Below are 576,716 nucleotides of genomic sequence, written 5' to 3' on the forward strand. Positions count from 1 at the left end.
ATTTAGTGCTGGCCGTGCAGATTATGAGAGCTTTCTCATGGTTGACATCCTTGGCCATCCGGCTGGGAGTCAGCAGATGGGCGAACCTGGTCCTCTCAGAGGACGAGCAGGGGGGAGAGTGAGACCTCGTGCTATTGACAATGCACTCATTGTCTTTCACGGTCAAAGGACTTACCCAAGCTCTTGTTTACTCTGTTGGGTTGGATGTCCTCCAAGCAGTGATCACACAGGCATCTCAGCCAGTGTTTGGGGTTTGTTTTCTCCCCATGGGACACAATCGCTGTGGACTCAGTTTGCTAGCTTCGGTGTTAGACAGTCTTCAAAGTCGCAAGGGAAATCCCAGCTCCATTTTTCTTCCAAGGACTTTCTGGGTCCCTGCCATGGTACTTGAAGGCCGTTTCTCAAATAGTCATTTGGCCGCTTCTTGCTTTTCACTGCACATAAAATCACTAGAATTATGAGTTCACATAGCTGGGTTAGAACACTATTCTGCTACCCACTGGCTGTGTCAACTAGGGTGAGTTCCTGAAGTGCTCTGCGTCTCTGTTCCCTCATCTGTGAAATAGAGGTTGTAAAGATTAAGTGATATACATGTGCAGTGTTTAGCACAATACCTGGCTGTATGAGTCAGTGTTCTCCAGAGAAGTAGAGCCACTAGGATATGTACATTACATAGAAAGAGACTTGTTATGAGGGATTGGCTCATGTGATACGGAGGCTGAGAAGTCCCTCGGTCTGCTCTCTGCAAGCTGGAGGTCCAGGGAAGCCGCTGGTGTCATTCCAGTCCTAACCCAAGTCCTAAAAACGGATGTCCAGCTCAAGCAGAGATCACATTAATCCTTCCTCTGACTTTTTGGTCTATTGGGTTGGGTTGGTAACATCTTATGGAAAAACCCAAATGAACTTTTTGGCCAACCCAATATTTAGGGTTTGATTTAGGATCAAAGGATTGGATGATGCCCACCTGCACTGGTGAGGGAGATCTTCTTTACTCAGTCTACCCATTCAAATGCTAATCTCTTCTAGAAACAGACACACTAGAAATAATGTTATACCAGCTATCTGGGCATCCCTTAGCCCAATCAAGTTGGCACATAAAATTAACCATCACATTGGCCATAAGTGATATTGAAGGTTAGAGTGCTTATGTCCCACTTTTTTAAGTGGGGTGAGTTAGCAAGGATTTTTCCATTTAAATACTGAGGGCTCTAAGATTTTTATCTCCTTACAGGGGTTGCTGCTTAAGATGGCCTGTCCTGCCCTCCACTCCCAGAAAAGTCCCTGGCATTGACAATCCTGCCTTGTTAGGGCCAAATGACCTACTTTTACTGTCCTGAATGTCAGAATTTTTAGCCACAACTCCTCAAATTCTGAAACATCCCCACTCACTCTCCTCATCATCAAGTTATATCATGAGAAGCATTAGGACTTGCTGAGTCTTTGCTCTCTTGCAATTGTGGATATGGAAGCCTCTGGGGGAGAATTCTTGGACACAAAGAGAAGTATTCACCATGTCCCCAGCCTCCAGCAAGAGGGTGTCCACTTTCTTACAAGAACCATTATTATCGTTATTATTGTTATTATCACTTATAGTAACAAACAGGTCCAATTCCTCTCTAAAAGTGCTTCAGAGCACTTTTTCTAGGAACAAGGATATTCTCTATTAACATAAGTAAACTAACTTTGCTACAATGCTATAAATTATAGTCATTCAAATTTCATCAATTGACCTGATAATGTCCATTATGACTATTCCCCTCCCCCCACCATTGTGAGACACCAATCCAAGATTATGCATGGCCTTTAGCTGTCACTTCTTTAGCCTCCTTTAATCTGGAGGTTACACAGAGCTGATGATCAGTCCCTTTGCTCTTTCCACTACAGCCCTACTTCCTTGCTCTCAGTCATGGAGAAAGAACTCAGAGAAATAAATCATCCTGTGCAGCACCCTTTTGGGTATTGCAGTGGGGCTGCTATTTAGGTGCTGGATTAATGCCAGTGCCTATGAGGTGTCTGAATGGCCAGGGCACTGGGTGCTAGAGCTAAGAAAAGTAAATTATGGATTTGCCATACCTATTTGAGAACAAACCCATATCTTAGCAGCTCATTTCTTTTGACTTGGCAAAAGATATAGACTGCCACCGCCAGCAGCAGCCATGCCAAAGCCAAGTTTTAAAAATCTTTCTCTCTCTCAACTTCTTCCCCTCCCTCGTCCCTCCCTTCCTTTTTAAAAAAGTGATCTGAGCTCAAAAATCATCTTATAAATATTTTAACTGAATAACAAAACCAAGTGATTCTCTGAAATGAGCTCATAGTTGGGCTGGTTCCACCAGTCAGGGCCTGTTTTCAACAATTGCAGAACCCAGGTTTCCTCATTTTTGGTAGCTGGTATCAAACATATTAATTTATTATTTATTTATTATTTTTATTTTTGGCTGTGTTGGGTCTTCGTTTCTGTGTGAGGGCTTTCTCCAGTTGCGGCGAGTGGGGGCCACTCTTCATCGCGGTGCGCGGGCCTCTCACTATCGCGGCCTTTCTTGTTGCGGAGCACAGGCTCCAGACGCTCAGGCTCAGTAGTTGTGGCTCACGGGCCCAGTTGCTCCGCAGCATGTGGGATCTTCCCAGACCAGGGCTCGAACCCGTGTCCCCTGCATTGGCAGGCAGATTCTCAACCACTGCGCCACCAGGGAAGCCCCTCAAACATATTAAAATGCACATACAAACATGTAAGTTTTAAAAAATTTATTTGATTATTTACTTCCATCCTCCAGTTCCTCTCCTTGTTTAAAGAATTGAGGTAACATTAGTTTATAACATTATATAAGTTTCATATGTATGTTTTAACTTCTATATACACTACTGCATGTTCACCACCAAAAGTTTATTTTCCATCTGTCACCATACAGTTGACCCCCTTTAACCATTTTGCTATCCCCCCACCTCTCATCCTTTCTGATAATCACTAACCTGTTCTCTGTATCTTTGTGTTTGTTTTTGTTTGGTTGTTTATTTATTTATTGCACATATGAATGAAAGCGTGCAATGTTTGTCTTCTCCGTCCAACTTATTTCACTTAGCATAACACCCTCAAGGTCCATGTTGTTATAAAAGGCAAGATTTCATGAGTTTTATGGCTGAGTAGTATTCCATCGTATATATAGTCCACATCTTTATCCACTCATCTGTCGATAGACACTGAGATTGTTTCCATATCTTGGCTATTGTAAATGATGTAGTGATGAAAGTAGGGGTGCATATATATGTTTCAATTAGTGTTTTTGTATTCTTCAGATAAATACCCAGAAGTTGAGTAGCTGGATCATATGGTATTTCTACTTAATTTTTTGAGGCTCTCCATACTGTTTTCCATAGTGGCTGCACCAATTTACAATCTCACCAACAATGCACAAGGATTCTCTTTTCTCCACATCCTCTCCAACATTTGTTATCTCTTGCCTTTTTGTTAATAGCTATTTTAGTGGGGATGAAGTGATAGCTCACTGTGGTTTTCACTTTCATTTCCTTAATAATTAGTGCTATTGAACATCTTTTCATGTGCCTGTTGGTCATCTACATGTCTTCTTTGGAAAAATGTCTATCCAGATCCTCTGCCCATTTTTAAATCATGTTGTTCGTTTTTTGCTGTTGTTTAGTTGTATGAGTTCTTTATATATTTTAGATATTAACCTTTCATTGAATATATGATTTGCAAGTATCTTCTCTCATTCAGTAGGTTGTCTTTCCATTTTGTTGATGTTTTCCTTTGCTGTGCAGAGGCTTTTCAGTTTGATGTAGTCCCACTTGTTTATTTTTGCTTTTGTTTCTCTTGCCAGAAGACACATATCCTGAAAGATATCGCTAAGATCAATACCAAAGAGCATACCACATACGTTTTCTTCTAGTAGTTTTATGGTTTCAGGTCTTACATTCAAGCCTTTAATCCATTTTGAGTTGATTTTGGTGTATGGTGTAAGATAGTGGGCTAGTTTCATTCTTTTGCATGTAGCAGTCCAGTTTTCCCAACACCATTTATTGAAGAGACTATCCTTGTACATTCTTTATTCCTTTGTGGTAAATTAGTTGTCCATATATGTGTGGGTTTATTTCTGGGCTCTTTGATTATGTTCCATTGATCTACGTGTCTGTTTTCCTGCCAATACCATGTTGTTTTGATTACTATAGCTTTGTAGTATAATTTGAAATCAGGGAGTGTGATGCCTCCAGCTTTGTCCTTTTTCTCAGGATTGCTTTCGGCTATTCGAGGTCTTTTGTGGTTTCATATAAATTTAGGATTTTTGGTTCTGTTTCTGTGGAAATTGTCATTGGGGTTTTGATAGGGTTTGTGTTGAATCTGTAGATTGCTTTAAATAATATGGACATTTTTACAATGTTAAGTCTTCCAATCCATGAACACAGAATATCTTTCCATTCCTCTGTGTCTTCTTCAATTTCTTTAAACAATGTTTTATAGTTTTTAGCATATAGGTCTTTTGCCTCCTTGGTTAAATTTATGCCTAGACATTTTATTCTTTGTTGCAATTGTAAATGGGATTGCTTTCTTAATTTCTCTCGTCACTAGTTCATTGTTAGTGTACAGAAATGCAATAGATTTTTGCATATTGATTTTGTATTTTGACAATTTACTGTATTTATTATTTCTAACAGTTTTTTTTATGGAGTCTTTAGGGTTTTCTGTATATAAAATCATGTCATCTGCAAATAGTGACAGTTTTACTTCTTCCTTTCCAGTTTCGATGCCTTTTATTTTTATTTCTTGCCTAATTGCTCTGACTAGAACTTCGAATACTATGTTGAATAAGCGTGGCAAGAGTGGGCATCCTTGTCTTGTTCCTGATCTTATAGGAAAATCTTGCAGTTTTTCACCATTGAGTATGATGTTATCTGTGGGTTTGTCATATATGACCTTCATTATGTTGAGGTATGTTCCTTCTATTTTGATTGAGAATTTTTTTCAAAAATGGGTATTGAATCTTGCCAAATTCTTCTTCTGCATCTATTGAGATGATCATATGGTTTTGCCTTTCATTTTGTTAATGTGATGTATTATGTTGATTGATTTGTGGATGTTGAACCATCCTTACATCCCTGGAATAAATCCCACTTGATTCTGTATGATTCTTTTAATGTGTTATTGTATTCAGTTTGTTAATATTCTGTTGAGGATTTTTGCATCTATGTTCATCAGAGATACTGGCCTGCAATTTTTTTGTGCATGTTGTACTTAAGTCCATCTGGTTTAATGCTTCATTTAAGGCTGCTGTTTTCTTGTTGACTTTCTTTCTGGATGATCTATCCATTGATGTAAGTTGGGTGTTAAAGTCCCCTACTATTATTGTGTTGCTGTCAATTTCTCCCTTTAAGTCTGTTAATAATTGCTTTATATATTTTGGTGCTCCTATGTTGGTGCATATATATTAATAACTATATTAATAACTGATATCTTCTTATGAATTGTCCCTTTTATCATTATATAATGTCCATCTCGTCTCTTGTCACCTTTTTTGGCTTGAAGTCTATTTGTCTGATATGAGTATGGCTACACCCACTTTCTTTTGGCTGCCATTTGCCTGGAGTATCATCTTCTATCCTTTCACTTTGAGTCTGTGTTTATCTTTAGAGCTGAGGTGAATCTCCTGGAGGTTGCATACAGTTGGCTCTTGTTTTTTTAATCCATTCAGCCACTCTGTCTTTTGATTGGTGAATTCAAAGCATTTATATTTAGGGTGATTATTGCTAAATGAGAGCTTAGTATGGCCATTTTATATTTTGTTTTTTGGTTGCTCTATATCTCCATTGTTTATTTTTTTTAAAAATTTATTTATTTATTTATTTATTTATGGCTGCATTGGGTCTTCATTGTTGCGCACAGGCTTTCTCTAGTTGCAGTGAGCAGGGGCTACTCTTCATTGCAGCGTGCTGGTTTCTCATTGCAGTGGCTTCTCTTGTTGCGGAGCACAGTCTCTAGGTGCATGGGCTTCAGTGGTTGTGGCATGCAGGCTCAGTAGTTATGGCTTGCGAGCTTTAGAGTGCAGGCTCAGTAGTTGTGGTGCACGGTCTTTGTTGCTCTGTGGCATGTGGGATCTTCCTGGACCAGGGCTTGAACCCGTGTCCCCTGCATTGGCAGGCAGATTCTTAACCACTACACCACCAGGGAAGTCCCCTCCATTGTTTCTTTTTCCTGTGTTTCTGTTTGCCATTTTTGTTTGGTATTTTTCTATGATGTTTTTCTCAGTTTCCCCTTTTTTATGTTTCATGTCTCTGCTCTAGTTTTATGTTTTGTGGTTCCCATGAGGTTTGTATAAAATGTCTCATAGATAAAATAGTCCTTTTTCTGCTGATAACATCTTATCTTCATTTGTCTATATGGGTTCCATCCTTTTCCCCTTCTTTTTGTATTTTTTGTTGTCTCAAATTATCCCTTTTTATGTTGTGAGTTTGTTAGCAAATTGAAGTAGCTATAGCTATTTTTACTGCTTTTCCGTTTTTAACCTTTATGCTATAATTTAGTGCTTAATAACCTATTCTTATATGGAGTTGCAATTTTCTGATTCTGTCTATTTATCACATTTCTCAAAGTTTTGTGTACCTTTGCCTTTTTGTTTCAAGTAGAAGAGCTCCTTTCAACATTTCTTATAAGGCAGGTCTAGTGGTGAACTCTTTCAACTTTCACTTGTTAGGGAGATCTTTTATTTCTCCTTCATATGTGAAGGATAACTTTGCTGGATAGAGTATTCTTGGCTGACACTGTTTATCTTTCAATATTCTGAGCATGTCATTCTATTCCTTCCTGGCCTGTAGAGTTTCTGCTGAGAAATCTGCTGATAGCCTAATGGGGGTTCCTGGGTTACCATGTTTGTTTTTTTTCCCCCTGGTTGCCTTTAAAATCTTTCTTTGTCATTGACTTCTGACAGTTTTAATATAATGTGTCTTACATTGAGGTAATTAGGTGTTCTCTTAACTTCATGGGCTTCTTTATCCAGTTCCTACCTTGAGTTTGGGAAATTCTCAGCTATTATTCCTTTCTTTCTTGGCCGAGCCACGCAGCTTGCAGGATCTCAGTTCCCCAACCAGGGATTGAACCTGGGTCACGGCAGTGAAAGTGCTGAATCCTAACCACTATTACTTCTTTAAATAAACTTTCTGCTCCCTTCTCCCTCTCTTCTTCTGCTGGCGTTTTCCTTATCTTGTCCTCCCTAATGGAGTCAGATACTTCTCTTAGAATTTCTTCTTCTTCTTCTTTTTTTTTTAGATCTTAGTTCTTTCTTCTCTTCTACCTGTATCATATCTTTGAGCTTGCTAATTCTTTCTTCCATACTGTCTGCTCTATTTGCAATGTTTTCTAATGCATTTTTCATCCAATTTATTGAATTCTTCAGTTCCAGAATTTCTGTTTGATTTTTTTTTAGAATTTCAATCTCTTTGGTAAACTATTCTTTCTGTTCATTAATTTTATTCCTGAGTTCATTGAACTGTCTTTCTGAGTTTTCTTGTAGCTTGTTGAGTTTCTTCATGACAGCTATTTTGAATTCTTTATTAGTTAAGTCAAAACATTCCACGACTTTAAATTTGGTTTCTAGAGAACTGTCATTTTCTTTCTGTGACATCACATCACTGGTGTTTTTCATGGTGCTTGAGGAGCTGCTCCTTTGCTGGCACATTTGAAGTAATGAACACCTGTCTTCTTTAGGTAAAGCTTTTTATCTTGATTCTAACAATTCAACAGTTAGTAATTAGAGGTCTTTCGTTTGTTTTTCAGTGGTGCTATAGCACAAGTTTTTGGTTCCTTTTACATGAGTTGCCTCTGGCTAGATTTGAAAATGGGCACTTTCCACCCTCCACCACCTCTGTCAGAGTGGTCAGCCTCATTGTCGCTGCTTGTTGTGTCTGGAATTGCTGCTGCCTTGCTGCTGCCGTGGTTGCTGCCACAGGGGTTGCAGGTTGTTGTGTTCACCAGCACCACTGCTGTGGGTGATGGCAGCTGGAGTTGTGTGTGCCACCTCCCCTGGTACTGTATGTAGGTTTTTTGAAAGTCTTTTTATAATTATGCTTTTGAAATTACTTGGTTATGTTACTTATTTACTTTAGGATTGCTTGTAATATCTGGGAAATCTTTGCCTTATAAATCACACAGTTCACTTGTTTACATTTTTAAGGGATTGACATATACACACTACTATGTATAAAATAGATAACTAATAAGAACCTACTGTATAGCACAGGGAACTCTACTCAATACTCTGTAATAATCTATATGGGAAAAGAATCTAAAAAAAAGTGGAGAAATGTATATGTATAACTGCTTCACTTTGCTGTACAGCAGAAACTAACACAACATTGTAAATCAACTATACTCCAATAAAAATTAATTTTAAAAAAAGTTTTATGAAAGAAAAATCTAAGTCAAATAAAGTCTGTCACAGCTCAAGTGTGGGACCTTGTTGATGTAGGGTGGCGTCTAAATTAAGTTAAGCAGTGAGAAGGTTGGGTTCAATTCCTAACTCAACCATTGAGCTTAGCAGCCTGGAGCAAATGATTTAACTTCTTTAGCTGGCAGTTTTTTCACCTGTAAAATGCGTATAATAGCAACTGCTTTACCGGCCTCCTGGGGCTTCTGGGGGGTTCATGAGATCATGAATATGTGTTTTATGAACCATGAAGAGCAATATATAGTTGTAAGAAAATATGATTATGAAAGTGATGACCAGGGCTGTTATGAGAAGGGAGCAAAAGAGGTGTTAAATTGTAAAGGATTCTATAAAATCCAGATACCAAGTTATGAAAATTAATGAATAGACTCAAAGAAAGGGAAGGCTTTATTTTTTAATTTTTTTTTAATTTTAAAATATTTATTTATTTATTTATGGCTGTGTTGGGTCTTCGTTTCTGTGCGAGGGCTTTCTCTAGTTGCGGCAAGTGGGGGCCACTCTTCATCGCGGTGCGCAGGCCTCTCATTGTCACGGCCTCTCTTGTTGCGGAGCACAGGCTCCAGATACGCAGGCTCAGTAGTTGTGGCTCACGGGCCTAATTGCTCCACGGCATGTGGGATCTTCCCAGACCAGGGCTCTAACCCGTGTCCCCTGCATTGGCAGGCAGATTTTCAACCACTGTGCCACCAGGGAAACCCTATTTTAAGGAATAAAGAATGATAGAGACATAACCCTTTCCCCCATTTCAATAAATGTAAAGAATGACCTGTATGTGGGAGTACAAAATCAGGACATCGTTTATGATTTAACAGCCTTCCTAGAATCTCCTAAAGCAAATATTTAGATTCCAGATTCGATGACGCCATGGAGCTGTTACTCCTCGAAGAATTTGCACCACAATTCACAGAGACTGGAGAGGCTCGCACTTTCTCCTGTTTTGGAGACTCAGTGATGCCGATCTGTTTGCAGAGTTGTTCTGTTCATGTAGACATTTAGGTGGAATCTCAGCCCCATTTGCTCATGCCCTCAAAGGGAAGTGATGGCTTCCCACTACCTTGCTCGGCAGAGAGGCTCCTTTCTGGGTTGATTGCGTGAGTGGTACTTTGATCACAAACAGGGTCGAGGAGCCACATATAGTCAGATCAGCATCCTGACAGGGCTGGTGCCCAAGTCTCTGCCTCAGTCCATTGCTCATACTGAGCACCCACTGGTTCAATGTAGGAGTTGGGAGGGGAGATGTGGTAGAAAAAGGTGAGATTAAATCACAATGAAGTAAATAATCCAAGCACCTCTAAAATAGGGTCAGATAGCCACACGTGCTCCTTTGCCATAGCTCAGGGCGTCTCGTGGGCTTAAGCACTCCCGAGAGGAGAGTGGGTTCCTTCATAGTTTCAGAGCTAATATTCCCCCCACCCCAGCCCACTGTTCTCAATTCCCCCTCTTTTCTCTTGGACAAGGGTCCTCTTCAGCTTCACCCTCCCTTCCCCAAAGCCCCCTGCTCGGAATTCTCAGTGTAACTTTGTGAGTGAGCTTTGCTCCATTAAAATGAATCGGAGTGTGGTTTTTTTCTTCAAAATCTTTAAAAACCATTTTACTTTAAAACATTCATTGGTACTCTGACTTATTGAATCAAACCAATTATTGGCTTTTGGCTCATTAACGAAGGTTGTTTGAAGTCATGATGTGTGTGCACTGAGTTTCCTGGTTCTGGACTAATTGGCCAGGACCCAGCGTTCTGCAGAGGGTCAGGTCCATGACACGGGCCGGGCCTCACCCTTCTCATGCTATTTGGATGGTGGTCAAGTGGCTGAGCCAGCGAGTCACAGCCCCAGTTGCCCAGCAGGAGCCAGGAAGTCTGGGACTGACTGAGGCCCCTAGGGCCGGCTTGTTTATGTGGGTGAGAGGAAGGGGGCTCCCACCCAGCAGCATTCAACGGGCTTCATTGGCATTTTCAAGGCACAGCGTTGCCTGTAAGTCATTTCATATCCTTAGGCTACCTGGCATCACTCCACTGGGATGTTGGCAAAGGGAAGAGAGTGAGGGGTGGACAAGTAAAAACATGGTACCATGGTACAAAGAGGAAAAGCAAGAGTACAAACTTGAAGGAAGGATTTCACCACCATCGGCGTCAATAGCGTCTTGATCATCACTGAGTGTTTGGGCCACTTTGCACATTGTACACTTTTCATTTCAAGATTCTGTCTTTGGAGGTTTCTCTGGGCAAAAGCAAAAAAGTGTGGAAGGGACAAAATGAAAAACACACAAAGCAGCCTATTAGTATCTGAGAAATAGTCATAAGTTGAATAAACCACTAGGGGGCGACCCAAGAATGAGCAAACGTTAGCCCAGTTGGCCAGGGAAAGTTCACTTGGGGAGAGAGGATTTTTTTTTTAGTATGTTTTTCAAAGCTTGAAGAAATCTGAGATCGTTTAGTATGAATCTGCAGACCAAGGTTGTATTTCAAACTGTCGTTTATTTTGGGAGGCTCTTTTCTGAGCTAGAGAGAAAGGTCTTCCTAAATGGTCAGAAACATTTATTAAATAAGAGTTGTTCAGAATCATGTTATCGGGATACATGTATATGTATAGCTGATTCACTTTGTTATACAGCAGAAACTAACACACCATTGTAAAGCAATTATACTACAATAAAGATGCAAAAAAAAAGAAAGAATCATGTTATCATCACAAACAACAGAATTAGAATCACAGTGTATCTTAAAAACTTGAATCTCTCCTCTGAGGCATTTCAGAAACTTCTGAATGTTGGCCATTTTAAATAGATTTTAATGAAAGATATACATATAATTTGACAAGCATGTAAAAAAAACAGAATACTTCATTCACATATAAAATGAATGGAATCATGCATGATTTGTATTACACTTTTACTGATGTTACACGTTCTTAGGTATGTAATGCAGCTTTGCAGATAGGTCCACTTATTTTTTTTCTAGTGCATCTTCTTTCCAGATAACTCAGTATATGCTAACCAGTTGCTCACGGGGACTAAATTGATGCTTCATCAAAGATCAAACATCTTTTGCTCTGTGCTGCATTCCCTGAAGCCCCCTCCCCCAACTAAGGAGGTATGCTAAGTTGCTACATTCCCAGTAGTTCCATGACACCTTGCTATAAGTAGAACAAGTGCATGAGCTCTGGAGGCAGAGCTAGGATATGAATCCTAATTTTAAATGTGTGTTTTTGTCATGTTAACTTCTCTGTGCCTGGATTTTCCCATCTCTGAAATGGAGATAAAATCAATGCCTCTTTCATAGGTTTGTAGTGGGAAGTAAATGAATTAATCTATGTAAAACACTTAGAAAAGTGTCTACACATAGGAGGTATTCAATAAATGCTTGTTGATTTCATGAATGAATGGCCTGATACTGGCCTCAATCCAATATAAATTCTTTTTTTTTTTTTTAATTAATTAATTATTTATTTATTTTTGTCTGTGTTGGGTCTTCGTTTCTGTGCGAGGGCTTTCTCCAGTTGTGGCAAGTGGGGGCCACTCTTCATCGTGGTGCGCGGGCTTCTCACTGTCACGGCCTCTCCCGTTGCGGAGCACAGGCTCCAGATGCACAGGCTCAGTAGTTGTGGCTCATGGGCTTAGTTGCTCCGTGGCATGTGAGATCTTCCCAGACCAGGGCTCGAACCCGTGTCCCCTGCATTGGCAGGCAGATTCTTAACCACTGCGCCACCAGGGAAGCCCCAATATAAATTCTTTATAAGAGCAAATTCATGAGGAAATTGTAAGATCCTTGGATGGGTTTTCACTGGCTATAAAAAGTCAACAAGCTGATGGCAAAAAGGAGAGTTGAATGGTGAATACCCTCTACCAAAGGAACCCTAATTGATGTTCAGGTCTACCAGATAAGCCTCTTTGTTTCACCTCTACAACATGGTGACAATCAGTGAGCCAGAAATATAGGGCACTATAATAAAAGTATAGAGTTTGTTTTAAAAATGCTGGCCAACCACTTAGAAAAGTTTGATCTGCAATCACAGGATTTCTCACTTTGTTTTTTATCTTTTCAATTGTAACCATCTAAAGAGCTTAAAATTTGCCAAATCACCAGCTTGACTCTCTAGGCAGATTGATAACATTTCAAAAGAAAGAAAAGGTTTTTAAAATGGCATCTAAAACAAACACTATGTAAAAGGGTTATGGAGCTCTAGAGTCAAGAAAAACATAATTCAATACACTATAAATTAAAAAGAAAATGTCTAGTGAAACAGAGCTCACAGTTAGAAGGTCATTTAAAAAATGAAATCAAAGGCTCTTTCTTACTCCAAAGAGCTATATTTTCAACAAAAATGAGCCATTTGAAAAAATATGGACTGAAAAGAAATCTGATTACAATGTTAATGTCTGGATGTATAGACTCAAGTGTAATCATAATTATGTTTTATCCTTTCACACAGTGAGTATTATAAATAACTGGATTTCAAGTCAAATTATTTTTTATGAGTGACTCTCCATAACATTTTACCATTTTAAGCCCTCAGAAGAATGCAAATGAAGAGAATGTGGGACATTAAACAACTTGAAGAACTTAATGAGGCATAAAGAAGCTGATCAAAAAAAGGGGGGAATTGAATGAATTCTTCCTGATACTATGTTAGAGTCAATCAACAAACACATTTTCCCCATGAGGATAGGAAAAAAAATGGTGGCATTCCTGGGGGATCTTCTAAATCTGGTCTAGCAAACATCCTGGAGTGATTAAATGTGTCAATGCTAAAGGACAATGTCTTTATGTCCAAGCAAGGCTTATCCATGGAGGATATTAGTCATGCCTGAGTTATACTGGTTTACCAAACATGGCATTTTCCATCAGGAAACTGCATGCAGAGCAGTATTAAAAACTCCCAGAAAAGAAAGGCACTAACCAGGCAGGACGATCTAACTCAAAGATTTATTAAAATGTGAGAGGAACATTCAATTAGCTCAATTTACAAAGTGGCAATTCCATTTCACTGACACCAAGATATTCTTGTAGACAGGGTAGTGACTGAGCCTTACCTCTCTGGGGGGGCAGAGCAAGAGTCAGGACTACAGTGACCTCAAGAGGAGAAGACACAGGTACACCTTGAGCACAGGGATGTGTCTCATCTGTCTCTGCAACTCCAGTGTCAGCACAGTGACTGGCACCAAGAAGGGCTTCTTGCTGAATGAATAACTGAATGGCTGAATAATTGAAGAGAGGCGGGAAGGGCAACCTAGGCAGAGGAGGAGAGCTTGGGCAATGGGAGAGGCTTGAAAACACAGTTGCATTCAGTACAACTTGCTGGAGGCCAGGTTGTATGATTGCGGAGCAATGGAGGATAAACGTGACCACCATATTGGATGAATGGTAAATCCACGGCTAAGAAAACTAAACTTTATTCTCTAGTGGCCACAGTCTAGTCAACAAGACACATAGGCGAGGGGCCTAACCAGGTCTTTGCTTTAGAACATGCCTTGGGCAGCTGTGAGTGAGCAGGCAGGAGATGGTTTGGAGTCTTCTATGACTGCTTAAAGAAGAGAGGGTAAGGGCCAGAATCAGGGCAGTGGTGGAGGAGTTGGACAGAAGGAGATGGACAGCACATCTAAAAGACAGATTGCCTGATTACATGTGAGATGTGGGAGAGGAAGAAGGCTCTGGGCCACAGGCCAAGTCATGACAGACATCCATTCATTTTCTCGCCATATATTTCTTAAGTTAGACCATGGGCTAGACAATGGAAGATACAGGGAAGAATAGGAGTCAGCCACGGCTCTTACAAGGCTCAGAGTCTAGAGACAGACACATAAATAACAATAGCAACGTAATACATCCTAGAACAGGATAGAATACATAGAAGACTTTTATTCTGGGATACATTTGGACACAAGGAATAGCCAAGCCCAAGTAATCCTGAGTCATGGTGTTACAGGTTATATAAAGCCACCAGGATTGTTTCAATCATTCGTTTGAAAAACGTTATGTATTCAGAACCCATGTGCCAGCCACTGGTCTAAGTGTGGGGATACAACAGACAAAAATCCCTGTCTTCACAAAATTATATTCTTACTAGTGGGGGACAAACAAGAGAAATTAATACAGAGTATGTGAGATATTGATTAGTGCTAAGCAGAGACATTAAAGCAGGGAAGGGAAGTCACACCTGTCTGAGGCGGGGGCTGCGGAGAGTTGACCTCTTAGAGAAGATGGTCAGGGGAGGCCTTCCTGAGAAGACAGCTCAGTTGACGGCAAGGCTGAGCTGCGGTTCCCAAGGCTGTTGCTCCAGTTTCACTCGCGCGCTCTGTTTATTTCATTTTCCGAGATTCTCCTCATTCTCTCCAATGCAAACAACTCAGTCTTGCTGCACTGGATTGGAACTCAACCTTCTCAGAACTGTCCTCACTCTTTATGAAAGAGAGTGCCTTAGTCCTTTTAAAGTCTGAAGATGAGAGACAGTGATAAATCAAGACTAAGAGAGCACTTGGTATTTTTACACACTTGATACACACACACACACCACACCAAAGAGTCACGCTATTAACTATAGTCACCATATTCTTCATAACATCCCTATGACTTATTTATTTTATAGTGGAAGTTTATACTTTTTAACCCCTTCACCCATTTCACCTCCTGAACGGAGCAAATTTGATCCTGCCAGGGGCCCTTGCACTCCAGCTCCCTCAGCCTAGAATATTTTCTCCCCAGATCTTCAATGGGCAGCTCACAGTTGGGTATAGCAAGCCTGTGAGTTTCTCATGGGTAATGCCAGCCTGGAAGAATATGGCTGGACTTGGGATATTTTGCTGGTTAACCACTTGAGAGGCCTGTCTTCCGGGTAAGAGTGTCCCGGCAGCAGGAGGCAGAGGGTTACATCACCAGAGGTAAGAGCTAAGGGAGATGGAAGAGCTGGTATTATCTAAGAAGCAGCAACCACTGAGGAGAGGATCAGATGTTTGCCCTTTTCCTCTTCTTCTGTTCTACCCCAGCCCACTGGAGGAGTAGGAGCCCAGAGAGAGAGGATCTTTAAATCAGAGAGGAGGGTTTTAAGTTTTAAATGGAAGTGCATTGAGATTTATTCACCAAAAGGAAGCAGGCAACTATGGAATCAGTCAGCTCAACTCCAGGGCCGTCGTCCCCCTCAACACCAGTCTGTTGCCCCTAGCTCTCAGTCTTATTTACTCCTGTTCTGGAAGCTGGTTTATTCCCTTCTCTGGGGAAACAGAAGACTAAAAACAGATGGGTTGTTCATCTGCTAGAAATTGTTTGTGTTTACCACCTATGGACTCTAGACCCCATCCCACTGGAAGGATTTTTTTTTTTTTAAACATCTTTATTGAAGTATAATTGCCTTACAATGGTGTGTTAGCTTCTGCTTTATAACAAAGTGAATCAGTTATACATATACAATATGTTCCCATATCTCTTCCCTCTTGCATCTCCCTCCCTCCCACCCTCCCCATCCCACCCCTCTAGGTGGTCACAAAGCACCGGGCTGATCTCCCCGTGCTATGTGGCTGCTTCCCACTAGCTATCTATTTTACATTTGGTAGTGTATATATGTCCATGACACTCTCTCACCCTGTCACATCTCACCCCACCACCTCCCCATATTGGAAGGATTTTTAAATGCCCTTCCCCTACCAGAGGCCCTCAGAATGTTGATCCAGGCAAAGAAGGCATGCAGCCCCACTGCAGTTCCTCGGTTCACGAAGATGGCTGTTGGTCTGCATTCCATACGGTGCTTTGCAGGGTTTACCAGTTTAGGTGACCAGACATGCTGGATTTCCCAGTACCTACCGATGGTGTGCCTGCTGCCCTAGCCTCATTATTAATAGAATTCCCTTTCAGTCAGTCTCAAAAAAGTATGATAAATTAAGTGGCCACTCTACCAAATATTCATAAAAATCAGTGGAGGGAGGCAACTTCAAGGCACCCTTGAGCTGGTTCATGACAAGGACTAAGAAAAAGGACAGACATGAGCAGCTGAACTCAGAGAAAGCAGGAAGGAAAGCCAGGCTAGTGCAGGGACTGTCCCCTAGCCTCCTTGGCCGCGAGCTCTGACCAGCCGTGAGAGAGGAAATGCTGAGGACTGCTGTCCAAATTGTTTCGGACACTCTGGATAACTGCCACTTACCCTTCAGCTAGCACAGGGCGGACAGACCAGAGTCTTTATTCAAGGCTTGTCATCCTTGACAAGTTCGAAACTAAAGACTCCCGGGGGTGTTAGAGAGACATCATTAAACATTGACCCAGGTGTCACCGCGGGCTTGCCCTCCCACTGAGCAGGTAGAATGAGTCACACAGAGTGAAGACAATGATCTTGGGGTTCCGCTTTACTTAACAGGTTTTACAAAAAAAATCCATTTTCTGGTCCAAAAAAGGTAAAGAGAGAACACAGGTACAACTCTGCCACTGGCCAGTTCATATTTCTGTATCTCTTTTAGCCCTATTTCCCCTCCCCCTGCTTTTTTTGGACTAGCTCCTTTCTGAAATTCAAAACTTTGAATAGTCTACGGAAAATATGTGTCCCCAGTTCTGCCACAACCTTCTGATTCTCAACAACAAATGATGTTTCAAGTTTCTTCTCTCCTGTTTCACCTTCTGAACATTTCCAAATCTGGATACGGGGTTCTGGTGAACCCAAAAGGCACCGGTACCTGACACCACTCGGGACTCATACTTTCTGCAGCGCCATCTAGACCAAAAGGCTGTTACAGCAATCCCCAAAATGTATTCATTAGAACACTAAATCACTCATAGGTATTATATGAGAAAACAAGGTTTCCGTGATCAAAGATGCTTATTGAAATGCAGATTTTAAAACATGTCTCTTTATTACAGGACTTCTTAGAGCTTTTAATGTGCAAACATGCAAGTGAAGCCCCAATAAAGAGAGGGAATATTGTGAGGCAACCCCCTCCTCCTTGATGATGGTGCCATTTTTATTTTTGGTAGAAAATCTGGAAGGATAAGCGTTTAAGGCACACACTTTGGGAAACATTGTTCTACTAGCCCTACTAGGAGTATATCCTTACAATGTACAACTAATGTATGTAAAGCACTAATTATATTAATAATATTGCAAGAGCCTTTTCTTTATTTCAACTTCCATGATATTTCAATATGATGCTTCTTTCTATTACCACTGAAAAGGTGGATACGTTGAACTATTATATAGTCTTCTTTTACAATTCTATGAATTATGCTGTATATAGACTGTGGGTAATATTCTTAGTAAATCACATCTACTTGTGAACTAAATATTGTATTATTTTGACTTTGTGCCATTGCCCACCCTTGTTGAGTTTCAACATTGCAAAAAATCAAAATCAAGAAATCAATGTGCTTCATAAAAGGAGCATCTATCAATATATTTTTTTAAAATCAGTTCTGGTCTAGGTGTCCAGCAAACTTCCTTTAGCACCAAGCAAGAGCAAAAACAAACAAAACCCCCAAATACCAGACATAGAGATGGAAACCCCTCTTCTTCCTCAGGCTAGATTCCTGTTAGATCCCAAAGCATATTGTAGTGGAAATCCGAAGGTTCCTGGTGGCCTTGCATCTCTGCTATGCACAGTATTTCTTATGTGATTTGAGGAACACACTATGGTTGTAGTTTCTTGAGTGCTTTATCAGAATTATTCTTCTGAAAAGCTCGAGGAACATAAGCCAAAAGTCACCCGGAGAAGGTTTAAGCATCAGTGCTGTATTTCAGTGTCCTCACAAATAAATAGTCACAATGCAGGCTGGAAATGTCAGGGGTGCATGCACACCACATATCTGCCTTGTAATTGATTTGCTTTTTTTTCTCTACTGATACATTTAGAAAGAAGTGCTCGGGCTGAGAGGCATAGAATAAAAACATAAAATGAGTCCAAATCTTTTCCTTATATACTGTGATGATCATATTGATAAAACATTCATAAAGACATTTATTGAAGGGGTGATTCTGATCCATTTTGCATTCCCAATTTTCATTTTTTACTCTTGTACTTGATTATGGGTGTCTGTAGCCTGGAGAATTCTAGTAAAAGAGGCCCTTTTAAAGCTAGTAAAAAAAAAAAAAAAGCCATATTGGTTTTTCTTAAAGCATTTTCCAAATATTTTTACTATAAAATAAGTAAGAGAGAAAAGTTTCCAAATTGCACAAGTCCGCAGCTTCCTGAAAGCACACTGAAAACTATGCAGAATAATTTTGATTAGGCTGGATGACTGTGCCAGTCTCCAAACAAGTGGTTATTCTGTTGTGACATCTGCCAAGCAATGTGTCCATTGTGCTCTGGAATTTAATTCATTTTAAATTACTCCATCCAAATGATAAAACATGAGATGTTCTACACTCCAGGGGTAAAATACAATGATTGTTTTTAGTGTGACCACAACTGTTAGCTGGGAAGCAATACAGCCTGTTCTAATTAGGCCCTGATTATTGTCTTCTGGAAAGCAGCTAGTTCAAGAAATGTGAGTGAAATCCTGTTAAATGGAAGGATTGGCATAAACAATCTTGCTTACTCTGGTGTGACTACAAAGCTGGCAGAGCCACATGCAAAGGCTTCCCAGAAAGTACAGCAACAGTCTTCAGAAAAGAAACTATTTCAAAACTGAAAGATGCTTGGGGTACTTACTATAGGATACAGTTTAATATGTGTACCAGTATAATCAACAAATTATTTTACTGATCCAGGACTTCTGTGCAAATGCCCCCAAATCCAAAATATTATAACTGCCTGTCTAAAAAGTATTGTGAAAGTTCCTAAGAGTTGTATGTGGTGGGGAACACTGCCATCTGGAAACATTAATGATTAGGCACTAAAAAAAACAAAACAAAGCAAGTTGAACCTCAGGAGAAAATACACACATACACACACATAAGAATTTATGTCTCCCATATGCCATGTATTTAATATAAGCTTTGGAAACAAGTTCAGATGAAATAAAAATCAAAGTTCTCAAAAGGTGAAAGATTAACTTAATCACTAAATCTTCCCTATTGACCCAAACATCAGTATGTTTTTTATTTCTATGCAAAAGTATGCCTTCAAACTGCTTAAATGATATATGATACACAAACCAGTTTTCAAATAATACAGCCAGTCATCTTGCAATTTAAAAAAATTAGGTGAAAGATATTATAACACATTTCTCACACACACACACACACACACACACCCCAGTGACAAAATTTGGCCTCTCCTAAAATAGAAGACCATTAAGAGCGGCCAGAAAGGAACACCGTGTCACCCCTCCCTACAATCCAGGTAGTTTCCTTTAATCCAATAGCAAATCTGGGCATATTTGAGAGGGGTGATTCTAACAGCCACGTTGAAATCTTGTGGAGAACCGTTCATGTCTACCCACTGGTGCCCGGAAAAGATGCCAATAATTTTTCGCTCCCACTTCTGCTGCTGTCTCTTCCACATCCTCACGTAGACCCCGGACCCGCTGGCCCCGGGCTGGGCGTCACACTGCTGGTACAGCAGGTCATAGGTCTCATCTTTGACATCACAGAAGCGGTATACCAAGTTACCCGGTCGGTCATTGTCATAACCGGAGAAGTGGATTCTGCCCCCTGGCAGCTGCTTGGCGGGAGGGCTTACCCCAATCTTCATGAACTTTCTTTTGTGGGGTTTTTTGAGTTCCAGGAGGGCATAGTCATAATCCATGCCAATGTCATTGGCATTGCCCTTGATCCAACCCTTGGGCACATGGGTGCGCTTCACCCGGATCCACTGAAATTTCATCTTCTCGGGCACGGCTGAGCTCGAGTCGTTGGCCCCTCGACCACCATCTTTAAACTTGGGCTTCAGGAAGCCCACTCGAAGTTTCTGGGTTCCTTTCACGTAGGTTTTCCCATCGTGTATGCAGTGGGCAGCCGTGAGGACGTGCTTCTCCGCCACCAGGGTGCCGGTGCAGCCTGTTGATAACTTCACCGATGTTGAGAACGGGTAGTTGAGCAGGAAGTCCTTCCCAAAAATGCTGAATCTGCTGTCGTAGCCATAAATCTGCCGCTTCCTTCGAGACTTTCCCGAAGACTCACCCTCACCACTTCTGAGGACATAGATGCCCACCTGTGTCTCGGTGCGGCTGCCGTTGGCATAGAGGGTTTCATAGGACAGGTACTGCTTGGCCTCTTCATAAGTGGGCAGTGGACTTCCCTTATGACACTGCGGGCCACACGAGGAGGACACTTCCAATTTGGCTTCGGCCCCAAAGTGTGGCTTGGCCAAGTTTAAGGTGGATTGGGGTAACACCACGGGGAGGCGGTAGGCAGGCCAGGTGGGTTTCCAGTGGGCGCCGTAGGGGCTCACCTGCCCATCAGCACAGAGGAGGACGAGGAGGAGGCGGAGGAGCCCTGGAGTCCCCGCCATGCTGAGCACCACCCTGCAGGAACAAAGACAAGCAGGTCAGGAGGGCGAGGGGCTGAGCGCTCCTTTGCTGGGGAGGCAGCCTGGGGGCATGCCTGTCATTGTTTTAAGACTGTGAACCCTGTTCATTAATCGGGGTGTGGAGAGGAATCCCTAGGTAATGGTCTCACTCACAAGGCAAGGGCTTGACCTTGTTTGTTCCTGTGGCTGGGTGCCCAAAATGAAATTGGGTATTCCTTCCCCTTGATGTTTAAGATGCCCCTAAGGACGGCCTGCTGCAGGGCAGGTGCATGGAGTCGTTAATACACAGATGAATTGCTTGACCAGCCCTGATAGCCATATAATTTTGAGCCTTCTTTGTGCTTGATTCTATACTTTCATCCTCTCTTACCTTCCTGGTCCCCCTGCCTTTCTTTCCTTCTTTCCTCTCAATCTCATTACAGCACGTACTTGCTCATCTCGAGGGTAAATTTAAATTACACAGTTTATTGAGTGACTAAGGCATCAAGGAGGGATGGGTCCACAGTGTCACACTTACTGGGACTCTGATTGCTTTTAAATCGTGAGTGATTGAGAAGAGGGCATGAGACTTTTTTTGTTTTGCTTTGCTTTGAATTTAGAACAACCTTAACTATTATAAGTTTAGTTTCAGAGTAACCAGGCCTCTGACAAACCAAATATTCCTTCATCCTTTGGATTTTGTTGTATACTACCAGGGTCTCTGTCAAAGATCTAAAGCTCTAATATTGCATCAAGTATCACACTATGACTATTTTCTATTCCTATTTCAAGTAACTATTGGTTACTTTTTCAGGTCTGTGCATCTGTGTTCCCAGCTAGCCTAAATGCCTTGAACTTGGGCCTATGCTAGCAACTCAACAAAGATTTATTGAAGGGATAGTTTGTATTTATGAAGAGTGAATGAATGAATGATTAGTGTGGCTCAAAATATATATATTTTTTAAATTGGGGTATAGTTGCTTTACAATGTTGTGTTCGTTTCTACCGTACAGCAAAGTGAATCAGTTATACATATACATATATCCCCTCCTTTTTGGATTTCCTTCCCATTTAGGTCACCACAGAGCACTGAGTAGAGTTCCCTGTGATATACAGTAGGCTCTCATTAGTTACCTATTTTATACATAGTATCAATAGTGTATATATGTCAATCCCAATCTCCCAGTTCATTCCACCCCCCCCCCTTGGTATCCATACATTTGTTCTCTACATCTGTGAAAAAATATTTTGAATGATGCATGCTGAGTGCTAACGACAGAGATGCACGTGGATGATGTGGTAGCTCAGAGAAAGGGCGTGGAATCCAGTTGTGGGGAGAAGAAGAACAGGGGAGGCATCCCGGGGCAGGTGATGCTTGAGATGGGTGTTAAAGCTGAACAGAAATTAGCTAAGACAGAGTGAAGGGGACACTTAGAAAGAGGGAAAAACAGTCTGTGCAAGGGCAAGGAGACAGGCAACAGTACAAGTCACTTCAGTAACACACTAAGCTCAGCAAGGGTGGAACAGAGGACATGGTGGAAGCAGCAGGCAAGAGCCAGGTTATGCAGGGCTGTGTATACTAGATGAAGGAGTTTGGATTTTATCCTGAAAGGTATGTTTAAAGACCCAGAACAATCATCCCACAAGAGAAACAACAACAACAAAGATGATTGGAAGTACTCTTACAAATATTGAAGCATCAGTTGGCTCAGACTGGCTCCGAATCTTCTGTTCAAGAGAAGCTGACTAGCAGGTAGGTTAATTCATTCACAATCAAGGACCCCGAAACAAGGACAAGGAGGGGTTAGGTCTTAAGAAGCTAGTGGGACATAGTGGGAGTGGGAGTCAGGAGGAAACTGTTTCACTATTCTCACGCTTCCTCTTTGAGAATACAGAGCTGCTAGCAACTTTTGGGTGCCTTTTGCTTTCTTTTACATAAAACTGGAAAATCCCATTGATCTGATCTAGTCCAGCTGAGCATGCCTAGCTGTCCTCCCAATATGCACACACTATGTTTTCCAGTATGTGCTTGCCCCACCTGCCTCTGGGATCTGTTTTGCTTGACTCTCTCTGATTCCACTTCTGTCAAGTGCGTGGCTGGAAAAGAAAGAAATGAAGTCCTGGAAAAGCCAATTCCTTGGGACTTCCTGATTCCTTGAAACTGTTTCTCTCCATTTTTCCAAATAGGAAGGGTCCCTGGGCCCTTTGGCATGGAGGAAATATATCTAATTATTTCTCTAAATCCTTGAAATCGTGGGGGGCATGTGTATGTGCATGTTTGCGTGCATGTGCGTGTTTGTTTGTGCTGGTTGAGGGTATTGCCAGGACTAAAGGTTCTAAATGGATGAGGGAGGGGATGCTAATGCAGGTAGAGTCCTCTTCCCTAAGGGGGACTTTGGGGATGGATTAGGTGTGGTGAGGAAAACACTTCAGGAGACTTCAGGGGATGGTTCTCTCTGATTATTCCCATCTCCTGGCCGAGGACCCAGCCCTTGGACATACCTAGGGCTTGGACAGCCTTTTCTCTGTATAAGTTGATGTGTAGGTGACGAAATGCTCCCGACACCAGAATCCCTGCCAAGTGTGATATGTACTAGGAGGAATCATGTATTTCCCACAGGGCTTCATCTTGGACCCCTACATACCACCCCCTCCTCACTTTGACTATAACATGGAGAACATTAACGCCTGTTAACACTGAGCAACAGATGTGTTAAGCCAAGTTTACTTCAGCTTATCTTTTTTTCCTTATAAATTTATTTATTTATTTATTTATTTCTGGCTGTGTTGGGTCTTCGTTGCTGCCCGCGGGCTTTCACTAGTCGTGGCGATTGGGGGGCTACTCATTGTTATGATGCACGGGCTTCTCATTGCGGTGGCTTCTCTTGTTGCAGAGCACGGGCTCTAGAACAGAGACTCAGTAGTTGTGGCACACGGGCTTAGTTGCTCCGCAGCATGTGGGATCTTCCTGGACCAGGGCTCGAACCCATGTCCCCTGCATTGGCAGGCAGATTCTTAACCACTGTGCCACCAGGGAAGCCCCCTGGATGGATTTTTAAAAGTGTATTTGAACTAGTTTCAGACTCGTTCCTACCATTCTCTTCCCTGACACCCCAGTCAATAGACAATGTCAACGGTTGGACAAATGGATAAAGCTAAAGACACGTGTCATTGGCACAGTCCTACAGAGTGCAAATTATTTACTGCAGTAAATAATTTGCACTCTGTACTCCTAGGATCCAATTAACATACAAATTTCAGATTTAGGATTTCAAAAGGCATGTTCTAGTTGATAATATGAGCAGATTTTAACTGTCATGTTCTTCCTGCCCCTTGAAAATATCTACAACTTATGATAATATATAAGATCATACTATCTCATCTCCTCCTCTCTCTCTCCCAAGAATAATATTTTGAAAACAGGAATACTTGGCAGCTTGGATCTCTGGATTCTGTGTGTTCTTTCTTAAGATAAGCTGAAGTAGGGACTTCCCTGGTGGTGCAGTGGTTAAGAATCCGCCTGCCAATGCAGGGGACGCGGGTTCAAGCCCTGGTCTGGGAAGATCCAACATGCCATGGAGCAGCTAAGCCCGTGCGCCACAACTACTGAGCCTGCGCTCTAGAGCCCATTTGCCACAAGTACTGAGCCCGCGCGCCTAGAGCCCGCGCTCCACAACAAGAGAGGCCACCACAATGAGAAGCCCGGGCACCATAACGAAGAGTAGCCCCCGCTCGCCAGAACTACAGAAAGCCCGCGCCCAGCAATGAAGACCCAACACAGCCAAAAATAAATAAATAAATAAATAACATTGTTAATGTACTAAAATTGCAAAAAAAAACCAACAAAAAGCCATCCATCTAGGAACCTTGTCTTAATGAATTAACCCCCTCTCAGGCAAAACTGATTCTAATTTCATCTTTCCAAGTGCTTTCCCTGTATAGTAAAGCCCTGTTTAAAAAATACTTTCCAAGACCTTGAAGCATGCCTCATTTCACATGTGTCACCACGGCATACCTTTTTGAAAAATGTCTGCCTTTCAAAAAGTAAACACTGTTTTTAGAAACCAGTTAGTGGGTGTGGAGACACAGGAACAAGTCTTTTCTGGGGTATGGGTGTTGGCTCTCACTGGCCACAGCTTCACTCCAGCCTCTCAACACACAGAATCGAATTTGTTCTTCAGCAAAATGAGGGCTGACTCTGCCAAGGGCCTCCCGGACCACTTACAGATCACAGGATGCTGTTAGAGGGCACTAAAGAGCCTACTGCAGACTATGGCTAGAATATTAAGACTCTAGACGAATAGCATCTAATCTAATCCAGAGCCTTCACAACTGAAATTCTGGGCAGTCAGCCAGTTTAGGAGAAGCCAGCCATCTATAAGTAAAACTGCTAAACCAACAGGGCAGGGTAAAGCTCTAATCCCTTAAAAATAAACTTTTCAGGGCTTCCCTGGTGGCGCAGTGGTTGAGAGTCTGCCTGCTAATGCAGGGGACACGTGTTCGAGCCCTGGTCTGGGAGGATCCCACATGCCGTGGAGCGGCTGGGTCCGTGAGCCACAATTACTGAGCCTGTGCGTCTGGAGCCTGTGCTCCGCAACAAGAGATGCCGCGATAGTGAGAGGCCCGCGCATCGCGATGAAGAGTGGCCCCCGCTCGCCACAACTAGAGAAAGCCCTCGCACAGAAACGAAGACCCAACACAGCCATAAATAAATAAATAAATAAATAAATAAATAAAAAAGAATAAAAATAAAAAATAAACTTTTCAGATACCTCAAAAACACTAATTCTCTTAGTTTGAAGCATCGCTTATAAGTTCCCTATATTATTATTTCAACTCTATTCATTACTTTGTGTGGTAAGACCTTATTCTGAGAAGATTTTATATCTTCATTAAAGTTTCTAGGGCTTCCCTGGTGGTGCAGTGGTTAAGAATCCGCCTGTCAATGCAGGGGGCACGGGTTCGAGCCCTGGTCCAGGAAGATCCCACATGCCGTGGAGTAGCTAAGCCCATGCACCACAACTACTGAAGTCTGCGCGCCTACAGTCCATGATCCACAACAAAAGAAGCCACCACAATGAGAAGCCTGTGTACCTCAACAAAGAGTAGCCCCCGCTCGCCGCAACTAGAGAAAGCCCACGCGTAGCAGCAAAGACCTAACACCGCCAAAAATAAATAAATAAGATAAATAAATTTAAAATAAATAAATAAAGTTTCTATCTAACTCTGGAAGCTACAAAACTGTATTTAAAAAAAAAACAACTTTAATTCAGATTTAGAAATTAATGCAGGTCAAATTATTCCAAATTGATTTGGTTTTTAAATACCTGATCAGAAATTGGAAGAGAAAGTTGTATGTTCTCAGGTCCCCACCTGGGTTTAAACTGACAACTGTATTAAAGTTACAAGCTTCATAAGTTACTCACTCTTTTACCAAATGTGTGTTTAGGGTGATTTAGAAATTGTTATGAACAATGATCTCTTAGTCTTCTAGCTCTGGTCTTTCCAGGTCCAAGATTCTCTCATTTTATAATTTTCCAGGGTCACAAAAGTCCAGGTCAGGCAGTATGTTGTTTATAGACAGCGTCTGCACTGTCATTTACTGCTCAGGAGCTTTTACTCAAAGAATTGTGGAAGGCGGAGGCACAAGGGGAAAGGAAAAGAAGGCGGAGGCACAAGGGGAAAGGAAAAGGAAAATTTATCATGCTAATCTCTTGCCTGTCTGGATGGCAAGGTTTCCCTTATCTGTTTGCAAAGGAAACAAAGACCTCCAGCAGAGGGCAGCTTTCAAGAATGGAGTAGAGGATGGCTAGGTGAGAAAGCTCTTAGGAAAGTCTTGGGGCAGAGAGGAGGAGGGGGACACACCCTACTCCAGCTCAGGGCCCTTGCTAAGGCATTCACACCTTGCCCTGACCCCTTCCCCATTAATAAAACACTTTAAAATTAGGTTGGTGGCTTTGCATTAATTTCCCAATTCACCTGATACTAGAATAATTCCCCAGGAGACAATTATTGTTTCCATTTTTATAAACTCTTGGTAAGCCTTAGCTATGCCCATTTAAGTTTATTTAAACATAAACACTCTAGGATGAAAACAGTCATAATTTCACTACTGGAAAGGTAACTAATGGGTCACATAATTTTTAATTCTCTCCTGCCTTTAAATGAATCATTTTATCCTTATAGAACTGTCTGGAAAACTCACACCTTAAAAAAGGAATGCACATTTCCAAACCTTATCCTTATTATTAACCAACAAGGACCTACTGTAGAGCACAGGGAACTCTGCTCAATATTATGTAACAACCTAAATGGGAAAAGAATTTGAAAAAGAATGGATACATGTATATGTATAACTGAATCACTTTGCTGTACACCTGAAACTATCACAACATTGTTAATCGACTATACTCCAATATCAAATAAAAAGTTAAAAAATAAATTAATTAATTACAAAAAATCTGGACAAAAAAATTCAGGTCTACAACATTTCATTTCTAGGAATAAGCCTTTACTGGATAAGGAGTCCTTAGATACATAATTACCTTTTAAAGTTCCCAACTAAGTATTTTCATGCATCACTTCACCTAAATGACAAAGCCGAATGGAAAATGAAGGTAAGCAAATATTTTCTCACCATGCTTAGTAATATGGAAACAGTATTCCTTTTCCAGCTCTGTATATCTGACTCACAAGAGGGTTACACTTTCCATGTTCCATCACTCAACATGAGCCGCTGTCCCTCTGTCCACTGTCTGAAAATATTTATACCTTATGAAGATGCTGCCACTTCATAAGCCCACTAATAACCTTACAGTGAAGGGACATTGCACATTATCAGATGTGTAGACAACAATCACTGCTTGGAGACTAGCACTGAGATGGCTCTCTGCCAGTTCTACACCTTGAAAACTGCAACAACACAGGTCTCCTCAAGGGGGCAAGTGTTTGGGATAATGGTTTAACTCCTATAGCAAAGAAGCGCTGGCAGGGAAAATCTAATCCTCAGGATATAAGTTCTCTGTTGTACAACGTCTGAATTCCTGTGACCACTATAAACAGTAATGACAGAAAGAAACAGCAGGGAAGTTTGTGAGGATAAAAGTTTTGGACACCATTTGGAAGGATGGCAAAGGGTTTTTCCATGGACTCTCTGGCCAGGGATACTGAACAGTGAAACCATGCTAATTCCTAAAGCAAATAGCTAAAAATGAACAAAGCTCTGGGAATACTCTGCAGCCAGGCATGCTCTCATTTTCCTGACGCACAGAACCTGTTAAAGGGAAACAAACCTAATCACATAATGGTTTAAGAATTATAGTCTTGTACAGGAAAGAAATGCAGGGTATTTACAAGCCCAGCTACCCTAAACATAATCTTGTGGTCAAACGAAGTTTAACTTCTTCTCTATCAGATTTTAGGCAAAATGAACTACCCTAGTGAGCCTGGGACAAACCTGGCAGCAGAACAAGAGCAGAGTATAAAACTGTCAATGGTGAGACCATGAGAAACGAATTCCCTGGAGTTGGGGGTGGGGGAGGGGAGTTAGGCATGAATAATGGCTGGTGGATTAAATCCTAAGAGATCTATGAGAAAAGATGTGCAGGAGAACCTGAGACTCTTAAACACTGCAGACAGGGGCCAGAAGTGTTCTCAGACCCACTAATGGGCACTTTGGCACTTATACTACAGACAGAAAAATGCACCCACATTCACCATCTACCTGAATAAGTTGTCACTGTTACAAAAATGAGATCCATATTAGTTACCTTGGAAGAATGCTTCCTTTCCAGTTCAGGCAATGGAAAGGATGACAAGTTATCTCTTGACTTTAAGTGGCAAAAATACAAGTGAAACAATCTATTCAAATGCAGACGGTGTGCATATGATCACAAACACTTTCACAAGTACATATAGTGGCTTGTGTGGCAGTTTCTAAGCTTCTTTTCCCCACTCCACCTCCAATCAACTCCTGTCTGACAGACTTCTTAAGAGATGCAGTTATAAGGTCTATTTTAAATGCTCTTATGCACAGGTATGATTCTGAGACAAGTGCAATAAATAGCCTGATATTAATTTGGAATTCAGCTTTTGGCCACAGCTGACTTCAAACCATAAATTCAACTCCTTACCACAGGGCCTCGTCAAAATGATTCTGGCATTGGCCTACCTGCTCCTGAGGAGGGCACAGGGACCCCTCAAGTTCAGTTTCAGAAGCTAAGAGAAGGCAACCCTAAGCCAACACCGATCCTGAACAACCAGGAGCTTTCCACCAGCCAGGGGCTGTTTCTGAAGTCTCATGGATGTCACCCAAAAGGGAATTAAACAAACAGGCTTTTTATCAGCCACTTTCTCATGAGATGTTCGAAAGCAAACCTAATCTGTATTCCGGAGGGGAGTGGTGGTTTTCCTTCATCTAAATAATTCTTCTCCTTCCTCTTTTAAAACATTTTTGAAACTTTTTTCAAACTGTTTTTTTAAACGTTAACTAGTGATGAATGTCCACAGGCCCAGGAAGAAATATTTGCTTCCAGCAACTGTTGATAGTTCACGGACAGTAGTTTCTAGGGATGCGCAGGGTTATCAATCAAGGCACCAGAGAAAAGAGCCTCTTTGCTGCAGTCTCCTTGCTTGCTAAGGTTTGTTCACAATCACATGCCCAGGATTTAAAAATTAATGTTCAGATCTTGTTGGAATACGTATGTGCAAAACTCAAGGGAAAAAGTGAGGGTGTGCGTGTGTGTGTGTGTCTGTGTGTGCATGTAGGAGGTGCCGGTGTTGTCATCTTCCAGCCGGAGGACAGCGTGCCCAGAGCGGGCTCTTTCTTTACTCCCACCCAGCATCCGAGATGGTAGTTGCAAAACTTTCCTTCCCCACCCGATCCACGGGTGACACCGCGTGAATCCAAATGCCCTGCAGCTCCTGAGTCTCCGCGGAGCTCCCCCAGGCCGCCGGTCCCACCCCTCGAGCCCCGAGGGTAGCCCAGGCGAGGTCTCCGGTGCCGCCCACCCCCCCAGCGACGCAGCCCGCGGTCCCCCCGCCTCGCGCCCACCGACCCTTTGTTCCACGGCCCCCGCCGGGCCGGCGTCTTCACTCACCCGCGCCGGGTCGCCCGCCCGGGCCCCGGCTCGCCGCGCCGCTCAGACAGGTGTGGGGGCCGGGAGGACGCGCGCAGCTCCCATGCCGGCTCGGCGGCGCGACTGAGTGCGAGCGGGCGGGCGGGCAAGCAGTGCCGGCGGCTGCCGGTTCCGCCCCCCGCGCCTCCCGAGCCCGCCCGCCCCGCCTCCGGCCTCGGGGAAGCCGCGCGGCCGCCCCCCGCCCCACCCCGCCCCGCACGCGGCCCGCGCCCCCGCCCCTCGCCGCCCGCCGCCTGTCCGAGCCGGGCGCGCAGCCGGGAGGACCCGCGGCCTTGCGGCCCCGCGCAGGTGGCCCCGGCGCCGCTCGCCTGTCCCGGCCTCTCCGCGCCAGCCCGCGCCGGCTCTCGGAGAAGGGCCCGCCCTGCCCGGGGACCCACGCAACCCTTCCTGAGCGAGCCTGCGGCCTTCGCTGCAAAGACCAGGGGCCCCTAAAGTCGACAGCCTAGATCTGGGGCCGCGGGCCACACCTGGTGCGCGAAAAGCCCCTCCGCAAGTTTCAAGAGTTGGAGAGAAACCTGTGCGCTTCCCACCCCACGTGCGCTTTGAGAGTTTCCAAAGTTTTGAGGTGATGCCCGAGTTCCTTCCCGCTTCACCCAGTCTCTCGGGGGCCTCCAGGGGGCGGAAACCCGCAATCCGGTGGCAGGACCGCCAATGCTTTGCGTCCTCTGCAGCAGCACCCAGTGCGGTGCATGGGGCCCGGAGCAGGGCAGGGACTTGGCAGCTTCCAGTAACCGGCTGGGTGGGGAGCCCACCGGCCTCAGCTCTCTATCCGGTACCAGCGGGTGGAGCCACCTCCACACCCAGTGGGCAAGGGGCCCACAGAAGGGGCAAAGAAGGTACAGATTACGTCTCTTTGACAGGTAAGGCCGGGGAGGTTTTTCTCGGCTCAATGACTTGTCCCAATGCACTGAGGCCGCATTTTTTTTTTCTGTGAAGCCCTTTAGCCTGCCTGTCTCCCACCAAAGTCTGCTCTCGAAAAGAGAGGGCCTAACAGGCTGTTTCACACCAACGTGTTAATGACAGACCAAGGTGCTTGTGTTTGCCATCGATTTTAAATAGGAAAGCCCCAACACGTGTCACTGTGTGGTGATTCTTAAATACGAGGGCACTATTTTAAGGGCAAAATTTTCTTAAACCAGCCCACTCCTGGCTTAAATTATTTTCTTTTAAAACGTTGCATTACTATAAACATAAAACGAGATATAAACTTGCGTTATAGCTTTTGAACAACTCTGGAATAAAACCAAAACAAATTTATAAGTTAAATATAAAATTCCCCTCCCAGAACTGTAAAATTTAAATTACTAATGTTTACTCAACTACTACTAGCAACATGTGGTACTGACTGCTCAGGTGTGAGTACATTTGAGCTCTGCGCGGCTCTACCACCCTTACGGCGTGGGAAGTGCCCTGTATGGACTCAGTTTTCTCACCTCTTTCCTCCCTTCCAGGTAACACACCTCCTCTGCTCACACCCTATGTTATTGTAATAGTTGGCTTTCATTTGACTCTGATACATCATTAGAGATTAACTTTGTGCTCTTCCTTTCTTATTAGCATAATGAGTAAAGTGGTAAGAGCTGGTGGCAAGGCATAGCTAACACAGGCACTGAGATCACAAGGCAGTACTTGGTATCAGATGGTTATCCCAATGATCCAGAATGTGTTTATATTCATTTTTAAAATCATAACTGTGAAAAAAATAAATTGTGGATCTCCAGCTTCCATTTGGAGAAACACCATTAAAAGTCAAATACCTAACTTAATAGAGAAGCCGGGGGCGGAATTAGAAGGAGGGGAAGAAGGGAGAGACTTCCCAAAGCACCTATTACATGCAAGGCATTGTGTTAGGCACCAAAATAAAGAGATGGCCACGGGAAGACAGTCCGGCAACATAATTAAGAGTATGCCAGTGGCATTCAACTATGTGAGTACTATTCCAGGCTCTGCCTCTTATTAGTTGTGTAGCTTTTGGCTTGACCTTTCTGTGCCTCAGTTTTCTCCTCAGTAAAATGGCGACTACTTCATAGCAATGTTTGAAGAATTGAATGAATTAATACACATAAAACGCTTAGCACATGGCCTGACACAACAGTAAGCCCTTAATATATATTAGCTATTGTTATATCTGTTATGTAAAAAGAACGTGCCTTCTCTCTGCTTTGGAGCACCATCCTTCAGGACTACCTCAACCTACTTTGACATTCATTGCTCATTTGTCCTGGTGGTTTTTGAAATTAGTGTCACCAATTTAGGGAAGTAGAATCTTGGAGAACAAGATGATTTTATTCCCATCATTCAGAGAGAGCAACTGAGGCACAGAAGGACCCACTGTGCCCTCTCCTAGCTCCACTCGCAGAGCCAGCCTCAGGCCTATTGCCCCTACCCAGACAGGAGCTCCAACTACAGATGACCTGCAGAACTGTGGGTTTGTACAAGCTCCACCCACTTCTCTTATTTCCTGGAGCTGTCAGTAGTAAAACGAGAGGATGCTATCTGGCTCTAAGGTTGTCACTGCGATTGCCATAAGGATAGCAACAACGACGGATCTGTAGAGAACTTTGACGTCAAAGAGAAATGCCCTGTGTAGCAGGTGTCCTCATGCTGAGCCTAGATATTTGTTTTTTTTTTTTGGTATTTGCCCCACTCGGCTACCTGAAAAAAAAAAATACCACCAGAAAAACCAGGACCCTCACTGCTTAAGAACTCAGTTCAACTCCATAATCGTAATTCTCAAATACTTTTCATGAGTATGGCACTTGAGTTGTTAAAAACTCATTCAGGGCAAGGCCCACACATTTAGTGAGTGCTCACTCTGTATAAGGTGACTGTACAGGGGCTGTGAGAAAGAAAACAAATATCCCTCATCTCAAGGAATTTATGCTTTGGGTAGAAACGAAACAAAGTCAAATACAGGAGAAAGTGAGATGTAGGCTTTATCAGGCTACAGCTAGAGAGCATGGAAGGGGGAATTGTTAATTCCCACTCTGGCAGGTGCTAAAGTCTCCCATGAGGTGGTAGAATTTGAGCTGAAACTCAGAGGATGAAGACTTGAGCAAAGCTTCAACAAGCATCTTGTTGGGTTCCTCCACTGTGTAAAAATGAGGGCAATCTGTGGGTGAATGAAGAGGGCAGAACTAGGATGGGATTGTAATAATTATAGCTGTGTTTGTTGAATGCATATTATGTGCCAGGTAGTGTGGAATATACTTTATTACATGTGAGACTGAGGTTCAAAGTGGTTAAATGGGATAGCCAGTGCTGTACCACTAAGAAACACGGCTGTGAGTTCTGCCCAGTCTGTCCTACTCTTTCAGCAGGCTCCGCTGTGTTATATTGCTTCCCAGACCTGCCTTTTCTTGTGCTAACAATCAGGAGGTTGAATCAGTGGCTGCTGTCGCTTGAGCTCAAAATATCCTTTTGATTCTATCTTGCTTTTGTTCCAGTTATGCAATCACTTAGTAATGACCTGTTACATGGCCTCAGTGCGGGAGACAAGATGGGACTGAAAGATAATTGGAAACCTAGGGTGTGGCAGGGAGGGGGAAGACCCAACGTCAACTCTATATAAACTGCTAAACTCAATTTTAGTGCTGATTTTCTTTTAATTGAAGTATAGTTGATTTACAACGTTGTGTTAGTTTCAGGTGTTCAGAGCAGTGATTCAGTAATACATATATATCTATTCTTTTTCAGATTCTTTTCCATTATAGGTTATTACAAGATACTGAGTATAGTTTCCTGTGCTATACAGTAGGACCTTGTTGTTTATCTATTTTATATATTAAATATAGTAGCGTGTATACGTTAATCCCAAACTCCTAATTTATCCCTCCCCTTAGTGCTTATGTTTCACGAGGCCGAGATCCACATGCAGCTTCAACAATTTGCCAGTTTGAAAGGTGTCAATGAGGATTATTTCTAAGGAGATAAATTTACATATTTAAAAATCATTTCCATCTGGTTTCTTATTTCTGTGGTGATAACATGGCTCTAGGAGTTCACTCAGTAAGTGGAGGTTTCTAGCTCCGTGTAGTGAGTGGAAAGAGAAATGGAGTGAGAGACAACACAGGGTTGGGAGAGAGGCATTCTCAACCTGTCTGGGTGACTTTGGATAAATCACCTCACTTAACCTGGATTTCTCATCTGTAAAAAGAGAGCCTAGGTGACCTGCTCTTACAGTCTTTGAGTCTACAACATTGTAATTCTTATGGAAGGATGATCCACATATATTTTTATCTTTGGGCACCCAGCATATGGTCCTAGGGTAGCAAAGCATGTGGAACTCTGGAGTCTGACTGGCTTGGACTCAATTTAGAATTCATTTAGTTGCTGGGTGATCCTGGGCAAGTTATGTGACTTGCTGCGCCTCACTTTCCTCTTCTGTACAGTGGAGCTTATTTCAGGCTGTTGTAAGGACTCAGTGAGATAATCAGTACAAAGCACATAGTACAGGGCCAGCACAAAATAAATTCTGAATTGGTATTACCTATTATTATTATTACTACTGTTCCTCTAAATGCTTAATAAATGTTTTTAAATTTGTTGAATGAGTGAATGAATCAAATTGTTATAGCATCAATGCTAAAAAGTTTAATCCAGGCTTTCCAAGAAAAAACTATCTCAAGACTTTTGTTCAACCCCAAGTCATAGGTTTGGTTTGTAGACAACAAAGAGTTTCCTAGTCCAGTCATCCCTTGGTATCCATGGAGGATTGGTTCTGGGACCGATGCAGATACCAAAGTCCAAGGATGCTCAAGTTCCTAATGGCACAGTATTTGCATATAACCTACAAACATCCTCCATATACTTTAAATCACCTCTAGGTTACTTATAATACCTAATACAGTATAAATGCTATGTAAATAGTTGCTGGTGTGGCAAATTCAAGTTTTGCTTTTTGGAACTTTATGGATTTATTTTTTTCAAATATTTTTTCATCCATGGTTAGGTGAATCTTTGGAGCTCATGGATACAGAGGGCTGCCTGTACTGAATTTAGGAAGAGTTACAGATTCAAATGGGAGCCAGGGTTAGGTTTTTGTCTCCTCTTCCAGTCTCCCTATGGCACCATCAGTTCATTTATTCAACGAACATCTACTGAACGCTAACATTATCAGGTCTATATATTTGTCAGTGTTTTAAGGGCAAAACCAGATTTTTCTCTCATGATGGTGGGATTTAAAATCTTGCATGGTAAAAAATAAAACCACAACAAACTCCTATAATTTAAGAAAAAGAAAAAGCTAACAAAAAGAGCCACTAAAAATAATCTTTATAGCACTTAATAAAACAAAATAAATGTATTTGTATTGCACTTAAAACTTTTTAAAAAATTCCTGTTTTTGTTACGTATAGATTACTCATTTTTAAGTATTTGGAAATATAAGTAATCAGTACACTATGAATATAAATATGTAAAGTTATAATATATAAAACCTTAAAATATAAAGTAGTTGTAGAGTTAAATTGTCACATTGGTACATATGGTAGCCTAAAAAGAAAAAAAACAAAAAAAGCTGCACAGCAAAGGAAAGCTTTACTCTAATCCTACTTAAAAGAATATAGCAATCTAAAATTATTAGGAAGAAAAACAGGCTTTGGCAATTTCCTGTATACTATGGGCACTATTCTAAACTGAAAAATTAGAAACATTTTGAAATAATTGTGTGTTTCTCATTTTCTGTGTTCAAATTCAAAAAGTCTCCGGAGGCCAGTGCTGGACTTCTCTGATGTCCCCTAACTTGCATACCGGATCTCATGATCAAGAACAAAAGAGAAAAAAGATTTTTTTTTTCTTCCTTTAACTCAAGGAGAAGCAGCAGAGCTGCTGGCCTTGAAATAGACTTTAATAACCTTTTGATAGTCTCTTTACATTTACGTTATTAAAATTTCTCCCAAATCTCTATAACTTTAAAAGGCATTTTTGGAAAATCCTTTTGTTTTTAATTAATATTCATATTTATCCATATATATTGGATTCTTTCTTTTCTGTCTTATAAGGAGTAATCTTTTATGCAGTTAAGTATGGCGTCTGGATATTCAAATTCAGTGTCCTTGCATGAGGTTTCTCCTTTTTCCTGGCAAATTCTACTCGTCCTTTAAGCTTAAACATCAGCTCTTTTCTGAAGGCTTCCAAACCCTTCATTGCTAGATAAGGAGTTCATTCTCTGTGTTTTCAGAGAATTGTATTGAAATTATAGCTTACATTGTAACTATATATTTTCATTTCATGTTCAACCTCAAGCAGTCCAGAGCTTCTTTTTTTTTTTCTTAAAGATCGTTATACGGTCTTTCTTTCCTCCCTCCCTCCCTCCTTCCCTCTCTCCCTCCCTCTCTCCCTCCCTCTCTCCCTCCCTTCCTTCCTTCCTTCCTTCCTTCCTTCCTTCCTTCCTTCCTTCCTTCCTTCCTTCCTTCCGGCTGTGTGGGCTCTTCATTGCTGTGCGCGGGCTTCTCTACTTGTGGCCTGAGGGCTTAGCTGCGGTATCTGGGAACTTAGTTCCCCGACCAGGGATTGAACCCGGGCCCCCTGCATTGGGAGCACGGAGTCTTAACCACTGGACCACCAGGGAAGTCCCGGTCCAGAGCTTCTGATGAGTGGGAACTCTGTCTTGTTCTTCTTGTCGCTATGGTTTCCCTCTGTAGTCTAACAGAGCCTGGCTCAGGATAAAGGCTCCATTAATTTTTACTTAATAAACGATTGAATGATGAATGAGTAAAATTCTTTTTTTTTAAAATTTATTTATTTAATTTATTTATTTTTGGCTGTGTTGGGTCTTCGTTGCTGGACGTGGGCTTTCTCTAGTTGTGGTGAGCAGGGGCTACTCTTCGTTGCGGTGCGCGGGCTTCTCATTGCGGTGGCTTCTCTTGTTGCAGAGCACAGACTCTAGGCTCATGGGCTTCAGTAGTTGTGGCTCGCGAGCTCAGTAGTTGTGGCTCGCAGGCTCAGTAGTTGTGGCACACGGGCTTAGTTGCTCCACGGCATGTGGGATCTTCCTGGACCAGGGCTCGAACCCGTGTCCCCTGCATTGGCGGGTGGCTTCTTAAGCACTGCGCCACCAGGGAAGCCCCTTTTTTTTCAATATGGTAGTAACATGTCATAGAACAGTGGAGTTCTGTAGGATACAGTTTGTGAAAAACCATCCACAAGCTTACCCCCACTTCCAGGAGTAAACCACCTCTGTTCCCAACATGTGGTTTGTGCTTTTTTGCCTCATTGCCTTTGCTTGTATTTGAAACTCTTTCCTTCATATCCACTTGTCTCAATTCTACTTTTTAAAAAAATTGAAGTATAGTCGATTTACAATACTGTGTTAGTTTTAGGTGTATAGCATAGTGATTTGGTATTTTTACAGATTATACTCCATTACAGGTTATACAAGATAATGGGTATAATTCCATGTGCTATCTAGTAAATCCTCGTTGCTTATCTATTTTATGTATAATAGTTTGTACCTGTTAATCCCATACCCCTAATTTGTCCCTCCTCCCTTCCCTCTCCCCTTTGGTAACCACTAGTTTGTTTTCTAAATCTCCTTCTATACATTTTTAAAACGCCTAACACTATGTCACATCCTCTACAAAGTATTTTTTTAATTGGTCTTTGATTTCCCATAACACTTTCTACAACTTTCTCATGGCTCTAATAATTTTATTTCTTTTATTATCAGTTTACCTCTCTTCTCCCCTACCACTGAATACTATGGGTTTGAATCTCTGGTCTGCATCTCTTTTGCTGGTGTGTCAGTCGGGATCTTGACAGAAACCCAATTTGCCCTTGATTGGTTCAGATGAGGAGATTTTATTGAAGTGGCTACTTATGGAGGTGAGGACAGGGTGGGGGGAACAAGCAAGGACAGAGCACCCAGTGTCTAGCAACAGGCGGAAACCATCACTGCTCTTGGGATGGGAAGTAGAGGGAGGGAAGGCTGTAGCAGAGCTGGGTGAGTGACCGCCCAGGTCCGGGACCTGCTGCCAGGAGCCATGTGTCTATGGAGCAATGCAGCTGCTGCAGGAAGAAGGGGGTGAGTGGGAAAGAAACACCCTGACCTCTTCTTCTCCTACCCTCTGATCTCTGGAGGCTGCCAAAGTCAGCTCACAAGGGAGCTGGGCTGTGCTGTCCGTAAGGCTCAGCCTCCTGGGCACGGGGCAGGGCAGGGAAGGGTGGAGAATTGCTGAGAGGCAGGCAGAGAATAACCAGCACACTGGGAGAGGCTCCGTTTCCTCATCTGCAAGATAGGGTCGTGACAGTACCCTCCTCCCAGGGTTATAGTGAGGATTAAATTAGGAAATGCATCAAAATACTTCTCAACATATGTGGTACCTGATTCTACTCATTAACTACTTCTTCTTATTATTTACAATAACAATTCTTTGGATACTCCTAGTGTAAAAGCTAATTGAGGAAGGTATCATGTGTTGGTTATTTTGTAGCCCTTACACATCCAGCCCAAAACACTGTTGTAACATGGCCCAAAATAGATGGCATTTTACAGGTGATGGGGAGGCCTTTTTTTTTTTTTTTTTTTTTAAATTTTATTTTATTTATTTTTTTATACAGCAGGTTCTTATTAGTTATCCATTTTATACATATTAGTGTATATGTGTCAATCCCAGTCTCCCAGTTGGGGAGGCCTTTTGGACAGGGGTAACAGGGAAGATTGTTTGGCTGTTTGGACTGACATCATCAGCCAATCTGACCTTGAAAACAGACAACAATGAGATAAATTTGAGACTTATTTTTAGTTTTCAGCAGATTTTTTTGGGCACTTCTTAAACCTAGTCTGAGGCCTCTAGTTTTTCTTTACCTCAGTAGAGGGGAGAGTTACTGAAAAACAAGCCAGCTCACCAGGACTGGCATTCCATAGCCATCCCTGGGAATGGTGGTGATTCCTCATATTTTGAAAGCAAAGTAAGGATGACCAGCCCAGGGTTTAATGCAGGAAGGTTTGTATCTATGGAAGCCATTTGCTTCCTGCTCTTTCAGACCAGTAACCTGGTTTATTTCAAACACAGGATCAAGTGGCTCCTGCTCCCCTTGGTACACACATTAGGGAAACCACAAGAATAGTCTTCCGTGTTCTTTTCACTTCAAAGCCTGCAGAACGCCTTGGAAAGCCACTGACTCTCCACCTGAGACCAGAAAGGCCGATTCAAGAGAAAGTCCTTTCATAGGAGCTGGGGGTGGGGTGGGGTGTGAGGTGGGACTCACCCACACGGAGGCAAGTGGGTGTCGGAGCGGGTGACTGCAGCTTGTGCTCTTGGGGGAAGGGCGTGTTCGCAGGGTGGCAGAGCCATGAAGGTCACTCTGGGAGGAGCTTCCAGTACTGACACCAGCAGCTGCAGGTGGGGACTCTCTGCAGGGAGGAGTGACTTTATCCGGGTTTCCAGCAGACTAAAATTAGGGAGGACACTTAGCTCCTAGATCTTGTGGGATCTGTAAGTAGTTGCTCACATTATTGTCCCTGTGCCTGAAAAATCAAGACCCAAGCCAGAAATGTTAAGAAATGGCTCTAAAGCCGCTCCACTCACCAGCCTCACGCTGCCCTCGTGGTCCCAAGTGTGGGTCCTCTGGCTTTTCCTAGAGCACACGAGCGTTTTATCTCTTTACTCAAGGCTGGCTGAGGGCCTGTTTGGACAACTGTGTGCATCCAGAGCGAGGCCTTACTCGCCACATAAGCAGTCGGTTCACTCCATTAAACAGAGGGGTAATAGGTAGCAGAGTAGTTTGGGGATTATGCTGTCAATAAAAATTAGCTCCTCCTTTAAAACTCTGACGCCCTCCAATCTGCTTCTGACACTCATCTTTAGGTCATTATTGTCTCTTATAAAAATTTTAAGAGAGGCTTCCCTGGCGGTCCAGTGGTTAAGACTTCATCTTCCAATGCAGGGGGTGCAGGTTCGATCCCTGGTCGGGGAGCTAAGATCCCACAGGCTTTGTGGCCAAAAAAACCAAAACATAAAACAGAAGCAATATTGTAACAAATTCAATAAAGACTTAAAAAAATTTTTTTTAAATAGAAATTTTAAGAAAGGTAGAGTGTTTCCAAGTTGCTATAATGAACAATACAGTTTCCATTAAGAAGATCTTAGAAATAAGAGTCATATAATAAATCTCAAGAAACAGATTTGAAAGTTGACCTATATAATATAGTCTTTGTAACTGTGGCAAAAACAAAGCAAAATAAAAACAAACAAAAAATTGGCTCTTCTTAGCAATGTGACACCATCCCAAGATGACATGATATTTTTTGTTTTAATGTTGAAATGAAAAAGGCACTTGGCTTCAATCCAGGAAGACCCAGAAGGCCCAGCCCTGTGCTAAACCATTATGACCTCATGGTTGTATAAACTGCATATTGGTAAAGTGAGGTTATCCAAACTATCTTCTCTTTCAGAACAAGAGATGGCAATGTCTCTCTTTTTTTTTTTTTAAACAATGTAATAAAATCAAACTATTTAATGCTTAAACCGCTTCCTGCAGGAAAACTAAGAACAAATAAATGACAAGTCTTTGATTTGTTAGACCACTCTGAAAAGTTGATTGCTAACTTCAAGGCAAATTCCAGTCCTGGTAGCAGCCCTCCAGTCTCAGCTCCAATCATAATTTTATTATCAACACTTTCATTCCCTGCCCCATGATCCCAAATATTCAGGGAATTGAAGTTCACTCAGAGGTTGAGTATTCTTGATCTGAGCTTGTTAGGAATCAACCTTTGTATTTACTCTAAGACCTGCCTGACTAGAGTAGAAAGCATGAGTGAACCAATAAAATTGTTTTGTGTAAATTTAGAGTTTAAAAAGTTTTTTTTTTTGGTAAAAGTATTTATAGCATTGGTATAAAGTTCATTTTCACAATAATGGCTATTTATCATCTACCAGGTACCAGACACTTCCCACTACTTATTGTATTGGACCAAATAGCTCTGAGCAGTAGGAACACGTATCCTTCCTTTTACTGATAAGAACTCAAGGCTCTAAATAGTTCAGTAAAATTCCCAGTTTGAAGTGTTGGAGAGGGGATTCAAACCCAAGACTCTCTACCCCAAATCCATGTATCATAAAGTTTCCCATATTGTTTCTGTTAGAATGGTTTCAGATACAAGTAATGGAAACCCCTGACTTACGCTGGCTTAAATGACAATAAGGAAGTTGATTATCACACGTGTCAAGAAGTTCAAGGGGTAGGGTGATTTCAGGTAAGGGGAACTCAAGGCTCCAGCTCTGCTTCTCTTGGCTCTGCAATTACCATATCCAATTACATCCAGAGGGAAAAAAAGAGGAGCTTCTCTTCCTATGTCTCTCTCTTAGGAGCAAGACAGTAATACCACTTCCCAGACCTCTCTTCATATCACTGAGGTGGTGATTCAGTGGTCATTAAGTCCTTTGCTAAATCAGTCATGGGCAAGGGAAGAAGGTATCTGTTAGACTAAGGTAAGTAGCACAGAATAATTGGAAGAGCTCTGGACTAAGGCTCAGAAACCTTGGGTTTTAGTCCTAATTCTGTCATCTACTTGATTGTGGAAACTTGCTAGTTGCTGAGCCTCTCTGAGGCCTTACCTTTTCCTTATTGGTAGAACAGGGCTGATAATTCCTGTTCTACTGATCTCACAGGGTTGTAAAACAGGAATGAAGTAATATCTGTAGAAGTATTTTGTAAACTGTGCCACATGATATAAAACCATGTCATGGCTTCTATTAACATGGTTCAGAGAGAACTTCTGGTCGTGAGATACTTTTTCAGTTACACCCATGTGGTTCTTGATCATCATCAAGATGATAATTTAGAATTTTTAAGGTTTTGCCAAAGATTATCTGGATTTTACTTTTGTGTTAGAAAATTAACAGTGCAAAAATAGGGGGAAAGTGTGAAATTTAGTACTTAAGAAAGCCAATTTCCAAGCATCCTCGTAACTCCAATAGTATCTGTTTATATATGGATAGGTTGTTTATAAGTTATTTTTTATACTCATCAAAAAGCAAGTTTCCTAAGAATCTATTAAACAACCTTTCTCATTCCTTCCTTTATATCAATTCAATAAACATATATGGGGAGAGGGGATGGGATGCACACATAAGAGAATCCAAAACAGACTCTGTCTGAAGGAGAGTAATTACCTACAAGGGAAGAATCCTGGAGAGCAGACTAGACAGAACATATCCACAAGTAGCTATAACAAAATGTAGAAAGATAAGAGGAAGTGATAGGTAAAGTCCCAAGGTGTGAAGAGATAAAGGGCTGTAAGAATTCAGAAGGTTCCCAGCTGTGGGGTTAGGGAAGGCCTCAGGACAAGGCTTCATTTGACCTGGGAGTTGGAAGATTTGGACATGGGAAGAGCTCGTTCACCTTGGCTCTACATCAAACTTGCTCTGAACTTGAATACTCAACCAGAATGCAATAATCCTTGAGTATAAATTATATGAGAGATATAGCAGAAAATAGTAGTTGGAAAGGTAAAGATTGCAGCTAGATTACAGAGGGGTTGGAATACCAGTCTAAGGAATTTGAACTTTATTCAGTAGGTGTGAGATAATAGAAAAAATGTATACATTGGTCTCTGCCCCTGGTTTCTAGCACTGAGCTTCTCAAACCCATGTAATTTCCTAAGTGATAAGAGCATTAGGAGCGTCTAGTTCTAATACTTGGTCTTTGATCCCGGTTCCTGATGCAGGGCTTCTGAACCCTTATAATTTCCTGAGTGTTAGGAGTGTCTTTTGTTCTAATGAGCTGACTTTGGTTGGGGTCCTGGATGGCTTGTGAATGGGGGCTGGTCACCAGAAACAACAAGCCAGGACTAGAAGCTTGGAGTTTTCAGCCCTGCCCCCATTCTCTGAAGGGAGAAGGACTGGAAATGGAGTTAATAATTGCTCACTGTCACGTGAGGAAGCCTCCATAAAATTGCAAAAGTGTGGGGCTCATAGAGCTTCCAGATTGGTGAACATCTGCATGTACTGGGAGGTTGACACACCTCACCTCCAGGAGAACAGAAGCTCCTGTGCTCAGGTCCCTCCCAGGCCTCGCCCTATGTATCTCTTGATCTGGCTGTTCATGTGTGTCCTTTACCGTATCCTTTAATAAACTGGTAAACATAAGTAAGTGCTCCCCTGAGTTCTGTGAGCCACTCTAGCAAATTAATTGAACCCAAGGAGAGGGTCACGGGACCCTCCAATTTGTAGCTAAATTGGACAGAAGTTGTAGGTAACCTGAGGAACTACTGCTTGCAATTGGCATCTGAAGTGGGAGGGGGGCAGTCTTGTGGGACTGACACCTGTGGGATCTGACACTATTTCCAGGTAGATAGTGTCAGAACTGAATTAAACTGTAGGACACCCAGCTGGTATTATGGAAAATTCCTTGGTGTGGGGAAAACCCCTCCACATATTTGGTGACAGGAAGTGAGGTATTCTTTGTGAGTAGTAAAGGAGACACACAAGAGGGAAAGACTGTAGGTTTTTTAATTCAGGGGGCAATGGGGGTCAGTGAAAGTTTTGGAGCAGTAGAGTGAGTGCCTTCATGATATCTGTGCTTTACGAGGATTAAGTGGGCAGCTTCTGGGAAGCTAGATAGGAGGGGAGAAAGTGGAGGCTGAGAGACAAAACTCAGAATTTGCATGTTCAAGTTAGAGGTCATGAGAATTTGAACTAGATTATGGGCATTGGCCTGGAGATAAGCCAATAGATATGAGATATTTTGGATGGAGAAACCATAGGTCTTGGTAATTGATATAAAGACCAGTTGGGAAAGGGGGAGTCAGGAGTCTTTTATTTGAAGATGACAAAATGTCAATGCCAACGTCTAAATAAAGAAGTGAATTTGGGATTGACATGTACACACTGTTATATTTAAAAGAGATAACCAGCAAGGACCTACTGTATAGCACAAGGAGCTCTGCTCAATATTATGTAACAAATTTTTATGGAAAAGAATTTGGAAAAGAATAGATACATGTATATGTATAACTGAATCACTTTGCTGTACACCGGAAACTAACACAACATTGTTAATCAACTATACTCCAATATAAAATAAAAAGTTAAAAAAAAAAAAGTAAATTTACCTGTTCACTTAACTGAAAAGTCCTGAAAACAGGTGTAGCCTCAGGAGCTGTTGAATCCCAGGTCTCAAATGATATCATCAAGACTTGGGCTTCTCTACCACTTAGTTTTTCTTCTGTGCTGGTTGATAAGGCAACCCCCAGAAGCTACTAATTTATATTTTTGGAGGATTAAGTCCAGTGGAAGAGAGAGCTTGTCTCCCCATCAGTTCCAACAAACATCCCAGATCTGGTTTCCATTGCACATTTCTGAAGCAGTCCCTCTGGCTGCAAGAGATGATTGCTGACTGGCTTAGACCTATATGTGGTCTTTTATTTTCTATTGTAATTTTGATAATTTGTCCACGAAGACAACCTAACTCTAAGCCATTATGAGACATTTCCCTGTGACCAAAATGAGATCTCACTCTGAGGAATTCTTGCTAACTGAAAGACACTGCTTCAGAAGAGTGATGGCTGTTTCTCATTCAATTACATCAACTGCAATAATTTTTTGAGGCAAGTTTCTTGAGGACCTGGTACCTATCTGAACTCATAAAATGAATAAAACCTAGACCATTTCTAGGGCAGTCTTCAAATTGGGCAGTGCAAATGCTACATAGGTGCCAGAAAGATTTCACCTCTGGGAAAAAGGTGAGTGTCGTCTGAGAGGGCTCAACAAAGGAGTAACTATTGATCTAAGTCTTGTAGCAAGTATAAGCTTTGCTTCAGCGCCATCTAGGCAGGGCACTGAATGCCAAGGAGATGTTGACAAGTCATTTGGATTCCATTTGAAATGGGGTAGTGGCTCTAGAAATAGCATGCGGCCATCTGCCTGATCTGAGCAGTCTTCTCTTTACACAGTATGTGTGATGTCTAAACCGTGTTTTTAAATTAGAATTTTACAAAGTGTTTAAGTACACTAGGAAAGCCAACTCCTTTCAGAGAACCGTATGGAGATTCCTTTGGTGAAGAAAAGAATCATGCTGTGAAGTGAATCCCTCAATCTGAAAGTGCCTCTCTTTCCCCTTGATGTGATGGGTATACATCCATTTTCACATACTGGATTTGCTTTAAAACCAGGTACATGCACGTCAACTGCAATAAGGAAAAATCTTAAATTCCATTAGAGGACTTTTAAATTGGGGGTCTGTTTTTATGAAGGAGAAAACATCAATTTGAAAAGTGTCAAAGGCTCAAATGCAGCCTGAATCAAGTTGTTACCGACAATCACACTGCTGGCGACACATTTTCAAACATATGGCTGAGCTGCTCTTTCAGCTTTCCCGAATGATCATCATCCCACGGATGCAAATTGCCGTAACATGTAATTTGGAATGAGATCAAAAGTTTGAAAATTAGGAAAGACAATCTGGGTGGAACACTTGATTTTTGATTTTGCAAAGCAGACCAGAGCACTGGTCTAGCCTGAGCTGGTCGTCCGGCAGGCAATCAACAGATCCTGCCATCAACAGGCCCTCCGAGGCTGAGGGCTTGCTGCAATATGGCAGCTGGACTTGCAAAGCCCAGGGATCCTCTTGGCCCTTAGTAGGCTCTTAAGAGCCATCCTGAAACAAGCACAGGTGTTCACAACAACACTGAGAGGAGACCCAGGTTGGGAGAGAATCACTTTTACCTCAATTCTGCAGCTTTCTAACTGGGGATTGGGAAGCCTGGAGGCAGCTAGAGGAAAAAGAAGATGATTTAGGAGACCTGTATTCCCTGTTTTTATTTGAGTGCTTCTCCACCCTCCCCCTGACCAAGAAATAAAAGGAGGGGCCAGAGAAGGGAGCTTGCATTTGGTGATCTGTACTTCGCAAATTCCTGGCATATAGTATACACTCAGTAATGACAATCTGTTGAAAAAATGAGTGGATGAATGAGTGATTGGATGAATTAATAGTAGACTATGAAAAGTCCCCTCTTTGTGGCTTTTCTGGGAGTGGGCTACACTTGAGCTTTCCTTAGGACCAGGATGGAGACTGTCCTTTCGGTTATTGATTGGCTGGGAGACAAGGAGTTATGCAGAAAACGAACTCATCTTAAATCTTTACAGGATCCGGGCAACTCCTTTCCAAACTTATTGGGAAATGTTTCAAACTCTATTTCCCACAGAAAATAAATTCTGGGAAAAGAATTCAGAAGCCAAACCAAGTAAACAAACAAACAAAAAAAGCCCAACCCTCTGTTGAATGTACAACACTCGAAAAACATTTAAAGTTAGGGAAATTGTTAGTGACTTAACAACAGAAAACTAGAGAAACTGTTTAAGGTCTGATGCCAAAATGACTTCCCTTCTCTGCACAAGACCCCCCCACTCAACCGCCCCCATCTATGTCTATACCTGTTAAAAGGCGAGGCTTTGGAGGATGTTAGATGCTGGAGGAAAACTCGAGGTACAGCTTGGAAAACTCAGGCTGATTTCAGACCTCCACGAATCCGCTGGTGGGTAATCAAGAGATAACCAGGATAACGCCTTCTCTTCTTTTCCCATCACCAAATGTCTTTATTTTTATGGAGGTTCAGGTTCATAACTTCTAGTCCGAACATCAGGAATCAAAAAATTTTGAAGAAAGGAAAAAATAGGAGGAAAAAGACAGAGAATGAGTCTGACCCATAGTGAAAGACCTTAATTGGAAGCATGGGGAAGAACATTACAAAGCAAGCCTTGGTTGTGTGTGTGTGTGTGTGTGTGTGTGTGTGTGTGAAAGAGATTGAAGTTGAAATTGAAAATGAATTTTTGAAGGCCTCATCCATTCTGGTTCAGATAGAACTCGTAGGAGGGACTCTCATCCTTTTGGAAATGGGTGACTCAATGATTACTGTCCATGAAGTCCCTCTGTCTTTGCTCTGAAAGCTTGTTTGCTTTAGTGGCTTAATAACGTGAGGGCCTGAACCTGGCATCCATGGACTTCTTTCCCATTGAGTCTTCAGGGCTCCTCACCAGGTGCTGGGAGTTTATGAGCTGTGCTTCTCTTATATCCAGAAAGCCAGTTGGTGACTCAGTTGGCCTCTCCACTTCCCAACTCCAGGAGCAGTGCCACCCGCTGTGTCCCTAGGGGTTCTGGTGACCAACGAACAACGCTTCCCAGTTCTCTTGTCCTTATTATCCTCAAAGATGCACACATGGGCTGTTTCCATTTTAAGAGTTTTAGTGCTAATCACTCCTACAGTGTTTCTTGCTGTTCAGGGGAACTGCATGAGAATTACCAGGATTATATGTTTAAAGCTGCCAAAACTGTTCTAATAATATTCTTTTTCTTGACCTCAGTGCAGGGCGCATAGATACATTCAGTGTGTGAAAATTCAGCAAGCTGTACACTTAGGTACACTTTTCTGGTTGTATATTGCATTCCGGTAGAAATGTTTTTAAAAACCACCTGAACCAAATGAATCAGAATCTCAGGTTCGAGGCCTGAGAATATGCATTTTTACCAAACTCCTCAGGTGACTCAAGTTTCAGGGCCTTTGCACTAAGCAGAAATAAACAAAAGATTCCAAATATTCAAAACCATTGTACCAGTGCTTGTTGTGGTGTTTGCGGGCCTACTTCATTACTCATTCATGAACATCTATTCCATAATGCATTGTGTCAGGCCCAGGATCGCAGCAGTTCAGTGATGGACCATGTTCCTGCCCTCATGCTGCTGAGGAACCACTGAGCTCACCTAGACACCATCCCTGGAGGAACTCCCAGCCTCCTAGAGGAGATAATGGGCCAATAGTTAGGATGCAGGCCGGTTAGTGCTAGAGAGAGGGAAAGCACAGGATGATCTGTGAGCCCTCAGAGCCACCAACCATATCCCACTCATTGGCAACTGTACCCAGACTTCTGGCTTCTACTTCCAATCCTAGAAGGATGCTCCCTGATATTCTCCCCTCCCATAGGGGAGGCTTCCTTTCCCTGTCCTGAGGGATGGACCCACCTCCCAGCACTTGGGACTACAGGCCAGGCAGGGAGGAATAAGAGGTGCCAGGAGAGGCCTTATAGAATATTAGTATGGTTTAGAGCATGGAGTGTAGAGCCAGAGTCCCTTGGTTCAAATCCCAGCCCAGGTGTTTACTAGTTGTGAGAGTGATTACTATAGTACCTAACTAGTGCTGTCATCTACTTCTAGGTGTGGTTATTGTGGAGAGTAAATAAATTCATATCTGTGTATTTCTTAGATCAGTGCCTGGTATACAGTTAGTGCTGTATAAATGTTGTTATATGATCCTTATTGGTGTTGTTGTTATTATTTAATCTACCATCAAATCTCAAGTAGATAAATTACATTCCTGAGAACCTCCAGACAGGGTGACACCCATCTCAGTGGGATCAGGCTGCCTTCTGGAATGATCCCCTTGAGGCAGTCCCTCCCAGCTTGGAGAGCAAATAAGCCAAATAGAAAAATACTTAATTCAAACAAAACAAAAGCACAATGATGACTGAACATGAGGAGGAAGGGAAAAATACTGGTCACAGCCATGTAAGGGCCCTTCCCACAGGCTACATCATCATGCTGGAGTGGAGGCCGCTTTCTTGCACCCCTGTCTATGCAACTGTTAACGTTACTCAGGGAAATAATTCACAACAACAAGAATCATGCAGTGTATTTGCTCCAAGACCTTCACTGGACACCCATAAGGACTGTTTCCTTCTCTCCCTCACCACCTGAAGGAAGTTACTAGAAGTACCTTCTGTTACTGTCCATATTTCATTGATGGGAAAACTGAGGCACATCCAGAGTCATTAAGCTATTGGCTCCAGATCACAAAGGTAGTGAAGAGTAAAGCCAGGCTTTGCATCTTGGCTCTCAACTCCTAGTCAAGTGTGTACCACGAGAGAACCAGACAAGCAATCCCTGGCCATGTATGAAGCGAGGCATGAAGAGGTTCAGGAAAAGGGCAGAGCTAAGGACCTGGAAGCAACATGGCAATATAATTCAGCAATTAAGAGTATGAGCTTTGGAATTGGACAAGTCTGGGTTTGAATCCTGGCTCTGTCAGTTTTATGGACTGAATGTTTTTATCCCTCCCCCCTCCAAGTTCATATGTTGAAGCCCCAACCTCCAGTATGGCTTTATTTGGAGATGGGGCCTCTAAGGAAGTAATTAAGATTAAACGAGGTCATAAAGATGGGGCCCTGATCTAATAGGATTAGTGTCTTTAGAATAGACACCAGAGAGCTCACTCCCTCTCTCCATGCACATATAGGAGAAGGGCCATGTGAGGACATAATAAGAAGGCAGCTGTCTGCAAGCTAGGAAGAGATGCCTCACCAGAAACCGAATCAGCTGGAATAAATTTCCGTTGAGTGTTCAGCCACCCAGTCTATGATATTTTGTTATGGCAGCCCAAGCTGACTCATACAGTTGCTACTAGCTGTGTGACTGAGCAAATAATTCTCCTGAAACTCCTTTTCCTCATCTGTCAAATGAAAATAATAGTAATCCTACCTCATTAGATTGTTATGGTGATTAAATGAGATAATGCATTCGAAGAACATAGCCAGAGGACGAGCACATGTATGTTAAAAACTCATTCATTCACCCTGTTTATTTAACAGATGTTGATTGTGTGTGTGCTTTCTGCCAAGCGTTGTTCTAGGTGCTGGAAATCCAGGAATGACCAAGAGAAGTAAGGTCCCTGCACTCATGAAGCTCACACTCTAGTTGGGGAGACAGATGATAAATGAGGAAACAATTAAGATAATTGTGGGTTGTAATAAATGTCATGAAGGAAATAATCAGGTAATAAGATAGAAAGCAATCTGAGGAGGCCACCTAAGATATGGTTGTCAGGGAAGTTCTCTCTGAATAAGATGTTTGAGTTGAGACCAAAAGAATGAGAATGTGCCAATCATCTGAGGAGCTGGTGGACAAGCATTCCAGGCAAAGAAAACAAGTGCAAAAGCCAGTGGGTGGAAAGGGCAGAGTGCTCCAAAGAAAGGAAGGCAAAGTGGCTGTGCTCTGTGAATAAAATGCCCTGGGATTGTGGAGACAGGCAGGGGCCAGAGTTTGCAACACCTTGTGGTTTTTTCTATGAGTAATGAATTGCTATCAACTGATTCATTTGGGGGAATGACATGTTCTGATACGGGTTTTTTTGGAGACATATCTCTGGCTGGTGTGTAGAGGATGGATTACAAGGGTTATGAGCAGAAGCAGTGAAGCTTGTCAGGTGACTATTAAACCAGTTTAGGGTAGAGATGATAGTGACTTAGATTAGAGATGGAGAGGAGAGTTCAGATGCCAGATTACGATGGAAGAATTGGCAAGTATTCATGATAGGCTTGAAGTAGCATGGGGAAAAGGGAGGAACAAAGGATGACTAGTAGGTTTTTGCTTGGTGCTGTTAGCTGATGGGTGGGTGGGAGGAAGACTGGGGAAAGACCAGGTTTGGAGTCTCAGCAATCTCCAGAGGTTGGCAGATTACACTTTGAGAACTGCTGATGTAGGGGACAACAGGAGTGCAGTCCTTCAGAGGACCAGAGGGAATGCGGGGGAACGCACAGGTAAAGGGGTTGAACGTTGACAGGAAAGTGACAGTTCTTCCATTTTCATAAGTGAGGAGGCGAGAAGATTGGTATACATTTTTTTTAATTTAATTTTTTAAATTGAGGTATAGTTGATTTACAGTGCTGTGCCAATTTCTGCTATGCAGCAGAGTGACTTAGTTATATGCATATATACATTCTTTTTTATATTCTTTTCCATTATGCTTTATCCCAGGATATTGAATATAGTTCCCTGTGCTGTACAGTAGGACCTTGTTGTTTATCCATTCTACATATAATAGTTTGCATCTTCTAATCCCAAACTCCCAGTCCATCCCTCCCCAACCCCCCTCTCCCTTGGTAACTACAAGTCTGTTCTCTATGTCTGCGAGTCTGTTTCTGTTTTGTAGATACGTTCATTTGTGTCATATTTTAGATTCCACATATAAGTGATATCATATGGTATTTGTCTTTCTCTTTCTGACTTACTTCACTTAGTATGATAATCTCTAGTTGCATCCATATTGCTGCAGATGGCATTATGTCATTTTTTATTGTATATCCATAAATATACATTATGAATATAATGTATATATCCATTCATCTCTTTATCCATTCTTTATCCATTCATCTCTCAATGGACATTTAGGTTGTTTCCCTGTCTTAGCTATTGTGAATAGTGCTGCTATGAACATAGGGGTGCATGTATCTTTTTGAATTATAGTTTTGTCCAGATGTATGCCCAGGAGAGGGTTCCCTTTTCTCCATACTTTCTCCAGCATTTGTTATTTGTAGACTTTTTTTTTTTTTAATTTATTTTTTTTTAATTTATTTATTCATTTTTGGCTGCATTGGCTCCTCATTGCTGCGTGCGGGATCCCTCTAGTTGCGGTGAGCGGGCTTCTCATTGCGGTGGCCTCTCCCGCCGTGGAGCACGGGCTCCAGGCACGCGGGCCTCAGCAGCCGTGGCTCGCAGGCTCAGCCGCTCCGTGGCATGTGGGATCCTCCCGGACCAGGGCTCGAACCCGTGTCCCCTGCACCGGCAGGCGGACTCCCAACCACTGCACCACCAGGGAAGTCCCAATTGTAGACTTTTTAATGATGGCCATTCTGACCAGTGTGAGGTGGTACCTCATTGTAGTTGTTTTTTTTTTTTTTTTAATTTACTTATTTTTGGCTGCATTGGGTCTCCGTTGTGGTGCACGGGCTTCTCATCGCCGTGGCTTCTCTTTGTTGTGGAGCATGGGCCTTAGGGCACGCAGGCTTCAGTAGTTGTGGCTCACGGGCTTAGTTGCTTTGTGGCATGTGGGATCTTCCCGGACCAGGGCTCGAACCCTTGTCCCCTGGTTGGGCAGGCGGATTCTTAACCACTATGCCACCAGGGAAGTCCCCTCATTGTAGTTTTGATTTGCATTTCTCTAATAATTTGCCATGTTGAGCATCTTTTCACGTGCCTGTTGGCCATCTGTATGTCTTCTTTGGAGAAACATCTATTTAGGTCTTCTGCCTGTTTTTCGATTGGGTTGTTTGTTTTTCTGTTGTTGAGTTGTATGAGCTGTTTGTATATTTTGGAAATTAAGCCCTTCTCGGTCACATCATTTGCAAACATTTTCTCCAATTCCGTAGGTTGTCTTTTCTTTCTTTTTTTTTTTTTTATGGTTTTGGTATGCATTTTATTGGAAGTGATTTGAGGCAGTTCCTCTCTGATAACATGTATTTTCTCAATGAAGTAGAAGTCAAGGTCTTCAGCTGAGAGGGAAAAGTGGTAAGAATGGATATGGGAAGTTTAAGGAGAATGAAAAATGTGTGAGCCAGTTGACTTGGAGAGTGGGAAGTGGATTTGCTGGAGAAGCACAGTAAGTTTTCCAGACAGTGCTCATTTGAGGTTTGTGAGCATGAATTTAAAAAGAAACAGATTGGCTTTGTTTTGTGCTTTTTTCTCCGGGAATATTCACCTGTTTGGGTGCAGGCACAGAAAAGCTGAGAAATTGGCTCACTGACTGCTGAGGTTTATAGGTGAGTATGATGGAGAGAGGGGGGGGCGGAGAGAGAAGGAGTAGACTTGAGCAAAGGAGTTGAGGGTGACTGTTGCCAGGGAGTGGCTGTTTAAACTGGGTAAAAAGAATGTGATGGAGAGAAGGATAGAAAGAAAGTGATGGGGTCAGTAGACTGCAAGTTTTGATAAAGCGTTGTCAGGGAGTGGGCTATTTGAAATCAGGGTGTCGCTACCACCGATGGCAAGGTCTAGGGTGTGACCGTGGGAGTGGATGTTTGTGGTTGAGAAGGTGAGAAAAGCAAGGAACAGAGAGGCCAGGGGTTTGGATAGTCCATTTATAGGCATGTTGAAAGCATCCAGAAGATGACAGAGGTAGAATAAGACCTAGAACCCATAACCAAAGCCTTCAATTAAGGAAGGGGGGTGAGTGACTGGTGACTGGAGGGGCAGACAGTTGACAACTACAAGGCATTAGTGTGAGCTGAAGGCAGGAACTTTAAAGGAGCTGCAGTTTCTGAGAGAGGAAGCGGAAGAAATGGTCTGAACTGGAGCATGTGCAAAGAGAATGCTCACCCCACCTCCGAGCACTGAGATGCACTTGGTGTGAGGGAGAACAGGGCCTTGAGAGGCTGTAGGGGAAGCAGTGTCTCGGGGAAAAGCCAGGTTTCAACAAGGCCGGGAGATGAGAGAGGGGTCAGAGTGAAACCGTGCAACCCAGATGGGGACTTTATTGATTGATTGATTGATTGATTGCTGTGTTGGGTCTTCCTTTCTGTGCGAGGGCTTTCTCTAGTTGCGGCGAGCGGGGGGCCACTCTTCATCGCGGTGCGCGGGCCTCTCACTATCGCGGCCTCTCTTGTTGCGGAGCACAGGCTCCAGACGCGCAGGCTCAGTAGTTGTGGCTCACGGGCCCAGTTGCTCCGTGGCATGTAGGATCTTCCCAGACCAGGGCTCGAACCCGTGTCCCCTGCATTGGCAGGCAGATTCTCAACCACTGCGCCACCAGGGAAGCCCCAAGATGGGGACTTTTAATTGAGATCACACACCTGGTCTCAGGACTTGCTGAAGCTCAGGTTCTTGATGTCTCCTCACAGAAAGAATTCAGTGAGAGACAAAGTGATAGGTAAGAAGTGGATTTATTTAGAGAGAAACACACTCTGCGGTCAGAGTGTGTGCCATCTCAGAAGGCGAGAGGCCCCGAAATATGGGGTGGTTAGTTTTTATGGACTGGGTAATTTTATAGGCTAATGAGTGGGAAGATTATTACAACTATTTTGGGGAAGGGGCGGAGATTTCCATGAATTGGGCCACCGCCCACTTTTTGATCTTTGATGGTCGGCCTTGGAACTGTCGTGGTGCTGGTGGGTGTGTCACTTAGCATGCTAATGTATTACAATGAGCGTATAATGAGGCTCACTGGAAGTCAAATTTTCTGTCATCTTGGACCTAGTTGATTCTAACCAGTTTTTATCATGTCCTATGGCTATGTCATTCTTTTAAAGATTGTGCCCTGCCCCCTTTCCTTCTGTTTCAAGAGCAATGAGGACACAGGGAAGTTTGTTGATCACAGGTCTCTTTCCAGAGGGCTCTAGAAAAGGGTTTGGGAGGAAACTGAGGGGTGAAGGATTGGATTGGATGATGAAAAATATGCAGCAGGAGTCTTGAACTTCTGTGAGCTCCTGAGATGACCTGAAGACACTTCTCCCTGTGAACCTCAGTGGGGCAGCAAGAGAGAGAGACATGAAGGCAAACCTCTTTTAGGTCAGCCTGGTATTATTAGGTACAGTTACCATCACCCAGTTCATCTCCCTGCCTCTGGGCATAGCTAAATATAGACTGTCCTACTTTTTAAAGTGCCCCAGGAGAAAGTAATTTTTTATAATTTCTCTCAGTAATTCATGCTTGGTTTAATGCTCAATAACAAGTATACTACCTGACACATAGTCGGTGCCCAATCAATATTGTTTGAATTAATTGAGTGAATTCACAGTATCAAGATCTTCCTTTTACGTCTTTTAATTTACTCACGCTGTAGTGCTAGCCCATTGCACTACTTTGACACAATGGATCCACAATTAATGTCCCCATTTTATAATTTCCATTGTCACAGATAAACTGTTCTATATCATCTGTTACTCAGATGTTGATTCTATTCAATACTATTTAGTTGTGTTGTATCTGTATCCCGGATCTCCTTAGCTAGGTTTAAATTCCCTCAGTATATATGGACCAGTTTGCTAATTCTCTTCTCTATAGTATCTACTCTAGTGGAGGCAAAGAGTCAATATTTAGTAGGTGCTTTTTGAAAAAATGAATACATTCTCTAATTAATTCTTGAAATAATAAATACTTATTTGAAAATTCGTGCATCTTCCTAGACAGCCACTGACATGTCCTGTGAACTAACACCTAACGTAACATCCAGATTGCCTGGGTACCAATTGTAGCTGTGTCCCTTACTAACTGTGTAACCCTGGACAAGGTACTTAATATTTCTGTACCTCAAGTGTCCTTGTCTGTAAAATGAAGACTGTTAACTTATCACATATTTGTTTTGATGAATAAGTTAATATGTGTAAAATGCTTAGAGTAATGCCTGGTACGTAGTAAGCACTCAGAAAATGTTGTTTTTGGGCTTCCCTGGTGGCACAGTGGTTAAGAATCCACCTGCCAATGCAGGGGACACGGGTTCGAGCCCTGGTCTGGGAAGATCACACATGCCGCGGAGCGACTAAGCCCGTGCACCACAACTACTGAGCCTGCGCTCTGGAACCCACGAGCCACAACTGCTGAGCCGCGTGCCTAGAGCCCGTGCTCCGCAACAAGAGAAGACACCACAGTGAGAGGCCCGCGCACCGCTACAAAGAGTAGCCCCCGCTCGCCGCAACCAGAGAAAGCCCGTGAGCAGCAACGAAGACCCAATGCAGCCAAAAATAAATAAATAAATAAATAAATTAATTAATTAATTAATTAATTAATTAAAAAAATGTTGTTATTGTTATTACTAGGCATGTAGTTCATATACATGGAATACTTTAATAAATGATAAATAACTCAGGCTGGATCACCAATAAATATCAAATGGTCTCTTTAATAGACTCTATTGTGGCTAAACACATAGGCATACCCTCTATAAATAAAATCTGATTAAATGCTTCACTTTTCAGGTAATTAAAACAGGACCATATGAGTGAAATCAGCATAAAAAAAGCAATGCTCTCACTTTATGAAAAGGAGAAATGTGAAAAATACCTAGTAACCTAAGTTGAAGCATCCTGAAATAAGGTCAGGGATTGCTGAAAACTGAGGGAGTCCATAGCATGAGGCTGACGGCTTTGAGAAAATGTTTGTTATATAGAATTATGGAGACAGAAAATGCTGCATTAAGTCCAATTCTACAGATGAAGAAATAGCCAAAATAATGGAAAGCACCATTATACAGATTATTATTTGCTTCCGTTCACAAGGAACCCAGAGCCAAGGAGAATTAGGAGGTAATAAAAACACTGTTATAACTTTTGATGGAAAGCAGGCTGGGAGCCCTTAGCAAACAGGAACTCCGCAGAATCTGCAGAGCTAGATGCATGTTCCCAGGGGTATTAGAAGTGGGTATTTGCATTAATGTGTGTAAAGAAAAACTAAGATAGTTCTAGAGGTCAGAATCAGAAAGGTGATTTATATTCAAGGTGGAATGTAGCTCCTCTTTCATCAAGTAGTAAAATTAATGAAACAACTATGAAATTTAGAAGGTAAACCCAGAGACCTTAAGGAAAAAGCATAATAATCAAAAAAATTCAATAAAGTTTCTTCTTCTTTTTTGAAAGAAAGTGTATCACACCAAAGAACTTGCTTTAAAAATACTGCGTTCCTAAATAAGCAAAGGAAGACATTATTACGCATTTCATGTATCTGTTTTTACAGTATTAGGTAATCCATAAGCTACCTTTAGGAGCATTTCAATTTAAAAGTCCTTTGGTTTTCTGGGTGATGGGATTAAATGTGATGTTCAATTTCTTTCTTAACAGTTGTGTTATTTTTGAGACAAAAAAGTAAATAAAAATTCACTTATAAAAAGTCATGCTTGGACTTCCCTGGTGGCGCAGTGGTTAAGAATCCGGCTGCCAATGCAGGGGACACGGGTTTGAGCCCTGGTCCGGGAAGATCCCACATGCCGCGGAGCAACTAAGCCCGTGTGCCACAACTACTGAGCCTGTGCTCTAGAGCCCGCAAGCCACAACTACTGAGCCCATGTGCCACAACTGCTGAAGCCTGCGTGCCTAGAGCCCATGCTCTGCAACAAGAGAAGCCACCGCAATGAGAAGCCCGCGCACCACAACGAAAAGTAGCCCCTGCTCGCCACAACTAGAGAAAGCCCGCGTGCAGCAATGAAGACCCAACGCAGCCAAAAATAAATAAATAAAAAATAAATTAAAAAAAAAAAAGTCATGCTGATTAAAAATTGACCAAAAGACCTTAAACAAAAGGGAGCGTGAGCCAGTTTGCCTGTGTTGGGAGGGAAGGTGGGACCCAGAGACTTAAGGAGCCGGCGTCAGAATTTGTTTCCTTCCTCATTTGTGTGTGTGTTCTAGAGAAGTCAGAGTGACACAAATGTAATTTGCAGCTGACCCAGCACTGAGAGGTGTGGCACGTATAATCAAGACAGAGAAGCAACCGAAATCTGACTCAGAGGTGCTAGAAATACTGCCTTGCAGTAATTTTAGAAAAGAGAGAGCAAGCCTGAGACTACACAACATTGAATTCGTCAGCATTGACTGGAACTAGCTGTGGTGTGGTGGAAAGAACACTTGAAGTGTTTTTGCAGTCAGGGATCCTGAGCTTAAATCTAATTGTGTCTCTCAGGGACTGTGTGAACTCAAGCATTTCAACTCCCTGGGCTTTAATTTTCTCATCTTTAAAATGAGGATAATAAAACCTGCCTCAAAGTGTGGCTGTGAGCATGAGCTGCTTTTGCAGGGCTGTAGGGATATCCGCTGTGATGACGCAAAAGTGGTATTTATGCAAAACATCATAAGTCAGTGGAAAGCGACACAAATTTAAAATCAGGCAGACCTGAATTCACCGAAAGTCAAATCATAGCTTTCCTTCTTTGCAGCTGTTGGACGTTGGGCAAATTTGTTTCACTGAGACACCTATAAAAAGGTATATATCTATCTACCCCATAGTGTTCTTAGAAGAATTAAATTCAATAATTAATGTGCATAGGGCCTGACACAAAAAAGCTCCACGCATCTCTGATTTCTCCTTCTGCTGCCTCTTTTCTGCCTCTAGCCAGAGAAAGGTCTCTGCTTTTGAAGCCTCATGAAATTAAATTTGGTCCACCCCGATAATTCAGGATAATCTCCCCATTTCCTTCTCAGGTGCCAGGCATTAGGATGTGGACAGTTTTGGTGTGGGCATTCTCCCTAAAGCTATACTTTCATGTGCCAGGTACTTTGCTAAATGCTTTCCATGTATTATCTCATTGAATTACCTCAATAACTCTATGCAGTTTATTTCTGTCAGTCACTCTATAAGGAAACTGAGACTCACAGATGCTAATCAGCTTGCCCAAAGTCACACAGTTAGGAAATATAAGAGGCGGAATTTGAATGTAGGTCCTCGGAGTTCAGAGCTCATACTCCTGTAGAGGACAAATGTCTAGAAGGAAAAGGCATCAAGTTGTAGGGCCTTGAGATGCATGGGCCTTTTTTGTGTGCAGCAATGCTCCATGTAATCATGTGAGGAGAAAATATGTAAAATATAAATTCTCTGTGGAAGATCAAGTGGTATTTGGAAAGCCTGGGTTACAAATACTTATGGGTAACAGAAGGCAGATTAAAATTTTAATGGGACATTGACTTGGTCTCAAGAAATTGTGTTCTTGGAAGGAATCCAATGTGGTCTGTCAAGGCACAGTATAGAACTGTGACCATAGACTACATAAAAACACAAACAGTTATTAGGCCGGATTCTGGGAGGTCTCCAGAGGATGTGATGAAGCCTGAGGGTCAATCTTAGTTCAGTTAATATCTACACTAGTGATCTTGGAACATGGGATCTTCATCCTTTTTTAATGAAATTCACTGGAGATAACAAAATGACTGGAGTTACAGTCACCAGAAAGAACAGAAGAAAAGTTGACAGGAAACATTTCCCATTAAACGTGGGTGGGGGGCGTGGGGGGAGGAAGAAAGGAATGCAAAACATAGATAGTCACTAAGATAAGGAGGTCTGGATGGAGCCACCATGATTTAAGAGGCCTACAATAGACAGAAAGGGGAGACAGGAAATTATATTGAAAGTGAAATATGGTAGCTGGCTTGAAAACTGTTTCCCAAATGTGCAAAATTCCAAATGTCACAAACTTCAGCGCTTTGGGGGCACAGCTGGAGGGAGGCCCCTGGTCATGCACTGAGCTGGCTTCCTGGGTACCAGAGAGCTAGGAGTGGTTTGGGAGAAGCAGAGGCAGAGCAGGCTGGGAGAGGGTTGGGAGAACAGGTTAGAAAAGGGATGAATATGTGTCACAAAGAGCAGCTGTACTTCCTCTTAACTTGCCTGCCCACCCTCCCCTTTAGTTAAGTTATTCTGGGCTGGCCCAAAGGGCAGTGTTAAGTGGCCTCTGTGTTTTTCCCTGAAGAATCTCTCAGGGTCTCCCATATCTTCATGAAGTCATTGTATGTGTTAGGTTGGCTGGTAATTACTGGGTTACTTGATTCTCCTTCTCCAAACCGTGAGCGCCATAAGGTCACTTGATGAAAACACAGGATAGGAAACCATCCCAGAGATGGCTGTTAATCTTTTTGGGAGTCTTAAAATTTGATAAAAGCTATGGTTTTTTCTTCCTAGAAAAATGCACAATCAGGCAAACATTTGCATACAACTCCAGGGGCTTTATGAAGCCTCTGGGTCACTTTGGAACCCCCAGGAAATCTCCTGATCTATATCCTCCAGGTTAAGAACCTCTGGTTATAGCAATGGCAAATGCTTGACTCCAGCTATAGTCTTTACCACCTCCCACTTCAGCCCCGGCCCCTCCCCCCCAGTGCCTTAGTGCATTGGTAAACATCGCTAATTGATCTCACATTCTCCTGCAGATCCTGGTTGTGGTTAGCTAAACATATTGTGGTAATCATTTCATGTGGTAATAAATGTGAATTAAACCATCATGCTGTACGCCTTAATCTTATACAGTGATGTATGTCAATTATTTCTCAATAAAACTGGAAAAAAGAAAGCACTCTCTTAGAAATAAATGTATGTTTATTCAATAGTCACAAGAAGTCAAGTGATTTTCCTAAAAGACGCTTCCACTCATTTTTATATTATTTTCCATTATATGTGAAATACATCACCTCTTCCTGACCAAAACAAACAAACTACAAACCCCAAACCACCTCAACCTAGTACTCCCAATTTTCCACCAATTTTTCTGAATTGGCATCCGAGTTCAATCCTGGAAATGAGAAAAGAAGATAAGGAGAAAGGCTCATTGAAGTCTAAGAGGATTTTCGAGGTGGAAGGAGTGAGAAAAGGCTGAATAGGATGAGGATGGAGAAAAGGATTATTGGAATAGGCAATTAAATGTTTGATGACCTAGGAGAGGGCAGTTTAAGGAGAGCTGTGGGGGTGGAGCCAGATCACAGCGGGTTAAGTTGATGGGTTTCTTTGACTGTATTCTAAAGAATACATTCAAATGTATTCTAACTGTATTTCCTTGAATGTTTTCTAAATAATCAGTCATATGCATAGGGATAGATGTACAAGGATGTTAACTATGGTCTTATTAAAATAGTACTGGTACAAATTGGAAACCATCTAAAGGCCAAATATTAACGAATTTGGTTAATTTGATTTTAATGCATCCATATGGTGGAATAATATTATATTAGTAAGGATTCTTTATTTTAAGTAACAGAAACCTGAATCAAACTAGTTCAAAGTTCAAGCAAAGAAAGGTAAGAGGAATTTATTGGCTCATGCAGTTGAAGAGCCCAGAAATTGCCTGGCCTTAGGCAGGTCTGGAACCAAATGCTCAGATGATGTCCTCTGATTTTAAGATCGATCTCTCTCTCCACTCCCCGCCCCACACCACCATGTTTCTCTCCTTTACTCTGGAATGGCTTCATTTTTACACAGGATCTCTCTTCATGATGAGAAGGATGGCCTCCTGTGGTTCCAGCATTTCCAGAGCTCACCATCTCCACAAGAGAGAACCTTTCCTGGTCTCCGCATCCAGGCCAGGCCCCTCCCCCAAGAATCTTACCAACTCCATTTGCATCGCTTGCCCATCCTTCAACTGCTGTGCGCAAAGGCGTGGAGTACTGTGATTGGTCAGCCCGGAGCACATGTACCTTCCTTCACAAACCCACCAGAATCACGTGCTGTGGGGGAAAGGCGTCTTCCAAAAGGAAGGAAGATGGAATTGACCAGAAAAGAGGTACCATTATAATTGTGAACTTGTTTGTTTTTTTTTTTAATTAATAGACTTTTTTTTTTTTTAAGTATTTATTTATTTATTTATGGCTGTGTTGGGTCTTCGTTTCTATGCGACGGCTTTCTCTCGTTGTGGCAAGCGGGGGCCACTCCTCATCGCGGTGCGCGGGCCTCTCACTATCGCGGCCTCTCTTGTTGCGGAGCACAGGCTCCAGACGCGCAGGCTCAGTAATTGTGGCTCACGGGCCCAGCCGCTCTGCGGCACGCGGCATCTTCCCAGACCAGGGCTCGAACCTGTGTCCCCCGCATTGGCAGGCAGATTCTCAACCACTGCGCCACCAGGGAAGCCCTGAACTTATTTTTTTAAAAAGACTGTGTAGATCTACCTTTATGGGCATGGAGGCTTTGGGTGATGGGGAAACGCTGAGGTTTCATCAGACCTCTGCTGTTCCCTGTGCCGGAAATCCCCCCACCTATCACTCCAACCCTTCCCATGTTTCTGGGCTACTGACTACGTGGGGTGGGTAGAATAATGCCCCCCTTCCCCAAAGAAGTCCAAGCACTAATCCCTGGAGCCTGCGAATATGTTACCTTATATGGCAAAAAGGATTTAGCGGGTGTAATTAAGTTAAGAATCTTGAGATGGGAGATGATCCTGGATTATCTGGGCGAGCTCCGTGAAAAGACGCTCCAAGTACACTGTGAAATAAGAAAAGCAAGTTACAGAGCACAACATAGAATATGATTTTATCTTTAAAATCTGTTTAACTTTACTTACATAGATGCATAGGAAAAAGTTTGGAAGATGTACTCCAGATAATAATAGAGTTATTTCCGAGGTGTTGTGATAGTAGATTTTTTTTTCCTTTTTGCTTCCATACAGTTTCTTACTATTCTGCCATGAACATTGATTACTTATGTAATTCCAAGCCATAAGAGGTGAAGGAGAGGAAGCAACCATTAAAGGGAAAGGTGGGATGGTGTTTTGAATGAAGCACATAGAAAAAAAAAGTTGCTCGTTTATCCATTTATGTATGTATTTGTGTGGGGAACACTGGAGCCTCTTTTTAAGCTGAGGTGGTGGGCCTGGGGGAGCTGAAGAAGAAGATGCAGGAACCAGGAGAAGATCTGGGGGAGTCGGATCTCTAGGACTGGGGAGGAGTTGGGGAGGAGTACCTCCTCAAGCCCAGGGCGCGGGTGTCCCTGAGCGGCCCGGAGGAGGGAGGAGAGGTTGGGAAGAAACATGGAGGTTTTTAATGGGAGAAGAAGGAAGTCAAGGACCTCAGTCTTCCAAGCAAAGAAGGAGCCGTGGGCAAGGGGGCTGGAGTGGGTTGCGGGGGCTTAAGAAAAATGGAAGCAGTTGGAAGAAAATGTGGTCTGAGGAACGTGATAGGAGTCAGCCAGCATCAGTGAGGCTTTCTGAGTGGCCTCAGAGCCACGGAGATTAGATAACAGGGTTCGTAGTCATGCTAAGCATAGCAGTGGCCTGACTTTTTCCTGTGACATGGAGCAACCTGGGAATAGAGAGCAAAGCCAGCAGAGAGAAAAGAGTGCTTGGCTGCATGGGAGGCTTTGGATTCTGGGGTCCAGGGTTCCCCGTCGGACCTCAGGGACTCCCACTGAGCTTCCTAATTCAGTTAATTGATTAGGAATCCGCTGCACTGCTCTGCCATGTGCCCCTTGTGCCACCATGTGGTTGCCATGGATCTCTCAGGCCTCATAGAGATGAATCCAGGAGCTCCACTGAGAGTATCTGAGAGGCCAAAACAAAAACAAAAACCATGAGAGTGTGACAAAGGACATAGACAAATGGTGCCATTGAGCTGTTGGGAGCAAAGGAGGGGGTGAGCTGAGGAGAGAAAGCGAGAGGGGACAGGCTAGTTTCCAAACCAGAGGTACAGTCCGGGTCACCTTTATAGGATGAGTAAGAGTGAGCCAGGCAAAGTAAGGGGGAAGGGCATCCCAGAACGGGGGAACTGCAGGAGCAAAGGCATGGAGGCCTGAGGCTGTGTGGTATGTACAGACAGACACATGCGAGTGAGTGTCTTTGCAGGGTCAAGTAGAACGGAGGGCCTGGTGGGAGATGGGGCTGGAGAGGTGGGCCAGGACCTCACCCAGAGGAAAAGAGGCCTCTGAAGGAGCTTGAGAGAACAGGATCAGAGAAATAGCAAAAGGAGAGAATACAGTCTCCTAAGTCAGGTTAGCCAGGAGGTTATTAGAAAAAAGAATGACTGACAGTGTTGGGTATCCTAAAGGTTCCCAATGAGACAATTTCAAAAATCTCACCAACAGACTTGGCAATTAGGAGGTCCCATGTGACTTTTGCCAAATAAGTTTTTATGGGCCAGTGAGAACTGAAGACAGACCACAGAGGACTGGAAGGTAAGGGAGAAAGTAAAAAGAGAATCTGAAAACTTTGGCTCAGTTAGAAAAGAAAAAAAAGATAAAAGCAAGAATGGATCAGAATTTCAAGAGAGACTATGTGTGTTTAAGGAAGGGAAAGATTCTAACATAGAGGCTGTCAGGTGAGGGACAGGTTTACATTTTAAGAAAGAAAAGATAAATTGTATGGAGCCCTCGAGATGGGAGGGGGTGGGTTTGGGTAGGAGGGGCAAGGAGAGCTGATCTTGTCTAATCGCCTCTATCGTCTTTATGAAGTATGCAGCATGGCGATCTGCTGAAAATGAGGAGTGAGGAAAATGGTGGAGTTAGAAAGAGGAGGTTACATGAAAGGGCCGTTGGAGAGGAGCTCAGGACTTGTGTGGGCTGCAGAAGGTACATGAGGTCATGCATGGACGATGCACTGCTCAGGGCCTGGGTAGTAAAGGCCCTAAACAAATGGTGAAAATTATCCATGTTCGAGGTGAATCTTGAGGAACATATTCAGGGCCTAACTAATCTCAAAGGGACGAAGTCCTGGGTCGGGGCAGCGATGGATCTGAAGGTCAAACACCTACAGTGCAGGGGGGGTGGGGAGGGGGAGGGGGAGGGTGCGAGGGTGGGGAAGGAGGGGAAGGGGGGACTGGAAGGCAGATGTCTAAAGCAAAGAGTTTCTTAGTAGTTTGTATATTGCTCTCCAGCATCTGGGTGTTGAGATTTGGAAAGAAGAGCTAGTTCTACAAAGTAAGGAGAAATCGAGAATTCGGAGGCCATGTTATAATTCCAGAGGCAGAACTAACTCTGCTATCAGAGTCTGAGCCTTTTGCTGCAGTGACTGCAAGTTAAGAAAGATTAAACTGATAAAGTGCAATCTGAGATGATGTGGTTCAAAATAGAAAAAATGATTCCATGACTGGGATTGGTTGGTTCAATCTATTTGTTATCTTTTCCCCATTTTCCTAAATAAATGTTTACTCAGTGTCCTAGTAGGTTCTCAAAGTCAACAGAAACAAAGTTTGGCATAGATTTTGTTGGCATGTCCCTGATTTTGTTGGTATTGGCAGGTATGGGCAGCATGTGCAAGTATTGTTTTGCTTTGTTTGCTTGTATAAACATGGTTGAGGTCAAGAGTACCTGCTCTTCTGTTGCACTAATGGGATTTGATCCCAGCTACCCCTGACTAAACACCATCACATCACTCTCCAAGCCTCAGTTTTCTCATCTGTAAAATGTGGATAATATCAGTATCCATTTCCAAGGGTGATCAATAAATGTTTATCCTTACTATTATTGTTAACCTGACTTGCCTTAACTCCTTTTTAATGCCCTCTCACCTGCTAAGCTGCTCCATTGGCCCATGAGCCACAATCAGGTGTGGTCCCAGAAGATAAGGCAGCCATGTTGTTTTTACAATATGACAAGTTACCTAGTTCTGTGGGATGACAAATAGAGCCATTCAGACACAATGCCTTTCGAAGAAAAGCAGCTATGCGGGTCTCAGTTAGTAGCATCAGTGTCATAGGAGGAAAAAGCACAGCCCCTCCTGGGTTAGAGGTAAGGGAGGCCATGTGAAGCCAGATGAACCCAGCAAAAATCTCCCAAGTCCCAAGTCCAAACCAGGCTGCAGGATTACTCTCTCTACAGTGTTGGGAATCGGACTGTTCTAGGCAAGGGCTGAGTAAGAATATCGCTCGTGATATGGACCGCTCTCTAGGAGCAGATAGAAATAACAATTATTTATTCATTCTTTTATTTACTCATTTATTTGTTTATTCAATCATTCACTTTTCAGCACTCACTGGGCATCCACTATGTGGCAGAAACTGCTTTCATGCTGAGGTACAGAGATAAATCTAATATTCTTGAGGCCAAGCACATGACAGTTCTAAAGGCTGCTGGCCATTTTGAAAAATGTCTGTGTTCGAGACATTATACTAAGGACTCAGCATATTTTATTTCAGTGCCCCTTGCCTCTTAGATCTTTACACATGCTGTTCCCTCCTCTCTTTCTGGACTAAACAGGTCTTCAGAACTCAGTTGAGCTGCCATTTTTTTCCCAAGAAATCTTCTTTGACTACCCCTACCCCCAAGTCAAGTTAGGTGTCCTTCTTAAGTGTTTCCCAAGCATCCTGGATGCCTCCAGTGGGCTTACCGTGCTATATAAATGAATCCTCTCTTTGTTGATCTATATCTACCTCTAGATTGGAAGATCCATGAGGGCAAAGAGTCTCATTTGTCTGGTCTACCACTGTATTCCACCAGGCCACCCAGCACACAGAAATCTCTCGGTAAATATATTTAGAGTAAATACATGCTGATACTCACAAATGAAGTAAGCATTATTACTTTACAAATAAAGAAAGTGAAGTTTGTTGTCAAATAATTTTCCCAAACTTAAAGAGCACTGTATAGGTAGAGGTTGGAACTGAACAAATCCATAGTGTTAAATTCCAGCTGTGTACTGCTAGAAGGTTCTGAGGCTGCAGTCTGCCCTCTTTGAATATTGGAGTCTTAGGAAAAGGAAGAGAAAAGTTAAAAAAAACATATTATCCCCAAACTCAGACTTTTCCCCTAAAGAATCAGAAAAATTTTTTTAATTGAATAGGGACTAACTTTTTAAAAAGTATCAGTGTTATTTAATGCTATATCTTTAAGCCACTTAAAAATCATCTCACATACTACCCGTTGTGTATCTCGCATGCTGGTCTAAGGCAGTAGATTTTACTCCCTACTCTGGGAGCCCTGGCTTCTTCTGGGGTGGAGAGTGACTGTGTCAATATGGGGAAGTAGCTAAGCAGGTAGGGCTCTGAGGCTGCACACGTAAGTTAGAGCAGCTCTGCTCTTATTCAGGGCTGTGAATCATTTCATTTTTTAAAGGGTTACCCTGCTAGAAAAGAAATATCTTGAAAACCACCAGCCTACTCACTAATAGTGTCCACTTACTTACTATACACCTACTATGGGCCAGTCCTTTACATACTTTAAAACACCGGTCCCCAACCTTTTTGGCACCAGGGACTGGTTTCGTGGAAGACAATTTTTCCATAGACGGGGGGTCTGGGGGGAGATGGTTCAGGCGGTAATGCCAGCGATGGGGAGCAGCAGATGAAGCTTCACTCGCTCACCCACCACTCACCTCCTGCTGTGCGGCCCGGTTCCTAACAGGGGATTGGGGACCCCTGCTTTCAATTTCTCTCTACAAAGTAGCTGTTGTGAATGGATGAGGCAGTTGATACTCTGAGAGATTCAGGAACCTATCCAAAGTCTTCTGGCTGATAAGTGGCAGGACTGTCATTCCAACGTAGTCTATCTGCTCTTTTTCTGTTTTTGTATCCTGCTTTGGAATCCTTTCCATTCAACACATTATTTATTGAGATTCTACTACTTCATAAGCACTTGTTAGGTTCTGGGGTTAGAAACTCACAGTCTATTGGAAGTGAAAAGCATGTGAATAAATATCTACACAAAGCGTTTTGGATGCTATTCTCCAGTGAGACATGGAGTGAAGAGTGGTCAGTTCTACCTGGTGGAGTGAGAGAGTGGTCATTGAGGTTTCTTAAAGGTGGTAATGCTGCAGGCTCGGTGACAAGTAGGAGTGCTGGAGAGATGACATTGGAGAGTTGGGGAGGCCAGATTTTAATGGGCTTTGTGTGTCATCCATACAAAGACTTAGAGCCCTGTGGTCTGGGACTTGCATCATTTAATTGATTTATAGTCCCCTACTACTTAGTTGTTTTGAAAATTGCAGTCTTAGCTAAAAAAATCTCTGTGGAAGAGATTTGTTGCCATTTTAGAAGGAAAATGGAAAGACAGCTGAAGAAAGAAAGTTATTTGGAGGAGTAGCCCCTCTCCCACCAAGGAGTATGGACTTTAGATATTGGGGATCAGTGAAGGATTACAATGCTAATTTATCACACTGTGGCTCTGAAATCACCTAGGGCCTCCTTGACCTACAAGATCCAGCTAAACTCGCCTCACAACTCCAATTTCACAGCCTGTCTCTCGCAGCACTTGTTCCCCGAGGACTTATTCTCTCATGGCCCATTTGTCTCTAGATTTTGTCTTCCTCCAACCCTGTGTTGCACCAAGGATGACCCCAACCAGACACGAAAGTCAATATCCAAAAGAATTCACTCACACCAAAGCACAAATGAGCATTGTAGATTTTACTAAAGATTTCTAAGGGGAGTTAGAGGAAGAATTTACAGCAGTCACACCAAAGTCCACTTTGAGACATTCTTGTTCTTTCCAAATTCCTCCTTCATGCAGTAACCAGCCCAGGGCACCTTTCCTCATTTCCTGGATTACCTGTTGAAACTTCAAATTCTTCTATTACTGAAAAGTGCATCTGTTACCCCAGCCCAGGAACAGACCTGGACTCAGATCCAGGGATTAAGATAAATTTCAAACCCCAAATATTTATAAAAGCTTTTCCACGCTATATCCCACAGCCTTCAGGCCAAAATACAGTGTTCTTCATAAGAGAAATCCTGGTGCATAATTTTTCCTATCTGGTTATAAAAGGATTAAGATAACAGTAGACTCTTTGATCCAAAAGTGTAAAGCTATACCATTGTTTGTACGGGGCAATCTCCCTTGAAGAATGAATCATCCCGTCAATCCTGGGGGGAAAAATATGTGTCAGAACCAAGCTTAGAAAGGTAGGGGGAGAGAATCTCTTTTGATCTTGTCAATGGAAAGAGTCGAGATGTTTAAGAGAAGATCCTAGGTGGTGGCCGTCAATACGGCATCACCCATGGGCAACAGGGGGGAGCTTTGAAGTGAGGACTTAGGCAAAGGCTCTGGGAAGTGATGTCAGCCCTTTGGATAGCTAGCTCATTGCCATTCATGGAACCTGTGTGAAATGAGAAGAGGTAAAATCCCTGAGACCTATCCAGTTCAAGTGGAATCAGAGCCTGTGCTTTGGAAGTTGCATCATTTAAATGATTTATACTCTCTGTTTTCCCCATTTGCTCTTCCCTAACATTCAGCTGTTTTTGAATGTTCCAGTCTTAGCTGAAGAATCTGTGAAAGTGACTCATTGCCATTTTAAGGGGAAAATAGAAAGATGTTTGAAGAAAGATAGAAAGATGTTGGGAGAGCAGCACCTTTCCTGCCCAGGAAGGTGGGGAGCCATTGAAGAATGGAGACAGTGGGCTTCCCTGGTGGTGCAGTGGTTAAGAATCTGCCTGCCAATGCAGGGGACATGGGTTCGAGCCCTGGTCCGGGAAGATCCCACATGCCGCGGAGCAACAAAGCCTGTGTGCCACAACTACTGAGCCTGTGCTCTAGAGCCTGCGAGCCACAACTACTGAGCCCATGTGCCACAACTACTGAAGCCCATGCGCCTAGAGCCCGTGCTCTGCAACAAGAGAAGCCACGACAATAAGCCACGCACCGCAACGAAGAGTAGCCCCCGCTCGCCGCAAGTAGAGAAAGCCCGCGCACAGCAATGAAGACCTAACACAGCCAAAAATAAAAACAAATAATTAAAAAAAATAAAGAATGGAGACAGCAAGCAAATTGAGAAAATCCATAGAGGAAGAGAATGCTCGGAACCCAGAGGGACAGAAGAAGAGTTTCTAGGTCCAACTACCATCCTCCACCTGGAGATTCTCCTTCCAGGCTAAATTTTGGAGGATTTGAGTTTTATTATATTGGGAGAATGTAACAGTAAATTTCTTTATCAAAATATGGTTGCTACAGCTGGGCCAAGCTCCCTCCTATTTCTGACCCATAGTAAAGATAGGCCTTCATGTCAGTGAAGTTCTAGAAACTTGTGTGCCCAACACTCACCTTCAACCCCAGCCATATACCTGCTGCCTCAAGGTCTGCCTGAAGACGGGGATGGGAGAAGGATGTTGAGATGCATCCTCTAGCTCAGAGGTTTCAAAATAATTTTTTCTAGCATTGGAATTCTGTCCTGAGTAAAATTTTACTTTCAACCCCAAAATAGAAAACATAAAATTAGATTGCTCTGGTTGAATTGCAACAGGGGGTTGGGATCCCATCCCTTATGCTGCTGCCCCCTTCCCCAACTCATGCCAATACTCCAAGTTTCCTCCTGGGAACTCTAGAGATTGAAGGAGTTCAGTATGAGGGCCACCCCTCTAGACCGTCATCTTCAAAGCCCTCGCCTCATGAGTCTGGCAATTGCATGTGGATAAAAGTTCATCTCAGTCCATTTGAGTATCCCCACTTTTCCCTGGAAACACTTGTACGTGCTATAGGGGAGGTACAGAGTGCATTTGATCCATGAGGTTATGTACCTGTGCTGGCATCTGCTGAGGTATCCAACAGCTCTTTGGGTTGTCAATCATCTATCCACACAGGTTGCCTTTGAATCATTCTTCATTCACACCTGAAAGCTTGTTTTGAGTCTGTGGCAGTCTTGGCCTCTCAGGAATGATTCTACAACTCCAGTGCCACAGAAGGACACAGGAAACTGAGTCTTTCTACAGCCTACACATAACAAGCAATCATTTCTTCTCAAACACCTTTCAAGGTTTCTGGGCACGAGTTTTCTTTCTTCCTGAAGCCAACGAGCATCCTATTGGGGTATTTGGGGCTTCAGAACAGAACACCCAACAGAGAATAACTTAAAACATAAGACTATATGTTACTTACCGTAACAAGAAGTCTGGAAGTGACAGGGAGTAAAAGGATTGACTTATTTCAGCAATGTAACAAAGTAATCAAGGACCCAGGTACTTTCCACTTCTCCCTGTGTCATCCTCAGCATGTAGACGGACATCTTCAGGCTTGTTGCATGGTTGGAGGTGACTGTCACTGTCTCAGACATCACCTCCTCACACAACTGTTCCAAAGGCAGGAAAAAAGCCTCCTATATCTTTATTTATTTTTTAAATTGGAAAGTGTAACAGACAAAACAGATTGTCAAATAAGGAGATGATTTTATTCAAGCTATTGCAATAGGGAGAATGTTCATGAATGAAAAAGTTCTCTAAGAAAGGGAAGGGGGCCTGGGATTTTAATAAAGGCAGGTCAACAAGGGGGTCATCCACAGTCTTACAAGAGTCACGAAGAAGGATAGAGTTGGGTCTTCTTTTAGTACATGGGAGAGCATTGCTGGTAGCTGTTTCTTGGAACACAAAAGAGAGGAGGGATTTCAGAGAACAAAGGTGTAGGGGAATTTCTTAGCCAGCTCTGCTTTCTGAGAACACAGGGCTCAGGTAAAGTTCAACATTGTCAGTCTGCCCTTTTGTTCAAAATGAATGAATATCACTTGTCACTGAACAACTCAGAGGTAATTTATAAACCCCTGAATGGAGTGAAGCAGGGTCTGAGAAATAGTCTCTCGAGGACGTTTTGTTGCCTCTATTCTTGCAAAACCAGTTCAACCATCTGCAGAGAAGTGGTGGCAAAGGTTGGTTATTTTAGAGTCCTGGAGATCAGGCATCTTAAAAGAAGTATGCTTAAAATGAAAAAAGGGAAACAGTAACATAAAAAGTTGTATTAAAGTAAAGAACCAGGAGTTGAACTCTAAGGGTAACCAGTCCAGCGGATTCCAACAGGCCAGTGGAGGAAAACATCCAGTTATGCAGCACAGCTCCTTGAGTTTCTTGAAGCTCTTGAGCTAGGATGTCAATGCTCTTGGTTGTGTTGTTGTCCACAGTCAAGGTTACCCCTCATATAAGGGCATGCGTGACCAAAGTGTTTCATCGGCCTTACTTAGTAATCCAGACAGTGGCTTGTCCAGAGAGGATTCGGGCTCATGCATGGTCTGCTGCAATGGTGAGTCCTTCGAGCTTTATATCAAGCCGTAGAGCTTCAGCTTCCAGGCCTTCTTCAGGTCCTGGGGAAAATGGCCAGCTGCAAGGCAACCGAGAGTCCCAGGAAGGATACGGACAGTCAGGCTATAGTTCTCAGTAATGCCACCAGGCAGAAGCCAGATAAATTGGAAAAGTTAGTTTGGAAGGTTGTAGCCAGATATTGAAGGAATCTGGAAGACTGAAAAATTGGGGAAAATTGACAATTTGGGCAAGGTAACAGGATCTGGTTCAGTTTGCAGCTTAGGTACCAAAACTGGTTTCTCTAAGCGGAAGAAGGAAGTCAATTAATCTCTACCTGACAAGACAGAGTTTGCGTATTCATCATCTACAATTTATAGAGAGGTGTAAAATAGCTCAAAGACAATGAAAATCTCATAAATAAACCCAACAAATGTAGCCAGCTCTGACCGCAATTAAATCCCCTTTCAGGAACCTTCTACAGTTTTCTATAGCTCTTGCACACCCTTTATTACAACTTCTCAAAGTGGTAAAAACAGAAACACATTCATTAACAGACCCAAATATGTACATATACCCTCTCCATAGCATATAAAGGTAGGAAGCAAAAGTATACAATCTTAAATTATACTTAGTGACACTTTTTCAGTATTGTATCTCCTTAGAAATGATCTTAGTATCTAATATCTATTAATTAACTCAGTTTAGTATCAGTCCAAGGTTTTAAGTTACCTAAAGATCTTGGAAATTATCTTCAAGCTGATTTAATTTCAATTACTCTTGAAATAAAGTTTGTCAGAATAATGATACGATATGGTTAAACAAAAATTTAAATTTTAAAAAATTCTATATATTTAGTAGAAGTAATGCTAACCTGCTCTATCAGTAACTCTGGATAAGCTTAGGAAGAAGATATTTATGTAAAGTAAAAAATGTATGTTTGTATCATGCTTAACTTTAGCTCAGAGAAAACAGGGTATTTTATTAAACTGAAATTATTGACCTAGTCTTGTTTGCCAAAGATTCACCTACATCTTGAGAACTTGAATTTTAAAAAAATTCTGAGTTTGTTTCTATAAGAATACCTTTTCTTTTCCACATTGAAAGTATTTCAGGCTCACTTTCCTTTATTCTTGAGAATTTTAGGAATATTCAGTTTATATATGAGCTTTTTTGTCTCTAAGCCAGTCAGAATACAATGAGCTCCTTTAAGATATTTTATAATATAATTTGGGAATACCACCCAGAGATGGGAAAATACTACACAATCAGATAATGAGAGGTTTTCTGAGGCCTTTCTGAATTAGACATATAAACATACAGAGAGAGAGAGCCACTTACAACTTCAATTCTAAATTTCAGCCATAGGTTAAACGTGGTCCTCCTTTTTATTCTCAGTCTTCTTTCCCATATTGCACTTTGAAGTTCTCCCCTTCCTCAAAGCTCATTCTAAATGCACCTCTCCCTTGAAGCCTTACCTTAACCCTCAGGAGGGTGGAATTTATTCCACAAGCATTGCTCCTCTCTGATCACTTGAATCAATCAACCTGAAAATGCAGTTATTTATGTATATTCCTCATCTTCTCTTTAAATCCAAACTCAGGGATGGCAGAGACTAGATTATCTTTCTTTCAACAAGCATTTATTTTACACCTACTGTGTTTCAGGCACTGTACTAGATATCTTTTAGGCAATGAGTGACAAAAAAGTGGGATCCCTGCTTTCATGGGGCTTCCAGTTTGGAATTTGATATACTTTTGTATTCTCTTTTTGTATTCTTTGCAGCATTTGCAGTGGTTTGTTGAATAAATTAATAAATGAATGTCTTCAGGCTTAGATTCACCCTGATACTGAAAGGGAAGAAAAAAAAATTTTTTTTTTTGAGGACCTATTGTGTACCCTGAGCTCTTAGGTACTTTGAACAAATTATCTACTTTAATCCTACTAGTATCCAGAATCTGAGCTGAGTGCTTTATATACATATTTCTAATCTTTACAGCAACCTTGTAAGGTAGATGATTTTACAAAGGAAAAAACTGAGGCTTAGTGAGGTTATCCCACTTGCCCTGAGTCATGATGCTAGTAGGTGTCATTATAGGGATTTGAACCCAGGTCTGTCTGACTCCAAAGCCCCGAGTCAGACTGCTGAGTATAGTTAAACTGCCTTGGAGAAAACTTAGGTCATATATCCCAGAGACAAGTCACAGGTAAGTCTCGACTTAGGGAGCCTGTGCACCTCGGGCACTGAATGGCAGGCTGGACCACACCAGTGACTTGAAGGCCCTTTCAGCCCTCCAAGTGAGAGCCAAGGTCAGCAAGTGGTGGCATGCTTTGTGCAGGTGGGGCTGAGGTTCCCAGGGGGCAGAGGGCTCTCTCACCTGGAATCGCACTCAGCCAGGCAGTCAGGAGTCAGGGGCTACCCGGGAACAAGAGCTGTTCATGCCTGAAACCCACTCCTCCCACTGAGGCCAAAAGTCACATTCCTTGCTTTAAGATCAGTACTCGGAGCCGGAGCCGGACCTTTCACGGAAGAGATGCTGTATGTGAATGAGCTCAGTGATAACCAGTACCAAACGCATTTTAACCCCTTGTTTGCAACAAGTGACTACAGTCAGTCTAACCCATGTAATGTTGGGAAGGAGGGGAATAAGGGTTGCTGCCTTGACTTGAGGGATGCAGCAGCTCCCTCACCTCCTGCAGAAAACCAGGAGCAGTAGCAAGAGCAGAGAGCTTTTAGGGCACATTTACTGTGTGTTAGGGGCTTTACAGACATAATCACATTTATGTACCACAGTTGCCTTATGAGGTGGGCACGGTTATTTTCCTTGTCAAATTACCAGCGAGGAAACAGGCACAGAGAGATTTAAGTCTCTTGACCTATATCACAAGTCACTGGAAGCAGCAGGATTTGAAACCAGATTGTTTTGAGTCCAAAGACGGTGCCTTTAACCACTACATGATATGGCACCTCCAGGCAAAAATACCACAGAGGATTATTATGATAACGGCCACCCATGAATCATACTTCATGTGTCCATACCACTTTGCAACTTGTCATTGTTGCCTCTCTCATCAAGAGGTGGAATCTATTGCTCCACCCTTTTTTAAATTTTTCTTTTTAAATCTGGGCTAATCCTGTGACTTGCTTTGATCAATAATTATGGCTGAAGTGATCCAGAGCCTAGACCTCAGGAGGCTTTGCAGCTTACACTCTTACCACTCTTACCCTCTTGGAATTTTGAGACTGCCATGTTAGGAGAAAGTCCAGGCTATCTTCCTGGAGCATGAGATGTCGTGTGGAGCAGAACGAAGGCTCCCCAGCCCACAGCCAGCCCAGTTGGCAGTTGAGTAAACCCTTTTGGATGTTCCAGTTTCAGCTGGCTCCCCCTGCCTGCAGCTGCACCTGTGAGCCCAGGTGAAACCAGTAGGACCTCCCAGTCAATCCACCGAATCAGAAATCAGAAACCATTGTTTTAAGCCACTAGATTTTGAGGTGATTTATAATGTAGCAATATGTAACTGAAATAGGTAGGTTTTAAATTCATTGTCTATCTTGGACTCCCTGCTTTTTGGCAATCTAGGGTTACATGATAGGGAATGATGGGAAATTTGAGCTAGAGGAATGGCAGACAGCATCTAATTAAACCCTTTTATTTATTTATTTTTTATGTTATCATTATTTATAAATTACAAACAAGGCATATTGATCATCACTTGAATATGTTGTTTTTTGACATTTTATGTAATCTGTGAATTATATAGTCAGCCTTTGATAATGTCTGAAAAAAGTGTTTCTTTTTTTTAAAAAAATTTTATTTATTTATTTATTTATTTTTTTGGCTGTGTTGGGTCTTTGTTTCTGTGCGAGGGCTTTCTCTAGTTGCGGCGAGTGGGGGCCACTCTTCATCGTGGTGCGCGGGCCTCTCACCTTCGCGGCCTCTCTTGTTGCGGAGCACAGGCTCCAGATGCGCAGGCTCAGTAATTGTGGCTCACGGGTCCAGTTGCTCCGCGGCATGTGGGCTCTTCCCAGACCAGGGCTCGAACCCATGTCCCCTGCGTTGGCAGGCAGATTCTCAACCACTGCGCCAACAGGGAAGCCCCAACAGAGTTTCTTTAATTAAAGTTTTCAGATGAATTTTCTTGCATTTTGCTATGGCCTTGCTGCTTTTGTCCTGTGTCTTTTTTTTTAATTAATTAATTAAAGATCTTTATTGGAGTATAATTGCTTTACAATGGTGTGTTAGTTTCTGCTTTATAACAAAGTGAATCAGCTATACATATATATATATATATATATATATCCCCATCTCTCCTCCCTCTTGCGTCTCCCTCTCACCCTCCTTATCTCACCACTCTAGGTGGTCACAAAGCACTGAGCTGATCTCCCTGTGCTATGGAGCTGCTTCCCACTAGCTATCTATTTTATATTAGGTAGTGTATATATGTCCATGCCACTCTCTCACTTCATCCCAACTTACCCTTCCCCCTCCCCATGTCCTCAAGTCCAGTCTCTACTTCTGCATCTTTATTCCTGTCCTGCCCCTAGGTTCAACCCTTTTATTTTATAGAGGAAGAAACTGAGACCCAGAGAGGAGAAGTGACTTGTCCCAAATCACAGTTTTTACAGCCTGAGTCAAGACTAAACCTGTCTTCAGAGCCCCACGTCTAGAATTCTCTTTGCTACACGGCACTGCCCAACTACACTGCAGTAAGAGAGTGTAAAAGCTATTTCTGACTAATTTCAAGGATAAACACTAAAACCTGTTTATAGTACATAGCCTTAAATTTATAGTCTTCAATTGTTGTGACATCCATGCAAAGAGATCCATATGCCAAGTACCCATAAAATGCCAGGAAGGAAGCAATTACTGGAAACAAGACAGTGAATTGTCATAACTGAGTATATATATTGTCTCTGGTGGATCTGTGCATTTACGGATGTGCCAGCTCCCTGGTAGACCAGTTGTTCTCACCTTGGCTGCACCTTGGAATCTTCTGAGGAGTTTTAAAGACCATCTGGGGTTGGCCCGGGCATCAAGAGTTTTAAAATTGGCCCAGGGTGAATCTAGTGAGCAGCTGGGGCTGAGAACCCCTGCTCTGGACCGTGAATTCCTGGAGGGGCAGAATTTTTATCTTTGCACCCCTCTGGAGTGCCATGCCAGAGAACAATTGTTGATTGAAACTGGGGACACATGGCTGAAAGTACTTACAGAGAGCATCTATGGCAGAGTGGAAATTACATGGGCTTTGACGTCAAAAATATGTCTTTGCCTCTCAATTTTGCTATTTAGTAGCTGTGTAACCTTGGATACAACAGGATGTCTGAGCCATCTATAAAACGGATATAAAGATGATACTGACTTCCCAGGGATGTTATGAAATTCAGCTGAGATTATTTAGCTTTAAACACTCCTTGATAACAATAAAGACCTTGTTAAGTATTGTTATTTCTATTCAGAAAGGAAATAGAGAAGCTTTTTTTTTTTTAAATGGCAAAAGCAATGAAAGATGATTATAAGAATTTAAGCAATATGGAGAGTTATTTTAAAAAATCAAGTACAAATTACCTATAATTCCTCTATAAGTACACTTAAGCATTTTGTTATTTCTCCTTCCACATGTTTTTCTTGCTGTCTCTATGTGTGCCTGCACACATTCAAACACATGCACAAAAACATGATTGAAAAAATACAGGACTGTATTGTGTCCATTTTCCTTGTTAATAACTTGAGTTCTTCATATCCATGAATAGCAGTTGTGATGTTTTTCTAACCTAGGGATTTGAAAGCAATTGAAGGAGGTACTATGGCTATGATGAAACGGAAACAAGAGCAAAGCCAGCGCAAATTTGCAGAAAAATTACACATTTGGGGTGCCTAATGATTGCTGAAAATTATTTGCAAGGTTCCATTGTGGCTTACCCATTTTCTCCCCTGAAAAGACTGACGTTTCCCACAAAAGCTTGGGAATTGACATAGATGGTCCTTACCCAAGAGCCTTAGTCACAGCCCCCAAATCCTTTTGGCCAGCAACCTTTATTTACACATGGCTTCAAAGGTAGTGAGGAAGGGAATGGAAGGAAGAACAAAAGTGCTTATTCAAGTAACTATTAATTTGAGGAAAGCAAGTTTCATACCCGAGCCAACCTAGAGTTGATTCAAAAGTCAACAGTTAAAAGAGCCAGAGCAAACACACAGGTCAAATCTCTGAGGGTGATACTGTCTGGCAAGGGATCCAGCTTTGGGAAGGACATGAAGACGACTGAACCCTTTCTGGCTCAAGCCTCCTTTTTTTTCTGGACATAATTCCTTATAGCATCAGAGCCTCCATGCGCCTGTTGGCTGGGGGTCTTGCGCATAAGGAGGCTGTGTTTACAGAATCAATGAGAAACAGAGGAAGGGTGTCTGTAAATCTAAACAAGAGGCCCCTTTTAAGGATGCTCCGAGTACGGGCATGAGTGTGAGTGTGGCGTCATCAAAATAAGGCCTTTGCCAGAGTGATGTCTTGTTCTGCCCAGGAACCACTGCTCAGAACAGCCTTGGAATTTTTCTTTGCAAATTTTCTTTAGAGGCCCACAAGGAAAATCTATTTCATTTTTTTATAGTACCTTCTGATTTTTTTTTTTTTGGTATGTGGACTTGTTTAGAATAAAAAGAACTAGATTTGGAGTTGGAGAAACCTGTGTTATTAATTCCAGTTAATCTATTTACTAGCTGTGTGTCCTTGGATAAGTCACATATCCTCTATATTTCTTGATTTCCTTATCCATAAAGAGGGAAGCATGATCCTTAACCTATCTCCCATCATTTATCACATGGGAAATTACCATGATGCAGTGGTAGCCTCTAAGGTCACTACCAGGCAAACTGGTACACCCTACCAGAGGTCATGGAATAGAAAGACTCGCTAACCAAATTAGGATGTTGAATCATGTGGATTATAAAATCAATGTAAAACACATAGTGGAAGTAAGAGGAAAGAGATGAGCACTCTGAGGTAGGGTGTGATCAGGGTGGAAGGACACACCGAATCCTGGGGTAGGCAATGTTCATTTGCCCTGTCTCTTTCTCTGACACATCAGCCTTCCCCGCTGGTGGTTTGGTTACAGGACCAGAGTTGAGATTTGAGCTAAGGGGCTCGCAAACGGAAAGTGCCCTGGCCAAGAACACACACTTAAACTATTGGAGAGATAGGACAAGTACACCAGGCTAATAGCTGTAGCTTGCAGCTCACCTGCTAAGCAGCCATGAGTTTCAGCCATGAGCTTGCAGAGGACACATGAGCCAGAATGGGTGTCAATCAGTGTGTGACTGAATTATGGTCTCACGAATATTGATTGCTCATGTATATGTAGTACACCCAGAATATTAGTTCCTCATAGGACTCATGCAGATTTATATATCACTTATATTCCCTTAAATGTAGTGTATAAGTACCTCATGAATATTTAGTGCCTCATAAGTATTAGATATCTCTTGATCCTTCCATCCCTTTCTATCTATGTTAAATATACAAATGCCATATTTTCTAACATATTTTATGAATTTCACTTATCTCATTTTTTTTTTCTCTGTTGCAGAATTGAGTATTTTCAAACCAAACAACAAATACACATTACAACATTCTGTCAGAAGTCTCAAGTGAGAAAACACCTTGTAAGATGTAAAGTCCTACATAATTTTAAGGGATTATTATTATTCCTGTTATTTTGATTATGGCCATTTATAAAAATCAAATCTATCTTCAAAGTGTAAAGAGGAAGCAGTTTAACCCAATGACTAAGAGCTGTGAACTCTGCTAATAACTGGCTTTGCTCGTCTTTGGGAAATTGTATTACCTCCCTGAGACTGTTTTCTCATCTGTAAAATGGGAATAACAATAGCAACTTCATAAGGCTCTTGTGAAAATCAAATGAGATAATGTGTGGAAAACACTTAGGAAATTGCTTGACCCACAAGAATGATGATACCTAACTTTGATTGAATGCTGGCTCTATGCCAAGCACTCACGGACTATATGATTATATAAGTATGATTATCATGCCCATTTTACAGATGAGGATTTTTTTAAAATAAATTTATTAATTTAAAAAAATTATTTATTTATTTATTTATTTATGGCTGTGTTGGGTCTTCGTTTCTGTGCAAGGGCTTTCTCTAGTTGTGGCAAGTGGGGGCCACTCTTCATCGCGGTGCGCAGGCCTCTCTTGTTGTGGAGCACAGGCTCCAGACACGCAGGCTCAGTAATTGTGGCTCATGGGCCCAATTGCTCCCTGGCATGTGGGGTCTTCCCAGACCAGGGCTCGAACCCGTGTCCCCTGCATTGGCAGGCAGACTCTCAACCACTGCGCCAACAGGGAAGCCCCTATTTATTTTTTATTTATTTATTTTTGTCTGTGTTGGGTCTTCCTTGCTGCGCGCGGGCTTTCTCTAGTTGCGGGGAGCGGGGACTACTCTTTGTTGCGGCGCGCGGGCTTCTCATTGCGGTGGCTTTTCTTGTTGCGGAGCATGGGCTCTAGGCTGGCGGGCTTCAGTAGTTGTGGCACGCGGGCTCAGTAGTCGTGGCTCGTGGGCTTAGTTGCTCCACAGCATGTGGGATCTTCCAAGACCAGGGATTGAACCCGTGTCCCCTGAATTGGCAGGCAGATTCTTAAGCACTGTGCGACCAGGGAAGTCCCACAGATGAGGATTTTTAAGACAAAACCAGAATTCAAATCCAGGCAATCTGACTACAAGCCCACACTCTTTACCATTGTGCAACACTAACTCTTAACGCAGCAAGTATTCAATACATGTCTCGTCAACATATTAGTAAGATTGTCCACTAGAGCAGATACTCAGTATCACGTGCCACTGGTGATGATATTTTGAATTGACTCTCTCAATGGCAATTCTACCTTCCATCTAGTTAGAGAAGTTGGAAAACTATACATGACATTTTCTAGAATACTTTGTGCTTTGCGATCAGATGCATTTGTGAATAACGTGGAAGGCAGAAAGAAGTGAGGGGAAGCCACCCTCCTGCTGCTAAGGCTGCAGGCAAACAAGGTGTGGTGGACAGACTGTCAGGTGGCCCCGTGATCCCTCCTCCTGGCATTCACACCCTTGTGTAATCCTCTCCCCTGCAGTGTGGGTGGTGGGACCTGTAACTTGCTTCCAACCAATAGGATGTGGCAAGGTGATGGGATTACATGTACATGATTATGTTGTATGAGATTGTAGCATCCATCTTGCTAGGAGATGCTCTCTCTCTTACTGGCTTTGAAGAAGCTAGTGGCCATGTGGTAAGGGGTTGAGGATGCCCTCTGCCTAATACTAATTGGTGAGAAGCTGAGGCCCTGCAAAAAACTGAATGCCGTCAACAATCATGTGAGCTTGGAAGCAGTTCCTTCCCCAGGCAGGACTCAGATGAGACTGTAGCCCCAGTTGACATCATGATGGCAGCTTCATGAGACACTGAGTCAGAGGATCCATGTAAGCTATGCCTGGGTTCCTGACCTACAGTAACTATGATATAATAAATGTGTGTTGTTTTCAGCCCCTAGGTTTGTGGTAAAATTGTCATGCAGCAATAGAAAACTAATACATGAGGTTACAAATCCTGGAGATGATTTGGCCATTGTGGCAGCACATGTGATGGCAGCAGCCTCCTGACGTGAGCATGGCAGCTATGGTGGATGGATGCCCTTGAACTCAGTAGTCCAGTGCTGGGTTCTTGACATCCACTCTTCCAGCCTTTTTGGCAATTTTATTTCCCTAATTCCTTGCGTTAAATCACTTTCTTTTTGAATTACCCAAAATGATTTCTATTTTCTGTACAGAATCTGAGTTTCATATCATCACCCCGCTTCAAAATCATGGCCTAACTATCCCAATATTTAATTCTTTCATCACCCAAAAAACATTTTAGGGGAGAACAGAATAGTTTCCTTTCAAAACGTCAAGGGAGAAAGGAAGTGATAATCATTGAGCAAGTGTAAGCTTTGAATAGCCACAACAACCCTTAAAGGAAGATTATGTTAATCTCATTTTATGGAGGAGAAAACTGGAGTTCAGACCCTACATGACTACCTACTGTGAATAGCACACCTGGGATGTAATTCTTGGTCGAATGGACACCAGACTGCACATTCTTTCTGCTGAATCATGTTGTTAAGAATATCCTGGGCTCCTGTATGTCCTTTCACTCATTCATTCCTCAAATTTCTATTGCATATCTATTGTGTGTTGAGTGCTGTGCTAAGCCCGGGGTGCATACAGGGCCTTACCTGGTGGAGCTCACAATCCACTGGGGCAGGTCAATGAGAAAATAGACTATTATAAAGCAGTGCATCAAGTCCCATGATGGAGTCCAGCTCAGAATGCTGAGGGGATAGTGAGGAGGGCCATCAAATGACCTGACTTGGGTCAGAGCCCCAGGAGGAAGGGACAGTGGCCTGGAATAGCCTTCCTTGCAGGCTCTTCATGGGTCACCGACACAGCTGTGGGAACCCCACAGCAATGGTGCCAGGCAGGGACACTGGCAGAAAGGTTCATATGACTTGGTGAGACCTCAGGCAGCCTTGACCGGACACAGAGCTGACCCTGGCGGCGCTCTGTCCCCGTTACTGAGCCACAGTGCGGTCCCTGGAGACCCCATGCTTGTTCTCCAAGGCTGACTGGCTGTCAAGCTCCAGCCAGCCACAGGCTTGTTTCATTTAGTTGTTTGCTTTTTGGAACAAATGTACTTCCCATTAATCGTGGTTTTCAAAAATTAAATTAAAAGCCTTTGATTGAGTCTAAAGATAGATCTGGCTCACTTTCATCAAAGCTTACCCAGCTGTCCTGTCAGGAGAGAAAACAAGGTTTGAGAGTTTAAATCTCAGACAGACCTTAGATTAGTTCGGATGCCAAAATATCTCAGCTCTAAGAGCCCATGGGCAATTTTTCTGAACCCTTATGAGGCTCAATTTCCTCATCAGAAAAATAGATTAACAGTGGTTCCTACCTGAGAGTGTGACTGTTTATGCGGGGACTAAATAAACTAATGCGAATGTTCCGGTCCCTGGTGTGCTGGTCCTTGACGATGTCCCTTCCGTGTCCTTCCCCTGCTTGACTCTGCATGGTGTGGGCTGCGCCTGCAATTCCCAGCTCCCGTACCAGCTGGCTCCTCTCTGGGTGTAGTCAATGGGAGGTGCTGATGGGAGATTATAAGGTGGGAGGAAGGGAGAAGAGGGGGTGTTTCTCCTCCCTCCCTCTTGGGGTAAAACCTCCAGAGCAGTTGTTTCGCCTTTGCAGCAGCTTCCTGCAGGCATGTCCACCATGGTTGGGGTTCAGCAGGTGGGCCCAGTACCTCGGCTTGGGGGACATGAGATCCTCCCTTCCTCCTCTCAGTTGAAGGTGCCAGCAGCTTCCTGCTGAGGTTAACCCCTGGACTGCCGCGTCACCCCTATGGTCTCTCCCATCTTCCATCTTCTCCATAGCCACTTCCTGGTATTAGATTCTCTCTGTTTTAAATACTCAGGGAGGTTCTGTTTTCTGGTTGGACACTGACTGCTGCGGTGAGTGACATGCACTTGTGCCACGGGGTCTGTTTTCTCAAGGAATGATTAGGCAAGATACGAGATGAAAGGAGGGGGAGCAAAGCTTAAAACACAGAAAAGGTTGGTTATAGATGATGGGGTGTCTTCACTCAACGTCTGGTGAATCGGTGTTCAATAAACGTGGCGGTGATAGGAGGGTCGTTCCCTTTCTGCTTATGGAGAGTATAGTGAGAAGCATGCCTTTGACTGGAAGAGAAGGGCAGAAAGATCTGCCACTTCTGTTGGCACTTGGAGGCCCCCCCAGTGCCCTGGAGCCTGGTTCTCAGTGCTGGGAAGAGCTGGCCTGGCTTCTCAGCACCCAGGCTGTCACCCTGGGGTTGCTTGGAAGAACTGATGCCCCTGATGAGGAACGGATTTTTCCAGCCCCACCATCAGGGGTGAGAGCGCCTCTCACCCTAAGAACAGAGGGAGAATGTTTCAAGAATATTTGCCACAGCTATTCAACTAAGATTTTATTTTCACATTCCTGCTGCTGGCTTCCCGGCCCTGCACCAATCTGTTGTTTATGTCCGAGGGCCACTTTACTTTCATTCCCAACACAACACGAGTCAGAGGTATCCGGAATGGGCCCCATGCAGAGGCAGAAAGAGTTTGACACAGTCTGTGGCACCGGGAAGGAGACCAGACAGTCACTGGACTGAGCTCACTGGAGGGAGGACAGGAGGCGAGTGTCATGCCAGGACGATTACTGGCACACTGGGAATGAGGGGATACAAACACGGTCCTGTGATACAGGCTGTGAAATTAGCTTCCTTCTCTGGTACCCTAATACCACTAATTGCCTGAGCCATGACTGTGCCAGGCACCTCGCATACACTATTGCTAATCCTCACAACCACCCTGTGAGGCAGAGTTATGAAGTCCAGTTGACAGATGGTGACACTGAGGCTCAGAGAGGTTAAGTGATTTGTGTAAAGCTGCACAGCTGGTCAGTGTCAGAATTGGGATTCAGAGCCACATCTTTCAGGTTCCAAACTCTGCATTATTTCAGCAATTCTGTGCTGCCTCCCTGACATCTTTGTGGCAGAAGTTTAAGAATACTGTGGGCTGCCACACCACATATTCCGCAGCTGCCTTCACCAAATGCCTGCTTGGATCCCAGTTGGCAAAACAAGAGGGAGAATGCCTCTGAGCCCAGTGGAATCCACTGCAGTCAATCCCCAGGGTCTCTCCTGCAACTCTGAAGCTAAACAGCAGCCGTTACCTGGGAAACCAGAAGCCATCTGAGAGGGCAGGGGCGCTAGAGAGGGAAGGTTCACTTGGATACACCTCCCATCACCCTGAGATTAAGGGACATAAAAAGAGATGACGGCTGTGAGTTCCTCAGTGGCTGGCATGAGAACCAGGCTTTTGTTTTGCAGACCAGTTACCGCTTGTAGGGAGTAACCACTAAACCAAGAGAAGCCTAAATAACAAAGCAACAGCCAGAGATTACCTATTAAATGAACCTTGTTCCGAATCTTATGTCTATGATCTGACCCTCCCAGGCGTTACCAAGGCAATCACGTTTACGTGTAATACCCAAGTCTCTAGGGCACTGAGCCTCAACCTGTTTGAAGGTAGGAGGAACAGTCTTTGACAGAAACCCCTCGGAAACATCTCTGAGAAGCCCCAGGGATGCTTACTGTATCCAAGAATCAGAGCTGATGGTTGTTTGCCAAACATTGCAGCTGCTACCCAAGGCGGGATGCTGCCACCCGCCTCGTGAGTTAGTACTTCTCCCCTTCACGGCGCCCCTCCTGACCCTGCTTATTGGAGGATTCCACCCATTCTTTCAAGTCCTAGCTCCCAATTCTGCCTCAGGAATGTTTTTCAGGACCACCCTCACCCTACTAGTCACTCCGTGGCCTTGAATTCCCCACACCTGAGCACGTGCTTGTTTTGTTATTCTGTGTGTGGACGACCAAGTTGTGTCTCACATAATATGGGATGCAGAGCTGTGTACATAGGTTCCTGATGAATGAATGTGTCCAGATACCCATGACATAAACTCCAAAAACGTTCAGTGTGGACATACACACCATTCAGTCTTGTATTTATTTAGAGCCACTGCCCAAGCACCTTTAGCCAGGCCCTGCAGATACAAAATGGACCGAATGCGGCCCTTGTCTCAGGGGTTTGTGTGTTCCAACTTGTTTAGATCCCTCCTACTGTCTGATTTTTTTGCGGGGGAAGGGAGTATATTGGCACTTTTTTTCTGCCCCCAAATAAATGATAAATAATTATCTAACTCTGCAAGCAAATAGCAAATTTCGGAGGAAGAGAAATCATCAATGAAAACACAAATCCTTCGTAAATAACATAATGTTTATCCAGTTATAGCACACTTACTACATTCTGGGCCATTTAGAAACAACATCGCACTCATTCCTCCATGCAGCTCTTCAAGTGCACTATTATTTCTGCTTTAATGATGGAAAAAAAGGAAGCAAGTGGCTTGCTCAAGATCCCTTTAAATGTGATGCCAGGTTTCAAACCCAGGTTTGTGTAGTAAGCAAGGCTGTGTCCTCAGCTGCTGTTCTATGTCACTGCCCCGTCCCTGACAGTCCTTCTGTGTCCAGGGTCACAGGTAATGAAATGAACAGTGATGAGTCACTGAGAGCAGGCAGCAGACCTGAGGTGATTGATGAATTTGTTATCAGTAAGTGGGGTCGGAGCTTACAGAACAGCGTTAGAATCTATTGCGCAAAACCCCCAGCTCTCAGGGAGCCATGCAAAAAGCCAAGGCACTTCATTGTTCTCAGAGCAGAGTTTGGTGTCTCGACCTGCCTTCACACCTGTTTACTCTGGGGCCTTCTCTCCTTCAAGGGTGTCTCTCTAGAGGCAGTCCAGAGAATTCAGATTTAAAAAGATTGTCCCCAGGGCTTGTTTGCCTGACTCACTGTGTGCTTTCTCACTGGTGAGTCACCAATCTGTGACTCAGTTTTCACATCCTACTCAGGGCTCAGAGTTTGGCTGTTGGGATCCTGGGGATGGATTTACATGGAGGTGACATAAGGTTAGTGATGTGCTGGTGAGCCAGGGATCCTGGGCTCTGCTTCTTTCCTTTTGCTCATAGGAGCACCTTTTAACCTGTCAGAGACGCTCATGGAGGGGCCAAGACCAAGGTCACTGAATTGGCCTCACCAGTGAGGTCAACTTCCATTTCTGATGCTGCTGTGTGAACTCCAAGTGTGGACCCTCCACTCGGTGGGTGGCCTACTGTGACAATGGTCTGGCAGCGTGAGACAACACCCCGTAGAGGAAGAAATCCTCCGTGTGAAGAGACATGGATTCACTTCATACTTGTTCTTTCTCAACTACGCTGTTCAAAAAACTTCAGTTTTTAATCCAGGCTACAACCCCACCCCATAGTTCCTCCAGGTAGACTCTAGGAAAGAAAGAATTCACCTGGGTTGTGTGCAAGGAGCTCAGAAAGTTAGGTGATGAGGAGCATCTTGGAAATAACTGGGTCTTCAAGAGGTCCCTGCCTCCGCATCCAAGCAGGCCATTGCTTGGTTGAGCATTCTTGGAGATGCCGTGCCCAGAACAGGCTGCTACAGTGATGGGACATTAACAAGATGTTGGAAGGGGATTCTTGCCACTGGTTCACCTGAGACCCCACTATGATGAACCTGAAGATTCAAAAATGAGTATGATAACACAGCACAGGATGCAGATTTTCCAGGGGAAGGGCTCAGGTATCTTCACTCTTCATCCAGCTCAAGGACAGGGAAGAGGGTCAGAGAGAGTGGAACAGGGAGACGATTAGAGAAGGGATTCCTTTGGGGGCAGCTGTTCCCGCTCTCTCCCTTCAGGGCAGGGGTGCAGGTGCTGCAGGAGAACACCAAAAACTATTCCTTACAGAGGGGAGACGCAGAGAACCAGTGCCCTAGTCATGCCCAAGAAAGCCAGCCGTGACTGGCACCTGGCTCCTTACCCCAAGAGGTAGAGGATGAGAGAGAGGGATGACTTGCTATATAGGTTCAGGAGCCAGAAGAGAGTGCTGTGGGGCTTTGGACTGAACCCCCAGGGTTTTTCAGGGTAAGAGATGCAGTTGTTTCCTGTGCACAAGATGTGGGCCATACCAAACAGAGAACAGTTGAGTGGTTGGGTCGTTTAGATCTTGTCTGAAAGAGCCTTCGGGAAGGGATTTTGGCAGGAAGACAAGATGTGCTGCTTCCCAGTGCCTCAAGTGCCTTCAGGAACGGAATCGCATCTGTCAGGGTCAAGGGAACTAGAGGACAGAGGTCTCAGAAGGGGATCTTGGAAGAACCCATGGCATGACCCCAGGAGAAGAGTCCTGCTCTGGCCCAACCAGGGCTGCTTTCTTTGGCCAAAGGCCAGGCTCAAATCAAAGCTGTCCTGTCTCTTTACCTTTCCTCTTGCTCATGGCTTTGACCTGAAACAGCAGAGAGGGAGAGTGGGGTGGGGAAGAACCAGGACAGGGGGAGTCAGTGATAAAGCTTCATTTCTAATGTGCCGTGAGTCATGCTTGTTCAACATACTAGTTACACAAACCAGAAAAGGTGTTACCTGTTTTTTGTTTATTTTTGTAATTAATAATAAACATCTTCACCTTTCTCTTGGAGCCTGCCCACATCCCTACCTTCCATTCCTTCTCTCTGTATCTCATAATATTTTGTACAAGCCTCTGTGATAGCACACCACCTTGTACTATAACTGATTATTTACCAGTATCCATCATATAAAAGATGCATTCTTTGTGGGAAGCAACTGTATCTTATTCATAGCAATAGTCCCTGTAAAGCAGCATTGTGATGTGGTACGGTTGGTTTGCAGTCAATTCTTGTTAAGTGAATGATGAAATGAATGTAAGTATGCTGATAGAAAGAACTTGGCAAAAGGGAGATTATTTAGATCTTTTGGACCTCCTCAAATCTCACCAGCTGGGCTGTGCCCATTGTTTCTACTTGTAGCTCCAATCATGTTCCCTGAAGACCCGGGTAGCTCTGTGCCCATTTGGATTTTTGAGGGAAATCCCAATTATCCCCATAAGACAGAATGTCCCTAAGGAGGGATGGAGACATTGAAGAGAGCAAGATCTCCATCAGGGAAAATAAAGAATGGGAGTTGAGCCACGCCTGCCTGATTTCAACAGAACCCTCTGTTGTACAGGGAACAGAGGAGAAATTGTTCGTCCACATCTCATTGCTCATGGAAATATTCCGACTGCAAAGTCAGTGTCAGCTTTGATTTCCTGCCCCGGGAGGAGGCTTGGTCAAAAGGCATAAAGCTGGCCTGTGAAGAGTCAGAGGAATTGTGAGTTTGGGTGAGAGGAGACCCTCACACTCCATCTCTGTTTGGTGGTGGAAGTTCTAGCACTGGGGTGGTCAAGCCAGCCCAGCCCAGCCCTCGCCTTAGGCTCTTCTGAGAACTCCAGCCCAGCTTGGAAGCACCACAAGATCACAGGTGGAAGTGTGAAGGTCAGACCAGGCCTGAGGGTCAGTGTCCCGGTCCTGCGCTTGCTTCCTTGAAAGGAACGAGCACAGAGAGGGTCTGGAGTGATGGGAATCTGAGGAGCCGAGGGCTGGAGAACCAGAGGCAGACTTCACCCAACCATTCCGGGTCCCCTTAAAGAGGACACCAACTAAAATAACCTGGGAAAGGCACTTACAGAGCAAAAGCACAGCCAGTTGCTGTCTCAAAGCTAATTTTAAGAATGTCCTTTTCTGTTGAAATTTCATCACCATGACTCATCGCACCACAGGCCAAGATTCTGAAGCTCTGAGTCAGACTGGGCCCTGAGAGCCAAAGCTCAATGGGAGTTTTACCTAAATAAAGCCTGCAAGTGGGCCTGCTGTGATAGATGCCTTAGAAATTTGCGAATTCAGCAGTGCACACACCCTTGCCCCTCTGCCGTTCACGCAGTTGCCCACAAGTTCCTGGGGCTGTCGGTGTGCAAGGCGTCTCTTAGGTGTGAGATCTTTCTTTTGCTTGAATCTTCAGTTAGTTTGTTTCCATATCTTCTCTGCCAATGTGGTTCCTTTTCTATAATCTGGTCAGTGCTACTATTGGTGCTTTTCTGATACTTGTAGCCAGAACAGGTGTGATGATTAAGCACAAATTCCAGAAAGGATCCAGGGTCCCCTTCTCTAAATGCCAATCAAAGGGAATGGCATTTAAATTGGGATTTTTGAAAGTCAGAGCTGGAAGGGGCCTCAGGTCGTGTCATCCACCCTCCGTGTCATTATATAGACACCCAAGTAATCCAGGACTCAGAGATGCCAACAACTTGCCCAAGGTGACACAGCCAGTTAGGAAGAGAATCCAGACTAGAAGCCAGGGTCTGCTCACATCTTTTTTAAAAATTTATTTATTTATTTATTTATGGCTGTGTTGGGTCTTCGTTTCTGTGCGAGGGCTTTCTCTAGTTGTGGCAAGTGGGGACCACTCTTCATCACGGTGCGCGGGCCTCTCACTATCGCGGCCTCTCTTGTTGCGGAGCACAGGCTCCAGATGCGCAGGCTCAGTAATTGTGGCTCACGGGCCTAGTTGCTCCGCGGCATGTGGGATCTTCCCAGACCAGGGCTCGAACCCGTGTCCCCTGCATTGGCAGGCAGATTCTCAACCACTGTGCCACCAGGGAAGCCCTCTGCTCACATCTTAATCTCTTGACTGAACTGTCTCTGCTTTTATTTACTCTGTATCCCGATAAAGTCCTAGACTCTACAAAGCCCGCATCTGGGCGCTGGGGGAGGAGAGGACGTATAGGAAAGAGGAGGCAATGTTCAGGGCTGACCACCTGCCTTGGTGTCCCTCGAGCTCCAGGCCAGTGACCTGAGAAGATGCTGGCCGTAACCATGGTGGCAGGAGGCCTGGAGAGCAGCCCTGGAGGGGAAGCTGGGACTGGTCGGGAGTGGGCCGGAGGCAGAGACCCAGTCTTTACTCAGGGATGGTGGCAGCGGAAGGTTAACCAAAGCAACAGAGACATGAAACTCGGCCTCGGGAAACTTTGGCTTCTCGGCTGTCCTTGGGACACACACGGCGGGTGTCGCCCTTATTGAGAATGAGGGGGTGGGGGGCATGTAGTCAGGAGGAGTGAGAACAGCTTTGACATCAGGCTGTTGAAGTCAGAATTTTGGGGGCTGCAGCAGAGGTCCACTCTCCTGAGCTCAGGTAGGAAGGATTATTATGAGGCTCCAAAGACCTCTCAGGAACCCAGCAGTGCAGCCAAGACTCCTGGGGCCTCAAGTCAGGGCTCTGTCAGGAACCCAGCCTCCGTTCCCTTTGGCTCTGCGTCCCTGCCCTGACCTCTTCCTCTCTTTCTGTCTCTCCATGTCTCTTTCTGTATCTCTCTGCTTTTACACTCACTTTCTCTTGACATCTCTGCTTCTTTCTGTGTGTCTGTTCCATCTTCCCCGCTCTCTGCCTGTAGTTCTGCTCACTATAGTTCGCATGTGACCCAGAATTGTCGCCCCTGTATTAAGTGCATCTCACCAATCTTCAGCTCAGCTTCCATAGCTCAGTGGCTGTGATTTTTCTAGATTCTAAAATCATAAGAAAGGAGCCAGATGGGCCCAGATCACATTTTAAAGCCCGGCTGCACAAGCCATAGGCTGCTGGCCACCCCCTGAATTAGCTGCCCTTGTGTCAGATGTCCAAGCCTTATGTGATCAGCTGTGGCCACAAGTGCGGGGTCTCTAGGCTGCAGTCAATCAGCAGGGAGTGAGAGAGAATAGACTATGGAAGGTTCTTGACCTGAAGAGGATCTATCTATACATTCCAGCTGTGTCATTTCCAGGACATGTGACTTTGACCAAGGCTTCATACTTCTCTGAACCTTAGTTTCCTTATCCATAAAATGAGGGAAATAATACCTACTTCCCAAGGTTGTTAGGAAGACCAGATAAATATGATATGTAATCAAGCCATGCCAGGCACATGGCAAATACCCAATAAATTGTTGCTATTATCAACTAGTATTGATTTAAGAGAGCCAGAGTCTTGGGTATGCACAGGACATTCTGGCCTGTGGCCTTTTGAACTTCTCCCTCTTTTGTCTTTCTCCATTTGGAATTTTTTTTCTTTCCCCTCTTGATGTTTGTTAATTTCTCCCTTATTGTCAGTGCTGTAACCCAATGCTTGAGGATTTCACAACAGGGTGCACTGGAGCCAATGTTTTCCATTTGGATATGACTTACATGCTCTGCCTTGCTGTTGTCAATAACATTAAAGGGGTGGAAGGTGTGGTTTACTGTACTGAATAACGCTGTGATCTGTTTTTTAGAAAATTGCTCCAACAAAGGAATGAAGTTGTCTATGACGACACTGCTGGCTTTTACAACATAAATATGAAGCTCTGTGTTGTTGTTTGGCACACTCCCAAAATTTCCCTCTAGAAGCTCAGGCCAAGTTGAGAGTCAACTCCAGAATGCAGAGGTATATTTAACAAAAAGCAAAAATTACTCCGGATGCCAGAAATTGTTATAAACAAATACTTTGCCAAACATACACAGCCTTCTCTCTCTCCCCATCAGTCCCCTGTCTGTACACATTGCAGAGTCATTGCCTGGAAAGCTGAATGGGTAAACTGTGTTCTGGAGAATATCAGTGTAAAGGCTGGTCTGGGCGGGGAGGTAGGTTACTGGAGTCTTGGGAAGTTAGGGACAGATGGGGGAAGGGGCCAACAGATGGAGACCAAGTCCTAACAGCCATGGTGAAGGCAGGCCTGTTCTAGGTTAGAGCAGGGAGATGTGTTGCAAAAACAGAGGGAGAGGGACTTCCCTGGTGGCGCAGTGGTTAAGAATCCACCTTCCAACGCAGGGGACGTGGGCCGATCCGTGGTCAGGGAAGTAGAGCCCGTGTGTATGCCGTAACTAAGAGTTCGCATGCCACAACTAAGGAGCCCACGAGCCGTAACTAAGGAGCACATGTGCCACAACTAAAGGAGCCTGAGAGCCACAATTAAGGAGCGCCCCTGCCGCAACTAAGACCCGGCGCAACCAAAATAAATAAATAAAAATTTAAAAAAAACCCCAAGAAACAAAGGGAGAATCTGTGGTGAAAACTAGGTCATTCCAAAAATTTCAGTAAAACCTCCAGGACCTGGGCTGACTTCATGAGCATGTGAGCTGTGAGGTTGCACAGGGTCCCACACTCAAAAGGGTCCCATGCTTGCCTCAGTGCTCTGCTGTTGATGTATTGAAATGCCTAAGATTTTTTTTTTTCCTGGCCGAACAGCATGGCATGCGGGATCTTAATTCCCCAACTAGGGATTGAACCCATGCCCCCTGCAGTGGAAGTGTGGAGTCTTAACCACTGGACAGCCAGGGAAATCCCTGAAATTCTTAAGAATTTTTGAACATGAGACCCTATATTTCAACTTTGCACTGGGCCTTGAAAATTATGTTGCTGGTCCTGGCCAGGGAGGATTGAACCAAAGACTCATTTCCAGAAATACAAGCTGGCAAGAAGAACAAGGGAAGGATGAAGTGGTGACAACCCCCCCCCCCCCCCCCCCCCCCCGGTTATCAGGGCAGGGAGCAGGGGCAGTCGTCAAGTGATTTTAGAACCTAATGGAACCAGGCAGAGGTCAGTGACCCAGCTTGAATAGACGAGGACCGTGGCAGCAACTGATACCCCAGTAGGGCTATGTCTTGAAGTGTGCCACGGGTGATAAGGCGCACAAAGCACTGGGCTTAGTCAGGAGAGGTGCCTGGGTATCAGGTGTCAATCCTTATCCAATCAAGTGTGGCCACAGCAGGATCTCCTGACCACAGCCAATCAACAGAGAGGAAGAGTAGTACAGGCAAAGGAGAGCTCTCCACAGACAGACCTACATGTGGATGCCAGCTTTGCCACGTACAGGTGTTGTGACTTCGGGCAAGGCTCCTTACCTCTCTGAGCCTTAGTTTCTTCACCTGTGAAATGAGGGAAACAATACCTATTCACAGCTGATGAGAAGATTAGATGAGATACAGTATATAAAGTTTCTACCACTTTGCCTGCACATGTAAATAATCAACAGTTGCTGTTATAGCCTACTGTTAATTTAAGAGAACCAGAGTTAAGAAAAGTAGGTTCTAATCCCACTGGCTGTGACCTTGGGCAAACCACTTTACATGTCTGAATCTCAGTTTCCTCATAAGTAACAGGGAAATAAAAAACCCAACACCTGAGGCAGTGCCTTGCACATAGTAGGTACTCACTAAATACATATTAAGTGTCCCGCCACACTGCAATAAAAGATAAGAGCTATTTGCAAAGCTGCAAAGGGCTTTGCAACTGTATTATCTTTTTGTTGACTTTAGAAAATCAGATTTATTACTTTTGGGGGTTGGGATCAAATAAGGTTGAGATCACCTCACTCTCAAAATAAAATAACTTTCTGAGTGCTTGCCTGCTTTGGGATTTGGGTCAATCTTTTGTTACGGGCATCAGCACATAGCTAACTAATCCAAATGTAACCGAACTGGGCTGGGAGTCTTTGCATTGCTTTTTTCCCCCAAGTTTTTCTTTCTAAAATAACAAGGAAATGCTATTATCACATGGGTTACCACAAAGCAAAAAGTATAATCAATGACAAGACATTCAATCTGCATGCACCTATATCAAATGGATTCAGAGAATGTCATTCCTATTCATTACAGCTCATGAAGCATGAAGAGTATTTATAGAGGATGAAAAGTCTCATTCATTAGCCTCAGAGATGCCAAGAGGGGAAATGACTTATGTACAAATGACACAAAGCACATATTTTTCTTGTTCTGAGTTTACATATCCCATATGGGATCAAAGGAAACCCAGTGTCACCATACTAAGCGCCTTAGATGAGAAGAGTTTCGGGCTTCAAGGATAGAATAACAACCTGAACACTGAGAGGCCAAAGGTCAGCTTCACCAAACTGGAGTGACCTTGAGATTGAAAGGATTCTTAAGGCATTACATACTTTCTGCCTCAAACGATGGAATAATATGATTAAAAATTGCTACTAAGGCCTATCTGGCTAAGTCTCCACCAAAAATCTGTGTTCTTCCTTTCATTGTATAGAGTTGTAGCTTTGCAATCAGGGGCTAAGTTTCCCTGGCCTCTAGCACTGTGTGACTGTGTCGATAAGTTCTGAACAATGGAATGTACTGGAAGTGTGTATATATCTTCTTTGGAGAACTATGCATATAAATCCTTGGCCCATTACTATTTGGATTATTTGTCATTTTCTTGTTGAGTGTAATAGTTCTTTATATATTCTGGTAATAGTTCTATATATATATTACTCTTCCCTTATCAGATATATGATATATGATATATATATGATTTGCAAATATTTTCTCCAATTCTGTGGGATACTTTCTTGATAGTATCCTGTGAAGCACAAAGTTTTTAATTGATAAAGTCCATTTTTTCTATTTTTTTCTTTGTTGTTTGTGCTTTTGGTGCCATAGGTAAGAAACAATTGCCTAATTCAGGGTTACAAAGATGTACACCTATGTTTTCTTCTAAGACTTTCATAATTTTGACTCTTACATTTTCAACTTTGAGCCATTTGAGTTTATTTTTGTATATGGTGTGAGGTAGGAGTCCAAGTTTATTTTGCATGTGGATACCCGGTTGTTCCAGCACCATTTGTTGAAAAGGCTATTCTTTCCTTATTGAGTATTTTGGTACCTTTGTCAAAATCAATTAATCAGGTTTATTTCTGGACTCTCAATTCTATTTAATTGATCTGTATATCTACCTTATGACAGTCCGTGCCATCTTGATTGCTATAGCTTTGCAGTAAGTTCTGAAATCAGGAGTGTGAGTCCTTCAACTTTATTCTTCAAGATTGCTTTGCCTTTTCTGGATCCTGGCATTTCCATTTGAATATTAGGATCAGTTTGTCAATTTCTGTAAAAAAGAACAGCTAGGATTTTATTTTTTTAGAATTGTGTTGACTCTGTAAATCAGTTTGGAGAGTACTGACATTTTAACAATATAAAGTCTTCCAATACATGAACATGGGATGTCTTTACATTTATTTACACCTTTTTAAAATTCTTTAAACAGTTTTGTAGTTTTTAGTGCATATTTCTTCCACTTTTAAAATTAAATTTATTCCTAAGTAGCAATATTTTATTCTTTTTGATGCTATTATAAATGGAATTGTTCTCTTAATTTAATTTTCAGATCATTCATTGCTGGTATTTAGAAATACAATAGATTTTTGTATGTTGATCTTGTAACCCGAAACCTTGCTGTACTTGTTTATTGTTTCTAATAGGGTTTTTTTTTTTTTGTAGTTTCCTCAGGATTTTCTATAACCAAGTTCATTTTATTATGAATGAAGATAGTTTTACTTCTTCCTTTCTAATCTGGATGCCCTTTATTTGTTTTCCTTGCTTAATTATCATGGCTAGAACTTCTAGTGCAACATTGAATGAAAGTGGCAAGATTGGACATCCTTGTCTTGTTCTTGTTCTTAGAGAGAAAGATTTCAGTCTTTCATTATTAAGTCTGATGGTAGCTGTGGGATTTTCATAAGATGTCCATCATCAGGCTGAGGAAGTTCCCTTCTATTTTCAGTTTGTTGAATATTTTTTCATGAAAGGATGTTGGGTTTTCACAAGTGCTCTTTCTGCATCGATGAAATGCACACATGGTGTTTGGTCTTTATTCTATTAATATGATGCATGACATTGTTCAATTTTTGTATGTTGAACCAAACTTGGATTTTTGGGATAAATACCAGTTGGTCATGGTTTATGATGTCCTTTATATATCTCTGGATTCAGTTTGCTAATATTTTGTTAAGGATTCTTGCATCTATATTCGTAAGGGATATTGGTTGGTAATTTTCTTTTCTTGTGATACCTTTGGTTTTGATATCATAGAATAAGTCAAGTGTCTCCTATTTTTTTGTAAGAGTTTGTGAAGGATTTGTATTAATTCTTCTTTAAAGAAGTTTTGGCACAAATGAATCTATTCTGTTTGGACTTTTCTTTGATTACTATATCAACCTCTTTATTTGATATAGGTCTATTAAGATTTTTTTTTGTTTTTGAGTCAGTAGTTTGTGGCTTTCTGGGAGTTTGTTCATTTTATCAAAGGTTATCTAATTTGTTGGCATACAAAATGTGTTGCTCATAATATTGCCTTATTATCCTTTCTCTTTCCGTAAGGTTGGTAGTGATAGTCCCTCTTTCATTACTACTTTATTGATTTGGATTCTCTCTCTCTCTCTCCTTCTCTCCCTCCTTAGTCAATCTAGCGAAAGCCTTATCAATTTTTTTAATCATTCCAAACAAACATTTTTTGGTTTTGTTGATTTTCTATTAGTTTTCTACTCTCTATTTAATTTGTTTCCACTCTGATATTTATTATTCCCTTGTTTTAGGTATAATTTGTTCTTCTTTTTCTTGTTTCTTAAGGTAGAGTTTAGGCTATTGACTTGAGGTCTTTCTTCTTTTTTTAATATAGGAATTTACAGCCTTCACAAATTCTTGCAGCAGCCTTATAGAGGCATAATAAGATTACCCCCATTTTCAATGTAGAAACTGAAAGTTAAAGGGGTTAAATAACTTGTTTAAGGCTATACAGCTGGTCAGTAGCAGAGTTGGAATTATAATGTCAATCCTCTAAATGGGAAATGAGGATTAGAATTCAAACTCACCATACTTTCCTCTCTGCCACATTGCTTCTAGAAGCATTCAAATATTCCCAGAGAATTGTAGCACTCACATTTATGCCAGACTGTCTTATACTATTCTGTAATCATTGTAACCATTGTGTGTGTATGTGTGTGTTTGACAGTCTCTGTAATCAGTGTACATGTGTGTGCTTGTATGCGTGTGTGTGTGTTTGACAGTCTCTGTAATCAGTGTATGTGTGTGTGTTTGTATGCGTGTGTTTTGAAAGCTCAAGGAAAACACATCTTCCTTGAGGGTAGCAAGTATTCTGTGAACTTCTGTATATGTAGCATTCAGAACAGTAGTTTAACATTTGTATACAGTACTAGAGTCTACCCAGTACCTCTTCTCATCTATCGTGCTATTTTACATTCATCAAAATCCTATAGGCAGGTGATACTCCAGGACCCAGAAGCTCAGAATTGTTAGTATGGCCCAGGTCACAGTATTACTAATAAGTGTATTACAGACATAAAATGGTGTGCCTGATTCCAGATTTTGTGCTCTTTCTGTTTTACATATTTATTGCTATGGTGAAATGGATTAGGTGAAATGGAGTGCTTTAAAAATAGAGTTTCATTCATTTATTCATATATTCCAAAGATATTTATTGAGCCTCTGTTCTGTGTCAGGCATTGTGCAAAACACTGATGAGAAGTGGTGAGCAAAATTAGATGTAGTCCTTTTACCTGTGGGAGGGACAGATATTAATCAAGTGGTTACACAAATACACGTAAAATTAGAATTGTGATAAATGGTAGAAGGTGGACTTGCATCATTATGAGTAAATAATGAGGTGATCTGACTAGTAAGATAGGTCAGGCGAGGCTTCTCTGGGAAGTACTACTTCACTGAGATCTGAAGTTAACAGGAGCTAAATGAAGAACAAGTAAAGAGCATTCCACACAGAAATAATAGTCTGTGCAAATGTCCTGTGGCAGCCTCAGCTCTCTGAGAAATCTAAGGATTTTGTTTACTCCATTTAAAACGTATTAGTCAAAACAATATGATACCCATAGAGGAATTTTAACAAACTTTGCTCTGTGGGTATTGTATTGATTTGCAAGGCCCAGCAAACATTTGTTTACCAGACATTTGCTTTTCCATTTCCATGTAAATTGCCTTCCTCCCTAACATCCTCTTTCGTCTTTAGCTGAAGATGATATTTCAGGTGAGGGTTTCAGCCATTTGGGTGGGTTACTCAGTTTTCCTGGGTTTCTCCCATGTATACATGTTATTAAACTTTTGTTTGATTTTCCCCTTTAAAAAAAAAATGATATATCGCAACTGAACAGGAAAATGATGCAGTGTATAAAAAAAAGACAAGTTAACCCTAGCTTCTTCAAGCCCTAATTTATCTACCTCTTTGCTTATAAGCATCCACATCAGAAGATAAAGAAGAGAACAAAAAAAGAAGTGATATTACTGTATATACGTAAACCCATGCAATTGATCAAGAAGAGTGTTTGTTGAGTATTTCAGGGAACTGAGGATGCTGGTCTCTTCTTTGGATTGGTTGTTAGTCCTCAGAAGAATAAGTATCATCATTCCTTTGGGGGCCCGTGAGGCCTATGAACCTGTAGGAGCCTTTAGAGCCACGAGGGCAGTCCGCAAGGTCTTCTTTCCGGGCAGAGTAAGCTGCTTTGCTCTAGGGTGTCAGGCACGTTCCCACACGTATTCATGCATTAATCAATTCAAGTTCTGGATTAAAGGCAGTGAATCACTTTGAGGATTGACTGTGGTGTTGGTGCTTGCAGGAGTTTAAACGGCCAATTTGGAATCCAACACCGTGTTGAATTTAGAGGGAAAAATATTCACATACGAGAAGCATGTTTCTCCCTCCCACCGAAGCAGGATTAATCATTATTAACAAGGAGGACATCTGTGGTGACTGGGAGGGAAGGAATGTCTGGGAGAAATTGTGATTTGCTAATTTACTTATTACCTGCACTTCTCTTTGATTTCCTTCTTTGTCTAGGAATTTTGTTTGGCATTGTGTGTGCTTAGCCATTTTGTCATGCGTCAAAGACACTACAGATCCAAGCACTGATGGGAACTGATGCTACACAGAAGCCTAAGAAACAGGTCCTTCCTTGTAAGGAGTGGCCAGCAGAGAATCTGATCCCAAGAAGTGCTTAATAAATATCTATTGAAATGAATAGGACTGGATAAAATTAAATGTGCTCATTGTTTGGGGGAGAGTAAAGAGTAAAAAAAAAGAAAGTAGTTATCCTATAATAGAGCAGCTTTTTTTCCCTTAGAGGTGCAGGGTTATATAGAGATTAAGCGTTCTAGATTTAGAGAGATTGACATGAAATCCAGGCTTAAATCCTAGCTCTGTCAATAATCACCAGTGTGACTTTGAGCAAACTGCTTAATAGCTATGTGTCAGTTTCCTCATCTGTCCAATGAGGTTAAGGCTAGTGCTGACCTCAAAGTGTTAAAAAATTACAAGAGATAATATATGTAAAGCATTTAGTAAGATGCGTGATACTTATGTTCAATATTAAGGACATTTTGAGTTGCAAAGGATTCACAAGGGCTCAAGGAACACAGAAAAATGGAAGAGTAGGACGTTCTCCATTTGAGTGGCTGAAGATCAGGATGTGATTTGGAGTGGACATGAGGACGGATGGATGGATTGGTAGCAGGATAATGGCAGCACAGGAGAGGGGTTAGCCCAGGGTCTGTTGTTCCATCTGGCCTCAGCAGAAGCTGCTTGCATGTCCTACTGGCTTTCGTGTCATCCATAGGGTGGGCAGGGTGTGGCAAGGGACTGATGTGAAGACCTACCTTTCTTTACATTTCTGCACAACCCAACATGCATGATTCTGGCACAGTGAAGCATCAACACGCCAGGGTTTGGGGATTTGAGGAGGGAAGCAGGATAGTCAGGGAAGGCATTGGCAGTGGTGGAGACATTCAGGTGTCTTGGAGCAATGGACATCAGCAAGGAGGTTAACGCAGTAGGGCAATTTTGGACTTGTTCTTAAGTTCTGGTGAGATCTAGGGACTCCACCGAATAAGAGGGATCTTTGAGAAAGAGTTGAGATCCTGCAGGTGGGGCTGTGAGCTTGCAAAACTTGGGTACTAGTGAGAATTTATTCATTCTCTCAGCTTGGTGGGACTTTTGAAGACATTCGGGTTATACTAAGTTTTAAGTATTCACAATTATTTCTTCCCTTTAAAGGTTTTGCTGTGAATTTTCATCATCTTATTCACCACTTTCAGTGATAATTCCAGAAGGAAGAAAACTAAATGTCTGTCGGGGAGGACAAACTTTTCCTCTTCCAACTTGGGTCCAGTGATTGGGGCCTGCAAATTAACTGACCATAGGCAAATTAACAGGAGAAAAGACAAGGTTTATTTACAGGGGTTTAATTGCAGCTGTATTTTTGGGAGGCTCTGCTGTAGTTAGATATGAGGCATTCAAATAAGATTTCTTTCTGCGTCTTTTTAGCTGAAATGTTTTCACTTTAAAATAATCTTTATACTAACTCTGGGGTCTGAGAAGTTCCCTACATGGCTTACCAGGTATTGTGCTAAATTTAGTCACATACTGTTACTTTTCAGGTTATTCTATGAGATGCCTCTTTTTTACAAACAAACCAAAAATTGGAGGATCACATAGGTCAAATGACTTACCCACTATTCAAACGATGATGAATGATATTCAGTGTGTGACACGCTCCCATGAGTTACACATTTCTTGCCTACTATCTATGACACGACCCCTCTCTTTTTCTTTTTTTCTTTTTGGCCACGCCTCGCAGCATGTGGGATCTTATTTCCCCAACCAAGGATCGAACCCAAGCTCCCTGCATTGGAAGCACAGAGTCTTAACCACTGGACTGTCAGGGAAGTCCTGACAACCCGTCTCTTTTGACTGAAGAAAGCATATTAGTAAACAATGTGTGACAGTGATGTTATTATAAGGAGACACTTATATCCACTGTAATGTATTTTTAAAGAAAATAACTAGCAAACATTATTTACCTACTTATTATTTCTAATAGATGACTGGTGATGATTTCCACAGACCACAATCCACTTCTACGTCATAATACCTCAACTGAGAATGCTGCCCTGCCCTGTGCCACTTCCCAAGGTGTGTAGTAAAATGCTGAGACCCACTAGGTTATCCACCCCATGATCTTGACCAAACTCCCAGGTACTGTTTGGAAAACATCCTCCACAGCCAGTGGACTGATGGCCTTTGTCAACTGATGCCATGTTCACGTTTCAGGCCCAGGGGTGGGTGGGCTCCCACAGTGGATGGCTCATGGCTACCTTGATTGATGAATCCTCTCTGAGCAAAGGTCCTTAAAAGTCAGTTAAGTTAAAAAAACCCAACTCTCCATACATTACTGCCCAGAGTACAAGAGAAATAGATTTAATGTGTACATCATCCAATTTATTTCTGCCATAGAGCTATCCCAAGGAAAAGAATGCACTGCCTAAAAATGTGTGTTCTCAACCCTGGGATTTCCCTTTCTGGGTTCCTTTATCCTCACAGTGAGTGAGGAGCAGTGTAGAGTCTTCCTCCAATTTTCTCTTCAGTTTCCCACTCCTCACTCTCTTGGTCTCTTTCTCCCTCCCATCTTTTCTGAAAACATAGAAGAAATGTATCCATCATTGCATGTAATACACGAATCTATTCTTGCCACCTTATGTGTCTGTTGCCCAACTAAAGGAAAACACCTTGAAGGCAAACACTGTAATTTTCATCTCTACCTTCAGTATGCAATAGTATTCAAGAATAAATTATGCTGAATAAATAACCAAAATAGCTTTCTTTCCTCGTTGTATGAACAATCTCTCATTGCAGGCAAGGGCTTATTTATAAGTCATATAGTAATAATAGCAGACGTATATTAAGAACTAACCATTTGCCGAGCACTGATCTAAGAGTTTTTTATACATTGAGGAATCCTGGATTCCCAAGCCTCATACATGTCAGCCAAATTCTAGTTAATCTTGTCTATGAGAAAAGATGTGGAGGTTACGGGAAGCATGGGGGAGTTAACCACATCTGTTATCAAGCAACTTCAACCTTGACATGGAAGTCTGAAGGAAAAAAATGCCCAAGTATTTTATTTAAAATAAAAATTGTATATATTTAAGATAGATATACAACATGATGACTTGATATACATATATACAGTAAGGTAATTACTACAATCAAGCTAATTAACATATGTATATATGTGTGTGTGTATGTATGTATACTTATATACATACACATACACTCCTCACATAGTTACTGTTTTTCTGTGTGTGGTGAAAGCACCTAATATGTACTCTAAGCATATTTCCAGTATCCAACACAGTGTTATTAACTATAGTTATCATGCTGTACCTTAGATTTCTAGACTTATTCATCTGACATAACTGTAACTTTGTACTCTTTGACCAACATCTCCCCATTTTCCCCTACCCCCTTACCCCACCCCTGGCAGCAACGATTCTATACTCTGTTTCTCTATTTGATCTTTTTTTTTTAAAGATTCCATATATAAGTGAGATCACACAATATTTGTCTTTCTCTGTCTGCTTATTTCACTTAGTATGATGTCCTCCAGTTTCACCCATGTTGTTGTAAATGACGGGATTTCCTTCTTTCTCATGGCTGAATAATATCCCCTGGTATATGTAGACCACATCTTTATTCACTCATCCATCGATGCCCAAGCATTTTTTTTTTTTTATAAATGTATTTATTTATTTTGGGCTGCATTGTTTTTTTGTTTTTTTTAAAAAATTAATTAATTAATTTATTTTTGGCTGTGTTGGGTCTTCGTTTCTGTGCGAGGGCTTTCTCTAGTTGCAGCAAGCGGGAGTCACCCTTCATCGCGGTGCGCGGGCCTCTCACTATCGCGGCCTCTCTTGTTGTGGAGCACAGGCTCCAGACACGCAGGCTCAGTAGTTGTGGCTCACGGGCCTAGTCGCTCCGCGGCATGTGGGACCCTCCCAGACCAGGGCTCGAACCCTTGTCCCCTGCACTGGCAGGCAGACTCTCAACTACTGCGCCACCAGGGAAGCCCAAGCATGTTTTTAAGAGTCTTGCTTCACTACTGAGATCTGATTGCCTTGTTCTAGGAAGACATTTCAATTCTACAGATTCTGTGATCTCCCTCACTGTCTCCCCCATGAATTGATGAGATATTGAACCAATAAAGAGGCTTTAGTATCTAAATCAAACACATGGCAAAGCATGTCTTATGAATGGTTTTAACTCATCTGAACTTCACAGCACCCTCATGAGGCAAATACTATCATTATCCCCATTTTACAAGTAAGAGAACAAGAAGCAAAGAGGTGTTATTACTTGCTCAAGGATACAAATCCGTAATTTCAGACGCTGTGCTTTTAACCACATTACACTTTTTAACCCATTGCACTTCCAAGTTGGTTCCACTTTTCCAACATACGTTGCAAAAATAACTGCCTACTAGAATGATTAAGCAAAGGATTGTTATTATTATGTTTCTCAGGCAGATGATAGTGTTATGCCCAAAATCCTTAAAAATTTTAACTCTCATCAAAAATCTTGCTTTAGAAAGTACAGTGGGTATCATAGAATGTGCAACATTAAGAGTGAACCCTAATGTCAACTATGGACTCTGGGTGATAATCATGTGTCAGTGTAAGTTCATTGATTGTAACGAATGTACCCCTCTGGTGGGAGATGTTGATAGAGTGGCTAGAGGTATGGGGGAGGGGACGTATAGGCAATATCTGCATCTTCCCCTCAGTTTTGCTATTAATTTAAAACTGCTCTAAAAAATAAAGTATTTTTTAAAGTGAAAAAAAAAAAAAGAAAGTACAGTGGGTATAATAATGGGTTCTCCAAAGAGAGACCAAGCTCTGACCACAACAGTTGATCCCTTTAGTTTTCCCATCCTTTTCCTTTCCCACGGTTTCTCTTCAGCCCCATCAGGAGCTCAAGTCCTGTGACGGCTCCTCAAGGCTTCACTCTTGTTTAGATCAGACCTGGACCCCCAGAGCGAATCACTAGCAGTGCTCTTGCTGTCCCCTCCGCATCCCAAAAGGCTTATCATTTTGCTGTCCGCATCTTCATAAACCCCAAGCTTCAGCTTGCTCCTATGTTTCACCTTCTCGGCTCTCCACCTAGCTCTCGAAGTGCTACTGGAGAGAAGCCCTTGACCACGCCGGTTGGTGCTATGATAGATCCACAGCCTCTGAACTTAGCTGGGCCTCAGTATCACTCTGCAGTGCTTTCCTGTGTTCCTGCTTTCTCACAAGGAATATCCAAACTCCACTCTGAAGTTTCTAGTTCTGTTCTTACTTAGTTGGGTGACTTGGACAAATCATTTAAAAGCTTTATATTTTACTGTCTTCATCTGTAAGAAGATTGGTTTCGATCAATATTTTTCAAACTTCATTCAAATGCATGAACGTGGTATGTCCTTTCTATTATTTGGGTTTTCTTTTGATTACCGTCTTACATTGTGTATTTAAAGATTTCTAAGTGAGCAGTTCAGTAAAATGCAGATTTTCTGCAATATTTTTTGTTTTCAGTGTATCACTATTGCACAGTTTCCATTAAATTCCCATAAATTTTCATTTGTTTCAAAGTATTTTGTATTTTTTGATACTATTGTAAATGTACATTGCAAAACATATGTTTGAATTTTATCTTCCAACTGTTTGTTGCTAATATATAGAAATACAATTAATTTTTGTATATCGACTCTGTGGCCTTGCTAAATTTACCTATTCTAGTAGGTTTTTGCAGTTTCCTTAGTCTTTGTGTTTTCTTTTCTTTCTTTTTTTTAGAACTAGATGCATTTTACTGAACAGCTCACTTAGAAATCCTTAAATATACAACTTAAGATGGTATACTTTTTTTTTTTTTTTTTTTTATGGCTGTGTTGGGTCTTCGTTTCTGTGCGAGGGCTTTCTCTAGTTGTGGCAAGTGGGGGCCACTCTTCATCGCGGTGCGCGGGCCTCTCACTATCGCGGCCTCTCTTGTTGCGGAGCACAGGCTCCAGACGCGCAGGCTCAGTAGTTGTGGCTCACGGGCCTAGTTGCTCCACGGCATGTGGGATCCTCCCAGACCAGGGCTCGAACCCGTGTCCCCTGCATTGGCAGGCAGATTCTCAACCACTGCGCCACCAGGGAAGCCCCTATAAGTTGGGTTTTAAAAGACACTTCCACCACTTCGTCACTCAGGAACTAATGAAACCCCGTACAATACCAGTTAGTTTGAGTTTTTTTGGGTTTTTTTTGAGAGTTATGTTTTATTCAGCAGGGAATTTTTAAGACTTCAAGCCTGGGAGGCAGCATCTCAAGTAACCCTGAGAGAACTGCTCCGAAGAGGCAAGCGGGGAGCTAGGATATATAGGAGTTTTGTAACAAAGGGCATGTAGTCGGGAACATCAAAAGATTACTGTTAATTAAAGAAAACCAGATATGTCAAGCTAAGGAATTTAGTACTTTTCTATGTATGGGAAAGATGCAAGAGTCTGCGCTCACTGAAATCATTCCTTTGACGTGCATCTCAGCTCTCTGGGGCCAGTATCTTGTGTTTTCACATGCTGAGTTTCCTCAGGGCTCACCGTAGGGAGTGGCTGCAGTCTGATGGCTGCTAGATGGCAGGTTTTCTTTCCCTCCTGAGTTTCCTCAGGACTCACCAGCTCATTAGTCTGAGTTCTGATGTGTGCAGTTTTCTCTGCTAGAATTGTCCAAGTTACCTCCTCTGTTGGTGGAGTACCCGTCCTTGCCACTTGCCAGTCTGAGATGCTGTTTCTTGCCTTCAGTACGCTGCACTGTGACGGTGGCCAGCTGGGTCTTCACCTTTCATTTGGGGATTGGCCTGTCTCACACCCACTGTCAGCCTCGAGAGCTGGTTGGGGTGTATCCTCTGGCCCAGCCAGTGCTCTGCACCATGCTTCACCCTCTGGTAGTCATGGAAAAGAAGAGTGTGATGGAAAGAGCAATTTCAGTGGCTGGGAGTGGAGATGAAAAAGAATCTGGCCTTGGGCAGAAATAAGTTCCTAAAACTTACTGTGCAAACTATTAACCTCTAGGATGCAGAGTCCAATGGCTTGTTTTCACCAGTTTTGACATCACTTATCACGTAGGTGGGGTAGGGGTGGAGGTGAGAATTGTGTTACATGGAAAATCACAATAGAAGGGGTCACAGTAGTAAAGCAGCCATTTTTATTTGATCCCACATCTTTGCAATTCTCTTCGTTGCTCAGTAATTGGAAGCTAAGGTAACCTAAACGCTATACACATGCATTCATAACATTGTTTGTTTTAAGATATGAAAGTATATTCAGGACTTTCATGGATCTTAATTGTTGTTCACCTGTATTAAAAGCTGGTTCTTCTTCATGCCTTTGCATGGTTTTTGATCTTTCACTGTTGTATTTCCTCCTCTGCAGAATCTACTATACTCTATCATAATTGTCCATCTACTACAAGACTGTGAGTTCTGAGAGCACGTTTTGCCTGACATGGTCACAGGTTATCCCTGTATCCAGCATTGCTTAGGACTTCCTAGGTAAACATGTTGTCAATGAATAAAGACAGTTTTTTGGGTGGTTTTTTTTTTTTTTTAACATCTTTACTGGAGTATAATTGCTTCTCAATGGTGTGTTAGTTTCTGTTGTATAACAAAGTGAATCAGCTATACATACACATATATCCCCATATCCCCTCCCTCTTGCGTCTCCCTCCCACCCTCCCTATCCCACCCCTCTAGGTGGTCACAAAGCACAGAGCTGATCTCCCTGTGCTGTGCGGCTGCTTCCCACTAGCTATCTATTTTACATTTGGTAGTGTATATATGTCAGTGCCACTCTCTCACTTCGTCCCAGCTTACCTTTTCCTCTCCCCGTGTCCTGAAGTCCATTCTCTATGTCTGCGTCTTTATTCCTGTCCTGCCCCTAGGTTCTTCAGAACCATCTTTTCTTTTTTTAGATTCCATATATATATATGTGTTAGCATACAGTATTTGTTTTTCTCTTTCTGACTGACTTCACTCTGTATGACAGACTCTAGGTCCATCCACCTCACTACAAATAACTCAATTTCTTTTCTTTTTATGGCAGAGTAATATTCCGTTGTATATATGTGCCACATCCTCTTTATCCATTCATCTTTCAATGGACACTTAGGTTGCTTCCATGTCCTGGCTATTGTAAATAGTGCTGCAGTGGACATTGGGGTGCATGTGTCTTTTTGAATTACGGTTTTCTCAGTGTATATGCCCAGTATGGAATTGCTGGGTCATATGGTAGTTCTATTTTTAATTTTTTCAGGAACCTCTATACTGTTCTCCATAGTGGCTGTATCAATTTACATTCCCACCAACAGTGCGAGAGGGTTCCCTTTTCTCCACACCCTCTCCAACGTTTATTGTTTGTAGAGTTTTTGATGATGCCCATTCTGACTGGTGTAAGGTGATCCCTCATTGTAGTTTTGATTTACATTTCCCTAATGATTAGTGATGTTGACCATCCTTTCATGTGTTTGTTGGCAATCTGTATATCTTCTTTGGAGAAATGTCTATTTAGGTCTTCTGACCATTTTTGGAATGGAGTTGTTTGTTTTTTTGATATTAAGCTGCATGAGCTGCTTGTAAATTTTGGATATTAATCCTTTGTCAGTTACTTCGTTTGCAAATATTTTCTCCCATTCTGAGGGTTTTCGTCTTGTTTATGGTTTCCTTTGCTGTGCAAAAGCTTTTAAGTTTCATTAGGTCCCATTTGTTGATTTTTGTTTTGATTTCCATTTCTCTAGGAAGTGGGTCAAAAAGGATCTTGCTGTGATTTGTGTCATAGAGTGTTCTGCCTATGTTTTCCTCCAAGAGTTTGATAGTGTCTGGCCTTACATTTAGGTCTTTGATCCATTTTGAGTTTATTTTTGTGTATGTTGTTAGGGAGTGTTCTAATTTCATTCTTTTACATGTAGCTGTCCAGTTTTCCCAGCACCACTTATTGAAGAGGCTGTCTTTTCTCCATTGTATATTCTTGCCTCCTTTATCAAAGATGAGGTGACCATACATGCGTGGGTTTATCTCTGGGCTTTCTATTCTGTTCTATTGATCTATATTTCTGTTTTGTGCCAGTACCATACTGTCTTGATTCCTGTAGCTTTGTAGTATAGTCTGAAGTCAGGGAGCCTGATTCCTCCAGCTCCGTTTTTCTTTCTCAAGATTGCTTTGGCTCTTCAGGGTCTTTTGTGTTTCCATACAAATTGTGAAATTTTTTGTTCTAGTTCTGTGAAAAATGCCAGTGGTAGTTTGATAAGGATTGCATTGACTCTGTAGATTGCTTTGGGTAGTACAGTCATTTCCACAATGTTGATTCTTCCAATCCAAGAACATGGTATTTCTCTCCATCTGTTTCTATCATTTTAAATTTCTTTCATCAGTGTCTTATAGTTTTCTGCATACAGGTCTTTTGTCTCCTTAGGTAGGTTTATTCCTAGGTATTTTATTCTTTTTGTTGCAATGGTAAATGGGAGTGTTTCCTTAATTTCTCTTTCAGATTTTTCATCATTAGTGTATAGGAATGCAAGAGATTACTGTGCATTAATTTTGTATCCTGCTACTTTACCAAATTCACTGATTAGCTCTAGTAGTTTAGGATTATCTATGTATAGTATCATGTCATCTGCAAACAGTGACAATTTTACTTCTTCCTTTCCAATTTGCATTCCTTTTATTTCTTTTGTTTTTCTGATTGCTGTGGCTAAAACTTCCAAAACTGTGTTGAATAATAGCAGTGAGAGTGGGCAAACTTGTACTGACAGTTTTTTTACAACTATTTTTTAATTGAAATATAGTTAATTTACCACGTTGTATTAGTTTCAGACATACAGCAAAGTGAGTCAGTTATACATATATATATCTATTCTTTTTCATATTCTTTTCTATTATTAGTTATTATAAGATATTGAATATATTTCCCTGTGCTATACATTAGGCTATATCTATTTTATATATAGTAGTGTGTAATATTAATCCCAAACTCCTGATTTATCTTCTCCCCCCTACTACCCCCAGTCATTATCCCCCTTGGTAACCATAAGTTTGTTTTCTATGTCTGTGACTCTATTTTGAATAAAGATAGTTTTACTTTGTTCTTTCCAATCTTCACGACTTTTATTTTTTTCTTGCCTTATGACACTGGCTAGTACCTTCTGAACAATGCTGAATAGAGGTGGTAAGAGCAGACAAGACAGCCTTACTTTGTCTTTCATTGCAGGGAGAAAACACTCAGCATTTTATCATTAATAATTACGTTAAATGTAGGTTTTCTCATAGATGCCTTTTATTATATTCAGGTAGTTCCTCTTTCTATTTTGCTAAGTATTTTAAAAATAAATGGGTGCTGAATTTTGTCAGCTGTCTTTTGGCATTCGTTACCTTGGCCACATAGTTTTTCTCCTTTATTTTCTTAATATGTTAATTATATTGATTGATTTTTGAAGTTGAACTATCCTTGCACTTCTGAGATAAACCCCATTTGGTCACAATGTATTACCATTTTTATACATTGCTGTGTCTTATTTGGGAATATTTTGTTAGAAATATTTTCACCTATGTTCATGAGCGATACTGATTTTCTGATTTTTTTAATGTAAGATCTTTTTGATATCAAGCCTGCCATGAATGGTTAGTTACTAAGCATTTAATGATGCTTAACTATATTAGGTCTGTCTAGTTGCAAGTAACAAAAAGTAACTTGAGCTAGCTTAGGCAGCTAGCTCAGATTCCAAGGTCAGACATGAGACAGGTAACCTAGCCTCTGGAAGGAACTGGAAGCACAAGCCACTGAGCCCTCTACCTCCCTGTCACTCTCCCTATTCCTCTGCTTCATTCCTCCCACTTTGCAGACTTTCTGTCTCTGCTTCTCTGATTCATATGGCAATTCCTAAGCTTATTAATAATAAATAAATAAACAAATACGTACATAAGGCCTAGAAAGGTTCAGGAACTTCTTTCATGCATCACTAGTCAAATGCATGCACAGTTATAAGGTAATAAACTAGTCTTAGTCTGAGAAAAAGGAACAATGATTGAATCAATGGATCAAAGCAAAAATTTCATTAGTAGAGCTACACTCACTAAGTACATACTATATGTTAGACCTTAGGTAAGCTTCATCTTATAAGATCTTGACCACACCCTTATGGATAGAAAGTTGTATTATCTCCACAGATGAAGAAAGTGAGGCTTAGGTGAAATAAGTTTACAGAGTCCTCTCTGAATGATAAATTTCAGAGTCAGTATTGCTGCATCTAAATGCATTGCAGGCCTCTGGGTAGGACACAAATCCTTTGAAACAAAAAAGAAGAAAGCAGAATGTAAAAACTATTAACCTTCATATTGTGTATGAGTTTGTATTTATTGCATTCATGCCAATATAAAGATGATTGCCAGCAATATGCTACAGGAAGATTTTTATCTAACAGTGCTCCTGTATAGTCAAAATGATAAGATCAGTATACATTACAGTAAAGAAGCTTTTGTATTCTGAATAGCCACCTGAGCACTGCTCTAGCAGAAGAATGTCAGAAAGAAAAAGGAAAATAACTTTGGTGCTAAAGAGGAATTTTAAATTAGAAAAAAAAAAAACAGCCAATAACAATAATTACTGCTTTATCAAGAATTTACTAAGTGCTAGGTGCTCTGCTACATGCTTTACTTTTATTGGTTTATTTGCTAGTCACAACAACCCAAAAAGTAGGTATTATTAGCCCCACTTAGAGATTGAAAAACTGAGTTTCAGGAACTTTCCCAGGAATCACAGCAAGAAAGCAGCCGATCCAAGATTCTAGCTTGTGTGGTGGCAGAAGTTACAAGAACACCGATGGGCTCTTTGCTTTTGGATTGGTTATGGCCCATTCATTATGGTTATTTTGAAAAAACAAAACAAAACATTGGCACTTTCTCAGAATTCCTTGCTGTCCTCCAGAATACGACAACATCGTGAATCCAGAAGCTCTGAGATGCTCTCATTAGCTCTCAACCCTAGAAATTGCTGCATTTCCTTGACCACAGAAAAAAACAGCTTCTCTAGCCTAGAGGCCCAGGGCTCATAACCTTTTCCAGTTTTCTAGAAGTGCTGAAGACTAGAATGTAAATAGTCCTTCAGTGTGAAACAGAGCAGGGCAAATACAAGCATCCACAGGCTGGAATGTTGGCTCAACACACAGATCTCTAACAGCAAACACAGCAAAGCAAACAAGGTGCTGAGACGAGGAGAAGGAGATGGGTCTGAGGAAAGTCTGCCAATCACACCCAGATATTCATCCGCCTGAACCTCCGGTTCCCTGGAGAGGGGCAGGTTGGAACCCGGGAAACCCAGCTTTGCCTCCTTCCAGCACTTGCTGCACTGATTTTGGCCTAGCCTACAATTTGAGCAGCGAAAGCCACTTGGAGAGGCCTTTGTTTGGTCATATTACAATTTGGCATCCAAGATGAAAACATCTAAAATGTTGACATTGATCCTGGGTGGGTTAAAAAAAAAAAAAGACGAATATCAAATCAAAGCGCTCCTAACTGCTGAGGTCCACAGGCAACGCTCAGAGTAACTTGCTCTAGACTAGTGAAAACTCAGACTACTGAAACCTGGACAAATGGAAACTTGGGGACTCTTTGCCCAGGGGGCTTCCTTGGGTAAAGTCTGCCTCCAATAAAGGCTCTGAGATAGGGGGGAGGAAATCCTCTCCCCTCATTCACCAACACACATCACCTCCGTGACCTTCACACCCACCTAAGCTAATAAATGTGTTAATGCACAGATAGCTTCTTCAATGATTGTTCATTAATTGCACTAAAATTTTGAGGGTAGCTGGTTGATCATTGAGTTAGAACCCTCAATCCTCATGGTTTTCTGTTTGCTAAAACAGGAAAACATCACCCATGAATAGGTCAAATGCATTGGTAGGCAAGTCTGGAAAAAGCCTTTCAGGTGAATGGCCAATATTACAAAAAGGCAAATTCTGTAGGATACAACGAGACAAGGTGAAGATTAATATACAGAGCACTTTCCCCCAGTTCTACCTGTCTGTCTGTCTGTCTGTCTGTCTGTCTTGAGAAGTAATGAGTCTCCAGGAAAGGGGTAGCAACATATTGTAGAGGGAGCCAAGCCGATGATAAGGTTCCGTGTATCCTGCCAGGTCAGGAAAACTGAGATCCAGTGTTTCTAAATCATTCTGAAATCTTTCTTGAGCTTCCTCTATATTCCAGGCACAGTGCTGGGTGCTGATAGCATAAAAATGAAGACAAAGTCCCTTCAGAAGCATAGGGATGGCTGGGGAGACCAACACAAAAATAGACCATTTAGATCGGGAGAGGTGGTGCTGCATCAGAGTTTATGTGCAGAGCACTATGGGAACCCAGTGCAGGGGGCTGCTTGGGTGCAGGCAAGGGAAGGAGTCAAGAAATGCTTCCTGGGGATGATGTCTGAGCTGAATCTTAAAGAGTGCATAGGAGAGGGCCGAGTGGAGATGTAGGGTTGAGGGCATGATACATAGTGTGGTCTTGCCAGATCCCACAGTGGGAGCTGGGGAGGATCTGGAAATGAAGCCAGAGAGAGAAAGGCAGGGGACTGGTAATACAGTAATATGAGTATCCCCATCCGCAGATGAGGGAAGTGATGCTTAGAGAGGGAAGATCCAGTGCCCACGATTTAAAGTCACACAGTCCTAAATTCAAGTCTCAAGTTGGCAACTTACTCATCGAGTGAACATCTAAGTTGTTTATCTTCTGAGTCCCGGTTTCCTGATCTGCAAACTAGAAATAAAGACAACACCCAGCCAATGGGGTGCTGTGAGGATTAAATGAGGCATGCAAAGCCCGTAACATGGTCTCAGCACATTGTAAGCACTTGATAGTGATAGATAATGATAGAAATGAACTTTTAGAAAATGTATAAATTTGCTCAAGATTGCACAGTAAATGGCAAAATGTGGATCTGAACCCACTGGTAGTGAACACCCAGGGTGACCGTGGGAATGACCTGCCCTGGATGCCAGCAAGGGGTGTGTGCAAGCTCCACAGAGAATTTTAAAACTATCATAAAACTGAATAAGCCATTGGTCTGCTTTCCATTATTGTCAAGTGTAGAGAATTCCAAACATTGTCAGTGATAAAATACTCCTCCCTCCAATGTTTTCTGTTGCTCTAAGAATTTCTAAACAATTGCTGCTTGGTTACAGTTGAGTTTTAATAATACCTATGAACGCCACGTGGTCCTCCGGCACACACTGTAAGCTAGAAACCCATCCTCCCCCGCATCCCATTCATCAGAACATAGTTTTCAAATGATCGCTCTGGCCACTTTGTTTCCCTGTTTTGTTAAACATTCCAAATGATTACACAGGGTGACAGAATTGAAGCGACTCAAGTTCCGTGTCTTTGCCTTTCAGTCACCGTGCTAACGTTGTTTATTCTGAATCTAATGTTTCAGCGAGGGAATATGTACTCTCACGGGGATGGGAGACATCAACCAAACCCAAAGTGTGCTTGAATGATTGTCAACTGTCAGGAAACTACGTAGACAAAATGTTTATTAAAGAATAAGGAATAAAAATGGGCTAATCTAAAGCTATTTACTGCAAATAATTTTTTCATACAGAAGAGAGTGTTAAAAAGTTATCTGCTCCGGATTTCATACCTGAGGGTACCAGCTCTGCAAGTCTGTCAGGCTCTAACACTTCTGCCCGTGTTTCTCCTCTTCTATCCTGACTGCTCTAGGGCTCTGACCGTCCCCATATCTCTCCTTCTTCGTTCTGGAACCCAGGCACTCCTATCAGAGGAGTTAGTTACTCAGGTTCAGTTGTGTCCCTCTGAGGCTTCACTGAAATGCAAACTCATCATTTGAGATGGGCAACACCTTAGTGCTGAGCAGCCAGGAATGCTCAGTGGGGTGGGTGCCCTCTGGGATAGAGAGCTCTAGATGAGGCATTAAACTAGGGGATGCTGAGGTGGGGGAGAGAGCTGGGGTTCAGAAGGAGGGAGCTGATCACCTGAGGGTGACATGGAGAAGATGGATGACCCAAGTGGGGAGACACCCCAGTTGAGTGAGGTGGCTCACAGGAAGGCAGCATCAACAATGGAGTTTTTCTACTTTACAGTTTTGACCAAAGCAGAGGCGTATAAATTTGCTCTTTGTTTTCTGCTGGGTTGGAGGAATTCCAAAAAAATCCCCAAAGCCTTGGAACTAATTACAGCAGATGATGGGCACTCTTGTAAACACACGAGGAGAAGACAAGGACAGCATGCTTTTGAAAAGAGAATTTGAGTCAAGTAGCCAAAAGCCTGAGAGTGACAAGATTGCAGTAGGTAGGTCTATAAACCCTCCTTGTCGAAAGCCTTTGTGTGCCTGTTCCTCCAAGTCATTGGATTTTAGCAAGTTTCACTGCTGAAAGATCACTGCAGAGTTTACAGACATGACCTACAGAATGACAGTGTGCTCTTGAGATGGCCAAAGCCACCAGCTCTTTTCACTATCTCGTGACATGAAAGTTAAGTCCATCAGTTACCTTGTATTTGTGGGGCATTTACTTTGCCTCAGGCAATTTTTTTGACTGGGGATACAGTTATGAATGAGAAGAATTCATAAGTGATAGAGACTGTCCTTCTTTGGAAGGACAGTCCCTATCCTCACTGGAATTAGAGTCTAGCAGTGGTGACACCTTAAATTATCATACATACAATAGCAAATAATTTCAAGAGAGTGAAGTGCTGTGAAGGAGAAATACAGGATGCCATGGGAGTGTATGGTGCGGTGAGGGTCAGAGAAGCCTTATCTGACCACCCCATGATTAGATAGGACAAAAGCAGAATGGGTTGGACGAATTCAGCCATGGCAAATCTTAGTGGGAAATCAAGAGTAATGCTAATGCTAGGAGTAACATGGTGGGATTTCATTGAAATACCTGACTTTTGCCAAGGGTAGCTATGGGAATCTTTCTGGCACACTCAGAATAAGATATATTTAAGAGTGACTTACACTCACATGACTTTATTTTGGGGAAATCAACATTTCTGGATAGAAAATACATTTCCAAATTGCACACAGGCAACTAATCCACTTATAGCAGCATATGTGGTAGAAAACCCAACACAGGCCAAAATACCCTCAGTGAGGACTAGATAAAATTGGTGCTAGCTTAGGAGCACTAGGACAAGCCAAAAGCACTTGTAGTGAAGAGAGACACAGTGAAGCAAAGCACTTAGCAAAAGGGAAGTTTTTCAAGGAGGAAGGGAAAGGATGCAGCCTGGGTCAACAATTTAACATTTGAAAAATGGATACAACAAACTCAACAAATAATTAGACAGTATGTTAGAGACAAAGATGGGCAAGAGTTTGCACCAGAATTCAAGAACTGTTAAATAGATTCATTCATATGGAAACAGAGTTTCCATTTGAACTTCTACATGAAGTTGGCGGGGATTTTAGCAGCAAAAGCACAGGGAATAAATCTATGAGAAGCCAATGGTTTCCCTAATGTGTGGCAAATTACAAATGGTGAATGCCCTTTACATAGGTCCTCTTTCACTGCCAAGACTCCTCATCTAAATAAAAATAAGAGATATTCAGTGGTACAGTTGGAGTGGGATATAGAAAGTTTATTTATTTTTGGCTGCGTTGGGTCTTTGTTGCTACGCGCGGGCTTTCTCTAGTTGCGGCGAGCGGGGGCTACGCTTCGTTGCGGTGAGTGGGCTTCTCATTGCAGTGGCTTCTCGTGTTGCGGAGCACAGGCTCTAGGCTTGTGGGCTCCAGTAGTTGTGACACGCGTGCTCAGTAGCTGTGGTGCGCAGGCTCTAGAGCGCAGGCTCAGTAGTTGTGGTGCACGGGCTTAGTTGCTCCGCAGCATGTGGGATCTTCCCGGACCAGGGCTCGAACCCGTGTCCCCTGCACTGGCAGGTGGATTCTTAACTATTGCACCACCAGAGAAGTCCCTAGAAAGTTTATTAAATTTGATTGAGTGTTGCACCTAAATTGAAGATGGACCTTACTCGGAGGAGAGAGTGGTAGCTGTATCTCCAGAAACACTCATATCCATTGTGCTGATCCTTCTTATTGCTTTTCGTGGTCTGGAATGATTTTATTTATTATTTTACTTTTATTGTAAAAGTCTCCCCACTCTAGTGTATATAGTTTATGAGGTCCAAGACCATGCTTGTCTAGGTCACAGATACAGTTCCAGCTCTCACAGTCCTTGGCGAGAGGAGGCAGTGACATAAACATCTAAGGAATGAATGGATGATGTGACATCAAGATTGGGGCATAATGAACAGGCAGATGTGATCAGGCAGTGAAGGAAGCACATTCCAGGTCAGTGATCAGAGTGGACGGCAGTCCACATTGCTCCAACTGGAGAAACCTCTTATACTGAACAAGACGCACACTGCAATTCTAAGACTAAACAGGAGATGAATAAAACATGCCGATGCTTCACTCTTCCAGAATACAGGCTGAACCTTATAGAAAACTAAAAAAAAAAATCAGGAGTTTAATTTTCAACATGATGAGTTTGGGATTATCTATTTTCCATCCAGGTGACTTTATTAAAGTAGGCAGTTGGATATACAAGTGTGGAGTTCAGGAGAGAAATTGAGGCTGGGACTAAAATTTGAGAAGATAGATATTCATTTACCTGAACTGTAAAGTGTGGGAAAGTAGCAGTGGAATATAGGGCTGGAAAGGTAGGTTGGGGAGAGCATGTTAAAGGATTTAAAAGAGAAAGATACATTCTAAGCCTTGAGGAAGATGATGATAATGATGATGACTTATGTACCTGCTAGACCAGAGTAGATATGAGGGTTAGCACTTAGGGATGGGAACAAGTGCTTAAGTCATGTGCCTTCAGAGGTGGTATGTCCAAGCATAAGGGCTCCCAGATGCCTACATGTATCCCAGCTCCCTTCCACTGAGCCCCTCCCCCCAAAGGAAAACAAAAGGGAGCATCAACAGGTGAAGATGATGACATAGTGACCAGACTCCCTGCAGGGTCTATCTCCTGCTTTGAAGGAACTGAATGTGAAATTAATCATGTAAAGAAACAGCAGGTGATCTTAAGAGGAGTATTTTGATATTGTGATGTAATAAGAATGATATATTTGATCTTCTTCCCTGGTTCCTGGCATAAAGCTCCTAAAACCCTTGGGATTTTCTGAGTGACAGGGGTGAGAAGAGCATATTTTGTTATTTATTGTAAGCCCGGCTCAAGCCTACCTGACTTTATGCTAAGGAGATGACTCTGGAGAGAGGGAGCTGATTGCCAGGGAAACCAGCCATGTGATTAGAGGGTTAGAACTTTCAGCCCTAAGCCTCACTACCCCCACCTCTGGGGTTAAGAGAGACGCTGGGGATTCATTTAATCACCAAGGGCCAGTGATTTAATCCATCATAACTGTGTAATGGAACCTCCATAAAAACCCTAAATGAAGAGGTTTGGAGAGTTTCTGGGTTAGTGAACACATAGGGGTGCTGGGAGGGTGGTATGCCCAGACAGGGTATGAAAGCTCTGCACTTCTTTCCACATACCTTGCCCTATGCATCTCTTAGATTTGGCTGTTTCTAAGTTGTAGCCTTTAATAATAAACTGGTAATAATAAGTAAACTGTTTCCCCAAGTTGACTTCTATGAGGTCGTTCTAGCAAATTATCAAACCTGAGGAGAGGGCTGTGGATACTCCCAATGTATAGCCAGTTGGTCAGGAGTGCCATAAGTCCAGACTTGCGATGAGCATCTGAAGTGTGGGCAGTCTTGTGAGACTAAGCCCTTAACCTATGGAGTCTGCATTAACTCCTGGTAGTTAGTGTCTGAGTTAAATCAAATCATTGGGCACCCAGTTGATGTCCAGAGAGTTGAAGGACTGGTTGCTGGCATGGCAAAAACCCCACACATTTGGTGTCAGAAGTGTGCTGTGAGTAGAGAAATAGTTTTTCTCTTAGGTATATAAACTTGTTCTCTCAACTAGGAGCAAGGACGTATAAGGCCCTGCTACCATTCTGTATGCTTCCTGCTATGACCAGATACCAAGGGGTATGAATAAATCAAGCATTAGAGTTTAGGGATTTCTTTGCCTCAGCCATGGGTCAGAGGCTGAATTGGGGCAGCCAAGCCACCAAAAATCCTCTGCAGTGGTAGTAGCACCTGTAGAGCAGCAGCAATAAAGGGCCCTGCTGCCTTAGGAGAGCCTGCTAACATGAGTCTTTATTAAGCCCTTGCTGAATGCCAAATCCTTGCTAAAAGCTTTATATACAGTATCCCATTTAAATCCTATAACAAACGTTTTCTGGTGGCAGAGCCAGTAGATACACATCAAGTTACACTTATGACTCCATGATTCTAAATGGAGAGCTATAAATTTCAACTTTATGAAGACAAAATTTTTTCATTAAAAAAACTTCTGTGCTTAAGTTCAGTTGGCAAAATCTAACCCTGCCGCTGATTTGTAGTTTGATCCATAACCCTAGAATTTGCTGAAGTGCTCCCTAAGGCTATGGAACAAAGAAATATGCATTTGAAAGCTTCAGTGAAATAATTAATTGCAACTTTAAAGATGCACAAATGTTATTTCATGATTTTTGGCCTGCTTCCTCTTTATGTATGGGGTAGGGAAGGATGGCATGTTTTTCTTTTTCAATTATTTAGGAGTGTTAATGAGTCTCTCTTTGACTCCATATGTTACACCACTGAAAAACTGGTCCTTAGTTTAGTAGCATTTGGAACTGTGTGAGCAGCATTTCTTCTCACGAACTATCTCCTCTCTCGTGTATGACAGAAGAGTTAGGAGAGAAGAATCCCGTTGCTTTGCCAGCTTGTCTCATTACAGGACAAAGACATCTCTGTTGCAGGCTTTTGATGTTTTAGAAAGATCTAGAAGTTTTTAAGCCAGTCTCCAGGAGAACCCATAAGGTTGCAAGTAGTATGTATTTGTTATGTATGTGCATTTTTCTAGGATGGGCCCATAGTTTTCAACTGAGTCTCAAAGATGTTCTTGACCTTACCAAAATTAAGATCACTGCTACAGAAAGTTCTAGAGACATAACTAACTAAATACATGGAACAATAGAGAGACTCTTTATAGCTGGATGTATTATAGTACAGTTGTCCTCGGTATCCACAGATGATTGGTTCCAGGACCCCACAGATACCAAAATCTGTGGATGCTCAAGTCCCTTATATAAAATGATGTCATACAGTCAGCCCTTCACATCCACGGGCCCACGCATACACGGTTCATCCTACTGTGGATAATTCGATTCAAGGACGGTTGTATCTGATGCAGAACCTGGTATATGGAGGGCTGACGATAATTCTATGTAAATTAGTGCTGTAAAAGAGTATAAAAAAAGTTATATGGTCCATGTTTGTGAGTCACATTTTTTTTTCTCTCTGAGATTCTCCAAGTTCAGCCCTTTGTCATTGATATTCTATCTATGCCTTTAATAGTATATGATAATTCTGCCTTTTGTTGCTAAGATATAGTGTAGAGGTGGTATTTTGATTTTTTTCTCCCAATAGAGAGAATGGTCTTGTTCTAACACGATCACTCTCACCTGGCAGTTCCCCTGGAATATCAGAAAGCAGTTATTAGATAGTCGATGATGTTAAATGATGCGTGTGTGCATGAAAGCTTATGGGTGTACACGCAATAGTTAATGTTGAAAAAAAAATGCCTCTAATTTAACATTCAGTATGTAACCCATATAAGTTTCAACAGCCTAGTGACTCTTTCCATGGTTTCACATTCAAAGAAATTTGGTCCTACATCCATAATAATCGAAGAGAAATGTAAATTTGTATTGAAGTCTCTCAGCACCGAATAGAAAATAATCAAAAGCAAAAATTATTTGATATTCTTTGTTTCCCATCTCATGTCATTTTATCATCTCTCATGCGTGGAACCTGCTCCAAAGTATTTCTCCTCCCCTACTCCAAGCTCTAAAATTTCCCCCAATTCAGTGCATTTAAACTCTGATAGATCCATTCCTCTATCTTAATTCTATGTTATGGAGGTCAATTTAACCTCTCTGGTTTCTTTCTTTTGCCTGTTTTGTCATAACTCCAACTGTTCTCCCTTCCCCCTCCCCCAAAAAAGCTGATCCAGCAAGCAAGAGCCCTTTCTGGGGAGGTGAGGAATAAAGGAAGGAAAAAAATTTATATTTACAACTTAAATCATTTCTTTTGTCTCTGACACCAGTATAAAGGAAAACACCACACTCATCTGAGATCTAAACATAACTTCAATTTGGGATTGTAGCCTTTTTTTTTTTTTTTTTTAGAATGACCCATCTTATGTAAACATAAATAACATAGTTTTTTTTTTTTTTAACTTTGGGTTATTTATTTATTTATTTATTTATTTATGGCTGTGTTGGGTCTTCGTCTCTGTGCAAGGGCTTTCTCTAGTTGTGGCAAGCGGGGGCCACTCTTCATCGTGGTGCGTGGGCCTCTCACTATCGCGGCCTCTCTTGTTGCGGAGCACAGGCTCCAGATGCGCAGGCTCAGTAATTGTGGCTCACAGGCCTAGTTGCTCCGTGGCACGTGGGATCTTCCCAGACCAGGGCTCGAACCCGTGTCCCCCGCACCAGCAGGCAGACTCTCAACCACTGCGCCACCAGGGAAGCCCGGGATTGTAGCCTTCTTAATTAACATGTCCAATTAAACCATTCACACCTGATTAATTTGATAAAAAGAACTGTTCATACATATTAGTTAATACATAGTTGCTTTTTAGCCTCAGCAAGTTCATTCACTGTATGTAATACACACACACACGCCTTCACCCATTTAATATTTAGCTTTTCGTTTTAATTGAACCAGTCTTTCACTCTAAGGGCCCTGGTTGAGAGCTCTGTCCAGGAAGGAAGAGCTTTAAACCAGGCAAATGGAAAATTGATTTGCATAAAAGCATCTCTTCATGAGTGAAAGTCTGGCTTATTCTAAATCCTGTAAGTACGTAGCCTCTCTTTCTTTCACCATTAAAACCTGGAAAACAAATCTTCAGGGGAAACATCCTGATGAGACACGTGGAGTGAGGCACATGGGTAACTGTAAGTGTAAACCTTTCTTTGTTGTTCCCACAGCAAGGGAACCCTATAGGCAGCTGACATGAGGCTGTGGATGTGCACACATGGATTTCACATGTGCCAGACCAGAGTCCCGGAAGCCAGAAATCCCAGGAATGATCGCTGCTGAAACCTGCCTGGGTTTCAAAAGCACAGGTCCATCAAACCTGCATGTATCTCTCTGAAAATTTCCATCAGTAGTAAAAACAACTTGAACTTGAGAACTCAACAAGTGGCTTTGGGTGGTTGCATTACAAGTTTCCCATTTGGGACAGGAAGTTTATCTTGCGGGGAAGAATTGTCCCCCATTTCAAGGAAATCTACAGTAAGTCAACCGTGATAGGGAGCACCCAGGGAGAGAACCTGGGACCACGGAAGAAGCACCAGACTGGGAGTTGGGAGAGCTCTTTTCCTGGCTCTGTCATCAATGACTTGTGTGACTTTGGCTTTGAGGATGCCTTCCAGGTCTAATATTCTCTGATATGAGCACCTTCATAATCCATGATTCGGAAACAATGTGCACATGCAACTGTGTAAGAGACTGAACAATAAAGACAGTTCTGGCTCTGAGCCTTGGGCTCGTTATTTGTAAAATGAGTAGGGAGCAGAGCAGGGAGCAAAACTATCTCCCAAGTCCAGCTCAAATGTGTGACTGTTTTCACAAAGAAAACACTGTGACAAAGGCCCTGTATAAAGAAACATTTTTAAAAAAAGCCCTGCCCACAAGAGGGTTCCCATCTACCTAATGAGAGAAAATATATCTTCTCGTGTTTTTTTGTTTTTGTGTTTTTAAAAATTTATTTATTTTTATTTTTGGCTGTGTTGGGTCTTCGTTTCTGTGCGAGGGCTTTCTCTAGTTGCGGCGAGCGGGGGCCACTCTTCATCGCGGTGCGCGGGCCTCTCACCATCGCCGCCTCTGTTGTTGCAGAGCACAGGTTCCAGACGCGCAGGCTCAGTAGTTGTGGCTCACAGGCCCAGTTGGTCCGCGGCATGTGGGATCTTCCCAGACCAGGGCTCGAACCCGTGTACCCTGCATTGGCAGGCAGATTCTCAACCACTGGGCCACCAGGGAAGCCCCCCTTCTCTTGTTAACTAGAATGGAACACTCCATATATATGTGTGTGTATATTGGTATATGTATATATACCAATCAAACCACTTATGAACAAGAATTTGACAATACGTCAAATTCTAATATATGTCATTATTAGCAACTATTTGATTGTTTGAAACAGGCTTTTAGAAATAATAGCAGTGTATTAAAAAGTGCTAAATGTGTAACATGGAGAATAGTGTGGAAGATGGTAATCCTGCATTCTTTTCCTGGCTCCCAGCCCTACTGTGCATTCGGGCCTCCCTAACTTTTACAGGTGTGAATCCCAGTTCTCTTGTTTTCAATAGCTCCCAGCACTGTGATCAATCTCCCTGGTTTAGGGAAATGTAAAATGCCGTGGCAGTGGTTCTCTGTCTTCGTAACGTGCACTCCTGTTGTTTGTCTTGAAGTTATCTTGGTCCCTTTGCCTTGTACGTCATTCATTCATTCATCAGAGAAGCTAAGCCCCTTGTTAGGCACTGGGGTGCACAGGAAAGTATATCGCATCTTAAGCGTCACTTCCTCAGGGAGGCCAAATTACCTGATCCCTCCGTGTAGGGTCCCACAGCTCCTGTATCTCTCTTGAAGCCTATCAAAGTTGTTGCACGTATCAAGAATTTGGTCTTTTTTTTATTGCTGAGCAGTGTTGCATGGTATGAATGCCCCAGAATGTGTTCAGCCATTCACTCCTTGAAAGATGTTTGGCTTGTTTTTAGTTTTTTTGCTGTTATGAATAAAGCTGCTGTGAACTTGTGTGTACAGGTTTTTGTGTGAACATGAGTTTTCACTTCTCTGGGGTAGAATGACCAAGAGCGCAATTACTAGGTTGTATGGCAAGTGCATGTTTAGTTTTGTAAGCAACTGCCAAACTGCTTTCAAGAGTAGATGTACCTTTGTACATTGCCACCATCAGTGTGTGAAATCCAAGCTCTCTGCATCCTAGCCAGCCTTTGGTATATTCATGCTTTTTGTTTTAGCTGTTTTCATAGGTTTGTAGTGATATCTTATTGTAGTTTAATTGACGTTTCTCCAAGGGCTAATAATGTTGAAAATCTTTTCATGTGCTTTTTTTTTTGCCATCTGTATTCCTCTGTAGTGAAATACTGTTTATGCCTTTTTCCACTGTATAACTGGATTGTTTGAGTCATTTTACTGTTGAGTTTTAAAAGGTTTTTTAATATATTGTAAATATAAGATCTCTGTCAGAGAGACATTTTGCAAATATTTTCTTCCGGTCTCTAGCTGTCTTATCACCCTCTATTAAGAAGGTCTTTCACAGAATGAGGTTTTTAATTTTGATGAAGTCCAACTTAGTAGTATTTTCTTCTATGAATTATGCTTTTGAGAACATGTCTAATAACTCCTCACCTAGCCCTAGGTCCTGAAGGTGTTCTCCTAAAAGTTTTGTAGGTTGAGTTTGTAGGTTGTATTTTACATTTAAATCTCTGATCCATTTTTGAATTAATGGTTATATATGATGTAAAGTTTAGGTCAAGTTTCTTTTTTTTTTTTTTCTTTTTGCCTAAGGATGTCCAGTTACCAAACAATTTGTTGAAAATACTATCATATTTCCTCCAGAGTTGTTTTGCACTAGCAATTAACATTTTTTAAAAAAATTGAAGTATATTTGATCTACAATGTGTTAGTTTCAGGTGTACAGCAAAGTGGTTCAGCTATCTGTCTATCTATGTATGATAATCTTTTTCAGATTCATTGCAATTATAGGTTATTACAAGATATTGAATATTGTTCCCTGTGCTACACAGTAGGTCCTTGTTGTTTATTTTATTTTTTAAAATAAACTTATTTATTTATTTATTTTTGGCTGCATTGGGTCTTCGTTGCTGCGCATGGGCTTTCTCTAGTTGTGGCGAGCAGGGGCTACTCTTCGTTGCGGTGCGTGGGCTTCTCATGGCGGTGGCTTCTCTTGTTGCAGAGCACGGGCTCTAGGTGCGCTGGCTTCAGTAGTTGTGGCACACGGGCTCAGTAGTTGTGGCACACGGGCTTAGTTGCTCCGCGGCATGTGGGACCTTCCGGGACCAGGGATCGAACTGCGTTCCCTGCATTGGCAGGCGGATTCTTAACCACTGCGCCACCAGGGAAGTCCTATCTATTTTATATATATTAGTGTGTATCTGTTAATCCCAGACTCCTAATTTATCCCTCCCCCTTTCCACATATTTAAAAATTGACTTTCATGAAAGCTGTGGTTCATGGCCTTATGGAGCTGAAAATCTCCAGAGGGAAACAGTAAATAATAACAGCACCTTAAGAGAAAAGCTAGAACAGGGTGTGCATGGGGTGCTGGGGAAGCAGGAAGGCTGTGCTCCAGTGACTGACTTCCATCCATTTCCCTGCCTCCACACCTCCCTGTGACTGAGCCCCTGGGGCCCTGAAGTCTGCTTACAGACCTTCCTGGACTAGAATAGTCAGGTCTAACCAACTGCATTGGAACAAAGGCCCCAGAACTCTGCTCCCAGGTTTTCACCCCAGATCTCTGCTACCTCCCTTAGCCACTTGACTCAACTCTCATTCTAGGTCTACTGCAGTCTTGGCCATCCATGTTACCTGAGATGCTGTATTCCAATGTATGAAACCCCTTGTCTCTCCCCAGTTTTGTTTGGGGTTGCCTACCCGGACCAAAGATATCAGGATAGAGAGAAAGGATATCAGGAAAGCAGAGAACTGTATATTCTCCAATGAACTGGTGCTGTGCAGGTAACCAGTCAGGTATATGTACTCTGACTCCAGATTAAAGAGGTGGTGGACAGAGAGAGGAAAGGGGTGTTTCTTGCTAGACTGACTGCCTATTCTGTTTGAGCTCATTGGCCCTCAGTGTGTAAAAAATAAATTAATACAACCAGAATAGCAACAAAAGTAATCCATTGTGTGGCCTAAACTCTCTGGAGTGTTGGCCCCTTAGTTAATTACATTAACCACAGAATGGCTCCACTCTCCCCATCAGACAGTTTGTTAGGAACTGGTCACATTGAGCTATCTCTGCTTAACTATTTAGGGCTTGATCTGTGAATCGAGGTCTTTGAAGAAAGCTCATGCTTGCAAAAACAACTAATAGGGGTCTTGGCATGGGGGTGCTTTTCTTCTATGGCCATAGTGACAGCTAAAAGCCAAGGGATAATTTTTTTCTTGCTGGAAATGTGATTAATCAATTAAGGGCTGGAACACTGGCCTCTTTCATCACTCAGATGCCCAGGATGCTAATCAACCAGAGTCATCCTATTTCCATGGCAAACCTGGCATGTAGTCAGGACTTAAAAGGAAAAATTCTAAACAGGGCCTGTTAGTACTAGAGAACTTTTCCTTTTTATAAGATCTATTAGTGAAGTTCTCCTGCCTTGAGATATGTGCTAATTAGTCATAAACCAAAGAGATAATCCCTGTTAAGCTAGTACTAGCTGCTATAACACATAAACTCCAAAATATTAGTAGCTTAGCAAAATGTGAAAGTTCAAAGGGGTTTTCCATCTTAGTGGTTGGTTCTGTTCCAAGTAATAATTAAAGATCCCAAGATTCCTCTAGCTTGGAGCTCCTCCATCTTCAAAACATGGGCTCCAAGATCATTGACTTGGGAGGAAGAGCACAGAGGATGGCAGTTAGGTGTTCTTATGGGCCAGGCCTGCAAGTAGTTCAGATCATTTCTGTTCACATTCCATTGCCTAGAACTTGATCTTATGGCCACACTAACTTTGGTGCCTGGGAAATGTAGTAAAACCCTGTGCCCAGGAAGAAGAGGAAACAGGTTTGCCATACTCCCTGAAGTCACTGCATGTCAGTGATCTAAAACCAGTGATTTGCAAAATATTTGGAGACCTTCCAAGGTATATGGTCCTATCTAGTGTAGCGTGCTGAATATAATGATAATGCTGATGATGAGAGTAAGGTTGTTGATGCATCAAAGAGGTCCTGATCAGCCAATGAACTCACCACCAAAACTTTGTCAGTTGTCTTGCTTCTTTAAATCTGTATATGAGTGGGTGTGTAAATTGGCAAAATCCTTCCTTTACCATTGAAATAAATTAATGGTAAGCAGTCATCAGCATAACCCTCATATCTTTGCCCAGAATTAATACACTGTCCATGAGTTAATCAATTCTTTGCCTAGAGAGGAAATATAATGTAGTGGCTATAAACATGGCTTGGAATTATACCTGGGTTCAAATTTTGTCATATGCTAGCTGGATTAATTAACACTCTAACTGAAAGTAACAAATATAAACTTGAGCTAGTTTATGCTAAAAAGGGGAATTTATTATAAAGGTATAAGGGTATCATATGGAAATCATGGGTAGAAATACAGCTAGAGCTCAAGAAGAGATGGAAATTAGGAACTGGAGGGCTACCATGACTCTGTTTCTCATCTCTGCTTCTCTCTTTGCAGCAGCTTCATCCTAATTTTCTCTGCTTCCTATGCTTCTCTAAACATATTATTGGAATCTGCCTCCCCAAGGCTGTCAAGTCGATGTGTTCCAGCCACAAGCAGGGACTTGTGGTCTCTGAATTGCGATTTCAAATTTCTAGGAGAAAGAATCTGATTAGCTCAGCTTTGGGTCACATGTTCATTGCTGGTCCCAATCAAAAATGACAAGGGAGGCAAGATTCTGTCCAAAAAAAGTTTCCAGAGGCCAGCTCCTGTAGATGTGGGCTCAGTTCCACAGGGAGTGAGAGAGACAGAGAGATTGTGAGAAAGAGAGAGAGACTGTGAGAGAGAGAGAACTCTGCTAACAAATGTCTCACCTCTCAGCCTGATTCCTCATCTGTAAGATGGAGATAACACCACCTAACCCAAAGGGTTATTCTGAGGATTGAGGACTGTATTCTGAGGTCTGTATATAAATTCTAGCACGGTACCTTTCACAAAGAAACTGTTCAATAAATAATGAATGGATGGATGTATATAAAGTAACAATACATCACTCCATTTATCGAGCCTACAAGCATCAAGGCATACATCTGGATAAATACATAGAAATTCTGATATGAAGGTTATTGAGTTTCAATTTTATGTGACTATATTTTTTATTCTGCAGTCCTGAAAACCAAAGATCATTATGCATAAACAATGAAAATATTAGGATCTTGAACCCTAATATAGATCTGTGGACTTGCCAAATTCCACATCTAAGCTTTTTTTTTTTTTCTTCTTAACACCTTTATTAGAGTATAATTGCTTTACAATGGTGTGTTAGTTTCTGCTTTATAACAAAGTGAATCAGCTATACATACATATATATCCCCATAGCTCCTCCCTCTTGCGTCTCCCTCCCACCCTCCCCATCCCACCCTCTAGGTGGTCACAAAGCACCAAGCTGATCTCCCTGTGCTATGCGGCTGCTTCCCACTAGCTATCTATTTTACATCTGGTAGTATATATAAGTCCATGCCACTCTCTCACTTCATCCCAGCTTACCTTTTCCCCTCCCCGTGACCTCAAGTCAATTCTCTATGTCTGCATCTTTATTCCTGTCCTGCCCCTAGGTTCTTCAGAACCATCTATTTTTTTTTTTTTTTAGATTCCATATATATATGTGTTAGCATACAGTATTTGTTGTTCTCTTTCTGACTTACTTCACTCTGTATGACAGACTCTAGGTCCATCCACCTCACTACAAATAATAATTTATTTGTAATAATAATAATAATTTCGTTTCTTTTTATGGCTGAGTAATATTCCATTGTACATATGTGCCACATCTTCTTTATCCATTCATCTGTTGATGGACACATAGGTTGCTTCCATGTCCTGGCTATTGTAAACAGAGCTGCAATGAACATTGTGGTACCTGACTCTTTTTGAATTATGGTTTCCCAGGGTATATGCCCAGTAGTGGGATTGCTGAGTCGTATGGTAGTTCTATTTTTAGTTTTTTAAGCAACTGCCATACTGTTCTCAATAGCGGCTGTATCAATTTACATTCCCCCCAACAGTGCAAGAGGGTTCCCTTTTCTCCACACCCTCTCCAGAATTTATTGTTTATAGATTTTTTGATGATGGCCATTCTGACTGGTGTGAGGTGATCGATCCCTCATTGTAGTTTTGATTTGCATTTCTCTACTGATTAGTGATGCTGAGCATTCTTTCATGTGTTTGTTGACAATCTGTATCTCTTCTTTGAAATGTCTATTTAGGTCTTCTGCCCATTTTTGGATTGGGTTGTTTGTTTTTTTGATATTGAGCTGCATGGGCTGCTTGTAAATTTCGGAGATTAATCCTTTGTCAGTTGCTTCGTTTGCAAATATTTTCTCCCATTTTGAGGGTTGTCTTTTCATCTTGTTTATGGTTTCCTTTGCTGTGCAAAAGTTTCATTTTAAGTTTCATTAGGTCTCATTTGTTGATTTTTGTTTTGATTTCCATTTCTCTAGGAAGTGGGTCAAAAAGGATCTTGCTGTGATTTATGTCATAGAATGTTCTGCCTATGTTTTCCTCCAAGAGTTTTATAGTGTCTGGCCTTACATTTAGGTCTTTGATCCATTTTGAGTTTATTTTTGTGTATGGTGTTAGGGAGTGTTCTAATTTCATTCTTTTGCATGTAGCTGTCCAGTTTTCCCAGCACCACTTCTTGAAGAGGCTGTCTTTTCTCCATTGTATATTCTGCCCTCGTTTATCAAAGATAAGGTGACCATATGTGTGTGGGTTTATCTCTGGGCTTTCTATCCTGTTCCATTGATCTATATTTCTGTTTTTGTGCCAGTACCATACTGTCTTGATTCCTGTACCTTTGTAATATAGTCTGAAGTCAGGGAGCCTGATTCCTCCAGCTCTGTTTTTCTTTCTCAAGATTGCTTTGGCTCTTCGGGGTCTTTTGTGTTTCCATACAAACTGTGAAATTTTTTGTTCTAGTTCTGTGAAAAATGCCACTGGTAGTTTGATAGGGATTGCATTGACTCTGTAGATTGCTTTGGGTAGTAGAGTCATTTTCACAATGTTGATTCTTCCAATCCAAGAACATGGTATATCTCTCCATCTATTTCTATCATCTTTAATTTCTTTCATCAGTGTCTTATAGTTTTCTGCATACAGGTCTTTTGTCTCCTTAGGTAGGTTTATTCCTATGTATTTTATTCTTTTTGTTGCAGTGGTAAATGGGACTGTTTCCTTAATTTCTTTCAGATTTTTCATCATTAGTGTATAGGAATGCAAGAGATTTCTGTGCATTAATTTTGTATCCTGCAACTTTATCAAATTCATTGATTAGCTCTAGTAGTTTTCTGGTAGAGTCTTTAGGATTCTCTATGTATAGTATCATGTCATCTGCAAACAGTGACCATTTTACTTCTGCTTTTCTGATTTGGATTCCTTTTAGTTCTTTTTCTTCTCTGATTGCTGTGGCTAAAACTTCCAAAACTATATTGAATAACAGTGGTGAGAGTGGGCAACCTTGTCTTGTTCCTGAACTTAGTGGAAATGGTTTCAGTTTTTCACCATTGAGAACGATGTTGGCTGTGGGTTTGTCATATATGGCCCTTATTGTGTTGAGGTAAGGTCCCTCTATGCCTACTTTCTGGAGGGTTTTTATCATAAATGGGTGTTGAATTTTGTCAAAAGCTTTTTCTGCATCTATTCAGATGATCATGGATTTTATCCTTCAATTTGTTAATATGGTATATCACACTGATTGATTTACGTATATTGAAGAATCCTTGCATTCCTGGGATAAACCCCACTTGATCAAGGTGTATGATCCTTTTAAGGTACTGTTGGATTCTGCTTGCTAGCATTTTGTTGAGGATTTTTGCATCTATGTTCATCAGTGACATTGGCCTGTTGTTTTCATTCTTTGTGACATCTTTGTCTGGTTTTGGTATTAGGGTGATGGTGGCCTCATAGAATGAGTTTGGGAGTGTTCCTCCCTCTGCTATATTTTGGAAGAGTTTGAGAAGGATAGGTGTTAGCTCTTCTGTAAATGTTTGATAGAATTCGCCTGTGAAGCTGTCTGGTCCTGGGCTTTTGTTTGTTGGAAGATTTTTAATCACAGTCTCAATTTCAGTGCTTGTTATTGGTCTGTTTATATTTTCTATTTCTTCCTGGTTCACTCTCGGAAGGTTGTGCTTTTAATTTGTCCATTTCTTCCAGGTTGTCCATTTTATTGGCATATAGTTGCTTGTAGTAATCTCTCATGATCCTTTGTATTTCTGCAGTGTCAGTTGTTACTTCTCCATTTTCATTTCTAATTCTATTGATTTGAGTCTTCTCCCTTTTTTTCTTGATGAGTCTGGCTAATGGTTTATCAATTTTGTTTATCTTCTCAAAGAACCAGCTTTTAGTTTTATTGATCTTTACTATTGTTTCCTTCATTTCTTTTTCATTTATTTCTGATCTGATCTTTATGATTTCTTTCCTTCTGCTAACTTTGGGGTTTTTTTGTTCTTCTTTCTCTAATTGCTTTAGGTGTAAGGTTAGATTGTTTATTTGAGATGTTTACTGTTTCTTGAGGTAGGATTGTATTGCTATAAACTTCCCTCTTAGAACTGCCTTTGCTGCATCCCATAGGTTTGGGGTCATTGTGTTTCACTGTCATTTGTTTCTAGGTATTTTTTGATTTCCTCTTTGATTTTTTTTCAGTGATCTCTTGGTTATTAAGTAGTGTATTGTTTAGCCTCCATGTGTTTGTATTTTTTACATATTTTTTCCTGTAATTGATATCTAGTCTCATAGCACTGTAGTCAGAAAAGATACATGATACAATTTCAATATTCTTAAATTTACCAAGGCTTGATTTGTGACCCAGGATATGACCTATCCTGGAGAATGTTCCATGAGCACTTGAGAAGAAAGTGTATTCTGTTGTTTTTGGATGGAATGTCCTTTAGATATCAATTAAGTCCATCTTGTTTAATGTATCATTTAAAGCTTGTGTTTCCTTATTTATTTTCATTTTGGATGATCTGTCCATTGGTGAAAGTGGGGTGTTAAAGTCCCCTACTATGATTGTGTTACTGTCGATTTCCCCTTTTATGGCTGTTAGCATTTGCCTTATGTACTGAGGTGCTCCTATGTTGGTTGCATAAATATTTACAATTGTTATATCTTCTTCTTGGATTGATCCCTTGATCATTATGTAGTATCCTTCTTTGTCTCTTGTAATAGTCTTTCTTTTAAAGTCTGTATTTTCTGATATGAGAATTGCTACTCCAGCTTTCTTTTTATTTTCATTTGCATGGAATATCTTTTTCCATCCCCTCACTTTCAGTCTGTATGTGTCCCTAGGTCTGCAGTGGGTCTCTTTTAGACAGCATATATACGGGTCTTGTTTTTGTGTCCATTCAGCTAGTCTATGTCTTTTGGTTGGAGCATTTAATCCATTTATATTTAAGGTAATTATCGATATGTATGTTCCTATTACCATTTTCTTAAGTGTTTTGGGTTTGTTATTGTACGTCTTTTCCTTCTCTTGTGTTTCCTGCCTAGAGAAGTTCCGTTAGCATTTGTTGTAAAGCTGGTTTGGTGGTGCTGAATTCTCTTAGCTTTCGCTTGTCTGTAAAGGTTTTAATTTCTCCGTCGAATCTGAATGAGATCCTTGCTGGGTAGAGTAATATTGGTTGTAGTTTTTTCCCTTTCATCACTTTCAATATGTCCTGCCACTCCCTTCTGGCTTGTAGAGTTTCTGCTGAAAGACCAACTGTTAACCTTATGGGGATTCCCTTGTATGTTATTTGTTGTTTTTCCCTTGCTGCTTTTAATATTTTTTCATTGTATTTAATTTTTGATAGTTTGATTAATATGTGTCTTGGCGTGTTTTTCCTTGGATTTATACTCTATGGGACTCTCTGTGCTTCCTGGACTTGATTAACTCTTTACTTTCCCATATTAGGGAAGTTTTCAACTATAATCTCTTCAAATATTTTCTCAGTCCCTTTCTTTTTCTCTTCTTCTTCTGGGACCTCTATAATTTGAATGTTGGTGCATTTAATGTTGTCCCAGAGGTCTCTGAGACTGTCCTCAATTCTTTTCATTCTTTTTTCTTTATTCTGCTCTGTGGTAGTTATTTCCACTAATTTATCTTCCAGGTCACTTATCCATTTTTCTGCCTCAGTTATTCTCCTATTGATTCCTTCTAGAGAATTTTTAATTTCATTTATGGTGTTGTTCATAATTGTTTGTTTGCTCTTTAGTTCTTCTAGGTCCTTGTTAAACGTTTCTTTTATTTTCTCCATTCTACTTCCAAGAATTTGAATCATCTTTACTATCATTTCTCTGAATTCTTTTTCAGATAGACTGCCTACTTCCTCTTCATTTGTATGGTCTGGTGGGTTTTTACCTTGCTCCTTCATCTGCTGTGTGTTTCTCTGTCTTCTCATTTTGCTTAACTTACTGTGTTTGGGGTCTCCTTTTCACAGGCTGCAAGTTCGTAGTTCCCGTTGTTTTTGGTGTCTACCCCCAGTGGCTAAGGTTGGTTCAGTGGGTTATGTAGGCTTCCTGGTGGAGGGGACTACTGCCTGTGTTCTGAGGGATGAGGCTGGATCTTGTCTTTCTGGTGGGCAGGACTGCGTTTGGTGGTGTGTTTTGGGGTGTCTCTGACCTTATTATGATTTTAGGCAGCCTCTCTGCTAATGGGTGGGGTTGTGTTCCTGTCTTGCTAGTTGTTTGGCATAGGGTGTCCAGCACTGTAGCTTGCTGGTCATTGAGTGGAGCTGGGTCTTAGTGTTGAGGTGGAGATCTCTGGGAGAGCTTTTTCCATTTGATTATTACGTGGAGCTGGGAGGTCTCTGGTGGACCAATGTTCTGAACTCGGCTCTCCCACCTCAGAAGAACAGGCCTGACACCTGGCCGGAGCACCAAGACCCTGTCAGCCACACAGCTCAGAAGAAAATGGAGAAAAAAAGAAAAATGAAAGAAAAAAATAAAACAGAATAAAATAAAGTTATTAAAATAGAAAATAATTATTAAAAAAATTAAATAGTAATAAAAAAAAGGAAAGAAAGAAGACAGCAAACAAACCAAAAAACTAATCCACCAATGATAACAAGCACTAAAAACTATAATAAAAAAAAAACAACGGACAGACAGAACTGTAGGACAAATGGTAAAAGCAAAGCTATACAGATAAAATCACACACAGAAGCATATGCATACACACTCACAAGAAAGAGAAAAAGGGAAAATATATATATATATTGTTGCTCCCAAAGTCCACCTTCTCAATTTGGGATGATTCTTTATCTATTCAGGTATTCCACAGATGCAGGGTACATCAAGCTGATTGTGGAGATTTAATCTGCTGCTCCTGAGGCTGCTGGTAGAGATTTCCCTTTCTCTTCTTTGTTCACACAGCTTCTGGGGTTCAGCTTTGGATTTGGCCCCACCTCTGCGTGTAGGTTGCCTGAGGGCGTCTGTTCCCTGCCCAGACAGGACGAGGTTAAAGGAGCAGCTGATTCGGGGGCTCTGGCTCACTCAGGCCGGGGGGAGGGAGGGGTACAGATGCGGGGTGATCCTGCGGCGGCAGAGGCCCACGTGATGTTGCAACAGCCTGAGGCACGCCGTGCGTTCTCCCGGGGAAGTTGTCCCTGGGTCACAGGACCCTGGCAGTGGCGGGCTGCAGAGGCTCCCTGGAGGGGTGGTGTGGATGGTGACCTGTGCTCGCACACAGGCTTCTTGGTGGCGGCAGCAGCAGCCTTAGCGTCTCATGCCTGTCTCTGGGGTCCGCGCTGATAGCCGTGGCTTGCGCCCGTCTCTGGAGCTTGTTTAGGCGGCGCTCTGAATCCCCTCTCCTCGCGCACCTGAAACGATGGTCTCTTGCCTCTTAGGCAGGTCCAGACTTTTTCCCTGGACTCCCTCCTGGTTAGCTGTGGCGCACTAGTACCCTTCAGGCTGTGTTCACGCCACCAACCCCAGTCCTCTCCCTGCGATCCGACCGAAGCCCGAGCCTCAGCTCCCAGCCCCCGCCCGCCCCGGCGGGTGAGCAGACAAGCCTCTCGGGCTGGTGAGTGCTGGTCAGCACCGATCCTCTGTGCGGGAATCTCTCCGCTTTGCCCTCCGCACCCCTGTGGCTGCGTTCTCCTCTGTGGCTCCGAAGCTTCCCCCCTCTGCCACCCGCAGTCTCTGCCCACGAAGGGGCTTCCTAGTGTGTGGAAACCTTTCCTCCTTCACAGCTCCCTCCCACTGGTGCAGGTCCCGTCCCTATTCTTTTGTTTCTGTTTTTTCTTTTTTCTTTTGCCCTACCCAGGTACGTGGGGAGTTTCTTGCCTTTTGGGAGGTCTGAGGTCTTCTGCCAGCGTTCAGTAGGTGTTCTGTAGGAGTTGTTCCACATGTAGATGTATTTCTGATGTATTTGTGGGGAGTAAGGTGATCACCACGTCTTACTCTTCCGCCATCTTGAAGGTCTCCCCACATCTAAGCTTTTAAACAAGAATTTATGGAAGTGCAAATAAGCCTGTTACAATAGGAAACTATTATTGCTAACCGACATGATTTACTGTGCAATGATCAAGCAGATGGAGGTTTTATAAAAACAATTCATTCCCATGCTTCCAACCTGTCACTTAGTTGCAAGTTTATGCCCAGGGGCTGTCTTTACCACCATCTTTATTACTCTGATCTTCCATGAAATCAAAACAGAGTTAGCAGTGAAACTCTTCCAAATCCTACGCTGAACCTAATTTGGCTAACACTGTGGAGGGCCTAGGTTTCGATCTCACTGCCACTGTCACGCACAGGCTTCACTATTTTTCTCCAGGGTCAAAGAAATGGCTCCCATCTGTTATCCTTTTTCCATTCCACTGCCACAAACCTTCCCAGGCTGCCCTCTACAGAAAGAATAACCTTGAAACTCCTCAGCTGGTCATTCCTGGACCTTTACAATCTGATCCCAGAATATTTTCTTATAGAATTTCTCATCACTTTTCACTCAATTCCAATAGCCTCCTTTCCATTTTCTAAACACTCTTCAATGTTTGGACCTGATTGTTCTGTTCATGCCTAACTTCTCACTGGAATATCCTACCTACAAATTCTCTGTTTATTTAAGTTTCATCCATCTCAACTCAAACCTCAACCTCTCCACAAGCCTTTCCATAATCTCTTCAGGTAGTAATTCCTCTCCTCACCTGTCCAGACACTCATTACACACTGTGGCAAATCAGTTATTTGTATCAGTTCTTAAACTATTAAAATATTGAAACTAAAAACTTATCGTAAAAATTTAAGTTTCATTCTACATTCATTGATAAGTTGGTATTTCAGTAAAATTCTGCATACCAATAACAAAATCTTGGTATGTTTTGTTGGGGGGTACAAGTCAATAAGACTTTGGACTACAACTTCTAAAGGTGAATTGCAAACGAACGTTAGACTGGTGTTGGATTTCTCATTTGCAACATCTAGTAGCTAGTAGAACAAAGTTCACAGACAATTTAGGCAAAATGATTATAATCTAGGAATCCTACAGATGTGATTGTTTAGTACAAGAGTACAAAATTTCTTAGCCATGCAGTGATTAAAAAGGTATATCACCTGTATTAATCTAAATCTTGGTTGGAACTAACAGAAGCTCAACTAAACTATTTCCATGTCCATTGGCAGACTTCAGTCTTGGATCAGTGATGTCATCTGGGCTCTGTTTCACCACCTCTTGGTTTTACCATCTCTCTATACATAGCAGCAGGAGGCCACCAACACCTTGACTCCCATTCTATAAGTTTAGAAATCCTCAAAGAGAAAGTGATGCTCTCTGATGCATCTTGAAGAAAGAGCCCAGGATTTGGGTCATATGCCGTTTCCTGGGAAGTTGAAGAGTTAGGTAGAGTTGGGTAGGGCCTTACCCAAATAAATGAAATGGATTTGTCACAGGGAAGCAGGGCTCTGAAACTGTAAGAAGGGAAAAGGGATGCTGGGTAAACAAAAACCACAGTGGTCCACCATGTACAATTATGTACAACTCGTGTACAATTACTAAGGAAATTACTCTAGAAATATTCAAGACAGCTGAATATCAAATAACACCAAAAATGAGGAAAGAATAAGCAAAAAGAAATAATTCATCTATTAAAATTTTATAGCAGTTAATTCTAAGTAGTTTTTGGTAAAATATAATTGGGAACTGATCCTTGATACAGAGAGACATCCATAAGGAAAAACTTATTTGTAGCCTTGAAATAAATTGTAATTTATTTCAAGAAATTTTAAGCTATTTTTGGGTGGAGAGCTAATGAAATGGGGAAATAAAAAGCATATTCCAGGTTTCATTTTAGTTAGAGTAGGGGGAATAAGAGTAGGGAAGCTAAAGCATATAAACACTCTACTTTTGGTTGGGACAATAATATATATTTTTATCGATAAAGAAATATAGGTTTAATATGACAAAATAGAAAGGTAACCGTTATCAGAAAAAAACATAGTGAAACTCCCATATTAAATAACAGAGAAAAGAGGAAAGTTTTAAAACTTAAACTAGCAGAAAGAAGAAAATAAAGAAGTGGCAGCAAAATGTAGTAAATAGCATGTGTAAAATATAATGGAAAAAATAAAACTAAACATATAAATTACAATAATAAATTTAATAAATGAAATTATCCCATCAAATGACAGAGGGTCACATATTGGGAGAAAAGTTAAAATCTGGCCATCCAGCTGTTTATAAGAAACCAAAGAAAACAAAAATGCCCTCAAAATGATTTTTAAAATAGTTAACTAATATGGCATGGGAACTAACCAGTCAGAACAGATATTTGTTATAAGCAATTGATAATTGAGCATCTGTGAATACCAACTTCCTATTAGCCCTGTCAGAGAAACACTGAAAAATGTACAAGACATAAAAAAACTAAACAACAACAAGGAGACAAAATTAATACTAAATAAAGTGGAATTCAGAGTAAAATATTCAATAAGACAGAAAAGGATATATTTTTTTTAATATTTATTTATTTATTTATTTATTTATTTATGGCTGTGTTGGGTCTCCGTTTCTGTGCGAGGGCTTTCTCTAGTTGTGGCAAGCAGGGGCCACTCCTCATCGCGGTGCGCGGGCCTCTCACTATCGTGGCCTCTCTTGTTGCGGAGCACAGGCTCCAGATGCGCAGGCTCAGTAATTGTGGCTCACGGGCCCAGTTGCTCCGCGGCATGTGGGATCCTCCCAGACCAGGGCTCGAACCCGTGTCCCCTGCATTGGCAGGCGGATTCTCAACCACTGCGCCACCAGGGAAGCCCAGAAAAGGATATTTTGAATGGTAAAAGGAATATATCTCTGCTATAAACTCTTATGTGCCAAACAAAATAAGAGTGAACTGCATAAGATAAAAACTTTTATAAATGGAAGAATTTGATAAAACCACAATTAAAACCATGTTTGGGTTCTTTTCAATATGGAACTATTTGATTACTATGAATAAATCATCTATGAACATGCAAGTAAATATATTTGTGGACATATGTTTTTATTTATCATGGATAAATACAGAGTGGGATCGCTTGGTCATATAATAAGCATATGTTTAACTTTATAAGAAACTGTCCAACTGTTTCCCAAAGTGGTTGTACATTTTGTATTCCCACCAGCAATGTATGAATTCCTTTGTTCCTCTTCTTCACCAACACTTTGTATTGTCAGTGGTTTTTATTTTAGCCATTCTAGTGAGTGTAGTAATAACATGAGGTTTTTATAAAGATTAAGATAATATCCTAAAGCATTTAATCCTGTATCTGGCAAAATAAGCACTCAATAAATATTAACTATTAAAAGTATCATGTAGGGGACTTCCCTGGTGGCACAGTGGTTAAGAATCCGCCTGCCAATGCAGGGGACATGGGTTCGAGCCCTGGTCTGGGAAGATCCCACATACCACAGAGCAACTAAGCCCATGAGCCACAACTGCTGAGCCTGCATGCCACAACTACTGAAGCCCGCACACCTAGAGCCTGTGCTCCACAACAAGAGAAGCCACCACAATGAGAAGCCGGCACACGGCAATAAAGAGTAGCCCCCGCTCGCCGCAACTAGAGAAAGCCCACGTGCAGCAACGAAGACCCAATGCAGCCAAAAATAAATAAATACATTAATTAATTAATTAATTAATTTAAAAAAGTATCATGTAGCAGAAAAGGGATTAATAGGCATACAATAAAAAGAATGACTATAAATTATTAAGAAAAGGATCAGAAAACTATGAATCAATGAAACAAATAGTTTACAGAAAAGGAATTATAACTAGACAATAAAAATATAAAAGATTCGCACCCTCACTATTGGTCAGGAAAGTAAAAATTAAGACAATAATGAAGTATTATTGTTTCCCACTTGATTAACAAAAATAGTGAAACTGATAGCATCAGTGTTTTGTGAGTGTGCAAAAAAGGACATGTTTGTATACCAGTGATGAGAATATAAATTGCTATAACTCTGAGGAGACTAATTGGGCAGCATCTATTAAAATTTTTAATGTAGATATATTTTAAACTGGCATTTCCACTTCTAGGGTTTTTGTCATTCAATGATAAAAGCATGAGAATATGATAATGCAGTTTATAATATAAATAATGAAAAATCTCCTAGTCACTCATTAATGGTATAGAATGGAGTAATAAATTATATCCAACCTTACTAGGGACTACTATGCAACTATGAAAGGAAAAATATAGGTCTATATATGTTGTCTGGGGAATTTTATATGATATATAGTTAAGCAAGTCACAGAGCAACATTTATGGTGTGATCTCGTTAACAGGAATGACCTGCATGGACTACAAACTCAGATATGCAAAAAGTATATAATTGTCTTTATTTTTCTGTGACTGAGCTTAAGTTCTATCTTAAGTCTCTCTTCTACCTGATGAGATGATGAAAACGGAATCACATTCAATGTAGTATTTCTACCCCCCTCCTCTTCTTTTTTTTTCCCTGTGGGTTTAAGGAGATCCATGCCTTAAAGTATGTGATTGGGGCAGGCACAGGACAATGGTCCTTGGTCATTATCTGCTACTGTGTCCTTCCCTCTAGACTACCAGGTCCCTTGGTAGTCTTGGGTCTGCCAGCAACTAGTGCCACCTCCACACTGATTGCAGCACAAGGGAAAACATTCTGCTGCTCTCAAAGGAACGTGGAGGGGCATACAGACTCTGTGCATGTGCCACAGTCCTATGCTACGTTGCTTTGCCTTTGAGGCATTTACTCATTCCAAAGCAGTGAGATGTGAAAAGATATGAGCAGAAAACAAGCAGAAAGCAGCAGCTGAGCAGAGCCTTTACAGTCTTAGGGAGACAGCATTCAAAAATTAGCGTTTAAGTTTATCATGTGCTATAGACTGAACGTTTGTATCCCCCCAAAATTCGTATGTTGATACCCTAATCCGCTGTGTGATGGTATTTGGAGCTGGCGCTTTGGGGCAGTAATTAGGACATGAAGGTGGAGGTTTCGTGATGGGATCAGTGCCCTTATAAGAAGAGGCATGAGAGAGTTTGCTCTCTCTCTCTGCCATGAGAGGTTTCAATGAGAAGATGGCCATCTGTCAACCAGGGAGAGGGCCTTCACCCCTCTGGCACCCTGATCTTGGACTTCCAGCCTCCAGAACTGTGAGAAATAAATGTTTGTTGTTTAAGCCACCCAGTCTATGGTATATTTGTTATAGCAGCCCGAACTAAGACACCAAAGCATGCAGCACTTGAGAGGCCAAGAACCTCTCAGGAAGGAAAGTGCAGAGAAGTGAGTCCTTGAGGCATTTGCCAAGTCCTGAGTGGTCCCCAAGTAGAAAGCAGTTGATAGGAGGCTGAGAAGCCTAGATGAGCTTGCCCTAGTGGCTGACTACTTGAAAGACAAAAATTAAAGTTCAAGGCCCTCTAAGGAAGAGGGACACCAGTAGATACTCCAGATCTTCAGCTGGGGCTCCACAGGGCTATACTCTAGACACAGGGCTGAACTAGAAACAGCACAGCTCTTTTTAAAAAGATGAAATTAGGAATTTGTTGGTTTTCTTTCTTTTAGACCCTTAGCCCAAGAATTTGTATGTTTTCTGTTGTGGTCAAAATTCACCTTGAAAGCGTTCTTCTAAGTCTATTGTTTAGACTGTATAGACAAGAACCATATTCGTTTGATTCTCTTTTCATTTGTGTTGTAATGACTTTACCCTGTGGATAACCAGTGTCAAAGGCGAGTTTGAACAGAAGAAGGGCACCGGGTTTAAAGAAGAAAAATTGATTGCACAAAAATATAAATTTTTATATAAAAATATAAATCTCAGTATAAATTATATTGAGACAATAAAACCTACTATGCAAAGCTGTTGGTAGACTAGAGGTAATGAATATGAATTGCCTAGCACACAGTAGGGCTGCAATACATTATACCCTTATAATTTCTTCTTTAAAGTTTATTTCTATGAGACTAAAGTTAAGAAGTGTTCCTTCCAAGCTCAGCCAAGTGTGTGTTTCGATAGACAGGACACTATAATTGACTCTAAGCTTTTCCCTTTAATAGCTCCTATTTGACATTTTGGATAGTCAGCTATGATCAATGTTTTTCTGGAACCAGAACCTTTGAAGTTACAGCAATGTTGAATACAACTGAAATTTGGTAAAAGAATCAGAGAGGCTTAGAATAAGAGTTCCTCATTCTCACTTTAGCCTCCCTGGAACCTTAGGGCTTTTAGACAGTAAGCTGAAGTTTTAAAAGCTATTTTCAGAATTAAATAAAGCTTTGCAGAAAGAGCAAGCTTGCCACACCAGCTAAAATAAAAGGTCAAGTTTCTTCAGGCTGCAATATTACCACCCCTGCATTAATGCTGCTTAGCTCATGCTCACCAGTAGCTTTGATCGCTTGTTGATGACATCACTGGAATTTCTAGGATGCAATCAATCGGTGGGTGACATGTCTTTACAGCCACATATTTGGTGATTTCAGTAGTCCAACGGAACACATCCAGTACAGGCATGACCTTGGACACAAGTATAGTGCAACAGCTGGAGTTAGGCCACTGACTGCTGAGTTAACTTTTCCCTCATTATTATAATTAGTGCCACAACCATGACAGTGACTCATGTGATTATGCAATTCATAATACTAAATTAAAATGACATTATTGATAGTTACACAATAACTGCCCAAGCAAAAAGCACTGATTGAATAGATGGATTTTTTTCTTAATAAATATTGTTTACTTGGGAGATGCACCTTTTCAAAAGGTGGCATTCATAGAAGGGAGAAAGGAGGTCTTTGGGGATCAAGATTTGGGAAATCACCCGCTTGAAGTGCAGACTGTGACCTTGAGTGGTGGGAGTTCAGAGAGGAAAGATGTACTAAGCAAGTACTAAGCAAATCTTGGAGACTTACGAACCAGGCCTTTCAAAATATCTGTGATTTAGACATTGATGAGTAAAAAGTGTTTCAGGAGGAGGGAACTGCTTGAACAAAAGCAAGAAGGCCCTTCAAAGTGCAAGGTGAGAGAGAGAGCACTTCTAGAGCAATCCAGAGCCGTAATCCTCAGTCAGCCAGTAAGACAGACCAGCATCAATGCATCCCTGATATTCCTGCCTCAGAGGAGGAACTCCACAACATTTTCCAGTATACACTTTTCTGACGAATCTAAATTGCTAATTATTAATGCCAAAGCAAGTAAAAGAGTATATCTATTTCCTATTCTGCGTCTTATGCCTATTTGTATGACAGCTACTATCAATACTTTGGGCTGTTAATAGTGTAAGCTATACCTACAACAAAACCAATAAAAAGAAACAAAAATAATATGCAGCTTGTTTATATATCATTTCTTTTTCTACATCACACACATTTGTTAGCTTTTAAACACTCTGTCACCAAAGCACTGATGTGTATATTTGCTCCAAGAAATAAACAAGCTGTACTCCCATTGTGATTGATAAACTGGGGTTAAATATATCCAGTGTTAAGATTTGGTTTTAGTCCTAAGCTTTAGTTTCTTCCTAAGCGTTTATAATATTCTAAAAACCAAGTAACTGTTTTAATCTTGTAAAGAGGACACCATTTCCTATGATTTCTAAGCATAGAAAACATGCACTGCGTTCCATTGTGGCAACCAAGGAAGTTGAGTCATTTTATGCTCATCTTTCCTGTTTTACTGATTTTGGCATTTGGGTGGTTTTGGCTTGTTGGGACTCGCCGCATACTGGCCCTAAGAGTCAGACAGGATCATGAGCAAATCTGCTTCAGGCTCCCCAAGGAACCAAGACTGTCTGGAAGAGGCTCTGCGGGACAGGATCCCAGGCACTGTCAGGGCGTCCAGGGCAGAGGCAGCCGGGAATTTTCATATGTCTGCGTGATGTTTCACTACTGACAAAAATGAGTCAAGATGATCCACGCTTGGCATGGGTTATTGCATGAAATTGCAGTGAGTCATATGCATAGGAAAGCTTATTCCAAGTCATTATTTCCTATACTGAATAATCCATTTTATTGCCCTGGTATCATGATCTAGTATTAATTAATGAAACCCGAGTTAGATAATAGCCTCCACTTTCTTCCTAATGATTAATAAATTAAAACCCGCTAGGGTGACATGTCTATACAATAGAGACCCAGACAGGGTAGTTACAGAACTCTGGCTTTCTAGTTCAGGTGTGTCATCTAATTAGGGAGCATTCTTTGTTTTGGCTAAAATTGTCTATCAGAGTGATGGTATTTGGTCCATGAGCTACATGCTAGATGCCTGTGCTCCAGAGTTGCTTCGTCTCTGAACTCTGTATTACCTTCTTCTCTTGTCAGTTCTTTCTCTTACTAAATTCTGTCTGCCCTCCAACCGCTTTCCCATCCTCAACCTCAACTATCACTTAAGGTAAAGACAAGGAGAATAGGTTGATTATACCAAAACTCAGAGAATAGTGGTAACTGGACAACTGATATTTCCAGTTACCTCAGGATTAAATGGATCCTTGTGGGTTTTCACATTTTACTGAAATGAATTCAACCACCTTTTTTGTTTTTGCCTTAACATTTTTGAAAGTCATTAAACTGAACATGAATTCTAACTTTGCAGACCAGTAACTATTGAGGTAGAAGTAGGAGGATATTGGGCAGAATGTGATTGAGTCCAGGCTTGCCACGTAATTTTTTCCTTACTGACTTTGATATTTTCTTATTTTGTTGGTGTTTCTCTTTCTCTAAGAAGTCCAGGACTGCAAAAATAACTAAATGAAAGCTTCTGAGTGTTGACCTTATAGCTGACTGAATACTAGAACTGTGGTCTCCACTGGCTTACCACAGAGCTCTACCCTGTCCCAAAGTTCCTGTTCATGCAATCCCAGAACACCAGTTTGCCAATGTGTGCATGATGCAAAACGATGAGTGAAACCTAACACATGAGTAACAGAGTCAACATCACAAAGATTGCAACAAACTGAAAACAGCTGAAATAAATAAAATTACAGTTAAAAGCCATGAAAGAACAGAAAGGTATTTAGGTTAGAAATTTTCCGTAATCTCAAAAAAACCAATTGTTCAAGTAGACAATTGCCTTTTTAGCTGTTCATCTGACCTTGAGGTTTCCCTTAATAGCAACTCAGTCTAGCCAGCATGGTGGCAAAGCTCTTACAAATTTCAAGTGATATGAGGCTGCATTATTAGAATTTTGATGGATGGGGTAGGTACTTTCCTGATCAGTCCATATCTGGAGTTGGTGGTCAGGTAGGTGGGTAAGAAATCTGCTAATAAGAGAACTGCTTGTTCTCATTCTTCCTGCTTCAGTGATTGATGTTTAGTACAATGTTATAGCTTGGGTTTCCATGGATATTTGTCCCAAACAAATAGTCTCTTCTTAATATGATGGTTACTGAGAACGTATATTAGCACACCCCACCTCTAAATTTTACTTTTCTTATTTAAAAAAAACTCAGAGACCTTATAATAGAAAAGCATAAACTACTTTTTAATTAATTTTTATTGGAGTATAGTTGCTTAACAGTGCTGTGCTAGCCCCTCTCGTGCAGCAAAGTGAACCAGCCACATGTATACATATATCCACTCCCTTCCAGATTTCCCTCCCATCTAGGTCACCACAGAGCACTGAGTAGAGTTCCCTGTGCTATACAGTAGGTTCTCATTAGTCATCTATTTTATACATAGTAGTGTATATATTGTCAATCCCAATCTCCCAATTCATCCCACCTCCCCTTCCCCGCTTCGTAACCATAAATTTGTTCTCTACATCTGTGACTCTATTTCTGCTTTGCTAAAAAGTTCATCTTTACCATTTTTCTAGATTCCATATATAAGTGATATTTTACGATATTTGTTTTTCTGACTTAACTTCACTCTGTATGACAATTTTTAGGTCCATCCGTGCCTCTGCAAATGGCACTGTTTTGTTCCTTTGTATAGCTGAGTAATATTCCATTGCATATATGTACCACATCTTTTTTATCCATTCCTCTGTCAATGGACATTTGAGTTAGAAAAGCATAAACTATTAACTAATATTAGTGTAACCACTTTATTGAATATGCTGATTTCAGTGAAGTATAACAGGAAACGCCCATTTTATCCCTTCCCATCAGGACCTTTGGTTCTATTTGGTCAGGTCTCCTTTTCATGACCCTTGAGAAAGTCTCAGACAGATCTCAAAACTTCAAAGTTACCTTGAGGTAATGAAAGTTTAGTAAAGTACAATTTAAAATTTCAACCTCATGTTCACTTCAAAGATTCTCCTCCCAGCTTGGGCCTGTTTCACATGCAGTGGGAAATCTCTGGGGAAGGAAAAGGCATATATAGTCTATTCTTCCCTCCTCTTCCCCCTCACCTTGAAATTTCTGGTCTCTACCTGGTTGGAGGAGGAAAGGGGGACAAGGAATGTAGTGAGTTGAATTGTTACCTCAAAGATGATATATCCATGTCCTGATCCCCAGATCCTGTGATTATGAACTTATTTGGAAAAGGGATCTTTGCAGATATAATTAAGTTAAGGATCTTAAAATGAGATTATCCTGGGTTATCCAAGTGGGTTCTAAATCCAATGACATGTCCTTATCAGAAACACAGGGAGAGAAGAGGAAGAGGCAGTGTGACCATAAAGTCAGATAAGAGTGATGCAGCCACAAGCCAAGGAACACCTGGAGCCATCTGAAGCTGGAAGGGTCAAGGAATGGATTGCCCCCTTAGAACCTCTGGAGGGACCCCAGCCCTGCTGACACCTTGATTTCAGACTTCTGGCCTCTGGAATTGTGAGAGAATACATTCCTATTGTTTTAAGCCACCAAGTTTATAGTAATGTATTATGGCAGCCCTATGAAACTAATACAAGGAGCGAAAGCCTTTATATTAAGAGTGTATTCTTTGTAGTTCTCTCATGGTTGCTGAAGCCCTCTGTGTGGCAAGTGTCCCAAAGCTGGCTGTGTCATTAGACACAAGAGCAAGTTTTCTTGGATGCCCTTACGGGAACCTGACTTAGGTGAAGAGCTCCCTGGCTGACCTCCCACGACTTTCTGCCCAGTTCCTGACCAGGGTGGTAAACCTTACAGCCTCTTACAGCTACAGTCCCCTCCCTTGAACAGGCCACCCTCAGGGGTGTTATACCCTCAAATGACTCAGGCCCAGCTACTTTTTGTTGTATCTCTTCGGCCTTCAAGAATCTCCACTCATCCTGGTCAGTGTGAAGAGTGGAGATCACTCCACCATGCAACTGGTCTCTCTCCTCTCCCACCATCACTGACTGCTTTGGTCAGCCTCTGGCTACAGAATTTCCCACCTCCTGGGGCCACAGCTCAGGCTCTCTCATGAGCCACCGAGGCGGGCTGCTCAGTAAGCCTCTAGCCAGAGACTGAGATGCTAGCCCGCCCTCTTAGAGCAGCACTCATCTCCAGGTGTGGTCCCCTGGGAGGCTTCTTTCTTTGTCTACCAACAACAAGAAAGGAGCCCTGGGCTCTCATCTTCTGCCAACGGGGGTGATAGCTGGAGGATCCATTTGGATCCTTAGAGCACTCCTGGAGGCCATGTCTAATGGTTCCTTGGTTTCTTTACAGAATGAGGGGTACCACCTATTGCCCTTAGGTTGGGGCTTTAGCTGAAATCCTGACATAATAAGAAAAATCCCATTCAATATCCTGTTGTACAATATATAGGACAGTAAGCAAGATTTAAGAAATGTAAACATATTGTTCCAATTTGATATCTTCTCTACTAATTCTCATCTGTTATCAATCAATTCTTATTCTATCCAGGATTTTCATTTTTTTGGCTTGGTTAGAGCTAGTTGGAACTTGTGATTAGATCAAACATCCCTGACTTAGAGTCTGTTAATTGCCATGAATTTTCTCTCTGTGATAGCTCCAGTGCTCAGCATGTGGATTATGTATGAATCCAGTCTCTCACTTTCTTCTTATAAAGGAGACATTTTCTTTCTGAAACATGAGGCTTGATAAAAGCTGAAAAATAAGGCTGCTGAATGTCATCATTCTTTTTCATCATAAGGAATGGTCTTCTTCCTCAAAGGGGAAGGTTTTCTCCGTTTCATTAGAAATCCCTCTGCAGGGATGCTAAGTGTCTTCTCGCATCCAGAAAGCCCTTCGCAGAGAGCAAAGTTTCTATTCTTGGCACCATCACTGATTTATTATAAAACCTAGATGATCTCTAAGGTCCCTTCCAATGTGAGAATTATGTAATTTCATGTACTCTGTAATTACCAGGAGTTTTAGAAAGCTCCCAGCTCCACTTTGATAATTCTCCTGACTTGTAAAGAAATTCCAATTCCTCCCTTCATTTCTGTCACACATCTTGTTAAAGCAAATATTTTTAAGGACATGTGGCAGGGCATCTCGACTGGGTGAGAGCTTGGATTTGGAGGCTGTTCTGTTGAATTTACACAGCTCCTATTGGAGGTCAGTCCTCTGTATGCTCCAGACAGACAAACGTCTTAAATGTGACAGGATGCTCGGAACATTTAAATCACTGTCTGGGCACATTGCTGATTTGCATGTGGCCTTGGAGTCTCATGAAGAAAAACTTGAGCCTAATTACAACTGATTGATATACGTGTGTATTAAACCCGGTGGACCTACCGAAGCTTGAATATAGATAGGGAAAATGCCTTTCCTCCAGAAAAACTTAAACAGTTTCCAGGATAGGCTGGCCAGGAGGAAGCAGAGGTTCAGAGTACATATGAGGCTGTCCTGGAATCCACTTTGCCCCATCTCCCCCCAGGACCATCTGTGCGCCCTGAGAAGGGGAGAGATGTAATGACCAAATCTGTCGAGGTCCAGGGATCTGCACTCTTCCAAGGGAGTGGTAAATCTGAAAGAATCGTGTTGAGAGGTGTCCTAGACCTTCATCTCAACCTTCCCCTGCCACCACCGAGAGAGCTAGACTCTAGAAGACTCTCCAGCAGAAGAGAAAACGTGGGGAACCACAGAAATGCAGAGACAGGTAGAAATAGCAGAGTTTCAAGCAGTACCAGCCAAGAAAGCAGCTTCAGAAGTTACAGTGGTCAGTGTCACTCGCCAGGGATCTGAGCAGAGTTGCAGCAGTGCTGGGGACTGGAACAGATGGCCACAGCCCAGTGAGCAGAAGGGAAGCAGCAGAACCATGCGTGTAATTCAAATTATAAAACCTGCCTCTCTGCTGGGCAGAATCCTAGATATGCACAAAGTTGGAGTGAGCTGAGGCCTTGGCATTTGATAGGTGGAGGGACGTAGATCTAGCAAACTAAAGGCTAGTGGTGCAAGTGACCTTACCTGCAACGTGAGATGGGGGAGCCCAGGAGACATTCAACATCCATTTAAATGGTATCTAAAAGCTTTATACTGTGTGTGTGTGTGTGTGTGTGTGTGTGTGTGTGTATTTTCTATGATAATTAAAATACAGCTAAAACTCACTGAACATTCAGCCTCTACTCTGGGTATTACCCACCTTGGAGATATACCAGTATTTCACATTGATTCTTTGAAAGCTGGATCTTTGAAAATTTAGTCAAGTGCAATTTAACCAATGTTTATTTAGCAATTATGATATACCCAGAATTGTTCTGTGGGAACACAGAGGAAGCATTGAAATAGCAATAATTACTATTTATTGCAGATTTACTGTGTACCAGGTATTTAATCCTCACAACCATTTTATGAGTTAAATACTGTTACTGTCATCCTCATTTTATAGATAAGAAAATTGAGGTTCAGAAAGATCTAGTAAATCTCCCGAGATCACACAGCTAGTGAGTGTCCAAACCCAGATGTATCAGCCTCCAAAGAGAAAGCTTTCAGCTACTATACAAAGAAGTTGAAAATTATATTGGCAAAAATCTGAGACAACAGCCTGAAACGGTGACCATGGTTTCTATCCCTTATTTTACTGTGCAAATTAAAGTGTTAAATAACATGTTGTTGGAGCTCAAATCTCAAAACCTGCTTTGAAACAGCAGGGTCAAGCCTGCAAAAACATAAAACGAAGTGGAGCTAATTCCGATGGCTGAAAAGCAAAAAGGTGTCTCTCCTGTCCATATCACTTGGATGCTGCTGGATCAGTCTCCACTGTACCCTTTGTAAGCCAGTCTTTTAGATTTGAAACCAAGCCCCAAATTCAAGCTGAGGAGAACTAAATCTGCCTGCTCTGAGAAGCACGCATTTTCCTGATAATGAGTGGCTTGCGGGGAATAATTGGTATGACCTGGAGGGAGAAACACTGACCTTTTGGTCAGAATCCACATTCGGTTTCACAGCCCAGTGAATGCTTGCTCTGTGGGCTGCCTGATGACACAGATAACATCCAGTGCAATAATAAACCATACAAGTTGAAGCTCTAACCTGTGAATCCACAAAGGAAACAAATTACATCTCTTCGGGGAAAGGCTCAGTGAATTCGGCAGGGGTATTTAAGGCTGAATAAGACCTGAGGGGAGGGGTCGAGTGGTTAAGTCTTGTGAGAAGGGAAAACAAAAGCCAACTGAAGCGATAAGAGCTGAAGAGAACCTTATCACTGTTCACTAGGAATTGACTAGGTTTGTCAATCTCACTAATTATATACATAAAGGAAACATACTTGAAAAACACTGAAAGCAAAAATAAGCCAAACTCTAGTGAGATCCTTAAGATTCCTCCAGAAAGCTGAGGATTTTTGTCCCACTGAGAAATAAGACTGTCAACAGGGAAAACCATTTTCCCCCCCATTATGGAAGTATGTCCGGACTGTTGCAAAGTCAACGAGGAAGCAGGAGGCTATGCTCATTACAGTTTAACAAGCTCAGAGCCGAAGATGGGAAGGAGCTGAGCTGGTGAATCAGGGGTCAGCGGGTGCAGGGGATGCTGAATGGGCCAGATGGGCGAATCACACCGCGGACAAAGAGCCCGCCCCTCACCCCGCTGAGCCACCGCCCTGACCTCCGAACAAACACCCAGGGCAGAAATTTGTTCCCCTTTATCAGCTGCTTAGCCTAGCAGCTGCTGCCATGAATTTCTGTTTCCGCATCTTGCCTTTTTCAAACAGTTGCCTTTTGGTCTAACTTTTTTTTTTTTTTTAACATCTTTATTGGAGTATAATTGCTTTACAATGGTGTGTTAGTTTCTGCTTTATAGCAAAGTGAATCAGCTGTACATATACATATATTCCCATATCTCCTCCCTCTTGCATCTTTGTCTAACTTTTGTGTGAGGTCGAGGGGCTGGGAGCAGAAGGGAAGGATGGCCTGCTGGCTGTCAGAGAACTGAGTGATTGAATAGAGTGTTTCAAGAGGGGCAGAAAATAGATTTTTAAAAGCAACCTCTGAGAAACCCAGAGACCTAGAGAATACACAAGAAGTGCTGGTTATTCGTTCTCTCCCTGGTCACCCTGATCAAGAGCATTTTCCTCTTGGCATTCTTGCTGCGGGACGGAAGCGGGGGCATGTATGAAATGGATTATAAATTGTTTGTGCCTAAACCAGCCATGAAAATAAAGGCTGGCCTGTAGGTCAGGCCAGGAAGGGAAGTGAGCCTGTTCAGGATTAGTGCAGAACTAGATGAGAATCACGCAAGGAGTCTGATGAGAAAAAAATGCAGTATGTTATATCCTTCTATCTGGAAGCAGTTATGTTTGGTACAACAATTGCTTGAACAGAAGGCTGAATGAGTTTATAAATAATGATTTCAGAGTGTTTTGTGATAACAGTATGCAGCCGTAACTGGATCTGGCAGCCACCTCTATTAGAAATGTGGTTAGTTCAAAGATATTCTTCTCTTGTTAAAATTAGCTATCACAAAATTATGGCACTGCAACAGAGGAATAGAGAAATAGAATGCAATGCAATAGAAAAATAAGAAATGCAATAGAAAAATTATTTTTCTAATGCAATGCAATAGAAAAATAAGAAACATGTTTTCTTCTGCTACCCAACAAAATTACTCTTTCATTTCTCCTTGTGACTTTTTCAGAATGTCAGAGGACTGTTGATTCCCACTTAAGGGACTGGGGGAGGGTGGCAGGGAGGTGGAGAGAGGGATAAGAAGAGAAGGAGAATCCGTTACCCTGGAAACAGCTCCAAAGGAGGGAGTCAGAGGGATCAGATGCAGAGGCTCTGTGGTCCCTGTATGCCACATTGTCCTTCCCTATTCAGGTGTATCAAATTCAGTTCCATGGGCATTTAGTGTACCCACCCTTGTGCTAGTTGTCATGTAGGATGCAACGGTGAGAGTGACATTGAGGATGATGATTGGAGATCAGATGATCGCTATCCATTTAGTGTTTGCCCACCAGGCCAGGCTAAGCATTTCCCAAATGTAAGCCCTTCGTGTCCCGGTCACCACCATGGCCTCTGGAACCTGGGTTTAAATCCTGGCCCACTTCAGTGAGTTATTTGACCTCTCCAGGTCTTATGTCCTCATCTGTAAAATGGAGATAATAATTGTACCAGTCAAGAAAACTCTAGTAGGTGTAGCTCAACAGAAAGAATTTAATAGAAAGAACTGGTTTCACAGGTGTTAGAGGGCTGAATGAGAAGGAAGGGCAACCACAGAGAGTAACCGTAGGAAGCAGCTCCCATTTCTAAGGCTGGAGAAAAGGGAAGAGGCTGGGACCATCAGAAGCTGGACCCATGGAGGAAGTGACCCACTGCTAAGTTTTCAGCAGCCTGGTGAGGCTGGTTCTAGAGCGTGGAAGAGGCTGGGACCAATGGTTGATGGTGGGTGAAAGGCTGTGGCTGGAGGGGATACTGAAAGGAAATAATGGCAAGCAAACAGAAAGGAGGACATCTCCCCTCTCCAGCCTCAGTCTCCCCCTACTGCCCCCTATTGACAGGAATTAATAGAAAACCCGCTGCTCCCAAAGAACTGGTTTGCAGAGTACCAACTCCAGCCATAAACCAGAGTGTAGAAAGGTAGATCTGGAGCTGAGGTAGATAGCTCACTAACCAGCTCAGTATTTCATAGAAACACAAAAAGAGTATTACTCATATTATTAACTATTAACTATTAAGTGAGTTTAATATTTATAAACTCCTAGAACCGTGCCTGGCATGTGGTAAGTGCATTACAATGAGCTTTAAAAAAAACAGATGACTACATTGCTCCACCAAAAACCAATGTGGGAAATAATATTAGAATACCAATTTCTAATCCAGGAAAATGATACGGTTTAAAGAGGTCACATAAAATGCCCAAGGTCACACAAGCTGGTCACTGGTGAAGTCAGGACTATCTGAATGAAAAGCTGTTGCTTTTACTTCTGGGAGCCTCCTTTGAGGCTCAGAGAAAAAGGGCACATAAATAAATCACTTCCCAGTGAGACGGACTATAAAAGTGCAAGAGGAGAGGCACAGATAAAGTTTGGGGAGCACGTGGGAGAAAGGCGAGCTGCTGCAGGTTGAGGAATCTGAGAAGACTTGCCGGAGGATGTGGTGTTTGAGTGAAGCTGAAGGGCAGGGCTTCAACTGGCAGGTGTTGGGAGCAGAAGAAACTGCTCGAGCAAAGACCCAGAACACAGGGCATGTATGCGGAGTGGCGAGTATGAGGACAAGGGGGAAATAAATGTTCTTCACCATCCTCTTTCGGTGTAAACAACAGAGTTGAAGTGTCTCCAAATATTCCTAGCAGCAATGTGAATTAAAGAGTTCACCACATTCATAACATGTTGCGTAGAATATTATACGTGTGTGAAGCAATGGGATTAGCTGAAAAATAATTATTTTAATGCACCTCCATTTTTAAAAACACATAGGGAGGCTCATTAAAATCTGCTTACAAGAGACAAGTGGTCTTGTTTCAAGGCAGTCAACTGAACTAAAACCCTAATTTGAAGCTGCTTTCCTGCCCTTTTACCAACGTACCAAATTTGGTTTCAACAAGTCCACTTTTTAGAAGGGTATGCACAAATTTGATTCATACCTGTTTTATTTAGTGCAACAAACTGAGGGCATTCTTGGTGCCAGGTACTGTCCCAGGTCCTGGAGATGCAAAGAATTGTAGATGGTGGTTCCGGTCCTCAAGGAACCCAATCTAGTAGTGCAACAGATACATGTGCAAATCTCTGCAATCACAATGAAAGAGCAAAGGTACTAAATGCAAGGGGAATATGGGAACTCTGGCCAGGGAGGATGGGAATGGGATTCCTTTCCTGCCACCCCGGGAAGTAGCATTACAACCATAGCAGAAGTCAGTAAATAGGATGTGAAGGCAGAGAGACCAAGACAAATTATGGAGACTCATCAGTTCTATCTAGTGCTGGACCAGACCACAGGGCTGGCTTGCTAAGGAAGTCAGAGTAGTATGGAGCTGAAGAAGTTCTGCAATATTTCCATGGCTCTGAACCTGGCCTCTGTAATCCTATGTTGAGGTCTAAAAGTAAGGAATGTGCCAGGAAACCAGGGATGGAAACCACACCTGCCAATAATAATAGTTAACAGTTTCTGAGCATCCACTCTACGCCAAACACTTTCATATAAAATGAGTGTTATATCCAGACTGGTAGTTACTAGTCCCCAGGAATCATTCTCCCCTTCCTCCTTTTAGTAGTAGACTCCCCTATTGAGCTTTAGCAGAGGGTATATATGCCTTTCCTGCTGGAGAAAATACTTCCAGGCTTCCTTGTAGCTGCTGTGACTGTGTGACAGGTTTCACCAGCAGAACGTGAGTAGGTGTAATGTGTGCCACTTCCGCATCATTTCCCTAAAGGAGTGCCCTCCACTTCCTCTTCTCCCTTTCCGCTGGCTGAGATGCTCTTGTGGTGGTATTCGTGCTTCCATGGAGAGAAGCCCAACACCCTGGAGAAAGAACCTGGGTCTGTAGAACACAGCAGCCCTCTCCTCTTGTCACTGCCTTCTGCTGCTCCAGCTGGTGAACCTGCCTTTAGCACCTTTCCTTAACTTGGCCAAAGATCAAACACATGCGAAAGAAAAACAATATGGTTAGATTTACATCTGGGTTAAGAGAATATAGGCCACAGGTGAGAGAATCTTAGATGTAAGCTGTATGCGCTCTAGTGAATAGATTGTATAAAAATTATATTGGCTTATTTGGGAACCTTTGATTACATCCTGGTTTCTAGTTAAGTTTCAAATGACTGAGGTTACCTATTAAATGTGCTCCAGGTGAGACAACGGTCATTGTATCGAGGAAGGGCAGACTATTCAAAAGTTCTGGATGATTTGTTATGTGTCAGGTACCAAAGATGGAAGCACACACATACATACACACAGGCACACACACACACACACAGTCTACCCTCAAGATGTTTGTCAACTGGTGGGAAGTTTGGCAGATATAGAAACAGCATTGAGAGGAAAAGTATCAGTTAATACTCTTGGTTGTAAGCAACCAAAAATCTGACTCAAGCTGGTTTAAGAAAAAAAAAGGATCATTTATGTGTTTATGTAAGTGTACAGTCCAAGAGTAAACCAGACTTCAGGCATTTAAACCCTACTGAACTGGAATCTTTGTGGCAGGGGCCTGGAAATCTGTATCTTGGTCCTCATCCCATCCCCCCACCTGGTAATTTCAATTCTGTTTTGGAAAGTAATGTTTTATATAGATAATTGAGCAGCGCATTGAAGATTGGACTGGAAAGGGGAGAGAGTGAAGGAGGAGATGATTGTTTCTGAGGGAGAGGAGAGAATCCTGAATCCAGGCAGGGGCAGCCCCTAGTGCCACAATACCTGCTTTGTACCTAGAACAAAGCCAGAGTGCACAAAGCCTCTGAAGGCTGCTTGCACGGGAGGTTTGAAGGGGAATGAGTAGAGGACCATGTCATTTGTCCAGCAGTCTGAGGGTTCACAATCCTTATGAAAGCGGCTGTCACTTCCGTTCCTTCACCCAACTACTATTTATTGTGCAACTATGCACGAGGCACCGAGCTAGATGTGAGGATACAGGTTTATAGGCAAAGAGCCTTTCCTCATGAAGCTTACATTCTAGGGGAAGACAGACAATAAACAATTAGAAAAACGAGCTAACTACTGGCTGTGTTAAGTTTTAAGAATGGAAAAAGATCCTTCACTACTTAGTCCCTAGTGGAGGCTGATGTTGGATGGAGTGGAGGAAAGGCCTTCGAGTTGACAACTTAGTGGAGACTTGAGAGCATGAGCATTCCAAACAGAGGCCATAGCAAGTGCAAAGGCCCTGAGGTGAGAGGGAATTGGATGGGGTGGAAACACAGGAAGGAGCAAGTGTGGCCAGAGCTCAGTGAGAGGGAGACTGGAGTGGGATAAGCCTGAAGAAGTTGGCAGCAGCCAGCCTACAGGATAACCTGTGGGCACCAAAAAGAGTCTGGATTTTATTCCACACACAATGAAAGGTTCGTGTTAAAAGGAATTTCCTGGCTACTGTGTGGAAAAAGGGTAAAATTAAAATTAAATTCAGGGCTAGATGGACTCCAAGGTTCTTACCTGGTCCCAACAATTCATGTCAGGCTCCGTGGGGTCCCCAGGAGCCTGCTTAGTAACTGGGGACCCTATATCAGCGATGTCTGATAGAACTTTCTGCAAAGATGGAAATGTTCCATATTTGCGCTATCCAGTCCCAAAGCTACTATGTGCAAGTGGCTCTTGAGCACGTGATATGTGGCTAGTGTGACTGAGGAACTAGAGTTTAAATATTATTCCATTCAAAGTAATTTGTTTAAAGGTATGGAGCCACGTGTGGCTAATGGCTGTTGCACTCGACAGCACAACGCAACACAACACAGCGCTGGGTGCCTGAGGGTTTCTACCCGTTATCCAGAAGCCAGGGCCTTCTCCAAATGGTGAGACTGTAAGAGGGTACCTTGATCCCTAAATGCTAAGCCCCCTCTGTGCGTACGGCTTGTCAAGACGGACAGGCTCAGGGAGTATCCTACGCTTCATTTTGTCACCGGGGAGGCAAATGCACACGGCTGTGAGGCGCTCCTCGCGCGCCCTCAGGGGAGGCCCCGCACTGAGAACAAGGTTTCGGGACCGCTCTTTCCAGAACGCACCAGCCTCGCGCTCTCGCGGCCGCCGGCGCGGTCCAGCCATTGGCAGGAGAGGTATAACGGCCCCGCTGCGTCTCGCCCCGCCTGCCCCGGAGCCCGGCCGCGTAGACATCAGCTCCGGGCGCAGCGCAGGTAGACTGGGGAAGCAGGGGACCTAGGCGAGCCACCGAGCGGGGCTGGAGGTTCGGGGATCCCTCGGCGCGCAGTCGCCTCTTCTCCTCTTCGGGGATGGGGGCGTGGGTGGCGCGGGCTGTGGCCCGCACCAGACCGCTTCCTGAGGTTGCTTTCGCTTCGCCGGGGGCTTGGCGAGGCCTGTGCAGCGCAAGCGAGAAGAGAGAGCCGCGCAGGTGGCCGCGCGGGAGGGGCGGGGGGCTGGCGCCTTAAACCCTGCGGGATCCCTGCCCTCTCCCGGAGCACGCGTCCCTGGCACTGGCTCGGTGCCCCGCGGCGCGCGTGGGTCCTGGCTGGCCGGAAGGCGCCCCTGACCTTGGTGTCTCCCCGTGCCAGGTCTGCGCAAGGGCCATGGGCGCCGCGCTGGGCACGGGCGCGCGGCTGGCTCTCCTACCCGGCCGGGCCTGCAGCGCTGTCCGGCACTGGGAGCCCCCCGCGCCCGCCCGAGGCTGCCACTCCAAGGCCGGCCCGGCGCGCCCGGTGCCCCTGAAGAAGCGCGGATACGATGTCACCAGGAACCCGCATCTCAACAAGGTAAAAGTCCGGGAGGGTAGGATGGCCCAAAGCCACTATTCTGCGGCCCGCGGGATGGGCGCCCCGCCCCCGGGGCCCGGGGAGGATCCTTCCAGAGGCCCTTCCAGCGGCTTTACATTTTTGCCTTGGGGAGGCTTGGTGCAACTCGGTTTGACTTTTTTACCACACCTCTTCTGCGTGGAAAGAGGTAATCAGTACTGCAGGAAGCCTAATTTCTTTCGTAAGAACAAATATAGGCTGGGTTAAGGTCCTCATGGCCAGTCTGACTTGAGGTCAGATCTCCCCTTGATGCTTGCTGATTCTGTTGATCTTGGGCAGTTCATTTAACCTCTGTCAGTCCAAGTTAACCTGTCTGTAAAGGCGAAACAGTTGTCTCGGGAGTGTTGTGAGATTTAAAGAGAAAATGGAGGTAGCGTTCTTAGCACAGTACCTGACATCCAGTGAGAACAAACGTCAGCTAAGGTTATAATTATTCTGAGGAAAAGATTTTTAATTTGAGCAGGGGCAGGAAAGTCTAGAATTATGGAACGTTTAGACCTTGAAAGGGCATCACAGATCCTAATTCAAACCTCTCCTTTTACAAATGAGAAAACAAGACAAAGGGAACTTGCCCAAGGTCACCAGCTAGTTAGTTCTGGCTCTGCCACTGGAATCCGGGTCTGGACCTCTGGTGCTTGGGTCAAGTTCAGACCACTGCTAACACAGTGCTTAGGCGCGCATACACTTGTTTCTGGGAGTAGAGTTTAGTATCATTGGTGTTAAAACCAAGAGACCTGGATTTGAGGCCTGTCTCTCAACACCTCCTTGAGTTAACTTGGGCATCTCCTTTAATTTCTCTGAGGTTCAACTTTCTCCTGTTTAAAGTGGATATTATGACAGACCCACCATTCCTACCACATTCTGTTATTGTGACGAATTACTGAACTTGAAATCAAATTTTAAACTATATAAAGTGCTTGGTAAATAAATAATTACTACAAAATAAAAGTTTGAATAATTTCTTGGAATCAGGATTGTGAAATTCAAGTGAGGAAATAGTTGTGGAAAAGGTGTTTTTGAGAAATAGGAACAATTGTATAGATACTAAGTATTGTGATTACTTCCTGCAGAATTAATAGAAGCTAAGAAAGAAAATTTTCTCTCAATCTCCATCTATCACACTACAGTCCCTGCTTCACCCCAGAGAAACCCTAAATCCTTTGTATATTACTACTTTGGGATAGGTAAGGTGTTTTATGAATTTAAATTTACTTTGGTAGCAAGTGTTAGAAAACTCAGCTCAAACGGGCTTAGCAAATAAGAGATTTCTTTAGCTAAATATCTAGAGGAAGGAAGGGTTTGACCCAGCAGTCCAGATGGCATCCCTAAGGATGCAGGTTCTCTCTGGCTCCCTGCTCTGCTTTTGCAAGGTCAGCTGCATCCTCAGTCTCCATCCAGTAGAGCCTCTCACCCGGATTCTGCCACAGTCCCCCATCTCCTTTTTTCATACCACACCATCCAGGGATAGAAAGACATTTTCTTCTGGTAGCTCCTGTGGAAGAGAAAGGACACTTTCTCTGGAGCCTCAGAAAAAGAGTCTTTCTGTCTCATGGACTCTGATTGGATTCCCTTCCATCCCCAAACCGGTCACCATAACTTAAGTAAGTCAGGGCTCACCCCTGGATTTAAAGAGAGAGTTTAGGTTAGGGGCACCCATACCAACTGGCTTAGAATAAAGGGGATATGGCTCCCCACCCCGTCCCCCAGTAAATCTGTGTATTTTCATTAGAGGGAGGAGGGATAGATGCTGGAAAGCAAAATAATAAATTCCCACTACTGACTGTGATTGTTTGAACAATCATTGCTTTAGAAATACTGGCATATTACAGTTAGTACTTAATGCTTTATGAATAGTTAAAAAAAAATAAAAGAAGGACTTGACTGTCTCTTTTTTTTTTTAGCCCTAAGTTTATGGTTCCCTAAAAGCACTCTTGCCCCTTGCCCTTGTTCTTGATGTAATTTTTTTCCTCCTAAATAATATAAATGGGACATTATCCATAAATCTAGGGGACTGACCTTTTCATGATGTTAAAGATTTTTTTGTATATCCCTGAAGTCAGCTGATGCTGGTCTGGGGTGAGCAGGGTATCTGGAGTGCTGCTGAGAGAGGCTGTTGGCCTCCCGCATTCGCCCTTGGGGAGGGAGGGGGACAATGGAGGGAGCAGCACTGCCTAGGAGCTGCCCCTCACTCCCCGCTGGGGTGCCACCCTCTCGCTGTCCTGCTGACCTCCAGCGCTCAGAGAGTCTCCAGGGAAGGCTTGGCGCTTGGCACTTTCCATCAGCCAGATGGGGAGACTTGCTGAGTTAAACAGAACAACTGAGGTTATCACTGAGAAAACAAGAGAAGGGCAGCTTTGAAAGGGACCAGTACTTAGTGGGTGGGTCTGTGGGTGGATTTTTTTCTGCTAGACTCTGAGCTCCTCCAGGGCAGGGACCGAGTTTCTTGCATTTGTGGCTGGCACTGGGTAGTTCCTGAAGGGTGTTACAAGGGCATGAACATGAAAGCTGACATTACATTCTTCGAGCATGTTCTCTGGGTTTGCCTCCCGCTTTTGACAGATCAGGAGAGGCATTTAAGTTGAAGCTTGAGGGCAGAGGGTCATCAGGAGATGGAATTCTCTGAGAGAAGAAGAGCTACTGAACAGGCCAACCATCACTGCTGGTGTGCAGTCAGGGTCTGGTCCCTGCTCTGCCATAATCTCGCCGTGCGATCTGTGCTGAATCTCATTAGCCTCTCTGCCCATGTCACACCACTGCTGTGAGGATCACAGGGGTGAAATCATTTTGAAAACTGTACGGCACTAAATATTAGATGATCGTGTTGACAAGTTCCAGAATCAGGGTTGGAAGCTCCCTTAGATATGACCTAGTCTGGAATTGTTGGACGTGAAATTAGCTTGGGTCTAACCAGCATTTTTATGTTAAAGAAATGGGTTAGAATAGAATGAAAAAATAGTAAATGTATTAAACTTAATAAAGATAAGTATTATACCAAGTCACCATGTGAAATACCAGTTTTCGCTGTGGATTGTCATTAAAAAAAAAAAAAAGTTTTTGAAAACCATTGTTCTCATCCAGCCTCTCATTTTCAGATGTAGAGGCAGGCTGAGAAAGTCAAGTGATACCACAGAGATTGTCATTTGTTGCAGAAGTAGGCAGAGGAAGCCCACCTCCAGATTTTCAGTCCACTGAATCAAACAATGACAATTCTCATTCATATCTGCTTTGACTGATTCAGGCATATTCAGAACGATGACAGAACTGGAACTGGATGATTCCAAGTTCCCTACAGGAGTCTAGATTTTCTGATTGATGCAAATTCAGCAATACATCAATTTCAACTTCCCTTTTTAAAAAAAACAAACAAAACTAATATTGTACCTTTCTTCTAAAATTTACATAATGACCTCTTCTGTTATCCATGTAGATTGTGGCAACAGAGTAAATCTTTGATTACATATTACAAGACATCAGACATATTTTACTTACATTAAACAGGCAATTATCAACCCCATTTTATAGAGTATCTTCATAGGACGAATCATCCCCATCCTATTCATGTAGTAGCAAGTGAGCCATCAAAACGTTGCTGGCCCCAGCTTATCTCTGGCCTCTTTTGGGAAGGGATGTTCTATTCCCACTCCCCAAACTAGACTTGAGTCCCCTCCCATTTGTCTGCTCACTCCATGTTTCTTTCCTTTTGGCACTGCGCACCCTCTTGTCATGGCTGGTTGGTTTGTCTTCCACACTAGATCCTGAGCACCTTGAGGACAGAGACTGTCTTGTCACACAATATTCTCTACGCCTGACTTGAGATGCTCAGTAAATATTTGCTCTTTGAATGATCTCAATCGAGTCCTAACCCCTTTCCTCTCAATTTTATGAATCTTAATGTGACTGCTTTACAGTTAGCCTCATGCTCTCGTTGCCTAGAGAAATGGCTACAAATAGCCTATTGGAAGGAAATACACCTACTTGACCTTAATCATCCTGGACTTCAGGGCATTTCACTGCAGGGGGGCATTGTATTTCCCAGAGTGGGTCAACCTCCTCCTTTGATCCACATGCCAACAATGATTTTTTGCCATAAACTTCCACTGACTCTTCACCTAGTTCTTTGCAGTTTTTTGATCTCTTGAGCTTGATGGTCAGGGAAAGAGTGAATTAAGGGTGCTTGGTCCAGTCGCTGTGATTACGGACCAGCGCATTTCATGCAGCGGGGCCTTCTTAAACTGCAAGGCGTGGTGACCGCCTTCTCATGTGGACTAGATGCATCTAGATTAGTGAACGTGTAAAGGCCTGGGGGCCTGCACTACAGCGCTGGCTGCACATCTGAGGCCACGCAGGTTTTAGCTCAATCCTTCTATATGCAGTGGTAATTTATTAGACTCCCACACAGCTGGGATTTGCCTTTGACTAAAGTATGTCTTTGTTCGGTGCCAGTTTAGAACTTGATCTTGCCTCCTTTGGGTTGGGGGGGGGCGGTCTGTCATCACACACTTGGCTCACTGATCAATCAGGAGGTGATGGCTGGGTTGTACACCGAATTAGAAGTCTGTTGCAGATGCTGTTTTGTGTCCCAAAGGCCGATAACATAATGTGTCTTCCTGAGACCTCTGCTTGAGATGTGATGTTGGGTTGGGCCTCCTTGATTGATAAAGAAGCAATGCATTATTAAGTGAACATTATTTCCATAAGCAGCAGTTTGCTCTAGACCTAAGCCTCTTGTGCAGTGACTCAGGGCATCGAAGCTCAAATACTGTTCAGATATTTTAAGAACAAACAAGCAGAGGCAGGTTGGAATTAAATCCTTCCCTGTCAAATACTGTCCTGACTTCATGGGATTGATAACATTTGGTGTTAGGGCTTTGTGCTTGGAACAGCTAAAAGAACTTGTATTAGTTAGGCTAAAGGTTAGGCAACTTTAACAAAGTAAACCCCAGACTCAGAGGCTTAAACAAGATAGAAGTGTATTTTTCACATAAATATGTCTGGGTAGGCAATCGCAGGTTGGTATGTGGCTTGATTTTGTTGCTCTGCCATCCTCAGTGTGCATCTTACATTTCGTGGTCCAAGATGGTTGCTTCTAGGCTCTGCCATAATTCCATACAGAAGCCAGTCGGTAGGGAAAATACACAATTTGGATGTTGCAAATATCACTTCCATTCACATCCAGTTGTCCAGAGCTTGGTCATACACCATACCTAGCTGCAAGAGAATCTGGGAAATGTAATCTTTAGCTGGGCACCCATATATCCACTTAAAAATTCTGTACCACTAAGGGAAGAAAGAATGGCTATTGGGGAAACTGCTACACAATGCTTATCTGAAATTTTAATTTGATTTACTGTCAATTTTATCCCAACCTTTAAAATCCATCAGTTTCTCTACATCCCCTCTACCACCAGCCTTGTTCACTCCTTCATCATCTTGTGTCTAGATTAGGCAGGAGCCTTCCAATGGGTCTCCAACTTGCAGTCCTGTTTCTTTCAATCTGCTTCTCTGTGTCTGTTGACCACACCTTGAGAGGCTAAAACCTTGCACACATCCTTAACCACTCTCTTTCTATCCAATTCACCGGATAGTCCTGTTGCTTTGTCTTCAGACTAGATCTGGAATCCACCCTCTGCTCTCACCACGGGTCCCACCCTGACCTAAGGCGCCACTATTTCTCTGCTGGATGACTGCAGTGTCCCCCTAGCTGGTCTCCTTGTGTTCCCCTTGTTTGTTCTCCACACAACAGCCAGTGTGAGCCTTTTAAAACGAAATTTGATCACGTCACTCTTCTGCTCGAAACCCTGCAGAGTCAAAGTTCTTACCATGCCCTGCATGATTTGACCCTCTCTGACCTCATCTTTTGCTACTCCTCAGCCTCACTTGCTGCCCAAACATGCTGGCCTCAAGCACTCCAAGCACGCTCCTCCCTGGGTCTTTGCCCGGGCTATTCCCTCTTGTAGAGCACACAGCCCCTACATGACCATGCGGTTAACTCTCTCACCTTCTTCAAGGCTTCTCACTTTCTCGATGAGACCTATCAGACCACCCCATGGGAAGTTGTAAACAGCCCTTTCAACCTTCTTGGTCTACTTAACATGGTCTACTTTTCCTCCATAGTATTTGATACTTCCTAACATACTATTTAATTTTCCTACTTACCATACCTCTTGGTTGTTATTTGTATTTCCCCACTATAAAGTAAGCTCCATTTAGGCAGGGTTTTTAGTTTTATTTGTGCATTGATGTATCCAAGGTACTTAGAACAGTGCCTGGTCCATAGTTTGGTACCCAGTAAACAGTCATTGGATGAGTGAATCATTCAGAGAGACATCTACTGAGGCTCCTTCCTCTCATCCCTTCCCTTCCCCCTCCTCCTTCACCAAAGCCCCCCCTTCTTTTCCTCTGGTGCTTTTCCTCCCCCGGTATCTCCCTCTGTGGAGTTTATATGCCCAAGATCACTTGTATCTGGAATGTGGATAAATCTCACATCAGACCTTTGTGTGCCCAGAGACCCGCTTACTGTGAAGACTGGAGAAGCACAACACAGATGTTCACCCTTTGTTATTTCCAGTTTTACCAGCCAAGCCTGGGGAAAAGGAGACCCTATTCTGGAGACACAGATGGTACCTTGAAAGCAGAGATGGATGGAGACATTCTTGAGGCTCACAGAAAAAAACAAAGGGTTGGGGGTGTCCAGGCTGTGGGCCAGAGATAGGAAACCCCGGCTTCTGTCAGCATCTCCAACTTCCTAGAACTCCCACCCTCTACTTTGAGTCTTGGTAGCCCCCATCCCTGCTCTGAACTTCTCTGATTCCCCCGTGCTGCAGCACCCCTGCTGAAGATATGGGAAACCATGTTATAGATTCAGTGACCCCCCCACCCCTGTTCATATGTTGAAGCCCTATCTCCCTAATGTGATGGTATTTTGGAGGGGGGGCCTTTGGGAGGTAGAGCCCTCATGATGGGATTAGTGTCCTTATAAAAAGAGAAAGGACACTAATCCTCTCCCTCTCTGCCATGTGAAAGTAGAGCAAGAAAATGGCCATCTGCAAGCCAGGAAGATGGTTCTCACCAGGAACTGAATCGGCCATACCTTGGTCTTGGACTTTCAGCCTCCAGAATCGTGAGAAGTAAATTTCTGTTGTGTAAGCCACCCAGTCTATGGTATTTTGTTATAGCAGCCCAACTGGACTAAGACATCATAACAGGAAATGCCTCATATCTCAGGGGTCAGGAAATCAAGGAAGTGTGGGATAGGATGCCAGAAGCACAGGAGGAAGATTTGCTACTCCTAGAACCCAAAACTGATGCTCAGAAAGTATTTTCTCATAAACATGTTGTTATAAACAGTTGAATTGTTCTCCAAAGAAAGTATATTATGTGTTAGATTAGCATTTGTGTGATCATTATGAAGATTTCAGAAATGTTGGCTTATGTTTATGAATGCTTAATTCAAAATGCAAAATACTAAGTGGAATCTATATCCATGAGCATTACTGTAGAAAGATGTAGCTCTATAAAAAGACTTGGAACTAAATGTGTGAAAATTATCATGTTAGGGCAGTGGAATTATGGGAGATTTATTTCCTCGTTATATAATTTTCTTTTTATTTTTTTAACATCTTTATTGGAGTATAATTGCTTTACAATGGTGTGTTAGTTTCTGCTTTATAACAAAGTGAATCAGTTATACATATACATATGTTCCCATATCTCTTCCCTCTTGCTTCTCCCTCCCTCCCACCCTCCCTATCCCACCCCTCTAGGTGGTCACAAAGCACCAAGCTGATCTCCCTGTGCTATACAGCTGCTTCCCACTAGCTAGCTATTTTACGTTTGGTAGTGTATATATGTCCATGCCACTCTCTCACTTTGTCCCAGCTTACCCTTCCCCCTCCCCATATCCTCAAGTCCATTCTCTAGTAGGTCTGTGTCTTTATTCCCGTCTTGCCCCTAGGTTCTTCATGACCTTTTTTTTTTTTTTTCTTAGATTCCATATATATGTGTTAGCATACTGTATTTGTTTTTCTCTTTCTGACTTACTTCACTCTGTATGACAGACTCTAGGTCCATCCACCTCACTACAAATAACTCAATTTCGTTTCTTTTTATGGCTGAGTAATATTCCATTGTATATATGTGCCACATCTTCTTTATCCATTCATCTGTTGATGGACACTTAGGTTGCTTCCATGTCCTGGCTATTGTAAATAGAGCTGCAATGACCATTTTGGTACATGACTGTTTTTGAATGATGGTTTTCTCAGGGTATATGCCCAGTAGTGGGATTGCTGGGTCGTATGGTAGTTCTATTTTTAGTTTTTTAAGGAACCTCCATACTGTTCTCCATAGTGGCTGTATCAATTTACATTCCCACCAACAGTGCAAGAGGGTTCCCTTTTCTCCACACCCTTTCCAGCATTTATTGTTTGTAGATTTTTTGATGATGGCCATTCTGACGGGTGTGAGATGATATCTCATTGGGAGATTTATTTCCTCTGTATATAATTTTCTTTAACGGTCCATTGTCTTTTCAATTTTAGGTTACGGTTTCTGTTGGAAATTGAGTTTCTAGAGCCAAGTAAATAACAGATCAACTTTTGGGAGTTGACCCATCTGTAACACAAGGGTGGCACTCTGATCCTGTGGAAATCCCTCTAAAATAGTCTTATTTCAAGATTTGCTTGCATATATTTTCGTATCTTCTAGAGGCAATGTGTTTAGATTCATGTAATAAAATGTTAACATGGGAACCTGCCATCTGTCCTAAAAACAGTTGTAAACAGCAGTACCTAGAGTCTGTAACCAGCACCACTGGAGGGCAAATCCCACACAGAAATTCATGTTGTCTGGCTCAGACGGGCCAAATGGTGTCAAAGTCAATCTAAATCTGGACTCTCTATATGGAGTTTCTGTGGACGCTTTTTCAGGCTCATCTCCAGCCTCTGTTTCCAGTTTCTCTTGGTCCTCTTGGGCCTTTGTAGGCTCTGGGGGTTACGGGTTTATTTTACTTTGCATTTGTGTCATTTCTACCAAAGGTTTCTTTTATCATCTACTCTCTTCTTTCCAATGCCAGTCTTATAGTGAAGGGCAGGGGGGAGAAGGCCTTTTGATTCATGTGGCCATTGCAAAGGGATCAATGGTGTGAGGCACCTTTGTTTGCAAAGACGAGGTTATAGGCAGCTTCCAGATCTTCACTTTGACGTGTAGAAAGTATAATACATTGGGAAATCCTTGGGGTGGTGTCCCACTGCCTCTCTGACACAGAGCACAAAAGATGCTCTATGACTGTGTGATGAAAATCTGAGGGCTAGCCCATGATTGGGGGTGCCAGGGTCAGCAGTTAAAAGCATGCATTCATTCTGTACCCAGATGGTTGCCTGGCAGCCTGGTGAAAACACAGTTCCTACCCAAAGGACAAAGTAAAGAGTAAAGAGTACTCAGTCATTTGAGGAGAGGGTTTTTGGGTAGAAAGATCATCAGCTTTTGAGGAACTTGAATAAGAGAAAAGCAAAGCTGCTTTGCTTTTAAAAGTGATATGAAAAGCTAGAGGGACCATAGGGGATAGAGTTGAATGATTAGCAACTTGAGAATATTTTTTTTTTTAAAGCATTTTGTCTGGATTCTGTATCGTTGTTTGGTAGTAATCTCCATGAAGCCCATAGCATAATGGTCCTGAAGCACACTCCCCTGTGGGGTGGAACTCTGGAGAAGGCAGACCCTGTTTGTTCCTTTGTTTTGTTTTGCCTCGTTCTTTCAGAAAAGAGCAGGAGGGAGGCAGCATCTGCACAAGGTGGCATCTCTTCTGAGTTGTTGATCTGTGCAGTGACTTTCCCCATGAGACAAAGGCTGCCGTGTTCCCTCATGACTTCAGTGGAGCTGGGTCTCCATTCACAGTAGACGGTTCCCATTCCCACTTTGTCCGGTCTCTGAAGGAGGTGTGGAGGATTCCAACCCAGATTCAGATTATACTGAATTTCCTTCAGTAGCAGAATGCCTTATGGAAGGAATCCAAGTCGTAACGATAAGAGCTAGCATCTTTTTGGACGTACGTTGTGCCATGGATTGCTCTAAGCAGTTTCTACACATTAACTCATTTAATACAATATCACAATGCTTTGACATACACTGTCGTATTACAGATGAGAACCCTGAGGTCCAAGGAGGTTAGCTAGGTTAGCTAACTTGCTGGAGGTCTAGCAGCTCATAGTGGCAGAGCTGGGTCTTGAACCCGGACCATCTTGTTTTAGGGCCCACATCCTCACCCGTTCTGCTGTATTGCCACTTCCAGCGTGCAAGTGCCCTCTCACTTACACTGGTATGTAGAGTCTGATGCTCTGTGGCCTTGCCAGTTATACGGGGGACAGTCCCTGCTGTGGCCCTCTGATGGGCTATGACCATACCCGCTGGCTCTGTTAGAATCAGAATCTGGGACTCGGAGGGAACTTTGAAGATCACTGGATGCCTTCTCTTTGCCCTCTAAATTTGTGTAATTCTCCCAGGACTCATTTGTTTATTTATTAAATTTATTCATTAGACATTGGCTTAGAGTCTATTATATATTTTAGGCAGTGGAACCTCAGTGGTGAATGCAACACTTCTTTTGCCTTCAGGAGCTTATGTGTGAGGGGGGTGGAGGTGGGGACCAATTAGTAAGCAGACGGTTTCAATTCAGAAGGGCGGTGTGATGAGGAGAACATGTACTAGTGCTGTGGGAGCTTGGGAGAGGGGTGCGAAAACACTCTTCCCTCTGGCAGTTCTGTCATCGCTGACTCTGTGGAAGAGGAGTCGGCAGATGAAGGTGGTGGAGGAGAAGTCGTCTAGGTCAAACCATGAGAGAGAATGGCTTTCTCTCCGAGAACAGCCACCTTTTGTGGTTGAATGTGCGGAAATTGAGCAGTAGGTCCATACCTTGTAAGGGGCCCCGTTTTCAGAGAGCTAAATAATTTTACAAAACCTCTAATTCTACAAGTAGAGTTAATGATAGATCTCTAGGACCGTGACATGCCCTTTTATTTCGTTCTTTTCCTTCCTTTTGTGTTTCCCAACTCCTGGGGGTACTATTCACATTGGGTTCACTTATCAAAATCTTCAGCATACTTCAGGGCTCAGCTCTCCAGGGCCACCTCTGCCATGCCACCTTCCTTGATAATGCCCCATGCAAGTGGCTCGTTCACCCTCTGTGCTCCTCTGGCATTTAGCTTGTGTAGTCATGGCCCTTTTCTACATTTGGTTTCAGTATATACTTACAACGCATGTGTCTGTCTCCATCTGGATGTCATCTTCAGAGCCAGGTCCCCCTCTTAGGCACTTCATGGCTCGCCCGATGCCTTCTTCATTGTATACTCTCAATAAAAGTTAGTGATGTGAATTACTTTCACATTGCCTCCTGGACACATCAGAACCGCTCTGGTGAACACTGACAATACACAACCCCATCTGCCATCTCTTCTAAAAAGATGGTGACAATATAATTATGCTTAGATCTCTCCATGGGGCTTGGAGGATTTTGAAAGCCAAGAGAAATCTTTTATTTTGGTCATATAAATTTCAGGAACCCATTTCTTTAAGAGAGTTTTCTGCCCTGATGCTGTGCCAGGTGCATTTCATCTAAAGAACAGCACCTTTATGATCAGATGATTTATTCTCATCCTTGAGGCTGCTTAAGACCCTAAATTTAGACCTCTGTAACTAGCAACAGGTTAGAGGATTCTGGTGGTGAAGGAAAGCTGTCAGGTAGAATCAACTGTGTGTGCACCCCCCGCCCCCGCCTCCGCCGCCCACCACCAGGGCACAGCCTGTGACCAGATAGTAGGCAACAGAGCACACTGGCTATGATCTAGGGATTTGGAGTCAGAAAAGTCCAAGGTTCCAGTTCCAGCTCGGCCATCCACTATATGTGGGATTTTGGGAAGGGCACTTCATTTCTCTAAGCCTCAGTTTCCACATCTGTGAATGGGGATGATAACAAAATATACCCACTTCACAGGGTGCTATAATGATTAAATGAAATAATGTATGTAAGCGCATTGTAAGTGCTCAACTAATTCTCAACGAATCCACAGCTCTAAAAATTTTGCTCCATTCCTAACATAGTGTGAAGCCCTGTGTGGGCCTCAGAAGAGGGCACAGACCTAATAGGGTTTAGACCTGGTCCTTGCCCTTCTGGAGCATCCAGTCCAGAAGAAGAGGGGAAGACTGAGGGATCCAAACTCATTCTCCATGGGTGTGGATACATCGGATTTTGGCAGAGACTTGGTAAGAGAGGAGTGAATCCAGGAAGAGGCAGGTTGAATAGAGACTTTAGAAATAATTTCTGGGTACTTGATGGATCTTAAGCTGGATGATCTAGATGTTTGTCTGAAAGAAAATGAAATTAAAATGTCTTCAGCAGCAGAAAACAGAGTGCCATTTGAAAACCTGGTACTTCCAGAATTTAAAGCTGGTGTCGAAGGGAGTGGCTGCCATCATACCCCGAAGGAATCTCAGGATTTTGCCCCAACATTTTGGCACATTCTAACCAAAGTTTTTAAAAGGAACATTGATCCAAATGTAGCTGGATCTTTTTATCCATCAACTTGTCTTTTTGTCTCTCATCCATTCATTTATCTACCTATCTATCTATCATCTATCTATGTATCTATGTATCTATCTATCTATCTACCAACCATCACTACAACACTCCCAGTCTCGTGAGATCTGATAGCAAGACAGCAAGACAAGAGAATGTCTGCTAGGGTAGTTTAGCATTAAAGTTAAAAAGTTGCTTCAAATCCAGCTAAAGAGGGCATGGCTGGGCCCACCTCACCTAGCAGGGAGTTTAAGATAGTCCTCCAGCCTCCATACACTCTGCCTTGGGTAATGAATAAATAATTGCATATGCATATTTTATTTTATTTTTATTTATTTTTTTTTAAAGAAATTCACGTTCTTTTATTTATTTATGACTGTGTTGAGTCTTCGTTTCTGTGCGAGGGCTTTCTCTAGTTGCGGCAAGTGGGGACCACTCTTCATCGCGGCGCGCGGGCCTCTCACCATCGCGGCCTCTCTTGTTGCGGAGCACAGGCTCCAGACGCGCAGGCTCAGTAATTGTGGCTCACGGGCCCAGTTGCTCCGTCGCATGTGGGATCTTCCCAGACCAGGGCTCGAACCCGTGTCCCCTGCATTGGCAGGCAGATTCTCAACCACTGCGCCACCAGGGAAGCCCCACATATGCATATTTTAAATGAGCATCTCTCCTCTATAAGAACCCAGGATGAGCATTCCCCAAAAGACTATGAAGAGGTCATCTTGTCCAGCCCTTTGCCTTTGAGCAGATAAGATCCATTGATCTGTATGTCTGTTTTTGTACCAATGCCACACTATTTTGATTACTGTAGCTTTGTAGTATTGTCTGAACTCTGGGAGAGTTATGCCTCCTGCTTTTTTTCTTCCCCCCTCAGGATTTCTTTCACAATTCTGGGTCTTTTATGGTTCCATACAAATTTTTGGATTATTTGTTCTAGTTCTGTGAAAAATGTCATGGGTATTTTGATAGGGATTGCATTAAATCTGTAGATTGCTTTGGGTAGTATTTCCATTTTAACAGTATTAATTCTTACAATTCAAGAGCATGGGGTGTCTTACCATCATTTCTTTGAATCCTCTTTAATTTCCTTTATTAATGTTTTACAGTTCTCAGCATGTAAGTCTTTTACCTCCTTGGTCAGGTTTATTCCTAGGTATTTTGTTTTTTTGGTGCTATTTTAAAAGGTTTTTTTTTTTTACATTCCCTTTCTGATATTTCATTTTAGTGTAAAGAAATGCAACCAACTTTTGAATGTTAATCTTGTATCCTGCTGCTTTGCTGAATTAATTTACTAGATCTAGTAGTTTTTGTGTAGAGTCCTTAGCATTTTCTATATATAGTATCATGTCATCTGCATAGAGTGACAATTTTACCTCTTCCCTTCCAATCTGGATCAGTGGAACAGAATAGAGAGGCCAGAAATGAACCCATACACCTACAGTCAATTCATCTTCTACAAAGGAGGCAAGAATATACAATGGGAAAAAGACAGTATCATTAGCAAGTGGTGCTGGGAAAGTTGGACAGCTGCATGTAAATTAATAAAGTTACAACACACCCTCACACCATGCACAAAAATAAACTCAAAATGGCTTAAAGACTTAAACATAAGACATGACACCATAAAACTCCTAGAAGAGAGCATAGGCAAAACATTCTCTGACATAAATCATACCAATGTTTTCTTAGGTCAGTCTCCCAAGGCAACAGAAATAAAAACAAAAATAAACAAAATGGATCTAATCAAACTTACAAACCTTTGCACATCAAAGGAAACCATAAAAAAAATGGAAAGACAAACTATGGAATGGGAGAAAATATTTGCAAATGATGCTACAGACAAGGGCTTGATCTCCAAAATATACAAACAGCTCATACAACTCAATAACAAAAAAACAAACATCCCAATTGGAAAAATGGGCAGAAGACCTTAATAGACATTTCTCCAAAGAAGACATACAGATGGCTAAAAAGCACATGAAAAGATGCTCAACATCACTAATTATTAGAGAAATGCAAATCAAAACTACAATGAGGTACCACGTCATACCAGTCAGAATGGCCATCATTTAAAAGTCTACAAATAACAAATGCTGGAGAGGGTGTGGAGAAAAGGGAACCATCCTACACTGTTGGTGGGAATGTAAACTGGAGCAGCCACTATGGAAAACAGTGTGGAGGTTCCTCAGAAAACTAAAAATAGAATTACCTTATGATCCACCAATCCCACTCCTGGGCATATACCCAGACAAAACTATAATTCAAAAAGATACATGCACCCCTATGTTCATAGCAGCACTATTCACAATAACCAAAACATGGAAACAACCTAAATGTTCATTGACAGATGAATGGATAAAGACGATGTGGTACATATATATATAATGGAATACTACTCAGCCATAAAAAAGAATGAAATAATGCCATTTGCAGCAATGTGGATGCAACTCAAGATTATCATACTAAGTGAAGTAAGTCAGAAACAGAAAGACAAATACCATATGATATCACGTTTATGTGGAATCTAAAATATGGCACAAATGAGCCTATCTACAGAACAGAAACAGACTCACAGACAGAGAGAACAGACTTGTGGTTGCCAAGGGGGAAGGGGCTGTGGGGGAGGGAAGGACTGGGAGTTTGGGATTAGCAGATGTAACCTATTATATATAGGATGGATAAACAAACAACTGTATAGCACAGGGAACTATATATTCAATATCCTGTGATAAACCATAATGGGAAAGAATATTAAAAAAAAGAATGTCTGTATGTGTATAACTGAGTCACTTTGTTGTACAGCAGAGATTGGCACAGCACTGTAAATCAACTGTATTTCAATTAAAAAAAGATCCTAGGGCTTCCCTGGTGGCACAGTGGTTGAGAATCTGCCTGCCAATGCAGGGGACGCGGGTTCGAGCCCTGGTCTGGGAAGATCCCACATGCCGTGGAGCAACTAGGCCCGTGAGCCACAACTACTGAGCCTGCGCGTCTGGAGCTTGTGCTCCGCAGCAAGAGAGGCTGCAATAGTAAGAGGCCCGCGCACCACGATGAAGAGTGGCCCCCGCTTGCCACAACTGGAGAAAGCCCTCGCATAGAAACGAAGACCCAACACAGCTAAAAATAAATAACTAAATAAATAAAAAATAAAAATAAAGGAATTCCTTTAAAAAAAAAAAAAACAGTTGATGTGTGTTTAACATATAAGCTTAATTTAAAAAAAAACAACCAAAAAAAAAAAAAAAAAAAAAGATCCTAACGTGTTACCACCATTTTCCAGATGAGGTTTCAGAGGCCCAGAGGTGTTGAATGTCCCACCCAGGAAGTGAATTGCGGAGGGTGACTCTGGCCCTCCTTGGGTGGTGTCTGTCTCTTACCCCGCTGCCTTTGACGGGTAGCACTGTGCCTCCTCTCTTGAAATAGTACCTGAGTCAGCCTCCATCGACTTAAGCAGAGTGCTTTTGAGTCTCTTGTAGAAAGGAGACCTGTTCATGTTTGTTTATTTATTTATTTATTTTATTTTTGGCTGTGTTGGGTCTTCATTGCTGCACGCGGGCTTTCTCTGGTTGTGGCGAGCGGGGACTACTCTTTATTGCGGTGCGTGGGCTTCTCATTGCAGTGGCTTCTCTTGTTGCAGAGCACGGGCTCTGGGAGCGCGGGCTTCAGTAGTTGTGGCTCGCGGGCTCTAGAGCACGGTCTCAGTAGTTGTGGCTCACGGGCTTAGTTGCTCCACGGCACATGGGACCTTCCTTGACCAGGGCTCGAACCCGTGTCCCCTGCATTGGCAGGCGGATTCTTAACCACTGCACCACCAGGGAAGCCCACGTGCTCATGTTAAACAATATATATTGCAAACCTAAACATCTGCTGACCCAGCTCGTGCTATCACTCCTGTGTGTCCATTTCCGATGAATGGACATATTCATGACGCCCACCTTCATCTTGGGATTTCTATTTTTCTCTGCAGTAACATGATCTTGAAGACAGTCCACCAACCATTTGACAGAAAGCTCAGCCCTCCTGTCAGACCCTCCCTTATCTTTTTATTTTATTTTTGGGCTCTTCTAGCCCATAATTATTTGTTTTGACTGGTGAAATCACTTTGGTCACAGGACAGTGAATAGCAATGCAGTTGCCTCCTGATAAAGCAGGTGCAGAGAGAGATGGTGTGAAGAAAAGCCTATTAACAGCCATTTTTAGAAACAGGCTTTGAAATCCGCCTGTCAGAGCTGAAAGATTTCCCCTGTTCTCACACTTCAAGAGCTGGCAGCAGCGTCCCCTCGTGTCTGAGGAGCCTCGGAAGCTGCCTAGCCATGCCTGTGGGAGAGGATGGCATGGGTGCCAGTGGGGCAGCTGGCCAGGTGGTGCCAGGAGGAGGGGCATGCCAAGCAGGGGGACAGTCCAGCCTCCAGTAACCAACCTTGGCTGTGGGGCTGCAAGGTCTTGAGCATCCTCAGCTGCTTTTTTGTTGACTGAGCTGTTCAATGTTCTGTGACCTTCTACTAGTCAAATGCACACAGAGTCAGCTGCCTCCTCTGGGACTCATAATTGCTGGAATAATAATATTAGAAATAATAAATTATTATAATAAATTAATTATTATTAATAAATTATTATTATAATAAACACTTACCTAATGCCTTGCATGTCAGGTCCTCTTATAGGTGCTTTATATTTATTATTCCCAAGCAGAGAAAAAAAGTATGAAGAAGGTAAACTTTGCCTATAGCTCCCTCATCTCCTGTTTCCATGGCTTCCTCTCCTTTACAGATCTCTATACAAGACATCCTGAGGGTCTTCATGGTATCGCTAGGATGTCTAGGGCTGCCAACCTAACAGACCTTTATATCACACAGAATCCTGCTTCCTGATCTCATCTCTTTCTTTACTTCCTTCTCTGCCTCCGCATCCAACCATCCATCCATCCATCCATCCATCCGTCCGTCCATCCCTTCATGTGTTCATCCATCTGTCCATCCATCCAACTATCAGATGTTTATTGAGCACCTACCATCTACCAGGCATTGTTAGGTGTTGGGAATAACATAGTAGATATGACAGCTACGATTCTTCTTCTTATCAAATACGTAACCTAGTGAGAAAGACAGTAAGTAAACAAAAGTGTACAGATGGTTATTAGTGGTAGAGAAGAAACAAACAGTGTATGGCATGAGGGAATAATAGAGGGTCTACTTCAGTGGTGAGAGAAGACCTCTTAAGAGGTGATATTTGAGAAAAGACCTAGGGAAAGAGGAGCCAGCTGGCGGAGAAGCCAGGGTAAGAGTGCTTTGGACAGAGACAACAGCCGGAGGCCACAAACACCTTGGCATGGCAGGGTGTGGGAACTGACAGCAGGCAGTCCAGTAAGGGTGTGGTGAGCCGGGGGGAATTGCCTAAAATCAGGGTGGAGATGGCTCGGGGATCTCAATTCTGTGCAGGACCTTGGCATCCGTGGGATGTGGGCTGGGTTCCGTCCTCTGTAAAACGGGACACTATTAAATGGTTCTAAGCAAGGAAGGGATGTGATCGGCTTTACATTCATGAAAGATCTCTCTGGCTGCCATGTGGAGAACAGACTGGAGGGGGCAGGAGTGGAAGCGGGAAGCCAGTTAGAGGCCCTGCAGCAGTGGGAGCATGAGAGGGCAGCGGCTGGGCTGAGGGAGGGAGCAGGGAGAGGAGGGAGGTGGTTGCACTGGGAATCAGGTTTGAGCGTACAATGAACAGGGCATGTCCCCTGCGTCCTTCACCTTCAGATTCACCCGGGCTCAGCATGTATTTTCCCTGCCGTGTCACCGCCCCACCCCCGGCCATAGTTATCACCACTGTTTATTTCAGTTACTTCCTGTCCTTCCTCGGCACCCTTCATAATAACAAGGAAATGGAATGTTTGTGTTTCACCTTTGGGGCTTCCTGACTGGTCATCTCATTTGATCCTCACGAGGCAGACGTTACTACCTTTATTTTATAGGGGAGACACCGGGACCCAGAGAGCCTACATGAGTTGCCCGTGGTCTCCTGGATAGTAAGGGGCAGCAACAAGACTCAGTCCAGGTTTCCTGAGACCATCTAGTGGTTTATTCAAAAACATCTATTGAGCACCTACTGTGTTCCAGGCACTGTGCTGGGTTCAAAAAATGAAGAGATGAATCAGTCATGGTCCTTGCTGTCAAGGAACCTAGAGTTCAGGGGAAGAGACAGATTTGCAAGCTCACAAGTGTAATGCAGTATAATAGGTTTTATATTGTATTAAAAGTGTGTTATTAATAACGTCCAAGTAATTTTTGTCTTGGTGGGGAGAAACAAGGTGACATGTCTTTAAGTGGGTGACCTTTGGTCCTTATATTAAATTACACAGATAATGTGTTGCATAAAGTAAAAAAAAAATTTGCTCTGACCTCTTTTCTGAGGTAACTACTTATTTTTTCTTGGTGCTAAGACCTAAAAGATATATAGGGATTCCCTGGGCGGACGAAGTCGGGGCAAGATGTTCCAAGCAAATATAGCAGAGCGGCATGGGATGTGAGGACGTGCGGTGATGCTGAAGGAGGGCAGGGTGTGTGGAGGGATGGCGCTGGAGAGCAGGCAAGGGCCAGACCTGCCTAGGGGTCTGGGGCTGCTCTTTGCCTGGGGGAAGACTTGGACGTTAGTCCTGAAGGTGACTGGAAAGGGACACAGTGGGATTCAAGCTACAGACAGATCACTCTGGCCCAAGGAAGGGGACAAGAGCACAGTCGGGGAGACTAGAGAATAAGGAATTCATCTCCCATGAGGGAGATGAGAAGGACCTGAGGTGGCCAGTGGTGCTGTGGACACAGATGTGAGAGGTGCTCAGGAAGTCGAAGACTGTGTCCCTTCCAGAATTCCTTGAGCTCCGTGGTAGCAGCAAAAGGAATCCAAGGTTTATTGTCAATATTCTAAAAAAACCCTAATGGAAACCTTATATGTTTCTACCATAAATTTATGCAGCTTAATCACCGTGTCACATTCCTTTGTCTTCGCCTAGAATTAAACAAAATAAAACTATTAATACTGATGATCTCAGGCCAGTAGCAGAAGTTCTGTCTGCCAGTTATGTGTATCTTAAACATTGGAAAATAAATTTATTATAAATGCAAGATTTTTCAAAACATGAAATTCCAAAGGAGTTTCCCAAAGGAGTACTTTGGGACTGGTGAAAATGTGATGAATTACTGACTTGGGCTCTGGTTTTCCGAAGTGTTTTATTGTGAATATTGGTGTCATTGACCTTTATCTAACTAACCATCCTTGTTCTGGCTCTACTCTCACAAAGCAACACTCTGATTATAATTTTGTCTCCCAAAGTGGAGAGAATGCACTGACTCGCTGAGTATGAGCTCACGTTAGCTGGCGTTTTTATCATTATGGGGACATGGCCCAGCCTCCCAGGCAGTAATTAACATCACTGCCCCCCATCACAAAGACGCGGGTGAGACGCTATTTTAACACCTGTAGGAGTTTATGGGACTTCCTCCTTCTTCTGTGCTTTCTCTCAGTTCCCTGGAAAAACAGTAATTCCTTACATTGAAAATGGAAAGAATGTTCATGGTTTGGAAAGTATATTTTCTAGATGAGAATTTCCTTCCTTTAGGTATTTTTTCCCCTTCCTTCCTCTATTTTTTTTTCTGAGAAGACTTAGATGGAATAGAAACAAGAATTTGAAGTTCATGCAATATGAACCTTTCACAAATTTGGCCTCCATAGACAAGTGCTGTCACTTTCTCTGTTGGATTGGGTTTTTGCTTGCCTTTCTCTTTGCTGAATCCTGGTTTGTCTTTATGAACCATGATTCCTGGAGAAGGAAAATAGAAAGTCAGAAGCTTACAGGAATGATTTTCTTGGCTAATTTGACCCAGTATCAGCCACTTGTCTAGGTAAATAACTATTGAAAGATTTTTAAGAAGAGGTAGAGTTTTAATAGAATCAGCAATAAGAATACCGTAGTAAGCCAACTCTTGTTTTTTGTGCATTTTTTGGTGTCATCTGGGCAAGATGATCAGTCACGTGATATGACTCTAACCATGAAGTCATGGACAACATAGAAAGTTCAATGATGAAAACAAGGTTCCCAGAATGAAAATTCTTGGGAGGCTAGTCGTCTTACAGTTCTTGCAAAATTGTAAAAAATCTTTGGTTTTACACAGTGGGTGTCCCAAGTCTTTGATCTTGTGTAACTTACCCTGTGTAATATAACTGCAGTGGCCATCTTTAATTCACTTCCTCTTCAAAAGTGAATTTTTATAAGGGGGGCTTAACACTGTAAACATTTCAAAATACTGTAGCTTCAAAGAAAGAAGGCTGTAAACACATTTGCATCCATTTAGGTGGTGGTTTGTAGATCTGAGGGACTCTTAGGTCTCTGTTTTCCATGGAGAAAGCATTTATTCCATTGGCTTTGCCTCTGAAGTGTAGTTCCCACTAGCTCTCTCAGAGAGCAAGGGCTTCATTAGCATCTTTGGTCAAATAACCTTTTCTGAGGAATTTTTATTTGGTTTTTGTGTTTTATTTTGGTTTTGGTCTGCCTTAAACTGTCTTGTTAATTTTACTGTTGCTTTCTTATCTTCCTTACTAAGTGAGCGAGAAGACTTTTCTCCTGCTTTCTTCTTTTCTACGTGGTGTCAGGACATGGTATCCAGTCCATTAGAGTCGCATAAGGGTTACTGAAAATTATACTAAATTTAAATATATACTACGCATTCATTCTTCTAGGATGTACTAACACGTGCCTTTCGTTTACCCCAGTGAAACAGAGTATATTGTGTTCACTTAATTGGATTCCCAGTTGTCGAACATGATGATGTTAAGCCTCTGGGGAGTCAGAAACACTTTCTCCCCCATTTCTTTCCATCAGCAGTAAGTGTTCAAGTCTGGGGGCTCTAATCCTGGAGGTGAGATCCTGCGGCTGAATTGAGAGGGAAGGATGCATCCTGAAATATCAGTGGTGGAAACCCCAAACCAAGAAGAAGAGAGGAGAACCTGACAGGGAGGTGGGCCAGTGGTGGAGACCAAGAAGAATTGGATTGTGTAGCATGTTGGAGAGCATGACTGAAGGTGTAACATGACAGATCAGAAAAGAGGTGAAAAGAGAGAATAGTGAGGATCAAGGTCTGCAGTAGGTGGGGTGAGATAGTTCAAGATCAGAATGCATGACTTCTGGGTACCTAGGGAACACTACTGTTTTGGTGGGTTTTGACACCTCTGCAGAGGTAAGGCAGTACCTTAAGAAAACCAAGCTGGGCTGGATGGCTGCCACCTGCCCAATCAGTGCGAGAAGCCTGTGATCCCAGTAGTGTTATTTGAGCATGTGGTAGTTACATGCTAAAGCTGTTGACCCAAACACTGGGATCACAGCCAGTGAGTATGAGAGGTGAGACCTCTGCATATATGGCAGTCACTCTATACATCTGCAGCTTGAAGGACATCAGGGCCCCTGGGGTTCAGGGATATCAGACTCAGAAGCCTTCTAGCTTAGGAAACCCCATACTCTCTTACTTTCCAAACTGGGGTGGCCTTTAGTACCAGAAGCTAATATGCTCTGTGGAACTGCACCAAGCCTGATCTCCTCCGTGGCAGGATCCAATGTACCAGGAGACTTCCTTGCAGGAGTCTGGCCTAAGCACCAAAGATTGTCATGCAGTCTTGGCTTTGTTGTCTCTTCTTCCTGTGTCGAGGACCTCTCAAATGGTTCTCATTTAACCATGGTTCTTACTGGTAGGGGAATAGAGGGAGCTGGGGCAGAAAACCTGTATGTGGCTAAGGTTTGACCTGAGGCCAAAGGTCGGTTCTGGCCTCACGTCCACTCTCTCTGTCTGATAGTAGGTGGTCAGATCATATGCCCAGAGGTGGGTTCTGATTCCTATCAGCTCTGCTCATTCAGTTCTCTACCCTCTCCAGTTAACCACACCCAGTCTCCAGTCACCCACCAATAATGCCAAGCATAATTGGTGGACTGTGTCCCAGTTATCTGCCCATCTTAGAGACTTTGAATCATGTGACTCTTAGAACAAACCTGTTTATCACTTAATTTGAAAGAATATTCAGGCTTCTCTCACCTTAAAGTTTAGTGCTTTAATGTGGAGCTTCACTTTTATTCCCTTTAGCATTTTTCTATGAACTCGTAGAAAAGAGAGATTTCTGGACGTCACTGAGATCAGCGTAACTGAGTTTATGAATTCTTTTTTCCTTTGGGAGAAAATTAGATTTGAATCCAGACGCAATAGAAAGCTTTTATATTCTGGATACGGGTGTTTAGATGTATGCTTTTGTGGCAGCAGGAGCTGGTCATGGCAACGTGTGGGGGAGATGTTTATCTTGGGATAAATATTTGGGTGGGAGGTTTGTGTTTCAAGACACTGAGCACTAATTGTAAATGAAACCATTTCGCTGTGATTTAATCACTTCTTACTCATTCTCTTGTAGGATCTTGTGGAAGCAGATTATGTACATTAGGGAGACACAGATCATGCTTTTCCATTGAGTAAATCTGCTAGAGGAAAAGGCGTTATTACTTACTTCCCTACCTCCTTTTTAGACACAGGCGAGAATAGAAATCTCATTACTAAAAAAACAAAAAGGACAACAAACTTTTGCAGGAAACCATTGACTCCTGAGACAGGAGACCTCAGCCTGATATAGCAAAGAGAACACTGGCCAGGAAGAGAGGAGACCTTAGTTATAGACTGATGGCCCTCCTCTCAAGCTGCGGGACGTGGGGAATTGATCCCAAAGTCTATGGAAGGAGGATAACAATTCCAACCTCCTGAGGTCATTTTGAGGATTAAAAGAGACGAAATATATCTAAAGTGCTTGCTTAACCCAGTATCTGACACATAGTAGGCACCCAGTAAATGCTAGTGAGCTTCTTACCCTTTTACTAACATTGACATCATATTCATAAGAGTTCCAGAAATTTGAAAGACAATATGTCCTCTACCTTCACCCTACCCTCCACAAGAGCTTCTGTCTTTTTCCCAGTAAGAGCTTTTATTTTAACAAAGGCACATTAAATACTACTTATTTCCTTTTGTGCATGCTGTGGGTTGTGATTTTTTTTTGCATTTGTATATAAAGTCAGTAGTCAATGCCAGTTTCCCTTTCTCCTGGGGGCTGTAATTGCCATGTTAATTTAAAGTTCTGATTGTGGAACCGAGCTCAGCCCTGACGCCCTCCGTCCGCATGGCCCTGGCTGTGCTGTGTGTGGGTCCAGGCACGTAGTGCTCCCTGTACTTAACATCGTTTGGGATGAAGTTTCCAGGACCACAATCTCACAGACAGTGTTTCATAACCTCAAACTCTGGGTTTGAGGTTAGTCTGGAAATGAAAAGCTATTTGGGTTTCCCACAGCCGAGAAGTAAAAGGATGGGGCATATCTAAGGTAACCTGGCAGAGCCAGACCTGGGGGGCTTCTTTGGGAGCTGGAAGCCAGGTGTGATTCATGCCAGGGTGTTTCAGTCCAGGCAGAACCAGCTGTGTGTGTGTATGTGTGTGCGTTCATGCGTGTGTGCGAAGTTCACGATCTTGTCTTTCTCATCTGGACATTTTTTTTTTAAATAAATTTATTTACTTTATTTATTTTTGGCTGTGTTGGGTCTTCGTTGCTGGGCGCGGGCTTTTCTCTAGTTGCGGCGAGCGGGGGCCACTCTTCGTTGCGCTGCGCAGGCTTCTCATTGCGGTGGCTTCTCTTGTTGAGGAGCACGGACTCTAGGCGTCCAGGCTTCAGTAGTTGTGGCATGTCGGCTCAGTAGTTGTGGCTCGCGGGCTGTAGAGCGCAGGCTCAGTAGTTGTGGCGCACGGGCTTAGTTTCTCCGGAGCATGTGGGATCTTCCCGGACCAGGGCTCGAACCCGTGTCCCCTGCTTTGGCAGGTGGATTCTTAACCACTGTGCCACCAGGGAAGCCCTGGTCATTTATTTATTGCCTTCTTTCCATTTTCTCCTACCCCCTAGTCCAACTTCTATTTCAGCCTCCACCAGATGAAATTTTTAAAACATGGACACTCTGCTTCTTAAAACGCTTTCTGTGGCTTCCTCTCACCTATACTACGAACGGCACCCTCGTTCGTGCAATGTCCATGGCCCCTGTCAGGGGGCCTCTCAGCCTAGCAGCCTCACCTCTCCTCCACCGTGTGCTCTGTGCCTGCCTACCCCAAATGCGTCACAGGTCTCCAGTGCACACCAGGCTGTCTCTCAGCCCAGGTCTTTGTGCCTGCTGGTCCCTTGCTCCTCTTAATTCTGACAGCGCCAGTGTCACTGCCTCTGAAAAGCCTTCCTGACAGCTCCAGACCGAATATAGGCTTTTTCCATTGTATCCCATTGATCATTCCACTGCCATGGCTCTTATCACACTCCTGATGAGTTATTTTTTGGCTTTTATTTTTACCTTACGCACTCTAATAGGATTCCCCACAGACAGTAACTATTCTGTCAGTTTTTTGGGGTTTTTTTCATCTTAGAACAGTTTGTTTTTTTAAATTTATTTTTTATTTATTTTCTTATTACTCATCCATTTTATATACATCAGTGAATACATGTCAATCCCAATCTCCCAATTCATCACACCACCACCACCACCCCCCCCACGGCTTTCCCCCCTTGGTATCCATACGTTTGTTCTCTACATCTGTGTCTCAGTTGCTGCCCTGCAAACCAGTTCATCTGTACCATTTTCTAGGTTCCACATATATGCATTAATATACGATATTTGTTTTTCTCTTCCTGACTTACTTCACTCTGTATGACAGTCTCCAGATCCATCCACGTCACTGCAAGTGACCCAATGTCGTTCATTTTCATGGCTGAGTAATATTCCATTGTATATATGTATCATATCTTCTTTATCCATTCGTCTGTCATTGGGCATTTAGGTTGCTTCCATGACCTGACTGTTGTAAATAGTGCTGCAATGAACATTGGGGTGCATGTGTCTTTTTGAATTATGGTTTTCTCTGGGTATATGCCCAGTAGTGGGATTGCTGGGTCATATGGTAATTCTATTTTTAGTTCTTTAAGGAACCTCCATACTCTTCTCCATAGTGGCTGTATCAATTTACATTCCCACCAGCAGTGCAAGAGGGTTCCCTGTTCTCCACACCCTCTCCACCATTTGTTGTTTGTAGATTTTCAGATGATGCCCATTCTAACTGGTGTGAGGTGATACCTCATTGTAGTTTTGATTTGCATTTCTCTAATAATTACTGATGTTGAGCAGCTTTTCATGTGCTTCTTGGCCATCTGTATGTCTTCTTTGGAGAAATGTCTATTTAGGTCTTCTGCCCATCTTTGGATTGGGTTGTTTGTTTTTTTAATATTGAGCTGCATGAGCTGTTTATATATTTGGGAGATTAATCCTTTGCCTTATGATTCATTTGCAAATATTTTCTCCCATTCTGAGGATTGTCTTTTCGTCTTGTTTATGGTTTCCTTTGCTGTGCAAAAGCTTTTAAGTTTCACTAGGTCCCATTTGTTTATTTTTGTTTTTATTTCCATTACTCTAGGAGGTGGATAAAAAAAGATCTTGCTGTGATTTATGTCAAAGAGTGTTCTTCCTATGTTTTCCTCTAGGAGTTTTATAGTGTCCAGTCTTACCTTTAGGTCTTTAATCCATTTTGAGTTTATTTTTGTGTATGTTGTTAGGGAGTGTTCTAATTTCATTCTTTTACATGTAGCTGTCCAGTTTTCCCAGCACCACTTATTGAAGAGACTGTCTTTTCTCCATTGTATATCCTTGCCTCCTTTGTCATAGATTAGTTGACCATAGGTGCGTGGGTTTATCTCTGGGCTTTCTATCCTGTTCCATTGATCTATATTTCTGTGTTTGTGCCAGTACCATATTGTCTTGATTACTGTAGCTTTGTAGTATAGTCTGAAGTCAGGGTGTCTGATTCTTCCAGCTCCATTTTTTTCCCTCAAGAATGCTTTGGCTATTTGGGGTCTTTTGTGTCTCCATACAAATTTTAAGATTTTTTGTTCTAGTTCTGTAAAAAATGCCATTGGTAATTTGATAGGGATTGCATTGAATCTGTAGATTGCTTTGGGTAGTAGAGTCATTTTCACAATATTGATTCTTCCAATCCAAGAACATGGTATATCTCTCCATCTGTTGGTATCATCTTTAATTTCTTTCATCAGTGTTGTATAGTTTTCTGCATACAGGTCTTTTGTCTCCCTAGGTAGATTTATTCCTAGGTATTTTATTCTTTTTGTTGCAATGGTAAATAGGAGTGTTTCCTTAATTTCTCTTTCAGATTTTTCATCATTGGTGTATAGGAATGGAAGAGATTTCTGTGCATTAATTTTGTATCCTGCAACTTTACCAAATTCATTGATTAGCTCCAATAGTTTTCTGGTGGCATCTTTAGGATTCTCTATGTATAGTATCATGTCATCTGCAAACACTGACAGTTTTACATCTTCTTTTCCAATTTCTATTCCTTTTATTTCTTTTTCTTCCCTGATTGCTGTGGCTAGGACTTCCAAAACTATGTTGAATAATAGTGGTGAGAGTGGACATCCTTGTCTTGTTCCTGATCTTAGAGGAAATGCTTTCAGTTTTTCACCATTGAGAATGATGTTTGCTGTGGGTTTGTCATATATGGCCTTTATTATGTTGAAGTAGGTCCCCTCTATGCCCACTTTCTGGAGAGTTTTTATCATAAATGGGTGTTGAATTTTGTCAAAAGCTTTTTCTGCATCTATTGACATGATCATATGGTTTTTCTTCTTCAATTTGTTAATATGGTGTATCACATTGATTGATTTGCATATATTGAAGAATCCTTGCTTCCCTGGGATAAATCCCACTTGATCATGGTGTATGATCCTTTTAATGTGTTGTTGCATTCTGTTTGCTAGTATTTTGTTGAGGATTTTTGCATCTATATTCATCAGTGATATTGGTCTGTAATTTTCTTTTTTTTGTAGTATCTTTGTCTGGTTTTGGTATCAGGGTGATGGTGGCCTCATAGAATGAGTTTGACAGTGTTCCTTACTCTGCAATTTTTTGGAAGAGTTTGAGAAGGATGGGTGTTAGCTCTTCTCTAAATGTTTGATAGAATTCACCTGTGAAGCCATCTGGTCCCGGACTTTTGTTTGTTGGAAGATCTTTAATCACAGTTTCAATTTCATTACTTGTGATTGATCTGTTCATATTTTCTGTTTCTTCCTGGTTCAGTCTTGGAAGGTTATACCTTTCTAAGAATTTGTCAATTTCTTCCAGGTTGTCCATTTTATTGGCATAGAGTTGCTTGTAGTAGTCTCTTAGGATGCTTAGTATTTCTGCAGTGTCCGTTGTAACTTCTCCTTTTTCATTTCTAATTTTATTTATTTATTTATTTTAATTAATTTTATTTATTTATTTTTGGCTTTGTTGGGTCTTCGTTTCTGTGCGAGGGCTTTCTCCAGTTGTGGCAAGCGGGGGCCACTCTTCATCGCGGTGCGCGGGCCTCTCACTCTAGCGGCCTCTCTTGTTGCGGAGCACAGGCTCCAGATGCGCAGGCTCAGCAGTTGTGGTTCACGGGCCCAGCCGCTCCGTGGCATGTGGGATCTTCCCAGACCAGGGCTTGAACCCATGTCCCCTGCATTGGCAGGCAGATTCTCAACCACTGCGCCACCAGGGAAGCCCTCTAATTTTATTGATTTGAGTCCTCTCCCTCTTTTTCTTGATGAGTCTGGCTAATGGTATATCAATTTTGTTTATCTTCTCAAAGAACCAGCTTTTAGTTTTATTTATCTTTGCTACAGTTTTCTTTGTTTCTATTTCATTTATTTCTGCTCTGATCTTTATGATTTTTTTTCCTTCTGCTAACTTTGGGTTTTGTTTGTTCTTCTTTCTCTAGTTCCTTTAGGTGTAAGGTTAGATTGTTTATTTGAGATGTTTCTTGTTTTCTGAGGTAGGCTTGTATAGCTATAAACTTCCCCCTTAGAACTGCTTTTGCTGCATCCCATAGGTTTTGGATTGTCGTGTTTTCATTGTCATTTGTCTCTAGATATTTTATGATTTCCTCTTTGATTTCTTCAGTGATCTCTTGGTTATTTAGTAACGTATTGTTTAACCTCCATGTGTTTGTGTTTTTTACGTTTTTACCCCTGTAATTGATTTCTAATCTCATAGCATTGTGGTCAGAAAAGATGCTTGATATGATTTCAGTTTTCTTAAATTTACCGAGGCTTGATTTCTGACCGAAGATATCATCTATCCTGGAGAATGTTCCGTGCGCACTTGAGAAGAAAGTGTAATCTGCTGTTTTTGGATGGAATGTCCTATAAATATCAATTAAATCTATCTTTTCTGTTGTGTCATTTAAAGCTTGTGTTTCCTTATTAATTTTCTGTTTCGATGATGTGTCCATTGGCGTAAGTGAGGTATTAAAGTCCCCCACTATTATTGTGTTACTGTCGATTTCATCTTTTAGAGCGGTTTAGCAGTTGCCTTATGTACTGAGGTGCTCCTATGTTGGGTGCATATGTATTTATAATTGTTATATCTTCTTCTCGGATTGATCCCTTGATCATGACGTAGTGTCCTTCCTTGTCTCTTGTAACATTCTTTATTTTAAAGTCTATTTTATCTGATATGAGTATTGCTCTTCCAGCTTTCTTTTGATTTCCATTTGCATGGAATATCTTTTTCTATCCCCTCACTTGCAGTCTGTATGTGTCCCTAGGTCTGAAGTGGGTCTCTTGTAGACAGCATATATATGGGTCTTGTTTTTGTATCCATTCAGCGAGCCTGTGTCTTTTGGTTGGAGCATTTAATCCATTCATGTTTAAGGTAATTATTGATAAGTATGTTCGTATTACCATTTTCTTAATTGTTTTGAGTTTGCTTTTGTAGGTCCTTTTCTTCTCTTGTGTTTCCTACTTAGTGAAGTTCCTTTAGCACTTGTAGAGCTGGTTTGGTGGTGCTGAATTCTCTTAGCTTTTGCTTGTCTGTAAAGCTTTTGATTTCTCCATCAAATCTGAGTGAGATCTTTGCTGGGTAGAGTAATCTTGGTTGTAGTTTGTTCCCTTTCATCACTTTAAATATATCATGCCACTCCCTTCTGGCTTGTAGAGTTTCTGCTGAGAAATCAGCTGTTAACCTTATGGGAGTTCCCTTGTATGTTATTTGTCCTTTTTCCCTTGATGCTTTCAATAATTTTTCTTTGTCTTTAGTTTTTGCCAATTTGATTACTATGTGTCTTGGCGTGTTTCTCCTTGGGTTTATCCTGTATTGAACTCTCTGCGCTTCCTGGACCTGGGTGGTTATTTCCTCTCCCATGTTAGGGAAGTTTTCGACTATAATCTCTTCACATATTTTCTCGGGTCCTTTCTCTCTCTCTTCTCTTTCTGGGACCCCTATAATGCGAATGTTGTTGCATTTAATGTTGTCCCAGAGGTCTCTTAGCCTGTCTTCATTTCTTTTCATTCTTTTTTCTTTATTCTCTTCCGCAGCAGTGAATTCTACCATTCTGTCTTCCAGGTCACTTATCCGTTCTTCTGCCTCAGTTATTCTGCTATTGATTCCTTCTAGTGTATTTTTTATTTCAGTTATTGTATTGGTCATCTCTGTTTGTTTGTTCTTTAATTCTTCTAGATCTTTGTTAAACATTTCTTGCATCTTCTTGATCTTTGCCTCCATTCTTTTTCTGAGCTCCTGGGTCATCTTCACTATCATTATTCTGAATTCTTTTTCTGGAAGATTGCCTATCTCCATTTCATTTAGTTGTTTTTCTGGGGTTTTATCTTGTTCCTTCATCTGGTACATAGCCCTCTGCCTTTTCATCTTGTCTATCTTTCTGTGAATGTCGTTCTGTCAGTTTTTGTAGTTTCAAGAGCCTGGCTTAGGGCTTCACACACATAGCAGGTGCTTCCTAATATTTATTGATTGAATGAGTTCATGGGTTCATGCACTGAATGTGCATGCCTAGATATTAGTTGTGGATAAGACCCAGCCATTTTTAGTCTTGAAACCCCTTAAGGATACTGGATACAGATACCATTAGTGCTCATTTGGACTCCATTTTATACTTCTTTTAGTCCTTATGTAGATGCAAGAACAGTGGTAAACAGCAAATCCTTGACATACAGGATCTTGAGCTTCTCATTTCCTGCGTAGATGCACTCCTATGGCCTCACGGCATCAGAAAGCCTAGATTTTAGACCCTCCTGTGCTGATTACCAGCCTCTGTGTAACTACAAGCAAAGCACTTAATGTAAAAACAGAAATTAACATTTTTAGGGACACCTTCACATACCTTTCCCGTTTAATTCCCCACAACACCCTTGGAGGTAGTCATTTATCTATTCACTTTGTTGAGGATGATGAAACTGGGATTGGAGAAGTTAAGTAACTTGCCCAAGATCCCATTCACAGCACACAGAAAAGCCAGAGTACGCATGCAGCTCTGGTTCCCGAACCTGTGTGTGTTCAGCTTGACAGCTTTATCCTCTTCGAGTCTCAGTTTCCCCATCTGCAACCTCCCAGGACTGTTGGGGGAGTGAGGAAGAAAGGAGGCTGTGCAGTGCCCTGCAGGTCGTCCCGGGCCTCCTGATGCGGGGAGAGTTGTTGCTCTGGCCTTTCATCTGGATGGTGCTCCCCCTGAACCAGGGCTGGCTGCAGTGGTTGGGCAATGCTCAGCCACTGCTCTTCAGTCCAGGCCATGACCTTGATCCCTCTCTTTATGAGTGTTTACTCTATTGCCAGGCAGCCTCCTAAAAGCGCTTCATAGTCATTATCTCAGTTTATGCTTCATAAAAATCCCTTAGGTAAATCTCTCAAGGTAAATACCATAATTAGCCCCATTTTATAGGTAAGTAAAACTGAGGCACACAGGATGTAATAGTCATTCCTAAGGTCTTACAGGGAATTAAACCCACGAAGTCTTGGGCCAAACCTCCCTCACCCTGCCCTCCAGCGCTCTTAACCCCCAGGCAGAACTGCCTCCTGTTCCTTCAACCCTCAGAAGCTTCAGGCTTCTGCAAGGACCCAGGTTTCTTCCCTGTGACCCTGGTAGGCTGGTAAGTGGTCTCTGCCACCACTGCCTGACACTGTGGGAACTTTAGCCCTGAGCCTTCCCAGGACGTGGGGACTAGGTTGAACAAAACAGCCCCCAAAGAACCAGGGAGGGAAATAATCCAGTTGAAAGACCAGAGTTCCAATAGTGGCTCCACCAGTTAACCAGGTTGTGCTGGTCCCTCCACCTCTAAGTCAGTTTCCTTTACCTGTAAAATGAGGTAGCAACATCTCTGAGTTGTTCTGGGAAATGACACAGGTTCTCTGTAATCAATAAACCCTTGTCTCAGTGAGCTTGGGCTGCCAGAACAAAATACCGTAGCCTGGGCGGCTTAAACAACAGACATATATTTTTCACAGTTCTGGAGGCTGGGAGTCCAAGATTAGGGTGCCAGCATGGTCAGGTTCTGCTGAGAGCCCTCTTCCTGGCTTGCAGACTGCTGCCTTCTTCTCTCTGTGTGTTCCCATGGCCTTTCCTGGGAGCATGCTCTTGTGGAGAGAGAAAACTCTGCCCTCATGATCTCATCTGAACCTAATTACCTCCCAAAGGTTCCACCTCCAAATACCGTCATACTGGAGGTTAGAGCTTCAATATATGAATTTAGGGGGGACACAAACATTCAATCCTTTGACAGCCGCAACCTGCAGTAGTCGTCATCATGATGTTAATGAGGAAGAGGAAGATGATTGTAGGACCAGTCACTAAGACCTCTGAGTTTGGGGGACATATTAAGGTCACCTGCAAAACCCTCATGCCTCAAGTCCATGGGCAGTTCCTAATTTTCTCACAGTGCCTGGGGACATCCAGGGTGGAGCAAAGATAGAATCTCACCTCTCAGCAACTGCCTCGGAGAATCTGTCTAAATTAACTTTTATTGTTCCTTATCATCCATCACAGTTTCAGTGCGTCCTAAGGGAGCAAGCAACAGATAGTGTTTAAAGAAACTTGCCGAAAGGTTTCCCAGAAACCTGACAATGGACAAATCAGCTGCTATCTATGCCCCCTTTTTTTCAAGAACAACAACAATAACAAAAACAACCAAATAAAAAACCACACAGAACCCAGAACCATTTTCCAGCCCATAAACGTGATCTTCTCTCTTTCTTGAGCTTTCACTCACAGTAGACAATGCCTCGGATATGGGACTAAAATGCCACTAGTCACCCTTTATCGTCTGGATAATTGTCTTTTGGAGGCATGACCATTTATTTCAAATCCAAAGCCACAGCTCTGCCGAGAGACAGGTAAGCACAGGATCTGACTGTGAGTTGAGAAAACTGGTAAGTCTGCCCTCCCAGAGGTCATGCTGCCAATTAACTGACACGATGGTCACCATCAGGAGGCAAGTGTGGAGCCTCATGGCTGCCCAGGCTGCTGGGGGTTAAGAGTAGGGAGAAGCCAGCCCCGGCACTGGTGCAGGTGACTCACATGTAGAGGCATGTGCCCTAGGCTCTGGCCCCCATATTCCTTGGTTCATCTGGGGCATTTACATCCGGGCCTCCACCTCTGACTGACAGGTAGAGACTCCCCTGAGCCCCCTCTCTCTGGTCCTCCACCTGTCTCCTCCCTCTCTTCCTCCTCCTGCTTTTCTTTTCCTTCCCTTCTTCATGCCCAGGATGGTTGTGTGTTGGAATGGAAGGAGAGGGGTGTATTTTGGATGGGATTTGGAGACTGAATTAGTGGAACATATCAGTCAAAGGAGAATAGGTGAAAGAGTTCTTTCTTTGTTCTTCTCTTCTGGACTCCAAAGGCAACATGATGGCAGAGTTAGCTGCTCCCATCTCAGCTCTGTCACTGTGGGTGGCCAGTCATGTAACTGCTCTGAGTCCCAGTTCCCCATCTGGATGGGGAGATGTAACCTCACAGCATCACTGTGATAAGCCGGTGAGATAGCCAATGTGAATATGGCTTGAAAGTGCTATTTATGATAACACTTACATTAATTATAACATCAAGAGTCATAGCACTTGCTGTGTGCCAAGTATTGATCAAAGCCTTTTACGTATACTGACTCTTTTATATCTCGTAATAACTTTTGGAGGTAGGTACTATTATTAACCCCATTTTACGGAACTTGAAACTGAGGCACAGAATTAAGTAACTTGCTCAAGATCACACAGCTAGTGGATGGTGGAGCTGGGATTCAAATCAGAGCTCTCTAGCTCCAGGGTCTATGCTCTTAATCACTCTTCTATAAACATTAGCCACAGTCTTACAAGGAGAAAGATGCACGGGTCCTGGTAGAGTAGACAATGTCCCACTCCTGTCTGCACTGTCCCTTGGCTTCCCTTTGGGCAGTGGCCTCAATCCTCTCTACTGGGGGCCACCCATCATCCGTGCAGCCCGTCTTGTCTGCCGCATTGCTGGGATCTGCTCCATCTCCAGGATTCTAGACTGTGTCAAGTGAAAATTCACCTCCTTCCTGTTCTGCCAGAAACTCAGCGTAGGCACCTCTGCGCTGTTGATTTCTTCCATCTCTACCCCCTAACCCTCCGCCCGCTGCCATACATACAAATGTTTCCTGTCCTGAGGTCCTGTTGATTCTGCCTTTCCAGTGTGTCTCTCACTTTTGGATTCCTGGTGCCACTGTCCCTGTGCAGGTCTCGTTGTGCGCTGCCGTCTGTCACGGCGCCGTCCTGACTACTTGCTTCTGTCGGCCACACACCCTGCACCAAGACAGCTTCCGAAGGCTTTGCTCTGTCGTGCGCTGTCCTATGTGGAAAGATTCAGCCACCCATTGCCTGACAGCTCAACCTCCTCAGCCTGTCGTTTAAGGTCTCCTGTGATCAGACCTCTCCAGCCTGGCTCCCCCCATTACTTCCCTTCACACATGCTGTGACCCAGGAAAACACAACTCCCCACTCTTCCTGAAAGTGCCTTGGCCTTCCTGCCTCTTTGCCTTTGCTCAAGCTGTCCTACCTCCTGAAAGGACCTCTCTGCACCAGCCTCCATCTTCATTTGTGCCTAGGAAACCCTGAGGCCTGTGGCAGATGCTTCTTCTTGAGAAACCTTTCGTGATGCATCTGACGGACATGCTGTCTTCCTCCTCTGGGCCCCTCTAGCACTGTTCTCTGTTGCCCTCTGGCCTAGGGAAGAGCATGCACACTTGGTTTCAGATCAACCTGGATCTGTGTCCCAGATACCTGTGCAAATACCTTCCTCTCCCTCACGTCCACCTCTCCCAGAGCAATGGAGTCTCAGTGTCCTGTCTGGTCCCCTTTTATTTCTCTTATTACATTTCTCCTTCATGCCCTTATTTTCTAGTTATTTTAATGTAGAAAGTGGAATGTGCCATTTAACAATAGGGGCTTTAGAACTAGCATTATGTGGGTTTAAATTCTGGCTTTGCCTCCCCTAACTATGTGACTTTGGGCAGATTGTCTAAGCATGTTGTGCTTAGTTTCCTAATCGATAAAATAGGGTTGAGTACCCCTCCTGTGGTTGTTATGAGAACGAACCGCATTAGTACCGTGAAGCTCTCGGAACAGTGCCTGGCGCACAGTAAGTGACTAAATGGCAAGTTGTCCTGGGTCACATCTGTACTGTGTCAACAAGCTGACTGGGGACCCTGGAGCCACCTCCTACTTTGCAGAGGCGAGTTTCTCTGGCCAAAGAATAAGCAACCAAACCCTCAGCCAGACCACACAGCACTTGGTGGTTACTCAGTGGTCATCGCTGGAATGCGGAGCTGAGACCCACAGCGTTCTTCTGTGGGAACCCTCGACATCCTGACTCTGCGTCCCTGGGCACTGGGCTCGTGTGGTGCTTGGGAAGAGAGTGACTAAGTGCTGCTGTTCAGCTGTGGTGACTGACTCACGAATGAGAGGGTTGAAGGATGGGGACTTGGAAAGCCCACACCTCCTTGTGGGTTTCCTCTCAGTACAGCCCTGCTCTGGGGCCTGGGGCTTCCATAGAGGAGCGATGCCTAAGGGGGCTTCCTGTGACTGCACCTGGGTGCCCTGAAGGAAACCACCTGCCTCCACCATCACTCATACTTCCTGTGCCGGCCCGAGGCCCCGGAGAGCAGCTCTGCCCCCCTGATCTCCTCTGTACCCCCTTCGCAGTGGGACAGCTGGTTGTCACAGGGAATTGATGCCGGAAAGAACCCTGGGGACCGGGAGCTCCTCACTGTGCAGATACGGACACAGATGTCGCAGGAGAGTTAGCAGTGCAGTCAGAACTGGAACCCTAAGGACTGATACCCAAGTCTGTGTTCTTTTCAGGAAACCTTGTTAAAGTGAAAGGATGAATCTGCTTGGCCTTGGTGGGAGGAGTGGGCAGAATCAGGTACAGGTGAGCGAGTCCCAGGAAGCACAGCTTAGCACAGGCTGCTCTGCCAGGCTCCAGCCAGCTGTCTGCTTTCACTTCCCAGCTCCTCTGTTTACTCTCTCCTCCGCGAGCTGCGAGGCTGGTGCAGCAGCCCTCCTGGGAAAGAGGCTCTGCCCAGGCTGCCCACTCATGGTCCCAGCGTCTCTCAAACATATCCCTGTTGGAGGTACCCCCGTTCACACCACGACCTTGGCCTCAGGCAGGCCCCTGGGGGGTCCGTGGACAAGGTGCTTAGCTTCTTGGAGCCTCCGTTTCTCCTTCTGAAATCTTCTGCACTAAATTAAATGAATTCATGAGAGCCAGCCCTCAGAACAGCGTCTGGCGTAGAGTAGGCATCTAACGTGCAGAGTCTATTATTTGTTACTGCCTTTTATCTGTAAGATCTTCTCTCAGATTGTCTTTATTATGCCAGTGGTTCCAGATGCCTCAGAATCACCTAAGGAGCTCTGTAGATGATACAGCCTGATTTAGTAGGTTTGGGATGGGGCTGGGGACCTTTTTAAAGTTTACGAAGACGATTCTGATGTGCGCTTGGATATGGGAACATAGTCCCCTCATTGCCCCCAATTTTCCTATCCTGAGTCTTGCTCTAGTTCTTTCACATTTTTTCATTCCCTACAAATTAAAGCCAGTTTTGTATGTGGGCTGCCCTTCGTTTTGGAAAGTTCTGACTCAGTCTCTAATTTGTCTGTCCTTCTTAATGAGCTACATCCCACCAAGACATTGATGCACAGAGAACAGGGCTCTGTTCTCTCCGGAGGCAGGAAGGAGAGCACAGGGATTGAAAACACTGGGCTTCGGAATTGGAAATCCCAGCGTTCAAATCCCAGGTCTGTCTTTTACCGACTGTGTGACCTTCGGCAAGTTGCTTTATCCCCCCAAACCAAGCCCCAGGACCACCATTTGCGAACTGGCTGTGAAGCGTTTTGGGCTGCCCAGCACCTGTAATTCAGTACGTAGTATCTTTCGCCCAAACCATCAGTTCTTGAGCATCCTGTTTCCCAGGGCCACAGTGACCTGGGCTCATCCGTGACTCGGTCGGTCCGTCCTCTCCTGCATCTATCTTGTCCATTCTCTTTTGGAATGGGGGCACCCACCAGCACCCTCTAACTGCCTGCAGTCCGTCGCCCCGCCCCCTTCCAAGTTCTGGGTGGCCCCAGATCATTGCCCCTCGGGGGCTCCTTATCAACTGTCACTTCCTCTCAACCCTTTGCCTGCAAACTTGTGCAGCACTGGACAGACAGCAACCGGGGCCTGAACAGTCCTTTGAAAATCCTGACTCAGGTCTCCAACAGATTACTCACACGTATTAACAAGATTATTCACGAAATAACAACAGTTTCTGAGGAGAAATGCTGGAGGTTGGTATTCTGAGAAGATGCCAGCAAGTGTGTTTAATTCAGGCCAAAGGCCTGATTTGATGAAATCTGTTACGTCCTGTTGATTTTTCTTCGCACTTGGACTTGTTTGAGGTAAATACTGCGGGAGGTATGGTTTTTTACCTAAAATTGTAGTGTTGCTTTTGGGCTTAGAATCTTGTGTGTAAAGCACCAAGTCACTGTGTAAACTCTGTAACAAAGAAAAGGCCAGAAACACAGTCCCAGTGGCCTGTTTCACAGAAACCCAGGGAGAGCACCATCCATGGCATTATGGGGGACACAGGAGAGTCAGTGGGGACAAACCCACTCAGGTGTCCAGCTCAGGCCCCTGGGGTGGGAGGCATTTACAAATGCAAAGTCTGGCTGCATTTTTAAAACACTTCAACCAAACGTTCTCCATCAGGGCCTTGTGACAGACATCCATACTTCTGCTGCTGTGTTCTTTTTCCTTTATTAATAACAGAGGTGAATCCGTGTGGCTCAAACCTTTTGTTCATATGCTATTTGCACGGCCTTGAACTATCTTCCTCAAAGAACTCAATGGGGAAACCCCGTACAGAAAATAGATCAAAGCAATGAAAGGTTCATCAGGGGATTTAGATCTTTATTGCAAGCCATTGTTTGTGGACCCCGTGAAGTTCCCCGGGTTCTGCAGCTCTGAGGCAAGCACCCGTGTGGGCGTTGTTCAGACTCAGTTTCCTCTTCTGCATGCTTCATACTGTCTCATTGTCGTGCTGCAGCTTTAGCAGAATTAAACCTCAGCAGTTCCAATTTAGATTGTTATTCACATCCAGCTTCAATCACAATCCCTCACGCATCAAAGCTGGCTAGGGAGGCCCCTGACAGTGGTGGGTGGGTGGGTGAGAAGCCCAACCAGCAGGGTAATTTATGTAAGCTGCCTTCTTAGGTAAGAATGATTGCTTTGCTCAGAACCTCAGACACCTCTGCCCTGTGTCCGACAGGTCTGACAACCCAGGGCACAGCAGATACTCAGGACAGTAAGAATTGACTTTAGGACTGGAGGACAGTGCAGATGGTAGCCAATATTTTTTCTAACAGAGAGGAAAACAAAAGCTTTATTTATTTACTTATTTTAACATCTTTGTTGGAGTATAATTGCTTTACAATGGTGTGTTAGTTTCTGCTTTATAACAAAGTGAATCAACTATACGTATACATACATCCCCATGTCTCCTCCCTCTGCGTCTCCCTCCCACCCTCCCTATCCCACCCCTCTAGGTGGTCACAAAGCACCGAGCTAATCACCCTGTACTATGCGGCTGCTTCCCACTAGCTATCTATTTTACATTTGGTAGTGTATATAAGTCCATGCCACTCTCTCACTTCTTCCCAGCTTACCTTGCCCCCTCCCCGTGTCCTCAAGTCCATTCTCTATGTCTGCATCTTTATTCCTGTCCTGCCCCTAGGTTCTTCAGAACCTTTTTTTTTTTTTTTTAGATTCCATATATATGTGTTAGCGTACGGTATTTGTTTTTCTCTCTCTGATTTACTTCACTCTGTGTGACAGACTCTAGGTCCATCCACCTCACTACAAATAACTCAGTTTTGTTTCTTTTTATGGCTGAGTAATATTCCATTGTATATATGTGCCACATCTTCTTTATACATTCATCTGTCGATGGACACTTAGGTTGCTTCCATGTCCTGGCTATTGTAAATAGTGCTGCAATGAACATTTTGGTACATGACTGTTTTTGAATTATGGTTTTCTCAGGGTATATGCCCAGTAGTGGGATTGCTGGGTCGTATGGTAGTTCTATTTTTAGTTTTTTAAGGAACCTCCATACTGTTCTCCACAATGGCTGTATCAATTTACATTCCCACCAAGAGGGTTCCCTTTTCTCCACACCCTCTCCATCATTTATTGTTTGTAGACTTTTTGATGATGACCATTCTGACTGGTGTGAGGTGATACCTCATTGTAGTTGTGATTTGAATTTCTCTAATGATTAGTGATGTTGAGCATCCTTTCATGTGTTTGTTGGCAATCTGTATATCTTCTTTGGAGAAATGTCTATTTAGGTCTTCTGCCCATTTTTGGATTGGGCTGTTTGTTTTTTTGATATTGAGCTGCATGAGCTGCTTGTATATTTTGGAGATTAATCCTTTGTCAGTTGCTTCGTTTGCAAATATTTTCTCCCATTCTGAGGTTTGCCTTTTCGTCTTGTTTATGGTTTCCTTTGCTGTGCAAAAGCTTTTAAGTTTCATTAGGTCCCATTTGTTTATTTTTGTTTTTATTTCCATTTCTCAGGAGGTGCATCAAAAAGGATCTTGCTGTGATTTATGTCATAGAGTGTTCTGCCTATGTTTTCCTCCAAGAGTTTTATAGTGTCTGGCCTTACATTTAGGTCTTTAATCCATTTCGAGTTTATTTTTGTGTATGGTGTTAAGGAGTGTTCTAATTTCATTCTTTTACATGTAGCTGTCCAATTTTCTTAGCACGACTTACTGAAGAGGCTGTCTTTTCTCCTTTGTATATTCTTGCCTCCTTTATCAAAGAAAAGGTGACTGTACGTGTGTGGGTTGATCTCTGGGCTTTCTATCCTGTTCCATTGATCTATATTTCTGTTTTTGTGCCAGTACCATACTATCTTGATTACTGTAGCTTTGTAGTGTAGTCTGAAGTCCAGGAGCCTGATTCCTCCAGCTATGTTTTTCTTTCTCAAGATTGCTTTGGCTATTCGGGGTCTTTTATGTTTCCTTACAAATTGTGAAATTTTTTGTTCTAGTTCTGTGAAAAATGCCAGTGGTAGTTTGATAGGGATTGCATTGAATCTGTAGATTGCTTTGGGTAGTAGAGTCATTTTCACAATGTTGATTCTTCCAATCCAAGAACATGGTATATCACTCCATCTGTTGGTATCATCTTTAATTTCTTTCATCAGTGTCTTATAGTTTTCTGCATACAAGTCTTTTGTCTCCATAGGTAGGTTTATTCCTAGGTATTTTATTCTTTTTGTTGCAGTGGTAAATGGGAGTGTTTCCTTAATTTCTCTTTCAGATTTTTCATCATTAGTGTATAGGAATGCAAGAGATTTCTGTGCATTAATTTTGTATCCTGCTACTTTACCAAATTCATTGATTAGCTCTAGTAGTTTTCTGGTAGAGTCTTTAGGACTCTCTATGTATAGTATCATGTCATCTGCAAACAGTGACCGCTTTACTTCTTCTTTTCCGACATGGATTCCTTTTATTTCTTTTTCTTCTCTGATTGCTGTGGCTAAAACTTCCAAAACTATGTTGAATAATAGTGGTGAGAGTGGACAACCTTGTCTTGCTCCTGATCTTAGAGGAAATGATTTCAGTTTTTCACCACTGAGAACGACATTGGCTGTGGGTTTGTCATATATGGCCCTTATTATGTTGAGGTAAGGTCCCTCTATGCCTACTTTCTGGAGGGTTTTTATCATAAATCGGTGTTGAATTTTGTCGAAAGTTTTTTCTGCATCTATTGAGATGATCATATGGTTTTTATCCTTCAATTTGTTAATATGGTGTATCACATTGATTGATTTGCGTATATTGAAGAATCCTTGCTTTCCTGAGATAAACCCCACTTGATCATGGTGTATGATCCTTTTAATGTACTGTTGGATTCTGTTTGCTTGTATTTTGTTGAGGATTTTGCATGTATGTTCATCAGTGACATTGGCCTGTCGTTTTCTTTCTTTGTGATATCTTTGTCTGGTTTTGGTATCAGGGTGATGGTGGCCTCATAGAACGAGTTTGGCAGTGTTCCTCCCTCTGCTATATTTTGGAAGAGTTTGAGAAGGATAGGTGTTAGCTCTTCTCTAAATGTTTGATAGAATTCGCCTGTGAAGCCATCTGGTCCTGGGCTTTTGTTTGTTGGGAGATTTTTAATCACAGTTTCAATTTCACTGCTTGTGATTGGTCTGTTCATATTTTCTATTTCTTCCTGGTTCAGTCTCAGGAAGTTGTGCTTTTGTAAGAATTTGTCCATTTCTTCCAGGTTGTCCATTTTATTGGCCTATAGTTGCTTGTAGTAATCTCTCATGATCCTTTGTGTTTCTGCAGTGTCATTTGTTATTTCTCCTTTTTCATTTCTAATTCTATTGATTTGAGTCTTCTCCCTTTCTTTCTTGATGAGTTTGCCTAATGGTTTATCAATGTTGTTTATCTTCTCAAAGAACCAGCTTTTAGTTTTATTGATCTTTGCTATTGTTTCCTTCATTTCTTTTTCATTTATTTCTGATCTGATCTTTATTATTTCTTTCCTACTGCTAACTTTGGGGTTTTTTTGTTCTTCTTTCTCTAATTGCTTTAGGTGTAAGGTTAGGTTGTTTATTTGAGATGCTTCTTGTTTCTTGAGGTAGGATTGTATTGCTATAAACTTCCCTCTTAGAACTGCTTTTGCTGCATCCCATAGGTTTTGGGTCATTGTGTTTTCATTGTCATTTGTTTCTAGTTATTTTTTGATTTCCTCTTTGATTTCTTCAGTGATCTCTTGGTTATTAAGTGGTGTGTTTTAGCCTCCATGTGTCTGTATTTTTTACATATTTTTTCCTGTAATTGATACCTAGTCTCATAGTGTTGTGGTCTGAAAAGATACTTGATACGATTTCAGTTTTTTTAAATTTACCAAGGCTTGATTTGTGACCGAAGATATGATCTATCCTGGCAAATGTTCCATGAGCACGTGCGAAGAAAGTGTATTCTGTTGTTTTTGGATGGAATGTTCTATAAATATCAATTAAGTCCATCTTGTTTAATGTAACATTTACAGCTTGTGTTTCCTTATTTATTTTCATTTTGGATGATCTGTCCATTGGTGAAAGTGGGGTGTTAAAGTCCCCTGCTATGATTGTGTTACTGTCACTTTCCCCTTTTATGCCGTTAGCATTTGCCTTATGTATTGAGGTGCTCCTATGTTGGCTGCATAAATATTTACAATTGTTATATCTTCTTCTTGGATTGATCCCTTGATCATTATGTAGTGTTGTTCTTTGTCTCTTGTAATAGTCTTTATTTTAAAGTCTGTATTGTCTGATATGAGAATTGCTACTCCAGCTTTCTTTTGATTTCCATTTGCATGGAATATCTTTTTCCATCCCCTCACTTTCAGTCTGTATGTGTCCCTAGGTCTGAAGTGGGTCTCTTGTAGACAGCATTTATATGGGTCTTGTTTTTGTATCCATTCAGCTAGTCTATGTCTTTTGGTTGGAGCATTTAATCCATTTACATTTAAGGTAGTTATTGATATGTATGTTCCTATTACCATTTTCTTAATTGTTTAGAGTTTGTTATTGTAGGTCTTTTCATTCTCTTGTGTATCCTGTCTAGAGAAGTTCCTGTGGCATTTGTTGTACAGCTGGTTTGGTGGTGCTGAATTCTCTTAATTTTTGCTTGTCTATAAAGGTTTTAATTTCTCTGTCGAATCTGAATGAGATCCTTGCTGGGTAGAGTAATCTTGGTTGTAGGTTTTTCCCTTTCATCACTTTAAATGTGTCCTGCCACTCCCTTCTGGCTTGCAGAGTTTCTGCTGACAGATCAGCTGTTAACCTTATGGGGATTCCCTTGTATGTTATTTGTTGCTTTTCCCTTGCTGCTTTTAATATATTTTCATTGTATTTAATTTTTGATAGTTTGATTAATATGTATCTTGGTGTGTTTTTCCTTGGATTTATCCTCTGTGGGACTCTCTGTGCTTCCTGGACTTGAGTAACTATTTCCTTTCCCATATTAGGGAAGTTTTCAACTATAATCGCTTCAAATATTTTCTCAGTCCCTTTCTTTTTCTCTTCTTCTTCTGGGACCCCTATAATTCGAAAGTTGGTAAGTTTAATGTTGTCCCAGAGGTCTCTGAGAAAGTCCTCAATTCTTTTCATTCTTTTTTTTTCATTCTGCTCTGCAGTAGTTATTTCCAGTATTTTATCTTCCAGGTCACTTATCAGTTCTTCTACCTCAGTTATTCTGCTCTTGATTCCTTCTAGAGAATTTTAAATTTCATTTATGGTGTTGTTCATAATTGTTTGTTTGCTCTTTAGTTCTTCTAGGTCCTTGTTAAATGTTTCTTTTATTTTCTCCATTGTATTTCCAAGATTTTGGATCATCTTTATTATCATTACTCTGAATTCTTTTTTAGATAGACTACCTACTTCCTCTTCATTTATTTGGTCTGGTAGGTTTTTACCTTGCTCCTTCATCTGCTGTGTGTTTCTCTGTCTTCTCATTTTGCTTAACTTACTGTGTTTGGGGTCTCCTTTTCACAGGCTGCAGGTTCATAGTTCCCGTTGTTTTTGGTGTCTGCTCCCAGTAGCTAAGGTTGGTTCAGTGGGTTGTGTAGGCTTCCTGGTGGCGTGGATTGGTGCCTGTGTTCTGGTGGATGAGGCTGGATCTTGTCTTTCTGGTGGGCAGGACCGTGTCTGGTGGTGTGTTTTGGGGTGTCTGTGATCTTATTATGATTTTAGGCAGCCTCTCTGCTAATGGGTGGGGTTGTGTTCCCGTCTTGCTAGTTGTTTGGTATAGGCTGTCCAGCACTGTAGCTTGCTGGTCGTTGAGTGGAGCTGTGTCTTAGTGTTGAGATGGAGATCTCTGGGAGAGCTTTCACCATTTGATATTATGTGGAGCCAGGAGATCTCTGGTGGCCCAGTGTCCTGAACTCAGATCTCCCACCTTAGAGGCACTGGCCTGACACACGGCTGGAACACAAAGACCCTGTCAGTCACATGGCTTTTGGGAAGTCTGAGGTCTTCTGCCAGCATTCAGTAGGTGTTCTGTAGGAGCTGTTCCTAATATAGATGTATTTCTGATGTATTTGTGGGGAAGAAGGTGATCTCCACGTCCTACTCCTCCGCCATCTTTAAGGTCTCCCAACAAAAACTTTAAATGGTTTATCTTCATACAGTGCCTAAGGCTCCAGTTGATGAAGGAAGTTGCAACCAGTCTAAGAATACCGGTTCCTTTAGGCAACAGGAAATCGGGTGTCCTTTATCTGTGGGGCGGTGGGTGGGGGGAGGGAAGGAGTCTTATCCAAAGCTTGACATTTGGTCAACCTTTTTTCAGCTTTAGAGAATCTCCCTCAGTTTTAAAAAACTATTTTCTAGAGTGAAAGCCTTCTTTAAGAAAACAAATAAATGAGTACAAGCCCTGCATTAGAGAAAGCCATGCCTCTGGGAATAGTCCAGCTGCTGTAAATGTTATGACAAAGGAATACAAGTTCAGGGACATGAACTCATGGTGCTAGACCTTCTCATGACCCCTGTGAGAAAGATAGTAGGGCTCCAGTTTCCAGGCTTGGGTTTTCTTTCCCCAAAAGACAGATCATCATTCAGGCCCATTGAATTCTCCGTATCACCCGTTAGCTCTTGCAGGAGCAAGGGGTATGCATGAGGCTTACTGGCTTCTCTCGACAGAGACTTTTTACTTGGGTGTGTTCATGCAGAACATCAAGGAAGGAAAGTGGACTGGCTCCATGCTTGGGCTAATCAGATGATGACCAGTCACCTGCTTTGTTTCATATTTTTCATCCCATACTTGCCAATGAGAAATACTAGATCTAGAAGTTTCTCTCAGGTGAAGTTTCTCCTCTGTCATCATAGAGAGCTTTCCATAAGTAAGACTGTGAAACTGAGGCTCAGGAGCCCATAATTTAGTCCAAGTCCACACAGTGGAGGGGTTGGAACACTGTTCTACATGAATCCAAAGTCTGTTTTTCCAGCTCCTGTCTTGGTTACCTAACGCATTACCTGAAAAGGAGTTGGGATCCTAGGCAGGCAACCAGAAGAGAAACATTATTAAAACTTCCAGGGAGGACTGATCTCTGGATGAAGGAATAAGCACTATTTTCAAATAGTCTACAAGGGCAGGGGCAGACCCACTGTAGGACACTGGTTCTCAACCTTGAGTGCATTTTATAATTATTTGGAGAATTTTTAAAAAATACTAATGACAGGTCCCATCTCCAGAGATTCTGAAAACATTTCTCTGAGGGTGTGGCCTAGGCATCAGAATTTTTTAAACCTCCCCAGGTGATTCTAACGTGTGACCAAGATTGAGAACCACTGCTTAGGAAAGACAGAAATGGTATCTTAGAAAGTGAGGCTGGAGCTGCTTGAATATCTGCTGCACCAGGGGCAGGACCCAGAAGGCATTCTAGTGACCCCAGCAGTACCAGGAAGAGGGATGGACATGGGAACAGGCAGTAGTGCTCAGCCAAGGCTGGGAACCAAACCATCATGCTGAGCGCCCATGGTAATCATTGTGGGAGCCAAGGGGTTGACTCTTGTGTACTGGCTGGTAATTACTTTATGTACTTAAATCTGAACTCTCCAAATGGATTGTAAGCTCCCTTAGAGTTTCAGATGCCAGTACCCAAAAGAGGTCTACCATCTTCCCCATTAAATGCTATGCTCTGGAGGGCAGGACCTGTAGTTATTCTTCTTGACAGTCTCCCAGGCTGCAGAGCACAGCACGTGGTGACTGGACACAGAGGATGGTGTGTGGGGGGACTTTAGCTGGAGGCATGGTCATCCCTGGAAACAGTAATATTTTCACATTGATTCACTGCAGAAGCCGTTCTGCTTTCATGTCTGAAATTGGGGATGTGCTTATGCAGCATGTAACTGAAGCCGCCCTTGCCTGGCAAGTGCGTCGACCTCTTGCCACAAGGTTGGCCTCCTGTGCTTTCCCTTTGGTGCAGGTACACAGGCTTCTGCTGCCAGTGAGACTGGCCTTGGCCAAAAAGTGTGAAGGAGATTCACTGGGTCCTGAGGGTTGTGATTTTGAGGGTGGTAACTAAATCCCTCAGAGTGAGGAGAGGAGGGCAGATTTCACAAGTCAGCAGAAAAGCTGCCAAGAATATGCTGGCCGAATGGCTGTGTACATGATTCTCAGAACCTTGGTAATTTCACTGTGTCTGATTGAAAATTCGTATTTGTGGTCTTGGGCAAGACAAGAATAAAGAAATAATACACTTAATATTTGTATGCATATGGGCAGAGAAACTTTTTTTGTTTGTTTTTCAAATGTTTATGTATGTATGTATTTATTTATTTATTTAGGCTGCGCCAGGTCTTCAGTTGCGGCATGCGGACTCTCAGTTGCCGCCTGCATGCGGGATCTAGTTCCCCGACCAGGGATCGAACCCGGGCCCCCTGCGTTGGGAGCCCAGAGTCTTACCCACTGGGCGACCAGGAAGGTCCCCAGAGAAACTTTCACAGTTTGAAAAAGTTGTCCTTCCAAAGTTGAAGATCACAAAGCGCAAGCAGATTTGCTCACAATTTGGTCAGAAAACCAGCAACAGGCCTTGTAGCCATGATACAGAAAGGGGATAGAAGTTAGAAATTGAAATTTGCCGAGCATCTATTTGATTTGTACAAGTTGTTTTGTAAAGGGTAGATCATTTGATACTTGCCACACTCTATGTTACCCAAGAAGATATTTTCAGAAACAAATATGAGACTGTAACCCATCTGCTTAAAGCCATTCAGTGGCTTTCCAGAGCTTTTTGGAATAGAAAACTGGAACCTTGACATGACCCATAAGGCCTTGCATAGGCTGGTCCCACGCTACCTGTGGTCTGTCTGCTCTGACCATGGCAGTTCTCGAGTGAGCTCTGCTCCCTCCCACTGCAGGGCAATTACAGCCGTGCTCCCCTGCCCTGGAACGCCTTCTCCCACTCTCCACTCCATAGCCTCCAGTCACCCTTTACCTCTTCCTTCAGATCCCAAGGGAAGTGTAACAGTCAGGGTCCAGGCAGGAGACTGAAACCATACTAGTTATTTGAACCAAGGGGATATAATATAATATATTATAAAATAAGTGCCGAGTTACTAACTAGTTAACAGAAAGGGTGAACTAGATAACAGAAGAGGGGTTGGAAACTACAGCGCATGGACCAAATCCAGCTCAGGGTCCGTTTTTGTGTGACCAGTGAGCTAAGAATGGGTTTTACATTTGTAAAGGGTTGTTTAAAAAAAAAAAAAAAAAGCATGTGGCCCAGAAAGTTTGAAATATTTACTATCTGGCCTTTACAGAAGAAGTTTGACAGTCCCTGCTGTTTGGCAGCACAGAGGTAGCAACTGTGGGACGCAGCTACCCCCTCTGGGACTGCGGGAACACAAGTTGGAATTATTAAAACTTAGAAGCTTAAAGAAGGGACACAAGGGCCTGCAACCCAGACCTCTGAGGAGGGGGCACCAGCAGGTGGTGCTGCCGTCTCTGAGGTGCGTTGTGATGAAGCTGGTTCCACGGGTGGTAGCAAAACTGCACACAGGAAGGAACCACTGCTGCCCAGGTGAAGAAGCCTTGGCCTCGCACGGGTGCCACCCACGGGTACAGAAAGCCCACAGAAATCACTCAGAAGTAGACAGGAAGGAGTAGGTTCTGTCTCTCCCCTCCAGGCTTTCAGTCCCCTCCATTGGACCCTCTTGGTAGAGCCCAACGTAAAGGCAAGTTGCAAAGCAAAAATGTGGTTTGCAGATGCCAGTCCTCCAAATCACAACACACACCGTAGAGGAGGAGGTTTGGAGGGTGATAATTTTAAAAAAAAAATTTTTTGGAGTATAGTTGATTTATAATGTTGTGTTAGTTTCAGGTGTACAGCAAAGTGATTCAATTATACATATACATATATACATTCTTTTTAATAATTTAATAACTGGCACAGGAAGACTTCCCTGAACTCCATGATGTGCTCAGCGCCCTTCATCATATCGTTATTGTGCTATGTGTCTTTTCTCTGTAGCACTTAGCACAGTTAATGATGATAATAGATGGCACTTACTATGTGCCAGCACAGTTCTAAGATTTAACCAGAGTTTCAAGATTTAATCCTCACAACAACCTTGTATAGATAGATACTCATATTATTCCCCCTTTACAGATAATGAAACTGAGGCATAGAGAAGTGCAATAACTTACTCAAGGTTACACTCAGCCAGTAGGTAGAAGAACCAGACTTTGAACTTCGACAGTTTTGTTCCAGGGTCTGGGTTCTAAACTACATGGTACTTGTCCTCGGTTTCAGCTTTGTTTGTGAATCTTGATTCAATGTGTGTCTTCCGAATTAGACTGGCTTCATGAGGGCAGGCGTTGGGTCTCTTCCTGATGACCATTGCATCCCCTGTGTCTGTCACAAGATCCGGCACACAGGAGGCTCTCAATAAATATTTCTTGAATGGATGAATAAATGGATGAGAAACTGGAGTCACAGAAAAGTTAAGCCAACTGGTAACTGTCAGAGCTGGGATTCAAACCCAGGTCTGTTTGACTCTGGAGACCATATTCTTCCCAGTCATGAGCTGGTGGATGAGTGCTTGCCAGCGGGTGATACACGATGATGGCCTAGAGGCACTATAAATTCATCACTGTTCTCTGTGTTTTGAACAAATGATAGTGTTCCTTGTGGTCTTTGGGTTATCCAGAATGTGTGAATTATGTGTGTGTAATTCCCCGTTCCCTGGTCATGCAGCATGAGAGAAATCACTGTGCTCTGTAAATATAGTCCCCAAACCCAGAGAGCTGGGTCTTCTAGTAAAGCTTTTTCAGATACATACCACGTTAACTAACTATAGTTATGTCTGGTGAGACATTTAGCAGTGCGGGTAGGGGATTCTTGTACTTTTTATTCCATATACTGTTCAAGGATTTGGATTTTTTTTTTACAACGAGCATACTAAAGAAAATATTTTTATTTAAAATACTGAAAAAACAGTGGTTCTTTTAGGAATTTGAACAAAGTTGAATGGTGTTCATGACTTCAGGACAACATTCTTGCCCCTTAGCATGTCATCTTTTTTTTTTTTTAATCTCCTGACCAGGAATTGAACCCACAGCCTTGGCAGTGAAAGCGTGGAGAATCCTAACCACTGGACCACCAGGGAACTCCCTCTTTTGGTGGGGGGCGGGGACGTGTCATCTTCTAACTCTCTCTACCCCACATAGCTCACATACTTGCTGGGCTCCACAGGCTGCATTTTCTCTTTTCTCTGTACTTTTGCAATACTGTCCACTTGGAGTAAACCCAACATCCCCACAATAGTATGTGAAGCGCTCAGTGGTGTGCCCCCAGAGCTGCCCATGTGCCCTTTCTCTGTCTGGTGCCAGCATGGAAGCTCAGAGGAATTGGAGGGAAATAACAGAGAAAGGGAGAAGGGCAGTAGATTTTACAAACATTCATTTATCCAATTCACCTTTTAACCAATCAATAAAATGTAATCACTCAACATAATCAGCTTAGTTTTCTACGTGGGCAATCTTAGTTTCCTGTACTGGTTGTTTCAGATATTCCCATGAACAGTAGCAGCTCCAGAAATTCTATATTAAACATGGTCCAGGGCAGTAATCTGGTTGGATGGGGCACTGGGAGGGGGGAAATAGGGGAGTGGTCTCAAAGCTCTTTGTATGGTAAGCATATTATTTTTATTCAGTACTTGAGTCTATGTTTATTGGGTTGGAGGGATTCATCTGAGAATCTACAGATTTTACAGCCACTGCTAGTGAAAGGTGATGCTAGGTCTCTGCTAGTTAAGACAAGCAGAGAAACAAACCTGGTCTAGATTAAGAAAAATAGAGAATTGAAGGTTATGGGAGTGTCAGACAGAGCCAGTCAGTGGAATTCAGGCAGGCCTGAGGGAATACTGGAACCAGAGGCTGGGAGGTCCTCAGAATCCTCTAGCTTCTCTGTTCTCTTATTGCTAATAAACCAACTTCTTCTACTTCACGGTTTCTCATTGTGGGAAACATGACTGCTCCACAGCTCCCAAGTTTATATTAAACGTCCAGCCTCAAAGACAGAAAGCCATCTCTTAGTCTCAATACTAAGTTATGAGAGAAAGAATGGATCGGTCCGGCTTGAGTCAGGTGGCCAGTCAGTGACTGGAGGGAAGGATCACACTGTGCATCAGGGCTGCTGGGGAGTGAACAGGCATGTGTTGGTCAGGGGGTAATTTTGAGCTGGGCAGCATTTCAAAGATGTCTACTGTATTAAGAAAAAGGTATGTATAACCCCCAGAGGGAAACATATGTCCATGATACATCTGGATACACAGAATGCTTGATAACTGCCTGCTGTTGAACTGGAAGAGCCCTCAGAGGTACCTGTGAAATGATCTATTGACTGAGCTGTGGATTAAGTTGTTATTTCTATAACAATGCCTTGGTTATTTGACTCTTGACTGTCTGGTAGCCTCAAACAGTATGACGTTAATAATAATAATAATAATAATAGCAAAGACTTACATAGCACTTTAATATACCAGACCCTGGTCTAAGCATTACTTTTTGTTAATTCATTTAAATTAATCCTCACAACAATACCATGAAGTAGATGCTATTATTAGTTCCATTTTATAGATCTGGTAACTGAGGCACAGGGAGGTGAAGTCATGGACCCAAAGTCACACTGTCAATAAGAGGTAGAATCAGGATTTGAATCCCAGGAGTCTACTTCAGAGTCTGTGCTTCCAGAGGGTGTGGTTGGGAGTCGCTGAAAGGCTCCACAGACAAAGCTGGGAAGACATCCTGGGATGGATCAATTTACCAAGTAAAAAAGAGGCTGATGATGGCAGCTGGAGCCAGGAGCAAGAGTAGCTGCACCAAAAAGTGAGGAGACAAGAAAACATCAAATAATGTGGATGGAAGGAGAAATAAACTAGACCAAAGAGGTGGTGGGAAGGACGGAGTGAAATGGAAAACCGTAGAACAGAATTGGCAGAAGGAAAACATACCATCTCATTGTTTTTCGGATTGTGGTGTATAGACCTTCTGAGCTCTTGATAAAAATGCAGTTGCCTAGACCCCACTCCGGACTGAATCAGAAATCTACCAGGTCTACCAGAAAGCCACTTGTTTTAACAAACACTGTTAGGCATTCTCAGCTCAGAAAAGCACCAAGTGAGCGGCACACAGCCTTGTGTACCCCTACCACCCTGTAGGCATCACTGGATATGGCAGTGTCTTCCTTTAATCTATTATTGACTAAGGCAGGAAAATGTGTAATGCATTTTTAATGACTTCCATTGATAGGAGGGTCTCAAATGAGAACCCAAACTGCTAAGCTTTAATTCTGGCTCTGTCACAAACTAGCAGTTGTGACCGTTGGCAGACACTTAATTTCTCTGCAGTCTTAGATTTCTCTTTTGTCAAGGTTGTAGGTTAGACTGGGTCAATGAAAGGTATCTGGAATATGTCCTTCCACACATGTCCTTTCATATGTCCTGCAACCTTCCACATCCTCCCCTGGCCGTGGCAGACATTGTTAATCAATCATGACACTCCTGGCTGAACTCAGATGGGACTTCCCAATATTTATCTCAGCACCCCAGGCACCCACTAACCATTGCTTGAAGTTGGCTTCCAGTTAAAACTTACTTGTTATCTCTAGACTAGATGATCTGCAAAGCCCTTGTAAATTCTTAAAATCCATAGCTTTCTTAAAGGAAAAAAGTAATTTCTTATTTTTTTTTTGCTTTATTCATTTTCATTTGTATAAAAATTCATTCAACAAATGTTTTAATATTTTGATTTTTTTTTAAGTTTCGTGCAGATCTTCCCTCTCCCAGTTATTCCAATCTAGATTGTAATTATGATTTGAATGTTGCTTGTCCTGAAACCCTCTAAATCTTCATTATTAAATTATGCTAAGAGGTTGGACTAACTTGACCTTAAACATGTTTTAGGTCAACTTGAATTTGAATACATCCCTATTCGCAAATACAAGTTTAAAGTTTGGGAATTTGCTATTTTATTTTTAAAAAAATGAATAAATAAGGAAAGAAAACCCTGAATTTTAAAGTACTTTAGAAAAAAAAACAAGTAAAAACTTTCAGAAGTGATAAAACCACACCTGGCCTATTGATTACCCAAGAGAGATTCTCAGGCCAATTGTAAATAATTCAAAGTTCTGCATTTTTGTTTAAGAAATCGGAGAATCTTGCTTACAAATTAGCCAAGGCTAAGGAGAAATAAAGTTTGAAAATACGATGCAGTTGACCTTTATTGTTCTTAAGTCCCATGCATTCTGTGCCAATAAAAGCATTGTTTTTCTTTCCATTGGCACTGGGTTGAAATGGTTGAAAATGGTGTTTTCGCTCCTTTTATTAACCTCAGAGAACATTGTGTCAGGATGGGAAATGAATATTTCAAGTAGGCAGACAGTCTTCCCAAAGCGATTATGGAGAAATTGGGAGTTGGCACAAATAGGTGGGTTTTGATATCTTGAGCTGGACTCAAAACAGAAACATTTTGGTTCTGGACCCTTCTCTGTGAGGTCTGGAAGAGTTCCCTTGGCATCCACTGTGCCCTGGATCCTAACCCAGACCTTACTTCCGAGGAGGCCGAGTCAGGAGCTTGGACTGTGTTGCATTATTTAACCAATCACAAGGCCTGAGAAACCTCACACTCTGATGGGAAAATGTACTCAGACAAGTGGCCTTCGGTCAGATGGAGCCCATTATGTAAAACCTCAGGAAATTGGACTAAGGCCCTGGAGAGCAGAGATTGGCTGAATTAGCAAAATGTCTGAATTATAAAATATTTAACCAGAAGAAAGATGTATTATATTAAGGTACACAAGTAGCTGAATCTAACTCCTCAAAGGGCACTACCTGGTGGAGGTGCCTATAAGGTGACCCCTTCCTTTGTAGTCAGCAGCATTAATGTACAAATGAATCATGTGTCAATTTCCTTAAATGGTTGTTCACTTACATGTGATTGACATTCTTCCTGCAACTGTATGGCATGATAGGAAGAGGAGTGTATTTCTAATCCAAAGCTTTGACTTCAGACACTAGCTCTGAAGTCCCTTGCATAAAGCCCGACATACTAGGAAAGAGAAGACCTGTATTCTAACACATTAGAAAAGAGAAGACCCCCAAAGGGAAGCAGTGTGACAACGGCTAAGAGTGATCACCGATGCCTTAAATTGATGCTTAAATTCCCTGACCTTGAGTTGGTTCATTGTAAAATGGAGCGATGGCCTCTGCCTCATCTTCCTCACCAGGAAAATCCAGTGGCCTACAAGACCCTACTTGCTGTCCCTCCACAGCCCAGTCTCTTCTCTTCCTGGTCTTCTTCTTGCCCATGCCACTCTGGTCACACTGACCTCCTTGCTATTCTCTGGCTTTACGGGCTTTTCTCTGCTTTACCCCCTGCCTGGACCCTGGTTCCTCCCAATAGCTGCTCGGCAAACTCCCTTACCTTTTTCAAGTCTCACCTTCTCAGAGGCCAACCTTGACCAACCTTTTTAATACTGTGACCTGCTCTCCCTGCCATGTCTCTCTCCACATCTTCCATATCCCATTTGAATATTTTTTCTTAGCGTTTATTGCTAAGATATCTCTTTGCGAACTTACAATGTTTATTACTTTTTATCTGTCTCCCAAATGGAATATCCTTCAGAGTAAAGACCTTTATGCCAGTTTTTTAATTTAATGCTGCCCCTAGAACAGTGACTGGCACATAAAAAGGCACTTGATACATATTTTTTAATGATTAAATGAAAGCTGAGCCTCCAAGCAACCAGAAGGGCCCATGGAACACAACTTGTGTGGTTTATTCTGAAGGCAGCCCTAGAGTCCCTTGCAGAGAGCTTGTCGACTCTTATTTTTCGATGTCGTTCCTGACAAATAGACTCTATCATTTCCCAGCTCACAACAGATTGGAAAAGAGAAGACCCTGAAAGGTGACAATACGATAACAGCTAGAGAGTACACCTTGATGAGACAGGAGATGGAAGACTTTAAAACAAGCTGGAAAAATTAAAGATCACATGTCTGCAACCACTTTATGAAGGCAGATAGCCTCAGAGGACTTGACTCACATGAGAGGATGTACAGTTATTGTGTTTAGAATAATGATGGTAGCCATTAAGATAAGGTTGGATCATGTTCATTAAACATACTTAAGAAGGTAGGAATACATGTCATACACTGCAGTTTAGCAATACGTTTCTTGAACCTCTAGAAGATGCCAGGCACTGTGCTTAGTGCTAGAGAATTAAGGGAAGATATGTGTTTGTAGTCTGGAGTGTGAAACAGAAAACGTAAATAATTTTATTTTTAATTTTTGTCGAAAAATATTGAATTTTTTAGAACTTAAGAAGGTAGAATTAATTACACTGGAAAATCTACTTACATGGAAGAGCTCATTCCCTGGAGAAATGATTTGTTGCTATGAACTACTGTGAATCTCAAAGTTAGAAGAGGGTTAGTCAGCTAACTAGGCTTCCACCAAAGGGATAAATGTGCTGCCCTAATTAATGTATGATATTTAATTCAAACTCTTCCTTCTCTCCACTTCCAAAAGGTATCATGTTGACAAGTAAGGTTGAATTCAGCAGTGAAAAGGAAGCTGATGTTAGTACCATATTTTTTTTTTTATGGTGCATACTATTTTTTTAACATATAAATTTATTTATTTTTATTTATTTATTTTTGGCTGTGTTGGGTCTTTGTTGCTGCGCCTGGGCTTTCTCTAGTTGCCGTGAGCGGGGGCTACTCTTCGTTGCTGTGTGGGGGCTGCTCATTGTGGTGGCTTCTCTTGTTGTGCAGCACAGGCTCTATGTGCGTGAGCTTCAGTAGTTGTGGCATGCGGGCTCAGTAGTTGTGGCGTGCGGGCTCAGTAGTTGTGGCGTGCGGGCTCAGTAGTTGTGGCTCGCGGGCTCTAGAGTGCAGGCTCAGTAGTTGTGCCGCATAGGCTTAGTTGCTCTGCGGCATGTGGGATCTTCCTGGACCAGGGATTGAACCCATGTCCCCTGCATTGGCAGGCAGATTCTTAACCGCTATGCCACCAGGGAAGTCCAGTACCATATTTTTAAGAATCAAATTAACACTCTGTTAATGCAGTTTCAGTATTATTCTACACTTTTTCGTATGAACAGTTTTTTCACCAACCAGACTGCAGATTCCTTGACATTAGAAACAAGGTCATAAAGGTGTGACCAGGTTAGTGCTATGCATGTTAGTGCTATGCATGCATGATTTAGCTGATATTTATCCATTGTCTCCTATATGTGAGCTCTATGCAAGGCATTTTTCACATGTTAGCTCATTTAATTCTTATATTGTCTCTTAAAGAATCTTGTGATATAGATATTATTCTCACACTTTTGGGAGTGAGGAAACTGAAGCTAGGTGATTTTTGTTAGGAAATTGATGATTCCACATCTTGTCAGTGGATTTGAATTCAGGTCCTGGACATTAGGTCCAGTTGTGTTGAACCTTGGCTTTTAGCCATGCCCATCCTTAGTCTTCTCCTGAAGTCTAATATCATCTCAGAATATTTTTTGTATCTTGGATTATTTGTTTTCCTTTTGTCATTTGGACCCTAACTTGTAGATCAAGTTTCACATCTGTTCTGCAGTTTAGCACCCAAAAAAGAAGTTTTATATATGATAGAGCCAGAGTGCATTTTTCTTTATCCTTTGGTTATTTTTCCTTTCCTACTCACATAGCTTGTGGTTAAATTATTTTCCTTAGACTTTCGTACTAAAATAATTTGCCTTTGGGTAGAGGCCAAGCATGGACCATTTTCAATTCTCTACAAGACTGTTTTCTTAAGCAGTTCAAGTGAAAGAATTCCTGTGTCTTACAATGGACATTTGTAAGTTGGTTATTTTGGGCAATCAGTGCTAGAATGTAGTCTCTTTTCATAACCTTGCATCTTCTCACTTCACCTACCCTTAGGAAGCGACCCAATAACTACACAGAAAACAAAAGCAATGACCCAAAAGCGCACACCAGTTACCATTTCCAGATTCATGTAACAGTTTGTCTCCTTTGTGTTGAGTTTGCAATTTTAATGAGGCTGTTTAATTTTCCACTTTTAACATAACTGTGCATAAAAATTCCTTCTTACCTTAGAGGTAACAAAGAATTAGACAAAGAAGCCCTCAAACTAAATAAAATAATCATATGGCTTACATTTGTCAAGCACTAACCTTGTGTCAGGAATAGCTAAGTGACTTATCTGCATTATTTTAGTTAAGACCTATAACCCGCTGTGGTAAATAATTTTCTTCATACAAAATAGATGAACCTCGCTCAAAGAAGTCATTTGTCTAAGGTCACTCAGCTGTAACAAATGCCAGATCCAGGACTCAAAAACAAATCAGACTGGCTCCAGAACCCTTGCTCTTCATCTTTTTTTTAAAAAATAAACTTCTATTTTGAAATATTTTAGATTTACAGAAAAGTACAAGGCTATTGCAGAGAGTTCATGTATGCCTTTCACCCAGTCTTTCCTCATGTTGACATCTTACATTTCCATGGTACATTTGTCGAAGCTAAGAGACTGATGTTAGTACATTACTATTAGCTAAAGACTCTGGATTGTATTTGGATTTCACCAGGTTTTCCACTAAGGCCCATTTTCTGTTCCAGGATCCAATCCAAGGTACCACATTGCATTTGGTTACCATATCCCCATATTATGTCTGGTCTGTGACAGTTTCTTAGTCGTTCCCTATTTTTCATGACCTTGACATGACCTTGACATGGTCTTGAGAAGTCCTGGTCAGGTATTCTGTAGAATGCCCCCCAACCGGGTTTCTCTGATGTTTTCTCATGATTAGACTGGGGTTATGAGTTTTTTCTGAAAGAATATCACAGATGTAGAACCCTTTTTCTTAACCACTTTCTGTGTCATTTTCACACGTGCATATATTATAGGTGGGCAGAGTATTTCTATTTGCCATTCTACCAAAGAATGAACTGTAGCTCTAGTGTGCTAGTGGGAGAAAAAAGGGGGTGTTCATTTAAGAATATGATATAATTAAAAGTCTCATGATGACTTGCTTATTTCTATATTGACAGTTGACAGCTTGATAATTAATGTTAACACTGAGAAATTCCTAATGAAGTGGTGTTTCAGATGAAGAGAAGTTCCAATATTTTCATGTTGGAAATCTTTCCAAGAGAAGTAAGCCTAAATATGGTAAAAGCTCTATTCAGAAAAAATTCCTTTAGTGCTATTTATGATAAAACATTTAAAAAGAGCCTACATGCCTAACAACAGAGGAATGTTCACATAAATTGTGGCATATCCCCATAATGGTATATTATACAACCTTTTAAAATGATGTCTATAAAAGGTGGTAATAGTATAGACAGTATTTAGTGGAAAAAGCAAGGTACAGCACAGCATATTTGTAATAGTCACAGCTAACAATATATGAATTGTCCAAAAATGCCTAGAAGAAAATATACTAATTTACACGGATTAGAATGGGCATCATCAGAAAATCTACAAACAACAAATGCTGGAGAGGGTATGGAGAAAAGGGAACCCTCTTGCACGGTTGGTGGGAATGTAAATTGATACAGCCACTATGGAGAACAATATGGAGGTTCCTTAAAAAACTAAAAATAGAATTACCATATGACCCAGCAATCCCACTACTGGAGACATACCCAGAGAAAACCATAATTCAAAAAGACACATGCACCCTAATGTTCATTGCAACACTATTTACAATAGCCAGGTCATGGAAGCAGCCTAAATGCCCATCGGCAGACAAATGGATAAAGAAGATGTGGTACATATATACAATGGAATATTACTCAGCCATAAAAAGGAATGAAATTGGGTCATTTGTAGAGACGTGGATGGACCTAGAGACTGTCATACAGAGTGAAGAAAGGCAGAAAGAGAAAAATAAATATCGTATATTAACGCATATGTGTGGAACCTAGAAAAATGGTACAGATGAACCGGTTTGCAGGGCAGAAATTGAGACACAGATGTAGAGAACAAACGTATGGACACCAAGGGGAGAAAGCAGTGAGGGGGGGTGGTGGTGGTGGTGTGATGAATTGGGAGATTGGAATTGACATGTATACACTGATGTGTATAAAATGGATGACTAATAAGAACCTGCTGTATAAAAAAATAAAATAAAATTCAAAAAAAAAATAGAGACACAGATGTAGAGAACAAACGTATGGACACCAAGGGGGAAAAGCAGGGGCGGGACGTGGTGGTGGTGAGATGAACTGGACATTGGGATTGACATATATACACCAATATATATAAAATAGATAACTAATAAGAACCTGCTGTATAAAAAAATTACATTTAATTTAAAAAATATACTAAAATGTCAACAGTGATTGTCTTTGGGTGGTGGGATTATAAGTTTTACTTTCTTCTACTTCTCTATACATTCAATGCAATTAGGATGTTTACGTTTTTTCTGTTTAAAAAAATATATTTTTTAAAAGGAATATACTTTTATACTACTAAAAGAATATTTTGTGACCTCAAAGAGGTGATTACACAGAAGAATCCTTGAGAGCAAGACATACGAATTAGGCTTCATTCTGTCTCTACCCCCCAAGTTATAGCACCCCTGCAGGTCGGAATGCTAACAGTCTCTGAGTATGGGGAGTTGAGAATAGAAAGGAGGTATTCCACCACTACCTACCTGACACTACCAACACCCAACACCCCCATGTACACACTCCCAGTTCCTCAACATCCCTCCAAAGGCAAAAGGCATACCTGTAGCAACTTGACTATAGACTGAGACAGAGGTGGATCCTTGCTAGCTCTGTGATCTTGAATCAAGAGATAGTATAAAGAGGTGGTTAAGGGTAGTCCCACTGCCTGGATTTGAACCTTGGACAGGTTATTTAACTATCGTGCCTCTGTTTCCTCATCTATAAAATGAGAATAATAACAGTATCTACTTTATGAGACTTGGGAGAGGACAAAATAAGTTAATACCTGTAAAGTGCTTAGAACAGTTCATGGCTCATAGTAGGTACTCAATGAATGGTATTTAATATGATGGCTTGTGATTGAACAGTTAATTTTTTTTTCACCATTAATTTGAGAATCCTCTACTAGATGATTTCTCAGGTAACCTCCAGCTCTAAAATGCCATGATTCCAGTTATCCAGAGGCTATAGCTTCTCAAATTGTGACTCTGAAAAATATGTACGGTCTAAATGTGGCTAAAAGCTGACTAACATCTATTCATGTGGAAGAATAGTGTATAAACTCCTGCTTTGACTTCTAAAAGTCAGAAAAGCATGTCCCAAAAGGACCTCCAGCTGAAGGCTGTAGCTCTTGGTTTTTCATGCTGGATCATATTAAAAAAAAAAAGAATTTGGTTCTGCCAGCGTGGATGAATTCTTACAGCCAAAAACTCCAGAAGTTCGCCTGTGGCCACAGGTGACATGATTTAACATTTTGGACATTTTATAGAGAAGTAGTTCATTAATTTATTTGAAGTGGTAAGTGCTGTGGAACTAGGAATGCCAAGCCCTCAATATTTAATACAGTATTAAGAATAATACCAGTATAAGGGAAGTGGCTTGACCTGTTCATAGGTTAGTGGATACAGAGAAGCTATTGAAAAGCTTAATCTCCAGAACACTTGATTCAGGGAAGGGTTTGGCAAGTGAACTGAATATTTGGGTTTGAGGACTTAGCTTTGGGACTCTACCAAAAAACATCCTTAGGCACCTGGTTGGTGACCATTGCCAAGAAGCTGTGAAGACAGAGAACTGAGGTCCAAGGTGAAAGCCCCACCCTGGAGACTGGGAGATTTGGGTCCCCCAGGGATGGTTGTTCTTGCTTTGGGGAGCCCTTAGTGTCTGACCTGGCCCACTGAGGGCCGAGACAGAAAGGAAAAAGTTCCCCAGTCTGCTCATATGGAACAAAGCGGGTCTTGGACTCACAGCAAGAATGTAATCCAGCCTATGTGTTTTGATTTAAATTAATCCCAAATCAAGTCATTTCAAGAGAGAACGTTTTAACCCAGTTGAGATGAGTTTATAACTTCTACATGAGCAGTGGAAACACATTTGCAAAGCATTTTGCAGCTTCTAGTGCTGTACTAGTTTTTGGAGCCAGGCAGACCTGGGTTTGAATCCCAGATCCACAGTTTATGAATTTAAGACTGGTGCAGATTACTTAAGCTTTCTTCTTAGAGATTGCTGGGAAGCTAATGTGAGATTCTGTTTCAAAGTGCTAAGCACAGAGCCGGGCATATAGTGAACATCAATAAATGGTGGCCAGCGGTGTATTGTCTTTGCTCCTCACAGCCACTCTTTAGGTAGTTGTTGCTGTGGCCCCTGTCTTACAGATGAGAAAAGTGCGGCTTAGAGAAGCCGAGTACTTGTCCAAGATCAGACATACAGAAGCAGAGGAAGTGCCAACATCCAAGGCCCATCTTTAGACTTAACTTCTAGGTCTTCCCATTGCAGGACAAGGTGCTTCCTTCCTTTGACTGCAACATCAACCAGATACTCATTTCTATCAGTCAAACAACAAGTGTCTTTTGAGCAGCTACTTCTTTTTGTTTTTTTATAAATTTATTTATTTATTTATTTATTTATTTACTTACTTATGGCTGAGTTGGGTCTTTGTTGCTGTGCGCGGGCTTTCTCTAGTGGCGGCAAGCGGGGGCTACTCTTCGTTGCGGTGAGCAGGCTTCTCATTGTGGTGGCTTCTCTTGATGCGGAGCACGGGCTCTAGGCGCACGGGCTTCAGTAGTTGTGGCAAGTGGGCTCAGTAATTGTGGCTCGCAGTCTCTAGAGCGCAGGCTCAGTAGCTGTGGTGCACAGGCTTAGTTGCTCCGCGGCATGTGGGAACTTCCCGGACCAGGGCTTGAACCGGTGTCCCCTGCACTGGCAGGCAGATTCTTAACCACTGCGCCACCAGGGAAGCCCTTGAGCAGCTACTTTTTGAGCGTGTACTTGGGAAACCAGCTATAGCCCCCAGAGGCTCTGGCAAAATGGTCTAAGGCTCTGAGTTATGCCGTCCCAGGTTTTCTGATCCAGACCACAAGCAGTTAAAGAGCAGGTGAGAACCAGTCAGCAGTGTGGCCAGTCCCCATTGGCACAGGTGGTAGGGTGAGCAAGAGGCTGAGGCCCAGGTTCAGGATAGTGTCTAGCAAGTCCGCTTGGAGTTTGGGGCTGTCCAGACCCAGTGCCACAGCTGCCTGAAAACTGGACTGTCTGGGGTATTCCAAAGTGCCCTGGTCTTTCTGGCCAACAGTTGGTTCAGTTTTGTTCAGCAAAACACTTTTCCCTCATTGTCAGCCAGTCACTGTCTGGATTTTGAGTTGCAGCAAGTTCCCATCATTCCTCCCCAAACTCCAAAGCAGACACTCTGTCGGTCATTATGCATGCTTGTGAACAGACTTCCGCATCCAGCCAATCTGCCTTTGAGAAGCAGGCAAGCATGCCCCCTCCCACGCCATCCAAGAGAGAGCCACAGGATGCCAGCAGATTCAAGCATTTCCAGCCAGCCGGGTCACCCCTGGCAGAGAGGCTGGGGCCTCCCAGTTCCCCAGTTCTACAGCTGCAGAAAAAGGCCAAGTAAATGTTGGAATCACCAAGTCTGGAGTCTGAGTCCCTCAGGCTGGGCCTCCTGGGGCCCTCGGGATGGAAAGTGGAATGTCTTTCTAACAATCTGAATTCTCCTGCACCTCCCACCTTTGTGTCAGAGTCCTTCACTCTGTGCACGTTCTGATTTCCGCATTTGCTAGTGGTGCCCATAATGTTTAGGTCTCATGTAAATGCCCCCTTCTCCAGGCAGTATCAGGAGTCATGTTTCTTTCCTTTGAGCCCTCAAGGTATTTAGTTTCTTTTGGTTGATCTCTTTCTTTATTATGAAATAGTTCAGACATTAAAAAAAAGTATAAACAGAGTATCTGTGTAACAATCATCCAGCTTGAGAAGTAAAAACATAAATACATTTGATGCTTGCTCCCCTCCCCTCCCTGATCATGGTCCCCTCCCTTTTGCTACCCCTAATGTAATCGCTATCATAATCTTGGGATTCCTATGCATGTTTTTTTTTTTTTAATTTTTATTTATTTATTTATTTATGGCTGTGTTGGGTCTTCGTTTCTGTGCGAGGGCTTTCTCCAGTTGCGGCAAGTGGGGGCCACTCTTCATCGCGGTGCGCGGGCCTCTCACTGTCACGGCCTCTCTTGTTGCGGAGCACAGGCTCCAGTTGCGCAGGCTCAGTAGTTGTGGCTCACGGGTCTAGTTGCTCCGCAGCATGTGGGACCTTCCCAGACCAGGGCTCGAACCCGCGTCCCCTGCATTGGCAGGCAGATTCTCAACCACTGCGCCACCAGGGAAGCCCCCCTATGCATGTTTTAATACTTTTATTACATATGGATATATTCTTATATTTGAGTCTTTTGCATATGTTTAAACATCTTAGTGTTATATCAAATGTAGGTATCCTTCAACTTCCTCATTTCTAAGATGGGTTTGGTGATAGTATCTAACCTTAAAGAGTTTTTGTGAGGACTAAGTTGAGTTAATACATGCAAAGTGTTAAATAAATGTTAGCTATTATTATCATTATTTTTTCACTTATTGTGTTTCCTGAGTTATCTATATAATACATTTAGTTTTAGACCATTCATTTTAATTACTATATGTAACATTTCATTGTATCTGTAAAGTGAAAGTTACTTCTCCATGCCTCTGTTGATGAAAATTTAGTTGTTTCTAATTTTTACTATCAGAAATAATTTTGCAGTCAACGTTCTTGTATGTCTCCTTGTACATGGGCAAGTTTTTTTCTGGCTTCGTATAAATGAAGAGTGTGGAGTTGCTGGTTTATGTCTTTTATATATCTTAACTCACTTCTGGCTAGTATTATACTGGGGTGTGGATGTGTGTGTGTGTGTGTGTGTGTGTGTGTTTGTATGCACAAGTTTTATTTCTAGCAGATCGTAAGCTCTTAGAAGACAGGCAATGGCATTCAATCATTCATTGATTCATTTAACAAATGTGTACTCAGCACCCATTATAGGCAGCATACAGGTCTAGGTGACAGGATGCAAAGATTAACTGTCATGGACTATCTCCCAGGGGTCTCTGTGCTCTGGGAGACACAGGACACGTGAAGTCAGATTGGTGATCATTTCAGACGGGGAGGTTTTCCTGAATAGTCACAACGGGCCAGGTATTGTATGTACACCCTCTCAATCAAGCCCCTCATTAATGGCACCACTGCTTGTTGGGTGCCTGAGGCTAGTCATTAATCTTGATGCGTTCAGTTTCCTCCAATGAGAAAGCATTATTTTATTGTGTCTAAGAGCACAGACCAGAGTTCCAATCCCAGCATCACCACATATGAACTGCATGAACTTGTACAAAGGATTTAATTCCCATAAGTCCCTGCTTCCTGATCTGTAAATGGTGCTAATAATAGCATCTGTGTAAAAGGGGGCTTGTGAAAATTGCATGAGAAAATTCAGGGAAAGTATTTAGCACAGTGCCTGACACATAAGTTGGTGGCTGTAATGATGATCATCTTGATTACATCACCCGTGAACCAAAAGATACATGCCATTTTAGACATCAGCACATCTAGGAAATCATTAAAAATTTTTACGTTTTTCATTGTTCTGTGAACCATCAGCCTATTACCTAATTTGAAATTTTAGAATATTATCAGTTACTACCTCTTCTGTATGAATCTATCTTCACAATGTATTTGATCTCAGCCTTACTTTTTTCGGAGAATGGAATTTTGTTTTGTTTTCTAATTTGTTTCAGTCAATAGATTTGGCTCTAATTAAGAGAAAGGATCAGTAACTCCTTGTGTGTCTCTTGATGCTGCTCTGGGCACTGGGACAGGCTTCCAAACCCAGGAGCTCTGCTGGCAGCTGCACACTTGAACCTCTAGAGGGAGCTTAGAGGGTATTTGAGTCCATTGCTCTGCCTCTGGGCAAAACTGCATTTAAACCATGCCTGAAAACATCACTCTTGTGAGTGGATTCTCAGAGAAAAGTTCCAGGATCACTTCCCAAAATAGATTCAGACACTGCCCAGATTGTTTCCATCACATGCATACTTAATTTTACTAGAATTAACTTTCATTTCAGAGTGGTCTCCAGCTCCCCACAGCGGCCCCGCCTAGGAATTTTTTCCAAAGTGAAGCCAGCATGCGTGGACTCTGAGAAACCCATAGCCTTATCTTTTGGCTGCCTCTTTGTTCCTCTGCAAGAGACAGGCATAACATTTCACAAATAATGAGCTGCAGCTGAACTTCAATCTGCTAGCTCCACTGCAGAATGTTTGGAACTTTTTCTATCTAAGAAATACCTTCTGTTATTTTAAATATTTTCTTCATTTGTAACCTTATATTTAAAGGGTGTACTGCTTATGCTTAAACTAATCAATTCTGAATACAGTGTGTGCAATATTTATGTTCCCCCCAGAAAACAACCTGGTGCCAAGCATTTGGGAAATAGCCTGACAGGTACAGTTGACAGGTACAGGGACAGTCAGGGCACGATCCTCATTCTAACATGCAGGGAAAAATGATTTTGGGACCCCAGTCTCTTTCTGAAGGACAGAAGGCAGATGAGAGCCCTCCTCAAGCATCTGAAGGGCCATCAAGTACAGTGAGAAGTAGACTTGCTCTGCATCTCCAGAAAGCAGAAGGGCATATGAGCAGGGTTTACTGCGAGATCAACTTTTGCTCAGTGTAAAGAAAAACTTTCCAAAACGCACCGACTTCTCCATTTCTGGAAGCACTTGATTGGAAGCTGAAAAAAGCATCTATCAAGGATACTTCAGAAGGGTTTAGGAAAGACCCTCTTAGATCCCTTCCGAATCTAAGATTCTGTAAATCTCTATGGGAACAACGGGCTTTCCTAGTTTGTTTTTTTTCTGATGATACTGACTTCACTTTGGGGGGATATTTTTCCCTGTAGTGAGAAAACTATGTCTTATATAACTCTTTGGTGTTAGACAGTGCTGTGGAATCAGAGAGGAAGGAATAACTAACAATGTGCATGGTGGGAGAAGGGAGAGGGGAAGGGGTTGGGGAAGGTTTCACAACCTGAGAACATTGAAGGAGAAGAAGAGTAAGGGAAGGTTGGAGGATTCAAGGCAAAGGTTTGAGAAAATAAGAGATCTTGGTTTATTTAAAGCATGATGTGTTTTCTTTTTCTTTTTTTTTTAACATCTTTATTGGAGTATAATTGCTTTACAATGTTGCATTAGTTTCTGCTGTATAACAAAATGAATCAGCTATACGTATACATATATCCCCATATCCCCTCCTTCTTGCGTCTCCCTCCCACCCTCCCTATCCCAGCCCTCTAGGTGGTCACAAAGCACCGAGCTGATCTCCCTGTGCTATGCAGCTGCTTCCCACTAGCTCTTTTACATTTGGTAGTGTATGCATGATGTGTTTTCTATAATGGCTTGACTTAGTGCTGTAAAGGTAGAAGTAGAGGTTAATAAATAGAAGTAATATTAAAAATATTTAATGACCTGTATAGCATGGATCTAAAAGAGTCAAAACAAAACAGAGGCCAGCCATTTCACAGTGCTGCTGGTATACCAGGTAAATATCAGCCTGATCAATAAGTCTGAAAAGTAATTTCTGACCAGAATATGCCCAAAAAGGAGTAGCACAATCATATTTGCAACTTAGAAAGATCACTCTGAGAGAGGGGTGGATTGCTAAAATTCTTAATGGCTGGGAATGTACATTGAATAGAATTTGTTCAGCAAGTTTCAAGAAGCAATGCTACACTAAGCTATAAACCCAGCTATGAAAAATAAGCCTGTCCCTCAGTCCAGAATAACAACAACAAAATCCACAATGTGCAAAAATGAAAATCAAGCTGCTGGTTTACAAGAAATGTAACCCTGTCTCCTTTTCTTGTTGTCAGTGCCAGACTGGTTTTCAGGCAAACCCTGGTCTGGCATTGATTACTGAGTGAATTTGCTGAAAACAGCAACCTCACATGTTTACACTGCTTCCTCCTGGTGACACTTGGATTAGAAAAAGAAATAGGAATGATTAAAACAGGAAGGGTAAACACCAGATAATCTAAAGCCAGACAAATGACCTCCAACTCAAAACCACTCAACCAACAAAAGTCACTACACCACTCCACCGAAATCGCTCCATTTTTCCTTATGGGAATAGTCATCCGCACCAAGGACTGTCAGTTCCCATTGGGTAATGGTGGATTTTTCCATCATCCCCATGTGAGAATGTGAGGCCTGAGCAGCTTCTGGTGAACATCAGTCATTGGGGTTGTCAGGGATATTTTGGGGGACTGTCAAGCTCATGGAACACAAGGGAAGCCTGTGAGGTGGAACATGAGAGCACTGAAAGGGCCCTGAAAATAGCTTTACCAAAGACCACCACTGACTGATTCTTTAGGATCGAAGCCAGGGTTCCATCTGAGTGGCACTTGGGTGTGTAGCTATAAGTGGGCAGAGACACCCTCTCCCCTTTTCTGTCCACAAAGAGAGCCTTAGGAAGGCATGTCCCTGAGATATTTCCCCAAACTCCAGCTTAGCCCAGGAGGGAAATGGTGTACTTGGAGCTAGGTATGTTACCATGGGCAGATGAACTCTGTGACCCTCAGTCTCCTCATCTATCAAATCAGTCCTCACTTAACTTATGGAATTGCTGTGGCAGTCTCATAAGATAATAGATAGCAAGGGATAAATTGATATTTGTTATGTAAGGGTCCCATGATATTGCCGTTATTGTTCTTCTCAAATGAGCTCAGATAGCTTTGGGGAGCAGATCTCTGATGCATGGAGTGGACTCCCAGATCCTTCTCTGGGAGGGACGCCTGTGGGCTTTGGAAGCCCTTAGAAAATTGGTAGAGTGGAGAAATAGTCAAATGTTACTGGGCAGTTGTGGGAGGCCCATGAAGTGGGGCAGGGAGGCAAACTCAGAGAAGAGAAAATCATTCAAAGAGTCCTGGAGGAAGGGACTTGACCTGAAAAGACTATGGGCTTTGGAGTCATACTGTCTGGGTTTGAACCCTAGCTAGCTCCTCCCTTTCTGGCTGTATGATTCAGGCAAGTTACTTGTCCATTCCATCTGTAAAACAGGCATGATTTTTATATATCTATTTTTAAAAGGTTGTTACAAAGATTTTAAATAATGTAGTTTAATAGAGCCTAAATAGTAAATGTCAGTGAATAATGACTCTTATTAAGGATCACTGACTTCAGTATAATGCAACAGAAAATACTTGTTCATACAAGTACTGCATGGGATCACTTACACGTGGAATCTTTAAAAAAGTTGAATACATAGAGACAAAGAGTAGAAAGGTGGTTTTGCCAGGGGCTGGGGATGGAGCAAATATGGAGAGGTTGGTAAAGGGTACAAACTTTCAGTTATAAGGATCTGATCTAATGTATAACATGGTGACTGTAGTTGATAATACTGTATTGTATAATTGAAATTTACTAAGAGAATAGTACTTAAGTGTTCTCACACATACTTACAAAAGGGTAAATATGTCAGATGATGGATATGTTAATTAATTCAGTGCAGAGAATCCTTTCACGATGTGTATGTATATCAAATCATCATATTGTATACTTTAAATATGTTATAGTTTTATTTGTCAATTATACCTCAATAAAGCTAAAAAAATTAGTGGTCATAGAGGAAATGCCAGGTCATAGACTGAAAGGGACTCTGAGCTCACCTAAATTAATGGAAATGGAAGCTGAGGCCCCCAGAGGCTGGCCCAGAGTCAAACAGCTATTGGTGGCAGAATTGAGCTCCCAAAAAAAGTCTTCAAAGGGTAGAGTCATTTCTTCTCCATCACATTTCTAAGACACTTCCCAGGACCGACACCTGGTTACAGGTCTCAGATTCCGTGACCCAGAGGCATATCCAGCCTTCGAACTGTGTGCTTGTGGAACAGCATGTGCAGATGCTCCAACGGTGGCAGAGGGTGGTACAGACTGGAAGCCAGGTTGGCACTGCCGGACTTAGGGGCCTGTGGCTCAGAGCCAGAGAAGAGGCCAAAGGGTCAGATCACCAAGTCTTTCTTAGAAGAGGGGGAGACCGTAGTGTTTTAGAAGACAGAGCAAGCAACTCAGTCAGAATTGTGTTTTAGAAAACTCACTCCAGCAGTGCTGTGAGGATGCCACCTGGCCTGGCCTGCCCAGGACAACACCCATGCATGGATAACAGTTTATGAAGTACTTTTGTGTGTATGTGTTGTGGGTCGGCAAGGCTGTTCCACTGGAGTCTCTGATTCCTTGGTGCACGTTCTCATTCTTCTCATTTGATCCTCACAACAGCCCTCAGAGGGAGGCAAAGAGGATATTATCACCCCCATCCTACAGATAAGGAAAATGAAGGGGCAGAGGTAAAGCAGCTTGTCTGAACTTGACTGAGCATGAAGCTGGGTGCTAATTCCAGTACTTTCTTTGTACATCGCACTGGATTATGTATGGTGTAACCATGTCAGTAGTAAAAGTCTTCCGCTCCAAATTAAATCAAAATACATTGAGGACAAGAGACACAGTAGATGCTTAAATACTTGTTATTTTTTTCTACTACAAACCACAAAGTTTAATAATGAATTTCTGTAACCAATTTTAACAAATGTAGTTTCCCATAACAAATATTTATAGTTTCAAGGGTATAAGACAGCTGTACTTAGAAATATGAAAACAAACTTTTTAGTATCATAAGAAGTCTCTGAGTAAGCAACAGACACTGAGCTTTAAGATAAGAAGATAAGCTATAGAATGGGAGAAAATGTTTACAAGTCATATACCTGATAATGATTTAGTGTCCAGAATATATAAAGAACTCTTACAAGTCAACAACAAAAAGACAAAAACAAAACAAAAAAACATAAACCAAAAAGCTAACTAAAAAAATGAGCAAAGTACTTGAATAGACCTTTCTCCAAAGAAGATATACAGATGGCCCATAGTGCAGGAAAAGATGCTCAACATCATTAATCATTAAGGAAATGAATATAAAAATCGCAATGAGATACCACTTCACACCCATTAAGGATGGTTTGACCCATCCCATCATCATCCAAGACCTAGTTCTGATGGGGGAAATAGAAAACATAAAGAAAAAGGAGAGAAAGTACAGAAAATGAAAGCAGAAGAGAGAGGCAAAGTGATATAATAAATGAACATTGCACTCAGAATGAAGTTCAAGTCTAAACTTTGCCACTTCCTACACACATGATCTTGGCCACATCATGGAACCTTTCTGAAACTTCAGTTTCCTCAGCTATAATGTGAAAGAGGTAGACCAGATGATCGTTGAGGTCCCTTCCATCCCTGGCATCTTACGATTCTACATTTAGGTAAGAAACTTTCTTAAAGTCTCTCAGGCTCTTTTGAGAGTAAGAAAGAAGGAGGTCAGAGCATAATCATGACTGGGAGGTATTATGGGATGAATTTTGAGTGGGAATTACTAGGAGTAAGCCAGTCCTTCTGGTTAAACATTTTCCTGGGCTTTACTGAGTAAAGCCCGAAACCTGTACTTTCAAAATGGAGAAAAGGGAGACTTGGCTTTAAATATATTTCATTTGACTATGATGAAAGTATTAAAATTGCACAAGTAGGAAACTTATAGGGCACTTTACATTCTGCTCATTTTTACACTAGTCAGAAGAGACTGAAATTCAGTATGTTCTCAAATTAGCTAAAGAAACCCCTTGTCAAAGAGCCCTCAATCCATCTGGTTATCATTATTAAAGCATTATGGGGTGTGTATGCTTTCCATAGGAAAAAAAATGAATAATCCCTTCAAATATGTAATTTCATAGGTTTTAAAATGTGAAGGCAACCGTTAAGGGAGCTATCAAAGCAGTCTGGGGCACAGAGTGAGTTGTCAGGGGAAAAATATAAGAGAGTTTTCAATAACTGAAGGTCCAACCATTTCTGATGCCAAGGCCCAGGATTTTATGAACACTTCTTGGAATTCTAAAGACTGTTGTTTTCATTGCATGGAGGGATCTGAACCAAAAAGATAAATTCTAAACCGTCTGGACCATATTAGAATATCTGGGGCCTCAAAGGTATAGAGAGGGGCTCACCCAGATCTGCCTTTGAACATGACTGCCCTCCCAAAGCACAGCACACCTGAGCTTCTGTTCCTGTAGCTGTGGCATTTTGTTCCAAGAGCACCGTGCCCTGTGCCAGCCTCACCTCTTAGACATCAACCCAAACAAGAAAACATTTTCCCTTAAGCAAGATGTAGTAGAAACAGTGAGGGCCTGGAGTCAGACAGACCTTGAGCCAGATGCAAGCTCCCAGCCCTCGCGCTCGTGAGCTTTTGACCTTGGGCCAGCACAGTGTGTGGTTCATAGAAGGCATTCTGTAAATCCCTCTTGACCTGAACTGTTGAACCATGCTGATTACTTACTTGATTTGATCATCAGTTTCCTTCTTATAAGATAGTGTTTAAGAGCACAGGCTTTAAAGGCAGAACAACTGGGATCTGATCCTTGCTTTACAAGTGCTTAATCTCTCTACGCCTCAGTTTCTTCATCTGTCAAATGGAGATGATAGTATCTACATCATAAGCTGATTATGATGACCACAGGAGTCAAAAGTTCTTAAAACAGTGTCTGATACAGAGTAAGCACTATGTATGGATGTATTGTAAAAAGAGAATTCTGAAATTTTCTAACACATGATAAACACTCCGAAAATATTATGTATATAATATTTTCACTTTCTTTATGGATATTTTATTGACTTATTTTTATATATTTCCATACATGTTATAAGGCCCTGCCAAAGTCTTCAACATCCTCCAAAGGCCTCCATGAAAAAGAATAAAACTCCTTTCTACTGCTCCGTGCTTTGTAGCTTACCAAGTGCTTTGGTGACAGACTCCCATTTGATCCTGACCCTAACCCCTACCTGTAGGGATCCCACCTGGCTTGTTCTGGCTGATCCCCCAAAGAAGTCTGGCCTTTGGCTGGAGAAACTCACTGCTGACTTTTCTCCCAGACACATCAAGCCCTAACAGAACACGGATTTGTCATCATTATTTCTGGCTACCTTGCAAAGTATAGGAGGTGATTCCACTGTTGCCATCCCTGACTTGGGGCTGGGATTGTTTTCTCACTGGAGGGAAAAAAAAACTTTGAAACTCACCATTTGGATGGGAATTTAAATGTCTCTTCAGTTTACTTGTGTTTTGTGAGGTGGTAAATAAATGGGGGAGAGAGTGAAGGGGAAATGTCCTTAAGGAATGCAACATAGCCATGAACTGTTATGAAACTGTCAAAAAATTTTTGAACCAGAATACTCAGTGCTGGTGATCATGCAGTAAGACAGCTACTGATGTACTGCTAGTGGGATTGTAAGTTGCTCCAGCCTTTCAGAAGGTGATTTGGCAATATGCCTAAGGAGACTTAAAAATGTTTAGATCTCTCTAGAACATAAGATTCTTGAAGGCAAGGGTTTTCGTCTGTCTTTAAATTTTTTGCTTATTAACTGCATTACCAATTTTGAATGTTGTCCAGCACCTAGTGGGTGCTCATTAAATATTTGTTGAATGAATGAATGAATGAATGAAAAAGTCATCAATCTCTTAAGTCCAGTAGTTCAACCTAAAGAAAAATCAGAAATACAAACAAAGTTTTAAGTGTGCTCATCACAGCATAATTTATAATAGTGAAAGTTTGGAAACAATTATATTATACAAAACAGGGGAATTATTAGATAATCAGTTGGAGTTGTTTTTCAATTTTTAAGTGATGTTTTAGGTTGAAGTTTTAGTATGTGGGAAAATGCTTGTCTTATAATTTTAAGAGGAAAAAATTTCATATATATATATATATATATATATATGAAATTTTATGTATAGTATAATCTCAACTTTGTTTATACCAAGGTTTTTTTTTTTAAGCACAGAAAAAATAAAGGAAGGAAATAGAGCAAAACAATGCAGTGGTTATCTCTGAGTGATGATATTAGGTGTGATTTTTATTTAATTTTTCTTAACTCTTTAGTATACAATAAGCATATATTACTTTTAAACTTAAAAAAAAAAAATAGTTACAAAATCCTTATTGAACTTAGAGTCAGATGGAGACCAGGCTTGTGACCCAGCTCTACAACCTGCTGGGTGTGTGCTGATGTTCCAAAGACTTTATGTGGTTCACGTGATATATGTAAAAGTGTTGTCTTACAAAATGCTAAGCATAAAACTAATGTATGAAATGATAGCTGTTGTTCTTACGACCATTGTAGCAAAGTAGCATCTTTTGAGAAAGGTGTCCAGAGCGTTGCAATATCCTTTTGTGACCGGTGTTAAAATTCCCAGCAGGTTGGGAAAGGCATCGTCAGTTCCTAGAGTGGAGGAGACACCGTCTGTTTTGTATGTTATGGTGCCTGGCAATTCAGGTGCCGGCTGACTTCTACCGTGTGAGTAAAGAAAGGTTGAGGAATTGCTGACCTGCCGCGTTAACTTGTCAGGGTAACAGTGACCTGTACTCTTGTGTACACAAGTGAGTCATTTTCCTGGATGTGAGCCTAGCCTACCATCATCATCTCCATGCAGCTTCTTTGTTCTCTTTCCACACACAGTCACGCTGAATCCTCGTAATAACCGTGTGCAGAGGGGTCTGTATCATGCCAGGTTTATAGATGAGAAAGCTGAGGCCAATGGAAGGGTAAACAGGCTGCCCAAGGTCACAGACTTAGCCATCCATGTAACCAGGATTCAAATGCAGGTCTCTTTGGCTCATAATTTCTGTACTCTTCCCCCTCCTGGACTTCCTTCCAGAGGAGTGACTAGAAAGTATATTCTCCAGGTCGTACTGAATTGGGGGGACTTCCTTGGACATTCCAGATAGCACTGCTCTAACCTTCTCTGTTTTGTTGCTAGCCAGAAATGGAGAGAACCCGACATCTCCAAATCTGGAGAGGAACTGCATAAAATGCTCCTTTGTTACCGGTTTCAGTAGCAACCCTTAGATACATGGCTTACGTCAGATGTCTGGGCTGAGCTAGCCACATCCAGCAATTGTCTAGCAAAACCGTGTCACCCCATCAGTCGCAGTAAAATGCCCTGTGTTTGCCTGCTGAAGGCCACAGGCCTCCCACTTCTCTCTCCTCGGATGTAGTGAGGAAGTCACCGCAGTTGGGGAAGTGCTCCTTGACCTCTACCAGAGCCTTTACCTCTTGAAGATGGAGTCCATTTACGTTGTTCTTCCAAGTGGTATTTGTTCGACAAAGCTCAATAGTCATCCTGGTATAAGTGGAATATTCTCCCTCCTAATGCCTGAGAAGCCAGGTCTGAGCATATGCTGAGAGCTGGGTTATTGTGAGCTTTGCGATCCAATCGACTGGCTCTTTAGAGAAAAGCAGCAGTCCCCTGCGGGCCATAACCCAGTGCCATTCTTGCTCGAGTGACCAAATTCCCTGGACTCACCTGCCCACCCATTGTCATGGTGACTGTAATAAAGGGATGGGCCAGTGAAGAAGTTGGACTGGCTGGAGAAATAAAAAGAGGGAACGTGGTCCCAGGTCCTGCCCAGGTGGGTTCAGGCAGGCTTGGACCCTGGGTGAGATTTTGTTCACAGGAGGTGTATTAGTTTGCCGGAGTTGCCATAACAAAGTGCCACAGACTGGATGTCTTAAACAACAGAAATTTATTTTCTCACAGTTCTGAAGAGTAGAAGTGCAAGGTCAAGGTGTCGGCAGATTTGATTTCTTCTGAGGTCTCTCTTCTTGGCTTGCATGGGGCCGTCTTCTCCCTGTGTCTGCATATGGACTCTCTCTTCTGAGTCTGTGTCCTAATTGCCTCTTCTTTAAGGACACCAGTCAGAGTGGATTAAGGTGCACCAAAACGACCCCATTTTAACTTAATTACCTCTTTAGAAACCCTAGCTCCAAATACAGCCGTATTCTGAAGTACAGGGGTTAGGACTTCAACATATGAATTTTGGAGGACACAACATAACAGGGGGCCTGCAGAAAATTGGAATAGAACAACCAGAACTGAGCAATCACTTAGCACATTCCAAGCCACAAGGGCTGATGTCAATAACTCTGATGCTGGAGTGGCTCATCACACCCCAGGGACAGAGCAGCATCGTAATGACTGTAAGGACCCCGGCCTCATGGATGCCCACGTGGCGCTGAGCAACAGACATGGGGGCTGGCCCCAGTCTCCCAGGCCTGGGGAAGGTCTTCTACCTTTCCCCGCATGGCTCCGTACACTGGGAGGCTCCCGTCTTGCCTCCTCTCCTTCTGAAATGTACCTGGACGCTATCCCTTCTCTTCCACTTCGTTTCCTCCGCTCTGCTTGGTATAGAGCATCTTCCTTCTTCACATGGACCACGGCCTCAGCCTATCACTGCCTCGAGCCTCCAGCCTCTGCCCCTCCCCAGCCCTCCACTCAGCTGCCAGAGGGCTCTTCACTGTGAAGGTTGGGTCGGTACTCGCGGGCTTTGCCTTCCCCATCGCCTACAGGATAATTAGCATTCCTTAACAGGGCACATGAGACCATGCTTGAAAGCCCTCAGTGGCTCCTCACCGCCCGCGGAGTAATACAATTAGCAAAGCTTGCGAACCCCATTTCAGTCTGGTCAGCTCTATCCCTCCAGTCTGACTGCCCCTCAGTCCCACCCCCCATGTGGCCCAGCACCCCACATCTGCTCCTCTTGCCTCAGGTGCTCCATGTCTGCCCTGCTTCCATCTCCTGCCTCCAGGCTTGAAGAACTGTCCAAAGTCAAGGTCTAATTCAAATGTTGCTTTTCAGTGACGCCTTCCCCAGGGCTCCCACAGCCCTCAAGGAGAATTGTTCTCTCCCCGTTCTGTAATCCCTTAGCACTTGATACATTTCTGTGTCTGTGCTTAACATCTTGAATTGTTTCATTTTCTTTACTTTGTCTCCATTATTAGGACGGGAGCTCCTTAACAAAAGGACTTTCTCGTATCCATCCCTATATCCCCACAGCCCCGCACATAGTAGGTGCTCTATAGACCCTTGCTAGTGAGTAAATAGACGAAGTTGTAGGGTGTGTGTGTGGGGTGTCTCTCTATGACCTTATGACGGTCCGGGCTTGTCAGGTTCTCTGATGATGTCGTTTTCAAACTTGAGTGACGAGCTCTTCCAAGACAGTGTCCATGACCATCCCGTCTGCAGCAGCACTTCTGTCCTCTGGGGGCTGGGTTCCCTCCCCATTTGGGACAGTCAGCAGAAGTGCTATGAAGTGCAGTGTAAGTTATGTTAAAATTAGGTGTGAGAAAATGGAGCTGGAGATAGAGGCTGCAAACACCACTCACCTCGAGAGCCCCATCACTGCGATGTGATGTGTAAGGAGAACCAGGACGTGTGGGGACCAGGCAGCAGCAGCTTAGCTGTTGGAGCTCTGGCCCAAGTAGAACACAGTGTGAGTACTTGGCAAGTGAATGCCCTCATCTGTGTCGTTCCTCCTGCCTTCCAAGAATAAGATACAGGAGAATGTTCTACCAGTGGTCAGAAGCAGAAGAGATACAAGTACTTGCCTTGTCACGGAAAAGAGCAAAGCAGGAAGAGATGTAAGGGAGAAAAATTTAGCCCAATATTCTTTTCAGACAATTTTCTTTGCCACAGAACCTTTTATTCACCCAAAATCTCAAATAAGGAAGCTCAATGAATATCATAAAAGCTGAGTTAAGCTGCATGGGAGAAGCAAGACAGACACCTATTCTCACGACACTCCCCACTCAAGACCTCTATGGAACCTCTGAGGACCCACTAGGGTCTTCAGAGTCCAGACTGGCATCTCCTAATCTAGTTGTCCAACCTCGGAGACTAATATTTATTAATTCATCCATTCGCGTGCTCTCTCTCTCTCTCTCCCCTTTCTCTCTTTCTCCAAACATTTATTCAGCTCCTACTACAAGCCAAGCACTAAGGTAAAAATAAGTAGGACACAGTACCTGCCATAAGGAAACCTAGGCATCTAAATGGGGAGACAGACTTGTAAACAAACACCTGCAGCAAATTGACAAATATTTTTAGAGCTCCAGGGCGGTGCAGGGGACAGCGAGGTTACCAAGAAAGGAGAGAGCAATTGATCTCCAGTCAGTGCCCAAAATAGGGTTGCCTGAATTACCAAGCCAATGAGATTTATTCCCTACCCCGCTGCCGCTAAAGGAATAAAAGAGGAAGCTTTTCTGTTAAGAGCCTGTGCACCGCCCCCGGGCCGCCCAGCTCAGCACCATCGGTGCAGAGAGCACAGGGCAGGCGCTGGGAGGGGAGGGAGGGCAGGAGGAGAAAATCTCTCTCCAGCCTCAGGACCCACAGCTGCTGCTTCACAATGAGCAGGGCCAGTGCCTGGGCCCTGGTTCTTTTGTCCCAGGCCGCTGGGGAGTTAGGAAAGCCATTGTGCCCAGAGATCTTTAAATAACATTGTCACTCACAAGTAAACCTTAGGGAAGCCCAGGCTTTCTTTCACCAGAAATGAATTGAGCCCATTAGTAGAGGAAAGGGCCCTGCCCTCCCCTTCATATTTTAGTGCCTGGACGGGCTGTGGAGAGGGCCAGGCTTTCACACTCAGAGCTGCCAGTTTTGCCTGCACACAGCCCGAGTCCCAGGACGCTGCTCACCCTGGAACTTGATGTGTTTGCACTTTCTGCTCTGCTGAGCCACAGGTTTTGAGGATGAGATATGTGACTTCATGCGGTCATTTTCTACTGGTCTCCTATGATTTAGGAGCCTGGAGAGGACACGAACTTAGTCACATGGGGTTTCCTCGGCAACCCATCTATGTTTATGTGGGACTGAGATAGTACCTACTTATAGTGGGAGCCCCTGAAAATTTCGGAAATAAATAATTAGTATATACTAGCAAGCAGCACTTGTTAGATTATTTTGAGAGAAGTTAAGAAAGGGAGGGAGTTACGTAACGTGTATGAAGGGTGCATTCTGAGCCAGGCACCGAGCGGCGTGCCAGGCTCCCTAGATTATTATACTAGCAATTACTGAGATATTATTTATGCAATGTTTCTCTCTCTCCCTGTGATCTGCAAGCTCCAGGAGGGCAAGGACTGTGCCCCTCTTGGGCACTGCCGCAGTCCAGCTCCTAGCACAGTGCCTGGAACACAGTAAGGCATGCAATACATAGGTTGAACGAATACACGAATGATCTTATATAATCTTCTGATGATCTTGTGGAATTGGTATTATTATTAACCCCTTTTACAGATTAATAAACTGAGAGTCTAAGAAGTTGAGTAACTTGCTTAAGGTCACACAGTCATTAACTCTGACAGTATTAACCCAGGGCTTTCAAACTGAGCCCTTGTCTATACTTGAACCTGAAAGTACTTTTTTTTTTTTTTTTTGGATCGGAAAACAGAAAAGAGAAGGAATCCTTTTTTCCAGTGCTCTAGGAACGACTCTTGTTCTGCCTTCTTTCTAGAAGAGAGAGACAGGTTACTCTCTCATAATTATTATTTTATGTCTTAGCAGGTCTTTCTCTAAATGGGTGAGGAGGTCACTTGCTAACACAAATGGTGAAAGGTGGCCTTTTCCACTGCCTTTCTTTTGGGGTATGATTCTGACTATAACAATGGAAACATTCGTGGAAAAGGAGGAAGGTGTGGACTGGAGTAGTCATGAAAGGCTTTATTCCAGGGCTAAGACTTGAGTTAGTCCTCAGGGATGAGTAGGATTTACCCGGAGGGTTGAGGCTGGACTCTCCATGAACAGTATGAGCCAAAGCATGGAGGGGGCAATGAGGAGAGCGAAGAGACCCACTCGTCTGGAACAGACGTAACCAGGGATCATGCCTTGTCCCCACTTAAAAGCCTGCAGGAGCTCCCTAAGTCACAGGGCCCTCAGCTGGACCCCAAAGCCCTCCATGACCTGGGCCTGCCTGCCTTGTGCCTGCCCAGGTCTCTGGCCTGATCTCCACCACTCCCAGCAGCCCCACTGAAGCAAGCTGCACCGGCCCTGAGCAGCACACCTCCCAGGTCTCTGCATCTTTGCTCATGCTGATTCTCTTACCTGGAGTACCTCCCCTCCCCTTGCCCATCGGCAGAACTTCTACGTGATCTCAACTAGACATGACCTCCTTTGCAAAGCCCTCCTGTCTACCTCCTTTGTAACCCCAAGCGATTAGCCCCCTTCTCCTCACACTCCCAGCTGCTCCTTTATTTGCGTCTCTTTCTCTGTCAAACTGTCACGTCTGTACATCCTTGCCCCTGACCCAGCTTTCCATTCTCCACGCCATACCCTTCCACTTGGATTTCAGGAATAATGACCTTCTCTTACATCTTCAGTCCCTTCCAGGATGTTATCTCCACCTCCATCTATTAACTTAAACCTACCCCCAACCTGAGTTGACTGTTTCTCCCAAACCCTTCTCATGCTACTTTCACACTCCTCAACCTTCCAAGTCAGGACAAAGGTAGGTAGCCTTTTATTCCTCAAGAATAAAAACTTTTAGAACTGCCCTTTCCCATCCTCTTATTTAAACAAATAACTTCCACAGCAACAAAAACCGCTTCTCTGTGCCTTTTCTAAGAGTTGCGCTATTTAGAGAGACTGACCTTTTCTCCTTTTCATCACTGTCGTTTACCACCTTCCATTCATTGAGGACCTTGGCACCAGCTTATAGACTTTCTCCACCCCAATCCTGCCATCATCTTGGATGACTTCAGCGTCAAAGGGCTGGTTCCTCCAAAACCCAGGCCTCTCCCAACTGGAATACCTTCCCTCTGCATTTCCCCTCAGCCATTCCCCCAGTCACACCCTGGACCTTGGCATCATGTGAAATTCCTCTCTGTGAATCACTGAAATCATAGAATCATAGAAATCAGTGATTCTGGGCTTCCCTGGTGGTACAGTGGTTAAGAATCCGCCTGCCAGTGCAGGGGACGCAGGTTCGAGCCCTGGTCCGGGAAGATACCACATGCCGCGGAGCAACTAGGCCCGTGCGCCACAACTACTGAGCCTGCGCTCTAGAGCCCACGAGCCACAACTACTGAGCCTGCGTGCCACAACTGCTGAAGCCCGGGCGCCTGGAGCCCGTGCTCCGGAACGAGAGAAGCCACCGCAATGAGAGGCCCGCGCACCGCAACAAGGAGTAGCCCCCACTCGCTGCAACGAGAGAGAGCCCGCACACAGCAACGAAGACACAACACAGCCAAAAATAAATAAATAAATTTATAAAAAAAAAAAAAAGATATCAGTGATCCTAACAACACTCTCTGACCAGAGATGCTGCCTGGTCAGCCACGCCCTCTGAACTCACCGCAGTCTCCAGGCCACTCAGCCCTCTGCCTATGCCGGTCGTCGCTCTTGCCCACGGACCTAGTCCAGTCCTGCTTCAAGTCCATGGTCCATCATTCCTGCTCTTCCTGACAGTACCCTCAACTTTTTGCCTCTATGTCTTTTCACTGAACTCTTTTGAGAAAAATCACAACCCTCGATAACATAGCATGGCGTGGAGAAAGCAAACAATTCAGTTTTGCTTTCTCCATGCCATGCTAGAGGAAAACACGCAGCAGGAAAAAGTGTACAACTGTATATTTATTGTCACCAACCTCAGCTGAGCCCTTTTTAGTGCTCAGAAGTCTCCTGTTTCTCTGACCACCTTGCTCTCACCCTCTCACAACTTTTCTTTCAAAACTTCCCTACTCCGAAATCTCCAACCCTCACTCCAGGCAGATAATTTCCCCATTGAGCCTGTAAGCACACAGCAGCTTCACGTGTCCATCCCTCCTTCCCTTCTGCTACAGCTGCTGAGGTGGCCTCCTCTGTCTATGGCCAGTTCCCGCCGGCCGGGCTGTGGGTCCCATTCTCTCCCTTCCTGAGGAATCCACCCCATCAGCATCTAAACATGCTCACGTCTCTCCACCATAAACCACTCTTCATTAGTAGCTGACCTTCTTGTAAGAATTGTGTGCATTTGCTGATTCCCTTTCCTACCGTCCTGCTCTCTCTTCAAACCACAGAAGTCCAACTGCAGCCGACCTTCACTGGCTTCCAGGGAACCTCCACTTGGCTAAATCCAGCAGACAGTTTTCAGTCCTCGTATTACTTGACCTCTCAGAGAAATTCAGCAGAGTTGACCACTCCTGCCTTCCTGAAACACTGTTCTCTTGGGCCATCTTGTGACAACCCATCTTCTGGTTCCCCTTCTACCTTTCGGCTGCTTCTTCTCAGTCTGCTCCCCTGGCTTACCCTCCTTTACCCAGCCTTCAAATGCTGGAGTTTCTCAAAGCTTAGACCTAGGATTCTTTCTCCCTCTGAACTCTCTCCGTAGAGGAATATATCCCCGCTGTGGTTTCAGATACCACCGATTTGCTAACAATTTTCAAATTCATTCTCTAGCCCTCTCTCTAAGACCCAGATTTCCAGATACCCAGCTGACTGCCTGACATTTCCAGCTGGATGTTTCAAAGGTTGTCAAACTCATTGTGTATCAAGTTCAATTTGAGATGCGTTCCTTTCCTTCCAGCCCCTCCTCCACCCCCAAATCCTCATTGCTTAGCATGCCATCTCCCAGCCACCACAGTCACCCACCCGGTTACCATGGCAGTGATATCGCCCCAATTCTCTTCGCTGTAGCCATAGTGATCTTCCCCCGACACACACACACACACACACACACACACACACACACACAGAGAGCAAATTATGTCTCTTCTGTTTAAAACCTTTCTGTTCTTGAGGTTGAAAACCTAAGTCCTTAGCAAAGTTGCCCACACACTGTACCATCTTGGCCCTGCCTCCTCTTTCTGAGCCTTGAACATGCTGTTTCTTCTCCATTTAGGATGTTTCTCTGCTCAACTCCATCCTGGCACTTGACCTAATTAACTCTTTGTTTGTCTTTCATCTCACGTCTCGAAGGTTGCTTCCTTAGGGAAGGCTCTCCTAGTCACCCTTCCCCCGAAGGAAACTACATCAGGGCTCCCAGTTCCCTCCACGCTCTCACAGCATCCTCTGCATCTGTTCTGTAGTATTTCTTATCATGAAATAATTAGGTGGTAATTACTTATTGACTACTTGTCTTCCCTATGGGGATGGGAACTTCTCTTTCACACAGCTGCATCCCCACGCCTAGCACATTACCTTGCGCAAAGTAGCTACTTAACAAATTTTTGTCAAATGAATGGCACCCCCTCATTTTGTTACTTTGAATGAATGATGAATCACTTTGTCTTGTGTCATCTGTGTTAATTTTCCCTACTGGAAGGTGAGATGGGCTTTGCCATCTCTCATCTGCGCCTAGAATTATGTACGTCACACAGTACCTGCTAGTTGAATGAGTGAATGATGGTTCGTTTGAGTAAGAAGGGTGGACCACGTGGTGGACAGCTCAGCAGAGGCAGCCGTGAGAAAAGCTTCCTAAGGTCCTTATCTTCAAGCCTCAGGTTATCTGGTTTGCATTAACTTTCATCCATAAAAATGCTTCAGAGATTTGTTCCCTATAAAAGCCAGTCACTGGTTTTGATTTCTCACCAATGTTTAATGATCTTGATTTCTCACCAATGTTTAACTGCCCAGAATGCCCAGATACTTAACTTGAAGCTTCTGTTCTCTCTCTCTCTCTCCCTTTCTTTCTTTCTTTTTTTCTTACTAGGGAAAATAACGGAGAAATCCCTTTGATTCAGACCCAGTGGAAAGAACTCGGCTCCTGTCTTCTGCATAGGTGTGGCAGCCGATCTTCTCTCTGTTATAAACTTACCCAGTGCCAGGACTCTCGTCGGGGTTTTCCACTAGGGACAAAGAGAGACCTTGCTAGACAACAGTGTGTGGTGATTAGTGCCATCGTTGTGCTTTGGCCGTATGCAGTCTTCGTATTTTCAGGCAATAACATTAACAGGTAATTCTATTAAATAGCAGCATTTTCCTTCTTGTCTTTGCTGCTCATCCCGAAAGATAAATCTTTACTAATAAGTCAGCATCCTACCCACCTCACCCCCACCTCCTTCAGAAATTCTCCTGACTGCGTTTCTATTGAGATATTTCCCCAGGACAATATACTCACCTCTACTCCTGAATTCGTGTGCGGTGGATTAGAATTTGGGCAAAACTTTTGTCTCCTCTTCTGGGGCAGTTCCTCATTATCACCGGGGATGCAGGTGAAAAGCCCTGACTTTGCAGGAATCAGCATTCACAGGTACAGGCCTAGGACTTGAATTTTAAACCAGCACCCCAGGTGCCCCCCAGGTACACTGAATTTTGAGAATTGTAAGTTTAAGTCAATAACCTTTCATCCTTCTATGCACTAGAGTGATTAGTGGACAGGCATAGGAGAGCGTGCTCAGCAGAGGAACCAGCACGCGTACGCACACAGGCATGAAAATGCCCACTTCCTCTGGGAGTGGTGGAGGAGTTTGCTATGTTAAGGGCTTCTCATGGAGGTTGGCAGGAGATGAAGCCAAGGATGACGCACAGCTTATGAAAAGCGCTGCAGGCTTTGATAAAGATTTTTTATTGAAGTATAGTTGATTTACAATATTTCATGTGTACAGCAAAGTGATTCAGTTACACACACACATACACACACACACACATATATTCTTTCTCAGATTCTTTTCCCTTATAGGTTATTTTTTTTAATATATAAATTTATTTTATTTATTTATTTTTGGTTGCATTGTGTCTTTGTTGCCGCGAGCAGGCTTTCTCTAGTTGTGGCGAGTGGGAGCTACTGTTTGTTGCGGTGTGCGGGCTTCTCATTGCGGTGGCTTCCCTTGTTGCGGAGCACGGGCTCTAGGCGCGCGGGCTTCAGTAGTTGTGGCACGCGGGGTCAGTAGTTGTGGCTCACGGGTTGTGGCGCACGGGCTTAGTTGCTCCACAGCATGTGGGATCTTCCCGGATCAGGGCTCGAACCCGTGACCCCTGCATTGGCAGGCGGATTCTCAACCACTGCGTCACCAGGGAAGTCCCTCCCTTATAGGTTATTACGATATATTGAATATAGTTCCCTATGCTATGCAGTAGGCTCTTGTTGTTTCTCTATTTTATATATAGTATTGTGTTACCTGTGAGTCCCAGATTCCTAATTCATCCCACCCCCCTTTCCCTTTTGGTAACCATAAGTTTGTTTTCTATGTCTGTGAGTCTATTTCTGTTTTTTAAATAAGTTCATATCATTTTTTTAGATTCCACATATAAGTCCTATCATATATTTGTCTTTGTTTTACTTACGTCACTTAGTATTGAATATGATAATCTCTAGGTCAGATAAAGATGTTTTAAGTTAGAGAGTGAAATTATCAAATTTGGTTTTTGGAAAATGTCAGTCTGGCAGAAGTTCTGAAAGCTGTATTCCAGGGGTGGGACAATGAGAGCGAGGAATGGGAGGGGTTGAGACTGGAGGCCAGGACTTGCAGAACCATTCGTTTATGAGCAGACCGGGGATGATGTCGATCTTAAAAAAAGGAGGATGAGAATGAGGAAGGTGGATAAAAGAGGAATCTCAAACTATTCAGGAGATAGAACATCACCTAGATTTGGTAATGACTGCAAATTTGGGCTGAGTTGTGAGGAATCCAGGATGACTCAAATTTCTAATGAGCTACCGGGTGATACCATTGCTGAGTAGAGAGTGTGGGAGGGAGGTTTGGCCTGGAAGATGAGTTTGATTTGCAACATGTGGTGTCTGACAGGCCTATGAGACATGTAGGTCGGGATGCCCAGGAAGCAGATGGATGTCTGTGTCTGGAATTGAAATGACTCTGGAGACATAATGCAAAGCATTGCTTTTGCCAACAAATTATCACCCAACCTGCTTTGTTTGAAATAACGATAGCTGACATTTACTTAGTGAGTCCTTACTAAGCATCAGATACCCTGCTACATGTGACACACATTATGAAGTGCATACTGTTATCAGCCCGGTTTTACAGAGGAGGAACCTGAAACCTGAAAAGTTAGATAACGTACCCAGGTGCGTCTAGTAAGGGTCAGAGCTGGTATTCACTCTTTTGCAGTCAGACTCCATTACTCGTAATCATTATCCTGTGCTACGGTGTTTCTCAAAACGTTTAAACCACAACCTTCAGTTAAAAATACACTTTACATCACAAGCCAGTACACAGATACACAATATACACACGCACACACGTGCACACACATACACTTGAAATTAAGCAAAAGTTTAGCAAAACAAGACTTGTCCATGCTAAATGTGATACAACCTGGTATTTTCTGCTCAAGTGTACATCATTTTTTAAATATTGGTTGCTCCCTATTAAATTGATTTCACAGTCAGAGCTGGTTTGATAAACTCAGCCGTATTTATTTCTCCTGGGGTGAATATTTCCCTTCTATTCCCAGCCCTTGTCATTCTCCCACCTTTGGGGAAAGAACACTAAATGTTGCTGAATGCTTTTCCCCTTTCCCTCTAGAGAAGGTATTAAAGGTAATAAGCTGGGGTCTAGTGGGATAAGGCCAGCCAAGAAAGTCTCACTTTAGTAGACTGATCAAACTGTCTTTAATGTGGCTGACAAACGTTATTGCAAAATGTTCAAATCACAACAAAGGATGCAAAACAATGTGTGCAAAATAGTGATTACAAGTATGGACTTTAGTGGAACACAGACCTGAGTCCGTATTCCAGCTCCACAGCTTATTAACTGTATAACCTTGGGCAGATATTTTACTTAATATGGGTATTGTAGAAGGATAAAATTCAAATAGTGCATTGGTTCATTCAGTATCTACACAGCCTGTCCTTTAGTAGGCACTAAAAAATGGTACTAAAATCTTTGTTAATGTAATAGAAGTTATAAAATATAAACCAACCCACAAACTGAATATTCATCTGTAAAAGCAAATTAAATTTCCAGACTATTCAACAATGACCCAATCAGTCATTCAGTGGTGTATTTAGTCAATCAGCATAAATTTAGAATAAGCTGTTCATTTGTCCTTTAAAGGAGACTTTAAATATTGACTGTACTTATCACAGGATAGAGGTATTACAAGAGCTTGGTAGCTAATGGCACTAAATATAGCCTTGGGCATAGAGCTGTTTATTTTGAGACATTTGGAGGAGAGGTCACCCTGCAGTTCTCTGTGAATGTCAACATCGCTTCCTTCAGAGGACACAGTGTCACTCTAGAATAGCCGAGCCACAATTGTAGGAATTCCAATGACCTTTTAGGAAATCACCAATGGAAAAGAACGATTTGATTAACTAAGTACCTGTGGACCCTAAGCACAGAGGTCCCAGAGCTGATCATGTTTCTGAGCTGAGAAAATTTTTAAGAGACTCTCAAATTCATTAAGTGCAAGGATTAGACCCTATCTCAGGAGAGAATAATGAAACCATTTAATGTTGATGATGTAAACTAAGCACTGGTAAAAAGAAAAACTCACATGGTTTGAGGTTCTACATTTCTCCTTTCCCTTTCTTTTAATATAAATCTAATTTAAAAATGGAAATACAGTTCAGAAAGCATTCCCAGTACTTCAGCTTTTAACTTTCAGCCCCGCCCCCTGCTGTCACCACAGAGAAGGAGACTGGTTACCCTGATCCCCTGTATGCACATCGGTCATCTGTCTCCTGGGCAGAATGACCTCCTCCCCGGTTCACCTGATGGGGGGGCGGAGTTGGGGTCAAGGCCCAGGAGGAGGAGGAATTGGTTAACATCAGGGCTGGAACAGGTTAACAGCGATCTGCTGGACAGTTGCCCTGTAAGATGAACTTGTCCTTGGTCGGCCTCACGTCCAGTGCTGGACCCCCATCCACTTGACGGCACGCACCAGGCATGCACGCACAGTGCCTGTTGGGTGTCTGTTTGCTTTATTCCTCCTGGCCATAGTTCACCTTTTGACCCAGTCCTCCCAGGCTGGGCCCGTCAAGGAGCCGTCTAGCTGTTGGAGGAAGGAAGCGGTACTCCCCTGTCCTCAGCGGCTCCCCTGCCCATCACCTTCCTGTGCCATTACCCTGTGGAGGTTCAGCTGAGTTAGAGGGCCATCAGGGTGCCAAGAACAATATTATTTCAATTTTAAATCATAGCCTCTTGGGAAGAGAGGGCCATGAAGCATTCAAACCGCCGCAGGGAATTTTGCCAACAGAATGATTCATAAGCCTTCCAACTAGCCACCTCTGTTCCCTTGTTCAGTTAGGACAAAATCCTAGAGTCACCAAGGATTTCAGGAGCAGGCTCCTGCATTTCTCCTCCACGTTGGTCCTGATCCAACAACTTTGTGTAAACTAGTCTTCCAATGGCAAAACAATTGAAAGAGCCATTATTCTCACATGCTTTTGATTGGCTTGTACTAGCCACACACCCTCAGCATGACATTGACCCACCTGGGTCTCAATTGCCTCTTCTGTAAATGGGGATAATAACACCTGCCCTGTTTGGGGTCAAATGACGTAAACCACGTGAGGCCATTTTAGAAACAATAAAGCAGTAAAAATATGCAAGACGTGCTGGGCAGAGGGGCACACAATTCATTAGACATCGTCCCTGCCCGCAAAAATCTTATTGTCTTGCAGGGAAAACAGACAAGATAGGAAATAAATACCATAAAGTGCAATTGCTAAATTGCTTAGTCGCAGCCTTTTAAAAATCTTTTTGCCACATCTTTGAGTTTACAAAGAGATGCCAGCATCTCAATGTTCTTACTCGACTGACACAACCACCCAGTGAATGCAGCAGACTCAGAGAGGGGAAGCCACTTTCTCCAGAATCACACAGCCAGAAAGTAGAGGGACGGAATGTAGAGCTTTTTCCTTATGGTTCCCTTTCCCCATACGGGCTGTGGGAGGGCAGCCCCTCGGCATCCTGCTTGTTATCCCATGGAAGGAAAATGGAAGTGTAATCCCACTAGAACAGAACTGTGCACATCATAGGTGGAACGGTTACAGGCAGCCTCCGTACATTTGCAGCACCAAAGCCCAGTCTTTGAGCCCAAAACTTGTTTCGGGTTGGTTCTGGGCAGGAAGGAGTAGCGTATCGTCCACTCTCCTTTCGGGAATTTACAGTGTGTTTCTGGATCTGTAATTTTGCACCTGATCACAGAAGTATGTGATCTGGGAGGAAGGCCATTCTCAGGGCTGTGTCTGCCAAGACTTCCCGATGCCTGTGTTTCTAAGACCCCCATATATCCATCCCAGAAGTGTGCTCAGGGGCCCCCATAAACCTGGGGTTCAGTCAGAGAACAGCAGCCTCAGTAATCCCACTTCCTGTCTCCAACTGGAGTCCACGTCACCCTAACTCATAAAAGTCCCAAACATTGAGTCCTGAATTACTGTGCAGAAGGAGGAGGAGATGCCTTCCGGTCCCCTAACAGCTGGTCAGCTTCCATTGTACAGTTTCGGAGCTGACTGCCCCCCAGCTCTGTCCTGGCAGCGGCTCCTCTCTGCTGTTACTAATGGAAGAAGCTGGCCAGCTGTAGCATAAGCAGTCAGCTCAGAGCATGACATAACGGTGCTGGAACAGAAACCTTTACTGGTACACGTGTGCCTGCTGACCCTTCCTTCCAGTACCGACGCTGCTCTGAGGAAACATGGCTATGTGTATGTCATGGGCCAAGTACATAATCACAGATGTACAAACACTCCTGTTTGCAGATAGGCTGAGCAGCCTGGTGCTAATACAGAGGAGCACCTAGCAGTGGCTGAACCATTAAGGTAACTGGCTCCATTTGCAGAAGCAGAATTATTCTATCTCCAGTCAAATCAAAGCCAGCTCAGTCAACAACCTGTTTAATCTGTCCACTCTCAGCAGCAGCTGATTAGCACAGAGGAAAGAGTGTGAACTTTGGAAGCGTATGGATCTGGGTTCTACTCCTGGTTTTCCCATCGACCTACTGTGTGACCTTGGGCAAGTTACCCCTCTGGCCTCAGTTTCCTAGTCCATAAAATGGGGATAATAATCCTCGGATTGTTTACTCAGGGTTGCCATGAGGGTTAAATGAGATGACCAGTATGAAGTGCCTGACCCAACCCAGTGGATGCTCAGTGAAAGTTAACGGTTGCTCTTGTTATTGGTGATGATATTTTTCAAGTTTATTATCTGGTCATTAACGGTCAAGAAATCAAACAGGAAATGCCCTTCATGTGCTAAACTGTATGACACTGACTCTGAGAGAAGATGGAGAGCTGCATGAGATGGGGCATCAGGGAAGGCCTCCTGGAGGGGCAGCCTCTCCTGGGGATCGGAAGATGGATGGAGGGGGGAAGCGGTCAGAGCAAGGTGGACAGGGGTCCTGACGTGAGTCAGAGCATGGCAGCCAGAGTGAGTGTGCCTGTTGGGTGGGGTGGAGGACGGGGTGAGTGCGTGGAGCCTTGCCTGGGCCATCGGACAAGCGGTTACGCTGGATGTGGTGACGTCACTTCAGCCCCTGTTCCTCCAGCCCCCTTCTGCAGGATGAGCCCCTGACCACCCTTCAGGGCTTATCTCATGCATTGCTAATGAGCTCTCTTGTGTCACACTGCCCCGTGAACAAACAGTAATGGTAATAAGGAGAACAGTTGGCGTTCACTGAGCACTTCCTGTGTGCCAGTACCCGTGCTGAGCATTTCACTCATGTTATTTCATTTAATCCCACAGACATGAAACAGGCAGCATTCCACTTCATAGGCTGGAGAAGTGGCCTGCCCGAGGCGGAGGCCCAGGATCACCAGTACATGTTAATCCACGTGTCTTTGCCAGTTGACTCAGGAGCATAGTCACCAGCTCCTCTTCCTTTCAGGACTCCCTAGTGCCTAACAGGGTACACCTAGCACAAAGCAGGAACTCATAAATGTTTGAAGAATGAATGAGAAGAGATTGTCAAGCGTACAGCAAGGCTCTGGATCCAGAGGCAATAGGCAGATCACCAAGAGGGGCTTGGGAGACCTCAGGTTGGGAAAGGTCAGTTTTTGAAGAGCACTGGGAAGCCTGGGTCTCTGGACAGCAGGAGGCTGATGGGCTCACTGCCTTTGACCCCTGCCATTTGATGGTGGGATCTATTCAAATATCTTCTCTCTGATGCCAGTAAGTTTTGTCCTGGGTTGAGCCCACGGGTGGAATTTAGTGGCTGAGCCAGAGATGCTCATTCAGGGAAGATGATAAAATAGGTTGATGGTTAAAAGATTAACACTGGTACAGCATAGGCACTGACCAATCAAAACAGTCCCAGGCCTTTAGTGCTGGAGCAGGATCTTGAAGCCACCTGCTTTGCCAAACATTAACCCATTGGTTGTTGGATCTTGGGGAGGTTCCAGAGGTTCCCTGGGAGAAGCCAGAGCAGGTTGGGAGGGGCACCTGACTGGGGGGAGTAGTCAGAGCAGTGGCTCTGTAACAATTCAAATATTTCAAAAGAGTCATAACTAGTAGGTCCTTACTGGTGTGTCCTGGCTGAACACCACAAGGTTGCTGTCTGCTAAGAAAGTCAGCCATTTTTTAAAAGCCATTTGTCCTATTTTGAGGACTTTGTTAAAACTAGATAATATGACCCCAAACTCTGTTTAACCAGGCATACAGAAACTGTAGATTCTCAATGTAGTAAGAATGATTAAGGACCCCCACTGTCAACTCCTCCAAGTTGTACAAACCCTACTCTTACCGTAGGACTTCTGGTATACCTTATGGGAATTGTGACTTTTTGACATACAGACCAAGAGCCTGAGTGCCAATTAGTAAAGTTTATTTCTTTCGTAGAGAAATGTAAGTTCTAATACTTTTCCCTTACACCCTCGTGAATCGTCTTGTGCCTATCCTATTTTGGAAGCCATGGTAAAACTAAAGTGCCTGCATTTCTGCTTTGCAAACTTGTAAATCTGAAGTTGCCTTAACATTAGCTTCAGGATGAAAAGAAGCTTCTAGAAGTATTTTTTTTAATCCCTGCAATTACCAGTTGCTAAACAGTCATACTGTTTCCTGAAATACAAAAGAAGTTGGTGGCAGTCAGACAAGAGAAACACTTAGCCTTGTAGAAAGAAGCGGACTCTTATTAAAAGCCACAGTGGTCATTAACAAAGATGATGTCATAATTAAATGCCCGGGCCTGCCTGGGATCCTACAGCCAAGGAGAGACAAACCCAGTCTTTACTAAGCCAGTGAAGACTCACCTGCTTGATGGTGTTTAGTGAGAGTGCCCAGTCTCCAGGGCAAGCTGTTTCCTGCAAAAGGATCAGGGACCTAGGTGTCATACCATGCTTGCAAAGCTGGTAGCCAGCACAGGGAATTTATGAACTGGTGACTTTGGGCTTTGATGAAGAAAACGTTGGGAATTTTATGTGCGGAGAGTACTTTGCAGAGTCTCCGTGAGTCATACTTTCAAAGAGAGTCGAGCGTATCCTGATAGGTCTTTCTAACAGTTCCAGCAGTTCTTCTGAGAGGAGGAACAATTCCTCAGGCTTTTCATAAGCTGAGTCATCGTTATTACTTTATAAAAGCATAATAGGAGCCAGAATTCATAGTTTCAGATATGCCGAGGTTACAAAACAAAAACGAAGAGGAAATAGGGAATAGCCAATATTCGCTTTTTTCACTCTATTTCTCTTTTTTTCCACTCCTCTTTCACCCCTCACCATCCCAACTCACGTTCTCTGAGGTCCATCTCACCAAGGTCCTGGCAGGGTGTATACTATATAAGTGGCGAAAATGGAGCCTGTGATCAAATGTTGACTGTCCCTTACCTCTAGTCAAAGAAATCATCAGGAAAAAGATTATCACACCGAACGGACTTACTGATTATAAGATGCATCCTGGTTTAGCAAGCAATAAAATATGGGGTAATGACTATGCAACTTCAGGCGCATCATATAACCTCCCGTGCTCAGCCGTCTCATCTGTGCAGTAGAGGCTGCAAAACCTCCTCACAAGGTGATTGTTAGGGATGGACTGAGATTGGGTATTTATTAGTCCTTTTCTTAGAGCTGATGATAGCAACAGCTAGGTGGGGATGATCAATATATGGGCTTGAATCGCCCTGTCATTGTTAAACTCCCTGTAAAAGCACTTGTAATAATTGTAGATGAGGTGTCTTTCAGCTGGTGGAGGAATGAGCGGAGCTGATACTCCCTACCTTTTCAAGCTTCCCCTCCCCATAGGAGTCTGGGGAAGCTAGACAGCCATCAGCGTCATTTAGTTCTCACTTATCACGCACACAGCCTTCACTTCTAGGAGGAACCTTGCGTTACTTGGGGCTCATTATGAATAGGGAGCTTAAACAGGGTTGCCCCAGGTATCATCAGCCTTGACTACAATGGGGGTCATAATAACAGTACTAATTAATGAATTAGTTAATTAAAAACTGTTCTCAGCCCCCTACACAATCCCCCCATGGGGATTCTGGTCCCTTCCTTGTTGATGTCTGCCACCCGTGGAGCCACTCTGGGGCTTGCCACTGTGGCCATTGCCACAGTGAGAAGGTTGGGGAAGCTGAGGAAGCCTCCACCAGGAGCTTCTAGGCAATGCTAGGGCAGCCCTCATTCAGCAGAGCCGCCCAGAGTTCTACACAGAAAAGGTGTCTCTTTTTCACAGTGTGTTGCACATTATCATTTCAGGATAAAGGCAGGGCAGCTGGGGTCCCCATGTCCCTCAGTATCCCTTATGAGAGCAGGTCCTGCGACTTCTGCCAGCAGACCCTGTCTCCAGAGGGCTTAACTGGGCCAGGGAGCAGATTCCATGACGTCCTACGTGTCCCCCATCTCTCCCTGCCAGTGCCCAAACCAGAAAATGCTGTTCAGTGAAAGACACCAGTCAGAGAATGAAAAGACAAGCCACGTACTGGAAGAAATATTTACAAAACACATGTCTGATTCAGGACTTGTATCCAAAATATGCAAAGAATTCTTTTAAAAGAGCTTTATAGAGTTATAATTCACATACCACACAATTCACTCATTTAAAGTATACAATTCAGTGGTTTTGGAGATAATCCATTATTAACTTTTTAAGTTGTGGTAAAGTATATATATATATATACAACAAAATTTGGTTAAACCATTTGTACAATTAAGTGTCATTAAGTACATTTATAATGTTGTGCAACCATCACTATGGTCCATTTCTGAAACTTTTTCATTGCCCTAAATAGAAACTCTGTAACCATTAAGTAATAACTCACCCACCACTTCCCCACCGCTCAGCCTTTAGTAATCCTAATCTACTTTCTGCCTCTATGAATTTGCCTATTCTAGATATTTCATGTAGGTGGAATCATACAATATTTTTCCTTTTGTATCTATCCTTCTATATCATAATGTTTTCAACGTTCATCCATGAAGTAGCATGTATCAGAATTCATTCTCTTTTATGTTTGAATAAATTTTATTGTATGTATATACATTTTGTTTATCTGTTCACATGGTGGTCACCTGGGTTGATTCCACCTTTTGGCTATTGTGAATAATACTGCAATGAACTTTGGGGTACAAGTAACTGTTCAAGTCCTTGCTTTCAGTTCCTTTGGGCATATACTAGGAGTAGAATTGCTGGGGTCATATGGTAATTCTGTGTTTAGCTTTTTGAGGAAATGCTAAACCATTTTTCCATAGGGGCTGCCATATTTTACATTCCTACCAGCAATGTACAAAGGTTTCAGTTTCTCCACATCCTCACCAGCACTTGTTATTTACTGGGGTTTTTTTGGCTTTTTGTTTCGTTTTCTTTTTTTTTTTTTTTTTTTGGTTTTTTGGTTTATAGTTAGAGCCATCCTACTGGGTGTGAAATGGTATCACTGTAGTTTTTTTTTTTTTTTTTTTAACGTGATGATCCATTTATTTATTTATTTATTTATTTATTTATTTATTTATGGCTGTGTTGGGTCTTCGTTTCTGTGCGAGGGCTTTCTCTAGTTACGGCAAATGGGAGCCACTCTTCATCTCAGTGCGCGGGCCTCTCACTATCGCGGCCTCTCTTGTTGCGGAGCACAAGCTCCAGACGCGCAGGCTCAGTTACTGTGGCTCACGGGCCCAGTTGCTCCGCGGCATGTGGGATCTTCCCAGACCAGGGCTCGAACCCGTGTCCCCTGCATCAGCAGGCAGACTCTCAACCACTGCGCCACCAGGGAAGCCCTCACTGTAGTTTTGATTTGACTTTCCCTAATGACTAATGATGCTGAATATTTTTTCATATGCTGTTGGTCATTTGTATATCTTCTTTGGAGAAATGTCTGTTCAAGTCATTTGCCCATTTTTTACTTGGGTTGTTTTGGTTGTGTTGTAGCAGTTACTTAGAGACTGGATATTAAACTGTTATCAGACCTACGATTGCCAAATATTTTCTCTCATTTTGTATGTTGTCTTTTTTAATATATAAATTTAATTAATTAATTAATTAATTTTATTTTTGGCTGCATTGGGTCTTCATTGCCGCATGTGGGCTTTCTCTAGTTGCGGTGAGTGGGGGCTACTCTTCGTTGCGGAGAACGAAGCCATCTCATTGCGGTGGCTTTTCTTGTTGCGGAGCACGGGCTCTAGGTGTGTGGGCTTCAGTAGTTGTGACTCGTGGGCTCAGTAGTTGTGGCTCATGGGCTCTAGAGCGCAGGCTCAGTAGTTGTGGCACACGGGCTTAGTTGCTCTGTGGCATGTGGGATTTTCCCGAACTGGGGCTCGAACCCGCGTCCCCTGCATTGGCAGGCGGATTCTTAACCACTGAGCCCCCAGGGAAGCCCCTGTACATTGTCTTTTCACTTTCTTGATAGTGTCCCTTTATGCACAGAAGTTTTTATTTATTTATTTATTTATTTTTGGCTGTGTTGGGTCTCCGTTTCTGTGTGAGGGCTTTCTCTAGTTGCAGCAAGCGGGGGCCACTCTTCATTGCGGTGCACAGGCCTCTCACTATCGCGGCCTCTCTTGTTGTGGAGCACAGGCTCCAGACGCGCAGGCTCAGTAGTTGTGGTGCATGGGCCTAGTTGCTCCGCGGCATGTGGGATCCTCCCAGACCAGGGCTCGAACCCGTGTCCCCTGCATTGGCAGGCAGATTCTTAACCACTGCGCCACCAGGGAAGCCCCTGTGCACAGAAGTTTTTAGATGAAGTCGATTTATCTAATTTTTTCTTTGCTGCTGGTGCTGTTGGTGTCATATCTAAGAATCCATAGTCAAACCCAGGGTCATGAAGACTTACCCCTGTGTTTTCTTCTAAGAGTTTTATGATTTTAGCTCTTATATTTAGTCTATTGATCTGTTTTGAGTTAATTAGGAGTCCAGCTTCATTCTTTTGCATGTGGAAATCCAGTTGGCCCAGCTGCATCTCTTGAAGAAACTATCCTTTCCCCACTGAATGGAATTGGCATCCTTGTCAAGAATCAACTTGCCACAGATGTATGGGTTTATTTCTGGACTCTTATTTCTGATTCTATTCTGTTGATCTATATGTACTTATGCCAGTACCACAGTTTTTTTTTCCTTTTTTTAAAGCACCACACTATTTTGATTGCCACAGTTTAATGTTAAGTTTTGAAATCTTTTTTTTAAAAAAATGGTTTAGGTTGTTCAAAGCCCCTTGCTATTCTGTATGAATTTGAGGATTGGCTTTCCTATTTCTGTAAAAGAGGCCATTCAAATTTTGATAGGGATTGCATTAAAACTGTAGGTCAAAGGACTATTAAAACTCAACAATAAGAAAAAAACAATTAAAAAATAGGTGAAAGATCTGAACAGTACCTTACCAAGAAGATATACAGGTGAAAAATAAGCATATAAAAACTGCTCAACATAATATGTCAATAGGGAGTTACAAATTAAAACAATAATAACATGCCACTACATATCTGTTACAATGACTGAAATTTTTTAAACTGATAATACCAATTGCTAGAGAGAATGTGCAGCAACAGAAACTCATTCGCTGCTGGTGGGAACGCAAAGTGATACAGCCACTTTGGAAAACAGTTCGGCAGTTTCTTAAAAAGCTAAATGTAATCTTACCATATGATCCAGCAATTACACTTCTGTGTATTTACTCAACTGTTTTGAAAATTTCTGTTCACACGAAAACCTGCACATGAGTGTTTATAGTAACTTTATTTATATTCACCAAAAACTGAAAGCAACCAAGGTGTCCTTTAGGTAAATGGAGAAACAAGCTGTGGTACAACCAAACAGTGGAATGCCATTCAATGAGTAAAAAAAAATGAGTGATCAAGACACAAAAATACATGGATGAACCTTATGTGCTTATTGCCAAGTGAAAGGAAGCCAGTCTGAAAAGGCTACATAATGTATGATTCCAATTGTATGATGTTCTGGAAAAGGCAAAACTGTAGAGACAGTAAAAAAAAAAAAAAGGAAAAATCAGTACTTGCCAAAATTCAGGGAGTGGAAGGAGGGATGAATAGGTAAAACACATGGGATTTTAGAGCACTGAAACTGTATAGTATTGTACTATAGTACAATACTATCATGATGGATACATGATATTATGCCTTTGTCAAAACTCATAGAACTTTACAGTACAAACAATGGACCTTAATGTATTCAGATTTTTAAAAAAATATTTAATAGGTTGGAGGATCCCAGGAAGGAATGCAGACTGTGATAAGAGAACCTAACCGTATTACAAATATGTGATACCTCAGTGAAGGGGGTTCAAGGAAAAGTGCTGATCTAAGTGACTTCGGAAATGAGTGGAGTTTATAAAAGTAAAGGCAAAAACAATGACACATAAGCACTATACTCCAGCTCATAAATTGTTTCCCACTGTAGTACAGGTTAACAGTGTTGATACTACTATATGTCAATAGGGAGTTGCAAATTAAAACAATAATAACATACCACTACATATATATTACAGTACTGAGTAATTAAGCATATAGATGGCATGTGATGGGAGCTAAGTCTCTCACTGTTGGAATCAGAATTCACAGACCAGCAAGGTGATGAGGCTAGAATGATCCATGTGGTAACGGGTTAGAGTTAGAGACATTAGTATGAACTGATATTTAGCTTAGTATAGATTCATTTCCTTACTCTGTCAGCTGAGAGGGACTGAAAACAAAGAAACTCCAGTAGCAAGGAGCACAAGGAATAAGTAGAACCCAGATTGTGGTTTCTAATACCATGCTCCAAAAAGGAATCCAGCCTCTTTGAAAAAAATGGCTGATTCTAGGACCTGGGCAGGCAATGTACAAGATGAGCCTGGAGCATCTTGTAGTGCCAGAAAATAAGAAGTACTAATGAGAAAGAGAAAGGGAGGAAAGGAAAGGAACAAGCAAAATTATAGGAGTTAAAGGGAGACAGAGCCAACTGAAAGAGTTTCCAATGACCAAAGCTAGAACAATTTGAGCAAAAAAAAATACATAAGACAGTACTGGATTATAACCCAGAGTATAAAACAAATACCCATGAGTTCATTCTAATATAAATTAATGATTGAACAAACAAATGAGACAAATATCCCATGCAGAATTCCAAGTAACTTTACAGTGGAGAGACCTGACAAGCACTACGTCAGCCAAGTGATTCATGGTCAACATCGACAGTGGTGAGTCATGTTGCTAGTATGTGCCTTGATCTGATGTGGTGAAAATGGCACTTCACCTCTGTGGTCTTCCTCCTCAAAACCCATTACCCCACTGCAGTCATGAGAGAAACATCAGACAAATTCCAGTAGAGGCATAGTGTACAAAATACCTGACCAGTCCTCTTCAAAATGCTCCCAGGTCATCAAAACCAAGGAAAGTCAGAGCCAAGAGGAGCCTAAGGAGACATGATGACTCCATGTAATGTGGGATCCTGGATGGGATCCTGGAATAACAAAAAAAGGGCATTAGGTGAAAACTAAGGAAATCTGAATGAACCATGGACTTCACTTAATAATAATGTATCAGGGCTTCCCTGGTGGCGCAGTGGTTGAGAATCTGCCTGCCAATGCAGGGGACATGGGTTCGAGCCCTGGTCTGGGAAGATCCCACATGCCGCGGAGCAACTAGGCCCGTGAGCCACAATTACTGAGCCTGCGCGACTGGAGCCTGTGCTCCACAACAAGAGAGGCCGCGACAGTGAGAGGCCCGCTCACCGTGATGAAGAGTGGCCCCCACTCGCCGCAACTAGAGAAAGCCCTCGCACAGAAACGAAGACCCAACACAGCCATAAATAAATAAATAAATAAACCCAAAGTTTAAAAAAATAATAATAATAATGTATCACTGTTGATTCATTAACTCTAACGAATGTACCATACTGATGGATGATATTAATAATAGGGGAAACTGGGTGAGGAGATATATGGGAACTCTCTGTACTATCTTCTCAATTTTTCTGTAAATCTAAAACTGTTCTAAAAATAAAATACATTTTTAAAAAAATAAACAAAAATAAACCAAAAGAACCCCTGACGATATAGCTATTTTCCATGTTTTTCTAAGAGGAAGCTGGAGCCCAGAAGAGTCAAGATAACTGGCACAGATTGCCCAGCTACTTAAATGGCAGAGGTGGGATTTGAGTCCAGGGTCCTTGCTGTTGAGTCACAGTGACTTTGGCCTGTCTGTGGATGGAACTCTTCTGTTCCTTGGTTTCCTGCATATCCATTTATGTGTGTGTGTTTCTTTCTTGTTCTCCCCAGGGCATGGCCTTTACCCTTGAGGAAAGGCTGCAGCTTGGGATCCACGGCCTAATACCCCCCTGCTTCCTGAGCCAGGACGTCCAGCTCCTCCGGATCATGAGATACTACGAGCGGCAGCAGAGTGACCTGGACAAGTTAGTACCTAAAGTCTGTTCTCTCTCCCCAGAGCCCCGGGCTTAGCTGTCTGTTTCCTATGGTCCACAGAGGGTTTTCTGGATAGGCTGAGAGCCTTGAGAGATCCCAGATCCAGCCCTGCCTTCCATAGGGTGATGGTCTCCTTGAGGACCAGGGCTTGTTATGATCAAGGCACAGTCAGTGTGTCCTGGGAGGACTGGGAAGGGAGCCTGAATTCCAACCAATGAAATCTGGTTGGGCCTCCGGGAAGTGATGGAATCAGGGTCAGCCCAGGAAGCACCAGTAGGACTTCAGCATCCAGCAGTGGGGTTCACGGAAGGCATTTTACTCAGCGGGAAGAAGTGGAGCAAAAATGTAGGGACAGGTATGTTAAGGAAGTGGTACATGGCCCAGGTTCCTGGAATAAGGGGAATAGGGTGGAGAAGAGGGGAAATGGACAGGGGCACCTTGGGAAGGACCTGGGATGTGGTATGTTGGAGGTTTAGGAGGAGTAGTTAACAACCCTGCCGCCCCTCTGGTTCCTCCCCAGTGGGGATGTAGACATGAAGAGCCAATGGGGGATCACAGGGTCAGCTTTATCAGTCTTACTAAAGAAGGTAGCGACCTCACAGGTCACATGGCTATGAATTGGCACAGCCAGGATTTGAACACAGGTAATTAGCTCCAGAGTCCGTGCTTTCAACCTCTCTGCTACACCGTAGCTAAGAGGTGTTGAAGTTTAGTGGCTACAAGACTAGACTCTAGTACTAGACTGAGTTCAAATCCTCATTTTACCCCTTAACAGCAAAAGTTCTTTAGCCTCTCTGGGTCATTCCCCATCTGTACATTGAGTATATCAGTGGTGTCTAACTCATAGGGTTATGATGAGGATTAAATACATTAGTATTTGTGACGTGCTTAGAACAGTGCCTGGCCCGTAGTCGGCACTATGTGAGAGCTTGTTAAATAAATGTGTCATCTTCCCATGGGCTCCAGCAGAAATGTAGGGAGAAGATAAGTGTTCCCCTTACATATCCATAGAGCTTAATGGCCAAGACTTTGGGTCCTTGAGACTGTGGCTATCCCCCTAGGGGCTGAGCGCAGCAGCTTGTCAGGATCTTCCCATGCCCCGCCAGTACCATCCATCACTTCTGAGTGGTAGTGAGTAAGGAAGCCTCTGCCCCCTCCCCCGCCCTCCCCTGCAGCACTAACCTCTATGGTCATTACTCACAATAACTCCAAGGCCATACTGCAGCCCAAGCCAAACATTCTCTCCCTCTTGTTTATTCCACTCAGATTGGGTCTAGCCTCGTCACCCTGAAGAGCAAACCAGGAAGTACACATTGATTCCAGCTAACAATATTAGACGTGCCCGAAATTTGAACAATCCGAACTTCTCTCGTTTGTTAAATTTGCAAAGAAGAATTAAAGTCCAAAGTGAAATCCTCTTTCCTAAAGATATTAAGCCCTAAAAATCAAAACCCAAAATCCTTCCCTTTCCAGTTCTTTCCAGCTAGATGGGCCTCACTCACATGCCTGGGAAGATGTGCCAGGCTCAGGGGGCAGAGGCCTGATGCTGGGAGCGCTAGGGAGTTTGCTCCAGACACTCGCCCTGTTGACTACTCTGACCCACTCATTCCTGGAGTCCCTCATTTCAGCAGGTGCTTAGGGGGAAATGCTAAGGACGCGCCCCAGCTTCTTACGGGTAAGGACAGTGGTGTGCTGGTAAATGTTTAAGAACTGGCTCTGGGGCCGTTGGGTGGGGATTTAGAGCATTTGCCAGTTTCCATGGTGTAAATACTCCCACCATGGCCAATGACAACTTACCAACTTGACATCACTGAATGCAGAATTGAGAAGTGATGTGTACAAATGGCTACTGAGTAAGGGAATCCTTACACTAGTGCTGAGCTGAGATCCTGGCTATTCTAAGCATAAATCCTCCCTTCCTAAAAGTGCCTCCTAAAACACGTTTTTTAGTTCTGAACCAGTGTCTTTGGTGAAGAAGAAGAGGCTGACACCCCACGAAGTCACAAGGTTTCCTCACAGTCACACAGCTAGTGAAGAGCAGAGCTGCGATTCACACCCAGGACCCTGACACCACACCCAGGGATCATTCCCCTGTCAGAGCATCTCTGTCACCCCACTCCATGCCAGGACCTCACGTGCCTTCATTATCTCTCCCAAACTGTTGTCCCGAAAAGTTGCAATATCAGCAGTCACTTACACCTCATTGGGAATTTCGATCCCTTGGTTTTTTCTCCCAGACTTTTTTTGCATTTTTAGGAGTGTGAATGAAAGGCTCTTTTCCTGGCTTAGTGATTTCAGGCTTCAGGAACTAAGTAAGAGAGAGATTTTTGGGGGAACATGCTTCCTGAGATCACTTGGTACTCAACCACTGGTGAACACTGCTTGTGACAGGAACCAGCTCTGTGTGGTAGAAAAGGCCAGTTCATATATCACTGGTCCGCCCAGTATTTTCCTCGACCCTCCCCCATCCCCAGAATGCCGTTATTCTGTTGTCATGCATTAATGTCCACATAATAATAGTATAACTAACCACCTTGCATCATGGTTGAGAGCGCAGATTCTGGAGTCAGATTGCTTAGGTTCAGATCCCTTGGGTGAATTATTTCATTTCTCTGTGCCTTGATCTCCTTGTCTCTAAAAATAGTCAGAATTATAGTACCCACCTTCCAAGTCATTGGGAGGCATGTTCCCCATGTTAAATGAGTTAATGAAAAATATTTAGAATAGCACCTACACCACGTGTAGTAATAAGCACCATAAGGCAGATACTATTCTCCACATTTCATAGATGATGAGACACATGCTTAGAGGAGATGGTGACTTGCCCATGAAGGTGCCATTGAAAGTAGCTGAGTGGGAGCCCTGGGTCTTTGCATCAGCGGCCTTCCGTGCTGCCACAGATGGTGTTCATGTGATCAGCTTGGTTCTTGTCTCGCCTCCCGAGGTACATCATCCTCATGACGCTCCAAGACCGGAACGAGAAGCTCTTCTACCGAGTGCTGACGTCGGACGTGGAGAAATTCATGCCCATCGTGTACACGCCCACCGTGGGGCTGGCCTGTCAGCACTACGGCCTGACCTTCCGCAGGCCCCGGTGAGCGGTCCTGGGGCAAGGGCTCAGGGAGGGGCTGTATCATGGAGGGGAATCAATCTTCCCGCTGGCCCTGCTTGTTGGGACTCCAGAGGTGCTTTCTGATTGGGGCAGCGGCCCAACGAGACATTTGTTTTTAAGCAGTTGCTCAGTGAAATGACCCCATGTGCAGAGAAATGAGCTGAGAGAGTATCTAGCAAGGGGATAGTGGAACTTCTTCACCTCAGAATAATAAATGCCCGACATGTTGTTCAGAGTTGGCCTGAGAGGTATTTCAGATTGTTTTTCTCTCCTTATCTGCCTCCAACTTCCTCCCTCCCTCTCTCCCTCCAAACCCTGCTTTCCTGGTCATCTCCAATGTGCCAACAGCTCTCCAGCCAATTCAGGCCCATGAATAATGGAGTGTTGGATGCCAGAGACTGAATTCTTTTGCTGATTCAAAGAACCAGTATTCCTTCACTTGGGTTTGACTCAGATTCCACTCAAATCGTCATTTTATTAGGCAAAAATTTGGCACTGCATTTTCTTTCAGAGCCAAAGAGTTTGGGGGCAGTTTTCTAAAGAGATCACCTGGGTTCTTTTGCAGTGAGTTCAGCATATACATTTTTTAAAAATTAAAAAGGAAAAACTGGGAGGATTTTCCAGTCTTCGGTGCAAGGTAATTGTCAACACATAGTTCTAGCACTGATGATTAAAGAGCTCCTGGGTTTATTATATGTCATGGAACATTGTTTCGGTCTGTGTTAAAATACGTAAATTTACAACATACTGTGCACAGATGTGTAATTTACGTTTACATAGAATTTATAAATCTGTGTTTATAAATCATGCACTATGTGGGGAACATGTAATCGTGGATCCAGAACATCTTTTGTTAATTTGGAAAAACAGTCTTCCGGTCCTGAAGGCAGCATTTGGGATGAGCATTGCAGGCTGAGCCCAGGGAGTCCCCAGTGTTACCCTTGGCAGAGGGCAGCGTGTCACACCTCGTCTGGGGGAGGGTATCCGGCTGTTGCAGCAGACTCGTCCTCGTCACTCAGAGCAGCCACGCTTCTGCCCTTCTGGGGCGTGGGGTAGGGGTGGTGTGTGGCGAGCGAGGCAGTGCACCAAGGCCCCGTAGCAGTTCTGGTCTTTGACCTGCCTCTTTCAACAGGAAAAAGACTCCTGTTCTCTTATTCTCATCCCTAAAACCAACACTGGCAGAGACCTTGGAAGCTGATGGTACATATCTGAAGGATGCAGGACCCTATTTACCTCCCAGTTCCTACTCAGAGATGGTCCTTGCAGGTCCTTCCTCTTGCACAGTGCAGCTCAGCTCATGTCATTTCCCTCCTCTGAGGCTGTCAGCAGCCACCTGGGGCTTAAAGAAACAAGTCGAACACTTTGACAGAACTAAGCCTGGCACAGCCCAGATCGTCCTCCAAAATCCCATGTTCTGGCTCCCCTGATCTAGGCTCCTTGCCCAAGTATGCCTGGCATTCTCTGCATGCCTTTGCACATGTAGTCCCCTCTGCCCCAGACTCCCGCATTCTCTCCTTTCCTCATTCTCTACCCGTCAAAATTCAAGTTATCCTGCACCGCCCCCCTTCCAAGAGTCTCTGTGGAGCCCTCCTTGATCCACGCCGGCCTGAACTGACCACTCTGCTCTCAACCTCCCACACAATCCATTACACATCTTTCTATTCCATAGTTCTATTGTTGGTGCTTTATGTTTTTAATTATTTGTGTATCAGCCTCCTCTACTGGAACACAAATTTCTGGAGGGGGCAGGAAATGCATCAGATCCATTTCTCGAGTAATCGACCCTCAGATGGGAAGGTAGCATTGTCTACTGAGTGAGAAGAAAGAGCTAGGTATTCGCAGTCAGCCCCATGGTTTAGTCTCCTTGACCTTGGGCAAGTTTCTTAACCTCTCTCAGCCTTAATGTCCACATTTATCAAATGGAGGTAATAGTGCTGCCTACCTCAAATAATCATTGTGAGGGTACAGTGTGATAGTGTGGTCAGGTACCTGGCATAAATGTTAGGGTCTGTTTCCTTCAGTAACTACTGGGAGGAAGGAAGGACTGATAAATGTAGAGTTCTACTATATGTCTGCATTTTTAAATTTTTGCAAAGAAAATTGAATCGTTGAACATGTAATGAACAAACATGTGTAACTACAGATGCGATTTGGCTCTTCCAGACTCATTGTTTCCTGAAGAGGTCCTTTAATCCTTAAGGCATGTCTCACTGCTGCCACTGGCTTGCAGCTGAGATCACATGGAAATACACGGCCATCCCACTCCCCTCTCCCACTCCCAGGCTGTGTGGGAGCCCTTCTCCATAGGCACTATGGGCTAGATTGTGAATTCAGCTGTTGGCTTCAGATAAACTAGTATCAGGCTGGTGATGGTAGAGTTCGCCTCCAGGGTCCACTCCAGAATCCAGGAAACACGCAAGACTGAATTTGAGTTAATGAGCAATTCTGGAGCAGTTACTAGGTGCTGAGCATCATGTTACACACTATGAAGTGACCCCCAAAGAACAAAATACAGTTCTTGACCTCAAGCCATAATAATGTAAATTGAATACAATAAAAGTTAAAAGGAAATAACAGATTTAATAGGGACAAAGGATTACAGGAGCACAAGGGAGAGGAATATTTCTTTTCCCTGAGGGCAGCAGGAATGCTTCACCTCGAAGGCTGAATAGGAATTCCATGGGTGGAGGAGGAGGGAACGGCCATTCCAGGAAAGGGCTTGGTTTTATCGGCTTTGTAGACATCGGGGCAGTCAGCTCCCTTGGGTATCTCCCCACCTCCTCTGCCTGGCAAGGAGGGCAATGGGAGGGGACCTAAGCCTTTACATCCATTGGCTTATAATGGATCTTCCCAAAGTCCTGGAAGGTTAGTTTGTAAACAGTGTCATTCATTTCACAAATGAGGAAACTGGGGTGGCCAAAGCAAAGGAACTGGTCTGAGATCACATTTGGCAAGCAATTTATAAAGTGACAATTCTGACAGTGGGAATCAGGGGAAAGCCACACCAAGGAGATGACATTTGATCTGGGCCATGAAAGATGAGTGCAAAGAATTGAGACAAAAAGTCTTTGTCACTCTCAGATAGCCTCATCCACCAGAGGGCAGACAGCAGAAGCAAGAACTACAATTCTGCAGCCTGTGGAGGAAGACCACATTCACAGAAAGACAGACAAAATGAAAAGGCAGAGGACTTTGTACCAGATGAAGGAACAAGATAAAACCCCAGAAAAACAACTAAATGAAGTGGAGATAGGCAAGCTTCCAGAAAAAGAATTCAGAATAATGATAGTGAAGATGATCCAGGGCCTCGGAAAAAGAATGGAGGCAAAGATCGAGAAGATGCAAGAAATGTTTAACAAAGATCTAGAAGAATTAAAGAACAAACAAACAGAGATGAACAATACAATAACTGAAATAAAAAATACACTAGAAGGAATCAATAGCAGAATAACTGAGGCAGAAGAACGGATAAGTGACCTGGAAGACAGAATGGTGGAATTCACTGCTGCGGAAGAGAATAAAGAAAAAAGAATGAGGGCTTCCCTGGTGGCGCAGTGGTTGAGAGTCTGCCTGCCAATGCAGGGGACACGGGTTCGAGCCCTGGTCTGGGAAGATCCCGCATGCCGCGGAGCGGCTGGGCCCGTGAGCCACAACTACTGAGCCTGCGCGTCTGGAGCCCGTGCTCCGCAACAGGAGAGGCCGCGATAGTGAGAGGCCCGCGCACCGCGATGAAGAGTGGCCCCCACTTGCCGCAACTGGAGAGAGCCCTCGCACAGAAACGAAGACCCGACACAACCATAAATAAATAAAAATAAATAAATAAAAATTAAAAAAAAAAAAAGAAAAAAAACACAGAGGCATAAAACCTCAGGACCTGTGCAAAAAAAAAAAAAAAGAAAAAAAAAGAAAAAAGAATGAAAAGAAATGAAGACAGGCTAAGAGACCTCTGGGACAACATTAAATGCAACAACATTCGCATTATAGGGGTCCCAGAAGGTAAAGAGAGAGAGAAAGGACCCGAGAAAATATTTGAAGAGATTATAGTCGAAAACTTCCCTAACATGGGAGAGGAAATAACCACCCAGGTCCAGGAAGCGCAGACCAATCACAAGTAATGAAATTGAAACTGTGATTAAAAATCTTCCAACAGGGGCTTCCCTGCTGGCACAGTGGTTGGGAATCTGCCTGCCAGTGCAAGGGGACACGGGTTCGAGCCCTGGTCCGGGAGGATCCCACATGCCGCGGAGCAACTGGGCCCGTGCGCCACGGCTGCTGAGCCTGTGCTCTAGAGCCCGCGTGCCACAGCTACTGAAGCCCGCGCGCCTAGAGCCCGTGCTCCGCAGCAGGTGAGGACACCGCAATGAGAGGCCCGCGCACCGCAATGAGGAGCGGCCCCCGCTCGCCGCAGCTAGAGGGAGCCCGTGCACAGCAGCGAAGACCCAACGCATCCAAAAATAAATAAATAAATAAATATTTAAAAAAAAAATCTTCCAGCAAACAAAAGTCCAGGACCAGATGGCTTCACAGGTGAATTCTATCAAACTTTTAGAGAAGAGCTAACACCCATGCTTTTCAAACTCTTCCAAAAAATTTGAGAGGAAGGAACACTGCCAAACTCATTCTATGAGGCCACCATCACCCTGATACCAAAACCAGACAAAGATACTACAAAAAAAGAAAATTACAGACCAGTATCACTGATGAATATAGATGCAAAAATCCTCAACAAAATACTAGCAAACAGAATCCAACAACACATTAAAAGGATCATACACCATGATCAAGTGGGATTTATCCCAGGGATGCAAGGATTCTTCAATATATGCAAATCAATCAATGTGATACACCATATTAACAAATTGAAGAATAAAAACCATATGATCATCTCAATAGATGCAGGAAAAGCTTTTGACAAAATTCAACACTCATTTATGATAAAAACTCTCCAGAAAGTGGGCATAGAGGGGACCTACCTCAACATAATGAAGGCCATATACGACAAACCCACAGCAAACATCATTCTCAATGGTGAAAAACTGAAAGCATTTCCTCTAAGATCAGGAACAAGACAAGGATGTCCACTCTCGCCACTATTATTCAACATAGTTTTGGAAGTCCTAGCCATGGCAATCAGAGAAGAAAAAGAGATAAAAGAAATACAATTTGGAAAAGAAGAAGTAAAACTGTCACTGTTTGCAGATGACATGATACTGTACATAGAGAATCCTAAAGATGCCACCAGAGAACAACTAGAGCTAATCACTGAATCTGGTAAAGTTGCAGGATACAAAATTAATGCACAGAAATCTCTTGCATTCTTATACTCTAACAATGAAAGATTGGAAAGAGAAATTAAGGAAACAGTCCCATTCAGCATTGCAACAAAAAGAATAAAATACCTAGGAATAAACCTACCTAAGGAGGTACACGACCTGTATTCAGAAAACTGTAAGACACTGATGAAGTAAATCAAAGATGACACAAACAGATGGAGAGATATACCATGTTCTTGGATTGGGAGAATCAATATTGTGAAAATGACTATACTACCCAAAGCAATCTACAGATTCAATGCAATCCCTATCAAATTACCAGTGGCATTTTTTACAGAACTAGAACAAAAAATCTTAAAATTTATATGGAGACACAAAAGACCCCAAATAGCCAAAGCATTCTTGAGGGAAAAAATGGAGCTGGAGGAATCAGACTCCCTGACTTCAGACTATACTACAAAGCTACAGTAATCAAGACAATATGGTACTGGCACAAAAACAGAAATATAGATCAATGGAACAGGATGGAAAGCCTGGAGATAAACCCACACACCTATGGTCAACTAATCTATGACAAAGGAGGCAAGGATATACAGTGGAGAAAAGACAGTCCCTTCAATAAGTGGTGCTGGGAAAACTGGACAGCTACATGTAAAAGAATGAAATTAGAACACTCTCTAACACCATACAGAAAGATAAACTCAAAATGGATTAGAGACCTAAATGTAAGACCAGACACTATAAAACTCTTAGAGGAAAACATAAGAAGAACACTCTTTGACATAAATCACAGCAAGATCTTTTTTGATCCACCTCCTAGAGTAATGGAAATAAAAACAAAAATCAACAAGTGGGACCTAATGAAACTTAAAAGCTTTTGCACAGCAAAGGAAACTACAAACAAGACAAAAAGAGAACCCTCAGAATGGGAGAAAATATTTGCAAACGAATCAACGGACAAAGGATTAATCTCCAAAATATATAAACAGCTCATACAGCTCAATATTAAGAAAACAACCCAATCAAAAAATGGGCCGAAGACCTAAATAGACATTTCTCCAAAAAAGACATAAAGATGGCCAAGAAGCACATGAAAAGCTGCTCAACATCACTATTAGAGAAATGCAAATCAAAACCACAATGAGGTATCACCTCACACCAATTAGAATGGGCATCATCAGAAAATCTACAAACAACAAATGCTGGAGAGGGTGTGGAGAAAAGGGAACCCTCTTGCACTGTTGGTGGGAATGTAAATTGATACAGCCACTATGGAGAACAATATGGAGGTTCCTTAAAAAACTAAAAATAGAATTACCATATGACCCAGCAATCCCACTACTGGGTATATATCCAGAGAAAACCATAATTCAAAAAGACACATGCACCCCAGTGTTCATTGCAGCACTATTTACAATAGCCAGGTCATGGAAGCAACCTAAATGCCCATTGACAGACGAATGGATAAAGAAGATGTGGTACATATATACAATGGAATATTACTCAGCCATAAAAAGAAACGAAATTGGGTCATTTGTAGAGACATGGATGGAGCTAGAGACTGTCATGCAGAGTGAAGTAAGTCAGAAAGAGAAAAATAAATATCGTATATTAACGCATGTATGTGGAACCTGGAAATATGGTACAGATGAACTGGTTTGCAGGGCAGAAATAGAGACACAGATGGAGAGAACAAACGTATGGACACCAAGGGGGGACAGTGGTGGCAGGTGGGGCGGGGGGATGAATTGGGAGATTGGGATTGACATATATACACTAATATGTATAAAATAGATAACTAATAAGAACCTGCTGTATAAAAAAATAAATAAAATTCAAAAAAAAAAGTCTCTGTCTACAGTGACCCAAGCACACCCACCTCCCCCTTGCTAGAATGCAAGGCCTCTGGGACCTCATGGAGGGTGGAACAGGAGACTAGAGGGGCTGGGTAGGAGAACTGACCAGTGGTTCTGCCCAATACTTGGTCTCCTCCCCGCTGCCCAATGGGGTTGGATTAATGGGGAGCTGTTTCACACTCTGATCCTGGACTCACTGGTGGTTCTCCAGTGGGTCTGCAATGGAGAGGGTCTTGACAGCAGAGTGGAGGTTCATGTGGGTGGAAACAGGGCCCTGCCAGCCACCTGATCCCAGAGAGCCAGGTCAACCCTGAGTGGGTGTAGAGAGGGTGCTGTAGAAGCTGGACACGTAGCATGGAAAACAGATGTGTGATGGTCCCGGCAGGAGACCTGCAATTGTACTAGAACCAGGAGAAAAGCATCATCATAATAACTGCTCGCTAAAGGCCAGGTGCTATCCTAAAATCTTTATATAGATTACCCGTTTAATTATCACAGACCCCCTAAGAGATAGGTACTATTATCATCGTATTTGTAGATGGGAAAACTGAGGCACAAAGAAAACTTGCCCAGAGTCACACAGCTCATAACCAGCAAAGCCAGGACCTAAACCCACGCAGTCTGAACCAGAGTGTGGACAGATAACCTCCACACCACGTTGCTTGCTAGAGTTTGGGGCTGTGCACATTTGGTAGGTATTCGGGATGGGGCGCCCTTGCAGCTCCTGGAATTTGATTGCCTGGGGGTCTGAGGTGAGGGTTGCTATATACTGTTTCCAGAGCCTCTCCTGGGAGGGAATGAACCCCACGATCAGGACCACTGGGTGGGGCTGAGGCAGGCACCCGCAGACTGAACCGTCCTCTTGGATTCGTCCCTCATGCTCTTGGTACAGACTTCACTTCTTCAGGTGATTACCCAATTAAGTTATCTGACACGTGACATCCTGAGCTGTTGCTCCAGGTGTCCATTTGGCTGCTTTCCTGGTGTTGACTGCATACCTGCCTTGCTCCTTAGGGAAAGGAGAGTTTGGGCTCCACCCCAGCCCTGAGCTTCATCTGAGGCCCGGCTGGGAATGGCTCTGTGGATTAAGATCCAAAGGGAGGGCAGCCCCAGGGCCAAGAGGGAGAGAGCCAGCTCCTTCTCAGTTTCTGAAATGATAAACATTCCTGCCAGGTTCTTGGGAACAATGGAGTCCTCTGTGAAAGGGCCTGGCCCCCAACCTAAGCTAATTAGATCTAGCTGAGGCTAAAATTGACCCTTCGACACCCCTGGGGCTCTGCATCGCCTCACAACCCTGAGGGAGATGCCAGAGTATCTCAAGGACGCCTGAATACCCCTGGGCAGATGAGACACAGCAGAAGGTTCTGGGCTCTGTGGAGCCTCCTCTGCCCCTTCCTGCGTCTCCCCGGACACACCCCCTGCGTGTGCCTCCATGGGCCTTGGGTCCTGGCTAGCCTAGCTTGAAGGAATGCACCCAAGGTCATTAGTGTATGACTCGGGAGAGGTGGACGCCAGAGGAGAGGCCAGGCGAGAGGAATACAGTTCAGCCACGGAGCAGGTGTGGAGAGGAAGCCAGCATGGTGTGGTTTTGCTGTCCAGCGTGAGCGAATGTTCCCCCATCAGGAGGCCGCCTCCCGTGCACCAGCCCGGTCCTCACCCTCCTCGTCCTCTCGAGCTCCAAGTGCTCTGCACACGCATACGTGTACACCTAACACTTCCCGGCCCCCATGGGGTCCCAGCTGTGTGGGTGATGAGGGCTGGGTTGCAGGTAGTGGAAGGAGCACGGCCTTTGAAGCCAGGCAGACTCGACCTCGAATCCCAGTTCAAAAAGATGATTTCTGACAATTAAGTTAGCACCCCCTCAGCCTCCTCATGTATAAAATGGGAATAATGCCCATTCACGTGGCTGCTTGTGAGGACCGGGTGAGATGCCACACGTAAAGGGCGCTTGTCAGTGCTCGGCAGCTGTGATCCGCCCGACCCATCTCCGCTAGGATCTGTCATCTGACACAGTCACCCCACCCAAGAGTCTCAACTGCAGGCCTCGAAATGCCACCCACTCTGTTGTTTGATTCAGCCCTGCGTGATCTGTACTTGTGCTTAACTGGCAAATCCACCAGCAAGTACTTGTGCAGAATTACGGGGCCATGATGAGTTAGAAAGGTGAGGGTAGGAAGTGGGACTTAGTTTCCCCAGTCGAGGCTCTGTGGCAGATACCTGAGGACAAATTCGCATTTGGACAAAGCCAGCAGCCCCTGGCCCTGCGCCAGGCTCTTGTCTCTCTTATCTGCAGGTAGATGGGCTTCTGTACACAGGCCAGTAACAGGTACACAGGATAGTAACAGCTACTGTTTATTGAATTTTACCAGGCTCCTCGAGAGCCCAGGTTAGGTTCTTTGTGTACTTGATCTCTGAGCCCTACCACAACCCTGCAAGGTGCTTGTTACTTTACCCAGATGAAAACTAAGTCGTCTAAGACATCACAGCGGACCCAGAGCCAATTCCCTGTATTTTTCCTGTGTTCATAGTCCGGCTTCTTGTGGCCCTGGTAAACATGACGCCTCACAGACAAACACTTGCATTCCTGAGGGACACACGTGAGGGACACACACACACACACCCGGAGGGCAGGATACCATGGTGGTCAGAGCACCGGAGCTGGAGTCTAGAAAGAGGGGGTCAGCGCCCCCAGTGACAACTGTGTGGCCTTGAAGCCCGGCTGCTCCTGGTCCTTTAGCCTGGATCACAGGCACCGTGCACCTCGTGGGGGTGTCGTGCAGGTCCAATGAGCTAAATGTGTGTGAAGGTGCTTTATCAATTGCAAAGCTCCTCCAAAGCTAGAAGGGGGTTTACTTTTTCATCTCTTCCTCTCCCTCCCCAACCCCCATAAAAGGATGTGATTAAAGCTCACACTCACCCCCTTGGGGTTTCCTGCCTGCCACCCTCAATGTCTGGCGAGCCCTGGCCTCATTTTTTTACACTGGGACCCTTTTATCTTCAACCACCTCTACTGTCTACACACACACACACACACACACACACACACACACACCCCTCTCTGCTTCTTAAATGCTTACTGAAGCCATTTTCTAGCCACATACAAGACTGATGTTGCCGACACCTTGACCAAAGCCACTCTGGAAAACAAAGACAACTTTATCTCAGCCAAAGTCAGAAGACCGCTGACACCCAGGACACCGTCTTGGATCACATTGCAATCTGGACTCAAGCCCATCTGTCAGTTCATCAGGAACACACACACACACACACACACACACACACACACACACTCCCAGCATAATTGGGAGGCAGGCAGAAAGCAAGGATTAGCCTCATCAGACCAGCTGTCTCCTCCCCATCCTCAGGGCACCCAAGTGCTGATTCCTTTGCCAGAGCCCACTCCACGTCCAGTTATGCCCAGGTTCCTCTGCCAGACTCTCCCAGCTGTGACGCTGGAAAGGCCCCCTGGAGCAGAGCAAGCACAGGGCTGCAGCTGGTTCTGCTTCACTTCCCATCTGGCCCTTTTAGTCCCCCAGCCTTGGTGTTCTGAGCAGAGCACGGGGTTAGGCATCAGGACACCTGGGTTCTAGCCCTTGCTACCCTCTTTCTGGCCATGACTCCTTAGGCAAGTCACTTAGCTCTTTAGGCTCAAGCAAAGGTGGTGGCGTTGGATTGTATGGCTTCTGTGATCTCTTCCATGTAGGATCTAATAACTCAAACTCTATAACCAGGTTACAAGTGAGATCTTCAAGTGAGCCATGGTCGCATTATGGAGCTGAGCTGAAGTTTCTCCACCTGTAAAATGAAGAGGTCAAGTTAGAGCAGTAGTTCTCAGTGGCAGCTGTGACTAAAAGCATCTGCAGTGGTTTAAATCAGAATCCCAGAGGTGGGGCCCCGGCAGCTTTAGTTTTCAGGAGCTCCCCAGGGATTCTCTTGGAGAATTGCTGAGCAGGGTGATCTCCGAAGTTCCTTCCAGCTTAGATCTTCTCTGACTTGTCAGGAGTCGATAACCTGCAGCCCGTATCTTCCAGGCCACCCCAGCCTGGCAGTGTACTGACGGTTAGGGTCATGATAATGTAACAGAAACTTTATCTCCAGCTCAACCCTCAGCAACCAAACTGTTGAACCTCACTGCCAAGTTCCCTCATGTCTCATTCACACGGTTAGTGGAGGGGGGGGGTAGTCTCACATGTGTTTCCCCCGCCCCCCAATTTCCTCCTGAAGCCTCTATCACTGCACAGAAGTCACCCGTCTCCCAAGCTGCAATTCATCCTATGTCAATAGTTCATTAGACAGGAAAAAGCATCGGACCAAAGGTGACTGATCATTTGGAGGAGGGCGTGATTCAGGGCAGCCTGGCTCAAAAGAGGAAATGGGCCAATTGGAGTCCTTTCCAGGAATTTGAACTGACAAATGGGAAAAGTTATATGGAGAGAATTTTCCAGTTAGGAAGGGAAATTAGGGCAAATAGGCTGCTATGGTTTAGATTTTAGAGTTGGGTCATGGTAGGTCAAAGGCAAATGCCAGCTATGATGGGGCAGAAAAAAAAAAAAAGAATAGGGAGTAAAGGATCAGATCTGTGTAGAGAGAACAGGGCAGATGGGAAAGAAAGAGGGAAAAATAGGTAGAGTGAGTGATGGTCCCCAGAACTGCCTCAGTTCATGATCATTTCCCACTCCAGTTCCTGTTCACGAATTTACAATGAACTCTGTTTCTCCAGAGGTAACTTAAGTGAGCCTCTGCTTTAGGTCACTGGAAGAGCCAGACTGAAAAAGAGCTGTGAAATTAGATGGATCTGATTAGTTCCCCAATCCCCTTGTTAACTGGGTGGATGGAGCTAACAGATTAAAGTAGGGTGTCTCGAACTTTAGGGTGCACTAAAATAACCTGGAGGGCTTGTGAAAACAGACTCAGAGAGTTGACTTAGCCACCAAGTTCCAGGCGCTACTAGAGCTGCTGGTTCAGGGACCACACTTTGAAAACCACTGAATTAAAGGCTGGTGAAAAGTCACTCACTGAGAAATGAATCGAGACTATCTGAGGGAAGCAGCAGAAGTAGATATTTCCAGGCCCCACTGTGCCTTAGCAGAAAAAGCTGGGAGTCCTGAGATGGAGGTGCCGGTCCCAGTTTTAGCAGTGTACCCTTCGGTAAATCCCTCCCCCTTTCTAGGCCTCAATTTCCTCATCTATAAAGGAGAGCATTTTATTAGGGGATCTAGGGGGCTCCTTCCAACCCTTATAGTCTGTCAGTTTTGTGCAGATTAGAGCACTGTGGCTGTAAATTTGCCTCTAAAGTTCCTGGCATTTAAGGCAGATAAATGCAAAAGGAGATGAAAACACATGGCTTTCATTTTCTGACAAGACAAAGCTTGCAGGCTTATCTGCAGAAGTGTCATTTTGATGAGAGTTCTGACTCACATGTGGGCATCTTCCCAGACAGACCAGCTGGGCAGTCCAGGGTCTGTCATGGATTGCTTGGTGCCAGTGATTGGGAATTGATGCTGGAATGGATCTGAGGAAGGTGGCACGGGAGTCCTTCCAGACCGTGAGGTTGTTCAGCTGTCATTTGACGTGAATGTCATGTGGTGTAAGTTAAATTGTATCTGGATCCCACATCGCAGAAACACTTTTGAGACATGGAGACGGGGGAGAGAAGAATCTTTTTTAATTTTTATTTTTTTTTTAGTAAAGACTTTGTTTTTTTAGGAGCAGTTTTAGGTTCACAGCAAAATTGAAGGGAAGGTACAGAGACTTCTCATAGACCCCCCTGCTCCCACACATACACAGCCTGCCCATAATCAACATCCCTCACCAGGGTGCTACATCTGTCGCGATTGATGAACCTACAGTGACACATCATTATCACCCAGAGTCCATAGTTTACATGAGGGTTCATTCTTGGTGCTGTACATTCTATGGGTTTGGACAAATGTATAATATAGTATCATACGGAGTATATTCACTGCCCTAAAAACCCTATGCTCTGCCTATTCATCTCTCCCTCCCCTACTCCACTCCTGGAAACCACTGAGGGTCGTTTATTTTTGTGTCTGAATTACATGGGTTTCAATCACTGAGGGAAGTGGCTTCTTTTTTAGAGGAAGTTTAAAGATTTACAGAAGAAAAAGTGAGTTTGTACTTCAATGCATGTGACCTGCCTTTAGCATTCAGAAGGAGCAGCTTGCTGTGTGGGGAGGATAGAGAACCCTCACCCGCAACCGTCACCCATGAATCTGGGTGTAGGGGGCTCAGAGTGAAGGTAGAAAAGGTTGAGCGGCCTCACACAGATGCAAAGATTTTATTTTTCTGTTCAAGCTGGAAGCAGATGAGCTTTATTAACTAGAACAGGATGTTCTGAGTTTGACTTCCTTTAGCCAAAGGCAGATTTCCCTGGCAGTTTAAACAAACTGATTTTTGTTTCTTTTTTATCTGACTCTGTACTTTTCCTCCTTTGTCTCTGGCAATCCCAGCCATGGTGATCAAAAGAATAGGTGTGGGAGAATTTCCTTACTGAGAAGGAAATCCGTACATACAGTCAGGAGTTGAGTAGACCTTTCCGCAAATAACCTTGATCTCTCATTAACCTGTAAAATGCACTAAAGCTTGTGTTTGCTCACAGAAACAGACTCACAGATACAGAGAACAAACTAGTGGTTACCAGTAGGGAGAAGGAAGGGGGAAGGGATGAGATAGGGGTATAGGATTAAGAGATATGAACTACTATGTATAAAATAGATAAGCAACAGGGATGTCTTGTACAGCACAGGTAAATGTAGCCATTATCTTTAATAACTTTAAATGGAATATAATCTATAAAAATATTGTATCACTATGTTGTACACCTGAAACTAATATAATATTGTAAATCAACTATACTTCAATAAAAATAGAAGCTTGTGCTTGCTCAAGCTATGTTTAGTCCCCAAAGAGCAGCTTCTTAAGAGATGCTGCAAATAGTGCAAATATTTTGAAAGGTTCTAGACTAGAGGAGGAGTAAAAGATCATTGTTGTAGAATTTCTTGAAGAAAAGTGAAGGCTGTCTTGCTGGAAAAGAACCCACCACCAGCTGGCCAACCCCCAAAATCCAGTATTATATGTCCTTGCACCCACAAGAATCCCCCAAATTCCTCACGTGCCCTGGATGGGTAACATTGAAAACTTGAAAACTTTATCTATAAACTAGTTTCTTAGAGACTAATATTAAACCAACATTCCCCTAGATCATAGGGACCGGGACTTAGGAAGGAGAGGTTTTGTGTGAATGGGAAGAGGAACGAGAAGGAACAGATCAGGAAGAGTGTGTCTGGGGTGCTGGAGATGGGAACAAGGCTCAGGCAGGGTGCCCCAGTGTGGCATCAGCAGTGTCCAGAAGGTTACTGGAGGCGAGCAAGTGAAAAAGCTAAAAGGACAAAAAGTAAAGTGAATGGTAGACGATGGACCTCTCCAACTTCACACAGTTTCTCATATGAGTTCCTCTCCTGCACCACAAGCTTCAGGGGGGAGATTAACTGTGTTTTGTTCTGCCCTGTGTCTCCCATGGTGCCAAGCATGGTACCTTTGGGCACCTACCAGAGAGAGCACTTAAAAAGACCATCTTTTGATTTGGTTCCATCCAACAAGCATTGATTAAGTGTCATCTTTATGGTCGGCCACCATAAGTACATGGAAGATCCAAATGGAATAAGACAGTTTACTCATGGTCCCTAACCTTCAGGAGTTTACAGCCCACGTGAGGTGAGGAGCAGCTCTAAGGTGATACAAGCCAGTTACTAAAGTGTGGTCTGGATTGTCTAGTTTATTTTGAAAGTATGGAGGTAATTCATCATGGTAAGAAATCCCTCCGCTGAATTGTTGGCTCTTGATCTAAACCTTGAGAACAGGATTTTGATTCATGGTGGGAAGGTGGCCCAGCACAGTCACTGACATGCAAAGATTTATTGGGTGAGTTCCAAGCAGGAGGAATCGCATAAGCAAGAGATGTGGCTAGAACAAGCAAGAATCACAGACTCTCAGGACTGGGAATGTAGGAGACACTTCTTCCTTCTTAACAAAACCCCCAGGTTTCTTTCCAGTTCTTTCTTCCCCCAGAGGGCCATGTGCTTTGACAAGCCTTGGCCCTTCCCAACACCAAGCAGTGGGTCCTAATTAATCCCAGCCAGTCACAGAGAAGTTCCCTTACCAGTGACAATTCTGCTTGAAGAGCTGTGAGGGCAATCTGCCCAAGGATTCCGGGAAAGGTTTTCTCATCACAGGAGAGCTCCTTGTTTCCCGGATGTTCACATGTCTGCCTGGGAACTGTGACGATCATCCTACAGTCGTGAGGAAAACAGTGCAGGGACAGAGCTGTAACGCCAAGGATGGTCATGGAGGGAGCCTGCGTCCTTGGTGACATTTTGAGCCAGTAAATAAACAAATCCCGAGTCGCCTTCCCCTGGACTTCTTGTTATGTGAAATAAATTTCCTCCTTCCAGCCAGTTGAGTCAGTTTTCTGTTACCGACAGCTGCAAGCAATGCCCCTTCCTGATGGGATGTTTGAATCACTTCTGTCATATAACAGTGGCTCATATTTATTTATTCAGAGCTTGCAATGCACGAGGCACTCTCCTGGGTGCTTGACTCAGACCCACAACACCTCTTTCAGTTTTGTGATGTTAGGCCCATTTTCATGAAGAGGAAACTGAGGCACTGAGATTTAAATAACCTGAAAACAGTTACATATCTAGTACACAGTCAAGCCGCGATTCGAACCCAGGCTCCAAAGCACACACCCTTGGCTACTGCCCATCATGTCCTTCTGAGCCTCTTCTCCCTGGTGATGGAGCTTCTCCAGGACAGAGGACTCACCACCACCGTGTGCACAGCATGTGTGAGGAGATCACTCCATCAAGTGGGTGGGGAAGGTAAGGCCAATGTGAGGCCAAGTGAGGACTTTGGATTCGCTCATCAGGGATCACAGTACACTTCTGAGAGGGGGGCTACACCGAAAGCATTTTCCAAGGAGGATACTTCTCGGAGGACTAAAGAGGAGCGTCCACAGAGCACTGCTGTGTTAGCTGAAGGACAATGAGACAAGAGCCTGACAGAGTCTGAGATGCAGAAATGAAGGGTGAAAATGCAGGACATTGAGAAAGAGGAGCCTGCAGGACGTGAAGACTAGTTGGATGTGAAGGTGAAAGAGAGAAGAAGAAACGTCAGATGTGAACTGGATCGCAGTGCAGTGACAGGCATGGAAAGTTGAGCTTGGGCTCCAGAACTGGAACAGTGAGCTGGATAAGAACAACAGCTGCCACTGCCTTCTGTTGAGGGGTCAGGACCACGATAGTCACGTGACCTTTATTCTTTGAGTCTCACAACAGCCCTGAGAAATCAGAATATGTTACTGTCCCCATGTCACAGAGGAGAGGTTCAGAGGTGATGGGACACTTGCCTGGAGCCAAAGGGCTAGTAAGTGGCAGGATTCAAACCCGAGTCTATTCTGTTCCAGGGCCTCTCCCTCCTTACACATTGGAACTCCCTCTAGTCCTGCATTGCTCAGCATTTCTGAGTCATGTGTCCCACACATATGTCCTCCTCAAAGTGACAGCTACGGGACTTCCCTGGTGGCGCAGTGGTTAAGAATCCGCTTGCCAATGTAGGGGACACGGGTTCGAGCCCTGGTCCAGGAAGATCCCACATGCAGTGGAGCAACTAAGCCTGCGAGCCACAACTACTGAGCCCGTGAGCCACAACTACTGAGCCCGCGTGCCACAACTACTGAAGCCCGCGCTCCACAACAAGAGAAGCCACCGCAGTGAGAAGCCCATGCACCGCAACGAAGAGTAGCCCCCGCTCGATGCAACTAGAGAAAGCCCGCGCTCAGCAACGAAGACCCAACGCAGCCAAAAATAAATAAGTACACTTATAAAAGAAAAAAAATGACAGCTAAGCAAACACGTTCCTTAGACTGAATGAAATTAGCCACAGGGACCTGCAGGAGCCCGCGTGCATCAGTCTCGGCTGGAGTCCCCTGCGGGGAGACGGAGGACATGGGGCCGTGTCAGGGTGTCCGGTTAGAGAGCCATGGGAAGAGAGCCAGGGTTTGCACCTTGGCAGGATCTTCACACCCGCACAGGCAGAGCCCTTCAGGCACATAGCAAGGACACGCCAAGCACTTCATGGATCCTGCTCCCATGATACGTCCTTGAGTTGGTATCGGGTTATTCGATGGCTCCACGTTTAAGCCCGCCCCCTGCACAGCCAACACAGATGCTACCTGTGTGCCCCCGGCAGCGCCCTTCCCACAGCTCCCAGACAGCTCCCTGCTCCACGTTCCAAGACAGGCTGAGACGTTTGCCTCCTAAGAGGACTTTGAGAAGAGTCACATCTCTCCAGGAAGTCTTAGGCGAGGCCTTGTCTGTAAAGAGATGGAATCGATTAGCTCTTAAGAGACCCTTGAACTCAGCATTTCTGTCGGTTTGCCTCTCTTTGCATCCTACGGTGACAGTATCATGGAGCTCAAACCGAGGCCAAGAGGGGACATGACACCCTCCCCACCGGGGGTACAAATCAGTGGAAACAGTAGGACTAGAACTTAGGTGTTCTAACTCTTTATTCTCTTACTACTGTGCAGAGAGATAGGTAGGTGTTCCCCCATCACTTGAATCAAGCTTAATTCATAATTATTATTTACATTTATATAACACTTTGAAGTTTGAAGGTGAATTCAAATATAATCCTGACAACTGCTCTGTGAAACACAGGGCAGCCCCTTTCACGTGACGAAATGGGGGATCCAGAGGTTGACTCCCCCAGGCTGTACAAATAGTAAGAGAGAGAACTGCACCTAGAGTTGGCAGCTTTCTATTTGTCATTCAGGACTCTTTCCACTGCTGGACTGACTATAAATTTCCAACTGGCAGGAGCCATATTTGTTTAGCTCATCGTTGGATACCCAGCACCCAGCACAGAGCCTGGGTACACTCCTTGTTAGATGGAAGGAAGGATGGATGGAAGGATCAGTAGATAGAAGAATAGGATCAATGGATAGAAGAATAGGATCAATGGATAGAAGAAACTTAGAGTCTTATTTTCCTGATGACTTCTAATAGATCTTTGAGGAGTGAGCTTCTATTATTAATGGCTCCTTACTTAAAAACAAAGAGCTTTAACTCTGTAATTTTGTTTAAAATTCATTATGTCCTAATGTTTTTTAATGTTAATGTAAATTACATTTGATTCCTTTAAGAATCTTCAGCAGGAAGACTTGCCTAGGACTTGGGACATAGTAGGCATTCGATAACTGTTTCTGGAATTTAACTGAATTTAAAAGCGTGGCTGGAGAGGTAAAAGTAATTGCAAAGAGTCTCTATGTTACTGGTATAATTAAAGAACAGACTATCTATTATTTGCAAAATAACTTTATCCCCAAATCCAGGCCTATCAATGGGGAAGAAATCAACAGCAAGAATGGAATGAGATCATGACCTGTATTTCCAGAATCTTTGGTTCCAAAGGATTAATAACGATGTCCAGTCCTCACCACAAATAGGTGCAATAGATTGCCCTTGCCTGCCGGTGCAGGATGGACCCTGCGTGAGCCAGCGGTGCTTCTTGTGTGCAACCAAGTGGAGGGACGTGGATGTGAGGTTGTCATGGTAACTTTTTCACTGACTGGAAGAATAGATGAAGCTGGAGTGAACCGCCTTGGCTCATATGGGGGTGGGAATGGGGTAACCAGTAGTGAGGAGCAGAGAAACTTCTCTCTCTCTCTCTCGACAAAGACCCAGGAAATTTGAATTCACGTAATAGTAGAGCAAAATCAGGTAAAGTGCTGGCTAGAATTAGGGTAGATAGGTAATTAAACGATTTTGATGATCAAACCAGAAATAGGGGGTGGTGTTTGAGAGTAAACCTCTACCCAGGCCAGTGGTTTTAAACTTTCATAAGAGTCCACTTTAAAAAATTACAGGCTCCAGCTCCCTTTCCCAAGATTCTGTTTCATTGTGTCAGGAGTGGGGCACAAGAATCTCCATTTTAAAACTACCCAAACTCATTATCCTGCAGGAAATTTATGGACTATATTGGTAGCACATGGACCATAATTTCATAAACTCTCCTCTGGGTAAGCAGAGTATCAGAAATCAAACTCAAGCTGGAGCTGACAGCTGTTCTCATCTGATGGGAAAACTTAGGGGAAAATAAAAGCTGTTTTCTACTTAGTCCTAGTTTTAAAACAAAACAAAAACCAGAGTTTATTTATTCCATGATTGATAACAGTTGAGTTTCTGAAATAAGCTACTTTAGTTTATACATTATACTTTCTTTTAAACTTACATTCTACCAAATGCTTCCCTCATTGACAGAAACCAGCAGATGTTCGCTTTGCCTGATGGCCTTTCCCCATCTTACCCAATGACAAATTCCCACGTACCCTTTAAAATCATCCCAAATGTCTTCATCTCTTGCCACCTCCTTAGTCTCTGTACCCACACTCTTGCTTGCAGAATATTTTGATCCTTCTTCTATGTCTGTCCACAGTGGCCTCTGCTAATACTCTACTAGTGAACTTACTACATTGTTATCCAGTAGTTACTTACAGATCTGCTCCATCACTCTCTCCTCTATCTGACTGAGCTTATCAGACGGTGTGTCTCATTCATCTTTGTAACTTTGCCCTTTCCCTTTCTTTAACTCCTAGTATGGCAGTTCCCATATACTAGAATGAATGAATGAATGAATATATGTTCCATAAGGGCAGAGATCTTTGTCTGTTTTGTTAACTGACGTGAATATTCCAAGTGCCTAGAACAGGTCTTGTCACAAAGAGGGGTCTAATAAGTAATTGTTGAAATAATTCATGAATGAGTGCTTAGCTTACACAGCCAATAGAAAAAGAAGACTGGACCTGCTGTGTTTCTCAGCATAACAGTAAAAATTTTTCATAGTGGCACAGTCTCATGAACAGGTCGTGATTGAGCTCCCCATTTGATATTTCTGGCATCTAATAGTTCGGGGTTTAGCTATATAGACCCAGGGTATTCTAATAGAGAAACAGAAGTAATATTGCAAGCATATAGCTCATACCTACATAATCGGATCAAGTCAACTTTTTTCAGCCTTCCTCATTACATTCTGCTACTAATGGTAAGCCTCGGATACCAATGATTCTCTAGGAGAGTTTACATGGAGTAATAGTAAAAATAGCTTCTATTTATTGAGCACTTACTAAATGTGCCAGGCATTGTACTAACTGCTTTCCATATATTATCTCTTTTCATCGTTTCAGGCAACTTGATTAGAAATGTTTTATTATCCCTATTTAACAGATGAAGAAACTGAGGCTCAGATGTAATCATTTGCCAAGGTCACTCAGCTACTAACCAGAAGACATGAGATTTGAGCCTAAGTCTGTCTGAGCTTCTGCTCTTGAGCTTCACAATAACTCTGGTGTTTTGAATTCAGTGGGTCCAATTGGAACACATGTCATTTCCCAGTCATTTCAGAGCAAATACTTTCTTGGCCTTAACCTTCCTGATCTTGAGTTTTCTGAGACTTCTTCCTTTAAAGAGATTTATAGTTTGGAGGCTAAACTCAGTCAAAATGACAAATTAAATCAAATGCCCCACACCCATCTTACCCCAGCTTAATTATACCTGATGAGTAGCCCTTTCATACATTTGGTTCCAGGCACTTAACTATCTCTTGCATTTGTTCCCAGTGATCAGGGTCCCTGAGGTTTGCACGTATGTTTTCCCAGTGAACTTTTGTCCTCTCTGAAAACTGCATTCTGTTCTCTTTTATTAAATTCCAGCTTTCATGACTAATATACGGTGATAGCTCCAGAAATGTTTATACGATAAATTAAAGTGGGCAGAATCTTCCGCTTACAATTGCTTCAGGATAGGGCTCACATGTCTACCCATAGAATCGTCTCATAAATGCTAGCATAAAATTGATCCGAGCTTTTACAACTTCAGCTTGCCCTTGGCTTAGGGGCCTGTTGTTTCAGTGGGTCTCAACAGGGTCCTGCGCTCCTAGCCTGTTTCTCAAGCTGAGGCTACAAAGATTTATGACTCAGTTGGAAAAAGTATGTGGGACTACTTCTCAAACCTGCTTCAGGAAAACAGGATGTTTCTCTCTCCCGATCTTGCACATACCTGTAAACAAACGAGTCATTGGCAGGGCCTCTGAGTCAGAGGTATAGCATTTTCAGTCTCTCAGGTTTGACGATTATTTGCTTGGATAAATCAGAAGTTCATGTTAGAACAGAGCCACGTTCCAAAAACTTATTGCCCAGAGACCCAGATTAAGTAGAGACCTTCTAGACGGCAGGAAGGTGTGTGTTTGTTTTATAAAGTGGAGGCATGTGTGGGTCTGTGCCATGTTCACAGCCATAAAAGAAAGTGAAGAGTGTTAAGTGTGACTTCTCAGGGAAAACGGGGCCTGAAGCCTCTGTGATTATTATTGTTGGAGGAGTAAATATTTCAGTAGAAAAAGAAACTCCTTTGTACCATCTCTGCCTGAGTTTTCTTGGCATGTTTTAATATTTTCAAGTAGCAGCTGAAACCACACTGACCTTCCCTGTTCTAATTGGAAGCATCTGTGAGTTGCAAAATTAGAATTTTCAGATTCTGAAGTGATTTGCTATTTGGACAGGGGTGTCAGTTTCAGCTGAAATTTTCATCTATGCGGCCTTTTTTTTTCCCTCCCAATTATAAATTGTTCAGTCAGCTAATGATGTGATGGTAACCAGGGCACTCTTCATGAGCTTTCCATGTACGGACGCTTTCTTAAAAATGAAAACCACACTTTCTTCTACAGCTGTTTGTACACCTTATCAGGCTCCTTCTTATTCGAGGAGAACAGCTGGAAAAATTCCCCCAACCCTTGGAATTCGACTCGAACAATTTTCTCCTGCCAAAAGGCATCTCATAATCAAAAACACTAGAGCAACAAGTGATATTTGCAAATTCCAGGAAGAAAAAAAAATAGTTGAAACAATTAGAAACCTGTTCCAGGTTTTCTCTATGTTAGTAGGAGCCTGTCTTCTGAAGAACTTTAGTGTTTTACAGGTATCTCCCGAAACTTTAACAAGAGAGACGTGAAGGCTCGGTGGCTTCTTACGTGCTTGCCTGTACTTACTACTTACGCTCCTTCCTGTCTCAGCGCTGCTACCTCATGGAGCCTCAGTTCTCCCGGGTGTAAATGAGAATTTCCTAGCTTCCTAGACTCGTGGTGATGAGTAAATGGTGTAGCATTTGTAACATGCTCCCAGTGGGAGCTTTCTGAGTCCATTCTGGCTGCTATAACAAAATACCACAGACTGGGTGGCTTATAAACAACAGAAATTTATTTCTCCAGTTCTGGAAGCTGGAAGTCCGAGATCAGGGCAGTGGCATGGTGGGATGAGGGCTCATTTGTGGTGGCAGACTTGTCCTCGTACCATCACATGGCAGAAGGGGTTAGGGAACTCTCCAGGGCCTCTTCTTTTTTTTTTTTTTAATTTTATTTATTGATTTATTTATTTATGGCTGTGTTGGGTCTTCATTTCTGTGCGAGGGCTTTCTCTAGTTGCGGCAAGCGGGGGCCACTCTTCATCGCGGTGCGTGGGCCTCTCACTATCGCGGCCTCTCTTGTTGCAGAGCACAGGCTCCAGTCACGCAGGCTCAGTAGTTGTGGCTCACGGGCCTAGTTGCTCCGCGGCATGTGGGATCTTCCCAGACCAGGGCTCGAACCCGTGTCCCCTGCATTAGCAGGCAGATTCTCAACCACTGTGCCACCAGGGAAGCCCAGGGCCTCTTTTATAAGGGCAGTGATCCCATTCATGAGGGCTCCACCCAAAGGCCCCTCCCAAAGACCCCACCTCCTAATACCATCACATTGGACATCAGGATTTCAGCATATGAATTTTGGAGGGACACATTCAGACCATAGCAGGAGCTAAACAAACGTTGGCTTCTCCTCTTTCTCTCTTTCCTACATTTTACTTGTCACAACTGAGGTAAAAATGACATGACTTACTTGAGACCAAAGATCAGGCCCTCAAGGAGCCAAGACAAGCCTGAAATTTACAGGTCTAGAATCTTCAAGGCTCCATCCTCTGTCTGGGTTCAACACCAGCTCTATAGAATTTGGCACAGGGTACGTTGTAGACTGTTCCAAAAAGTCATAGAGAGCAAAAGACTGTGGGTGCTACAAGCCACTTCACAGATACTTTGTGTGGCGAGTAGGATTAAAATTAATGACTACACAGGGGAAGGGCTCAAAATGATGCCGCCAAAAAGATGACCCTGGCTTTCCATACTAGGCTCCCAATAGACGTTTGCAGTATTAAATTTAATAGGCTGGACCTGCAGATCAGTAAGTTTTTGAGAGTGAAAAAGAAAAACAAATAACAGTTGTGTCAAGACACAGGCAAACCAGAATATGTAGTCACCCTACCTGGGAACCACAGCATGAATTTCTGTGTCTCTTGGAGGGAAACCGCCATTCATTCCTTTGAGAAATACATCTTATGTTCCAACTTAAGATTTTTGAAGAGGCTACTTGTGATCAACATTGTGTTATTTTACTTAACGCTCACACCAGCTTAGTGAGATGGATTTAATTATTAAATTAACTATTAATTAGTGCCCCATTTTAGTAATGAGCAACTGACACTCAGTGAGGTTAGTAATTTGTTAAGGTTGCACAACAAATAAAGGTAAGATTTGGGATTTGAGCCCAGGTCTGTCTAGCTGTAAATTCATGCTCTTGCAACTGTTCTAGGTCTAGTCTGCAGGTCTTGCTAGATTATGTCATAGGATCATAGATTTTTAGAGGTTATCTGACCTGCCTTCTACATTTTTCAGATGGGGAAACAAGCTCAGAGAGGTCTGATAGCTTTTTCAAACTCACATAGCTGGATATAGTAGCAGAAATTTTCTAGTGCCCTTTTCCCAACCACTCCATTCGCACACAGGGAAGGAGAGAAAGGAATCTATTCAGAGATTCCCTTCTGAAGTGGACACGATGTTTATAGGGCTGTACTGGGGACCCATGAAAATCAGTGGAGGTGGAGCTGCTCTTAAGATGCTTCAGGTCTTCTTGGGGAAAACTGTCCAACGGCAGCAAGAGGAGGGAGGGTGAGAGGGAAGGGCCAAAGTGCCCTAGAGTGGAGGCTCCACGCCCAGCTCTGCTGCTCTTTCACTGTGATTTAGCCATCCTAGTACTGCTTGTTCCATGGTTCTCCCCATCCTCCAATCATGTCTCCATTATACCCCATTATACTGTTGTTTTTTTTTTTCCAGTCTGCCTAGAACAAAAAACTCCACTGGATCAGAGGTAAAGTCCTCTGCTTCCTTGTTTCCCATGTGCCCAGCACAGTGCTGGATGCCTAAAGCAGGATGCAAGAAGCCCGAGCAGGGGACAAGGCAGGCAGTACTCTCAAGGAAGCCCCGCCCACTCCGAGGCCCCGCTGCGGGAGTCACGTGGGCGGAACCACCGTCCTCACCTTTACATCTCACTCCAGAGACAGGCACGCTCGACCTCAGTGTCATCTGGGAGGGTCGGAAGGAAAGGGGGCCTCCTCGGGGTGGGAGGGGCCATGTGCCCACCTAAGAGGGAGACAGAATGGGAAACAGGAGGGGTCGTCCGAGGTCCAGGAAATTAGCTATGGTTCAGTGGGTTAAAAATAATCAAAATGTCCCTCAAGATAGAAACTAAGGGGCTTCCCTGGTGGCGCAGTGGTTGAGAGTCTGCCTGCCAATGCAGGGGACATTGGGACATTGGAGCCCTGGTCTGGGAAGATCCCACATGCCACGGAGCAACTAGGCCCGTGAGCCACAATTACTGAGCCTGCGCGTCTGGAGCTTGTGCTCCGCAACAAGAGAGGCCGTGATAGTGAGAGGCCGGCGCACTGCGATGAAGAGTGGTCCCCACTTGCCACAACTAGAGAAAGCCCTCGCACAGAAACGAAGACCCAACACAGCCATAAATAAATAAATAAATAAATAAATGGATTATCACGTTTAAAAAAAAAAAAAAAAGATAGAAACTAAAACCAAAGAAGGATTGTGAGTGACCTACCACTAACAGGTGCCTGCCCCGCTTCATTCACATTCCCCTGAGGACATTTCACAGAACCGGGGGAGAGCGTGATCCCTAATTTCTCCCAGGCACGATGGGTACCTCGCTGTATCCTCAGGCTCTGCCTTCCCAGGTGCTGGGCAACCAGGCCCTGGGACTTCTCAGACCTACTTTCTCCTGCTGTGCTGTTGAGTCCCGGAGGCTGCTCCTGGGTTTTAAATATAGCCTCTTGCCTGTTTTCAGAGGACAGGTCCCCTGGCTGCCAAAAATGTGCAGAATGGTGGTTCCGTGGCAACAGCGAGCCTTTGTTCCGAAGTTGAAAGTTCACGTCCCTCCTCCTGAGCCCGGCCTTGGTGGTTTGCCTGATGTCACTGACCCTGTTTTAATTAAGCCCTCCTTTTTTGTTCGACTTGGTGCCAAGAAGCTTGAATGAATCTTGTGTTGTCGAGTGGGTTTTGTTGGGGGTTTTTTCTCACTTCTATTCTAGGAAACTTCTAAGGGTCCCTCCTCTGCAGGCGGAGATAAGGGTTAAGAGTCTTTTTCTCAAGAAATAACATTCTCCTAAGTGAACTGTTATCTTTGTTTTTCTTTCTCTTTTGTGTAACTGAATTCTAAAATTCAAGAGGGTTTTCTGGCTCCTGATGGAAACTGGAGATAGTATGTAATTTACAGGCCTCTGTGGGAGGGAGGACACTTCACCAGGGCTTGTCCTTCTGAAATTCCAGCAGACTGAGTTTTAAGACAGGTTCAGGGAAGGAGTCGTGATCACCACTGCTCATGGCCACAGCACACAAATTGGATGTTGGTGTACTAGCTTCCTAGTGTTGCTGTAACGAAATACCGCAAACAGGGTGGCTTAGAACAGCAAAAGTTTATTGTCTTACAGTTCTGGAGGCTGCAAGTCTGAAATCTAGGTGTCGACAGAGTTGAGGTCTCTCCGAGATCTGTAAGGGAGAACCCTTCCTCGCCTCTTGTAACTCCTGTTGTTTGGCAGCGGTCCTTGACATTCCTTGCCTTATAGATGCCTCACTCCAGTCTCTGCCTCCATCACCTCGTGGCCATCTTCTCCCTGTGTGTCTCTGTCTTCACCTCTTCTCATAAAGACACCAGTCATTTTGGATGAAAGCCCTCCCTGATGACCTCACCTTAATGACATCCGCAAAGACCCTATTTCCAAAGAAGGTCACAGGTAGCAGGGGTTAAGATTTCAGTGTATCTTTTGAGGGGGACACAATTCAATTCAGAGTTGTTTCATTTTCTTGGCTTGGAATTTTCTGTCACCCAGAAAATATTTGGATATGTTATTGCTCTCTAGCATAAGTAACCAATATCAGCTACCACTTATGGAGCATTTACCACACGCCAAGCACTATGCCAGGTACCTGATCTATTATTTCATTGAATCCTCACAGAAGCACGTTGAGGTAGGTGTTATTATATGCCCAGTTTATAACTGAAAACATAAAGGCTCAGCTGTGTCTCATTTCAGCACCCATGTTCTGCACCACTCAGCATACCCAACATGTATGTTGCTTCTAGAACACCTGTTGTGTGCTTGGTGCTATGCTGGACCCCAAGGTTACAGCAGTGAACAAGACAGATATCGTGCTGCCCTCATAGGACATATAGTCTAGTAGGAGGAGCTATGCATTAAAGATATACTTTTCTAAATAACAGTCACTAACCCGCAGTGCTATAGCACCGTCTCCAATCAGGAATTCTTTTCCTCTGCTGTCATTGCCTGAGGTCCGTTGTAGGAACAGTGACTACTGAGATGAAGAGTAGTGAGAAGACCTTCCAAGAAGGAAGGCTCTCACCTCTGCTTTAACCAGAGCGCCAATATCTCGTTTAACATAATGGGCATCTCTGAAAGGTTTTGTGGAACAGAGTGTACCATGGCTACATGGTGCTATGGAACAAACATCCCTGAAAGCTTATTCTGTGCTTCTGCATCATGTCCCGTGGGTCAGCTGGGGGCTGTGCTCAGCGTCTTCCTCAATCTAGAACCAGGTCCTGAGGCAGCCTCGTCTGGAACAGTACAGGTGGCGGCGGCAAAGGAAAAAGAGAAGATGGTGAATCACATACTGGCCTTTAAACGCTTCCAGCCCAATGTGTCAGGTCAGCCCTGTTGCAGGATGAACAGCCTGTAACAAATATGTCTTTTAGGCCAAATGAGTTACGTATGTGAAAGAATAAAGTAGGTGTTTAGTTTTTGTTAAGCATGAAGCCATTCCCTTCCCTGGCCACACATTTACCCCAAAACTCCATGTGAGAGGGGGCTGCCCCCTTCTCTGGTCCCTCCTTCTCAGGCCCTGATGTCCACGTATCACCTGAGAAGGAGCCTAGGTTCTGTTTCTAGAAACCAAAATAGGAAAGTCCAAATTTGTGAAAGCCATAAATCGGGGGACAGTGATTTATGTTCCTGAACAATTTTCTGCAGCCTCCCTTTAAACAGCAACCTCCCGAGTACACGTACGGTATTATTTTAGGTATATTTTATTAACTCACAACTTTTCAGGAATGTTCTGTAAAGCAGGGAATACATTCATTTAAGCCCTGCTTCCATAGGTTGGCAGCTTGTCATATTTACTATATATTTTTTTTCTTCCCTCAAGTTCCAAAATTGCTTCCCTGAAGTAAACAGGAAAAACTTGGGGGAAGGTATCAGTAGCTACAGTTATTTCTGGTTTTTTGTTTTTTCCTGTTCCGGTTAACGGCTATTAACAATGAGAGATTCCCACGACAGCCTCTCACCCAGAGGCCCATCTTCACAGCACCACCAGCGCCAGGGGCGATCCGTTCTAATTACTCAGAGGATACATTAGCCTGGATGAGTGCTCAGGTTATGTTAGCTCACTGCAGGCTGCTCAGTGCCTCGGGATCCCCCGGGGCAGCCTATAATTGACTCGGAAGCTGGAAATGCTTCCCCGTCTCAGCGAAGCCAGGCCCAGCACTTCCTGGAGCTTCCCACCTTCCTGCCTCCTTTTGTGCCTCAGGACGGGGTGGTGGAACATGACACCAGCTGTCAGAGCCTATGTCTCACAGAGCAGCCTTCATTTTGGGGGTGGGGGGGAAGGGTCTGACTCCTTCTCATGGAGAAAAGATTAAAACAGACCCAGCCGTGGAATACAGAGAGCTCCTCGGCACCCAAATTACTACCCCATTCACCCAGAAAGGGCCGTCAGGAAACCAGAGAGACTAGCACACTTTACAGGCCCTCTCAGACTTACCATATTGGTCAAGGTCAGATAGATATGAAGATTCACATGTCTACAGGGCTTTACAGTGTGCAGAGTGTGTGTGAACTTGCCTTGCTTCCTCCTCACAGCCACTCCGTAATGGAGAAGCCATTGTGCCCATTTTACTGAGGAGAAAACTAAGACACCGAGAATTGAAGAGACTTGTCCCAAATCCCACACCTAAAGGAGCCACATTTCCATGCTCCAAGAGACGTGTGTTTAAATCTCACCTCTACCTTCACACCTCTTCCGTCTTAATCTCATCTATAGAATGGGGATGATGCCTGTCTGAGAGTGTTGCATGAGAATTAAGATAACGTGCGTAAAGGGACAAACAGGGTTCCTGAGATGTTCAAAAGCCCGATGGATGGATGGATGGATGGATGGGTGGGTGGATGGATGGATGGATGGATGGGTGGATGGATGGATGGATGGATGAGTGAGTGAGTGAGTGAATATTGACCTTTTGTGACTTGTATTCCCTTTCAGGCTGCCCTTGATCTCACCCTATTGAATACTAGCTCTTGCAGGGAACATGGAAAACTACTAGTCCCAACTGTACATCACCAAAGAACTCTATTTTGCCCTCACTCAGTGACCCTCATACTGCAAGATTTTCTACCAAACTTTGACTGCCTTCCTGTTTCACCAAAAGCACATATAACTGTAAATCCTAGTTCCTGACAAACATGCACATTAACTTGGTATAAGTCTTGGTATAAAATACAAATTAATAATTAGCTACTAGTGTTTACTGAGCACTTACTATAAGCCAGGTTCCTCACTGGACATTTTGCTTGCATTTGGACCCAGGCGGCCTGACTGCCGGGCCTGCACTCCTAACCACGAACTACACTAACTCAGCAACGCTAAGAGCTGCCATTTGTTGGGCACTAACTACATGCCAGCAGGCACCACAGTGAACTCTTTAAATATGCATTGTCTTAGTTGATCCTTATAGCGAAGGCATGAAGCAACTGGTGTCAAGTTCTCCTTTTTACAGATGAGGAACTGAAGCTTGAAGAAGGGGTAACCTGTCCACAGCCACACAGCCAGCGAGGAGCTAAGGCAGGCTTTGAACCCAGGTCTGTGGCTGCAAAGCACGTACATTTAACCCCCAGTCTATGCTCCCTTCCCTCTGCCACTTCTCTAAAACTTCACTTGAGTCACTTGCAGCTTTGTCACTTTCAGTGATCTGTTTTACTGGAAGTAGTCCCTGAAAATCCCCACGCCGGCCTCAGGGACTCCTGTGGGCCTGAGGTCTCTGGTGAGACTAAGCAGGTGTGGCTAGCTGCGCCTCCCATGGCACCTAGACATTCTTCCTGAAGCCACTAAGAAGGAATACAAAGGAGTGAGTGTCTGCATTTCTCACTTGAGAAATGAGAAAGTGAGATAAGAACCAACCATGGCAGCAGAGATAAGAACCAACCCCATCACCATGTATTGCTGGAGAAAATAGCAATAGCACTCTTCGAGTGGAAGTGGTTAAACCTGAAAGTAGATTGCTGAGGGCATCTAAGAAGTTTTCTTCCCTGGAAGTATCTTCTTTTTTTTTTAAATTAATTAATTAATTTATTTATTTTTGGCTGTTTTGGGTCTTCGTTTCTGTGCGAGGCCTTTCTCTAGTTGCGGCAAGCGGGGGCCACTCTTCATCGCGGAGTATCTTCTTTTTGAGCTGGTCTAGATACAGTTCCACCAGGAAATTTGGCAAGCGACCACCTAGGATCCTACTGGAACCTGCAGTCCATTTGTTTATCATCATAATCCCTCACTCTGCACATTTCACTTCCTCACCAACATGCATCGGAGAAAAATATTTCATTAGTGGCCCCAGTGCGCATCTCTGGTACATTTCAGTCCATATCCCTAGCTGTCTGTTGGGAACTAGATCCATGGAGAGAACAGGCAGTCTGGGTCAGTAGAGAGAGCCCTGGACTCAGGACCTTGGTTCAAGCAGGTTCTGCTGCTTATGAGCTGTGTGACCTCAAAGAAGTCACTTCACCTCTCTGGACTTCAATGTCCTTGTTTATAAAGTGAGGTCTTTGGACTAGATATCTCAGAATCCTCATCCAGGGCAATCCTTTTGGGATGATTTGTAGCTGCAAGTTATGTAATAGATGGAAGTGCACTTTGAGAAGTGATTAAAAGCTGTTAATACATTTCAAAAGGTTTTATTTTTGCAGTATGATCTCTTCAGAGAATAAAATGATATATGCAAAAAAGAAAGTAGTCTTTTGAAATTTTAATAGCTCAAATTTAACTGTAAAATATTCATTTGAAGTGTCCCTCAGCCCTCTTCTTATCTTCAACAAAGAGAGCCTATTTTAATGTACCAGATTATTTCCACAATCACACTTGTCCTGTGTTTAGAATTAACTGCATCAGAGCTTTGCTAAGGTCTAAAATGGTGCCTGTGTCTTACCCCTTAACATGTGAGCTTTTTTCTAAATATCATTACTAAGCCTCTATCTGGTAAAGACAAAGTTGAGAACAGGAGTTGTCTGGCTGAGGGACATTTCCAAAACAGGTCAGGGTCAAGAGCTGCTAAAGGCCAGGAATGCGTCATTGGGATTAATTAATGTGGGTAAATGACTTCCCCAAGGTCATTCCAATGAGTCATCAGTGAGCCTTGGGCTGAGACCTGGTTTTTCCAGCTGGGAAGAATTGGCCTCTTTGTTAACATTGTTGTTCCATGTGACTAGCTCTGGATGACCTGAGGGGAAGTTGCTTATGAATATGAGAGCTGCAGCTGTGGAAAAATAGAAGCTGGTGAAGAGTCACAGCCCTAACAAGACCTCCTCAGGCCACACCTCAGAGCAGCAGCAGCTGGTTTGGAGGTAGAGGAGGTGGTTCTTTGAAAGGGTCCAGATGTATAGGCTCACCTTGGCCCACTTACCCTTCTACCGACACCAAGACAGGTACCACTATTTAAACTTCAGGATGGCTTGAAGCATCCTGAACTTCAGTCCTTGGAGTTCATTATTATCAACACAGTGTGATTTTTCCAAACTCAGACTGCCTAGAGATGATCCTTAGCGACAAGTTCCAAAAAGCCAATCCGATACTTGGTTTTGTCTTGATTGATACAACTGAGTGCCCCATGATCATTTCAGAATGGCACAACAAACTCCTGGAACTTTTTCTCAAACCTAATGAAGAAGTTAATTCGAAGACCCACATCGCCCCCAATCAACATGCTGGAAAGAGCCCAGCAACTCCCAAGTCTTAGGCTCTGGGGTTTTCCTCCCCACTGGCCTGTCCACTGCCTTCATACATGCATCTCCCCACTCTAAGCCACAGGCACAGCCCAGCACCACCCAGCCCAGCACACTGATCCCTTGAGCATGATACAACAGCACACACATTAAAGTTTCCTTCGCTCCAGCTTTATTCAGCACCTTTCATCTTCATCCCTCATAGTTCACTTACTCACTTCTCCACTTATTCAGAAATTATGTATGAGCATCCATTATGGACTAAGTCTGGGCATACAGTGGTCAACAACAACAGAATAAATGTTCACCTTGCCCTGATGAAGCTTACAGACTAACGGGGGAAAGATATTAACCAAATAGCCACACAAATAACTGTAATAGGTTTGTGTATGTAGGTATGGGGTACTTTGAGAATATATAACAAGGAGCCCCAGCTTTGACTTGGAAGTCATCAGAAGAATAAGTAGAAATTAACTAAACATAGAGTGAAGAGAAGCAGGGGGTACCAGGCAGAGGGAACAGTATGTGAACTTGCCCTAGAGTAAGAAAATCATGGCACATGGAGGAATGGAAAGAAGGCCAGTGCAGCCGATGACTGGAGAATGAAATCAGGATGAAGAAGTTGACAAATGCTAGGCCACACGGGGCCTTGCAGGTAGACCATGCTAAGGACTTGGGTCTGCATTCCAAGAACCATGGAAAGACATGAAGGATATTTATCACAAGGGATAACACAGTAAGGTTTTGGAGTTCCCTGGTGGTCCAGTGGTTGCAACTCAGCACTTCCACTGCTGTAGCGCGGGTTCAATCCCTGGTCAGGGAACTAAGATCCCACAAGCCACAGCCAAAAAAATCACACGGTAAGGCTTTGATTTCAAGAACATCACTCTTTCTACTGTGTAGAAAATAGATTAGATAGAGACAAGAGAGGATGTTACAAAGTTATTTTGGTGCTTTAAGGAAGAGCTATTGGGAGCCTGGACCAGGTAGGTGGTGTCGTGGATGAAATAAAGTGTATGAACCAGGAGCTAATTACAGAGTAGAAAGGAAGGACTTGGCAAGGGGTTGCATAAAAGGGGAGAGGACAGTGTCAAGGATGCTTCCAGGGGTCTGGGGTTGTTAAACTAGATGTATGGGGGTAATAGTCACTGAGAAAGGGAGCAAGAGAAGAGAATCAAGTTTGTCTTGGGTTTTTGTTTTGTCTTGTCTTTGAGTCATAGTGATGCAAGTTTAGATCATAAATTTGGTTTTGGACAGGTTAAGTTTGAAGTGCCTTTGACATACAAATGGAGATGTCAAGCAAGCAGTTAAATATAAAGGTCTAGAACAATGGCTCTAAAGCCAGGGTCACGTTTGCTCCCCAGGAGACATTTACCAATGTCTGGAGACATTTTTGGTTGTCACAACAGGGCGTGGGGTGCAACTGGCATCTAGTGGGTAGAGACCAGGACACTGCCAAACATTCTACAGCACACAGGACATCCCCACCCCTTGCAGCAAAGGGTTATCCAACCCAAAATGCCAACAGTGCCCAAGGTGAGAATCTCTGGTCTACAGATACCTGAGAGTCACTGGCCAAAAGCCTTGGGCACCGATGAGATTATATAGAGGAAGAATAAGAGTAAGGAGGAGAATGGGATAGTGCAAGTTTTTGAGGAACTGTAACACCTGATAGGGGGATGACTCAGCATGAGGGACTAAGAAGAAACGGCCTGAGAGGCAGAAGAAAACTCAACAGAGAGTGGAGTCGCAGAAGCCAGAGGTTGGGTGGGGAGTGCTTTAAAGTGTCAGATGCTGCTGAGAAGCCACAGGACATGGGGACTAGAAAGCTGCTGCCATTTAGGGACGTGGACGTCATCGGTGGCCTTGGCAAGAGCAGTGTTGGCAGCACGATATTAAGAAAAGACATGTTTCAGTGCAAGATGAAAAAATGGAGGTGGCTAGTGTAGACAATACTTTCAAGAAGTTTGGCTATGGAAGGAAGGAGAGAGAAAGAACAGTCTTGGCAAGGAACGTGAAAGTCAAGAGTACTTTGGGCTTTGGTGGTGTTTTTCTTGTTTTGTTTAAATTTTTTATTGTGGAAAATGTCTAACGTGTATAAAGTAAGCAGACTATTATAATGGACCTCGCTGTACCCTAGATTCTGTGAACTGTGGATTGTTTTGTTCCTCAGAAGAGTAAGTTTTGTTCTAGGAAGGAATTCACTTGGCCAGACTCAAATTCCAAACTCTGTCCCTACTGGTCTGCAGCAACGGAAGTCTCTGCTGGGTTCTTTCAGCATTCAGCTGCAGCTTTTTTTTTCTTTCTTTTGCCAGGCCCTTGGGTATGCATAGCTGAGTGGTCAGCCAGTGATTTGGGCAGGTTTTACACACAGACTTGGAAGTTCATCCTCTCTGCATCTCCTTCCCTTCCAGAACTTTCCCCTTCACTTCCTGACTGCTCTTCCAGCTCCAACTCACTTCTCTGACACCTCAAGCTAGTAAGACTTTGGCTTTCTGCTGCCCCAAGTTGCTTGCAGATTAGACTGCTCTCAGGCAAAAGCTGCAAATTTGCAGATCTCAAAGGATATAATTCCTGCTTTCGAAGGTAGATTCCCGTCCAGTGTCTGCCTGTTTTTGGCCAACTTCCATTGCCTTAATTTAAAATAATTTTGTAACATAACAATAACATAAATTGTTTAACAATTAACCATCTCATCATTGTTATCTGCAGAAATGTTATTCTGTCCAAGTGACTCTGTCACTACCAGAAGCCAGAAGTTTTTAAGATGATAGACTTGGGCATATTTTAGGGCTAATGGAAAATCTAGTAGAGTGAGAGATTGAGAGACACAGAGAGAGGGAGGAGGGATAATCAAGGATGTGAGGCTCTGTAATTTTCACTGGAACAAGAGGAATAAAGAGGTTGGCTGTGGATGCATTCGTTTGTAGATTCGCTGGTGGGAAACTGACAGAGATGCTTCCTGTGACATCAGAGACAAGGTCACTAGGGCAGTGGGGGGGGAAAGGTGAGGCAGTTGGAGGTTTGAGAACAGAGGATTTTGAAACAGTCTTTGCAAAGAGTGAAAAGAGTGAATTTGACCAGAGAAACTCCGTAGGCACAGAGGCTGGTCAGTACTGAGAGTCTATGTGGGTTGACAAGGATGAGTGGATGGTGGCGCCGATCAGTCTGCCCTGTAGTAAGATTGTTTCCATCTGCCTTCGGCTGCCTGGGTGGAGATGCACAGGGAGCGGAAAGTGGGTTTCCTCAAGGGGTGAGAGTTTTACAAGACTGATGAGACCAAAGAGCAGGGCCATGGGTGTTTACAGTATTGACGAGGGCATGACTTAAATAATGAGTCACAAAATTCAAGCACCTCTTAAAGCCATGACAAGCGTTTTTTGGAAGTGCTCTCTGATTTAGCCAAGGCAAGTAGAATGGGGAACTGTTCTCCCACACCTCCCCAACCTACTCACACTGGCAAAAACAGACCGAGTATTTGGCCCTGGGCACTTCACATGTCAAAGGAGTCTCTCTCTTGGGTGCGTTGGATGAAAAAAGGAAAAGAAGGAAGTGGTACAAACTACTTGCCATCCTCTGCACCATTCCCCACCTCCCCTCCCCAGGTACATATTCTCTCACCACTGATCCCAGGACAGAAGATTCAGATCCACAGACTTAGGTCTAAACCTTAAAAGTTCTAAGTCAGGCTAATAAACTGTTGAGTAAAATATGTCTCATCCTCCTACCCTTACATATATACCTTCATGATGGTCTGGAAGGCCAAGTTTGAATTTAGAATTCTCAGACTCTAAAACTGGCTCAAGGCTGGCAGCCCACCCCTCTTCCTATCCCCAGCTCCATCCCCCACTGCAAGAGGCCATGTGTACGTGTGTCTGGACATCACAACCCACACGGCCAAGTACCAGTCATAGCCCCAGGCTTAGGGATCCACCCACTGCAGTGTAGTCTGTACTTGGAAGGAGGGACCCAGAGAAAAGGCTCACAGAGTCCCTACAAGCAGCCTTGAGACCACTCAATCAGAGAATTCTGGGGTCCTGTGTGCCTGATCTAGAGAGAGGAAGGAAGGTACAGGCTCTGTGAACACAGGCTCCAGGTGGGTACATCCCTCGGCCCCATGGACCTCTTTGCCCTCTGGAGGGGAAGAGTTGGAGGAAAACCAGAGCAGGGCTGTCTACATTGCTGGGGCTTTGGGCAGGGACCCTTTTTGCCCAGGTCTATGGTTAAAATGAACTGATGCAACGATACACAGTACTTGTGGTCTTTGCTCTGTTCCTAGGCTGACCAGTTTCTCTGTGTGTATGTGTTTTTCTTTTCCCAGTGGGCTGTTTATCACCATTCATGACAAGGGCCATCTTGCAACAATGCTGAACTCTTGGCCAGAAGATAATATTAAGGTATGGCCCTGTTTTCTTTGCTATTGCTCTATTGTTGGATGAATCCTTTCCGCCGGGGCTAGAGTCATTCTCAGCTATGAAATGGGCCATTACAACACTGAAGGCAAGACACTGCATCCCTTCCCGAGGCCCAGACCATAGACCAGTTACAGCCAAGCACAAACGCACCACGGAGTAAAGGCTTGCATTAACCAAGCATCCGTGTGAAAATGTCTATTATTATTATTATTAATAGTAGTAGTAGTGCAGGTATTGAGTACCCGCTGAATATACACTGCCAGTTTCCATGGTGGATTCAGGGAAAAATCCAACACAGACCCTCTTCTCAAGTGGCTGACTTTTCATGAGGAAAATAAGACAGAGCCACCAAAGATTAACAGGTGGAAGCTGACCAGAGATAAACAAGGCACACTGAAGAGCTGGGGGTGTTCAAGGAGGCCGAGATTACTTTTAGCCTGAAGGGGATCTGGGAAGACTTAGTGGAAGAGGTGACATTGGAGCAAGGCCTTGAGTTGAGGGGTAGAGTTTGGACGGTCAGGCGTTGGAGGGACTAAGATGGAGAGCAGGGACATTCTGCACCAAGAGAAAAGGTTTATGATGAGTGATGTCTTCACACGTGGCTGTACACCGCAGTGTATGTGTTGGGTGGGGGGGAAGGGACGCATATGCAGAGTGACATAATGAACCTGGCACTGTTTCCTGGAGCATCAATTTTACTTGAAACATTTAAGGAAACTTTTTTATATGTAACAAACAGGATGTAATATAGAATGCAAAATTGGTGAAGCTTTGTAGAAACATGTTAGCCTCTGTCTGTGTCCCCAGATCTCCTCCTGTCATGGGGACTTCTATGGAAGAGTTTCAGGGACTCTGGATTCTAAGATCATTGTCACTTCTGCAAACAAATGGGTGAAGCAAAATTACAGAACATCTGCTGGCTGCTTGTGAGGGCATCTCTGGCACTCGAGCAGGGGAGGGGTTGGACCTGACCAAGCCCAGTATATGTACCTCTTGGGGCAATGCTGGAAGGCTGAGAGTTGTTTGCTCTCAGGCCCTCCCTCCCTCCGTCCCTGCCCCTTCCCTGGGCCACCTCCCTCCACCAGGCACTGAGTACAGCTTCTCTTTACCTACCTCTCCTTGTGTCCCACCCACTTCTGGCCCTCTCGGGGGTGTGGCGACATTCAGAACCAGAGCCAGTAGGGCAAGACCTTGGCTCTCAGGAGCCAGGCCTGAGCCACAGCTGAGGCCCTTGGACTCCAGTCCTGGACTCGGTGAAGAGCTCAATTCGTACGTCTCTGTCTGGGTGTGATGTGCCCTGTGTTCTTCTTTCCTGCCTATCTGCTTAGACTCTGGTTACATGCAGGCCTTGGCCCTGCAAGTTGTGGTCCCAATCCCAGAAGAAGCAAGTTTCCAAGATGTGTTTAGGATGAATCTATAATAAAATCTTGAGCACATTAAGGGAAACCAGCTCACTCGATGGGAAGTTAACTCCAGCCTTCCCTGTGAGGACATGCTCTGAGGTCCTACAGACTAATCTTTCCTCCTTCCTGGACAGTTCAGCCGTGGTGAAACTTGTCCACAGTAGGCACTCAGTAGATGCTTGCTGAGTTGAATGAACTCAGTAGAAGGACACGATGAACATCTTCCAGGTACCAGACCCTGTGCCAGAAGCAGGGAGATGGGGTCTGCACTAACATCTATGGTGCCTCTGTGCAAGCTATGAGGAATTAAAAAATAAGATGAAAAGACACCCCCTTTTAACCAGTAAGGGAAAAGCGCTGCTTCCTCCAGGCTGGCACAGGGCCTTGGTGAGGGGCTCATGGGCTGGATTTCAGGTCCCCATCACTCCTCTTGTCAGGGTGTAACTTTACAAAACTGCACCCGGGGCTCTGCTTTGAGGAGTGTAGAATGAGAAAAACACAGACCCTGACCCCAAATTGCTTCACTCTGACTGGGAAATCAAGATATGAATTCAAAATAGAACCTCAGCTGCTAAGTATCCATGGACTTCAACCAACATATTCTGAGAACCTTCTAAGTTCTAAGTGTCTCCAGAGAGATGGAGATGCACTTGTGGTGATTTTAGAGAAAGAGAAATGAGGGCTATGGGGTCACCCTGGGAGAGGTGGAACTCGGCAGGCCTTAAACAAGGAGAAGCATCCAGAGCCTCTAGGAAAAGCAGAAGTTACACGAGTAGATATCTGGGCCAGTGCATCTGATTCAGTTGCATTCAACAGCCATTTAGTAACATCTGTTCTGTAAGAGTTCCCTGGGGGTTCAGGGATAAAGAAGGTGCACAGGCCCAACCTCAAGGACCTTGCAGGCTAGTTAGAGAGACTGACCTGGAAACAATTACAGTAGACTGTCTGTGCTGCCGAAGACAGGAGCCCGAGGATGAGGAGCAAACAGGGTGACTTGTTGGCCCCTCACCCTGCGGTACCCCTGAGTGGATGGCTGAATGCCTGGGGCCACCTCTCCCCCCTCCACCCTATACTCCTGTTTCACTTTGGAGGAGCCCAGAAGTCAGTCTCAGAAACTAACTATGTAGAAGAGTCAGCTCTGGCTTTGCAACCAGGCAGACCTGAGTTCTGGTCTTGAATCTTCCATTTACCTGCTGTGTGTGCGGATAACCTCTCTGATCTCATAACAGGAAATTGTGAGGATTAACTATTGATAAAGTCTGTACAACACTGAAGGGCACTTGAATGGACACTGTCATTGCTGGAGGTGGACAAGGCAGCTGTAGCACACACAGCAGTGCAGGGAAGAGACTGAAGATGCCTAAGGGTGGCCGAGGAGGGGGTCCCCTTACCAGGGAACCACAGACCACAAAAGGGCAGCCAGTCGATTTGGTCCCTAGAGATGTTTGATTTAAAGTGACTTTTGAAAATTTTGAATTCGTGGACAACATTTTAAAATTAAGAGACTTCTGGGGCTTCCCTGGTGGCGCAGTGGTTGAGAATCCGCCTGCCAATGCAGGGGACACGGGTTCGAGCCCTGGTCTGGGAAGATCCTACATGCCGCGGAGCAACTAGGCCCGTGAGCCACAATTACTACTGAGCCTGCGCGTCTGGAGCCTGTGCTCCGCAACAAGAGAGGCCGCGATAGTGAGAGGCCCGTGCACTGCGATGAAGAGTGGCCCCCACTTGCCACAACTAGAGAAAGCCCTCGCACAGAAACGAAGACCCAACACAGCCATAAAAATAAATAAATTTAAAAAAAAAAGACTTTCTCTCTATAAAATTAAGAGACTTCATTTGAAAAAAAAAATTTTTTTAAACCCTGGATTTCTGACTTCTCTAGAAAAACCGGGAGCTCTGAATTGGCATGTGTACAAGTCAAATAGGACTGATCAGGTTACCCCTAGTCCCTACCCTGCCCCATCACTGGCCTTTTTCTGGACGGTCCTTCCCTCTCACTCCAGGGCTGCCCTTTCAAAGGTTCAGAATGTTCTAAGCCACAGTTTTTCTTGTTTATTGGTGTGTTTTCTCCAGTTACCTTTAAAAGAGGAGATGGAGAACTCCTTCCCTAAGTAGGGAATCTCTGCTCGTTATCCCTTTCATGGTACTTTGGTGCTAACGGAGACTCCCCTTCAGTGTTTCATTTGATTTTCACACTGTGATCAGAGTGGAGTAAGGAGTGCTTCTGAAACCCCCCAGGGGGGTCTTGAAGAAGGGGTAGGGTAGGGGCGTGACTTTTCTCAGATGAGCAAGCTGGTGTTAAGTGGTACCCACAGTCATCCACAAGTAAGAGATGATGTCACCCAGAGCCCTGCTGCTGAGCCATTGCTTCCCCAGCCTCTGAGTAGCGCAGGCAGGCAGAGCTTTTCAAGGCACAGGTATCTCTGGACCCTGATGTTGTTGGCTGGAGGGGAGGGGTGGTTCAGAGAAGCTTCTGAAACAACTCAGAAGATAAAAGCTGAGTTTCTGTGGCTTCCCAGCCAGAAAGCGGAACTGCAAACTGAGATGTAATAGGAGTAGGCTGTGAGGGGAGTGAGGCCAAAGCTCAGGTCTTGGGGACCATGAAGTTTTGTGGGACCCTCTTGCTCAGGGAGGACGGGCCAGCCTGGCCCACCCAGAGCTTTCCAGCATAAATCACAAAGGGGAGTGAGAACTGCTTTTCTGACTCTTTCCCACAGAGGCCATTTCCCGGAGCCAGGAGGAATGCCCAGCTCAGAAAAGCCCTCCTCCCCAAGAGCTTTCCCAAGATCCTCAATCTCTCCTTCATCCCAGTCCCAGCAGCTCTGGGGAGGAGGTGCTGGGAGGTGGCCGAGTACTGGAGCCAAAGGAGCATCCCCTGCCTCTGGGCACCAGCCACTTGGGCCTTTAAACTTGGACCAGACGTTAGTGCTGAGTGCCTGGCTGTCATGCGCACGCCCACCATGGGTTAAACCCCACTCGGCGTCCGCAGTTGGATTTCCTGGGAGACATTCTCTGAGATGGAGATTGGCATATTAGGGAGTGCTCTTGGGATCAACACCTCTAGACGGAAAGGAAGCAGGACAGGGAAGAGGGAGAGAGGTTGGGCTAAGTGGGAGCCCCCGGAAGACCCAGCTGAGTGCACGAGGAGGCTCATGAGCAGGGATGGTCCTTCAGAGTCATCCTGAGTTGGGCCAAGGGATCTGGGCCTTGGTACCTACCCCTGCATCCATCATTCATTGGTTGTGGGCTGCTGCCCTGGGAACGGGGTCAAGGTGGCTCTCTTCAGTCGAGGAAAATCCCAGAATAGGCTCATAGCTGAGGGTACCACTGGGGGGAATAACCCCTTCATTCCTAAAAGGGGAATCTGGGCGGCACAGCACCCTATCCACCTCACCAGCATTCTGCTAAGTGCTCTACACAGACTAACTCACTGACTTCTCCCAGTGACCCTCCAAGAGGCAGGGGTTGTTATCCTCCCCATCTTATAGACAAGGAAGCTGAGAGGTTAGCTCAGCTTTGCTCATGAGGGATGGAACCAAGATTTGAGACCACGGACTGTGCATTATTTATGTTGTGGAGAGAGAGAAAAAAGGAGGAAGAGGAGGAGGAAAGGGAAGGATAAGCGGGAAGGAAGGAACAGCAGGAGGAAGGAGAGGGCGTCACACACAGTGCTATGGGCAGCCCATGCCCAAAACTCCAAGTCCAGGGAAACCAGAGCCAGAGCAAGCAAGGAGGCATGATCCTCTGATCAGTCCTGGGTCAGCCCCATTGGGTCCACCTAGGCTGAGGGAGGTGGCGGTAAGTCAGAAGCTAGGCAGACAGAGAAAGAATGGGCCGCACCATCCCTCAGTCGTCTGAATCTCCTCCTCGCCATCTGAAATACTACAGAGGGGTTATGAGTTGTAAAAGCCATCCTAACAAGGAAACTGTGATCCAGTCCACTGGTAACTATTGCTGGGCTCTAAAACCCCAGGATGCTGCTCAAGTTTGTCCTCAGTCTTTTGACCCCGACTTCTCCAGTGACCCACAGCTCTAGCTCCACTGACGTCACGAAAAACAGGATGCAGCATCTTCTCTCTGAACTTGTTCATCTACTCCAGTTCTGAATTCAGTCCCATGGAGAAGAGCCTTTGCTCTCTGTGTTGGATCTATGACATTGTCCATCGGTTACTGAGTTCATATCACATTGCAGGCCCCAAGCTAAGTGCTAAAGAATCAAAGAGGACAAGACCCTTTACTTGCCCTTAAAGAGTTGCTATGAAAGACAAGGAAATATATATAACTATAATACAAGGAAGAAAGGGATAGATGCTCTGGGAGAGGAAAATGCTATAGGAATGCAGAGTTGGGAGTGATAACTTCCAGAAGGGAAGCTTCATGGACGGAAGTGCCTTTTGAACTGTTCCTTGAAACATGCAAGGATGGTAGGGTTTGGATCAAGGAGATATACGGATTGAGGTGTAAAATGGCGTGTAGTCAAGAAAACACACACTTTATAAAGATTAACAGCATTTCAGTTTGGATGCAGCATGGAGTGGATAAAGGGGAAATTCAAAGAGCAGATTGGGCGTAGACCACGGAAGGCCTCAAATGTCAGTTGAGGATGTTTGAGCTTTATTTTATAGGCATCAGGAGCCATTGGAGGTTTGGGAGCAAGAACGTGACAAATCTGGGTGTGCTTTGGAAAAATGAAATGGAGTAGGGAGAATCCAAGAATAGAAAGACCAATCAGGGGACCACTAAAGTGGTCAAGTGAGATGCGGATGGGCTGGTCTAAGGTTAGCAATAGGGATGAAGATCATGAAACAGGTGAGAAAAATTGAAGCAGGTCAAATCAGCAGAACTTGGTGACCAATTGACTGTGGTTGACTGATGACAGAGAGAAGAACTCAAAGCAGATTGGACAGTTTTGAGCCTGGGAGATAGGAGATAACAGAGTGAGGGAGGAGAGCAGAAGTGGAAAGTTGAAAAGGAGAAAAAGGGAAAAGCAGATTCATTTGGTAAAGGACTTGGAGGATTGGAGAGGACTATTGGACATCCAAGTGGCAATCTCTGGCAGATGGTGAGCTGTAAGTATTTGCTTAGAGATGACAGTATTTGCCATTGGAATGAATGACAATGTCAAGGTTAGAATGCTGTTGAGTTTCTCATGGCCGGACTTTCTTAAAAGCTGCCAAGGTCTCCCCTTGGTTTCCTTTTCACTCACTCATTTAACAGATATAATTGTTGCATGGCCTTTCTATGGTGAGGCTGAACTAAAGAGAGATGAAACAATTAAAAATTCTACTATGTAATCTTTGCCCCAAATAATAACCAACAATATAATCATACAAGCAGTGACCATTTGCCAATCACTTACAAGGCACAAGGCACCTGGTTAAAATGAGACACTTATTATTTCATTTCATCTTTACAACAAGCTGACGAGTTGGACATTATTATTGTTCCCATTTTATGGAAAATTAAAACTCAGAAAAGTTATCTGATGACCCAAGATTACATATTGGTGGGTTATCAAGGAACCTAGATCCAAATACTGGTTATCAGATGCCAAAACCCCTGCCATTAACCTTTAGGCTGTTTGGTGAGATTAAATGTACATTTTTTAAAATGTTAAATGAGAACCCAAATGCTATCACCATCAGATTTTTAAATCGCACCTATGCAGGGCTTGGCAAGCAGTAGGTACTTAATAAATGTTTGCAGAAGGCAGGCAGGCAGACAGGAAGGTTGAGCAGGCCAGGTGCGTGGTAGATACAGCAAGTGCCAGGAGAAATCACACTGGGTTGTAACGGGCAGGATTTGCACTGCTGGAGAAAGAGCAGGAAGAGACAGGAGTATAGAGGCTGAGAGGCTAGAGATTATTGGTGAATTCGGAGTGTGTCTGATGGGAGTGAGGCCAGTTCTGCTAGAGGGGGCAATTGTGTGTAGAGTTTCAGAAGGTATGTTGGGTTCCTGTCATTAAAGAGATAAGCCTTTTGGACTCTTATTTTATGGACAGTTAGAAGTCACTAAAGGCCTTTGAGCCTGGTTGTGAAGCTGTTGCAGTAATCCAGCCATTAGCACTACAGGATGGAGAGTGGATGACAGGTGGAGGTGAGACATTCCCTCAGAGGAGTCAGGAATGTAGTCAAGCACCTTTGGACATCCCCAGGCTGGGAGGGTGGCCCTGCAGAGCCCCGCTACCATCTTTCTTTTTTTTTTTTTTTTGGCCACACTGCACGACATGCGGGATCTTAGTTCCCCAACCAGGGATCGAACCCATGCCCCCTGCATTGGGAGCGTGGAGTTTTAACCACCAAACCGCCAGGGAAGTTCCCCCGCTACCATCTTGAAATGCCCCAGGGTTATAAGGAGAACACCCTGGAGTCGTAGCTGATTTCTTCTGTTGAACTCCGTGTCACTCACTGCCCCTCAGCAGAGAGAAATCTAAGAGAATGGGAACCAGAATAAGGAGGCTTTGTTTAGGAGAGGTGGTAGAGAAATGCCCAGAGTTTGGGCACTGAGGGGCAGCATGAAAGCACAGGCTCCACTGGGGAGAGCTGCCAGCAGGGGGTCAGAGGCTGCAGAGAGGGTGGCACCAAGACAGGACAGGACTTTGCCAAGAGCACAGGTGCTTTTTCCCAGCCCAGCGGGGTTGTAGAAGGAGCCCTGAACCAGGTACCCAAAGCCTGATTAGAATCTCGACTTGCCACATACACAAGCAAGGTGCCCTTGGTAAGTCATCTAATATTTCTAAGATAACTGATGTGGAAACATCCAGCGCAGTGCCTGGCGGTTGGCTGATACTTAACAAATATGTACAGAATGTGAAGGTCCAGGAGCTTCAGTTTGTTCACCTGTGAAACACAGATAACTATCCCAGACGGGCCTCCCTGCCAGGGCGGGGGAGGAGCAAGTGAGATGCAGGACGGGGACACTCACCCTAGAGGCAGGAGACCAAGCTAAGGGGGACAGCACGACCTTCATGGGTCCGCTGCTCTCTCCGGAGCCCCCTTTCCAGCAGTGAGGTGTGGTTTTACGAGTCTCTACACCTGTTTCTACCAAAAGGCAGCACAGCCCTGTGTGCTCTCACCCTGGGAGAGAGAAGATTCCACTGAGCCTGTGGGTGCTGGATCATAAACCCTCCCCAGTAGGAGTGGGTCTTCGTCTCTTTATCTCCGGTGCCCACCACTGTACCTGCGTGGAGTAAACTGACCTCTACGGTGATCATGGCACCACGCTTGGGGCCAACCAGGACATCCACAGCTCAGAGCTTGTCCTAAGTCCTGACCCAAAGCTGGTTCCAGTGGAGGGCTGGGTGGCCCCATAAACTCCACTCATTTAGAGATGGAGGGAACCAGTGCTGCAGAGCCAGTTGGGGTGACCTATAAACAACTTCACTATCACCCTGGTGGGTTCTTCTTGGCCTGACATTCAGGGCCCCTCGCAGTTTGACTTTCCATTCTCTCCTTTCGTGGGACCTGAACCCACACACACAGCCTACATTCCCCCCACTTCTACCCTGAAACTTAATTTCCTTTTTTTAAAGATTTTTTTGATGTGGACCATTTTAAAATTTATTTATTTACTTATTTATGGCTGTGTTGGGTCTTCGTTTCTGTGCGAGGGCTTTCTCTAGTTGCGGCAAGCGGGGGCCACTCTTCATCGCGGTGCGCGGGCCTCTCACTATCGCGGCCTCTCTTGTTGCGGAGCACAGGCTCCAGACGCGCAGGCTCAGTAATTGTGGCTCATGGGCCCAGTTGCTCCACGGCATGTGGGATCTTTCCCAGACCAGGGCTCGAACCCGTGTCCCCTGCATTGGCAGGCAGATTCTCAACCACTGTGCCACCAGGGAAGCCCCCTTAATTTACTTTTGCATCAAATACCTTTCTCCCAAGCTGCACCCCTAATGGATAATCTCCACCTGTCCAAGGTGTGGCACGTGTGTCCCCTCATCTAAGAAGGGTTATCCTACAGGAAGTACCTCTCCCTTTTCTCAATCTCTGCTGCCCTTGAGCTGTTCCACTGCCCTCACACTTTCCCCCCAGAGTCAGTATAACTATACATGTTCCATCTCTCTTTTGCCCATTAGTCCTTTAGAGGGCTGGGTCCACGCATTCTTGTTTTTATAGATGAGCAAACTGAACCTCCATTCCCCAGGATTTGGCACACTGTCTTTTACAAAGTAGGTGTTTCATAAAGATGTATTGAATGAATGAATAGCCATCATTATCATATGATTATTTCTGTCATCACTCTCAGCTCCATCAGCATCTGTTAATTCACAGTAGGTAAGCCTGGAACTAGTACTATGTCTAGTACCTACTATGCCTTCGGTGATTTTTTGCCAAAACACAAAGATAATCCCAGTACAGCTTGAGAACCCTCCTGGTTTCACGTGGAATAGTGACCCTAGCAGATGTCACAAGGAGCTCTGTTTTTTTGCAGATTGGATTTATTATACCCCGGAACAGGGCGGAGAGCACATATATGGGTCTCTAAACCCTGGGGCTGTAGTAGCAGCATAAACACTTGTTTTATTATCTCCTTTCATTCTGCCTTCCCTCCCTGTCCCCAACCCCAGATCTCAAGCTGAGAGAGTCTGCTTAATTTCTTTGAGGGAGAATGACTCGGTGTGGGTTCCCTCCAGCTGTTCCTGCAGGAACAGAACCTCGGAATGCAGGCCGGTGTCCTTCCATCATCTCACCTCGGTGGGGTTTCTCTCCAGCCCTGCCAGAAAGGGGAGGGGATGGGGGAAGGACCCGCCACCTACAGTTGAAAGAATCCTTTGGCTGTATCCCAGAGAAGCTGTTTTCATCCCGCAGCAGAGGCGGTGGGCGTCCAGTCGGCAGGCCTGCCTTGCTGTACAAACGAGCACTTCGTCACAGGAGGTGCTGTCCCGGATTGATGGCGTCCTGCTTTGTCTTTCAGGCTGTGGTGGTGACTGATGGGGAGCGCATCCTGGGCCTGGGAGACCTGGGCTGCTACGGCATGGGCATCCCCGTGGGCAAGCTGGCCCTGTACACGGCGTGCGGAGGCGTCAACCCGCAGCAGTGCCTCCCTGTCCTGCTGGACGTGGGCACCAACAACGAGGTAATGCGCTGCCTGGGCCGGGAGCCAGAGGGTGGCAGCTGGGATGGCGTGGGGCGCACCTCTGCGTGGTGGTTCTGTTTACAAAGCATCAGGCCGTTTCATTCTGGGGTCCCCGCTGCCAGGACACCTCCCCTACATGGCTGTGACGCCAGGACCTCTCTCCTCCCTGGTTGCCCACCCCACTCTCCCAGTCCCATCCTCTTCCCCCAGCCACTGCTGGGTCTTCTTGCTCCCCTACCTCCTGCCAAGGTACCCGCTGCGCGGGCTTTCTGTGCTTCCTTGTCCCGTGTCCCTAGGCAGCTTCCATTGCCCTCATGGCCCCTCTCTGATCCATTAGTGAAGAAAGCCGCTGAGGCGAGAGTGGCTGCTGGGCTGTGTTTTTTCAGCATTTTAGAGGCCAGCTACCCCTGTAAAAGGATTAAAACTCAAAGCACCAGGACCAAGGGCTGAAATGTCTGGATCAGGCAGATGAGCATCCTGCAAGCCCAGGGAGAGAAACTGACCCGAGCTGTGGCTGAGGGCCACCTGCAGGCTTCCAGGAGGTTTAGGATTTAAGGAGCTCAAAGCCCAGCCAAGAGTTTGTCTGCTCTGGGTACCACCACGCTGGGTCACGGTGTTTGTGCATGTCTGCTGTTCATTGAGAAAACTCCAGAGAAGTATTAAAAATAAAATATTAGTCACACAGCCAGTAATAATCATTGTTTACAATTTGGGATATTTCTTTCTAGCCTTATCCCTCTGAAACGTTTATAAAAATGAAATTAAGGGGGCTTCCCTGGTGGCGCGGTGGTTGAGAGTCTGCCTGCTAATGCGGGGGACGCGGGTTCGAGCCCTGGTCTGGGAAGATCCCACATACCACGGAGCAGCTGGGCCCGTGAGCCACAACTACTGAGCCTGAGCGTCTGGAGCCTGTGCTCCGCAACAAGAGAGGCCGCGATAGTGAGAGGCCCGTGCACCGCGATGAAGAGTGGCCCCCGCTTGCCACAACTAGAGAAAGCCCTCGCACAGAAACGAAGACCCAACACAGCAAAAATAAAATAAATAAATAAAATTAAAAACGAAATTAAGTTTATATTGCATATACAGTTTTGTATCCTGCGCTTTTTTTTTTTTAATTTTATTTCTTTATTTATTTATGGCTGTGTTGGGTCTTCGTTTCTGTGTGAGGGCTTTCTCTAGTTGCGGCAAGCGGGGGCCACTCCTCATCGCGGTGCGCGGGCCTCTCACTATCGCGGCCTCTCTCGTTGCGGAGCACAGGCTCCAGACGCGCAGGCTCAGTAATTGTGGCTCACGGGCCCAGTTGCTCCGCGGCATGTGGGGTCTTCCCAGACCAGGGCTCGAACCCGTGTCCCCTGCATTGGCAGGCAGAGTCTCAACCACTGCGCCACCAGGGAAGCCCTGTATCCTGCTTTTTAAAGTGTAATGTATGTCATGAGTTTTCTCCCAGGTCACTAGCCATTATTCCACAATGTCATTTTCATAGCTGCCTGGCGTATCACAATTCACGTAAGAAACCCTCCACTCTTGGACATTTAGGTTGTTTCTGGTCTTCTTGCAAATATAATTGTGCTCTGATACCTGTTTTTGCAGATCAGTCTTTCCATCTCTGATGATTTCCCAAGGATAAATTCCTAGAAAAGGAAATATTGAAGCAAAGGGAATGGTCATTTTTTAGATTCTCGATTCATATTGTCAAAAAGCTTATACTTATTTGCGTTCTGAGTTGATCTTTCTCTAGAAAACTTGTTGTGACTCTGCGTGGCCTCCTTCCTCCCTGGATGCCACACAACATCCTCATTTCTAAACAAGAACAAGCACTGTAGCCTCTAATGAGAAGTGATGCTTATTCAGGCTTCATCCACAGATACGGTCAAATGAAGGAGCAGCAGACAGACCTGGCTTCAGAGCTGAGAACTCACGGGGGTGGGAGGGGGATGAGGGAGGACAAGGGGAGCATGAGAAGTGCTGGCCGGGGAAGCAGGGACCCTGGTCCCGGTACCCCTGACAGCCGGGTGAGTCCCTGTACCTGTCTAGATACCATCCCCTTCTGGTACAATTAGGGCCTGGACCAGGAAGTTACTAGGTGTTCTCCCACCGCTCAATCTCTCCTCCATATGCTCCCCGCCAGCCTAGGAGAAGGGAGGCTGCATGGTGGCACAGCCTTACAGCTGCTCATCAAGACCCATCTTCAAGGTCTGCTCTGCACTGTGGTTCCCCTCCCCAGCCACACGCCTGGGTTTTGCTGAAATTGTCCCTCAGCCACAAAGGACATGTGTGGAACCGCACAAACGTGGATGAGTATAGCAAACTTTGTGTTAGATACTATTCCCATCCATCACCTCCTGCCGTGTTCCAACTGGATTTGTTTGAGACCGTCTCTCTCTCTCTCTCTCTCCAAAAAGCTGGCTCTAGGCAAGAAGTGGAACGGCTTGAGACTGATTCTGAGGCCACTGCATCCCTTGGAAGGGTGTTGGTTGCCTCTAGCAGATGCCTTAGATCCTTTATCACTGAAGGTCCAGCACTCAGCAATGATGTGCTAAAGTTTAGAGTTAGTGCCAACTTGTAGCAAACCCACCAGAAAAGATGGTGAGAAACTATGAGTAATCAGGGCCAGGCCCTTTTCACAGACCACCCTGTTTAAGCTTGACAATAAGCCTGTGAGTGGAGCTCAGTTATTACCCTCTTTTTACAGCTGAGGAAACTGAGGCCCAGAGAGATTAATTGGCCCAAGAAGATCTGCTAGAAGTGGCAGGAGTGGGGTCCTAATGCACATGAGTGTTCCTCTCCCCACACCATACCACACTGCCTGCCCGGGTTTTTGGTGCTTTATGAGTAAAGATTATGTCTTGACTTTTAGAATTTTTATTACTAAAGTAACTTTAAAACATTATTCAAAATTTTAAGAGGAGAAGGAAATGGCATTTCTCCCACTCTGCTACGTTTGTGCTCCTGTCCGATGTTTCTCTGTGCGTATACATAGATGTAGTTACAGTATTACCTAATTAATCATACTGTGCCCCTAATTTTGTTCTGATTTCTTCAATGAAGATTATTTTGTGGGCACTTTCTCTTTACTTTTTTTTTTAAAGTTTATGAAGTGTTTAGTAGGTGTCAGGCATTCTGCTAGGCTGAGGGAGATAAATGAGAGCCAGGCGTGGGTGGAATCTTTTAGTTGTCAGTGTTTCAACACTGTCACCTAATTGATCATTTTAATGGCTCACGTGTTACGTCTCCTCAAAGTGTCTGCTTCTCCCCCCCCCCTGGGGCTTTCGGCCTCTGCCTCAGCTCTCCCTCCTGGGTGTGGAAGGGAGAGAGTTGTGGAAGGACCAGAGGATTCCCCAGCTGAGGGGACAGGGCACAGCCTGACCTGCCATGCAACACCACAGACGCGAGAGAAAGCAGTTCTCACCACGTCCAGTAAGACCTATGCCAGCACCTGCAACGGCCAGGCATAGTTCTGGGCCCTTGTATATTTCAATCTCATTTCATCCTCTCTCTTTTTCTTTTTATATTTATTTATTTTATTTATTTATTTTATTAATTTTTTTAGCTGCGTCGGGTCTTAGTTGGGGCACGCAGGATCTTCGTTAAGGCAGGCGGGATCTTTATTGTTGAGGTGCACGGGCTCTTTGTTGCGGCGCTCAGGCTTCTCTCCAGTTGTGGCGTGCGTGTTTTCTCTCTCTAGTTGTGGCACGTGGGCTTAGCTGCCTGACCAGGGATCGTACCCGCCTCCCCTGCATTGGAAGATGGATTCATTACCACTGGACCGCCGGGGAAGTGCCTCAATCTCATTTCGTTCTCACACCAACTGTATGAGATACTGTTCTCCCCTTTTTAAGATGAGGGAACTGAGATTGACACACATTAACTACTTACTTCAGGTCACACGGCTCTAAGTGTTGGAGCTGGGATTTGAACCCAGGTCTCTCTGGCACCAGAGTGGCCTTGTCTACTGTGGCACACTGCTCCAAGATGTCAAGTATTTGTGTCACAGACTGGGTAATGAAGACTGAGAAAGTAGGTGTTTCACACAGTCTGTGTTCCATGGACACTCAGGATCAAACTAGGGCACACCGATGCCATTTTCACAGCCCTCCCCCACAAAGAAAGGTGAACTCCCGCCAGTGACCTTCTTCAAGAAAGTTACAAAGAGGCCAACACTGGGAAGACCGAAGACAATGATTTCTCTCTTTTCAAATGCATTGACTATGTGATCTCCCACACTAGAGTTCTTTTTTAAAAATAATCAGTTTGCAAGATTTTTCCCCTAGAAGTCTGGGGGCGCGTCTCTCACCCAGAGCAAGCCACAGCAACAGGAGAGGGAAGCTCCGCCTCGCAGCTTCCGTCTCTCGTGGCAGTGCAGGGAGGGTGCTGCTGTGAAGGCTTTGGTTTCAGAACAACTAGACCATCTGTGTGTATGTCTCTATAAAAAACTCCTGAGGCAAAAGGAGCTTTAATCAGAGTCAAAGAAAACACCCCTCCAGGTTTCCTGTTGAAGGAAAACATCTGCTATCTACAGCCCTGAAACTCTGAGTCACTTTTACCTGCCGATGCCAGGAGGTTTGGAAAAATAAATATGTGAGACGTGATCCCATGAAGGAGGGACATCCCGTGATGAAGTTCCAAAGGGCCAGGGGGAGGGAGCCCCGCCCAGTTAGACAGGGCACCTGCTCCGGCCCTCCCTCCCTTGTGTCTGTGTGTGGATTGGTTTGTACATCTTGTTTCATACACACACAGCAGAGTCACAGACTGTTCACATTAGATATCATACTTACCAGATATTACATGTAAATACTTGTCACTCAACCCCCTCGTTTCACATGGGTAAAGGGGCCCCAGGGCAGAAATGGCTTCCCCCCAGGTTTGAGTCCAAGCCCAGTGCTTGTCCCACTCTGTGCTAAAGGTTCTGTGGGACAACCCAGGGCTTGGCTTCTCCTGCGGAAGTCTTGATCCTCAGTGGAATTTTCCTCTCAAGGAGATGCTGCGAAAGTCTCTGTGGAAATGACTAAAGAGGGGGATGGAGGGGACAGATTATCAACAGAGCCTGGTAGACTGTGCCTTGGGTGTTACTGGTTGCTGAGGCAGCGTGGGATCGCCCACAGAGCTGGGTATGGAAGGGTTCCTTCCACCTGGCAAGATTGTCTTTATTGCAGCTCATAAATAGTCAGCATTCACCCGTGGTGCCATCGGGCGCAGGCTCTCTGTGCACATGTGACCAGTGAAGGGGCCCTTCCTAGGATCTTTGTAGCTTACCCTTGGGCTTAACTGAGCATCCAGAGAAATACGTGGTGGGCATAACTGTCACCCAGAGGAGGAAAGTGCACCATGTCCACACTGTGAACCCAATCCCATGACCTCCCCAGACCCCCAGATGCTCTCTGAGTAACATCTTCATGTGCCCGTTGCTTTGCAAGATAAATATTTTTCCAGACCAAGAGGTTCGTCTCTCTTCCAGCTTACACCCAGTGCTCAATGATATGGCAAGTGAAGACGAACCAGCCATTTTGCTTTCCATGACGTTTAGTCTGCAAGATTTTTCACCTTAGAAAGAGCCAGGCACACAGCCATGGAGGGTATATTCAACTCACACAGCAGAGGAGGAAACTCTGGTTCATCTGCTTTGGATAGAGCCTTAACCTGAAGGCTTACTTAGTGCCAACGGGAACTTGGCAACTACCTAGCAGAGGGGAAGCAGCAGGCTCAGAGGTGAGGAAGCTGATCCCACCTGGGAAGACCCCTGCTCTAGAAGCTGTCATTTCCACCCTGTTGCTTCCACCAAATTCGTTTTGTGACCTTAGGCAGTTCATTTAACCTTTCTGGGTCTCAAAAACTCATTTGGAGGAAGCCGAACCAAGTGATTTCTAAGACTTTCCTAGTTCTTAATTCAGCATCTCCTTAGCCCAGTCCTAGAATAAATGCAACTCACATCAGTAAACACTTTTTAATGGCCTGCGATGCGCCAGCACTGTAAAACATCACTAGGGAGATGCACATGAATAAGGACCCTTTCCTCAAAGAGCTTGCATTATGCAATAGAGATCATTACTATCCCTATTGGACAGAGAAGTAAAATGAAGCAGGGACAAGTACCCCAAGTCACAGAGCTAGTTAAGTGACAGAGCCTGAATTCAAACCCAGGTGTGTACGATTCCAAAGCCCAGAGCCCCTTCTGAGTCTAAAACCACGCTGTCCTGAGGGTGCTCCGGGAGAGCATCTGACCAGGGCCACTGGGCCAGGCAATGCCCTGTCCTCTGCAGCACACTGCCTCCCAGCTTCAAGACTCCTTCTGCCTCTCTTGATGGGGTTACCAGATTTAGCAAAGAAAAATACAGGATGCAAGTTAAGTTTAAATTTCGGATAAATAGCTAATCATTTTTTAACGTAAGTATGTTCCATGCAAAACTTGGGGCATATTTATACTATATATATATATATATATATATATATATATATATATATATATATATATCTCCTATCTGAAATTCACATTTAACTGGGTGTCCTGTATTTTATCTGGCAATACTGCCTTCTGAAAACTTCTCTTTTTAACATTTATGTGAGAAAGTCCAGGATAGAGGAGGGCTGCCAGGGGAGGGTCCAGGCCAGTTCATAGTCCCACACCTTGCTGGCAGTCATTCTTGTAACCAATCACTTGGTGGGACACAGGGCAGAATGTGGATTTCTTGTTCCATGTGGTACCAAGACAGTGTGGAAGCTCCACCCTCTGCTGTTTTTGAGAAGTCATTTTCCCGCCTGCCAAAGGAAAGCCAGCTGACTGGAGATGTGGACACGGTCTTTCCCCAGACCCCATTCAGGCTGTCACTGCTCCCCAACGTGGTCTACAGGACCAGCTGGACCTTCCAGCCACTACTGGACTCTTCCAGGAGGACCGGGAGGGTCAGGAGCCGAACCCACATTCCCTGGTCCCCACAATGTCAAATGATGGGGTGGAAAGGGCGCTGTCATGAGACCCAGTCAAAGCAAGGCTCAGTTTCAGCTTAGATACTTTCTGGCTGTGTGAGTTTGGGCAATTTATTTAAACTCTTGAACTCCACCTTCCTCATCTGTAAAATGGGCATGAGAGTATGTAAGACAGAAGGATCAAACTACTTTTGATTCATAAGGAGTGAATTACCAGAAAGTTCTGTACAAGTATAAGAAGCTATATTTTCGTGTCATCTCCATATAGAAACACTCTTCCCAATTTTTTGGAGTACTTAGTTTTGAAGTATTTCAGACATAAAACATTTTATTATAAATAAAATAAATATTATAAAATATCAGGACTTTTTTTTAAAGCTTCTTATAGTCACCTTTACATCTCAGTAGAACCTGATTAGTGTTGACCTTTCATCTTAAGTGCAGATATACTGAGAAATTTTTGGAAAATCCTAAAATTCTTCAGTACCACTGGAGAAATGGACCTGCCCCAGAAACTGTGTATGCAGCCCTGAGAAATCCACTCTTGGCAGCCTAATGCACTACTGAACCAATCTGTGATTTGGAAACATTACAGATTATAATTTACCGTGGACCCGTTCACCTCTATAAGAACTAAAAAGTGAATATTTTCTGCAAGTGCCAAGAGTTAGACTATTTTTATCATTTATGTGTATGCCCTTTGCAGGCTGTTTGTATGTTTCAGACAGTTGAAATTGTGGTATCTGTGCAATTTTGTATCCTGCTTTTTTCATTTTGAATAATCTCATACACATTTGTCCAGGTGGCTGCATAGTCTTAAAAGCCACCAATTTCAATGGCTGCCTAGTTGTCCATCTAGTTGTTACATCATCATTTACTTCCTTGATCCCCCTTGGCTGGATGTTTGCTGCCTCTAAGTGGCTTTTAGATGATCACTTTGAAAGTGGCCTGTGGAAGGGTAGGCACCATATATGTCCCACTCTCATCCTTTGGTCACACACACACACACACACACACACACACACACACACACACACACACACCTGCCAGGGCAGGGTCCTAAACAATCTCAAGGATGCATAACCCAGGAGGCAAAGAGATTGAGAAAAGAAGTTTAGACCTCACTGTCTTTCTGATGTAGCCGTGTGGTTCCTTGGAGAAAGCGCTAAACCCACCTCAGATTCTGTGGACCCAGGATCGGGGGTGAGGGGTTGAGAAGGCAGATATTTCCTGGTCTTTTCTGTCCACTATACCTTTGCCCTACCACCTCCTACAAGACAATATGGAGCTAGAATGGTGTCCTAAACAAGAATAAGCCACCTAAGCAGCCTTGCTCCGTGGTTAAGACCATGGGCTCTGGAGCTGGCAGCCGTGAGTTTGAATCCGGATTCCTCCACTTACTAGCCCAAGAAAGAGGCAGCTGTTTAACCTTGCTGTGGCTTCCCCTCCCTCAGCAGTACCTGACACATGAGCAAACGCTGTGAAAGTTAAAGCTGCTGCCATTACTTTACAGCATATGTTATGATTCACAAAGCTCTTTCACGTGTATTATTTCATTTCCTCATCACGATCACCCTGTACAGCTGGTATTTTATCCCCATTTGACAGATGAGAGGAAGGCTGTGAGAGGTCACGTAATTTGCCTGAGGTCACACAGCTTGTCAGTGGTGGAGGTGAGACTTGACTCTGAGCCCCTTGAGGGCAGGACCCATGACATCCTTGTCTCTGAATCCTGCCGGAGCAGTCCAGATGGAGATGACGATAACACAAAACCTTGACCCCAAGGAGCTCATATTTGTGGCGGCGGGGACACAAAAATAGATAATTTCCAAATACCCGAAAACATAAAATTACTTCCTATTTCTTAAACGCACCAGGTCACCAGGTACTTCTTCCTCCTTCTACCTCCAGTCCCCAACCTTTCTTTGTGCTGATTTCTAAGCCTCGAGAGCCCAGCCCACCTGGCAACATCTGCCCATCTTTTAAAGCCTGACCATTTCTTCCATGTCACCATCCCCACCCGTCCCCCGGTGGGAATTACTGCACTCCTTCTCTGTGCTGCCAGGTGCCATGCTTTGTGCCGAAGAAATGTCTCTACTCTGTAATAAGAGTTTGCTTACTCATCAGCCACCTGCATTAGGCCGTGAGCACCTCAGAGGCAGCGACCATCCCTTACCTACAAATTCCCCGACAGGCCTGATGGCAGCAGGCGTAGAGGGTCAGTAAATGTGTCGTGCACGAATGAGCCCGCTGATTTCTGCGTAGGGGTGTGTGTGAGGGGTACAGAAGAGGCGGGAGTGGTCATCAGACCAGGGCAGACAGAGAGGATGACCAAACAGCGTGTGAAAGCTGTGACAGGAGAGCTGCAGGAGGTGGAGTGGGGGGTCACCTAACACAGGCAGGCGTTAAGGTGGGCCTCTCTCTTGAATGGAAAGTTCTGGTTGTATCAGTCTATCCTTGTATCCCCAGGGACCAACACAGTGCCAGGCACATGCTAGGTATTCAGTAAGCTTTCACGGAAGGAAGGGAGGGAGGGAATGTTTTCTAATTTGAGTCTAGGTGAGTGACTTTGGACAAGACCCAGTACCTCAATCCAGATGTTGCCTGGGGCGATTCTCAGCACAGGCCGTTTTGTCCCCCAGGGAGACATTTGGCAAAGTCTACAGATCTTTTTTACGTCACAACTGGGGGTGCTACTGACTTCAAGTGGGAAGAACCCAGAGACACTGCTAAGTGTTCTGTCAATACAATATGTGGGTCAGCCTTCCCATCAAAGAACTGTCCAGGCCAAAATGTCCATAGTATCACTGTTGAGAAACCCTGAAATGAACCCAGAGCTGCAGCTAGAGGTTGGAAGACTGTATCAGAGAGTTTTGCTTGTTCAAATCATCCTTGATTCCTAAAGTGTGGACCCCTGGGGGTCTACCCTCCATCAGTGGCTTGGCTTCCAGACCCTTCCAGAGACAGCACCTGGGGAGTGGGAGTGGGGAGCTGCCTCCTCCCTCCTCCCTCCCCCCCTCCCCCCTCCTTCCCGCTAACCCAGGACACTTGACGAGATGGATGCTGTCCGTTGCAGGAGCTGCTCAGGGACCCTCTGTACATCGGCCTGAAGCACCGGCGCGTGCGTGGGCAGGAGTACGACGACCTTCTGGACGAGTTCATGCAGGCCGTGACGGACAAGTAAGTGGGTCAGTCTGTCCCTTGTGAAAGAGGACTGTTAAGAGATAGCATGACTAAGTCCATGCGGGTTTTGGCAGAGATGCGTGCTTTTCCGGATGGTCCGAAAATTCCAACTTGACGCCGTGTACTCGGAAATCTCAAAGCCAGATGGGCTTGTTCTCTGGGAGAGTCTTTGGGAGCAGAGAAGGGAGGGGAGGGGATGACGGCTAGTTAAGTATCTGATGTCCCGGGAGGAAAACCCCCCTTGGCCGAGGTCTCCTGGGTTCCCGGCAGGAATAGGGATGCTGTTAGCAGTGGGGGAGAGAAGTGTGCCCTTCTGACGCAATGGCTTGGAAGGCAGCTGGCCACCTTAGTTGTCATTTTCCGGCTCCAAGGACCAGGCAGCATTAATGGACCACCACCGCAGGCCACACGGGCTGGGCCTGCGAGATTTACGAGGTGTCGTCTCTGCACGGGGGTGCACCACGCTGGCAGCTCCTGCCCCCCTGGCCTGCCCCATCTGTTTGCCATCATTGCCCCCCGCTCTCCCACGCTGAGTCTGACAGGCAAGTCAGTCAAGACTGTCTCAGCAGCTCAGCAGGCCCCTGCAGACCCAGCAGGTCCCCTTTTCGCTTGAAAACCTCCAGCCTTTCTTGCGGTCCCAAGAGTGCCCAGGTAGGCAGGGCTGGTCTGGATGTCCTTGGCAAAGTACTTCCTTGTCTGAGTTCAGCCACTTGAACCAGAGCGGTGGGCTGGAGAGAGAGCTGCTGTGGCCTCCGCAGCCCAGGAAGCCTCATCTGGGTGGGCTTTGGGGGTGGGCAAACCAACCCCACACTTCCTGGTCATTGACCTGGGGCAGGTTACTAAACTTTAAAGTCTCCTCACCTGGATTCCTTATCTGGGGATAAGAAGAAAGCATTCGATTGTTGTTGTGTTTTTTGTTTTCATCTGTTAAGATGAGGGAAAGTAATACTGAAGTTATATGGGATGGGGATGATCCTAGAGGGAAGATGAAATTGGTAATGGAGTGTGGGGTGTGGAGGTAGGCATGCTGATAAGCAAGTGGCCAAGAGTCCAGTGCACACCTGGGAGCTTCGTCTTAGGTGGGAGCACAGAGCCCATCCACACAGAGGGAAGGCCGCGCCCTGGGCACAGATGCCGGCAGGTGGGTAGATGTTGAGGGGGTGTGTGTGCGAGCCCCGTTGGAGGACAAGGTCATCTGCTGAGAGCGAGGATGGGGACAGAGGTTGTGGAGGTTTAAGGTGCAGGAGGTAAGAACTGGCACGTCCAAACGAGAGGCTGGTTGCTGGGCGGCTCCGTGGGCCTCCTTGACGTTACTGATCATGAATTTAACTTAGGTCAATTAAACCTTTTCTGTGAGTTTCTCTAGCCAGTTTCCACTGTCTGGATGCAGAGAGTAGGATTTAATCAGGGTTGGGATTTTTGCCAGGCAAGCGAGAAAAAGAGAGAGAAAGGAATTGAGAGTGTATTCAAGGGGATGATTATAATGATGCATCATGAGGCCTAGGCCGGGTAAGAAGGGACAGATAAGGCCCTGCTGGAGAGGAGGGGTGAGGAACAGTGGTATGAGCAATGGACAGTAGGTCCTGATGAGGCCTGAGAATTATTGAGTTGGGTACCAGATGGAATAAGCTGGAAAGAAAAGAGGTAATCAGAAAGTCAAGGGTTGGAAGCTGAGACTGTGAAGGAAGGGCTGCTATTGAGACATGACCACCAAAACAGCCAATTCGAGGGTTGGCCTACGTGAACAGAGGCATATCATCTAGAACACGAGAGGTGATTGTCCTGCTTAATTCTCCCCCTTTTAGATCATCCTGAATATGACATTCAGTTCCAGACAAGATAGCTTGAGGCTGGTAAATTACCTAAAGTGCCTTTGGAGAACAATAGCCGCGGCAGTGACAGGAGCCAAAGGCTCAGCCTAGTGGGGAGAAGACACAGGGACTGCTCTGTGGGTACCGGGGGTGCGGTCCTCCCTCCAGAAGTCTGAAAGCTGTTCTTCCAGAGGAGGGACTGGACTTGTTTCTGTATACCCAGCCGGAGAAGAACCCATTGGTAGAATGCTAAAGGAGGAGGCTTTCCGCTCAAAGTAAATCCGAGCTATCCCACAATGCAGGGGACTCTGTGAGAACAAGTTCAAGTTCAGGTTGAGTGGCTTCTGGGGGGCACTGTCACAGGAGAAAACGTAAGCATCAGTTGTCCTTTAAGATGCCTCCCTGCCCCAGCGTTCTCTTCAGACCTCTTAAGATCCCTGCGTGGCTGGCAGGATAGGTTTTATTATTCCCATTTTGTAGAAGAGGAATCTGAGGCTCTGAGAAGCCAAGGAACCTGTCCCAGGTCCCGCAGCTTCCGACAGGACTGCAAATTGACCCTGAGTCTGCAGACTCCAAGGCCAGACTGCTTTTTACAATTACCTGTGGATGACAAGAGAAGGGAATGAATTTGGCTTTGAGAGCCGGTTTTTTCCTTCCTGTTTTCAGGGCTCGTTGCATATCTAGTGAGTCAGTAGTCATTCCATGATTCCCCACAGAGAAGCCTTGCTATTCGTGTGAGAAGGTTAAATAAACTAGGATGTAAGAGGCTCTTCAAATCATCATTAAAATCAGTTCACAGTCTCACAGACACACTCACAGAATCCAGGGGTGAACCCTTGGGCAGGGGTGTGCGTCAGCCAAGAGGAATGTGTCCTTAGGTGGAAAAGACAAGGGGTTGACCCTTGGTTGTTTTAACTTTCTAATAAGCTAAAGCAGATGTTTCTGTGGATACTGTAGTTGGGGAGTGAGCCAGTCTCCCAGGCTCTCTTGGGAATATAGTAGCCCCGTGATGGAATGCCCGGCCTGGGCAGCGCTGGGTGAGTCAGCAACCTGAGGCCAAACACGATGTGTTTTAAGAAAGAACCTTGGGAAACGTTGACTCCTGCCTTCAACATCCTGTCTCTTTCCAAATGTCCTGCAAATAAAAGCTCCGCCTTCTTGCCCCTACCTGCTAATCGGGTGTTATCTTAAGATTTTTGGGGCCTGAAAAAAAGAGTCAGTGTAGCTCAGTTACTACCCTGGAGTTTGGCCACTGGGGAGAACCCACCGAGGCAAAAGGAATCTCCAGGCGCGCCTGTGAACCACAGCAGTAAGTGTGTGTGTCCAGCTCAAAGCTAAGACACAGCCTGATGTTCCCGTGGCGAGGACCAGTCATTCCGTGCTTTCTGCTCTTTCCCTGCCATGCAGTGGGACCTGGGGCATTGCACCTGAGGGATAAGTTTTCCCTGATGGTTTCCACGTATAGTTTTCATTTCTATTACTTACAGCAGAATGGATGGGAATGGTTCATTTTAAGTTTGCACCTGGAGCCCCAGCTCTGTCTGATGCTTGGCCTGGGCTGGACAGAAGTTTGACGTCAGCAAACTTTAGGCAGGCCATGAGAGGAAGCCACCCCCTTTCTCTAGTTCACCAAACCCTAAATATAGAGATTGCTAAGCTCCTGAGATAAGAGTGATAAACAACAAGGGAGATAATAGTTTTTTTAAAACCTGACTTTTAAAAAAAGCATCTGCATTTTAGCTCCAGGAAAATTTCTTTTTGAGTCTCTCCATCTTTCTCTGATTTTCTCTCTCTCTCTCTCTCTCTCTCACACACACACACGCACACACACACACACTCACGCACACAGACACACCATCCTACACCAGATACCTGAGGTTTATGCCATAATGGAACTGGCATAGTACAGTTTCATCACATTCTGGTGGTTAAGGCAAATCAGAGGTGCATACCAGATTCCAAGAGAGAAGATAACACAAGGGTTGAAACCCCAGGAGGCATGGTTCACTGGGGAGCCACCAAGGTAACAGACTACCACACACCATCCAGCCTGGGAGGGGTAAGGAATGGGGCAGCCAGCATTACAGGAGGATGTGCTCTGAAAATGCAAGAAGGGTTGAGAAAACAATAGCGTCATTGCACATGGAAACAGGGAGATGCATCAAATACAATTGATAGTTATTGAGTATCTGCTGGTATATAAGATGCTGTGTCAAATGTAGGTGGTGGGCTTCCCTGGTGGCGCAGTGGTTGCGAGTCTGCCTGCCAATGCAGGGGACACGGGTTCGAGCCCTGGTCTGGGAGGATCCCACATGCCGCGGAGCAACTAGGCCCGTGAGCCACAACTACTGAGCCTGCGCGTCTGGAGCCTGTGCTCCGCAACGAGAGGCCGCGACAGTGAGAGGCCCGCGCACCGCGATGAAGAGTGGCCCCCGCTTGCCACAACTAGAGAAAGCCCTCACACAGAAATGAAGACCCAACACAGCCATAAATAAATAAATAAATAAATTTATTTATTTAAAAAAAAATGTAGGTGGCAATCCACAGAGAAATAAACAGTCCAGCTCTCAAGGAACTGTTCATTCAGAGACATTTTTTATCTACCTACTGGAGTTCAGACCTGACCTCTAAGCTTTCTTAGCCTCGGAGTCTCTTTAAGAAGAATTCTAGGGAGAAAAACATAAAGTTGGGAGTTACCAGTTCACAGATGGTAGGTAAGGTCAAGGGCATGATGGGGTTCACCTAGGGAAAGAGAGTAGAGAAAGAAGAGAGAATGGCTCACCACCACTTTTGGAACCATGCCCTGTGAATAACTGCAACTTAAAGTGCTCAACAAAATTTAGGATTAGACTAGGATATTGTTGGTAGAAATGGCAAGGAGGGTGAAAGGTTTCATTCCTCGTACCAGCTCTGATTGCTAGGATCCTAAGGCCTCTCTAGGTGCAACAGGAAATGATGATTGATTAGCAATGTCTGCCCTGCAGGGGAGTGAAGCGTGGCGGCATGTGTGCCATGCTTTAGCCATCCTGGATCTGTGAAGAGCCTATGGCCTAAGCATCTGCAACTTCATGAGCCCTCACACTCGCTGGTCCTTCTGCAACTCCTACAGTCAGCAGAAACTCAGAGGCCAAAGGAACCTGAAGCCTGAAGATTTCTCATATCTAGCTGTTCAGGATATTTCAAGAGCTATACCAAGCCTGTCTGTTGGGTCCACATGAAACTGCATCTCCTTCTTCTGAGTTACAGAAACATGCAGGAATATGCTCCCATGGGTACACTCCACCCTCACGCCCACCCCAGTCCACTCTGGAACAAAGCAGTGGATCAAATAAACATAAGCATATGAATACTGACCTGTGGTTCCCAAACATGGCTTGATATTGGACTCATCCGGGGAGTTATCAAGAATATAGACTCCAGCCTCCTATGCCATAGTAGGCCTGGGCTGAGGCCTGGGCATCTCTGTTTTTGAAGCTTTCTTGATGCTTCTGTTAGAGCCACACAAAGGTTGAGATCTAGAAAGCTCAGATGGACTACATTCCCAGTAGAGGCATGTTTCGAGCAGCCCCAGCTCCCCCTACTTTCAGAGTCAGACTGGAGCCTGAGGCAAGGGTTAAGGACCAATACACATCGTATACAATTGATAGTCAGTATTGAGAGTCTTTCCACACATCCTCCCACCAGGGACCTGCATGAAGAAAGGCCCAGCACGTGCTCTGGGCTCACCCTGCCACGCAGTCTATCTTGACAACACACCTGCAGCTCTAACAGTTTCGTTCTGGTCTGAAAACCTCCCAAGCCGGGCTGTGCCTCCTGCTTCTGCTGGTATCCCCTTCGCCCTGGAGGAACTTGAGCTGCTTTCAGGCCTGACGTGATTGCATTTCCACATATGGGGAAAGCACACACACACATCTGGGCACCCCTTCCCAGAAGACTCGTCATGGGGAGGAATCAGGCCCGCCTTTCCCCACCAACTAGGTGCAAGCTAAAGCCTGATCCCCAGGCCTCAAGCCTTGACTCTGTGAGGGCTGATGAGCGTGGAAGGGGGAGATGGCAAATGCACTGGTAAGGTAAAGGCAGTCATGACTGTCTCATTCAGGGGATTTCTTACAAAATGCTTCCCATGGAAATACAGAAAGTCACATCACCCTCCCAACAAATATGTCTATTTTTTTTTTTTTTTGGAACTTGACTTTTCAAACTCGTTCCATGAGGGAATATATTTTTCTGGCAAAGAGATAGGAGCAGCAGGTACTACATCGAGTGCTCCTGGGAAATGAGCTTTATTTCATCACTGAGGTGAGAAAACTCATTCTAGAAGCTCCAAGAAAGCTAAGAGCAGCACAAACAAACAATGTATCTAGTCATGCTTTTCCAGGGCTTTTGAGTAAGGACTACACGCCCAGCACTCTACTAAGCCCTGTAATGAGATTCAAAAGAAATAAAAGACATGCGCTGTGTCCTCATGAATCTTACAGACCTTCCAAAAACACAACATTTTGAACAAGGACTAATTAGAGAAGTGTTAAGTACTCAACTGTTTGGTATTGACTTTCAGTTCAGTGGAAATTCAGAGAAAGAAGCAATCAGGGATCACTGGGAAGAGATGGAAAGTAAACAGATTCAGGACCAAATGTGAGTAAGCAACAGGAGAAAGAGCACATTCCATATGGATGATACATCATGAGAAAAGCAAGGACACAGCAAAGACAAGGAGTACGCAGAAGCCTCTGGAAGACTGGCCCCACTAGAGGTGAATGTTTATTGGTTCCAAAAAAGGTTAAGTAGGAATAGAGCAGGCTATATGATAGGCCTCGAAACCCAGGCAGAAGGTTGTAATTATTAGAGCTCAAAAATGGAAAGGGCTTCAGTTATCTAATCCAGTGGTTTTAAACCAAGTTGCCCCGAACCCCAGGCATTTACAGAGGTGCATCAGGAGTGCTAGAAATGAATATTTTCCACCAACCATACAAGATTGAAACCACTCGAAGAAAAACATCATTTTTAATCACTTTCTGTATCAGCGTTCTGCTCAAGATTTCATTAATTAAAAAATTCTTCTACTAAAAATGTTTGGAAACTATCAATCCACACAAAACCTTATTTGGGACTTGATTCAGAGAACAATAGGGAACCATGGTAGGTTCTTGAACAACAAAGTATTGAAATTGACAGGACGTGGGAGAAGATTAGAACAGCAGCCATAGCAATGCCCCAACTCAAATTCTGCCCTCCCCAGAGAGGTCTGCCCTGACCAGCCTGGCCTGAAACTCTTTTACTGTTTGTAGTCATAGCATAACTTATTGGCTGTATAATTCCTTTGCTAATTAATCATGCACTGCATCATGGCATCTTTTCTATAATGGTCTAGAGCTTTTCTTTAAAGCCTTTTTGTTCTTTTAACTTTTCATCGTCAGAGCAGAGATTGGGCAGAGATTGGGCAAAGATGTGCCTGGACTATTGTAGTGGGGTTCAAGTACCAGCCTGGCCCAGACTAGATGGACTTTGAAGAACATTCCTTCCTCAGGTCCTGTAACTCTGTAACATCTCTACCAGACTGGTAGTTCCTGGGGGGCAGGGAGCATGATTTTACTCATGCTGGACCCACCGTAAATAGTAAGGGTGGGAGTTGGACGGTTGGTTGGTTGGCTGAGGGATTGAAAGCCTTCACCAGGCTAGCTATCAGTTAGAATGGACTGAAGGTTATGAATTTGATGGCATCGGAGGAAGCTCAGAGGAAGGAATGTTGGGACCCATTCTAGCTTGTCTGGCCGCTGAAAAAACAGATCAGCTTCCCAGTCTCAGCCTGACGTGGCTAATTGTTGACAGTCCAGCCCCTACATGTTCCCATCAGAATAGGAGCCAGATGCTGCAAAATGACAGTCTCTCAAGTCTGTGAAGACTCTGTCTTGGGTCACAGAAAGGGCTGGAAGGCTGTAGAAAAACACAAACCAGCACTCAACTCTCTAGGACCTATTTATTTCCATCGTGACCAAGCAGACTGAATAATTGAGAGGCCAAAATGTGATGGAGGAAGGTCACTAACGGGGGAGATGGATTCAGTGATGCCAGCTGGCTATTTCCATTTCATTTTTCCCCAAGAGGCAGATTGTATCACCTAGTATCAGAGTAGGAACAAAATCATGCCCAGACCTGAAAGTTTCATGTTGTAGCAGAGGAGAGGAAGGAATAGAAGTGGTTTTTCCCCTGATTTTTCTCAATGGATTAGTAATAATAATAATAACAACAACTCTTTTTTACTTAATTGCCTGCTATGCACAGACTCTAATATAAGCGCTTCATACAGTATTAATTCACTTAATTCTCATAGCAACCCTGTGGGATGGGTACTATTATTAGCTTCATTTTAAGGGATGAGGAAACTGAAGCTTATAAAGTGTAAGTAACCCCCCTAAGAACGAGAACCCTATTAAGACCCCACCTACTACCAACAGTTGTTAAAAGCACAAACTCTAGAGCTACACTGCCTGAGTTTGAACCTCTCACCTGCCACTTATTAACAAGCTATTTAATTTTCTTTGCCTCGGTGTCCTCATTTCCAAGATGCGTTTTTAATATTTAACTTGTAGAACGCTTCTGCTGAATAAATGAGACAATCCATGTAAAATGCTTACCATTATACCTGGGTAATAGTAAACATGAATGTTTGCTATTATTAATAATAATAATAACTTAGGCAGTTTCCAAAGCCACTGTCCTTTAAGCAGTGCTTTAGTACTTCCTCCATTCATGCAATCAGTTAAATTAGCCATTACTATATTGATCTTTTCCTTCCATAGTCCCCCACTCCTCCATCCCTGCCATTCCAATAATAGCTTCCTTCTCTTACCCAATTCTTCTTCCCTGGTGCTAATCTGAAGAAATAAAAAGAACAGTTCTGGAAGCACTGGGTATGTACAATTAGTAAATGTTTGGTCCTTGCCCTCTACACCTATTCAGTTAAATTCTGCCCACCACCACCCTCCCCCAAGGGGAGAGGCATTGTGTGTATCTGTGTATACATGCGTGGGTGAGATCTCATATTTTCTGTAGTTGTTTCAGCTGAGCGTTATTTGGGCCTTACAGACCCACCGTTCTGAGGGCTAAGAAGCTAATTTCCCAAGTGAAGAAATGAGTATAAAAGTGTCCCCTACCAGTGACATGGCTGGAGAGCCTGGCAGAGGGAAAACTAAAACTCCTCTATAGGGTCACTCCCACAACCCATGCCGTGTGGAATTCCTTGAAGGGAAAAGCAATTCCCCAATGAAAATAAATTCATGATTCACAGTAACCCACACAGAAACAGTCCACAATGTGGGAAAATCAGAAACTAATAGAAGAATTAGAAACCCAAGGAAAAGGAATATTCTGAGAGAGACTATAAAGCAGTTATACTTAGATGTATTAAAGAGCTATTTTTTATAAGAATGAAGTAATAAGGAAAGTACCTAACACTTAAAAAAAAAAAAGTAGCTGGCAAATTTGAAAAAGAAACAGATAAAATTTCTGAAAATGAAAAACAGAGTCATGGACATTCAGCAGAGTGTACTAATGTTAGCTCAAGACACAGTCAGAAAACCCAACTCCTTAAAAATCACTGCCTGCGGGCATTTCAGAGACCCTCCAGTCCTACTGATGATGATCCAGAAAGAATTGGGACACAGGTGTTTTAATCAGGAAAGATTTCTCTGAGCTGCTTGTGAAAAAGAGCATTTCTCTCAAGGGAAAGAAAGGATGGATAAGACCGCAGCCCCCAAATCCAAGCCTCATCATTCCATGCCAGAGAGGATGTAGCAATTCCAGGCAACCCCATGTTACATTTACTCTCATTTTCTCTGTCTCTCTTTTTCTGTGTCTCACTCATTCATACACACATATTATGCAGTCTCTTCTTATTCTACTGCATTCATTTTATTAGGCTCAAGCACATTGTTTTTTAATGTGCTTGAGCCTAATAAAATGGAGAAAAAAATCCTAAAAGCAAATGATTCTGTCAAGATAAGTTATGTAAAGAAAAAATGTCTGGATGTATATACACCACGCCGTTAACAGTGATTCCAGTTAAGGCATGAGATTGCTGGGATTTTTGCTTTCCAAGCCAAGTCATTCCTATAATGTTTGATTGTTTGTATGCAGGCATTTCTTTTGTAATTAGAAAAAAACAATGGATTTTTAAAAATAATGAGTTAGGCAGCAGTTCTTTCCCAGAGACAGTTCCTTGCATTTTTTTTTAAACCCACTAAAGATACAAAGAAGGAAGCAAGCATCCCAGGCTTCACCCTCTGGTGAATTGAGTACTGGTCTAACCTAGGCTCCTACAGACAATAAAGTAATTCACATCCATCCACTCAGGTAATACTCACAATAATCCTATTAAGTAGATACAATTATTGTCCCATCCCACTAAAATATAAGTTCCAGGGAGAGATCTTTGTCTCTTCTGTTCACTGCTGTATCTCAAGCGCTCAGAACAATGCCTAATGGCAGCATGGATTCTCAATAAACATTTATTGAATGAATGCACACTTTACAGATGAAACTGAGGCACAGAGAGCTTAGGGATCTTGTCCCAGGTCACACCATTAGCAATGGTGGATCCAGGCTTTGAACTCAGGTGGTCGAACTCCAGAACCCACCTTCTAACTTGGATGCTCTCTATTTCTTTTCTTCTACATGAAAGAAAAGACAGTCCAACATACTCCAGACACCTTTTTGATGCAGCAGGCAAGGAGAACAAATGGCAGGAAGGCCTTATGGAAACTATTCTACTTCACATACTCGTGTCTCCTCTCTCCAGCTTGTTCTAGGGCGGGGTTAGTGACCCACCAGTCCTCACCATTAGGAGGCTATGGAGGGACCAGCCATCAACTCCCATTTTCAAAACTCTCTAGCCTTTCTCAGCGAAGGACACATCCTCTTTTTTATTTTTTTTTATTTTTATTGAAGTGTAATTGACATATATCATTGTGTAAGTTTAAGGTGTACAACGTGTCGATTTGACACATTAATTTTTTTTAATAGATCTTTATTGGAGTATAATGGCTTCACAATACCGTGTTAGTTTCTGTTGCACAACAAAGCGAATCAGCCATATGCATACACATGTCCCCATAGCCCCTCCCTCTTGAGCCTCCCTCCCATCCTCCCTATCCCACCCCTCTAGGTCATCGCAAGCACCGAGCCGAGCCCCCTGTGCTATGCTGCTACTTCCCACCAGCCAGCTATTTTACATTCGGTAGTATATATATGTTGATGCTACTCTCACTTCGCTCCAGCTTCGCCCTCCCACCCCATGTCATCAAGTCCATTCTCTATGTCTTCCTCTTTATTCCTGCCCTGCTACTAGGTTCATCAGTACCATTTTTTTTTTTTTTTTAGATTCCATATACATGCGTTAGCATACGGTACACATTAATATAATGCAATATGATTACCACCACCGCGTTAGCTAAGCCGTCTATCACATCACATAGTTATCATTTCCCTTTTTTGTGGTGGGAAAATTCCCCAGCATCTGAGTCAGTTGGCACTTGGTTCTTCCTTCTTAACTACCTAACAGTGGTCCAGCTGCCCCGTCATTCACCAGAGCTGGGCGCCCCCTGCAGGCCTCTCCACAAACTGCAAACCCAGCCAGTGTTACCGAGCCCCAGGGGAAAAGCTGAGGCTCATTGGCTCCAAGCTTCTCCTGGTGGTTTTAAACAATACAAACAAAGGAAAAGCCCTAAGCTTATGGCATCCAGACTACAAGGCAAGTTTCAAGATTTTATTTTAATTTCGAAAGATTGTAAAGAGTGTAACCATTAGCTCTAAATCTTGATTGTAATGTTTCACAGGAGCGTTCACATGCTGAGTCCCTCTCAGCAGAGACAGTCACTGCTCAGTATTTTCATATACACTGAATTTTAGGAATGCCTTTTGCAGTTCAGCCTGTGTCTTACTTTATTTTCCCACCTGGCCCTCCCTAGGACTGTAAGCACACAATCTTAGAATACCTGAACAAGAAACAACCTGCTCGATGATCCAACTCCATCACGTTATAGGTGGGGAAACTGAGACCCAGAAAGAAAGTTCTTTCCCCAGAGTCAGATAATGATAAAAAGCAGTGGGAAATTAAGGGGAACTTATCCAGTTGTTTGCTCCCATTCACATAATTCACGAAATCTCTTTCAAGTTTCCATTTAGCCTGTATTTATCATATGCTTTCTCTGGGCCCCAGAGTGTGGCCAATACAAAAAGACCTGTCCTAGAGTTCAGTTCTCCCTTGAGCTTGTAATATGGACACATAAAATAATCAGAAAATAGTTCAAGGCAGCATTCAATTATTCTTTTATCTATTTATTCTTGTATTCACCCATACTTTAATTCATTCAATGGACAGATATTTATTGAACATAGCAATAAGTCAGAAATAGACTTTGCTCTCAAGAAGCTTATAATTGACTGGGAAAAATTTAAATATGCTTAAATAATTACTGCTGAGTTTGTGTAGATTTAATGTCTACTTAGTTAATGGCCCTGCCTGCAGCATCAGTCGAGGCTGATGGGGGAATACAGTGGTCAAAGGCCTGGGGCATTTAGTTGGAGTTCAAAGTCATGGCCTCCTTCCCAGGAAAGAGCTAGCAATTCACTTTTACAAAGAACTTACTCTGTGCTGGGTGCTTTACTTTTAATTATCACAGCAGCCCTTAGGGATAAATAAACTGCGGTTCAGAAAGGTTAAGTAACTTGTCCAAAATCACCCAGTTAGAAATGGAAGAGTCTGGGCTCACCCCAAATCCATCTGACTTCAAAATCAGAGGTGCTTTCCTACAGCCTCTGCTTCCTGCTCTCCCAGCCTAGCTGGAAACCATTCCTTGCTTGTGGCCTCATTTGTGTTGATTCCTCGGGGTAAAGGAAAGGGACTGAGCTATTGTGATACAAAGATACTTTGCAGCAGTGGCCTCTAGAAGAGGACAGTGGGGCTTCCAGGGGACGGGGACGTCACGTGGGCTGTGTGTGACTGGTCACCCCTATAGAAGGACTGTGCTCTGGCAGGCATTCATTCCTGCTTCCGTTTGTTCACCAACGCTGGTCGAGCTGGGCAAGCACAGGGCCTTGGGCATACGGCAGCAGGTTTGTTTGGTCTTCTAACTTGGGTGTCTGAAGCGGATTTGTCCAGAGCAGGGGGCAGGAGAGGGGGTCAGTTAAAACTCCTTCTTCAGCTGTCGTACCCCACATGGTGAGTGAGGGTCCCCTGCCCTCAAGGACCCTGCCTGGTGCCTGCTTTGACCTAGTCTGTCCCCTAACCTGGCTTAGTCTTTCCTTTCTTCCCCTCCCTGACTTTGACTCACTTTGGTCCTGAAAGGCCACAAACACAGACTGCGATTTCCAGCCTTATTGTCTTTCACCTGAATGTCAACATTCAAGGTGGAATTTAGCCAGTTGCACGAGAGAGGGACAGTTTAGATGCTGAGGAAGTCCAAGGTACACTTGTATGACAGACTGTATGGTACAAATACTACAGTAGCACACCTGAATAGAGAGATCAGAATAGGCCAAACTAATCAGAGAACATGTCACCTCATGACAGCTAAAACGTACAATCTGTGGGCAAATCAGAGCTGGTGTAAATGCCAGTGCCCCAGGTCAGCCAGTGGGTTGGAGGCTAGGAAAAGCGCCCAGGCTTTCAGAGCTGAAGGTTGGGGTGTGAGCTGCTGTGACCTAGAGGAAAAACTCAGTACTGGCCTCTGACCTTTGAGAGGTCGAGAGGTCAGCAGATCAGCCACCATCCTCTTCCCAGCACTGGGATTTCTGGCGCCATTTGCGTGTTTGCCCAGGAAGTCAGACAAACGGGGAAATTGAGGAGGAAATACATACTGTTCCTGGAGTGTTTTCTGTCTGGCCTGGGATTGCCGTCAGAGCAGTGACTGAGGAATGGCCACATTATTCTGGTACTTTTGCTTAGAAGTTCCTGCTTCCTGTGACTGTCTTGTTACACGATGGGAGTTTTCCCCCATTAGGCTGGAATGGCAGCCCCAGGAGCCCGCCAGTCTGGCTGCCAGAGCCGGCACACCAGGGGAATCTCCCAGTGTGGGACCTGGGAAGGGAAGGGCCTCAGAGGTCCATACACCACGTCCACCGTGGCTGGAATCCTTTCCACAACGTCAATGCCAAGTGAGGTTCTGGGGACCCTGGAATCACTGCCAGTGACAGCCTCTTCCATCCAGCGTTCGAGATCTCTGCTTTATATGGCACAGAAATCCCTGTCCTTCTGACTGCCACCTGTTGGCTCTGCTTTTCTCTTAAGGCCACATAAGATCAGTCTACCTTAATTCCCTGTCCACGGAACGGTCCTTCGTGTCTTTGAAGATGATCATTACGCCTCATTCCACTGAGATTTCTTTTTCAGGCACAGTATTCCCGCGTTCCCCAATCCGTGGTTTCCGGTTTCCTCACCTACAGAAGAGTTTCCCTGTCATCCTTGTGAGTCCCTTCCCAAGCACCCCTCCCGCCCCCCGCAGAGTGAGTCACTCCCTCTACATATGTGTGGTGTGAAGGCTGCACATCTGTCCCTCCGCTAGGCTGTGACGTCCCAGAAGGAGGAACCATGTCTTCTTCACATTCCATCTGGACTTTGGCTCCTGCCTGCTCCCATCTCCCTAGGACCTCGATCCCCCATCATCACTCCTCGCATCTCCCCTCCTTACTGGCTTCTCTATCTCATACACACACCTCCCATCAAAAACGAATCCATCCTTCAGTCCCATATCCGCCACCAGCTGTCTCCCTACCCTTGTTTCATAGCCAAGCCTCTTCTTTAATACCCCGCAGAACGGTTCCCTCCCCACGACTCCACCGAAAGTCCTCTGGCAAAGTTCACAAATGATCTTCTGACCGTCAGTTCCCCGACCCCCGCCAACACTTCCAGATCCCTGTTTCAGTTGACATCTCCGCAGCATCTGACACTGCCCACAGCCTGTCCTGCGGCTCCTGTGGCAGCTGCCACCGTCCACCTCGCCGGTCCCCCTGCTCACTTTCCTTCTCTAGACTCTCTTCCTCCGCCCCTTGCTGCGCCCTGGACACAGGTGTGCGTGAGGTCTGTCCTTGGCCTTGCTCCCTGCTCTGTGCACACGCTCTGCCCAAGACCCTCACAACACCCTGAACTCCCTGTTCCCCTCTGCTGAGCCTCGTGTAGCGTCTGCTCTTCGTGAACACGTCCACTTGGACGTCCCAGCACCTCAGACTCAGCACGGGCCAAGCCTGTCTTGCGGAGTGAGTCTACCTGTCCCTCCCTGTCCCCAGCCTTGGGGACCAACAGATGCCACCACCCCCATCCCGGGCTCCTCCTCCTCCTGCAGCTTCCACATCCTGCCCGTGATTAAATCCTGCCCTTAAGAACCATCGCCTCCATGGACTCAGTGCCTACGACGTGCCAGGCTTTTTATTTGCATTATCTCATTTAATTCTCACAGCAGGACTGCAAGAGGTACTATCATCCCGCTCTCGTATCAGCAAAGACTGAAATTTGGATTAAATAACTCGCCTGGGGTCACACGTTTAGTAAGTGATGGCCCCAGACCTGCTCAGCCCCAAAGCTCCCTCCACTCCCCACCCTCTGCCTTCACATCCGTCACCCCTGCCCTCCTCTCACTCATGGTACCTGTTGCCTCCCCCCAGCACTTCATGATCTCTCACCGGGGCTCCGTGCCTCCAGGGTGTCCTCCCAGCTAGCCCATCCCATCACCCACTCTGCTGCAGAGTGGACGTCCTAAAACACAGGCCACTTTCCTGCCCGAAGCCCCTCGGTGGGTCCCCATGGTCCCCCGACTGTGTAGGCTCTTTTTTTAAATTTTGTTTAATTAATTAATTTATTTATGGCTGTGCTGGGTCTTCGTTTCTGTGCGAGGGCTTTCTCTAGTTGCGGCGAGTGGGTGCCACTCTTCATCGCGGTGCGCGGGCCTCTCACTATCGCGGCTCTCTTGTTGCGGAGCACAGGCTCCAGACGCGCAGGCTCAGCAGTTGTGGCTCACGGGCCTAGTTGCTCCGCGGCATGTGGGATCCTCCCAGACCAGGGCTCGAACCCGTGTCCCCTGCATCGGCAGGCAGATTCTCAACCACTGCGCCACCAGGGAAGCCCTGTGTAGGCTCTTTTACACAGGCATGTAAAGGGGTGGCCCCTGGAATCCACCTAGCCTCAGCTCTCCCCACATCTCCCCTTCTTCACGCCTCTCCCAGCTCTGGTTATTTTCCTGCAGCTCCAGGAAGGCCCCCCATTCTCATTCCAGACGCATGTGCCGTTCTCTCTGCCTGAGGCGCCCTTCTCCCTCCCCGCCCTGCCCCTGCACAGTCTGCCCCTGAACCTCTGCTCTCCCTCAGGCCGAGCCTCGGTCTTCTGCTCTGTGGAGCCCTCAGTGCCTCTCCCAGAAGGGCTGATTGCCCCCTTGGAGGCCTCCCACATGCCTAGGGCATACCTTCATTATTACCCTTGTCACAGTATGTTGCAACTGCTTTTTTTATTTTCCTGTGTCCCCGCAGACTTGAAATTCTTGAACTTGCCTTTGTAATCTAGCAGGGAAGACAGTCCCTTGTTCACAGTGGACGCTTAGAAATGTTTGCTGAATTGAACATTTATGTCATACCTAGGAGAGTTCCTGGCACAAAGGGGATACCCTGCCCGATACATTTCTTTAATAATTAAAACAGAAATGTCAATAAATAATTGTGATGCAATGTGATGTATCCTAACAGAGATATGCCCAGAGTAGCAAGGCAGCCCAGAGAAGAGAAGAATTACTGTTACCCTGGGTAAGGAAATCGATGGGTCAGGGAAGCCTTCCTAGAAGACGTGACATTTCAGCAGGGCCTTACCGTTTAAGTAGGAGTTGGCCAGGGTAAAAGGAGGCCCTCTGGGCACCTGAGCAAAGACATGGAGCAGTGCAAGGGCCCACAGTGGTTGGGAAGCAGCAAGATATGCCCAGGGCGACAGAAGACATGAGAAGGGGGTGAACATTAAGGTTGGGGCCATCTAAGGAGTCTGAACACAACCCCAAAGGCAGTGGGAGCCTTGTAAGGATTTTAAGAAAAGAACTTGCACAGATTTGTGTTTAGAAAGATACAGTGGATGGATTGGGGGAAGGGAAATAAAGCTGGAGGAGGTGAGATCCGTTATGATAGGATCCTGGCCAGAAGTAACAATTGCAGGAATCCCAGGGAGAGATGGCCTTGCCCTGAGTCCACCCAGCCCCTGCAAAGTTCTTTCTGCAGAGAGCTGTGTCTGTCAAACTGTGCTCTATCATATAAACGGAGAGGGTGGGACACAGAAGGGTGAGGTCTCTAGTCAAATAAGTTTAGAAAATGCTGAGTTAAACAGGTTTCTTAATGCAGGACTTTTCAGAATCTTTCGTATATACATTGTATATGTTATATGAACGTTCAGAGTTTCCCAAATGGTTTGAGCCATGGAACCTCTTCCTGAGAGCATCTCAAGGGACTAGAGTTTAATGGAATGTGTAAAATAAAAACAAAGACCTAGAGCTTTCAGGATTCTGTCAGCTCTAATTCCTGGAAGGACAAAATAAACAAAAGAACTAGCTTTCCACTGGGTGTAACTGATGTCCTCACCATACACTCTGCTGGGGTGTCTTGTGTGCGTGTGTTTTGTTGGGGGCATGGAGTGGGCTGCCATGGAAATATGAGTGGTAGGTTTTTGTTGTTCTGTTTGGAGGCAGGCTGAGCAAATTCACCTGCTCTTCCCAGGTGCCCTGTGTTTGTTCAGGCCTGAAAGAGGTCAGATCCAAGTGTTTGAAAGAATGGCAGGTCCTGACCTTCAGAACAAAGAAACCAGGTCTGCAGCCCATGGAATGTTCTGGTCTCACCACATCTCTCACGCAGCCTTTGGTCAGCTTGCTGGGGGGAAGGGCAGAGCAACCATCTCAGAATCTCTTTACCCTGGGGAGGCTGCAGCCCAGGTGGCAGGTACCCGGCTCCGTGGGTCCTGGCTTAGTCTCGTCACATTGTCACACGCAACTCCCTAGGGCTCCCAGGCACAAGTCGCCATTTTCAGGCTTCCTCTTGCCTGAGGGCTGGAAGAAAAAAACTTTTAACATCCACCCATCGGCCTTGTGTCTTTAAGTGAGCCCCGGCCTTAGAATGCCTCCTGTGGCAGCGCCAAGGCCATTTCCCAGCGGAGTCCCCAGGGTGGAGGAGTCTGGGCAGCTCCGTGTGCAGCCTGGGAAGGTGCTTCTTTCTCCAATGCAAGAATTCTCCCCTGAGAAGCAGCAGATATTCCCCAGCCCCTGCCAGGAGTTCAGGGTGAAGAGTTCAAAAGTGCAGAAGGGGACAGACAAACAGGAGCCGCCCCGGTGAGGGGCAGCTTCTGGCAGGATGGAGGGTCAGTGATGAACTGCCGGCACTGAAATCAGGAAACTGCCCAGAGCCCTGAGTAGGGGGCCTGAGCGGGGCCCCTCTGGAGGGGCTGCTGCTCCAGCTGTACGACCTGGACAGTGGCCGCCTCGGCCCTGCTCGCTCAGCCTGTCTGCTCTGGGTCAGCTCAAAAAGGACTCGAAAATACTGATGTTCCTGTCACATGTTGCTCTTACCAGGAATGGTCAGACATCCTACTTTGGACTTATATCTCAGTGAAGCTCCTAGTGTATCTATTCCAACCCTACGTTAAGGAGTTCCTGCTTCTCCCCTAAGGCTCTCAGATCAGGAACTAAGACCCAGAGAGAAAGGGGACTTACCCAAGACTCAGAGCTTATATCAGAGACAGAAGGAGGATACGATTTTCCTGTCCCCCAGTTCAGCGTTTTCTTCACCACATGGCACTGTCTCTCTCGTTGGAGTAAGAAACCTAACTTTAACATCGACTTCACTTTATGTTTTACAAAATCATATTGTTGTTAAACCTAAACTAAGTTCTGGCGTCAGATAGAGCTGGATTCAGATTCCAGCTCCACCACTTTCCAACTGCAGGAGAATAAATAACCCCGGGGGCAAATAACTGAACGTCCTGTAGCTCAGGATTCCTTCTCTGAAATGGCACCTACCTACTTCATAAGGTCATGGGAAGATTAGTTGAGATAATTCATGCAAAGAACTCAGCCTGATGCCCAGCACCATCGATAACCATTAGCTGTTTTTGTTGCTGTTGTCATTCGTAGAAGTATTTTCATGAATATGTAAGGCAGTTATAATTAACATTTAAATTGGTGTTATGATGAAAGTCCAACATCCTGTATTTGGATATACATGGATGAATTGAGAAAAGGTTTTTTGTAACCTAAGCTTTTAAAATTTTCATTTTGAAATTTTTGTTGTTCTTAATTGGCTTTTTTTTTTAAATTATTATTTATTTATTTATTTATTTTGGCTCTGTTGAGTCTTTGTTTCTGTGTGAGGGCTTTCTCTAGTTGCGGCGAGCGGGGGCCACTCTTCATCGCGGTGCGCGGGCCTCTCACTATCGCGGCCTCTCTTGTTGCGGAGCACAGGCTCCAGACGCACAGGCTCAGTAGTTGTGGCTCACGGGCCTAGTTGCTCCGTGGCATGTGGGATCCCCCCAGACCAGGGCTCGAACCCGTGTCCTCTGCATTAGCAGGCAGATTCTCAACCACTGTGCCACCAGGGAAGCCCCTTAATTGGCTTTTAATTAGTTTAACAAGTTGGCAGGAAAACTCACACTAAATTTCCACCAACTCTTTCATGTACCCAGCTCTTCCTAAAGCATTTACTGAACAACTGCAGTATTGGCTTATCATAGGTGCTCAGTATCTGCTTTTGGATGGATGGATGGACCAGCAGATGGATGGGCAGAGGGAATGGATGGATGGATGGATGGATGGATTGATGGATGGATGATGCAAATAGAGCAATTGAAGTAACCACCCTTGGTTCAGACTGGATAGTTAGTGGTGTGGTTTCGTGAAAAGCCATAAGTCAGGAGCCAAGGGACCAGGAAAAAATGGTAAAGGGCCCAAAGGTCTCACTGGAGATGACGAAGAGGTGTAGTGGAAGTAAGGGAGGTGGAAGGAGAGGCTGTGGTCAGAGACTGAAATGCACAGTGTGAATTTTTAGTAGGAGTGGCTCCTGGTGACGATAGATCCAGGGAGCAGCCATGGGGAGGGTATCCAAGGTGGGTAGGGGTCCTGGAGGTCATTAAATACAAGGAGGTCAAGAAACTCTGAATCTAGGTTATTGGATGGGAGATTCACATAGCCTTTTATCCAATTCCAAGTTAGGATTAAAGTGACTTGAATGAATGAGATTTTACTCTGTATCTCATCAAATTGCTCCCTGGGAAGGTTCTCTTATGTGAAACTGAATTTGACATGAAAGAATAATAGTGCACTGAACAAAGGTATTTATTTATAATCCTTGCCTTATTTTTTAACCTAAGAGTGGTGTTGCTTAAAGGTCCAGCGTGTGTGTGTGTGTGTGTGTGTGTGTGTGTGTGTGTGTGTGTAAGAGACAGAGACAGAGAAATGAGAAACAATGTGCATCACAGTGTTTTGCCATCTGACCTTTTCAGCATTTTAGCTCCAGGCCAGTGCGCGAGCGACACTGGGAGTCTTGTGAGGATTCTGTATATCAAAATGTCACCAACAACCAAAGACATTCTGTTCCTCCCTCCCCATCCAAATACTTGAAATTCACACCCTGAACAAAAATTCACAGTAAATGTTGGTTTGGTGAACATAGCATTATAATTGTGCACTGAAGGGTTTTTTTTTTTTTTTTTTTAACCATTTCTATTCATTGTACAAGGAGAAGAGGGCTGGATGGTGGGTCAGGAGACACTGCAAGCTCCCTACACCTACCCCCACCAGCACTTGCTCTGTGACTGGGAATAAGAATTGTGGCCAGGATGACACGTGTTTAGCACTTTACTATTTAAAAATCACCCCCAGCTTTTAATCCTCACCACAGCCGCAAAGTTGGCCAGGCAAATATTGTGCCCATTGACAGATGGAAAACTGAGGCAGAATAGAGAAGTGAAGTGACACTCGCTTGCAGTGGCAGAGCCAGGTCAGGCCCACGAGCCTCCTGACCCAAGCCCAGAGCTCAACACTGGACTGAGGCAAGTTGCTGCCTCTCCATTTCGGCCCCTGTGACATGAACCTGTCTCCAAATCCCCCCACCAACGGCTCCGACTGGAAGGACCATGGTAGGAGCAAATATTTGCCTGCCCACTGGCACTTCTACTGTACTTTTTTTGCTTCCTCCTTTTTCTGGTGGTGCGCTTGCTTTTACAACAAACCTCTATAAACAGTTTCTGAGAATTACTGAGCTATGTTTGCAATGCAGATGTACTCAGGGAGTATGTAAAGTAATCATTTTAACAAAAGGAATAGATATTTAAAATTTAATACTAACTACGGGAAAAGTGTCCATTGTGTAAAACATAGTTTATCTTTGGATTCAATGTTTGTCTTTGGTTTTACAAAGTAGTTTGTATTTTCACTATTTTCTACATAATGTAGTCAAATGCAGAGCAGTTGCAATGCATCCAAAAAATGGGTAAATTTTCTGAAAAGGAAAAAAGGATATGCCATGCACAAAATTCAGAGGTTGGAAAAAATGTGTTCTGGGCCACTTCAGGGCTACTCACCCCCTCACAGCCACCAGCCTCATCAGACAGATGCCCCGACAGCACAGGAAGCCCACCACACATGGGCCGCAGCCACTTTTTCCAACAAGGTCGTACATCTTTCTTTCCACAGCTGGTCCCAAGCTGGTCCCAGGCCTCCAGTTCACACAGTTGGGAATGGCAGGCACTTCTCCCTACCACATGCCCAGACACTCCGTGCTGATCAATCAGGGCATTTTTTTCTCAATGAACGTGACCGCAGATACTGTGGGTCACAAATTGGTCCATGAGATGAAATCCTTTTTCTGCCCATGGATTAAGTAATTTTTAATAATTCACATCACACTTGCTTCCAGAAAGACTCCAATAAGAGACACAGTACAACCCACAAAAGCAGGATCAAAGAGCCAGAATCGAGTCAGGGGAGGGTGCGTGCAGAGAGCCTCGGCTGAGGGAACCTACCGTTAAAGGGCAGAAGACAGCTCTCAGCTTCCTGACGCCCAGTGTTAACAGGAAACGCAGGTTACCAATCCAGTCATTTTTTAGGAAACACAAACTTTTTCCTGACTTTGAAATCTAGGAGGCAACTCTACTGTAGATTTTAAATAGGACAACTCAAGCCGCTTAATGGGCCTTGTCTTTACCCACCAAGGCAGTGTTTCTGAGTTCTCCAGACAGGATCAGAACGATCTGAGGTGCTCACTGAAAATGCATTGTACAGCATGGTGACCAAAGTTAATAATTAATACTGTATCAGGTACTTGAAGTTTGCTAAGACAGTAGATCTTAAACGTCCTCACCACTCAAAAAAAAAAAAAATGGTAACAGTGTGAGGTGATGTGTGTGTTAATTAGCTTGATATTGTGGTAATCATTTCAAATGTATACGTGTATCAAAACATCCTGTTGTGTTCCTTAAATACATACAATTTTTATTTGTCAATTATACCTCAGTAAAGATGGAGGAAAAAATACAGATTCCGGAGCCCCACCCCTAAACTCACCGAGTGACCCTTTGGGAGATGGGCCTGGTGATCTGCATTTTGAACCAGCTTAGCAACTGATCCTGCTCTGCCTGCACATGGAGAACGCCCTCACCAAGGTGTTAGTGGATGACAGTGGCTTCATGCAGTGGCCTTTCCCAACCTTCCCTGTATCTTATCAGGGAATAATGCCTGAACCCAGAAGAGTCTCTGGTGGAGGGACTCGAGACTTCAGGATCCACCAAGGGAGATATTTGGAGGCTGCAGAGGCTCCCCAAGCCTGAGTGGCAGAGGAGCCGGGCTCTCTGCACGCACTTGCGTTTGGAGTGAGCTTTCTGCTGGGATTTCAGACGGCCACAGGTCACAGAGAGGCGGGGCCCCATCTCAGCCCTTCCAGCACCCCTGGGGTCTGCCATCCAGAGCCCATGGGAGCCACCAGCCCACATTAGAGACAATGATGTGGGCTTGGCTGACCACCAGGCTCCGTACCCCTACCCTCTGCCCCATCCTCGTCCATAATGGGGCAGGCAATTTGCAGCAATGTGGATGCAACTAGAGATCATCATACTAAGTGAAATAAGTCAGAATAAGAAAGACAAATACCATATGATATCACTCATATGTGGAATCTAAAATACGGCACAAATGAACCTATGTATGAAACAGAAACAGACTCACAGACATAGAGAACAGACTTGTGGTTGCCAAGGGGGAGAGGGTTGGGAGAGGGATGGACTGGGAGTTTGGGGTTAGTAGATGCAAACTATTACATTTAGAATGGATAAACAACAGGGTCCTACTGTATAGCACAGGGAACTATATCCAATCTCCTAGGATAAACCTTAATGGAAAAGAATATAAAAAAGAATGTATGGGACTTCCCTGGTGGCGCAGAGGTTAAGAATCCACCTGCCAATGCAGGGGACACGGGTTCGAGCCCTGGTGCCGGAAGATCCCACATGCCACAGAGCAACTAAGACCGTGCACCACAACTACTGAGCCTGCGCTCTAGAGCCCGTGAGCCACAACTACTGAGCCTGCGCTCTAGAGCCCGTGCTCTGCAACAAGAGAAGCCACCGCAATGAGAAGCCCATGCACCGCAACAAAGAGTAGCCCCCGCTCGCCGCCACTAGAGAAAGCGCGTGCGCAGCAACGAAGACCCAACACAGCTATAAATAAATAAATAAATATATATATATATATTCTTTTTTAATTACATGGGAAGTATTGTCAAATGAGTAATAAATCTTCAAAAAAACAAAGAATGTATGTATGTGTCACTGAGTCACTCTGCTGTACAGCAGAAATTAACACAACATTGTAAATCAGCTCTACTTCAATTAAAAATAAATAACTAAATCATAATGGGGCAGGCAGAGCCAAGAGTCCAGAAGCCAGCCAGGTGGCATAAACCCCAGTGAACGAGCCGTGCCACACCCACACCCACCCCTGGCCTGCACCTCCCTGCTCCCCAGTTCAGGCTGGGACCTGCCAGGCATCATCTCGGGGAGGCAATCACGTGCTCTTTCCTCTCCCTCTCCACAGGTTTGGAATAAATTGCCTCATCCAGTTTGAAGACTTTGCCAATGCCAATGCCTTCCGCCTTCTCAACAAATACCGCAACAAGTACTGCATGTTCAACGATGACATCCAAGGTAAGTTTCCACCCCTCCTGACAAAGCCCCTGAGGACTAATGCCTTCTCACAAAGGCTCACCTGGGTGCCCAGGTGGGGAGGGGCCACCTCATAGCCGGTTTGCTGCCAGCAGCTGTTGAAGAAAGAGCAGTAAATCCAGATTCACTTTGCTAATTCTCAGCTCTGTGACCTTGGACATGTCCCATAACTTTGCTAAGTCTCAGTTTCTTCACCTATAAAATGGAGATGATTACTGCTTCAGAGGAAAGTAAGAATTTGGTGATTAGATATACGATAGAAATTTTAAACAATGCTGTGATTTACTAGCTGGTTGAACATGGGCAGATCACATCTCTGAGCCACAGTTTCATCATCTATTCATTGGGAATGATAGTAACTACCTTGGAAGATTATTGTGAAAATTTAAGGAGCTAATATATGGAAAGTACCAGCACATAGGACTCATCAGACCAAAGCATCAATCACCATAAAAGTGGCCTTCGCCAGCCACAATAGCTCGCTCTTGGATTTTCCAAACACAAGGCATATCACTGTCAGGGAATCAGGATAAGGCCTTCTCTTAACTTGGCTGGAATGAGTGCTTCTCACAATGATAACCAAGGCCCCAGAACATTCCAAAAGTCAATGGGAAGCATCTTCTAGTTCAGGGTCAACTTGGCTCCCTGTTCTGTGGACCAGAAATACCTGAAGGCACTTGCTTCTTGCTGTGGAGATGCCAGCATGTGACACTGGAGTAGGCGGGGTGGTTCCTCAGCGATTATCTCACCTGATCCAGGAGTTCTCAGTAAGGAGCATTGCCAGTTATTCCTAGTATTTTATAAAGCCCAAGGGAAACCTTGATGACATGTAGGTTATTATTTAACAAATGAAGTTTGGCAAGCAAGATCTTTTCAAATCAAGGAACCATGTCATGTAAAAAAGAACAGGTTGGTAGGGGACAGGTATTGGTCCCTGGGAGTTAAAGATGGGCCAACATTTTGCAGATGAGGCCCAAAGAGGTCACAGTTTTCATCAAGTGAGTAAGATAGACCTAGGAGGATTCAAGCCCAGGTTAACAATAGCTAAGGTTTAGAGCTGAATACTTGTTATTCATCAGGCACGGTTCTAAGCACTTCACAGGTTAATCCTACCAGATGGTACCAACCCTGTCTTATTTGTACTCCTATGACCTCCCTCTGGGTCAGTTCCCTCTGCGCGTGAAAGCTCTGCTTCTCAGCTTGGGACACTCTTCCCCATCATCTTTGGCTCAGTAACTCCTACTCAGCCTTGAAGGCTCAGCTCCAGGGCCTCCTGTCCCAGGGAAGGGACAGCCTGATTTGGATGCACACCGGGTGCCTCCACAGCCTCCTGTGCCCCCCTCTGTCAACTTTCTTACCACACTGTACCCCACATGCCTGCATTGAGTTGTCTGTCTCCCCAGGAGACAATAAGCTCCCAGAGGCAGGAACCACATCTTTTCTCTTCTCACTTGCCAGCCCCAGCACAAGTGCCTGGCGCACTGTAGATGCTTCGTTAATGTTTGAAGAATGAACGAATGAGGTCCACCTGCACAAATTGAGATTCTCATAAGCACCCACCTGTTCATGTGGGTGTGTCTACACTGGACACCTGCCCCCGAAGCCTCTCTCTTGTCCAGGTCGTCATACATATACTCACCCAGAAATGCACCCCACATGTGCTCACACGCAGACATATATACATCTTCACGTGTGTACACCCTCATGTATACACACACAAAACTTCTCAAATTAAATCAATTTGTTAGTTTTTATGTCCTGCTGATACCCAGTTCCAGTAGAGTCTGTTTCACTCCCAGGCAAAGCCAGATGGAATGGTTTTCTGGGTCCCACGGCAAACAGAGGAGGAATTTCCCATTCTTTTCTCAGAAATGAGACTAAAGTCATTAAACTAAAATGCATGAGGAGAGCTGGCACATCGTACTAGAATGGCAGGAGCCCTGTAATATCGAGTCTTTGATCGGGACAACCTGACCATTAGGCGTGGCCGTGTGATTAACAGCACCGCCCAGATCTTCCTTCAAGAAAGGACTTGTTGCCCCAGCTGGCGGCAGGGCTGGCTGGAGCATCAAGCAGAGCCGCAGCTGCAGAGAGCCGTCTCGCCCACGGTCCTGCCCTGCCAGGACGGCATCACCAGGTGATCAGGGAATCTAGAAGCTCAGCCATTTTGGCCCAGTGCAGGACAACTCTGAGGGGACATGTAACTCCAGAGCTCCCCACGGGGTTGGCTGAGGCCCTGGGGACCGCATCGCAGCTCAGCTTCTCCCGCTTCCCCATCCTCAACCCCATCCTGCTTCCACTCCCTCCCTAGCACAGGTGTGCTGATCCCCAGGGCACTTCTTGATAACATCCTGAACACTTCACATCTCTCTGAATCTGCTTCCCAGGGAACCCAAACTGTGCCAAGTAATCCAGGTGGCATGAACACAGAGCTTTAGGCTAGAAAAGTGTTTTCCATCCACACTATTTCACAGCTTCCTTGCCTCGCCCCCTCCGCCTGTGGGGAGGACGGACATTGCTGTTCATGTCACCGATGAGGCAACTGAAGTTCAAGGACTTAAGTTTTGCTCCACGTCCCACAGCCTAACAGGCATAAAGCTGGGGCTAGAACCTAGTTATTTCTAACTCGGAATTCACTGTCTGTCCAGGACGTCAGGCTGCCCATGCTTCCTTGTGAGTGAGGTGGTGCCGTGAGTCTCCTTGGTGAGGATTAAATTCCAGACCCCACATAAGTGTGGGTGTCACCGCTCTCCTCACCCCTCCCATCCTCTCCTCTAACTCCCACAGTTCACAGAACCCCCCCCCCCCAGATGAGGCCTGGGGACGGGGAGGGGCTGGCCCACAGTCGCCAGCTGGTTAGTGATGGGTCCAGAACCAGAAGCCTATGATGTGTACTCTCAGTGCTGGGTGGGCAATTAGCAGGCTGGTGAGGAATTCCGGGATGAATGGGGCAACGTGGAAGATTAAGCTCATGCTAGAATTGACCCCCTTACCTCCAAACACAAGGTAAAGAGAAGAGGAAAAAGAAACATGAAACTACATAGCCACGCTCAAAAATAGAAAGGAACGCCTGCATGCACAGAATTGGAGAGAGTTGGGAGAAGGGGGAGGGGGGGAGGAATCACCGTGGTAAAACAGAAACCAAAACCAAGCCCCATGTGGTTGCTGGGGACAGGCCCGGTCCACCGCAGCAGGACTCGTGGTCAGAATCTTCTGGAACACCCCAGAATGGCGGGGGATGGAACCAGGCTGCCTGCATGAAATGAACACCAGCGCAGCCTCACGTCCTCAGTGGAATAAGGAAAGATATGACTAAAGGCCTCAGGGTCCCCACCAGACTGAGCTCCGTGAGGGCCGTGCCGTGCCTGGTGCTGAGCAGGAGCTCGGGCACAAGATTTGAACCCCAGCCAGTCCTGCTGCACCACACTCCTGGGAATCACCAACCCCACGTGGCCGACCACAGGGTAGGGTTGGCCCCAGCCCTGGCAGGGTAAAGAGCTCCCCAGGGCTGCCATGGTCTCCTCCGCGCGCCCCCCGCCCCAGGCCCGGCCCCACTCCCAGCTCAGACCGGTGCAAAGCCTCAGCCTCCCCAGGCTGGTTCTCGGTGAGCAGGGCTGCCCGTGCACTGACTCGTCGCTGGAAGCCTCTTCAGGAGTTTTGGAAAAGGCAGAGGCTCAGGTGACTTTTGTTGTTTCAGCTGGGATCACAGAAGCATCCCGGCTCTTAGCGGAGGAGAGAGAGAGACCTGGAAGGGGAACAGCGCTAGGAATGGTCCTGCTGGAGGACTGGCCAGCTGTGTCCTTCCCAGGAAGCCAGGTCCAGGATACTGCTGGCCTGGTGAGCACAGGCCCCCGGGCTCCGCGGCTAGCTGCCCGCAGTGTGGCTGGGGACAGCAAAGGCCAGCTGGCCTGTCAGCTCCAGAGTGTCCTCCCACCCCACCAGGCCTCCCCGGACCTGCACTGCCCTCAAGTCCGGCCACATTCCCGAGAGCAGACGGCCAGTCAGGGTGCCTGTGTGGTATGTCAGGCCATGGTCACCCCTCATACTTTCAAGTTTTCATCTGTGAGCCAGAGTGCTTAGCAGTCAGATGTTGGACTGAGACAAGCCTAGGTCTGAATCCCCACTTTTCTGCTTTGGGGCTTTGGCCAAGCGGCTTAAATCCTCCCAGTCTTCTTTTCCTGGTCTGTAAAATGGACATGATGGTATCCACAGCCATGAGGGATCCTCAGCCAGTACTGCCAGAAAGATCAGGACGCCTTCCTAAGGCCAGCATCGATCCTGGCTGGACGCGGACTGTGCTAGCTCATCGTTAAGCGTGCTCATCGTCACCCTTGCTTATGGCACCAGGTAGTTTTAAGGGCTGCAGTGACGTAGCGCAGGAACAGGCATGTAACCGTACTCAGCTCTGGTACCAGGTACTGATACCTCTGGTGCACAGGAAGCTCCCAACACAAGTCCCAGAGGGAGGGAGGAAGTGTTGAGACCCAAAACAGAGAGGCTTTGGTGGAGGTGAGGAGAGGGACCGGTGTGAGCGCAGGCCTGGGAAAGCCCGAGAAGGGAGGCAGGGGCCCACCTCACCTCTTTTCCTCTTTCCACATCCAGCCTATTCTTCCAGCCCATTGCATTAGTCAGTTCTGTGAGTTTTCTGCCGATTCTGATTCTGAATGTGCTGGTCCCTCTGCCTAGAACTCTCTTCTGCTCTCGGCTAATTCCTCTTTGTCCTTAACGACTCAAACCTCACCTCCCCCAGGATACCGCACCCAGGGCCAAACCTGTTCCTCAGGCCCCAGGACGATCCCACCCTTCCCCAGGGCCTGGGAGTGACACTGGGCAGTGGTCACCCGCTTTGCAGAGTATTTCAAACTACCCCGGGGCTCAGATGCCACGGTAGGAAAGGGGCAGATGGGGAGGAATGGCTCAGCTCTGAAGTCTGTCCAGCTGGTTTGTCCTGTTTACAAGACACCAGGGGTTATTTCCAGCTGTCAGCGCTCTGCTTCTCCTTCCCGTACCACACACACTGAGCAGCAGTTCCTGGCCTTTCCCGTCTCTCTCTCCCACAGTGAAACCTCCCCCGGCCGCTTCAACCTCATCTCTCCCCAGTCCCCAGAACCTTCCTTTTCACTAAGTCCTGTGTTCTGAGGCTGTTCTTCCCGGACAGGGTTTTCCCAGCCCTGAGATTCTCGTGGGTCTCTTCGTACGTCTAATCCCGGCTGCTCTGAGACCTCCCCCTTAGCCTGTTGCATCAGTTAAATCCCCAAAGAAGCCAAGAAGATGGTAATTATTCCCTCCGGTGGCAGAATAGTCTAACCCTGCCTCCTTCATGGGCCGGGAACTGCCTTCTTGAGAGTCCAAGGGCTCCAGAAAATTCCCTTCATGACACAGAAACAGGGTTGAAGTCATCTAGAAGGCCTTTGCTTGGTTTCCAATAAGGGGAACTTGAATTTTCTGAACAGTTATGCTGCTAACCCCTGTGGTCAAGACTGTTGTATTCGTCTTCATAAATCTAAGGCTTCATATACCCATATACCCAGTGGAGCCCCAGAACAGGCTCTCAGTACACGCTCATGAACAAATGAAAGGCGGCCGCTGGCTGCCGTGGGAAGGTAATTCTGCGGATCATGAAAGTGGGCCAACCTAATCCTAGAGGATGCCCAATCCCCCATGGCCCCAGGCCTCCAAAGCCACCTTGGCCGGACCCTGCCGAGCCTAACTCCCTGTCCTTCTCGCTGCCTATGACAGCAGCCTTGTCTCACCTGAGAAACAGCTAGTTTTTTCCCTTTTCTCTGATAATGTGTGGTTTAGAATGGAAACTTCTTTAACTTTGTCAAATGTGACTATGAAAAGCAGAATAGAAACTACATTTTCAGTCCTTTTGTGCTATTTCCTGAACCTACAACCTCCAGTACTCAGTTTGCAGGAAATGCAAGTATGGAAAGCTCCCTCTGAAAAGGAAAATTTGTTTTTCTTTCATCATGAATGAGGAACAAACAGTCATGCTTTCAGCTGCCCTCAGCATTTACGGGCGCGTGTTCTAACACATCCCTAGACCCCCGGGCTTCTGCAGGTGGTTACCTCCAGAAAGCTCTGCAGCTTCCTTCCTCTCTATTTTTAAATCCCTAATACATTACCCAAGACCCTCCTCCTCAAAATGAAAGTTAATGATGGGGATAACTTTCTTTGCCAAACTTTATAATATGGGATTTAAGAACTGCTGTGTTCCCTCTTGAGTTCTGGACTGTGAATAGGGCAACTTGCCACTTCAGAGGATGGCCTCAGAGAAAGATCCCAGAAAGGAGAATGAGAAGTAACCAGCAAGGTAGCCAGTGAGCATGGGGTTCCAGAAGCCACATGCAGAGCTTCCCAAAGGCAGGAATGAACACCAGTATCAAATGCTGATGAAAGGTCAAGGAAGAGGAGGGGCTGAGGACTGACCACTGAACTTGGCAAGATGGAGGTGCTGGGGAGGTTGACAAGAGGTGGGGCAGTCGCTTGATGGGACTGGGTTTCAGGGAGACCAAGAAGAAAGGAAATAGAGGCAATGAGTATATTCAGCTCTTTAGAAGAATTTGGCTATAAAGGGAAGTAAGAAATAGGGTGGGAATGACATAGGGTCAAGAGGAGGCTTTTTTTTTTTTTTAACCTTTTATTTATTTATTTATTTATTTATTTATGGCTGTGTTGGGTCTTCGTTTCTGTGCAAGGGCTTTCTCTAGTTGCGGAGAGCGGGGGCCACTCTTCATCGCGGTGCGCGGGCCTCTCGTTATCGCGGCCTCTCTTGTTGCGGAGCACAGGCTCCAGATGCGCAGGCTCAGTAATTGTGGCTCATGGGCCTAGTTGCTCTGCAGCATGTGGGATCTTCCCAGACCAGGGCTCGAACCCGTGACCTCTGCATTGGCAGGCAGACTCCCAACCACTGCGCCACCAGGGAAGCCCCCAAGAGGAGGCTTTTTAAGGATGGGAACTTGATGACATACTTGTAGGCTGATGGCAGTGATCCACTAGAGAGGGAGCAGTTGAGGATGCAGAATAAAAAGGGAGAGAATTACAAAATAAATTTCTTGAGTAGGTAAACATGGTGGGATCCAGCACACAGCTGGAGGTGGCTTTAGCTAAGAGCAGGGACCATTCATCCACGTAACAGGAGAAACAGCAAAGTATATGGACTGGAGACAGGTTTTATAGAGTTGGTGGTAACAGGATTCACTTCTCTCCTGGTCGTTTCTACTTTCTTTGAACTTCACTTTCCACTTCTGAAAGGGGAAAAAATGGGAGCTCAGTAGTACCTATTTCCTAGAGTTGCTGTAAAGATTAAATGAGCAAATAAATGCAGGCAAGTGCATACATAGCACGGAGACAAGGTCACGGGGAGAGCAATCAATAAGTGGCAGTTGTTGTTGTATCCTTTTGAAATTTTCAACTCTTTTCTATCAGATTTCCCAATGCTTTGTGTTTTCCACCGCTTCCAGAGTCACAACTGAACAATTACATCCACCACCTAAGTTCACTTCCCTCCACCTCCACTACCACCCACTCCTCAGGTCTCCCCCAGGGAAACCCCATAAGGCCACTCCTGCTGCCTTTAACTCCAGAGTCAGGAAACGCTGTCTGAGCTGCATAGACCAGGAAGGGGTGGAAGCAACAACCCAGGTTTACCTGCTTTACTTCTAACTTGGTGACTAACAGGCGGAAGCCACTGCCTCTCTCTGGCCTCAGTTTCCTCATCTGTATAGTTGTTGGATGTCACGCTCTCCATCCAGCACTGAATTTCTGCAGGTAAGCTGTGATTCAGCTTGTAGGTTCTAACCACAAAAGATACTTGACATCCAAGAAGGAAAAGACCCATCAAGAATGCAGTGTCTTTGGGAGGTTCTCTGATGAAATATCTTTGGCGCCACCTGGTGTCGTATGCTTTGTACAGCTCTTTTCAGGAGGCAGAAGGCTGTCCTGAAATACAATAGAATCAGGTGAGCGGAAAACGTGCTCTCTGTCCAATGGAAAACTGGAAACAGAAAAGAGAAAGTTCACTCCTGCTCCCACCCTGCAACCATTAGTATTTTGTAGCTCCTTCCAGATTCTGTGTGTATAGTTTGTTACAATTAGAATCATAGTATGTAGACTGTTGAATGTTCTCTTCCTTCCAACTAACTCAGTGAAGCATGATTTAGGGGTTAAGAGCACATGCCCTAGAGCCCAATTCCCTGAGTTCAAAGCCTCACTCTGTTGTGTGATCTTGGACAACTCAGCAAACTGCTCCGTACCTAATTTTCCCAATCTGTAAAATGGGGATGATGATAGGAATAAATGTCTTTACATTAAGACATATAAAGCACTTAGAACAATATGTGATGTTAGTTACTAACTTCATAGCATTTTCTGTGTTGCTACACCATCTTCATAATGAATATTTTTAATAGCTTAAGTATCCTACTGAGTGCCTACACTAGCTCATTTACTTAACCATTACTCTTTTGTTAGGTGTTTGTTATTTCCAGTCATTCTACGTTATAAATAACACTGTCATAAATATCCTACCACATACCTTTTGGATTTTTTCATACATAGATTCCCAGAAATAGAAGCATGAGGTCAAAGGGCAAAAACATTTTATGCCTTTGGTCTATATTGGGAAATAGTTTTCCAAAAAGGGTTGTAGCTCTTTAAAATGGAATGTGTGCTGAACTTTGCCCTTTTCATTGCTCCCTCACCAGCCATAGATAACATCAGTTTCTTTGATTTGCACAATTTTAATGACCATAAACAGTCACACTTTAATTTCCTTTTCTTTGACCATCATAGAGGCTTAGCGTTGCCAGTTGCGATTACTTTATTGTGACTCTGTCAGGGTCCACACCAGTCGTTTTAACAGAGAAAACTCGACATAAAGAATTGTGAATTCTGCATTAAAGAACTGAAAAGCCAGAAAGAAACACTAAGGATCTGCTACCACCCCTGAGGCTGGGGGAACACAGGGAAGACGAGGTGACAGCTGGGTAGCGTTCATGCCTCTGAGGGGCGCACGCTGCGAGGCTAGTTCTGTAAGTGACGGACAAACAGCAAACTGGATTCAACTGCTGCTTGTGGAACAAACTGCTGCTGTAAGATTAAAAAACCAAGGCTGTGGAGTTGCCAGATTTAGCAAAAACAAAATGCAGATGATCAGCTAAATTTGAATTTCAGACAAATAACAGTTTTTAGAATATTTATGCTAATATTGAATGGAGCACACACTAGAAAATTATTTCTTGTTTATCTAAAATTCAAATTTAACTGAATGTCCTACATTTTACCGAGCAATCTTACAAAGCAGGAATGATGCTGGAAAAACTGTTCTTTCCCTGCCCATCTAGTCTTTCAGTCGCCCTCTGGCGCCCCCTATTGGCAGAGCCCACCATAGAGCCAATTGGTAAAGCTGAAAAGTGGTTTTCAGACAAAGGAGAAACGATTACCCAATAATCGGCACAGTCCACCCTTTTGGCTGTTCAGCATCCATACATACCGTCCTGCACATTGGTACTTCCAGACAACAACAACAAACTCTAACAAAATGCCTAATAAAATGCAACTATCTTTCCAACAAATGAAGACATTCTCACCTTCTCCCTGAAATGGGGAGAGGCAAAGTCTCTACAGTTATTTGCCAACTAAAGAATGTCGCTCATCATCTGGTTCTACAAGAATGAAGTCGCTAGCCACTGCAGTCACCGACCTTCAACACACCCTGAAAGGAGTTCAAGGCAGAGATCAGGCATGAGGCACTCTGTGCTCTGGGAAAAACTGGCAGAACAGGCCTTCAGATACATAGATATTTTCAGAAGATTTTATGAGCCCAGTTTCTTGCATCTTCTCATATCTAGGAAAACACTAAAATCATTAACGGAGACATCCACTCCTCGTGATGAGCAACAACCTTCTTGTAACCAGCAGCAACCTTCTGCCAAAATGTGTGCTTGATTGCACGTACCCCCTTCACCAAAATCACATATACACTGACACCCACACCCCTCTTCAGAGCAGTTCCTCAGAGCTATCTGAGGGGCTGTCTCCTGGGCTATAGTTCTCATTGTGCCCCAAACAAAACTTAACTCACAACTGTCACACTGTGCTTTTTTTTTTTTTTTTACACTGTGCATTTTTTTGACATATTTATCTCTGGAAGATAGTCACACCACCCATCTCTGGGCAGGACTAACTACTCTTAAATCTCAGTCACAGTCACATTTGAAAACTCTGTTATCTAAAGGCTAAATTGTAGAATTAACCTCCAACAAAACTTCTATAAAATAATAAGAGGAAGGAGAAGGGAGAATAAATTAGCTAATATGAACCATCATCCGTAATCACATGATAATCAAGGAAGAAAATTTGCATGGCTGCTACATTCCTCATTTCTGTAACCAGTCATGACGCCATAGTTGATGTTTATGCATTTCTTCCTCGGTCTCCCATTCCATGTTTTCTTGTCCTCAGACAAGACCTCAGCTTGCCAGGGTTCCTTAGTAGGATGACCCAAACCTTCATTCCTGAAGGAGCTGCAGCCTCAGCAGCCCTGCCTCTCTTTAGTTGCAACAGTGTTTATTAATATTTACTCTTGAGCACAGGAGTACTAAGACACACCCCAGAGGATCCCCTAGGCTCAGATACGGTCTTCCCTGTCCCTAGTTTCCCCTTGGTTCTCAGGATGAATAACCACAGCCAGTAAAGTAACCCTCTTCTTTGCCCACTGGTTTTGTGGCAAATGGCCAGGTGGCAATCTCAACTTCCAAGTCAATAGAACCATGTTGCGAATGCTAATGGAAGCATTTTTCTCTTGGGAACCAAGACCTCCAATCCAGAGAGCACAGAATTGAAGAGACAGGAAGCAAAAACCCTGCAAGTGATTCATTAGGTGAAATGGTGAGAGGAGCCATTCTCACTTCAACACTTTGATTTCCAGACGCAAGTATTCTGGCTGTGGAGAAAGAGCACAAGGTATTGTTTGCTAAGTCAAATCACATATTGCATCCTATAAGATAGAACTTCACCATCTCCTCAACTAAGTCTTAAGTCTTCAGGAGCCCATCCTACTGATCTATTAGGTCATCTGCTCCTGGGTGGTAGAGTACATGTTAAGGCCACTGAGTTCCGTGGGTGTGCGCCTATTGCTGCACTTCTATTGCTATGAAATGAATTCCTTGATTAGAAGCCTTGTTGCCTGCAATATATCAGGATGGTGACTAGGCATTCCAAACATGCACAGATGATGGCACTGGCAGAACACTATAGACAGGGAAAGTCAAGCCATATGCAGAAACTATGTTTATTCCAGTGAGGACACATCTCTTCCCTGTCGCTAATGGAAGGAGTCCAGTGTAATCAAACTCCTGCCGGCTGGATAGTCCTCCCAGAGAATGGTGCCATAGCAGGAGCTCCACATTGGTCTCCGCCATTGACAGGTCATTCATTCAGCAGTAGCAGTAGCAGGCAGCCTCCGTGAGAGGAAGTCCACGCAGAGCCTCCATCCTTGCCACCATGGCTACTCTATATGGAAACTGAGCAAACCCTAGATGGCGTGGGAAAGATGCTGACTGACACGCACAAGCCATGCCATTTTGTCCACCTGATTACTGAGAAACTATTCTCATTCTGCCCTTTGGTGAGCTTTCACATGGGGCACAAATATCTTCACACCCTGTACCTGTTCAGGGAAGTCCATTCGCAAACCCTTCCCTAGACTTCCTCATCACCAGTCTTACTATTTTGTTCTAAGTCCCTGACCATCTAGCTAAACCATTAGCAACTGCCCACGAATCAGTGTAGGTCTAGCCATCTCTTGGACCAAAGTGGACAACAAAATTTACAACGGGAGGTCATGTCCATTGGGAAGATTCACTTCACTATTTCCCTTTAGGGTGACCTTTTATTGGGGCTGTGAAACTGCAACCGTACGCTTCTAGTTGATGCCAGCATACTGTTAAGAATAATCTGTAAACCAAGCCTGCTTTTTCCTCCTTGGTCAGCTGGTCATAGGAATTCCTAGTGAGGCCTTAGGTGTGGATTGAGGGAGAGGAAGAATAGTTGTCAAACTAGTCTGAGCCACCTGCTTGTGCAGCTTACCTGTACCTTCAGATGTATTCAAGCCATTTGATGCTGGTTATGCTACTGGGCACACCCAATCTTATGACTTGCTGGATAAGACAAGCAGCTCAGGTCACATGGTCATGTAATGTTTCACGGTTAGTTTGTGGCCTCATTTTTAATATGTTTTTATTCATTTACCCCTTAAACAAATCATTCTACGAGGCTCACACTTCTTTTTGGCTTCCCTTGTATTTGTCCTTGTTGTTTCATTTATGAATGATGGTGGTAGCAGCCCCTTACCCTCTGATCCTCTCTCCCAGGGTAACAATCCAGGAGCTATTTCTCAAACTAACAGTTACCTGCAAAAGAGTGCATGGAAAAGAGTATCATGCAAAAGAGGGTTGCTCGACAACCTGCATGCCTACAGGGCTGACCTCTGTAAGGGCGAGGGAAAGTTGCCTGTTCCATCACAGGCTCTAGGTGTGGGGAACTCTGCCAAGGGTCTTGGGGGTGGGAGCCGGTGGCCAGGGGGTTATCTCAGTCCACTCTGTTGCAGGCACAGCCTCTGTCGCCGTGGCAGGGATCCTGGCTGCTCTGCGAATCACCAAGAACAAGCTCTCCAATCACGTGTTTGTTTTCCAAGGTGCTGGTGAAGTAAGTGCCATCGGGGGCTCCCTGCTGTTGCTTCAGTAGGAGAATAAGAATGAGGGGAGGAGCAGCGAGGAGGAACGGTGCTCTGGGCTTCTGAGGAGAGGAAACAGCACAGATGCGTTGTGATCACTGCAGCCGCCTGGGCCCCAGCATTTGGGTGTCTCAAGGCAGGGACTTAACTGGGCCTCCTGGGAGTAGTGGGGGAAGAAGCGAGGATCTTGGTGAAGCATCTGATAAAATCCTGAGCAGCTTTTGCCTTTTGTCTAAACACCCACCTCGCAGGCAGCCATGGGCATCGCCCACCTCCTTGTCATGGCCCTAGAGAAAGAAGGCGTACCCAAGGCAGAGGCCACAAGGAAGATCTGGATGGTGGACTCCAAGGGGCTCATTGTCAAGGTACTGTCGGTCTGGAGACCTGGAGGTTACCTGATATCTACAGCTATTGGACTGGAAGAGATCTCAAGGGGTAAACTGCTCAGACAGAGGAGAGAGCAGAAGGAGGGCAGTGTCCTAACCCCCAACGCAAAAGATTCATCCCAAAGTAGCCTGAATTGCTCTTGTCCAGAAGCTTTGAATCACGTCCTGCCTTGTACTCACCTCTAGCCATATTCAATCATAGCTGTCCAGAAGTAACATGCTCTCTCTCTTCTACATCTTTGCCTATTTTGTTCCTCTGCCTGGAATGCCCTCCTCTTTTTCCACACGCCCACTCACAGCCCTCAACCCCATCTGTTTCCTCCCTGTCTTCTGTCACCTCCTTCAAGCAGCTTCCCTGAGCATCTGGGTCTCAATTAGTTCCCTGTGTTTATGCTCATGTAGCCTTCCGCCCTTCATCTATTACACTTACCCCATGATAGGGCTCTTGCCCCTTTACTTGCCTCCCTCCCCGTGAGGCTGTATAGTCTTGATGTCAAGGTCCTGCATGTGATAAGTACATAATTGATGTTTGAGGTATGAAGGAAGGAATGAATGAGAGAGACAGTCCAGCTTCTGACTGCAGTGTGGTGAGGGGCACAGTTGGATGACCTCTTCCCTCAGGACTTCACTCAGAGCTCCATGTTTTGATCCTGAGATTCCACTAACATAGACTGTGACAGTAAGAGACTAAAAATAGACAGAGATAGGAAAGCGAGGCTCTCAACCAAGAATAATGGAGACCCCCCTCAGAAGCAACAGACCTTCCTATTGTTCCCTATAAGGGCAGATTCCCACTGGAAAGAACTGGGACCTGGAGGTTCCTCCTTCTGCCCCAGATCATTCCAGAGCATGGTCCAGGCACAGGTGGAGGCTGCCACACTTGCCTCTTTCCCACATTTCAACATCACCTTTGCTCACCCCATTGAGCTCACCCCTCCTCAAAGATCTCTCAAAGCTGGTGTTTTCACTCTGCTTCTCATGAGGCCAGCTGACCCAAAGGAGTCATCAGAAACGTTGACCAGCCTGTCACCCACTGACTCCTATTTGAAGAAATGGAAGGAATCTGGACCCCATTGGGAGCAGCCAGCCATTACAAGCCTGTCCTGGATCTCAGCTTATTATTATTTATCGGGCGCTTAATGGCTCTTGTCAAATACATTCAAATTAGCGCCCTGACCCTGGGTGACTCAGGCCCCCATCCCTCAACTGGGCCTCTGTGCTATATGTCTTGGGGCCAAGAGTCTTGGTCCAGACTCAGGCATTTCCTCAGAGCCTTTCTGTCCTGGCCCAGGAAGCCATGACCCCAGCAGCTCAAAGAAAGGCCTTATGGGTTCTCCATATGTGGTTTGGATTAAAGAAAGAAATACACACACACACATTTAAAATTCTTAGGTTGCGTCGCAGATTTTGATCAAAAGGACAGGGCCCAAGGTTCTGACAGCTCAGACCAAAGCACAAGGCTCTGCAGGGAGTGCTCTCAGAGTACACAAATGCATCCAGGCACTGCCCAGCGGTTCTCACCACCACAGCTGTATCACATTCTTCCTTTCCCTGCAGGGGAGGAGTCACCTGAACCATGAGAAGGAGATGTTTGCCCAGGACCATCCTGAAGTGAACTCCCTGGAGGAGGTGGTGAGGCTGGTGAAGCCCACGGCCATCATAGGTAGGAGGAGGGGGCAACCCACTGCCCAGCCCAGCTAATCCCCTTGACTTGCACGTGAAGACTGAGGCTCAGCGAGGAGGCATAAGCAACCCTTGGAAACACAGCTCTTTCCCCTCATTTCCAATTCAATGCTACGAACTTTTATTGAGTTATTACTGTATAAGAACCGTAGAACTAAGGCACCAAGCTGGCCTGCGTGATGCAGAATTATACAGTAAAGTGGAAAAGCACAGGCTGGTCTCTCTAACCAGGATGACATGAGCGCTCCTCCCCCAAGGAGGGGACCCTGGCATCACTCCCTGTCCTGCGGGAGCAGTCCACTCTAAAGGACAGTGGCCAGGCATGCTTCACTGGTGCATCTTAACTGGGCTGGGGCCTGAAGTGGACCAGTGGAATTAACAGGGGGTCTCAGCCAACTCAAGCAGGGAGACCCTTTTCTCCTATCCTCCCCCATCCCTATGGCGGATGCCATCCTCAGGACTCCTGAGTCTTCCATGTTGTACCTAGTTCCACCACCACCACCAGGAGAGGCATGGGGTGTATATAAAGAGTAGGCACCCCACTACCTCCCCCTTTTCCCCGTAGGTGTTGCCGCCATCGCAGGAGCCTTCACGGAGCAGATTCTGAGGGACATGGCCTCCTTCCACGAGCGCCCCATCATCTTTGCCCTGAGCAACCCCACCAGCAAGGCCGAGTGCACGGCTGAGAAGTGCTACCAGGTCACCGAGGTCAGCGGGGAGTCCTTCCTTCCCCGGGCTGAGAGGACATAGTAAGAGTAACCATGAGCAACCCTACGAGGGTGAAAAAAATCCCCACGTTGCTGATAAGCAAACTGAGTTTCAGAAAGATGAAGTAACTTGCCCAAGGTCACAGAGCTAAAAAGGAGTGGAGCTGGCCCTCAAACCCAGGTCTGGCTCCAAAGCCCAGGCTCTTACCAGTAGGCTTTACTGCTCAGGGTTCCCCTAACGTAGAGCTCTGACCAGAACTCGAGACGCTTGTGGACTCTAGGCCATTTGCATACCTGGCCTGCCCCTGCGGGGAGGTGACAGGTTAAAAGGTACACCTTCCCCGTTCCGTGGTTTTGTGGCTGCCAGGTAACTCAGTGGGAGCTGAGCTTTCGGTCAGATGAACAGGTGTGCTTTCAGCACCTGCAATGTCCGCAGCACAATGCTGAGCATTTAGCAGAAGATGAGGAAGGGGTCAACTTTCGGGAGATAAGACTAGGCCACCACGACCCCTGAAACCTAGCTCCAAGCTCCGTCTCTGGTTTTCTCCCTGCCCCCAGGGCCGAGGGATCTTTGCCAGTGGAAGTCCCTTTAAAGGCGTGACTCTGGAAGATGGCAGGACCTTCATTCCCGGGCAGGGAAACAACGCCTACGTGTTCCCCGGAGTGGCGCTGGGAGTCATCGCAGGCGGGGTCCGACACATCCCAGACGGGCTCTTCCTCCTGACAGCAGAGGTATTGCTGTCCCCGCTGCCCCGAATACACCCCAGAGGGCCTGTGAGCTCCACCAGCTCCTACACCGGGTCCCCAAAGATTCCTTCTCTTGTTTCTTCTACCTACCTGCCCCAATCCTTCAGTGGTTCCCCAGAGCGCTTGAATGTCAAGCTTCTCTCAAGATCGCCTGGAGGCTTGAACTTCTCTGAAAACACACACAGGCTTTTTAAGGCAGGGGCGGCGGGGGAAGGAATAGTCAGTGGGAGGGGTGTTGGCAGGAGGCGCTGGCAGTGAGGGAACATACCTTGTACTGCACCCTGCCTCCCAGCAGAACCCGTATGCATGCCAAGGACGGAGATGCCATCAAAACCACCTGAAACCGTGGGCTCACCGACCATGACAAGCAATAGATTCTTCCAGCCATGGGTCTTGGCCACGTTACTGGGTAACTGGTAGCAAAATAAGCCCCGCTAGGGCAGATTTCTGTAAGGAAGGGAATGGGTTGCACGTCAGGTTTGCCTGCTCTGAGTACCCATGTATTGAGCACAGATAGGGGGTTGTGGGTGTGCACCTGCTCCAGGTATCTTATCAGAAAAGCTCCCACAAGGGTTCTTTACTGGGCATGGTGAATTGAAAACAAGGAAAGAATTTGTTAAGGATGACAGCCCACATTCATAATAATGGTTGTTAATAATAACAGTTACAGTGGCTGCCATTTAACAAGCGCTTACCAAGTGCCAGGCACTTCACATTTATCTTCACTCTGAGGAACCCAGGCGTAGAAATGTTTCTGTTGAGAAGTTAAGCTAATCAAAACTATAAACAAATATTAAACATATTTGTCCCTAGCGGGCTGCAAAGGCTCTACTGTGAGTTCTGACATGTGCCTGCATTTCCCCCTCACCACGGCACTGGTGAGAGCCCCAAACCAGCAGAGCCGCAAGAAGGGCTTCCACGCAGCCGTACCCAGCCCTGCTTCTCTGAGTCCCACGAGGAACTAACTGCCTCATGCACCAACTTCCTTCTTCCTATGTCTGCTGAAGTTTTGTCAGCCTCCCCCAAGCCTTGTGCACACCAGCTCTGGCTTCATGCTGTAGTTCTCTGTCCCTCTTGCTTGAGTATTCTGTGTTTGATTGGTGGTGCTGTTGTCTTGTGGCCATGGGCGGAGCTGTCTGAAACCCCCATTGGATGGGAAGAGTCACTTCCTGCTTGGAGTTGACCCGAAAGCAAATTCCCCTGTTGTGCAGAAACAAGGTTGCTAAAGCCTTCCTATGCAGCCCCCAGAAACATCTGCACAACCCACAGCCTCTGCTATGGGACATTTCAGCTCCCTCTTTTCATGAACCGTGTCCATGAATTAAACAGGAACCTCTCCTCCAGCTACTTCTCAGTCACTTGCTCTGAGCAGCATAAGGCCCCTCCCCTCCGGGAGCTGACAGTCTGGTCTTCAAAGGCCTGGCAGGTTATATTTCTGAACAGGGTGTTTGGTTTGGTTTGGTTTGGCTGTTATTTGTTTTTTTTATTTATCTTTGGCTGCATTGGGTCTTAGCTGCGGCGCGCGGGCTCTGCATTGTGGTGCACGGGCTTCTCTCTAGTTGTGGCGTGCAGGTTTTCTCTCTCTAGTTGTGGCGCGTGAGCTCTGTAGTTGGTGGCACACGGGCTCTAGTCGAGGCACGCGAGCTCGGTAGTTGTGGCACGCGGGCTTAGTTGTCCCGGGGCATGTGGGATCTTAGCTCCCTGACCAGGAATCGAACCTGCGTCCCCTGCATTGGAAGGCGGATTCTTTAGCACTGGATTACCAGGGAAGTCCCTGAAAAGGGTGTTTTTAAATTAAGATAATTTAAGTTGAAACTGATTTTCCTGTGGAAAAAGTAATATAAGTTTTAGGAGATGTACATGCACTATCTCATTTCACCTTGACAACCCTGTAAAATATAGTGATCATCCCTATGTTACAGACAAGGAAACTGAGGCACAGAGAGTTTAAGAAGTTACTTGCCCAAGGTCACCCGGCTTGTGAGGGATGCGCCAGGATGGCCCCAGGCCATTTGACTCAGAGACACAGCAGAGCATTAGCAGTGCCCAGTGTCTCAGAAGTAGCCACACATACCATAACTCGTCACTCTGCAGGAGAGCCTTTCTAGCTGCAGATCTAGCCATGGAAATTCTGCTTCCCTCTAGTCAGTTCACCTTCTATACATCCACAAAGAGAGTCCCTTAAAGCCCGGAACAGGCCATCTCTCTCCTAATTTCAGACCTTTTATGGCTCGTTGGTGCTCCCAGGAAAGGCCAAACTCCTTCACATGGTTTCCATACAAGGCACTTCATCCAGGGCCCTCCTTTCCTCTCCAGCCTTTTAGCCTCCCCCTGCCGTCAACCTATCCCGCCTTCTTTTTACAGTCGTGCTCTCTCTTCCCTCTAAGAATTTGCATGTGCTATTCCCTCTCCTCTCTTCAAGTAATTCACACTTTGTCCTTCAGGTCGTAGCTTCTGTCTTTTCTTCTGGGAAGCCTTTCCTGTACATGGCAGACTGGGCCCTGCCTTCCTCTGTGCCCATATGCCCCCTCTCCTCGAAATCACTATAATCGTTACTATTGTTTGTTCATTGTCCACTGACACCAGTCTCCAGGAAGGAAAAGACTGTGGCTTCTCCACCATGGCTCTTCAGCACCTAGCACAGAGCCCAGCATATCACAGAGCTCAGTGGATGTTTGACTGAATGAACAGAAAGGAGAGAGAGGAATTTGAGAACAGGGTAGCAGAGGGGGGAGCCCAGGTTCCTAATGTCTGCCAAACTCTGAGGCAAGACCAGCTCCTTTCCCTGTCTGTCCCGGGACACAGAGCTCTCAGAGGGCACTGTGGCTTTTCCCAGATTTCAATTTGACACGAGAAGACTGGGTGGGAGTGCATTCCGAGCCCCGTTAAAGAGGCTGTTCTGCAAGGCTGGCTGAGCACCAGCGCCTGAGGCTACAGGATGAGGCTGGCTGCAGAGAGCTGGCCCTTAGAGACGGGCTCTGAAGCAGGGAGGGAAGCTGTAGGAGAGCCTGTTCCCGGGCTGAAAGTGCTGTTAGGGCAGTTATTCAGGTACCGCATAAGGCCCATTCGTGGTGTCCCTGGAGAAGCAGCCTTTCTTTCCTCACTGGGGCCAGGGCCGGAAAGGAGAGCCCAAGGAGCCCTGAGTACAGAGACACGAGATGGCCTAGGGGGACAGCCGGGATGCTCCCAAGCATGTGGGAGAGGCTGGAACCCGGGAAGCGAGGGACTCAGGGATCCCCATACAACAGGCTAGGTCAGCCGGGGCGGGGGAGACCCCAGAGTCTGCTTTGCGAGTCACAGGTTTATTCATCTTGGCCTTAGTGATTCTCCTTTAGAATTCAGACAGCTTCATGTTGTTTTAAGCCTCGGCCAGTCTCACGGGACAGAAAGGATGTGTCCTTGCTTAAGCCCAAGCATTAAGCGCCCCTGGGGCCACAAGGTGGCAGAGACAGGAGTAGAAACTGCACTTACGGGCCACGTATGAGGGGCGAGTTGAGTTTCTGGTGCACTAGGTTGGGCTTGCTCCGGGAAGGCGGAAACTCAGCTTGTTCCTCTCTGTCCTCTCTCCCCAGCAAATCGCCCAAGAGGTCTCTGAGCAGCATCTGTCACAGGGGAGACTGTACCCCCCACTCAGCACCATCCGAGACGTGTCTCTGAGAATCGCCATCAAAGTAAGGGACGTCTCACCCCCTTACTATGGGGAGTGGGGCTCATCAGCTTCCTCTCTGTGTGACTTTAGGAGGACGAAGGGGGTGGCAGCTACGGAGACAGGCTGAGCTCCCTGGGCTACACTGCATGCACCCCCGAGGCTGCGTGACACACTCTTGCCTGTAGCTCGAGCCCCACCTCAAGCCCACTCAGGGCAGTTCTGGGAAAGCTCCTGGATTTCCCCTCAAACACCAGGCAGAAAGGTCACCAAAGGCCCTAGTTTTGTGGACCAGAGTGCGGGTGGAATTTAAAAATGAATCATAAGTGCCCATTTACACAGAAAGGTCAACTTGTATAGCATCATGGAAAGAGCTCAGGCTGCGGGGTCCTAGCTCTGCCAATCAGCGGCAGAGTCACCAGAGCCCAATCACTTCACTTCTCTGAGCCTCAGCAGTTTCCTTCTTCTACAAAGAAGCCAGTAATTCCTCTCTCCCAGAGTTCTGGAGGACATTAAAAGAGAACAGTGGAAAAGCTCTACACTCGGCACCTTTCTGGCCAGAGGAGAGGCTCATGCCTCCCCTTTCTCCCAGAATGGCTGGGCCAAGTTCTTGGGATATTCTACGTAAAAATGTCACCCAATAGACGATGCAGAGATGATGGGTTTTCAAAGAACCAGAACATGGGGCAGTAAAGACTGGCCTGACATTGATAATTGTTCATCTGGATGATGAATTCATGAGGGTTTATTATACTGTTATTTCTATTAACATATATTTTACATTTTCTATACGTTTGAAGAATAATTTCAGAAAACGCACTGCACAAGAGCATGCACTGCCCATGAGCTGTCCGGTGCGGGATCCAGAATCAGCCCTCAGGACCAGCAGCGCAGCTTAGGGTCCACGTCCACCCTATCCAGTTCCTTCCTTTTGGGGATATTTAGATTCATGCTCTTCTGAAGCCAAATCTAATACCCAGAGAACAATGTCCAATTCAAGCCACGTTTAAGACAGAAAAAAATATCAGATACTGAACACTTATACCTGCTACCTAATTTTATCCTCACACCATGCCAGAGAAAGCTCTCATGACCCCCACTTTACAGATGAGGAAACTGAGGCTCAGCAAGGATGATGTCACTGCTGAGGACCCACAGGCAGCTGGAAGCAGAGGCAGACTTTGAGGCCTCTTGACCCTGGCCCAGTGTCTGTTCCACAGTGTCACAGCTTCCTTACTAGGCAGAAAGCTCAAGATCCTTCCTCTCCAGTGGCTTCCTGGGCCTCAACTCATGAGAGGAACACATCTGCTGCTTCAGGGTATATTCCCCTTCCACAAGCTCCCAAGCAAGGGCCTTTAGACAGGTTCCTCCTTAGATCCAGTTCCTCAGTCAAACGTGTTTTTCCCTAGGTCCTCGACTTCGCCTACAAACACAACCTGGCCTCCTACTACCCAGAGCCCAAGGACAAGGAGGCTTTTGTAAGATCCCTGGTCTATACTCCAGACTATGACTCCTTTACGCTGGACAGCTACACTTGGCCCAAGGAAGCCATGAATGTTCAGAATGTCTGATGCAATCTCAGAGGCTGGTGTGGGGCTGAATGAAGCCCAGAGTAACACTGACAATATAAACGGGTTCCAAAATGACCATCCTTGTCATTGTGTTTTTCCTTTGAACTTTCTGGTGTGAGGCGAGATGCCCAGGCATATGGTGAATGAGAGCCTTGTCCCTGAAGGCCTTGAGTTCACTTTTCTATAACCCTCCTCAGGCTTCCTTCCCAAGAATTTCTTCATCTGTGAATTGCCAACTATTGGCTAGACTTTGTGGAAATCTAGAGTCCTGCCTGGAACTCTGCCTTTACAGGGTCCAGGGTCTAGAAGAGGAGATGAGAGATGCACACGATTCATTTTGCCACAAGGGAGAAAGTAGTAAGTCCATGGAAGAACTGCAGAAAAAGGTCAGGGGTACTCAGAGAAGGGAGAGGATACTTCCTATGAGGACATAAAAGAAGGCTTCTTGGGGGGCAGTGTTTGCAGTGAGTCCAAGAGTGAAGGATGGGTAGGGTTAATGGAGAAATGAGGAATGTAAGGGCAGCCACTGGCCAGAAAGCATGGCCCACCCATCAAGGAGTTCAGTCCCCATTGGAGGAATACACACCCTTTAAGACTCAGATGGGCATGAGGGCTGAGTGGCTGGAGGCAACTCACAAGTCAGAAAGGGTCGCTGCCCTGTGGGCTGTTGAGTGTTAGGCATTCCTTTGTGGTCATTGCTAAAAGGAAAACCAGAGAAGCGTGGGTGGAGAGGGTCAGCAAACCCAGAGGAAAGAGGAAGAGAGGCTGTGAGGGGAAGAGCACCCTGGGGAGTTTTAGGGAAGACTTGATTTCATGTTCCTGGCTCTAGAACACTCTCTCTCTTCCACCCTTCACTCTCTGAAGTAATAAAGCAAACTGGAGCAGTTTTCTTACAGAATGATGTCAGTCTGTCCTGAGAGTTTCTTAGACCAAGTTCAGTCGTAGCCTTCACCTCCCTCATGTCCAGCGAGCCCACACCATGGGGCTGGGGAGGGGGAGACGAGCCTGCAGCTCTCACAATCAAAGACCCTACTAAATTGCTAACATCTGCTGGCACGGCAGCATCCAGCCTCTAATTTCATTGTATAACACAAGAAACAACAATCCATGCCCAGAGACCTACCACTGCCCACCCCTGCTGCCAGCTCAGCCTCAGGTTCCGCACTGCCCACAATGAATAAGTCCTATACGACCACCTCAGTGACAGGCTAGGTGGATGACTGGGATCCTAGAAGAGTAATTAGCAGAGCCATCAGTCACCCCTTGCCTAGGTCTTATTCTTCCAACATCTGCTTCCTTGGTGCTGGTGCTCAGCCAAGAATATCCTGAGGAAGCATCCCTGTTCTGTAAATCCGTGGACTCACGGATAATGAGAACCTCTTCAGAAGAGGGCTTGAAGAGTGAAGCTGGAATCTGAACACCAGGGAGCCTTTTATATGATCTTTTCTACGTCCTGTTCCACAACTTCCTCTGTACCCCAACTATACCTCCTTTATACTCAATGTAACAGAAAAGAAAAATAGTAGAGAAAATTAATGAAACCAAAACAGGTTGATGAGATCAACTGAATTAACAAGCTTTATCTGTACTGACTGACAAAGACGAAAAGAAAAGATAAAAATTACATTTCCTTTGTTCCAAGCGCAATGAACATCTTGCTGGCACTTACACAGGCCCTTACACATGCTTGGTCTCTACCTGGAAAGCCCTTCCCTCTGCTTCTCTGCTCTTTACCAATTAAATTTCAGTTCACCCCAGCTTTCTGCCTGGAGACATCATTCATCATTGGAGTTCAAATGCACTTGGCTCCAGGAAGTCTTCTTGGACAGAGTTAATAATTAAATTAGAAATCAACAACAGTAAAAGAAAAAATGGGAAATTTCCAACTCTTTGGAAATTAAACAATATATTTCTAAGTAAGTCACAGTTCAAAGAAGAAATCACAAGATAAATTATGTATGTTGAGTTGAATAAAGAAAAATCAAAATTAATGAGCTGTAGCTAAAGTAGTGCTTAGAGGGAAATTTTATAGCTTTAAATGCCAATATCAGGGGGAAAAAAAGAATAAAAGGTCTCAAGGCAATAACATAAACTTTCTCCTTAAGAAACTAGGAAAGAAAACTAAAAATAGAATTACCATATGACCCAGCAATCCCACTACTGGGCATATACCCAGAGAAAACCATAATTCAAAAAGACACATGCACCCCAATGTTCACTGCAGCACTATTTACAATAGCCAGGTCATGGAAGCAACCTAAATGCCCATTGACTGATGAATGGATAAAGAAGATGTGGTACATATATACAATGGAATATTACTCAGCCATAAAAAAGGAATGAAACTGGGTCATTTGTAGAGATGTGGATGGACCTAGAGACTGTCATACAGAGTGAAGTAAGTCAGAAAGAGCAAAACAAATATTGTATATTAATGCATATATGTGGAATCTAGAAAAATGGTACAGATGAACTGGTTTGCACAGCAGAAATACAGACACAGATGTAGAGAACAAATGTATGGACACCAAGGGGGGAAAGCGGGGGGTGGAGGGTGGTGGGATGAATTGGGAGATTGGGATTGACATATATACACTAATATGTATAAAATAGATAACTAATAAGAGCCTGCTGTATAAAAAAATAATAAAATTCAAAAAAAAGAAGAAACTAGGAAAGGAAAAGCAAACAAAATTCAAAGTAAGCAAAGATTAGAGTAGAATTCAATAGACCTATAACATATAAAGAAATTGAATTAGTAATTAAAAATCTTCCCACTAAGAAAAGCCCAGGCCCAGAATTCTTCATGGGTGAATTTTATCAAATATTTAAAGTATAAATAATACCAATCCTTCACAAACTCTTTCAGAAAATAGAGGAGGGAACACTTCCAAAATCATTCCATGATACTGGTATTACCCTGATATCAAAACCAGATTAAAAAAACAACACAAGAAAACTAAAGACCAATATCCTTCATGAATATAGATGCAAAATTCTAAACAAAATATTAGCGAGCCAAATCCATCAACATAAAAGAATTAAACACAATGAACAAGTGGAATTTATCCCAGGAATGCAAGGTTGTTTCAACATTTAAAAATTGATCATCGTAGTACCTGATATTACTAGAATGAAGGACACAAACCACAGGATCAATGGATGTGGAAAAAGCATTTTAAAATACCCAACACCCATTTGTGATAAAACTTTCAACAAACTAAGAATAGAAGAGAATGTCCTCAACCTGATGAAGAACCAACAGCTAACATCATACTTAATGGTAAAAGAATGAATACTTTCTCCCTAAGATCTGGAAGTTGTTTTCACCACTCCTGGTCAACATGGAGGGTCTAGCCAGTTCAATAAAGAAAGAAAAGTAAAGTAAAGGCATCCAGACTGGGGGGGAGAAAAAAAGAGTAAAACTGCCTTTAGTCACAGATGACATAATCCTGTAAGCAGAAAATGCCAAAGAATAGAATAGCACTTGCACTGCTCTCACTCTCACCCTCCCTCCCTATCTCTCTTTCTCTCTCTCCTAACAAATGAGTTTAGAAAGGTCATAGAAAGTAAGGTAAATATACAAAAATCAGTTGTATTTCTATAGACTAGCAAGCAGCAAACGATCTAGAAATAAAATTAAGAAAACATTCCATTCACAATAACATCAAAAAGAAAAAATAAGCAATTCAAGAGGTGCAAGTCTTGTACAATGAAAACTGCAAATCATTGATGATAGAAACTGAAGATTTAAACACATGGAGAAATGTTCCATGTTCATGGAATTGAAGACTCAATATTGTCAAGGTGGCAGTTCTCTCCAAATCATCTATAAATTCAACACTATACCTATTAAAATCCCTGCAGGCTTTTTTTTTTTTTTTTTGTAGAAATTGACAGGATGATCCTAAAATTTATATGTAAATGCAAGGGACTTAGAATAGCCAAAATTTTTGAAAAAGAATGAAGTACATGATCCAATTTCAAAGCTTACTATAAAGCTACAATGATCAAGATAGTGTGCTCATATAGATCAATGGAACAGAGTTGAGAATTCACAAATAAGTCCTTATATTCATGGTAAATTGATCTTTCAACTACCAAGATAATTCAGTGGAGGAAAGAATTGTCTTTTGAACAAATGATGCTGGGACAACTGGATATCCACATGCAAAAAAAAAATATATATATATAGACATTTACCTCACACCATATACAAAAATTAACTCAAAATGGACCACAGATCTAAATGTAAGAGCTAAAACTATACAATTTCTAGGAGAAAATATAGCAGAAAAATCTTTGTGACTGATTGAGGAGAGTTCTTAGATACAATTTAAAAGCGTGATTCATAAAAAAGAAAATTGATAAATTGTACTTCACCAAATTTTTTAACTTTTGCACTTGAAACACACCAATAAGGAAAAAAATGACAAGTAACAGACTGAGAGAAAGTATTTGCAAATTATATATCTGATAAAGGCATTGGATCCAGAATATATAAAGAACTTTTACAATTCAGTAAGATGACAAAAAAACCCAACTGAAAAAATGGGCAAAATATTTGAATCGACATAGTACTAACAAAGATATGTGAGAGAATGTACACTAAAAGATGTTTAACAACATTAGTTGTATTAAAATTAAAACTACAATGGGGGCTTCCCTGGTGGTGCAGTGGTTGAGAATCTGCCTGCCAATGCAGGGGACACGGGTTCGAGCCCTGGTCTGGGAAGATCCCACATGCCGCAGAGCAACTAGGCCTGTGAGCCACAACTACTGAGCTTGCGCGTCTGGAGCCTGTGCTCCGCAACAAGAGAGGCCACGATAGTGAGAGGACCGCGCACCGCGATGAAGAGTGGCCCCCGCTTGCCGCAACTAGAGAAAGCCCTAGCACAGAAACGAAGACCCAACATAGCAATCAATCAATCAATAAATAAAAAAAATAAATAAATCTTAAAAAAAAAAAAAAAACTACAATGGGGGGCTTCCCTGGTGGCGCAGTGGTTGAGAATCTGCCTGCCAATGCAGGGGACGCGGGTTCGGGCCCTGGTCTGGGAAGATCCCACATGCCGCGGAGCAACTAGGCCCGTGAGCCACAATTACTGAGCCTGCGCATATGGAGCCTGTGCTCGGCAACGAGAGGGGCCGCGATAGTGAGAGGCCCGCACACAGCGATGAAGAGTGGCCCCCGCACCGCAATGAAGAGTGGCCCCCACACCACGATGAAGAGTGGCCCCCGCTTGCCACAACTAGAGAAAGCCCTCGCACAGAAACGAAGACCCAACAAAGCCATACATACATACATACATACATAAATTTAAAAAATGTAAGCAGACAAGAATAGCATTAAAAAAAAAAAATTTAAAAAATAAACTACAATGGGATAGCACTCCCCATTCACCAGAATCGCTGTAATAAAAAAGACAGACAGTAAGTGTTGGAGAGAATTAAAACCTCTTCTAGCAGGGCTTTGTCTCCTAAGCACTATGAGGTTAAGGGAAATTTCCCTCTGTCTTTTAAAAGTCTTCATTCTAACTCCCCAGCCTCTCGTACATAGTCCCAGAACTCATTTAGTATAGTGGATGCTGTGGTTGTACCACCCAGATCCCTCTAAAGGTCTGAAACACTTATTCAGGGCCAGCTGCCAGTAGTATTATCAGCTGAAGGCTCACAGTTGCATCCCCCGCTGGAAGTTGCAGTTGACTGAAGGAAGATGCTTCATCCAAGGTTATGCCCTCATCCCCAGGGACAGCCTGCATCCAATGACTGGTTGATTCGAGTCCAAAGGTCCAACCCCCTTGCCACAATTGCAGACATCTCTAAATGGCCATCCCAGCTTCAGAGCTCCCTGGGAGATTGGCTAAGGTCACTGTTGAAACTGTATGTATCACCATTCAACTTCTGCAGCATCCTGGTTCTCTTGCTCCCTCTCAAGTGTTGTTGAGATGACTCCCCAGTAAGCTTCCAAAGGCAAATCTCAGATTCAGTACCTGTTTCCTGAGGAACTCAACTTGCAACATGAAACTAGCCAAGCTTCTCAATTTTCCAATCTGTTGCACCAGCCTCACATGACCATCTAAAGCCTTGCTGGGTTTCTCTTTCCCTCAGTAGAGACCCTCTGCAAGAACAAAGCCAGATCCTTAGTCTATGTCCAGAATCGGTAAATACCCCCAGCAAACAAAAAGGCCACTCACCTCAGGAGAGCTCCTTCCTCTCTGGAATTTCTATTCATCTAGTCCTTGCTGCTTTCACAGCTCTCATATGTCTTTAAACATATGATTTTTGTAATTTATCCATATTTTTCTGGATGTTGCAGGGAGGGTGTTGGGCTGCCATGACCTACTACATCCTATCTAGAAGTGGAAGTCTCTAGACACAGATTTTCAAAATTCCAAATGATACTAACTTTTTTTCCCTAACTTAATTGTAGTCAGAAAACTTACTTGTGTTATTCAAATATTTTAGAATTTTGATGAAATTATTTATGATCTAATATATAGTCAAATTTAATAAAATATTTCATGTACTCTGAAAAAAATATGGATTCTCACTGTTGGATGCAATGCCCTCTTATGTTCATGGGATCAAACTTGTTAATTGTTTTGTTCAAATCTATAGCCTTACTGATTTTTGTCTACTTGATCTGCTTCTGGAAGAAAAATAGTAAAACTTAACACTATGGTAAACTTGTCTATTTTCCTTGTAGTTCTCTCCATATTTGCTTTATGGATTTTGAACCAATGTTATTTGATACATAAAATTTAGAATTGTTGTAACTTCCTGGTGAATTGAAACTTTTGAAACTTTAAGTAATGATTTTCTTTATCTCTAGTAACGCCTTTGCTTCTACTTTTACTAATATTAAAACAGCTATACCATCTTGCTTAGTTTGTCTCTGTCTCTCTCCTATAATTCATTATTTAGATGTTTAAGTTCTTGTACTAGTTGGAGAATGGTATACTGACAAATTATTTCTCCCAGAGAACTACATTCCCAGACACTATGAATATATGGTTGAACTAACACAAATACATACCATTTTATCAATTACATAATAAAACAAAGTATCAAATATCCAACTATTAAGTTACACAGTTCAAAATCATATAAAATATTAGATGTCTGATCAGTTCATTAGTAGAAATCCTCTTCTGTTTTGGTTGGAAAGACAAAGAAAAAAATATCACACTTAAAACAAAAATAATAGTTAATAACTTCCAATAGGTATGGCGAAGAATTATAAGAACTTCAGAAATTTTTGAAATATTTTTGCTACAAAGTATCTTTACCTTTAAAGTTTACTAAATAAAAGCACCTATTCTGTACATCCTGCACAAGACAAAGAGAACATGGAATTTCTAGTATGGAATCCTAAAAATATTCCATAGCCTCTTTCCATTCTGTCTTCAGGCCCTCCCCTCTAAAACTGCATCCCAAGTGTAAACAAAGTAACTGTTAGGCTTTTTTGTCTGAAGATATTACACACATATGCTTCTGTAAGATGTATATTTTACATGAACTTTCAACCAGACATGTGTGATTTTTTTCAAACTGGAGGTTTTCATAACAGCACAAAATGAGATTTATAGAAAGGCATTAAATAATCACCATAAGTCTTGGTAAGAATTCAACAAAATCGAGGAGAGAAGATGGCGGAAGAGTAAGATGCGGAGATCACCTTCCTTCCCACAGATACAGTAGAAATACATCTACACGTGGAACTGCTCCTACAGAACACCCACTGAACGCTGGCAGAAAACGTCAGACCTCCCAAAAGGCAAGAAACTCCCCCCGTACTTGGGTAGGGCAAAAGAAAAAAGAAATAACAGAGACAAAAGAATAGGGATGGCACCTGCACCAGTGGGAGGGAGCTGTGAAGGAGGAAAGATTTCCACGCACTAGGAAGCCCCTTCGCGGGCGGAGACTGCGGGTGGCAGAGGGGGTAAGCTTTGGAGCCACGGAGGAGAGCGCAGCCACAGGGGTGCGGAGGGCAAAGCGGAGAGATTCCCGCATGGAGGCTCGGCGCCGACCAGCACTCACCAGCCCGAGAGGCTTGTCTGCTCCCCCGCTGGGGCGGGCGGGGCTGGGAGCTGAGGCTCGGGCTTCAGTCGGATCGCAGGGAGAGGACTGGGGTTGGCGGAGTGAACACAGCCTGAAGGGGTTAGTGCACCACAGCTAGCCGGGAGGGAGTCCAGGAAAAAGTCTGCAGCTGCCGAAGAGGCAAGAGACTTTTTCTTCCCTGTTTCCTGGTGCGCGAGGAGAGGGGATTCAGAGCGCCGCCTAAACGAACTTCAGAGATGGGCGCGAGCCGCGGCTATCAGCGCAGATCCCAGAGGCGGGCGCAAGCCGCGGCTATCAGCGCGGATCCCAGAGGCGGGCGCAAGCCGCGGCTATCAGCGCGGATCCCACAGCAACAGGGGCGCAGAGGAAAAAACGGAGAGACTCCCGCACAGAGGCTCGGTGCCGAGCAGCGCTCACCAGCCCGAGAGGCTTGTCTGCTCACCCGCCGGGGCAGGTGGGGCTGGGAGCTGAGGCTCAGCTTCACTCGGATCGCAGGGAGAGGACTGGGGTTGGCGGAGTGAACACAGCCTGAAGGGGTTAGCGCACCACAGCTGGCTGGGAGGGAGACTGGGAAAAAGTCTGCAGCTGCCGAAGAGGCCAGAGACTTTTTCTTGCCTCTTTGTTTCCTGGTGCGCGAGGAGAGGGGATTCAGAGCGCCGCCTAAACGAACTCCAGAGACTGGCGCGAGCCGCGGCGATCAGCGCGGACCCCAGAGACGGGCGTGAGACGCTGGGGCTGCTGCTGCCGCCTCCAAAAATCCTGTGTGCGAGCACAGGTCACTCTCTACACCGCCCCTCCCGAGAGCCTGTGCAGCCTGCCACTGCCAGGGTCCCGTGATCCAGGGACAACTTCCCCGGGAGAACGCACGGCACACCTCAGGCTGCTGCAACGTCACGCCGGCCTCTGCCGCCGCAGGCTCACCCCGCCTCCTCTGTACCCCTCCCTCCCCGCGGCCTGGGTGAGCCAGAGCCCCCAAAGCAGCTGCTCCTTTAACCCTGTCCTGTCTGGGTGGGGAATAGACACCCTCAGGCGACCTACATGCAGAGGCGGGTCCAAATCCAAAGCTGAACCCCAGGAGCTGTACGAACAGAGAAGAGAAAGGGAAATCTCTCCCAGCAGCCTCAAAAGCAGCAGATTAAAGCTCCACAAACAACTTGATGTGCCTGCATCTGTTGAATACCTGAATAGACAACGAATCATCCCAAATTCAGGAGGTGGACTTTGGGAGCAGGATATATTAATTTTTCCCCTGTTCCTTTTTTTGTGAGTGTATATGTATATGCTTCTGGGTGAGATTTTGTCTGTATAGCTTTGCTTTATAATAGCTTTATTTTACTTCACTATATTATAGCCTCTTTCTTTCTTTCTTTCTATTTTTTCTCCCTTTTACTCTGAGCCGTGTGGACGAAAGGCTCTTGGTGCTCCAACCAGGCATCAGGGCCGTACCTCTGAGGTGGGAGAGCCAACTTCAGGACACTGGTCCACAAGAGACCTCCCAGCTCCACGTAATACCAAACGGCAAAAATCTCTCAGAGATCTCCATCTCAACATCAAGACCCAGCATCACTCAATGACCAGCAAGCTACAGTGCTGAACACCCTATGCCAAACAACTAGCAAGACAGGAACACAGCCCCATCCATTAGCAGAGAGGCTGCCTAAAATCATAATAAGGCCACAGACACCCCAAAATACACCACCAGACGTGGACGTGCCCACCAGAAAGACAAGATCCAGCCTCATCCACCAGAACTCAGGCACTAGTTCCCTCCACCAGGAAGCCTACACAACCCACTGAACCAACCTTAGCCACTGGGGACAGATACCAAAAACAACAGGAACTACGAACCTGCAGCCTGTGAAAAGGAGACCCCGAACACAGTAAGATAAGCAAAATGAGACGACAGAAAAACACACAGCAGATGAAGGAGCAGGGTCAAAACACACCAGACTTAACAAATGAAGAGGAAATAGGTAGTCTACCTGAAAAAGAATTCAGAATAATGATAGTAAGGATGATCCAAAATCTGGGAAATAGAATAGACAAAATGCAAGAAACATTTAACAAGGACGTAGAAGAACTAAAGAGGAACCAAGCAACGATGAAAAACACAATAAATGAAATTAAAAATACTCTAGATGGGATCAATAGCAGAATAACTGAGGCAGAAGAAAGGATAAGTGACCTGGAAGATAAAATGGTGGAAATAACTACTGCAGAGCAGGATAAAGAAAAAAGAATGAAAAGAACTGAGGACAGTCTCAGAGACCTCTGGGACAACATTAAACGCACCAACATTCGAATTATAGGGGTCCCAGAAGAAGAAGAGTAAAAGAAAGGGACTGAGAAAATATTTGAAGAGATTATAGTTGAAAACTTCCCTAATATGGGAAAGGAAATAGTTAATCAAGTCCTGGAAGCACAGAGAGTCCCATACAGGATAAACCCAAGGAGAAACACGCCAAGACACATATTAATCAAACTGTCAAAAATTAAATATAAGGAAAACATAATAAAAGCAGCAAGGGAAAAACAACACATAACACACAAGGGAATCCCCATAAGGTTAACATCTGATCTTTCAGCAGAAACTCTGCAAGCCAGAAGGAGTGGCAGGATATACTTAAAGTGATGAAGGAGAAAAACCTACAACCTAAAACTACCCAGCAAGGATCTCATTCAGATGTGATGGAGAAATTAAAACCTTTACAGACAAGCAAAAGCTGAGAGAGTTCAGCACCACCAAACCAGTTTTACAACAAATGCTAAAGGAACTTCTCTAGGCAAGAAACACAAGAGAAGGAAAACACCTACAATAACAAACCCAAAACATTTAAGAAAATGGGAATAGGAACATACGTATCGATAATTACCTTGAATGTAAATGGATTAAATGCTACCACCAAAAGACACAGGCTGGCTGAATGGATACAAAAACAAGACCCATATATATGCTGTCTACAAGAGACCCACTTCAGACCTAGAGACACATACAGACTGAAAGTGAGGGGATGGAAAAAGATATTCCATGCAAATGGAAATCAAAAGAAAGCTGGAGTAGCAATTCTCATATCAGACAAAATAGACTTTCAAATAAAGACTATTACAAGAGACAAAGAAGGACACTATATAATGATCAAGGGATCGATCCAAGAGGAAGGTATAACAATTGTAAATATTTATGCACCCAACATAGGAGCACCTCAATACATAAGGCAAATACTAACAGCCATAAAAGGGGAAATCGACAGCAACACAATCATAGTAGGGGACTTTAACACCCCACTTTCACCAATGGACAGATCATCCAAAATGAAAATAAATAAGGAAACACAAGCTTTAAATGATACATTAAACAAGATGGACTTAATTGATATTTATAGGACATTCCACCCAAAAACAACAGAATACACATTTTTCTCAAGTGCTCATGGAACATTCTCCAGGATAGATCATATCTTGGGTCACAAATCAAGCCTTGGTAAATTTAAGAAAATTGAAATCGTATCAAGTATCTTTTCCGACCACAACGCTATGAGACTAGATATCAATTACAGGAAAAGATCTGTAAAAAATACAAACACATGGAGGCTACACAATACACTACTTAATAACGAAGTGATCACTGAAGAAATCAAAGGGGAAATCAAAAAATACCTAGAAACAAATGACAATGGAGATACGACGACCCAAAACCTATGGGACGCAGCAAAAGCAGTGCTAAGAGGGAAGTTTATAGCAATACAAGCGTACCTCAAGAAACAGGAAACATCTCGAATAAACAACCTAAACTTGCACCTAAAGCAATTAGAGAAAGAAGAACAAAAAAAACCCAAAGCCAGCAGAAGGAAAGAAATCATAAAGATTAGGTCAGAAATAAATGAAAAAGAAATGAAGGAAACAATAGCAAAAATCAATGAAACTAAAAGCTGGTTCTTTGAGAAGATAAACAAAATTGATAAACCATTAGCCAGACTCATCAAGAGAAAAAGGGAAAAGACTCAAATCAATAGAATTAGAAATGAAAAAGGAGAAGTAAGCACTGACACTGCAGAAATACAAAAGATCATGAGAGATTACTACAAGCAACTCTATGCCAATAAAATGGACAACCTGGAAGAAATGGACAGATTCTTAGAAATGCACAAACTGCCGAGACTGAACCAGGAAGAAATAGAAAATATGAACAGACCAATCACAAGCACTGAAATTGAAACTGTGATTAAAAACCTTCCAACAAACAAAAGCCCAGGACCAGATGGCTTCACAGGCAAATTCTATCAAGCATTTAGAGAAGAGCTAACACCTATCCTTCTCAAACTCTTCCAAAATATTGCAGAGGGAGGAACACTCCCAAACTCATTCTACGAGGCCACCATCACCCTGATACCAAAACCAGACAAAGATGTCACAAAGAAAGAAAACTACAGGCCAATATCACCGATGAACATAGATGCAAAAATCTTCAACAAAATACTCGCAAACAGAATCCAACAGCACATTTAAAGGATCATACACCATGATCAAGTGGGGTTTGTCCCAGGAATGCAAGGATTCTTCAACATACGCAAATCAATCAATGTGATACACCATATTAACAAATTGAAGGAGAAAAACCATATGATCATCTCAATAGATGCAGAGAAACCTTTCGACAAAATTCAACACCCGTTTATGATAAAAGCCCTCCAGAAAGTAGGCATAGAGGGAACTTTCCTCAACATAATAAAGGCCATATATGACAAACCCACAGCCAACATTGTCCTCAATGGTGAAAAACTGAAACCATTTCCACTAAGATCAGGAACAAGACAAGGTTGCCCACTCTCACCACTATTATTCAACATAGTTTTGGAAGTGTTAGCCACAGCAATCAGAGAAGACAAAGAAATAAAAGGAATCCAAATTGGAAAAGAAGAAGTAAACCTGTCACTATTTGCAGATGACATGATACTATACATAGAGAATCCTAAAGATGCTATCAGAAAGCTACTAGAGCTAATCAATGAATTTGGTAAAGTAGCAGGATACAAAATTAATGCACAGAAATCTCTTGCATTCCTATACACTAATGATGAAAAATCTGAAAGAGAAATTAAGGAAACACTCCCATTTACCATTGCAACAAAAAGAATAAAATACCTAGGAATAAACCTACCTACGGAGACAAAAGACTTGTATGCAGAAAACTATAAGACACTGATGAAAGAAATTAAAGATGATACCAACAGATGGAGTGATATACCATGTTCTTGGATTGGAAGAATCAACATTGTGAAAATGACTCTACTACCCAAAGCAATCTACAGATTCAATGCAATCCCTATCAAACTACCACTGGCATTTTTCACAGAAGTAGAACAAAAAATTTCACAATTTGTATGGAAACACAAAAGACCCCGAATAGCCAAAGCAATCTTGAGAACGAAAAATGGAGCTGGGGGAATCAGGCTCCCTGACTTCAGACTACACTACAAAGCTTCAGTAATCAAGACAGTTTGGTACTGGCACAAAAACAGAAATATAGATCAATGGAACAGGATAGAAAGCCCAGAGATAAACCCACACACATATGGTCACCTTATCTTTGATAAAGGAGGCAAGCATATACAGTGGAGAAAAGACAGCCTCTTCAATAAGTGGTGCTGGGAAAATTGGACAGGTACATGTAAAAGTATGAAATTAGAACACTCCCTGACACCATGCACAAAAATAAACTCAAAATGGATTAAAGACCTAAGTGTAAGGCCAGACACTATCAAACTCTTAGAGGAAAACATAGGCAGAACACTCTATGACATACATCACAGCAAGATTCTTTTTGACCCAGCTCCCAGAGAAATGGAAATAAGAACACAAATAAACAAATGGGACCTAATGAAACTTAAAAGCTTTTGCACAGCAAAGGAAACCATAAACAAGACCAAAAGACAACCATCAGAATGGGAGAAAATATTTGCAAATGAAGCAACTGACAAAGGATTAATCTCCAAGATTTACAAGCAGCTCATGCAGCTCAATAACAAAAAAACAAACAACCCAATCCAAAAATGGGCTGAAGACCTAAATAGACATTTCTCCAAAGAAGATATACAGATGGCCTACAGACACATGAAAGAATGCTCAACATCATTAATCATTAGAGAAATGCAAATCAAAACTACAATGAGATATCATCTCACACCGGTCAGAATGGCCATCATCAAAAAATCTAGAAACAATAAATGCTGGAGAGGGTGTGGAGGAAAGGGAACTCTCTTGCACTGTTGGTGGGAATGTAAATTGATACAGCCACTATGGAGAACAGTATGGAGGTTCCTTAAAAAACTACAAATAGAACTACCATACGACCCAGCAATCCCACTACTGAGCATATACCCTGAGAAAACCATAGGTCAAAAAGAGTCATGTACCAAAATGTTCATTGCAGCTCTATTTACAATAGCCAGGACATGGAAGCAACCTAAATGTCCATCGACAGATGAATGGATAAAGAAGATGTGGCACATATATACAATGGAATATTACTCAGCCATAAAAAGAAATGAAATGGAGGTATTTGTAATGAGGTGGATGGAGTTAGAGTCTGTCATACAGAGTGAAGTAAGTCAGAAAGAGAAAAACAAATACAGTATGCTAACACATATATACGGAATCTAAGGAAAAAAAAAAAAAAAAGGCCATGAAGAACCTAGTGGCAAGACGGGAATAAAGACACAGACCTACTAGAGAATGGACTTGAGGATATGGGGAGGGGGTGGGGTGAGATGTGACAGGGTAAGAGAGTGTCATGGACATATATACACTACCAAATGTAAAATAGATAGCTAGTGGGAAGCAGCCGCATAGCACAGGGAGATCAGCTCAGTGCTTTGTGACCACCTAGAGGGGTGGGATGGGGAGGGTGGGAGGGAGGGAGATGCAAGAGGGAAGAGAAATGGGAACATATTGTATATGTATAACTGATTCACTTTGTTATAAAGCAGAAGCTAACACACCATTGTAAGGCAATTATACTTCAATAAAGATGTTTAAAAAAAACTGAGTAAGGTAGGTAAGAAGAAGACTTAAAATAAATATATTACAATAATCATAAAAAAAAAAAAATTCAACAAAATCACTTGTTACACAAACCTGATGTATACTGGTACATGTGTGGGGTGGTAAACATAAAGGAGCAAATAACCATATAGGTCTTACTTGCAATGTTTGAGATGACTGGAGGAATAAACCACATATGGTTTACAGTGCTGTTCCTAATTCCTAGGATTTTAATTCTGTATGATACTAAAAATATACAAGTACTGTGCTGAGTATTTTGGCACCTAATCTCTCAATTTCTTATATATTGTTTCTGGCATGGGGATAGTAGTAAGCCAAACAGAGAGGCTGCAATTCTGTCAAGCTTGTGGCTTTTCAGTATTCCTATGGAAGCTTCGTTAGACTTGTCATTCATTAAGCCTATTATGTTGGCTAATATGTACGATAAATTAAGTCCTGCCTCAAGTTTGACTTCCAAGGCAACAGCATGAGGCAGCCAAGTTTTATTGAATGCAACAGTTGTTTCTATGACCACTAGAGTCTTTGAAGTGCAGCCGCATTTTAGAACGGTATTTCTCCAAATACAAAAGTTGCTTACTGTTAAAAGCTCCACGCCGCTTTTGTCTTATAAACTGTACTGCATCTTCATTTTTCATTCCACCTTCAATTAGTGCCAGGGCAACAAGCACTGGAGTTCTCCCAAGACCTGCAACACAGTGAACAGCAATGCAACAACCAGGTTCTTCATGAAATTTAATGTTTAAAAGACTTAACCAGTCATCAACAATCTGGTTAGAGGGTGATGAACCATCATCAAAGGGCCAATCCAGAACCTGGATACCTTCTTTCTCCACAAGAGCAGTGTCATAAGTTGCTTCACATACTCTTTCTGTTGTGGTAACTCCGTATTTCTTAAGGTCCTCTATAAATTTGTTTAAGGTTGCACTGGTTGGATTGTGTGTAATAAGAAATCTCATGTTCCTGTATGTGACCTACACAGGGGCTGGGCCGTTCAGTGGAGCCATGTTAATTTAGTTTTAAAACAAAACAAAACAAAACAAAAACTCGATACGGCTACGAAAAAAAAAATTAAATTTTTGAATGCAGAAATGATGTAAAGAAACTGAAATCTACTCCAATATGCCCCACTCGAAATTCTCAATGCTCTGGATATGCAATTGGGAGTAACAGGAAATGAAATGAACCTCCTAACAAGAAGCCATCCTTCAGTTCAGTAATACTGAGTCAATGGAAAGAAAGAGCACAGAGGTTTACCCCATCCAGGTCGTAATTCTTGTAAAATGCTCTGATGATATCAATCCCACACTTCTGTGTCCAGGATGACCGCGCCTATGGGGGCTTCCTGGTGGAGTAGCAATGAATTTCTACAGTTCACTTGTCCTCATAGAGGTCGTGCTGTGCCTGGCAGTACTCTCCGGGGCCCTTCAGATACTCCATAAATGCGTGACCAAGAACACCACAGGAAGGAGTTAGCTTACTCATTAAAGACTGTGGCCTAATCATACAGCCGGTTCCGTGGCACAGGCGGCGGTGGCGTCGGCTGCTGAGAAGGGAGCTGTAGTGATCGTCGCGGAGCGGCGGCTGCGACGGAGCTCCGAGCTCTAGCGAGCGCCTGCCTCGGGAGAGCCAATCCGCGCGCGCCGAAGCTCTCTTGCGTCACAAGCCCAGCCTTTTATAGCCGGCGTGACGTGCGTCCTCTTCGCCCATCGCGGCGGGGCGGGCCAAGAACCTGAGAGCGAGGGCGTGGGGCCCGCCCCTCGCAGACGTCACCACGGCCGCCGCGGGGAGTGAGGTGGTTGGCGTAGGGAGAAGGGATGCGGCTTGAGACTTCTCGCCTCCCCGCCTCCTGCTGGGGAGGAAAGAGTCTGAGGACGTACTTGAGGATGGGAATGGTGGGGGGGACAAAGCCTGGAAGAGGCTGAAGAGAGACGGAGTGGGGCCAAAACGGGCGGGAAAGGGAAGGTAGTGGAAGAATCCCGCCCATTGACTCTGCTATGTCTTCCTCCACCGGCTTCGTGTTTTAGACGTGTCATGTTGCTAGGCTTTTTTTCAATTCGGTCTGACCAACTTTGTCTTTACTGAAGAACTTCGTCCATTTACATTATTTTATTACATTATATTGTCTTATTATTTTATATTACAATGTTATTGCTATCTCTGTATCTGTTTTTGCTCATATTTTGTGCTAGTTGACCTATGTCTATATTTCTTTTTTTATCTTTTGATTTTTTTTGGATTAAGATTTTTCCTCCCCTAAATCCATATTTTCCTTCCACTGTTTTGGAAATTTGTAATTGTGGTTAAAACTTCTTAGCAGTTATTATAGTTTAGACACTGTTCTAAATCTAAATAGGTTTACATAATTTCATTTGATACAACAACCCTATGAATTAGATACTAGTATTATTTCCATTGTTCTGATGAAAAAAACTTTTAAACCCTGGGCACAGAAAAGTTATTTGCCCAAGGTCACATGGCTAGTGATTGGCAGGGCTGAGATTGGAATTCTGGAATTCTGGATCTAGAGTCTCTCTCTCTAATATGTATGTCTTATTATATACCTTATTTCTATACTTTCAGTACTTAAATGGCTTAGAAAAATTCAAACATTCAAAATCTTTTCCCGGGACTTCCCTGGTGGTCCAGTGGTTAAGAATCCACCTCCCAATGCAGAGGACATGGGTTCAATCCCTGGTCGGGGAACTAAGATCCCACGTGCCGTGGGGCAACTAAGCCTGCGCACTCTAGAGCCCACGCACCGCAACTACTGAGCCCACGTGCTGTGGAGCCCATGCACCAGAACTAGAGAGTCCCACGTGCCACAACTACTGAGCCCGCGTGCTCTAGGGCAGCTCGCCACAACTAGAGAGAAGCCTACATGCCTCAATGAAGAGCCCACATGCCACAACGAAGATCCCGCATGCTGCAACTAAGACCCAACGCAGCCAAATAAATTTTTTTAAAAATCTTTTCCCACCTCTTGAAGGAACTCAACATGCTTTAACTATTAATGTTGTCAAGTATTTTTTAACCCCACAAATTACACTGTTTATGAAAATCAGTGTTTGTTTAAATTTGCCCAATATGTCAGCAATTTCTTTGCTCGCTATTTCTTCTTGCATCTCAACTCTTTCTTCTAAGATTATTCTCCCTTATCTAAGAGCATCTTTTGGAGGTTCCTTTAGTTCCTATTACATGATCAACTTTGATATTTTATATAATCTTGAAAATATGCATTCTCTCACTGTTGAAAAATACATTTTATTGTTGGTAGACTTTTTTTGCTTTTTCTTTTCTTTTAATAAACTTTTTTTTCTGAAATTCTTTTATTTTGCTTTCATTTCTAATAGTTCCACTGAGTACACAATTCTACATTGACATTTATTTTCTCAGCCCTTTGAAGATATTCCTTGTCTTCAGGTTTCCTTTCTAACAGCTTTAGAATTTTCTAAAATGTCTAGGCTTTGTTTCCTGGCCTATACTTGGCCCATAACAATAAAGCCCTATTTCTTCCTTTTTTCCTCTTCCTTCCTTCTTTGCTCTTCTTTCTTCCATCCTTCATTTCTTCTTTAATAACTCAGTCCACTACATGGAGGGGAGCAACGTAGTTGTCTGTGCAGTAGGTGCGGATACAGAAGATACTGGAGTTGGGGGAGAGGGTGAGGAGGACATTCAAGCAAGGGACGGGGGTGGTAGTTGCAGCCTAGTACCAGCTGTCAGAGCCCAAGCAGGGTGCAGAGGACACGTACATAGAGGGACAGCAGTGGTGATCAGAGATTACATAAGGGTTTATCCAGTAAGATTACATAAGAGTTTATCCAGTAATACATTGAGAATAATGGGAATCAGGCACCTCACTGTCAGACAGGAGTTACAAATATGGAAAGGGAAAAAATGTACAATTTGTTGTAGGAGTTTGGGTTGGAATTGGTTGTATCTCTGTGAAGTCATCATTTCAATATATAGATATAGAAATATAGATGAGTATGAGTGTGTGTGTGTGTGTGTAAATTCCTCAGCTTTATCTACAGAGAGCAGAGAGGGCCTGAAGCAATGACAACCCAATAGCAAAGATGAGAACAATAGCACTCAGATCATGGTTTGTTAATACCATTCTCCATTAAAAAAGTCTCCTTGGGCACAAGAGGGAAAAGATATGGGGATATATGTATATGTATAACTGATTCACTTTGTTATAAAGCAGAAACTAACACACCATTGTAAAGCAATTATACTCCAATAAAGATGTGAAAAAAAAAAAAAATCTCCTTGGGGAAATGGCTGATTCCAGAGGTAGGGCAGAAAAAAATATGAGTAGCCTGGAACATCTTAATATGACAAAGTTATGGAAGTGTTCAAAAAACGATAGAAATATGACAAAAGGACATAGACCAAAAAGAGCACAGACCAAAGGAAGCTAAAGAAACCTGACAACTAAATGAAATACGGTATCCTAGATGGGATCTTGGAACAGCAAAAGGACATTAGGGTAAAACAAGTGAAACCTGAATAAAGTGTGAAGTTTAATTAATGGTAAACTACCAATGTTGATTCCTTAGTTATGAAAGATGTATCATAGAAACAGATGTTAACAATGGGGGAAACTGGGTGAGGAGTGCACAAGGAACTCTCTAAAACCATTCTAAGTTTTTTTTTTTAATTATTTAAAACAAAACAAAAAACATAGAAGCCAGCTTAAAGAGCTCCCACTGATCACGATTTTTATATCAATGATAGGACTGGATTATTAGTCATTGAATAAGTAAGTAAATAAATAATAAGTCTATACTGCTATAAATAAATAAATAGGGAGAAGAAGACACTTTGCCTTATAGTAGAATGCCAGCTAATAAAGTAGCAGCAATGGTGAAATTAGAAAAGTCTATATTTAGCAATCATCATCATAATTATGCATTTAGCAAAGAAACATCAATAGATGCTAAAACTAGTGGATGAAACTCGATGAGGAATGGGATATTACTTTCAAAATACCTACCATGAAATGCCAATTAGTTACAAAAGAAAAAAAACAACTTGATAGTGGTAAACCTGGCAAGCATCACTTAATCAAATGATCAAAGTTATCGTGACCAGTAATGGGACAGACTGAACTGCGTACCACCTGATATAATGGAGTGCAAGGAACCTAGCATCACATCTGTGATATTCCTGAAAAAAAAAATACATTACTGGAATTTTATCATGATGGAAAATCATACATCCAAATGGAAGGACTGAAATCTTCAAAAGTGTCAGCCATGAAAGTCAAGTAAAGGCTGAGGACTGTTCCACATTGAAGGAGATTAGAAAATAATATCAGCTAAATGTTACACATGATCATAGATTGGATCTTTTTGCTTAAAAGGACATTACTGGGACAACTGGCAAAATTTTAATTGAGTTTTTGGATTGTATGGTAAATGAGTGTTAATTTTCTGATTTGGGTGGTTATATTGTGGTTTTATGGGAGAATATCCCTATTTGTAAGGCATTATGCTCTAAAGTATTCAGAAGTGATAGGGCATATGTCAGCAACTTGCTCTTACTTAGTTATGCGGATGGGGGGGGTGATATTTTTACCATTCTTTTATCTTCCCTGTAAGTTTGAAATTATTTCAAAAATAAAAATTTATCTCTAGCATTAATTTAAAAGGCTTTGATCATAGGTAATTGGCTGATGCTTGCTTCTCTGAATTCCCACTTTGTGTTTGCCTCTAGAGACTTCTTTTGCAGCTTTACATTTTTTTAAGATTTTAAAAAATATCTTAGCTAGCATTGTTAGGTATTTTGTAGATTCTTCCCCCCAAAATTTCAGGATATGGCAGACTGGCAGTTGTCCACTACCATCCATTTCCCTCATATTTAGTACCAGCATTCCCTGAGTATTTCACTACACACACGGCCACCAAGCTAGAGACTTCATTCCCCAAGCTCCCTTGCAGCATGGTGTGGCCATGTGATTAAATTTTGGCCAATGGGACATGGACAGAAATAATGGTACCACTTCCAGGTTATACTACTTTAAAAAAAAAAAAAAAAAAAAAGCACACTTGCTCCCCTGCCCTCTTCTTCCTACTTGCTAGTTAGGAGATGATACCTGGAGCAGTTGCCTTGACCCAGTGGTGGAAACCACAGGAGAAGCTAGTAGAGCCACCCTACTGTCTGGGTCTATGTACTTCTAGACTGTTTCTTGAGAGAAAAAGGCACTTCTGTCTTGGTTAAGCTACTAGTATTTGATCTCTGTTAAAGTGCTATCCTAACTAATAAAATATAAATGAAAGGACTGAGGTACCACCTGATTTGGGGAAAAGGGGAAATGAAGAAAAATAAAGACTCAAAACCAAAATAAAATGCTTCTGGTGCTGGCCAAGATGGAGTAAGGGCACTACAGCATTTCTCTTCAACTGATGTAACTGAACAGATTATAAAAAGCAACTACCTGAGGACTCTGAAAAGGAAACACTCGCAGGGGGATTGTATAAATAAATCAAAACCTGAAGAATGACTGGCATAGTGACGAATTTACTGGTGAATTTATTCCTCTTCTGGTTTGACCTGAGGGCAACCTAAGATCCAGAACGACACAGAAAGCCTAAACTCAAGAGAAACCCCCTCTTTCTAGCCAGAGAAGCAGGAAAAGGGTTCCGTATGAGCTAGAGTATAGAGGGAAAGCCCTTTTTTCCCTTTTCTCCCCCTCCCTGGTATACCCCAAGACCAACTGCAGTCACAAAGCTGCACAGTGGCAGCAGGAATAGCAGTGGTGGTGGCATTCAAGCACCATATTTTCCATCAGATTCTCAAGACCCTGAGAGGTCCTGTCTTCCTGGCCAGAGGAAGCAGGGAAAGGGAACCCCTGGTCAGACGAGTGTGGGAGGAATCTCTGTTATTTGTTTCTGTCTTGTCATCCACTAGCTCCCCTTTGAGAGAGTGAAGGGAGCTAAAACTCCAAGAAAAACTCTGGCTTTAAAGCCAGACGACTGGGAATAAGAGACTGGAGAATGTGAAAGGAATTCCAGAGAGGAGAAAGCTGGAGAAAAAGATCCCCTAATTCTGTGTACGAATCACTACAAGTCTCAGGTTTACTCCCAAGCGGCACACATGAAAAACAGATCCAAAGAAACACAGACTTTGAGAATTGAACTGACATCACAACTACTACCCACAGAAGGTGAGATGGCACTTGCATCCTGAACGTCAAGATTTTGCTTGCTCTAAATAAATACTTAATAAATAAATAAATAAAAGATCAACATTCTCCAGCAGATTTTAACAAGGTGGGGCAAATAGTTACCTTAGTTTCTTGGGGTACCTCAGAACAAGACGGTCTGGTTACGAAAAGATTGGGCCTAAACATTCCTCAATCCCCTGGTCGAATAGCATTATAATACTATCTTAACCACTAATGAATTCCAGCAAACTATGAAGTACTGTGAGAGAGAAGAATTAGGTTAAAACTGTGTTTATCAAACTGAAAATTATCTATTTACACTAGTAGATTGTTAAATCAATTTTGTTCAGTCTAATCAGAAATTATTTTATGAAATAAAATAGAAATTATCCAAATGCATTGCTGATGGGTAAATATAACCCTGTAAAACTTTTGTCTCAATTACACGTGTGGGCATAGGTCCTGTGTTTCAGTATGAAATGTATTTCCTTTACTGAGTCTTACTCAAAAAGTTTTGAAAACTACTGGAGTATGTGCTTTCTAACAGCCATTCCAATTCTCATCTCACTATTTTTATGAAGAATCAAAAAGGAAGGCAAAAGTGGACATAGTTCTCTAGAACTGAAAGGGCATTTTCAAAAGCAAAAAGTCCTTCACTTTGCTCACTTTTGATAACTTGAGCTTGTTATAACATTGAAGGAAAGCCATCTAGAGCAGGAGTTCTTAATCTGTGGTCCAGGTGATCTAGGAAAACACTAATTACATGCAAAATATTGTATATGAAAATGTGCATACTTTTAGGAAAGAGTCCATATTTTCCATCAGATTCTCAAAAGAGTCCATGACTGTCCAAAACATTAAAAACCACTGAAACTGGGAATCCTTTGATACATTAAGCTGGTCTGGCAGTGCCGTAGTTCCAGAAACGACAGAGCTTGCTGATAGTAATTCAAAGTGATTTAGAAAAAGACATTCTAATTTGAGTCTGGCCTCATAACAAGTTTGAGCTAAAACAATATTAGCAGTTAAGATCAGTGAAAAAGATATCAAATTAGGAAGACTTGCTCAAAAAAAAAAAAAAAAGACTGCATTCTTTATTGTATGAAATCAACTGTTTTAATGAAAGACTGTAATAAAATTTGATTCTTAAAATGGTTGAATGATTTTTTAAAATTAGGTTTTATAACCTAACTCACATAACCATGTCTCCATCTTAGCGTCAATAGACAGGAGCACAGGGCTTTTTTTTTTTTTTTTTCTGGCTGCACGGCATGTGGGAATCTTAGTTCCACAACCAGGGATCGAACCCAGGCCCTCTGCAGTGGAAGCATGGCGTCTTAACCACTGGACCGCTGGGGAAGTCCGAGCACAGGGCCTTGACATTTGTTGCCACGACCCCTTGTCACTCTTCACCTAGCTATTTCCTATTTCTCCTTAAAAACTCAGCTTAGGTCTCATCTTTTCCAAAAGCTTTCCCTGTCAGGCTAACCTGACTGCAAGGACTCCACCTTACTCTTCCATAGCAAGAAATGCAAAGCGCTATCAGGTATCTACCTTGTTACAGGGAGATTTTCTAGTCACATCTCCCCTCTGCACCACATGGTGAATGCTCTGAAGGCAGGCAGGGACTGATGAGGTCTTAATCTCCAGGTCACTAGCTTGGTGCCTGGCACACAGTAAGAGTCAGTACTGCTACCCACGGTAATAAATTATAAGGTCAGTCCCTACGGTAAAAATGTCTATGAAGTTAGATCTTTTCACCACCTAAACATATCAAAATTGCCTAAAGTCTTTTTTTTCTTTGACAAGGCAGTCTATATTTTTAAAAAATATTCATACAATACTATTATAGTGATTTATTATATATTAGAGACAGAGAAATACTCCAAGGATGTAGCAGGGATGAATTTCAAGCAAGTCAAGCAGTCCTGAGGAAAGGCTATTGTTTTAAATATTGCTTGGTGGGGATGGGACCTGCATAGAGGGATCTTCTGAGGAAATGGAAGGAAGTAGTAATGTAGGGAGTGGTGGGGGAAGGTTCCAGACAATTCCAGTCACCAGAGAGCATACTTGTTTCCATAGAAAAAGATAACATTAGCAACAAAATTTGCCCAATATCAACTTGAGTAGACTACTTTCCCCTTAACCATTCAGGGCTCAAAACATTCCTATTTTGTACCTGGACTAGGGCAAAACAATGTCTCGATGTGGCAGGCAGAAAGCAAAGTGTCTAAGGGACTTTCTGCCCAGCTTTTATATCTCGGAAATCTAGACATCACTCTGCTTTGTTAATTGTTGCACCTGAGGCGGTAGGACAGGGCAAGGAGAGGAAAGACAAAGGGTGAAGGCAAATGAAGCAAGTTGTGGTTGAGAACACATATACCTAAACTGAAAATCAGTCCCTCAACAGGAAGCTATTCCTCTTCCACCGCACATACAGCTTAAGAATGGATGCCAGGGAAGCAATGAGAGAAGAAGATGGACCCTGGCAAGGCAGCCAGACTCCCCTCACAGGACACAACAAACCTACAATCGATCGTGGTGCAGAAATGCCTGGATGGCGGAATGGTTGGCCGGAAGATCACCAAGGGAAAAATATTCCCTGAGGTCCCAACAAGTCCCGGGTGTGTTATCAGCTAGAAAATTCAAGAAGCATTGCACTGGCCACTGGAGGCAAATGGCCTAACCTACCTTTGGGAGGGTCACACATCCCCAGCCCCAGAAAAATCGAGGAAAATCGAGGAAAAAGTCACCACTATGAATCGTTATGCCCAAACACGTAGAAAGTATTTATTATGACACTTCATTATAGGTGAGGAAAAGATGAAATTTCTTAGACAAAGTCACAGAGGCAGTGGCAGGGCTGGGTCAGCAATACCCCCTCAACCAGAATGAAGCTGGGTGCGACTCCCAGCCCTGACTGCGGCAGGGTTGTCTGGGGCGGGATGGGAGGAGGACAGGTGGGGAGAACCTGTCCATAGGAATTCCCTCTACCCCTGAAAGCACCAAAATGGCACAATAATTTTTTTTTCCTCTAAAGTACAAATATGTAGTTTCACCATCACCCCTGCACGTTTAAAAAAGAAAAACTTTCTCTAGGAAAGGCAGGCCCAGACGTTGGGTTTTATACAAACAGCTGCGAGCCGTGCATGTACTTGTTCAGGGGCCACAGGTTGCTCTTGCCCACGTTGGAGGGTCGCCTCTGGCACTGCTTGCAGCGCCGATACTTCTCACACTGGTCCAGGAGGAAGAGCTTGCTGGAGGCCCTGTGGAGAGGCAGAAAAAGGGGTCATTCGCTGGCGTCCCCGAGTCCTTAGTGGGTGCCTGGCCTGGAAGCCGGTGCAATGGAAGGAATACAAAAGAAAAGTCACACCTGGTCCCTGCCCTCCAGGAGCTTACGGCCCACCTGTGATTTCCCGCCTGCAGTCTCTCCCCTCCACACTGCTACCTGCTGCTCGCCCCAGGCAGGGCATCTCCTGCTTCTCCTCCTTCCCTAGTGAATAAAAGGCTCTGCGTGGTGCCTTCACAACAGTCTGAGCCCAGCCCTCTCCCCACACCCACCTAAACCCTCAGAGAACACAGGACTTGCCCAAGGTCACTCAGTCAGCGTGAATGGGAGGGTGACTCCAAAGCCTCAGTATTTGCGGCTTTGTCCCATGGATGCGCCTTTACCTGTCAGGCTTCCCCGGGAGACAGCATTTGAGAGGGAGATCAAACCATTAAGCTGCTGGTTAAGTTAACACCCCAGCAGACAATGAAGCGTAGACTTCAATGGAAAGTCCCAGGGGGCCAGAGGCCTCTGGAGAGTTCAGGGCAGGAGAGGAAGTGAAGACGTAGAAAAAGAGGACGAAAGCAGCTAGAAGCAGAGATGAAGGGATGACAGTGACTGGTTTTCCACTTCAACAGTTTTTCCTGATTGTGCAGGATGTGCACAGTCCCTGATGTGTTCCCCTACGTTGTCAAAATTTCTGCACGGTGGGGTTCTGTAAAAAGGAGCATCGATGACAGCCTTCAAAGGAAAAAGGACAATCTTGGGAGACTGGGATTGACATATATACACTAGTATGTATAATATAGATAACTAATAAGAACTTGCTGTATAAAGAAAATAAAAATAAAATAAACTTCTAAAAAGAAAGAAAGAAAAAGGACAATCTTGGCTGTAGGCAGGGGAAGACCTACCTGGCTTGCCTTGGCGATGGGACTGAGTATCATGAACTAACTGCATACATGTGAACCTTGTTTTTGCTTCTGCTTTGTTTTCTTTTTAACGCCAATCAATTCCTCCTTCCTACGTGCTGTCCACTTGAGTCCCTGCCCACAACTTGGCCTAGGTCTTCAGGTGAGAGGTCTGCTCTGCCGTGTCCGTGGAGCACCTGGGCTATCCTGCCACTCAAGGTTATGTCATGTCTCCTCTACCCTTTATCACCATGTTAGCCAAGCCTTCTTCCAAAATCCAACTAAAATCTCCCTGACACTAATCTCATTGCCTTCTACCTGCTTTCCCACAACACTGAGAAAATGGCTTGAAACACCCAATTCCCCTTTCCCTTCCTCTTCCCTAGGCCAAACAACCTCACTTCTCCTTTGGAACTTATTTTCCACATCATCTGTCATACTTTCATTGTCACAAAATATGGGTTCTACCCATTAGAAAGAGAGGTGAGAAATGCCTTAAAATTTAAAAGGAAAAGGAGAGTTTCAGATCAAGATCCACCATAACAATTTTTTTATGATAAAAATTCGCTGATAATTGGCAATTTAAATATTATTTTGGTATATTCAGGTTTTAATAACATTTGATTGCATAGACTTTGTTTCTTCAAGTTTTCAACATTCTATGAAATCATACCTTCCATTTGTAAAGTATTTTAATTTTTTAAAGTGTAATAATTTTCCAACTCTTTATTTGATCCCCCAAACTCCTGTGTTAGCCAAGCCAGGCAAATGTTTACTTTCCCCATCTTAGAAATAAGAAAAGTAAGGCACAAAGATTAGCTGCCTCTCCAAAGTTAGTGTTAATTCTCCAAAACATCTGGATTCCCCAACTCTAGATTGTAAATAGATAGCTGGGGAAAGTGAGCATGGATATAATACATGTCAGGAAGACGTTCTTGGTTGGGCATCTCACTTTTCCAATTGCCAATCTTACCCACAACCCCTTGACTCTGCTCTTACGAGACCATCCCATAAGCCTCAGATGTGTTCAGACAGAAACACTTTCTTCCTATTTCCAACTAATTATCTCCAAAGAGAATTCCCACCCTCCTCCCCCCACACCCCCAGGCCTCCCTAGCCTCCACAAAGCGAAAATAAAGCTACTACACAGAGGCAAAGATTAGGGCAGAGATGGCAAATATATAACGTGCAACAACAGCATTCTCCATCCCATGTCCACAAGAGACATTTCTAACATATCATAGCAGTATTTCCCACTGAACCCAGAATTCTTCTCTCACAAAGGTCTCTAGGCAGCCACCCCTAATAAACTGAAGCTGACACTTAAAACCTATCTGCCATCCCAGGATTAGAGGAAACTAACAAGATGCAGAGGGGATTTTCTCTGCGAACAAAACTTCAGGTGCAATCAGGTACTACCGCTCGAAAGCCTTCTCCTCCAGGTCCCGCTGCTTCTTCATGACAGCACTCCTTTCCCAGTCATCCTGTAAGTTTTGGTAGATTCTGCTCACTCGCTCAAGCTCAGCATTTCTGTCTGCCAAGTGCCTAGAGAGAACAGAAGAGTCTGAGATTCCATTCATTAATACCGAGAAGGGCATGCACCAACCTTAGGAGCCCCATTCCTTTCATGCTAAGTTAAACAGAAAAGCTTCTGGTTTTGTTCACCACTCTTTGAAATAGACTAAGGGGCATGAACACTGTAAAAACATAGTGAAACTCCTAGCAAATAATTTGTGGGTCTAGGACCTTTCATCTTCAATCCTGGTTTAAATTAGCAGGATTAAAACCTTTTTCCAATTAACACATTCAGCCTTTAAAGCCATCAATTTCCTTTGAGGCTAATTTAACTGATCTGAAGATTCATCTCGAATGGATTTGCTACACTTTGCTTCCTTCCTTTTAGTCCAGCCTCTCAGCTGTCAGTAGTCCACCCACCAGTTCTGCCAGATGTTTTACAAGACAAAGTAGACAGGCATATGAATGAATGGTTAGAAAGGGGGAAAGAAACAGAAATGACTAAGCAAAAGAAAATGAAATCGAGAAAATATCTAACATTGTGAAGAAGGGTAAAAAAAAAAAAAGTGTTTGGTGAAGGTCACATCATCAAAGGCATGACTGCAGTATAATAATCTCTCTTCAAGCACAGTGTTCCAGCATTCCCAATGTTAAGTGTTTCTATTACTGGTCTCTAAACATGTAGTCACTGCTGTGTGAATCACCTTAAACCTGGTTCAATATAAATGTGTCTACTTCTTGCCAAACTGAAACTCTTACAGTCAGTTCTCATTAAATTCTGGAAGGGACTTCACTAAATGTGACCCTTGATTTAGCCTGCCTACTCTGAAGGGTCTTGTGTTACAGGTACCAACCGCCACTAGGTGTCAGGACCCGCCGATAAAATACTGTAATGTGCTCTGTGCTGGTTCACTTATTCTAAAATAGCGTGGCCCCATTATCCTCTAACAAGCGTTGATTCAATAGTTATTGTGCGGTCATTATAAAGATTAAGTAGGATAATATACAGAAAGCGCCAATGCCTATCACAAAATGGGAGTTCAATGACAGAATGGTACCTATTATATATATATTTTCATAACCTTTTTTATCTTTTCACGGTTTTTTAAAATTGTAGTTAAAAAAAAAAAACAAAACGCATAGGGGCTTCCCTGGTGGTGCAGTGGTTAAGAATTGCCTGCCAATGCAGGGGACACAGGTTCGAGCCCTGGTCCAGGAAGATCCCACGTGCCGCGGAGCAACTAAGCCCGTGCGCCACAACTACTGAGCCTACGTTCTAGAGCCTGTGAACCAAAACTACTGAGCCCGCGTGCCACAACTACTGAAGCCCGTACTCTGCAACAAGAGAAGCCACCGCAATGAGAAGCCCACACGCCGCAATGAAGAGCAGCCCCCGCTCACCGCAACTAGAGAAAGCCCGCGCGCAGCAACAAAGACCCAACGCAGCCAAAAGTAAATTAATTAATTAAATTAAAAGAAAAAAAAAACCGCATAACATAATATTGACTATCTTACCCATTTCTAAACATGCAGATATATAGTGTTAACTATATTCCCACTGTTGTGCAATCAATATCTAGAACTCTTTTCACCTTGCAAAACTGAAATTCTAAACCCATTAAACAACTCCCTATTTCTCCCTCCCCCAACCCCTGTCAGCTACCATTCTACTTTGTTTCCATGAATTAGACTACCCTAATTACCTTATATAAACAGAGTCATACAGTATTTGTCTTCTTTTTGTGGCAGGCTTATTTCACTTAACATAATGTCCTCAAGGTTCATCCACGTGGTAGCATGTGTCAGAACTTTCTTTTTCAGGCTGACTAATATTCCATTGTATGTGTATACTGCATTTTGTTTATCCTTTCATCTGTGGTTGGACATTTGAGTTGCTGCTATTTCTTAGCTATCATGAATTATGCTGCTATGAACATAAGTGTGCAAATACCTCTGAAAGATCATGCTTTCAAATCTTTTGGATATATACCCAGAAGTGGAATTATTGAATCACATGGTAATTTCACTTTTAATTTTTTGAGGAACTACCACTGTTTTCCATAGTGGTTATACCAATTTACATTCCCACCAACAGCATACAGGGTTCCTATTTCTCCACATCCTTTCCAATGCTTACTATTTTCTGTTGTTGTTTTTTTTTTATAATAGCCATCCTAACACATGTGAGGTAGTCTCCCTCTCTCTCTCCCTTTCCCTCCCTCTCTCTCTCTCTTTCCTTGCCAGTTCTAGTTTCCTTTATCTTTCCTCTTTACATCATATATATTCACATCTTAATGGTTTTATCTAATACTGAATAGACAATTTTCTTCCTTCCTAATCTTTTTTTTTTTTTTTTTTAATGTCTGAAACATTTATATTAACATATTTCCATACATATTTCCATACAAGTACAAATATAAGATTTTTAGAAATTTCATGTAATGTCTGAAACATTTATATTAACATATTTCCATACATATTTCCATACAAATACAAATATGATTTTTAGAAATTTCATGTAATGTCTGAAACATTTATATTAACATATTTCCATACAAATACAAATATAAGATTTTTAGAAATTTCATGTAATGTCTGAAACATTTATATTAACATGTTTCCATACAAATAACCCAATGAAAGTTTAGTATTAGTTGTTTTGTTTGTTTTTTTATACTGCAGGTTCTTATTAGGCATCAGTTTTATACACATCAGTGTATACATGTCAATCCCAATCGCCCAATTCAGCACACCACCATCCCCACCCCACCGCAGTTTTCCCCCCTTGGTGTCCATATGTCCATTCTCTACATCTGTGTCTCAACTTCTGCCCTGCAAACTGGCTCATCTGTACCATTTTTCTAGGTTCCGCATACATGCATTAATATACGATATTTGTTTTTCTCTTTCTGACTTACTTCACTCTGTATGACAGTCTCTAGATCCATCCACGTCTCAACAAATGACTCAATTTCGTTCCTTTTTATGGCTGAGTAATATTCCATTGTATATATGTACCACCACTTCTTTATCCATTCGTCTGTTGATGGGCATTTAGGTTGCTTCCATGACCTGGCTATTGTAAATAGTGCTGCAATGAACATTCGGGTGCATGTGTCTTTTTGAATTACGGTTTTCTCTGGGTATATGCCCAGTAGTGGGATTGCTGGGTCATATGGTAATTCTATTTTTAGTTTTTTAAGGAACCTCCATATTGTTCTCCATAGTGGTTGTATCAATTTACATTCCCACCAACAGTGCAAGAGGGTTCCCTTTTCACCACACCCTCTCCAGCATTTGTTGTTTGTAGATTTTCTGATGATGCCCATTCTAACAGGAGTGAGGTGATACCTCATTGTAGTTTTGATTTGCATTTCTCTAATAATTAGTGATGTTGAGCATCTTTTCATGTGCTTCGTGGCCATCTGTATGTCTTCTTTGGAGAAATGTCTATTTAGGTCTTCTGCCCATTTTTGGATTGGGGTGTTTGTTTCTTTGATATTGAGCTGAATGAGCTGTTTATATATTTTGGAGATTAATCCTTTGTCCGTTGATTCATTTGCAAATATTTTCTCCCATTCTGAGGGTTGTCTTTTCGTCTTGTTTATGGTTTCCTTTGCTGTGCAAAAGCTTTGAAGTTTCATTAGGTCCCACTTGTTTATTTTTGTTTTTATTTCCATTACTCTAGGAGGTGGATCAAAAAAGATCTTGCTGTGATTTATGTCAAAGAGTGTTCTTCCTATGTTTTCCTCTAAGAGTTTTATAGTGTCCAGTCTTATATTTAGGTCTCTAATCCATTTTGAGTTTATTTTTGTGTATGGTGTTAGGGAGTATTCTAATTTCATTCTTTTACATGTAGCTGTCCAGTTTTCCCAGCACCACTTATTGAAGAGACTGTCTTTTCTCCATTGTATATCTCTGCCTCCTTTGTCATAGATTAGTTGACCATAGGTGCGTGGGTTAATCTCTGGGCTTTCTATCTTGTTCCATTGATCTATGTTTCTGTTTTTGTGCCAGTACCATATTGTCTTGATTACTGTAGCTTTGTAGTATAGTCTGAAGTCAGGGAGTCTGATTCCTCCAGCTCCATTTTTTTGCCTCAAGACTGTTTTGCCTATTCGGGGTCTTTTGTGTCTCCATACAAATTTTAAGATGATTTGTTCTAGCTCCGTAAAAAATGCCCTTGGTAATTTGATAGGGATTGCATTGAATCTGTAGATTGCTTTGGGTAGTATACTCATTTTCACAATGTTGATTCTTCCAATCCAAGAACATGGTATATCTCTCCATCTGTTGGTATCATCTTTAATTTCTTTCATCAGTGTCTTATAGTTTTCTGCATACAGGTCTTTTGTCTCCCTAGGTAGGTTTATTCCTAGGTATTTTATTCTTTTTGTTGCAATGGTAAATGGGAGTGTTTCCATAATTTCTCTTTCAGATTTTTCATCATTAGTGTATAGGAATGCAAGAGATTTCTGTGCATTAATTTTGTATCCTGCAACTTTACCATATTCATTAATTAGCTCTAGCAGTTTTCTGGTGGCAGTTTTAGGATTCTCTATGTATAGTATCATGTCATCCGCAAACAGTGACAGTTTTACTTCTTCTTTTCCAATTTGTATTCCTTTTATTTCTTTTTCTTCTCTGATTGCCGTGGCTAGGACTTCCAAAACTATGTTGAATAATAGTGGTGAGAGTGGACATCCTTGTCTCGTTCCTGATCTTAGAGGAAATGCTTTCAGTTTTTCACCATTGAGAATGATGTTTGCTGTGGGTTTGTCATATATGGCCTTTATTATGTTGAGGTAGGTTCCCTCTATGCCCACTTTCTGGAGAGTTTTTATCAGAAATGGGTGTTGAATTTTGTCAAAAGCTTTTTCTGCATCTATTGAGATGATCATATGGTTTTTCTTCTTCAATTTGTTAATATGGTGTATCACATTGATTGATTTGCGTATATTGAAGAATCCTTGCATCCCTGGGATAAATCCCACTTGATCGTGGTGTATGATCCTTTTAATGTGTTGTTGGATTCTGTTTGCTAGTATTTTGTTGAGGATTTTTGCATCTATATTCATCAGTGATATTGGTCTGTAATTTTCTTTTTTTGTAGTGTCTTTGTCTGGTTTTGGTATCAGGGTGATGGTGGCCTCATAGAATGAGTTTGGGAGTGTTCCTTCCTCTGCAATTTTTTGGAAGAGTTTGAGAAGGATGGGTGTTAGCTCTTCTCTAAATGTTTGATAGAATTCACCTGTGAAGCCATCTGGTCCTGGACTTTTGTTTGTTGGAAGATTTTTAATCACAGTTTCAATTTCATTACTTGTGATTGGTCTGTTCATATTTTCTATTTCTTCCTGGTTCAGTCTTGGAAGGTTATACCTTTCTAAGAATTTGTCCATTTCTTCCAGGTTGTCCATTTTATTGGCATAAAGTTGCTTGTAGTAGTCTCTTAGGATGCTTTGTATTTCTGCAGTGTCTGTTGTAACTTCTCCTTTTTCATTTCTGATTTTATTGATTTGAGTCCTCTCCCTCTTTTTCTTGATGAGTCTGGCTAATGGCTTATCAATTTTGTTTATCTTCTCAAAGAACCAACTTTTAGTTTTATTGATCTTTGCTATTGTTTTCTTTGTTTCTATTTCATTTATTTCTGCTCTGATCTTTATGATTTCTTTCCTTCTGCTAACTTTGGGTTTTGTTTGTTCTTCTTTCTCTAGTTTCTTTAAGTGTAAGGTTAGATTGTTTACTTGAGCTTTTTCTTGTTTCTTTAGGTAGGCTTGTATAGCTATAAACTTCCCTCTTAGAACTGCTTTTGCTGCATCCCATAGGTTTTGGGTCGTCGTGTTTTCATTGTCATTTGTCTCTAGGTATTTTTTGATTTCCTCTTTGATTTCTTCAGTGATCTCTTGGTTATTTAGTAACGTATTGTTTAGCCTCCATGTGTTTGTCCTTTTTACGTTTTTTTCCCTGTAATTCATTTCTAATCTCATAGCGTTGTGGTCAGAAAAGATGCTTGATATGATTTCAATTTTCTTAAATTTACTGAGGCTTGATTTGTGACCCAAGATGTGATCTATCTTGGAGAATGTTCCGTGCGCACTTGAGAAGAATGTGTAATCTGCTGTTTTTGGATGGAATGTCCGATATATATCAATTAAATCTATCTGGTCTATTGTGTCATTTAAAGCTTCTGTTTCCTTATTTATTTTCATTTTGGATGATCTGTCCATTGGTGTAAGTGAGGTGTTAAAGTCCCCCACTATTATTGTGTTACTGTCGATTTCCTCTTTTATAGCTGTTAGCAGTTGCCTTATGTATTGAGGTGCTCCTATGTTGGGTGCATATATATTTATAATTGTTATATCTTCTTCTTGGATTGATCCCTGGATCATTATGTAGTGTCCTTCCTTGTCTCTTGTAACATTTTTTAATTTAAAGTCTATTTTATCTGATATGAGTATAGCTACTCCAGCTTTCTTTTGATTTCCATTTGCATGGAATATCTTTTTCCATCCCATCACTTTCAGTCTGTATGTGTCCCTAGGTCTAAAGTGGGTCTCTTGTAGACAGCATATATATGGGTCTTGTTTTTGTATCCATTCAGCCAGTCTATGTCTTTTGGTTGGGGCATTTAATCCATTCACGTTTAAGGTAATTATCGATATGTATGTTCCTATGACCATTTTCTTAATTGTTTTGGGTTTGTTTTTGTAGGTCCTTTTCTTCTCTTGTGTTTCCCACTTAGAGAAGTTCCTTTAGCATTTGTTGTAGAGCTGGTTTGGTGGTGCTGAATTCTCTTAGCTTTTGCTTGTCTGTAAAGCTTTTGATTTCTCCATCAAATCTAAATGAGATCCTTGCCGGGTAGAGTAATCTTGGTTGTAGGTTCTTCCCTTTCATCACTTTAAGTATATCATGCCACTCCCTTCTGGCTTGCAGAGTTTCTGCTGAGAAATCAGCTGTTAACCTTATGGGAGTTCCCTTGTATGTTATTTGTCGTTTTTCCCTTGCTGCTTTCAATAATTTTTCTTTGTCTTTAATTTTTGCCACTTTGATTACTATGTGTCTCGGCGTGTTTCTCCTTGGGTTTATCCTGTATGGGACTCTCTGCGCTTCCTGGACTTGGGTGGCTATTTCCTTTCCCATGTTAGGGAAGTTTTCGACTATAATCTCTTCAAATATTTTCTCTGGTCCTTTCTCTCTCTCTTCTCCTTCTGGGACCCCTATAATGCGAATGTTGTTGCGTTTAATGTTGTCCCAGAGGTCTCTTAGGCTGTCTTCATTTCTTTTCATTCTTTTTTCTTTAGTCTGTTCCGCAGCAGTGAATTCCATCATTCTGTCTTCCAGGTCACTTATCCGTTCTTCTGCCTCAGTTATTCTGCTATTGATTCCTTCTAGTGTAGTTTTCATTTCAGTTATTGTATTGGTCATCTCTGTTTGTTTGTTCTTTAATTCTTCTAGGTCTTTGTTAATCATTTCTTGCATCTTCTCAATCTTTGCCTCCATTCTTATTCCAAGGTCCTGGATCATCTTCACTATCATTATTCTGAATTCTTTTTCTGGAAGGTTGCCTATCTCCACTTCATTTAGTTGTTTTTCTGGGGTTTTATCTTGTTCCTTCATCTGGTACATAGCCCTCTGCCTTTTCATCTTCTCTATCTTTCTGTAACTCCCTTCCTAATCTTTTGAATGGTCTAAAAGAAGTACTTGTTAAATGTTTCATGGTGTATGTGGTGTAAGAAAAATATATAATTGTTCTTGTTTTGGACATTTCACAAGGCAATTAAACCACAGATATTATAATCCAAGATAAATGATAACACATTTTATCTTTGCATTTACGAAATCTTATTACACTATTCTGCAAATGTATAAATGTTTTCTTTTCAGAAAAAAACATAGAAAAAAAAGATAGCCATCTTATCCATGTATGTCACACTGATATATATATCCTAAATAGTGAAAGACATTTTCTTACATCTACATAGGTGTTTTGCAGGGGAAAACATGAACAATTTGCTGACTGCTTACTCCATTCGGACTTCCATAGAGTTGGCATTCCAGCATTCTATATTATTAGAATTAAATTATTAAATTGTGTAATATAAAACACAGCCGTATTTTAAATCTCACATTCCTACCTTGCCACCTTTATTCACTGGAGTAGAGAATCCCTGTGTCGAAGGTTCACATAAGTAAATATTCAATAAAACACGGAATACCTCTTATCTTAGAGAGGCACACATAGAGTTAAATGTTGAATGACCTCTAGTTCCAACAGGGTCACCCCCACACTCTCACAGAGCATGGAAACCATTTGTAAAAGAGCAGCTACCTCCTTGTGGTTTTGATTTGTATTCCCCCAGTGATTACTGATGTTGAGCATCCTTTCATATGCTTTTTGGCCATTGTTATACAATTCTTTAAAGGATAGGTTAAAAGTCAGTTTACTTTAAATGCCTAGAAAGTAAGAACATGAAGTAAGATTAGAGGGGAAGCAACTAGGATTCTCCCAAGACTGCTGGTGGAAGCAAATTGCTGTACCTTTTTAGAAAGCAAAGTGTCAGTATCTGGTAGTATTTAAAATGTGCCATACACTTGATCCAGCAACCCCACTTTTAGGTATTTATCCAGTAGAAATAAAACAACCAGTATAAGGAAAAATAAGAAAAATGCTTAATGCAGAATTGTTGTAATAGCAAAATACCTGGAAACAAAGTGAATGTTCATCAAGGGTGCAAAAGTTAAACTATATAATCCATATTATAGATAGTATGCTGTTATTAAAGAAAAATGAATTTCATATATAGGTACTGACCTAAATACAAATTCATGACACATTATTAGGTTAAAGAAAGGTTGGGCTGCAGAGTAATATGTAAGATCTCATGGGCCTCATTTTCATTTACAAAAATGGAAGGAAAAATATATGTGTGTGTACTGTTTGAATATATTTATAAAGAACAGGAAAAAATGTAGAAGGCTAAACTTAACACTGACTACTTGGTAGGGGAGATTATTAGCCTTTTTTTTTTTAATCTCTCCACTAACTGACTTAATGAGCATGAATTGTTATATTTTTTTAAACAAAAGCAGAAAAGTTTAAAGAAAAAAAAGTAAAACAAGTAAAAATACTTCAGCAGGCCTGTTTGGATCACACAGACTAAGTCATTCCCTCTGAAAGAAAGTGACCTTCTAGTTGCCACAGGAAGATCTAAGATCACATCTTGAGATGGACCGAGGATGGGGAAGTTGGAAAAGAAAAGAGAAGAGAATACGGAATAATCAGTAAAGGATATAGAAACAAAAGACAAGGATCTAATCCATATAAAAACGGGGGTTTACAACCAGAACTCCAACAAAAGAGATAACCAGATAACAGCCATAGTTTGTATTTGATCAGAACTCTGAAGTTTCCAGAAATGCTCTCACATACATAATCTCATTTAATCGTCATAGTGAGGATAGGCAGGGCGGGTGTGACATCCTTATTTTTTCATATGAGGAAAAGAGAGCTCAAAGACCCCATGTGTGATATGGTCCAGGTCACACAGTCTGGAAGTGACAGAGTTTAAACCCTCCTAACTCCATGTTCAGGAGAACAGCCAGAGAAGCTAAGGAGCAGAGGAGGAAACTGCAATGATCTCCGCAACACATGCAAAGGGTCCCAGATCTGGCTGTGGCAGCATGAACGGAAAGGCAGAGCCACTGCGGGGCAAGGGGCAGCTGTTTGCTATGAAACAAGCTCCTTACAAGAACTTCTTCATTTGACCCTTAACCACCTTGGAGGTAGATGTTAGTGTTCTCCCTAATAACTGATAAGGAAACCAATGCCCTCAGGGGGCTGTAACCTGCCCAATCCCACACAACTAGTAAAATGGCAGAACCGCATATCAATCAATCAGAATGGAGACCGGAAGTGGTCTTGGAGACCCCAGGTATTCATCCATTCGGTGAAAGGTCGTGGAGAGGAGGGATGGGGGATCCCAGGGAGGGGCAGGAGCAGCCTGGGCAGCAGGTGCACCTGTGGGGCTTGGGGCAACAGCTGTTAATCAAGAAGTATGGAAATACTTCAGTATTTTAGCAAACAGTACAGACATACAAGTATACGTTGCCCTGGGCTGATGCAAGACTCAGTCCCACATCTGATTTGACTCCAAAAGCCATGCTTTAAACTACTCTCACCTCTCTACCCCAATCCAACCCCACCCTTATCACAATACCCTCCCACCTTCACCCAATTATTCTACTCATATATTCCTGTCTGAACCTACTTGCTATAGAACATAACAGATCTTTGCACCATCCCACTGACCATTTATAAAATTTTAATATAATAACTTTTTTTCTTTTTATAAGTACAACTGCCTTTTTAAAAGAGGAGATTCCTTTGAAGAGAAGCCCTCTTGGAACTCCTGAGAACTTTGATCAAGTATCTGAAAATTGCTGAACATCTACAAAGAAGAAACTGTAGTTCTCTGTGGCAATCAGGGGGTGAAAGAGGGAGAGTAGGAAACATGGGAAATGGGAAGACAAAAGTAGCCAAGGAGATGTTACAAGGCTGAGGGCTGGTCAGGATCTTAAAAAATTCCCCATTTGTGGGGTAACCAATGGGTACTTTAAAATAGTGGGTGTCTGATGTTTGAATTTAAAGGTATTGTGCATTGATATGGCATAAAGTCCTCCTCTGCCTACCCTGACACCTTCAGCACCCCTGCGCCAGCAAACATCAGCACAGCTTACTACATGCGCGGTTCTCTGAAGAAGGGGTTTAGTGGAGGTTGAGAAAGGGCCTCAAAGTTTCATGTTTGTGTCCACTTGAGCAGGACAGCACATTTGTGGCTCACATTGTATTTCCAGTGGCCAGTGCTGGGGTGGACAACTCTTTTCAGACATTGTCCTGTAAAGGGAAAGAAAACTATGGAAAGGTAACTAGAGGGAGAAGTGGGATGGAGAGAGTTTGTTTGTAACTTATGGTTAGCAAAGGGGAAAGGGGGTGGGGGAGGGATAAATTAGGAGTTTGGGATTAGCAGATACAAACTGCTATAAATAAAATAGATAAACAACAAGAGAACTATATTCAACATCTTATAATAAACCATAATGGAAAAGAATATGAAAGAAGATAACACATTTGGAATTAATTATTGTTTATCTTACATTATGTATGTGTATAAATATGTTTATATACACATGAATACATAATATTCTTTTAAAAATGAGTTTGTTTTTAATTTAATAACTTTTCTTCATAGGGTGAATTGTGGGGATGAAACGAGATAAAGCACATAATAAGCTTAGAACAATATTTTGCACATAGTAAGTCCTCAATGTGTTCACTATCATGACTGCTTCTCTGGAGGGGAGGGGAGGAGGAGGAGGAGGAAAGATCCAGGGTGTCTTACTCTTTGTGTGTCCTCTGAAGCATCAGCAGATCCCACTTTTGGTCCACCAGCTGGTGCAAGATGGCTGTCCTCATGTGGTTAGCGGCTGCCTCCAGCTGGTGCCTCATGTAATTCTGTTCTCTCTTTCGCTTTTCCACCATCGGCTCACCCTCTTCCTTACCAAAGATGGGCTCAGAAGAGTCTGGCTCAAACATGGGCAGCTGGGGGCGTTTGTTCTTTATCTGAAGCAGGGACACACATGATGCAGATGATAATTATACCAGGGAATAGACTTAATGCACAAGGCCGTAGCATAGTAAATACCAGCACCTCAGAGGAGAGAACAAGGGCCTCAGAACCACCAAATGGATAACACATAAGAGTATTCGTAACATTACAGGATTTATGCATATTTTTAGAATGCTACTGAAACCCTGCAAAAGTTTAAAGGAATAATTGGCCCCTTACCTGTGCATCCAAAGCTCTCTTGTAACACTGTGTTTCTTCCATCTTATCTTTTATATATTTGGCTCTTTGCGCAGCAAGTCTGGCAGTCATGAATAAGAGAAGGTGGGGCCACAGTTTGTTATAGAGTGTTTAGTAATACAGATTAACATCAAAAAAACATGTTTAATAAATATTAATAGGAATAAGAGCCTGATGAAAAGTGATATTTCCTTCTAGGAACTTTCATTTTAAGAAAGAAAAGAGTAATTCAAATCCATAGGCTAGTGGACAATGCGTTGGACAGGGATGGATGGGCAGGTATAAGCGAGTGACCAACCATATAGTTCAAATGCACTACCATTAAGACAGGCACCCCTCCTCCCCCCATGCTTAAAGAAATCTAGATAGGAAAGCAGGAAGTATCTGTGCATGCAATACAATGACTCATCATAAGAGTCCTTTTTAAGAAGAGTGGTCTTTCCTATTATAAAATGAATCTATTATATGCAACCTCCACATGATCTGTAAAGTGAATATAATGGAACATAGGCATTTTATGGAAATAGTTTTTTGGTCACAGAAATTAGACACTTATTTGTTTTAGGAGTTTCTCTCACACCACAGTAGCCTCCTTAATTGCTCTCCTGACCTCAGTAGCAGAAGTATGGCGCACTTAGGCATGTTTGAACTCTATGGCCCTGACCCTATCCCAGGCCTCAGATAACCCAAGCAGGACCAATCAGATTCTCTTTCCTGAAAATTTGGAATTGAGACTGAAATTCATCCAACTGTGAGCTGGAATACAGACAATGTCAGCTAAGGAGCTGGGGTGTGAGCAGACAGAAAGCTTTTTTTACATGGATTTTAGTTCCTGGTTCCCGTCTTCCTGGGTCCCCCATACATTCCTGCCCTCAGGTTCCATAGGACACCCTTCATACTTATAATACAACTCAGCTTTGCCTTGAGGTTACCTGGGAATAGCTGGGAAGGAAGCCTGCTCAAGACAAGTCCCTTCCTCCATCTACCAAAATTAGTGATGACAAAACAATACAAAATGATACTCTGTAATTAAAATGATTATAGACAGCAATCATTACTCTAATGATAGTTATAATCATGCTGGCTTTTCCATGTTTCTAATGAAGTGTTAGGCTATGGTACTGGCTGCAAGCTGGGTTAGTTTGCTCAGTTGGTTACAGATGTGCTAATGAAACTACCAACGCTGATCCAATCCCACATGGAAAGAAGCATCACGTGAATATTCCAAATCCATTTTTCAGAGCATGTCTAGCTAGACTCACTCCTCTGTCAGCTGCACTTGTTCCAGGCGGTCCATCAACTCTCTGTTTTGTCTTTGCTTTATGTCCTTTTCCCGTCTGTGACCCATTTGTTTCAGGAGACTTTGGGAGTATTCCTCTTGCTTAAAAGCATTAATCTCAGGACTGAGTGGCCGTTTATCAAACAAGAAGGATTTCTAGAATGAAAGAGAAGCAACTCATTTATTCTAGAATACCAAAAAGCAATAAAGAATAAGGGTAATCATTCAGAAGACTAAAATCAATCAGAAAGCCTTGATTAATTTATAATATGTGTCCAGTCCTCAACACACTGACCAGCTAGTGACCCACAGAATCACATGAGTACACTCAAGGATGAATCTGAGCAGAACTGACCAAAGCCCCATAACTGAGAGGGAGATGAAAAAGGACTTCACTGAGTAGGTCCTCCGCTAGTATTTACAACTTGCATACTGAAAGGAGGAGGAATTCTGAGTGAGTACAGAAGCATAAGCAGGGACTGCGAGGAAATGGAAGAGGGAAAATTGAGCTCCTGCTCTGGGCCTAGCCACGCTTGACACTGGGAACCCAGCCGTGATCAAGAACAGAGATCCACAGGGCTTCCCTGGTGGCGCAGTGGTTGAGAATCCGCCTGCCAATGCAGGGGACACTGGTTGGAGCCCTGGTCTGGGAGGATCCCACATGCCGTGGAGCAACTAGGCCCGTGTGCCACAACTACCGAGCCTGTGCTCTAGAGCCTGCGAGCCACAACTACTGAGCCTGCGTGCTGCAACTACTGAAGCCCGCGTGCCTAGAGCCTGTGCTCCGCAACAAGAGAAGCCACCACAATGAGAAGCCTGCTCACCACAACGAAGTGTAACCCCCGCTCGCCGCAATTAGAGAAAGCCCGTGAGCAGCAACAAAGCCCCAACACAGCCAAAAATAATAAATTAAATAAATAAATTAAAAAAAAAAAAAAGAACAGAGATCCACAGAGAGCCTCACTCTCATTGAGCCTGCATGCTGGTGCAAGAGACAGCCAACGAGCAAACCACACACAGATAATTTAGGATAGTGATAGGTACTATGAAGCCCTTCTCATAGCGAGTGTCTGGGTGGGAATGGGCTAAACTGGTTATTAAGGAAGGCTTTTATTAGGGAGGTGACTGAATCACCTCCACTGCAAATATCAGGGGACCGGTGCCCTATACAGAAGGCTCAGCAAGTGCAAAGACACTAGATGGAAACAAGCAGAAAGAAGGTCTATGTGGCTGAGGCAGAGTGAGCGAGGGGAGAGTAGAGCAGGCGAGCTCAAAGAGGGAGATGGGCCAAACCAGGAGGACTTGATAAGTCAAGGTAAGGCGTTTGGATTTTATCTTAATTCAGTGGAAGGCCATGAGAGGCTTTAAAGCAGAGAATGATCTGTTTTGGTGAACAGTTTTAAAAGATCACCCTGGCTGCTGTGTGGAGAACAGATTGTAGGAGGGCAAGCAGCAAGCCTGATTAGGGAAGTAGTGCCAAAAGTTGGGCCTTCTGGGACTTCCCTGGTGGCAAAGTGGTTAAGAAGACTCCACGCTCCCACTGCAGGGGGCCTGGGTTCGACCCCTGCTTGGGGAACTAGATCCCACATGCATGCCGCGACTAAGAGTTCACGTGCCACAACTAAGGAGCCCACCTGCCACAACTAAGACCCAACACAACAAAATAAATAAATATTAAAAAAAAAAAAGTTGGGCCTTCTAATGTGGGTTGGATTAGGGTGGTGACATTGAAGATGAAGAGACATAGAGAGATATTGGATACCTTTTAGAGATGAAGGCAAGTGGGCTTGCAGATGGTTGGATGTGGGGGACTGAGGAGGAGGAGTCTAGGATCACTTTTAGGTATGGGGTTCATGCAACTGTCTGGCTGGTGGTACCACTTGCTAAAATGGGAAGACTGGGAGAAGAACAGGTTGAGAAGGGGGATCAAAACTTCTGTTTTGGTCTTTTTCACTTTAAGGTATCTACGGTTTTAACAAAGAGGAGATACAAAGTAGGCAGTAATAAATATATAATGTGGACCTTATATCTATCTAAGAGGAGAGAGAGAGAGGACCTAAAGCTCAAAAGCATGGTGCTCCCTCTTCCTCCTTCCCTATTGCCCCTGCCTGGAAGGTTTTCCCTCCATTCACTTCTTTACCTAACTCCTGTATGCCAGGAAGTCTTCTCAGATCTCTGGTCTGGGTTAAGTGATTCTTCTCTTTGCTCTGTTCAAAGATTTATCATAGCATTTAGTATATCACACTCTTGTCTCTTTAAATCTCTTTCCCCCACTATCCTGAGACTTTAGAGAGGGACCTTGTGTTATTCATCTTTGTATTCCTAGCCACTAGCAGAGTGGCCAGCACAAAGGAATTCAGTGAATGCTTGATGATGAATAAAGAAAATCTATTTTATTAGGTGTATGTCCCGGAGTGTCACACTGCCTAGATAGTGAGGTGAAAGAAGGAAGATTCAGACAGAAATAAAGGTAGGCACATCATGATTGGAAACATTAAATCAATGGCAAAACAGGTGGCTCACGTCCCTCTGAAGCTGGGGTTCTCAAACTTTAAGGAAACTACAAATCATCTAAGCATCTTGTTCAAATGTAGATTCTCATTCTGGAGGTCTGAGGTGGCACCCTAGATTCTGCATTTCCAGCAAGCTCCCAGGGGAGCTCCCTGATTCTCTACTTAGATCATCTGATCCTGGGGCAGGAATTTAATATACTGTCCCTATCCCCACCTCTCCCAGGTCCTGGTTGAAAATTACTATCATTACAAGTGCTCTCATGACTAGTAGGAACTGTATTATGAATGTGAATGGTGTGGAGGCAGATCCTGGACCACTCCTGCCCTGGAAGGAAGCTTCAGCCTTGCACAAGCCTCTTTTTACCTCTACCACTTTAAAACATTGGCGCAATACGGAGAGTGGATCCAAATGCTCACAAGTAGGGCAGGTATCAGCCCTAGAAATTTCGAAAAGACTCTTACATAAAATTCAGGTTTCTCATTCTTGTGGATTCTTATGGCTTCAGCAACTCCAAGATTATAGGCAGCATTTTTTTGATTCTGTTCTCTACTAGCCAGACTTCGCATCTTTGAGAAAAAAAAAAAAAAATCACATATTGAAATAGAGCTTTTAAAAATTTAATTCTACTGTATTAAAGTAACCCAACCAAGGTAGAAACCTGCCTTTTGGAGGCAATGGTAAATACTTTCTGATGTGTTCACAGATTTTTTTTTTTTTTAAGTGGGCTTTTGTTTCCTATTCTTGGGCTCCAGGCACCATCTCTACAGGGATCGTAAGAAGGAACGGAAGATTTCATGAGTGGTTACCTCTGATATCACAAATGCAGGAGAGGACAGTAAGGCCAGTTATTGGAGATCACAGAAATTGGGATAAAGCAAATGCAAAGGTGCCATTCTGTCTTTACTTGAGATAGGTCATGAATTTGAAGGGAAAAGCCCTGACTGGGATTATATTTTATGAGAAATAAAAAATAAAGCTATATAATCCAGGAATTCCACCTTTAAAACTCAGTCTTGGGAATTCCCTGGTGGTCCAGCGGTTAGGACTTGGCCTTCCCACGGCTAGGGGCCCGGGTTCAATCCCTAGTCGGAGAACGAAGATCCCACAAGCTGCACGGTCTGGCCAATAAATAAATAATAAAACTCAGTCTTCATGGGGGGGTGGGAGGGAATCAGTGACACGTACAAACATCAGCTGCACGGATATTCATCCCAGGACTGTTTACTATTAGAGAAAACTTGGACACAACCTAAGTTTTAGTTCAGCAGTGAGTAAATGGTTCAATATGTTACAGTACAGACACACGATGGAACTTTTTAAATGGTGTTTTATAATCACGTTCTCCTGTCCCGTGTTAAACACTCCTTAACCGAGGTGTTGATCTACCTGCTCTTTGAAGAGAGCCTCTTGATCTTTCAGCATCTGATACTGCTGTAGGAGTCGTTCATCTTCCACCTCTCTCCTCTTCCTCTCCTCACTGTAGTACAACGGGGAATTCCGCTGTGCTCGTTGCAAGCATACATAACACATTTCCTGTAACACCAAGTTTTAGGACAAATTGACTTTTTTTTTTTTTAACATCTTTATTGGAGTATAATTGCTTTACAATGGTGTGTTAGTTTCTGCTTTATAACAAAGTGAATCAGTTATACATATACATATGTTCCCATATCTCTTCCCTCTTGCACCTCCCTCCCTCCCACCCTCCCTATCCCACCCCTCTAGGTGGTCACAAAGCACAGAGCTGATCTCCCTGTGCTATGCGGTTGCTTCCCACTAGCTATCTATTTTACGTTTGGTAGTGTATATATGTCCATGCCACTCTCTCACTTTGGACAAATGGACTTTTACCTTTTACCTTTTTGCCTGTGCATTCCCTTCCCAAGCTCTCCAAAAGCTAGGTGTATCAAGAAGTACACTTCATAAAAGGAAGTATTAAAGATATTAGCCAAGGGAGATTTTCAGAGAAGGCCCCACAAATATTCCAGAGGATTTAATAAGCTCTTGCCTCAACAGATGTGTTTATAGCAACTGGAAAGTGGAGATTTCTCAACCCTATTTCTGTGAACTAGTAGATTTTGACTAGTAGATAGATTTATCACAGTCCAATTATGGGTCCTGAGTACCTGAGCCATACCCATATATTAAAGAAAGAGCAATTCCCAGAATTCTCTCTGAGAAACAGAAGTCAGAGGAAGATTCTGACTGGGTTTCGTTTCTTTGAAGACACTGTACCTGTCCTGCCCTATTATGATCCTGGCAAGAAGTGGCTGGAGAAATTTTAGGCTTCATTTCATTGTCATTTTTCAGACCACCCAGAGATGGTAACCTATAAAAAACAATGCAACATTAATTAATGTTAATGTAGTCTGACATCAATTATCATCAATTATTAATGATAATTTTAGAAACAAGTATAAATATAAGAAAATGAAAAATATCTCAGTGGTTTTCTTTAGAGCATCTACATGTATAGAGGTTAAGAACCCAGGCTTTGTATCAGATAAACCTGGGTGGGTTCAAAGCCCAGCTTTCTTTATTAGAAGCTGACTGGCATTAGACAAGCTGGGTAATCTTACAAAGTCTCAGTTACCAATTCAGTGAAATTGGGATGAAATGTATTCATTCTCCAAAAATTTATTGAGTGTTTAATATATGTACTGCTCTAAGCATGGGAGAGGTAGTAAAGAACAAAATACACATTAAAAAAATCTCTGTCCTCATGGAATTGACATGCTGATGGGGGTAGACAGCCCATGAACAAGGTAAATGAGTGAATTCTATAGTCTGTTCAGTGATGATAAATGCCATGCAATGCTGGAGGAATGGAGTATTAAATCATGAATAGAATGGCTAGGGAAGTTTTCACCAAAAAGGTGAAATTTGAGCAGATACCTGAAGGCAGTAAAGGAATAATAATCATCAGATATCTGATGGAAAAGGACCTAGCAGAGCAAATGAGCACTAAGGCCTTGAAGTGGGAGCACGCCTGTGTGCAGTATGGCTTGAGGAAGATGAGTTCGTGGGCGAAAAGTCGGAGAGAGGTCAGAGATCAGGCAGGACCTTGACGGCCACAGTAATGACTTTAGCTTTTACCCTGGGTGCGTGGAGGGTACAGTGTCCAGTATTAGCAAAGCTGTAGAGAACACAGCAGTCCCTCACATTACTGCTACTGGGGAGATAATTTGGTACAATCTTCCTGAGGATAACTGGTAATGTGTATCAAAAGCGTGAAAAATGGGCTCATCCCTTATCTCTGAAATTTCACTTCAAAGTTTTTATCCTACAGAATACGCAGGTGTGTGCAAAGCATTATGTGTGATTATATTTGTTACAACATGATTCATAATATAAAAAACTAAAAACCATCTAAGTATCCCACAGGAGATGGGCTAAACAAAAGGTTTAATCAATGAGATAATGAGAAACCATTTGTTCATGTTTTAGAATATTTAAAGCCATAGCGAAATTTTCACCACTGTTTGTTGTGTAGCAAAGGTTCATATGATATGATCTCAGTTTTGTTTCAAATGTATCTATATGTTTCAAGTACAAATATATGTACATATTATATATGCATTGAAATGAAGGATGTACACCCATAACATTACAGAAAGTTTCCTCTATTTAGTGGGGTTATGGGTGATTATTTTGTATCTCTTGCTTTTCTCATTTCTTCCAAAATTTCTGTGATAAAGATGTATTACTTTAGTAATCAGAAAAAAAAAAAAAAAAAACAAAAGCCAAATAAAAACATTGGTCAACTTCTATAGGAAGTCTTTATTAGGAATCCCTAATAATTACTCCCTCCTCTTTGCAGCCTCTGTACTTTCTTTTGTTATCTTCATCACATGCATTATTTCTTTAGCCTCAATCTCTCTACAAGACTAAGTTTATGAAAGTTGGTTTATATGTCTCATAGCTCTATAGCTTCAGTGTCCAGAATAGTGCCCAGCACACAGTGGTGTTCAATGTTTGTTGGATTGAACTAAATTCCAAAGTACTAGACATTTAATTCTCAATTATCTTTCATAACGAGATTACTCAAAAGAAGCATGCCTAAGGTTTTGAACATGACTTTAGGAATCCACAAAGCACCTAAATTACACATAAGATAGCTGATATATTGTGACATTAATAAATTGAAAGTTGACAGCACAGTGCAAGATATATAGTAGATGCTCAATAGATACTTATCAGAACCATAAGTTCTGATCTGAGGTCTTAAAAAGTATCCTACACAAAGGGAGAGGAGAAAATAGAAATCTTCTGATATAAGAAGAAAACAGGACCATCATAAATTGTAATACATTCATTTGCTCGAAGAACATTTATTGAGTGCCAGCCACGTTTGGCAAAAATGCTTTCCAATTTGATCTAAATATGAACCTGTGTCACATCATAATATCCACACACTCAGAAAACAAGACAGGTTTTCCCAAATCCAGAAGGAAAGTTAGATGTTTCCTCCTCTATGCTATTTTGTTTCCACCTCTGTCATAGCATTTATCATGCTGAATCATAATTTATCACTCTGGACTTCCCACAGATTGTGAGCCCTGGTCAGCTTGATTATCCCCAGCACCTAGAATGTAGCATCAAGAATAGTGGATGAAGGAATGAATCAATGAACACTTATTTAAAATTCCCTGCATCAAGATAGGACTTGAAAATATACTTAGTAAAGTGCAACACAAAAAAATACCCAGGGACTTCCCTGGTGTTCCAGTGGTTAAGAATCTGCATTCCAATGCAGGGGATGCAGGTTCGATCCCTGGTCCGGGAACTAAGATCCCACATGCCATGGGGCAACTAAGGCCACGCGCCACAACTACTGAGCCCGAGCACTCTGGAGCCCACGTGCCACAATTAGCACTAGAGAAGCCCACACGCCACAACAAAGAAGAACCCATGTGCCACAACGAAGACCCAGTGCAGGAAAGAGAGAGAGAGAGTGAGAATGGAAGAAAGAAAGAAAGAAAGGGAGGGAGGAAGGGAGGAAGAAAGAAAGAAAGAAAATACCCAATGCATTACCTTTCAATGTTTGTATTCTTCCCACCACTCCCATTCTGCTCCAATTTCTGCGGGAAACTGACATTTGTCGCTTTGGTGGGGGAGATAGCTTGTCTATCTTGAATTACCTTGGGTGATAAGATCTCTGTAGAATGAATGAAAGTGAGTTTCCTTTCAACTCTACATAGGCGGTTTGTACTTAACACAGATTTTTTAAAACTCATAATTTTACTAGGGAAATTGTTCATATAAGATACACTTTCTTATCTTTAAATTATTGTCCCTTGCCCTAGTGTAGTTAAAATATATATATACTTTTGCTGTATATTTATTACATGCAAAGCTCTGGCCGGGCACTTTAGAAAATACAAAGAGGCAAGTCTCTGCCCTTAAAGATCTTTCAATAAATACAGTTGAAGAGGAAAAATAAGATATAAACAGAAAACATGAGAGCTGTCATTTGTGGAGGTCTTACCACCTGCCAACAGTACTAAGTGATTTACACACATTATATAAATAGCAACTCAGGACAATGATGCAGAATGTCTAAATCTCAAACAAATGGTGCAATCTCTAATGTTCAGAGAAGAGAGAAGCCACTTCAGAATCCACTGATGAGAGAAGTTTTCATGGAGGAAGTGAGATGTGAAAAGGGTACAAAGAGGAGAGTAGGATTGGGATAGACTGTAAAAAAAGGAAGGGAATTCCAGGCAGGAGAAAAAGAGTGAAGAGAAGCATGAAGTTGAGGAAGGGCAAGGCATGTTAGAAGAGCATGAATAGACAATTTTGCTCAAAAAAAGAGTCTGTAAGGAACAGTGACAAATGAAGCTAAAGAATGAAAGCGTGTATTAGGCTAAAAGTTTGTATATAATCCTGTAGGCCACATGTCACAAAACCAACATTCACAAGCCAATGTTTACGCATTGATATATATTTTGTTTGGCCCAGTTAGCATTTTTGTTTCAATGTAAATTGGTTGCCAAAATTTAACGGTCAATAGATTTCATATGTCAGGATATCTGCTTCTCTTGAAGAATCAGAAAATTTGCTACCACTTGGCCCACATTTCCACAAATCAATAATCTGCTAGACTACCTTATCAAAGGGTAGTTTGGCAACCCCTGGGGATCCCTAGGACCCTTTCAAAAAGTCGTTGAAGTCCTAAGATTTTCTTCACATGCTTCAATCAAAACAACATATCACACCAGATTATATGAAGACGCAGATATAAGAATCCACTATCTTCTATAAAGCCAGATATCAAAGATATAAAACTACCTCTCTTCATTTTTCATAAAAATTATTATTTATGCTAACATGTCTCCCTATCATGTGACATCCAGCCCAGTTCATGCATTTACGTTAGCTGCCTGGACCTTGCAGGCAGCTGAGTTTTGAGCCGTGCAGAGCCAGCAAAGAGATCACAGTTTAAGAGTCTGAGAGTCATAAAGTGGTTAAGGTGAGATACAAGATTCCAGGAATATAAGATGTTTGTTAGAGAGAAGAATACAGTGATTATTCATGAAACTAACTTTATTTATTTTGGCCATAGGAGTCGCTAAGCAGTATGGCTTGGCTCATAAGTAGTAAAGAGTGACAGATTATACCCAGAAATCATCGACCTACCTCGGACACCTTCTTCTTTGTCTGACTGGTCTTTTAACTTGCTCTTCCTTTGTCCATTCTGTCCACCTTCTTCTACAGTGGTCTCCATAGGCAGTTTGTTCTCCATCTCCTTGAGCTCAATCCTAGGAATGAACCAAGATATTTGTCCATAGGTGACTGTGTAAACTCTCAATTCTGAGAAGCAGCCAAGCTTGCTCACTGCTTCTGAATGAAATAAGCCTACTTCTCTCAAGGGGGCAAGTGCTTTTATTTACTAAGTTCAAATCATGGACTCATTCTCTTTGGGAGCCAACCATGACCCTCCCCCTTTTTATATAGATAAATTGCTTTGAAGGCCTGGATTTAAGTTTTGTTTTTTACATCAGCTTGAATTTGTCTTTTCTAGTTCTGTAACCAGATGCCATAGGCCTGAAACAGTGAAAGGTAGTCATTGGATAGCTTGAAGGCAAGGATTCATAGCCTGGTAGGCAGGGTGTGCCCACAAATAACCACTCCTCTCCTCCCTCTTTCTCCTCCCCACTTCTCCATCCTCTCCCCAGGCAAAAATGAGGGACTTGCAAAGGCAAGGGAGGAAGGGATTTGTTTAGTTGGTGTGTGTAGTTGTAGATTTTCTTTTCAAGAGGCGATACTTGCAGTAAATTCAAGGGCCAAACTTCAAATAAATGAAACACCTACAGCTGTTTTGAATATTTGAGTCCTCATGTCCAATTCCAGGCTCTCTATTTGACAGGAACTTCCATCTCTGTTCCTTAACTAACTGCAATTATTTCCCTCCTGGATTGCTTAAGCCAAACTATGTCCAAGAGGACAGCCAAATTTGCCTTCCAAAATATAATCAAAATAAAACTATTTGTAAACCACTGATTTATATTTAATGAGTAAGGCAACATGCTACAATGGAAACAACACTGAAACAGTCAGGAGCCATGGTTTTATTTCTGGATTGGCCCCTCAGTTTTGTAACCATTTCACCTGTAAGATGAATCTTTAAGGCTTATTCTCCCCCTTACACTGATTTTGCTGAGGTCTGTGGCATACAGTTTTTCCAGGAGGGACTTGTTCCAAACCAACAAACACAAGAGGATGTCACAGACTCAAAAACATGAGAAAAAAAAAAAGAGAGAGAGAGAGAAAATAATACTTTGGGAAGCTGGTTACTGTTTCCCAAACTTCCTTTACCCAAAATGCATAGTAGTTAATGGCACAGCAATTAAGATTAAAAACATGATTAAGAGCTAATAATGGGTAAGTAATGAACAAACTGGAAATAAAACCCAAGTCTCCTGACTCCTATTCCAGTGCTTTTAATACTGCATCCTGTCACTTCACTTGTTAAAAAAAAAAAAAAGAATTACAATTACATGCTGTACACCTAAAACTAACACAACATTGTAAATCAACTATACTCCAATAAAATTTAAAAAAAAAAATTTTTTTTAATGCTATTCTTGTCTGCTTACATTCTTTTTATTTATGTATGTATGTATGTATGTATGGCTTTGTTGGGTCTTCGTTTCTGTGCGAGGGCTTTCTCTAGTTGTGGCAAGTGGGGGCCACTCTTCATCGCGGTGCGCGGGCCTCTCACCATCGCGGCCTCTCTTGTTGCGGAGCACAAGCTCCAGACGCGCAGGCTCAGCAGCTGTGGCTCACGGGCCCAGTTGCTCCGCGGCATGTGGGATCCTCCCAGACCAGGGCCCGAACCCGCGTCCCCTGCATTGGCAGGCAGACCCCCAACCACTGCGCCACCAGAGAAGCCCCAAAATTTTTTTAATTAAAAATTAAAAAAAGAATTAAAATTACAATTAATTTTGCTCCTCTATAAAATGAATAAAATTATAATATGCATCTCAAATGGTTGTAGTAAAGATTAAATACAGGACTACTGAGAAAGTGCTTAACAATACCTAGCATCTAGTAAGTGCTCCATAGATGATAACTATTATTGTTATTGTTATCATTATTGTTATCATTATCATTATTATAATCATTGTCAGCAGCAGCCGCTGGTAATGCCCACTATGCTCTTGGAGTGAAGCTGTACCTTGTCCTTCTAGCTGCTTCAGTGGTAAAAAACAGAGCTCAGAGAGGAGGTAGTCTAGACTGCACGACAAGGAAGAAGCTAGGTCAGAGGAAGGGGTGAAAGGTAGAGCAAAGCCTAGCAGGTAAGAAGAATTTTACTAACACTGCAAGGACTAAGGTTGGTGGGAGGTAGTATGAAAATTTCCAGGGGACCAAGAGTAGTTTAAAAGAACAGTATCCTAAGTGCCGTTGTTTTTTAACTTAACTACAGAAAGTGTATGCAATAAACTCTTATTTGTTGGAGCACTGAGAGAGCAACAGAGAGAGATAAAGAGAGAGAGAGAGAGAGCATGAGCTAGAAAACTCAAGTGTGACACACTGTCCAGTTCCATCAATAGGTCCCCAAGGATTGCTGTGCCTGGAGGAACCTGTGGAGGAAAGCACTGACCTTGGAAATGAAAGCATGCTGTTGGGCCGCTTCCCCAAGGATTCTCTGCTAGACAACACTGAGTCCACAGTGTCAGGCCTCTGGGGACAGGGACAGAGACAGGTTATACTTGGGCTGTGGTCCAGGACACAGGGTGCTCAGAAGCCTCAAACTACCATGATGCTCTCTACTGTTATTTTTGTTTAGTGCTCAAAGCCTAGAGCTTAAAATGCAATGAGGAATGATCTCATTTATCAAAGTAGTCACCCTGCATGGTCGCCTACCAATTCCATTGATGCTGCCTTTTCTCAACCCATTTCCTCCTTGGAAACTGCCCTCAGAGTTGACAGCTCCTTTCAGACATCTTTAAGAGGACAGCCGACTTGCTAAAACTCTCAGGAAAATGAGCAAGCTGGCTAATTCCACTCTTGACCCAAATAACTCTAAAACTGGGTAGTTAAGAGAAGGGCTTTGGAGTCAGGCATCCTCATGTTTAAATCCTCTCACTGCTAACAGCCACATAGCCTTAGACCCTAGGTACGTGGGGATAATAATAGGATCAGAGTCACAGGATTTTAATGAGGTACTGTATATAAGTGACTAGCACATATAAGCATTCCACAAATAGCGGCTATTATAATTATATATAATAATATTCTAATATATAATATTATATATGATTTAAATTATAATTATATAATTATAATATATAAGTTATAAAATATATACTAACGGATAATAATCACATTATTAAATTATACTAGTATAGAATGATATATAAAGTTATTCTTTTTGGATTAATGATATGGTTTATAAAAGGCTTTGAAGGGGATTCCAAAAGTAGACGTTTTAAAAATATTTCGAGCAAAAACAGCATCAGTGAAGTTAGCACACAGCTTCCCAAGAGAACTCTTCTGCAGGACAGCACTCAGGTTTACGTTATGGAACATTTGGGAGAAAAACAGTCACTCTCACAACTTTATAGCAGTTTCCCAAAATGTGTTTTATAGATGTTAATGAATATTGACTCAACCTAAAGTTCCATGATTAAATACATTCGGGCGGTTAAAGCAGCTTCTTTCCAGCCAGACCTCTCAGATCCTTTAACATGCCCCTGTGCTTTGGCCTCCAGACCATTTTTTCATAGAATATTTCTCAAGACTAGTTCTTTTGGAAAATGCTCCTTAAAAGGTAGGTCTTAGAGTGCAGCAGTCCAATTAAAACATTATCCTTTCTTTTAAACACATATTGAAGCTTACAAATTTCTGTAGAATTCCTGAGGGTGAGAGATGAAGCAGCACTTCGGCCTTGCTTCTGGTTTTGCAAATCTTGCCTATGTTTTTATGAAAAAGAGAGGGTGATACTTGTGTGTGTGTTTCCACTTTGCACACACAGGGTTGGCATCCCTCTTAGCAATCCTGTATGAAGCCAGAGTGTGGAGAAAACACCAAGAGCTTCATTATGCACAACTCCATCTCCTAAATACCCATCCCAGAGCACCACGAAAGGAGAAATTAGAGGGTAGAATTAAACCATATTTATAACCTTTCCTTTCATAGCTTTTTCATTTAAAAGTCTGGCTTTTGCTCTATGGGACACAGGATTATATAACATTCATGATAATCCAATTCGCTCATACAAACTTAGTACATTAAGATTCAGTGAGTCCTGTTGATTGACTGTTTAACTGCCTCCTTAAAGTCTGCTATGTCCAACTTAGCATGAAGGTCACACCAGCTACTTAACGGTTAACAGCGATGGGTCAATTATGAAATTTCTTCTACAACAATGCAAATTAAAAGCTAAAGATACATTTCCATGACTTGCATGTGATTTTTCTGTAGACTTTCATTGAAATAAAATAGTGTAATCAGCACAAAAAGAGTAATTAGGAAGTCTGGGCTTGAATTTCAGTTCTACGGCAGGGCACCCTGACTTCAGGTTCCCACATAACCTCTCTGAGTCCCCATTTTTCTCATTGGTAAAATCAGGATAATAATTCTGGTTTTATAATGTTTTGAGACTCAAATGAAATAATATACGAGGAAGAATTTTTTAAACCATAAGGTATTATAAAATGTTCAGAATTATAAGAGTTTCTATCACTATATTTTTCAGGTGGCATTGAATTAAAACTTAAAGTTCCTTAGCCCCTCTAATTTTTTTGTCAGAGAGTTAATCATCTATAAAACAAGTACTTCTTTGACTTGGGGTAACTGCCATTCAAAATATGTCAACCTTAGTTTTTCTTAAAGATGACCCATTTACAGATGATTCAGAGTTACAATCAGGAAAGGGGTTAGGAGAAGGAAAATATTAATTTACATTTGCTAGGGCTCTCGCCAAAGCCCCACTTCCATCCATTGTACAAAGGAAGTCCTTATAAAATCTCATCTTCACTTTGCCATCTTTGATCACAAGGACCCCAATTCCTTTGAATGTAAACTCCACGTTTTGTTTGGTGGAAATGGATCGTGATAAAAAAAGCAACGTCTCCTTCACACATCTTTCCACCGTATCTCTGTTAAATGGACCCTCTAGAGATATCATGACAAAATTAAGTGGAACAACTGGGATATCACCTAGAGGAGAAAAAGACAGTTGGGGTGAGGGGAAAGAAGTGGAAATTACAATAAGGACATATACACACTCACAAATAATTATCTGATTCTCACTTAATACTCAAAAATAGAACTGTCCATGTGAAGCCTTTAGTTGTACCCTATTAATAGATATTAATCAATACAATTTTCCCTAAAAGTAGAATGTTTTTTGCTCAGAATAAGAACAAATAGCTTCCTAAGCAATACTCCAGACAAGATTTTTATTTTCTCTTGGAGACATATTTATAACTAACTGTTCCTCTTCATCAGAGGGTTTTCTGAAGTTTTCAGTCCCCTTTCAGGACACGCTGCAGCAATATTTGCCTCTCTCCTCCAGTTATCTTATCATTTTTAAATGATTATAAATATCTACAAACATTAAGTGTTTTGAAAAGATAGTTATCTCCACTAGAAGTTACCTTTCAAGCAAAAGTGGGTCTTATCAGAGGGTATCAGTCTGAGTGACTTGCAGCCAGCTTTTCCTCTCTAATGAGTCCATAAATGGCAGTGCAGGGGAATATGGTTATATCTAGCATGAAAGTAAGCACAGGGTCTATTCAACTAGAACAGATATAGGAGCTATGCAGGGTCCACAAGTCAGAAAAGAGGGAAAATAGGAAAGATGATCAAGATGATAAATTGAAAGAGAGACAGTAGGCAAGGTCCACTGATAGAGGACCAGGACAGAGAGAAGATAGGGACATTCTAAACATTCACTCGGCAAAACATTAATTTAGAGCCTTTCCAATGTTTACTACTGCTGGATGATGAGAATTACCAGCTCTACAATACACAAGCTTCCCTATATCAGCCCACAGCCTCCTGCACAATTTAATGGTGATTCTATACCATCTCCCCCTAGATTCTCCCCTCCCATTTGCCCAACGCCTATCTGCAATCTGCCTTCCAGCCCATTTATATAAGGATGCTGTCATCTCATGATGGACAAGCCAGCAGAGACGTTGCAAATCTCATTCTCATGACTTCTCTGTAACTTCTGTGGGCTATACCCTCGCTTTTCTCTTGTATCCATGGCACCACTCTTGGCTCTCCAATTTCTTCCTCCTTGGTCTCTTTTGCTGGCTTCCTTCCCCTTCTGCTTCTTATAAGATGGTGTTTGTTTGTTTTAACAGGATTTTGTCTTTGTAGGTCTCCTCTTCTTACTCTATATTGTCTCCTGGGTAAATTTATCCTAATCCTGACCTCTAGTCTCCACCCCTCTCCTGACCTCTGAAATTATCTATACCTAAACATCCTGATAGGAATCTCAAATTCAACATGTCCAAAAGCAAACTCATTATTTTATCCACCACCACAGCCTGACTTCCCCTTCATTCCCTATGGCAGTTAATGGCATGAGTATCCATCTATTCTCTGAGAAATCTGAGTCATCCTAAATACCTTCCTTCCTCTTGCTACCCACCGATCTCCACTGGTAACCAAATCCCACCAGTTCTACATCTGAAATATCTCATGAGTAGATTCCCTCATCTTCCTCCTGATTGCCACTGCCTTCATTCAGGCTTTCACATATTTTACCAAACTACTTTACTTAAAAGAGCTACCTTCTTAAACTAAAAGCTGGACCAGTACAGATAAATCCCTGCTCAAAAAATTTCAGTGGCTCCTCAGTGCCTCGAGGATGAATTCCAAAGTCCTTATCAAACCATATAAGGCTCCTCACAATTTTACACTTACAAACCTCTTACTTCCCTCTATTTGCCTCCATAGTCAAATGCTCCGGCCACACAGAAGCATCTGTTATTCCCTTAACAGGCTTCACTCTTTCCCTTATGCTTGAATTGTTCATACTGTTCCTGAAATGCCTTCCACTGCCAGCAAAATCTTATCATCCTTTAAGACCTCCTGGCATGTCATCCTCCTAAATCTCCCCAAGCAGAGTTAGGCATCCTCCCCTCTGGGCTCCCCTGGCATTGATCCAGTTCTGCTCAATGACCCAGTTCTGATCAATGTTGCTTTTACAGCACTTAATCATGTTGCATCATTTTCTTATATATTTATCTACCATGCTAGATTCTGAGCTCTTCAAAGCAAGGACCATGTCTTAATAATCTTTAAGAATCACTGTACAATGTTTGATTAGTTACCTAATTAATGATGAAGAATCGTCACCCCAAAGCTAAACTGTCGGGAATTCCCTGGCGGTCCAGTGGTTAGGACTACGTGCTTTCACTGCCAAGGACCCGGGTTCGATCCTTGGTCGGGGAACTAAGATCCCACAAGCCGTGCAGCATGGCCAAAAAAAAAGCTAAACTGTCTCTGTTCTTATAAATGAGTTCAATCATACATGTTTAATTCTGAAATTTCCTCCACCTCATAAAAAAATTAATTATAAATCTAAAGTACTTTTTTGGACCACACTACAAAATCCAAGGTGCAAAATAAGTCCTGTTCTAAGGCACAAATGTTTTTGCAAAAAAAGTTGGCTTTATTTTCACTTCATTTGGTAGGTTTTTGATGAATTAGGATATTACATTTCTTCTGTCATAACATTCTAGATTAAAAAATAGGCTGGAAAATCCATCAAACTCACCATACAGAATATATGCATAATGAATTCTAAGTATAGTTTGTTGGTGTTTGTTTGTTTTTCCAATATATCATTTTTTTGGTGGAAAGTTACTCTGAAAATTAACCTTCAGGGATGTTAACATAAAGGAAAGTTTCAGCCTTTTCACCTGTTGGCATTGGGGGTAGACGATCTCTCTTCATCCATATTTGAGTCTGATGCACGAGGGCATGATAACGAAGATCAAAAGGAACACAACCAGAAATTAGGAAGGAAGCCCCCAAAGGCCTCTAAGTAACCAGGGCAGGTGTCAGAAAGCCACACATTAAAGTTGGAATTCAAGCATCCTGTGGCAGGCATCACATCTCCCACTATGCCTCTAGCACCTGGAACAAGGCCTGGCACATAGTTGGCCCTCAGTAAATATTTGTAGAAGGAAGGAAGGAAGGAAGGAAGCAAGGAAGGAAGGAAGGAAGGAAGGAGGGAAGGGAGGGAGGAAGGAAGGAAAAGAGGGAGGAAAGGAGGGAGTGAACAAGGAAGGGAAGAAAGAAGGAAGATTTTAGGGTGCAAGAGGTGTATACAGTATTAAGTCTTTACGGAATTATTAAGCTTCTAATAACTTTTAAATTTTAATAGTTTAGATTATATATGATAGAAACACAGTAATCTTTTCTGAGCTGATATTAACTGCGATTCTTCCAACCTGTGACCCTAACTAACTTTCTCTTCTTTATAACCACTTTTAATTTCTTAGGATCTGAAATATGAATAAAAATCTGTATGACTTGGTGATGTGGCTTTTATGTAAATTTGCCTTGATGTCACATCAGGTTTTAAGCTACTGAGATTTAAAATGGCCCACAGGAAGACTGTATATAATTTCCTACCTTGGCCGCTCCCTCTGCCAAATGTACCACGTGAAAAGAGAGCTCCTCAAATAAGAAACCAATAAAGCAGCAACTGGCCAAGCTTTGCCCTTTCATTTTTATCCCCAGGCTGGTCACCTTCTGGGAAAGTCTTAAAAATGAAATATATTTACCAGGAGTATATACTTTGTTTTGTTTGAGTCCATGGATCTGTACTAACTTCTCCGCCATGATAAACATGGGCCTCTGAATTAGAATAAACTTGTTGTTTCCCACCTCAAGTTTTTGTCTCGTGAAAGTGAAAGTTCCAAGTCCTGGAATCTGAGCTCCCTGAGCAGACAAAGAAGGGGGAAAAAAACAACAAAGAGAATTCACTGTAAATGTAAAGAAAAATAATCCTTAGCACTGTTATCCCAAAAAACATGAAGAGAATTAAGCTTGGACCTTAAAATTCAATGATCTTTATGATTCCTTACAGCTTTAGTATTTTATGACTCTAAGTTTTCAAATCAGTATAAAATATATCAATCCACGATGCTTTTCTGATCCTTCATCTCCATATCATTCAAAGGCTATGAGGACAAAGAAAACTTGTATGGATGCCATAGCTTCTTTTAATCTATATCTAAGATTACTCTTGTCCTAAATTGTGTGGCATTTTAAATTTTAATCCCTTGCCATAGGAGGGGGATTTAAGGGGTCATGAGAATCTCTGCTTTCTCATTCTTTTAGGTTTTATGTCCCTCACTTAAAATCAGACAACACAAAACATCCAAGACACATGCTGCAGTGTGGTGATCTTGGCTGAGGGTAGAAGCAAACACTTCTGGCTCTCACACTGGGTCTCTGTCTCCCTGGAAATATCATACATCAAGGGTTACAAACTCAAATGCCTGCAGGAGCAAAGAAAGAATGCAACGGAGTGAAGGTATCAAGCCAGAGAATGTGATGGCTAAGGAATGCATGCCCCATCTAAAGGGGAAAGCCCCTTGTCAGCTCCAGTCAAGTGTCACAGGTAGGGAAGGAAAACCGGTATCATTAATCTGCTGATTTTTTGAGAAAATAAATACAAATCTTTGTATAAACTCTTCCAATTTTAAGTGCTCATGACTAATTCAAATTATCAGACCAAATAAAATAGGTTTCAAGGATGAATTCAGCTCAAGAGCTGTCATATTGGGACCTCTGAGCAGGCTATAAAACTTTCACAACATCCCAGCTCCCTCCAAACTCCCCAGATCTCCAATCAGTTCTTTGGCATCCAAACAAGACTTGATGGGAGGAAATAGCCCAGCCCTGGGCAAAGTTTCTCACTTTTGGCAAGTTGAGTTCAGTTCCTGACTGCCTTCTTATATTTCAATTAAAATCCATCCCCTGCAAAGAGGCAAAACAAAAAGCATCATATCCTTCTACAGCCACGCCAGGAACTATCAGATCACAGATGAACAGAATTCACCTAGTTCGTCTACATGCACCCGGGCTGACCAGCGATACACTTCCTATCACCAGGGGAGCAGAACTTTCAAATTCATTACCTAAGGGTGAAATCTGTGTTTGTTAAATCTACTACCCACAAGTCCTAAGTGTGTGCATCATAAAATCCCAAAACTGCAAGTTAAACTGAGTGGCTCTAAAGTCTGCTATCCTGCTCCCAGCAAAACTATATGAGACCAAGGAGGAAAGATTCTTTGACTTCCTACATTAAAGTTAAAGTATAAATCCTACCTTGTGTAGGGATAGCTGCCGTTCCACGAATTCTGACACATGCCCCCAGATAGTAGAGACTTCTGAAATTCAAAGGAAACAAAAAATAATTTATGAGAGCACCCCTGTGATAGTATCTTAGTGTTAATAAATTAAAATGTAAATGCAGAATACAATAACAGTAATTTCTAATTAATTTAGAATTAACAGAAAATAAGGTCATTCTCCAAAGTTAATTTTCCTGGTAAGTAAAGCTTACCCCTTTAAGTTCCCAAAATGTGAAGGAGGAGGAGGAGGGAAAGGATGGGGGAAAGGGAGGAAGGGAGGAGGGGGAGGGGAAGAAGAAGAAATTTCTGAAGAAAATCTTCCTAGAATAAAGAGAAATCTGTCACTCCTTTCCCTTTATTCTATAAATAGAGTTAACCAAGTATAATATAGCCTTTTATTAATGACCCATTCAACAAACCTCTAAGGGTCTACTCTAGTATCTGATTAACATGAACATTCATTCTTGCACCATTCTATAACACAGGAAGACGGCCAGGGGCCACTAAGGCATGAAAGGCTGTTGTCTGTACACTGTTTCTGTACTTCTATTTTGGCTAAATTCTTGACTCTGCTTTTCACTCTCATTTGTCACCGTTGGACTCCAGCTATTGCTTCTCTCTGCTACTAGTACTTTGCACTTTCTGCTTTTGAATGGTCAAAGGGAGGCCTTCTAGGCTTATTTTCTTGTTCTGAGCTGTGTTCCCAAAAAACTGTGGTAGAAAAATAAGTAGTTACCAATAACTCAAGTGTTAATGTACGATATGAAGGTATACTCTAGTTATAACTAATATTCATAAATATAGAAAACTATGTCTGTGTTGACATTTCCATTCCAAACCTAGTCAGGAGTTTATTACAGATACATTCCACTGATGAACTCTTGACAAATGAAAAGAGTGTTATGTTTTAATTCTCAAAATAAAGGATCAAGAACAGTGGCATTTACCAGGTTGCCACCTCAGGTCATAGATGCAGTTGGGGACAAAAACCAATTCTTTCCCCATTTTAGAAACTGCTTGATTTATTGGTATAACTGTTTTTCCTAATGGTTTAAACCACTACCTACAGCAGCAAATTGCAGTCTTTTAAGCCAGTATATCAGGGTTATAAATATTTTTAATATGCCAGGGAAAGAGCAGGTTAGGCAACAAGAAGTAGCAGTGACTCTTATGAGCATCTAGGAACAAGTTGGGTGATGGAAACTTACTCAGTCACCAAGAAAACTAGGGCTGCATGCTACAGTGAGCCAAATGCCAAGATTCTGCCCTTCACTCCAAACCACGGATATACAGTTTACGATAATCAGGTATTTCTTCTATTCTATCCCATCCTACTGCATTTCCCACTGCTCCTCACCCCCGCAGACAAAAGGATTCTACTGCTGGCTGCTAAGAACTAAGAAGGGCTTTCAAACAGTCCCAACTGTTTTCTGAGTTCAAATTTTCATCATGACTAAAAATATTATTAATTCACTAATGATACAGAATCTCAATATCCAGACTTGCATGGAGACTTTTCAAAGCAAAACTGTGAAGCCTTTCACCTAGACTCGTGATATGAAGCTCAAATTTCAGGAAAACAATCTAACCAAAGGAAATGATTTAATTAGGGCCAGGAGAAACTAGATAGCTTGCAACCAAACCCTAGTAGAAAGACTTGACTGCGCTTAATTAGAAATTTGAAGATTGTCTTTCCTCATTTGAATGATACATTCAAGTCCCCTGTGTCGTTTTACTCTATAAAATCTAATAGGCAAAGTCATATAAGAGCAGGGTTATTATTCTGAACTGAAATTTGATATTTTTCACTGAAGGAAAAGGAAAACATGTACAAGATTTCCTTTAAGAAGTTTTAGACTCCTGCAATTCAAATGGAATAGATTTGGAAATCTTACAGACTGTGATTTCTAACTTTGATGTTTTCTATATCCCAAAGTGTCAGAAAAGGTATCATTAAATCTCAAAAGAAAAATAATTTTAATCCAGTCTAAAAAGCAAATTAAAGAATATGCTACTTTTATATTTTTAGGAAAGCTGAGGTTATTATTTATTTTAATCAGATACTGAAATACCAAGAATCACAAGAAATAATCCCTGAACATACGTTCTATATTCAATTCAACCTTCATCTGACTTCAAATTCTAAACATTTTGTGCACTCAAAACCATATTTTTAAACACAATGCCAAGTATATTCCAAGCAGGAATACTGTATCTTAGTTATAATCATTATAAAAAAAAGGGCCAAGTGCCCATTATGTAATTATAGAATAATATATACTTGAAATAGATATTAATATCAAAAGACAAGCCCCCTGACTTTATAAAACACCTTCTAAAATTAAAATACTGATATACAAACACAGCAAATTATTACAGAGTGATTTGCACAAGGAAACATATTCCCAGAGCACAGTACAGTGGAAACACCAGTGTGCTGTGTGTCTGAAGACCTACAGCCTTCCTGTCTTCATGGATTGCTGGCTGTGTAGTCTTCAATACTTTCAACCAGTTCACATCTGTAAAATGATGATGGTAACCTCTAAGTACTATAACTACATAATATTAAACTTTGGTGAAACATATGAAAGCAGCAGGCCTTAACACACACAATGATGAAAAATTAATTTGTGTGTTTTGCTGATACTGGGAGTTTATCTTCATCTCCTTTACAGTGGGTCATTTGTGAAAGTTAAGTAAATAGTCATTTGACTTCTGCTTCTGTCATTCAATCAATAAAGCTCTTGCTGAAATCACCAATGGTCTCCTTGTCAATAAATTCAATGGACTTGTTTAATTGTTCACCTCTCTGACCACTCCCTCCTCCTTTAAGCCCCTGTCTTTTTGGCTTTTGTGACACTACTCTCTCCTGGGTTTTCTTCTTACCTCTCTAGGTATTTCTTCTCAGTCTCCTTTGCAAGCCTACCTTCCTCAACCCAGCCATTAAATGTTGGAGTTTCTCAAGACACAACCCTAAGCCGCCTTCCCTTTTCACTCTATACTTTCTGCCTAAGCAGTCACATCTATGCCCAGGGCTTTAATGACCACCAATATGCAGATGACCCCAAATGTTTATTTAGAAGCCCAGACACCCTCTGGTCTTTTGAGGTTGCAGACCTGTGTACCCAACTGCCTTCTTGGATATCTCACGAAGGCACTTTAACTTGGATTTTCCTTCCCTTAAATGTTGTCCTTTTCCCAGGGTTTCAATCTCAACAAATGGTCCCATCATTTACTCAGTTATATAAGCCGGGGACTCAGAAGGCATCCTTGAAACTCCCCTTCTCTGTCACCTCTATATCCAGTCCATCACTATAATTTGTAGAGTTTTTCTCCAAATAGCCTTTCAGTCTGTCCACTTCTCTCCATTTTTACTGCTACCAATTCAAACCAAGAGTGAATTCAGATGACTCATTCCCACTTAGGTTACTGTTATAGGCATTCTTGACCCTCCAATTCATTCTCCACATTGCCACCAGACCAGTCTCCTCAAAACGCAAATTTGACCATGTCATTCAGCTCCTCCTTTAGCTCCACTCAAAACACTTAACAGCTTCCCCTCAGGCTGAACATAAAAGCCAACATCCTTAACGTGACTTATGAGGCCATGCCTAATCTGACCCCTCCATTTCCCTCCCGCCTCCTTTACGAACACATTCCCTAGTGCAGCTATAGCGCCACAGAGCATGTTGACCTTCTTTCAGCTCCTCAATCACACCATGCTCCCTCCCTCCAGAGCTTTTGCTCTTGCTATTCTCTCTGCCAAGAACACTCTCACCTCCCCTCCACTCCCTATTCAACTGATCCATTTCACCTACTAAATTCTGAAACCTAGCAGGACGCTGTGGGGCCTTCCCAGGGACAAACCCCCCACCCTCTGTGTCCCCTGCCTATTGCTTGTAGGAAAGCTTTAGCCTCCTAGGCCTTCCCCGAGTTCCAAAGAGCAAATTTAATCAGAGAAGTGAGAAAATGCAAAAACGAAGGAAAACAGTCAAGCAAGACAAAATAATAAGAGTTTAGCCATAAAGCAAAGTCAAGAACCTTCAGTTCCTCTTCAAGGGATAAAGATAATGTCCTGAGCCATATCCTTGAGTTGTTTTGCGGATACTAAAAGCCCCACCAGGTGGAGGAAGTTAACTGCATGCAGACCACAAGCATGTAGATCCCAGACAGGTTGGAATTAGAAGGTTGGTAACTGAGATTCCTGAAACATCACCCTGTTACCTCAACATCACGAAGCAGAGAATCATACACGAGCTGATCATGCACCCTGCAACCCTCTCCCTCACACTGTTTTTAAAAACCCTTCCCTGAAAGCCATCGAGGAATTCGGTTCTTTTGAGCATGAGCTTCCCATTCTCCTTGCTTGGCCCTGCAATAAAGGCTATACTTTCCTTCACCACAACCTGGTGTCAGTAGATTGACTTTGCTGCACATTGGGCAAATGGACCCAAGTTTGGTTTCATAACAATTCCAACTCATTCTTCACATCTCAGCTCAAATCTTCCCTTCTTCAGCAAATCTTGACACACACCTCCATCCTCACCCTCATTAAAAGTTCTCATTGTACCATGCACCTCCTTAGTAGCACTGACTAAATGTAAATTTATATTTATTTCTGTGACTACTTGGTTAATGTGTATCTTCCCCATTAGATTGTAAATTCCAAGGTTTTGCTCAACATCAGTTCTCTAGTGCCCAGCACATAGTAAGTTCTCAAAATACTTGAATTGAAGAAATTATATATAAATTTATAAATATGGCAAATATTTAAAAATCCGTAAAACCATTATTTTAAACACTTCTTTTAGAATTAACAGGAAAAATAGGAGTGATGCAGGGGAAAGAGAAAGAAGAGGCATGTACTCCTATTTATTTTGTCTCCTAAAATCGTTTGGTTAAAGCCTAGGCATCATCCCTAAGTTACAATGACTTAATAGCAATAATAGCTTGCATTTCTGGAGCTCCTTTCTTCCCAAGGGCTCCTGTTGCTTGTAGACAGATCTCAGTGTCACTTTAGGGTCACTTTTTTAAGAAACTATGTTTTTAACCAAGCCTAGTAAGTTTTTTATGAGAAGATGTCAGGTCTTCTTCCAAACACCCAGTTTTTTTTGTTTTTTCGTTTTATCTCACTTTCTTAACACAACCCCAAGATACCACTGGCAACAAAAGTAGCCTTGTCTTTGCATGAATTCTGAGAAGGAGCCCTTTGGGGTGGTTGTTTTAGCTAACGTTTATTGAGCACTTACTCTGTGCTAGTCCCTGAGCTAATCCCTATGTATACATTATCTTGTTTAATCAAAAACTCTCAGCTGGGGCTTCCCTGGTGGCGCAGTGGTTAAGAATCTGCCTGCCAATGCAGGGGACACTGGTTCAAGCCCTGGTCCCAGAAGATCCCACATGCCACAGAGCAATTAAGCCCATGTGCCACAACTACTGAGCCTGCGCTCTAGGGCCCGCCAGCCACAACTACTGAAGCCGGTGCACCTAGAGCCTGTGCTCCACAAGAGGAGAAGCCACCTCAATGAGAAGCCCACGCACCGCATGGAAGAGTAGCCCCACTCACCGCAGCTAAAGAAAGCCCACTGTCAGCAACGAAGACCCAAGGCAGCCAAAAGTAAAATAAATAAATTTATAAAAACCCTCAGCTGGCCCTTTTCTCTCATTAAAGAAGTCAATAAAGAAAGTGTATTTGGACATCCAGCGTGAGGCTGCCAAGGCAACACGGCCAGTCAAGGCCGGCCAGAGACAAGGGATAGGGAAGAAGGTCTCCGCCTTGACCCCCAAGCAGGTAAAGCTTCGTTCCCAGGGCCCCCTGCCCCATGTCGCTTACCCTCCTTGCTCAGCGAGGGCAGCGTGTGCAGTACGTGCCTGCCTAGGTCCTGCAGGGAAGGGACGATGGTATCCAACATCTCCAGTCCCCAGTCGGCTGGGTCTTCAAAGGGTCTCTTTTCTTCCTTCTTTATATGGAGTTTACACAAATGTGGTTTTCCCACTCTTCTGGGAAATTTGGATGTGTCTTAAAAATAAAAATTATCAAATCTTGATTTTTTTTTTTTTCTTTCTTAAACGTTTTTTCTCGCCGTCCCTCCCCCACTCTGGCTCTCCCGGAAAGGCTCCCACTACAGGAACTCAGAGCGCTGTCTGGCGTTTGAATCAGAAAGTGCAAATCCAAGCCCTCGGGACCACCAAGTGGCCCAGTGAGAGTGTATGCCGGAGCGGTGAGCAAGGTAGGGGGACTGAGGGAGGGCAGGCCAGCCAAGGGGAGGGAGGAGCGCGTTGCTAGGATGCGACAAAGGCTTGCTCCGTTGCCAGGGAGTCAGAGTAGGGCCTCGGCCCCGCCCCCTTAGGTGGATCGGGTCCCAGGTGGCCCAGGTGATCCCGGGAAGAGATTGGGAAGTAACTTAATGGTTTTTAACTTTGTTTTTTCCTTACCCTCTTACCCTGAGCAGCGAAGAGTCTTGGTCACTTTTGTAATCACCTTGGACAAAATCTGGGAATAACCTTTTGCCCCGAGTGATGGACTTTTGGGTCTCTGGATCTGTTTGAGGGTTTGAGTGTGAGCCGGAATTTGTTTCTCGGGTTTGATTTTTCCTAGGCTCCCCTCATAGGAAATGGAGGGCAGTAGGTTTGGGGAGGGAGTTGACTTTTTTTTTCATTACAGTCATTTTCCCCCCTTCCTTTTACAGTTAACCAATCTCATTCTGTAGAATCATTTTCATACTCTCTCCTCTGCTGATAATGAATTATCACAAAGCAAACACACCCATGTAAACCCCATCCAGATCAAGAAATAGAACTCCATCAGTACCACAGAAACGCACTTCATTCCCCCACCAGGCATTATTCCAACAAATACTATAAATTAGTTTTACCTGTGTTTGAACTTTTGGAATCATACAGTATGTATTCTTCTGTGTGTGGCTCTGTCACTAAACGTTGTGAGATTTCTCCGTGGTTTCTGCAGTAGCAATTTGTTCATTTTCAATGTTGCATGTTATTCCTTTGTGTGACTATGGCACTATTTATCCATTCCTCTGTTGAGGGGATGTGAGTTGTTTCCATCTGGAGCCATTAGGAATAATGTTGCTGCAAACATTCTTGTACACAATTTTTGATGCACATATGTACACATTTCTGATATGTATATAACTAGGAGTAGATGACTGGGTCATGAGAAATGCAGATTTTAACAAATAATGCCAAGCGGATTTCTAAAGTGGTTGTCCCAATGGTGGTGGGAGGGAAGAACTTCTGGCACATAGTGTGGGCAGAAACCAGAGATGCTTTGCAGCCTGCAATGCACAGGGCAGTCCTGCACAGTGAAAATTGTTCCACATTCTGCATCATTTTTCATATCTCATCAGATTTCCATGTAAGAAGGAAAAAAAAAAAGGCTGCTTATGAGCCTAGAAAAAAATCCACTTTACATGTAAATACAAAGAAATCTTTGTTCAATTTCAATATCACTTAATTTCCCAAGAATTTAAAACCCAAGTAAATTGGGGGGAGACTATGCTCTTTTTCAGGATTTAAGAAGAATTCTTCACCAGTTAGGAAAATTATATCATCACCATCAATTAGGCTGGTGGTAGCTGAGTAGCCAACACACCTGAACTAAGCTGAATTTGTAGCTGTTGCATTCAAAGTGATTTTTCCTATAGATAAAGCATGTGGTAACTTTATTTGCCTTCCAGCATAATCATGCCTGGACGTATATGTGTTAAAATATGTATTATTTTACTATACAGTACTTACCTTTAATTTCTCTGATATACTAGAGTTATGACTTTATATTCATTTTAAATGGTATGCTGTATTATATGGTGTATTATACATAAACCTCATTTCAGGATAATAAGAAGGCATTACAAAATATTTGTTATCAAAAAGAGGGCTTCCCTGGTGGCTCGGTGGTTAAGAATCCGCCTGCCAATGCAAGGGACACAGGTTTGAGCCCTGGTCCGGGAAGATGCCACATGCGTCGGAGCAACTAAGCCCGTGATCCACAACTACTGAGCCTGCGCTCTAGAGCCCACGAGCCACAACTACTGAGCCTGCACGCCTAGAGCCCGTGCTCCACAACAAGAGAAGCCACCACAATGAGAAGCCAGAGCAACACAACGAAGAATAGCCCCAACTAGAGAAAGCCCGCACGCAGCAACGAAAACCCAATGCAGCCAAAAATAAATTAATTAAATAAATAAATTAAAAAAAAATTTTTTTAATTAATAAAAAGAAGAATTGTTCTATCTAATAAAACTGAGAACCTCTGTGTTAGAAAATGGCAAGCTCTATAACTCAGCCTCTTTCTCTCTCTACCTTGTTTACTAAGAAGCTCAGAACTAAGTTCTGGGCCTTTCTTAAGCTAGTTTCTTGGAAAAATAAGTTCCCCTCACCCTCCCTTTTACCATCTGCCTTTTTAGTCTATTGATGGTGTTGTGTCTTGAAGCACTTGTCCTTGCAGCATAGATGTCTCAAATCTTTTGGGGAAATAAGCAGAGAAGACTGCTAAATGGCTCAGCAGCAAGCAAAGGGCAAACTCTTTTGTGACATTTGAACAGTTGCCCAGCCAGCTATTTTTAGTGGCAATATCAGCATTATTGTTCTATCTTAAGATAATAATGGAATTGTAAAAATATATTAGTTTCCTAGAATAATAGATTAGATTTTGAGTGAATTATGGTGATGACAATTTTAGTCTCTAGAAAAGCTGTCTTCAGTTTCAGAAGATGGTTATGAATGACTGCTAATTATTAGTGACTTGTAGATGGCCAAAGGAGGATCTACAAAAGATGAAGTCCTTTCTTTCAAGGTCATCTTTTCCTTTTGTCAAAGGTCTCTTGACAAAAGAGGCTGTGGAAACACACACGACCCTGTGTTTACTAGCAACTTCCAATGAGCTGTTCATATCCTGAAACTACATACACTTCAGCTGAAAATAAAGCTTGAGCAAACTGTGCAATTCCACTGCTAATAATTCACTCTTTGGATATACCTGCATGATACATTAAAAAAAAAATGTGTATGCAACATTGTTTGTAATGCTAAATCTTAGAATTAACCTAAGATAACCAGCATAGGAAACTAGTAAAATTATAAATCTGTACTTTGAAATACATTTTTAAGAGTTTGCTTAAAAGAAAGATTACACTTATGTGCTGATATTTTAAAAGTTTCAAGATTATTAAGTAAAAACCTGTTGCAGAATAGTATTTATAATATGATCCTATCTGTTCCAAAAACACATATATATGTAATTATACATGCATATTGATATATATGTTAGTAAATACATAGAATATTTGAGAAAAGATACACAAAAAATATTAGCAATGGTTATTTTTGGATACCGTGAAATTGTGTGTAGAAGTACAAGAGTTCAGAGAACCTTTCACTTTTCTCCTTTATTTACTGTTTACCAAGAACATGGATTACTTTAATAATATTTTAGAGATAATTTACCAAAGAAAGAGAGACAGAGAGAGAGAGGTACAGGCAGAGTGCAGAGATTCATGTAAACACTGAAACAAACAAACTGGGCCAAAGTTTTCCAAAGTGTTTCAATGTACGTATAATTTTCTGCAAGCTCCAACTTGCCTCCCAAAACCCACACTGAATGAGCAGTCGCTTTTACCCAGGTCCCAAAGCATACACAATATTCAGTGGCTCATATTCAGGGCAACTTAGAAACCTACTGAAAAAGAAAACATTTACAGTACAATTTAAAAAATTGACAGCACCAAATGCTGGCAACGATGTAAAACAACATACATTGCTTGTGGAGTTTAAAAAGGTACAACCACCTCTGAAAATTAGCAGTTTCTTAGGAATTTAAACATACACTTACCACATGACCCAGCAACTCCACTTTTAGATATTTACCCAAGAGAAAAGAAATTTATGTCCACACAAAACTTGTCCACAAATGTACATAGCATCTTTATTCATAATAGCCAAAAGCTAAGTACAACCCCAAATGTTCATCAACAGAAGGATGAATAAACCATTTATGCAATGTAATACAATGGAACACTAATCCACTGACACATACAGTAACATGTATGAATCTCAAAAACATGTTGAACGAAAGATGCCAGACACAAAAAAGTACATTCTATATCATTTCATTTTTTTGAACTTCAAGACAGATCAAACTACTCTACAGTAGTAGAAATCAGAGCAGTAGGTGGTTATGAATGGTAAGGATTCACTGCAGTGTGACACAAGGGAACTTTCTGGAGTGATGGAAATGTTCTATATCTTGACTGTGGTGTTGGTTCCAGGTGTATATTTTTGTCAAAACTTACAGAATTGTACACTTAAAACATGTGCATTGGGGCTTCCCTGGTGGCGCAGTGGTTGAGAATCTGCCTGCTAATGCAGGGGACACGGGTTCGAGCCCTGGTCTGGGAAGATCCCACATGCCGCGGAGCAACTGGGCCCGTGAGCCACAACTACTGAGCGTGCGCGTCTGGAGCCTGTGCTCCGCAACAAGAGAGGCCACGATAGTGAGAGGCCCGCGCACCGCGATGAAGGGTGGCCCCCACTCGCAGCAGAAATGAAGACCCAACACAGCCAAAAGTAAATAAATAAATACATTAATTAATTAATTTTTTAAAAAAACTTAAAAAAAAATGTGCATTTCACTGAGTGCAAGTCTTACCCCAATTTTTAAAAATGTAAATATAGACACTATTTTCACTGAAAAAAAAATACATACTCTTGTTTTGATATTACACAGCACCAGAATAAAAATCTGCAATAAATAATTTAATCCACATCTATTGAATATCTAATTTGTATCAAGCACTTTGCTATTTGCTAAGAGAAATACAGCAGTAGAAAATCCCTACACATGAGAAGTATACAATTCATTCACATTTAATAAATATTTATTGAAGATGGTTCTAAAACCAGGATTTGGTTCCAAAGACAAAGCATAAATTGAAAACTGAATATGGGCAAAATTACTCTAGAAATACCTTTTTAGGAAAGTACCATGTTGGAGACCCATATAACACCTCTTGGTTCATAAACCCAATACAGCCAGTCTTTCTCTCCAGCATTGGATCAGGTCACTTTCTTCAGGTGAGCATGTAATGAAGCAGTTGGCTGGTGATTAGGAAAGCAGTCTTGTTTGAAAAATTCAACCAAGTAGTAGAATTGAACTCAGCATGGTGAGATGCTTACACTATGAAAGGTACTTGGGAACTGAGACAGATTGGAAATTACCAGATGTGGGACTCCACTGGTGGCACAGTGGTTAAGAATCTGCCTGCCAATGCAGGGGACACAGGTTCAAGCCCTGGTCTGGGAAGATCCCACATGCCGCAGAGCAATGAAGCCTGTGCACCGTAACTACTGAACCTGCGCTCTAGAGCCCTCAAGCCACAACTACTGAGTCCACATGCCACAACTACTGAAGCCCGCATGCCTAGAGCCCATGCTCTGCAACAAAAGAAGCCACCGCAATGAGAAGCCCGTGCACCACAATGAAGAGTAGCCCCCACTCACCGCAACTAGAGAAAGCCCGCATGCAGCAATGAAGACCCAACACAGCCAAAAATAAAAATAAATAAATAAATAAATTTATATTAAAAAATAGAACGAATGTCCTTATACATTAAAAAAAGAAAGAAAGAAAGAAAGAAAGAAAATTACCAGATGTATATCTTCAACCCTTTGCTAACTCAAGGGTTTATGGTGACTTTGTACTATGTCAAGTTAGCTAAGATGGAACTGCATTTCTCAGAATCCCCTTCCCTGTATGACTCTAGGTTAGGGTTAGTTAAAAGAGAAATTTGTGTGAGATTTGGAAGGCAGAAGTAAAGTAGAAGACTTTTTTTGCTCTGAAAATCACTTTAGGGCCAGGCACTAATCATGGCAGCTCACCGTGTTGGCATGGGCAAGCAGCCTGTCCTGCAGCTCTCCAGCTCCCGCCAGGTCTCTCCTTCAGCTTTTCTGAATCCTCAACTAGGTGCATGTTCAACAGTGTGGCCAATGGTACCACGTTATCCTACAGGTCATTCATATCACTGAAGTTGGATGCAATGAGAGACACATGCAGGTTCCACTTTGTCCTTGTGGTTCCAGCTTGTCCTCACCAGTTCCAATCTTTCCTTACTCTATCCCATTTTATGACCACTTTCCTTCCTGACTGCTGCCCTGCTGACTTTAAGCCCAACACCAGACACAGCCTGCTTAACCAGGTCTTACATAATTGTAAGAGCTAATGCCCATGATAAATCCCATATTTTCTATCATTTATAGAGGTTCTGTTTCTTTGATTTAACCCTAACTGATAAAGGACTGGTGGTTAAAACTGAAATATTTAAATCAAATTATTCTCTTTCAGCTTTACATAGACTTGAATTCACATAAATTAAGTGTTTATGCACTGCAACTCTATTGTAAAGCTATGTTTAACTCTCATGTTAGAGGTATAAAGACAATGTAATAGGAGTACAAGGGGAGGGAGGTTACTTCTGAGATGATTGGTCTGAATGCTTAGTAAAGAGGTTTGGGGTTACTTGGAAGGTGTAGATGGTTCCTGAAAGTTCTGGAATAAGAGGATGACCTGATCACTCACACAGACTATTATATTCTTCAGTACTGTATTAAAATGGAGTTGGTATTTCATTACATGGCATAAAGAATCCATATGTCAGAAGGCAACTAAACAGTTGATCCTCAAACAGCACGAGTTTGAATTGCCCGGGCCCACTTGCATGCAGATTTTTTTTCACTAAACATATCCTATGGTACTACAGATCCTGGGATGGTTGAATCCACAGATGCAGAACAGCAGATATGGGGGTGGGGGGGTGGGGGCTGAGAGCCAACTGTAAAGTTATAGGGGGATTTTCCACTGCAGGGAGCGTTGGCACTCCAAACCTCACCCTCTCCCCATTGTTCAAGGGTCAACTGCAATCAGAGAAATTTCTGAGAGAGATGAGGGGAAGCTACCAAACAACTAAAAGGATAAGTGCTAGTCTTGGGAAGATTGGCCCCAGAATGATTAATGTCATTGGGAGTGACTGCTATTTATAAACTTTTGACAGACAAAATGGCAAAGATGTAACACAACTGACCAAAGATAAATTAGATAATATGACAAATGAGAATACTTTAAGACTAAGCTATAGAATGATATCCCAAGGAAGAAATGTAGGAAAATTCATCAAGTCAGACTATTTAAAAAGAAAATATTTCAAGTAATAGATAGCACACTGTCACCATTCTACCTGGCCTATCTGCAGGATAAAAGTCATACAATAGGACTTTCCCATGTTTAATAGATGTGACCTCAATGAATAATAAATATGATAATGATACCCATGTATATAATATTATCTATTTATGAATACTAAGTTAATATTTATGCTATACTCATCTGACCTGTCATTCTTATAAACATTTTGCACCTTTTTTTCCATTTCACATAAGCTAAAATAAAAAATTTTGCAATTGAAGACCTGAGTTTACACCTGATGTTAGCATAAATAATTGTATGGCTGAAAAAATGTTAATACTTCAGAGCTTCAGTTTTTCATTCATAAAATAAGAATAATGATGATAAATGCTAATAGAGGAAATTCCAGTATGCTTAAAGAAACAATGGGAAAAGTTAAATGAGAAAAAAATTTTGCTTCCAAAAATACTAAACTCACAGTTACTCACCCAATTTTACCATTATATTGTACCATTCTGCACACCAAAATAAAATGTAATTTCTATAGACAAAAGAATACTTCTTGACTGTTCTTTAAATGGAGACTACTGATAAATGAACATACTCTGAAAAGAACTGAAATGTAGTTGATTTTGGCATTGTGTGATAAATTGGTCAGCCAACTCACTTCACACAATACACAAAGATTAACTGAAAATGGATCATAGACCTAAATCTAAAAGTAAAAACTATAAAACTTCTAGAATAAAATGTAAGAGAAAATCTTGGGGTTAAGCAAATATTTATTAGAACACAAAAAGCATTAATAATAAAAGTTTAAAATTTCATAAATGGGACTTTATCAAAATTAAAAACTTTTGCTCTTTAAAAGACGCCATTATGAAATGAAAAGGAAAGACATACCAGGAAAAAAATATTCACAATGCAAATATCTGACAACTGGTATACAGAATATATATTTTTTTAATATTCCTAAAACTCAATAATAAGAAGACAGCTCAATTTTTTAAATGGGCAAAATGTTTGAACATATATTTTACAAAAGTAGATATACAAATAACCAATAAGCAGATGAAAAGATTCTCAACATAACTGGTTATTAGGGAAACACATATTAAAACCACAGTGAGATACCACTGCAACATTAGAATGGCTACAATTAAAAAGGCTGGTAACACAAGTGTTGATGAAGATATGGAGTAATTAGAACTTATATTCTGCAGGTAAGAACGTCATGTGGTTCAATGTACTCTGAAAAACTGGCCCTTTCTTACAAAGTTAAATATACATCTACCATATGACTTATCCACTCTGGTTCTAAGCATTCAACAGGAAAAAATAAAAACATATGTTCACACAAACTGTTATACATAAATATTCACAGCAGCTTTATTCACAATAGCCAAAACTGTGAAATGACCCATATGTCCATTAAATGGTAAATAAATAAACAACAGGTAGTATATCCATACAATGTAACACTATTCAGTAATGGAAAGGAATGAACTACTGGTATAGGCAACAACACTGATGAACCTCAAAATCATTATATTGATTGATAGAAACCAGATACAAAGAGTACATACTGTGTGACTCCATTTGTATAAAATTCTAGAAAATGCAAACTAATTTAGAGGGATCAAGCAATTCAGTAACTGGCTGGGGCCAGGATCAGAAGCAGAGATGAATTGCAAATGGGCATGAGAAATCTTTTGGGGGTAATGAAGATATTCAGTATCTTGAGTGTGGAAATACTTTCACAGTAGCATACAACTGTCAAAACTCATCAAAATGTACTCTTTAAATAGGTATAGTTTGTTGTATATAAAATATATCTCAATGAGGATTTTTTAATAAGAAGTAGCCCAGAGTTCTGGGATAAGTAAGCTTATATAAATAATTCATAAGTAAACTCAAAATAAAGAACTCATTGGGGGATCTTAACAGCAGACAGAAAACAAAACAGCATATGTCAGGATTAATGAACTTGAAGAAATTATCCACATTGAACCTCAAAAAGGAAAATGGGTAAAAAGAACCTCACATAGTATGAGAAATGTTAGACAAATAAGTTCTAGGAAGAGAGAATGAGAAAGATGAAGTTATTTAAGAAACAATGGGGACTTCCCTAGTGGCGCAGTTGTTAAGAATCTGCCTGCCAATGCAGGGGACACAGGTTCGAGCCCTGGTCCAGGAAGATCCCACATGCCACAGAGCAACTAAGTCCATGCGCCATAACTACTGAGCCTGCACTCTGGAGCCCGCGAGCCACAACTACTGAGCTCATGTGCCACAACTACTGAAGCCCGTGTGCCTAGAGCCTGTGCTCCACAACAAGAGAAGCCACCACAATGAGAAGCCCAGGCACTGCACTGAAGAGTAGCCCCTGGTCACTGCAACTAGAGAAAGCCCGCATGCAGCAATGAACACCCAACACAGCCAAATAAATAAATAAAAGAAAATTAAAAAAAAAAAAAGAAGAAACAATGGCTGAGAAATAACCGAACTGATGAAAGACATTAACCACAGCTCCAAGGTTAAGGATAAATACACGGAAACCATACCTGATGAAACTAAAGCTAAAAAGACAACCTTGAAAGAATCAGTCAAAAAAGACAATAGCAAGAAATACCACTGATTTCACAACAAAAACATCAAAGCACAAAACAATGGAGTGGTAGCTTTAAAGTGCTGAAAGAAAAAACTGCCAAACTAGAATACTATACCTAGGAAATATCCTTCAAAATCAAAAACAACATTTCAAAAGTTTCTCAGATAAAATCTAAGAGAAAAAAATGAGGATGTACTTCTGATTAAAGGAAAATTATCCCATGAAAGTTCAGGAAGGAATGAACAGCCCTAGGGAGGATAAATTAATGGGAAAAAATAGAAAATTATTGACTGTTAAGGGAAACAATTAATAGCTATATCATCTGAGGTTTATAGCATGTAGAAATAAAATATATGATAAGAAAATCAAAATAAGGCATCAGGCAAGAAAGGAATCCCTGAGAGATGGGAAATAGATTAGGTAAATTCAACTATAGCCCCAGCTAACCTCCTGCAGGAACTTTTCAAGCCACAGTACAGAAAGGGGAGAGAGCCACAAAAAGAGAGAGATACAGAGATCTTTAGAGGATCCCCTGAAGTATTCAGTTGAGTACTGATTAGCGAATGCATGTGAGAAAACTCCCTGAGGCCAGGAAAAGAACCAACCAACAGGATCAGAGGGAACAGTGTCCACAGATCAGACAGGCCCAGGAAAAGTACCTGTTCCCAACAGTCAGAGTAGAAAACTTCATCATTCATGGGGCACTGGGTAGAGTAATAAGAGTCTTGCCTCAATACTGGGGAAAATTAACCCTGGACTAAATACTGCTCTGGTTCTGCCCAAAAAAGCTCAAAAGGAAGACCCCAAAGAGTCAACCTGTTTCAAAGTAGCTTAACTGCCTCCCAGAACAAAACTCAGTATTTGTAGGAATACAAAAGTCTCAAGCACCAAACAAGGTAAAATTTACAATGTTTAACAAACATCCAGTAAAAAATTATCAGGCATGCAAGAAAGCAGGAAAATATTGATATTATCCATAATGAGGCCAAAAATCACATAACTGAAACTGACCCAGAAGTGACAAAAATAGTAGAATTAGTAGGCAAGGACATTAAAACAGTTATTTTTTTAATATATTATATGTTCAAGAAGATAGAACATGTTAAGTAGTGACATTGGTGATTAAAAAAATAAGACTCAATGTAAACTTCTAGAAATAAAAGTTACAATGCCTGAGATGAAAAATATATTGGATGGGATTAGTGGCAGAAGAAAGATTGGTGAATTTGAAAACACAGCCAAAAAAAAAAAAAATCCATAATGAAGTACAGAGAGAAAAAAGCTGGAAAAAAAAGTGAACAGAGCACCAGTGAGCTGTGGGACAACCTCAAGAAGAAAAATATAACTGGATTCCATTAATGAGAAGAAAGGTAGGAACATAAAAAAATATTTTAAGAAATAATTAGCAAATTTTTTCCAAATTTAATGAAGATGATATACCCACAGATCCAAGAAGCTCAGTGAACATCAAGCACAAGAAACAAAGAAATTTACACTAGGGTATATCATATTCAAATTACTTAAAACCAATGACAATGAGAAAACTTAAAAGCCACCAAAGAGAAAAGACTACTTACTCACAACAAATAATGATAAGTATGACAGTAAATTTCTTGTTGGAAACAATGTAAGTTAGAAGACAATGGAAGTTAAAGCAATGTTTTTAAAATGCTAAAACCAAAATCTGTCAACTTAAAATTTTTTACCCATCAAAAATAACTTTCAAAAATTAAGTAACTATAAAGAATTTTTTCAGAGATACAGAAGTTAAAAGAATCCTCACTAGAAAACCTGCACCACAAGAAATATTAAAGAAAGTCCTTCAAGTAGAAGGAAAATAATACCAGATGGAAACCTGAATTTGTACAAAGGAATGAAGAGCACAAGAAATGGTAACTACATGGGTAAACATAAAGACTTTTTTCTTATTATTTAAATCTCTTTAAAAGGCAATCAGCTGGAGAGTATTCTGGGAAGTTGGTGGAGTAGGAAGCACCAGAAATCTGTCTCCTCACTTAGACAATGCAGAATCTATCTCAGAATCTATCTCTATTTTGGAACTCTGGAGTCTATTAAATGCTTGCATCTACCAGGTGAAGGCTTGGATGGTAAAATGCAGTTAATTTTGGTCAATTTCAGCTCTTAGCACAGTAGCTGCTATCTACACCCCACCCCCATCCCATAGAAGGCACCTGTGTTCCTGCAGCAGTCAGGGTGGGCAAAAAGGAACCTGTCCTCCAAAAATCAGTGCTCTGTTCTCTGACCACTGATTGCTGCTTCTGATCACAAAGGTGCTGACAAAGAGGCAACCAATCATTGTTACACCTCCTTCCCCACCCCACTGTTACAAGCCCCTCTCCCTCCAGGTGAAGTGACTTCCATGAGATTTAAGGGCCAGCACCCTGTTCCCCCGCTTCATTTTTCTCTTTTTCCCCTTTTGGGAGCCATGCATTAAAGACTAGGACATTCAAAGGCAACTGCATATATGGGGGAAATCAGCAAGTCACTACACATGCCCAGGGAAAAGCAAACACTCAGAAAAGACCTTAGAAGATCTTAAGTTTTCTCCTCAGGCTGATTCTTGGCACAGAAACAGCCTACAAGAAAAAAAACAAAAGCAATTCACAAAAACAAAAAAAAGCAAACTCTGATAAAAGAGGAGAATCTGATTTCCAGAGTTACCACTTTATTAGATTCAGTATCCAGTTTCCAACAACAACAACAACAAAATCACAAGGCATACAAAGACACAGGAAAGTATGGCCCATTGAAAGGGAAAAATAAATCAACAGAAACTGTCCCTGAAAAGACATTATGGCAGATATACTAGACAAAGACTTTAAATTAACTGTCTTAAAGATGCCCAAAGAACTAAAGAAAGACATAGAGGAAGTCTAGAAAACAATGTATGAACAAAATGGAAATATCAATAAAGAGAAAAGCTAAAAAGAAAACAAAAAAATTCTGGAGCTGAAAAGTAAAATAACTAAAATGAAAAATTCACTATGGTGATTCAAAGGTAGATTTAAACAGGCAGAAGAAAGAATCGGTGAAGTTGAAGATAGGACAATGGAAATTATTGAGTCTGAGTAACATAAAGAAGAAAAGATTGAAGAAAAGTAAACAGGACCTAACAGACTTGTGGGACATCTTCAAGCAGATCATCATATGCATTTTGGAAGTCCCAGGAGGAGAAGAGAGAGAGAAAGGGGCAGAGAGAATATTTAAAGAAATAATGGCTGAGAACTTCCCAAATTTGATGAAAGACATGAACATAAGCATCCAAGAAACTCAACAAACTCCAAGTTGGATGAACTGGAAGAGACCCACACTGAGACACAATGTAATCAAACTTTTGAAAAACAAAGACAAAGATAGAATCTTGAAAGCAACAAGAGAGAGGTGACACATCACATACAGGGGATTCTCAATAAAATTAAAAGAGCTTTCATCAGAAACTTTGGAGGCCAAAAGGCAGTGGGTCAATATATTCAAACTGCTAAAAGAAAGAAAAAAACAACAAAAAAAAACAATCAACCAAGAATCCTTTAACTGGCAAAATGGTCCTTCAAAAGTGAGGGAGAGGGAATTCCCCAGCGGTCCAGTGTTTAGGACTCGCGCTTTCACTGTCAAGGGCCCGGGTTCAATCACTGGTTGTAGAACTAAGATCCCACAAGCCGTGCAGTGCAGAAAAAAAAAAAAAAAGAGAGCGAAATCAAGATATTCCCAGATAAACAAAAGCTGAGGACGTTTATTACCTATACACCTGTCCTGCAAGAAATGCTAAAATGAATCTTGCAAATTGAAATGAAAGGACATTTGAAGTAACTCAAAGCCATATGAAGAAATAAAGATCTAAGTAAAAGTAAATACATGGGCAATTATATAACATAGTTCTATTGTAACAACAGTTTGTGATTTCAGTTTTAGTTTTCTACATGATTTAACAGACTGATACTTCTTTTAGAAAGGAAATTGACTGTCTATAGCAAAAATTATAACAATGTATTTCAGGGTTTATAAAATATATGAAAGTAAAATGTATGTCAACAATAGTACAAAGGCTGGAAAGGGGAAATGGAATTATACACTGGTAAGGTTCTTATACTATATGTGAAGTGGTATGTTATCATTTGAAGATAGATTGTGATAGGTTAAACATGTATACTATAAACCCTGTACTTAACCACTAAAATAATACAACAAAGGATTATAACAAGTAAGTCCCCCAAAATGGAATTTAAAAATCAGTTAATCCAAAAGAAGGCAGAAGAAGAGAACAAAGGAAACAAAAACCAGGTAAGACAAATAGAAAACAGCAGGATGGTAGATTTAAACCCAACCATATCGATAATCATGTTAAACATAATCTAAGTCATCTAAACACCCCTAATAAAAAGGCAGAGATTGTCAGGTTAGTTAAAAAGCAAGACTCCACTATAGGTTGCTTACCAGAAACACATTTGGAATATAAACAAATAGGAACAAACTAAACGGGTGGCAAAAAGTATACCACGCTAACACTAATCAACAGAAAACTGGAGTGGTTATATTAACATCAGACAAGTTAGATTTCAGAGCAAAGAATGTTACCAGAGATAAAGAGTGTCATTTCATAATGATAAAAGGGTTAATTTATGAACAAGACATAAAAATCCTAATTTTTATATCCTAATTATCCTATTACTTTTATGCTGTTAATAACAGAGCTTCAAAATACATGAAGCAAAAACTAAGTTGAGGATTACCAGTTTTTTATTTTCTTAATATAAAGACATATCTATAGCTTATTATTTTTATATAAACTTTTAATTCATCATTTAAGATATAATAACATTTATCTTGAACAAGGAAATTACCCATGACTAAAATCTGATGCATTGACTCAAAACAAATTACTTCCAGATTTTTAAAAAACTTTTCCACAAAAAAAATATCAGACCCATATGGCTTTAATGGTGAATTCTTCCAAATATTTAAGGGCAAAATAATACCAAATTTACAAAAACTCTTCCAAAGAATAGAAAAAGAGGGAATACTTTTGATCTCACTTTTTTAAGACCAGTAAAACATTAATATCAAACCTAAAAAGGACATTACAAAAAAGAAAAATTACAGGCCAGTATCTCCTTTGAATGTAGATGTAAAAATCCTAACAAAATATTAATAAATAGGATTCCAGGGATATAAAAAAATACATAATGCATCATAACCAAGAGGGGGTTTATTCCAGGAATAAAAGGACAGTTTAACATTTTAAAATTCCATCAGTGTAATTCACAACATTAACAGAATTTTAAAAATAGGGGGAAAGCACAATCATTTCAATAGATGAAGAAAGCACATTTGATAAAACTAAACATGCATTCACGATTTCAGGGGGAAAAAAATCCTCAAAAAGTAGAAATGAAAGGAAAAATCTTTTATTTTTAAAAGGTTTTCTAGTAATAAAACACTACAGCTAAACCATTCTCAGTGGTGCAATAGTCAAAGCTTTCTCCCCAAAAAGATGAGGATGTCCACTACCACAGCTTTTATTCACCATTGTGCTAGAGGCCCTAGACAGTGCTACAAGACTAGAAAGAAATAAAAGGTACACTATAGGAAACAAAAAGTACAATTTTCATTTACATATTACATGATTGTAAAAAAAGAAAAACTGAAAATATATCAACTGTTAAAATCAAATGAATTTAGCAACAAGCTCTCTAGATATAAGGTCAACATATAAAAAAAAATATTTCTATATACTAGCAAGAAACTATCAGAAAATGAAATTTTTAAAAATACCACTTATAGTAGAATGAAAAAAATCAATTATCTAGAAACAAGTTTAAGAAAAGTTCCATAAAGCTAATATTGAAAAGTATAAAATATTGCAAGTTTGTACTATAGAAAGAAATTAAAGATGACCTAAATAAATGGAGAGCTACATCATGTTTATGAATCAAAAGGCTGAATATTGATGTCAGTTTCCCCCAATTTGATGTGTGGGTTCAATGTAAATGCAATCAAAAGCCCAGCATGAATAGTTGGTGCATATTGACAGGCTGAATCTTAAATCTATATGGAAATACAAAAAGGACCTAAAATAGCCAAGATAATCTTAAAGATGAATAAAGTTGGAGAACTTATACTATCAGAGTTTCAAAACTTATTAAAAGCTGCAGTAATTAAGACAGTGGGGTATTAGTACAAGGATAGACAAATAGACCAATGTAACAAAACAGAGATCAGAAATACACCTATACCTATAGAGTCACTTGGCTTATGACAAAAGTATCACTGCAGTTCCGCAGGGAAATGATAGTCTTCTTCATTAAAAGGCACTTCAACAATTTTATATTCATATAGGAAAAGCAATAAACCCTACCTCACATCAAACCCCAAAATTAATTCAAGGTGGATCATAGATTTAAACATGAAAGCTAAAAAAATAAAGCTCTAGAAGAAAATGCAGGAGAGCAACTTGACAATTTTGGGGTAGGTAAAGATTTCTTAAACATGACAGAAAAAGCACAAACCTTTAAAGACAAAATTGATAAATCTGACTTCATTAAAATTGAGAACTTCTATCATCAGAACACATTAGCAGAAAGTTGAATAGGCAAATCACAAACTGAGAGAATATATTTGTAATACATATATCTGATATATCTGATAAAGGATTATATCCATAATATTCATATAAAGAACTCTACAGATCAATAAGAAAGCTTTTAAATTTAGCAAAATACTTGAACATGCACTTCTTAAAAAAGGAAGCTAAACTTACATCTACCTTATGATGCAGCAGTTTCACTCCTAAGTATATCCTCCCCCAAATAACACATTGAGTGCAAATGTCTGTAAAAACTTGTATAAGAATGTTTATAGCAGCTTTACTCCTAATAGCCAAAAACTAGCAGCAACCTAAACATCCATTAACGGGTTAATGGATGGATAAACAAATTGTGGTATCTTCATACAAAGGAATATGATAATAAAAAAAGAAGAAACTACTGATATGAACAACATAGATAAATCTTCAAGATATTATGGTGAGCAAAAAAGAAGAATGCAAGAATACCAACTATAGATTACATTTATATGAAGCTGAAGAACCAGCAAACTAATTTATGTGATTGAATTCAGAAAACCTACCTCTGGGAGATGGGGTATCAACCGGAAGGTAGCACCGAGAGTTTCCTTGGGGGCTGAAAATGTTCTGTATCTTGATCTGGGTGGTGATTACACAGGTATATACACCTGTAAAAACACATACATGCTTAATATTTATTTTACTATAGGCAAATTAAACTCTAATTTAAAAAAAAAAGTAAGGACCAGCAATGCATATATTATTTGGCACATTGCATGCACAGCCTTTGCACAGCATGTTCTTTGGTATCAGGGAATTTAAAAGTTAAATCTTCTTAATCCCATCTAGGGACACAATATAGCATAGTGGTTAAGAGTTTGGGATTGACCTAGTGGTGCAGTGGTTAAGAATCTGCCTGCCAGATGAATGGATAAAGAAGATGTGGCACATATATACAATGGAATGTTACTTAGCCATAAAAAGAAATAAAATTGAGTTATTTGTAGTGAGGTGGGTGGACCTAGAGTCTGTCATACAGAGTGAAGTAAGTCAGAAAGAGAAAAACAAATATCGTATGCTAACACATATATATGGAATCTAAAAAAAAAAAAAAGTTTCAGAAGAACCTAGGTGCAGGACAGGAATAAAGTCGTAGATGTAGAGAATGGATTTGAGGACACGAGGAGGGTCAGGGTGAGCTGGGACGAAGTGAGAGAGTGGCATGGACATATATACACTACCAAACGTAAAATAGATAGCTTGGGAAGCAGCCGCATAGTCCAGGGAGATCAGCTCTGTGCTTTGTGACCACCTAGAGGGGTGGAATAGGCAGGGTGGGAGGGAGATGCAAGAGGGAGGGGATGTGGGGATATATGTATACATATAGCTGATTCACTTTGTGATACAGCAGAAACTAATACACCATTGTAAAGCAATTATACTCCAGTAAAGATGTTAAAAAATAAAAAATAATAAAATAATAAAATTTTAAAAAAGAATCTGCCTGCCAATGCAGGGGACACAGGTTCGATCCCTGGTCCGGGAAGATCCCACATGCCGCGGAGCAACTAAGCCCATGCGCCACAACTACTGAGCCTGCGATCTAGAGCCCGTGAGCCACAACTACTGAGCCCATGAGACACAACTACTGAGCCCACACACCACAACTACTGAAGCCCACGTGCTCTAGGGCCTGCGTGCCGCAACTACTGAGCCCACGTACTGCAATTACTGAAGCCCATGCGCCTAGAGACCGTGCTCTGCAACAAGCGAAGCCACTACAATAAGAAGCCCGTGCACCACAACAAAGAGTAGTCTCCGCTCGCCACAAGTAGAGAAAGCCCGCGCACAGCAACAAAGACCCAAAGCAGCCAAAAAATAAAGTAAATTAAAAGAAAAAAGAGTTTGGGAATGAGCGTCAATCTTTAAACAAAAATTTGTTGAGCTTCTTATTACATGCTACATTTGAACAGAGACCTGAATGATATAAAGAAGTCAGCCATGGGAATATTTAGTGGAAAACTAAGCCTGGGGCCTTTAATTTTCTATTCTGGAAAACTTGGGCAAGCTACTTAATTTCTGTGAGTCTTAGTTTCATCATCAGTAAAATGGGGATCATAATCATTCTAAACTGTATTAGATTTAATGAGATAACAGGTAAAATGTTAACACAGTATCTGATGTATCATAAGAACACAATAAATAATAATTGCTTAAATCATGGGATAAGTTACAAACGGAATGAATGCATCAGTAACACAGCATGGGCTTTTTCTTAGTCTTCTATATATACAGTGTAGATGTTCCATAAACATTTGGGGTCTGGTGTTTTTTAATGTAACACCTGTTTTGCAATGAGTCTGTTCCAATCCAGCTCTAGCACAGAAAAAGAGAGGATGAGAAAATGGGGAAGCTGGAGAACAATAACTGGCTAAGGAAAGCAGTGGAAATTCTGGGGGGATAGAATCAGAATACTTATTTTAAACAGCTAATTTTTCCAAGTTCAAGTCATAGGACACAGAATTGAGATGAGCCAGATAACAAACTAAACAAATAGCCATAGTTGAATCTAAACTTATGTGTACATATTTCACACCTTTATGCTTTCTCAAGCCTCCCTACCTCTTTGGTGGTTCTCTCTTAAGTTAGAATTTCCCTCCAAACTTCTATCATGTCCTTGTGCCCAAGCCTCAGCTGTTATTGGGAAACCTTGCCCTCCCAATCTGTTCAGGTAGGTTTGGTGTCCCTCATCTGGACTTAAATTTCTCATCTTCAATAGGAGCTCAATATTTCTTGAATGATTGTTACACGAAAGCACTCTGTAAACAGCAGGTGCTTGGGAACTTCCCAGGATCCATGTTACACTATTTATATGTAAAGCACCATCTGGTGGTGAAAGAAGGTGACCATACTTCTAAGTCACCAAGATGTTTTACATACTCTGAGCTTTCAGAGAGCTTTAAATATCATGTTAGACAAAAAGCCATGATTACTCGTATGTAGACGTACCTATTGTCAAAAATTAATTTTTCTTGAGCGAATGTTTCCTGCCCTTTCACCTCCTCCCTATTTCCTCCCATCCTTAGTTCTCAATCCCTTTCTACTACATTACAACTGGTTCATTGAAACATAGTTTCGGTTGGCATTTGTTTTGTTTTGGCTGCCTCAGGAACACCCAGATTTCCTTTTGGAATTCATACATCCAGACGGTGGGCAATCTTGATGGGGCAGTAATTCCTGGTGAGCACATTCCGTTACCGGAGCTGACAGAAACAGATCCTTGCCCTCCTTCACTCAGCAGGACCAGGGCCCAGGCATGTGACCCAAGCTCAGTTATTAGATGCTCTTTCTTAGACTCAGACTGTTGAGCCAATGACATAGAGACAATAGAAAAGTCTGGAAGATATGCACTACAGGGATGGCATGTTCTCCTCACTATCTTACTTTACAAAGATGGCCAGGGTTCCTAATGCCCAGCCCTCCACAGTATGATTCCTGCCCATTTCCAAGTGTGATTCTCCCAGCTCCCATTACTCTGTGAGCTTCTTAATAGTCTTCCAATAACTCCTTTCTCTTTAAGTTAGCTCAAGTTAATATCTGTGGTCTTGTCTGCTTACAAGTTTGTAAAACAACTAAGTATCACTAGAGTGGTGCTGTAAAATGGTACCACCCATCCTCTCATCCCTTTATCAGGGAATAAACTTGAGGATTAAAGAGAAACATTAAATCCTAGCTTTAATTAGGGGGCTTTAACAGAGCCATGTGCAGGCAGTGTGAGGGTCCTTTGAAATGAAAACCAGAAAAAGAAAGGGGCAAATGTCAATAGGAAGATTAGACACTTCTAATGCAGATTAGATCAGAGTGTCCTGGAATAAAAATTAATCCTCATAATAGCACACTAATGCAAGTTATTTTAGGAGAAAACGAGTTGCAGCTGGGAAGCACTCAGTGGCCAGCCCCTGTAATCTACCACTTAACAGAACCTCTCTCCCTGCAAAGATAAATGGAGGGAAAAGCAGAAGGAACACATGTATACATTCATTGAGTATATCATGCAAGAGAATTTATGAGACACAAAAGAAACTAGGGGCTAAAACATCTTTATTCCGTGGGCTGAAGAGTGGCTTGCCCAAAAGACGAAGAAATACGGTGAATCTCTCCTGAGTTATTTTGTCACCTGATGACTTATGCAATGAGGTCATTCTCTGGTCTCGCGCAGGGCAGGGGAGAGTTAACTAGACTGAAAGCTGGATGCCTGCTCCCTGCCTATGGACTCCATATGATTTTGGAAGACTCATTTGACTAGTTAGTAAAGAACAGCTTAACATTCTATAAAGGTCTAGTGTGTACACAAAAAACCTATTTGGAACAGGGAAATAGAACCCTGCTCCATGGCTGCTGACAGTTTATCAAGTCTTTCTTTCATGGATCATGCCTTTGGTATACATAAAAAGTCATTGCCAGGCTTCCCTGGTGGTGCAGTGGTTGAGAATCTGCCTGCCAATGCAGGGGACACGGGTTCGAGCCCTGGTCTGGGAGGATCCCACATGCCGCGGAGCAACTAGGCCCGTGAGCCACAACTACTGAGCCTGCGCGTCTGGAGCTTGTGCTCCGCAACAAGAGAGGCCGCGATAGTGAGAGGCCCGCACACGGCGATGAAGGGTGGCCCCCGCTTGCCGCAACTAGAGAAAGCCCTTGCACAGAAACGAAGACCCAACACAGCCAAAAATAAATAAATTTAAAAAATAATAAAAATAAAGGAATTCCTTTAAAATAAAAAAAAGTCATTGGCACACCCAAAGTCATCAAGATTTTCTCTTTTCTTCAAATAGTTATTGGTCATTTCATCATTCATAAGAAATCCCAAAGGTATATAACAATTTGATTGTTCTTTGAAGCTGGTATGTAATGGTAGGTAACTTCATCAATGTGTGACCCTGGCTGATATCCCACCTGATAGATTTTAATAATCTGATTTGTAATACTTAGTGAACACATAGGATATACCAGTACTAGTCTATGAGTTTTGTGTAAATCAACTCATTTGTACCTTATAATGAGCCTCTAAGGCAGATACTACTCTCACTTTGTTTTACAGATTAAGGAAACTAAGAGAGGCTAAGTAACTTGATAAAGTCACACCAGTAAGTTAATGGTAAAGCCAGGTTTTGAACCCCAGCTATCTGGCTCTAGAGGCCATTACCTTGACCTTTATATAATAAAATTATATAATGCAGCTTTATTGTTCTCTACGCACCTTTGCAAAAAGAAAAAAAAACCTTTGTTCTTTGGGGGAAAAAAGCTATTTGCTAGTGCTATTGAGATCTAAGATAACTGTTAGAAAGTATTAGTTTTTGTTTTTTTTTTTAATTTTTATTTATTTATTTATGGCTGTGTTGGGTCTTCGTTTCCGTGTGAGGGCTTTCTCTAGTTGTGGCAAGTGGGGGCCACTCTTCATCGCGGTGCGCGGGCCTCTCACTATCGCGGCCTCTCTTGTTGCGGAGCACAGGCTCCAGACGCGCAGGCTCAGTAATTGTGGCTCACGGGCCTAGTTGCTCCGCGGCATGTGGGATCCTCCCAGACCAGGGCTCGAACCCGTGTCCCCTGCATTGGCAGGCAGATTCTCAACCACTGCGCCACCAGGGAAGCCCAGAAAGTATTAGTTTTTGACCAATTAAATACAGAAAAGTTGAATTTGGTGATGGCTCAGATCTCTGATACATATTTGGTCCACAACAGGTTCTAAATGGAAAAAAAAAGGGAACAGCAGGCCATGAAACTGTTTCAGTAAATATTTAAGCCAGAACATGTTTAAATGATTTCACCATATTTAGACTTATTAAGTGTCTGACAGCAACAATTAAATTTCCCTTACACCACTGCACTTGCCAAAGAGAAATTGAAATGGAATTCTATAGTCCAATAAGCTAGAAAAACACTAAGTTAAACAAACTTAAACAGGTTTCTTTACTGAGGATTTTGCAGAGCCTTTATTATGCAAGTATGTAGTGCTATGAATTTTAAGAAGGGGGGAGGTTATGCTGTTTCTTAAATTATTTGACCACAGAAACTTTTTTTTCACAGTATCTAGCAGATTAGTACTTTATGAAATGCATTTTAAATAATATATTATGCCATATTCAAGAAATTAATGTTCATATTACATATGATATTCACATAGCATATTCAAGAAACGGGATAAATTAAAGTCTTGAGAAATATCATTCCCTACTGAAAAACAAAATCCAAAATACCTCTCACTCCTCAATTTCTTCCTTTGCAGATCCTTCTGAAACCCTCAAGTTGGAAGCCACTAGGGATATAAGGCCATTTTAATGAGGGGAGCACTTACTTCTCCACAAAGCATACTGCCCTCATATCTTGTTCAGCCTTTCAAAAAAATCTATTGAGCATCGACTATTTGTCAACAATTAAAAAGATAGGATAGTTCCTGACCTGAAGAAGATAAAAATGACAAGTAAATAGGTAGTAATAATGCAGTGTGATTAGGTGTCACAAAATCCTATAGGAAGGGGAAAAAAGAAGACTATCTAGTTTTGGGGAGTCAGAGAAAGCTTCTCAGGGGAAGTGAAATCTAAGTTAAGACTTAAGGAAGGATTACCAAAGCAAAGGGAATGGAAGAAGAACATACCAAGCAGAGCAGAAAAACATGTACAAAGGCCTTCTAGCTATATACACATGGTGGAACATGTGCAAGTTGTGGGGGGGGGGCGAGGGGGGATGAGTATTAAGGGATAAAGCTGAAGAGGTTAAGGAGGATCAGTAAAAATTCCCTACTTCTTTCTGAAATCAATGAGAAATTATTGAAGGATATGAAGCTAGGGATGGAGATGATGAGATTTACACATTATAAAGATCACTGTGGCAGCAGTGCAGCAAATAGATTAGAGGAAGGAAGGATTAAAAGTAGCAAAGAGATTCTTGAAGAGACTCTTTCAAGGACAGCCTAAACCCTTCCCATTCAAAGTATGGTTAATGTAGCAGCAGGAGCAATGGTAGTATTACCTGGAACCTTGCTGGAAGTGCAGACCCACCCCAGACCTACTGAATCAGAATCCACATTTACAAGCTCCCCAAATGATTAGCTGGTACAGTAGAGTTTGAGAAACACTGGCCTAAACTGCCTAGTAGATGCAGAAGTAGACTAGTGAACGAATTTAAGAACTATTTGGAGGGAGATGTGATTGTACTTAGCATAATCATTGAATGGATAAGGTGGGAAGGAAGGAGAAATCAATAGTGATATTTAAGCTGTGGGCAACTAGCTTGATAGAAATTAATGCCATTTTGGTTTTGTTTTTTTTTTTTTTTTGGCTGTACCACCCGGCTTGTGGGATCTTAGTTCCCTGACCAGGGATTGAACCCAGGCCCTCCATGGTGAAATCACGGAGTCCTAACCACTGGACCACCAGGAAATTCCTTAATGCCATTTCCTAAGAAAAGGGACATGGGAAGAGGCAGAAGAAAGAGATGAGTTCTGTTTTGTATATATTGATTTTGAAGTTCTTATAGGACATAAGGCTCTTCAGGAGTTCAGAAAAGAGATCTGGAATCATCAAAATGTGTTGGAATAGATTAGATCACTCTAGAACTGTACTTTCCAATATGGCAGCCTCTAGCACATTGAGCACATGAAATGGGATTAGTGTGACTGAGGAACTGAATTTTTTTTTTTAATAAATTTATTTATTTATTTATTTATAATTTATTTTTGGCTGTGTTGGGTCTTCATTGCTGCACGCGGGCTTTCTCTAGTTGCGGAGAGCGGGGGCTACTCTTTGTTGCGGTGCGCGGGCTTCTCATTGCGGTGGCTCCTCTTGTTGCAGAGCACGGGCTCTAGGTGCGCGGGCCTCAGCAGTTGTGGCTCGAGGGCTCTAGAGCACAGGCTTGGTAGTTGTGGTGCACGGGCTTAGTTGCTCCGCAGCATGTGGGATCTTCCTGGACCAGGGCTCGAACCCGTGTCCCCTGCATTGGCAGGCGGATGCTTAACCACTGCGCCACCAGGGAAGTCCAGGAACTGAATTTTTAAATTTTGGTTTTAATGAATTTAAATTTAAAAGTTAAAGCAGAGTACAATGTTTTCCCATAAATACAACTTCATTGTTTTGGTAATACTACATTTCACTTTAGCCTTTGAAAATTTGGCATCCAAACTGAGATGAGCTGTAAATACAAAATACACACCAGATTTTGAAAAGTTAGCACAAAAAAAGTGAAATATTTCATTAATTTTTAAATTGATTACATGTTGAAATGGTAATTTTTTGCACATATTGGATTAAAAATATATTATTAAAATTAACTTCACTTATTTTTTAATGTGGCTGCTAGAAAGTTTTAAATTATATGCATGGCTCACATTATATTTATATTGGAAAGCACTGTTTTAGAAGTATATAGTGTGAAACTTAGAGGGACTAGGATAGAGTTCCATGGGTTTCCAAGGGATGCCATAAGTAGACAGTGAAAACAAAGCTCAATCATTTTAAGAAGGATATGATTAAACATGTAATGCTAAGTAAAATTAAGATTGAAGTGTCCAAAGAGGCCAATAATGACTTTGTGGATTAATTTAAGAGTGCGGACTAAAGTCAGATTGCAAGAGGTTGAGGAGTCACTGAGCTGTAAGGAAGTAGAGATAGCAACTCCACTGAAAAATCTGTCTATGAAGAAGAGTGGACCAAGAAAGGGCACAGATGTGTCATAGAGGGCTTTTTGTTTGAGAGGAGAGACTTGAATCTGTTTAAATGTTGTTGGAAGGGTGCCAAGAGAGGGATAAGATATACAAGAGAAAGGGAATACTGATAAAGGGAGATCCCTAAGAAATTAACTCAGTATGGCCTTTAGAACAGAGATGAGCCTAGGATAGGTGGAACAAATACCTCATCCACAGTGACAGACAGAAGTGGAAAGCATTCCCATCTGATAGTGTCTACTTTCTAAGAAAGTGACCAACTGCCAGCGGATGAGAGGGATGTAGTGTGCAGGAATTTTATAAAAAGAGAAAAAGGGGATTTTTTAAACTGTTGTGGGACTTTTGATCTCCTTTTAGGGATGAAGAAAGCTGGATAAACAGATGCTGCCAAACTTACAATGCACAAACAAAGAGCAAGTTCACAACTTTCTTGAATCCATCCAAGTGTTGAGGTTGTAGGGCAACCACCCAAGAAAACAGGTGTGACAGAGGCTTACATAGATAAGGCATAGGTGTACAAAGAAAAGAAGAGTTCAGCTAGGGTGACTGGCAAAAAGGGTGAAGTCTCCGCTACTGAAAAAAGGAGAGTCTCCACCCTGGTGCAGGCTTTTTCCTCATGAATCCCACTGAGTGCTCACATAAAAGATTTTGAGAGTACTGGAAAAGTCCTCATTGTGCAAAACTCAGGGACAGAAACAACAGTCTTTGCTGGAGGTAGAAAATACTTTGCTGGGACTCTTCACTCCTACCTGCCTAGGGAAAAAAAGTCTTAATCTGTGGCAGACAAAAGCTGTCACTCTTAGGGCACTGGTGAAAACTCACTGTGGCTGAGAGAATAAAAATCTGTTCCCAAGGGCAGAGGCAGAAATATGTGCTGGGCTCAGAACTATGTTGGCAGAGGCAGGAGCACGAAGACCACATCCCCAAGACCCAGGAACGTGATGACTGCTTAAGACTGAGGCTTCATTAAACCAGAGAACATCTCCACCCCCTCAACCCCCCATCCCTACTGCCAGTTAACTAGCATCAAGAAATAAGCAACTTGCAAGAGAGACCCTCTCTAAGGTGCAACACAAAGGGAAAATCTAAAGGTGAGGGTGGAGAAACATTAAAAAGAAAACCTCTGCAAACTAACCCCACCTAAAACACAAGGTATAGCTAGGGAAATTTTAAGCCTGTGGTGCAGTGACAGTAATCTCAAAGCCTCAAACCCAGGCCAACTACTAACCCTGGAATAAAGACCTAGTAGAAGATAAGGTATGCCTACTGCCAGGCACAAAAACTATTTACCTCAGACTCTAGACCTAAAGAAGATGTCTGGCTTTCAAAAATAAAATGACAAAGAATGGGAAAAGGCAAGAAAAAAAACAACATATTCCTAAGAGACAAAGCAATCATCAGAACTAGACTCAGATATGACATATATATGTTGGAACTGATAGAGGATTTTTTTTTTTTTTGACTGTGTTGGGTCTTCGTTGCTGCATGTGGGCTTTTCTCTAGTTGCAGCGAGTGGGGGCTACTCTTCGTCGCGGTACGTGGGCTTCTCATTGTGGTGGCTTCTCTTGTTGTGGAGCAGAGACTCTAGGCGTGCGGGCTTCAGTAGTTGTGGTGCACAGGCTCAGCGGTTGTGGCTCGCGGGCTCTAGAGTGCAGGCTCAGCAGTTGTGGCACATGGGCTTAGTTGCTCCGCGGTATGTGGGATCTTCCCAGACCAGGGCTCGAACCCATGTCTCCTGCATTGGCAGGCAGATTCTTAACCACTGAGCCACCAGGGAAGCCCATGATAGAGGATTTTAAATAACTATAATTAATATGTTAAAGGCACTAATGGAAAAGATGGACAACATGTAAGATCATATAGGTAATTTCAGCAGAGAGATGGAAATTACAAGGAAAAAAATCAAATGAAAATACTAGAAATTTTAAAACTCAGTAAGAGAGATGAAGAATGCTTTCACCAACTTATCAGTAGACTTGACGCAACCAAAGAAAAATTTAGTGAACTTGAGTATAGGTCTGTTGAAAATAATCAAACTGAAAGACAAAGAAGGAAAAATGTGAAGAAAAAAAAAATAAAAGAGCTGTGGCACAGTATCAGTGGTCAAGCATACATGTAATTAGAATTAAAGAAAGATAAGACAGAAAGAATGAAACAGAAAAAACTGGAAGAAAATAACCACCAAGAATTTTCCAAAATTAATGATAGACATCAAATCACAGATCCAAGAAGCTCAGAAAACACCAAGCAAGATTAAAAAACAAAAACAAAAACCATTTAAGGCAAATCATTTTCAAACTGCTGAAAATAAAAGACAAAGGGAAAATCTTAAAGGCACCCAGAGGGGAAAAATAACAGTTGTGGTGAATGAGATGGAAGAGTTTATCAAAAAACATAAGATTGCTGAGCAGCACTGACAACCAAGGTGAAGTTAGAGATTGTGGTTACAGGATTTTTTTAATGCAATACTCAGTGGCCTTTTACCAAAAAAAAAAAAAAAAAAGTACATGTGGTTGAACTTATTCAGAACTCAGGTTTTTCTGGTCAAGGTGATAGAAAAGGAATGGGACAAGGGGACTGAATATCAGTCTGGAATATATGCTAAATAATCAGTGGAAGTAAAAAATGCCTGAGAACATCTAACTCTACAGGCTACAATATAATGCAAAATGATATCACAATATACTTTCAAGAAACAATGTTTTTAGTGTATTTTTAATATTTACACTGATTCCTTCTAATGCTGAGCAAGAAAGGAGGCAATACACTGTACAATTGTGGAGGATAACTTTTTGAGGTTTTCCCAAAAACTAATTAAAGAGATTAGACTGATTTCAATATATAAGTATTTAAAAAATCTTTTAAATCAAATAAAAATTGGCAAGGAGCAGACACTACAATTCTGCCAGCTTACTTTTATAAGCCTATTTTATTTTTAATTTTTTATTTTTTTTAAGTTTTTTTCTTTTTTTAATTATTATTTATTTATTTATTTATTTATTTTTGGCTGTGTTGGGTCTTCGTTTCTGTGCGAGGGCTTCCTCTAGCTGCGGCAAGTGGGGGCCACTCTTCATCGCGGTGCGCGGGCCTCACTATCGTGGCCTTTCGTTGCGGAGCACAGGCTCCAGACGCGCAGGCTCAGTAGTTGTGGCTCACGGGCCTAGTTGCACTGCGGCATGTGGGACCTTCCCAGACCAGGGCTCGAATCCGTGTTCCCTGCATTAGCAGGCAGATTCTCAACCACTGCGCCACCAGGGAAGCCCGCTATTAAATCTTTTACGGTGAAATTTGACTCTGAACCTGCTAAATTCCACTGTAGAAGATTTAATGGTTGTTCCTTTAAACTCCTGAGACCAATTTCCTCCCAAAGGCTCCTTCTGATATTTGAACTTTCCTCACACCATTAGCCCCAGTCTTCATTATTGTAAAAATTGGAACTTTACTCAAAGTCAGCAAAATACTTCTGCTATAATCATTATAGCACTGTCAGCAGAACCAACATCACCAAGGGAGGAACAAATGCTGGAGTTATTCTCACTGCACTGGTCATTTCCTCCAAGATTTTCCAGACGTCTATGAAGAAACTAAGCTCCACTGAGAATGTGCCCACCACAAGGAAACAATTATTGGCTTACTCCTGTTGTGATAAAATATAGATAAAAATCTATATTCCTGATTATTATCTGTAACTCACCAGGAATTGCAACATCAACACTAGGCTTTTGCCCACCTCCTACACCCAAACCTATCTTGGGTGTATGGAATAATTAAGAGGCTTTCTGATATTTAAAGCCCTTTTCTCTCCAGTGTAGCATGTATCCTTCAGAAGAGTAACAAGAGACTTCCAAAATGAAGCAGGTATTGGCTGCTCGGGAGAGCTCTCAGAAGTGATAACTGAATCTCTTTATGCATACTGTGCAAGACTACTACTCCAGCAGCAAGAATAATACAATTAGAAAAGTGGTCCAAATTTTGCCTCATCCTCTGCTGTGAAAGCCCAACAAACCAGTTTAAATACACTACCCCGGGGACTTCCCTGGTGGCACAGTGGTTAAAAATCTGCCTGCCAATGCAGGGCACATGGGTTCGAGCCCTGGTCCGGGAAGATCTCACATGCCGTGGAGCAACTAAGCCCGTGCGTCACAACTTCTGAGCCTGTGCTCTAGAGTCCATGAGCCACAACTACTGAAGCCTGCACGCCTAGAGCCCGTGCTCTGCAACAAGAGAAGCCACCGCAATGAGAAGCCCATGCACCACAACTAGAGAAAGTCCGCACACGGCAACAAAGACCCAACGCAGCCATAATTAATTAATTAATTAATAATAAAAAAACACTACCCAGGACTGTCATGGACAATCACACTGTCTTTATATCCTCTTGGCAAGCCAAGGGACACTTTGTTTTTAGTTAATACTTCCTGTTGTATCTCTATAAAGATCACTGGACTGGTGAGATCCTGGTGGTTTCTGGTCAATGGGCATCACCAGTAAAAGTCAAAGGGTTGCCTTTGAATGAGACACAAAGGCTTTACCTTCATACAAAGAAGTAATGAATCCTATAGTCTATACACAAATGTGTAACATTACCAATATTAAACAAAACCTGATCAGTATTATGGCAATTTTGTTAATCAAAAACGTATGAATTTGCAGATATAAAAAGTGACAACCAATCTGTTAATTGAAAAAACTTTTTTTTTTTTTTGACTGCACCACGCAGCCTGTGGGATCTTAGTTCCCCAACCAGGGATAGAGCCCAGGCTACGGCAGTGAAAGCGCCTAGTCCTAACCACTGGACTGCCAGGGAATTCCTCTGAAAAAACTTTTAGTCTAAAGAAATACTAACTGAAAATAATTTCTCCATATGTAAAAATGTATATTTGATATATTTTTCCAAAAGTCCCCAAATTTTGATATAGTTGATTTTAAGTTAACTATTCTAGCAAACCACTGTAAATATAAATGAAAGATTATAAATGCAATGCATTTGGCACACTATTGTGACTATGTTTTATTTTTAAGTAAAAAATGAATCATAGCCAAACAAAATGTTTTGCCTCTGAATATTTTCAGCTTAAGGGAAAAAAGTCATTAATGATGAACATATTTTCATTTTTCAATGTTTCTAATTTTTTATAAAGATTTTAATTAAGCTTCATAGTCACTAAGCAGTTTTTAAACTTAGGCATCACGATCCTTTTGACTTCATGCTTTCAAATAGAATGATTATCTTTAAAACATGACAAATTTCAGAATCCATTAAAAATTATTTTATTCAAATTATGTTTTCCAAAAGAGAGGGTTCTGTGCCAGTCGTCTTTGAAAGTTTTCATACCTACAAAAGAAAAACATATTTATACGAAATTTAATTAGAATCTTTCATAATCTGACAAATGACTCATCAAAAAGCAAATAACTTTACATGTCATTTCTAAAATGCTAAGATTAAAAACTTAGAAAGTTAAAAGTTAATCTGGGAGTTTAATTATTAATTTATAAAAGACAGCAAGCATAGTGATTTAACTGGCTGTATCAGAAAGCACAAATCATAATAAATTTTATTAATTTTTTTATCTTCTGCAAATCTGAGAGCTAGAAGGGACCTAAGAAAAAATGAAATCTAACTCCTTCTCCCTCATTTCATAGATGAGAATAATTTGCTCAAGGTCACATAGCTACATTATTACAAAGCTCAAAACTAATACATTCTAGTACAATCCATGCTATACCATGCTACCACTTCTCAACAAACTCTCCTTATGTATCTCCCTAACACTGGGATATTCAAAGTGAAAAGAAATATCTATAAAACAGAAACATAGAAAAGCTGAAGAAACAGATTCATGTACAGGGTGCAGTATAAACCATTCTGATGTTTTATACATGTTTATTTTAGATCAAGACTTTCTACTTATGAAAAAAAAAGTTCATTGATATTTCAAGCCTCATATACAGTACTTACAATTCAAAATATAAAAAAATGTACAGCCCTTAATTGTGGTTCCTAAAACATAAGCAATTTTATTTTCCTGTCTTTATAAAGCCAAAATGGCTACTATATAACAAAATATTATTTGGGGTAAAAATTATTCCTAATGTGAACTCTAAAGTGCATACTTTTTAATTGTATGCAAATGTTAATGTATGCTGATGTCCACAATAAAAGAATATGTTTAAATGTCAAAGAAGAAATACATTCACAAGCAAAAAATACACATTTTTTGTAGGTTACTAGAAGCCTTAATATGAGAGCTACAAAATGCCCCATACCATTTCAGAACCACATTTGCCGGAATGAACATGTCAGATGGACTTGGTGTCATCTGGGCCTGAGAGACAGCAAACGATGAAGCAAAATTGTAGAAGTTGTCTAACATCTTTTGTGTGAACTAAAAGTTAATAATAAATAGATTAATGGATTATACTAAATACTCCATTTAGACCTTAATATTTTTAATTAAAAATGTTGTCATATTAACTTGGTTTAAGGACTGTGAGTTCTGAGACAGTCTAATGCTGAACATTAAGGCAAGTCATAAAATGACATTATGCCACAAAATCATAACAATCTGCCTTTAGTACTTTCTTTATATCGCAAAGAATTTCTATGATTATCAAATATTTTTAAGTTTATAACATATTCATTTTGGGAAAAAAAAAGAAAAGATGTTTTTTCATTCAAAATATCTTCTTTTATCTCCACCTTTGGAGATACCCCTCTCCTCAAATACCACCCTCATCAAATCAACCTATTCTCTCATATAAAATAGTAACCATATCCAAGAAGTCTTTTTCTTACCAGAAAGATAAAAACTTAAGTATAAAAAAGGAACAACTGGTTACTTGCCATCAATTACAAAGAAGAGAAAGGTAACACTATTCCATTTCTATTTCCTGGTCTGTTTGTTCTCACTGACCCTCAAATGGGCAAATCCACTAACATCCTCCAAGACTCCTTCGTAGAAGCAAGAAGTAAACTGATTCACATTCCTTGAGAATCAAATGGGTTTAAGCACTAAACCCCAAAATTAATGAACTACTAACGATAATACTACCTTTTATTCACTCAAAAATAATCTTCCCAACGTCACTTTCTCCGAAACACAACACTAGCCATGAAGGTTCTTGCTGTCTCTTTTCTACACGGAAGAAACATCTTATTAGGGGTTTTGTTTGTTTAATAATATCGAGGTAGTTTAGTCCAAGAGACTCTACTGTTAAGGTACTTGAACCAATATCAGAGTTGAACCAATAAGATCACTAACTAAAAGATCAGTATCAGGAGAAAAAAAATCAACAGCAACCCTCCATACAAGCAAAAAACATTTTTAAATGTAACTTTAAGAAGATCCAATTCATGACAGAAACAAAGTCTGTAAGATACCTAGGGGAAATGCTAAGACAAGCTAATAGTTATGACTTTTGTGGAAAATATTTTAAGACTGTCTTGAGAGATAAGAAAGAAAACAAATGAAAGGACTTATATACCAGGTCGAGTGGAAAGATACAATATGTTCACGGATGGGAATACTTAATATGATAAAGGCACATTAAACCTATAAATCCAATGTTATTTTCAACTAAATTCCAACAAGATTTTTCATGGCACTTGACAAGCTGACACTAAAATTATTATGAAAAATACCTAAGCCTATTTTGATGACTAGGAGGAGGGACTTGGCCTTCCAGATATTAAGGTTTTTCCTGGCAAAGGGACAGGCAAATAAACTAACTGGAATAAAAGAGAGAGCCCAGAAACAAACCTAACCATATGTAACACATGATACATAACAAAGATGCTATTATTCAGAATAAAAAAAAATGTGGACTAACTATTCATTTAATGGGACTAGAACAACTAGTTTTCCATAGGGGGGAAAATGAGTTTAGATCCCTTCCCATACCACACACAAACACAATTCAAAAAGTAAAACGTTAAAAGCCTTAAGAACTATAAGAGAACATAACATCTTTACATATCAGCATAGGGAAGAATTTCTCAAATACAAAAAACCCACAAATCATAAAGGAAACAACTGATAAAACATGTCTACAGAAAAATATATTATGTCTGTATGCAAAAGACACCATAAACAATACTAAAAGACAAGGTAGGAGAAAAAATTTACAACATATACAACAAAGTATTATTATCCAGAACACATAAAGGCCTTTCCCAAAAAGCTAAAATTAAAAAGTGTCAAAAATAACACAATAGAAAATTGGGGAAAATTATATAAACAGTCAATTCCTATAAAAGAAAATACAAATGCAGGCCAAAAATCTGAAAAGATGCTCAACTTCACCACCAGTCCAAAAAACAAACCAAAACAATAGTAATATTCTAATTTCACCTATCAAGTTTGGCAAAAATTTAAGGTGTGATAAATATTACTAAGAATGTATAAAAACATCTACCAATATGGAAATGGAAAAACAAACTGCAGCTCATTCGTACATATGACGTATGACAATTAAAACAAACTAAATCGATTCCATGTGTCAACACAGATAAATCTTTAAAAATAATGCTGAGTGAACAATAGTAAGTTGTAGAAGTTTGTGCAGTATGATACAAACATTTATATCCATTTTAAAAACATACGAAAGGGTAAATAACAAGAAGGAAAAACAGAAGAACCAGAAAAAAAGAGATTCAACACAGAAGAGAAATAAAAGGAATTTCTGGAGTAATGGTGAAAGAAAACAATACCTTAACAACAGCTATGCAACAGACCCAGAGAATAATCAGTCCACAGTGGAACAAAAAAGAGAGTTCCAAGAGGAATGTTTCCAAGACAAATTTTAAATTGCTATATTTAAATATATTGAATGGGAATTTACAATTGGCAGAGTTTGGGCATAAATTATTAGAAATGGAAATACAGAAATCAATGCAAAGGAAAAAAATGAGAAATTTATTAACCAGGATAAATGAAAAGTTATACAGAACAAGAAATATAATCATAGCACTACACCTGGCTCAGTTTTGAAAAACATTTACCAGGTCATAATACTGAAAACTTTGAATACTAACTTAATGAAAATCTATATTGGAAAGGTGGGGAGAAAAGATATCTGTGTATTTTGGAGAACAGAGGATTAAGAGAGCTAAATCATGTTATGCATTGGTAAGTCAATGGAAAATACCTATAACAAATAAATTAATAAAGATTAATCAAGTTTCTTCTGACACATGGAAATAAATACAAGAAGAAAGAGGGAAAAAATATGAGGGGGAGGTTGAAAGTGACTGCTGCTGAGAGGCAGAATAAAGCAGAATATAAAAGGTATAATAGAGGACAGCTGTTTTACATGTAAAACCATTTGACTTTCTAAACCATGTACTACTGATAAAAAGTAAAGTGAAGTAAGAATAACTAAGAGCATAAATTAGAAACATGTTTAAACACACATACAAATAGTACTATACATGTTTTGTGAATAAATATGAAAAAATTTTTTTAAGTACTGAAATACAGACAGGAAAGATATATAAAGTTAGAAGAGTAGCTACCTGGAGAGGAAAGGGAAGAAGAGAAGCAGAGAGCAGTGGGCTGTATCTGTAACACTTTATATAATTTTTTAATTAGTAGCAAATATAGCAAAATGTAACAGTTAAATCTAGGTGGAAGACACATGGAAGTCTTCAAATATACCCCACTATAAAGAGAGCTCTATAAGGACGGGTATTATTTTATTTTGTCTACCTATTTTTATCTGTTTGTTCTTAAAAAATGCCTCGCACACAACAGGTATACAATAAATATTTGTGGAATGCACTTTTCTATATATTAAAATATTTCATAGTAAAACGTTTAATAAAAAAATACATATGCTTCATTAAAAAGCTCAAATAATTGATAATTATAGAGTAAAAAGTCTTCTTGCCCCTCCCCAGGGATAACATCACTTTGTCATGTATTTTCCAGACATTTTTCAAATACAATCTATATGGGACACTGTATTGTTTTACAACTTGCTTTTTTCAGCATGGTTTATTTTTTAAATTACTGACAAAATTTTTAAAACCCAGACTCTGCCATTCTTTATTTCTTTATTTATTTCTTTATTTATGGCTGTGTTGGGTCTTCGTTTCTGTGCAAGGGCTTTCTCCAGTTGTGGCAAGCAGGGGCCACTCCTCATCGTGGTGCGCGGGCCTCTCACCATTGCGGCCTCCCTTGTTGCGGAGCACAGGCTCCAGACGCGCAGGCTCAGTAATTGCGGCTCACGGGCCCAGTTGCCCCACGGCATGTGGGATCTTCCCAGACCAGGGCTCCAACCCGTGTCCCCTGCATTGGCAGGGAGATTCTCAACCACTGCGCCACCAGGGAAGCCCCTGCCATTCTTTAATTTGGCCCATTCTCAAGAGATCATATGACAAGTCAGCGCTTAAATTCATGGCCACAATCCTCAAAAATGTGCTGCCCAGCAAGCCCAGAAGGTTTCCCTAGTCCATTCAACCTCCTCCTCTCCTAGAGGACTTGTTTAATAATCCTTTCGGTTTAGATTTCCAATACTTCCTTTCCCCTCAATCTTAGCTGATGACCTTGCTTCCTATTTCACTGAGCAAAGAGAAGGAATCGAGAGAGAGAACTTGCACAACTTCTCATCAGCACATTTACCAACCTTCTGTGTCTGTCTGTGCCCATATATCCATTACTATAAACACTCTCCACTACCCTATCGAAAACCTCCCAATACGGTCTTATTTCCTACTCAAGGACACCACTTTCACAAGCCTCCCCACTCTCCTGCATCATCAATTTTTCTCTCACTAATGTTTCATTCCTGGCAAACACGATATAATATCTCTGATTAAAAACAGAAAGAAAAAAAAAATTCCTTGTCCCCATAGCCCCCTCAAGCAACCAGACCATTCATCTGCTGTCCTTTATGACAACACTCGTCAAGAGTCATCTATATTCACTGTTTCCATTTCCTCCTCTCCAATTCACTCAACCTCGCTGCAAACTCCCTTTCCACCTCTATGAACTCTTGTCAAAATCTGTAATGACTTCTACCTTGCTGAATCCAATGGTTAATTCTTAGCCTTCATCTTACTTGACCCACCAGCAGTGAATACTATTGATCACTTCTTCCTTCTTAAAATCCAGTCTTTGCTTGGCTTCCAAAACAGCACTTTTGGGGTCTCCTCCTACTTCAGGCTGCTCCTTTCCTTTTATTTCTCCTTATCTCTTAAGCATCTCAACTTTGAAATGGCCCCAAGCTCTGTCACTGGCCAATTTTTCTATTTACAGTTACTTCTCAGTGATCACATCCCCTTCCCAACTTTAAATACCACCTCTACACTGATGACTCCCAGATTTTTACTTCTCTTGAACTCTAAACTTGTCTTCTCCAGCTGGATATCTAACAGGCACCCCAAACATAGTACAATCAAAATTCAACTCCTGATTCCACTCCCAGACCATACTTGTTCTTTTCACAATATTCCTGTGTTCTTGTTCCTGGATCCAACACCCTTGGAGCCATAGTTGATGTCTCTATCTCAGACCTCACATGTGATCCAAAACATGAAACACTATTGGCCCCATCTTCAAATTATCTCCAGAAATCAACTACTTTTCATCACCTCCATTTCTACTTCCCCATATTTCCTGGTTCAAGTCATTAAAATCTCTCACCTAGATTTTCACAAGAGCCTCCTAACTGATCTTCCTCCTTCCCTCTTTGCCTCACTACCATTTCTCTCCAAAGATGCAAAAGTGATCCTTTAAAAATATAAGTTAGATCATATTACTCTCTTGCTCAAAACTCTCTTATGTTTTCTCTTCCAAACAGAATATAAGCCAAAATCTTTACAAAAGCCAATGAGGTCGCATATGATTTATCCTGCAGCCACCTCCCCCATAATCTCCAACCTCATCTCCCATCTCTCACCCTTGTTCACTCTACTCCAGACACAAAGTTTCACTTTATTCTTCAAACATAACAGGGCCTTTGTAATAGCTATAACTCTGCCTAGATCATTCTCCCCTTCAGGCCTCTGCCAGACAGGTTAAAAGTCAACCCTTATGGAATTGTGTCACTTTAAGCTCCACGAGGACAAGGATCTTGCTTATCAGGTTTACAACTGTATACTCACAGCCTAGCATACTAATTGTGGGAGGAAAAGAGGAAAAGCTAATATTTAAACCCATTTAAAAAAATCACTTTGAGCTATTTTATCACTATAAAAACTTAAGTCTCATCAAAGCATTTATAAATTTTACAATACCTATAGAGAGGGAGACAAACTGAAAATATTCATGGAAGCCAATAACTTATGTCATATGTGTTTACCTTCATTTTTACATGAATTCTACCACCAGGCTAATTTCTGAAGTACAGAATGTGATTTTTAAATTATTTTAGAAAATAATGAAATGTACATTCCATTACCTGAGTAAATGAGTCAACTGAAGACACAGCAGCATTACCTACAGGAGTCTGCTGAGCCAGACTGTCCAATAATTCCACTGAAATTCCAATCTGAGCAACAGATGGAGTTCGGACAATATTCATGGCTCCAAAAGGGTGCTGGCTTCCTTCTCCTGAAAAAAATTAACATGTGCCACATATTTTAAATTTAACTTGTATACACACAAATTCCTTTATAAAGATGTGAAGAACCTCTGATCTATATGCACTAAAAAGTTCTGTTACATGAAAGTTTGTCTATTCTCAGATAAATGTAGAAGAATGCCTAGCTTTTACCATATTAACAAATAATTAAGAAAACCGAAATTTTCCCCACCGGAAAAACAGCTGTTACTTTTCTAAAACTTACAAAATTATTGCAGCTAGAAATGGAAATTAAGAGAATAAGAGAAAAATAAATAAATGAGCATTAATTAGATAAAAGATGCTCAATGCTAACTCTGAGGGAAGGATATTTTTAAAGATTTTTAGAATTAGTTTTAATATTTTCTGATTATTCCACTAAAGAAAGAGCTTTCATTGCCAATAATACTGATAACGACATGGCATATTTTATTAAATGTCATAAATCACCCCACTCAACACCTGATGATCTGTTACCAAATAGGCAATAAAGAAATTTGCAGCTTATTCAGAAAATAGTAATTTTCGCCTTTACAATATATTTATTTACAAGTAAAATATATAATACATCATAAATATATAAAATATATCAAATGTATATTTGATATATCTGAGCCTCTAAGTGTCAGCTAACTTATACATGAAAAAATAGACCAGTTTTATTAATCCACATAAGACATAATCAGAAGCTAGTCTAATGAAAGAAAAAAAAAATCATACAATGAATAGATTTTTGGTTTACCTGCTCTTTTTATATGACTATAAAATGTCTAAACAAATACTACAGAACAAAACTCTAGGACAACACACATTCCTAATAACTAGAACACTTACTGCAAGTATCAAAACTCATTAAATTTTCAAGCATATGAATACAAACATAACTATATTTTTCTGTGCTTTAAAAATACACACACTTCACTAAACATGACTGGTTTAAGATATTTTTGGTATTTTGAAATTATTTGTTTTACTTAATTTCCACATATTTGTGAATTTTCCAGGTTTACTTCTGTTACTTCTAATTTCTATCAATGTGGTCGGAGAACATACTTTGCATGATTTCAATCTTTTAAAATATGCTAAGACTTGTTTTGTGGCCTAACATACAGCTATTCAAGGAAATGTTCCATAGGCACTTGAGTAGAATGTATATTCTGCTTTTGTTGCATAGAATGTTCTATATAAGTCTATTAGGTCTAGTTGGTTTATAGTGTTTTTCAAGTCTTCTGTTTCCTTGATGATCCTCTGTCTAGTTGTTCTATCCATATTGAAAGTAAGGTATTGAAGTTTCCAACTATTATTGTTGAACTGATTATTTCTCCTTTCAACTCTGTCTATTTCTGCTTCATGAGGCTCTATTAGGTACACAAAAGTTTGTAATTGTATCTTTTTGATAGAGTGACCCTTTGGTTTCAGTCTGCATAATTTTTTTTCATCCTTTACTTTCAACCAATTTATATCTTTGAATCAATAGCTGTATCATGTTTTTTAATCCCTCTGCAAATCTCTACCTTTTAATTGAAGGGCTGAATTTCATGTTAAATAGATACTTGCCAGTGTATCATTTTAATTCCCTTATCATTTCCTTTACTATATATATATTTTTATTATATTCTTTAAATGGTTGCACTGGGGACTACAATTAACATCTTAACATAGAACAACTCTAGTTTGGATTAATACCAATTTAATTTCAACAGTATACAAAAACTTTGCTCCTATGTAACTGCTTCTCTCCCTTATGTTGTTATTGTCACTAATTACATCTTTATACCTAGTATGCCCATAAGCAGACTTAAGAGTTTTTGTTTTATGCCACTGTCTTTTATATCAGATAGGAAAAAAAGCAAAGTTACAATGTACAATGTATTAAGGCTTTTATAATTACCCGTATAGTTACCTTTAGCTGTGTTCTTTTTTACTTAACATGAATTTGAATTACTATCCCAGGTCCTCTCATTTCAGCCTGAAGGACTCCCTTTAGCATTTCCTACAGGGTAAGTCCTCTAGCCACTATTCCAATTTCTGTTTATCTGGGAACATCTTCATTTCTCCATTTCTGATGGCTAGATAACTCTTGATTGACCTTTTTTCTTTCAGTACTTTAAACATGTCATCCCACTGCCTCTGGACTAAATGTTTCTGACGAGAAACCAGCCATAATCTAGTAAGGACCCTTGCATGTGATGAGCTGCTTCCCCTGCCACTTTCAAGATGCTCTGTCTTGGGCAATTTATCATGTCTTGAAGTTTATCCTACTTGAGTTTGCTGAGCTGCTTAAGTGTGTAGATTAATGTTTTTCATCAAATTTAGAGTGTTAGGGCAATTATTTCTTCAAATATTCTTTCTACCCCTTCTCTCCTCTTCTTCTGTGACTCCCATTATGCATATGTTGGCATGCCTGATGGTGTCTCACAGGTCTCTAAGGCTCTGTTCATTTTTCATTCTTTTTTCTTTCTGCTCTTCAAATTAGATATTTTACCTATCTTCAAATTCACTGATTCTTTCTTGCACCTACTCAAATCTGCTTCTGAAACCCTCTAGTCAAATTTTCATTTCAGTTACTGTACTTTTCCACTCCATAACTTATTTCCTTTAAAAATTTTTTCTATTGGTATCTTCTATTTGATGATACATCATTCTCCTGATTTCCTTTAGCTCTTCAAGAATATTTGAGACAGCTTCCTTAAAGTCTTTGACTATTAAGTCCAATGTCTATACTTCCTAGGAACAGTTTCTATTCATTTCTTCTGTGAAAGGGCCTTGTTTCTTGCATGCTTCATAGCATTTTGTTGAAAACTGGATATTGAATAATGTGACATCTCCAGCAATCAGATGTTTCACCTCTCCTTAGGGTTTATTGCTACTGTTTGTTGTGGCTGTTTCCTTGTTTAATGATATTTCTGAACTAATACTATAAAGTCTGTATTTTTTGTCATTTGTGACCACTGAAGTCTCTGTTCTATTAGGTTAGTGGTTAGCTAGTGAATGGAGATTTCCTTAGAAGCCTGGAACCAAAAAATTCTCCCAGTGTTTGCAGGTGGGCTTTGTGTGTTGAGACATGCCTTCAATGCTCACGTCTTCGGGCTTCCCTTGTGGTGCAGTGGTTAAGAATCCGCCTGCCAGTGCAGCGGACACAGGTTCGAGCCCTGGTCTGGGAAGATCCTGCATGCCGTGGAGCAACTAAGCCCGTGCGCCACAACTACTGAAGGCTGCGCGCCTAGAGCCTGTGCTCTGCAACAAGAGAAGCCACTGCAATGAGAAGCCCGCGCACCACTACAAGGAGTAGCCCCCACTCGCCACAACTAGAGAAAGCCCCTGCGCAGCAACAAAGACCCAACGCAGCCATAAATAAATAAATAAATAAATAAATAAATTTATTTATTTAAAAAAATACTCATGCCTTCAAGGTCAGCCAGCAGGAAAAGCTTAGGACCTTCTTAGGTCTTTCCCAAGCATGTGCACAGCCCTGGACACCCATGTGGTCTTTTAGATTCCCAGGAATCCCCAGGAGAATTTCAAAACCCTTGTTCCCCAAAGTATCTTATTCCCAGCCTTTCCTTCCAAGCTTTTTGGTTAGTCTGTTATTTGCCCCAACCGTTGTCACTGCCTCAGGCAGCAGTGACTAATACATTTACCTGTAAACATTTTTGACAAACATGCAGAAAGTCATTTTAGCAGTGGAAGAATTCCAAGTTAAAAGAGATAAAGGCGAGCCTTTTAAATCAGTCTTCCAGGGAACCACAGAACAAAACAAGTTAATTACAATTAATTGTGAATAAGGTCCATTCTGCTCCCTCTGGTATCAGTACCAGTACCAAGAACATGGTCTGTTATTTTCAAGGCTACCACTGAGCTGAGGAACAAGGGTTGGGATCAGGGTAGATTAACTGCCACAAAGTTCACTGTTCTTACAGAGGTTTAGTGTTTTATCTTGATTAAATGTCCCTGTGGTTTCGACAAGCCTTTGGTTAGTTTCCAGAGTCCTGAAAAAGTTGATTCTGAGAATTTTTGCCAGTTTTTGTTGTTGTTGTTTTTATGGAGGGATGAACTTTTGGAGTTCCTTACTCCATCATTTTAATTGTTTTAAGCCTAGAATTATGCTAAGTCCAGAAAACGTACTGCTATTTGCCTGTATAACAGGCTCCAATGATCTCAATCAAGGAAAGTAGTTCAATGCAACCTACTACTGCCTTAGTTATAACTACCCAGAGAGTGATCGGCCCAAGCAGAAAGCCCTGTCATCTCTAACCTCCATCCTTTATCACACACAAGCTCTTGGCAAATGAGTGAAGCCCTAAGGAAAACTCTCTAAGATCTGTTGTAAAAATTGGGGCTAAGGAAATATTCTGACTCTTTTATTTTAAAGCTCTCTGGGACTAAGACAACTTAAGATGGGAAAAACAAAAAAACCCTCAGTCTTCAGTAATCTTTAATCTATATTTTCAAAGAAATCTACTGTGCAGTTAAACCATTCCTTTAGTCAATCTTATTCTCAAAACGGGCTTGACACAGTAATTGATACCCTCCAAGTACAAAGGTTCTTGTTTGCAAACCATAAAATATTGGAAAGAAACATTGGAACATAATGTACAAACTTACAGTGAGTGTTTAATTTTGGATATGAATTCCTGACAGCCAAAGTAAAAAGAAAAACATGATCAGTTACACTGAGTCTTATAACCAAAAAATTAAAAAACAAAAACAGCAGGGAAAGTAAAACATCTGACCTGGTCTTTAAAAAAAAACATACATTACAGAAAGTTCTCAGTAACATTCCAATAGTAAAAGCAGCAGCAAATCTTTTAAGGTTGTTTCTCAAAGTATCCCTCTTCACTAGCCTAACACAAAGCACAACTCAGAGGAGAAAATCCTATAGGAAACTAGTGCTTTACTGTCAGTATACAAGGAAAAGCAGTCATCATCATTTACTATCTGGGTGTGACTCTTTTTAAAACTATATACACTTCATTTCACAAAAAATGTTCAGAAGAATAAAGAGATATTAAAAAACCTTATTAGAATTTTAATAAGTACTAAAGTACAGCAAACTCAAACATCCATTCCAGATTTCCCACATTTGCCTGGCTTTTAAGTTATAAATAGCCAAAATGGGCCATGTTCTCTGAATACAACTGTTCCTCAAGTGTCACTAATAAATGTAGAACATATCCATTTTATAAATCTGACTCCTGATTTTAAACACATCTCTAATAGATTCGAGCTTATCATCACTTCTGGTCTTTCTTCTGGCAATTGCATTGTCAAAGTGTAATACTTGAAACCTTGAAATTTTGAAACTTTTAATGGCTCATAATTTATTGAAGAAAGAATGGCCATCTTCTTTGATCTGTAATTTGCAAAACATTGCCATTTTTAGACTTATAAACATTATTTAGAATCAATCCAATTAGTTTCATTCATTTCTACATTATCTTCTCATCACCTTTGTATACACACCCACTTTCAGCAATGTCCACTTACAAACTGTATCCAATCAAATTTGGAGCCCAAACATAAGAGATGAAAGAATACCAGCACACATCCTTTTACCACATGTCCAAGATTTTGTCACGAAATACTACGTGATTAATTCCTCCTTGCTGAATGACTAAATGGATAAGAATACCATATTTTCTTTTGGTCCTTAGAAATATACTGTTCAATCATCCATTTTTTTATTTGAGAAAATTCACCTAAGAGACCATAATCTGAAGATTCAATCTTGAGATTTTGCTTATATGATCAACTTCACCACCATCATGAGTCTAGAATGCTGCTATTTGCCTCATTGTATTCATTTTCTTTTTTTTAAAATAAATTTATTTATTTATTTATTTATTTATTTATTTATTTATTTATTTATTAAAGGCTGCGTTGGGTCTTCGTTGCTGCGCACGGGCTTTCTCTAGTTGTGGCGAGTGGGTACTACTCTTCGTTGTGGTGTGCAGGTTTCTCACTGAGGTGGCTTCTCTTGTTGCAGAGCATGGGCTTTAGGCACGTGGGCTTCAGTACTTGTGGCACACGGGCTCAGTAGTTGTGGCTTGCGGGCTCTAGAGCACAGGTTCAGTAGTTGTGGCTCATGGGCTTAGCTGCTCCGTGGCATGTGGGATCTTCCCAGACCAGGGCTCCAACCCGTGTCCCCTGAATTGGCAGGCAGATTCTTAACCACTGCGCCACCAGGGAAGTCCCTGTATTCATTTTCTGATTCACACAAAATTGTGAAACTTGTTCCCCTATCAATTTTCTTCTCTTTGCCATCATGAACAAAATATGAAAAATTATTAATTCCTAATTCTGTCCAATAAAAGCAAAAAGCAGACAATGAAGATGGTGTCTCCAGTCTCCTTTTACACTTCTTAAAACATGACATAATCCTTCGGACAATGCAATATGAAAACCGTAGGATAAGGCAATAGCAAACTAAGGTGCACATGCTAAATCTGGCCCATAACCTATTTTTGTATGACCTAGGATAGGTCATACAATAGTTTTTACATTTTTAAAGGGTTGTTTAAAGAAGAATATGTCACAGAGACCATATGTAGTACACAAAGCCTAGAATATTTACTATCTTAAGCTTTACAAAAATGTTTGCCAACCTCTGCTTCAAGTAATTCCATCATTTTTCCTTTTTCTTATTGTTTCAGCCTTTCTTTTCTTCCATAGTTGAGAATGCGTAACGATGAAATAATTCCTTGGATGAAACAGCAAAATGTTTCAAGATATAGACAAAATAAGATCACTAATATCCTCAAATGCACATTAAATTTATAAAATGGTCCAGTGGACCCCTATGGTAACTGCAAGATAGAATGAGTTTAAAAAATATATAAGTAAATGTTTTCTCTGGAAGACCTCTACAGAAGAATAAAACTCATGAAATATCAATCTTTCTAAGAGTTATAAGTGCCCCCAAAAAGAAACCAAAAAACTAAAAGTGAGTCCACTGGTTAAGATACTTTTGGTGTGCACAGCAGCAGGGATGAAGACTAAAGAAAACTGTTATGCCAAAAATAAGCAATTCACTATGAAGTGGCATTTGAACATGACATATGCTAAAAAGCTACAGAAAAACAACCTAATTATGCCTGCTGAAAATCCTCTTAGTATTGAATATAAATATTTAGAAATCATATATATGTGTATATATATATATCCTTAAAACCTCTGCTTTATTTCTACTGATAGCCGGACAAGCCTGAAATTACATTTTTTACTCATGCATATTCTAAGAGCTATGTGACTTCCAAAGGTCTATCAGTAATAAGTATTTTAAACCAGACAAAAATAACTTACCTGACATTGTAATATGTCTAGAATTTGGATGTCTGAAATGCATTTAAACTATCAATATTTACGAAGTACCTAAAGTCCATCACTGTGCTCTACACACTCTAAAGAACACAAGGTAAAAGATACAAACAGTCCCTACTCTCAAGGAGCTTACACTCTAATCAGTAACAATTACTTAACCTTTCTAAATAGGTTTCATTATCCGGGTGATTTTTAAGATCCCTCCTAGAGCTGTCTATGATTTTATAAAAACGTAATAACCATTCCTTGAGCACCAACTACGTGCCAGGCACTATTATGCATTTTGCATTATCTCTAATGCTCCGCAAAACACATGCACTGTAGGTATTATTATCCCCGTTTTACCTGGATTCTCCTCTAAGGCTTAAAGAACTTGGTCAAGACTACCCAGCTAGTCATGAGTATCACTGGGATTCAAATGGGTCTAGCAAACTCCAAGGTTGATGCTCATTCCCGTCCATTATCCTACCTGTTTACACCAAATTCTGTAGTATGAACTCTTAACTGCTTTTTATTAATTACTTACTTCACAATAAGCCATTCAAGAAAGGAAATCAAGAAACCTCAGGAAGTAAAAGGTTCCCACTCTGGCTCTAGTTCCACCGCAAGCAAACAGACTAATAGTAGTATCTTGAGGTGTTGTTTTGTCCTTTCTAATCCCCTTGACAAGCTCAACCCAATCTTAAAATGAAAACTAGAATAAGTTTAAAAGTTTCTTCTTGGCAACTGAGCTAGATGAAATGAGAGACTGTATATGTCATGTGTAGAAGCCAAAGCAATGACATTAAAATATGGCAGCAAGCCCAAAAAGAAAAGAGCAGAACTATAAAGAAGAAAGTTAAGTGATGATTTATAACAAACTCTAATTTTAACATTTCTTAAAAATTCCTTTTTGGTGCTAAGCCTTCTTTTCATAGATATTTTTAATGTCACTGCCATGAAAGACAAAGAAAGGCTGAGCAATGTGTCAGATTAAAGACTAAAGAAGTGTGACAATTAAATGCAATTACAATACTGACTGGACCCTAGATGGAGGGAGCAGGAAACTGCTATAAAAGGCATTATTGGGAAAACTGGCAAAACTTTAATGCAGAATGTATACCAGACAAGGTATTGTATTAATGTTAAATTTGTTGAATTTGATCATTATACTGTGATTATAAAAGAATATCCTTGTTCTAGGAAATATATGCTGATGTATTTAGGAGTAACAGGGTATGATATCTACAACTTATTCTCAAAAGTTTCAGGAAAAAAAAAATATCCAGAGAATGATAAATAAAGAGTAACAAAATTAATGAATATGGGAGAAGAATATAAAAAATTCTTTACACTATTCTTGTAATTTTTCTCTAATTTTAAAATTATTTCAAAATGAAGTTGCTTTAATTCCCTAGTGCAAAAATTTTTTTTTAAGTATCAGAAGTGATACTTTTAGAATTTTATTCCAAACTAACACTACCTCACAGTAGGGCCCTGGCCAAAAAAAACAAAAAACAAAAAAAAGGTAAAACCCCACCATAAGGTGCATAGTTCAGGTACCTAAAACACAAAATATCAGCCTTTTCTCATAACAAGAGTGTTCTACAAAGCTCTACTGCATTCATTACTCTATTTTATTCATATAAATATATAATCCCTCTTTATACCACAGGTGATTTAATCAACTATTTCTTATTCTTCTATTAAGTACAATCACATATTAAAGTGCTAAAGACACAATAAAAAGTATTTAAGTTCCACATAAGTGTTTTTATTATATCTGACCTAATGTCCTACTCCCCCACCTGCTCTTCCAATCTTGGCCTCTTCCGTTTCCCATTCTCCACATAATTCTCCACTGCAGATGTCACTGGAATTCTCCCTGAACTGAGGCATTGAGCCATTTCCTCATTGTATCTTGAAACACTTTAAAATAGTTAACCTACAGAGAAAAGGAAGGTTTTAAGTTGAACTTAAGTACGTGTATGAAAGAATATGTGGATGTGGCTTAAACAAACTCTTCAAATAGGATATGAACTCTACAAATAATTACCTTTGACGGACATATGCATATAAACATGTATAAATATGAATAATATAAATTCTATCAGTTACATATTTTTGGCAAAAGAAACTGCTTCCACCTTCCAAGTTCAGAATTAAAAATTTAAACCTTAATTTAAAAGATACTGTGCTCATGTTAACATTACCTGGCATCTCATTATTCATATATAACAGGTTTTAACGGATGTTTAAGTTGTTATAAGTGAACACCAGCACTCAGCTGACCTACTATGTGAATGCTGAGTTTTGTTGTGCATCTTACAGTTTAATAATGCTACTAAGGCTAGATATCAACTTCAGAACTCAGGTAAGACATTTTAAGAAACACTTTCCAAAATTACTGTGAAAAAAATTCAAAAAGTACTGTGAGACCTGATAATACTTAATATCATAGAACTAGAAGGAAATACTAAAATTATGTGGAAAATGAGTTTCTAATTCTAATTACAGATACCTTTTGTGTTAATGAGATGGACATACATCAAAATTGGACATACATCAAAAAAGAAGCCTATCTCCCAAAAGACTTCATTAAGAAAATTAAAGATGCAGTCCACTGAGAAAATTCCCAGTACAAACCATGAAATGTTTCTCTGGATGAGATTAAGTCAAAGCAAAGGTGAGCAAATAATCCTTTTGCCTCTGCTATTCAACTCTGAAGGATGTGAAAAATCTGAACTTTGGGGAAATAATGTAGAGTATTTATAACAGATCTTTTGGCTTCCTATTATACATATCTGATTCTCTCACATGCTACTAAGAGATGCAATGTTTAACTTCAGTATGGAGATGGTGAGAATGGAGATAAATATTTTTAATTCAAAATAAATCACCAAAATGTGATTTTTGCCCTAAAGTTTTCATTGTCATATTCAGAATTTCACTAAATGGGCTGACATAGCAAGGAAAAGTGGAGATGACACGCTATAAAAATGACCAAATCCAGGTTCATAGTTGTCAAATACAGATGTTTATTTTGTTAATATTAATTCATGGTACAGTGTAAAAAGTTAACGATTCATTTAATAATCCATAGAGGAACCACTAAAAAAAAATGCAAAGGTAAAAGTAAAAACCCAATAGAAGAAATAGGGATTTTAAAAATACTCGATCCGGGCTTCCCTGGTGGCGCAGCGGTTGAGAATCTGCCTGCCAATGCAGGGGACACGGGTTCGAGCCCTGGTCTAGGAAGATCCCACATGATGCGGAGCAACTAGGCCCGTGAGCCACAACTACTACTGAGCCTGCGCGTCTGGAGCTTGTTCTCCGCAGCAAGAGAGGCCGCGACAGTGAGAGGCCTGTGCACCGTGATGAAGAGTGGCCCCTGCTCGCCGCAACTAGAGAAAGCCCTCGCACAGAAACGAAGACCCAACACAGCCAAAAATAAATATAAATAAATAAATAAAAATTTAAAAAAAAAGAGTTTCTTGTGATTAAAAAAAAAAAAATACTCGATCCAAAAGAAGGCGGAAAAAAAGGAAAAAAAAACCCCAAGATAAAAATTTAAACCTAACCATATCAGTAACATTAAACATTAATGGTCTAACCACCTCATTTAAAAGGCAGAGACAGAGGTCAAAAAAAAGGCAGCACCTAACTACACACTGTTTACAAGAGATACCTAGATTTATCTCAAAGTAAAAATACAAGAAAAATACAGCATGTGAACACTGGAGAGAAAGAACGCTGGAGAAGCTATATAAATTTTAGACAAAGTAGACTTCAAGACAGAAGCATTACCATAATAAAGGGTATTTCATATTGATGAAAGGGGCAATTCATTTTCAATCTTAGACACTCATAAAACAGAGGAAGAGAGAACAACTGTCATGTTTCTTTTCTTTTTCTTGCCTCACTGCACCCTTACTACTTCTATTCAACATGATGCTCAAAGGTCTGGGCAATGCAATAAGGCAATAAAAAGAAATGAAAGGCATAAAATTTGGCAAAATATTGGAAAGAAAGTCTTTCCAATCTATGAAAGTCTTTTTCATAGATGTTCATCTATATAGAAAATTCTAGGATGCAACTAGAACTATTAATAAGGGAGTTTAGCAAGATATTCAATGTGTTACCCTTTCCTTCAACCTCCAGGATACAAAGTCAATATACAAAAATCAATTGTATGACAACACCAAATGCTAGCAAAATATTTAATTTCTCTGACATCCAGTCTCTTGAAAACCAGAAGCTAATAATAAAGATTAAATAGATAATACACATGAAAGCCTAGTACAATGCATTGCATAAGCAGATATTCAATGTTACCCTTTCCTTCATCCTTCAAACATTATAAAATTTTCCTAATTGGCTGCTCTGGCTCTAATCTCAACAAGACTCTCCAACCCATCCTAGACGATGATTTTACTAAAACATCATTTTTTAAAGTATCATTCTCTTGCTCAAACACTTGCCTGCCAGAAAAAAATGTAAACCCCCCATAGCATAACCAGCACACAACAGCTCCACTTTACCTTTAAACCTTACCCCTCGCCCCACACGTCCCAAATAGAAGTCTATCATGCTACCTTTAAAAGTCTCCTCCTCACTGTCACTTGAAGGTGCAGTGTATACTACTACTTTCATGACTGATGATTTCCAAATGCAATTCCCATCCTCCCACTTCCATCCCATCCAAACCTATTCATACTTCAAGTTCATGCTCCAGTCTAATCTTCTATAGAGCCACTTTCAATTATCTCAGCTCAGTAACCTGCTTCCTTTGAATACTGTCTTGGAGTGATCTTAATATTCACACACAGATACGGAGACCCTGAATGAAAGCAGTCATCAATTTGAAATGTATGTGCTAAGAATGAAGTTGATATACAACAGTCTTTACCTAAGCAAGTACTTTTTTCTTCTGTAACTTGTTTAATGGAAATGTCTACAGTAATTTCTAGTATATTTCCCAAGCATTCACAATGTAAACAGACAACTTAAAAATCATGATATAGCAAAAGACATATAGTTACCCACTTTTTAAAATATAAGTTCCACACAAATTTTAATTTTGTTAATATTCCCTTTTATGTGCTAATTTGAGTTTGCATACAATTTCTGTAAAGCAAAGAATCTCTTTATATAATACTCCCAGTATTTCATGATTTTTACTAAGTTTTTGATTAAATGTCTCTTCCGCACTGAACACCAAGCACAGCATCTAAAGATAAAAATTGCAAGAGACTCATTTAAACTTCCCCAAGTCTCTAACCACCAAACTGTATCTCCTAAACTTGTGTCTTTTATTTATTTACTTTTTTTTAGGATTTCTAGATCCCATGGAGGGAGGAAGGAAGAAGGGAAGTTTCTTCTTGTTTCTTAACATCAAACCCTCCCTTCTATATTTTCAAGTTTAGTCCTATCCTAATTCTCAGCCATCACCCCAGATTGTTCCATCATCAGCCTAAAAGTATATTCATCGTATAACTCCTTTTCAGAACCCAAGAGCTACAAAGAATCTTCTCTCAAACAAAATAAAACTCACAGTAACTTGTTTTAAGATGTCCTACCAACTGCAATTCTCTCAACAGAGCAGTCCCAACCTCCTCTGACCAAAACCTTTCTGTGCAAAATTAAGAAATCTGTTCATCAACCAGCAGAGAACCACAAATACTGCCAAAGTTTAACATGAAATTTGCTTCACTTCAACTAACCTTCTACCCTCCCTACTCCCATAAAATTCTTCTAGATTTCTTACTTAATAAATTCTCAGTTCAATCACAACTGCCTAAAGTTACTTCAGCAAGTCTCTCTTCCACCCTGATGTGCTAGTTAGCTAGGTTTGCTCAATGTAATAAAACTTATAAAGGGCATCTCAAAGGTTCAAAAATATAAATCCATTACAAGTCCACCTATTCTTATATTTCAATAATACAAAATTCCCTAATATGAATAAAAAGTCTAATCTTTTCTGTATAAATTAAGAATTCTAATACTTTAAACATCCGAAAAGCGCATTTTCCAAACACACTAGGAAAGAACCACCCAAAACATTTTAACAGCATTTTATAATTTGTTTAATGTTGATAATCAGTAAGTCTCTAAATATTTTAAGCTGTTTTTCCTTTAATAAAGCATTGTGCTTTACTCATTAAAAATACTGCCTTGAAATTTCATTTTGTTTTCATAGATAAAGCTATCAAAAGCCATGTTATAGGGCTTCCCTGGTGGTGCAGTGGTTGAGAATCTGCCTGCCAATGCAGGGGACACGGGTTTGAGCCCTGGTCTAGAAAGATCCCACATGCTGCGGAGCAACTAGGCCCGTGAGCCACAACTACTACTGAGCCTGCGCGTCTGGAGCTCGTTCTCCGCAACAAGAGAGGCCATGACAGTGAGAGGCCCGCGCACCGCGATGAAGAGTGGCCCCCGCTCGCCGCAACTAGAGAAAGCCCTCGCACAGAAGCGAAGACCCAACACAGCCAATAATTAATTAATTAATTTTTTAAAAAATCCATGTTATAATGGAAATGATGAGAAATAATTTATTTTTTAAAAGGCAGGAGAATAAAAGAATTACTTTTATCATAATGGAAATAAATCCATTTTCCTATAATGGATTAAGTATTACTCTGGGACTGGATTTTAGACTGTTTTAGCTAACTCCACAACAGAAAATATGTCACTGCGTAATTATTATTGTTAAAGTTTTGGTTAGAGCAACTGTATTAACTCATTTTTGATTGCTGAATTTTCTCCAGATTGGATGAGATAACACAATAAGGAAATGTCTGGGTTTTTTTTTTTTTTTTCTGTTTTGGCTAGACAGCTCTTCCTATGGTGTTCTAACATACATCCCCTATCTTTGTGTGTTTGTTCATATTGTGCATAGTTTTCCTTCTCCCTAAAATGGTCTGATTCTTCTCTATGAGGCATCTGAGATTACTTCACCTCTTCTTTTACTTTTACATCTCTTAATCATATAGACTGTGCTAAATCATCATGAATGTAACTTGTATGTCACATTGTAATTTTTTTTAATGTGTTTGTCTTTTGTTCCTTATTCCAGATAATAAGTTCCTTAAGGGCAAAGAACATATCTTCAATTAGTATTAATTTTCGTGACCTTTTTACCATTGTTTCTCAGAATTTTTCACAGTAGGACAGGGATTTCTTCCTTCTTGCTCTCCACCATCCTTTAGGGCACTCTTTGTTTCCAAGCATAGCAGAAAGAAAAGAAATCACAGAAGAGTGCACAGTCTCGGTGTTTTAAGGCCCAGATCAGGGAGTGGAACACAATGCAGGCACTCACACTTCATTGGTGAGAACTTAGTCACATAATTACAACCAACTGAAAGGGAGACTGAGAAATGTAGGATGTAGCTGGGTAGCCATAGGTCTAGCCACAACTGTATTTTGGTGGGTGACTAGGACTCTCCACCACAGGTATGTTGATAGAACTTAATGTATCTGGTGATCAGTTTATAACTGCTATAAAAGAATTTATTAGTTCTTTGTCATCGATGCTAGAATTTCTGTAATCAGGTAAAATTCTTACTCATAGTTTTCCCAAATGGTATGCTCACCATTTTTTTTTTTTTTAACACACACACACACTGTATTTTATTTTTACAAGAGGTAAATAGACTGACACCAAGCATTGTACATGGATGACCACAACAAAAGCAACAATGATTGCAATTACCAAACATGAAACACACTCATACTATGTCATAATATTGACATTCAGTCCAGTAATCCTCCACTGTAACAGCTCCTTTACTTTGCAGTGAAAATTGATTTGTATGTTCTTTGCCTCTGAGCCCTTGTGGGATTTTTTTGTGTGTCTGGGTTTTTATGATCTCAGAATGTTATGCCCACTGCCCCCAACCTTTTGGGTGTCACAAGAGAAAAGGGAAAAGACAGCCAAAGGCAGTGCAAAAATGACAGAAGAAAGTACTTTTCACTATTTCCAAGGCATCTCCTTCAGGGAATATAGTGATGATCATAAATGAAAAAGAGATGTTGCACCCCTTTCCCAACTCAAAATGTTGACAAAGCTAGAGCAAAGAGAAGAGAAGGTAAGGTAAGGACAATTAAATTGACAATTTAATTAGTATGTCTCCAAAAACAACCAGTGGGTCCTGGTATACTAGATGGTGGCCAATATTAACCTTAATCAATGCATATGAGTCTGGATACAAAATAAGCCTGCACTTTCCAACTATGCAAAGGTTAATAGTTGGCTGGCTACTAGCCTATTGCTACACAAACAAAACCCACCACTTTATGTTTAAGGCATTGCTATCATGTTCCAAAGGTTCCTCACACCCAAACCAAAAATCTCTCTCTCTTGTCCCAAGTTAGTTGATCCTCTGCCTGTATCGCTTATTACTATTAATATCTACCAGTATCCATTTAATTTTCTAGCATGCCTTCCAACTAGTAATTTGTTTAAAAAACTGTATAACAGTATCTATTTCCATTTCTCTTTCCTTTTTAAATCAATATATATTCATATAAACATCTCTATAAATATTCATTTATGTACTTTATGTTTTACTTTAAAATGGAGTACTTTGAGAGCTCCCAAGTGAGTATCAAGTGAATGTATTTGATGATGAATGCAGAAAAATATGTCATTACTTCCTCTTTTTAACAAATGGTGTTGGAACAGTTTGATATCCACTTGCAAAAAAAAAAAAGTTCAAACTTCAATCCATACCTTGCACTAAATACGAAAATTCATTCAAATTGGATCCCAGATACAAATGTAAAGTCTAAAACTAAAAACATCTAGGAGAACACTTTTGTAACCTTGGGTAAGGCAAAGATTTCTTAGATGCAACATTAAAAGCACAATCCAGAGAAGAACAAACTGAAAAACTGAACTTCACCGAAATTAAAAACATGTTCTAAGTAAATCAACTATACTTCAATAAAATTATTTTTAAAAAGATGCAAGGGAACAAATCAATAAACAAGATGTCTGCAAAAAGACAAAACAAAAAAACACACAAAAACATATGCTCTATAAAAGACACCATAAAGAGAAAAGACAATTCAAAAACTAGAAAAACATGTCAAATCACATATCTTATAAATAACTTGTATCAAGAATATATAGAGGGGCTTCCCTGGTGGCGCAGTGGTTAAGAATCTGCCTGCCAATGCAGGGGACACGGGTTCGAGCCCTGGTCTGGGAGGATCCCACATGCCGCGGAGCAACTAAGCCCGTGAGCCACAACTACTGAGCCTGCGCGTCTGGAGCTTGTGCTCCGCAGCGGGAGAGGCCGCGATAGTGAGAGGCCCGCGCACCGCGATGAAGAGTGGCCCCCGCTCGCCGCAACTAGAGAAAGCCCTCGCACAGAAACGAAGACCCAACACAGCCAAAAATAAATAAATAAATAAATAAATAATAATTTAAAAAAAAAAAAAAAAAAAAAAAAAAAGAATATATAGAGGACTCTCAAAACTCAGTAAGAGGGGACTTCCCTGGTGGCACAGTGGTTAAGAATCTGCCTGCCAATGCAGGGAACATGGGTTCGATCCCTGGTCCAGGAAGATCCCACATGCAATGGAGCAACTGAGCCCATGAGCCACAACTACCGAGCCTGTGCGCTAGAACCCGCGAGCCACAACTACTAAAGCCCGTGTGCCATGGAGCCTGTGTGCTGCAACTACTGAAGCCCACGTGCTCTAGGGCCCGCGTGCCACAACTACTGGGCCCACACACTGCAACTACTGAAGCCCGCATGCTCTAGGGCCCAAATGCCCCAACTACTGAGCCCGCAGGCCTAGAGCCCATGCTCCACAATGAGAAGCCACCACAATGAGAAGCTCGTGCACCACAACGAAGAGTAGCCCCGGCTTGCAGCAACTAGACAAAGCCCGCAAGCAGCAACGAAGACCCAGTGCAGCCAAAAAAATAAAATAAAATAAAATAAACAACGCAATTAAAAAAAAAAGGCAAAAGATTTGAATAAACACTTCACCAAGGAAGATACAGAGAAAGCAAATAAGCACTTCAAAAAATGCTCAGTATCATTAGTCATTAGGGAAATGCAAATTTAAAACCTAATGGGATACCACTATATATCTATTAGAACACGTAAAACTGACCATGCGTTGACAAGGACAGGGAGGAAGTGGAACTTTCATATACTGCAGATTGAAATGTAAAATGGAACCACCATGTTGCAAAATAGTTTGGCAGTTTCTTAAAGAGTTTAACACAGAAGTACCATTATGATCCAGCCATTCCACTCTCAAATATTTATCTAAGAGAAATGAAACCATATGTCCATACAGACTTATACACAAATGTTCATAGCGGCTTTATTTTTATGAGCCAAAAACTGAAACAATCCAAATGTCCATCAACAGGTGAATGGATACACAAATGGTGGTATACCACACAACTACCCAGAAATAAATAGGAATGAATTACTATTGTAGTGAGTCATACTACAACATGGATGACTGTAAAAGTAATCATGCTGAGTGAAAGAAAACCCTAGAAAATGCAAACTATTTTATAGTGACAGAAAGCAGATCAGTAGTTTCCTGGGGTGGAGGAGGAAATAGGAGAGGGGATTACAAAGGAGCACTAGGAAACTTTTAGGGATGATGGATATGTTCATTATCTTGATTGTGGTAATGGTTTTACAGGTGTATACATATATCAAAAATTACCAAACTGTATACTTTAAATATATGCAAATTACTGTATGTAAATTATAACTCAATAAAGCTATTAAAATTGTTAGTCACAAAAAAAACTTAATTTTCCCTGTTCTTTGAGGGATTTCTTTAGAAAGAATAAAAGTCATGAAATATCAATATCTGCCTAAAACAGAAACTGAAAAATTAAAATTAGGTCCAATGGATCCTGATGATACACAAATGGTTAGAATACATCAAATATAAATAAATACACACACACACATCAATGATATCATAATTCTTTAAAAAAAAACTTATTACTTCCAGAGTACATTAGGGTATCAACTCATTTTTTGAACACTGATATATTAATAATCAAGCATTTATCCTGCCTTATAATGACGCTACCCATAGCAAGTGTCTCTTTACAGCTAATAAATGACAATTAGAATATTATCATTTTGAATTAGCTAATCTAAGCATTGCATATAAATGGCTGCTAATTTCCCAAAGAGATAACTATATATGTGTGTGTGTGTGTGTATACATATATATAAAATACACTTCCTGATCAAAGAACACACCATTGCCTATAATAAACTTGCCAAAAAATTTTTAAAATGCATTTGAATGAAATCTGATCAAACCTCTAAATCCAGATAATTTACTGGAAATAGAGACAGAATACATTAAATCTTTGATTTTTATAAAAAATACTTGAGAGATCTATCAACCAATTAATTGCAACGTAGGGACTTTACTATTCAGATGCTGACTGAAAATATTTTAAAACTTTAAAATATATAAACATAAGACTTCTGAGACCATTGGAAATCTGAACACTGATTAAATGTTCAATCCGATATTAAGAAATTATTTGTTTTTAAGTGTTCAGGTGTACAACAAAGTGATTCAGTTATGAGTTGGTCATTTTTGAAGCTGCGTGATGACTAGAGAAGGGTTCAATATTCCATTTGGTCTGCTTTTGTACATCTTGAATTTTCTATAATGAAGTTTTTAAAAATAAAGATATCTTATTAAATTCACTTTGTAACTTGTATACATACAAAGATATAAAAATCCAAAATAAATAAAACTGGCTTAGGCCAAATTTCCTCTTTCATATTGCTCTTGTCCTTTTTGATAAGGAGGTTATATTAGCTTCAAAATCTAAATTTAGGGGCTTCCCTGGTGGTGCAGTGGTTAAGAATCCGCCTGCCAATGCAGGGGACACGGGTTCGAGCCCTGGTCCGGGAAGATCCCACATGCCGCAGAGCAACTGGGCCCGTGTGCCACAACTGCTGAGCCTGTGCTCTAGAGCCCGCGAGCCACAACTACTTAGCCCGCGAGCCACAGCTACTGGGGCCCGCGCACCTAGAGCCCATGCTCCGCAACAGGAGAAGCCACCGCAATGAGAAACCCGCGCACCGCAAGGAAGAGTAGCCCCTGCTCGCCGCAACTAGAGAAAGCCTGTGCGCAGCAACGAAGACCCAACACAGCCAAAAAAAAAAAATAATAAATAAAATAAATTAAAAAAAAAAATTCGAAAAAAAAAAATCTAAACTTAGGGTAACTTTGCTTCTTTTCCTATTCTCTGACACTTTATATGAGCTATGAACAATCTGTTTCATAAAGGCATAGTGGAACTTTGTAAACCATCTGGGTCTAGTAGTTGTATGTGAAAGGGAGAGGTATTTTTTTTTTTAATTGGAGTAAAACTGCTTTACAATGTTGTGTTTGTTTCTGCTGTACAATGAAGTGAATCAGCTATATGTATATGTATATCTCCTCCCTCTTGGACCTCCCTCCCAACCCCCCCAATCCCACCCATCTAGGTCGTCACAGAGCACCACGCTGAGCTCCCTGAGCTATACAGGTTCCCACTAGTTACCTATTTTACACATGGTAGTGTATTTATGTCAAACCTAATCTCCCAATTCGTCCCACTCTCCCCTTCCCCCACTGTGTCCACATGTCCATTCTCTACGTCTACGTCTCTATTCCTACCCTACAGTTTCATCTGTACCGTTTTTCTAGATTCCACATATATGCGTTAATATATGATATTTGTTTTTCTCTTTCCAGCTTACCTCACTCTATATGACAGACTCTAGGTCCATTCACATCGGGAGAGGTATATTTTTAATTACTCATTTTAATTTCTTTATTGATATTGTATCTATTCATGATTTAAATTTATTTGAGTCAGTTTTCTTTAGTACATTTTTCTAGAAAATAACCAATTTCATCAGTTCCTTTGTTGTTCTCAAATGTATTGGCATAAAATTTCTTGTAAATTTTACTTAGTCTCTACTACAGTTATAGTTATGTCTCCATTTTCACATTTTCAATAACATTGTGTCTTCTTTTTCCTAAATATATCTTTTCAATAGCTCATCATTTTATTAGTCTTTTCAAAGAATCAGATTTTTATTTCATTAAGGCCCTCTATCATTTCTTTGCTTTCTGTCACTAATTTCTATTCTTAGCATTACCATTTTTTCATCTACTCTCTTTGCGTTGCTATGTTCAATACTTAGCCCACTCATTTCAATCTCTTTTCATATACACACATTTAAGCCTAAGAGTTAATTTCTTTAGTACTACCTTACCTGCATTCAAAAGGTTTGATATGTGATGTTTTATTTTGCTTTGGTTTCTGTGGAAGTTTAATTTCCACGGTCATTTCTTCTATGACCCATTAGTTAAAATATTTTTGAATTTCTAAACATGGCAATGTTTAATCTTTTGATTTGTAATTACACTGCATTGTGGGTTGCATACTGATAATCTCCCATTTGCTACAGCTTGCTTCATGACTTGGCATGTGGTCAAATTTCATAAATGTTCTGTGTACTTAAAAAGTGTGTATGATCTAATTATTAGTTTCAGGGTTCTATAGTGTCCATTAGCTCAAGTTTGTTAATTCTTTATTCAAATTTTCCTTCTTTACTAGTATTTTATTTACTTGATGTATTAATTATCAAGAGGTATATTAAAATATTGATTGTAAGGTTGTCCACTTATCATTGTAAAGTCAATTTTTTTTATATTTGAAGTTATGTTTTATATACACACAAATTCATGACATTCACTTTTTCCTAGAAATATTTAAGTCTTCCTAGTGAATTATTTCATTCCTAGTGAATGAACCTCTTAATCCTTGATAATGCTTTTGCCTTAGTCCCATTTTTCTAAAACACACCTATAACAGCTTTTTGGGGGGTTCCTTGTGTTAGAATATTTTAGACATGTTACTGATAAACATCACTATAATTATTAGTTTGCTGCCTTTAAAAAAAAATCCCATCCTGGAGTCTCCATGCTTTCTCTGGTAACTTTAGTCTGTTTAGATTTATTTTGATAACTGATATATGTAAAATTATTTCTACCATCTCATTTTGTTTTTCACATACCATGTATTTTTCCCTCTTTTTCTTTTTTTTTAAGTTTTCCTTAAAATTTTAACAGGATTACTTGAAAGTAGAATCAATTTTATTACTCCTTCTAAACCACAGGACCTTAGAAAGCTTACTCAGATCACTACCCCTACTATCATATGCACTGTTTTCCAGTACAGTATTTAATTCTTGTGCATTTATTTGTTGTATTGTTTTATGTAATCAGGTTGTCCTGATTTGTCTATATGCTTACCAATTTCTTTGCTAACTTTGAGTCTTGCATACCCTTCTACATTCAGGGATTCAGTTCCTTCCTATTAAAGTACAACTACCTTCAGCAGTTCTTTCAGTAATGGTCTATTAGTAGTAAACTCTACATCTCCACATGAAAACACATTTATTTCTCCTTCACTTTACAATGATAGCTTTGAGGGTTATTTTATTTTTCCTTGGCACTTTGAAGATACTCATCTATTGACTTTTGACCTCTATTCATGCTGTTCATAAATCTGCTAAACTAACTCATTGCTGTTCAGTTATTAATGACTTGTCTTCTCTCTCTGGTTCCTTTATTACTTTCTCTTTATATTTAACTTCACTAAAGTGTATTGAGTTGTCCACATTTTTTTTCTACTTATTTTTTCTATTTTTAGGTGCAGCTACAGAAAAGAGAAAAAGTGATTTGATAATGACTCTTTCTGATTCAGTAGGTCTGGGGTCCTACCACAAATGTGCATTTCTAACAAGTTTCCAGGTAATGATGCTGCTGGTCAGGGACCCATGCTTTAAGAACCACTGCCTTAGGGATTAGGGATAATTATCTCAGGGAACCCCCACTGAGAAGGACTGTAAGAATCTGTCCCGGTTCTTAAATCTAGAGATTAGTATTTATCATCAATCTAAACAATTTTTAGCTTTAAATATTACTCTTTCCCATTTCTTCTTGTAGAATTCCAACTACAAAAATAACAGCAGCTAACAGTTCATCATCTGGCCAGAACTGCTCCAGTTCATTCTTCACAGTCCTTAGGATAAAAATTAAATTTGATCATATCATTCCCTTACTTGAAATTGTTCACTGGCTCCTCTATACCTACAGGGACAGTTCTTTATGGGGAGGGACACATGGATGGGCTTCAGAGTACATGCAAATTTTTTAGTATTTATACTATGCTTATATAACACATACTTTTTATGACACTATCAAATAGGTCTGTGATCTAAGCATGTTAAAAATTGCTAGCCTATTAAATTCAAATGAGTCAGTGTGATACATAAGCTTTTCAGCTTTTCATGATCCGTGCCTGCCTATCCTATACACCATACCTTGTGCCGTTCTGAGCATACCACGATGTCAAACTTTCATCATTATACCCATATTACCTCTACCTAGAAAAGAATGCCCAATAGGCCTCTCAGAGGCCTGACAAACTCCTACTTATCTTCTCAAAAGGTCCAATATCATCTCCTCCCAGAAATTTTCCCAAACCTACTTAAGAGTTAATTGTCCCTTACCTATTCTCTCTCAGCACTTTGTACAAACATCCACAATTACTTCTCACCCTTCTAAATATTGGTCCATAGAACTATCTTCCTTTTTAAGAATATGAGTGATCTCAGGCAAGAACTTAATCATTATAGTGATACCAAAATGTTTGTTAAATATATAAACATGTTACCTAAATATAACTTTGCCTTGGACTTTACAGACTATTTCCAGGAGAATACATATTTATAATCTAAGACTTTTCATGTCTGTTTTTATCTAGACTTTCAAAGGAACCAGATATTCAATGGGAGTAAATGCTACCTAGTTTCATTCTCAATTTCTAAACAAAATACCTCAAGCATCAAAGCAAGGATCGTCCCTGTAAGATCTAACACCTACAATGTCAATACAACCAACAGAAGAACACTGAAGGGGTAATCAAATCTAATAGCTCAAAAAACTTCGTAGAAAAAATGGACTCTCATTGTATTTCCTATACAAGTCTACTTGGTTTATCTGTTTATTTAAACACTGATGTGCATATTACAAATTATGAGACGATTCCTCTCATTTTTATTAAAACACCCACTAATTCAGAAAAATCCCTTTACAAAGGTATATAGCATACAAAGAAAACCACAGTGAGTGGTTGTCTCCAGAAGCAGAGGATGGATGGGAGTGTGAGCGTGAGGTCTCTTCACTTACCATTTTTCAAATGTGTCAGTACCATCTGATTTTTTTTTTTCCGGCCGTGCCATGCTCACAGCATGCAGGATCTTAGTTCCCTGACCAGGGATGGAACCTGTGCCCTCTGCAGTGGAAGCATGGAATCTTAACTACTGGACTGCCAGGGAAGTCCCTGATTTTTTTTTTTTAAATAATGTTACATATTACTTCAGCAATCAGAAAATATAATGAAAAGTAAAAAAAGCCACATTCTATGTTATGCTATTTAAGAAAAAAGTTTAATTATGAAACTATTTTAATATATATTCTTACCAGATTTAAGACCTGAAATTTTGAAGATGGCACTTGGTTTCCCATTTGTGACAAATCCTAGGAGTTGCCATACCGGCATTCCATTTGAATCAGGATAGGAAAAGTAGACAGATCCTCCCATTCCCTCAGGAAATGGGACTGTTCCCAGCATAAAAACCACAACATGGTTGATATTTTCATAATCAGGCAAGTCAAAAACAAACTTATCCTCTGCCACTTGCTGTGCAGCTGTTTGCACCTAGAATATAAGAAACTCGCCTTAGTTCAATAGTTTGATAAGTTTCTATAGCCCTTTTAGTATTGCTGTAAGCTCTGTTACCAAATATAGTCAATTATAGTCATTATATCAAGTATAACATTGGATCAATCTGATACTCTAATTACGGAATTACCAAAAACACCAAAAAGAGTGCTTATTTTAATAGAAAAATCTAAAAATATACATTTAGCCTTAAAATGATTTAATGAATGTAATCTTTCAAAAACATAACTAAATTATTTCAGAAGTGCCCTGAAAGGATTTTACTTACATAAATAAATCACTACAGCTTCAGAATGTTATAAAAATGAAAGGCTGTTCAAAACACCATGCCACCAAAGCTTTATCTTCTAGTTTGAAGGTAAAGAACCTCGGGTAATTAAAATGGGTAAGCAATTCAGAAGTTATTACAGTCAATCCTCATTATTTGCAGATTCATTATTTGTCATTTTGCCTACTCACTGAAATATATTTGTAATCCCCAAATTATTAAACCCTCCGGTTTAAATACAGAGAATAAAACAAAGGAAGAAAGAACATAAATATAAACCAAAATGCCTATATTAGTATTAAATTCAATTTTACCAGTTTTTGGCATGCATAATCTTAAAAGGCACATAAAATCATGGTATCTACAAGTCTTGAAATAATCATCAGGTAAAATAAATATTTATTCAATGTCAACTCTGTCAAAGACACCAGACATTCTGTTAATCTGTATTATGACACACTAATCCTCGACCTTAGGAAAAAGGGTACATCTTTTACTGAGCCCATAACTTTAGATTAGGTGAATTTTTCTAGTAAAAGAATAATGTAGTTAAACGTTGAGGCATCGCTAGGTCTATTTGCCCTTCATTTTGATTAACAAGTTCAAATACTCCAGAATTAAAAAGTCAAACACCGTCAAAGAAAATCTTGTCATGAAGGAACCCCTACTGGATATCCACTACGTAGGTTAGGTGTTAGGTAAATAGATACAGGCATTGCTATAACTAAATTCCTTGCAAAGTAGTTGACAACACAGATTCCATAGGGCCTTCCTATTCTTTAGAAAAACACACACATTTTAAATGTTATTCGTTAACGAAATTCGTCCCACACTCAATCTCAGGCTGGTCCTTTCATTCTTCCTATCCGGAGCAGGAGTAAATACAAAGTTATCCCACCAGTATTATCAATTACCACCATCACCAAAAGGGGCCTCCCAGTCATTCAAGGGACAGACAATAAATCTGAGGATAGCCATCTCCAATTTATCTCTGTGGTTCCTTAGAACTGTGTACACACTATATTATCAAAAATTGATGAAAAAATTCAACAAAGGGGCTGCAACATTTAATAAAGCAGGGAGAAAAAAAATAAAGAGAAAGAATTCTAGGTGAAAGGAATCAGGTCTGAAATGGATTTCTGAGTGGCTTCTACGGAGGCAAGCAAGATTCACCCTCCAGATTCTTCTGGAACAATCCCAGGTACTTAACTCATTTACCTAACAATTCATCAAGGAAGGTAATCTCTTTTTACCAATAAGGAAATTCGCTGCTCACCTCCTTCTGGGGTCATCTCATGCTTTAAGTTTCAGGCGTTTCTATCAGCCAATTTCCAATTACGTTAAGCATATTTTTATTAGGGCCCTTCCAAAAGGACCCAGCAGTTATACTTTGCCCGAGTACCTTCATCTTCGACAAACAGGACGCTACAGACTAGATTCAAACACCACATTTACCTCGAACTCACTTTATGAGCTCAGGCGAGTATTTCTACTGCCAACTGAGCTTAAGTCCCTCAACTGCAAAATGAGAAGGAGAACCACCATCTCACAAGTTACGGTTAAGTTTGCAGGGCCAAATAAGCGCTACATAGATGGCTGAGATGACTAGGAATAGACAAAAGGCGTGCATTGCCTAAGATAATGCACACTCGATAAATGGCAGCTAATGGTGTGACTGCTACTCTGAAAAGCGCTGGGGGGAAAGGAGAGCGAACATCCCAGCGTCCCACTCCCCACCCTCAAACTCTCAGCAGTCAGCTAGACGTGAGGGGGTTTCCCCGCATCCCGCGCACCAACGCACCCTCCCCTTCCCGGGGCCTCGCCCTCGGGGTCCTGCCCCCTTCCTGAGACCACCCGGCCCCATCCTCACCAGCCTCCCCGCCACCAAGCAGCCAAACATGGCGGCGGCGGCTCCGCTCAGCCGGCAGGGACCCGAAGCCGGGGACTAGAAGTCCTGGGGCTACTGCCCTAGTCGAGCCCAAGAACCTTCCAGAACGTGACGGGGGGTGCCTACCCCTCCGCTACATAGCGACTAGGCCAGCGGCAGAAACGCCTTCTGCCCCCGCGACCTCTGACCTCTCTTTCCTAACCAGAACGCCTCTCAGGCGACGACTAGTTCCGGGGCTCACACCGCGCCGCCCTTACGAAACGGGAAAGGCGGGCCAGATCCCGTATAAAACTACAAGTCCCAGAAGGACCTGCGCTGGTTTCCGGTAAGGGAGGGCGGAGGATTTGCCTGTTGGGATTGGTAGTCCGTATCCCAAATTTACGAATCCAGAACCGGGAGGAAACGTTTCTCACGTTTGTCTAACATTTTAGAGATTACAGTGCGCTTTTACAGTCATTTTGCTAGATCCTTACAAAAACCCTAGGAGATAGGTATTATTATCTGCATTTTGTAGGCGAGAAAATTGCCCAGAGTGATCAGCCCCAAATCTTTACACAGCACTCAGGGATGGGGCTTGAATCCAAACCCTGATTCAAATCCAGGGTTCTTTCTGCTACACAGTAGCTGAAAAGTACTGATTTTTAATCAGCTGTTTTGTACTTAATGACAACTTTATTGTAGTTCTTTCCAGCCTCACTCCTCCATTAATTTGCCGAAAACAAACAACACTAAGCAAGTTATATAATAATATCTTTGTGCTTTAATGGCGCCATTTGTAAAATAAGAATAATAAATGTGCCTGTCCCCTAGGGTTGCTGTGAGGGTCAGATGAATTTATAAATAACCACTTAGAACCTGGCAGTACTTAACTAATGGCTGTTTAATTGTAAAATGTCTTTTTTTTCCTCTATGCATTTGCAGAAAAGAACTGGCATCAAGTACTGACTGCCACCAGTACTCATTCTCCCTTTCACAGCTTCAGTTCCTTTTCCTCTTGGATAGGAAGGTAAGATATCTCCTCCCTGAAGGTCTCTGGCCAACTTGAAATATCTGAGCTTAGTCCACCAGCCACCAGCAAGTCTGTCCTCCTAACCCCAGGTTATATGTGGAAGATCAGAATGTTGGAACAGTCCTCTGGTCTCCACTCTGGCTCCATAAACTTGGACCACCTATCTTGTCTCAGATACTCCTTTGAGAAAGCCAAAGATGAATAGATAGAAGAGGATCTTTCTACCAATATCTCCAACTTTCTACCTAAGAAGTCCCAGAATCTTCAGAATAAAAAGGCCACTCATTATGAGACCATTTCATGAGGGGCAGACAAACTGCTTGGATTCAGAGCCCATCTCTGTCATTTATTAGCTGTAAAATATTAGGCCAGTTACCCTAACACTGCCATGCCTCCTTTTCCCCATCTGTAAAACAGGATAATAATAAGGTTGTAATGAAGGTTATTACATGTAAAGTACTAAGTAGTAGCCAGAATATAGCTTAATAAACTGTTAGCATTTAGCATTATTACTTTTCCTCACTAACTTTTCATGTCTTTATACCCACCTTACTATGAAATAGTAAATAAATATATTGGTCTCTGCCTCATGTACCTGACACAGGGCTCCTGAAACCCCTGTAAATTACCAAGTGATAAGAGCACTAGGAGCATCTTTTGTTCTAATGAGGGGACTCCGGTGGGCTTCTGGGTGGCTCCTAGATGGGGGCTGGTCACCAGAAAGATGAAGCCCGATTAGAAGCTTGGAATTTTCAGCCCCTCCCCACATTCTACAGAGAGGGGAGAGGGGCTGGAGATGGAGTTAATTGATCATGACTACATGAGGAAGCATCCATAAAATCCCAAGAGTATGAGGCCTGGAGAGCTTCCAGGTTGATGAACACATCCACGTACCAGAAGGATGACGCACCCCAACTCCACCAGGAGAGAAGCTCCTGCACTCCCACACCTTGCCTATGTATCTGTTCATCTGGTTGTTCATCTGTATCCTTTATCATATCCTTCAATAAATTGGTAAACATGTTTCCCTGAGTTCTGTGAGTTGTTCTAGCCAATAATCAAATCCAAGGGGGGGAGGTAATGGGAACCTCCAATTATAGCCGTGTTGGACAGAAGTTGTAGATAACCTGGGCACTTAACTACTTGCAATTGGCATCTGAAGTAGGGGCAGTCTTGTGGGACTGAGCCCTTAACCTGTGGGATCTGATGCTATCTCCAGGTGCTGTCTCCAGGTTGACAGTGTCAAGATTGAGTTAAATTGTAGGACACCAAGCTGGTGTCACAGAATTGCTCGGTGTAGGGAAAACCGACACACATCTGGTTTTAGAAGTATTGTGAGTATGGTAGTAGTGTGAGAGTAAAGGAGAAACATGGGAAGAAGACAGGGTTTTTTCCTTTACATACCGTAACTATATATTCTATGTATTTGTATTCTCTGAGCAACTTGTATTTTTCAGCCTTTCTGTGCTTAACGCAACTTGTTTTATCTGCCTGTAATATTCACTTGGAAATTTCTTACATCCTCCCAACTGGCTCAAATATTTACTTCAGGTTGGACAAAGAATTAGAGACAGTGAGTTTAGTATCCTTTCTCCAGACTATGAAAGCCAGCCTTCTATTCACCAAACTATATTATTTTTAAATACAAAAGTTCTTTGTAACTAAAGAGAGCAGAAATAGATACAATGTATGGAAGTGAAGAAAAGTGTTTCAGAGGAAAATACCTCTCCAATAATCAGAGCTCTCTGAAATAAGAATAGGTAGATATAGAATAGTGATTTCTCCCATTCACATTGATATTTTAACCAAAGCTGAAATCCACTTATATTGTTAAGGAGATTCATAGAAAACTTGGGAAATTTTACCTAGGACAAAAAAAAATTACAGACCAATATCACTCATGAATACACATGCAAAAATCCTCAACAGAATACTAGCAAACAGAATCCAGCAACACATTAAAAGGATCATACACTATGATCAAGTGGGATTTATCCCAGGGATGCAAGGATTCTTCAATATACGCAAATCAATCAATGTGATACACCATATTAACAAATTGAAGAATAAAAACCATATGATCATCTCAATAGATGCAGAAAAAGCTTTTGACAAAATTCAACACCCATTTATGATAAAAACTCTCCAGAAAGTGGGCATAGAGGGAACCTACCTCAACATAATAAAGGCCATGTACGACAAACCCACAGCAAACATCCTTCTCAATGGTGAAAAAGTGAAAGCATTTCCTCTAAGATGAGGAACAAGACAAGGATGTCCACTCTCACCACTATTATTCAACATAGTTTTGGAAGTCCTAGCCACAGCAATCAGAGAAGAAAAAGAAATAAAAGGAATACAAATTGGAAAAGAAGAAGTAAAACCGTCACTGTTTGCAGATGACATGATACTATACATAGAGAATCCTAAAGATGCTACCAGAAAACTACTAGAGCAAATCAATGAATTTGGTAAAGTTGCAGGATACAAAATTAATGCACAGAAATCTCTTGCATTCCTATACACTTATGATGAAAAATCTGAAAGAGAAATTAAGGAAACACTCCCATTTACCATTGCAACAAAAAGAATAAAATACCTCGGAATAAACCTACCTAGGGAGACAAAAGACTTGTATGCAGAAAACTATAAGACACTGATGAAAGAAGTTAAAGATGATACCAACAGGTGGAGAGATATACCATGTTCTTGGATTGGAAGAATCAATATTGTGAAAATGACTATACTACCCAAAGCAATCTACAGATTCAGTGCAATCCCTATCAAATTACCAATGGCATTTTTTATGGAACTAGAACAAAAAATCTTAAAATTTGTATGGAGACACAAAAGACCCCGAATAGCCAAAGCAGTCTTGAGGGAAAAAAACAGAGCTGGAGGAATCAGACTCCCTGACTTCAGACTATACTACAAAGCCACAGTAATCAAGACAATATGGTATTGGCACAAAAACAGAAACATAGATCAATGGAACAAGATAGAAAGCCCAGAGATAAACCCACGCACCTATGGTCAACTAATCTATGACAAAGGAGGCAAGGATATACAATGGAGAAAAGACAGCCTCTTCAATAAGTGGTGCTGGGAAAACTGGACAGCTACATGTAAAAGAATGAAATTATAGCACTCCCTAACACCATACACAAAAATAAACTCAAAATGGATTAAAGACCTAAATGTAAGACCGGGCACTATCAAACTCTTAGAGGAAAGCATAGGCAGAACACTCTATGACATAAATCACAGCAAGATCCTTTTTGACCCACCTCCTAGAGTAATGGAAGTAAAACCAAAAATAAACAAATGGGACCTAATGAAACTTAAAAACTTTTGCACAGCAAAGGAAACCATAAACAAGACAAAAAGACAGCCCTCAGAATGGGAGAAAATATTTGCAAACGAATCAACAAAGGATTAATCTCCAAAATATATAAACAGCTCATGCAGCTCAATATTAAAAAAACAAACAACCCAATCCAAAAATGGGCTGAAGACCTAAATAGACATTTCTCCAAAGAAGACATACAGATGGCCAAGAAGTACATGAAAAACTGCTCAACATCACTAATTATTAGAGAAATGCAAATCAAAACTACAATGAGGTATCACCTCACACCAGTTAGAATGGGCATCATCAGAAAATCTACAAACAACAAATGCTGGAGAGGGTGCGAAGAAAAGGGAACCCTCTTGCACTGTTGGTGGGGATGTAAAGTGATACAGCCACTATGGAGAACAGTATGGAGGTTCCTTAAAAAACTAAAAATAGAATTACCATATGATCCAGCAATCCCACTACTGGGCATATACCCAGAGAAAACCATAATTCAAAAAGACACGTGCACCCCAATGTTCATTGCAGCACTATTTACAATAGCCAGGTCATGGAAGCAACCTAAATGCGCATCGACAGACGAATGGGTAAAGAAGATGTGGTACATATATACAATGGAATATTACTCAGCCATGAAAAGGAACGAAATTGGGTTATTTGTTGAGACGTGGATGGATCTAGAGACTGTAATACAGAGTGAAGTAAGTCAGAAAGAGAAAAACAAATATCGTATATTAACACATATATGTGGAACCTAGAAAAACGGTACAGATGAACTGGTTTGCAGCGCAGAAATTGAGACACAGATGTAGAGAACAAACATATGGAAACCAAGGGGGGAAAGCCGTAGGGGTGGTGGGGGTATGATGAATTGGGCAATTGGGGTTGACATGTATACACTGATGTGTATAAAATTAATAACTAATAAGAACCTGCTGTATAAAATTTAAAAATTAAAAAAATACAATTAAAAAAGTAAGAAAGAAATAAGAGCACAAACTCTATCTTCTTTGACCTAAGAGATATCTATAACTCCAAATCACAAAGATATCAGTGGAAAGTGGATAGAAGAAAGACAAGTGACTTAGCAGAGCAGAGGAAGGTCAAACTTAAGTACCTATAGAGAAAGATAATAAGTACCAGAGAAGTTCAGGAATTGGAGATGCCAGGGGCCACAGAAGGCAGGGGTAAGGCAGTAGACTGAAACATGTAGATTGCTTAAAACTGATGTAAGGTTTTGTGTCTTACTCTCATCAGCACCTCAGCCATTGGTATGAAATCTCTGGAAAAAAAGTGAATCAGAGAGGCCCCAGGCACTAGGAAACCAGATACTGAAAAAAGGTGTTGTGGGGCAAGGCCACTATGTACAGATTAGGTCCTGAATAAGAGTGCCCGGGTGAGAGAGGAGCAGTTGGCTCACCAAGTCAAACACACTAACGTAGTACTGTGCCACCCAAAGTGGGGGTGGCTTTTCTAAAACATCCACTTGGAGGATGGGGGTGCCTTTTTCTATATCATCCATGCAGAGAGAGATATCTCTTATTAAGTCATCCATAAGGGATGAGGGTCACTTTGTAAAAACTCATGTAATAAAACAAAACTCTTTCATGATTAAAAAAAAAAATTCAATTAACCAAGAATAGAAGGGAACTTCCTCAACCTGATAAAGAGCATCTATAAAAATCCCACAGCTAACATCATACTTAATGGTGAAAGTTGTATGCTTTCCTCCTAAGATCAGTAACAAAACAAAGATGTCTTCTCCAGGCACTTCTATTCAACATTGTATTGGAGATTCCAGCCAAAGCAATGAGGCAAGAAAAAGAAATAAAAGGCATCCAGATTGGAAATTAAGAAATAAAACTATCTCTATTTGTGACATGAGCTTGCATATAGAAAATCCTAAGGAATCCACTAAAAACTATTAGAAGTAATAAACAAGTTCAGCAAGGTTGTAAGATACCAGATCAATATACAAAATTCAGTTGTATTTCTAAACACTTAGAATGAACAATCCAAAAATAAAAATAAGAAGACAATTCCATTAACAATAGCACCAAAAAGTAAAATACTTAGGAATAAATTTAAGAAGGAAAGCATAAAACTCATACTCCGGAAACTATAAAAAATAAGAAATTAAAGATCTGAATAAATGGAAAAACATCCCATGTTCATGGGTCTGCAGACTTAACATTGTTAAGATGGCAGTATTCCCTAAATTGGTCTATCAATTCAATGCACTATCAGAATCTCAGCTGACTTTTTTGTAGAAATTGACCACTTGATTCTAAAATGTATAAGAAGGGAGACCCGGAATAGCCAAAACAATCTTGGAAAAAAAAAAAGAAAAGAACAAACTAGGATGATTAACACTTCTCAACTTCAAAAGTTATTGCAAAGCAATGATAATGAAGACAGTGTAGTATTGAGACAGAAATAAATACGTAAATCAATGGAATAGAATTGAGAGTCCAGAAATAAATTATATGGTCTACGGTCCACTGATTTTTCAACAAGGGTGCCAAGACCATTCAATGGGGGAAAGAAAAGTCTTTTCAACAAAGATTCCGAGACAACTGGATAGCTACATGCAAAAGAAAAGCCTCATGCCATATATAAAAATTAACTCAAAATTGATCAAAGGTCTAAATGTAAAAACTAAAACTATAAAACTCTTTGAAGAAAACATAGGGGTAAACCTTCATGACTTTGGATTTGGCAAAGGATTCTTAGATATGACACCAAAAACATAAGCAAAAAAAAAAAGAAAAAAATAGATCATCTGAACTTCATAAAAATTAAAAACTCTAGTGCTTCCAAGGAAACCATCAAAAAAGTGAAAAGACAACCACAGAATGGGAGAAAATATTTGCAAATCATAGCTCTGATAAGGGACTTGTATCCAGGATAGATAAAGAACTTTTACAGCTTAAAAACACAACCCAATTTTTAAATGGACAAAAGATCTTGTATTAATTTCCTAAAGCTGCCATAACAAATTACCACAAACTAGGTAACTTAAAACAACAGAAATTTATTCTCTTACAATTCTGGAGGCTAAAAGTCAAGATAGGTGTTGGGAGGGCCATGTGCCCTGTGGAAACTCTGAGGAAGAATCTATTCCATGCCTCTCTTCTAACTACTAGGGGTTGCCAGTAGTCCTTGGCATTCCTTGATTTAAGACTCATCATTCCAAACTCTGCCTCTATTTCATATTGTGTTCCTCCCTCTGTGTATATGGGTCTCTTCTTTTACAAACCTCAGTCATTATATTTAGGATTCACCCTAATCCAGTATGGCCTCAACTTAAATTGATTACGTCTGCAAAGACCCTATTTCTAAAAAGATCACATTCACTGGTACCAGACTGACATGAATTTGGGGGAGGACACTATTCAACCCACTGTAAACATCTGAATAGACATTTCTCCAAGGAAGATACACAAATGGCCAATAAGCATATGAAAAGATGCTGGACATCACTAGTCCTCAGGGAAATGCAAATCAAAACCACAATGAGTACACTTCACATTCACTCCAATGGCTAGAATCATAAAGTCAGAAGCAAGGATATTGGAACCCTCATACACTGCTTGTGGGAATGTAAAATGGTGCAGCTGCTTTGGAAAACAGACTGACAGTTCCTCAAATGATTAAACATAGATATACTACCAAATGTAAAATAGATAGCTAGCGGGAAGCAGCAGCATAGCACAGGGAGATCAGCTCGTTGCTTTGCGAAGACCTAGAGGAGTGGGATAGGGAGGGTGGGAGGGAGACGCAAGAGGGAGAGGATATGGGGATATATGTATGCATATGGCTGATTCACTTTGTTGTACAACAGAAACTAACACAGCATTGTGAAGCAATTATACTCCAATAAAGGTTATAAAAAAAATAAATAAACATAGAGCCACCATATGACCCTGTGATTCTACTCCTAGGTATATACTCAAGAGAAATGAAAACAGATGTTCACACAAAAACTTGTATATGAATGATTATAGCAACATTATTCATAATACCCAAAAGGTGGAGACAAATGTCCATCAATGGATGAATGGATAAACAAAATGTGGTACATTGTACAATGGAAAATTATTCATATGTTATTATATATGATTCCACCCATATGAAATATTTAGAATAGAGAAATCTATAGAGACGGAAAGTAGATTAGTGATTGCTTAGGGCTGGGGTAGGTGAGGATGTGGAGATGGGGGTGACAGATAGCTAAAGAGCATGTTTTTTTTTTTTTAACCATCTTAACAGTTTTTCAAGTGTACAGTACAGTAATATTAACTATATCACCTTGTTGTGCAGCAGATCTCTAGGATTTTCTCATCTTGTAAAACTGAAACTCTATGCCTGTTGAACAATTGCCCAATTCCCCCTCCTCTAGACTTTTTGAGGTGATGAAAATGATCTGAAATTGACACTAGTGATGTTTGCACATATCTGTGAATATACTAAAAACCATTGAATTATACATCTTGAATGAATTGTATGGTATGTGAATTATATTTCAAGAAAACTATTTTTAAAATCAGTACCATTTGGCCTCTCACCTTCTGAGATGGCCCACACTCTGTCTGTGGAGTATGTATCTCCCTGAATAAACCTTCTTTCACTATAAAAGAAATTAATTAATTAATTAAATAAAATCAGTACCATTTACAATAGTATCAAAAACAAAACAAAAGAAAACAGCTCATGCAAAAGTACCTATGAGCAAGTGGGTAGTCCTGGAGTGGGGACAGGGGGATTACATGAAAGTCTCCCCCCCTCCTCCACAACACTGACATCAAGGCTCATATTTGCCAGGTAGGAGACTGAAGCATCCTTCTCAGGAAAAAGTGACCACCCCAGAGCTACAGATATCTTGAAATCTCCAGTGACAAAACTGACAGGCTGCCTAATAATAGTGAAACATTCTATTCACAAATAACAGCCTCCTCATAGTGTTTTGCTTTTTTTTTTGGCCGTGCTGTGCAGCTTATGGGATCTTAGTTCCCCGCCCAGGGATCAAACCCATGCCCCCTGCAATGGGGGTGCAGAGTCCTAACCACTGGACCACCAGGGAATTCCCCACATTTTTTGCTTATAAATGGAACATGCCACTAAGGATCAACACACATTTGAGGAAAATCGCTATCATGAAAGAGAAAGACCAAGGCAAATAAATAGTTGGGGCAGCAGGGGCAGGGGAACGAATTCAGTAGAAACAAAACAATACAAGGAGCAAAAAAAATAAAATACTGTAGGTATTATCCAGAGAGAGAAATAGAGTGTGTCATTGAAACAAAAATTGAATGCTATAAAAGGAAAATCAGAGAACAAGAAAGAACCCATGGAACTTGAAAATATGAGGGCTGAAAAGACAGTTTTTAGAGTTTAGAAGTGTTGTAAGATAAAGTCAAGGAATTCTCCCAGAGAAGAGAGGGAAAGAAAGAAAGGGAAATGAAGAGAAAAATGATAAAATTAGAAGATCAATACAAGAGGTTCAATATTTGACCTAATGGGAATTCCTGAGAGAATAAAGAAAACACTGGACAATAAATTATCAAATAAATACTATTTTCTTTAAAAAAAAAAAAAAATCCCAGAACTGTAGAACATGAGTCTCCAGAAAGAAGAGGCTCACGGACTACCCAGCAATATGAATAAAAAACCCACACCAAGGCTCATCCTCATGAAATTTCAGAATATGGAACTAAATAGAGATTCCATGAAGGTAAAAGAAAAAATTATGTACAATGATTGCAGGCCAAAGTGAATTGACCTCTGTGTAGCAACACTGAACACTGAAAGACAAAGGAAAGGTACCTTCAAAATTCTGAGTGTAAATTATTTCTATATCGAATTCAATATCCAGCCAAAATTACAATCAAGTAAAGGGCAAACTAAAGATATTTTCGGACCTGCAAAGTCTAAAAAAAAAAAAATTACCTCCCATATGTCCTTTCTCAGTAAGTTACTGGATGTGCTCCTCCCAAACAAGGGAAGAAACCAATAAAGAGGAAGACATGAGACAAGATTCAGAACACAAGAGTTTCCACTAAGGAGAGTGATAGAATGTCAAAGGTAATGGCAAACAGAAGTCCCAGGAAATTATGCAAAGAGCACCCAATTCAGGAATCCTCAAAAAAATGAATAGATTATTTGACATGTCTGACAACATGCAAAGTTATACAGAGAGGTGTTTCATGGAGCTGGTGGATGGATAAAGACTTAGCCTAAGTCAGATATTCAAACTAAAGCTGAAAAAGAGGCCATTATTTAGGCCAGTGCCAATAAAATGACTTAGCACAGCACAATATTTACATGAATGTATTTGTTCCATATGGCTGCTGTAACAAAATGCTACAAATTTGGTGGCTTAAAACAGCACACATTCAGAAGTCTGAAATCAGTTTCACCTGGCTGCAAACAAGTTGCCATGAGGGCTGCACTTCTTCCAGACGCTCTAGGGGAGAATCTGTTTTCTTGCCTCTTCCAGATTCTAGAGCTGAGTTCTTGACTTATTCCATCTTCAAAGTCAGCGGTGTAGCATCTTGCTTCAGTCCTCACATTGCCTTCTCCTCTGTCAGATATCACTCTCCTTCCCTCTTATAAGGATATTTGTGATTGCATTTAAAGTCCAACGAAATAATTCAAAATAATCTCCATATCTCAAGATCCTTAGCTTAATCATATTGGCAAAATCTCTTTTGCCATATGAAGTAACATTCACAGGTCCTGACTATTTGGGGAGGGCATTATTTAGCCTACCAACACTATCTTAATAAAAACTCCAAATGTGGGTTAACTAGAAATTATTTAACTACATTAAGAAGATGGAAGAACAATGGAAAAGAGTATGAAAAAGAATATACATATATATGTATGCATGTATGTATAGCTTAATCACTTTGCTATGATTAACACAGAAATTAACACAACATTGTAAATCAACTATACTTCAATAAAATAAATTTAAAAAGAAGATGGGAAAAAAGGAAGAGGAAGTGTGGATAGCTAAAATCCTCTTCTAACCAATGCTGTCAGAAAATCATCAATAACAATCATATGGTACAAGAATTTCCGCTCAGAAAAAGACATATTGGTGATTTGAAACTTTCCAAATGATAGTTCTGTCCTGAAGGGAGATCTGAATGGCTTTCTCCTGTTACTCATCTTATCACCTGTGGTAGATTGCAAAAAAGCACAAATACTTCCTCTCCCTGTGTCCATGACCTTGCAGTGTGACTTTCCAGACAGAGTCTGTTTCTTTACCCTCGTGGCCGTCTTACTTGATTTGACCAAAAGAATGCAACGGAAGTGATGTTGTGCCCTTTCCATGCCCAGGCCTCAAAAATATTTGCAAGTGGCTGCTCTAGTCCTTGGAACTTTGCCAGTCTACCACAGGAACAAGCCAAGGATAGCTTGCTGGATAAGGAGAGACACCTGGCCCCGTTGCCTCAGCCAACAACCAGTCAAACCCCAGGAGCAGAGCTACCTGACTGGAAGTTGACCAGACACATGAATGAACCCAGTCAAGACCAGAAGAACCACTCAGCTGAGCTCAGCCCAAATAGAATCATGAGATAAATAAATTTGAGATGTTTTGTTATGCAGCAAAAGCTAACTTCTGTGTAGTTCTTTCACTGTCTGTGATTACTTTTTATTTATTAATTTTCCTTCCCTGTAACAAATACTGGTAGTTATCTATTTAATATCCATTTCCCCCCTTCTTCCTTGTTAACCCCAATTTTGTTCAGGAAGGCACCCCTCCTCCATGAGACTCAGGAGCCCCAGAAGAAGACCCTGCTTAATCTAATCAACAAATTTCCATTCCCTTGGCAGTGATTGGTTTAGGATCAGTCCCATAACCCAATTCTGGTCAATGGCACTTGGGAGGAAGTCTGCTGGGGGCTTCTGAGAAAGGTTTCTTGGTCTTAAGAAAGTCACACGAAAAGATGGTCACTTTCTCCCTCTACATTGATATATCTGAAAGTGACACCTAGAGTTGTAGCAATCACCTTGAAACAACCTGAGAACAACCTAAGTAAAAAAGCACACTCAGGAAGAGCAAAGAGATGAAAATAACTTGAGTCTTTATTAATGTCTTATGCTGTTAAACCAACCAGCCCTGGAGCCAATGTCCTACCTCTGTACTTATGGTCATGCAAAATAATATATTTTTTTCTATTGCTTAAGCCAATTTTAATTGACTTTGTTGTTACCTATGGCTGATGTTATAATTAACACAACTCTTACTAGAATATAAGCTCCGAGAGGGCAGGGACCATGTCTGTTTTGTTTGCCACTGTATCTCCAGTGCCAAGCCCAGCATCTACCCCCTAGTAAGCATTTCATAGTTATTTACTGAATGAATGAAAGTATATCAATGATCATTAAATACATCCGCGGTTGACACTTGACTAGATAGTATAAACATCTAATTAGGGAGCCTGACTCTTCTTGATTGTGAGCCCTTCAAGAACGGGACTCTATGTTTGCTCCCCAGTACCTGGCATACAGTAGATCCTCTCTACACGTTTGTTGAATAAATGTTCTATGATACTGAATTCTGCCAACTTTCCATCAGGGGGTGCACACAACTAGGTGTTCTGGGCGCTAGGTACTCTCCTTTATCGGCTCATCAGCCTCTCCTCTGCCGCCTTCCCCTCCACCTTCCCCGCAAGGAGCTAAAGACCACAGCAATGCCTACGGGGAAGCCCAGGAGAAGGGACTTTTCCATATTCAGAACCTCAGTGTCTGTCCTGTCCCAGCTTCCAGCACCTGTTAGAGAAAGCTGAGAACATGCTCTATAAACAGAGAAAGTTCTCTTTAGTTCAGGGTCAAGCAAATGTTTTCTGTAAAAGGTCAGATAGTACATGTTTTGGGCTTCCTAAGCCATAAGGTCTCTGTGCTGACATGCCTTTATAACACCAAGAATTGTGGAACCAACCAGCCTGGGAGACTGCCCTACCTCTGTACTTCTGGTTATGCAAGATAATATATTCCTTTATTGTTTAAGCCAGTTTTAGCTGGCTTCATTGTTAATTATAGCTGAAGATATAATTAACCACCCACAACTAGAATAAAAATTCCAAGAGGGCAGGAAACTCAATAAGTACATACATAAAAGAATAAGTAAAATAAGTAAAAGGAATGGCTGTGGCTCTGTCCTAAAAGCTTTATTAACAAGAACAGACAGGGACTTCCCTGGTAGTCCAGTGGTTAAGAATCCACCTTCCAATACAGGGGACATGGGTTCAATCCCTGGTCAGGAAACTAAGATCCCACATGTTGCTGGGCAACTAAGCCCACGTGCCACAACTACTGAGCCCATGCACTCTAGAGCCCATGCGCCACAACTAGAGAGCCCGTGTGCCACAGCTAGAGAGCCCACGCACCACAACTACTGAGCCCGGGCACCGCAGCTACTGAGTCCATGTGCTCTGGAGCCCGTGCGCCACAACTAGAGAGAAGCCCTCACACTGCAACGAAGAGCCTGTGTGCTGCAACGAAAGGTCCTGCAATGAAGATCCCGCGTGCCACAACTAAGACCCGACGCAGCCAAAAAAGAAAACCACAAGAACAGACAGCTGGCCAGATTTGGCTGAGCCCTGCTTTCGGTAAACAGGCACTGCCTAAGGCAGTGGTTTTCAAACTTTAAGGTTTGTCAGAATCACCTGTAGGGTATGTTAAAACACTTATGGCTAGGCCTCACCTGAGTTTTTCAGTGGGTCTGGAGTAGGGCTGAGAATTTTAATTTCTAAGAAGTTAGGGTTGCCAAATAAAATACACCATGCCCCGTATATCTTAAATGTGAATTTCAGTTAAATGGTGAATGATTTTTAGTTATAAGTATGTCCCAAGTATTGCATTATTATCTGAAATTCAAATTTAATTTGGTATCCTGTACTTCATTCTAAGTCTGACAGCCCTTAGGCAAGTTCCCAAGAGATGCTGATGCTGCTGGTCCAGGAACCACACTTTGAGAAACACTGACCTGTACAATCTCTTACATACTGGAGCTCTGCTAGTTCAGAGGTCTTAAGCTGGGAAGAATACCCACCAGCCCAACTCAAGAATCTGAGCACTCAGTCTGTACATGTGAACATGTTCCTCCTTCATTCACAAAAGGGTTTTGTGCCAAAACTAGAAACTTTAAATATGCACTAATTTTTTAAAACAATTATCCATTTATTGTGCACTTACTATGTGAGAGCTTGTTTTCCAGGCTCTAGAGATAAAACAAGAAATAAGGATGATCAGGCCCCTTGCTCTCATAGAGCTGATGTCTGGGACTCATAGTGGCTGTCTGGGGGTGGATATGACTGGACATCCATCTGAGAAGTTACTGGCCTGCACATTGTCAGGTATTTACTTAAGACATATAAACTATTTCGTCTATCACCATGGCTATAAACAGGGACCCTGCAGTTAGAAATTAGTTCAAATCTCAGCCCCGCCACTTACGACACTGTGCAAGGTATTTAACAGCTTTAGTCCTGATTCCTCCTCTGTAAAACTGGGACAATAATTTATACTTCATGAGGTTGTTGAATAGTAAATAAAATAACTCATATAAGGAACTTAGCATAGTTCCTTGGTAGGGAATAAAATAGTCAGTACTCAACTAATAGTATAGCTACTACTATTGAAAATTCAGTGGTTTTCAAAGTGTGGTCCTTGGGCCAGCGGCATCAACAGACCCATGAACTTGTTAAAAATGCAGATTCTCTGTGCCCCACCCCAAACCTACTGAATCAGACACTCTGGGATGGGGCACAACGATGCGTGATTTAACAAACCTTCCAGATGATTCTGATGCATGTTAGAATTTGGAAAACACTACTAAAGAAAATATTATAAGAAGCCAGAAACTGTATGTGCTAGGGGTTAAGAATATCAAGGCCAATAAGGCACAAATCTTCCCTTTCTTTTCCCAGGACAGCTTTACATAAGGCCTAGTGGTGTTCATCTCTCTATTCATAGTGTGTGTGTGTGTGTGTGTGTGTGTGTGTAGTCCATATGCCCGAAACCCATCAGAAATTCATTTAAGCAAAGATTTCTTAGCTCATTTTTCATTCAACATCCCATTGAGGGCCTAGTGTGAGCCAGTGTGTTGAGATGGAGATTAAAAAACATAAGGAAACACTTCTCTGTTTCAATAGCTTTTACTCTGGCACTGATTTCATAACATAGGAAAACACAACAGTGCACGCATTTCAGTGGGATGCTAAAATAAGAGTTTCTACCAGAGATATTATGAAGGGAAGTGGAAGAAAGGCAGTTAACTGGGAAAGGTAGAATCTCTTTCCAGAGGGCAAACATTTAACTGAGCCCCTATAATGTGAATGCAGAAAACAGCTCAGCTACCCGGAAAGCCTCTGCCAAAGCCTGGCAAGGCCACCAGAAGAAAAGAGAAAGGGCATTGGCTAAGTGAGGGGCCCTGGCCAGGAAGGAGAGAGAGACTCCAGTCTATATGGGGTCTTGAACAGCCCCTGTCAAGTCCCAGTCTGTTCACAGCTGTCTCTCTTGGATGTCCTGATCTTGGTTGTGGCCCAGAAGACTAGAGAAAGGCCGTAGAAAGAGGGGAGGCCTGGCAGGAAGCTGAATCAGGCCCCCATCTGAGAACTGGGACAGAAACAATGCTAAATCCCAGACACAGAGGTGACCCAACAGAAGAACTGTTAACAATTCTCCACCACTCCCAACAGTAGCCTTGAACATGAGTTTGAGAGGTACTAGTTAGCCACAGAGAAGTTTCAAATGACAGTGGAAAGATGTATGGGGCTGGGTTAAAATAAGCATAATCTGTGCAGCAGAATCATCTGGGTGAGTTTTTAAAAAAATACTGAATTCAAATCTCTCAGGTTGGGGCTCAGAGATCAGTCATATGCTCCCTAATGATTCTGGTGCACTCACTCTTTCCACCGACCAGCATCTGGGAACCATTGCATGGCACAGGTTTATACAGGGACCTAATTAATGCAATGCTTTGCACACCTGGCCAATTAAGTTTATAAATAAGTGATTCTCTCCTGTCTACTAGGAGCTCACATTTTAAGGCAAAGGTAATAAATTATTATTTTAGAAGGCCCTTCACAAAGGGTTTTGACTTCCAAGAATTACAAACCCTGTTGCAGCCAGCTATTTTCAGGGATTTGAGGGAAACAATACAGCAACATAGGTAGCTACTCAGAACTGGGATTATTAAAACCTTGATTTGCAATCAGTCTTTCAGAATGATAAATCAAACGTTTTTTTATACAAAATTTTAGTGGTTTAAAAAGTAATTTTGCATTAAAAAAAATCAAATAATGGCCAATAGAGTGCTATACATTACTCACAATGATTTTCTGACAACCCATGATTAAATGGTTTTAGAATTAAACACAAATACACACTCACTCATTACACAAAACATAACAGAAATCACCCAACGTTTTACATTTCACGTCAGCCTGGGGTAACTGAAGCAAGGAAGGTGAAATGAGTCTGCTTTTATTCATCTGAAGTCTTGCTCTGCATCAGAAAATAACCACAAAACACCAAGAATCTCTTTAGAAATCCACCAGTTCAATTCCAAAATGATAGTCATTTTCTACAAATCACAACAGGTTAACCACTGCGCCACCAGGGAAGTCCCTTTAATTCTGTTCTTGCCACTGCGTACAAAGCACCCTATGTTTGGGACAAAAATCACCAACTACTTTTTTTTTTTAATAAATTTTTATTGATTGATTGATTGATGGCTGCGTTGGGTCTTTGTTGCTGTGCGAGGGCTTCCTCTAGTTGTGGCGAGCAGGGGCTACTCTTCGTTGTTGTGCGTGGGCTTCTCATTGCGGTGGCTTCTCTTGTTGCGGAGCACGGGCTCTAGGCGCACGGGCTTCAGTAGTTGTGACACGCAGGCTCGGTAGTTGTGGCTCAGAGGCTCTAGAATGCAGGCTCAGTAGTTGTGGTGCACGGGCTCAGTTGCTCCACGGCATGTGGGATCTTCCCAGCCCAGGGCTCAAACCTGTGTCCCCTGCACTGGCAGGTGGATTCTTAACCACTGTGCCACCAGGAAAACCCACCAACTACTTTCAACCCTATGATATCCTCAATTTACTTATTTCTCTTAACCAATACCCTTCTAGAAAAGGGGACAATAACTCACTATACAAACGTACTCCCCATTTCTTTCATTTTTCAACCCACTGCATTTAACCTTCTATGTCCTCTCCTCCCTTGCTCTACTGATAGTATTTCCCTAAGATTACTAATGACCAAGTTGTAAATCGAATGGCAATAATATTTTTTAACTATAAAGATAGGTTATTACAACATTACATGTCACAACTCTTACAGAATTTACTTATTACAAAATTATTATAGAAGAAATCATTAAGAAATATAAAACCATAGGAAATACAATTTCCAATAAAGATAAGGGTTTAGTGTAGTCAAGTACTGTTCTAATTGCTTCACATGTATTAAATCACTTGATTCTTTTACTTACCCTAGGTCAGTTAGTGGCAGAGCCAAGATTAAAATTCAGTTTGTTCTAGAGCTTATACTTAATCACTATATTATATAGCTTTCTCCAGTTACACAAATAAAACAATAATAATCACTGCAAAAAGATAAGGTGTAATTTTATTACTTTCAACATTTCTTTTCATCACAATGAACAAAACAAAATAAACTAAAATACAACACAGCTTTACAAAAATAAATTTTTATTAAAAGCAGTAGAGTCTGAGCAGGAGACAGTACAAAGAGTGTAAACAATGTAAACATCACTACATTCAGCTCAGCTTGATTGAACGCTGAAAGACAACTCTAAATGCTCTATGTGCCCTTACTAGCAAGATACGTTAGTTCTACTGTACACAGAAAACACACTCTAATTTTGATTGAGAAAAAGTATTTTATCGAAGTCGGTCCCAGCGCCAAATACTGGCATCATCACAAACAGCTATAAGAATGCTGCTATCCCTGCTAAAACTGGTTTGTCGAATAGCAGCACCACATTTATGATGAGTCAGTGTTGTGCATCTAGGGAGAAAACATGACAACAGGTTAAATACCATGCATATATAATGCTGTCAGTATCTAACTTAAAACAATGAATCAGAAAATGAATAGATGTTCCAAGTCATATAGAAAGCACTTGAAACCAGAATACACTTCACTAAGAGCCCAATCTCAAATTTCATAAAATTTGGGTATATTTTAAATCCAAGAGGCACCATGTGACTTATCTTAAAAAAAGAGAAATAACTTATTACCAAAGTACTTGGGAAAAACAATCATTATTAGAATAAAAAAGAAATACTTTACAATACTCTGAGAATGTTACAAATGATTTAAGGATGTAATTGATACTTGCAATGCCTTCCTCTATGCTGACATAACACTTTGGAGAAAAAGTCAGAAATTATGAAGAGGAATTTCTAAATACTTACTTGGCTTTATGAGGATCTTCTACTTCTAAATCCCAAACATAAAGTTTGCCAACCTGATTGCCCAATGCAAGCATCTGTATAAATATATTTTAAAAAAAAATCAAATTATTAAAATAAGCTATAAAGATTTCAAACAATCCTAAGACATCTTTCTTATTTCAGAAAAACATCAGCTCCAGCCTATGGCAACGTTCTTAGTTATTTCTTTGCATCTTATATTTCCTATATTGTGTAAATGAGGATAAGAGCAACTAATGCTTCACAAAGATGTCTTGAGTAAAATAAGGAGGTTATTTTGCAAATTTACAAAGAACTTTACAATTTACTTACATAGTTAGCATGTACTCTTTATTCTGCCTTAAAGAACTGTAGTAAAAGCCATAGGAAATTTCCAAAGCTTTCATATAGAAATAAATACCCAAGTAATTTGTTATCACAAAATTCTAACACCAAATTTTTAAAAAATTTTAGATAACTAATATTTTGTCTCTATCTTCCACGTTGGTTTTCTATATAAAAAGATTAACACCCTAATCCAAAACAATAAATCTTAGTAACAGATGTTACGGAAAGTAAACACCTAACTGCCACCACTGACACCTGTCGATTTTATTTATAATAAGCACTGCAGATGGTGTGCAGAGCCACAAGGGTAGAATAAATAACATCAAAGGCCAAAGCAATTAATACAAAAAAATCAAGGTAGATTAAACTTAGAGGTAATAGAATACAGATACACTACAGAGAAAACTAAAATTGCCATGGTTTTAAGTCAAATAATTTCACAATGTAAAAATATGTTGCTACCTTTTGCCAGAAATCCATAGAAAACCTCATGTACCAAATGTCACACTGGCTGTAATCAAATCGCCCAAGAATAGTCACATTAGACTCACTGGGTTTAATTTTATCTATATCATCTTCCATTTTGCCAGGTTTCCAGCATACAATGGCATTTTCACAAGACTTTAAAAAAGACAGAAATGAGAAAAAAAGAAATGTTAATCAAAGAACTGAATTTTAAACATTAAAAACAAAGCTTTTTCTCTACTATCATTTCAGAACTCACAGCTCTTAGAACCTGGTTATCCATCTACTGAGTCCAGCGATATACATTCATTTATATTTACAGAGTCAGTATCCACACTTACGGACAAGAAGTCTGATTATCAACAGATTTTGACAGTACAAAAGCATTACACTGTCTAGAATATTCATTTTTGAAGTCACAATTTCTCTTCCAAACCAAAACAAATTCAGCTTTAGATACTTCAGCATCCAGAGACTTGAAGTATTTTATAGCAAACGTAAAATTACAAACACTGTATTAGAATACACAGCTCTTCAATATGGCCCCTGCTTACTTCGCTAGTTTCATCTTTCCCCATTCCACTTCTAAACCCCCGTGGTTCCCTTTGTATCTGGTTAACTATTAATCCTTCTGTCTGCACTACATGATAGGTGCTCAAGAGATGTCATAGGAAAGCTAATGAATTCATAGAAGGGGCCTTAGAGATCAGATTATACAGAAGGCAATAAAAGCAGTAGTTCAATATCAAGACACTGATAAGGGGATGGGATTAAAATAGGCTGAGTTACACCTTCCCGGTCCTGCAACACTGAACCTTTACATACATTCTCTTTAAGCAGCAAGTGGTAAAGAATAGAATGGGAGGAAAAAATGCAAAACAGAGGGCACTATTTATATTCCTGTGTAGGTCAGTGATTTGCTGGCTAAGGGATATTTGGCAATGTCTCTGGCTTCTAGTTAATAAAGGCCAGAGATGCTGAACACTTTGCAAGGCAAAGAACAGCTCCTGCCACAAAAAAGAACTGTCTTGCCCAACGTCCACAGGGCCAGGACTGAGAAATCCTGGTGCAGGCAAAGAATGCCTCCTGGAACTTTACAGGATACAGCCTAACAGCCCCATGTGGTAGCTCTGTGGGGTCACGGGGAGATTAGGGAGTGGACAATATGCTTTTTTTCTTCTCTCCCCTTTTTGGATTATATAAAATCCCAGGGATATGGATCTGTTATACAAGTTCTTTATTGTAAAGTATCTTAGAGATCACCTAGTCTGATGACTCTTAACTAAGTACACAATTGGATTGATATAGACTGTACAGCTTTCTTTAAAAATTCAGCTTGACCCCAACCCTACTGAATCACAAACTCTGAGAGGGGAGGCCAAAGCAGCAGAATGTAAAATACTTCTTTTAAGTGCTTCTTACTGACTATACTGGTAAAGGATCCTTAATCAGTGGAGTTCCCTCATGGAGAACTAAATAATTGCACTAATGGATGGCTGTACTAGAAAATCATCTAGAGAGTTTTTAAACATTACAAATTCCCAGGTCCTTATGCCAGATTTAGAATATCTGGGGATGAAGCCTAGGAATCTATTTTTGCAATGTCCTCCCAATAGTTCTAATGTGGAGCCAGAGTTGAGACCACCAATATTCAGTTCAGCTTCCCATCTAAAATGCAGAAATCCTTTCCTGTATCATCTGATTAAGTTCTAAGAGCAGAAATTTTAGAGCTACTCCTTTTTAAATTCTGCTTCCAAAACAGATGAAGTAGAGGTACTTTTTCCTATTTATCTCGTCAAGTACAGCTTAAAAGTCTGAAGGGTAGGGAGGAGGCAGACTGGTTAGGGGCCCTGGGACATGAAGCACATTGAGTTGCTTGGTTTTCTTTTGCCTCTTTATGTATCCCAGACTGGATGCTAGAGAAGGTAGCAACTCAACAAAGCTAACAAGTGAAGACAAAAAAAAAAAAAAAAAAAAAGCCCCAACAAAAGCCTACTCTCTGCAAAGGACCAGGAAAGTGGCAACCTAACATGAAAGAAAATTTTCAGGTAAACACTTAATACCACAGAAAAAACAGTGGACCCGTCCACACATGTGGACCAGCAAAGTCCCAGTGGGGTCCCTTCTCAGATGATAACTAAACACTTCAAATACGTAACACCCTTACTCCTCCCTACCCCTCATGGTAATGAGGTGACTCTCCTCCTCCTCCTCTGCCTGGGGTGGTATTAGAGGAAGCCTAGCAGAGCCAGAACGTTCACAACCACCCACCACTCTCAGTGTCAGTGGAGACTACTCAGGGAGCAGTACTGAGGCCTCCCAACCCCTCCTGCTAGGGTGGTATCACCTGAGGCCCAGTGAAAAGCCTGAACTCCCACCCCAGTAGTAAAGAGACATCATCACCAAGTCAACCAAGTGGGGAACCTGAACTTCCCTTGCCACCTGCCAATAATGAAGCAGCACTCCCCTTCCCCAGCTGAAAATTTATCAAAGGAAGCCTGCTTAAATATCAGTAAGATCCAGAGTTTCCTAACAGTAACCAAAATATCAATATCTTAATCAAAATTCACTTGTCATACCAAGAAATGTAAAAATCTCAACTTTAATGAGAAAAGATTATCAAGAGATACCAACACTGAGATGACATAGATGTTAGAACTATCTGACAAGGATTTTAAAGCAACTATCATAAAAATGCTTCAATGAGAAATTACAAACACATTTAAAACAATAAAAAAGTTTCAGCAAAGAAATAAAAGATAAGAATCACATGTAAATTTTAGAACTAAAAAAACTATAACCAAAATAAAAAACAACTGAAGGGCTCACCAGCAAAAAAAGAGAGATGAAAGAGTCAGTAAATTTAAAGTTAGAACATAGAAATTACCCAATTTGGACAAAAGAAAACAGACTTATTAAATAATAGAGTCTCAGGGACCAAACAAAAATTATAATATTCACATCATTAGAGTTCCTAAAGGAGAGGGGGAAGAAAGTGGGGCTAAATAAGAATTTGAATAATGTCTGAAAAGTTCCCAAATCTGGGACAAATTATGTCCCCCAAAGACAAATCTACTACAGATTCGAGATGGTGAGTGAACCTCAAAAAAGATAAACTCAAAGAAATCAATATCAGGCATATCACATTCAAATTTCTGAAAACTAAAGACGAAGAAAAAAAAATCCTGAAAGAACACCTTACCTATAGGAAAAAAACAATTCAATGATGGCAGATGTCTCATTACAAATGACAGAGACCAGAAAGAGGGGGAACAACATTTTTCAAATGTTTAAAGAAAAGAACCATCAACACAAAATCCTATATTCAGTGAATATATGCTTCAGGAATGAAGGGGAAATGAGGACATCCTCAGACTAAGAAAAACTAAAAGAATTTGTCACCGTTCTAAAAGAATGGCTACAGGAAGTTTGATGAACAGAAAGGAAATGATATAAGAAGGAATCTTGGAATATCCGAAAGGAGGAATGAACAACAGAAAAAGCAAAATGAGTAAACACAACATTCTGCTTCTTCTCGAGTTTTAAAATTCTGTTTGGTGGTTGAAGCAAAAATTGTAATACTCTGATGAAGTTCTCAATTGTAAAGGGAATATTTGAGACAATTATAAGTGGAGGAGAAAGAGAGAGGTAAGCTTCCTATACTTCACTTGAAGTGGTAAAATGTTGATATACTGACTGATCACATATATATCATATATATATATAGTAACACCCAGAGCAAATACCTACACAAAGAAATATACTCAAAAGTAGTATAGATAAATCAAATTGGAATTCTAAAATATGTGCACATAGGTGAAAAAACCCAGAGAAATGAAAAGAATGAAAGAAAATTAAATGGTAAACTTAATGTAATAATTGGTTAGTTGAGGCTCAAATATAAATGGTCTGAATATACTAGCTAAAACACAGTTTGGCAAAGTGAATTAAAAAAATATGACCCAACTATATGCTGTCTCTAAGAAACTCACTTCAGGTATAACAATACATGTAGATTAAAGGTAAAAGGTTTGAAAAAGATGGGACTTGCCTGGTGGTGCAGTGGTTAAGAATCCACCTGCCAATGCAGAGAACACAGGTTCGAGCCCTGGTCCGGGAAGATCCCACATGCTGCGGAGCAACTAAGCCCGTGCGCAACAACTACTGAGCCTGCGCTCTAGAGCCCGTAAGCCACAACTACTGAGCCTGTGTGCCACAACTACTGAAGCCCATGCACCCTAGAGCCCATGCTCCACAACAAAAGAAGCCACCGCAATGAAAAGGCCGTGCACTGCAATGAAGAGTAGCCCCCACTCGCTGCAACTAGAAAAAGCCCGCGCATAGCAACCAAGACCCAACACAGCCAAAAATAAATAAATAAACTAAAAAAAAAAAAGGTTTGAAAAAGATATACCATTAATTAAAGGAAAGCAGGAATGGCTTATACTACTGTAAGACAAAGGAGCCATCAAAGCAAAAAATTTACCAGAGACAGAGATGGACCTTACATAATGATAAGAGGGTCAAGCTACCAAGACAAAGCAATACCAAATGTGTATACACCAACCAACAGAGCTGCAAAATGTTAACAGAACTGAAGGAGAAAGGGAAAAAGCCACAATTACAGTTGAAGACTTCAACAATTATTTCTCAATAATTTATTAATTATTAGACAGAATAGTGGACAGAAAATCAACAAAGACACAGAAGAATTCAACCACACTGTCAACTGACAGGATCTAACTGACATTTATAGAACACTCCACCCAACAGCAGAGTATACATTCTTTTCAAGCTCCCATGGAACATACCCAAAACAGGGTCATAAAACAAATCTCAAAAAATTTAAAAGAATCAAAATCATAAAGAGTATATTCTGACCAAAATGGAATCAAACTAGAATCAATAAGAGAACGATAACAAGAAAATTTCCTAGCACCTAGAAACTACACAACACACTTCATATCAAAATTTTTATGAGATGCAGCTAAAGCAGTGCTGACAGGGAAATTTATAGCACTAAATGCTTACATTAGAAAAGTCTCAACTAAATAATCTAAGCTCCCATCGTAAAAATAGAAGAACAAAAACAACTCACAGCAAACTAAAGGAAAGAAGGAAGACAGGAGATAACAGAAAAAAATTTGACAAACCCTTAAAAAGAGTGACAGAAGAGAAGACATAAATTACTAATTTCAGGAATGAAACAGGGGCTATCACTAGAGACCTTGCAGATATCAAAAGGATAATAAGGGAATACTACAAACAACTCTCCACACATAAATTTTATATTAGATGGAATGGATTAACTCCTCAAATAGCACAAACTACCACAATTCACCCGATATGAAACAGTTCATTTGAATAACCTTTTCACTTTTAAGGAAACTGAGTGTTTAATTTTTAAACTCCTCCTCAAAAATTTCTAGGCCTAGAGGCCAGTATTATTGAGACCAAAACCAAAGGCAATATAAATAAGAAAACTTCAGACCAATATCATATCTCATTAATACATATAAAATCTTTAACAAAATATTAGCAAATAGAATTCAGCAACATATAAAAAGAATTATACAGCAAGACCAAGTAAGCTTATTCCAGTGATACAATATTCAGAAACAATCAGTGCAATCCACTGCATTAACAGGCTAAAAAAGAAAAACCAGTGATCATATCAGTTGATGCAGAAAAAGCATTTGACAAAATTTAACACCCATTCATGATAAAACTCTGAAATAATTAGGCAAAAGGACAGCTCTCAACTTGATAAAGAACATCTACAAAAATCATAGTTGATAGACATACTTGTGAAAGACTGAATTCTTTCCCCCTTTAACATCAGAAACAAGCCTAGGATGTCTGCTCTTAACACTGCTATTCAACACAGGACTAGAAGCTTACCAGTGAAATAAGACAAGAAAAGGAAATTAAGAAAAATACAGTTCAGAAAGGAAGATATAAAAACTGTCCTTATTTGCAGATGAAATTATGATCTATGTAGAAAATCCCATGTAATTAACCAAAAACAAACAAAAACCTTCCTGAACTATAAGTAGTTCAAACAGATTGAAGGATTCAAGACTAATACACAAAAATCAATTTATTTCTATATACTAGTAATGAACACAAAGAAATGGAAATCAGAAATACCATTTATTACAGTCACTCTAAATGGAGAGACATACCATAGTCAAGGACCAGAAGACTAAGTAGAGTAAAGATATTAATTCCCCACCAAACTGATATACAGGTTTAACACAATTCCAATCAAAATCTCCCCGCCCCCCAAAAAAAATCCCAGTGAGATTTTTAGTAAATGTAGACAAGATTATTCTAAAATTTATACACAAAGACAAAGCAACCAGAATAGCTAAAATAATATTGAAAAAGAATAAAGTGGAAGAAATCACTCTACCAACTCCAAGACTTATTATAGAGCTAGAGTAACCGAGCCTGTGTATGTAGTACTGGTAGAGGGAACAGAATAGAAAAACCAGAATTGGCCTCATACAAGTATGGCCAAACAATTTTGAAAAAAGTACAAAAGCAATTCAAAGGAGGAAAGATAGGCTTTCAACAAACGGAGCTGGAACAACTGGATAACTACAGGCAAAAAATGAACTTTCTACCTAAACCTCATACAAAAATTAACTTAAAATGGACCATTAAATTTAACATAAACCATTACAATACTTTTTGAAGGAAACACAGAAGAAAATCTTTAGGACCTAGGGCTCAGTGAAGAGCGTTTAAACACAATATCAAAAGCATGATCCATAAAATAATAATTTTTTTAAAAAAATCAATAAATTAATTGAACTTTATCAAAATTAAAAACATTTGCTCTGTAAAAGACCCTGTTAAGAGGATGAAAAGACAAGCTACAGACTGGAAGAAAATATTTGCAAACTAGTTATCTGACATAGGATTTATATTTAGAATATATGAAGAACTCTCAAAACTCAACACAGTAAAAAACAAAACAAAACAAAAACCAATCCAATCAGAAAATGAGAAGATATGAAGAGACATCATTGAAAGGATATATGGATGGTAAATAAGCACATGAAAAAGATGTTCAACACCACTAACCATCAGGGAAATGCAAATTAAGACCACGATGATGTATCACTACACACCTATCAGAACAGCTAAAATAAAAAATAGTGACAATACCAAATGCCGGCGAAGATTCGAAGACACTGGATCTTTCATACATTGCTGGTGGGAATGTAAAATGGCACGGCCACTCTGGAAAATAGTTTGGCAGGTTCTTAAAAAACTAAACGAACTTAACCATGACCTAGCAATTGCTCTTCTAGGCATTTATCCCAGAGAAGTGAAAACTTAAGTAAGTCCACACAAAAACCTATACACGATTGTTCAATAGCAGCTTTATTTGTAATAGGCCCAAACTAGAAAGGATCAAAATGTCCTACAATAGATGCATAAGGTTAAATAAACTGTGGTACATCCATTCCATGGGATACTACTCAGCAGTAAAAAGGGAGACCTATTGATACACACAACAACTTGGATGGCATTATACTGAGTGAAAAAAAAAATCTTAAAAGGTCCCATACTGTAACATTCTTGAAATGACAAAATCACATGTGATAAAATAACATAGAACTACACACGCACATTGTACAATGTCAATTTCCTGGATTTGATATTGTATTATAGCTATGTAAGATGTAATAACCAATGGGGGAAATTGGGTGAAGGGCAATATGGGACCTCTCTGAACTGTCTTTGAAACTTCCTGTGAATCTAATTTCAAGATCAAAAGTTAAAAAATAGAAAGGTAAAACTATACCCTCATGGCCAAGGAAAAAATAAATCAGGCTCTGCCCAAGAAAATGTGAAATGCCCTGAAACCTGTATCAAGAAAAGAAACTAGATAGCAGTTTCTCCAAATTTGACAATCCTAAATGTTCAGATGACATCACCACCAACTTCTCTAAATTATCAGTAAAAAATATATATATAAACATATGTATCAACATACTAGAGCAGGGGTTGGCAAACTACATCCCATGAACCAACTCCATCTGTCTGTTTTTGTACATGTAAGTTTACTGAAATGAACACAAACATTAAAAAAAACAAAAAAACCCAACCACACTACTGGTTTTAGATATTGGTTATTTTACAGTAACACTGGATATCAGAGAACAGTATCACCTTGCAAGTTAACATTTTTCATCTTATTGGAACACAAATTATAATTCATCAGGATGTTTTATGTCTAAAACAAATTTCCAAGTCTTTCGATGTTATCATAAGACTTAAAAAAAAAAAAAAAAGCAATTTCCCATCTGTTATCCAATTTACCAACTGCATAAAAAACTGTGCTCCCTGCAAAGTTCCAACTCACACAAACAATGGAAATACAGCTTAACAGCAGTTACCATACCTTGGAAAGTATCAAATCACCTAACCATCGCACACAATCGACATAATTTCTATGTATGTCTCTGGTAGAAAAGTCAGGAAAATGAATTTTCTGAGAAATAAATGGCCTGAAATGGAAATATCAAAAGTTAAGAGAAAAACGTGTAGCAAAAGCTCACTAATTTTCCTTTTTGGATTTATAAAACTTTGAAAAATAAAATATATGAATACTAATTCTTTTGTGTTTCTACAAAACTAAATACCTTCTTATCTGTTTACTCGGAGCTAAAATCTCATTCCATTTTTGTTTCTACATTTTACGCCATTATTAGCTCTCAACTGAATTTTGTATTCATCCTATGAAATTTCATTTATAAAAACTGCACCTTCCTGCCTTACTACATATAGGCCAAAATTAATCACTTCAATTCTGGCTATCCTAACCAATAACCAAAAACACCTGATTACAGAGCTGAAAATTTCTCATAGAAAATACTAAGCTACCTACTCAATCCTTTAAAATTAAGCATTAATGGTCTATGAAAGTAAACACATCTAGATTATTTCAAAAGATAATTATCTTTTAGGAACAATGACACATCATTTCAAAGTCTGCTAAAGGTAAAGTTAGGTGAGAATCCTGCACAGAACAACAATTTCTGAAGGTGACATCTGACAGGAATTTGACATTTATTAATTAGAACTTCTCCTGTATTTAGAAAAGTAAAATATGGTGCAACTTTTCCTTAAAGATGTTTGTGAGAAGACCATAAACTAGAGAAGTTGTTACCAATTCTGAAGTTAATTAAATGTATACCTAATATTTCTAATCTAGTAAGTGATTCAGTTTTATTTATTTATTTTTATTTATTTTATTTTTGGCTGTATTAGGTCTTTGCTGCTGCACGCAGGCTTTTCTCTGGTTGCGACGAGCAGAGGCTACTCTTCATTGCAGTGCACAGGCTTCTCATTGTGGTGGCTCCTTTTGTTGCGGAGCACGGGCTCTAGGTGTGTGGGCCTCAGTAGTTGTGGCACACGGGCTCAGTAGTTGTGACTCGTGGGCTCTAGAGCGCAGGCTCCGCAGTTGGGGCTCACGGGCTTACTTGCTCCACGGCATGTGGGATCCTCCCGGCCCAGTTCTCAAACCCGTGTGTCCCCTGCATTGGCAGGCAGATTCTCAACCAATGCGCCACCAGGGAGGCCCCTGATTCAGTTTTTAAGCTGAAGTAACTGCAGAAGTATCATATACCATGAATTAGTTGTGTCTTGGGCAACTCACATGTCCTCTCTTTGCTTTTCCCTCATATGTAAAAAGGATGTTGGGCTGAATCATTTCAAATACTCTTTCCAATTCAAATTCTGGGATCTTTTCTTTTCTTTCTTTTTTTCTTTTTTTTTTTTGCGGTTTGCAGGATCTCAGTTCCTCAACCAGGGATTGAACCCAGGCCATGACAGTGAATGCCTGGAATCCTAACCAGCAGGCCACCAGGGAACTCCTGGATTTTTTCTTTATTAAAACATTAAAATGCTGTTAATGATCTGATATAAATTCTTAACTGCTATAATTTTATTAATTACGTTTTAGCCAAATATATATTATAATCTATGGTTAAACCTCTCTCAAGAAGACCAGCATAATTCACTATTATTTTCTGTAAGCTGTAAAATATAACTTCTATTTATTTCAGAGCTCTAGAAAATATAAAAACATAAACTGAATATTATACTAAGCCCTGGTGTTTTAAAATAAAAATTGAAAGTCATACTAACTCTTAGAGGCTTGAGATCTGATGCATGTCTGTGTATTAAAATATTTACTGATAATTACAAATTCAACTACCAATCTATTAATAATCTGGCTTGATAACCAGAAAATTAACTCTGCTAAAATGAAAAGGGCAAACAAAGTTAACATTTACAAACATATGATAGTCACAGTGAAAGTGTTAATAATAGCTTGATAAGATTCTGAAAAAGACAGTAAATGAATTAAGAGTTGAGGTTTTTAAAAAATATACTAAGAAAACTGCCAAGTTCCCACAGCTAGTCCCTCCCCTTGGTTCAAAGCTCCTGCTTTTGAATTTTCTCCATTTAATGAAGTGAGTATCACTTAAAGGAAAGCATTATGTTATCATGAATTAAAGCTAAGAACCCCATTTAAAATTATGATTTACTTCTTCTGTTTATATAATCATCTTACACAGATGTGTGAGTTTTCAAATAATTTATCTTCTTAGAAACATAATCAATATAATAGTTTCAAGGCATATGAAATTTAAGGACTGAAAATAAAGCTCTTTCATTATGAGTGAAAAATAAAAATAAAAATTATGATTTACTGTCTTGAATTAGAACTTACAGTATTGACAAGCAGTGCTAATAACATTAGCACATGCATACCTAAATAAAAGTAAGTGAAATGTGCTACTAAATTAAGATAAAAATACAACTGAAAGGGATTTTGAAAAATGAGCCACAAACATATTAGACAAAAATAAAGGCCTTCCATTTAAAATCAGTGAATTGTATGGCATATAAGTTATACCTTAAAGTTATTAAAAGGGGATTCTAAAATCAGTGTTGGAGACGTATACAACAATTTTGGAAAAAGTAAAACGCTATTCAACAGCATGAGATAGCAAATTGTTTTAAGTACTACAACTGTTACCTGTTAGTTTTATTTGGGTTATAATCATAAGATTCCTTAATTGCATTCATCATTCTCTTTGAATTGATCCTCCAAAGTTTAAGAGAGTGATCCATACCACAGGACATTATTTTTTCACCCAAAAGATCATAATCCTGTATGTAAAACAGAAAAGCTTAAATTAAATATATAAATTATTTCCCCGAATTATGCTATCTAATTTTCATCTGATGTCCAGTATTGTGAAAATTGTATTTCAAACCACCATACTAACATTTTGGGTTTCATGTATGTAGGCCATAAGTCACAAAGTTTTTACTGCTTTTGAGATTTATTTTAACTGATGTGTCACCACCACAATATATGAGCTTATATAATATGGAAGGCAAAAAAGTAAACTGAATTTAGTTTTATCTATTCAATTATCTTTATTCAAATATTTCCTTTGCTTGATTTTGAAGGTGAATCGAATGATGAGGTAAAACAATTATTCTATGACATAAAAACCTAAATGGTTATGTTACTTTTCTTTGTCTAACCCTGATCAAGCAATGAAACTGACATCTGTATGTGAAATTATGAGTCCTTAAACAATTGAAATTTTAGATTTGTACACCTAAGTCACAACACTTCAGGTACCTTGGTTTTAGAGTTCACTTTTTAAATGAATAAAGGAAAAAATGTCTAAAAAAGGAAATAAGATATTTAAACTTTTTCATTTGCTGTTTACTAATTTTTACTAAGCTCCTAACAGATCATCCATTATAACCTTATTCCACCTCATTTCATAGATAAGACACTGAGGCACAGAGATGATATTTAATTTAGCACATGGTACATACATGTGTTAAGGAAAATCTCACACATCAATCCTTCTAGCAGTGAACTCCTATTGTTACAGAGAAGAGATACAGACTCCTGCTCTCATTTTAAGAAATAACAGTAGAGAGTTCTATTTAAGGAGAGTATTTTCCTCACTAATCTAGATATTCTGTTAATCCAACCTTTGAATTAATCAGGGACACTGTTTTACACAGCCTGAGAGCTTTAGGTTTGGTGTTTATTGAATCCACAAGTCTGGTAGCTGCTCTTTTCCTAATAACCTCACTGTCAACAGCAACAAGACACCCTTAGAGCCAGGAGCTCTCATTAGTTTTTAAGGAAGGTCAGTAGTCTTTTCACACATAAAGCCAGGTGGAGATTGCTATTGCAACTTCTAGAGAATCTAAGTTGCAAGTTCTAGAAAATCCTTTAAGGTAGGTATAATTCTCACAAAAGTATACAAACCCTAACTATAGGAATAGTTAGTACCTCCAATTAAAATGTCACAAGCTTCAAAATATGGTGCCCCTTTAAATAGTTTAAAAAAAAAAGAAAAAAAGAAATGAGCTATAAGGCTACTAAATAAGTAAGCTCTACACAGAACACAAGTAAACCTGAAATAACATAAAAATCTGAAACTTGACTAAAAACATTTATATCATTACAATAGATCAACAGATTATAATACATAAGTATAACGATAACACCATGCCATCAAAGGGAAGAGTTATATAAAACTCAGTGTGAACAACACTTCCTAGAAATGAGTAACTTATATTTCAACTTCAAATAAAAGATGAAAAAGCTTCTTAATTACCAAGTAGGTTAACCTTTTCCTTTAATAACTGAGAAACAACAAAAGTTAACTTGGTGATTTTAGATTAAAAAACGAAAAGAACAAGTTCATAGTACTCATTCATGAGAATCCAGGCACTGAGTACAGATAAAACACAAACAGCCTATTTGCTTTACTTCTTCATCTGTAAGTTAAAACCTTCTCTGTCACAAGTAAATGAAATAACTGTCTGCCAGACTAGATGAAACAAACCACATGCTTTCTTATAAGGAAAGAGTTCTATGGGTATTGTTCACAGCTTTGTACACCTGAAGGTCACTGCCCTGTAGCTTTCAACTTACAGCACTTAGAACTTCATCTCTGTGCCCTTCTACACCTCCAAATATTGCCACCAGAGTGTCCGTTTGGATATTCCATAATCGTAAAGCATGATCTAGTACAGACATAAAAAAATTAATATGAACTTTTATCATTCATTTACTGTGGACTTTCAAAAGCTCTTTAAAGAAGAAAAAGCTACCAAAGTTTGGACTAAACTTACTCACAGTAAAGATTAAGAAGGAATCCATACCATATAGGAACTTAAAATATTGATATCACCTGTAGATTTAACTAGGTATGAGCTCATACTTTCAAGATAAGAAAGAAATATTTCTCTGGTCCTAAATTTGATTATTGCATGTACCACAGAACAAGGTACTAGCTTTTCTCTCTACCATATCCACATTTACAAATTGAAGAGGACAAAGTAGATTTATAAGATTTCTATAGTAAATCCCAAAATAGGATTGAAACATACATAGTGACATAATTTTAGAGTATTATAGACCTTTCAAACATGCTATAACTGTAAATTGAGCAATCTAATTTTCCACTAAACATCAGCAACAAAATAAACAGACAGCAATATTCATAAATATAATACTATGCAGAGCTTGAAATATAGCAATGTCCATACTGTACATGAATATTGACATATTACACAGGTAACACTAAGAGGCAGTAATATATTGTGTTAGTGGAAATTAACATTGCTACAAAAATGATTTCTTGATTCCAATTTGTGTCCAAGTTTTTGTGCAGACATATATTTTCATTTCTCTTGAAGAAATACACACCTAGGAGTGGTAATTCTATGTTTAACTTTTCAGGACTGCCAGACTGTTGCCAGTCCTTACATTTTACATTCCCACCAGCAATGGATGAGGGGGGTTCCAATTTCTCCATATCCTAGTCAACATTTTATTGTCTGTCTTTTTGATTATAGTCATCCTAGTAGGTGTGAAGTGGTATCATTTTTTTAATTAACATCTTTATTGGAGTATAATTGCTTTACAGTGTTGTGTTTCTGCTATAAAACAAAGTGATTCAGCTATATGCATACGTATATCCCCATATCCCCTCCCTCTTGCGTCTCCCTCCCACCCTCATCCCACCCCTCTAGGTGGTTGCAAAGCACCGAGCTGATCTCCCTGTGCCTTGCAGCTGCTTCCCACTAGCTATGAATTTTACATTTGGCAGTGTACATATGTCAATGCTACTCTCCCACTTCATCCCAGCTTACCCTTCCCCCTCCCCGTGTCCTCAAGTCCATTTTCTACGTCTGTTTCTTTATTCCTGTCCTGCTCTAGGTTCATCAGAACCATTTTTTTTTTTTTTTTAGATTCCATATACATGTGTTAGCATACGGTATTTGTTTTTCTCTTTCTGACTTACCTCACTTTGTATGACAGACTCTAGGTCCACCCACCTCACTATAAATAACTCAATTTCCTTTCTTTTTATGGCTGAGTAATAGTCCATTGTATATATGTGCCACATCTTCTTTATCCATTCATCTGTCGAGGGACACTTAGGTTGCTTCCATGTCCTGGCTATTGTAAATAGTGTTGCAATGAACATTGTGGTACATGACTCTTTCTGAATCATGGTTTTCTCAGGGTATATGCCTAGTGGGATTGCTGGGTCATATGGCAGTTCTATTTTTAGTTTTTTAAGGACTCTCCATACTGTTCTCCAGAGTGACTGTGTCAATTTACATTCCCACCAACAGTGCAAGAGGGTTCCCTTTTCTCCACACCCTCTCCAGCATTTATTGTTTGTAGATTTTTTGATGATGGCCATACTGACCGCCCTGAGGTGATACTTCATTGTAGTTTTGATTTGCATTTCACTAATGATTAGCGATGTTGAGCATCCTTTCATGTTTGTTGGCAATCTGTATATCTTCTTTGGAGAAATGTCTATTTAGGTCTTCTGCCCACTTCTGAATTGGGTTGTTTCTTTTTGATATTGAGCTGCATGAGATGCTTGGATATTTTGAAGATTAATCCTTTGTCAGCTACTTCGTTTGCAAATATTTTCTCCCATTCTGAGGGTTGTCTTTTCGTCTTGTTTATGGCTTCCTTTGCTGTGCAAAAGCTTGTTTCATTGGGTCCCATTTGTTTATTTTTGTTTTTATTTCCATTTCTCTAGGAGGTGGGTCAAAAAAGATCTTGCTGTGATTTACGTCATAGAGTGTTCTGCCTATGTCTTTCTCTAAGAGTTTTATAGTGTCTGGCCTTACATTTAGGTCTTTAATCCATTTTGAGTTTATTTTTGTGTATGGTGTTAGGCATTTTTCTAATTTCATTCTTTTACATGTAACTGTCCAGTTTTCCCAGCACCACTTATTGAAGAGGCTGTCTTTTCCCCACTGCATATTCTTGCCTCCTTTATCAAAGATAAAGTGACCATATGTGCGTGGGTTTATCCCTGGGCTTTCTATCCTGTTCCATTGATCTATATTTCTGTTTTTGTGCCAGTACCATACTGTCTTGATTAGTGTAGCTTTGTTGTATAATCTGAAGTCAGGGAGCCTGATTCCTCCAGCTCCGTTTTGCTTTCTCAAGATTGCTTTGGCTATTCGGGGTCTTTTGTGTTTCCATACAAATTGTGAAATTTTTTGTTCTAGTTCTGTGAAAAATGCCACTGGTAGTTTGATAGGGATTGCACTGAATCTGTAGATTGCTTTGGGTAGTATAGTCATTTTCACAATGTTGATTCTTCCAATCCAAGAACATAGGATATCTCTCCACCTGTTTGTATCATCTTTAATTTCTTTCATCAGTGTCTTACAGTTTTATGCATACAGTTCTTTTGTCTCCTTAGGTAGGTTTATTCCTAGGTATTTTATTCTTTTTGTTGCAGTGGTAAATGGGAGGGTTTCCTTAATTTCTCTTTCAGATTGTTCATCATTAGTGTATAGGAATGCAAGAGATTTCTGTGCATTAATTTTGTATCCTGCTACTTTACCAAATTCATTGATTAGCTCTAGTAGTTTTCTGGTAGCATCTTTAGGATTCTCTATGTATAGTATCATGTCATCTGCAAACAGTGACGGTTTTACTTCTTCTTTTCTGATTTGTATTCCTTTTCTTTTTCTTCTCTGATTGCTGTGGCTAAAACTTCCAAAAACTATGTTGAATAATAGTGGTGAGACTGGGCAACCTTATCTTGTTCCTGATCTTAGAGGAAATGGTTTCAATTTTTCACCATTGAGAATGATGTTGGCTGTGGGTTTGTCATATATGGCCTTTATTATGTTGAGGTAGGTTCCCTCTATGCCTACTTTCTGGAGAGTTTTTATCATAAATGGGTGTTGAATTTTGTCAAAAGCTTTTTCTGCATCTATTGAGATTATCATATGGTTTCTCCCCTTCAATTTAATATGGTGTATGACATTGATTGATTTGTGTATATTGAAGAATTCTTGCATTCCTGGGATGAACCCCACTTGATCATGATGTATGATCCTTTTAATGTGCTGTTGGATTCTGTTTGCTAGTATTTTGTTGAGGATTTTTGCATCTTTGTTCATCAGAGATATTGGCCTGTAGTTTTCTTTTGTTGTGACATCTTTGGTTTTGGTATCAGGATGATGGTGGCCTCGTAGAATGAGTTTGGGAGTGTTCCTCCCTCTGCTATATTTTGGAAGAGTTTGAGAAGGATAGGTGTTAGCTCTTCTCTAAATGTTTGATAGAATTCGCCTGTATCACTGTGGTTTTGATTTGCATTTCCCTAATGATTAATAATGCTGAGTGCCTTTCTATGTGCTTATTGGACATTTGTGCAAGTTCTTTGGAAAGATGTCTATTCAAAACCTTCGGCTGTTTTTAATTTGGTTGTCTTTTTATTACTGAGCTGTATGACCTCTTGATACAAGTCCCTTATTAGATACATAATTTGCAAATATTTTTTCCTTTCTATAGGTTGCCTTTTCCTTCCTTGAGCATTACTTACAGAAAAATCCCTATTCATTTTGAAAAGCTGTTTGAAAAATGCTCTTACTGACACAGTGGGGGAAGAACAGGGTTAAAAAGTTGTGACATTAAGAACAAGTAACGCATTATGGCCTATGTTACTTGTAAAGGAATACTTGAGCCCAGCTAACGTTATTAAGAGAAGAGAAAAAGTTATCAGCTCCCTTCTTAGGTGTCTATTTCCAAACAAGCCTTGATAGTTAAAGAAAAATCACACTGAAACATGTTTCATGTAAGAGTTTTAATTTGAGGACATCTTTTAATATGAGCAGATTGTGGGGGTTAGGTTATCGGTGTGACAAGCCATTAAAAGAATAAACTTGACTAGAATAATAATGTAGAAATGCAATGAGAAAGGGCAATCGAAAACAGAATGTAGAGATAAGAACAACCCAAATCATTTTAGAGAGCTCAGAAATGATTAAGAATGATTAAGAGGACTGTCTGAACCCAGAATAAACTTATAATGCCGACATAGCCATACAGAGCAAAGCAATGCTTTCTCTTTATACATAAGGGAAAAATTTCAAAGAGCTTACGCTGGATAACTTAGCATTTTAAGGAATTCTACAGGGAATCCTTTATAAAACAAAAGTTTTATATAGAGAGAGTCAAAAAAAAGCAATATCGATCTTCAGATGCGTTATTTCTTACTACATGATTGGAAAGAATGGTTAAGATGATTTGCAAAACTACCTTCAAACTATTAAAAATGTCATAACTTTGGTGATCTGCCACTTAAAATTAATGAAGCTTAATATGATAATTCAATTGCAGATAAAGTTCTAAAACTATCATAATGCAATATGGTAAATAAGGGTAATACACACTTAATCCTCAGTACCAATTATTTTATTTACATTGTATGTTAACAGTGTATTTCAAGGTCCCATTCTCCAATTCTTGGTTTGGAGATGCTAATGTAGCCTAAGATTTTTCTAAAACTTACTTCTTTTTAAATTTGGCTTTTTTCCTTAGAACAGTTTGTCCCTAAAATAAAAAACTCACTCCCAAATAACAGAACTAAAGAAACATATGCTTCTCTTACCTTTACTTACTGACAGGAGAAGATTTGGATCTCTTGGATGGAATTTCAGCTCATTGATAGCATTTCCATGGCCAACATAGTGCTATAATAAATTTAAAACATTTCTTCAACTTTCATATAAAAATCAATAAATTCTTTTTCATTAATCTTAGGAGAATGGAAAAATAGTTTCACTTGAAGTAGCGGTTCTCAACCTTGGCTGCATATTAAAAGCACCCAACTTGAAGGAAAAATAAAAGATGTTCAAGTCCCATTTGCAGATATTCTGAGCCACAGCAAGGATTTAAAAGATTATCAGATGATTCTAATGTATCCCCAAGGTTAAAGTGATTTGTGAAATTTCTTTTAGTATCAACTTCCAAGGCTTCACTTTTCAGTTCTTTACAAGGCGCTCTTGACTCTATACCCCCTATTTAGGGGATTTTGGAAAATGAGCTCACTCTTTTCTTATTGTTCATTTAAAGCCTCTCAGACTAAAGCAAGACAAAAGGACAGAAATTATTTTAAAAGAAAATAGTTCAAATGATAAAATTTTCCCACTTATTCCTTAATTTGCATTACCCAAGTGTGACAAAGGTCTCAAAAGACTTGTCTAAATGAAGCAATAGGCAAAGTACAAACCAAATTAGAAATTGCACAGACATTGACTCTGTTTTAAATTCAACATGACAAGCTTTTGCAGGTGTGCATTCAAAAAAAAGCAGATCTGTAATTTAACAAGAAAACCCACCTTTATGCATTGCATTGTTATGGGATTAATTATCCTAATTATGCCTCTAGATCCAGCTACAGCTAGCAGAGGATGGCTTGTATTGCTATCATATGTCCATGCACAAGTGTAAAAGTTCTCATCAGCCTAAGAAATGCCAGTTAAGAAATATAATTTGTTTTTGAAAAGTAAACACATCAATGATCACAATACTATTCACAAAAACCTCCAGAGAACTGCTGAAGTTTTTGACAAAGAAGTTCCCATTTTTCTTTACACTACCAGGTTTAACCAATGGAGATTTTAGGTCTAAAATCTACACCAAATGATCAAACAAATCCAGTCCTTCCACTCAGATTTGATTACTATTTTGCTGTTTGCACAACTATTTACCTCTGTCTTTTGAAAGCAGCCATAGGCAATGTGTAAATGAATGGGCATGGCTGTGTCCCAAATAAAAATTTATTTACAAAAACAGGTGGCCAGCTCTATAGGCTGTAATTTGCTGATCCTGGCTCTATCTCAGTAACTCTATGTGCCTCTAGATAAAGATCAATAACTATTCAGTTTTCCACCTTTTCCTGTGTGATACCTTCCCAATACGGGCTACAGGTCACTTCTTTTCTTATCACCTAAGGGAAGACTAAATGTTCCTGCTTTTTCTTATTTGCTAGCTTTTTCAAATGGATCTGGAAGAAGTCTTATCACCAAACTTTGACTGTTGTACCCTTTGGCTTTTTAAAGCTTTTTCTTTATAAACCCATGTTTTACAGTATTTCCTAAACAAATTGCACATGTTTATTTTTTCTCTGTAGGCTTTGATGACCAAATACTCAGTATGACTGCCAGGCACAGATTCTGATTAACCCAAGTTCACCAATATAACTGCCCTGAAATGATAAAATTCCAAGCAAGGTCAAAGAAACAGGAAGTTTCTGCTATCATTTTCTATTACAGGATTTCCAATGCTCATCTCCAGACACGCACACTGTCCTCCTTCATATCCACCCTACAATGGTTTTCTAGGAATCAGGAAAACTAGATACTAGGAATCTTTTGGGTGACAGTGAAGGAATAGCATTGGTTAAAGTTAAGAAAGGACAATGTAACTTTAGAGAACTAATTTACAAAAGTTTTGGGGTACTTATTGAAAGTCAATTTCTTTAGCCAACAATATTGAAAACCCAGGAAAGGATACATCAGCATCCACATAAGATTGCAACAACCGGATTTCTCCTTGTGAGTGACATTCATATAAGGTAACCTAATGAAAACAAAAATACAGTAAATTTTATCTCAAATGTAGAAACACACTCTTCAGCTTTTGAACATATTTTAGTCACAAATGTATCTCAAAGATGCTACAGAAACTACTGCTTTAAAAGAGCTCCTTTAAACTTAAGGAAGCTATTGTAAAGCCTAATGCATCACATAATTTCCAGAATATATTAAATACTACAGTAATAATAATGGTTTCTATTTCCAATGTTTTCAACTTTTATCTCATCCATGTAATTGCACCAACTCTTCCAAGTAAATAAAGTTGAATACCTCACAGTAAAGTATAACTACTCCCTAAAATTGTAGTTTATCTTTTTTTTTTTTTTGGCTGCACCACAAGGCTTGCAGGATCCCAGTTCCCTGACCAGGGATTGAACCCAGGCCTATGGCAGGGAGTCCCAACCACTGGACCATCAGGGAATTCCCGTGGTTTATCCTCTTTTAAAGCTTTAAAGTCTTTGGATAGTTTTAGAGCATTATTAATTACATATAAGAAAATCTAGGACTTCCCTGGTGGCGCAGTGGTTAAGAATCCGCCTGCCAATGCAGGGGACACAGGTTCGAGCCCTGGTCCAGGAAGATCCCACATGCCATGGAGCAACAAAGCCTGTGCGCCACAACTACTGAGCCTGTGCTCTAGAGCCCGGAGCCACAAGTACTGAAGCCCGTGTGCTACAACTACTGAAGCCCGCGTGCCTAGAGCCCGCACTCTGCAACAAGACAAGCCACTGCAATGAGAAGCCCGCACACCGCAACAAAGAGTAGCCCCTGCTCGCCACAACTAGAGAAAGCCCACACGCAGCAACGAAGACCCAACGCAGCCAAAAATAAATAAATAAATTAAATTAAAAAAAAAAAAAAGAAAATCTAAAATTTGCCTAATAATTTTCTCATGGACATTGCTCATCAAATATTAACTTTCTGATATACAGTGGCCTTTTCGTCACATATTCTAATAATATATACACTTTATTCAATTATGTACAGTTGTCCCTTGGTATCTGCCGGGGATTGCTTCCAGAACTCCCCCCAGATACCAAAATCCGAGGATGCTCAAGTTCCTTATATAAAATGGCATAGTGTATGCATATAACTTCACACATCCTCCCATATACTTTAAGTCATCTCTAGACCACTATGACATCGAATACAATGTAAATGCTATATAAATAGTTGCCAGCACAAAGCAAATTCAAGTTCTGCTTTTGGAACTTTCTGGAATTTTCTTTTCTGAATATTTTTGATCCACACTTGGTTGAATCTGCGGATGTGGAACCCACAGATACAGAAGGCTTACTCTATAATACTAAATTTTTTATAAATTTCTTTCCATTCTTCTTACAGCTTAGTCATGTTAGCAATAACCTGTTATTAATCTTAATAAGAGTCTATAAGAACTCTATAAAGATCCTTTAAATCATCTATTATCACCTATTAATAAGATAATTTCTACATTAATATTCTAAAAAAATTCCTTATATGGATGCTAACTAGGTTGGCTTAAAAGATTATTTTGTTTTACTTTTCTTTCTTTTTTTAAAAAAAGAAGTCCAAACAGCAGAGCTTTTTATAATTCAGTAACGTATAATTCAATGTCATTTTAAATGAGAACAGGGATTCTTTTTGTTAGAAAGCCTGGAACATTACAATAAGCATACTGGAGCACAAATTATACTAATTCTAATTATACTAATATGATGGTGAAGTTAGTGAAGCATAATCAGGCTTATAGTGATGTCTTAAAAGTGGATTCAAATGAATTAATAATGGATTATGTTCCCAATTTTCGGAAAAAATAACCTTAATCTCTTCTTCAAACTACATCAATTTCCCTCTGAATTGTTGTTGTCAAGCTACATATCACAACCTATATTTGGCTAAACACCAAAAAAACCTGTTATCCCAGGTTATCAACTTGAGTATTGAGTTTCAAATTTTCATAACTTCAATGACCAGTAAAAGCAACAGAGCCTTAAATGTAATTAAAACTTCCTTAAAGACTTCCAGGAAATTACTTAAAGCCAAATTTTACTTTTTAGAAAACAGGAATAGCAAAGTTCTAGCCCAGAATAGATGCATGTGTGTTTGTATGATCCTCAAACTTTCAGAATAAAAAAGGAAAAAAGCTTGGAAATATGCTGACATTTGAAAAATACTCAGCTGACAACTCCCAAGTTAGTTTTGATTGAGAACAGAATACTAACACTAAAACAGCAAACAAATATAGGAAACGGCGTGCATTAAAAACCATGGTCTTTTATTTCTCTAAAAAGCTTAGCACAATTACTAAAGAAGCATAAAATTTAATTTCACTCAATTAAAATAACTTATGGAACACCTCAGATTCACCTCCTTTCCCTCCCCTCTTGTGCTAAAGGTAAAAAAAGTGACTTTGTTTATTGTCAATCCATACCAATTAGTCAATTTCTTCCATCTTTCTTTTTCCAAATACGCCAATCTATTTCTCTGTTATTTCTCATAACTCTTAGTACAGTACTAATGAATAAGCAGAATGTCAGCTAATACAGTAAAGACTTATCAGGAGGACAATTTTTCCGTAGTGATTTCAGATTAACAGAAAACTCCTGATTCTCCCTGGTAAGCACTAGGGAATCATCCTTTTTCCCATTCATTTAGAAGTGAATGGAAATAAACAAGTCTTTGCAATCCACTTTTTCAGCCCCAGGTTTAACTAAAAAGTTAAATAACCATTTACATCAAAACATGCCCAGCATGGTTTTTTCCATGCATTTTCTCAGTTCAAGATACTCTGGCTTCCTAAAATAAAAACAATTCAAAACAAATATTTATTGCATATAATTAAAATATTTTCAGTAACTATTACATAAATCCACTGGATTTACGCTTTCCATTTACAGAGAGCAATTAATTATGTTTACTATTTTTAAGAAATCACAGACTTCTTACCCTAAATTGACAAACAACTATTACAGTCACTTCTAAAAAGCAAGGTCAATTTTTTCAGCCACTCAAAACAAAATATTTATGAGTACAAAATGTAAATAGAAACCCGTTTCATGAACAATTGGGAGGATGTATGAAATAAAGATATATTTTCAGTCATGAATATTACTTTTAATTTTGTCAGTTTCTAGAATGCTTCACTTTTACATAAAGGAACAATACTGTCAAACCAGCTATACAAAGTTTACTTCAAAATCATTACACTTCAATGTTGTATTAACACCAGACTCTGATAAGCCAAATGCCAAACAGTCCCCTTAACACTCACTCTGTTGCTTCCTACAGTTGCAAACACTAATGGATCTCCTTCTTTACTGTGCCAGTTAAACTGAACTCCAAACAATGGTTGATTATGATCTTCCTATAAAATAACCAAGAAATAAGAAAAATTAATATATTTTAGAAACCAAAAATGGTACTAAACTGACCATTCCCATTATAACTTTTTTCCAAAATGCAAGCTGCAATTTTATATATCATACATAAACTGACTTTTGACACTTAAAAGGTATCTGTTAGTCCAGTTTTCACATTTTAAAATACTGGTGCATGATAAAGCTTTATAACAATTAAAGATTTAAATCAGAGGTTAGGTAACAAGTACTCATCAATGAAAATACTTTGATAGTTGCCTTCTATATTCTTAAACCCAACTGCACGCTTCTGAATCAAAATAAAATGGATAATTGTGGCAAAGGCATTTAATCCCTTAGGACATAGGACACAATTTATTTTTCTGAAATAACAAATAACCTAACAGTTAATATAGTTTCTCCAGTACTCATTAAACTTTATTAGGTTTAATTTCCCTCGTACAGTGAAGCATATCAGACTCCATTCAAATCATTGCTTTCTACAGTTCTATAAAAACAACTTTAAATAACCTTGAATTTGGGTCCTAAAAGAAAAACAACCCAAGAAGTTTTATAATGAACAAGAATACTTGAACAGTGGGGGCCAGGGGAGGCAGTGGGCTGTAACATCACAGTTACCAGGAGGCTATAAGGAGATGTACAAAAAACAAGTATTCAGGGTTTTTTTTCATTTTTATTTTACATTGGAGTAGAGTTGATTAACAACGTTGTATTAGTTTCAGGTGCACAGCAAAGTGATTCAGCCATACATATACAGCTTTTTCAAATTCTTTTCCCATTTAGGCCACCACAGAATATTGAGCAGAGTTCCCTGTGCTACAAGTATTCAGTTTTGTTCACAAAGTTATTTTTCAGCCTTAGGATTATACTGGCAATCTCCCGGTGTTTAATAGTAACTTTCATATTCACTTTAAGGCACTGTTTTCACTTTTAAAGTATAACAACATTCATTTCTTATCCTTTAAAAAGCCATAGCTTTAGGCTTTGGAAATATTTAATCAAAATATCCAAATGGCAGTTAAAACCACCTTCCAGATATACTACGTAAAAACAGGTTAATATATCTAAATATTAACATGAAACTACAATGGACACTTTGCTTTAGAAGAAGGAAAAAAAAAAAAACCACCACCACTGAGATTAATTTTCCTCCTTTTAAGACAGTATAATTTGACACACTGAGCAATGAATTTTGCTACATAGACAGGAAAATAATTTCCATAAAGCCATAGCTTCTTATGCTTTCCGAAGACTTTAAAGTATATTTAGATATTTTAAAAAGAATCTATCTAACATATGTATAAGATAATATAATGCATATTTTTGCTCAGCACAGGAAAAACACCCCCAAATTTAAAAAACAGGAAATGAATACATGTAAAACATTTAAAGTAAATATCAGTAATCCTTTTTAAAAATAAAAAGACTATTGAGGAAGGCAGTAATATAAATAACTCCAACCTATTATTTTTTCCAAATATTGAATATTCAAAAAAATTTTAAATTTCTACTTTTTCTTTGAAAACAATTACAAATAAAAGAGTTAAATTTTTAAAGACTGCACAAAGTAAGACATTTGTTTCAATTTATGTTAACTCAAAGTTAATGAGTCACATTCAGTTTTTTTCAGTAACAGGTACCAGGAAGTGGTTTATGCTTTTAAGTTTTACCAAAATATGAAGAGTAACATTTCTCAAAATCAATAAAAACAGTAAAGAAAAACCAGATGCAATACTAGGTACTACCCATTTAATGTAAAACAAACAAAAAAAAAGCTAAACAAATGTGGAATGGATTATAATAACTATGCAGTCTGCCCTACAAACAAAACTTCAGATTATTATAATTTTATAATATTTTTAACTTGACAGAGTATCTTGAGCATAAAATGTTTACCACTGAGAAATAACTCTGGAGCCCATCATTCAGCACATAGACTGTGTCTTTCTGTACATACCTTGAGACTATTTACACATTTGAAAGAATATTTGCATTTCTTTGACTTCCATTTTCCCTTCCCCCAACTTTTCCTTCCAGGCGCGTTTGGCGTATTTGTAGGTGTATCAGGGCGTTCAGTGTTTGTACCACTTTCTATACTGACAGCATCATCCTATGAGCAGCAAATCAGAAAAAGTTATATGAAACAGCAATACTGTACTTAGGAAATGAATTCATACTGGGTAGCTACTGACTGGCCTAAAAGAATTAATTAATAAATCCTGCAAGAAATGAAGAAATTTATTCTTGTCTCCAAACAAGAATAAAACACAAACACATTAGGATTTGTGGATATTTGATATTTCAGCAAAAATATAAACAAAAAAAGCTAACCATGATGATGCTAATGGTAAGAATAACACTGCCTTTAAATAACAAGGCACTGGTCTGTGCCAGCCACTTTACTGCATTGCCTCACTTCATCATTACTGCTCTTCATACAAGGTACTGTTAGATAAGGAAGTGTTGCTTAGAGAGCCTAAATGGTGTCTTGCTGGTTAGGGCTGCTGGGATTCAAAACCAAAAGCTATGACTCCTAAATCTGACTGACCTACATGTCTTCATAATTTATTTGACTGCTGCTCAGTTTGGAGCATGAGAGTGGGTGGCCGTTTGAGGCTACAGTGTTAGTGCTTCCTACTTTAGATGAAAATCCTGATTATCATTCAAACTCTGCTTATTTATAACACTTAAACCATTTAGAATTTTTTTAGGTTCTACATGTTATGTGCTATATACAAGTGAAATTTGACTCATAGCTCTAAAATACTCATACAATAGAGCTCCAAAAACTCACTGTAAAGTAAAATCCTTCCAAATGTAGAAATGACTGCAGGAAACCTTGAAAATTCACCTAATTTATACCGTCTCCAGTCCACAAGCTATATTAATGGTCCTCTACTCTGAGAAGAGGATTTCACTGCCTCCTTTCATTACACATTCCAAAGTGTTCCTTGGAATAAAGAGATTTATTTAAACCTATATCACCTTAGGGCAGTAGTTACTAAATTCATTCCAGAGGAAGCTTTTTTTCATGGAGTGCCTATTAACATCTATGAGAACACATATTAGGAACCATTGTCTTAGAGGTTATTTTTAAATTACTGCTTCCTAAAGTTGGTTTTATGATATTACAGAACGTTAAAAATTAACTGGAGTATCAAAAAGTATATTAAAAATTCATATTAATTCACTTAAAAACTATACGGTATTATACAGTAGTTCTTAGGGGTGGTTTTTCAAAATGAATGGTTCCTACCAAAATGGAACGCTTTTTAAAAAAATACACAAATCATTCTAAAATATACTGGTTATCTAGGGTGAAAAAAGAGAATGAAGTGGATAGAAGGCACACAGTAATGCCCAATATCTAGACTGTAATTTAATGTAAATATAATCAGCTTTTATAGATATAGAAATGTAAAACTTTAAGAGTTCAGTTCCTAGGTTGAAATCACTGGGTTTTTTGTTGTTGTTGTTGTTGTTTTAATATTTATTTATTTATTTAGGCTGCCCAGGGTCTTAGTTGTGGCATGCATGTGGGATCTAGTTCCTTGACCAGAAACTGAACTCGGACCCCCGCATTGGGAGTGCAGATTCTTACCCACTGGACCACCGGGGAAGTCCTGAAATCACTGTTAATCTCTATTTCTCCCTACCTTTCAGTTGTATTTACACAGTTAAAACCTAGCGTAGAAAACAATTTTGTGTTTCACTGGAAAACTATGTAACTACTGCACGCTCTTCCATGTTATCAGATTCTAGCCCCCTTCACTACCTTTGAACAATCTTACATCTCTTACACTGTGCATAATCCAAAGGTAGAGGTTCAAAATGTCTTCCCTTTCACTCTGAAGAGAAGTTTTTGTCTCCATTTGCAATTTCATCTCTACATTCCTTTAATCCATATACATTTGTACCGTTTGACTTACACTTGCCCAGTTCCCTCACATGAGTAAAATGTTTCTGAAAATTTATTCTTTTTCTGAAAATTATCTTTCAACCCTAGAGAAATGAAATAATAAAATGGTTAGACATTTATTCACTAGCTTCTTCCCAGTCTGGAAAATTCTTCTTTCCATTCTAAAAATCCAACTGCTAATCAAGAAGCCACACAAAACATTGTTAATAATTGGGGCACATTACATGTATGTGTATGTGTGTGTGTGTATGTGTATAAACTTTTAACCACTTAATTTACCCATCTCTTGAAATAGACAAATCAAGATCAAATGGAAATCAGAGTCAAATGGAAATGAAATACAGTCACAATGCTTTCATTTTATCCTTAAATTCAAACCTTTCCTAAGTAATATGTGTACGAGCTGACTTCCACCTTGGTCCCTCCGCAAAACATAGAATGGTACTATGCAACAGATATGGCACTACCATCTGCATTTGCTCAACAAGGAAACAGGGATAGTAATTTGGCCCTTAATCTTGCCACAGGCTGCTTAAGCAAAAGACATGTCTCCAGATTCAGCCTTCTGATCTCACTACCAGACAACAATTCTTCCATAATCTAACTACTCTGCAGTCATATGAAAAAGTTAATAAAATGGCAGATACATATAAAACAAACTTAAAATAGGTCAGATGTTAACTAGATTTATTGTGCTGATCATTTTGCAATGTATACAAATATCGAACCATTATGTTGTGCATCTGAAATAATATGTTATTAGTCAATTATACCTCAATTGAAAAAAATTTTAATGTCCTTTCAATTCTTTGATTCACTTTAACTGTAGCAAGCGCTCAGACTACCTCCACTCCAACTCAAAAACATCACATTCTTTCCTCCACTTGCTTTTGGCCTTCCTGTCATTATTTGGCTCCCTCAAGAGTAAAACCACTGCCCTTGTTAGCTTTTTCTGAACTCATTTTTATACAGAGTTCTCTACTCGCTTCCCTTAACCTATGTCCTAGATCTGGGTCCCTGGATGCAATTCAGAGGACCTGTGAACTTAAGTGGCAATATAAACAAATACATAAATGAATTTAAAGTTGCATTTTAATATTCACTATCTTTAAGTGAAATCTATTACTTCCTTCTATTATAATGCAGGCAGCATACATGCTAATGTTACTGTAGTTGTGACTTTCTCACCAATGAAATCAGGTATTTTTATATCACATTATAGTTGTTGCAGATCTCAAAAATTGTCTATGCCCATCATTACTATCAGAGTCACTGCTAGACCTAGTTACTTAATGTGCTAATAAAGAAGCACTTCACATTAAAACACTTTATTAAAACAAATCTTAAATTTGTTTTAAAAAATTCTGTAACTTTTTTATAATTTTATCACTAATTTTGTTTGTAATCTTATATATTGTATTTTATACGTTTGAAACTATTATTCTGAGAAGGTGTCACAGGATTCATTAAGGTGTCCGAGGCACAAAAAAGGTTAAAAGTCCAAGCCAAATGGAGGAACCAAAACAGCAGCTTAGTCCAATCATCTAGTTCTGAATAGCTTTAGTATGCATCAAGGAGTACATTCCTCTTAAGGGTCGGTAAAAAGAATATAACCTTTCAATTTATTTGGTCCCCTGAAATTTTCCTCCGTCTAATAGGTTATTGACATTTTCATTACATTTCTGCCTGATGAATATGTGGAAGGGCCAGAAACATAAGTCTAGACAATGTGATTACAAAAGAAGTAATAGTAATTAACACTTGTATGGTACTTATTAAGGGGCAGGCACTCTTTTCAGCACTTTATCTATATTATCTCATTTAATCCTCACAAACATCCCATGAGGTAAATACTGTTATTATCCCCATTTTTAAGATAAGAATCTAAGGCAACTAGGTCAAGCACCTTGCTCAAGACCAAGCAACCGGTAAGCAGTAGAGGGGGGATTTTAACCTAACAGATCCAGTTTGTGCTCCTCGTCACTAACCTAATCTGCCTAGACAAATTTAAGAAGAGGTGGAAATAAAACAGATACCCAGGGCTGGAATGAAGAGGGTCAAAAATGTTAGATCCCAATATATAATAAGATTGGGAAGCACAAACAGGAAAAAAAAAACAGATTTAAAGTAACATTCAACACCTAAGCTTTCCAGAAATTTCAAGTCCAAATCCCACAAACTGACAATCTCCCAAATATCTTTCTTCTATCTGCAAAAAGAATTCTTTCCCATCTGTTCAGTGAAAATTCTGGTCTTGACACCATGCCATATACATGCTTCAGTCGGTGATGCAGTGATGTAGAACTTAGGAACTGGGTGTGTAAGATAAAACATTTATTCTTAAAACTAGCTAAACTGAGAAAAAGAAGAACTTACACCACCCTCCTATAACACTTTAAAGGTTTAAAAAAGATAATCAGATGTTGTTACCTCGGAGAGTTCACATTTCAGAGTAATTCGTTGAATGAACTGTGAAGACAGTTTGCTGACCTTATTGGATATAAACTTAAAACATGAAACTGAAAATTAATGTCAGTTCGGTCATTACTGGCGTCTCACCTAAAAACACTGGGATCAACTGTTGGGACGGACTAGAGTATTACCAAGATCCATTTAAGAGTTTAAAAAAAAAATCTGATTCCAGAACACCTTACACATGCGAAGCCACGAGCCCACACCTAAAGACATCTACCCTGACCACAGTGGCCTAAAATCTTCCAGGTCATCCCCTTTATCTTAGTGAAAACTTACAAAAGAGTAACTGTCCCTTCTCATTCCTTCCTCAAGGGTCGTTTCCCCCTCCAAGTCAGTAGACGACCCTCTCAATTTTCCTCCTCCTGAAGAGAAGCCGACTGTCAGGCACGCCCCTTCTCCGCGGACAAGACAGAAGCGGACACAAAAGCCCCTTTAAAAGAGTCACCGAAATCTCTAACGTCTAAGAGCTACTCTTCCCATCCTGGACACTCGGTAAGGGTCTAAGAGTGACATGGTCCCTAAATTCTTTTTTAAAAGTCCATTAACACACGCTGGCCCCTCCTTCCAACTGTCTTAGAAAAACCTCTAACTTGCCTTTTAAACTACTGGAATCTCTGATCCGCACTCTCCCAAAATCTGCCTAAAGGCCCAGACACTCCGCATGCACGCAAAAGGATCTCAGAGCCCTCTGACCTCCACCACCAGCTTTCTCTTAAACCACTCTCCTTCGTCAAGTTTCCGCTCGCTCTCGGCCGCAGCTCAAAATCCCCGTAGAGACAAGTTCGATGCTCTCCTCCACGCCCGCGTTTTCCTGAGTAGAGGGTGACACCTCTCCCTCCCCCCACAGCCGCCTGCCCGCCCCCGCGCCTACAGTTTAAAAAGAATTTGAAACTTTCACTGCAAAGTCCCGTCCAGACTGCTCAGTGCTGCACTCACATTCTCGTCTCCAGACAGGTCCGGGTTGCTGTTCTCGTCGCTGCTCAGCTTCTGCTTCTTGGCCGCAGGCATGTCTGTTCCCGCCGGCGCTGTAGACACTTCCCTCTCGGACATATTCCTCCGCCTCCCTCCAGGTTCCTGCCGCCTAGGGCGGGGCCTCCGCCACACCGCCGTCAAGCAAGCCCGTCCGGAGCTTGCCGCAAAGTTGCCACTGCCGCCGCCACCTCCACCACTCCCCCCACTGTCGCAAACCGCGCCCAGCCGCCGAGGCGGGCGTGCGTGCGACCCCGCCACACTGCTGAAAAAGGGGCGCGCGCGCGCGCCCTCCCGCGCGGCTTCCTGGATCCTTCCCTTTCCCCACTCCCGTCTTGCCCTTTTCCCGCCGCCCTCCCGGCAGTTTGCACGGAGAGGTGTGATCCTTGGCTTTCGAGGGCAATATTTCGTACGTCCCCCTTCCCCACGACCGCCTCGAAAAAGGAGAGGCGGAACTCAGAGGGATGCCCCCTCACCCCCTTCCTCCTTCCAAAGACGTTTCAGCCGCAATTGGCCCAATCCTTCGATCCCCGACCCGCTGCAAGGACTCGAAAGTCTGTGGAATGGACTAGCCTATCAATGTCCCAGGAGACGGGGGGCGAGACGAGAAGTCACCTCTTGGTTTAGCGGTATATGCCAAGTGTCCTTAATCTTGAACTCGGAGAATAACGCTCTCACAGTATTCACGGAACTGATCACAATCTAATTTTCGTTTGCGAACAGAAATTTTAAAATTGTAGACTGCTTCTCACTTTCCTCCCCTACCTAGCAAATGGGAGTTACCCGCTAATGGGTGCGCATGCGCTGGGGCGTATTCTCGCGCTTGGTTGTCCGGACCCGCCTCCTCCAAGCCCCTCCTCTTTGAAATCTTGTTTGTGAACCAGGTAGTCTTCCACCGGGTTTCCGTAGTAAGGATGGATTTCTAAACGCTACAAGATCATAACCCCTGAATGCCTCCTAGTTTCTTGATTAATATTTATTCTAGTGAATGTTTATTGCGATGAATGATTATCCTCGTCCAATTGGTACCAATATTGGGTAGGGTTTAGGTAGGAATATACTAAAATTATAATTCTAGACTCCAATGAGTGACATTACAAAGTGCTTCTTTTACCTGTTAAAGGATTATCAAGGCCCTGAACAACGACAAGGCCTAAAAGTCAATGGTCATCTCCAAGCATGTATGAGACTGTGAGACAAATGACGGACAATATTTTTTGGCACACCAGATACAATAAAATTCTAGGGGAAGGCAACAAAACTGTTATGCTTCACCAAAATGTTTGCTGTGTTACCATATCTGGGCGGTTGACAGGTGCCAAATACATTGGTGAGCCTCGTGGATTTGTTAGATGGGTGATTAAGACACATAACCAAATGAATAGCCCAGAAAAGGAGAACTATGACAAGAAATAAAAGCCAGTTCCCCCTCCCTCCCCCTTTTTTGGAACTTAGCTGTGACAACTTATATTTCTGGGCCTCATTGTCCTCATCTGTAAAAATGAAGCTATAGGAAGGGACCTAATATTTCTTGATCACTTACTTGATATTATATATTTTTTTGTCTTTTAGACCTCATTACATCACCCGTTGGATAAACAGTATAGAGTGCCCCACGATAAAATTCTAGTGTACTAGAACTACTTCTGCATGATGCCTTAACATAGAGAATATCATTATCTCTGTTTCATTAACTGCAGATTGCAAGTCACTCTTGGAGATAAGGAGAGAAGTCAGTTGAGAATGAGCAAGGGAAGGTAAAGCAAACGCAGGGCAGAATAAGAAGATTTTGCAATGAAGACTCAGGAAAAATAACGAAGCTGAAAAAATTAAACTTCATATCTTAATAATAGTAATTGCACTTGTTGAACTCCTAATGTGCCAGGCGCTGCTAAGCACTCCTTAGTTGGTGAGAGAGAGATGAGACTGGTATGGAATCACCACTGAGAAAGTAAGATGTGCTTTGGTATGACATTTTCAAGGACAGAGACAAACATACCCCACTTATCTGTTGATAAGGATGTTTGTGAATACAGTTCTACAAATAAAGGATAATTAAAGCATTTCCAATCCAAATTACTCTGTGTATCTGGGATCAGTGGGAGTAACCTTCTACTAATAAAATCAGAAAAGTGCTGAACATTTGGATAAAGGACATATGGAAGGAAAGTGCCCTTCAGCATGCATGTTATCCATAACACAGCAGAAAATATTTTTTAAAATATTTAGTTTTATTAAAACTTGGAGAGATACTTTAAAAATTTGATGAGTTGGGGATAATAAATGGAAATTAGTTAATGTTCATTATTGCTAATGTTAAAAAGTTATTCTGACACTTGTTAAAACAGTAAGGAACTTTATTTAGGACTATTGTAATAAGTGTCAAGACTATCACAGTAGGAGAGAGAGACAGGGCTCAACTCTGAATACAGCAAGGATAGGTGGGGATTTATAATCAAAGAGAAGAGTGGCGGGGGGTGAAAGAGTTCAGGACATGCCACCTCCAGTATGCTGCTTTGACATATTGATTTTTTTTAGTTTTTAATTTAATTTTATTTATTTTTTTATACAGCAGTTTCTTATTAGTTATCCATTTTATACATATTACTGTATATATGTCAATCCCAATCTCCCAATTCATTACACCACCACCCCTCCACTTTCCCCCCTTGAAGTCCATACGTTTGTTCTCTACATCTCTGTCTCTATTTCTGCCCTGCAAACCAGTTCATCTGAACCATTTTTCTGGGTTGCACATATATGCATTAATATACGATATCTGTTTTCCTCTTTCTGACTTACTTCTCTCTGTATAAGTCTCTAGATCCATCCACGTCTCTACAAATGACCCAATTTCGTTCCTCTTTATGGCTGAGTAATATTCCATTGTATTGTGTACCACATCTTCTTTATCCATTCGTCTGTCGATGGCATTTAGGTTGCTTCCATGTCCTGGCTACTGTAAATAGTGCTGCAATGAACATTGGGGTGCATGTCTCTTTTTGAATTATGGTTTTCTCAGGGTATATGCCCAGTAGTGGGATTGCTGGGTCATATGGTAGTTCTAGTTTTAATTTTTTAAGGAACCTCCATACTGTTCTCCATAGTGGCTGTATCAATTTACATCCCCACCAACAGTGCAAGAGGGTTCCCTTTTCTCCACACCCTCCCCAGCATCTATTATTTGTAGATTTTCTGATGATGCCCATTCTAACTGATGTGGGGTGATACCTCATTGTAGTTTTGATTTGCATTTCTCTAATAATTAGTGATGTTGAGTAGCTTTTCATGTGCTTCTTGGCCATCTGTATGTCTTCTTTGGAGAAATGTCTATTCAGGTCTTCTGCCCATTTTTTGATTGGGTTTTTTGTTTTTTTTAATATTGAGCTGCATGAGCTGTTTATATATTTTGGAGATTAATCCTTTGTCAGTTGCTTCGTTCGCAGATATTTTCTCCCATTATGAGGGTTGTCTTTTCATATTGTTTGTAGTTTCCTCTGCTTTTGCAAAAGCTTTGCAAAAGCTTTTAAATTTCATTAGGCCCCATTTGTTTATTTTTATTTTTATTTCCATTACTCTAGGAGGTGGATCAAAAAAGATCTTGCTGTGATTTATGTCAAAGAGTGTTCTTCCTATGTTTTCCTCTAAGAGTTTTATAGTGTCTGGTCTTACATTTAGGTCTCTAATCCATTTTGAGTTTATTTTTGTGTATGGTATTAGGGAGTGTTCTAATTTCATTCTTTTACATGTAGCTGTCCATTTTTCCCAGCACCACTTATTGAAGAGGCTGTCTTTTCTCCATTGTATATCCTTGCCTCCTTTGTCATAGATTAGTTGACCATAGGTGCATGGGTTTATCTCAGAGCTTTCTATCCTGTTCCATTGATCTATATTTCTGTTTTTGTGCCAGTACCATATTGTCTTGATTACTGTAGCTTTCTAGTATAGTCTGAAGTCAGGGAGTCTGATTCCTCCAGCTCCATTTTTTCCCTCAAAACTGCTTTGGCTATTCAGGGTCTTTTGTGTCTCCATACAAATTTTAAGATTTTTTTGTTCTAGTTCTGTAAAAAAATGCCATTGGTAATTTGATAGGGATTGCATTGAATCTGTAGATTGCTTTGGGTAGTATAGTCATTTTCACAATATTGATTCTTCCAATCCAAGAACATGATGTATCTCTCCATCTGTTTGTATCATCTTTAATTTCTTTCATCAGTGTCTTATAATCTTCTGCATACAGGTCTTTTGTCTCCCTAGGTAGGTTTATTCCTAGGTATTTTATTCTTTTTGTTGCAGTGGTAAATGGCAATGTTTCTTTAATTTCTCTTTCAGATTTTTCATCATTAGTGTATAGGTATGCAAGAGATTTCTGTGCATTAATTGTGTATCCTGCAACTTTAACAAATTCATTGATTAGCTCTAGTAGTTTTCTGGTAGCATCCTTAGGATTCTCTATATATAGTATCATGTCATCTGCAAACAGTGCAGTTTTACTTCTTCTTTTCCAATTTGTATTCCTTTTATTTCTTTTTCTTCTCTGATTGCCGTGGCTAGGACTTCCAAAACTATGTTGAATAACAGTGGTGAGAGTGGACATCCTTGCCTTATTCCTGATCTTAGAGGAAATGCTTTCAGTTTTTCACCATTGAGAATGATGTTTGCTGTGGATTTGTTGTATATGGCCTTTATTATGTTGAGGTAGGTTCCTTCTATGCCCACTTTCTGGAGAGTTTTTATCATAAATGCGTGTTGAATTGCGTCAAAAGCTTTTTCTGAATCTATTGAGATGATCATATGGTTTTTATTCTTCAGTTTGTTAATATGGTGTATCACATTGATTGATTTGTGTATATTGAAGAATCCTTGCATCCCTGGGATAAATCCCACTTGATCATGGTGTATGATCCTTTTAATGTGCTGTTGGATTCTGTTTGCTAGTATTTTGTTGAGGATTTTTGCATCAATATTCATCAGTGATATTGGTCTGTAATTTTCTTTTTTTGTAGTATCTTTGTCTGGTTTTGGTATCACGGTGATGGTGGCCTCATAGAATGAGTTTGGGAGTGTTCCTTCCTCTGCAATTTTTTGGAAGAGTTTGAGAAGGATGGGTGTTAGCTCTTCTCTAAATGTTTGATAGAATTTGCCTGTGAAGCCATCTGGTTCTGGGCTTTTGTTTGTTGGAAGATTTGTAATCACAGTTTCAATTTCAGTACTTGTGATTGGTCTGTTCATATTTTCTATTTCTTCCTGGTTCAATCTTGGAAGGTTATACCTTTCTAAGAATTTGTCCATTTCTTCCAGGTTGTCCATTTTATTGGCATAGAGTTGCCTGTAGTATTCTCTTAGGATGCTTGTATTTGTGTGGTGTCTGTTGTAACTCCTCCTTTTTCATTTCTAATTTTATTGATTTGAGTCCTCTCCCTCTTTTTCTTGATGAATCTGGCTAATGGTTTATCAATTTTGTTTATCTTCTCAAAGAACCAGCTTTTAGTTTTATTGATCTTTGCTATTATTTTCTTTGTTTCTATTTCATTTATTTCTGTTCTGATCTTTATGGTTTCTTTCCTTCTACTAACTTTGGGTTTTGTTTGTTCTTCTTTCTCTAGTTCCTTTAGGTGTAAGGTTGGATTGTTTATTTGAGATTTTTCTTGTTTCTTGAGGTAGGCTTATATTGCTATAAACTTCCCTCTTAGAACTGCTTTTGCTGCATCCCATAGGTTTTGGATCGTCGTGTTTTCGTTGTCATTTGTCTCTAGGTGTTTTTTGATTTCCTCTTTGATTTCTTCAGTGATCTCTTGGTTATTTAGTAACGTATTGTTTAGCCTCCATGTGTTTGTGTTTTTTTACATTTTTTCCCCTGTAATTGATTTCTAATCTCATAGCATTATGGTCAGAAAAGATGCTTGATATGATTTCAATTTTCTTAAATTTACTGAGGCTTGGTTTGTGACCCAAGATGTGATTTATCCTGGAGAATGTTCTGTGCGCACTTGAGAAGAAAGTGTAATCTGCTGTTTTTGGATGGAATGTCCTGTAAATATCAATTAAATCTATCTGGTCTGTTGTGTCATTTAAAGCTTGTGTTTCCTTATTAATTTTCTGTTGGATGATCTGTCCATTGGTGTAAGTGAGGTGTTAAAGTCCCCCACTATTATTGTGTTACTGTATATTTCCTCTTTTATAGCTGTTAGCAGTTGCCTTATGTATTGAGGTGCTGCTATGTTGGGTGCATATATATTTATAATTGTTATATCTTCTTCTTGGATTGACCCCTTGATCATTATGTAGTGTCCTTCCTTGTCTCTTGTAACAGTCTTTATTTTAAAGTGTATTTTATCTGATATGAGTATTGCTACTCCAGCTTTCTTTTGATTTCCATTTGCATGGAATGTCTTTTTCTATCTCCTCACTTTCAGTCTGTATGTATCCCTAGGTCTGAAGTGGGTCTCTTGTAGACAGCATATATATAGGTCTTATTTTTGTATCCATTCAGAGAGCCTGTGTCTTTTGGTTGGAGCATTTAATCCATTCATGTTTAAGGTAACTATCGATATGTATGTTCCTATTACCATTTTCTTAATTGTTATGGGTTTGTTTTGTAGTTCCTTTTCTTTTCTTGTGTTTCCCACTTAGAGAAGTTCCTTTAGCATTTGTTGTAGAGCTGGTTTGGTGGTGCTGAATTCTCTTAGCTTTTGCTTGTCTGTAAAGCTTTTGATTTCTCCGTCGAATTCAAATGAGATCCTTGCTGGGTAGAGTAATCTTGGTTGTAGGTTCTTCCCTTTCATCACTTTAAGTATATCATGCCACTCCCTTCTGGCTTGTGGAGTTTCTGCTGAGAAATCAACTGTTAACCTTATGGGAGTTCCCTTGTATGTTATTTGTCTTTTTTCCCTTGCTGCTTTCAATAATTTTTCTTTGTCTTTAATTTTTGTCAATTTGATTACTATGTGTCTCAGTGTGTTTCTCCTTGGGTTTATCCTGCCTGGGACTCTCTGCGCTTCCTGGACTTGGGTGGCTATTTCCTTTCCCATGTTAGGGAAGTTTTCAACTATAATCTCTTCAAATATTTTCTCGGGTCCTTCCTCTCTCTCTTCTCCTTCTGGGACCCCTATAATGTGAATGTTGATGCGTTTAATGTTGTCCCAGAGGTCTCTTAGTCTGTCTTCATTTTTTTTTCATTTTTTTTTCTTTATTCTGTTCCGTGGCAGTGAATTCCACCATTCTGTCTTCCAGGTCACTTATCCGTTCTTCTGCCTCAGTTATTCTGCTATTGATTCCTTCTAGTGTATTTTTCATTTCAGTTATTGTATTGTTCATCTCTGTTTGTTCTTTAATTCTTCTAGGTTTTTGTTCTTTAATTCTTCTAGATCTTTGTTGAACATTTCTTTCATCTTCTCGATGTTTGCCTCCATTCTTTTTCCAAGGTCCTGGATCATCTTCACTATCATTATTCAGAATTCTTTTTCTGGCAGGCTGCCTACCTCCACTTCATTAAGTTGTTTTTCTGGGGTTTTATCTTGTTCCTTCATCTGGTACATAGCCCTCTGCCTTTTCATCTTGTCTATCTTTCTGTCAATGTGGTTTTTGTTCCACAGGCTGCAGGATTGTAGTCTGGCGATCTAATTATTTTGAGCTGAAGGCACCTGAAACACAAACTTCTCTGAGCTCCACTTATCTGCCTAAAGATAGATCCTCCAGAAGGAACTCGACTCTCATAAATCCCCTCTCCGGCAGTTTCATCAACCAGGGAAGATTGACTCTTATCACAGAAGAGGAGACTAGAAGTCAGAGCTCAGCACCACACTCAGAGAAAATTTGTCACAAATGACCATTGTCTCCCTTCTATTCTAAGGGCCCATTCATCTTTCCAAACCATTACTCTCCCCTAAGTGGCGTACATCCTCTTTCCCCTTTCCCTACTGAGATGATATAAACTCTCAAATATCACTGCTTTTTTTGATATTCACTTTTTTCCCCTGGCAATGCTCCTGTGCATACAATATTAAAAATTAATAAATTTTTAAACATTTTCTCCTGTTAACTTGCCTGTTTTTAGTTTATTTCATAGATACAGCTTTCAAACCTAGGATGGTAGAGGGAAAGTCTTTCCACCCCTACAGGGGGGTTGGTGGATGGAAATTTATTAGAGGAGACCTCAAGGGTAGGGGGATTCTTCCTAAACTGACTTGCCAGTGTTTTCAGATATCAAAGGTGGAGGATTCTTTCTAAACTGACTTAGCAGAATTCTTGCTACAACTGAACTAAGCAGGTCGAAGGATAAGGTCTAGTTGAGAACAGGGCTCAGAGGATCCTGACTAAAGTTTGGTTAAGGAGTCTTTAGTCAGGATCCTCTGAGCCCTCGTTTTTCTTTTCCTTTTTTTTTTCTTTAATTTTTATTGGAGTATAGTTGATTTACAATGTTGCATTAGTTTCATGTATATAGCAAAGTGAATAAGTTATACATATACATATATCCAGTTTTTTTAAGATAGTTTTCCCATATAGGTCATTACAGAGTATTGAGTAGAGTTCCCTGTTCTATATGGTAGGTATTTATTAGTTATCTATTTTATATATAGTAGTGTTATATGTCAATCCCAATCTCCCAATTTATCCCTCCCCTAGCCCTCTTCTAATTTAACATATATAAAACATCGCAGGTATACTATTTAGAGTGCTATTTTTATGGTATTAGTTTAATAAATACAAAAGATTAGTTACCTATAAAAAGTCATAAGTTTTTCAGCACTGAATTCCCTTACTGTGAAAGATTTCAGAAACAATCGCAGTTGGAGAGGTCTTACCACCTCCATTTTACAAATGTGGAAACCTTTGCTTAGTGTAATTAAACAATTTGCCCAAAGACACGCAGCTTTTCAAAGTGGCAGAGCTAAGGATCATATTCAAGTTTGGTTGATTGGAAAGTACTTTTGCCTCAAGATGAAGGACCCAGGCCACTCTAGATTTATGTATTTCTATTCAGAACTTGATATTTAGAGTACACAATATTTTATACACCACTGAAGAACATCAAAAAGCTGTCTCACTTGGGACAGAAAGAGGACATAACTGGAGAAATGGGAAATCCAAAGAAAGTCTGGAGTTTAGTTAATAGTTATGTGTTTCAATTTCTTAATTTTGACAAATGTACCATGGTGATGTAAGATGTTAATGAGAGAAACTTTGCAACTATTCTGTAAAATTATCCCCTACGAAAAACCTTATTTAAAAAAAAAAATCTATCTTAGATTGTTGAGAACTCAAGTCAGAAATATCCCTTAGGGCTTCCCTCATGGTGCAGTGGTTAAGAATCCACCTGCCAATGCAGGGGACACAGGTTCAAGCCCTGGTCCGGGAAGATCCCACATGCCGCGGAGCAACTAAGCCCGTGTGCCGCAACTACTAAGCCTGCGCTCTAGAGCCCGTGAGCCACAACTACTGAGCCCGCGTGCCACAACTACTGAAGCCTGTGTGCCTAGAGCCCATGCTCTGCAGCAAGAGAAGCCACCGCAATGAGAATCCCACACATCGCAACAAAGAGTAGCCCCCACTCGCCACAACTAGAGAAAGCCCACACGCAGCAACAAAGACCCAATGCATCCAAAAATAAATAAATTTATTTAAAAAAAAAAAAGAAATACCCCTTAGCCCTTAAACAAGTAGTTGATCGATCTTGGAAAACTCTCAAAGATCATGTATTTTTAAAGAAAAAGAAAATTCACAGCCTCCCTTTGTATTGTCTTCTAGTATCTTTTAAGCTTCATATCAGGAAATGAGTTTCAAAAGCTAAATTAAATCCTTACCATTTCAATTGAAGTCTATTTCTCATTCATTCAACAATTTTTGTCTCTTCTGCTTCATAAATAGCAGCTGTTCATCATCACCCAGGCAGTGTGTAATCATACGCTTGCAGATCCACTTTTCTGTGAATAGAACATCTATGGCTTCTTTGAACATTTTTAAATCAATCAGGAGGAATTTACTGAATGCCATTTATGTGCAAAGCAGTAAGGTAATTGTGAGGGGTGGAGTGGGGGAGGAGGGAAAAAGGGAAAATAAGATACAGACTCTACCTTCAAAAAGCATAATATTCTTCCAGCAGTAAAAAATGTCTCAAGCATTTCATAAATATTTACTGAGTACTCACTCTGTGCCAAGCACTGTTCTAGGTGCTGGAAATACTTGATAACAAGCAAAACTAGAGCTTACTGTCTAGTGGGGGAAACAAATATTAACCAAATAATCACACAAATAAATGTAAAATTACAACTGTGCAATACTATGAAGAGGAAGTACAAGGCCAGGGCTGCTGCTAGCCTGTGTAGTATCTTTGTGCTATTTTTTAAGAGGCACTTCCATAGACAGAAACAACCTAGAGTAGGCACAGCTTGGCAAGCATACTATGCCTTTGATGAATTAGAAAAAGGCAGCCCTTTTCCAGGCAACACAGCCCTGCTTCATGTGCAAGTCTTTGTAAGTAGAGTACAAATTGGATTTTAGCCACTATTACCTCAGCTGGGAACCATTGTTAAGATGAACAACCTGCACAAGTGTACACAGCAACCCTACAAAAGTTGCCATGGACATACAACAAAGTGAGATTTGGTAGGGTTTCCCTGAGGAACAGACAAAAGAATGAGAACCAAAGAAGAATGGGAGTTAACCGGGTGAAAAGGAAGAACGAGAAACATTCAAGGGGGTAGCAACAACATGTGCAAAGGCCCTGGAGCAGTATAGGAATACATGCCATTGGGAAAGTGAAAGGTCAATGTTGATGAAAGACTGAAAAAGTGACAGAAGCAGTGGTGACAGATAAGGCTAGAAAAAGTAGGTAGGGGGTCAGATCATGTAGGACCTTGCAGATCATCTTAAGATTGCAATGTACAAATAGATCTCCTGCTGATAAGACTTATACAGAAAGAATTCAAAGGGCATTACTTTAATTTTTTGTTGGCATTGCATTTAAATACAGCAAAATGCACAGGTCTTCAGTACACAGTTTGATGAGTTTTGACATAGGCATAAACCCATGCCATCTGCTCTCCTCATGCCTCTTTCCATTCGAATCCCTACCCCGACCCCTTACCCCACCCTCCAGGGCAACCACTATTCTGGTTTCTTTCACCTTATATTGGTTTTGCCTATTCTAGAACTTCGTGTGAAAGGAATAATTCTTTTGGCTCTGACGTCTTTTGTTTGGCATAATGTTTTTGAGGTTTATAGAACGGTGTTAACTGTCTGGTCAGTGGTTCTCAAACTGTAACAGGCATAAGAAGCAGCTGGATAGCTTGTTAAATCACAGTTGGCTGTGCTCCACCCCAGAACCTCTGATACGCTATGTTGAGGTGGGGTCCCTTCATGTGCACTTCTAACAAACTCAAGGTGATGCCCGAGCAGCTGATTCAAGGACCACCTTTGAGAACCACTGGTCTAGATGATAAACTCAGAACTGTCTTATGAACAGCTTCTAGAAATTTATCTATTCATTCAGTAAACATATTTTTAAGAACGTGCTATGTGCCAGGCACTTTCTAGTTTCTGGGGATTCAAAAAAAAAAAAAACTAAAACATCTTGCCTCTCCTCTAGTAACTTACAGTCTGGTAAGAAGACAGAGGTAAACCAAATGAATATTTCTAACTGTCTGAGAAAGTCTCTTCACTCAATAATGGACAAAATATTTTAAAAGAGAAGGTGCTCTTGCTTTCCCAAATCGATAAACCACTAAAAGTAAAAGCAAGGCTGTATAATCGATCCCATCCTAGACACAGGATTCCTCACTGCCATGCTGAATGCCAAGATGATCAGTAAGATTGACTTTATTGAGCGTTTTCCATGTATCCAGTACTGTGAAAATTGTTTTCCACGCAGCTTGTCTTTTAATTCTCTCAATAACTCTGTGAAGCTAGTACCATATTATCTACATTTTATGGATGAGGGAACAGTAGCTCAGAGAGGTTAAGGGACTAGACAAAGGCCACTCAACAAGTAAGTGGGAGAATCAGAATTCAAACCCACATCTGGTTAAGGAAAATTTATTGGGATCAATTATAGCCAGAATAAAATCTCCCTTGTGATTATGCAGTGACTTTGCTTACCAAGTACTACCTTATGATCGCTAGTTCAACCTTCTGGTTTCCTTGATAGCAGGAAGGAAGTGCCCTAAAGAGTGGATATTTGTATTTTAGTCATTGGAGAGGTATATTTCACAGCATAATGTTAATACTTGGGTGTATGGTTTATAAATAGGTATCTTGTTAGTTGGGAACGGGCTGGATTATGAAAAGCCTTCTGCCATTAGTCTGTGGATAACGGGTGGTCAAAGAAGAGCTTTCCCTTTGGCAGATATCAGCAGGTAACACTGGAGGCAGGGAGGGGAACTCCAAGGCTACTGCAACACTGCAGACCTGAACTCAGACAGTGCCAATGAAGGTGCAAAGTAAAGGGTTGTTTCCAGAGGTATTTAAGAAATGTAATCAGCTGGACTCTGTAATTATGGACTGTGAGGGATGAAGAGAGAGGGCCATAGAGTGACAGGTTTATAGTTTGGCTGACTTCCTGGGTGGTGGTATCTCTAAATAAGATAAGAAAAATGGGAGGAAAAGCAGGTGGACTTTTTAACTTTTAGTGTTGAGCAGAGAGACATGTAATTTTACTTCTCCCCATATCTAAATATAGTCTTCAAGGGCAAGTGGAAATGACAATGATCTATCATTAATCTAAGGGAAGAGTTAGCTCAAAAAATGGAGATAATTCTAATGTCTTGTGCTTTCAAAAGAGTTTTGTATGAGCATTAAATGAGACAATCTGTGTGGAAGAGCTTGAAATATTTGTTATTGCATGAAAAATTGTTGAATGATAAATTTATTTTGTTTTATGAAAGAAAAGCTTGCTTGTGCCTTAAAATCACCAGCCTTGATTTTAGGAATAGCAAGATTTTATCTACAATTTTCCCCTTATAAAATAAAAAAGAAGTATGAAGAAAAATATATTTTGATTATAACTATCTTCTGAGACACTACTGATTATAACTATCTTCAGTGACTATCTTCTGAGACACTCAGTGCTCTTTTCAAATGTAAATCAAACCCAGCAATGTCCCTGGATGGAAATGTTAAGACAAAAAGAATCTAGAAAGTTGAACAAAGAGTTAACATTCATTGAAAGTTTGCTATATGCCAGGGACATTGCATGATTTATCTCATAATCTTCACCACATCCTTGAACCTCTATTTTGCAGATGAGGAAGATGAGACAAAGAAATTAAATTACTAGCTCACAGAGGTGTTAAGTGGTGGAGCTACGTTTGAATGCACACAGCCTAAGGCTGGAACTTGACTTCATCTCTGCACCATATGGCTTCCCACTGAAATGTCAACATGTTAACCTCTGGGTGGGTGGACCTGAGTATATCCTTTCTTTCTTTCTTTCTACTTCTCTGTGTTTTTGGTAATAAGCATGTATTACTTTGGGATTGGAAAAAAAGGTTATTTTAATTTAAAAAGCAATCAGCTAAATGAATTTATTTTAAATAGCCCAATTCTCATTCATTCCCTGAAAAAAAACACCTCTGTATCTAATTTTGATTTTAAGCATTAAGTACCTTGCTGTTTGAAGACCAAGTTTTGTCTGGCACATGGTTCATATTGTGTGCTTAATTCTCTGAAAAATAAACTACAATTATTGCCAGGTTAATGAACTGTCATTATCTTAGAGTCTGGAATATTAGAGATAAATTCACAATTCTGAAATAAAAGTTTAGCTATCAAAGCCAGAGAAACAGGAGTTGTTTTTTTTTTTTTTTTTTTTAACATTTATAATCTTTAAATTGTCTGAAAGACTGTTAATCAGCCTTAAGAAATTCACTACTATCTATAAGTTAAAGTCAGTGCCCAAACAGTCCTGAGATCTGATGTTTAAGTTAGAAATGTGAGTTAGCACGTTAGAGGTGCAAAATTGCATTTCTAATTTCTTTGCCAGTATTTGGTTTTCCTTTTTCCCATGTCCACATTGGATTGTTATTGTATGATGCCTCAGGAGTATTAATCTGTTGGATCAGATAGTGCTATTTTTGTTGGAATAAGGCAACATCACGGAAGTTTTTGTGTTGAAAGGGTAATTACATAGATTAAATTACATGGACTTTGCAAAAAACATGAGCACTTGGGAACAAAAAACAAAAAACAGCCTCTAGAACAGTGTATACTTGGATTCACTGAACAGTCCACCATCAGTATATATAACCAAGGCAAGAAAAGAAATATACTTAATGTAAATATGCTTGATACAAAAATTACTTGCTGCTTTTGAAGATCTGTGTATATTTAAAAATATGCCTGAGAGAGAACCTTCAATAGGTTTTAGGTACAAGGCAGTTTTTGCCTAGTGAAGATGTGATAAGTAAAAATAAATCTGCTTTTAAAAAGGGAGTAAGAACTAAATTAAAAATTGTACCTTTCGGGCTTCCCTGGTGGTGCAGTGGTTAAGAATCCACCTGCCGGGGGCTTCCCTGGTGGCGCAGTGGTTGAGAATCTGCCTGCCAGTGCAGGGAACACGGGTTCGAGCCCTGGTCTGGGAGGATCCCACATGCCGCGGAGCAACCATGCCTGTGAGCCCCAACTACTGAGCCTGCGCGTCTGGAGCCTGTGCTCTGCAACAAGAGAGGCCGCGATAGTGAGAGGCCCGCGCACCGCGATGAAGAGTGGCCCCCGCTTGCCCCAACTAGAGAAAGCCCTCGCACAGAAACGAAGACCCAACACAGCCAAAAATAAATAAATAAATAAATATAAAAAAAAAGAATCCACCTGCCAATGCAGGGGACACGGGTTCGAGCCCTGGTCCGGGAAGATCCCACATGCTGTGGAGCAACTAAGCGCATGCGCCACAACTACTGAGCCTGTGCTCTAGAGCCTGCGAGCCACAACTACTGAGCCTGTGCACCTAGAGTCCATGCTCTGCAACAAGAGAAGCCACTGCAGTGAGAAGCCCATGCACCGCAACAAAGAGTAGCCCCCTCTCACCGCAACTAGAGAAAGCCCGTGCACAGCAACGAAGACCCAACACAGCCAAAAATAAAAAAAAATTAAATTAAAACAAATTGTACATTTTGAATTTTACTCCAGCTTGGGTTCTGACTTTATTTCATTTCTTTGAGCAAAAGGTGACTTCTGGTTCTTAGAACAAAGACTTGATAGAGCTAAAGCATTCAGAAAGCTCAGAGTGAAAATTGTGAAAAGAGATTTTGATGAGTTAAGTGTAAATGAATCAGAAACATATGGATTACACTCCTCAAAGTGCCCATGAGTTTAAAAGTGTAGAGGAAAACATGCTCAGTAAAATGCTCAAGGGCATTCTAGAGCTCAAATACTTGAAATATTTAAGATTTGAGGTGTGCACTTAATGAGACCATGGCCATCCATATCTAGGGTAAACGTGATAATTTCCCTTAACTTCATTTATCCATTCCACATTTCCTAAATCTTATGCTAAAGAATGAGGATGCTATATTAGTGAGCGTTCTCCAGAGAAACAAAAGCAGTAGGGTGTGTGTGTGTGTGTGTGTGTGTGTATGGGGGGTAGTGTTTAAAGGAATTGGTGCACTCAATTATGAAGGCTGGAAAGTTCAAAATCTACAGTTCAAGTTCAAAGGCCATTTGCTGGCAGAATTTTCTCTCTCTTGCGGGTGGTCATTTTTTGTTCTATTCAGGCCTTCAACTGATTGGATGAAGCCTACCTGCATTATGGAGGACACTCTGCTTTACTCAGAGTCCACTGATTTAAATGTTAATCTCATCCAAAACACCTTCACATGTTTAATCCAGAATAATGTTTGACCGTATACCTGAGTACTATTGCCAAGCCAAGCTGACACGTGAAATTAATCATCACAGATGCCTAGTTGGCTGATGTTGTCTGCTTATTTTATTTGACATTTAGAATGATAAAGCAATACCAGTTGAAATGAATGACTAGAATTCACTAAAAACCTTTTAGATCTGGAAAGGCCATTGGAGACCTTCTAATGGTATTTCTCAATGCAGATGCTATTAGCATTGACGGCAGAGTAATTTTGATACGTGGGAGACTGTCCTGAGCATTGCAGGGCATTTAGCACCCCTGGCCTTAACCTCTGAATGCAAATAGCTCTCCCAGTCATTGTGACAAAACCACCCCTCAGATTTCCAAACACCTTAGGGTAGGGTTCTTCATTAGGAACCACTCCCTACTCTCTTATAGAGGAAGAAATAGATTTAATAAGGTTACTTTTACTATATCTTATATGCAGACTATTACTTTCTTTTTTTTTTCTGATTTGACGGTGTAATTAATTGTATCAGATTATTTCACAGTAAATAATGTGTCAATCTATAATTAAACTATATAAAATGAGGTTTAGCATATAAACTGCAGGGGAGGGATAAATTTGGAATTTGGGATTAACAATACAGACTACTGTATATAAAATAGATAAACAACAAGGACCTACTGTATAGCACAGGGAACTATATTCCATACCTTATGATAACCTATAAAGAAAAAAAATCTGAAAAAGAATAGATGTATATATGTATAACTGAATCGCTTTGCTATACACCCAAAGTATTGTAAATCAACTATATACATAGTTATGCAAAGTTGGGTGAGGACTTCAGTCATGAAGCCACTAGGGTTTTGGTTAACACACATGTACACTTTTGGTATTAAACTAAAAGCATGGATAAATTACCCCCAATTTTGAAAAACTTTTTGAAAAGCTGGTTAGTTGGGGAAGCATTAATCCAAAACAGTATACACAAAAAAATTGGATGTCACTGTTGATACTGAAAGGGATGACATTTCTGGGGTGACAGTTAGCTTTGTTTTGGTTAACTAAAACTCACTCTTTCAACATGAGCTTAGATGTTAATTGCTCCAGGCAGTCGTGGCTAACCACACAAATGCACTTCACTGACATCCTATATTCTCCCAATCACAGAAATCATCTTTGTAGATTGTAGTTCACATTGCTATTTCCCCCATGAAACTGGAGGCTCCGGGAGGTCAGGGACCTTGTGAAGATTGTTTACCTGACTTTGTAAACTTCTAACCTTGAGCCAAATGCCTGGCATGTAATTGGACTTCAAAAAATATTTGTTGGGTAGGTGAATTAGGAGGGACAGTATAAAGAAAACAAACTTCTATCTTTACTGAACCCTATGCACATTTCATTTTCTACTGGGAAGCCTAGGGAACTGTAATATCTAATCATCTGTGTGTTCCACAAGGCCCTAACATTGCACCTGGCATGCATAGTATCTCTTACACTTTATTGAGGTATAATTTATATATAATAAACTGCACTCATTTAAAGTATACAGTTCAATGAGTTTTGACACCAGTGTAACCCTTGCCACCAAGATATAGAATTTTCCATTATCCCAAAAGTTCCCTAGCACCCTTCTGCACTCATTTTCCTCCTCTACCTCCATCCTATGCAAACACTGATTTGCTTCCTGTTGCTATAGAATAGTTTGCATTTGCTAGAATTTTATGTAAGTGGAACCACACAGTATGTAGTCTTTTACACATACACTTCTTGAGATTCATCAGTGTCGTTGCATGCATATGTAGTTTGTTCCTTTTTATTGCTGAGTATGTATTACATTGTATGGATACATAATAATTTGTTTATCCATATACCTGTTGATAGACAATTGGGTTGTTTATAGTTTGGGGCTATTATGAATAAGGCTTCTATGAATATTTACGGACAAGTTTTTGTATGGACGTATGTTTTGATTTTCTTTGGGTAAATGCCTAGGAGTGGAATTCTTGATTATATGGCAAATGTATGTTCGTCTTTATAAGAAACTATCAAACCATTTTCAAAGTGGTTGTACCATATTTTTATTGCCACCAGCAATGTATGAGTGTTCCATTTACTCTACATCCTTCTCAGCACTTGGTATTGTCAGTCTTTTTAATTTTAGCCATTTTGGTGGGTATGTAATGGTATCTTATTATGGTTTTAATTTGCATTTTTCTGGTGACTAATGATGCTGAAAACATTGATTATCCATATATCTTCTTTGGTGAGGTGTCTGTCCAAGTCTTCAATCCACTTTTTTTTAAAATTGTTTGCCTTTCTTTTATTGAGTTATGAGTTCTTTATATGTCCTGTGTACAAGTCCTTTGCCTACTATACACAAAATATTTTTAGTAGTCCATGACTGTCTTTTCACTTTCTTAATGATATCTCTTAAAGAACAAAACTTTTTAATTTTGATAAATTTCAGATTATCAATTTTTAAGTAATTTCTTCTTTTTTCTGTTCTCTGAGAAATCCTACCCCAAGGTCACAAAGATTTTTCTTTTATGTTTTCTTCTAAATGTTTTATAGTTTTAGCTTTTACATTTAGATCTATATGACATTTTGAGCTAATCTTCATGTATGATGTGAGATAAAGACTGAGGTTTAATTTTTTTCCATTTGTATATACAGTGGTTCCAACACCATTTATTGGAAAGACTTTCCTTTCCCCATTGAAAAACTTGGCACCATTTTCAAAAAATCAACTGATCATAAATGTGTAGTTCTACTTCTATTCTATTTCATTGATCTGTATGTCTGTCCTTTCACCAATACAACATCGTCTTGATTACTCTCACTTTATAGTGAATCTTGAAATCAGGTATTATCTGTCCTGAACTTTTGTTCTTTTTTTTTAAAATTTAATTTATTAATTTATTTATTTTTGGGTGCATTGGGTCTTCATTGCTGCGCGTGGGCTTTCTCTAGTTGCGGTGAGCTGGGGCTACTCTTCCTTGTGGTGCGCGGGCTTCTTATTGCAGTGTCTTCTCTTGTTGCAGAGCACGGGCTCTAGGTGCACAGGCTTCGGTAGTTGTGCTGTGCAGGCTCGGTAGTTGTGCTGTGTGGGCTCAGTAGTTGTTGCACACAGGCTTAGTTGCTCCACAGCATGTGGGATCTTCCCGGACCAGGGTTTGAAACTGTGTCCCCTGCATTGGCAGGCGGATTCTTAACCACTGCGCCACCAGGGAAGCCCTGAAGTTTTGTTCTTTTCTGTGTATATTTTTTATGCCATTTAAGTGTTTATCCGAGAGATGATCCTATTCACCAGGGCCAAGCATAACTTTGTTTCTTTTCATAGCCCTTGATGACTTTAAGTGTCTCTAAAGCCATAAAATGAAAGGATCATGCTTTCCTTATTCTGCCATTTCTAGTTTATTCCCCTGTCCCAGGAGACTACTTTGTTCTCTGGCCAGGAGATTCTTTGGCTTACCAATGGATAAAACTTGGTTTTAACTAGACAATGTAGAGGGTCATGAGATGGGTAGACAGGGGTACTTCTACACATGCTCAGGTGAATTGCAAAAAGAGATTTCTGTGTAACTTTACAAAACTTATTTGGGGATGAAAATTATGACAAATAGATGAAGCCTGTCCTTGTTATCCATAAGCTAAGACTAAATATTTTTACCTGGCTTTTTTGTTTCCTAAAGACTTTTTCATGTATGTGATACGCCAGGAAAACTGTTCAACACTTACGTTCTGTAGCTTCCTCACCTCTGTGCTCTAACGTTGCCATCACTTGAAATGGCTTTACCCCTCATCTTAGAATATCTAAAGTTTCTCCTTCTACAAAACTTTTTGTAATCTTCTCAACCAGGAGTAATTGTGCCTTTTCTAGCTCTCCCATGACACTTATATTTATCTCTTTATTGCATTTATCATAGTAATATAACAGCTTGTATTTATTGACTACTTCTTATGTGCCAGACATTGTATTAAGTACTTAACATGCATTATCATTTTTAATCATCATAGAAACATTATTTAGGTAGATATTACATTATAGATAGATATTATTATCTAATTGACAGATAAGGAAATTGCGACACACAGATTAAATAATGTACCCCCAAGGTAACACAATTTTAGAGTTAGTGTTCTAACTAAGGTCTGTTTGACTATGGAGTCTGAATTCCTGACTGATATGATGTCCTGTCTCCAAATAGGGCCTATTTTGCCGGCCTCTCTCAGAAATTCTGGGGTACTACTGAAGGCCATCAATAATCCTATTTGCACATGGCCACCTAGTATACTGGAAGAGATGGCAAAGACTTTGGCATTACTCATGAGGCCCCAGGGATACCATAATTAAAAAACCCCGAACAAAAAAAGATGCAGGAAAGATGCTCCCCACAGCGCCTGTGTCCCAGACAGGATAGGAAGTGACTCTTTTCTTTGCCTCTAGATAAAATTTCTGTGAGTAATGTTTTGAGTTGGCACATTTGGCATCACTAAAATAGCCTTTCGTTCCAGCCCTTGGGGAATTTGGTGAAACTTCTTTGTCAAAATGAGCTACATAATAGGAAGAGCTAAACCACTTTTTGGTTCTTCTTTTTGAAAATATATTTGTTTCAAATATTGAAAGTAACACATGTACATTTTGGATAATTTAGAAAATACAAGGAAACCACAAAGAAGAAAACTCTTATATCTTAGCACCCAGAGATAACCACTATTAATATCTGAGCCTTCTAATCTTCCTCTGTGCACAAACATGAATATACACATATTTGGAAAATATAATTGATACCATGTTACAGTTTTGTAAGCAATTTTTACAACAGCATATAGAATATTTTCCTTTGTTTTCCTGAAGCATCCTTTTAATGGCTGCACAGTGTTACATCATAAGGATATCCATAATTTATTTAACCACACCCCAATTGTTTGGCATTTAAATTGTTTCTGATTTTTTTCATATATATACACATACATGTTTATATCCGCATGTGATTGTTTCCTTAGAAGAGGGAAGGGGGAAGGAAGCTAAATCACTCATTCAAAGTTATTGTTTCACTCTGGCAAAGTTGTACCAGTTAATACTCTCGGTGGAGTTGGGTTACCATCTGGTGACTAAAAGATCTCTAATGCCTTAGGGGCCAGATCCTGAAAGGGTTGCCAGAATTGTAAGGAAAGATCCCTCCAGTGGGAGCAGGAAGAATAGTGACAACAACGAGAAAATACTAAGCAAGCTTTTCAACTTTCAAACCAGAATGCCAACTTTGCCATATGCCACTGTATGATCAGGCCACTCAAGATGACTGTTCTCTTGCTCTCTGTACATCCCCTGCTCGACCAGTGCCTGCTTCACCTACACCCTCACCTGACTGACCTTCCTACATGCTTGCCCCAGGCCCCAGCTAATGATTGTTCTAACTTTAGCCACGTGATAGCTTATTAAGGGGGCAGTGGGGACCGTGTCCCTCTGCTGGTTTCCTGGTAACTAATAAGCCAACCTGACATCAATTCCCCATATAACTGGTAACCTCCCCCTGCTCCCGGGAGCGAAGACGGCCGCCGTGTCCTACCTGCCGTCTGCCGCATACAGTGGGCTGTCATTCCAGGACCTTGCGTCAGACATGTAAGATCCCCCCCATCCATTAAACCATTGATGTCTCTGTTGCTGACTCTGGGCTCTTTCTTCAGTCTTGAAACTGGGAAAAGCACAGGTCTTGTAGGCCTGTGGGATGCAGCCCAGCACCACCTATTTATTGGTCTATACCACAAAGGTTAACATGGATCAACAATACAAAATCGTGTACTTCAAGCTCTTAACAGAAGTGTCAGCCTTAATGCAGCTAATCTGCTGTGCCACAACCCCACCCCAGGCTAAATTATTTGTGGGCAGAATCCATTTCTGATTCATCTTGATATCCACAATGCCTTCACACTCAATAAATGTTTTCTGAATGAATGAAATCAATATTATCTTACTTACTCTAATTTATATGGACTTCTTTAGAGGATTTAAGGGAAGCAAGCTCCTAGAGTTGTTATCACAAGGATTGAAAGACTTTACCACTTGAGAGCAGAATTAGACCAGCTGAAACCACTTTTACAGGTTGGACCTTCTGGGCAGAGACCTCTTCCACAGTCTCACTAATCCACATAAATAAAAAGACCTTGAACTAATTGTGTTCAAACTTGCATTTGGAACCTATCCAATTGTGGCACGCTTGTGTAACTGGGTTTTATAATATATATGAATTTTTTAAAATCCCTGTTCACATCAGCAGGAGAAAGGTGCTTTTTCTGAAACTGCACAACTCAGATGGGACTCGAGCCCAGCCAAATTCCAGATTGGGACTTGAACCCATGGGCTGGGACTCACACCCACTGTCTTTTAATTGAAATCGCACACCTGGTCTCAGGACTTAATGAAGCTCGGGTTCTTTATGTCTCAGTGCAGAAGGAATTCAGCAAGAGGCAAAGTGATAGATAAGAAGTGGATTTATTTAGAGAGATACACATTCCATAGACAGAATGCAGTCGGTCTCAAAAGGTGAGAGCGGCCCTGGGAGAAGCACATGCCACGGACAGAGTGTGTGCCATCTCAGAAGGGCAAGAGGCCCAGAAATATGGGTGGTTAGTTTTTATGGGCTGGGTAATTTCATAGGCTAATGAGTGGGAGGATTATTCTAAGTATTTTGGAGAAGGGGCGGGGATTTCCAGAATTTGGGCCACCGCCCACTTTTCTGGCCTTTTATCGTTGGCCTGGGAACTGTTATGGCACCCATGGCTGTGTCATTTAGCATTCTAATGTATTACAATGAGCGTATAATGAGGCTCAAGGTCTACTGGAAGTCAAATCTTCTGACATCTTGGACCTAACCGATTCTAACCAGTTTATGTCATATCCTCAATGGCTATGTCATTCTTTTAAAGGTTGTGCCCTGCCCCCTTCCCTCCTGTTTCATTTCCACAAGATCTGTGCTGAAACTTGATGACCAAGTTCTGTTCTTTCAGGTCAAATTCCAGGGAAACAATTTTCACTATCACAGGGTGGATTATAGTGAAAATATTTCTAAGCTTTTGCAGGCCCATAATAATAATGCTGTGTTAATGTCTTTATAAGTGTTACTGAGTCCAAGCTCGCTCTGCTGTCTACACAACTGGCCAGTAAATCAGGAGGTGAGGTGTTGAGGCAAAGAATAGCGACTTTATTCAGAAAGCCTTCAGACCGAGAAGATGGCAGACTAGGGTCCCCCCAAAACCATCTTAAAGGGGTCTGGATGTCAGTTTCTTTTTTTTTTTATATATTAATAAGAGAAAACTTTAATATATTTCTCTCAGGCAATGACTGAGCAAATGATAAAACAATAAAAATGGACATCAATGCTGTATTCAAGAAACAGAACATTTCAACTTTTCAAGAATCTATAGAATGGTTATAAAAACTTATTAAGTCACAAAAAACCCTCTTTATGTTCTAAAGTTTTTAGAAATAGTATAATCACTGACCATAGTGTATTAAAACTTGGAACAAACAACAAAACCAGAAAACTAGATGGAAATTCAAACACTTTCTCTTAACCAACTGTTGGGAAAAGAAAAACTCCAAAACAAGTTTTAGGGTATCTGGGGAAAAAAAATAAAAAGACTACACGTCAGAATCTGTGTGATTGCGTAGAGCAGCACTCAGAAGAAAATATGCAAAAACTTCAATAACTATTAATAGAAATATCCACTAAATATCCAACATAAGAATTTAGAAAAGGAGCAACAAAATAAAATAAATCAAAGGAAAGCAGAACAAAATCAATAAAGATAAACACAGAAAATAATAAATTAAATGAAGATTCTGTGTTTATCTTTATTGATTTTATTCTGCCAGTTTCTTTTATAGAACAGAGAGGGGGAGGAGGTGAGGAAGTAAAGGAAAAAGGCCATTTATCTTACATAACATCTCGCATGGCCTGCATCCGGGAGGGGATGTGTTAATTTCTTCTTTTCTGCAGCCATGCACAGGTGGGCAGGGTCAGAATATCTCTCTGTGAGCTGAACAAAGACACTTTAGTTTAACAGTCAGGGAGAGGGGTAGGGTTCCCTGTGATAGGCCATTATGTATGCTTACAGCTATAGACAGTGATTATAATAACAAAACCAACGAAAAGCAAAGGTTAAAGTAAAAGAAACTGATCCAACATGGAGTCAGAATTGGCTCTTCCCTGTTATATAAGGAGATGGTTTACTTATCTCTAACACTTATTCATGTCATGCTAGTGAAAACAACATAGGGTATCTTCCATGGTCAGTACATTTGCATGAAATAAAGAACATTGTGTGGGGTAGAACAAGGCCTTAAGAAGTCCCATAGTTTGTGCTGTACTGATTATAATATAGAAAAGATGCTATTTAGTTTATGTTCTGAGCACATATATTTGTATGCAAACCGTTAATGCCTTTTTGCTTGTGAATGCTAAAGGATTGGAGTTTTAGGTCATTTTTGGTAAGAATTGGAGTTTTAAGGTAAGGCGTTAATGCCAAAAGCTCAGCTTCTCTGTACACCAGTGCCGAATCAAATCTCAGAGACAGAGTTTTGGGTGAAGTAGAAAAGGATAGCTTTATTACTTTGCCAGGCAGAGGGGGAACACAGTAGGCTAGTGACTCAAGAACTGTGGCCCCCTCCCTGGGGAACAGGGAGAGGTCTTACAATCTGGGCTCGTGGTCAGAGGTATGCGATAAGGATCAAGGCAGTAACAGTTTTGCATTCTTCTCATGGGTTGGTGGTGAGGTAAGTAGGAGTCAGCATCATCAACCTTCAAGTCCAACTGGTCTGGGGTCTACATGTTTGTGGGCAGCATACCATCATTAATCCTTAACTTCTCCCACCTAGAGGAGGTTTCAACATCTGCAAAATAGCTCAAGGATATTGCTGTGTGTTCTACTGATGGCGAAACAGGACCTTGCTCCAAGGCTGCTCTTGACTGTTTCTCCCTGGTCTCGCATCCCCTCCCTTCCCTAATTAGCAACTGCCTGAATCTGTCATTGGAACTCAGGGAAGGTCATGGAGGCTGAATGAAGGCTGTTTCCTATAATCAAAGAAATGGAGGACAGAGAAAGGTTTTGTGCCCAGGAGCGCCACAGGGCCCTGCGCGGTATCAGGGTTGTCAACTTAAAAAAAAATATGTACAATCTAAAAGTTGAAGATTATGTTTTATTCGACGGACATTCTGAGGACTTCAAGCCTCCGAGTCAGCCTCTCAGATCGCTCTGAGGGACTGCTCTGAAGAGGTAAGGGAAGAGTCAGGATATATAGGAGTTTTGCAACGAAAATCAGGTAATCGGAACATCAAAAGGTTACTGTTAATTAAAGAAAATCAGACATCTCAAGTTAATGAATTTAGAACTTTTCTATGTGTGGGAAGATGCAAGAGTCTGGGCTCATTGAAATCGTTCCTTTGATATGCACCTTAGCTGTCTAGGGCCAGTATCCTGCTCTTTCCCATCCAAAGTTCCCTTAGGGCTCACCTTGGGGGTGGGGAGGGGGCGCTGTAACATGATGGCCTGATGGCCACAATATCCTTTGTTTACTGATATGGCATCCTTAGTCCACAGCGTCTTTTTTTTTTTAGTATATATATATTTTTTTAATAAATTTATTTATTTAATTTATTTATTTTTGGCTGCGTTGGGTCTTCGTTGCTGCACGCAGGCTTTCTTTAGTTGCGGCAAGCGGGAACTACTCTTCGTTGAGGTGCGCGGGCTTCTCATTGCGGTGGCTTCAATAGTTGTGGCTCACGGGCTCTAAAGCACAGGCTCAGTAGTTGTGGTGCACAGGCTTAGTTGCTCCGCGGCATGTGGGATCTTTCCGGACCAGGGCTCTAACCCGTGTCCCCTGCATTGGCAGGCAGATTCTTAACCACTGTGCCACCAAGGAAGCCCCACAGTGTCTTTTTAAACTTCTCCGAGCCTTAAATTCCTACTGTATAAAATACTTGGGGGGGCTTCCCTGGTGGCGCAGTGGTTGAGAATCTGCCTGCTAATGCAGGGGACACAGGTTCGAGCCCTGGTCTGGGAAGATCCCACATGCCGCAGAGCAACTAGGCCCGTGAGCCACAACTACTGAGCCTGCACGTCTGGAGCCTGTGCTCCGCAACAAGAGAGGCCGCGATAGTGAGAGGCCCGCGCACCGCGATGAAGAGTGGCCCCTGCTTGCCGCAACTGGAGAAAGCCCTCGCACAGAAACGAAGACCCAACACAGCCAAAAATAATTAAATAAATTAATTTAAAATAATAATAATAATAATTAAAAAAAAAAAAAAAAAAAAACTTGGGAATCGGGGCTATTGAGGGAGGTTGATAATGTACTAGCATCATCTCTTTCCCACATCTGCTTTCCTGGTTTTGCTAGTCTGTATATCTATGAGTCATAAGCAACTTAGAGTCAGCATGGTGGAATGAAGACCTGTAGAAGACCTGTTACAGTTCCAGCTCTACTATTTAAAAACTGTGAAATCGGGACTTCTTGGTGGCGCAGTGGTTAAGAATCCGCCTGCCAATGCAGGGGACACGGGTTCAAGCCCTGGTCCGGGAAGATCCCACATGCCGCGGAGCAACTAAGCCCGTGCGCCACAACTACTGAGCCTGCGCTCAAGAGCCCACGAGCCACAATGACTGAAGCCTGCACGCCTAGAGCCAGTGCTCCGCAACAAGAGAAGCCACCGCAATGAGAAGCCCACGCACCGCAACGAAGAGTAGACCCTGCTCACCACAACTAGAGAAAGCCCACGCCCAGCAACAAAGACCCAACTCAGCCAAAAATAAATAAATTAATTAATTAATTTAAAAAAAGATTCCATCATTTCTTCCTTTTGTTCTATCAACAAATATGTAACCTTTAGTTGACCTATTCCATTCTCATAGTTTCAACTATGGAATATATGCTGATAACGGCTGTTGGTGCGTAGCTCTCTTGTTGAGCTTCAGACCTATATGTTCTACTACTTATTTGACATAACCACCTACATGCTCCAGAAGGTCAAGGTCAAATGTTCAAAACTCACTGAACATCTTTCTCCCTTTACTTGCTCCTCTTGCCTTGGTGACTAATACCATCCACTGAGTGGGCCAATCCAGAAACCTGGTATTCATCTTAGATTCTGCCCATTCAATCACACCCTTGTGCAGTCAGTCCAAAGTACTGTAGTTTTACTCCCTTAATAGTTCTCTAATATCATACCCCTCCTCTTCAGTCCACTGCCATCACTTAGTTAAAATCCTCATAAATTATTTTCTGAGTTACTTACATAGTTCTCCTGGCCTCCCTACTTCTTTTCTGGTTTCACTCTATTCTCCTCATTCTTGTTACAGTAAGTTTCTAAAACATAAATATAACCATGTCATAGCCATTCTGCTTAAAACCAGTTAGTGGCTCTGAATAACTTTCAGGATAAAGTCGAATTCCTTAGGTTATCACATGAGGCCCTTTAGGATCTTGCTAATTTTGAATTTAGTTTCCTAGCTAATCATTCTGCCACATTACCTTCTTTCCAGACACAGATTCTTCTCTTCTTATGAACAAGTTCATTTCCAAATGGCTGTTCTTAGGTCCACTTGTTCCCAAGACCAAACCAACTAAGAGATGTTTAAGCTTGCAGGACTAGGATACAGTTCCACCAAAAAGATTCTCTGAAGGTTTCAAAACAGACACACTTATTGTCTATAATAGCAAAAGACTACAATATAAATTCATCCATGGAGTGTTGATTATATAAGTTATGGCATATTTTTATATGTAGCTTTTAAAATGAATAAGGTATATCTATAAGAATTAATATAAAACAATCTCCAAAATACATTAAATGGGAAAAAAGTTGCAGAAATAAATGTATAATATGTGCTGACTAATATGAAAGGAAATATAAGAAACTCTTAATAGTAGTCACCTCTAGGAGGAGAACTGGGGGTTTAGGGCAAAAGAAAGACTTGTTTGCTGCTGTATATCTTTTTAAACTATTTTGATTTTTAAACATTTACAATGTTTGCTTTATCAAAACCAGTTAGTCTTTAAAATCACAAACCAGACATGCTCTTTTCTCTTGCCTTCTAATAATCTGTAAGTTATCCTTTCCTATAGACCAGTTTCCACTATGTTGAACATATGCCAGGAGAGGTGATTCCCCTCCTTGGTGAGGGCTACAAGTGTGGGAAACTCCTTGGAAGCTAAAATATCCATAAACTATGGAACTTAACTGTGGCTGTGTCAGAAGTTCTCACAGCAGCATTTTTATCATGTTCAGTCTTTAAGTTCCTAAACACACGCTGGTCTTTGTCCATAATTAACTTTATTTAGGCGTTTGGCACTGATCTCCCTTTTCTAGTTGCACACTTGATAAAGCCTTTCATTCTGACAATCACTTTTCATTCTTTTTGCTCATTATTGCTGATGGCATCGGAATAGGCATGATTGAATGATTGGATCCTTGTCCTTCAGAATTGTCATTATTAATGAACAATTTATCCTACAAGTACATACGTTTGTCACTTTCAATTTTTTACTACATCTATTTTTGTTTCTATACTAACTGTATGTCTCTTCCTTCCAACACTGTTGATACTCTAGCTGCATTTGTTCTTACTGAACATGAAGGGTTAATACCATTTGTAGTTTTGGGGAAAAATTGGAAGCTAAGAGCAAGCACATCAAATATACAAAGATCAAAGGTCATAAAGTGGTGGTCAGCAGACTGAATTTGGACTGCAGAAGTTGTTTGGCCTGCATAACATTTAAAAATGTTGAGTTAGTTATCAACATTTCAAAGTTGTAGGAGGTTTCTGGTTTGCTTTGAGAGAAGAAAGGCAAGGCAGCACTGAGGCTACCTCTGGCGAGGTACAATCAGCTGATGTCGCAGGCTGCCCACCCCTGTTGAAGGACACAGCTCCCCTCAGCCCTCACTCCAGTTCACCTCAGTCCCTGACCTGCCAGCTTCACTCATGGTAGCCATTTGAATTTGCCACCCTGCAAACAAAGGAATTAATGAAAATGGATTTAGAACTAGCCTAAGTCCATTTACGTCAGGAGACATGACTAGGACTAAAATTACCTCACCTGACCACTAACTCCTTCCAGCATATCTGAAAGAATTGATGTACTTTTGCTTGGGAACAGAGCTTTGTATTTATTAATCTTCATAGATTGAATGTTTTTATGTAAAGATCTGTCATGTATTGTAGTTTACTGATTAAGTCATGAGCTCTTTCATATATATGTTTCCTTTTGCTTAAAATACTCTCTCCTTCTTACCTTACCCTTTTTTATTTGTTTGTTTGTTTTTTTGTTTTTTACCTTATCCTTTTTATGTAGCTCATCCTTCAAAACTTAGCTTTCTGGGAAATCTTTCCTAATCCCCAATCTGATTTGTTTGCCTTTTCCTCATATTTCTGTAGAATGCTTCTTTTATCTTAGTATTTAACTATAGATTTTGTTCTATAATCTTTTGTTCTATTAAGATTCGGAGCTTCTTGCTAGTAGCTTGAGTTCACATCACATCCTCTAGGCCTCCTATTTTCATTTTATCATAGAGGTCTCCTACATGCCTAGAGTCAGGCATATAGAAGGCATTCAACATAAACTTGAAGGAATGAATGACTTAATGTCTTAATCTGTATGTTGTATGTGATTTGCTTTCTCTTACCCTGGCAGCAACAATTTTGAGCAGCAGTGTGTAAATTGACAAGGTCTGGTTTTTTTCCCTTAAATTATCGGCTTAGTTGTAGTTTGTACTGGAAAGTAGCTTTTGATATGTTAAATGTTGGAGCACAGGAAAAGTAAAGAAAGTTTAGATCTAAATTCATGAATCTTGTATGGAGCCTAAGGTTGTTAAAAGGCATCCACCCCTCTCTTCCTAGAAAAGCTATCACAGTATATTTAATTCAGCCACACACTCTCAAGAGTGTCTAAGACATCTAATTATCAGATAAATGACTCAGAGTAAGATGGTATTGGGGCTAGATGAAGTGGGGAGAGGAGTGCTGTAATTACTGAGTGAAGACATGCTGATGTCATTAATTTCCCCAGTGAAGAAGTTAGTGGGAAATAAATTGCAATGAAATACAAGTGTAACCTAATGACTTATTACCTTTGAAACCTTGGTTAACAACTTCACCAGCATCATAATTACAAACTACTTATTAGCTGTATATACCCTTAAATTTATGCCCTTAAATTAATTCCCACCCTGTAGTATCACAGAAGGATATTTTTTTTTTATCCCCAGTTCCTGGCATAGCTCCTAAGACCCTTGGAATTTCCTGAGTGATAAGGGTGATAGGAGTGTCTTTTAATGACGCCACTCTTGGGAAGCCTCTAGATAGCTTCAGGATGGGGGCTGGTGTCCAATAAGACCAAACATTGACTGGAAGTATGGAATTTTCAGCCCCACCTCCTGGAAGGGGAAAGAGGGCTGAAGACAGAGTTTAATCACAAACGGCCAATGATGTAATCCATCAAGCCAACGTAATGAAACCTTCATAAAAACCCCTAAATGATGGGGTCCAGAGAGCTTCTGAGGTGGTGAGCACATCAAGGTGCTGGAAGGGTGGCAAACCCCAACTGCACAGGGACAGAAGCTCCTGCACTGGTGAAACCGTGCAACTCAGATTTGGAACTTGAACCCATGGTCTTTTAATTGAGATCACACACCTGGTCTCAGGACTTAATGAAGCTCAGGTTCTCCATGTCTCATGGTAGAAAGAATTCAGTGAGGGACAATGTGATGGGTAAGAAGTGGATTTACTTAGAGAGAAACACACTCCACAGTCCGAGTGTGGGCCATCTCAGAAGGTGAGAGGCCCCAAAATATGGGATGGTTAGTTTTTAGGGACTGGGTAATTTCATAGGCTAATGAGTGGGAGGATTATTCCAACTATTTTGGGGAGGGGTTGGGGATTTCTAGGAATTGGGCCACCACCCACTTTTTGACCTTTTATGGTTGGTCTCAGAACTGTCATGCCACTGGTGGGTGTGTCATTTAGCTAATGTATTACAATGAACGTATTCATTATATGAATATGTTCAAGGTCTACTGGAAGTCGAACCGTCCACCATCTTGGACCTAGTTGGTTCTAACCAGTTTTTATCATTTCCTACGGCTATGTCATTCTTTTAAAGGTTGTGTCTTGCCCCCTTCCCTCCTGTTTCACTGGGACCCTTCTGGACCTCACACTATGTACCACTTCATCTGGCTGTTCATTCATATCCTTTATTATAAACCAGTAAATGTAAGTAAAGTGGCTCCCCAAGTTCTGTGAGCCATTCTAGCAAAATATCGAACCTGAGGAGGAGGTCATGGTAATCCTTGATTTATATCTAAAGGGTCAGAAGCCTGAGTGGCCTGGGACTTGGAATCGGCATCTGAAAGTGGGGCGAATCTTGTGGGAGTGAGCCGTTTAACTTGTGGGATCTGACGCTAACTCCAAGTAGATAGTGTCAGAGTTGAATGGAATTGTTGGACTCCCAGTTGGTGTCAGAGAGTTGGAAAAGACATCAACATATATACAGTCAGGAAGAAATAAGCCTCTCATGCCCTCTCACCAAGTCCTCATACCTGTAAGATTCTGTCATTGATTATTAGCAGTATGCTAAGTTACTTCAAGCAGCCCCTTTAAATCTATGTTTCAACTCCCTTTACCCTATTGCTTTTCATGCAAAAATATTCATTTACTCTACAAATATTGAAATCCTATTATGTGCCGGGCTCTGTGCTAGGACCTAGGGTACAACTGAGACAGGAAGGGGGCAGGGTACAACCTCTAAAAGAATGACATAGCCCAAAGACATGACATAAACTGATTAGAACCAAGTAGGTCCAAGATGGTGGATGAGTCGATTTCCACTAGACCTTGAGCCTCAGTATATGCTCATTGTAACACATCAGCAAGCTAAATGACACACCCACAGGCGCCATGACAGTTCCAAGGCAGACCATAAAGGTCAAAAAGTGGACACTGACCCAATTCCTGGAAATCCCCACCCTTTCCCCCAAATAGCTGGAATACCCCTCCCACTCATTAGCCTATGAAATTACCTAGTCCTGTAAAAACTGACAACCCCATACCCTAGTGCCTCTCTCACCTTCTGAGATGGCCCACACTTTGTCTATGGAGTGTGTTTCTCCCTGAATAAACCTTCTTTCTCTTTACTATGGCTCACTCTTGAATTCTTTCCTGAACGAAGCCAAGAACCCACACTCAGCAGCTGTCCCAGGGACTCGCCTGAGACCTGGGACCTGACCATCCTCTTGTGCCCCACTCTCTTTCCTGAAACACAGTGGTGAACAATACCAGATATGAGGCCTTACTCTCATGAGCCTAGTGGTAGGAACAGATACCCATCAAAGAATCTCATGTACAGATAGATTCATAATTACGGTAAATGCTGTAAATGAGAGGTACAGATGCTATGATTGTTCTCATCAGAAAGAGCATGAGACACTTTCCTAAGGAAGCTGAAATCTGAAGAACTGTAGGAGGATTACTAAGTGAAGATGTGGGAGTGGGTATACTTAGACTTTGCTACTTATAAAGTCTTCTGAGACTGAGCATTCTTTATCTCCACCCTCCTAGTTCAGCACCCTCCTCCTCAAGATTTTTTTCCCCACAATTTGGCTTCTATGAAGAGCCACTCAGAATATACTCAGAACAGCATCAGGAGAAAACATTTCATAAAGTTGAAAAAAATAAAAACAAACAGATCATAGTATGTAATATTAGATGCTCAATAAAGTAAGGCCCCTAACTTCTCGTAATTGAGTACTGCTGTCCTGATCAGTTTCCTCCCCACTTTCCATGCTGATGCCAACTGAGTGCACCTGCCTTCACCCAGCCAGAGCCCCAGTGATTATGAAAATAATAGAGCTCTGAGCCAAGACTGTAGGACGACAGTGGGAGCAACGTACTTTGCTGACTGGAGTCTGGGATGTCTTCACAGAGATTTGAAATATGGTTTGAAGGATGAGGGAGAAAGGAGGACTCCAGGAGGAGGAGATAGCATCCACGATGGCACAGAGGACTGAAAGAACATTACATATTTGCAGGACAGCGGGTAGTTTGGAATTCTCTTAAATAAGTCAGGAAAACATCATAATAAAATATTGAAATTTAATCAGCTTTTTAGAAATCAAAAGAATTAAACTTTAGCAAACTCTAAAAGTCCCATAGGTAGATCTCCTCATTTCTGTAAAATCCTTGATAAAAGAGTTGTTGCTACATGTATTAATCTGAATTTTTGCAGTCGTCCTAGGTTCCAGAAACTTAGTTTAATCCCTTAGAATCTGTTTATTTTCCTGGCATACCTTATTAAAATTCTTTCCCATTTTTTATTGGCTTCCAAGTGTTACCCTTCTCTTTTCTTGCTTACCATTTAGAATCTTGTCAAATGATTTTCCACATCTTCCCAGACTATGACATGGTTGACTAAGAATTTGTTTTGGCATAGCTCTTTTTCAGTTTTCCTTTATTTGCTGGAATGGAAGCTTCTACCTAAAATGACATATGGCAAGACCTAGAGGAAAAAATGGTAAGAAAAACAATTTCAGCCTAATGAGAGACCCAACCACTGAAAGTTCTTCCATGAAGTACATATCCAGAGGGAAGACAAATATTTCAGCAATATTTTTGATTAAACAAGTTGTACGGTTCTTTATTACCATATTTTCAAACACATAGTCCTGTATGCATCCATCCTCAGTGGATAAAGGCAAACTTTTCCCTTTCTTAAAATTGAGAATGTTGCAGAATGTTCCCATTATGTGTGAAGAAAGAGTAACTATTATACCATTTATTAGCACACATGTTATGCTAGGCTCTGTGGTACATGAATCTGAATGAATGATATCTTGTTTAATTAGCTATCAGTGTGCCTAAATAGGGAGATGGTCATACAATTTCAGCATGGTGACAAACTACAGAGTTCATATAACCCACTGCCTTCGTTCTTTAGAGGATAGTTTAGTGGTCATTTAGTCTATTAACAGCCATGTGGGACTAGAGCCAGGGTCCCTGATGTTCAATCCAATGCTCTTTCTACAAAAGGCTGCGATTCTCAGGACATTTATCTTCTCATCCCTTTTCTCTTCTTTCTCTCTCTTCTCCTCTTTCTTTTTTAAAAGTGCAATTATCTCTGTTCTTTGCAAATGGGATGTTTGAAATTGAAACAGGAGGGAAGGGGACAGGGCACAACCTTTGAAGGAATGACCTAGCCCGAGGACATGACATAAACTGATTAGAACTCAATAGGTCCAACATGGCAGATGAGTCGACTTCCATTAGACATTGAGCCTCCGTATATGCTCACTGTAACACCTCAGCAAGCTAAATGACACACCCACAGGCGCCATGACAGTTCTAAGGCCCACCATAAGGATTAAAAAGTGGGCTGTGGCCCAATTCCTGGAAATCCCCACCCCTTCCTGAAATAGCTGGAATACTCCTCCTACTCATTAGCCTATGAAATTACCCACCCCTATAAAAATGACAACCCCATACCCTGGTGCCTTTCTCACCTTCTGAGATGGCCCACACTCTGTCTGTGGAGTGTTTCTCTCTAAATAAATCCACTTCTTACCTATCACTTTGTCTCTCACTGAATTCTTTCTGTGATGAGACATTAAGAACCTGAGCTTCGTTAAGTCCTAAAACCAGGTGTGTGATCTCAGTTGGAAGACAGTGGGTTTTGGCTGGGTTTGAGTCCCGGCCGCATGGGTTCAAGTCCCAATCTGAAGTGCATGGTTTTTTTTTTGTTTTTTATTTTTATTTTATTTTTGGCTGCGTTGGGTCTTCGTTGCTGCGGGCAGGCTTTCTCTAGCTGCGGTGAGCGGGGGCCACTCTTTGTTGCGGTGTGCGGGCTTCTCATTGCGGTGGCTTCTCTTGTTGTGGAGCACGAGCTCTAGGTGCACAGGCTTCAGTAGTTGTGGCTGGCGGGCTCTAGAGCGCAGGCTAAGTAGTGGTGGCGCACGGGCTTAGTTGCTCCGCAACATGTGGGAATCTTCCCGGATGAGGGATCGAACCCATGTCCCCTGCATTGGCAGGCGGATTCTGAACCACTGCACCACCAGGGAAGTCCCATGAAGTGCACGGTTTGAAAATCATCCTTCAACAACCAAATTCAACATTTATCTAAGGATTATTTTCTGCACACTAGTCATCATGCTGGGCATTTGGTTGGATACAGTAAGATAAGCTATACATAGATAACTAAAATACAAAGCAGCATACATAAGTGCATTATAAACAAGTTCTACAGGATTTCAGAGGTGGGTATGGGAAAACTGCCCTGGGACTTGGGCTTTTAAGGGATGAAAAAGATTTTCAGAATGGAGATAAGGGCTGAGGGAAAGGAAAAGAATTCTAGGTAATATGAAGGGTAATAAGGATACAGAGGAAAGGAACACGTTGGGGAGATATCAAGTAGAATCATACGCCTAACAAAGTATTTGTATTAGAAGAGAAAATGGAAGACAAGACCGGGAAACAAGCTGTGCTGTTTGTGCAACTGGGTAAGGGGCCCTTTCTATCATCAAGATTAGAGTAGCTAGGGACTTCCCTGGTGGCGCAGTGGTTAAGAATCCGCCTGCCAATGCAGGGGACACGGGTTCGAGCCCTGGTCCGGAAAGGTCCCACATGCCGCGGAGCAACTGAGCCCGTGTGCCACAACTACTGAGCCTGCGCTCTAGAGCCCGGGAGCCACAACTACTGAGCCCATGTGCCACAACTACTGAAGCCCGTGTGCCTAGAGCCCGTGCTCCGCAATGAGAGAAGCCACCGCAATGAGAAGCCCGCACGCAGCAACGAAGACCCAACGCAGTCAAAAATAAATACAATAAAATAAATTTTAAAAAAATAATAAATAAAAGATTAGAGTAGCTAAAATACAAAGAGCGTGGAAGCCCCGGTCAGATGTCGTGGAAGTTGTAGACAGGTCACCTAGAAGTTGACTGGAAACGGGCAAAAGTCAGCAACCAAGTTAACTAAGGTCGCTGCTAAGAGGAACTGGGTGGGGTGAGTCAGGAGCCACAGTCCAAGGAGACTCTTACTAGCACACTCCTACCTCCAGGGGGAGCTCAAGGTTTCCATCCTTCCTTCCAAAGTAAAAAGAACTCAAGTGACTAGAACAGAAATGGAGAATTTACAGAAACAGTGATTCTGTGGGAGATTCTGTCGCGGGATTGAAATTGTTATAAATGAAAGTGGCTGAGAGAATATTTTCCCCATCAGTCATCTCTGGCGACTCTTAGCTTTGGCTAGCTCTTGTAATGCTCTTATCTCTTCACCCCTTCTATTCCTGTGATTAGTGTCTGGGACATTCTTAAAAGTCAAAAGTATCCGTGGGGGAGTCCACATTTTCCCGCGCAGCTGCTGAGCAAGAGGCCTGCTAGGATTTGGGGCCAGCATGAGCTGATAATAAAGAGTGGGCATTTACCCCAAGGGTCCTTTGTGTATGTGTCTGGTGAGAAGCTTTGTGCAGGCACATGCATGGTGCAGGATTCTGGTCAGACTGCTTTCACCTAACTGTATGTGATCAGCATCTGGTGTGGTCACACAGGGGACCAAGATTTCGGAAGTAGGATTTCATGGGTGGGAGTCTTGTTGAGAAGGGATCTTGCTCAAAGCTTCAGCTGGTGATTACCAATAGGCAGAGATGGAGAACTATTTCTGACAGCAGAAAAGGTTGAGACTACAAAGACACTTAGCTGCACATTGGTGCAACTCCATTCCTCATGGTGGCAGCAGGACCTGGCCTCGGTCCGCATTCACTTCTGGGACTAGAATGGTCTCACCAGCAGGAGCCTGGAATTTGAAGAAATGCAAAGCCAAATGTGACGCACATACCTTCTCTAAAATAGTCTGTCTTCTTGTGCAGAGCTGGCCCTCACTTAATTTAGGAGCGAGGAGCTGGAAATACCAGGAGAAATGGCATGAATCTACGACCAAGGAATCATGCACCTGCAGCCATTTGAGATTGGCTTCTTTCATTTAGCAATACGCTTTCAAGTTTCCTCTAAGTCTTCCTGCAGACTGATAGCGCATTTCTTTTTATTGCTGAATAATATTTCATTGTATGGATGTACCACAGTTTATTTATACATTCACCTATTAATGGGCATCTTGGTTGCTTCCAAGTTTTGGCAATTATAAATAAAATGTCTATAAATATTTCTGTGCAGGTTTTTGTCTAGATCAGTTTTCAACTCATTTGAGTAAATATCAGGGAGTGTGAGTGCTGGTAAGAGTATGTTTAGTTTTGTAAGATTTACCTTATTTTGATAGTAGTGTTCATGGTTATTTTTTTTTCTATTTCATTAAACAGCCCAACACCATTACAATTAATCTCTTGATAGAAATAGTCTTTGGGTTCACAGAAGATGAAATCTGAACAACTACCACAGATTGATGGGAAATCCGGAGAAAACAAATTAATAAAGACATTTCCCTTTCCTCTTCTGTTCTTGCTTTCTAAAAAAGCCAATAACGTCATGGGTAACTAATCAACCCGGTTTGCCTGGGACATGGGACTTTTAGTGATCTAAACACCTTGTGACTGATAACAGCAATATGGTTCTAGATTGTAATATACAATGTAAATTGGATTCTGGGGATTCAGCTTTTGCTTTGGAAATTCTATTATGGCAGCTAGGCAGTTGTAAGATGTTGACTGTTGTCTGTGATGTGGTTCTGTGATTTCATTGTGTTTATGTTTTGATCTTAAATTTACTGGTAATGTGGGCCTTGTATGAGGAAGTATTCTAATGGGCTTTATTAACTCACTGGATCTTTGGATAATAATAGAGACTTCTTTTTCTCTTGGAATGAATT

General features: G+C 41.8%; 5 protein-coding genes and 1 pseudogene across 12 annotated transcripts; 1 reads left to right on the forward strand and 5 right to left on the reverse strand.

Annotated features, from left to right (window-relative positions):
- Positions 1 to 16,756: 16,756 nt before the first annotated feature.
- PRSS23 (serine protease 23) lies at positions 16,757 to 30,481 on the reverse strand. 3 transcript variants are annotated; one of them, XM_059930627.1, is made up of 2 exons: positions 30,409 to 30,481; positions 16,757 to 20,820 (listed from the first exon to the last, which is right to left on the reverse strand). In XM_059930627.1, the coding sequence occupies exon 2, from the start codon at positions 20,805 to 20,807 to the stop codon at positions 19,677 to 19,679; it is 1,131 nt and encodes a 376-aa protein (XP_059786610.1). In that variant the 5' UTR covers positions 20,808 to 20,820; positions 30,409 to 30,481; the 3' UTR covers positions 16,757 to 19,676. The 3 variants fall into 3 exon arrangements, with proteins under 3 accessions (XP_059786610.1, XP_059786608.1, XP_059786609.1); XM_059930625.1 differs by lacking the exon at positions 30,409 to 30,481 and adding an exon at positions 29,903 to 30,018; XM_059930626.1 differs by lacking the exon at positions 30,409 to 30,481 and adding an exon at positions 29,861 to 30,018.
- A 68-nt stretch (positions 30,482 to 30,549) lies between these two features.
- Positions 30,550 to 358,360, forward strand: ME3 (malic enzyme 3). 2 transcript variants are annotated; one of them, XM_059930621.1, is made up of 15 exons: positions 30,550 to 30,801; positions 60,584 to 60,884; positions 252,896 to 253,029; positions 255,984 to 256,133; positions 292,101 to 292,176; positions 302,511 to 302,672; positions 312,670 to 312,773; positions 336,679 to 336,788; positions 349,420 to 349,517; positions 349,797 to 349,910; positions 351,489 to 351,594; positions 352,180 to 352,322; positions 352,880 to 353,053; positions 356,641 to 356,739; positions 358,124 to 358,360. In XM_059930621.1, the coding sequence occupies exons 1-15, from the start codon at positions 30,593 to 30,595 to the stop codon at positions 358,283 to 358,285; spliced, it is 2,142 nt and encodes a 713-aa protein (XP_059786604.1). In that variant the 5' UTR covers positions 30,550 to 30,592; the 3' UTR covers positions 358,286 to 358,360. The 2 variants fall into 2 exon arrangements, with proteins under 2 accessions (XP_059786604.1, XP_059786605.1); XM_059930622.1 differs by lacking the exons at positions 30,550 to 30,801; positions 60,584 to 60,884 and adding exons at positions 154,716 to 154,804; positions 155,180 to 155,377.
- Positions 358,361 to 373,878: 15,518 nt separating this feature from the next.
- LOC132370510 (protein tyrosine phosphatase type IVA 1-like) lies at positions 373,879 to 374,415 on the reverse strand (annotated as a pseudogene).
- Positions 374,416 to 383,653: 9,238 nt separating this feature from the next.
- On the reverse strand, positions 383,654 to 424,677 carry CCDC81 (coiled-coil domain containing 81). 2 transcript variants are annotated; one of them, XM_059929421.1, is made up of 15 exons: positions 424,599 to 424,677; positions 418,740 to 418,801; positions 417,188 to 417,344; positions 413,341 to 413,597; positions 411,037 to 411,116; positions 408,570 to 408,691; positions 406,965 to 407,088; positions 404,166 to 404,259; positions 403,317 to 403,463; positions 402,392 to 402,496; positions 399,400 to 399,572; positions 398,120 to 398,198; positions 397,673 to 397,893; positions 386,178 to 386,303; positions 383,654 to 383,845 (listed from the first exon to the last, which is right to left on the reverse strand). In XM_059929421.1, exons 1-15 carry the CDS (start codon positions 424,675 to 424,677, stop codon positions 383,704 to 383,706), a joined length of 1,968 nt encoding a protein of 655 aa, XP_059785404.1. In that variant the 3' UTR covers positions 383,654 to 383,703. The 2 variants fall into 2 exon arrangements, with proteins under 2 accessions (XP_059785404.1, XP_059785405.1); XM_059929422.1 differs by lacking the exon at positions 413,341 to 413,597 and having other exon boundaries at positions 417,201 to 417,344.
- A 30,445-nt stretch (positions 424,678 to 455,122) lies between these two features.
- Positions 455,123 to 488,934, reverse strand: HIKESHI (heat shock protein nuclear import factor hikeshi). 2 transcript variants are annotated; one of them, XM_059929423.1, is made up of 5 exons: positions 488,694 to 488,934; positions 486,294 to 486,531; positions 462,273 to 462,424; positions 456,138 to 456,256; positions 455,123 to 455,202 (listed from the first exon to the last, which is right to left on the reverse strand). In XM_059929423.1, exons 1-5 carry the CDS (start codon positions 488,721 to 488,723, stop codon positions 455,148 to 455,150), a joined length of 594 nt encoding a protein of 197 aa, XP_059785406.1. In that variant the 5' UTR covers positions 488,724 to 488,934; the 3' UTR covers positions 455,123 to 455,147. The 2 variants fall into 2 exon arrangements, with proteins under 2 accessions (XP_059785406.1, XP_059785407.1); XM_059929424.1 differs by lacking the exon at positions 488,694 to 488,934 and adding an exon at positions 488,100 to 488,626.
- Positions 488,935 to 506,776: 17,842 nt separating this feature from the next.
- On the reverse strand, positions 506,777 to 539,424 carry EED (embryonic ectoderm development). Of its 3 annotated transcripts, XM_059929429.1 has the most exons (13): positions 539,023 to 539,424; positions 533,650 to 533,802; positions 531,587 to 531,679; positions 528,251 to 528,316; positions 527,074 to 527,199; positions 526,344 to 526,425; positions 521,336 to 521,427; positions 519,398 to 519,531; positions 516,752 to 516,857; positions 515,509 to 515,583; positions 508,330 to 508,488; positions 507,523 to 507,596; positions 506,777 to 507,112 (listed from the first exon to the last, which is right to left on the reverse strand). In XM_059929429.1, the coding sequence occupies exons 1-13, from the start codon at positions 539,134 to 539,136 to the stop codon at positions 506,986 to 506,988; spliced, it is 1,401 nt and encodes a 466-aa protein (XP_059785412.1). In that variant the 5' UTR covers positions 539,137 to 539,424; the 3' UTR covers positions 506,777 to 506,985. The 3 variants fall into 3 exon arrangements, with proteins under 3 accessions (XP_059785412.1, XP_059785411.1, XP_059785409.1); XM_059929428.1 differs by lacking the exon at positions 515,509 to 515,583 and having other exon boundaries at positions 539,023 to 539,312; XM_059929426.1 differs by lacking the exons at positions 527,074 to 527,199; positions 528,251 to 528,316 and having other exon boundaries at positions 539,023 to 539,218.
- Between the last annotated feature and the right edge of the window lie 37,292 nt (positions 539,425 to 576,716).

Source organism: Balaenoptera ricei, chromosome 8, assembly GCF_028023285.1.
Source record: "Balaenoptera ricei isolate mBalRic1 chromosome 8, mBalRic1.hap2, whole genome shotgun sequence".
Classification (NCBI taxonomy): Eukaryota; Metazoa; Chordata; class Mammalia; order Artiodactyla; family Balaenopteridae; genus Balaenoptera; species Balaenoptera ricei.

What these genes read in the sequence shown, in the direction of transcription:
- CCDC81 (XM_059929421.1), bottom strand. Translation starts at nt 424,677, where the DNA reads ATGTTGGATACCATCGTCCCTTCCCTGCAGGACCTAGGCAGGCACGTA. An exon ending in AGGCTCTCTTCAAAGAGCAG is followed by an intron (nt 402,497 to 403,316) that starts GTAGATCAACAC and finishes TTTTTCTCAAAG; the next exon opens with ATGCGAAGTCTGGCTAGTAG. An exon ending in CTTCAGAGGACACACAAAGA is followed by an intron (nt 386,304 to 397,672) that starts GTAAGACACCCT and finishes TGTTCTCTCTAG; the next exon opens with GCACTTGGCAGACAGAAATG.
- EED (XM_059929429.1), bottom strand. Translation starts at nt 539,136, where the DNA reads ATGTCCGAGAGGGAAGTGTCTACAGCGCCGGCGGGAACAGACATGCCT. An exon ending in CAACTGTAGGAAGCAACAGA is followed by an intron (nt 528,317 to 531,586) that starts GTGAGTGTTAAG and finishes TGTTTTCATTAG; the next exon opens with GTTACCTTATATGAATGTCA. An exon ending in CTATGGATTTCTGGCAAAAG is followed by an intron (nt 507,597 to 508,329) that starts GTAGCAACATAT and finishes ATATTTATACAG; the next exon opens with ATGCTTGCATTGGGCAATCA.
- ME3 (XM_059930621.1), top strand. Translation starts at nt 30,593, where the DNA reads ATGCTTTGCGTCCTCTGCAGCAGCACCCAGTGCGGTGCATGGGGCCCG. An exon ending in ACGTGGGCACCAACAACGAG is followed by an intron (nt 302,673 to 312,669) that starts GTAATGCGCTGC and finishes TGTCCGTTGCAG; the next exon opens with GAGCTGCTCAGGGACCCTCT. An exon ending in AGTGCTACCAGGTCACCGAG is followed by an intron (nt 352,323 to 352,879) that starts GTCAGCGGGGAG and finishes CCCTGCCCCCAG; the next exon opens with GGCCGAGGGATCTTTGCCAG.
- HIKESHI (XM_059929423.1), bottom strand. Translation starts at nt 488,723, where the DNA reads ATGTTTGGCTGCTTGGTGGCGGGGAGGCTG. An exon ending in GCTTGGTGGCGGGGAGGCTG is followed by an intron (nt 486,532 to 488,693) that starts GTGAGGATGGGG and finishes CTTATATTCTAG; the next exon opens with GTGCAAACAGCTGCACAGCA. An exon ending in CAGTTGACTCATTTACTCAG is followed by an intron (nt 456,257 to 462,272) that starts GTAATGGAATGT and finishes ATTAACTTTTAG; the next exon opens with TTCACACAAAAGATGTTAGA.
- PRSS23 (XM_059930627.1), bottom strand. Translation starts at nt 20,807, where the DNA reads ATGGCGGGGACTCCAGGGCTCCTCCGCCTCCTCCTCGTCCTCCTCTGT.